Source organism: Amblyraja radiata, chromosome 11 (assembly GCF_010909765.2).
Source record: "Amblyraja radiata isolate CabotCenter1 chromosome 11, sAmbRad1.1.pri, whole genome shotgun sequence".
NCBI lineage: Eukaryota > Metazoa > Chordata > Chondrichthyes > Rajiformes > Rajidae > Amblyraja > Amblyraja radiata.
Genome location: NC_045966.1, coordinates 27041752 through 27618467, shown reverse-complemented (window position 1 = coordinate 27618467; position 576716 = coordinate 27041752). Strand labels below are relative to the sequence as shown.

Sequence of the window (576716 nt, the reverse complement as noted above, 5' to 3'; positions counted from 1 at the left end):
CACAACTCCGCTGACTATAAAAGTAGATAAGTATAATGAACTTATGGCTGGAGAGATGCAGGAGAAAGGGTTTCACATTCCTGGCTTATTGGGATTAGTAGACAAAAGTGCTGGACGCTCTGTACGCTCATCTTCCAGAGTCACATATTTTCCGAGTCACATTTTCCTTGCATGCTCCCTCTTTCTCTTCACTCCCAATCCATTCCATCTACATCCCTCCCTCTCGGTTTACATTTGATTATCCTTTTCTTTATTTATTTGACATCCTTTGTCTCCCTTTCATCTCAAGCCTTTGATACTTCCCCCAACTATCAGACAATCACCCCACCCCCATTTCCATCTGTATCTACCTATCATTTGCTAGGCTTTGTCCAACCTCACCACTCTTTTGGTAGACAAAAGTGGTGGAGAAACTCAGCGGGTGAGGCAGCATCTATGGAGCGAAGGAAATAGGCAAAGTTTCGGGCCGAGACCCTTCTTCAGACTGATGCAGGTTGAGGGGGGGGGGGGGGGGGGGGGTTGGGAAGATGAAAGGAAGAGGAGGAGCCAGAGGGCTGAGGGAGAGCTGGGAAGGGGAGGAGACAGTAAGGGCTACCAGAAATTGGAGGAGTCAATGTTCAAGCCGCTGGGGTGCAGACTGCCCAAGCGGAATATGAGGTGCTGCTCCTCCAATTTCCAGTGGTGCTCACTCTGGCCATGGAGGAGGCCCAGCACAGAAAGGTCGGTTTCGGAATGGGAAGGGGAGTTGAAGTGCTGAGCCACAGGGAGATCAGGTTGGTTAACGCGGACCGAGCGGGGGTGTTCAGCGAAACGATCGCCAAGCCTACGCTTGGTCTCACCGATGTAGATCAGCTGACATCTAGAGCAGTGAATGCAATAGATGAGGTTGGAGGAGGTGCAGGTGAACCTCTGTCGCACCTGGAACAACTGCTTAGGTCCTTGAATGGAGTCGAGGGGGGAGGTAACATCTCCTGCGGTTGCAAGGGAAAGTGCCCGGCGAGGGGGTGGTACGGCTGGGAAGGGAAGAATTGACCAGGGAGTTACGGAGGGAGCGGTCTTTGCGGAAAGCAGACGGGGGGAGATGGGAAGATGTGGCGACTGGTGGGGTCACGTTGGAGGTCGGAATGACGGAGGACTATTTGTTGTATGTGATGGCTAGTGGGGTGGAAGGTGAGGACTACGGGGACTCTGCCCTTGTTCCGAGTGGGGGGGATGGGCAGAGAGAGCAGTGTTGCAATCTACCTATATACCTTCCTCTGGCCTTATAATTCATTCCTCTCTTCTCCTTATCTGACACCTCTGTCTCCTTTTCACCTCTAGCACCTTGTCACTTCACCCATCTGCCAATAGAGCCCCCTTCGTCTGTATCCATCACTGCTTGCCTGGCTTTGTCCTGCTAGCACCTCTCTTTTCCCACATTCTTCTCCCCACTACAATCAGTCTAGAGAAGGGTCCTGACCTGAAACATCATCTGTCCATCCCTTCCACAGATGTTGCCTGACATACTGAGCACTTGCAGCACTTTGTGTTTTGCTCTCGAGTTGTTCCAGCTTGTTTGCTTAAGACTTGTGTAAATGTGTTCCCCTGTTCATAGTGCTGTGCCCTTTGGTTTTGACAGCAATTTTGCTCTCTTCCCATCTTTTATCATGCCACGTTCCATACAGAAGGGCCATTAAATGACCATTTCTGTGATCAATAATTAATTCAGAAATCTTGAAGTGAAGCCAATCTCTATTGCTTTCTGTTACACCACTCTCTGGAGACTCCAGCAACTCTGAAAAAGCACTAAATGCAGGTTGGCTCTCTAAGAACTAAGAACTAAAAAGGAGGTACATTCCTTTAACATCTCTCCCTTCACACTCTAGGTACTGACATCACAAATCTCACTCCCTGATTCTGGCCTTGGGTCCCCACCTCCTTGATCATCCTCCAACTGAAGCCCTGATTCTCTTGTATGACCCCACATTCGGGGATCACTGACCTGAATATTTCCTGACTCTCACTATAACTCCAATATCCTCCCAAATTCCCAAGTTATGCCCCAAATCCATGATCTGAATCTCATACCTCATACGACTGGCCCCATGAAACCTAGTGCCATCCTCACTCCCCACTAATCCCACCTCAACTGAAGACTATTTCCTAACTAGAAAAGTCCACCCAAGTAAATGCACCATTCACCACTGGCCATTCAGTAGTATTTAATGCCAAATGACATACCGTATATCCACCACATTTTGCTGCTACAGGCCTGACACTAAAGCAGTTGTCGGGATGGCTCAGAACTCCAAAGGCATACAGGTATGTAGGTTAATTGGCGTATATATTAAAAAATGTTCCTAGTGTGTGTAGGGTAGTGATAATGTGCGGGGTTTGCTGGTCGGTGCGGACGTGGTGGGCCAAAGGGCCTGATTCCACGCTTTATTTCTAAACTAAACTAAACTAAACACCTTATCTCTTCCTGCACCAAACAATTTTTGGATTATTTTATCACATTGAGAAATCTTCTGTCTGATTGTTTGAAGGGCCACCGAATTATTTCCCTGCTGATGGATGATGTCGATTTGTTAAGGAGGGCAATGTTTCGGAAAGGAACTTGAGGAACCTTGTATTTCTGCCCGAGTTCTAAACAATCTCTCTGGGCATTTGTGATGTGGGATTTCTGCTTCACCACTAACCATAACATCCAGAACATTGTTTAATTCCACACTAATTTCCACGTGAAGAGAGATAGAAGACTGTTTTATAAAAGAGACACATTTCTCTAATTTCAAGTAACCCTCTCTCTCCGTCCCTCCCCCACCCTAGTCATCCTGCTAGTTTCACTGTTCATATCGCTTCGTTATACTGCAGTTGTACAGGGTCTTGGTGAGACCACACCTGGAGTATTGCGTACAGTTTTGGTCTCCAAATCTGAGGAAGGACATTATTGCCATAGAGGGAGTGCAGAGAAGGTTCACCAGACTGATTCCTGGGATGTCAGGACTGTCTTATGAAGAAAGACTGGATAGACTTGGTTTATACTCTCTAGAATTTAGGAGATTGAGAGGGGATCTTATAGAAACTTACAAAATTCTTAAGGGTTTGGACAGGCTAGATGCAGGAAGATTGTTCCCGATGTTGGGGAAGTCCAGGACAAGGGGTCACAGCTTAAGGATAAGGGGGAAATCCTTTAAAACTGAGATGAGAAAAACTTTTTTCACACAGAGTGGTGAATCTCTGGAACTCTCTGCCACAGAGGGTAGTTGAGGCCAGTTCATTGGCTATATTTAAGAGGGAGTTAGATGTGGCCCTTGTGGCTAAGGGGATCAGAGGGTATGGAGAGAAGGCAGGTACGGGATACTGAGTTGGATGATCAGCCATGATCATATTGAATGGCGGTGCAGGCTCGAAGGGCCGAATGGCCTACTCCTGCACCTAATTTCTATGTTTCTATGTTTCTATGTTATCACCTCTTCCACAGTCGATAATGGACCAATGTGGGATCCACCTTTACTGGGTCATCGGTGCTACCCTGATTTGTTCTGTCCTTTTCATGCCTCTAGTTTACATCTCACCTGACTCTCAGTCTGAAGAAAGGTCCCGAACCGAAATGCCATTTATTCCTTTTCTCCAGAGGTGCTGCCTGACCCATTGAGTTACTAATTTTGTGTCTATATTTGGTGTAAATAAAGAAACTTGGGTCTTGAGCAAAAAAACAAATGATACACTTGTCGCCTTACCTCCCCCCTCGACTCCATTCAAGGACCCAAGCAGTCGTTCCAGGTGCGACAGAGGTTCACCTGCACCAACCTCATCTATTGCATCCGTTGCTCTAGATGTCAGCTGATCTAGATCGGTGAGACCAAGCATAGGCTTGGCGATCGTTTCGCCGAACACCTCCGCTCAGTCCGCAACAACCAACCTGATCTCCCGGTGGCTCAACACTTCAACTCCCCGTCCCATTCCAAATCCGACCTTTCTGACCTGGGCCTCCTCCATGGCCAAAGTGAGCACCACCGGAAATTGGAGGAGCAGCACCTCATATTTCGCTTGGGCAGTTTATACCCCAGCGGCTTGAACATTGACTTCTCCAATTTCCGGTAGCCCTTATTGTCTCCTCCCCTTCCCAGCTCTCCCTCAGCCCTCTGGCTCCTCCTCTTCCTTTCTTCTTCCCCCCCCCCCCCTCCCCCCACCCCACCCTACATCAGTCTGAAGAAGGGTTTTGGCCCGAAACGTTGCCTATTTCCTTCGCTCCACAGATGCTGCCGCACCCGCTGAGTTTCTCCAGCACTTTTGTCTACCAAAAGAGTGGTGAGGTTGGACAAAGCCGAGCAAATGATAGGTAGATACAGATGGGGGTGGGGTGATTGTCAGAGAATTGGGGGAAGTATCAAAGGCTTGAGATGAAAGGGAGACAAAGGATGTCAAATAAATAAAGAAAAGGATAATGAAATGTAAACCGAGAGGGAGGGATTAGATGGAATGGATTGGATTGGGAGTGAAGAGAAAGAGGGAGCATACAAGGAAAATGTGACTCAGGAAATATGTGACTCTGGAAGATGTGCGTACAGAGGAAGGGAAAGGGACAAGGTGACGAGAGATGGTGGGAGAATTGTGTGCGCACTGGGACAGGGGGGAAGCAGGGGAAAGGGAGGGGCGCGTTTAAGGTGGCACAACTAGAAATTGTAGAATTCAGTGTGCATACATAGGGTTCTAAAGTGCCTAAGTGGAATATGAGGCAGTGTTCTTCCAGCATGCATGACCACAGCTCCAGCAGGCCTTGGCAGCAAGAGTGCAAGCGTTAAGCGAAATGGGCGCCCAGTCTACCCTTTTGATGCCGATGTAAAGGTGGCCGCATCGGAAGACGAGGTTAGAAGAGGAGAACTTAAATCTCTGCCTCACCTGGAAGGGCTGCTGGTGTTCGAGGATGGAAATAAGAGTGGAAATGTAGGGACAGGTGTTACATCTGCTGCGGTAGCAGGAGAAATGCCTGGAGAGCGATGGGTTAGTTTGGAGGAAGTTAGCAGACCACAGAGTTGCAGAGAGAGTGATTTTTATGGAAAGCAGAAATGGATGGGGACGGGAAGATGTGACTGGTGGTGGTGGAATCATTTTGAAAGTAGTGCAAATGTCAGAGAATGATGTTGAATTCTAAAGATTGTGGAGTGAAAGGTGAGGCCCAGGGGGACAATCCTTGTTCCATCTGGAGGTGTGGGTAGTGAAAGCACCAATGCAGGACACCAGGAGGGGGCCTAGGGCACGAGCTCCATCCACAACAGCAAAGGAAAAGCGACTTACTGTAGGAAGAGGACATTTTGGATGTCCTAGAGTGAAAGTCTCGTCTTGGAAGCAGATGTTGCAGAGACGTTGAAGTTGAGAGATTGGCATTCTTTCAGGATGCCATTTGGGAAGAGGTGTAGATAAATAAGTAAGTAAGAAAGTTTATTGGCCAAGTATTCACATACAAGGAATTTGCCTTGGTGCTCCACCCACAAGTAACAACATGACATACAGTGACAGTTACGAATGACTCAGAAAACACTAAACATTAATAATAATAAAACATTAATGATAAAACACCATTGATCAAGCATGTGAACCAACAAAATACCAGATCAAAGGGAGGCTACAGATTTTTGGCTGTTGAGTAGAGCAACTACTCGTGGATAAAAAACTGTTTTTATGTCTGGCTGTGGTAGCTTTGACAGTCCGGAGTCGCCTTCCAGAGGGAAGTGATTCAAAGAGTTTGTGGCCAGGGTGAGAGGGGTCAGAGATGATCTTGCTCGCTCACTTCCTGGCCCTTTCAGTGTACAGTTCATCAATGGAGGGAAGGTTGCAGCCAATAATCTTCTCTGCTGATCGGACAATTCGCTGCAGCCTCCAGGTGTCATGCTTGGTGGCTGAGTCAAACCAGACCACCATGGAGAAGGTGAGAACACACTCTACGATGGCCGTGTAGAATTGGACCATCATTGCCTGTGGCAGATTGTGCGTCCTCAGCTGCCACAGGAAGTACATCCTCTGTTGTGCCTTTTTGACCGTGGAGTCGATGGTAGCCCCCCACTTAAGGTCCTTGGAGATGATGGTTCCCAGGAACTTAAAAGACTCCACAGACTCCACAGAAGGTAAAAGTGGGACCCAGAAATTAGACGTTACTGAGGTGGTGAAGAGCATGTGAGATGCCTGATGTAGGTGGGAAAGGACTGGATAAGGGGGAAGAATATAGAATAGAGGTATCGGAAGATTTTGGTGGTGCACAGCAGGCATAAATATTGAGTCTGCAAAGGGTATCCTGGCACACCCATTGTTTATATCTGCTCAACCCCTCCAAAATGCTTGTGGATTTGGGGAAGGAGATAGAAATGGCAATGCAGGGTTGGGGAACTATAAGTTTGGAGGCCTTTGTCCAAATGACTCAATGGGAAGCCATTGTCCCAATGGCACAATGGGGAGAACAATTCTTCTTTCTCTTTGTTGTTTTAATTCTCCAAGCTGTAAGTTTTGAAAGCTGTTGATGTTAACCATGTTTTGTTTCTTATCAGTTAAATATGCTAGGTAAAATTGAGTAGTGTAACATGAGAATAGCATCATGTTGTCTTTCAGTTGAAACCAACCAGTCGATCAGCTGCTATAGTCATAAATATTATATTGAATAATTCCTCATACCATGATCTAAATTATTGAAGTACAAATAGTTACAGCTTATTGTAAATTGAAACTTCAATGCTGAATATGTTTTCTATGATTTATTATTCAATCAGATTTGGCCTTACTTTGATTTTTTGGCTGTAGCCATCGATATTTTTTTTCGGAAACAGTAGGATTTCCCTGTTTGTCAAAGAATGTTTGTTTAATGTAGACACAAGGAACAGCAGATGCTGGAATCTTAAGTAAAATGGATCAGACCGTACCTGTGGAAGGAATGGATCAGTGATATTTTGGGTCAGCGTCCTTTTTCTAGGAGAAAGCTGGAAAAGAGAGATCTGGGTTGTCCAATGCCAGACAATTGACAGAGGAGAGGCTTGATTGGCTGGTGGACAAAAGCCAGAGATAAAAAGGATACAAAAGGATATCAAATAAGGATAGAAGAGGAGTGAAATGTGAAGCCAGAGGGAGGGATATAGGTGGAAGAGGACAGAGGGTGAAGGGGCGAAAGTGGGGCTGTATAGTGCGAGAAATGGGTAGGATAGTGGGATAAAAGTGTTCAATGTAGCCAATAAAAGGAAGGGAAGGTATAGCGTAGTGTCCTGTTGGGAACGGCCATGTTTGGAGAAATGGTGTTCAAAAAGGAACTGCAGATGCTGGAATATCGAAGGTACACAAAATTGCTGGGGAAACTCAGCGGGTGCAGCAGCATCTATGGAGCGAAGGAAATAGGCGACGTTTCGGGCCGAAACCCTTCTTCAGTCCGATGTTTGGAGAAATGCTGTGTTGACATGAAGTGCTGTCATCGAGAGTAAGTGCAGTACTGATACTTCAGCGAGAGGTCTGTGCAAAAGGAGACAGCAAATTAAGGTTCAGTCCGTTGAATGGATAATTCTTCCTTGGCGTAGTAGAGATGGCAGGGGGGATAGTGAAACATAGGGATGTTGGAAATCAAGTGATTTCAAATGCCCCTGAGGACTACGTAAGTGCAGTAAGTGCATTCAACTGCAGTTCCTTATGGACCACGTTGAGGACCTGGAGCTGCAGCTGGTCTACCTCATGATTATCCAGGGGTGTGAGTGTGTTTATAGATAGGAGTTACAGTGAGATGGTACAGGTAAAATGTAGATGGGTGACCACCAGGAACGGGTGTAGGCAGCGAGTGCAGAAATCCCCTAGGGTTGTTCCCCTCGACAACAGGTATGCTCCTTTGGACACTGTTGTGCTGGAGGACTGGTCAGGGGAGAGCAACTGTGGTGGTCCGGTCTGCAATTTCAGGTCTGGCTCTGAGGCACAGTCAGACAGAGTTATAGTGGATAAGTCAGACAGAGCCATAGTGATTGGAGACTCATTATGTAGGGGCACAGACAGGAAATACTGAGGCATCAAATGAGACTCCAGGATGGTGTGCTGCCTCCCTGGTGCCAGAGTCTAAGATGTCTCCAAACTGCTGCAAGGCATTCTCAAGGGAGAGGGCAAGCAGCTGGAAGTCGTTGTGCATGTTGCTCTCCCCTGACCCGAGACGATGTAGTCAGCCAGGTTTATAAAGTTAGTGCTGCCAGTCACAAAATAGGCATTGTCCTGCGTTCACAAGCATACATTATTCTATTCGTGGTTACTTAAATCAATGATAGACACAAAATTCAATGGGACAGGCAACATCTCTGGAGAGAAATGAATGGGTGATGTTTTGGGTCAACACCCATCTATCTCCTCCTGTAACATTAACTATCAGCTGGTAAAGTCTGTTAAAGAATAACTTTCTTGCTGAGGTCATGTGATTATTCTGGCAGGGGGACTGTGTCAAATTCCTGCCCCAGTCTATACAGCCATGCGTAACACAGTGTATTGACAAAATGTGCTCTCACGCAAATATTGAATTAAGACCAAGTTTTTCATGGGTACATCTCCTCTGGGATTAGTTTGCCTAGTGTATATTGGACCAGAGTTTTGCGGAGATACATTTGAAATAGAAAACCACATCAGTCTGAGGAAGGGTTTTGGCCCGAAACGTTGCCTATTTCCTTCACTCCTTAGATGCAGCTGCACCCGCTGAGTTTCTCCAGCATTTTTGTCTACCCATAATAAGGAGCCCAGATTACCTTATTTAAAAATGACAGGAAAGTATTTGGTAAATCGCCCATGATAGTCAATCAAACCGTTCTTTGCAAATATTCTGAAATAAAGTATATATTTCACTGTTTTTAATGGCTATCTCTCATTTGGGTTTGGTTCCCCCCCCACCACTTACATTCCTTCCTCTGCTTCACAATTCGCAACTCTTCAATCCTTTTGTCTCACATCAAAAGGTGCATTTGGCATCTGAGGGGTAGCTTTTTCACACAAAGGGCGGTGGGTGTATGGAATGAGGAGATAGTTGAGGCAGGGACTATCACAACATTTAAGAAACAGTTTGGCAGGTACATGGATAGGACAGGTTTGGAGGGATATGGGCCAAACGCAGGCAGCTGAGACTTGTGTAGCTGGGACATGTTGGTCGGTGTGGGGCAAGTTGGGCCAAAGTACATGTTTCCTCGCTGTTTGACTCTCTGACTCTATGACACATCATTTCTGATTAATTCGCCGCCTCCAAATGTTATGAATGAAGTAATTGTAATTTGTTAACATTAAATGACAGTAAATCACTTTACATATATACTCATTAACCAATACATTTACTTTCATTCTTATTGAGTCATGGAGTTACACAGCACTGAAAGTTTGACACAAAACACAAAGTGCTGGTGTGAATCGGCGGGTCAGGCAGCATCTGGAGAGGGAATGGATAAGCCATGGTTTGGTTTGGGATGTTTCTTCAGACTCTTATTCTTCAGTTTGCAACAACAGGAATGCCCCAGCTGTCAAGACAAGACAAAATAACAATTGTAAATAATAATGCACCTATATCTCCATCCTCAAGCATCTTGGACATACTTTAAGACTGGTTCTATCTTGTCAGTTGTTTATAGTTATTAAATTGTGCCTGGAATTGATTCATTGGGTTAATATTCCAGCAACAATCAACACAGCTGGGATCAGTCAACCCATAAAATATTAATAAAAGATTAACTTACATCCACAGAAATAGCTAGAGGCAGAATAAAACTATTGAACATATACAAATGTTTCAACAGTATTCAGTAAAGTAATAAATCTTTTCACTTCAATCCACAACCTAAAATATATTATAATAACGGGAACAGGAATATATTTGTCTGATAAACACTGAATTAGAAGTGCCGTTGATTGCCTCTGGCCACTTTAATGCATTCTTTCAAAGATTACAGAAACCACAGAGAGAGAGAGAGACGGGAGGTGCATCTTATCAAATTCCTTAATAAGTCACAAAATGAGGAACATGATGTAAGCTTGACTCATGTCCTTTCAAGACAACAAAGGCGTAGTGTTTAAATATGCAGATATTTCATACATCACAACAGCCTGTTAAAACCTGTTGCACAGGTTGTGGCTATAAAACCTCAATCTGGAATGATGAGCATCCAGCACCTCGTTATTATTTTGTAAACTTGATCTACTTAAATTCTTGTTCTAGTGTTCCTTCTAACCATTTCTCTCATGATATGCTAACATGATGGCACCCATCTTAAATTACGCATTCCAACCATTCACTTAGTTTCCTCAGGATCTCTCTAAACCGCAGCACTTTGTTCTTTAGGTGTCGCAATTCTCAAAATCCTTGCAATTTTTATTTTACTTTTTATTTCACCATCTTATAGGAATTACGGAAAGAGGTTTAAGCATGCAGAGGAGGTGTGTCGCAGCTGTTAATGACAAGACCAAATAACAATGGCCAACAACAATGCACCCTTATCTCCATCCTCAATAGCACCTTGGACATACTTCAAGGACAAGATATGTTAACTTACAGTATACATGAGTTGCATTGCAAGTGAGTTACTTTAGCTCAAATGAGTTAAGTGTGGAATACTAATGAAATTTGTCCTTAGTGTATTCCTTTAGGTACCTTTTATAAAAAGGTTAATTAACTGGGAAATGGGACAGAGACTACAGACACTAGAATCTTGAGTAATAACAGACTGTGTTGGCTTTAGAGATACAGCGCGGAAACAGGCCCTTCAGCCCACCGAGTCCACACCGACCAGCGACCAACACTATTCTACACATACTAGGGACAATTTACTCTTATACCAAGCTAATTGTAAGTCTTTGGAATGTGGGAGGAAACTGAAGATCTCTGAGAATGTCCACACGGTCACGGGGAAAATATACAAACCTTACAGACAGCGGTCGTAGTTGGGATCGAACCCGGGTCCCCAGCATTGCAAGCGCTGTAAGGCAGCAACTCTACCGCTGCGCCACAGTGCTGCCCACTGCTGGAGAAACTTAATGGGTCAGGTAGCATCTGTGAAAGGAAATGGACAAACGACATTTCGATTGGGTCTGAAGAGACCCAAAACATTGTCTTTCCATTCCTTCCCAGATGCTGCCTGATCTGCTGAGCTCCTCCAGACATTTGATTCTTAAAAATTAACTGTAAAATTGTACCTAACCTTAGAATTGCAATCAATTTACAATTTACAATCAATTGTGACTTGTCTATAATTAGATCGTTTGTAATAGATGCGAAATGAATTTGATATTTTTGCATGAGTCTTCCTTCCACTGATTCTAATGTGCACATCCAGGGCTGGTGTAGTCCACTCCACCATTCAATAATACCAAAGCTGACCTAATTGCAATCCCAATTTTGCATTGCTGATTACTTACTACAATCTTTCATCCCCATGTTATCCACTGTCTATTTTGCTCTGCCTAAAAAATGCTCTGCTTCCACCACCTGTTGAAGAAAGATTTAAAGATTCTGAACCCTCTGAAATAGAAAACAAAGATCACCTCATTTATTTCAAATTGATGACCCATTATTTTAAACAGTGACCCCCTGGTTCAACATTTCCTCACAAGCAGAAACATCTTCTTCACATCCATCCTGTCAGCCAGATCTTTTATGTTTCAATCAAGTCCCCTATCACTCTTTTAAACTCAATTGGATCTAAACCAAGCCTATCCAATCTTTCCTCATAGGACAATTATCCATTCTAGGTATTAGATGCAAATTACTTTCACCAGCCTCCTTCATCCAGTTCATCACTAACATCCTTCCTCAAGTAAGGAGACCAATATTGAATATAATACCTTAGATGTGATCTCACCAATGCCCTGCATAAATTAACTGTAATTTCTCTACATTGTGTGTTGTCCCCTCTCAATAAACAATAATATTTGTTCAAGAAGGAACTGCAGATGCTGGAAAATCGAAGGTACACAAAAATGCTGGAGAAACTCAGCGGGTGCAGCAGCATCTATGGAGCGAAGTAAATAGGTAACGTTTCGGGCCGAAACCCTTCTTCAGACTGATAGGGGGTGGCAGGGAGAAGGAAGGAAAAAAAGAGGAGGAGCCCGAGGGCTGGGGGATGGGAGGAGACCGCTCAAGGGCTAAGGAAGGGGAGGCGACAGCAAGGGCTAACAAAATTGGGAGAATTCAATGTTCATGCCGACCGGATGCAGGCTCCCCAAGCGGAATATGAGGTGCTGTTCCTCCAATTTCCGGTGTTGCTCACTCTGGCAATGGAGGAGACCCAGGACAGAGAGGTCGGATTGGGAATGGGAATGGGAGGGGGAGTTGGCTCAGCACTTCAACTCCCCCTCCCATTCTCAATCCGGCTACAAAAATCAAACCACACACACCCAGTCTAAAGTCAGCATGGTGCTCCTGCCTAATCTCTTCCATATCTTTGCTTCTCAATTCAATCAGTTTTCTTTGAAGTTTAAAACAGTACTTAACTTAAACAGCTAGCCTCAGATAAAATTGGATACAGATGAATTGTAGGTCATGACAGTGAAAAATATTAGTCACAAACTAAGATGGGGGATGGGGCTGGAGAACAGTCTGATTTCTCTATTTGGACAGTCTTCCTGCATGTGAAAACATTTCTGTATTCAATGAAAGGAAAACTGATTTGGGAAGGAAGTCCTGCAAGCCTCCATTCCCATGGGTGTTGCTGGACATCTTAAACAGTCTCTTAAGGCAGTCAGAAAAGAATTGGTGATTTCATCATTCCATGCAGAATGTCAGTAGTCATTCATCACCAGTTACCATAAATTTCAAGAAGACAAAAAACTGAGTGAGTGTGAAAAATAAAACAAGGGAAGGAAAAACAAAAAGGGAAGCGTTAGACCCGTTCATGTCCACAACATGTTTTAAAACCAACAACATGGGTTAGAAGAGCCGTCACTGTAGAAGAAGTACAGCAGGCAATGTGCTGACAGGAAAATATGAAGTCTGAAATAAACAAAACCTACGCACAAAAAGAAACAAGGTTATGATGAAATGCAGGGAAGCAAAGCAAAAGAAGGTTTACTCTGGACTTCTTTATGAAGCAGGACATTTATTGAAAAAGCATGAATCATAAATTAGGGGATTAATCATTTTACTGATTAACTTAATAGTGTAATATTAAAGAAATTTTTTTTTTGACATTTGTCACAATGATTAGACTTCGCATGGAAAATTCCATCTAATTGATTTCCACTATTCTTCCTCCAAGGTTTGCCAAGGTTCTTCAACTCACAATGGACTTGTGAATGCCTACACTTTTGATGGGAAATGGCCAGTTGTAAGGCAGCTGTGCAGTTAATCTGAATTTCTGCTTTTAACCAATGCCTACACTGAACAACAGTAACTGAGTATCCAGCTGCTATAAAAACCCAACTGCTTTAATTTCCTTTCTTGGGAAGGCTTGGTATAGCATTTTCAAGAGATTGATGAAATCTGCAATTTATTATACACAGCAGAGGTGCGGTATGGAGGTGTGGAGATATCAAAGCAAATGATATCAAATGATATCAAAGCAAATGAGGAGGTTTTAGTATAATTTAATTATTTCTTAGAATAATACTGGGAGCTGTTGTGTGGTATGCACTTTGATGGTTCCTTACAGGAGCAGTGCAATTAATCCCTTGTCTGATCTATTTACCCAATGAAGGTCATGGGAGGTCATGTTGCAATTGTATAAGACATTGGTGAGGCCACATTTAGAGAATTGTGCTCAGTTCTGGGCACCGTGTTATAGGAAAGATGTTGTCAAGCTCGAAAGGGTACAGAGAAGATTAATGAGGATGTAGCTAGGACTAGAGGGTCTAAGCTATAGGCAGTGGTTGGGTAGGCTGGGACTTGAAGCACAGGAGGATGAGAGGTGATCTTATAGAGGTGTACAAGATCATGGGAGGAATAGATTGGGTAGACACAAAATGCTGGAGTAAGCGGGTGAGGCAGCGTCTATGGAGAGAAGGAATGGGCGACGTTTCGGGTCGAGACCCTTCTTCAGACTGATGTCAGGGTTGGGGGCGGGACAAATATAGAAAGTAGGTTGGTTAGATGCACAGAGTCTCTTGCCAAGAATCAAGGACCAGAGGACATAGGTTTAAGGTGAAGGAGTAAAGATTTAATAGAAATATGAGGGGTAACCTTTTCACACAAAGGGTGGTGGATGTATGGAAGAGGAGGTAGTTGAGGCAGGGACTATCCCAACATTTCAGAAGCAGTTAGACAGGTACATGGATAGGACAGATTTGGACCAAATACTGGCAGGTGGGACTAGTGTAGTTGATGTGTGCAATTCAATAATATTTGTAAAAGCCTTGTATAAGAAAATGTTGGCTGGTGTGGGCAAGTTGGTGTGGGCAAGTTGAAACAGCCTATTTCCACACTGTATCGCTCTTTCACTCTATGACTATGAATGTTGCTGTTGAAACTGTGTTCAACATCTAAACTATTCGCTAAAGCATTAAATAACAACAATACTGAAGTTGCAAGTTTTGATATTGTGTAATGATGTTCCGAAAGACATGAGGGCTATGTGGCCTTACTGTGAGATAAAAAATTAGAGCCACCAGTTGTATGATTCAATGTTGCTTGAAAAGCACTTTGATATTCAAGGTAGGAGAGACAAAGGTGAAAGCATGGTTATTGTGTTACCTTCACAGCACACATCATGTCTTGTGCCACAACTCTGTAGCCATAAGGATATGGGAGCTGTAATCCCTTCAGTCAGCGCTTGTGACAAGCAATGCAGCTTGGATTAGAACCAAATTCTGCTGAAATAGTCATTATTAAAGTTCAGATTTCAATATCTGGATATTATTCTCTCTCCTGGATAAAAAGAACGTTAAGCAGTCATAATTCTGTCCAAGTACAAACAGAATCTTGTAAAGAAGTGCCATGAAATGTTTTGGGAAAGAAATGAAGGAATGAAACACCGTTACTGACTTAATTACTGAGTGCAATTGAATAATAGTTGTAAAAGTCTAAATAAAATGTACCCTTATGGTTCGTGTTTATCCAGATTTTACTGTACATGTAAGCTTGAACCAGTGAGCTTGTTCCAATAACTCGTGACTAGTTAGTTCACTTAGTGTTTACTATGTTTACCCTTGAAGTGTGCAAAGTCTAGTTATTATACCTAGTTCTTCAAGTGCATAACTAATAAACCGGGATACTGGAGGCAGCTCACAAATACTGAAAATGTATAACCTGGCTTTGGATTTCAAAATTATTTGCATGAACAGTTAGGCATTGAAAATTTTCATTCAAACACCACCAATCTTGAGGCGTGCCAGAGCTTTGCATTTAAAAAAAATCCCTTCTCACTTCCTACTTCTTAATTTTCTTTTTCTTCCGGTCATCTAGCACCCCACCCAGTGAAACGGCATGTTATAAATACATTAACATAAGTGCCTTAAAAATGGAAGGAAATCGTGCAGGATGTCCAAACATTTCATTTAGTTACTGACGTCTCAGGAGAATCCTGACTATAAGTAAAAACAACAGGGTTCCATTTGTGCAGCACCTTTAACCCAGCTAAACTATGTGAGGCAATTCACCCAAGCATCATTAAAAGTGGTTACAGGATCACTGGTTAGACCAGCATTTATTGCCCCTCCCTAAATGCCTGTGATAAAGGATTGATAAACCACCTTCTTGAACTGCTGCCATCCTCCTGGTCTTGGTATTCATACAATGCTGATAGAACACCCACATTACAATGGGGTAGGGAAGTTCTGTACTCAGTCCCCACAACAATACAACACTAGCAATACATTTTAAATCAGGGCATATGCAGATTTACATTTGCCATGTCTGAATTTGGTGCCACGCTCAATGCCAGATGGTTTGACTGGTTTTATTGTTTGTTTTTTTGTTTTACCAAAGTGGTTATGATACAGCCGAATGCCTTGCTTGACCATTTCAGTCATTGTAGGAGTCATGCAGATCAGACTTGAATGATGACAGGGGAGGGGGGGGGGGGGGGGAGGTTCCTCCCATTCTGGGGATTTCCTTCCATTAAGTGAACGGGTGGTAACAACAATCAGATAATTTTGTGGTTACTGTTACAAGGACTGGAGGTCAGATTATTTAACGGTTTCAGTTCAGCAGGTGTTGTGATTGACTGTACTCACATCTCAGGATTGTTCGAAAAGGACTTCTCCTCTCCTGCATTACTACTAGTTTTGTTTTACATTTTAGTTTTGTTATTGTTTTACATAGTGTTCCAATGACAGTGATTTAACCCTGTACTGCGGCTGCATTGAATCATATTAAAAAGTTATTATGGTGAGTGGAGAACTTGTACCAAGATAGCAGTCTGAAGTTCTTAATTGCTTACGTTCTTGGAGCAGAATTAGGCCATTTGGCCCATCAACTCTATTAAGCCATTCAATCTTGGCTGATCCGAACCCCATTCTCCTGCCTTCTCCCCATAACTCCTGATATCCTTACTCAACAAGAATGTGTCAATCTCCGCCTTATAAATATCCATTGACTTGGCCTCCACAGCTGTCTGTGGCAATGAATTCCACAGATTCACCACACTCTGACTAAAGAAATTCCTTTTATTCTGAGGCTAGGGCCTCTGATCCTAGACTCACCCAATAGTGGAAACATCCTCTGCCCATTTACTCCATCCAGGTTATCCTTCCTATGAAGAAGTGTCCCGACCCAAAATATCACCTATCAATGTTGTCCAGAGATACTGCCTGACCTGCAGTTACTCCACCACTTTGTGTCTTTTTGTGTAAACCAGCAACTGCAGTTGCTTGTTTGTATTCTATATGAAGATGCCCCCCTAGGATTGGAAGGTCAAAGGAATTACTTTTAAGGAGAATCTTACAGTTGGAAAGATACAGAGATGGATGTTGTTTAGGCGGGGATTTCCAAAGGTTAGAGACATAAATGGCAGGGCAATTAAAGTCAGAGATATTAAGTTGTCTAAAATGGGAAAAATACAGATATCAGAAGTTTTAGGATTGTGACAGATTACAGATTAAGAGTGGGAAAGGCCTTAGAAGCATTTGAAAACAAAATGAAAATGTAAGATTTTACACAATTAGGCATCAATAAATATCTGTGAAACAAGGGTGGTGGGTGAAGGTGGCATGGTGCATATTAGAACATAAACATCCCAGGTTTGGATAAACACAACTTTGTGAACTGTAGTTTGAAGGAGGCTTGTAAGGAGTTTTGTTGTCAGGTTATTCAGTAATTAAGGCTTGGGCAACATAAGCAGAGCCAGCCTCAGGAGAAGATTTACACGGATGGTGCCAGGATTTGAGAGGCTGAACTATAGGGAGAGGTTGGGCAGGCTAGGACGTTATTCCTTAGAGCCCAGGAGGCTAAGGGGTGATCTTAGATAGGTGCATAAAATCATGAGGGGAATAGATAGGGTGAATGCACAGTCTTTTACCAAAGGTAGGAAAATCAAAAATAAGGGGACATAAGTTTAAGATAGAGACAAGATTTAATACAAACCGAAGGGACAACTTTCTCACAGAGGGTGGGAGGTACATGGAATGAGCTGCCAAAAAGAAGTAGTTAAGGCAGGTACAATAGCAGCATTTAAAATACATTTGGACAGGTACATGGATAGGAAATGTTTAGACGAATATGGGCCAAATGTGGGCAAATGGGACTAGCATAGGTGAAGCATCCTGGTCAGCATGGAAAAGTTAGGCCCAGGGTTCTGTTTCTGTGCTGAATGAATCGTTGACTCCATAATGTACAGATAGTTCATATGTGCACTCAATCTGGGGTCAGATATAACAGGATGTGAACAGTATGGTTCCATTTCAGGGAGGATTGAGTTAGAAACTCGGAGCAGTAGATAATGGGGGCAAAGATGACAATTCTCGAGATCGTTTAGAGTCATACAGTGTGGAAACAGACCCTTGGGCCCAACTTGCCCACACGGGCCAACATGTCCCAGCCACACTTTGTCCCATCTACCTGCGTTTGGCCCATATTCCTCCAAACCTGTCCTATCCATGTACCTTGAAACATACATCTGCTCAGCCATTGCTGCCATTGGAGAACTTCGAGAGTGCAACTGGGATCAAGGAAGATGATGGAGGCAGCTAACTTCCAAAAACTCCTGTATTGGATGAATGATGACCTGGGTACACATGGAAAAGGCGAGGTCACATCTCCCGTTGCGGTCTGTCCTATGCTCCCAACTCCCCCTTCCTATAACATCTGTGGGTGCAGGCCCAATTACGTCCCTCTCGCTCAAGATATGGAGTCAACTCAGGGAAAACTTCGGTTTACAAGGCCCTTCCATCTTGACCCCACTGCTTAAAAACCACATCTTTAAACCTTCAAGTACAGACCACACATTCAAAACTTGGCATAGCAACGGTATCAGTAGTATCAAAAACCTATACAAGGATGGCATCTTTTCGTCTTTTGCGGAGCTCTCGTCCAACTATAGCCTCCCAAACTCCCAACTTTTTCGTTTTTTCCAGATTAGGGATTTTGTGAAGAAGACATTCCCCCATTTCCCAAATCGCCCCCCTGAAACCCTGACCGATACCATCTTAGCTCTAGATCCCAACCGGAAGAAATGCATCTCTGTTTTGTATAACTTGTTAGGGTCGGTTATATTGAAACCTCATACCTCATTAAAAGCTGCGTGGGAGGGGGAGCTGAATACGAAACTAACAGACCAGCAATGGGACTCTGCCTTAGATTTGATCCATTCTTCCTCCATATGTGCCAGTCATGGCCTAATCCAATGCAAAGTCCTTCACAAAGTCTACTACACAAATGCAAGATTATCTAGAATTTACCCCGCTGTTAGGGACACCTGCAACAGATGTAATCAATCTCCTGCCAACCATAGCCATATGTTTTGGTCTTGCCCTAAGCTAGCAGCCTTTTGGAGGAGTGCTTTCGACTTGATAAGCAGAGCCTACGGCCAGACTATTCCTCCAAACCCACTGTCAGCCATTTTCGGTACCCCTCCCAACACCAACCTCTCTGTTGCGGTGAAACGGGTTCTAGCTTTTACAACCCTGTTAGCCCGGAGACTGATCTTGCTTAACTGGAGGCTCACCTGTCCCCCGACACACACCCGCTGGATTAAGGAGGTGCTTTACAATTTAAAGCTTGAAAAACTTAGGTTCTCTCTCAAAGGCTCTACCAAGACATTCCTAGATACATGGAACCCTTTCTTGGAACTTGTTAACTCTCTCAACTTGTCCCCAGACTCGGAAGAGGACTGAGTGCTCTCCACCATTGTTCTGCTCTACTGCAGCTGCTCTCCCCTTAACCCCCCCCCCCCCCCTCCCACACTTATTTATTTAATTACTTACTTATTTACTGTTATTAGTGACCCCCCTTTTTTTTTTTTCTTTAGTACTTTTTGTTTCGTTTATCTTACCATATTTGTGTGGATGTGTATGTATGTGAGTGTTGTTTGTCCCCGTTTGGTTCCGACCTGATTCGGGTGGGTTGAAGGTGGGTAAGGGTAAGGGCTTTGAGGGTCGCCTACATACTGTTGCACAATTATGCCTTGACTGTCACTGTCTGTTATCATTGTATGTATGCAAATTGCTGTGAAATTCAAATAAAAAGATTTAAATCAAGGAAGATGATGGTGAAGTTGTGGAAATTACTTTTAGATGATTTGTCTTCTTCTTGCGTATGGCGTGCACAGCCTAAAGTTGTAGGACAACTTGTTCTATTTGATCTTATTTGATTGTGCACACCAGGTTGATTGCATTCGTCGAAACAGGTGAAGGTTGAAGTGTCCCACTCCGTTTTAGATGATGTTATCAAGGGATGCGAGTAAATAAGATACATCTAAAGATAGATCCTTGGAGAACACCTGATAAGAGAAGGTTTGTGCGTGATTTTCAGGCTACAATGGGATAGATAGCAGTGGAGTTTCATCAAAACCAGAGGGGCGACAGGGAAAAGTTGGACCAGGAGCAGTGGTCGAAGGTTGCAAACTGGACTGAGAATGGGCAGGGGGTCATTGGTCAGGTTGTCATTTGCAGATTTTACGAGAGCCGTTTCCGGACGATGATACTCGGACCAAAAAAATAAAATCTGCAGAACTCAAGCATGCATTCATGACAAACGCGGACCCGGTTTTGAACGGTACGTTCAAGTACTTTGTAAAGAAAGAGATGGAATGGGTGTTAAATCGAAGATAGGCACAAAATGCCGCAGTAACATAGCACTGAAGCAATCCAGCTGCCGCTGCCACTGCCCTCCCTCACCCCACACCTCCAGCCCAATGGTCTGTTCAGACGGCATTGCGGAGCATTGGAAAGCATCGTTCAAAACTTTCCCCTCCCCAGGGGTACAGTTTATCAGCTAACACTGGCCCCACCCACCTGTGGGAGGAGAAAGGCTATGACTGATGCCTGGATTGTTCAATTAGCAGCCAGAATGACCTTTTATTATTTTAACTGATGGGTTAAGAGACGTGCGACAACCAATTGAAATAGGGGCAAGGCTGGTGGAGATTATATCAAGGGTCGCAGTGCCGCAGAAACGGACAGGTGGATGTAGTGCGGGGTGGGTGTAGGAAGCGGATATGGAGTTGGTGGTTTAGTGCCCAGTAGATGACTTGTTTGGATGAAGTTGGCGATCCTTGTTTCAAGTGGAGCTGCGAAGGGAGTTGTCTTCCGTCGACCGAGGAGGGCATGAAAGTTGCAACGTGAGCGGGACAGCGGGCGGCGTGGAGAGGCTTGGCCCCGCTGGGAGCGCACCGAGCACAGAGCCGCGGCCACCCCGCACGGATTGCCGGCCGGCTTCCCCGTCCCCTCCTCAACCTGCTTTACCGCTTCCCTTCCCCCTTCTACGCCGCTCCGCTCCTCTCTTTCACGACCGGGCATGGCTTTCGCCAACTTCAAGAGGATTTTGAGACTCTCTACTTTCGAGAGGAAGAAATGCAAGCAGTACGAGCACGTCCGGAGGGACTTCAACCCCGAGGAGATTTGGGAGGTGATCGGGGAGCTGGGCGACGGCGCCTTCGGCAAAGTCTACAAGGTAATGGTGCAGGGAGCTTCTGTGCTTTGTTTGGGACAGATTGGGAGAGGGTGGTTTCCATGATTGAGTTTCCAACCCCCCCCTACCCGCCGCCCCAACACACACATACACTCTCTGGTCAACCCGCCTGCCCCTAGTGTTTCTTTAAAGTTGTTCACTGCACAAACTTTGAGAGACATTCTTAGCGGAACAGACATTGTTGCAGGCTGTCTGATTAGCTGCTCCGTTGCTCTGCTTCCTTCCTCTTCCTGAAAGACAAACCCACCCCCACCCCTGAGTGTACTTTGGGGAGGGGTGTGGGATTATGATTTGCGCGTTAGATTTTTTTAATGTTTAAACAATGGCCTTTATTGTCTTAAAAGTTAACGTTGTGTTTCTTACACATGAGAGTACAGGACGGTCTTCTCGTTCTGCGTTCCAGCGGAAGAACCCGTTCTGTGTTAAGCGGGCTTTCGGAATGAGAACTGGATTTTTTTTGTTGGGAGGGCGATGCTTCATTGTTTTCCTCGGCATTGCAGGTCAAGTTTTACAAACAATGTTTGGAGGGTTTCCGGATGACGCACCTACTGGTACGAAAAGGAGACGCGAAGTGATTTCCTGTTCAAAACACGAGTGTAGGAGTAGCTCAGTATGTCAGGCAGTTTTCTGGAGACGCTAAGTGACTTATTGTTCGTGCCGGCCCTGTGTATTTTAGGGAAGGTAATCCGGCCAATGTTCACACATCTTGCAATATGACCGTGTGAAATTTCAATGGTCCCAGGTATGTAAACAGCAGAGTAGAAGTTCGTTACAGTAAATTCCATTCTGCGACCCTGTAATGGGCACGCATAGTATTGGTGTCCTGCTAGTTTCACTGTTCGTATCAATTGGTTATCACCTCTTCCACAGCCATCAATGGATTATTACAGGCTCCACCTTTCCTGGGTCATCGGTGCCGGCTCTGATTTGCTCTGTGCCTTTTCATAATTCTAGTTTCCCTCCCCCCTGACTGTCAGTCTGAAGAAGGGTCTCAACCCGAAACGTCATCTATTCCTTTTCTCCAGAGATGCTGCTTGACTCGCTGAGTTTCTCCAACATCTTGTCTATCTTCCGGAGGAACTCAGTTGGCAAGGCAACACCTGTGGAGGGAAGTGGACAGAAGACATATTGGGTCAGCATCTGCTGTCTCTTGTTTCTCTGATGTTACTGGGGGTAAAACAGATTTACCAAATGGAGCGGCTTACCACTACACAATGTCAGTTCTATTTTTTTGCCTTCTCGGTTAGGTCAGCAAATGTTGAAGGTTTTCATGTTGGTATTGGCCTTCTTCAGTCCACCACACAACAACCAAGGACCAGTCGGGTTCCATCACTTGCACCAATGTTCATCTAATTCCACAAATAGTGCATGATATCAGATGTCTGCTGTGTTATAACCGAGTTGAGACTTCACTTCTGTCTTGACATAATCTAGGTTGAAAATTTAATGCAGAATTGTCTTCACTGATATGTTGACAAATTCCTTGCTTTCTGTCATAATTAGAGTAGATGTAAAGGATGTTAACATTTTTATAAGCGCTCCTATCCTGTGGTCTGTATCCATGTAACCTGTTCAACGGAGCCCATAATTTTAAAAGAAACAAAATGATGGATATCTTCAGCAGGTCAGGCCACATCTGTGGGAAGATAAAGTTAGCATTTTGGGTCAAGGATCCTTTGCCAGGACTGGAAAGAAGAAAAGAAGCTTGTTAATCTGCAGAGATAGTGAATGTCTCAGTTAAAGTAAAACGGGGGTGTCCATGGGGATAAGCTGTAAACAAAGTTATCCAGTCAATGAATGGGAGCAGTTCGAGAGTGAGAACATAGAATATAGGAATTGTTAAATTCAGAGCAGAGGTATGCAAGCAACAGGCCAAACAGAACATTCTCCACTCCCAGAGGTAGAGGGAGGGGGGACAACTGAACCAATTTCCCAAATGAACTGATAGAGATATAACAAAACAAATTACTGGTACCTGATTTTGTAGAATTCATTCTAGAGCCCAGAAGGCTGCAATGTGTCCAAATAGAAGATGTACTGTTTATCAAGCTGGTGTTGAGGCACAGATCCAAAAGTCAAAGTGATAGTGGAATGGAGAATTGAAGTGACAGGCAACAGGAAGCTCGGTGTCACACTGTGGACAGAAGACTGGTGCTCTGCAAAGCTGTTGCCCAACCAAAGCAGCATTTGGTTTTTCCATCATAGTGCAGTCCACATTGTGAGCACTGACTGCTATGCACCAGATTGGAAGTGCACATCACTTGCTTCTTCTGGAAAGACTGGTTGAATCTCTTGTTGGAAGGGAAAGAGTGAAAATACATGATTTGCATTGCCTGTAGTTGAAAGGGTAAGTGATTCATGAGAATGGAAAAATGGTCCAGGGAGTTAGAGAAGGAACAGGCCTGCAAAATGTGGAAGGCAACATGTGTCTGGTGGTAGTGGAATCTCTTTAGAAGGTAACAGAAATTGCAGAGATTATCCATTGAATTTGGAGACTGGTGGGGTAGACAAGGGACACATTCTCAAGGATAAGTTTTGTATTCTGGGAGAGGGGTCAGAGCAGCAGACTGGGATATACAGCAAGATGTCGTCAAGTGTTTTGTTAAGAATGATAAAGGGGAACAAAAGTTCAGCAAGAAGATATTTCAGAGAGTTGTGAGAATGCAATGGAGGTGGAGAAATAGAAAATAGTAGTGCTTGCCAGGAGGCAGCATCGGATGAAGAATAGTTGAGATAACTGCAGGAATTGCTATGCTTGGTTAAAATTAGTAGGTTAGAATTGGTAGGATGTTAAAAGCTCGCCTATCTCCTGAGATGGAGAGGTCCAGGGAGGGAAGGGAAAAGTGAGAGATTGACCATGTGAAGACGAGAGCAATAAATTGGCAGCAAAAGTAATGCACTTGCCAAGATTTACATGTACAGGAAACGGCATTGGTTTCACTTTAAACAGCTGCTGCTGCTGCTGATGACTCCTGTAATACTGCTTGTTAGGATTTGATCGAAGAACTAAAAAAAATTAAGGGTATGATCCTGGATAGGACTGAAACAAAAGATGTTCCACATATCCCATGAAAAGGCACACATATCTTCGGCCCATGTGAGTGCCCAGTGTTATACCTTGGATCTGGAGAATGAGGGTAGAGATGAAATAAATGTTTTTCAATGCAAGAGTAAGTTCAGCTGGGAGAATAAATATGTTGGTGCGAGAGAACTGGTCGTGCCTCTGCTCAAGGAGGAAGCAGAGGGGTTGTTGGGCCAACCTGATGGAGGTGTAAAGGGATGACTAATCCATGGTAAAGGTGAATCTGAGGGAACAAGGGAATTGGAAATGGTCAGTGGCAGAAGGCATCAGAGGTGAAACAGATATAAGTGGGGAAACTAAGGTCTGTTAGTTTACAAAATTTGATGTCTGAAAGGAAGGAGCAAATTCATCAATTGCAGTCATCAATGGAGTGAAAAATATAGTGGAATAAAGTGGAAACTTGTTTCTTGTTTGATTCCATCCTTTCTCCTTGGTCCAGTACCTTCCCACATGTATAAGCTCATTAGTTGATGCCCCATCCAATCTAAACTTTAATTCCCAGCTCGCCTAGGCTACACGAACAACACCTCCCAAGCCTGTGACTTTTAGGAATTGCAAAACATAAGAGACACAGGCACATGGGATCATCATTGCTTGCTGGTTTATCGCTAGTTTGTACACTATCCTGACTTGGATGTACCCAAATTATTTTTTAAAAGTTTTTGAATCTTCCTTCATCACCACAGCAACAGTGTGGGGGTGTATTTCCATCAACAGGACTGCAGCAACACAAGATGGTGGCCACTCGCCATCACTATCACCAAGAGGAGATGAAAATGGGCAATAAATACCTGAAAAACAAATTGATAAAACATACTCTCAGCAGTGTTTATCTTTCAAACCCACAAGTATATACTTGTTTTGCTGTGTTTAGCTTTGTAGCTCAGTCTAACTGCACTTAAGATAGTTAATTATTTCTAAAATGGTTTACGTCTTACTGAAAACCTCAATGATATTTAAAGCCTACAGCTGACATTGGGTAATGGTGGGCCTGTTGTCATCTGCATTCTTCTCGTGTAAAATTTCTTCTACTGGGATTTGGTCATCTAACATTAAAGATTATGAACAACATTGAGGCAATTCCAGGTTGCACATGCAACATCTGTTGGTGTTGACCTGTGTATTATTACTTGTCAGAATTTGTTCTTTAAGAGTGAAATCATTATGAATCTTGGATTGTTTGCCCTTCTCTGGGAGGGGCAACTTGGTGGTAGGATGTGGCTTTGTTTTACTCATTTCTCTGTACAGTAAATTCATGATCTGTTATGTCTCATGTAGAAGGGTTGAGTTCATGTGGTAATGAAGTGCAAAAGAAAAGTGACATTGGTTATGAAATTGTGTTGTGGAATGCAAGTGTATGAGCACACACATTTTATCATCTGTTTGCTATTTTTGGATCTATTTTAAATTAAGCTCCACTAAAAAGGCAGTGAAAAAATTCACGTTGATTAAAGCAGTCCCAATGATGTGGCCATGTACTCTTCATGTGAGCTTCATGTCTGCAAACATTCACCAAACCATCTATATCTATGTTCAGGTGTTTCATTTTTTTTTTTGTACGGCAGTCTATTTGACTGTAGACACTTTCATTTTTTTTCAGTTTCAAAATACTTTATTCAAGAAATAAAAATATATACAATATGTGATTCTTACAAAACTCCATCCGACATTCTCGGAGGCTATACATGCATTCATACATACAATACAGTTTCCCCAAATCACAATTTTACCCCACACCCTTGCCACTCGTGTGACCCACTGGCGTGGAATCCCTTCCCTTATTTTGAGGGACGTCTCCACCACATCCTGCCCCACCCCCCCCCCATGTCCAGCAGCGGAAGGTCCCTAGACTGTCGCCCTCCCCCACAGAGCCTTGGCTTTGTCTGCACTAAGTTTCAGTGCGTCCCTCAGCACATACTCCTGCTGTCTGCAGCGGGCCTGTCAGCAACATGATGTTCCTGTCTGTAGTTTCCAGCAAGGTATTTGGTTGTCTAAAGAAGAAAAGTGGTTTCTTTTAATCCCCTCACTCAATATAGAATAATACATCCAGCAGTATCTCTGGGCTGCATTGCGAGAGATCTGTCAACATGGCATAATAAACCTTCAATGTGTGGCAGAACTGGGCTGACTGGGTTAAGTCGGGATGTGGTGTGTGTTAATTAAGAATTATAGATAGCGATCCAAAGAGTGGAGGCAGAATTTGACTTGTTTACATTTTTTTCGGTGAGGGCAGGGAACTCGATGGAAAAGATAAATAAGTTTAGGTAACTTGGTAAAGTTGATAACCGTATCCAAACATACAGAGTATCAATCAACAAAGATAATTGTATTTTCGTCAGATTTGCAATCAATCAAGTAGTAAATGTGCAAATTCTGTAACCATCTAATCAGACTGAATATAAATCATACATGTAAATCTGGCTGGTAAGACAGTGATGCCAGTGTTACAGGGCAGAGAGAAACAAACCAGAAGCTTAATTCCCATTGTTGGGCCTTGATCGACAAGAGAAAACACAATTACCTGGAATTTTCACCTTGGAAACGAGCAACTGAAATGGTTATACACAGGATTATTTTGTATATTTTCATGTTTTTAAAAAGGAACCCAAGATATCATTTGAAACTGTAGCACTAGAATGTATAGTGTTAGATTTGGCAAAAAAAGTGTGCAGTGGAGGCAGAAAGGGGGAAATGCTGGAAGAATTGAAAATAAATATTTCCCTGCTATACAAGGGGATACTTCAGGACCAGCTGAAAATCTTTCATCTTCTGTACTTACCTGTTCCTCATAAGGGACGGTTACAAAGTAGTGATTCTCCTTCCACTCAAGTTTAAATTTGTGATTTTTATAACACGACATTGATATTTACCCAAAATTCCTCTCATGAAGATCACAGTTGTAGCAGTATATTCACTTTTGGAGTCCAAATCTTAATAAAAGGATACAAGTAGTAGCAAGGAACAGTGTACATTTAAGTTCTGCCTGCTCCAAGGGAATGCAATTAAGGTAAAAGTTTGAAAATTGGACGTGTTTTTAGTGTAACAAGATATTGAAGTATTTGATCTTGTAACTAAATATAATGTCATATTGAGGCTAACGATATAGGAGCAAATTGTTTCCAATGATTAAGGGTTTAGAGACCCAAGGTGGATAATTTGATAGTGCGCAGGTTTAAGGTTGCAGCTGTCGATTTAAGCACTATATTTGATGAAGTGATTACGTCAGCATGTCAGAAATGGTTAGTTATGTAGATCAACAACGTACCTCGGTGACTGCCAATCACCCCTCCACCCCCCAGACACTTATCACTTATTATTATTTATTCAAATCATTTGCTATGTCGCTCTTCCAGGGAGATGCTAAATGCATTTCGTTGTCTCTGTACTGTACACTGACAATGACAATTAAAATTGAATCTGAATCTGAAGAAATGGGGAATATTGCTATTAAAATGGATATAACAAAAAATGTTTTACTCCTCGTCACTTTTCCTTCTGGGAGGCCTAAGTGGTCTGCTTTGCCTGGTTATACCCGTTTCATATTGAACTATTACTCTTTCACTTCCCCCTATAGGAAATGAATTAGCAACGGGAACTCATCTAAACTATACTGGGTTTTTGAGGTCTATATGAAACTTTCTTTATTTCTAAGTTAATGAGGTCACTTCCTGCATCTGTCCCCCAGTATATCAATGGCTGAATCGGCAATGCTTCCTGTCCTTAACTTGAACTTGAATGTTTCATTGCCATTCTTGCCAATTATTACTTTTATCTTCAGATAGCCAGTCTTTTCCCTCCCTTAGATTCTCTCTCTGTTTCGGTGGTTAGGTTAGCAATCAGACTTTAAAATAAGTCCATGGACTATAACAGTTTCTCACATATATTTTGTTTAATCCACTGTCTCTACAATGGATAACAGGATCCTGATCACCCCACTCGCTTACCTGAATAAAGATAGGACTTCTGGGTTGTCTTGTGTACCAGCCTACAAGCCTTCACATTCAATTATATGCGATCATCAGAAACATCACCTACTCCCATTTCAGCATTCCAAAGGTTTTGTTCATAATCTCATCATTGTCAACACGTGTCTCTTATGATAGAGTCAAGACTGTTTTATTGTCATATGTCCCAGATAGAACAATGAAATTCTTACTTGCAGCAGCACAACACAATATATAAACATAGTACACTGTGAACGATATAATAAATGAGAGAGAAAAAAAGTAGAGTGTGTGTATGTATATATACACACACTTACAAATACATGCACGCACACAGCTTATTTGAGGTTGTAGTGTTTAATAATAATAATAATAATAAATTTTATTTTTATAGCGCTTTTCTAAGACTCAAAGTCGCTTTACAATAGTAACAGACAATAGCAAACGGAGAAGCGGCGAACAAACAGCGCCAGCGTCCTCTCCGTGCAGTACATAAAGAAAGAATACAGACATAACAATAATAGACATTTAATCGGAATAACATATAATCGGAATATAACAAATAATAAAGACATCACAGAGACACAAATTAAAAACAGAATTCAATCCAAAAACAGAAAATCAAAAACACAGTGTGAAGAGAGAGCAGCGGCAACCAATTCGTGCCAGCGTCCACTCTCCCTTCACGGCAGCCATCTTGGACACAGACCTACAGGACTACAATTAGACAAAAAAAATCATCCCCCCACAGTGGATAGCACTATGGGGGAAGGCACAATGTCCAGTCCCCACCCCATGTTCACCCCAAAGTCAGGCCTATTGAGGCCACCGCAATTGCCTCTACGGAGGCCCGATGTCCCTGGCCGTTCTCACCAGGTGGTCTTGCCCCGGCGTCGGGAGAGTCCTTTCGGCGGCTCGGCCACTTGGAACGGCCGCTTTCTGGTTGGAGCCCGCAGCTGCCGAAGCCGACAAGGCCGCGCCGGTTTGGAGCTCCCAGGCTCCAGATGACAAAGTCGGCGCCGTTTAATAGACAAATGACTGTAGGGAAGAAGCTGTACCTGATCATGGACATTAGTTTTCAGGCTGCTTATTCCTTCGTGTTGGACCACTGGAGACGCTACATCTTCCCCTTTGCCCCCATTTTCCCCAGTCTCCAGAGCCCAGACGTTCCAAATTAAATAGCAATTCATACAGCTTACTATTCAGTGTACTGTACTCATTGCTCACTGTAGTCGTCTTATCACGGGGGAAGCTACAGTCAGATTGCTTGATGGCTTTGCAGAACGCCTTAGTTCCAGTTATGTGCCACTTTAATTCTTCAACTCTTTCCCACTCTGGATTTGGTTTTCAGCTTTCTATGTGGTTTGAATGAAGCTCAACACAAGCACTACTGTCTAGGAACATTATAGCCCTCTGATGACATCCTGAGTTTAACAAATACAGATATTCAGCTGTTCCAAACCTCGTAGCTCAGATTTCCAGCATTCAGTTATTTTTAATTTTTGCATCTCTTTGTTGGTAACTTCAGATATGTTTGTCTTCTATTTACTCCACTGCTAGACTTGACTATTATTAGTCATGTACTTTTACCACCCTCTTTCACTGGACTCCCATTCTTTTGTCTAAATCTCTCCTGCCCTCACTTGGACCTTTCTCTGTGTTCTCTGCCCTCCCCCAGTCCCCCCATATCTTTGACTTAAAATTAGTTTAATCTCTTAACTTTTCCCCAGTTCTGATGAAAGGTGAAGCCTAAAATGTTAACTCTTACTTCATCTCCATCGATGCTGCCTATTTTGCTCAGTATTGCCTGGATCTTGGTTCTTTTTCAGAAACATTTCAATTCTAGTGGCGGCGCGGCTCTGGCTGCAGCGGCTCTCCGGCAGTCCTGTTTGTTTTGTGTTTTTTGGGTTGTTTATTTTCGTTTTGGTTAGTCTAGTTTTGGTTTTTAGTTTCTGTTTGGGGGGGGGGGTTGAAACGCGGCTTGCTGTCTCTCCCTGCGGGGGAATGCGACTTTTATGTCGTATTCCCCTTCTCTGCCTCCGTCTGCGCTGAGGCCTAATGGCGGAGCTGGCGACCTCGAGGCTCAGGAGGCAGAGCCCGCCAGGACTCGCACTGGGCTCGCTCCCGTGAGGACGGCCCGGCTCGGGGCTGGAACAGGGCTTCCGTGAGGGGCTGTGACGCTACCGTGAGGACGGCCGGCCCGAGGAAGGAACGGTGCTCCCGTCGGAGTGGCCGAGCTTGGGGAGGTACGGCGTTCCCAGCCCGAGGGAGGAGCGGCGCCCGGTCGGGGCGGCCCAGCCCGAGGGAGGAGCGGTGCCCGGTCGGGGCGGCCCAGCCCGAGGCTGAGACGGTAACGGCACTCACGTGAGGGCGATCCGGCTCGGGGCTGGAACGATGCTCCGGTGGCTTGCACGGTGTTCTGGCGGCGGTGGCCTGAGTCCGGGGTTCGGCCGCGGGCCAGCGGCTGCGTCAGCAGGACTGGTGAGCGGCAGCTTCGACCACCCCGGGCCGTGGTGTTTGAGCCGCGGGACTGTTTGCTACATCGCCCGGGGGGTATTGCCTCAGCGCAGAAGGAGAAGAGGAGGGAAGAGACTGGAGACCTAAGACTTTTGCCTCCATCACAGTGAGGAGATGTTGGGTGGACTCACTGTGGTGGATGTTAATATGTGTTTATTGTTGTTTTTTATTGTATTGTATGTATGACTGCTTCAATTTCGTTCAGACTTCGGTCTGAATGACAATAAAGGCTATCTAATCTAATCTAATCTAATTCCTTTTTATGGATTCAGTAATAACCAAATGCTTTTAAATGAGGCAAGTTGGCCAGTCATTCAATGAAACAGATTGCAAAGGCGTTCACTTATCTGTCTCAAACTGTTTAGTTTGAATATTTAGAATGCTGTTGTCTGTCACTTTTTTCATGCCATTGACTCAGCCACCTAAAAATACAAATTGAGATGACTTGAAGGTGTGGCACAGTGGTGCAGAGGTAGAGTTGCTGCCTTACTGGCAGAGCTACAACACTCCAAACTTTCCGAGTTGACTGTGCCTGAACCCCTCTGTAAGTGGATCACCATCTTCCTGACAGACAGGAAGCAGCATGTGAGGCTGGGAAAGCACATCTTGGACCAGCAAACGCTCAGCATAGGAGCACTGCAAGGCTGTGTACTCTCTCCTCTCCTCTACTCTCTCTACACCAATGGCTGCACCTCCACAGACACCTCTGTCAAGCTTTTCAAGTTTGCAGACGATACAACCCTGATTGGACTGATCCAGGATGGGGAGGAATCTGCCTACAGGCAGGAAGTGTCACAGCTGGCGTCCTGGTGCCGTCACAACAACCTAGAGCTCTTAAGATGGTGGAATTGATTGTAGACTTTAGGAGAGCTCCCCCTCACCCCACTCACCATCAACAACACCACAAACAACACCACAGTCACATCTGTGGAGTCTTTTAAGTTCCTGGGGACCATCATCTCTGAGGTCCTTAAGTGGGGGGCTACTCCACAGTCAAAAGGGCACAACAGAGGATGCACTTCCTGCGACAGCTGAGGAAGCACAAACTGCCACAGGCAATGATGGTCCAATTCTACACTGCCATCGTAGGGTCTGTTCTCACCTTCTCCATCATGATCCGATTTGACTCGGCCACCAAGCGCAACACCTGGAGGCTGCAGCGAATCGTCCAATCAGCAGAGAAGATTATTGGCTGCTACCTTCCCTCCATTGATGAACTGTACACTGCAAGGGCCAGGAAGCGAGCGGGCAAGGTCATCTCTGACCCCTCTCACCCTGGCCACAAACTCTTTGAATCACTTCCCTTTGGAAGATGACTCCGGACTGTCAAAGCTGCCACAGCCAGACATAAAAACAGTTTTTATTCACAAGTAGTTAGTTGCTCTACTCAACAGCCAAAAATCTGTAGCCTCCCTTTGATCTGGTAATTTGTAACATGCTTGATCAATGGTGTTTTATTATTATTAATGTTTAGTGTTTTCAGAGTCAGTCGTAACTGTCACTGTGTCATGTTGTTACTTGTGGGTGGAGCACCAAGGCAAATTCCTTGTATGAATACTTGGCCAATAAAATTACTTACTCACTTAGTGTCATAGACCCGGGTCAATCTTGACTACGAGTGCTGTCTGTACGGAGTTTGTACATCCTCCCTGTGACTGCTTGAATTTGTTCCGGTTTCTTCCCACACTCCAAAGATGTACATATTTGTGGGTTAATTGGCTTCAGTAAAATTATAAATTCTCCCTAGTGTGTGGGATAGTGCTAGTGTACAGGATGATTGCTGGTCGGCCGGGACTCGATGGGCCGAAAGGCCTGTTTGCACGATGTATCTTTAAAGACTAAAGTAAAGTATGCACCCAACAAAATTGAAATCTTAATAAATTTCAATGCTTGCTATTGATTCTTTGACTATTTTATATAATTTATTATTGTTGATAGTACCTTATCATATGTAGCAAGATGTTAATTCACTAAAAAATTACACCCCAAAAGGCAATTAGCTGAAATACAGAAGATTTCATAAAGTGTGCCTTTGCTTTAATCTAACAACTGCTACTGGGCAATTAAGAAATATTCTGTTTGCAATATACGTAATCCAGGTGTATAAACTATGCTGCAGACGCTATGAGCATTGAAACATATCATTTGACCCACTGAATTCACACTGACCATTGTGTACCCATTTGCACTCATCCCACGTTAATCACACAATTAACTCTTCCAGCATTTCTATCGGCTCTCTCCAATATTCTACCACTTGTCTAGATACTAGGTAGGGATTTGCAATGACTGCTTAACCTAACAATGTGTATGTCTTTTGAATGTGGGAGGAAACTAACATCTGGAAGAAACTCATACACACATTACCTGAGGTCAAGATTTAAGGGCCTGTCCCCCTTGCGTGTCCTTGGCACCCAAATTACGTGACCTCGTGGTCTCGTCGAGCCGCGAAGGTCGGGCGCAAATACATGCATATGCACAGCCGTCTGGAGTGTGTGATGTCATTTGAAGATGGATACAAAGCTGGAGTAACTCAGCAGGACCGGCAGCACCTCTGGAGAGAAGGAATGGGTGACGTTTCATGTCGAGACTCTTCTTCAGTCTGAAAAGAAGGGTCTTGACCTGAAACGTCACCCATTGCTTCTCTCCAGAGGTGCTGCCGGTCCCGCTGAGTTACTCCTGCATTTTGTCTATCTTCAATTTTCTTGGCCCCGCTCTGGGAATAGAAGTGGGGGCGGATCCGGACCGCAACGGGCGTGAGCCCCAGGCTGAGTTCGGCAATTGTTTGCCTGCTTCTGCGTCGCGCCAGGTTCTTGGGCCTGTCCCACTTTGGCCGTCAGTTCCGCGACAGGCCGTTGGCGCGCTAAGATGTCGTTCACTACCAAAATTTCGGACCCCGGGCGATGTCGCGCACAACTCCATACCCTTCTGTGTTTCTCAGTGGGACCGGCCCCGCGCGGCCACACTATGCCCGTGCGCCTCAATGCGACCACGAGGTCGCGTAATTTGCGTGCCAAGGACACGTAAGTGGGACAGGCCCTTAAAGCTGACTCACTGGAATTGTGAGGCAGCAACTCTAGTAGTGTGACAATTTTGGGTCGCTGCATCGTAGATGCATGGACATTACCCTGTTCACATCTGTAATAGCAATAGTTATAGGACAAATACTTTTTACTTCAATCAAAATAGATATCAATAAAGTTGCTCCTTGCCAAATGTTTGATTTGGATTATGCATAATCTAACCAAATTGTTATTTAACTCTGAATAATTTAGAAGTTGTGGTACACGATTCAATCATGGCTGATCTATCTTTCCCGCAGTCTCTACTAATCAAGAATCTGTCAATCTCTACCTTAAAAACCCAATGACTTGGCCTCCACAGACATGTGGCAATGAATTCCACAGATTCACCATTCTCAGACTAAAGAAATTTCTCTTTATCTCCTTTCTAAAATATGCCCTTTTATTCTGAGGCTATGCCCACTAGTTTGAGACCCTCCCACTGGTGGAAGCATCTTCTCTACATCCCCTCTGTCGTCTGTCACTATTCGGTAAGTTCCTTTGATGTCCCCCTTGTCCTTATAAACTCCAGCGTGTACAGGCCCAGTGCTGTCAGACACTCAAAAACATATTTGAATATCACACATGCTTTGAATTATCGGTAGGTCTGTGTAAGAGGATCATTCCCTCCAATTGCATTTGCTAATAGTTGGCTTTACTTTGTGTTGGGATGGGCATTAAAATGTATTATTTGAAGGCAATGTGATTTAATATTTCAAACTAACTTCAACCACAGTTTAGTCTTGTACTGTGTGCCTAGCTGCCCTGAAATTAATTTAAGCTCTATATTCAGTATTCTTCTTCTTCTTCAGAGAAGGAGAAGTATTGTCCATGTTTATTTTTGCAATAATCGGCTTGGAACCACCATTTGTGTGGGCCTGAAGCTTGAACTCAGAAAATGATAGTCCATTGGTCTTTGGTCTGGGGGTGTATCATCCTTGGTCTTAGATTCCCCAGGTCCATACCCATTGGGCTCCCCTTGCATTAGGTGGTCTCTCAGGACCTGCATCAGCAGCAGCAGGTTATCCAGTTCTATATTGGGTCATCGGCCATTACCTTCACTGTGCTGCACCATTTTCCCCATGTGTTACTTGAAGACACAGCAAGCCCTTTTGAGGAGGCTGCGCTATCTTGGAAGCCGCACCCTCCATGCAAGAACAGCCCATCACCTGCATAAGTGGGGGAGGACAGACAGCCCTGCTTGCGACTGCGGACGACCAGACCAGACTGTGCCGCACTTCGTGAATGACTGCTCACTGAGGCTTTTCCCTGGTGGCATCACAGCCATCTACCCAGCAACTGATGCTGGCCTGGCCTGGATGTCTACCCTTGACCTACAACTTTAGGCTGTGCATGCCATACGCAAGAAGAAGACTATCTTTGAAATCCTGTGGACTATTGGTACCCTGTGTACCAGAGCAGTCAGTGTGGCATGGTGGGCAGGACAGACCCATCCAGAGTGTAAGGTCTCATTTCCTGGTGCAGGTTGGGGCAAAAGCTAATACAAGTTGTTTCACAAAATTACAGTTCTCTGCATTTTTATTCCAGATCCATAAAATGTGTTGGGTCTTCGAGTTATGAGTCACTAATTGGGGTTTCTGTGCTTATAAGGTCATTTGAAGCGATTTTTAAACAGTGCAATGTTCCTTGGGGAATGTAATGTTTGTACTCTGTCTGAGATTCTTGGGAAATGTTGCAGCAGTGAGGATAGTGTTGGTCACATGCCTTTTAGGTGGATTTTGGGGAAGTAGTTTGAATATAAATCTTGCAAGATAATTTTTTGAGAGACTCCAATCCTTTATAAGCTTTGAGCTCGTACCACTTGTCACCCAAGGATCATCTTAGTCCCAACATCAGCTGATGTACTTGATTCACTCTGCCCTTTCAAAATAACCTTTGTTACTTTCCGCCTCTTCAAAGTAGAGCACAACACATTCTAAACCTCCCGCATTTGCAAAATGTCTACCTCTTCTATGTACTTTGTTTGCACTATTATTGCCTAGTTACCTTATGTAACAGTTTATAGACACAAAGCTGGAGTAACTCAGCGGAACAGTCAGCATCTCTGGAGAGAAGGAATAGGTGACGTTTTGGGTCGAAACCTTCATCAGAGTAAATGTCACGGGAAAGGGAAGCAAGAGATTCAACTGATCGAATTGATGGAATAGTGTCAGCCTCGATAACAATCAGCATGGGAGCACCTCAAGGCTGCGTGCTCAGCCCCCTGCTGTACTCACTCTATACTCATGACTGCGTAGCCGGTCATAGTGTGAACTCCATCAAGTTCGCTGACGACACCACTGTTGTGGGACGTATCACTGATGGGGACGAGTCAGAGTATAGAAGTGAGATCGACCAACTGACCAAATGGTGCCAGCACAATAACCCAACACCAGCAAAACCAAGGAACTGATTGTGGACTGTGGACTTTGGAAGGGGTAGGATGGGAACCCACAGTCCCGTTTATATCAATAGGTCGATGGTGGAAAGGGTCAAGAGCTTTGATTTCCTGGGCATGCACATCTCTGAAGATCTCTCCTGGTCCGAGAACACTGATGCCATTATTAAGAAAGCACATCAGCTCCTCTACTTCCTGAGAAGATTACGGAGAGTCAGTATGTTAAGGAGGACTCTCTCGAACATCTACAGGTGCACAGTAGAGAGCATGCTGACCGGTTGCATTGGTTCAGCAACTTGAGCGCCCAGGAGCGAAAAAGACTACAAAAAGTAGTAAACACTGCCCAGTCCATCATCGGCTCTGACCTCCCTACCATCGAGGGGATCTATCGCAGTCGCTGCCTCAAATGGCTGGCAGCATCATCAAGGACCCACATCATCCTGGCCACACACTCACCTTCCCGCTGCCTTCAGGTAGAAGGTACAGGAGCCTGAAGACTGCAACGTCCAGGTTCAGACACAGCTTCTTCCCCACAGCCATCAGGCTATTGAAATCAACTCAAACAAAATTCTGAACATTAATAGCCCATTATCTGTTTATTTGCACTTTATCTGTTTTATTTATTAATGTGTGTATATATTTATACAATGGTATAGGGACACATTGATCTGTTCTGTATTCATGCCTTCTATAGTCTGTTGTGCTAAAGCAAAGCAAGAATGTCATTGTCCTATCTGGGACACATGATAATAAACTCTCTTAAATCTTGAGATATAGAAGATGTAGAGAGATAAAGAACAATGAATGTAAGATATTCAAAAACGTAACAATATGGAAGTGAACAGGCCATTGTTAGCTGTTTGTTGGGTGAATGAGAAGCTGGTGTAACTTGGGAGGGGGAGGGATAGAGAAAGTGGTAATGCCGGGGTCACTTGAAGTTGGAGATATCAAAATTCATACCACTGGGCTGAAAGCTGCCCAAGCGAAATATGAGATGCTGTTCCTCCAATTTGTGTTTAACCTCACTCTGACAATGGAGGAGACTTAGGACAGGAAGGTCAGTGGGGGAATGGGCAGGAGAATTAAAGTCTTTGGGAAAGATAATTAAAGTGGGAGATCAGGTAGGACGTTGGGTTGCCGTCTTGCAGCAGCCTGGGGCTTACCTGGATCAGCAACACTCCAGTACTTCCAACATGTGGAATGCACTTTGGACTGTTTTCTTTTCTTTGTAAACAGCTCCAAATATGGCACCTGTGCATTTGTGGTTGTGCAAAAGAATGTCGCTGTGCATGCGTGACAATAAAGAAACAGTGAACCATTGAAATATGAACTGATTTCTGAAATTAATAATGCTGTTCAATTTACCAGACTTGTATTCCAAAACGTAACACAAGTGCATACAAGAGGTCATTGAGTTCAATGAAGAGAAATCCAAATGCTTCAGCCTTCAGCATTTCCCAAAATGCTTCAGCCAGGGAATATGACTAACTTAGGAGCGATCTCACATATACCAGTCAGGTACTAGCACGGCCCACCGTTCCCACATAAATATACCTTCTGGTCCAAATCCCAGACTTTTTGTTATGATATCAAAAGTTCATCCAGTTAGAAGAACTCCATGATTGCACCATTGCATATTGGAGGAAGGGAGTGGCCCTGCAAGTCCTCCTTGTTGGTTCTAGATCGCATGGTATTTTGTGGCATCAGATCAAATGTAAGCCAGGAAATCAGATGCATTTTCCATTGAATTGCTCAAAACATTAATATTCAATTATTCTTTAAAGGGTGCAAAGAAAACCACAACAAACAAATTATTTATTTTTCAGCTGCCTAGGAACCAATTGATTCATTAAAATCTTTCAGAAAACTATTTGTGGCTTGAGTAGCCTGGCTTGTACGGGCCTGCAGATCTGTGGCAATGAGATTGGTTTTTTGAAATGAATGGGCACATCTCTGATAGTTAATGCTTTCATTGTGGAAGTTTAGTTATTGCTTGATGTGCTGAATGTACAATTTGTGGAAGGTTACCAAATTTTATGAAACATAGAGACATAGAAAATAGGTGCAGGAGGAGGCCATTCGGCCCTTCAAGCCAGCACCGCCATTCATTGTGATCATGGCTGATCGCCCCCAATCAATAACCTGTGCCTGCCTTCTCCCCATAACCCTTGATGGAAGTGGCATTTTGGGTGGTTTAGAGTGTGAAGAAGATTACTATATGAAAGAAGATGAGCCAACTAGTAGGTCCTCCAATCTTTTCGCCCATTATTGTCTTGTGGTGGGGTGGTGGTAAGAGAGGCCTGTACATTGTATGTTATGCATTGGTGAGCTAGTGGAATACAGTAAGTTAGCATGCAAATAAACTAATGGGTTTTTTTTGCTCGAAATAGTCTAATTTTAAATATTAGGAACTGGGTCAGCACAATTGTAATGAGGTGCTCTTGAGCATTGGTTGTTAGATATGTGGCAATTGAGAAAAGGAAATTCCTATTTTGTAATGCACGCATTGTGAAAGACATTTAACTTACATTTATGTCTAGCATATGCTTTCCTGTATTGTTTGAGCCTAATGTTGGTATATTAATATAGTTCTAGTTCAAAAATATTAAGTTGAAGCCAGGCATTTTCAATAAATGTCTTCAAATTAGTTGCACGATTGAATCATTGGGAGCAAGTCGTATGCCCTGGCTCAACATGTCTTCATTCTGTTGATCCTGAGTTCCTCATTTTAGTCTGATTATCTGCCTTGAGATCTCTGTGCTGTTGTGCAATTACGTTTTGGATGGGTATACTTGGAAGTAGTTTGCAATAGGTTACATTGAGACCTAGGATGAAGGGATATTCTTAGGAAAGGTTGAACAGGTTGTTTGTATATTCACTAAAATTAAAAGAATGATATCTTATTGAAATGCAAACTTGATGGGGTTTTTTATTACTATTGGTCATTATCATCACTTGTATTGAGAAACAGCAAAATATTTTATTTAGCATGGAACCCAGGCAAATCGTCCCATACACAAGTGCAACAGGTAATGCAAAAAGAGAAATGAACCAAATTGCAGAATAGTGTTGTAGCTATGCAAGAGATGTAAATAGATGGATTGGGCAATCAGGAATTCATAATTTTGAGAAGTTGATTCAAGAGTCTGATAATAGCAAGGAAGTTCTTGAATTTGCTAGTGCTGGCTTTCAAGCTTTTGTACCTTCTCCTGATGGGAAAGGGGAGAAGAAGAAATAAGTGAGGTGTGAATGGTCTTTGATTATGTTTACTTTTTTTCAAAGAAGCCTGGTGTGAGAAGGTTGTTTTGTTCGATGGACAAGGCTGTCTACACAATCACGACAATTTCTTGAGCGAAAATCAGTGTTGGAGGAACCTGGGGAATGGACAGATGGTATTTTGGATTGGTATCCTCCTTCAGACTGATGTAATTTCTTGCCAAGCTGTGATGCATCCCAACAGGATGTTTTCCATGATGCAACTGTAGAAAGTGATCGGAGTAACTGGAGACATGCCCAGTTTCCTTTGATTTCTGAAGAAATAGTAGTGTCGGTATTTTTTTTGGCTGTATCGTTGATGTGGTTGGATCAGGACAAATTGTTGGTGATATTTATGTCTAGGACCCTGAAGCTTTTGACCATTTCCACTATAGCACCATTGATATAGACTGGGGTGTGTATTTCATCCCACTCCCAAAGTCAATGACTTGCTTCTACATTTTTATGACATTGAGGAGCAAAGTTGTTGCCTTGACGCCATGCTACATAGCTCTCTTCCTCTCTGCCTTGTCATTATTTTAGTCCCAGTTGCCTATTGTGGTATCCTTACAAAATTTATAAATGGGGTTAGAGCAAAGTTTAGATGCACAGTCGTGAAGGTGCAGCCATATCTGAGCACACATCCTTGTAGGGCATCAGTGTTGGGAAACATAGAGGGTGTGTGATCATCTATCTTTGACTGATTGTGGTCTGTGGGTTGGGAAGTCGAGGATTCGGTTGCAGTGTGGAGTGCTGAGCCCACATCCACAAATAGTCCTGCCAGGTCGTCTGAGCAGGTCTTGGTGACACAGTGAGAGACTGTATCTGGGCCATTGGCTTTCTGTGGGAAGGCTGATGTGCAGCGTGTGAAGCTGACCATGGGTACAGGTGGGGTGGGTAATATCACTCTAGTTTAGTTTATTATTGTCACGTGTACTGGGGTGCCGTGAAAAGAGTTTTGTTACGTGCTATCCAGTCAGCAAAAAAGACTACACATGACTATAATCAAGCCTTCCCAGTGTTTAGATACAAGATAAAAATAAATCATTGTCTCTTAGTGTCCCCGATGGCTTTGTGAAGGTCGCAACTAGATGTCCTGTCCAGGTTAGGATCACTTGACCTGAATGCCTCTCACACTTGGTGTTCACCAGTGATCCATGTTTTCCGGTTCGTGAAACCCGGATTATTGACTTTGGCACATTTATTGATGAAGTCTGTGATGGCGGTAGTATAATCATTTAGGATGGGCGCATTCCTTTGTATATGGACCTATGACCTAAGCAGTCACGTAGGAGTTCATCTATCTCCTTGTGCTAGGTGATGAAAGGGGTTTTTTTCCCTGCTAGGGTACTTGGGACAAGATGGTGTAGTTTAAGAATAAGACATTACCTACATAATCCAAATACCAGGAGGCATTTTTTTCAGCCAGGTAGGAGAATTGAAGTGGCAGTTTCACCAGTCTGCATTTTAACCTTGCAGCAGTGCTTCAACATTAAAGTTGCCTTTCCCAAAATGGCTGCTCCCATTAGTTTGCCTCCCTTTAAACTTGAGGCCTGCAGGCAGGAGCAGAACGTCATGCTGGAAATCTGGTACAAATTGTCTTTGTATTCCCAGGCTAAGCAGATGGATGATCTGGTACATGCCTAATTCCAAAGACTTTAGTTCTTGTTTCATAACAAATGTTTACGTAAAAAATGAGCAAATAATTAGAATTTTTATCTGTGAAAGTTACTCATTTGGAAAAGGCACTTAGTTCACTGCTGAACTGAACTAGAATTGATTTTGGCTAAATGTGTTCAATGTTCTTCAGTGTCAGTGAAACACTAACAGAATCGAAAGGATAACCAGATCTAAAGAATCCAATGAGCACAGAATTAAGCCATCTCATGAGTCTGTCCAAGACATTATTGGTAGATGCAATAACCAATATAATTCTATTGTGCCATGTGTACAACTGAGTTTGTGGTAACAATTTACCTAATAGGCACCTAATTACTTGATGTCAAGTAAAAGTTGCACAACCATAGAATTGTTTAAGAAGGAACTGCGGATGCTGGACAAAATCGAAAGTAGACAAAATGCTGGAGAAACTCAGTGAGTGAGGCAGCATCTATAAAGAAAAGGGATAGGCGACGTTTCGGGTCGAGACGAAGAAGTGTCTCAACCCGAAATGACGCCTACTCCTTTTCTCCATTGATGCTGCCTCACCAGCTGAGTCTCTCCAGCATTTTTTGTCTCCAACCATAGAATTAGTTTTTCTGCTATAAATTGTACTTGAGTAGAAAACCTCCCCCTTTCACTCAATTTGGTGGCCAATGATGTCTGGAAAAGCCAGTAACTGAATTGCCACAAGAGTTTTTGATATATGGTAAATTGAAAGATAACTTTTTAGATACAGGATAAGTGGTAGACTGTTTCCTTGTTTTGATGTTCTGGAGCATTGTTTAAGCTGCTTTAGTGAATCAATGACCTCCACATATGAGTGCATTTGATTTGTAACTACGCATTTAGTGGGTGGTTTTGTGGCTTCACTGCAAAAACTGGTTGTGAAGCTTCAGAAACAGCAACTTATAACATTTTATCTTGAAATTGCATCATGACATGGGACAGGAAATGGGTGGACCGGATAATTCTGTGCAGAATGAGTACGAAGGAACTATTTTAGCATTTAAGGAACTGGAATTTTGGGTGGTGTGTAACATAGCAAGTAAAATGTTACAGATTTCAATTGAACGGCCTATGGTTTCTAATTTAAATAAACGGACAATTTTGATATTTTAGTTTAGAGATACAGTGCAAAACAGGCCTTTGGCCCACTGAGTCTGCGTCGACAAGAGGTCCCCACACATTACACTATCCTACACATTAGGGACAATTTACAATTTTACCAAGTAAATCAATCTACAAACCTGTACGCCTTTGGAGTGTGGGAGGAAACTGGAGATCCCAGAGAAAACCTACGCATGTCACAGGGAGAACATGCAAACTCTATACAGACAAGCACCCATAGTCAGGATCAAACCTGGGTCTCTGGAGCTGTGAAGCAGCAACTCTACTGCAGTTCTCATTCTTCAAAACGGCAAGAAAAGTTTTTAAAAAATGATCTAAGTGAAGTTATCACTATTAAAAATCTGATTGTGTGTGCGTGTGATCACATTTTCGCAAAAAAACGACGCGGTAACGATAAAAATGTTCCATATTCCGGTAGACATTTTCCCCGTGGAGTCCAAATCCACTTATCTGAAAATGTCATGCTTTATTTTTCGACTTACTACTGAAAATGTTTAAAAATATGACAGAACTTGGAATTTAAAAACTACTGCCGTTCGCTGATGACATCACAATGAGTCTGCTCCGCGTGCCATTCTTCCACGTGCTGCGAGTCACGTCCTGTTCCCCCCCCCCCCCCCCCCCATTTATTCAATAGACGCAGATAGAACTAGCAAGTCAGGCCCTGTACTGGAGCGGTCTCTCTCTCGGGTCGATTTCCGCCTCTGCGGCCCTCTCTGTGCCTCTGCGGCCCTCTCGGTGCCTCTGCGGCCCTCCCTCTCTCTCTCTCTCTGTACCCCCCTCCAGCCGCTTCTGCGAGTTGGGGGCTATGTGCGAGTGAACAGAGCGGGGGATGGGGTAAAAGATGCAAATTATTAATAATATAATATCAAGGGGGGGTGGGGGAGGGGAGGCGTGATAACAGTGTATAAAATTATGAGGGGAATAGATAGCGTTGATGGTCAGAAAGTTTTTCCCCAGAGTGGAAATGTCAAAGACATGTAAAAACTAGAGAGCACAGCTTTAAAGTCAGAGGCTGAAAGGTACACGGAGATGTGTGGTGCAAGTATTTTTTCTAGAGTGGTAGTGCCTGGAATGCAATGCCAATGTTGCGGAGAAAGGGGATATGGGTATTAATTCTGGGCACCATGTTATAGGAAAGATGTGGTCAAGCTGGAAAGGGTATAGAGAAGAATTACGAGGATGTTGCCAGGAATAGAGGGCCTGAGCTATAAGGAGAGGTTTGGTAGGCTGGGACTCTATTCCTTGGAGCGCAGGTGGATGAGGGGTGATTTTATTGAGGTGTATAAAATCCTGAGAGAAATAGATTGGTTAGATGTACAGAGTCTAATCCAGAGTAGGTGAATCAAGGACTAGAGAACATATCTTCAAGGTGAAGGGGAAACGATTTAATAGAAATCTGATGGGTGTATGGAATGAACTACCAGAGGAGATAGTTGAGGCAGGGACTATCCCAACGTTTAAGAAAGTTAGACAGGTACATGGATAAGACGGGTTTGGAGTGATATGGGCCAAACACGGTCAGATTTATTAAAAGCAATTATGGAATGACATTTGATTAGAAAAAGCTTTAGCAGTGAAACGTCTGGATTACAATTGAGCAGATAGTTTCTATATACTGCCAATTATATTTGCAGCATCTCTATTTCGATCTGACAATGCAGTAATCAATAGCCTTTATGTTAGGTGGTAGACGTTGACATATTCACCTGAAATCAGGCATGGTGCTATTACAAGTGTGCACTAAAGAAAATATGTGTATGACTTAACTCTATTTTTAAAAACTGGATGAGAGCCATTAGATCAATTTAGCTAATGGTACTGTTTGAAAAAATCTTAGTGTTCTTGCAAAACATAAAGAATGAACCAAGACTGGTGGACCAGGGGGATTGCAGAATCTGCCAATCTGTTGTAGCTAACCTCATTTGGATGTGAGCCAAAGGGTATAAATAAGCAGTTTGATGCATGTCTTCTTGACCCCAATAGCAGTAGACATCTGTACAGTTATCCCAAGAAAGAATTAGCATGAAGCCCTCTTTAGGCATTTAGCGGAAAGCCTTCATCACATTTGCTATCAGTATCATTCCTTCCATCTGTCCCTCCCCTCTTATTTGGAATCAGCCTTTATTAACTGTTTTGAGAGTCAGTGGGTCAGTCAAACATTAGCTTTGTTTATATTACTTGGTTCCTTTTCAAGTGAAAAGAGTTGAGTACATGAGATGGACTTTTGTGGGACACTTCTCGTCTAGATGTTGGCCCTGGTTTGTCATCATTTTGATCATTTTGTGCAAAAATGTTTTGTGACATTCCTCGGACACTATCACAAGTTGACCAAAGGCTTCAGTGGGTTGTTATCTAGTTATAATGCCAACGTTTCTGAATGGTGAGTCAATATAGCTAATGGATCATGCTTTTGCTGGCAGTTGCTGTCTTAACTCGGTCCATGAACTTTCCTCATTGGAAGTTTTCTGTGGTGTTCTGCTGTCCTCCCATCTCACCCCTCAATTGTTGACCCCCACTAAGCTACCTATAGAGCTTAGCCAGCCAATCCCAAGGTACGTGGTTCACCTCATTGGGCACCAGAATACTTTACAGCATTGACCTCCCCAACTATATCCTTGGTTGCACTACAGTTCTTGCACTATTACTGTTACCTACTATTGTGTTTCTATGTTCTAAAAATAGCGGAGTCAGGGGGTATGAGGAAAAGGCAGGAACGGGGTACTGATTGGGGATGATCAGCCATGATCATATTGAATGGCGGTGCTGGCTCGAAGGGCCAAATGGCCTACTCCTGCACCTATTGTCTATTGTTATTAACTAATTGAATATTTTAAATATTTTGTATATTGCATTTATGAACCTGCTAAGCAGCTGTAAGTAAGAAATGCTTGTGCCATTGTTGCTGCATTAGACATTTAAACCCACATGACTCTCTTGACTCTTATCCATAATCTAGTCACACCCAGGGCCGGATTTACCTATAAGGTAGACAAGCTTAAGTTTAGGGCCTCGAGGTCTAGGGGGGCCTCCGGCCAAGGCAAGACACCTACCGTTCAACTCTGGGCGCTCCCTCTCCCTCTCCCTGCTGGGCTCCGCTCGCTCCTCATCCGCCGGCACGGCAGGCCGCCGTGCACATGCACATTGCTGCGGCCTGCACGTCCTCCTCCCCCCCCCCCCCCCCCGCACATGCGCCCAACCACGGCCAGCACATCATCGGCCGCACTGCGCATGCGCACTGCAATGGCAACTGGTCGGCGCTGGGCACTTTCTCCCTCGCTTTGAATTGTGGGAGATTTGGCCGCCATGGCTGTCCGGTCGCTGCCTCGCCGCCAGCGCTGAAAACCAACGCGGAGGGGGCCTCACAAGTGCAACAGCTTAGGGCCTCTCTTCATCTAAATCCGGCCCTGGTCACACCAATGTCAGCATATCTGGACTGCTGTCTGGCAGGAGGTACATGTGTGTCTTGAGAGTAGTGTAAGTACAGGTGCTGAGAGTTAACTGTTTAGAAGTATGTGCATTGTCTGTAGGCTCTGGGTTGTTAATGTGTTATTTTGTTAACTTCTGTATCGTCATTGAAAGATTAATAGCAGAAATGTATACATTCAATCTTTCAATTTTTACACTAACTTTTCATTAAAGCCCTCCAAAGAATATCACTTTATCAGGGCTCGAAATTAACGGTTGCCTGGGTGCCACTGACCACCCAAAGTGCCGCCGGGCAACCTAAACGCCGACTCATTTGCCCGGCTTGGCACTGCAGATACTGGTTTATACCGATAGACACAAAACTGGAGTAACTCCGCGGGTCAGGCAGCATCTCTGTAGAAAAGGAACGCGATGTTTCGTGTGGGCGACTGCTGTATTGTGGGGCAAAGATACTAGGTGCGGGGTGACGAAGGGTCGGAGCGAATGACGGGCCCCGAACAGCGGCAGAAGCGGCCACGACAGCTGCTCCATCTCCTCCTCTTCCCGCACCCCTGATAGCGGCCGCTGCTTGCAAATCCGCCGCTTTCAAAAGAAACCTTCTCGCACGCCGAGGCCTGGAGGAGGGAGGGAGGGGGAGGCCTCCTTCCGCCGTCTGAAGCAGCTGCTCCAAAGATCCTATAGCTATAGGATCTTTGAGCTGCACCGCTTGGCCCCGCATCTTGCAGTTGACTGGCGGCGGAGGGGGGGGCGGTGGCGATGCTATCCCAACAGCCTCCCCCTTTGGCGGTGGAATTTGGCCAAGGCAGCGGGGCGATGTTGTCCGAGGAGCGCTGACCTTCCTTCCTCCCCACCTCCTCTGCCTCGCTCTCGCTCTCGCTCTCGCCCCCCCCTCCACACCTCTTATCCTAGGACCCCTCTCCATCCCACACTGATTCCCATTCAGAATCAGAATGCTTTATTGTCATTGCATGTGTCACATACAACGAGATTACTGTGTCTCTCCATTTAAAAGAACTTCAAACATTCACATACTCATACTTTTTACACTCCCTCCCTCCCCAAACCCACCCATGGATTTACATTTACATAAATTAACACTGTCTCCCACCCCCCCTCCTTCCCCATAACCTGCTCCCGAGACAGAGTTCAGTTCCAAGATTGCTGATGGGTAAAAGCTGTTCTTGAGTCTGGCAGTGCGTGACTTTAGCGACCTGTACCTTTTTCCTGAGGGCAGCAGTGTGAAAAGGTGATGACAAGGATGTGTAATGTCTTTCACGATATTACAGGTCCTGCTGCGGCATCTGGAGTGGTAAATGTCCTCCAGAGGGGGCAGGGGGAGTCCAATGATACCCTGGGCAGTTTTTATCACCATCTGAGAGCTGCTCTGTCAGCTGCTGAACAGTTCCCAAACCAGGCAGTTATGCAGTAAGTCAGTATGCCTTCTACCGAACAGCGGTAGAAAGGCTCCAGCTGTTTAACAGACAGATGGGCCTTCCTCAGTGTTCTGAGGAAGTAAAGTCTCTGTTGCGCCTTTTTTTACAACTACAGCAGAGTTCACAGACCATTTAAGATCCTCACTGATGTTGATTCCCGCCTCTATTCAGTCCTCACTGACATCCCCTGTGCTCCTCTCCCCCCCTGCCCCACCCCCCCAATTTAATCATCACCCTACCCACCCATTCATTCTCCTGCCACCCCCCCCCCCCTCCATCCATCCATCCTACACTGGTCCCCCAATTCATCCTGTACTGATCCCATCCATCCTGCACTTCTCCGCCCCCCCCCCCCCCCATTCATCCCGTACTGATCCCCTCATTCATCCTGTACTGATCCCCCATTCATCCTATACTGATCCCCTCATTCATCCTGTAGTGATCCCCCATTCATCCTGCACAGACCCTCTGATCCACACAGTATTGACCCCCCCCCATTCATCCTGTGCTGATCTCCCCCATCCATCCTGCACTGACCCCCCCATTCAAGAAGAATGGGGGGAACAGTCTGAAGAAGGGTCTCGACTCAAAACGTTGCCATTTCCTTCGCTCCATAGATGCTGCATCGCCCGCTGAATTTCTCCAACATTGTCTACTCCCATTCATCCTGTACTGATCCCCCCCCCCCATCCATCCCGTAATGATCCCCCCCATTCAACACCACTGACATATCCCATGCTCTCCCCTTACAGCTTTACATACTCCAACCAACACGTACTAATTCACCTGCCTCAATCCATCCATTCCGCACCGATTGCCTTCTGAACCACCCCCCCCCCCCCCCCCCCCCCCTCCCGCCATCTATCCACCCCGCACTGATTCACACACCTCCTGACCCTATTGTGCTGGAAATGTCTTCAGAGCGAGCATTGACTATGTTTGATAACAAAATGCAATCAAATGTGTCTTAATTCCCATTGTTATTATTTGTTTTAGTCCATAAAGATGGATTAATTAAATTGTGAACACGTGAAACATTAAAACTGGTGTTCGATTGTCACTGCTACCGTTGACACGTTATTACAGAATTCATTTTAACGGCAAATTAAAACTCTTAACATGGAGTATCAGTACTGTAGTTATTTAATGAGCAACATTCGCAACTATACGTTGGATTTATCCAGGTATTACAGTCGGTCATATATATCACAAATTTGGTCAGGAGATATTTCAGTTGAAATTTTAACATTAATTCTGAAGTGGGAATGATGGAAACAGCGTCTATCAATTTTTTTTAAATCTGGTGCGTACAAACTGGGTATCTTCATTGCTGTTCACAAAACGTACATCTAATCTGAATGTCCGGTACTGTGGCGTTTTGACACCTTTAAACATATTACCAAAAGAACGTTTGTTGCAGTTATGTCCTTTGGCCATCTCTTGTCAGTAAGTGTAATGTTTAACCTGTCAGATGGGTATAGTCGCTTTTAACAGCCTTTAAAATGCCTTTAGAAATTTCCTTGCAACCTGTATATTTTGGTTATGGATAAATTATGTGCGAAGCCAGAGTGTTTCTGTGCCATAGCAATAACGACCCATGCCATGTCATGGTAATTTTCGGTCCTTCACAGAAAACATGCTTGCATCAATCTGTAGTGTGCATGGTTAAGTATATATGTTACCATGGTCCAGGATTTATTGACACAGGTTGATCATACGTTGAATAATCCAATTACATTTTTGTTTGGAAGTGGAAAGAACTAATAGAAATTGCATTCATTGCAACGTGTAAAAATAGTTGAGATATTGTATTATAATTTTGCTTCGTGTCATTGTGGTATATCTTGTCTTGATTGGTGAATATGTTTAGTTTGAGTTATTTGAAGCAGAAATAATATGTGAATGTAGGCAAAAGTGCTGGAGAAACTCAGCGGATGCGGCAGCATCTATGGAGCAAAGGAAATAGGCAAAGTTTCTGGCCGAAACCCTTCTTCAGACTGATGGGTTTCGGCCTGAAACATTGCATATTTCCTTCGCTTCATAGATGCTGCTGCACCCGCTGAGTTTTTCCAGCACTTTTGTCTGCCATCGATTTTCCAGCATCTGGAGTTCCTTCTTGAACATAATATGTGAATGCTTCATTGAGCATAATTCCGACTGGTAACTACGCACTTCGTCCAAGCACATTATTGCACGCGTCATGCAAACCATCTTAAATGACCACCTAAGCTCTCATTTGGCAACCTAAAAAGCTGTCAAGGTTGCCCGACTGGCAACAGGGAAAATAAGTTAAGTGAGAGCCCTGTTTATTCCTTAATAGTGAGCTCCACCTCTCCAGGCTATCATGCTGCTTGCGTCACCCTGGAGCCCACGGTTAATTTACAATCTATTGTGTACAAATAAATTTATTGATATATGGCCTTCCCTACATTCATGGCAACAGAAGTAGGTTAAATAGATTCTTGAGGTTCTTAAAATGTCTGCACACTGGGTCCTGAGCCAAAACATCACGAATCCATGTTCTCCAGAGAGGTTGAGTTACTCCGCTTGACCCATTGAGTTACTCCAACACTGTCATTTAAAATAAATCATATGCTGGGCCAGCCATCTAATACACTAGTAGCAAGAGCTGTTTAAGGCTAGGTGCCCTGTCGCAAGTGACTCTCTTCCTGACTAATGCCTTTCAGTTGGTAAAAATTAAGTGAGATGTGTGGTGCTGCTCTGTTCACTTGCCTGGATAAGTGCAGATGGAATGCTTGGTGCCACCCAGGCAAAGGATCCTTTCTGGTACACTTGTCTGTGCTGTGTATCACCTATGCAACAATTTACCTAGGCTCCTTAGGCCGTTATCCCAACCAGTGATCTCCCCCACCTAGAAATACAATGACAACGTACATATGAATATCAAACTGCCTTCAGATTCCCTTCAAAATTCCCCACCTCTTTCATCACTGGAGCTCCCTACCTATGAATGTTGTGGGGACACCATCAAGCATCCCATGAATTAATGACATTCTCACATTAATTCTCTGGCTAGGAGAAGTGAACCGAAGTGGAGATGTTAAACAGGATTGCCTTTGCATATGAGAAATTTTAACATGATGAAATATGCCACGTATGAAAATATTTTTGCTTGTCCATTGCAGGCCATAAACAGAGAAACTGGAGTTCTAGCTGCTGCAAAAGTTATCGAGGTCAAGAATGAAGAAGAACTTGAAGACTTCATGGTGGAAATTGAGATTCTGGCCTCGTGCGATCATATTAACATTATTAAACAGCTGGATGCATTATTTTATGAGAATAGGTTATGGGTAAGGATGACAATTTTTTTTATTCTACAATGTTAGCTCCATTTAATTGTGGTTGGGATTGAGAATGTAAGGAACCTGCTGCGACCTTGATCTTTTCCTTCTGAAGCCTTTGGGGATTTGTTTTGGAATTGCTTTGAAATAATTCCCTTCCATTGCTTTTCATTACAATTTGATCGCATTTTGAGAATGTAACAGTGGGCATCTCCTCATCATATTCTGTGTCCCAACTTGTTGATTTGTACGATAGTACATTAGTGAAACTACCAAATCTCTTGGACATGCAAGGGAAATTGCACAGTTTTTGTGGAGGCTCCAACTTAACAGTACTTTTGCAAACCTTATTCAATGTTGAAAATATCGCTACCGTTACTCGATTCCGATATGATAAAGAGCTGTATGAAATTGTGTGCAGTTTTCTTTTAATATTTCCCCATCCCTGTTCAAATCTGGATATCACTGTTTACATTGTTAACTCCACATGCCAAAGATTAATTTTTATCTTGAGGTGTTTTTTGTGAACACTGGCAGGCTTCTGTTTCCAACTCCTTAACTTGTACTGGTCCTCACTCCTTTCAAATCTTTGTTCTATGACTTCTCACTTTCGCATGTTTATTCATCCACCCATTCTCTCACTGCAATTTGAGAACCTTTGTTCTTGATGTTTCCATTCAATGCTGTTGTCTGACTTGTTTGCTTTGTTGTACCCCTCAGCCATGTAAACCTTTCTCTCTGTAATTATTCCCTGTCAATGAAATATACCACCTCTGGATTCCCATGAACTCCAAGAGTATTTTGTTCTCCATTCTGACAATATCACCTCTCAGCTGCTAGCCATGGTTTTCAATGCTAGAGATCTTTTAAATCTCATAAGTGATTGCTATTAAGGAAGGATAAATCTTATTACACTGTCTTATAAATCTCTGCATATCAGAGCTACCCAGCTCCTATCAGGCAACTGAACCATCCTATCACCAACTAGATAGCTGTCCTGACCTACACACTACTTCATTTGGAGACCCTCGTGCTGTTTTTAATCGGAATTTACTGGACTTTATCTTATTATTCCCTTTATCCGGTATCTGTGCACTGTGGCTTGTTTGCTCTCATGTATAGTCTTCCTGCTGACTCGATAGCACGCAGCAAAAAGCTTTTCACTGTACCTCGGTACATGTGATAATAAACTAACTAACTAAGCTAAACCAAACCTCTGTATAAAGCCACTTGTATGATAGAATTTAATCAGGGAGACCAGTTTTGTTTTTTTCACAAACACCAGACATCACTGTCTTGTTCAGGTGCAATTTCCCCACGTCCATGACCACTTGTACTGTAGATGTTGTTCCTTCGCAGTCCAGGTGGTAAATATCTGCCTGTATGTTATCCGTGTATTCCCCTTCCCCCCCCCCCCCCCCCCCCCCCCGCCTCCAATTCCCTGCATATCCATGTGCCTAACTTTTAAAAAAAACTCTTAAATGCCACTATCATATTTGCTTGCACCTGTCAGCATGTTCCAAGCATTCACCATTCTGTAAAAATAAAACTTGCCCCACACATCTTCTTGAAACATTCCCCCTCTGACCTGAAAGCTGTACCTACCTCTAATCTTTGACATCTTCATCCTAGGGATAAAGGTTCTTGACTCGTTACCTTATCTATTGCCTCATAAATGTTATACATTTCTATTAACCTGTGATGCTCCAGAGAGAATTATTTAAGTTTGTCCAACCTTCCTTCTACCTAATACTTTAATCCAGGCTGTGTTCTAGTAAACCACATGCACCCTCCCCAAAGCCTCTATGTCATCCTGTAAGGGGGATAAGAACTATGAACAATACTCCAAATATGGTCTAAGCAAAGGCCTATAAAGCAGCGCACCATGACGTTCTGACTTGGATTCAATGCTTCAACCATTGAAGGCAAGCTTACCATATGTGACATTTTGGTTCGTAATTCAGGCTCCAGTCTGAAGAAGGGTTCCGACCCGAAATGTCAACTATTCCTTTTCTCCAGAGGCTGCTTGACCCACTCAGTTACTCCAGCATTCTGTGTCTATCTTTGGTATAAACTAACATCTGCAGTTCCTTCCTACCCAGTTGGACATCCGCTCCATACACAACATGCATATCAGACAACCAAAAGGGAAAGCCAATTTCTAGGCATTTATCTGGTGATTGTCACTTTTTTGCTTGCTGAGCCCAAATTGTTTAATGCAATTCCTAAAGCACACTTTACATTTTAGAAATTATTTAATTGTGAAACAAATTGGAACATATGGAGGGGAAACTTTGGTACTATACAAGTTCTTTATTTCAGAGAGTCATACAGAGTGGAAACAGGCCCTTCGGCCCAACTTGCCCCTGCCGTTTCAACTGACTGTGATGAATTATCCCCCTTTTCTTCACCTGTCAAACAAAATAATGTCTTGGTCCTGTTACCGTAGCCCTGAGCCAGCACTCTTACCTAGTTTCACTCCTATTCTGTGTCCATTGCCATTCCTGTTACAGTAAGCTTGCATGCTAGCTGAAGTTGTAGTTAATTTCATTTCCCCTCTGAATTTTCCCACCCAAGCTTATGTTCCCCAAACCAATGTAAAATATTGCCCCTCTTTAATGTGAATTTATGGTCCGCAGCTAACAGGAGTCATTGACTCTACCTTCCAAGCATTGCCTTTCTTCCATTGTGTATCTCTATAGTACTGCTATCAGTTGCCTGGTTATCCCCCTCGTTATATTCAGAATGTCACCAGCAATCATTTATTTTTCTGCCTCCAATTTCTGCTGTTGGCTTCGGAAATGACTGGGTCATGACCCATGTTGTCAGATGTGAGTTATAGACCGATACGACAGGGGGATGGGATCTTGGACCAATTGAGCTTGTGCTGACCATCAATTACATATCCTACATTAATACCTTTTTTTTTTTAGTTTTCCCTGTATCCCCATCAACCGCTGGTGCAATTGGACCAATTTACAAAGGCCAGTTATTCTACCAATTTGCATATCATTAGGATGTGGAAGGAGATCTGAGCAGCCAAAGGAAACTCGTGCAGTAGTAGTATGCAAACTGCACACGTGCAGTACCCAAGATCTGCAATGATCCTGCGTCTCTGGCATAGAGAGACAATGGGTATACCAGCAGCACACTGTAAAACACCTTAATTGCTCAATATGCAGTTTTAAATGTGCCTGTTAAATGAAGATTAAAGCCATTACCTTTCCCCCTTCGCCATAAACTCATTATTCTTGCTCTGAATGTCTTCTTGTTGACTCATTTTGGATGAACTTCAGCTGGCACATGGTCCAAAGCTGTTATAAATTGTGCGTTTGCCAACAGGGACTGATTCACTATTTGACTCCAGTTTAAGAAGAAATGGCCTGCAAAGTAAATTAGCAAGCATGACTCAGCCAAGAAATGCCCAAATGTTGTGTAGCTCCATATTTCTTGTGATCTTATTTGAAAATAAATGGACGAAACTCATTGCCTTATTTAAATCAGATCTGATAATTATGATAGGAACAATAAATTCAAGCAACCTTTCCCTGGTATTTTCTATCAAGATGTTTAACCAACTGAGCACCATTCACATGTTCATATTCGCTGTGCTGCTTCAGGTTACATGTTTTTCCTAGTTTAAAGCTGACAATAAGGTACTTGACCACTATGACGTATCATTGTATTTGATTTTTTTTTTAAGAAAGAGCAAGTGTACAGTGACTTAAATTGTGTGATTTATTTATCCAACCAAGATTTAAAAGAATGCTGACCACACAGGAGACTGCAGATGCTGAATCCTTGAGCAAAAGACAAAGTGCTGGAGGATCTCAATGGTCCAAGCATCTTGTGAGGGCAAAGGCAGAGTTGACATTTCGGGTTCAGTTGAGACCCTGTATTGGGATGAATGTAGAGTGGAGATGGCCAGAATTAAACGGTGCGATGGAGGGTCATGACATGGGCTTGCAGGCACAAGGTAGAACCAGGTGGCGCAGCAGCTAATAGGCCAATGGAGCCTGGTGGGGGAGATGGGTTGGAGTTGTGAGGCGATGGATGAATGGTAGAGACAGATAAATGGATACCTCCAGCATTTATTTTAAAAAACCTTCAGTCGATCACCGTCAGACCCAAATGCTGTGATCCACCTGTACGAACAATACTTGCCAAGTTTTCCTTTGGCCATAGGATAGAAACAATGTAGCTGTAAATTCAATGTTTTTTTACACAGCTGTCTGTTGATTGGGACTCCCCTGCAGCCAAACACAAGCCCATAAATTCAGAACTATCTGAAAGATCCCTGCCATTAGTCATGCCAAAGGCATTCTGATATTAGATTTCCCATGGTGAACATTGAAACTCCGAATTTTTGCTTCCTTTATGGTGGGCAATCTACTTGCTGAACTGTTGCTCTATCAGGCTGCCTCTACTTCAGTGACTCTATCTCAATGAAAAGGAATAGCTGTGAGGGAAATGCTCAAATCCCGGTAATGGAAATATCAGAGAAGTTTGCGGTCTTTCTCATGTTTTTGACAATTGATACACCTTGAATTCACCATGTGTGTAGATTTCATAAGATTTGCTATTGGATCAGAGCCAGATTAATTGGGTTGAAACTTCAGAAATCTCTTTACAGTGGGCTCTTTCAAGAATAGGAGCTGGGTGAGTGTGGACGACTCGGATAGACACAAAATGCTGGAGTAAATCAGCCAGTCAGGAAGTATCTCAGGAGAAAAAGCATAGGTGATGTTTCAGGTCAGGACCCTTCATCAGACTGCATCTGCAAACGAGCGTTTGCAATTGCTTCCTATCACTTTGTGGATGGCCTGTTGCTCTCAGGAAAGTTGTTTGGGCATCTGTTTTTGATTACGCACTTTTAATCTCGGGTGTCACGGGTTATTGGGAGAAGGCAGAAAAATGGGGTTGATAGGGAAAGATAGATCAGCTGTGATTGAATGGCAGAACCCTTGATGGGCTGAAAGGCCTAATTTTGCTCCAAGGACATGAATCTAAAGTATTTGAATGCCATGAATACTAATCTGTGACCTTAATATACTACAAGAAGTACAGGATTTACTAACAATTAGATAAAATAGTGCGGTAGATGAGCTGTGAACTTTGTCCAGTAAAAGTTAATTCCTGCTCGGAGGCATGAAGTTGATGTGAATGGATGCTTTGCAGTGGTGCTTTGGTTAAAGTGATTAGGTTAAAGGCTTATTATACACATTTGAAGGCTGTTCCTCAGTGAACACTAGCAATTGGTGTAAACCAATTTGTGATAGACAAGTAAAACCATTATACAGTAGTATAGTGCAGATTTTCATTTTAACTATTTTTGGATATTTCAAAGACTGGAACGACATGAAAAAATGCTGAAGCAGCTGTTCGCTCTCTGCTAAGACAATCCAAAGGGAATTTTACAGTCATCTGTGGTCTAACTTTCAATTCTACCTTAATTTTCAAAGCATATGGAATCAGTTGAGTTAAGACGCAAATCGGTTCAAGACAAATAGGATTTGAATTATTACGTTTTTAGCAATAATAAATGGCCAAATTGGAAAAAAAATAAATGTTCTTGTTTCTGTTTGAAAAATTGCCAAGCATAAATAGAAGACATGGTGCATTTAAACTTGCATTTCTTTACTAATGTGTGGCTTTCAAAATGTACCCCCATATTATTGAACAGTCCCAATTGTTGCTTAACCTAATGTTACAGTATTGCTGTAAATCTTTCGACAAGATAACCTGATTTTTAATGTTAATCTATTGTCATTATGATTTCAATTTGGTCACAAGTATTGAAGTCGGTAGTTGATGCAAGCCGTCAGTAAAATTAATTTTTATAATCAAAAAGTACACAACTTTACTAAATACTTAAAATAAAAAACAGAATCAAAAGTAAAAGCATTTCAAGATCTGGCACATTACATGATCTGGGCTTGAGGTAATGTGGAAGAGTTTAAATTATTCAGCTTTCCATGAATGGTCTTTGTAATAACCATGCTTTTAACAAGTCCTCTGGTTTAATTGGAAGTTGCACTAATGTGGCCACCAGAATTGTACATTGTTCTCTGTTTGTAGCCCCAGATAGGTGTCAAGATATTTTATTCTCCAGTTATAGTCAAGGATTGAGAATGCAAAAGATTCCACACCCTCCAAGTAGAGATGTCCCTCCTCATTTCAGTCTTTATGACCAACCCCTTATTTTGAAACGGATCCCCCTGGTTCTTAGCCAAGGCAGATATCTGCCCTGTTTCTATCCTGTCAAAGCCATATCTTTGACAGGATAGAAACGGGGCAGATATCTGACCAAGAATCCAAGTGGTTGATGTTAAAGAGTAGCTGCAAAGTGCAAATTCATTAATGGCATTTTTAGATAAGGGGAAAAAATTCATAGGAACCAAAGGGGCAACTTGTTGACACAGAGGGTGGCAGGTGTATGGAACAAGCAGTGAGAGGAGATAGTTGAGGCAGGTGCTATAACATTTAAAAGACATTTGGACAGGTACATGCATAGGAAAGGTTTAGAGGGATATGGACCAAACACAGGTAGGTGGGACAGGTGTAAATGGTCGACATGAGCAAATTGGCCAAAGAGCCCATTTCCTTGCTGTTTGTCTCTATGGCTTTGACAGGATAGAAACAGGGCAGATATCTGCCTTGGCTAAGAACCAGGGGGATCACAGTTTCAAAATAAGGGGTTGGTCATAAAGACTGAAATGAGGAGGGACATCTCTACTTGGAGGGTGTGGAATCTTTGGCATTCTCTATCCTTGATGGCCATAAGTCTTAGACATCCGTCTCAGTCTTGAATGCATTCATTAGCTTTTGATATGAGAGCATACACAAGGGAAAATGTGATGACTATACGATTGGATCAACTCTTGTTGAAAAGTGAAAAGGGCTTTTGGGAATTGCCTAGCACTGGTCCTACTTATGCGCTTCTTTTAGAGAGTTGTATATCTTGGTGAACTCTGTGCCCCCCCAAAGTTTCATAATTAAAAGTTGGATTTTCTTATAAATAAACCATTTTCTTTCTGCAAACCTGTCCCCAGGAAAGAAAATGCCACTATTTGATGTGATGTTCCCTCAAAATTGCAGTCATTGCAAAAGCTGAGGAAATGATTTGTTTTTTATGTCCTGCACAGTCTGATATTTGAAACTTTATTGCAAATAAGATCTGATCAGCCAGCTTCTTGCTGAATGTTGAAGCAGACTTGAGGACCAAATTGCCTAACCTAGACCTACTTGTATTCTTCACTCTGATCTTGTTATCATGGCTGGCACAGACATCATGGGTTAGAGAGTTGCTGGAAAGTTCTATGTTCTGTGATTACTAACAAATAATGCAAATTGTCTCGCCCACAGAAATTAAATCTTCCAAGCATTTTTCAGGTATATCAAAATTGAAATTTAAATGTTTTAAGTAAGTTTATTTACAGAATACAAGCAGTACATTATCCTTAGATCGGGCTTGATTAAATGATTTTGCGAGGAATGTCCAATGCATTTGGCCATTTACATTTTGTGCAAACCCAAGCCTGAATTAGATATTTTCATTGATTTTTTTGCTGATTAATATCATGGAATAAAAATCAACACAATACTACCTGTTGTTCAATAAATTGTGCCAAAACGTTCAACATTAATTTGGTACCAAAAGGAGTACCCAAGGGGAACTACAAGCCTTGTTTTGACTGTTGTTGATAGACTATTATCATTAACTACTTATGTTGCTTATCTTTTGCAATTTTTAACACAACAATTTCAACTGTGAACATTAAGTGAGAGTTTGAGCCAGCAAATTAATTTTTAAACATGGAAGATTAGTTGAGCTATGCAGTTTATAAAAAGCATTTTTTAGAGCATGGCATCCTCTTCATTTCCGAAGTAATAAAATAAGTTTGGTTCAGTGGTGATGAAGTGTATTAATCCTGAAATATTAAATTAGTTTCACTTTCCACAGATAAATGTCTGAGCTGCTGAGCAATTCCAGCATTTCCTGTTTTAACTTCAGTTTTTTAAATTAAAAATTTTTATCAATCCTTGCTTGACCATCAATAGCTAGAATGATTCTAATTTATCGATATTAGAATTAATAACAAAACCTTGTAGTCATACTTGCATTGTATAAAGGCATAATCCCCAAGAATCTAATCTATTGGCAATAAAATGAGTTGCTGGGTTAGTTGTGGACCAATCCATTTTCATATTAAAAGTACATGCGCATGTACAAAAAAGTACATGTGACTGGTTCATAGTTCACCTTAATTTCCATTAAACATCTTGTACAGTGAAATTGTCTTTTTTGACAAATTAGGTTTGTTATTTTGAGAACAAAATCCGACCACTGTCATTTATTTTAATTTTTGGATAGAAAATGAGACCCGAGTATATTTTTCACCCTTCTCCCCCTCACCACCCCTACACAGTTTTAGGCCAGGAACAAATATTTAGGATTTTCCTCAACCCTGATTGTATGGCGGCTTCCCTAAATATGGGATGTTACATGTACTACTCTGGAAAGACAAGAGATATAAACATGAAAATGAGTGTGATTAATGAATATAAAATCATTATTGTAAGCCTCCCTTTCTGATGTTGGCTGAGGTATATAATTTACTAATTGTGCAGATTATCTGAAGAAACTGCAGTTAATTTCTGGATGTTCTCAAGACAAGACAAGCTTTATACTTTTTTTCCAGTGTTCTTGTAAAAAATAATACCATATAGAGCTTTGGCATGTAATTTTCCAAAGTCTAGCTGCTCAAAAATCTTGTACTGCTTTTGGCAATACTTCAATGTGCTTTCTATTTTAGAACATTTAATCCTTCTATTAAAGTAAAACTATGCAATGCCATGAGGTAGCAAAGAATGTCTTGTACTTGCACAAGGCCTCTGATTCACAGGGCAACAAAACTTAAAGACTGTATCGATATATGATTCTAGTACATATCTTCAAGTAATTAAATGCACTTGACTGATGCCTTTGTGACATGTTATCATGGTTCCTTTCCAGCAGCAATGGGAGGAACCTCACCCATCCAGAGGTTGGGTGAATTTAGTCGCATTGGAATGCTGGTAAAAAAGCACAAGCTAGCTAGTAGAAGTGTCCCGACCTGAAAAGTCAACTGTCCATGTTCTCCAGAGAAGCTGCCTGATCCGCTGAGTTAATCCATCATTTTGCCTTTCTTTCCTAGCTAGTACCAGCTGGCTTACATTTATAGTTTATTAGGACATCTGTGCTATTGACCCTGCAGGAGATTACAGTGCTCTTTTTGATACTGTCTGTATCCATGTCAAGGAATTCAACAGTTTTTGCTATTTGTGGCTTTTCTGGAAGCTTAATTAATGCCGGCGGGTATGAAACAGAGCCCTTTCAGTGTCTGCTCTAATCTCACTTAGTGCCCAAATAAAGATTTGGTAGGCAATTTTGCAACATGAATTATGTAGCATTTTTGATTTGCATGCCGATAAATCCACAAAAATAAATCTGTAGGAGATTTCTCTTGTATTCCATTTGGTTTCTCCAGACAAGGAATAGTCGACTATGTGAATATGAAACAACACAACTGACCTGCACTCAAAATGCTTACGTTTATAAAATTATTGCACATCTCAATGTCACACTTGTTGTTGAAGGTCCAAATATTGATCCAAATAAAGTTATGCCTTAAAGGGAAATAGTGTTATTTTTTTCATTGGTATGGTTTGGGCTTTGTCTGAACAACCCAAAATTAAGCAAACCGATGTTGTGACGATCTATGCTCTAGATTTGGCTGGAGTGTAGGAGGCTGAGGTGTGACTTTATTGAGATGTGCAAGGTCCGAAAGGGGCCTGGATAAAGTGAATGCAGAGCCTTTTCCCAGGTTAGAAGATTCCAAAACTAGATGGCGTAGGCTAACGGTGAGCGGGTGGAGATTTAAGAGGGATGTTGGGGAGCTTCTTCACTAGTAGGGTAGTTCTTATCTGGAATGAGCTGACAAATGAATCTACAGAAGAGGATATATTTGACTTTTAAAACACATGTGGGCAGATATTTGTATAGGAAGGGTTTAGAGGCCAACAAGCCAAATGCCAGCAAATGGGACCAGTTCAGTATGCCAAATTGGTTGGAATGAAAAAGGCGAGTCGAAGGACCTGTTTCTGTTCTGTACAACTGACTCTATTTCTCGGAAACGTTCACAGCAGCTGGGGTACTATACTCTTCAGTGTCTAAAAAAAATAAATTCCAAAGGGATTGTACATGTTGCTTGTTTTTAATGAATCAGTGAAGGCAGTGACTGCAGGATGGCTCACCACATTTATATTATTACTGTTCATTCCATGATATCTGTTATAACTGTAGGTACAGACTTGTAATTTGATCTTCTCCTGAAGAAGTTTGCAGCTAAAATGTGCATTTGGTCTCTTTTCTCTTTTTAAAGTTGTAGGCCTTCAATCAAAATCGATCTATTGCTAGCGCACCTTGAAATTGTCTAGCAACCAACAATTATAAGAGTAAAGACAGAAAATGTTGAAATACTCAGCCTGACAGACAGCATTCATGCAAAGAGCACCAGTTTGAAAGTTCCAGGCCAAATAATGTCCAACTTTAGCGTGAAACATGAATTTTGTTTTTATTTCCACAAATGCTACTGGTTAAGCTGAGTATTCCAGCATTTTAAACTTGCAGTGTGGAAACAGGCCCTTCGGCCAAGCGAGTTCACACCGACCAGCGATCACCCCAGATACTAACACTATCCTACTCACTAGGGACAATTTTTACAATTTTAGCAAAGCCAATTAACCTACAAACCTGTATGTCTTTGGACTGTGGGAGTAAACAGGGTCACCTGGAGAAAATCTGCACCGTCACAGAGAGAACGTACAAACTCGGTACTGACAGCACCAGTATTGAACCTGGATCTCAGGCATTGCAAGGCAGCAACTCTACTGCTGTGCCACCATGCCGCCCAGTTTTCTGATTTTTATAATGGTTGGTTGTTAGCCAATTTTAAGAGATCTATAGCAATAGATGGAGTTTGATTCAGAGGTGGCTGAATAGCTCCAACACTTTGATTTTATTTCAGATTTGCTACATCAGCAGCCTTTCTCATTATAAGCAGAAATGCTTGTTTCTTGCTTGGGGACACTTGGTAGCGTTGTCAACATCCTTGATTCAATCTAACCGAGGCTGTTAAAAATACAAAGGTTACCATGTTCATTGGAGTTTTTCCAGTGAAACACAGCTGGGATTGTACTTGAGTTTGCCCTGCACCTTATTCCCATGTTTGTCCTGCTCCAATCAATCACAAAGCCTTGCTGCCATGTTTGTCTCAAAGTGAATAATAACCATGCTTCTGGTGGCAGGCAGTGAGATGCTGTCCTTGATTTCCTTAAGAGTTTGTGTTTAAAAAAAATTTTTTTTTTTTAAATAATGAGAACACATCTGTGGCAAATTAATTGAAAATATTATTTAAAATAAAGGACAAGCAGATAAGCTGCTTGCCTATTTCATTGGATATGTATGGCTGCCCTAAACATGGCAGCAATATAAAAAGCAAAGACAGAAAATACTGAAATGCTCAGCTTGACAGGCAGCATTTTTGGTGGTAAGAGAAACAGAGTTAATGTTCCAGGTCAAAGAACCTCATCTTCAACCTGAAATGTTAATGTTGTTCCTCATTCCACAACTGTTGCTTGTCAGGTTGTGTATTCTAGCATTTTCTGGTTTTCTTTTTGATAATAGTTGGCTATTTGTATAATAGCTACCTTAAAATTGAGGGGCTCGATACGAAGTGCATCCGGCCTTCAGCTGAGGACGATCCCAAGCTATCTCTAGATTCTGTGGAGAATTTAAGAATAGGCAAAAAGTGAGTGTTTTATGGACATTGCGATAGGCATTTTTAAACTATGACTTTTCATAGTGTAAGATACCAGAAAGTGATGTATGCCGCCCTGTTTCCTCGAACTTACTGACAAATCCTTAACATAATTAATAAATACGCTTGAGTTATACACTTAAAGTCCTGTCCCACAGTACGAGTTCATTCCAAGAGCTCTCCCGAGTTTAAAAAAAATCAAACTCGTCGTAAGCACGGAGAATGAACTTAGCGGGTACGTCGGAGCTCGAGGTCGTCTCTTAGTGGCTCGTAACGCTAACGGCAGGTACTCTGGAAGACTCGCTAAAGGCAGGTAAGCACGGGAAGACTTGTGAAGATTTTTCAACATGTTGAAAAATGTCCACGAGAGCCCCGAGTACTGACGAGTGGCCATTACCGTAAATCTCCGAGTTCGAATCGGGGCAAACTCGGGAGAGCTCTTGGAATGAACTCGTACCGTGGGACAGGGCTATAACCGGACAAAGAAATTCCAGCTTAATTTCAACAGAGTTAAGCTTATAGGCTAAGAGATGTAAAGACCAGAATTGTGTGAGGACAGAGATTTGTTAGTTATTGCTTGGCCAGTATAGAATAGTTGCTTTAGCTGAACTGCATAGGTTTTAAATTGTAGCCACCAGCTGCAAAATAGTCAAGTTATTGTCTGTTCCATTAAATGGTGCCTGTCTAATTATAGTTTGTACTTTAATGAGGAATGTTTGATGCGCTAAGACTCGCCCTACTGTCATCTGAGACACGAGCCAGGCAAGAGCTTGCTTGCTGGAGCCTTTAATCACCCTATTGGTTGGATGCTCAGCAAACTGGGTTGGTGACTTGACAAGATACATGCCGTTTAAAGTTCAGTCGCAGTGAACTGAACAGTCGTGCTGTATTAAAAATTGATTTTCATGAAATGGATCATGATAAATGCGACCCTGAGTGTTACCATGTGGTGTTTGTGTATTTTGTTTTAATAATGATTCAGACCCGCAGTATGTTCCTTTCACTAGCAGTTCTGATGGCTATAGTGCATTGTCAAAACAGGATATTTGGCATGCCCTTTTAATATTAGCTGGAAAAATGTTTTTTCAATCAGCCTACAAGTGTGTTCTTGCCTTTTGCCGGTGAGCCAGAAGGCACATCCTCTGAAACCAGGAAGCTTCCTTGGTATGGGAAATGCTTGTTTCTGAACAAAGTTTTTTGTTTTATGCTGTCGTCACTCACTGATTTTTACAGAGCCTGTTGTGCGATTATTGTCATTTCAACAATAAAAAGGAAACAAAAACAAAGTCAACTGGAGAATGAACAAATGTATGGTGATTATAACGTAGGATAAATGTGTTGGAAAAGCAACACTTTGTATTCCCCAAATGTTGTTTAACCTGTGCATTTCTGGTTTTCCTTGGCTTGTTTTTGCTTGCAACCTGTATCAACTTTAATGTAAATTTGATGGACTTGCTAAAGTTGTTGTTCAGAGAGACTTGTTGGATTAAGATCAACTATTTTTTTTCGTGTATTAAAGATTAAACGTACGTACTAGCTTCAGTTTATTGGAAGCCCAATATCTGACATCAAACCACGTATAACGTTGCATGCTTGCATTGCATACACTCCTTCAAAGTGACGAGGCTCTGGTCAATTCTGCAGTCCAAGTTCTCAATCAACACTACTTTCTGTATTACTTGTGTTTGTCCTCTAAACTCCATTGGCATGCCTTGCCGCAATCTGTCACATTAATAAATCCACTTATGTTTCCCTGCACAAATCTGTTTCTTTTAGTTAAGGTTCTATGTCTCTCAAAATTGATGATTGCTCATTAATCGTTTATGTTTCTGTCTCCTTTTGCTTGGTCACTCAAGTAAAACTTTTCCAAATGTTTGAGGTTTGCATTAATTAAATATCAAATTTTCTACATCCCATTATCATTGACACCCATTGTTCTTGTTGAAAAGACTGTTTCCAAGTTGTAGAATGTGCAGCTGAACATTTCTTAATGTGAAAGTATTTTGTGAATGCACAATAAGTGTGTATCTCCTTTATGGCAAAATGGTCCTGCTTATTGCAAAGGAATTAGTTTTCAACACGGGGCTGATCTTGCATATGGTGATCAATTGGCAAAGCATTAACAGGAGACTAATGCTTTTACAGTGCATGTGTCCTCAATAATTGGGAGTTGTTTGCATTAATTAAAAGACACTGGACAATACAAATATGAATGTATTCCTGTAATAATGTCTTGCATGAACTTTGGTCTTGCCAACATTTTTAATTTGCCATTTTTATTTTTTTCTTTGTAAAGATCATGATTGAATTCTGCGCAGGAGGTGCAGTAGACGCAACAATGTTGGGTAGGCTTCCAATTATTTAAATGTGGTGCATATATTTGAAATGTTCATTATTTGTAAAATGTGGTATTTCAGTCATTCTAAATTGTGACATCTTCCCAGTCTTCCTTTCTCGCCCAATGTCTATTATGGCTGTCTAGATTTTCGGTACAGAATAATTTTATGCAATTTGTCATTTCCACATATCTTTTAGTTTAAAATGAATACCTGTATATATATTTAGTTCTGTCGTCTTCAACTATGATTCACCTTTGGCTTTCTTCATGACCAGACAATGATCAGGAATTTACATGCGTTCTATTATCAAATCAGCCGCCCTATTGTAGCTTCTGAGGCACGTGCTTGCAGATAAATCAGGAAAGAGGGTCAATGGTATCCAGGTCCTCCGCATGGTGTGCTGATGTGACCTTTGGGTTAATCGGAAACAAATGAATTGATGAGACAAGCTCTTCTGGCTCCAAGTAAAAACCCTGAGAATGTTACAACTTGGTGTGCGAGCTGAAACCAAGTATTTAATTATGTTCTAGGACAAAAGTACTGCTCATTGAGCTGTCCAACCCTAAGTTATTTCAAAAACAATCCCTGCAGTTCAGAATACTTTAAAAATTATATTCTGTAACTGCCTTTTTTAGTCCTATCTTTGTTTTGTACAAGTCTCAATCTCGATTACATTTTGAAAAATGTTTGATATCTTGTCTGAATTCTTCATAATTTATTAATTGAAAGTACAATAAAATACCTAACAATACCACTTTTGACAAGTGCTAATAATGCCCATGTGGTTGATGACTGATAGCAATTGGTGTTGGGAAGGGGTGGAATCCATGGTTGCTGTGTTTTAATAGGCAGTTTTCTTTCTGCAACAGGCAATTAGCAGTACTTTGCTGTGGATCAATAAGTGATGAATTCCTGGCATTGGTATTGTAAGAGCAGGTTTTTGAATGGTCTTGTTATAGAGCTGCAGCACAGCCACCCCTCTGCTCTTACTCATCTGGATTTCATTTAGGTTCTGATTGCAGGAGGCCACTACTTGTTGTCATTATCCCTTCCCCCTCGCCCCACAACTTCCATCCTCCTTGTTTGAGGGTGTTATATTCTTGTATGTTGATTGCCATTTTCTTCATCAGAATTGGATCGTGGGCTGACCGAACCACAGATCCGTGTTGTAGCTCGGCAGATGTTGGAAGCTGTAAACTACCTTCACAGCCAGAAAATTATTCATCGGGACTTAAAGGCGGGAAATGTTCTGCTCACTCAAGATGGCAACGTTAAACTAGGTAAGCATTTGCTAATTTAAAATAATAATTAATTGAGAGGGCTATGTGCTAATTTGTAAGGTCTAAAGGAAAAAAATAAGTTTGACTAAAAAATGAAGTAAAACATTTTGACTTTCAATAAGGTGCGAATCCAGCAATATTAATTCTGAATAGTTCATAATTCTTTAAGTAAAACTTCCTGTATGTACAATTTGTGTTCCTAATTTTGGTGACATTTAAAAAAGGAACTACTCATTTGTTGAAAAGTGGGTCTCCATGGAAGTTGCTGCAGTCTATAGGAGTCACTTTCACGTATGCTCCTTCATACAAGTGGTTTTAGAAGTCCGTATGATTACAACATAACTTGGTACCATTGTAGAACAATTTCTAACAAATTCTGAAGTCTTACTCTCTGAGTCTCAGGCAAAATATAATCCAGTAAAAGACGAAATTAGATGTTTCTTCTGGCAAAAGCACAGTAAATGATGACATTTTCAGGATCCCAGAATTATATATTTGAGAAGATATCATTTGTCCCATTGTAACACTTTTTAATAAGTACTACTTAAAAAATGTTGAGTTTGCTTAGAGGGCACTTTGAAAAATATGTTCTATGTCCAGTTGGAAGAACAGGGAACATATTAATTTACAAACTATCCCAACACTTTTGCAGTCACTTCTCATAGATCTGTTAAGGGCCTGTCCCACTTGGGCATCATTTACGCGACATCATTTGCACGACACGCGCATGGCGAGGCATGGTGGCGTAGGCAATGACGCACGGTAGCGCGCAGCACCCCAGGATTTTGAGATTCTTAAAATCCTCGCGCGCCACCTGCGTGACGCGCAAATGACGCCGAAGTGGGATAGGCCCTTTATAGATTGGCAGTCATACCCAGAGATTAACATACAAATCGATTACTGAGCAAATTGTACACTTAAGTGTTACTTTTCTATTCACAATTTTAAACAGAGGCCCCCGACTCTGACCTCTTGCATTGACTTAAAAGATCCCATGGCACAATTCTGTCGAGAAACAGGAGAGCTCAGTTGCAAATCAAAATTTATCCTTCAGCTCGCTTTAATAAAACTGGTCATGCTGCTATTTCGAGGATCTCGTTGTGTATAACTTAGATGTCATCGTTCCATTATTAAAACAGTGATAGCATTTCACAATTACTTCATCAGCTGACCACCATGAGATTATGAATGATTCTACATAAACTCTTGTTGTTTTATTGATATATTTATACCCTTGAGTTATTATGCTTTTGAGAATCACTACAAATTTTACATAGAAATTTGTAAATTAACAACACAATCTTGTTGCATGCTTGTCTTCAATTAAACATCTGACAAAATTAGTTCTAATGACCCAAACACTCATGACATTCTAATTTGGGACTTGAAAGAAAATGGCAAGAGCTCACTAACATTTTAGCATTCTGTTTTTGCATGAGATGCTTAATTTGTTCAGACATATGTGGAAACAGGCTATTTGGCCCACCAAGTCCACACTGACCATGTTCACCCATACACTAGTTCTATATTATCCTACACACTAAGGGGAATTCGCAGAAGGCAGTTAACGTATATACCTGCACGTCATTGGAATGTGGGACGAAACTGGGATTCCCAGTACAAATCTGCACACAGCACCCATAGTCAGGATCAAACCCAGGTTTCTGGCACTGAAGCAGCAACTCTACCTACCTCTGTGCCACTGTGCAGAACAGATTACTAGATCTAGAACAAATTTCCAGTTTAAGTTCAGGCAGGTTCTTAGCTGTAACAGCCGCAATTGACTACATGTTGACAAATGTAGCTTTCTGTATCATGTGTATTGCTAGAGGTGCAAAGAATGCTGGCGTCGTAGTTGAAATGCAAGTACTAACCAAAATCTTTAAACTGCTGTTACTTAATTGCTGTTATTTACACTAATCGTTATAGTTTGTACTCCAAGGTTAGTTTCAACATCTTTTCGCTACCACCTCGCCCTGCTTGCCTGTTCCTCTCTAGAAAGCCTGACAAAAAATGTTGTATCTCTCAACTCCTTCTCCCCTGCAGTCTGAGGAAGGGGACCTAAAACATCATCCGTTCCTTTTCTCCAGAATTCCTGTCCTGCTGAGTTACTCCAGTATTTTGTATCTATCTTTGGTGTAAACCAGCATCTGCAGTTTCTTCCTACACAAAAAATGCTTTACCTTTAACTAATTTGAGTACAAGGCCGACAGTGGAGCCTTTATCAACAAACATTTTATCAGACATCTGAGAATGGTAAACTGGAGCCCTTTTTCTGAAAATGGTCATAAAGGCTGGATAAGTTGCAACTCCCAATTGAGATACAGAGGAAAAAACAAACTGCGGGAGGAACTTAGCAGGTCAGGGCAGTGTCTGTGGAGGAAATGGGCTAATGATGTTTCAGGTCGGGCCCTATCACAGAAAAAAATTGGCTTTGTTGAAATGGACAAGTTTTTTGTACAATGAGTGTGATGACCTAGCAAAGTGTGTAAATTGTGTCACGTTGTTAATCAGCTGTTTTTAACTGGACTGTGATTCAGGCCCTTGATGGGCTGCTCCTGTTTCTACATTCCTGAACCAATGAATGTTTACAGGACAACATTGTTGAGAATGAAGAAATATTCCACCAAGCTACCCTGCATTGGCTGAGCCACTGATTACGTTCATTGACTACTTTAAAAGGGAGTTCATCGAACTAGAAGGAAACTATTAAAAATACCAGTTGCACAAGAAAATGGAGATGTTTTAGTCATAACGAAAAATGATGGGTTCTCAATTCCTATTCAGCAGCATGTGCAGGAAGTACATACGATGGGCATGGACATAATTGAGTTTTTGGATGTTGCAGTTTGTCAGCAGTCGCAATTTAATCGTGTTTGAAGTTAACTTGCCAACTGAAATGAATGCATTGGATAAATATTTCTACCTTTTAACATACTTTGAGGAAGTTTTTTTTATTTTAAATCAATGCTTTATTGGTGAGTTTTTTAAAAAAAAGGTTAATGTAAACTGTTTCACGTTTGGTTACATTTTTGCCAGCTTTACGCTCTCAAAGTTGAATTGATAACATGAGACTTTTGCAGTTACCAAAAGTGTAAAAACAGCACCACCCAACTTCCCTCTGTCCCTGCCGTGAACTCGGCAACTGAGCCTCAAGTGCACATGACCAGCTCTATTTTTATATTACAAGCCATCTGCTGGGGTTCAAATCTCCAAATTAATTGGCAAGACGTTTTATTTTAAAACACTAATTGTAAATGAAAGGGAATTTAAACCTCGTGGTAATGATAATTAATTTGCACATGAGCTAAATATTATTTGAACCGAAATCCATCCAGGTATAATTTAGGAGAAATCTGTATCCCCCACTTAAATGTTACTGATTGAGATCGGAATTTAAAGCAAGTAAAGAGGAAGGATCTTGCTACACTGATTTTCTATTCAAGGTGAGAACGCCAATGCCAAGTGTTCAAAATTATAATTTTGTTTCTTTAGGAAGCAACCTTTAAGACATGATTTTACCTTTTTCAAGTTTTACATTTAATGTTAAATGGGTATACGTGACGGCCAGTTGCAAAATCCTCCAGAGATACGACAACAAAAAAATTGGCCAAGATCATCTAGTGAAATGCGAAGATGTTCTTGAAGCTGAGAAGTTAGAAGCAGATTGTGGAGAGGTTTAGAGGATGGTTGTGGCAGTCGGGAGATGCAGGAACGAGATGTGGATCAGTCTGAGTGTATAGGTGTGAAATTAAAAGGAGGCCATGTAAGAGAAGATAGTTTCAGGGCGAAAGTACAGAACTCCGGTGGAAGATGAATGTGCAGCCTTGCAACACGCGCAGCATGAGAGACCAGAGTCAAGTCAGCACACATACAGAAGCACTGCATGCTATTTTGTTCTATGATTTTGACATTTTTAGTTTGGTGATACAGCATGGAAACGGGCCCTTTGGCCCACCGAGTCCGTGCCGGCCAGCGATCCCCATACAATAACACTATCCTACACACACTGGTGACATTTTACATTTGTAGAAAGCCAATTAATCTACAAACCTGTACGTCTTTGGATAAATTTCTTGCAATTTATCAGCAACTTATTTAACCTTTTTAACTGTTTTTCCTGCTGTATTTATTATGTTTGGAAAAAATATATAAATCTTATTTGTGCTCACTGGTAAAGAAATATGCAAATCATTGCCAAACACTTGGCTGATCATAGGTACACAAAAAAGCTGGAGAAACTCAGCGGGTGCAGCAGCATCTATGGAGCGAAGGAAATAGGCAACGTTTCAGGCCGAACCCCTTCTTCAGACTGATGGGGGGTGGGGTGGCGGGGAGAAGAAAGGAAAAAGGAGGAGGAGCCCGAAGGCTGGGGGATGGGAGGAGACAGCAGGAGGGCTGAGGAAGGGGAGGAGACAGCAAGGACTAACAAAATTGGGAGAATTCAATGTTCATGCCCCCAGGATGCAGACTCCCCAAGCGGAATATGAGGTGCTGTTCCTCCAATTTCCGGTGTTACTCGCTCTGGCCATGGACCCAGGACAGAGAGGTCGGATATGGAGTGGGAGGGGGAGTTGCTGAGCCACCGGGAGGCCAGGTTGGTTATTGCGGACCGAGCGGAGGTGTTTGGCGTAACGATCGCCCAACCTCCGCTTGGTCTCACCGCTATAGATCTGCTGACATCTAGAGCAGCGGTTGCAATAGATGAGGTTGGAGGAGATGCAGGTAAACCTCTGTCGCACCTGTGTCCTTGAATGGAGTCGAGGGGGGAGGTAAAGGGACAAGTGTTGCATCTCTTGCGGTTGCAAGGGAAAGTGCCCGGGAAGGGGGTGGAACGGGAGGGAAGGGAAGAATTGACAAGGGAGTTATGGAGGGAGCGGTCTTTGCGGAAGCAGACATGGGGGGAGATGGGAAGATGTGGCGAGTGGTGGGGTCACGTTGGAGGTGACAAAACTGATGGAGGATTACTTGTTGTATGTGACAGCTGGTGGGGTGAAAGGTGAGGACTAGGGCGACTCTGCCCTTGTTGCGAGTGGGGGGGATGGGGAGAGAGAGCAGTGTTGCGGGGTATGGAAGAGACCCTGGTGAGAGCCTCATCTATGGTGGAGGAGGGGAACCCCCGTTCCCTGAAGAATTAGGACATTTCAGATGCCCTGGTGTGGAACGCCTCATCCTGGGAGCAGATGCGGCGTAGACGGAGGAATTGGGAGTAGGGGATGGAGTCCTTACAGGAAGCAGGGTGGGAAGAAATGTAGTCCAGATAGTCACGGGAGTCAGTGAGTTTATAGTGGATGTCGGTCAGAAGTCTATCACCTGAAATGGAGATAGTGAGGTCAAGGAATGGTAGGGAAGTGTCGGAAATGGCCCAGGTGTATTTGAGTGCCGGATGGAAGTTAGTGGTGATGTGGATGAAGTCAGTCAGTTGTGTGCGGGTGCAGGAGGTGGCACCAAAGCAGTCGTCGATGTAGCAGAGGTCGGGGATGGGGCCCTGGTACGTATTGAACAAGGATTGCTCGACGTAACCGACAAAGAGGCAGGCATAGCAGGGACCCATGTGTGTGCCCATAGCTACGCCTTGTATTTGGAGGAAATAGGAGGAGTTGTATAACTTCACGTTTGACTCCTAAGTCACAATTGCTGGCCTGGTGACTTTGGCATCATGGGGTTGTGGTCTGCGGAGCTTCTAGTTGTGGGCGTGGCGTGGACTCGCTTTCGGAGATCCTGGGATCCCTCACCGGGGATCGTCGGAGAAGAGCTCCGACCTCCAGTCTGCAGCCTATAACATCCTGAATCCACGGTCACCAGTAGGAAAGTGCCGATTCGGGTACTCCAAGCTGTGAAGTGTGTTCGACCGTCCCGACGTCGGAGTTTTGATCATCCCGATGAGAGGGCCTGTACATCGGGCCGTCCGTAGTGGTGACTACAGAGGGTTTATGGCCCCAACCACGGGTGAACAAAGGAGGAGGACTGGCCAAACTTTGTTGCCTTCAACCACAGTGAAGAATGCTGTGGTGGATGATTGTGTTAAATTCTATTGTGTATTGTGTGTTCTTTTTAAGTGTATCGCTGCTGGCAAATTTATTTCACTGCACCTTTGGGTGCATGTGACGAATAAATTTGACTATGACTTTGACTTTCAATCTGTTGTAAAATGCTTCAGTAGCAAACAGTTGTGAAAAAGGCTAAAGTTTTAAGGGAAGATGAGACAAAGTGGGACCTGTTGGGTCCCTGTCACATGGGAGGCCTGCTCCCCCAACACAACCCATTCCCCCAAAGCAATATTCCATCACTCACCCATGGCTCCCAACTGCGCAGGCGTGGCTCATTTTCCCCTCATCCCCAGCACACTCTCCCCTTCCTCTTCACCCTCCCTCTTCTTCTCCTCACCTCCTCCCCTCCCCAATCCCTCCCTTATCTCTCCTTTTCCCTACCCTCAGTCACTCCCTCCCTCCATAACTCCTCATCCTCCCCCCCCTCTCCTACGCCACTATTTCACTCCCCACCTCCCCCTATCCCCAACACTATCCTCACCTCCCCTACTCCCCTCTCCCTCTATCCCCACTCCATACCTCCCCACTACCCGCCTCTCCCTCCATTCCCTCTCCCCCACTCTCCCTACTCACCTCCCCCACTTTCCCCTCCCTCAATCCCCCACGCTCACCTCCCTCACTTTCCCCCCTCTACCTCCGCTCCCTCAATTGCCCCCCCCCCCCCCCACTCTCCCTCCTCACCTCCCCAGGATCTCGAGGTTGCTGCTCGTCTCCCTTATTGCGTGGCCCGGAGGAGCAACAGCCATTAACAGGATTTAATCTATTGTAAAACTATTGAACCAGAACTAGGGATGAATTTCCTGGGCTTGGCATGTTCGGCAGCTGATCTATGGCTGCAATGGAGAGCGGGTTTGAAGTAGATCATCAAGCCAGGACTGAGACCTGACTGACTGACTGACTGATGAAGTTTTATGTGAGAGATAGGGAGGTGCAAGATCATGAAAAGATTTGAAAATACGTAATTATTTTGAGAATGTGCCCCTGTTTATCTGGGAGCTTATCTTGGTCAACAGGCACAAGGGCGATGGTCTGGTGCAATGCAAGACATTGGCAGCAGAGGTTTACATCTCAGATTTGCAAAACACATATAGAAGGAGGCTGATTCAAATGACCCAGTTTGATTGAGAAGAAACAGACTTGATTGAGTTGTCAGCTGAGGTAGAGGATGTTGATATTGAGATGGAAATGGAAGGCTTGGTGTTGCCATGGATATGTCATGAAGCTTATGCCAGAGTTAAGCATCTTATCATGGTTGTGAGCAATCAGATACAGCTTTAGACAGTTTCCAAGGAGTTGAATGGAGTTGGTGATTGTGGGTGAAACATTATGGTGAGGGATCAAAGATGGAATTTTGACCAGACCATATAATTTAGAGACATAGGAGGGCTAGAGAGAAATGGTGATTAAGCACTGGATATCATTAGTAAACATGGGGAAAATACTATTAGATTGAGTCATGCCATGTGATCTTGTTTCTATGAACATTTGGGATTTAAATTGTGGATGTAGCATTTGGTTCCTGGTCCTCTGTTTATTTAATGTATTAATGTAGAGAGTATCTTGGTCATAGTTGTGAAATATAATAGTGTGCATCATGTACCTGTATGCCATTTTAATAGTTCATCATAAATATAGCCTGTGATATCCACTGGCCATAGAATGTTGTAATTCTTGCAGCACCCCTGGAGACCTGCTTCAGCATGGCTTGACCAGAATGGACAATGGTTTGGCATCTGACTTCGCCGTCTTATTATCCAATATTATGTTAAAAGCTTACTACTGGAAATGTGAACCTTTGATATTTAGCACTGGTACTCCTGTGGTGCATAGCTTTGTGTCCAAAGACAAATGAACAAATTGACAGTTGTCTGAGCACAAGAGTAATTTTACAAGTTTGTTTCTGCTATTTGGATAATATATTAGTTTAGTTTAAACCCTCATGGAATTGAATTGAAACTCTGGAATTTTTGTCAAATCTCTTAAAGTATAGTTGTTATAACTTTAATTCTGCTCTTTTCACAGCGGATTTTGGTGTTTCAGCGAAAAATACAAGAACTTTGCAAAAGAGAGAAACATTCATTGGAACACCTTATTGGTAAACAAACAATTTCCTTGGTTATAAACATTGTTCCCACGTTATGGTCAGTTTATTATGATTTGGTAACTTTATATGGAATTTCATTTTCTTTTGATTATTATTTTCTTGCTGCTCTGTAAATACTCGCATACAATGGAAGGCTTTTTTTTTATAACAAATTGAAATCTGTTTCTACTTTGGAAAAAGTTTTGTTTTTGGTTCGATGCACTGTGATAAAATGGGGGGAAAGTCATTTTGTTCTCCATTTTCCTGGTTGATTTTCCAGAGCACAGTACATTTTTAGTTATTGTTTAGGAATTCTTCATGAAAGTTTTTGACTTGGTTTTTACCACTTTTTTTTAGATATCTAACATCTACTTTCTGGTCTCCCTGTGCCCAACTATGTTAAAGCCTGAAGATAGACACAAAATGCTGGAGTAACTTTGTGGGTCAGGCAGCATCTCTGGAGAAAACAAATTGGTGATGTTTTGGGTCGGAACCCTCTGACGAAGGGTACCAACCCTTAATGCCACCTATTCCTTTCCTCCAGAGATGCAGCAAGACCCGCTGAGCTATTCCAGTATTTTGTGTCTTTCATCGGTAAAAATCAGCATCTTTCCTTCCTTCCTACACATTTTAAAGGCTGCAATGATTGACAAATAAAATGCCCGAGGCTATTTTATCACATTGATGAAAAACAATCAATGAATCCATCAAAACCTACACATGAACTGTCTGAACAAATGTCATTCTATTCTACTTTCATCCATTGTTATGTAATATATCCTAGGAGAGGTTAGAACATATTCAAGTTTCCAAGGACAGGAGTTCAGATTTCAAATTATTCATTAGCAACATGAAAATGAACTCAAATTATACATTTTTTATTTTGCTTATTGACCATGATACCAGCCCACAGTCAGCTGTGGAAATATCCTATGAGAACTGATCTGCCGGCTCCGGCTGTGCTGTGGTCCCATAGCCCTGGCCATAGGCGGCAAATTCAACCTGCCAATTGGCTATGGGAATGGATCAGCCAGCACCAACTGGGCCGGAGAGACAAATTCGACCCGCTGAACGGCGCTGAAGTCCCGATGAGGTCTAGAACAGTTGCCTTACCGGCCTAGCGCCGCATTTTTTGGGGGATTTCAAATGCCCTCTTGTAATTTTGAGCAGATTAAGGAAAACTTTCTGGAAAATCAGCGGTGGATGTGTACTTAACTCAAGTTTCATTCTCGTTTGATTCTGCTTGTATTTTTTTTAATGACTTTATTCATCAATAAAGATTACGACAAATTCTCTAAATGATCAATTATATTTAACTATATATAGTGCCAATAATATTTATTTATCATCTGCACTGGAACAATGAAATACTAATGATAAATTTTCTTTGTTTTTTTAGGATGGCTCCGGAAGTGGTGATGTGTGAGACTATGAAGGATACTCCATATGATTATAAATCTGACATCTGGTCCTTGGGTATAACCTTGATTGAAATGGCTCAGATCGAGCCACCACATCATGAGTTAAATCCAATGAGGGTTTTGTTAAAAATCGCAAAGGGAGATCCCCCAACACTGGAAAGTCCATCCAAATGGTAATGACTTAATTATTGTAGAGTTCTGTAACTTGTTTTGGCAAATGAAAATTTGCATTTCTTTTCTGCCATTCACATGTACATCAGAATTGTTGATTGAAGGTTTCCCAAATTTTTTTTTTAATGCTAAGCTGAGGTAAACCCTGAAAAACTATTTTTTAAAAATTATTATGACTTGTTGATGTTCTCTTACCAGGTAATAGTTTTCTGGTGGGAATTTCAACCTCTTTTCACTTTATAGCTGCACATACCTTCAGGTTCTCATTCTGTAGAAGTATAAGAATCTCTATCACCAGTGTGCTGCCCAATATTAAGACATTATTAAGACAAGGGCCAAATCAGAGCAGGTTGGGCATTTTGCTTGGCATGGGCAAATTGGGCTGAAGGGCCTGTTTCCACGCTGTATCAACAAACAGCCTAATGCCTCATGAAATATTTGCTACTGAAAAGTGCTGCTGATTTTTCAAACTTCTCAACGATATTTCCAACACTGTATCTGTGGCAGATGTTTTGGTCCAGTTTAGTCCTTTAAGAATCGCTGAGCCCACAATGCTCAAACTAAAAGATGTTTAAGAGGAAAGACATATTAATCACATGTATGTTCAATGTTGCTGTGCTTGCCAAGTTGAATGACAAACCTAATGAATGGTTAGCATCGTACTAATGATTCTTGTTCTACTTTGGGATTTTCCAAACTATTTTCCAGACAAACTTAACCTGTGCAGCAGTGAAGTTTACATATCATCAGAAATCTTGATCTTAAATTCTTAAAACTCATTTGACTTGGCTCTTGATTAATAAAATTATAATCAGGATGTTGAAAACATTAACATTTAAGCTCTGAATAAAACATGCATCTAATGAGTCTCTCAGAAAATGAAACTGGTATGTCTTCTAAGCAACTGTTGTCTGAGGTCCTCTCTGTAACCCAGCTGTCATGTACAATTTTAATCCAGTTTAAATTTAATCAAGTGTGAAAGACGATATCACTGCTTTGTGAAAGGACATTTTTGAAATGGTGTCAAAGGCTCGGTTTACTCAAATAATTTGTGAAAGTAGTGTTATTGGACTTCCAATGTGTACTGAAGGACACAAATCTACTTTTTTTTTTTAGAGGAGGGAATGAGCTGTATTTATTTTCTATGAGCCCAGGATTCATAATTATATATTTGGGTGGCTCTCATCACTTTGATTTAATATGATACTGTTAAGAATTCAACCTCTATTGGGCAAATCTTCTCCCCTCTCAGTTTCTGCAAGAGTCTCTCTGTGCAGTCATCTCCCCAGGGAAGTGAAGAAATAATTTCAACATGTTACAGAAAATCTTTATCCACTTCACACTAGGGAAGGGGCAGTGGGTTAGTGGGAAGAGGTTGAAAACACAGGCAAGCTCTCTGACCCATCACCAAGTAGCAGGTGGTCTTGGATAGAATTTTTTATTTGCCAAAAACTATTTTGATAAGTATCTCATTCATGATGAGTAAATGGTGAATATTACTGATTTTTTTCAAAAATGACATTAGCTCGTCTGCAGATTCCTCTCCAAATTGCACATCATGCTCTGGAAATATTTTGCCAGTCCTCCATCACTGAGCCCAAGTCCAACGTTATGCACGTACCTTCACCAGATGGACTGTGACAGTTCATGAATGCGATCATCAGTACTTTCACAAGGTCAATTGGGGATGGGCGTTGAATATTGGATGCCCAGGTGTTGAAAATGAACATGGGAAAAAGAAAATAAATAAAAGTGATCAGGAGGATGTCTTTACTTGCTACTTGATTATCCAGAAAGTTTCTAAACTGTTGATCAGGTTGAATCTTCAGAAATTGAAGGCAAATTACAGACCAGGTTAATCACTGGTCGAGCGAAGGTTGCAGAAAGGGGTGAACGGTTAGGTACCAATGGTTAGGCAAGATGCAAATGCAGATAATCTGCAATGGTTTGGGTTGTGATGGCAGCTGTTTGGTCTATTTATGAATGACTTGAATCATAGAAAAGCAAGTTGAGAAAATAATCAAAACAGTAACAGAATGCTGGTCTATATTCCAAGGGGGCAAGCATTTAGGGTAAAGGATATGCTATGGCTATTAAAAATTCTTGCAAACACGTCCAAGTTTAAGTGTGTTTCTGTGCACCACACCAGACCCTTTGAGTGAGTGCAGCAAAGATTTGTGTAAGAGAAATCTGGAACTATGCGGATAAATAATGAGAAATAACAAAACTTGGATTATTATCAATGGTACTATATGGGTTATTGGGTAATTTGGTCTAAATTTTCCAGTTATTAACTGATGGCGTAACATGGAGAACAATTGTTGCTGTTTATTAACCAGACTAAGAATAGGATATGGTTTTTCAAAATTGAGAAATTAGGAGGTCTTTCTGCATTGAAAGACTGCCAGAAGTTCAGAAACTGTTTCATCAAATGGCAGTGAATCTTGGATCAGTTAATTCTAAATCAGACACCCAGCTTCTTGGTCACTGAGAGCTAAAGCTAGCGGCAAGAGTTGAATTATGCTTCATCGAAGGGCGGAACATGATTTTAGGAGCTGAATAGCTGACTCCTGTTACTAGGGAACCAGGCATAAAGCTGGTGATGGGTTTTTGTGCAGCCAAAATAGAAATGGAAATGGGGATGGCAGCTGTTCAACGGCAGCATTGTGTGTGTGAGCGAGAGATTTAGGGGGGAAAACGTGCACAAGCTTGTAGCATTCTGCACGTTATATCAAATAATAGAGCAGTCTGGTTCACTGCAGGTGTCTGGAAATATGATGAAATTCCCATAGCAAGCCGATTTGCATAATTCAGCAAGTAAATGCTTTTCCACGTAAAGTCATTTTTACTAAAAAAGAATTGTACGGTTTATGTGATCCAGCATTTTAAACTAATCACCAGCTGTGGCACTGTTTGTGATCAGAATCTCAGGATGTGGTGATATCTTAACTAACCAGTATCTAAGTTGAACTTGGTTAGCTGGTTATGTTCCCAAATTAATCACACACTAGCTCTGCTTTTTTATTTCCTAGTAAGTAGGTTTGGAGGCTCTGTCTGTCATGTGCCCTGCTGACCAAAGCAATGGTGGAGATCAGTCACAAGCACATGTTCAGCAATCATTTAAATTGCAATGTTATGCTTCATAAATGGCTTGCTAGAGTTGCTTTGCGTTGCCCTTGGAATGTGGATGATGCTAGCAGAATGAAGAGGTTTTGTTTGCTCATGAGACATTTTTATTGCTTTGGGGCTTTTGAACATCTGCAGGTTTGCTAGTTATGAATGTAATTATTTTGAGCAGTGATGAATGTACCAAGGCCAGAAAGATCTGTGATTTTTGAATGGAACTAGACCCAGCCATGTCATTAAGTCATAGAAGCAGAATTAGGCCATTCGGCCCATCGAGTCTACTCTGCCATTTAATCATGGCTGATCTATCTTTCCATCTCAACCCCATTTTCCTGCCTTTTCCAAATAATCCCTGACACTTACCTATCAAGAATTTGTCAATCTCCTTAAAAATACCCAAATGACGACCTCCACCCTGTGTCTAAATAAGTTCTTTAAGATCTTTCTAAAGGTATGTCCTTTTATTTTGAGGCTGTGCCCTCTTGTCCTGGAGACTCTCCCACCAATGGAAATATCTTCTTCACATCCACTCTGTCCAGGTCTTTTGCTGTTTGGTATTTTTCAGTGATGTCCCCCTGCTCCTTCTAAATTGCAGTGAGTACACCATCATTCCCAAGTCTCTTTGCACCTCCGACTTCTGAATCCTCTCCCTAGAAGGCATACATAGAAACTAGTCTATGCCTTTATTCCTACTACCAAAATGCATGACCCCACACTTTGCGACACTGTATTCCATCAGCACTTCTTTGCCACCTCCCCCAACCTATCTGTTCTTCTGCAGTCCCTGCTTTCTCTACACTACCTGTCCCTCCACCTATCTTCGTGTCATCTGCAAACTTGGCCACAAAGCCTTCAATTCCCTCATATGAATCATTAATATTCGACGTGAAGAGCATCGGGCCCAGCACAGACCCTTGCGGAACACTGCTAGTCATTGGCAACTAATTTTAAAAAAGCTCCTTTATTCCAACTCTTCTGCCATTCAGCCAACCTTCTATCCATGCTAGTATCCACTAATATCATTGATGCTGACATTTTTTGATTGTACATTTTGTAATGGGGAGATGCCGTTCAAGTAATTAAAAAGCAGCCTGGGTGAATTGTGAACAAAATTTGATGATATACTGCAGGGATCCTGTAAGTAAAATACATTGGTGATAATGAAGGTGGTGATTGAGTCCAGGTCCAGGATTTGATGTAAAATTCACAGCCCTGGATAGTGTTCAACTGTACCCAGTGTTTTATGCTCCTAATTTTGACATGAAGGTGGAAAAGGATGTTGGATGACAACTTGTTGCCTTTTTGATGTAAGCTCAGTTGTAAATTGGAACTGTTGAATACCATTTTCAGCACTTCATTTAGTTCCAGACAGATGTAAGCCATGCATTTTATCGCAAAATTGTAACTTTTAAGCATCTGGGTGTTCTAATCTCTGCAGGTCTACAGATTTTAAAGATTTTCTCAAGAAAGCATTGGATAAGAATCCAGATACCCGTCTAAGTGCTGCACTGTTATTACAGGTGAGAATTTGACATTTGGATGATTGATTTACCAAATGAATTGTTTTTAGCGCCATTTTCTATTTGATTTGTTGAATATGTGTAACTGTAGTTCCTCCGTACTTGCTATATATGAATGAATGAGGTTACCATGCTGACTTTAAAGGAAGAATGTTGAGATTGGATTAAAACTTTAGGTACCCCTCTCGCTATTCGATCTAATGGATATTGATCCGGTCTTTTGCTGTCCTGGGGTGTGTCAATGGATTTGGGAAAGATAATCAGTAGCAGAAGGAGACATCCTTAAAGGAAAAATTTGTCCAAATCCAAGAAAAATTTGATGTAAGAATAAAGATTGTGTCCGAGGTTTTAAGTTCCTGTCACGCTGCATATAATCAAGTAATGCAGAAGCAATCTTTAATTTAGTATTGCCTTATTTTTATTATTATTTTTGTTTCATATTCGATTTGTTAATTTCTAATTTTTTTTAATTCTGCGTGTTAATTTTTATTACTTTAATTGCCTTTGAGTGTTGATGAAGCGATACAGGTTCTAATTGACGCTGAGAACAAACTGCATTTAGTCAATAATCACTTAGTTGCTGATGTTAAATCTGGAGTTTGCAGAACCATTTAGCTCCAGGTCATGCCACAAACTCGATTCAAACATGGTCTAAATAACTGAATTTAATAGGCAAGGTAGCAGTGAAAGCCCTTGACATAGGGTGCCATGGTGGCGCAGCAGTAGTGTTGCTGCCTTACAGTGTTTTCAGTTCCAGAGACCCGGGTTCGATCCCGATTAGGGGGGCTGTCTTTACGGAGTTTGTACGTTCAACCCCATGACCACGTGGGTTTTCGGTACCCTCTGAGATCTTCGGTTTCCTCCCACACTCAAGACGTACAGGTACACAATTGTGTGTAGGATAGTGTTAATGAGCTGGGATCAGTGTGGACTCGGTGGGCCGAAGGGCCTATTTCTGCACTGTATCTCTAAACTAAACTAAAAAATCTAATCAAGGCACAATTTTAGTGAGTGTAAGTGCTTTGCTAAAACCGTACTTGTTCAGGATTAATGGGATAACGCTGCACTGGCTGGGTTTGGACCTTGCTCTAAAGGTTAATCACCAGGTCAAAAGTAAGAATATTTGCTAATGGAAATATCACTGTCCATCTTTACTGGGCATAAATCTTTGAACTTCCTACCCAACAGTACTGGTAATACGATCTCTAGAAATACTGCATCAAGAAATCATCACCACCACAGTGAGAACAGTTAAGAAGAATAATAAATGTTGGCCTTGCCATTGGTACTCTGATAAATGAAAGCAGGTGTTGAATTTGTACTTCGCCATTAAATTAATTAATTAAACACAAAATTAACATGCTACATATTGTTTCAAATATGTGCTAGCAAAAACCGGCCCCCAAGTATTTTATATCTTTGTGACATTTTACAATAACAATATGGCAAAATGTGTTATACTAATAATACAATAGGGCAAAATGTCTTCACACTGAAAATCCAAGGTAAGCTTTTTTTTTTTAAAAGAGCTTTTGAGCTATGTAGAAGGCAAAGTAAAATACAAGCTTAGAAAGGTTCAGTTTTAATTGTAACCTATCAACATGGAAGTGGCTGTATTTTTCTGAGGAAATTACGCTGCTGAGGTTTTTATTTTGAAGTGTCGAAAAATATTTAGTGCTGTTGCTTTTTATGTATGTTCAAATTATGTATGTTCAGGGGAGAGTAGGATGAAATTGTAGAAATATTTGTTTGTTCACCGATTCTAATTAAGTCCATCCACGGCCAACTTTATACCGTACAATAAATTCACAGCATTAGTGCTATGGGAGGACTTCATGGGCTCCTAGTTGTCCATTCTGCACCAACCTAGAACACTGAACCTGCTGTTTTAGCTCAGGGCAGCAATTTTCTGAAACTTATGGATTTCGAACCAACTGAAATCCACCAGGAATCAATATGAATAAGAATGCAAGGGAAAAAAAGGCATGAAACTTGTCCTACTTTTGATTCTGTGTTCTCATATTTTCTAGTTCCCTTGGTGTATGAGGGAGTATTGATCTCAGCTTGAGCATACTCTAGTCATTCACAAGCCTTAAAATGGAGAACTGCAAAAATGTTACATTCTCTATATAATGAAGATTCTCATTCCACCGCAAGAATAAAATGTACATTGTAGCTATAGACAAGCCCCAACCTTTCTGCAACAATAACTGCCTGCATAATTTTGTTTGTCTCCTTAAATCCAGTGAGTAGTGCCATTCCTAATCCTTCTCCATAGGTTATTTTTATGAGATTGAATGGTGTTGATAGTAATCACCTGCCTCATTTATTCTAAATGTGTGAATGGATTATTTTCCCTGCTGTGATCTTGCTGACACTAATTACCTGTAATGTTCTTTTGGGGCTCTTTAAGCCATCTTTCTCAAAAGGAAAAAAATCTGAATATATTTAATGCATATCAAAGTGAAAAATGCAATCCAGATTGGGTACTAGTTTATTGCAGTTTTTTTACATCTCTGTTTATGTTGGTAACTATCAATTCAACCTGTTGTTTTAACAGCACCCTTTTGTGAGTGGTGTCAATAGTAATAAGCCACTCAGGGAATTAGTGGCAGAAGCAAAGGCTGAAGTGATGGAGGAAATAGAAGACAATAGAGAGGAAGCAGAAGATGACGACTCATCAGAACTTTTATCGGTAAGTACAATACTGTAACAAAGTTTACTTTTTAAATGTGTTTTTCAAGACTGGGCCAGGACTAAGTTATAGTACTTTGGTCTGAAGCCCTTTATTGGAATGTAATGATGTGAATAAAACCGTACCTTGACTATGGTTGAAAATCACTGCCTTTACCTGAAAACAAAATATGCGTATACTTTCGTAACTTTATTTTAACCTCGTGTTTAAAAACGACTGACAAAAGTAGATTCTGTAAATCATGGAAGAGTGTTAATCCTGGCTGAAACCGACCAGCCATAGTACCCAAACTTTAAGGACTTGTGTATAGGGAGGTTTCACGGCAGTCGGGTCACGACCCATGACCCGTACTGTTGCTACGCTACTCCAAATGGATTACACGCGATGTACTGCAGGTAGGCACTTACCATTGTTTCCAGCGTAGCGGGCCCGTTAACACCCGCTGAAATTGTCAATTTTTGCGCTGTAAATAATTATGGAAATTGGGATAAGCGTGTGAGACATTTAGCCTACTTCAGAATTCCAAAAGTGAGGAGAAATGACAGCAGATAGAAGCGAGAGCTTAAGGGACAACAACATCCAGAGTGCTTGGCGAACATTGGCTGTTTGCTCACTGCATTTCATCAAGTAAGGCATTATTTGTGTTTTTTCTTGATTCCTTTGGCATCTAAAAAGTTTCAGAAGTGATAAATCTGGTTGTAATTTTTTTTTAATCGCCCATGGTTCTCGTGGGTTTTTATATACAAAATGAAAACACATCTGAAGAAAAATTTACAGCCAGATTTATCACTTCTGAGAATTTTTAGATGCCAAAGGAATCAAGAAAAAACACAATTAATGCTTTACTTGATGAAATGCAGTGAGCAAACGCGATAATTCCCCATATTTTCAATGTTTAGCTGCTGTAGTCCCTTCAGTTCTCGCTTCTCTATACCTTCGTTTCGCTTCACGTTTGGAATTCTAAAGTTGGGTACACGGCTCTCACACTTACCCCGACTCCCACAATTTTTTTCAGTGCAAAAATTCAACATTTTGGCGGTTTTTAACAGGTAGGGAAGTACGCGTTTCTAGCATTAATAACATATAACGGAAGTGACGGATGTCTTCCAGTTGGATTTAGTGGCTCCGTGCGTCGAGCCCTATGACCCAGTGACCTTTCGTGCAACCACCCTATTGCTAGGCTATTTTGGTCAAGTCTGGTGTGCTCTGTAGAAATGGGGCAAGCTTCTGAATGGTGCCAGCAAGTCTGTGGCCCAGATCAGTGTTGCATTGTCAGTTGACAGATGGATGAGATTTCTACATTCGGGGAAATGTAAAATGCATAAGGTTAATTGGATCTCTGCAAGAGCCTTGCATATATTGTAAATAATGTTGCGAGACAGTTACCCTGTTAAGTGGTGATTGGTTTAAATGTTCAGCACTGTCTGGTTTGTTTGAATCCCAGGGTAAATGTTGCATTTCTCAAGATTCTGTTAGCCTCTTCTGGAAGCTTCACCTGCAACAATATAAGAAGATTCTGTAATTGGCCTGTGTACCTGTCAGTAATGTATTATTGTAATTTGTTATACTTGATTGGATTGTAAATATACCACCCCTCTGTAGTTCGGCCCCTCAAGGTTCGGGGACCTATAAAAGTCAGCCCCCACGAGGTCCGTTGTCGATCTTCTGGAAGAGCGCTTGGGACTGCGAGTCCTTTTGCGGTGTTTCTGCTTGCACGAGGCTAAATAATAATAATAATAACTTTATTTATAGAGCACTTTAAAAACAACCACTGTTGCAACAAAGTGCTGTACATGACTAATCATGAACAAAAATTATTACAAGACAATAAAAACACTAAAAAAGAGAGTAAAAACAATAAAAGACATTAAAAACACTAAAACAGGAGCAAAGTCTCCTGGCTTGGCCAGGCAGATACAAGGATTGAGCCTGCAGTGGTTTAGGTATCGTATAGGGGGATTTGTTGTGCTTTCTAAAAATAAAGTTTAGTTGTTCCAGTGCTTGAATGAGTGGTTTATTGACTGAACTAGATTGGGGGAAGCTTAGAAAGAGCTTATTTACAAGAGGATTGTTATTCAGATTCAAAACCTATGATGTGGTGTGCCACCAGGAACGTATGTCGGTCCACTATATTAGTGTTTATTACTCGTTTGTCAGCTATATTAATAAATTGGATAATTGTTGGTAACATGGTTACATGATGTGGCGTAGACGGAGAAATTGGGAGTAGGGATGGAGTCCTTTTAGGAAGCAGGGTGGGAAGAAGTGTAGTCCAGATTGCCATGGGAGTCAGTGGGTTTATAGTGGATGTCGGTCAGTAGTCTATCACCCTGCGATGGAGAAAGTGAGTTCAAGAAATGCTAGGGAAATGTCGGAAATGGTCCATGTGTATTTGAGTGCCGGATGAAAGTTAGTGGTGAAATGGATGAAGTCAGTGAGTTGTGTGTGGGTGCAGGAGGTAGCACCAATGCAGTCGTCGATGTAGCAGAGGTAGAGTTTGGGGATGGGGCCCTGGTACGCCTCGAATAAAGATTGTCCAACGTACCCTACAAAGAGCAGGCATAGCTAGGACCCATGCGCATGCCCATTGCTGCGCCTTGTATTTGGAGGAAATGGGAGGAGTCAAACGAAACGTTGTTATGGGTAAGTACCAGCTCCGCTATGCGGAGGAGAGTATTAGAAGACAGGGATTGGTTGGTTTTGCGTTCGGGGAAGAAACGGATGGTTTAAGACCCCCCTGGTGGGGGATGGAAGTGTAGAGTGACTGGACATCCATGGTGAAGATGAGGGAACGGCGGGCCTTGAAAACGGAAGTCCATGAGTAGACGAAGAGCGTGTGAGGTGTCTTGAACATAGGTAGGGAGGGATTTAGCCAGGGGGGACTGGATGGTCGAGGTATGTGGAAATAAGTTTGGTAGGACACGAACAAGCAGAAACAATGGGTCTGCCAGAACAGTCAGTTTTGTGGATTTTGGGGAGAAGGCCGTGCTTTAAAAAAAATATTAGCCAAAGAACAAATAGAACAGTGCAGCACAAGACAGGCCCTTCAGCCCACAATTTATGCTAAACATGATACCAAAACCAACTCTTATCTGCCTCTCCCTGCATATCCATATGCCTATCCAAAGGTCCCTTAAGTGGCACAATTGTATCTACCACAACTACTACCCCTGGCAGCACATTCCAAGCACTCGCCAATCTCTATCAAAAATAAAACCTGTCCTGCACATCTCCTTTAAAATTTCCCCTCTCACCTTAAAGCTATGCCCACTGATATGTTTTATTTCCCATCCTGGGTAAAAAGGTTCGGTCTACCCTATCTATGCCTCATTATTTCATATACTTCTTCCAAGTCTCCCCGCAACCTCCAGTGTTCCAGAGAGAAGCAATCCCAGTCTGTCCAACTTTGCTCTGTTGCTAATACTCCCTAATCCAGGCATTATTCTGGTAAAAGGTAATGAAAGGAAATACAGATGCAAATTTATACCATTCTGGTAAACTTTAGGGCATGTCCCACTTTGTGATTTTATGGGTGACGACGGTCGTCAGTGACTGACGCCCGATGTCGCCTAAAAACCGTCAATTAGTATGACACAGCCATGTCAAGGTACGACACTCTGCGTCACCATAGGAGAGGCATGCGTCTCCATAGGACAGCATGCGACAGCATAGAACAGCACCTGTGACATCACAGCCGTCGAGCGCCGTCAATGTATGTCCACCCGCGACACGATACAGCAAGACACGACGGGTTGTGTCATCTGGGGCAACATCGCGACACATCGTTGTCGCATAGTGATGCATGTTGACGCACAATAAATTAGCATAGGCAATGACCATGCATCACCCGTACGTCAACATGCGAAAGGGCGCATGACAAAAGACATGCAGATGTCGCGCGAGGATTTCGAACATTCCAAAATCCTGGGGCAGCAGGGAGACACCATGCGTCACTACATGTGCCACGACGCGACACCCTCTTTTCAGGCTGTCGCCTAAAATGTCGCCCAAGTGGGACAGGCCCCTGACTCTGCACCCACTCAAGCTGTTACATCCTTCCTGTAATGGGCAACCAGAACTACACGCTATACTCCAAATCGGACCTTTGTCAAAGCTTTTTATGATTTTTATCCTGTTTGTGAGATATTTTAGTTGCCTGCATGTTAAGTTCTCTTATTGTATTGTGATGTGAATGTGACTTAAACTGCTGAACGTTCATCAGGAAATATAGGAATGCTTTGTTTTAATGTATACATTCATAGAGGAATAACTGTTTGTACAGACCATCTATTGCCAATAAATCATGAGATTTTATTGAAATTACGTTGTTCTTATAACCAAATACAGTGAAGTTAATTTCATAATCTAGCAATAAATAGCTAAAGCTTTGATGCATAACTGAATTAAGATGTTGTTCTTCAGCCCCTTCCAGGTCATGCACGTGGTCCTTCTGAATTGAGCCAAATTAGTCTGGAAGCTGAAAACCTTGCCAAGAACTCAGTGTCTTCAGACGTTAATGGTGCTGATTCTCAGAAAGTTGGAAAACCTGATAAATCCAATGAAGGACAATTGGACGAGGGCATATGCAGCGGTGATAGTGACAAAGCAGAAAGTGAGAACTCGGTGAAGACCATCAGCTCTGACTCTGGTACAGACGATGGAAAGAACGGTCCATCTACCAAAGACGCATCTAAAATGGACCAGCAAATTAATGAGGGGAAAATGGGAAGTATAAATACTGCTGAACAGGTTTCAGAAACAAAGGTATTAGGAAAGGAATCCACTGAACACAAGCAACTGAGTTTGGCAGTCAATTCTGAGCATGTCAAACCTACAGATAAGATGATCCCTGAGGATACCACTGTTTCAAAGAATGAACAGAATGAATCTGATAATCAAGCGACTCTGCCTCCAGATTCATCAACTCCCAATGGGGTGGGAGACACTCCTGATGGAAATTCAAAGAGAGATTCGTATTCTGGTAGTATGTCTGCTTCTGACAGCATAGACTTGAATATTTCTCTTTCAGGTGAACTGTCTTTAAACAAGGAGACTGGTTCTATATCCATACGGGTAAGAAATTTTGATATTTGTAATTTCTTGGGAATTAAGTTTTATTAGCATGAAGTGCGGATTAGGTGACATGAAGTTAGGCACTTTAAAAATAAAACCCTTACACTTACTGCTTGTTGGAAATAAGTTCTTACTTGGGTTACTTGGTCAAAGAGCACACAGGATACTGGAAAACCCCCACATCTACATTGATGTCAAACTGCTGACTCTTTGGATGCTGATTGACCAGCTCAGTTTCTTGCAATTTCTGATTTTATTCCTGAATTAATAGAACATAATTTAAAATTCCATGGCTATCTTCCAGTTCCACCTTCATCAGGAGTATTCAGTTAATGGTTTGCATTTCTACTTTCGGCATTTGCATCGGCCAGATGTTTCAGTGCCCTGAGATCACCGGCCAAATGTGTCCTGCAAATGCAGTTTTTTTTTTGTTTTTTTTCGAAAAAGTTCCTGGGTGTGATTTTCTGTTGTGAAGCTGGCTTCTAGTTCATTTGCATGGTCCTGGGCAAATATGGCCTGTTTGTGTGCAAGTGGCCAGTTATGCTATCCTTTGTTAAACCCAATCCCCAAATTTGCCAAGCCTCAGTTGTCATTCTGATTGAACATTTGTGCCCAATGGAACATGTTTCTAAATACACGCGGAAACAATTTAAAGCATTTTGACTACTTTAAATTAAATGAAAATTGGTATTTGCCTTTGTCTTGGCAGACATTTTATCTTTTTTTTGTTGGATTGCAAAGTTCCAGTCCAATTCAATTTTGAATAACTTTTTTCAGAAAACCTGTTATTATAATGTCACATGGCCTGAACAGATCAATGCCAGAATCTTGTTCAACTCTATTGCTTTGAAATTGAGGAATTGGTTTATTATCATTATCTATTCTGTAGTTGCAAATTATTTTTCTCCCATGTGAAATGCAATTATTGCCATTTGTGGGTAACTTAGATGCATGGAAAGATGTCAACCCCACTTCTATTCAGTATTCCAAGGAACACATTGCAACTATTGTACTCTGTGCTTTTTCTCTAACTAATATAATGCTGAAACACTGACATTATATTCTGCGTTCTGATATTTTTCTTTTTGCACTACCTGTTGTACTTGCTTGATGGCTTAGTTGTATTGTATGACTTGATTGGCAAGCATGCACGCACATTTTTTCACTGGATCTCAGTACATGTGACAATTATAAACCAATACCAACTATACTGGGAACAGTCAGTTTGATAGCCATGGGAAAATATTGAACTACCAGCACAGGGGTGTCTGGGATTATGGGGATAAGGCAGGAGAATGGGGTTAGGAGTGAGAGATAGATCAGCCATGATTGAATGGTGAAGTAGACTTGATAGGCCGAATGGCCCAATTCTGCTACAGGTGCACAACCTTTTATCCGAAGATCCAAATAACGAAAACCTCCGAATAGCGGACATTTTTTCGGTCCTTGAAGAAAGGTCCTTGAAAACGTTCACCGAGGGCGGCCCGCAGAGGTGACAGCGGAACCTCCGGTCGGTCCTCCAACAAAGGGGAACTAAATCCCCATTCATAAAAGAGAAGGTGAGAGTATATTGGGTGAGTGTATATTGCGCGGGAGGGTAGGAATCATTGTAAATCATTGCTTAAATGTTAGTCAGTTAGTTTGGTGGGCTTTTGGGGGGAACTTTAATTCTTCGTCCCCTACCTGGTCGGAGAAGCGGGGAGCGGGCAATGCCTTACCGGGTCGCCGTGCAGTAAGCTCCGGACCGCTGTGCCGCGGCTCCCAACATCGTGGAGCTGGGGCTGTGGCCGGCTGCGCTGGATTTGGATTTGTAGCGCCGCGCAGCCAGGGGTAGAGTTCGCCGTGGTCGGAGCTACAACCGGCGCCGCCCGTGGCCGGACCACCGCAGCTCCACGATGTTGGGAGTCAGCGGCCCACAGCAGTCCGGGCTGCGGTGGTCCAGCCACGGGCGGCGCCGGTTGTAGCTCCGACCACGGCGAACTCTACCCCTGGCTGCGCGGCGCTACAAATCCAAATCCAGCGCGGCCGGACACCCGCAGCCCCAGCTCTGTGACGTGGGAGCCGCGGCACAGTACTGCACGGCGACCCGGAAAGGCATTGCCCGCTCCCCGCCTCTCTGACCAGGCAGGGGACTAAGAATTAAAGTTCCCCCCTTCACCCCCACCACATAAAATCCCTCCAAACTAACTGACTAACATTTAAGCAATGATTTACAATGATTCCGCGGTCTCCGCGGGAGGAGGCAGCCGCTACAGACTTTCCAAGCGGCCAGCGCTACCTACCTAATCTACGCTAAAAATCTTCCATTCCGAAACCCGAAAATGTCCGATATCCGAAATGTGTCTGGTCCCAAGGCTTTCGGATAAAAGGTTGTGCACCTGTACTATCACTTATGACCTTGTGACATTACTAGACTAAATCCTATTAGCTAAGTCAATTACTTGTTTTGTGCCCTTTGGTTAAAGTAATAAGATCACTACTCATTTGATTACTGTTTCCATTGACATCCAGCAATATAAATAACATTTTTTTATATGCATTATTAGCATGACAGCATTTTTATGATTCGTGACATTAAAATATGCAACTCTAACAGTGCAAAAGGTATTAATCCATGGCTAAATGTACCTTCTGGCATTTGAACAGGATAGAAGACTCCATTAAGAAGAATCTTTGTGGTGCAAAATGAGCTTTAAATCCTGTTTGGCACAAGGCAAAAAAAAAAGATCATATACCAAGTATAGAATGCAATAGAATAATTAGGTATGAATCACTTAGTGCACTTTCAAAGTAATCATTGTGATTGTATGCTTGTTTGTATAGGATAATAAAGCAAACAACAAAACTCTGAAGCGAACTAGAAGGTTTGTTGTAGATGGAGTGGAAGTAAGTGTTACGACATCAAAGATAATTGGTGAAGATGAGAAGAAAACAGAAGAAATGCGATTCCTAAGGCACGTGGACATTTTATTTAAACCTAAAAGCATTGAATCTATTGACTTTAGAGATGCAGCGTGTATCTGTACCCGCTGTATCTCTAAAGTACTTCGGCCCATCGAGTCTGCACCGAACAGCAATCACTAGGATATGCTAGCGCTATCCTGCACACCAAGGACAATCTACAGAAGCCAATTAACCTACAAACCTGTACGCCTTTGGAGTGTGGGATGAAACTGGAGCACCCTGAGAAAACCCATACGGTCACAAGGGGAACATGCAAATTCTGTACAGACAGCACCTGCAGCAGTATCAAACCTAGGTCTCTGGTGCTGTAAGGCAGCAACTCTACCACTGAGCCACTGTGCTGCCCTCTATTTAAATGAATAGATTTTGATAGCTTCATAATCTACTTGGAACATTTAATTACTTTTTACTGGCTTTACAATGGAAGCTGCAGAAATGACTATGGGTCATTAACGTAGTTTGTCCAAGTTTAAGTCAGCTATTTACACATGTTATGCATTAAAAATGGTGTGATTGATTTTGTGGTGAGGAATTTTTGTTACATTTGGTATATTCAAAGGTTTCAAAGGTCTTTTATTGTCCCGTGTACCATTTAAGATACAGTGATATACAAATTACCATAAGTTTATGCTTAAGGTTGATAATCTGCAGTACATCATGAGCTTTGAATTCTTGTTTTAAATCCATAGGAGACAGGAACTGCGAGAATTGCGCTTACTGCAGAAGGAGGAACATCGAGCTCGAACGCAACTTAATTTGAAACTGCAGCAGCAGCGGGAACAAATGATTCGTCGATTTGACCAAGAGATGAATGTATGATTTGCCTTTTTCTCTTTAATCAATTTGTGATATGTGATGAAGCTCAAATTACATTGGTCTATTGATAAAAATGCCCCTCTCGCTGTGTGACTTATAGCAGTCATTTTCATGAGCGGTCTAAAGAGTTGGGTGCGAAAGTGTGGCTTTCAGTTTGCACCTCATCAGTAAATGCTTTTTGGTGCAAAGTGAATTTGGTTTTGGTTACAGATACAGCACAGTACAGGCCTTTCAGCCACTTAGTCAGTGCAGACCGGTGATCTCCTTGCATCCTATCCTACAAACTGGGGAGAATGTACAGTTTACACTGAGGCCAATTATCCTACAAACCTGAACGTCTTTGAAGTGTGGGAGGAAACCGGAGCACCCAGGGAAAGCCCACGTGATCACGGGGAGAACATACAAACTCCGTACAGACAGCACCGGTAGTCAGGATCAACCCGGGTCTCTGGCACTGTAAGGCCGCAACTCTACCGCTATACCACTGAGGATAAGTGAAGAGAAGGTAGCAGAAATTTGCTGTCGTGACATTTAAGCAAGTGTTTACAAAATTACCAAGAAAATTAGGGTACCATGTTTTATCACAGCTTGATATTTTTAGAAATCACTTTCTAACCAGTGTATTTTTAGAGCAATGTTAAAGTCCACTGTACATCTTTGTTCTTGTTTCCTCAGAAATAATTTGGAGATGTATTAAGGTTATTAGCTCTTTAATAGTGTTGGCTGGGATAAATAACTTTTAATAATGAATACATTCAAACAATTTCCTCTAGGCAAAGAAAAAGTTCTTTGACACAGAGTTGGAGAATCTTGAAAGGCAACAGAAACAACAAATTGAGAAAATGGAACAAGAGCACACAAACAGACTGCGTGATGAGGCCAAACGAATTAAAGCTGAGCAGGAGGTGGAATATGCCAAATTCGTAGAACAAATGAAAGCCAAGAAGAAAGAGGTAAAAAGTAAATAAAATACAATAGAGTATGTTATCAAGTGAAAATCTTCTCAGTAAGTTTGCATACAAATGTTCTTGAATCATGATCATAATGAGCCTAGTTTTCAGAGTGTCTGAATGATTATGAGTGCCGATTATTCAGAACCTTTTGCTATGTTTGGCATTTCAAATCACTTTTTGGTTTCTTGATCTCACGTGTTATTTCTGACTGGCTAAGGTCAAAACGTAGATAGCATGCATAACCCTTGAGTAACGTTGGTTTGGATTTCCTGTTGCAGTTTTTACATTTGAAGAACCATGCACTGAAACTAGATAATTTAGCTACTGATTTTTACTTTGTTTCCAAAGCTGTGGTGGTTTCATTTTCCTTCAATTTTCTTTGAGCTAAAACAAACAATCTTAATCGTGTGTGAAATGTGATATTTCCTGTTGAATGTCTGTAAAATCTACATGGTTGTTCACTTTTGATCTTTGTACCTGACGATCATTACCACTATTTCACTATCAAAATGTATAGTTTGTTAGCAGTGTTACTGCAGAAGTCGTTTTTTTAAATGTTTTTAATTTCAACCACTTCAAATTGTGGTTAAAACAGCAGTTGGTATTTTGTAATGTCTGCATATTTTGTATGTCTTTCTCTGCTAGGTGCACGCTATTAATGATTTTCAAGTACCTTTGATATTAGCTCATCACAAGGGACTATTTTAATGTGTGCAACAGCATAATGAAGGATGTGTAGGAAGAAATTGCAGATGGTAGTTTAAACTGAAGATAGGCACAAAAAGCTGAAGTAACTCAATGGGTCAGACAGCATCTCTGGAGATAAGAAATAGGTGATGTTTTGGATAGAGACCCTTTTTGCGTATTTTTTGCATATCTTTCATTTGTTCTCTCTCTCTCTCTACATCACTGTCTATATCTCTTGTTTCCCTTTCCCCAGACTCGGTCTGAAGATGGGTCTAAATCTGAAACATTACATACTCCTTTTCTCCAGAGATGCTGTCTGATCTGCTGAATTACACCAGCTCTTTGTTTCTATTTAATGAGGGATGAGATACTCTTTGACTCTCTGTCCTGTACGGAGTATTTGCCATCTCTCGTGTGATTGGTACGATGGGAGGTGGATATTGTTTGGCTAGGTAGTTAATGTCACACTTTCACGTGTGATCATTGTTTTGTTTTTGTGTAATTCTAAATTATTCAGGAGATAAGAAAACGAATTTTACTGTTTAATAATTGAATGCTATTATTTTGAGCACAGATTCAAGTGTATAGCTCCTTGTTTCTTTGATAGAAAAGACATCTCAGGATCTAAGATTCTTTGAGATTATTGCAAAGAAATCAACAGGTAATATGTTGTAGAACAATTCATTGGGATGAACAAAAAAAAAACAATTTTCCATTTGCCAGTTTTTCTGGTCCCTCTGTTATCTGGTATAGAAGTTAAATTCTGGAGACGTCAACCCAAGATAAAAATGAAGCGGGAAAAAACAGAAATTTAGTTGGATGCAAATGTACAAATTTCTTTGTTCAGATTACAGCTGCCTTTCTATTCACAAATCTCTAGCAATATCCACTTCAGAAGAAGTGGCTGTTTAAAACGACATAGAATAGGAATAAGCCTCTTGACCCAGTTGGTGTTTGCAGCTGCTCCCATCATACTTGCCCCTTGCTGTCTTGCCAGTATGACTCTACTTGCATTTTTCTTGTATGCATCAGGACAATCCTTAAATATGACATTGCTCTCTGTTTCAGCCTTTTCATCTTGCAGTGTGTTCCATATTCTCATTGCTCTTGAATGAAGAAATTCTTGTGGAAAAGGAGGATGGTGTGGCTCCTCTACTCTTTTGTACTTCTGTGTGCGGCAGTGGTAAAGATGTTTGTTATGTGATTCATTGCTGACTCTTTGCCTCTTGTCTGTTACTTAACATTAATACCTCTACTACTGTCTGCAACTTTTCCAGTAACTCCTTTCAAGCTACAAATAAACTGCTCTGAACATTTTCCTCCCCATTATTGTTACCATGTTAAACTGAAGACTCAATCTGTAATTTCCTGTTTCATTCTCTAAGGACTTCAAAGTATCTTTTGGGCTGTTCTTCTAATCCATAATAACACTCTCATTGCCATATATAATGCACATACATATTTGTCTTAACTCCGATTCTGAAATTTTTGTATTAGTATCCGGACGATTACTGTTCAATGAAATTCCCCTTTCTGCCTTTTCACTGATAGTGACTTCTTATTAATTTTCTTAAAATGTAATTAACCTCTTTTGGGAGATATTTATCTGAACACACATTGAAGAAAACAATTAAATATGAAGTATGTTTTGTAAGATGGAGAAGGGTGGTTAAAAATTTCCAATGGAAGAGGAAAGCTTCTCAGAACAAACTCACTACTTATCATGGCTCTTGTTTTACATCAAGTAAATTCAGATTTGATCTGGCTGTAGAGTACAGACCTGTGATTGCTCCTCCGGATGGGCGAGTTGCACTGTTCTAACATGCCACTGCATGGATTGTAGTTCCACAGAGCTCAGATCAGCCCTGTGATGCTTGGGACCCTTATTGAACTTAAATTGCGTTCTTGCATCCAGAGTTGTGTAATTCGGATATAGAAGCTGAAAATGCTAAGCAGGTCAGGCAGCATATGTGATGGGGAGCCATAGCTGATATTTCAAATTGGTGACTGAGAAAATTTTCAGGTGTACAAGTAGTAGAGCCTAGGAACTGCAGGTGCTGGCTTACACAAATGAATACAAAGTGCTGGAGTAACTCAGTGGGACCGGCAGCATCTCTGGAGAAAAATGGTTGGGTGACGTTTTGCGTTGGGACCAGAGTCCTGTCCCGAAACATCACCCATCGGTCTTCTCCAGAGATGATGCCTGACCCACTTGAGTTTCTCCAGCACCTGTGTCCTGAGATTTGACAAGGTTTGAAGAGAGAAAGATAAGGTTTGTGATGGGATGGAAGGTTGGAGAGGTTAACAGAAAGCACAGTGATGCGTGATAAGGGATGGACAAAGAAAAAAGTAGGTTGAAAGATGTAACTAGGATAGAGTTGCCAGCACCAGCTGCTGTGTGAAGGAAAGCAAGGGGTCATTGGTTATAATTTGAATCTGTTCTTATGCTGGGTCTAGGAGGTTGTAATCTGCTTCATTCAAAGATGTGCTGATCCTTAAACTTCTGTTGCGCAGGAGGCAGTTCAGAGGTAACAAAGTTAGCTGGAAGTTTGGGCTCACACGTATACTGAAAGGATGTGTCCTGCAAAGCCTAAACACAACTTCAGTCTGAAGAAGGGTTTCGGCCCGAAACGTCGCCTATTTCCTTCGCTCCATAGATGCTGCTGCACCCGCTGAGTTTCTCCAGCATTTTTGTGTACCTTCGATCTTCCAGCATCTGCAGTTCCTTCTTGAACACCTAAACACAACTTTGCTTGTTTGTGATCTGAATTTGGTGGAGACTGTTGCAAATAAAATAGAAATTAAATAGCAATGTCACTTAGAATTTGGAAACTGGAATGGTAGAAGATGGCAGAGAGGGTGATTGGGGGTCATGTGCAGTTGGTGGTGATATTGGAGTCAAAACAAATGTTAAAGCAGTTCCTACACCCAAATGGAAAGAGGTGTGAATGTTAGTCACTGTTAATCAAGGTGTCTCAGAGAGAGAGAATGGTTCTCTTGGAGATTAGATGTTACCTGACTTGCTGAGCATTTTCTATATGTTCTATTATTTTAGATATCCAACTTCTGGATTATTTATGTATCAATGTAAAGTAGACATGGCTGAGATTTAAATCTGCAGTATAACGGAACATAATTTATAAAGCAATTAAAAATCTAAATACTTTTACAATTTATTTCACTTAACCAGAGTGGACCAAGTTAAGTGGACTTCTTCATACATAGTTTGACCACTCTCGTTCTTAATCCTGAAATCTCTGCATTTGATGCAGATTATTAAGTTAACTGTTAAAACATGTACTTTTTTGTTGTACATTAGGTAAAGAGTGAGGTTGAAAACCTTCCCAGAAACCAACGCAGAGACAGCATGAAACAAAAAATGGGAGAATTTGCACAGAAGAAAAAAACACAGGTAGCAGCAGCGAATAGCAATAATGAATTAAAATGGGTCTAAAATTGAATAAGTAAGCTGCTTCCACCCGTTCTTGATTTGAATTGGCCTAAACTTGTTGAGATCCTTTTATCTCTCCACTCCTACACAGCTTAAAACTCTTCATTTGCTTTCCTCTATTATTTATGTATTATAAGCAAAAAAAAAAGGAGGAATTCAGTGGGTCAAGCAGCATCTGTGGAGACAAAGGGAAGGCTGATGTTTCTGGTCAAGACCCTCAGCAGAACTGAGAGTGAGGGGTTGATAGCCAGTACAAAAGTGAAGAGGTGGGACAGGGACGTAGGTGATGAGTGGAACCAGGTGAGGTTGGAGGCGGATGGAGCCATGTGGGGAGGAGTGAGTATAGAGATGAGGATGGGTGGATGATGGGTGGAGACGGATAAAGAAAAAAGACAGATGAAGTTGGGGTGAAGAGAGACAGAGGCATGAAGGTGATAATTGGAACCAGGTAAGGGAAGGTTAATTAGATGACGAGACAAGGGGGGGACTGGGTAGGAAAGGTAGGCAAATGGAGAATAAACGGGTGGATGATTGGCAAACGGAACGAAGTAGATGATGAATATAGGTTATGAAGAGATTGGGAATGAATGGGAAAAGATGAACCTTGATGTACTGGTTGGTGTAGGTAAAACACAAGGATGTGTTTTACCTGAAAATGGGGAAAATTCAATGTTCATACCATTGGGTTGTAGACTACCCAAGTGGAATGAGATTTTCCTCACTGTGCTACTGATGACTACTCTATCAATTAATTTAACAATTAACCCTCTCATAGATCTAACCACACACCGCATATGTGGATATCCTTTCCTAACTTGATTTGTTCTCTCTTCACTCATTTTTTTTCCTTTGCAAACCTACGAAAACTATTATTCCATTAAAGCACCTGAGGTGATCTACTGGGAATTTGGTTCTTATTTCCACAAAGTCATGTATATTGAAGGAATTTTCTCATATTTCCTGTTTTTAAAAAAAATAGAGGCCGCTCTTAATATTGGATACTTGATTTAAATAATCTCTATTCATTCTTTTCCTATAGTTTACATGTATGCATTGGGTGTGGATTAATTCTTAGTGTGTCGTTAACATTGTGAATGGTAACTCAATTGGTTTAAAATACCAAAGTGCAAGAAATAACAGCAGGTCTATCCCATAAAAGTCACTAAACATTGTGTTTCTACTATCCTTGAATATTTGCTCTGCAAGTACTGATGTGTTGAAGTTGTATTTCTACGAGAACCTGTCTTGTGTTTAGAAGAATGTTTAAAATTTGCAATATCTTGGTGCAATCTAACACGTTTTCACATACCTTATAATTTCACAAATAACTATGCTTAACTAGTTTTTTTTAAAGTGCAGAAGGATTTTAAACATTTGAGAATATTTCCCAATAAGGGCCTGTACATGATCAAATGACTTTAGTCACTCCCTTTGAATGGCAAAAATTGCATTTTGTAAGGCTGAGGGTTCAAGGTGTGGCTGTACAGCAGAGCTGTGAGACAAGTCCTCTTTCACTACTAGACCATGAAGGTATGCAAAACTTTATGTATCCATTGTATGCAATAATTGTGGTTGTCTGGTAAGTTGATTAAGGACCCAAAAAGCTATCCCTTAAATTTTAAAATTGATTCTATTCAGAAAATAGCATTAAATATTTATTTAGCCCCTGCCCTATCTATTGCTGAAACATTTTAACAAGTTCTTATTTAAGGAGCATTGTATTTGATTGTAATATGGTTTTAATAGTGGAAGAGCCAAGGGTGTTTTATTGTCACTCCAACTCCACCAAGTAGCAACTCCAAAACCTGAATTGAGATCTCATTGTCATAAGTTATGAAAGTAAATACAACAAAACTGATATGCCATGCACCTTTAAAATAAAATGACTTATAATAGCCCAAATACTAAAATCTCAAGTGATATAGTAATGCCATTGAAAGAAGCTGAGCAATAGACCCGATTCAATTCAATGACCCATTCAATTGCACAAAATGATTTCTCAAGAAATTGTCATATTTCAGCCTGTAGCACTAAACTACCCGTGTGATCTCATTTGTGCCATATAGTCTGCACTCTACTTCCAAAATCTATTTTATGGCCTTAAACGGAACCAGATTTCCAAGGCAGACTAACTCACTGATGCTACTGTACAGCATGTTTGGCTCAGTCTAGGGAAATTCAAAGAAGTACACCGAGTTGCCAAAACTACAGGCTAGATGCCTGTGGCATTAAAGCGACTTTATGGAAGAGCCTCATGTTTGTGAACTAGCAACAGGAAATTCCAAAACTAGCTTCACAGATCATCACTCTTTTTCTGTCCGAGACTGCACTAAAACCGATGTTGGTTTCAGCATGAGATATTATCTGTGTAGCACGTTCTTAGTTATTACAGTATTAACATGGTAGCTGTGTTCTCTGTAGGTAATTCTTAAAGGGTCATACCATTTTACAAACTACAGGAGACTGTTACTGATAAATGAATGAATGGCTGTTCCGCTGATGGGAGGGATGTGACAAGTGTGCCCCCTAGAGGTTAAAGGTCTCTGAGCAGGCTGGTGGATTTCTGCACGACCCTTGTTATAAGGTCATAAGTGACGCGAGTATAATTCGAACATTCGGCCCATCAAGTCTACTCCGCTATTCAATCATGGCTGATCTAACTCTCCCTCCTTACCCCATTCTTCTGCCTTCTCCCCATAACCTCTGACACATGTACTAATCAAGAATCTATCTCTCCCTTTAAAATATCCACAGACTTGGCCTCCACAGCCTTCTGTGGTAAAGAATTCCACAGATTCACCACCCTCTGACCAAATACATTTCTCCTCATCTCCTTCCTAAAAGAATGTCCTTTAATTCTAAGGCTATGACCTCTAGCCCTAGACTCTCCTGCTAGCAGAAACATCCACTTTATCCAAGTTCTGTAAGCATAAGAGCCACAGAGAACACTCGGGTCCACAGCCAGGCACTTCTGGCAGGATATTGCCAGGGATGTCTTAGTAAACACACAGTGCTATTTATGAATGTCTTCGCTTTAGGAAAGTCTGCAATGCGGACAAATGCATGTCCACTCTGTCTCTTGTCTTCGGTTGTGAGTGACCAAGGGGGCTAATTCCCTTTATGTGGCAAAGCGGAAGATGTGGCAGAGATCAACAACCTGGAACGAACTCTCGGCTGGGAAGCTGAAATGAAATGTGACCCTGACTCCTCACAAGAGAGTTGAAGTGCCCAGGAAGTCTCAGATCTTGGTAAAAACAAATAAATCAGCATACAAGCAGAGTCCTTTTTTTTTCTTCTTTTTTTTTACAGCATTGTTTTAGTGAAATGGGATCAGTAAAACTTGAACCAATAACAATCCCATTTTTTTTTAATACCATGGAGAGTGAAAAAAGAATTTGCTTCAGACAAATTATGCAAATCTCAATACAGTTGTCATTTGAAAATGGGTGAATGAAAATCCTGCTGAAAAATGAGGTGTTGAAATTCCAGATGGGGGCAAGGGCATTCTAAATTGTGCAAAATTGCCTAGTTTTTGATCATCCTGTTTTTTTTTCTTCCATTAATAGCACTGCATCATTTCTTTTTCCTGGAATTGTGTGAATGAATTTCACAGGTTGCAATGTGCTAATCCCAAGTGCAGGCAAAGTAACATTTTTTCAATACTAATAAAATATTCAAAATCTTGTATTATTAATTTGCCTTCCATCCATTAACATTTGAAAGCAATGGAACATGGAAAAATAAAGGTTTGTTATTGTCTTAACATTGTTGTTCAACAAAATATTGCTCCCAAGAGGTTCTGAAGCACTTATGAATTGGCATTTTACACTCTCTTTCCGATGTGTTGCATGCACAAAACGCAATATCACGTTAAGAAGGGTCTCGACCCGAAACGTCATCCTTTCCTTCTCTCCAGAGATGCTGCCTGACCTGCTGAGTTACTCCAACAGTTTGTGTTAGCCTTCCCATATCTCTGTAACTACATACCTGAACCTCTGATGGCCACAGCCCATTAAATCTTGTGTGTTCATTAAGACTCCATCGCAAGGATCACACCTGACACATTGCCTCATGAATGAAGTTTCTCACAAAACTTCTGTTGGGTCTTTAATCAGTTTTTTTTTCCAGAATTTATGTTGAGCCACCAAAGTTGTTTTTGTCATTTAATTCTTAAGTGATTCAATCAAGCTGGTCTCCTTTTTTGTGCAGTGATCTTCACATTTAGATTCTGGAAAATGCACTTTAAATAAATGTCTCAGATGATGAGCGTTTGATTTGAAGTGATAATTGTTGGTCTTCATAATACGAACAGATTTGTTTATAAGAATCAACCAACATTCAACACTGGAGAATTACGGTTGGTATTTTAAAAAAAAACACATTTTCTTTAACGGCTAGGTATTAGTTGAACAATTATCAATGTACAAGTGAAGACATTTTGATATTCTTCTTATTCGAGGAAATTTCCAAGGCTGATTTATGATTAACATCACAATTTTCCTAATCATGATTTTTCTTCAGAAGAATTAATCTTGGTTTACAGTTGCATCTGGTAACTCTCTTGTCCACTCAATTATATGGTCCAGCCGCATGTAAAGGCAAACCTCGCCTGAAATTCCTGCATTTACACCAGAGGTGCACTGTTGCAGATCAGTCCTGAAAAACTTGGTGTATCAGAATGCACCGTTTTTATTGGCATTATGAAGAAAGATGACCTGTTGTTGTCTGTACTTTGTATTTTCTAAAGAAAATACTACTTTTAATCATTGACATTTTCTTATTGGGGGAAAAAACAGTTCCTAAATAAATCAGAAAAATTAAAGTGCATTTCCTCATGCTAAAAGGATAATTCCATTCAGCAATTAAATTGCTAATTGGTTATTAGACACCATATAATCCATTTTAAAGATTTGGTTTCTAAAAAATCATAATTGGGTTTACAATTAGTTTAAAAAATGTTATTGGAGTGACTGAGAATTTGTATGAGGAAGAAAGCTCATTTTATTGTTACCACAATATCAAATTGTTGCTTGTAGCTATTTATAGCTTTGATCAATTGTTTAAAGAAATGACTGAACTAGCTTCAAAGTTAAAAGTTCCTTTCAGCCATGTAGATAACAAAATTTAAGTAGTCAGTGTTTATTAATGCTAAATCCTGTTTTTTAACGTTAGTTTTTAATAAATTAGTAATATTAGTAAATATGCTGCACAGAATGCTTGGCCATAAAACTGCATTAACGGCTTAATTCTGCTTAAGAGATTATCATTGATTATGTCATTGTGTTTTAGTACAACTATGATTATGATCTACATGAACCTGTTTTTGCACATGTGTATAAAAATGTTATTTGCTACTGTAGTACCTTTAAGTCACGTGCAGAACAAAATAAGGTATAAATGAACCAATCTTTTCTCCACTCACTGGCATACTGTAAGAGGTGTTACCACAGTAAAAATAAGATTTTTGGATGAAGATTGTATCCTTTTCTGAAATCCTAAATCTCAAAAGAATTTCTTCCGTTATGTCCCCATCATCCACATCTGGAAACAGCAGAATAAGCCAAGACACCCAAGAGATACCATGAGCATCTTCGAGATAGGAGACAAGTCTGACTACAAAAATGCCTCTGCTGTTTGTCTTGTAAAAGTCATTGCCAGGGTCCTACTTCTAGTGGCTATAGAAGCTAATTCACAGTGTACATTCTAGCCATCAGTAGACAGTGGATGTGATCGTCACTCAACAAGCTCAGACACGCTTCTGAGACGGGAGTACCTACAGCAGGCATCTCAAAGCACTAGAAAAGCCACCATATGCTGTCTTTACACCATTTCAATTTGTTGGTAATGTGCATGGATAAAGTGGTGGCCTTTTCCACCCCCAATGTTCCTGACACTGAGACTTTAGTTATTCAAGGGAGACAAAAATGCTGGAGAAACTCAGCGGGTGAGGCCCAGGACAGAAAGGTCTGATTCGGAATGGGAGGGGGAGTTGAAGTGCTGGGCCACCGGAAGATCAGGTTGGTTAATGCGAACCGAGCGGAGGTGTTCGGCGAAGCGATCGCCAAGCCTGCGCTTGGTCTCACTGATGTAGAGCAGTTGACACCTAGAGGAGCGGATGCAAGAGATGAGGTTGGAGGAGGTAAAGGGGAACCTCAACCTCACCTGGAAAGACTGTTTGGATCCTTGGATGGAGTCGAGGGGAAAGTAAAGTGACAAGTGTAGCATTTCCTGCGATTGCAAGGGAAAGTACCAGGGGAGGGGGTGGTTTTGGTGGGAAGGGACGAATTGACCAGGGAGTTATGGAGGGAGCGGTCTCTGGAAAGCTGAAAGGGGAGGAGATGCGAAGTTGTGGGCAGTGGTGGGATCCCGTTGGAGGTGGAAAAAATGTCGGAGGATTATCTGTTAGTTAGTCAAGGTGCATTAGGCAGGCCACATTGCTTGCAAACCCAACAGCAGTCCACCAAGATAAGACTGTTCTATGGGTGACAACTACTACACAGTCAGTGGAAATGATTTAATAATATGCTCATAGCCTCTTCAAACAAATATCAAAATCCCTGGAGGTCTTTGAGCCACTAACCCATCAAGTACCAACTTGTACTCATCCTGCACCAATTCCATTGTATAGCCACCATATTCCCATCAACTCACCTGAGGTTCTACCACTCAATCACATGCCAGGGACAATTTGCAGCGGCCAATCATTCTACCAAGCCACACATCTTTCCAATTCAGGGAAACCACTTAGAATGACTGGAATTGTCTTGTGTTCTTTAATGTTGTACTCTTAAGGCTGTTAGTCAAAGTGATAGTGTGGAAACAGGCCGTACACTCCAACTTGCTGACATATCCCAACTACACTAGTCACACCTGCCAGCATTTGGTCCATATCCCTCCAAACCTGTCCTGTCTATGAACCTGTCTAACTGCTTCTTAAATGTTGGGATAGTTCCTGCCTCAACTACCTCCTCTGGCAGCTTGTTCCATACATCCACCACCCTTTGTGTGAAAAAAAAAAACTTTCATTGTGTTATCACTGTAATAATCTATCATTGTAAAGAGATTTCATTGACGGGATTCAAATAATATCAGATTCCTTTCATGAAAAAGAAGGACTTAAAAATACTTGGGGTGTTTCAAATGGTGTAACGACCGATGGTGAGAGTAAGGTATCCCAATGAAGTTGTTGGTGGCGCATTAATGTAGTGACCTGAAAATTATTTCAATTCAAAAATCATTTGTGTAACCACTTAGGAACAGAATTTTCAATCAAAACAGCACCAAGAGCTGGATATGGCACTGAAAAAAATAATTGCACAGAATAAGAAGGAAATTTCTGACCAAGAAAGGGACTGTCTTGCAAAGAAACAGCAGCTTGTGAGAGGTAAGAATCTCCTTTGCAGTCATATTTTATTGTGTATATAGTATCACAGTAGTAAAAATGGAATGCATTTTCAACTTTGCAACAGATGAAAGTGTTTAATGTCATTGGGAATGAATATCTGATTTGTAAAATGTGGATACACCAAGAAATAATTTGAATTATTGCCAAGCGCGTATGCTGCATGAATGAAATTGCTGAAGGGAACTGTGTAAAATTTTCAAGAAAGAGGGAAAATAAAGTATATAATTAATTACCGTGTGTTTTGCACTACTTTCATTATTTTTGATCTAATGTACAATGGGCACCAATGCCATAGAATTTTGGACGATGCTGTTGTAATGCTTCAATCAATCTCCATGCAGACAGGGAAGCTGCCATCTGGGAGCTTGAAGAGCACCATCTGCAGGAGAAACATCAGTCTCTCAAACAGCAGTTAAAGGACCAATACACCCTGCAAAGGCATCAATTACTCAAGAAACACGAGAAGGTAAAATAAAGTCCGTATTGAAAAATAATGTCAAACGTGTTTGTCCACAAGATTGAAACAGTATTCATTTCAATGATTTAACTATGGTGAAGACAATTTGGGTAAAAATATTTATTTCTTATGTCAATTTTAATTTTGGACTTTAAATAAAGTTTCATAAGAATGGATGTTAAAGGAACTCTCCAATTAGTATTTCAAAGTTACAGCTTTTCCCATCAAACAAAGGAAACATAGCAATGCAACAGGTCCCAAATAAGCACCCTGAAGTCAATCGGGGAAAGTCCCAGGAGTGAAAAGAGAACACCAGTTTATCCGCAAAGCTTCCAGGAAAAAAATGGTATAATATGTCCATTTGAACTGGTGGAAAAACACAGGGATGCATTAGGACTCTCTGGTAAGAACAGGTGGAGGCCAAGAGAATGGAGTCATCTCCTAAATAATCCATCAAGCACCTCATCCAGTGTGGCAGTATGTTGTTTTCACCTCAGATGTTTTGGTCACAGAATTGTATTGAAAGTGGGTCCTCTTCCATGCTAAAAGAACATTTAGGAATAAGATGGCACAGTGCTGTGGCTTTTTGGGGGGGGGGGAGAAATTTTCCTTTAGAGAATAAAGGAAAATCATACGTATGATTTAATGCTGGGCTGCAAACTGCTCTGATCCTCTGGCTGTTTTGGGGGCCCAATGATACTGGGGTTTTTTTAAACAGCATGGCACTGATTCTTGAGTGGCATCAGAGCAGTCTTGCCTGGAGAATGATTCGCCCATTTGCCCATTTCACACAGAGTGGTAAATCTCTGGAACTCTCTGCCACAGAAGGTAGTTCATTGGCTATATTTAAGAGGGAGTTGGATGTGGCCCTTGTGGCTAAAGGGGTCAGGGGGTATGGAGAGAAGGCAGGGATGGGATACTGAGTTGGATGATCAGCCATGATCATATTGAATGGCGGTGCAGGCTCGAAGGGCTGAATGGCCTACTCCTGCACCTATTTTCTATGTTTCTATGGCACTTAGGCCTGCAAAGGTGATTACAGCTGGTGATGCTAAGTTGTCAGAATGGTCTGCTGTGACCTTGAAATGGTATCAACTTTGTTCCACTTCATCAATGTGATTTTCTTTTCTGAGACAGCGCTAAAGAATATCATGCAATGTATCTGAAATGTTATGCTAATAGCTTTTAATCTTCTTAACATTGCCATATTCAATTATTGTGATCTCCAGAGGGATATTTATAGCATAAGTTCTGTAAGAAACTTTGCACAAGGACAGGAATTTTGAGTATATAATTTTATTTGTAGATCTATAATCGTAAAATAGCAATTTTCTATATATCTCTATCTTTTTTTTCCATGATGTCAATATCAGTAAATGTTAAGTCTTTGGGCAGGTGGAAGAAGCTTTAAGGGGCTATCCCACTTGGGCGACCTAATTGACTAGTTTAGAAGAGTTTGCAAAATTTACATGTTGAAGACCTCCTTCGACTATGTAGAAGACCTCCTTTGACCGGGAAAATTGGACACCGGAGAGTGGAGAGTGAAGACTACCTCCTTCGACTATGATGAAGAATGTCTACGACTTCCTTCGACTACCCTCGATTACCTACGACTAACATGCCGACCTACTACGACTAAACCAACGAGTAAAAAAAGTATTGGTCTTGTTCCATGGCGACCTTTTTTTAACTCGCGGGCATTTTTTAACATATTTTTAAATGACGCCGCAACCTAGTTGAGGCCTCGAGTATGCGGAGACCACTCGAGCATGAGGGAGAGTTACAAAGACCTCCTACAACCTTGTGTCGACCATGCTGCGAGTATGAGTCGAGGGCAAACTCACCAGAACTCGTGGATTAGGTCGCCCAAGTGGGACAGGCCCTTTATGCTGAATTTGATGGGGAAAAGCCAATTAAAGTGCCTTTTACATGTGACTTGATCTAGTTAGGTGAATAGCTATTGGTATTGTCGATACATTTTTGAATAGTTTTACTTTATTTTAGCAAATGAGCTTGTTATATTGGATTATTTTGTCAAGATTATACATACGTGGTGCTCTGAACTTCGGTCCATAAACATCTTTTAAAACATTTTTTGGATCTGTGCCACTGGTTAAAAACAATGTTTATTACCCTTATGAACATTCCTTGGACTACGGTGGTCCATCTAGTGAATAAACTCCGACAGGGTTGGGTAGGAGGTTTCAGGATTTAGACACAGCGAAAAAGGAGGAACAGATACTTTCCAAGTCAAGAATGTGTGAAGCTTGCAGGTTTTCTTATTCCATATGTCTGAAGCCTATATTCTTGGTGGTAGAGATTGTGGGTGTGGGAAGTGCTGTTGGAGTAATTAAAGGATGCAAGGTACCAGGTTGTATGGGTAAATGCATTGCTGGTATCCTGCTACATTAATCTAGTTGTTGATCTCCAAATGGCTTTACTGTCCTGAAATCTGGAAGATATATCATTGCACACCTTGATCTGTAACATTTGCCATGATGAATTTTGGCTGCGATATCTTTTCTCAGTCAAGTACTTAGCAGGCCCTTTGTATTCTAACTCACCAGTGAAGAAGGGCTTATAGGATTAGTTTCATGAAAACTATTGAAACTGAGTAGTGCCATTGGGAGGCTGGAGCATCCAAAGGGGAATATATAATAAAGAATGTCACAATGAAAAATGATTTCAAACAGTATATTCAACTTTCTATAGTGGATTTTAACTGTATAAACATTGTTTGCATGTGTTATCTCATCTTGTTGGTTTGCTTGGTTAAATCCCAAAGGAGTTGGAACAGATGCAGCGTTATAATCAACGAATGATTGAGCAGCTAAAGACCAGGCAGCAACAGGAGAAGAACAGACTTCCTAAAATACAAAGAAGTGAAGGGAAGACCAGAATGGTGATGTACAAGAAGAGTTTGCGCATTAACTCTGCAGGGAGTCACACAGAACACAGAGATAAGATCAAGCAGGTAACTGTGTGGCCCATGCTCCATATGCTTGCCATTTGCTTGGTGGATTCAGCGGGTGATTTTTCTAAAGATGCAAAAATTGCATTAAATTTCTACGTAAACAATTTATTACATGTAATTACATTTATTCTAGTATTTTGATTATACTGAACACCGCTCATTGGAGAAAATGTTTAATTGTATATTCTTATTCTTCAGTTTATCCTTCAGTCATTAAATCTTGCCAATCTGAACTGCAGGGATTCAGCAAAGTGGCTGTTTCACATTGCCAGTGAAACCAATGGGTTCCTTTCAATGATTTAAAAATCTGCTGGTTCCATCTGCTGATTTGGCAATGTTGAAATTCGGAACATGTTGAATTGACACACGTGCCCATTTAGAGAGATCTGAGGAAAATGTATAAAATGAGTAGTATTATGTTGCCAATAAGATCTTTTGTGGCATTAGTTGCATCCATTAATTGTTTTAATAACAAATAAATACTGCTTTCAATATCTCCCGATGGAGAATGGTTGATTATTTTTTTTTAATTGCTGTCTAAACTGTAGTAGATAATTAATATGGATCAGTTTTGAAATAATTTGCCAGTTTCTCTCAGCGATTAAGGTTATAAGATCAATATTGACCATCACTTCAACCATCCTTCCCTTTTCATCTACAAATGCTTGCCATGGGGTCCCTTGTAGCCTTCTAAATGATCAGGTAATTCCTCAATTTAACAGCTACGGAAAGGACGGCATTAGTATCGTGTCAGTGATCTATTTTCAAAGAATGAGTCCACTCTGTGGTCGTCTTGGTAGTGAGCCAAGAGCCCATAAACATCTGATTCTGATGATCTAGACGTGACACCAAGCAATGTACTTTTATGAATGTGCAATCTTTAAAAGGAATAATTTAATCTAAATTATACTTAAAGCCACCAGTTCTTTCTCCCTGTGATCCCCCCTCCCCCCCCCCCCCCCCCCCCCCACCCATTCTGGTTAAAAGATGGGCTGCAGGATACTTCCTCAGTTTTCAATCTGATGGGTATACTTATCATAGATTGGGAAGGGGATCTTTAAACATTTACATTCTCCATATACCAATATGATTTTAATTTGAAATGAAAATTTCAAGAAAGATTCTCTACTGCTGCAGAAATACAACAGAGCAGCTTGTGTGTAATATGTTTCTGTTTGAAGAATAATGGTGGCTAGCAATACAAGCTAATCTCTCATCTGCGAGTCAAGAGTGTTTCATTGTCATATGTACTGAAACCAGAACAATGTAATTATTTCTTGTAGCAGTGCAACAGGTCTGTAAACACAGTACTCATAGATAACACAATAAGCAAAAGAAAGTTCAATAAATATAAAAAACAATATTAGTGGAAACAAAAGTCCAAAGGCCCTAGTGTAATCAGGACAACATTTTAGTTTAGTTCGTGTTTGTAGTTCAAGGGTCTGATGGTTGATAGGAAGTAACTGTTCCTGAACTCGAAGATCAATTTTCAGACTCCTTTACCACCTACCCGATGGCAGGAGTGAAATGAGATCATGGCCAGGGTGATGTGGGTCCTTGATGCTGGCTGCCTTTCTGAGGCAGGACCTCCTGTAGATCCTTTTTGATGGTGAGTAGGTCAGTAGCGCCGATGGACCTGGTAGTGTTCACCACTTTTTGTAATCTTTGTTCCTGGACTGAACCAGGTTGAGTTACCGAACCAGGCTGTGATGGAATTTGTCAATATGCTCTCTTTCAAACATCTGTGGAGGTTCAGGAAGGTGTTTGTTGATGTACCGAATCTCCTCAATCTTCTAATAAAGTAAAGGCGTAGATGGGCTTCCTTTATGATGGCATAATTGTGCTGGGTGGATAATGGTTAGCATAACTTCGGATAACCTAACCACTATTGGTAAATCCTTCTTATTCCTTAACTCACGGTATGATTTTTGCTTTCAAATAGTTTGGACAACAGGAAGATAAGAGGCAAAAGATGGAAAAGCAAAATCAGCAAATGAAACACGACAGCCAGATGAGAGACATGCAGCTGACTTGTGAGAATAACATCCATGAGCTCCAGCAACTGCAGGTAATGAATTTGAAATTTATAATTTGTTTGAGACTTGCTAGACTAAATATCTTCACTTATGATAGACATAAGACATGGGGTGATGGAGGTCGGGGCCAATTTGCAGATTTATCTTCACTTATGATAAACATAAGACATGGGGTGATGGAGGTCGGGGCCAATTTGCAGATTTGGCTGGAATAGGTGAATGAGAGGGTGTGAGATGAAGGAAGAAGGATAGGGTCTCAATCCAGTGCTGCACACCAAAGTGCACTGGGATAACATGGACTTTTTCACGACAAGTTTGTCTGAAGCAACATTTTTTGTGGTCGTATTTATGGAAGAAGTACAAACCTGGAGAGTGGGGAATAGGCCCAGAATGATTGAGCAACTGAACAAATTAGCACTTAGTTTAAAAAGGTGCTGTTAAATGAATGGATCCGAAGGTTAATAATGGTGAGGACCAGTGTAAAGACTACGTCAATTATGTAGGTGAGATTGGTAAGATATTATCTGGAATAAATGAGAAGGTTGGCGTCACTCGGCCCTTAAGCCTTGCCCTATGATTCAATATAATCATGGTCCATCTGTGCTGGCTATAACTTCTGTCATTTCCCCATAACCCTCAATCCATTGATCTTTCAAATACTTTTCTCTCACCACCTTAAATATAGCGAATTATTTGGCCTCCATGATGCCTTTGCAATAAGGATTAAAAATTGGGTGACGGATGCAATATAAGAAATCTTCCATTCAGGACAGAAGATGATGAATTTTCTGAATTCCTTACCCGAGAAGGGGATGGGGAGGTTTGTGAAATTAAGCAAATCAGTAGATTTATGGATTTGAGGGATAACGGGGAAGGACAGGGAAATGGTGCTGAGGCAAAAGATCAACGATGAACCTGTTGAATGGAGAGATGGCACAAGATGCTGAATAGTCGGCCCCTGTTTCTGTCCTTGTATTGTACATATGTGATACTAGGAGGTGCCATTTTAAATGCTGGAGTGGTACCCAGCCATGTGGAAATGATTGTTATCGAACTTCACCCTGCGGGAAATATATCTTCAATCATACTGTGCTAAAATAGACTGCACTTCATGATATAATTTCTCAGCCAATATGCTTTTTGTAGCAGAAACAATTTGATGCTTATCTTGCACATTTTAAAGTTGCCTGTGCATCCTTACCAGAAACTCAGTAGATCATTTTTGTCTGATTCCTAATAGTGGTGATGGGTATCATTACATGCAGCCAGCTTTGTCTGGATTGCTGCCATACTTTATTATCATTGCTCCCTCTGTGTGAAATTTGCACTTTTTCCCCATCTGTTCTTGTTTTATATGGCAAAATGCAACATTGTCCTATTCGCTGGCAAACACCATAGCTATCTGAGCTATTCAAAAATATGAACACAATGTATGATAAGGACTTGCAACAGACAAGAAATATGTACAATAGAATGATTCAGTCATTTCAGTTTATTATCGTCTGCACAATAACAGTGAGGTATGAGGTACAAGTACAATGACAATCTTGCCTGCAGCAGCATCACCGACACATGGACTCAGTCAGCACCTAAAAAATATAAATTATACAAGACAGATAAAAGAAAAAAAATAGATACAAAAATAAGACATTAGTGCAAAAGAATTAGAAAAAACAAGTCCACTTTAGTGCAAGAGTTGATCCATGGTGCTCCATTGTTGAGGTAGGATTAGGGTGTGCAAGTCAGTTTAAGAACCTGATGGTTGTAGGAAAGTAGCTGTTCCTGAACCTGGTGGTGTGAGACCTTGGGTTACTGTACCTCCTACCCGATGGTAAGAATGAGAATTGCCATGGCCTGGATGGTGCAGATCCTTGATGACAGATGCCACCTTCTGGATGCAGCATTTCATAGAGGGTGTAAACGGAGGTAGAGGTCGGGGATGGGGCCCTGGTACGTCTCGAACAAGGATTGTTCAACGTACCCGACAAAGAGGCAGGCGTAGCTGGGGCCCATGCGTGTGCCCATAGCTACGCCTTGTGTTTGGAGGAAATGGGAGGAGTCAAATGTAAAGTTGTTGAGGGTGAGGACCAACTCCGCTAAGCGGAGGAGAGTGTCAGTGGCTGGGTATAGGTTTCTCCTCTGGTCGAGGAAGAACCGGAGGGCTCCGAGGCCATCCTGGTGGGGGATGGAGGTGTAGAGTGACCGGACATCCATGGTGAAGATGAGGGGGTGAGGGCCCAGAGAGTGGAATGCATGGAGGCGGCGGAGAGTGTCTGAGGTGTCTAGAACATAGGTGGGGAGGGATTTGACCAAGGGGGATAGGATGGAGTCAAGGTATGTGGAGATGAGTTCGGTGGGGCACGAACATGCAGAGACAATGGGTGAAGAAGGGTTTCGGCCCTAAACGTCGCCTATTTCCTTCGCTCCATAGATGCTGCTGCACCCGCTGAGTTTCCCCAGCAATTTTGTGTACCTTGCAGCATCTCATAGATGCTTTTGGTAGTGGGAAAAGCTGTGCCAAAGATAGTCAAGGTTGGACAACACAGAAACGAGTCCAACATGTCACTGCTAACTAGGATGTTTATTTGAACTTGGCCCATATCCTTCTAAAACTTTTTCTATTTATGATCCTATCCAAATATCCTTTAAACATTGTACTCCCACAGGTTCATCTGGCAGCTTGATCCACATACCCACCGCATTCTATGTGGGAAAAAATTGCACCTTGGGTCCTTTCAAATCTTTCCCCTCTTGCCTTATCTGCACCCTCTTGATTTGGACTTCCCAACCCTGGGGAAAGCACTGACCATCCACCTTTTCTATACCCCTTAAGATTTTATATACCTTCACACGATCACCCCTCAGCCTCCTGTGCTCCATGGGGGAAAAAAAAAGACACCTTATAATTGAACCCCTCCAGTCCCTCTAGCATCCTTTTAAATCGTTTCTGCAGGCTTTCCAGTTTAACATCCGATAACTGAGCGACAAGGACTAACAAGTCTGGTCTTGTGTTATATGTACAGCTGCTACATAACATCCTAACTCCTGAATTCAATGCCTTCACCATTGAAGACATGTGCCGAATGGCTTTAACACCACCATTTCTACCAGAGTTGCCACTTTTTTAGTTTAGTTTATTGTCGGGTACAGTGAAAGCTTTTTGTGTGCTATCCTGTCAAAGGAAAGATTATACACAATTATAATCTGCGCCCCTGGGGGTCACTGTTTTACAACATTCTTCATGGTCTTGCCATTTACTGTGCAAATCCTGCTCTAGTTTAACTTGCCAAAGTGCAATAATTAGCATTTGTTTGAGCTAAATGTCATCTGCTATTCCTTGCCCCACTTCCTCAGTTCATCTAGATCCTGTTCTAATCTTATACAACCTTCTTCATTGTCCTCTACACCACTCATTTTGGTGTCATCTGCAAACTTATCCATGTTAACAACATTGTCATCCAAATTTTTAATATAGATGGCAAACGGCAGTGGACTGTGCACTGTTCTCCGTTGAGTACCACTGATCACGCCTCCAATCACAACCACACCCTCCACTACCACCCTCTGACTCCTTCCACCAACCTAATTTTATATCCAATTGGCTGGCTCAACTTGGATCGTATGTGATTTAACCTTGCATTAACCTACCGTGGAGGACCTTGTCAAAGGCCTTGCTAAAGTCCTGCCCTCATCAATCCTCTTCCTCATTTCGTCAAATAGAAACTCAATGGAATTAGTGATACCTAATTGTGCCCACACAAAGCCGTGCTGAGTATTTCTTACCAGTCCTTGCCTTACCATATGCTGCCAGTTCCTATCCCTCAGAATCCTCTCCAGTAACTTTCCCACCACTGATGTCAGGCTCACTGGCCTGGCTTGTTGCTGTAGCCATTCTCAAATAAAGGCCCAACAATAGCCATGTTCCAATTTTCTGTTACCTTCCCTGTGGCTAAAGATGCTGCAAATATCTCTGCCAGGGCCCAGATAATTCCTTCCCTAACTCCCATCAATGCCATTGGTTACAATGGAGTGGCCTTGGGGGATTATCCACCCTTATAGCCTTAAGACCGCCATCACTCCCTCTCTTGTAATGCCAATGTGTTCCAATGCATCAATCTTGATTGCTCTTCATTCCTTAGCTTCCACAATTTTCTCCATGATAAAAGGCAAGAAATATTAATTTAATACCTTGCCCGTCTCCTGTGGTTCCCACATACAGTACCCTCCATAATGTTTGGGACAAAGACCCATCATTTATTTATTTGCCTCTGTACTCCACAATTTGAGATTTGTAATAGAAAAAATCACATGTGGTTAAAGTGCACGTTGTCAGATTTTAATAAAAGGCATTTTTATACATTTTGGTTTCATGTAGAAATTACAGCAGTGTTTATACATGGTTCCCCCATTTCAGGGCACCAATATGTTTAGGACACAGTAATGTCATGTAAATGAAAGTAGTCATGTTTTGTATTTTGTTGCATATCCTTTGCTTGCAATGACTGCTTGAAGTCTGTGATTCATGGACATCACCAGTTGCTGGGTGTCTTCTCCGGTGATGTTCTGCCAGGCCTGTATTGCAGCATCTTTAGTTTTTGCTTGTTTTGGAGGCTAATCCCCTTCAGTTTTCTCTTAATATAAAAGACATGCTCAATTGGTTCAGATCGTGTGATTGACTTGGCCACTCAAGAATTGACCATTTTTTAGCTTTGAAAAACTCCTTTGTGCTTTAGTAGTAATGCTTGGGATCTTGCTGTAGAATGAACCGCCGGCCAATGAGTTTTGAGGCATTTGTTTGAACTTGAGCAGATAGGATGTACTATGCATATCAGAATTCATTATGCTACTACCATCAGCAGTTGTATCATCAATGAAGATAAGTGAGCCAGTACCTTCAGCAGCCATACATGCCCAGGCTATAACAACCCCACCACTGTGTTTCACAGATGAGGTGGTATGGTTTGGATCGTGGGCAGTTCCTTCTCTCTTCCATACTTTGCTCTTTGCCATCACTCTCATATCAGTTAATCTTAGTCTCATCTGTCCACAGTACCATTTTCCAGAACTGTGGTTGCTCTTTTAAGTACTTCTTGGCAAACTGTAACCCGGCCATTCTATTTTTGCAGCTAAATATATTTGAATTCCTCTTAAATTATCTTGCATAAAACAACTATTAAGCTTGATTCTAAGTAACTATACTATTGCATAAGGCACATTTGAAAAAAAATTAAATCAGTAGAATCGCTATCAACAATAATCTCTTTGAACGATGATTAATAGATTTTGCCAGCAAATCGCCAATCATTGTAACTGTACTAATATTACACACAAATGTAGCCAATGTTTGCATTAAATAGAATTTGTTGCATCTTTGTTGTACCTTTACCTTTTTGAAGGCATGGATGAAAAAAATATTTATTTTGGAACAATTTGCTTCCGTTTGCTTTTGCAAATTGCTTTTGCTCTGTAAATGCCAATGATTTGCTTTAATGACTAATTGTAGATTGACAGTAACTACAGGTTAAATCACTTGTACAATACCTTTCGGATACTCGATAGAGCATAATTAGCAAGTTCTGTGGAAATAAATAATTGGATGCACAACTTTAATTATCCCTCATTTATTCATTTAGAACGAAAAGTGCCATCTTTTGATTGAACATGAAAACCAGAAGTTAAAAGCACTTGATGAAAATCACAACCGACAACACAAGGAATGGCAAGAGAAGCTGAGGCCAAGAAAAGTAGTAAGTAGTAAAATATTAATATACCCTGTTGAACATCAGATTTTCTGTCAAAGGTACAAGTTCCTAAGAAGGTCTGATGAATTGGTTAGTTTTGGTGCTACATACCTGGTTGATTTCCTAATTCATTCTGTTCAATATCTATCCTTCAGTTAACACCAAATGAATGCATTTAACTAGCAAGTAAAGGAAGTCCATTCGGATATTCTGGACAGTCCATCTGCAATGGGTTATGTGTTTAATTTGAAAGCCTGCTGCAGAAAATTCCTTTGGGGTGCAAGCAAGGCAAACGGTACATGATAGCACTGCAATTTTTGGCCCACCTTACTCACCATTGTCCTAGGATGTAAAAGATACCGATTTCGTTCGGATTGATGTTATGCAAGTTATTGACATTTTAAACTTTACAAAAATCACTTTTCAAACCACTTTTCCACTTGCCCGGCCCGTCAGCAGCGTTCAACATGACAATGATGTCACAATGGCATCCCGAATCTCATTTACATTAAAAATCGCGATTTTCAAAAATAACTCGGTTTTAATCAAATTCTTCCGTTTTCATTCACACAGCTAACATTGTGTTTAGGTTATTTTACAGAAAAACCGTGGTTTTCATTGTAATGAAAATCACGGGGTTGGATAGGGGGAAGTTTCATTTTTTTTTAAACATTGCAATTTTCATTGTGGGGGGGGTGCGATAGGGGGAGGTGAGAAGTGGAGGAGCAGTGGGATAGAGGGAGTGGAGGGAGTAAGGAGGGAAGTGGGAGGGGAAAGTGGGGGCCGTGAGGTGGGGGAGTGGGCTAGCGGGGAAGTGAGGAGTGGGGAAGCAGGGGGATAGAGGGAGGAGGTGGGTAGGGAGGGGAGAGTGTTTATGGAGGGAGGAAGTGACTGAGGGTGGGGGAGGGGAGGAGCAGAGGGGAAAGAAGAGGGAGGGTGAAGAGGGGGGAGGGAGGAGGATAGGGGTAGGAAGAGGGATGGCGAGGTGCAGTTGGGGGAGAGTTGCCGTGACTCGCGTAACAACGGGAACCCCTCAGCCTGGAATATTTTGTTGGGGGACAGGCCACACTTGGTCTAGTTACGGTTAATTTTCCTGGTAAAATCCCTTCTCTAATGCTTTGCTGCAGTTTTTAGAATTAAGTAGCAATGTTACAACATTTTGAGATTTTAAAAATCAAGTCTGCAATTTATCCCGTCAGATAAAGCATAAAACGAAGTTTAATTTGACACCTAATTCACTTTCATATCTCAAGTATTTAAAAAGTTATGGCCATTTTCATACTCGGAAATCTTGTTCCCTATTGATTTTCTATGGACATAACAAAAAAGCTGTGATCGTGGACAGTCAAAAGCCCATAACTTTCTTAAAAATTAAGAGAACTGAATGAAATTTTCAGTTGTCATAGATTGAAGCATTCTGATACAAATATAAAATAATCTTACTTGAATGACCTGAAATTAAAGCATATAATTAGTTAGTTAACCAATTGTAGCTAATTCCAAACTTCAATTACTAGATCTAAACATCTATCCATTTCTTAAGAAATGATTAACATTTTTAAATAGCCTAAGTGTCCAAATAATATTCACAAAGAATTCACAATAAAACATGATTTTTAAATCTCATTTACATTAATTTATAGGCCAAATGGAAGGAATTTAGTGTTCAATTGCTGTAAATTAATGGCCATCAGCTTTCGAGTGGGATCCTGTGGAACGCGCTGGTTTAGAACGTTCACATTGCGGTAGATTTGTGCCCCAAATGCCCAGAAAAATACTGCGGGATTTAATGGGTCCCCAAATTAGCTACTCGCAACATAAAACTTTGTATAAAGGGATCTTAAGAAGCGCTTTTTAATGTAAAAATAAACAACCTACCTTCCGTTGTCCCCTGTATGAGATCCGACCCGTTGTCGGCGGTCGCGGATTTAGAGGTTAATTTTTAACTTACTATAATAATTAAATAAACCCGTAAAATGTAAAAATAGCTCCAGCGAGCGAAACTTCAAGTGATTTTTCGTCAGCAACTGAGGTAGGCTGAACAAGCTCGATTTGAACAGCCTAGGGAAAATCGCGTTTTAAACCCGCCCCCCTCTAAACGGCGCCATAATCTCACACACGGGCTGGGACAGATCTGCAGCGACGCTTAAGGTAGGTTTTGCAACATACCTAAATTAAGTGGCCTACGAGCAGGATTCCTAGTGCCAGAATTAAAGGACTGGAAGCTATTCAGACAAGATCCCTTATGCCAAATTGGGTTTCATGAGTATCTTGAAGCCTTTTCCTATACAGATGAAAAGCAGTATAATTTGCTGTCTGGACATTAGTGCTAATGTGAACGTCGGGGCATCTCTGTCTAGGACTGTCTAAAGAAACATTCACAGACTACTACACCACAGTGAATCCTGATCTTTCTATTACATTCTATCTATACATAACTAAAACTGATCTTGTTATCTTCTGGTTTGGCAGTCATTCTATTTGTGCAAATTTTTGTGCGATAGAGCTATGATATTTTGCCTGTTCACTCACCGTTCTCCTATGCTGCACCTTCATTCCGATCGGTTGAATGTCGCAAAAGTTAGCGAGGTTCAAAAATCTTCTAAAAACGCGCGTGCGCAGATCGATCTCTTCTCCTGCCTTCCAGCGCCGCGCGGATTAGTCTCTTCTGTCACTCCCCGGGAGGTGCCGCCCCTTTCTGCGCCATCGCGTCTTTAGTGGAGCTGAGGATGGCCGGCACAGGTTTCCAACCAGACTTTCAGAGGGACCCGCAGCAGCCCCGCCCCAAGCAGCAGCCCAGTGTCGGAAACCCAGCCCAGAGTCGGAGATTTCGCCAAACGGAATCCCGGCGGAGCAGAATGACCAGCAACTGCTGTGAGTCCCCATCACACCACCATTCCAGCCACTACCCCTCTGGTCCCCCTTGCTGGCTCCTCCCCCCTCCCCGGTGATGCCCCCCCCCCTCTCTTCCCCGTCTTTTCTCAGAGCTAACTCGCCCACACACCCCTCTCCCCCCACACAACCCCTGCCCCCACACACACACACATCCCCGCTCCCACACACACACACACACCCCCGCCCCCACACACACACACCCCTGCCCCCACACACACACACACCCCTGCCCCCACACACACACACACCCCTGCCCCCACACACACACACACCCCTGCCCCCACACACACACACACACACCCCTGCCCCCACACACACACACCCCTGCCCCCACACACACACACACACACACACCCCTGCCCCCACACACACACACCCCTGCCCCCACACACACACCCCTGCCCCCACACACACACACATCCCCGCTCCCACACACACACACATCCCCGCCCCCACACACACACACATCCCCGCCCCCACACACACACACACCCGCCCCCACACACGCACACAACACGCACCCCTCCCACAAACCCTCCCGCCCGCTCACACCCCTACCCCCCACACACCACTCCCGCGCACACACACCCTCCCACACACACACCCCTCCCACAAATCTCCCACACCCCTCCTGCCCACATACACACCTCCCCTCACCCCCTCTCCCCCCACACCACCCCTCCCCCGCCACACACCGCACTTCCCACCCCCCCCTCCCCTCCCACACATGAAGAGGAGGGGGATGGAGCGCTCGGGGGATGAGGGGAAATTAGCCCCACTTGCGCAGTTAGGGGCTATGGGTGAGTGGTGGAATATTGCGTTGGGGGAACGGGTGAGTGGTGGAATATTGCGTTGGGGAATAGGCCTCATTGGGGGACTAGGCCTCCCGTGTGACTGGGACCCAACGGGACCCACTTAGACTAGTTTTTCACTAAAATTGGATTGCAACACTATTTCTCTCACAAAATAGCTGCTGCACATCTATTGCAATAGTGACTGTAGTTCACATCTTGAAGGGAATGCAAGAGTTACCACCAACGCCATGCCTATCAATGCCCAGATAACATTCCCGCAAATACCATCCTTCATCCGGGAAGGAGAGAAACAGAGGACTAACCCCTTGCCTCTCAACTCATGCCCACTGAACACAGCCAGGGACTGGGAAATGCGTGTTGACCTAGGCCAGAGGCTTTCGTTCCCAGTTAAAATCGCAGTTACCAACCTGTGACCAGACCTCGTTCTCTGGTCCAACTCCTGTTGGCGTGTTTTCATCATTGAGCTGACGGTCCCATGGGAGGAGGCTGTGGACGATGCTTATGAAAGGAAAAAGCTTCGATATTCAAACCTTGCAGCAGAGGAGAGAGGTTGGAATGTAAGGGTGTGTCCAGTGGAGGTAGGGTGCAGGGGCTTTGTAGCCAGTTCCACCGCAAGGCTCCTGAGGGAAGTAGGAGTCAAAGAGCAGGCACAAAGGAGGGCAATAAACGAACTTGCCAATGCCGCCGAACGGAGCAGTCACTGGCTGTGGCTGAAGAGGAAAGATGCTGTCTGGGCTGCCACGTGACCATCTAGAGGCTAAAATAAGATACACACCCAGGGCTGATCACCCTGTGGTGTGCCTGCCTCGACTGAGGGTGTCTTGTGATGAAAGGCCGAAACACCCAGTGACGTTGAGGTACACAACTGAAGGTGTCTGATTGGTAGCAAATTCACCTAGTGGTCATACCCAAGAATGTCAATCGTAGTGAAATCTTAGGGATTGGAACACCCACTCCTACTAATCAATCTGTGTATATATAAAGTTAGACTGCTTCTCGATTGAAGCCAAAAGTCATTCAAATTTTAGGGGAGGCTTTTCATGTCTCAGTTAAATGTATCAAATGTGGAGAATTCCAATAAAGGCTTGTTATCTTGTTTAAATATGCTGAACATTATATTGAATGCAATGATCTTGCAAATTCACTATCTTGTCAGCACTCTAGAAATGAACTGAGCAAATACTTGGGTTAAGTTTTAAAGGAATATAAATATCACAGAATGTTAATGATTCACATTGAAGGGAAGGGGAATTATATTCTTGAACTGGATTTTGAAATGTTCCTGGAATAGAAATGTTCCAAAATGCATTTTGTCCCAATATGTTTCTTCAGACTGTCTGCTCTGCTGTGGTTGCATCTTGTATATTTATATCATAAGCATGTTAAATTCCCACTAAAGTGGGGACAGCAGAATAGATGAATCTCAAGGCTGAATCTCAATAGATGAATTCCAAGTGCATCAGAACATACTCTAAGATAACCAATTTGGAATTAAGAATTTGCATGATGTGTAAACATAGATGTGTTGACTGGTCAAAATAAATTGTCTCTAATCTCCAATTATAGTCATAATATTTATGTGGCTGATCCAGTTATGCCCCTGGTCAATGGTAACCATGATACAGGTAGTGGGAGGATCTGATAGCAATGCAATTACATTACAAGATTGATGATTAGTTTATCAATTGACAGTTGCCTGACATTTATGGCATGAATATTACTTGCCACATAATTACCCATACCTGAATGTTGTCTGAAATTAAATGTTGCAGAGTCATCAGTGAATATCAGTGCCTGTGTTCATTGAAATGAGGTGCTTTGTAAAACATTAAAAAGATGAATGGTTTTGATGAATTTAGCATTATTGTTAGTCTTTGGGGGGCTTTTGAATGTTTTGTCAGATATTTAATAGTGATCTTTTTCATGCAGGCTTTGGAGGAAGAATTGACCCAGAAGAAAAGAGATCAAGAGAACTTCTTTAAAATTGGTGAAGAAGCAGATTGTCAGAGTCCAAGTTCTCCAAACAAGGTTGTCAAATTTTTCCCTTTTTCTTCTGAGCCATCCTGAGGGAGATTGGAACCCATTATTTCTTCATGAACTCAGGAGTACAAATATACGAACAAGTCTTTAATTTATATTTTCTAAACTTGTATTGATGTTTTCTGACTTGGAGGGGGAAGTGCTATATTTACTACTGATATCTTAAAGAATATGAACTGCTGAATGTTACAGTATTTGTTTTCAAATATTGCTATGAATAAATATCTATTCTTTAGATGTATAGAAGTGTTCTTTAGTTGAGGGACGATATTTTTGTGCCTATATTCTTTGCTTTCAGGACTTTATTTTCCTGATATGACGTCATGCAAGATTAGAGAGAAAAAAAAATCAAGGTATTTAGTTTATATACCAAAATACAAATTTTACTAAATGATGCCTATGTAGCTCATGAAAATCTGTGTTCAGACAAAATATGTCTTATTTTAAGTGAACCAGAAGTGTAAAAGAACTGCCAATAAATGTTTAACTGCTTCATTGATTGCTGCTTGATTTATTCTTTGGTCAAAAACACTTCCTATTTACCGCATTCAAGGGTCTGTCCCACTTGGGCAATCTAAGCTGCGAGTTTGTCATGGACTCAAGCTCGCAGCATGGTCGACACGAGGTCCTAGGAGGTCGTATGAGGTGGCTGGAACTCATCTTCATGCTCGAGGGAGGTTCCCGCCTACTCGCGGCATCAGCTAGGTCGCGGAAAAACTTTCAGGATATTGAAAATTTTTCCGCAAGTAAAATTTGGTCGTCATGGGTCTTTTTCACTCGTAGTGCAGTGGAGTGGGGTTGCTATGTACTTCCAGGAACTTGAGGGCAACCGTAGGCAATCTCCTTCGCTGACCGGCCATTTTGATTGGCTCATTGGAGTTTCACGACCAAGGAAGACCAAGGAAAAATGCCCGCTAACTTTATTAAACTTCTTAAAAGTGTCTCCCCCCCCCCCCCTTCCCTCCCCCTTCTCTCTCTCCTCTTCCCTTCTCTCTCCTCTTCCCTTCTCTCTCCTCTCCCCTTCTCTCTCCTCTCCCCTTCTCTCTCCTCTCCCCTTCTCTCTCCTCTCCCCTTCTCTCTTCTCTCCTCCCCCATCTCCTCTTCCCCCCCCCCCCCCTTCTAGGCCATTCTATGTGGAAAAATGAAAGATGATGGGCCCTGCTCTCATTTGCCAAAGCTGTGCTCTGCAATAACAGTTGGTGATCAGTGACCAGACTGGCATCTTACTAATCACTAATTCACAGATGAATGAAATCCATGGCCTAACTGGCCGAACCATAACTGGGGCGGACAAAACACCCAGTCAGTATCAGTGTAGGAAGAGACTGAGATGCCTCCGACGACTGTGCATGATTTTGAAAGTCGCTTTTCTTACTCTTAAGAACAGCTGGATGAAATTTCTGTCTACATTAGAACAATCTTATAGATGCCTAAAATTCTGCACAACTCTAACAGTGTACCTATTGTTTTATAGTGTTGCAGCCCAACATCTTGTTATGGTCAGTACTCCCGAAATCTTCAGTGGGTTGGCCAGACTCGTTCATTCCACCCTCAATGAATCAACTTGCACATATCTGCACTGGATTTCATCAGCCAAATTACTGATCACCAATATATTTAATTAATTCTCAAGTGTGCCACAGGGAAGGGCAGCATTTAATGCCCACCCTAAATTGCCTTCCTACAGTAGGTATAATGAAAGCACCAGTTTGCACCATCTCTGCCGTGAATATGGTAAATGACTACCTGCGTGTCCCTTTGTGTAAAAGTATGCTAAAGACTTACGACCCTCTGAGAGAAGGAATTCTTCCTCATCACTACCTTATTCTGAAACCAAGGCCTCTCAGTCAAATGTAGAAGCAAGGAAACTGCAGATGCTGGAGTAACTCAGCAGATCATGCAGTCTAATTTCCCGGAAAACATGGAAAGGTGACGTTTTGAGTCAGGACCCTTCTTCAGTCTGATCTGGAGACCCAAATGGAGCTAGCGAGACCTAAAAGTGTGCACAGTATGCTATGTGCTCTCTGACCAGCATCCTGAGGTTCCATGAAAAAAAACTCCTTTGTTCCACATCCATGGAACAAACACCAACGTTCAATTAAATTTCCTAATTACCTGCATGGTAATTTTTTGGGAGAGGTCACGTACTTGGGCACCCAGATCCCTTGTACTGCAATACCTTGGAATCTCACTCTGATTAAAATAATTGGTTTCTTGTCTTTGCTTTCAAAGTGGATTTCCTGACATTGTACTTGATCTCTCGGCTCCTTGACCACCCACTCAACCTATTCATATCTTGTCTCCTACTCTCTGCATGCTAACTCACTTACCTTGTATCATAAGCAAATCTGATGACAATTCGCATGGTCCCTTCATCCAAATAATCAAAATAGATTATACACAGTTGAGACCTCAAAACTCATGCTTGCGTCACTCATTAGTTAGATTGCCAATTGGAGAATGATCCATTTATGCTGATTGTTTTCAGTGTCGGCTCAAACCATGTGCTCACTTCTTTTGCAGCACTTTTTTACCATCTCCATAAAGTACTTGGAAATCCAAGTACATTATGTCTCCCCATTCCCTTTACCCACCCTCATCCTCAAATTGGCTATTCAACCAATGAGCTTCCTTGACTGTAATTACTTTGAATTTGAGATTACAGCTATTTTAGCTATGACTTAAATACAAATAAAGACATACCGTGTTCAAATATTTTGACTTGTGTGTTAAAAAAAAAATTAACAGCCTTTCATTGTTATAAATATATTTGAAAATGCTTCTAAGAAGGATACATCCTGACACCTAGACAATCTTTAGGTTGCATAGGTTTATCAATGGGTAAATATACATCTGACCACTAGATGGTAGTCTTAGTATTCATTTATTTTTACTTACCTCAATAATATATAGGGGCAACTATTTTGCAGAGCACATGTGGTAGGTAACATGGTCACCTACAGAAGGTCTAGTGTGGTCAAATTATCAGTGGCGGACTGGGTGTAAAAATATTGGTTGCCAGGAGACAAAGGGGGCCCACTTCATCAGGGGCCCACTTGATATAGAGGGCCCACTTGCCATCGGGCAAGCTGACACCCTGGCCAGTCCGCCACTGCAAATTATTCTTGCAGTAGTCTCAATCACTACACAATTACAAAAAAAGAAGCAAATTAAGAAATACCTATGATCAAATTTGTTGTATAAAAGTAGCTTTTAGGTGTAAGTTCCGATATTTTCACGGAAAAAACACCCATATTTTGCATATTGCAACAAAAGAAAAATTGTCATGAATTCGAAGGAAACCTATTAATGATAATGGTGGAATCCATGTCTCTTTCCTGACAGTAGGTCTAGAACTCATGCCTATATGTACAGGCATACACTATTCATGCCTGTAGCTGATGAACCCATCTGGAAAGAAGCTTAATGTGATGAGCGTGCACATTGAGCATGCACAATGGATACAGGCATCTCCATCCATGGGAGCAGGTATGATGTTGCGTCAGCACCAATACACATCAGACCTGATGAAAGCCCATCTTTGCAGGTTGTGATGGCTGGCTGAGATGAAAACCTGGCAGGCGAGTGTGAGGGAGAGGTGGGACATCCAGTTGGTAGAGATGAACTGCATTATACTTCCAGAAAACTGAGGAAGTGTCTTGTGGCTTATTAGAATATTGTGTCAGCAGTGTTGAAGAAAGGTATCACCAGATGAGGATTCGTTTTAAGAAATGAATACAATTATCAAAGCATATACCTTCAGAGACATGAAGAACTCTTTCTTTGAGAGTTATTGATATACAGTGCTTCCTGTTGGAAAATTTGGATGCATGTGTATTTTGCAGCTGGTCAGCAGATATTACACCAAGTAAAAAAACAAGAGCAAAAGTTACAGACCTCTGTAGAGGTAACCATGAGACCACCGGAGAGATTTGTGCTGGGTTGGGGAAAAGCTCAGTGTCCACAAAGCTCTTGCATTTCTGGAAATGCTGAATGGGACGATTCAAATGCAAGTAGAGTAGGAAACTTTAAGACAGGACAGCAAAGCAAAATGGGGGCAAGTCTTCGACCTTCTAATGTTGTTACATGGACTTACTAATGTCTGCAATACAATGGAGCCAGTGAAAAAGGATAATGAGTGAGTGCTAGACAGTATGAAAATGGAGGGACAAAGATTATGGGTTTCAAGATGCAACCTAAGGGGATATTATTACAATTAAGTTAATGGTATCCAAAATAAAACATACCATTGTAATTTTTGCACTTATTTGATAAGAGATATAAGAACCTTTCAATTATTTCTGTGCTTAGTTACTCCAGCTTTTTGTGTATATCGAGGTTTGATTAGAGATAGTCTGAGGGTCTCCAATGAGGTAAATAGTATCTCAGGACCCTGCTCGAGTTGTTGATAGAATGATTCAGTTGCCTGATAGCTGGGAAGAAACTGTCCCTGAATCTGGAGGTGTGTGTTTTCACACTTCTGTATCCCTTGCCTGAGAGAGGAGAAGAGGGAATAATTCGCTGCAATTTCTTTTGAATTGAATATAGTCTTACATTTGTGTAATCAATTAAACTACTTAAATATATTTCCTTTTAAAGGAGAGGACAGTGTAACTTAGAATTTTTTATAATGAAGATAGACACAAAATGCTGAAGTAACTCAGCGGGACAGGCAGCATCTCTGGAGAGAAGGAATGGGTGACGTTTCGAGTCGAGACCTTTCTTCAGACTCCAGCTTTTTGTGTCTATCTTCGGTTTAAACCAGCATCCTTCCTTCCTACACTTATAATTTCTTAGGATTTTTTCAAGGACTTGTTAGTTTCATGTGAAATGACTCTGATACATTGTTGTAAAAGCAGTCGCAAGTTATTGCCTTCAGTAAACGATGTTCCGCTGAGACCCGAGGAACTGCAGAAACAGGGATCTTAAGCAAAACGCGAAGTGCTGGAGGAACTCGGCGGGTCAGGCAGCGCCAGTGGAAGGAATGGGCAGCGATGATTCGGATTGGGACACTTCTTCAGACTGATGTATTGATATTCTGTGTACAGTCCTGCTTTTATCTGTCAGCTAATGCTTGCAACACGAGCCACAGACTCCATTGTTATCAGTAGATTTCCTTCGAGTTCATGACGAACTTTCATTTGTTGCAATATGTAAACTGGGGGTATTTTATTGCATAGAACTATCAGAACTTGATTGTACGAGGGACTTGTTTTTGCCTTTGCACCATACCGTTTGTTTATGTGATTAACTTTTTGTTGTTTACCATGGTGTCCAAAGATCATAGTGTCCACTGAGTAAAATGATTGCTGATCTGATGTGCCGCTGCAAGTACGAATTTCATTTTTACCGGACATATGACAATAAAACACTCTTGGTGTTGATACATTCGTTGTGTGAAAACAGCTGCTTTTACACAACGAATTTGATCATGGATATTGCTTAATTTGCTCTTTTTTTGGTGGTGATTCAGATTGCTGAAAGAATCATTCGACCACCGATGTTGTACATTTCCTCAATGACACCGTGTGGCTTGGGACAAGGCTGATCACTCGGCATCCTGTACGTAAAGATAATTGTTTTCACGTGATATCAACCTCTGATTCAATTGACGTGCGACCAAATGGAACGCAATCATTTATCAGTTTCCAACACACCACTTCTCCAGGGAAAGAACGCCGAGTCATAAGCGCCCACGGGTATGTTTTAGTAAGCATTGCAAGCAACGTGAAACTGACGTTGTTGATCTACAAGCCTTGTTTCTGACTGGATTCTTGGGTGGACTACAAGGGCACAACTTCAGATTGCTGACTAAGCCTTGGTGAAATACTGCAAGGCATTACTCTGGGATCTGACCCAGCTTTTAAACCTCACTGTACACCCAACTCCTCCCTTTGCGGCGGCGTGCAGAAGGCCAACTGGCGTTTTTCTCTGGGTGTCTCGATCCGAAACATCTCCAATCCATGTTCTCCAGAGATGCTGCCTGACCCGCTGAGTTACTCCAGTACTTTGTGTCATTTTAGTTTATTGTTTAAATCCCTTCCCCGTTCGTCCATATTGTAATGTACGGTGTCTTTGGTGTTGAATGTAGCTGGCTGACAAAAGTGCTTCATATTTCCTTTCTATTGTTTGTTTTATCCTCTGAGTTTCGAGTCGTAACCATATCCAGGTTTGCAGTTTAATTGAATTCAGCCATTTATTTGATTTAGACATGACAATACAATCCCGTTAATTGAAGTAATTAATAGCATTTGAGATTTGCTCATGTATCTAATTATCCAGCATCCTTTCTCATGTGTGACCCCCGGGCGTCTTAGAACTCCAAGCCGTTATCGATCATTAATGATGAGCGATTAAAGTCTCATTTCGTGTGAGTCACAGTTTAATGTAGGCGTTGACCCTTCTAACAACAAACTAAGGACACGTTGCTAATATCAGTCTAAAATGATACCTCACAATATGCAGCAATACATAATTGAGTTTGTTTAAACACATGATATCAAGCCTGTAGATGGCGATCACTGATGCTTTGTTTACCTCTTCAACAAAGAACGGCTTGAATTTGATGACTGCATAGGTAGTACAGTATCCCTAAGAAACCACGGGCCGCAGGAAATCAGGTTATAAAAACAATTGGAGAAAAAGGGACGGGGGACGTTTTGTCTCGCAAAACACAATCCCGCAGGATTTTCAAAAATAAAGTTTGTTTTGAACAGCCATGTTTATTTTGGTTTCTGCAAGCTGATAATACCAAAGGGTATATGTTTCATTATTTAATAATCATTGCACAAGTGTCATTAGAAGCGTGCCAAATTTAATGACCACCTACAATGAAACTGATACATTGTGTTCTTGAGAGGGATTACTGCCGGGAAGCTACATGGAGACATTTTCCTCCCTGGACTTTTTCTCAAAGCAGCTTTTTTCTCTGCTTGTCAATTTCCAAAATAACTTTTAAGTGCTTCTCTAGTTCACGAATTTGTGTTGTATACCAAGTTGACCTAGGTAATGCAAAAGGGATTGAATCAGGGCGGTACAGTGGCGAGCCAGTAGAATTGTTGCCTCACAGCGCCAGAGACCCGGGTTTGATCCTGACGATGGGTGCAGTCTGTAAGGAGTTTGTATGTTCTCCTCATGACCTGCGTGTGTTTTCTCCTGGCACTCCAGTTTCTTCCCACACTCCAAAGATGTACAGGTTTGTAGGCTCATTGGCTTGGTAAAAATTGTAAATTGTTCCGAATGTTAGTGTTTGGGGATCATTGGTCGCCGTGGACTCGATGGGCCGAAGGGGCTTTTTCTGCTCTATATCTTTAAACTAAACGAAACTAAACTATGTGTTCCCTAATTCATCAATTGCGATGTGTGAAAAAGATACATCTTCTAGATGCGCTGTGACGCATCCTCAGTGATGTGACTTGGGGTCATCGGGTGTTTCGGGTCTCACAATATCAGACACCCTCGCCCAGGTGACCAAGCCAGGGTTGATCAGGCCCCGACTTGTGTCCCAGCAGCAACCGCCCACGGATCAGCCATCTTAATAACTACTCTGCAGGGGTTGGGAGATTCTTGTGCGTGGAGGGACTGTGCTCTGTGAGGTGAGTCCTGGCTGGGCTCCTCCTGCATTTCACAGGTTCAAGGCCTGTGCGCTGCACCTCTTTCCCCTTCTCCGAGCATTTCATTCTCGCCTGATGGATTTTTAGGCCATGGTGGTTCATTAGGCCTTTCCGTAGCTTTATTGGGTGTCTTTCTCACGAAAGACACAGACTGGGGTTACTGTATATTGAGTGTTTAAGACGGTGTTTAAGAAATGGGTGTTTAAGAAAAACTACTCATATTAACAGGTGTGCATAGTAGGATAATTTGTAACGTTTCATCTGAACCAGTGAATATGTTTTTGTTGCTTGCACCTTACCCTGAGAAACTAGGATGAGGAGATCGCTATTTGGCCTTTTGCCTGCTTCAACAGTCAATAAAACCATGGCTGATCATTTATCACAGTACTACTTTTTTACACTAATCCTTGATTCCTTAATATTTAAAAGCCTGTTGAGTTCTGTCTTGAATGCACTCGGTGACCCTGTCATCACAGTCCCTTGCTGAGAGAATTCCAAAGATTCTCTCCCCTTTGGTAAATAAACTCTTCTTATCTCTGTGAATGACTAATCTCTTATTTTAAACTATGAACATCTGGTTCTAAATTCCGTTCAGATAAAGGGTCTCTACCCAAAATGTTGACTGTCCATTTCCGTGCATAGATTCTGCTTGTCCAGTGTGTTTTTTTAGTTCTAAAGACTTCAGCCAGAGGAAATACCAACTCTGTATCTATCCCATACAAGCCTGAAACTATTATGTATTTCAATTAATACCTTTATCCTTTTAAATACTAGAGAGTATCAACTCATCATATCTAATCTGTCGGGTGGGGTTGGGGGAGAAGGGGGTGGGGGGGAGGGGGGGGGGGCATGGAGGGGGGTGAATTTTTTTGCCACAGAAGGCTGTGGAGACCAAGTCAATGGATATTTTTAAGGCAAAGATAGATAGATTCTTGATTAGTATTGGTGTCAGGGGTTATGAGGAGAAGGCAGGAGAATGGGGTTAGGAGGGAGAGATAGATCAGCCATGATTAAATAGCGGAGTAGACGATGGGCCAAATTGCCTAATTCTGCTCCTATCACTTATGATCACTTATGATCATATTTAACTGGGGAGACACAACTTGCACATGGTATTCCAGATGGGTTTTTTTCAAATATCAGTATAGTTTAAGGCAGAATACTCATGTTTTCAAATCCTCTTACAATAAATATTAACATGCCATTTTTGTTTTACTGGTTGCTTGCGATATCTGCATGTTAACTTTCAGTGATTCATGTATAAAGACAAACGGGTCCGTGTGAACACGAACGCCATTCAATCTCTCACCATTTTTTAAAAAGTTGGTTAAGACATCCTATAGAATAGTACTGAAGCACTTAAGTCTGGGAAAAAATAGGCTGCTAACATCACTTTCCAGATGAAAAAAATGTAGACATTTGTATAAAATATGTTGCTGTATTTTTTATTCTGAATTCTTGCCCAGTACAATGCTTAGGAAAATTAATGGATTCAGTAAATGTGGTTTTGCTTTGTCATACATCATGGAAACAGGCCCTTTGGCAACTATTGTCTATGCCAATTATCAAGCACCCATTTACAATAATTCTATGCTGATCCATTTTACTTCCCCCACGTTTTAGTCAAATCTACTCAGGCTGTACCATTTGGCTACACATTAGTACCAATATACATTGGCCAAACATCTTTCCAACCTGTATGTCTTTGGGAGATGGGAAGAAACTGGAGCTTCCAGAGGAAATTCACTTCAACATGGATTTATTACTTTAACTGTACCGTAATAATTTAAACTGCTTAAGATTTCAGAATTTATATGTAAAATGGATATGGTTTGCAGTAACCAGAGGGACTGGACAGCATATTGTATCTGGGCCACACTTTGCTAGAACAATCCAGTTGTACAACATTTCTAGTACTCTTAGAATTGAAATTCTAATCCTTAGTATTTCAATCCTTTTGCTTATTCTTTCAAATCCTCTATAAAAAAACATATTTTAAACAGTTTTGAGGACAATCCCAGCAATTATTGCGAACAGAAAAAATGGAAATACACTGCAGTTGAGTCAGCATCTGTGGGGAGAGAAATGGAATTAACATTTTGGGTCGATGATGCCCTGTCAGGACTGAATCTATTTTGTAGGGTTGCCATTTTTTTGATTATCCACCCTAAATCATTTTGAGATTGTTTTCCTACATTACAGCAGTTGTCTAAACGTTGCAGATGCTTTTACAGCACTTCTGTAGTGTTTTGTTGATACATTTATGATTCTTATTTTTAAGCCTGATTTTGGATACATAGTTCCACTATGCTTGCAAAGATCCCGTAGAGTGTAAATGTAGGCATAAGACTCCTTGAAACAATTGTAGACCCTTTAATGATTTCATAATCCCATTGATTGGCAGGTTATTGACATGAGTATATAAAGCACAGCCAGAGAGGGTGTCAGTTACCATCCTAAAGTATAAGATGTTCAGGCAGTACAATTAATTGGGGTTCCTATCTGTCACAATATTGTTGTGTGTCCTTGGCAAATAGTCTTTGTTTTCTGTGCCTCTTATTCTCAAAACCCCTGAAAGTCAAGAGCCAGATAATACATTTATCTGCATAAATTTGCAATTATATTTCTACTATAATACAATTGTTCTCTTACATTAATTGTTGATATCAGCATCAAAGGTTTTTTTTTTTTTGACATTCAATTATTTTCTTCAAATATGATCTGTGTCAGATTGCACTGTCAAATTATCCAACCATAGAAGAGATAATGCTATTATGGCCATAGAGATGGGCGTACAAATGCGTTGGAAGAAATAGTTTAGGACAGTGCCCTGAGGTATGCTGTAATTATGTAACTAGAAAGGTGCTCCAGGGGATCTTATTGAAACATATAAGATTGTTAAGGGTTTGGACACGCGAGAGGCAGGAAACATGTTCCCGATGTTGGGAGTCCAGAACCAGGGGCCACAGTTTAAGAATAAGGAGTAAGCCATTTAAAACGGAGACGAGGAAACACTTTTTCTCACTGAGAGTGGTCAGTCTGCGGAATTCTCTGCCTCAGAGGGTGGTGGAGGCAGGTTCTCTGGATGCTTTCAAGAGAGAGCTAGATAGGGCTCTTAAAAATAGTGGAGTCAGGGATATGGGGAGAAGGCAGGAACGGGGTACTGATTTGGGATGAATGGCGGGTCTGGCTCAAATGGCCTACTCCTGCACCTATTGTCTATTGTCTATTGTCTAAAGCCCTACAAGTGATAGATGGATGCAGTTATGGTGGAGGAAGGGAGTGAGGGGGTGGGGGGGGGTCAGACAGAACAATGAAATTCTTACTTGGAATGCTTGGAAGGGATCCGGGGAAGAGGAAATGGGATGGGATGGTGGGATAAATGGGTGTGCATCCAGGTGGGGTACAAGGAAGAGAGTGGGGAAAGGAAGGGGGAGTAATGTTGTTGGTTAGTTACCTAAAATTGGAGAATTCAATGTTCATACCATTAGCTAGTGATATCCTGAAGCTGGGATGATTGAACCCAACAAGTGGGAACAAAAGATCTCCAACATTCAACATGATCATGGCTGCTCATTCATTGATTCAATAATGTTGGCATCATGTTCCCACCTCCTCACTATAACCCCAAATCCCTTCAGGACTCAAAAAATCATTCTACAAAATGCCTGAATATGCCCCCACTCATCTGTGGTTGAGAATTCCACTGGTTCTCTATGCTCTGGGTGAAGACATTTCCCCTGATCTCAGTTCTAAATGGCAAATTCCTCATCCTGAAATTTTAGTGCCTGTATTTTAACATTGGGAATATTCTCCCTGCATCGAGTCTGTTGGTTAGAATTTTATGTTACTTTGTTGTTCTAACCTCCGTAGGCTAGTAAATATTTGTTTAATTAATGCCACATCTCCTTGTACATTAATTGAGCCATCCCAGAAATAGGTCTAGTAAATATTCATCATACAAGCTTCATGGCAGGAATATCTTCCTCAAAAAATGAGATCTAATCTGCATTCAAAACTCCAGAAGTGATATCACCTGGAACCTACTGCCACAGCAAGAGAGCCTCGCTTCTTTACTCAAATTCTCTTGCAATAAAGTCCAACATATCACTTTAAATATTAACTGCTTGCTACACTTGAATACCTGTTTCAGTGAATGATGTATAAGGACACTTTGATTTGCAATCCATTATGATTCAGATAACTGTCATTCTGATTCTTGATCTAAAGCAGATAACCTCACCATTAATTCACATCATGCAGCATCAGCCAATATTTTCCCACCCAACTTGTCTAAACCACACCGGAGCATCTACCCTCCATTTTGTGTTGTCTGGAGACATGGAATTGTTACATTTTAGACCCCTCATTCAAATCATTGATGTATATTGTGAATAGCTGGGATTGCAAGCATTAGACTCTGTGGCAAGCAAATCTATTTTCTGTTATGTAAAGTATGTATCCAATCATTTAATGTTTTCCTCAATTAATTCAATATTAGTAGGTTTCCTTGATGCCACACACAATTAAATGCTACATTAATGTCATGAAAAGTCAATCTCACCTGATTTCTAGAATTCAGCTTCATGGTCGAAGTTTGGGCCAGGATTCTAAAGTCAGATCTGGCAATCGATGAGCAGGTGCCTGGAGAGTAAGTGTTGTTTATAGCACTGTTGGCTTTCATCGCTGAGTTAAAGTAATGTCATAAGTGTAAGGAGCAGAATTAGGCCATTCGGCCCATCAAGTCTACTCTGCCATTCAATCATGGCTGATCTATCTCTCCCTCATAACCCCATTCTCCTTCCTTTCCCCATAATCCCTGACAGCCACACTAATCAAGAATGTATCTATCTCTGTCTTAATAAGATCATAAGATACATTGAGTCAAATGGCATGGAAACAAGCCCTTCAGCCCAACTTGTCCATGCCAACCAAGTGCCAACCTAGGCTAGTCCCATTTCCCTCATTTAGCCCACATCCTCTTCCTTTCCTATCCAGTTTGATCCAAATGTCCTTTACACGTTGCAATTGTACCCATTCTACCTCCTCCTCTGACAGTACATTCTACTCTTGAAGATCTTGTCCTTTCTCACCTTAAATCTGTGCCAACATGTTTTAGACTCCCATGTCCTGGAAAAAGATTGTGATTCAGCTGATGACTGAGAACATATTAATTGGGTGGAAATTGGCTGGAATAGATTTTTTCCTGCTTTTAGTGCACCGGATATCCCTGGACAGATTTCCATTATTTCTGGGAGATGCCAGAAGATTATGGAGTTAGAGCAAAGAGGGTGGTGTTGAAATAAAAGATCAGCTATGAATTTAGAAATGGAATTGAAAATTAGTACAGATGTATTTCTCCATTCATGGAGAATCATGTTGTGACCCCTTTATGAAATATTGTGTACATGTCTCATCTCTCTACCTAAGAAAGGGTATACATGTGATCGACAGTGCAGTGAAGTTCACCAGCTTGATTCCTGGGATGGAATTTTTGATATATGAAGAGATTAATTAGACTACATATTTATTTCAAGTATAGAAGAACTAGAGGCTGTCTCATGCTTTCCCGCAAAGGTCAGGGCCTTGAGTACATGAGATGGGAAGTCGTGTTATAACTGTACAAGATGTTGGTGACACCACACTTGGAGTATTGTGCACAGTCCCAATTTCTAAACTATACAAATGTAATTAAGCTGGAAAGGCTGTGGAAAAGATTTATAAAGATGTTACCATGACTGGAAAGATTGACATAAGGAGAGACTGAATAGGCTGGGACTCTCTTCGCCTGAAACATAGGATGCTGAGGAGTGACCTTGTAGAAGCATGTACAATGAGAGGGGGGGGGGGGGGGGGGGGGGGTGGTATAGATATTGTATATACTGGTCTTTTTTTTTAACCAGGATAGAGGAGTCTAAAAAATGAGGGCTTGCTTTAAGGTAAAAGGGGAAAAATTTAAAGGAGACTTGACGAGAAAGCTCTGAACACAGATAATTGTGGGTACATGGATTGAGCTGCCTGAAAAAGTGGTAGAGGTAAGTGCAATTGCAATGCCTTCAAGGTATTTGCACAATTACATGGGTAAGAAAGGTTTGGAGAGACGTGGGCCAAATGCAGGCTATCTCAGGAAGGTAAGCAAGAACAGATTGAGCCAAATGCCTTTTTTGTGTGCTGTTTCTGTGCTGTCTTGTGTGCTGTTTAATACAATGACATTAAAAAGTCCGAAACTCACGCAGGCTTTGGCAAGGCAGATGTGGAGTTAATAAATTAAGGTTGTGGTCACAATGTATGATGGGGCGTGTACCTAATGTTGAATAGCCTACTCCAGCTTCAATCTTTGATGTTCTTTTGTCAGTACTGTACATCTGCACTGAAACAACCTAACTGGAGGTTCGGCTGCTTTTGCAGCACAAGCCTTCAGAGCTGGTGTGCGTGGTCCCATAACCTTTACTAGAGAACATAGAACATCACATCACATGAACAGGCCATTCAGCCCACAATGTCAGTGCCGAACGTAACGGCAAGATTAAACTAATCTGCCTACACATGATCCGTTTCCCTCAAATATCTATATAAAGCCCCTTAAACGCTGTTGTATCGTAGCGTAGATTATTTGTTATTAAAGTATTGGAGAGGAAAGCAGGAAATTTGGCTGGAAATTGAACATTGAGGTGATTAAAATTCCAGAAATAGGTTCAACCTGTCTTGGTTATCCTAGAAACAATATACAAAAACAAAATGTTGGAATAATTAAATATAAATTATAATTAAATATAATTAAAATAATTATAAAACAGGCTGGAAATGTGTGGTTGTCAGGCAGCGTTCGAGGAGAAAGAAACAAGTTATTCTTTCAGATCTATGTAGAATATGTCACGTCCATGGACATACTCGTTCAATTGAGCATTTTGGAAAATATTGTGTTTTAAATTTGTGACTTTAAAAAATACGATTCAAAAAATGTTAGGTAGACTTCAAAAAGTGTTTCTTTTTTTGTTTCAAAGTAAACAGATGAAACAAGCCAGAGAGACTTGTTGAAGCAACGGTGATGGTCCCTTTAATATTTGTGTGGGCTGGGCTTGTGGGCTGGAGGCTGGGCGGATACTGCTCTGGTCTCCCTCTGGCTGGGAATCCCTGGGAAAGCTTATAGTCGGACTCGGTGCAAACAAAACATTGAGGCTGATGGCACCAGGGACGGGAGTGTGCAAGAGGATCGGGAGCTGCAAGTGAGCGCGGCGGATGAGGAATCGCCGAAGAGCGGCAGCGACTGCAGGCGGCCGGGCGACTTGGTATTTCACTGCAGGCGGTTGGATCGGCTCGGATCATGCCTCGGCCATCCGTTGTAGACGTGAGGGTGGAAGACGTGCAGAAACGACGGATCCCGAATAAACACTATGTACGTGGGGCTGCTGCGTTTGGAGTTATTTAGCATAAGGAACTGCCGCGGTGGCTTGTCTTTGGAATGGGCAGAGCGTTACTGTTGAGGGCGAGGGAATATGGGCATGAAACTTGTGTTAGCTGATTGTTTTAAGATTGAACGTGTTGGACTGAAATGTAAACACAATGCACTATCAGTATGTTTCTGTTAAATACAGTCGACTCAGTTTAACGTTGTTCCTTGCATTTTGTGTCGCCCCACCAAATTTACCCATTTCGCCAAATCTAAGCAAAATCAAACTTCATGATAATCGCCTTTTGCATGTGCATAGCCCAAGTAACCTACTGTAGTGTGTGGGGGTGGTGGTGGGGGGGGGGGGGGGGGGGGATTCTTCAAGACACATAATGTTTCAAGTAGTTTTCATAAACTCGAGGGAAAAAAAGTATCCATGAATGGATAATGGGGAGTTGGTTACAAAGAAAACATTCTTCAGGCATGAACAGTTATCTTTCAGCGCATGGTAATGTTGCAGAAACATCGTACAACACAGAGAGGAAATTTGCCACTTGGCAGTTTTTCAGAACAGCCACAATTCTCATTGAATGTATGGCGGTCAGATCGATGGCTCGCGTTAGCAGAGGTAGATGGATTTCCACTGGGTTTGATGCTAATGTCGGGTGGGCTCTGCTGTTTAATTTCACTCTGAATTACTGCTAGCAGCTTTTGCAATGATTCTCCCTCCGTCCCCAGTTAATGCCGGAACCACCAGCCAAATTACACTTCAGTTATTTAATTTGTGGCACTTTAAATCAATCGCAATTGTTTTTCATCGTTCAAAGCTGTCTTTTTCTTTCCCCTGAGAGATTTGAAAGAAGTACAAATTGCTCCTTAGCGTGAGTGCAGAATACGGACACCAATCGCCTTTTTGTATTAGATTACTATTTACTGTGATTGGTTCTCCCTGAGTTCATCCTCTGTCAGTCTGTGTTGATGGCAGCAGTATGTCCGGATAGTAGTTCCACAGTTGTAGTTTTTTTAAAGGTAATTCTTCAGTTTATTATTAGAAGCTTAACGATTGAATGCTAGTAAATTGCTCAATTAAAGGATCCAGCAAACCCCATTCTCACCTGCAGACTCTCTGTTTACACAGCAGGGATGGCCAAAGGCAGAGATTCAATTTTGTGCCTCGGGAGACATTGGTGAACTCAGGACAGACGTAAAATAAGATCTGGACTATGTTCCTTCTTGATAAAGAACAACGTCCGGTGCATTTATTCACTGGGCCAGCAGGGGAAAGTATATACTGTACATATATATGATCTTCTCTAATATCTTGTAAAAACAAACATTCTGATTTTTAAAAATTATTTTGGATATTCAGAAAATACCATATGTATGGCTATTCAGAAAATACCATATAGTTGTTTTAGGATTAACTTTCAATTAACTAATGATATGAAGCCATGTATATATCTAATGTAAAAAATAAGCTTTGTATAAAGGATAAATGAACTATATGCTCTTATTTAAACAATTGATATCCTAGGTTTGAGTTGAGAGAAACAAACACAATTTATACATGTCTGAAGAAGGGTTTCGGCCCGAAACGTCGCCTATTTCCTTCGCTCCATAGATGCTGCTGCACCCGCTGAGTTTCTCCAGCATTTTTGTGTACCTACAATTTATACATATATATTTTATTTTGCACAATAAATGGATTCCTTTCCATCATGTAAAAAAAACCATATTGGAGTATCCCTCTCATCTATGTTAATCTATTACCTGTCACACTTTGTCCTGCCTCCCCGTTCCAGCTTTCTTCTTCCCCCACACTCCCTAAATCAGTCTGAAGAAGGGTCGAAACCCAAAATGTCACCTATCCATGTTCCCTGAGGTGCTGCCTGATCTGCTGAGTTACTCCAACACGTTGTGTCCTTTGGAGGATCCACATACTGGTTATGTTACATTGCAGATTTATTGACATGACATGACATTTTCAGATTTTTTTGATCAGCCACCTCAGCAAAAATAAGGCAGACAGGACTCAGTAAAACAATTGGTGGAATGAAGCTCATTTCATTGCTTGGGGCGTAGTCAGGGTGAGGAATGGAATGTAGGGATTGAAGCTAATAGTTATGTGATGAGTTGCTGAATGGGAATGTGAGGCTGATTGTGTGGAGTGCAGCTCATGGTTGGTAAAGCATTGAAAGGTTTCTCAGTATCTGATGTTCTGGGGATATATTTTATTCAATATTAATTTTACTATTTTTCACTTTGAACAATCCTAGGTAAATTGGAACATTTAGGGTGATTTTTAATACTGTTGACTATTCCTTGAGACAAATAGTGCTGGTAAACGCACAGAGTCTCTTGTCCAGGGTAGTGGAATTGAGAACCAGAGGTGAGTTTTTTTTTAGGGGGGTGTGGGAGATTTAATAGGAAACTGAAGGATATGTTTTTCACTCAAATGCTGGTGGGTGTATGGAACAAGCTGCCGGAGGACGTAGTTGAGGCAGGTAATATCGCAAAGGTTAAGAAAGATTTAGACAGATAGAGGGATAGGACTGGTTTAGAGGGATATGGGCCAAGCACAGGCAGGTGGGACTTGCATATGTTGGTCGGTGTGGGCAGGTTGGGCCGCAGGGCCTGTTTCCATGCTGTATGACTATTACTAGGACACCATGCTGAAAGCATTGACTCATGGGATTTATGCAATTGGGAGGACACTTATAGAATGTTTATTAGAGGATACAATAAGGCTGGTAGAACCAAATGTGTGTGCGTGAACGAAAGATTTCTCTGCTGCTCTATTGGTTACTAGTTATTGGGGGACATGGTTCCAATCTTGATATATTCTTTGCTCTGCCATTTGAATATTGTCTTGAAGAGTATACTTGGCCATCAGAGTACTGATGTTGAAACCTTTTGGATATAACAAGTTAATCTTCTGCATTATGTGTGGAGTTAAAGTGAAGGAGTTTCTTTCATGTCTCTTCCTGATGATTACTTCATGGTATAATGGAAAATGATCTGAGGCTTGGCTTTGTGTCTGATTTCCTGCTCCTTGTGCCTCGTTGCCTGCTTGTGGTTGGCAGGAAAACATTGTCAGATTCTGGACCCTTTTATTCTCCCCGATCCCTGAATTAATCTTGGGGCTCCAAGAAGATGATGGTGCAGTAGATTTTTTGAAATGTGAAGTTTGTAGGTGGTTATGTTTTAGATTTGGTTTATGACTGGGCACCAACCATGTTTTATACATTGCTTAAGTTAATAAGAATATTCAGGATAATTACAGGAACATTTGATTTTCTTTTTTGACTTTCAGAATGGCCTTTTGATTGTCCCCAGTGCAGAGCATGTTTGCAAATGCTACAGTAGATATAGTGTATTGAGACAGAAATAATGCTGCATTTTGAAGGCTTTTCATCCCAAAGTATTGGCGAGTCATAAAGTCGTAAACACAGAAATGGGGCTTTCTGGTCCAATTTTTCCATGTCAACCAATATGCCTACCCGAACTCGTCTAATTTGCCTGCATTTGACCCATATCTTTCAAACTTTTCCTCTTGCTGTACTTGTCTAAATGCCTTTACTGTGTTGTAAGTGTAACTGTCTCTACACCACTTCCTCTGGCAGCTCATTCCATACACCCACAAGATTCTGTGCGAAACAAGTTGACCCTTGGGTCCCCTTTAAAACTTTCCCTCTCATCTTAAATTTATGCCCTCTGGTTTTAGACTTCTACACCCTAGGAAATAGACTATGACTATCTCCCTGTCTATGTGCTTCATGAATTTATAAGCTGATATAAGATCGCCTCTTGGCCTCCTTTGCTTCAACTAAAGTAGTTCAAGCTATCAAGCTGTACAAAATGTAAACTGCTTGAGGAGCTCACACATGTCAGGCAGCATCAATGGATATAAATGGATAGATTATGTTTTGGCTTGCAACCCTTCCTCAGACTAATCCTCCAACAGTTTGTTTTTATGATGCAACAAAAAAGATTCAAGATTGAATCTTGATTCCAGCATCTCCAGTGTCCCCATCTATCCAGTCTTTTCTTATAACTCAAATCCACAGGCCCTGGCAACATGCTTGTGAATCTTTTTTGCACTGTAAGGGTGTCAGAGGTTATGGGGTGAAGGCAGAAGAATGTAGTTGAGAGAGAAAGATAGATCAGCCATGATTGAATGGCAGAGTAGACATGATGGGCCGAATGGCATAAGTCTGCTCCTGGAACTTATGAACTTGTGAACTCCTTAGCTTTATCGCATCCTTCCCCTAGCATTGACCAGAATTGCACACAATAATCCAAGGTTGGTCTCACCAACATCTTGTACAGCTGTAACACGACTTCCCAACTCCTGCACTCGATGCCTTGACCAATTAAAGCAAGCATGCCATTTTCTTCTTTACCACCCTGTTTAATAAAGTTGCCACTTTGAGAAAGCCACATCCTAATCCCCCTGTCCCACTTAGGAAACCTGAACGGAAACCTCTGGAGACTTTGTGCCCCACCCAAGGTTTCTATGCGTTTCCCAGAGGTTTTTGTCAGTCTCCCTACCTGCTTCCACTACCTGCAATCTCCGGCAACCACCTGCAACCTCCGGGAACGGCACGGAAACCTTGGGTGGGGAGCAAAGTCTCCAGAGGTTTCCGTTCAGGTTTCCTAAGTGGGACAGGGGCATAAGTGTCTCAAGTGCACAATATCCTTGGGGCCCTTGCCATTCACTGTGCATGTCCTACCCTGAATTAACTTCCCAAAATGAATCACTTTGCATTTGTCTGCATTAAATTCCATCTGCCATTTTTTTGCCCATTTTCACAGTTGATCTAGGTCCTTGGATAAACTACTTTTCTGTCCACTAGATTAGACCACCAATTTTGGTGTCATCCGGAAACTTACTAATCATCCCACCTAACTTTATTATCCAAATTGTTAATATCTATGATGAATGGTAAGGGGCCCAACACTAATCCCAGTGGCAGACCACTCAATGTGATGAATGTTGTTGTTTTGTGACCATCATTGATTAATGTCTCCTAACTCCTACTGGTGACATTATCTGCAGCCTTTACAATTAAAAACAAAATGACTTGAACCATTTGAGAATTGCTTAAGAACATATAATAATAATATTAATAAATAATTGTAGTAGGAAGCTATCTGGGCCCTCTACATACCTACTCTAATATTCAATAAGATCAAGGCTGCTACGGAAAGGTTAGTCTATTTGTGTTTGGGCATTAAGTTTTTAAAACTGCATGCTGATGGAAGGAGTATAGATTCAGAGAGGGAAACAGGCCTTCAAAGACTGAACAGTCAAGATACTACTCTGTATCTCCAATGAATTAGTGCAGGATAACCAGGTAGGAAAGAGAAGGATTGATAAATTCATTGTCAAACATAGAACAAGGCGAGAGACGGAGAAGGAAAGAAAGGTCGAATAAACCAACAAAACGAAATAGTTTATGACAGAATTGGCATTAAAATCTCCATTAATTAATAACTGATAGACTGAGGTTCTGTATTTGTAAAAGTTAATCTTCAGTGGCAGCAACCTTGAATTGCAGAATGAACAATTATCATATCGAAATAGATCATTGGAAGAGTGGAGTGTTTGTATCGATGAACATTTGCCCTCAAGGTGAGTTTCATTCTTATTGACTGCACAAATATTGAAACTGCTTGACTTTCATTAAATTCCCCTAAATTGTTGAGCAATGCAAACTTGAACAGCATTCAGACATTGGCATTTAACTATGACTGCTTGGCTAAAGCTGCTCAAATTAATCCAGAAATAAGGTTGGCAATCTATATTTCCTTTTGGGTGCAGTCTGTAGAAGCCAAGATTAGATTCCCTGTTTTTTTTTTTTTAATGGGCCAAAGTCCAATCAGAGAAAAGTACATAGTTGAGTTATCAATGCTGCCTAAACAATGCCATGACATTTATGAAGAAATTAAATGTTCTTATCCTATCTGCAGAGTAGAATTTAAAAATTACACATTGATTTGTGTTTTTTTTAATGCAGAATTGAAATAACATCTAGAATGGAAGTAATTTTAGAATGGACAAGAGCAATTTGTGCATCCAGGACTCTAAGTAGTAGCTTAATAATAAGTATCATGTTTGGTAACATGTTTTTACAAATACCTGTTGCAAGACTTAATTTATATGGAAGATGCACTCAGTGGTCCAAGATGAGCACTATGCAATTAATAATATACAATTAACATGGACTTTACCTGGGACCAGACGAATAAAAATAACATTTCTATTATTCACAACACATTGGAAATTCCGTTGGATACTATTGTACTTGAGTCAGGCCTTACTTGTGCCTGACATGATGCTATTTCCCATGCAGTTCTGCCTTTGTAGTCTTGACTAGGAAATATTAGTGATTCAAATTGCAGCTACCATTGTGCACTAGATTTTATGAAGGTTTTGTTTTGATGTAAGAATTTGATGCAAAATGTCGACAACATTTTCCCTCCACAGATGCTGGTCAACTTGCTGAACTTTTCCAGCAGTTTGTTTTTTATTCCAGATTTCAGCATCTGCTGTGTCATGTATCTCACAAGGGTTTATTTCTCTACTCTAAGTTGGGACTCCACAAAGTCCTACTGCTTGGCTTCTCTCCCCCCCCCCCCCCCCCCCCCCCCCCCCCCCCCAAGTCCTGTTAGGGCGACACAGTGGCGTAGTGGCAGAGCTGCTGCCTCCCAACGCCAGTACTTGGATTTGATGAGTGCTGTCTGTATGGTATTTGTACATTCTCCTTATCACCATGTGGGTTTTGTCCGGTTTCCTCCCACATTCCGAAGATGTAAGGGTTTGTTGGTTAATTGGCTTTGGTAAAATTGTAAGTTGTCCCTAGTGTGTAGGATAGAACTAGTATACAGGATGATAGCTGGTCTGTGCGGACTTGGTGGGCCGAAGGGCCTGTTTCCTCACTGTATCTCTAAAGTAAAGCCTAAAGTCAATCGTATCCCAATCCACCCAATGAACTTGCTTGTTAACAATCCTTCCTCTCCCAATTCCTTTTATTGATCACACCCCCTCCCCTCACCCCCCACCTCACCTCGCCTCGAGGCAGGGAGCTCCTATGAAGATTGTTTTTTTGCCCTCTGTTTGGGCATCTACTATCCTCGTCATTTATCTAGCCTCTTTCACATGACCGGGATTCCATTCGGTCTCCATGACTGAGTTCGGCATTTTCAATGATCACGTAATATGATTTCAATTTTAAGGCCAGAATATTCAGCCTTCTAAATGAAAATGAAAATTGGGTGTTGCAGATTATCATTTTGAATTCCGGGTCTGTCTGAGTTTCTGATCCTTACAGATAAGTGAGAAATTCTCCATTGGTTAAAGGATTCTTAAATAAAATTAACGGCAGGACCATGCCAGAATATTACTAATTATAGCTATTCTAATCAAGCCATCCATACACATCAGAAATGCGAATGTGAAAAATCAGCATTGCATTATGAGCATATTTCTTGTTTTTTGGTTTTAAATCATACTTTCATGACAAGGGTAAAGGGAGCATCAATTTGTGAATTTTGTATTCTTTGGAGCACTGATTTTCTTTGACAATCTTGTGCACCATGCGTTACCTTGCCTGTGGCAATACCGGCAGCCACATTTTAACTGGGCTGCCGGTGTTAACTGGGGGAGTTGCAACCATAGATATCAGTCTGCATTGCAGACTGTAAAATGAAGCCACATCATCTGCATGTGCATCAAAAAATGCAATTTTGAAAAAATAAAATTGTATTGGTTTTCTTTTTTGCATGTAAATTTTATACGGTATCTCGATATTTTTACGTAACTCCAATGGTCATTAAGCAGGATCACCTGTGGTTTATTGTCCCATTACTGTAACCCTCTTTAAAAACTTCTCACATTTATATAGCTTTGTTTATAATCTTTAGATATCCGTCATGGTTGTAGTCCATGAAGGGCGCCTGTAGTGTTGTTGCCATTGTAAAGTAGGAAATAAAACAAAGTTTCTTACAGAGGAAAGTTCCAAAACTAGAAATGTACTCTGTATTTTGTCTAATGGTGATGGTTAGAAAGTGCATGCTTAGCAGTTACGAGGAAAGTTATTTGCCAATATATTTTTCTGAGACCTTTTACATTCAGCTAAGATGACAGAGTAGGCCTTGGTTTGTCATCGCCTTACACAGTGCAACACTCTCCGGTACAGCACTGAAGTCTCAGCTTCTCGTGTACTAATCTGGAGTAGAATTTGAACGTGCTGCCTTCAGACCCAGACAAGAGTGCAGCTAGCTGAGCTAATGTCTGTACCACCTGCTAAAGATCTAAAGAAGTATTTGGTGATACAAAATTGTCAGGGAGTCTGATTCCCATTTTCTTCTCTCGCCCAGAGACATGTACACGAGTGTTCTGGTCTTTGCACATTTTCAATGAGCTTTGCTTCAATGAGTGCTGCTGAGGGATGGAACATAGGAGGACCCAACGTGGGGTGACCGCCGTGAGGGAGGGGGAAGAACAACGGACAACGGAGGACCCGGTGTGGTGGGACATCCATGAGGGAGGGGGAACAAGGGGGAACTAGGGGGTGGGGGGGTTGGGGGAGGGATTTGTAACTTTGTCAGCGCCCTTTATGGGTGACTTTTTGCATACCTTAGCACGGTATGCAAGCAAAGAATTTTACTGTGCCTTGTCACATGTGACAATAAAGTATTCATTTCAATTCAATGTGGCAGGATGATGGTCTGCCTGACTCTGTATTCCTGCCTGTGTTCAGAGTGGAGGGTTGGCGACTGGCCAACAGATACACCATTACTCAGCGGGAGTGATGACAAAATCTGTCAGGGGTTCATTCATTTCCCCCCAGACCGCATAATTGCAACACAGATTTGCTCCCTCCTTAACTGGAAGCCGGGAGGATGTGGTGGTGATTTTAAAATGCCCTAGTTTTCTGATTTCAGTGATGTGATAGCTAAATCTGAAGGCACTCTCTTGGTCAGACTATTTCGGCAATTCCTTGGAGAATCACAAAATGACCACAGGCAGGATATCCATTAGACGGTATCGAGTTTAATTTGTAGTTAAAGCTAGGAATTGATTTTCATTTATAAATGTATTGATTATAGCACGATGATATGTTACTACATTTGAAGCTTTAACCTGTAGTTTTAATTCTTTTGTCCACTGATGCAGTCCCTCAGTAAATAAAATTTTAGACCGTTCTGTCACACAGCAGTGTGCTTTAATTAACAATGGTTCCTTCTAGAGTGCATTGATAAGTACCCCAAAGTCAGTAGCTCATAACATGTGTGTCACAGATGTTTTGGGGTACCTAATACAAGTAATGGAAAAAAAAAATCACCAAAATGTTGAACTTGTAAATCCACCAGGAACAAGTCGTAAGTGTACAACCACAGGATGTTTGTAGTCAGACTTAGAGGCTATGTGTCAGCAAACCGGCTTAGAGTATTTATTCACGAGTTTTAAGCATTTCCTCTGGTACTAATCATCCCAGCAAGTTGTCACTATTATTGTGTCCATTTTTGGCTAATGGAAACCTTTTTTTCTCCAAATTATTCAGCTTTGGGGGTCAGGGTCTGTTCAAGGATAACTGAATCGACAAGCAAGCACTGTTTCTTTTAACTTCTCATTTATCCAAGCCTAGATCTGCACTATTAGTTATTCCATATAAAGTATAATTTGGTGGTATTGACACTCAGCTGCAAAAATTATACACAGGAGGTAGTCACACACGGGTACTTTTTGTCCATGGGGAAATTTAGGTTCTGACGTAAGTTGAGTTTAAACTTACGATTGGTTACTCCTTGCTATTTTTCATATTTCCCCTATATTTCCAAGTGTTTTTGGTTGAATAGATTTGGAGCCTGGTCTCGCAGTGGCTAAAGACCATTGAGATGGCATGGCAATGAGGATGGGACGGTATACCTGATGTGGCGGCGCTGGTGAACGCTGCAGCTCGCCTGCAGTCCGTTTGTTTTGACTTTTTTGTGTTGTTTTTTTCGTTTTGTCTAGCTAAGTTTTTGGTATTTTAGGTTGTGTTTATGTGTGGGGGGGGGGGGGGTGGGGGTTGAAACGGGGCTTGATGTCTCTCCCTTCGGGGAATGCGATTTTTTGTCGTATCCCCCTTCTCTGCCTCCGTCTGCGCTGAGGTCTAATGGCAGAGCTGGCAACCTCGAGGCTCCGGAGGCAGCCTGTTAGGACTCGCCCTGGGCTCGCTCCCGTGATGGCGGCCCAGCTCGGGGCTGGAACGGCGCTCCCGTGAGGGGCTGTGACGCTCCCGTGAGGGCGGCCTGGCGAGGGGCTGAGACGCTCCCGTGTGGGCGGCCCAGCCCGAGGGTAATGGCGCTCCCGTCGGGGCGGCCCAGCCCGAGGGAAACGGCGCTCCCGTGAGGGCGGCCCAGCCCGAGGGAAACGGCGCTCCCATCGGGGCAGCCCAGCTCGAGGGTGGAACGGCGCTCCCATCGGAGCGGCCCAGCCCGAGGGAAACGGCGCTCCCGTGGGGGTGGCCCAGCTCGAGGGTGGAACGGCGCTCCCATCGGAGCGGCCCAGCCCGAGGGAAACGGCGCTCCCGTGGGGGCAGCCCAGCTCGAGGGTGGAACGGCGCTCCCATCGGAGCGGCCCAGCCCGAGGGAAACGGTGCTCCCGTGGGGGCGGCCCAGCTCGAGGGTGGAACGGCGCTCCCGTCGGGGCGGCCCAGCTCGAGGGTGGAACGGCGCTCCCGTCGGGGCGGCCCAGCTCGAGGGTGGAACGGCGCTCCCGTCGGGGCGGCCCAGTTCGAGGGTAACGGCGCTCCCGTGAGGGCGGCCTGGCGCGGGGCTGGAACGGTGCTCCGGTGGCTGAGACGGCGTTCTGGCGGCGGCGGCGACCTGAGTCCGGGGTTCGGCCGCGGGCCAGTGGACGACGTCGTCAACAGCTGCGTCCGCTGGACTGGAGGGCGGCAGCTTCGACCACCCCGGGCCGCGGTGTTTGAACCGGCCCGTTCGCGGAGCTCGGTGAGCCGCGGGACTGATTTACCATCGCCCGGTGGGATATCGCCTCAGCGCAGAGGGAGAAGAGGAGGGAAGAGGCTGCAGCCTTTTTTGCCTCCATCACAGTGAGGAGGTGCTTGGTGGACTCACTGTGGTGGATGTTAATTTGTGTTTACTGTCTGTTGTGTTGTCTATTATTGTATTATTGTATGTATGACTGCAGGCACGAAATTTCGTTCAGACTGAAATGTCTGAATGACAATAAAGGAAATTCAATTCAATTCTTTACCTCCATCAGATGTGTGTCAGCTGGCTACCTGCTCCAGTGTCCCAGACCTTTGGCCTTTTAGAAGCTGTGTAATGATCCCAACAAAGACTAGTGAATGTAATTTAGAACAGCAGCAACCATCCTCCCAACCCTTTGATGAGATCGGACTAATCTTCACTGATTGCTGGAGGTTCAGGGAGCCCAGAAGCAGCTGTACGCGCGTGAGACTTTAGTCCTGTTTTGTTTGCACCTTGTTTTTTAGCTGTTAGAAGTTTCTTGCTGCTCAAGTTGTTGTGCATTCATTTTCCAACAGCGCTAGAGCATATGTTGTCTCTGGTTTTTATGCCCCTTAAGGATATTTCACAAATGCTGGGTGGACGTTTCATTGTTTATATGGTGACAATACAACAAAACGGTTGGTATAAATAGGTTTCTGTTTTGTAAGGGTTGCCTTAGGTTCTTGGCGACATTGTCAATGACAGAATGCCATCTGAGGAATCTTGACCCCATTCCGAGTTCCATATGTACTATGGTATGATGCAAAGAGCATGTTTTAATTGCACGGAGGGATTGGAATATTTTGCCCTGCTGTCCACGCATCCAGCAAATGCCTTTATCAGTAGCTTTGAGGAGGTGATCCAGCTATTTTTAGTCTGTATTAACAATATTGCTCATTGTGTTAGAAATGTGATTGGGTAGGCAGCAGAAATAATAGTAAATAGTGATGAGTGTAATAACAAATTGCATGATCTGACTGACAATTCCTGATCAATTTAATTTCCTTTCAGGTTTATATCATTCAAGTTAATTGGTCCAATGGTTCCACCGAAGTTATCTACAGACGCTACAGCAGGTTCTTCAATCTGCAGGTAAGGTTTGCACAACACCCACAGAACAGCTGCAAAAATACATCATTTTTTTCTTTTTGCATTTCCATGGCTGACTTCAGTTCTTTGGCTCAGCATGCTAAAGAAGTTCGGGTGCATAAACAAGCAAAATCATTTTCCCTATTTTACTCCGCTTCCCCACAAATCAACCGTCTAACGTCATAAGAGAAGCCCTGGCTTTACTCATGATGCTGCCACAGTAAGCTTGTTTATCGCTGAGGGTATCCACACATGTGGCATCTGTTTATCCCTATTTGCTGCTGATCTCTTCAACTGTGGGAGAAGATGACACAACCAAATGCAGAATGTTGCTCAAAAGTTATGAATCTGGTTTCTTTAATAAAATAATAATATGGAAGTTAAAATGAATCAGAGGATAAGGTTACATAACTTAAGTATCAACAGTTTTATTAAAGAGAAGGATTTTTTGTCTTGAGCTGGAATAAGATCAATAGTTTAATTGAGTTTAGAGGTACGGCTCGGAAATGAGCCCTATTCCTACCAAATCACGCCAACCATCAATCCTCGTGCACTTGCACTATCCTACACACTAGGGACAATTTACAATTTATTTCAAAGCCAATTAACCTACAAACCTGTACATCTTTGGAGTGTGGGAGAAAGCCGGAGCACCCGGAGTAAACCCACGCGGTCCACGGGGAACGTACAAACTCTGTACATACAGTACCCTTTGTCATGAATAAATCTTGATCTCTGGCGCTGTAAGACAGCAACTCTACCGCTGGGCCACGGTGCCGCCCTTTAGGTCCTATATCATGAATTCCTTGGCTACATTTCAAGTCTTGCCTCTTTGTAATAAAGTAACAGAGGGACGGGTTGGTGAAGAAGGCTTTTGGCAAGTGGGGATATTATACTCCAGAGATTGGTGAGGCTTCACTTAGTGGGTTTGTAGGTTAATTGACCTCTGTAAATTGCCCCCAGTGTGTAAAGTGGGTTAACAATGAACTAGTGTGAATGGGTAAATGATGATTGGCATGGTGGACCGAAGGGCTTGTTTCCATACTGTATCTCTAAACTAAACTAACAGGCATTTTTTTCATCTTGGGGGAAATAAAGATCAAATGCTGAAAAGCAGGTTGGTGATTCACAATCATTCATTGAACATAACAGTCAGAACTTAATCCATTGCAATCTAAAATAATTGATTTGGTGAATACAATAATTGTAACATTTTTTGACTACTTGAGCATTCTTTACTCGACTACACGTAATAAGTGTTCCAAAACAAAAACATGGGTTTGGCAAATCTCCACCCACGTTACAAAGTTTAAAAGGTGCATATTTAGAGGCATTGGTGTATAATTTGGGGCAAATGCTGGAAGGGAGAAAACATGATGATTTTTGTTTTTGTTAGACAGTGGTTAGTACTCTGTTGATTCATGTTTGAGCTTTTTGTTAACACACAGTCTTCAATAATACAACGTAAGTTTGATGAATACACGCTCAGGCTGTGCCAATAAGTAAACAAAAGAGACTGCAGATGATGGAATTTAGAACAAATAACAGAATGCTGGAAGAACTTGGTCAAACAGTACCTGTCGAGGCAGAAGGTATAAGCCAGGCACGTGCCATCCGGGTAGGCAATGTGGGCACTGCCTACCCTGACTAAAATTATAACATGGTAATTAAATATAAATAGTAAAGGCACGGAGAATTATGCCTATCTAAGAGATCGATCTCTTAGGTAGGCATAATTCTCCATACCTTTCATCCGCAGCGCTTGTAACCCTTGAAGGTCTGTGCAGCCCACGTGCCGTCAGCGCTGCTGGGAGCCGTCAATTTCAAGCGGGGCTGAAGGCAGTGAAATTCTGCCTTTGCAGCACTGCGCAGGTGCAGCAGCCTACTGCGCATGCGCAGCGCAAGTTTCTTGGCGGGGTTTTCAAATATGGATTGTCATTATTTTAAGTGTATCTTAGGAAACAGAGAGAAAAGAATGGAGCTCATGTGCCAATGATGTGGTAAGTACATTTCTTGGTGATGTTTTTAAATACCGTATTTCCCGGGGTGTGGGGGTGGGGAGAGAGCTCCTTTTACAGTGTTTGGGGAGTCTGGCCCGGGATAAAGTTGCGGGGAGGGTAGGAGCGTTGTGAAGGAGGGGATCTGGATCATAACTTGCGATGCTCCGGGCACGGAGCCACCGCATTGTGGCTGGGGTGGGGGGGGGGTGGGGGGGGAGGGGGAGAAGTAGTTTGGGTGGCTGCGAGCGGCCGCCGGGCCGGACAACTGAACCGGCCACCACCTCAGTGCCTTCTGCTGGCCCCCGCTTACCTCTGGCAGCTCTCCGTCTAAAAACCTCTCTCCTGCCGCTCGCTGGCCTCACTCATGTCAGCCGCTTCCCGAAAATCCTTAAATTCCAACAGCGCAATTGAGGTTACTCGGCAGTGGGAATTTAAGGATTTGCAGGAAGCAGCTGACATGAACGAGCGGCAGGTGAGAGGTGTTCAGACAGAGAGCACTGCCAGAGGTGAGCAGGCCGGCAGAAGGCGCTGAAGTGGCGGCCAGTTCTGCTGTCGGGTCCCGGCGGCCGCTTGCAGCTCCCCGAGCTGCTTCTATCCCCGGCTACAATGCGGTGGCTTCGCGCCCGGAGAGCTGCGGCAGCGGTGAGTGAGTTACTGGCATGAACCCGACCCCCTCCTTCTCAACACTCCTGCTCTCCCCGCAACTTTACCCCTGGCACAGACTCTCCACACGCTGTGAAAGGAACTCTCCCCCCAATTGGTCCCTTGAGCAAGTGTTATCATTCAATTAGATGACAACTGATTCAACTTTTCCTTGTGCTCCCTTTTTTCCCACCATCTCTCCACCTGCCATCACCCTTCACCCCCCCCCCCCCCCCCCCCCCCCACCCATTCAGTAATTCAAAATAAGTGAGACTAGGAAGCCTTGGCAAATTGAATTGTTACTGTTTAAATTTTTTTTTTTTTTACAGAGAGAACAATCTGCGCATGCGCGGTTTAAATTTTTTTTTAATGCCGACTGACTGCCTACCCTGAGTAATTACTCGCGGCACGTGCCTGGTATAATTTGACGTTTCAGGGTGAGATGCAGCGTATAGATGGAATCATTGACGTACCCTTTTCCTCTATAAATGCTGCTTGACATATTGAGTTCTTGGTGTATGCCAGTGTTGTCCTGTCTGCATCTTCCTGAGAGTTCAAGCTCTTTTCTGTGACAATTTATCTATTTATGGCTTGGCATATTTATTTTGAGTATAGTTGAAATCCACAAGATAGTTTTTGTTTCCTTGCGGAAGCACCGACTTATTCTTTTTTTTTCCAGGTTTGTGATTTTGCTCTGAAATCTTTAGACCCATGTTCTGAATTCCTTTGCATTTAGAAAATCATGGGATAAAGTCACAGTTTTTCATGTATATTATACCAAATAAACATGAGAACTGCTCATGACAATCTGAGATGGACTTTTCACTTTCTTACAATAAAGTCAGCAGTATTTAAAAGCTTTACTCAGGTGGATTTATATACAATGTGATAAACTTTATATGGAGGGCATTATGCATATCTGTCATCCATCAGCCATCTTCCCTAAAATGAAGGATCTGCTGTTGCAACTAATCTGAAAACGGTCTTTGGGAATGAATACATTTTTGGTGGAAAAAATGTACTTAAACATCGCATATCACCATGTACCTTATTATAGCTCTGATTACTTCCTGTGTTAGAATTTGCCAATTGGAAATACAGATCATGTGAGGTTCTTTATGTGGGTACACAAAATTACTGGGGAAACTCAGCGGGTGCAGCAGCATCTATGGAGCGAAGGAAATAGGCGACGTTTCGGGCCGAAACCCTTCTTCAGACTGATGGGGGGTGGGAGAAAGAAGGAAAAGGGGAGGAGGGGGAGGAGCCTGAGGGCGGGAGGGTGGGAGGAGACAGCTAGAGGGTTAAGGAAGGGGAGGAGACAGCAAGGGGAGGAGCAAGGGGAGGAGACAACTTTATGTGTATGAGTTGCACTACTCTAATGAGCCGAGAGGAGTTTTAATTATGAAATTTAACTCATTTGAAAGAGAAGATCATATAGCCATAACAAAGCCAATACTATTTCAGGCATGTAGGAGCAAATGTAAATCTGTGTGATTTCCACATATATTTTCAATACAAAAATCATGCCCAATTACATGAAACTTTATTAACCACAGTTGGTAATTCTTCTAAAGGTTACCGATAAAAGAATGGGCTTTTGACGTTAAAACTATGACTCCCATTGCAGCCTTTGTGCATTGTGAGTGTAAAATGTTGTTCCAGTGAAATCATTAGAACTGGCTTGAGTAGGTTTTAACAATTGTAAGTTCCCACTTGTCCACAATCACTGGGGCCACTATATTTCCCAATTAGTTAATACATTTAAAATCTCACCAGATCGTCTGCATTTGAAAAACAATATTTTGCTGGCTAAAATGTAATTCCATTCCATGCTGCAAGTATCTGAAAATTGCAGTCTTTTTTTAAGGATGCAGCACAAAGTCATTTGAGGTTAATTTACTTGATTACTTAAGTGCCTTTTCATAAGTAGTGCTTTCATTTTGACAATGTTTCTGTGTCACGTACTTGCAACTTTATTAGTTTCAAAAAGATGTGCATAGTAGAAAGCCTTTACAAAACTTGACTATTTAAGATCCTGAACCAATTTCATTGCCAGAGTTGAATTAATTTTTCCAGTTCTCAAATCACCACTCCATTTAAGGTCAGAAGTTAACCGTATTCAAACTGACTGCATCCTGTCATTGTATGTTGAGTTCATTATTTCACTCTATACAGTGCTACATATGAAGAGGGAATGGTATGGATTTAATTTGTAATTACTTCAGATTTGCCGTCACATTTGTTCCATTTCCTTTATATTGCAATGGATATACTTGCAACAACATTCTTCCTGTTGTAAGTAACAAAGCAGTGCCGGGTGAAAGCTATTTTTAGGTGAAACATGGATGACTGGGGTAGTTTGAACATAGTAGCTAGAGGCATCCAGCCCAATAAATTGGTTCCAAGTTGTAAATGTCATTTGCTTCATATCCAGAACAAGTGACATTTTTGTTTAATTAACCTCTTGCATGGACTTTGATCATAGTGCAAAGTATATTGCCATCAATGAGTTTTGGATATCTAGTCTGGATATACCAATAAACATAATACATGGACTTAGTTATACATGGATTTTGTCTGTAATTAATATGATTCATATATGCTGCAAATCCTTTGAAACTTAAATTTGCTTCAAGGTTAACACTGCTCTCATTCATTTTCTATGGAACATTTGTAGAGGTGAGTCAATGCGTGGTGTTTTGTATTCTCTAGGTTAATGACTTTAATAAACTAATATAAATAAAATATTTAAGAATATTTGCAGTATTTTCTTTAAGTACAAATGGCAGTATGTATCAAAGATTCAATAATATTTGTTTCTTTGAGATCAACATATACGGCTCAAATATGAATGCAAGTCAGCAGCAAGGCTGTAATGACATAATGGCGCTGATTCTGCCTTTTTTTCCAATAGATGTCTGAATATGTCTGTGAATTTGGCCTGGAAGCCAAAATCTGCCATAATTCCTTGACATATTATCCCCTCTTGAAAGTTTAACAGTATGTGTCATGCCATATGGACTTAGTTAACAATGTAAACCATTTATTTCTCTGGTGAATCGGAGGATTTGCATTTGGGTGCGCTTAGATTTTTGGCTAGCTCAGTGTCACAGAGGGAAAAGGTAATTTTTGTTTAATGATCTTGGTGAGGTGAATATTTCCAAATGGCCTCCATTGGTTGGTAAGGGGGGGGGGATTAGCAAGGGTAATCATGATTGGAAGTCATCTTGTGCGGCTGACCAAGATAGGGCAGTACAGACACTGTTGTGATATTTCCTTCCATTTGTCTGTTAATACTCAGTATCCTGCTTTAGGCAAGAATAATGGTTTGTTTCTTAGAGGCACGAGAAGGAGCATTTGTGGTTGGACTTAAACATGGAGGCATTGAAGTGTGGAAGTGTATACACACACACACACACACACACACACACACACACACATACACACACGCACGCACACACACGCATGCACACACACACACACACACACACACACACACACAAAACAGTACAAATGCAAAATATTGATATGTTTAATGAGGAAACTAGCATAAAACGCAGAATAATAAATCAAAATCTATTGTTACTCAATTTTATTTGGGCATTGTTCACTGGATGGTGCACAAAGTCAGTGCTTGTCACTTTAACCTCCAGACTTTGCATTTTAAGATGCTCTTGACTGGTATTGCAATTCCTTATTTCTTGCACAGCTGTGCAACTGCTGAGTGAAATGGGGTTAATCATGAAGCTCTCATTCCATTAGGTGCAGATGCACAATACAAAACTGCCCATAAATCAGCATGACATTGGCGTACATTCATGATATTAATGGAAATTCTATGGCATTGCTCACAGTGAACTGAAAGACGTGACCAACATTTGTGAGAGACGTGGACACTAGTTAAAACTGTTATGATTAGTTCCCAATACATTTTTGTCAATTTGGAAAGCAAGGCGAGTTTGTTTTTCAGGCTGCCAACTGTATTAAACTATGGGCTTGGGCGTAATTTATACAAAGTGTGAATAATAGATTGGTATTTGAAATCGGTAGCACTGACATCCCTCCTGTTGATGAACCACCACTTAAAGAAAATACAATTGGGCTCATAGCTGAGCTAAAATAACAGGCATAGACGTACCCTTTGGTCATTAAGGCTTCATCTGCTTCCCCAAATTCCTGGACTGTTATTTTGTTTACTATTGTTTTGAAGTGTGTGATTATACTTTAGAAAGGTCAAGTTACCTATGTTGTCACAGCAGTAAAATGTTAAAAGGATGTGACCACTTTATGGAGGCTTTTAAAGCTTAATGGCCATGTGAAGGATTGCAATGCGTGGGGGAAGTTAGCTTGTTGGATTTAAACATCTTGCCTTTTTGAACATTAGTTTGTATGAAGATAATACACGACAATACAACTAAGCTAGGGTTGAGAATGACACCTTGATGGTTTCTACAATTCTAGACCAAGGAATACAAATTCAAAGAGCTGTGAAGATTGATGTAATCTGGCAACTGCAGTAATGTTAAAGAAAATTCTCTTTCAAGACTTGGCAAGATATTGAGGAAGAAAAGTAGAATAACAAATATTTCAAAGTGGGAGAATGGGGAAGACCACGCTCTTCAGAAATTCAGTGTAGGAATGGGTAAAATTGCTGCAATTTCATCATTCCTGCATTCACACAATTATAAGCAGAATCTGAACAAACACTGGCATGCGAACTGCAACTTTGCCCTGGCAGAGTTATTAAATAGCTCAGTTACATGCACCTTTCCTATGCTACATGGCTATTTTTTTTAAACATTAAGCACGAGGGTTTAGATGCTAGAACACAACTTTTGAAATTGTCTGTGTTTAGGAATGTCAACAGTATTGGGGGGATTTCTCATCTGTTTTTGGGCACTGAGGCAAGCTTCATTTTGAAGTTCTGCTAAACTAAAAAGGAAAACTTTTGAAGGGTGATAATACAGTTTAAAATACAGTTCACAAGGCCAATATTTTCTGCGCCCTGATATCAAATTTAGTAAAGGCAAGATTATCTAATCTTATGTAGTTTGAGTCTAAGGTGATAAATATTTAATGTCAGAATACATTAAAAGTTAACACGAATAGTGAGATGGCTTCATTAGAAAAAAGTTTTTAAAAGTTCATATTGTTGGAATGGTATTATGGGTAACAAGTAGGTTTCTTGGGGTTTAATCAATAAATACTGATTCTTAAGTTTATGCAGTTTATTTTGGGGGAAACTTTTTTCATTGACCATATAATTGGCAAGATTGCACTTAAATCTTTGCAGAACATAATTCAGAAAAATATACATATTATTGTGGATAATCACGTGTAATGGGAATCCTTCTGTTAAGCAGTACTTGCAGTGCTAAATTGCCCACTCACCAAAGTTCGGGATCTTCTTTGTTGAAATTATGTATCGTTTGTTTTTGTGTACTGATGGGAGCAATTAACGTATGATGTGTGGGAAAACTGATATTTTAATGGTACTTGTACATCAATATTTGACAGTAACCGAGAAATAGTTCTCTCTAGATTGTCCTTTGGGAACATACATAGATATTTGGAAATTACAAGATGGTTTTCTCAGAAACATTAGTTACCTGTTTTGATTTATGTTTCAAAGTGTGTGTGCGTCTCTCATGCAAAATTACAAAACATTAAGTTTTAAAATGGGTTGTGTAGATTATAATAAACTGAGATGACAAAGATCCCTAGATCGTCTGCTTTCAAAGAACAGATCTTTAAGTGATTATCTTGCAGGTCGAACTAGTGTGAAAATCATTTTTTTGAAATGTCTTAAGTTTGGTGAAAATTACAATGCTGGTTGAATCCAGTAACTTGTGAATCGAAGCCATATCGTGGGATGGTTTGCTATGATGACGTAGGATAACCTTTATAACAACTGACACAAAAATCAGCATGGAGGCAACATAATTAACCTACATTTTAATTTGCAAACACAATGTATTTATTTTCAAGGATAGACAGAATTGCTGGAGTAACTCAGCAGGTCAGGGTGTATCTTTGGAAAAAATGGAGAGGTGACGTTTCAGGTTGGGAACCTTTTCTCCAGAGATGCTGCCTGACCCGCTGAGTTACTCCAGCAATTCTATCTTTGAAAATAAATACATTGTGTTTGCAAATTAAAACAACCCAATGAGAATATGTATGTATGATATAGTTTCAGCTACAAAATGTTCTGCATCGTTGAGTACTAGAAGATTAAGTTTAGGAGTTCAATTTGTTGGACAGTTTGCATGTAACTAAACCATTTGATTTAGCTTGGGAATAGGATTAGGAGTCGAGATGGCATTTTGTCATTTTGTTTCTCATTTAAAGTTGAAAATTCAAAGCTATTAAGAAGAATTACAGTAGGGGAGGAGCGAGAACAAAGAAAATGTATGTGTAATAGAGTGGAGATGAAGTAAATAATAGTGCCACAAATGGTCCTAACGAAGAGGGGTAATAGCTTGTTATTTACAACTGATGTCCAGAAAAGGTGTAGGTATCAGGAGACGAATATATTTTTCAATCCCTGGATGATGAGAGGAGGAGCAATGTTAAAAATGCAGGTATTCTATCTCCTGTGGTTACATGGGATTATGCCTGGGGAAAATAAGTGGTTAGTGGGGATGGAGAGAATGATCCCTTTATAATGCTGGGAGTGGCAAAGGCAATGTGTCTGGGAGTGACATAGCACTAAAGGAGCCAGTAATGATACATTCAAGATAATTCATTGTATGTGGAGGATTGGAAGGTAAACACATGGGGAACCCTTTCCTTACACTAGTTGGGAGCAGATGGATTAGAGGGGGATTAAGGGAAAAAGCTTATGTGTGGTTGGAAATCTTGGTACAATTGTACAAGGGGAAGAAGAGTTAAGGAAAAAGGAAGACACTTGAGAAGCACTGGTTTTGAAAATTGGATCAGGTTTGATCGAACTAGAGAAACTGAGAAAATGGAATGGAGGTCTGGCAGGAAATGAGGTTGTAAGAGTTTGGACTAGATAACTGTGCTTGTCATGTTTATTGATTGCTGAGCTATCTCTGAGATGGAGATAGAAGAGCCAAGAAAGGGAAGTGTCAGATATTGAGCTTGTGATAATGACAATAGAGTGGAAATTGGTAGCCATTGTAGGAGTTTATTTTATTTCTCTATTTGTTGTCACACGTCATCTGGTATTAACGCTCATAATGCAAAAGAACTGGCTACCAACCAGTTCATTGTATACACTGCCAGGAGAGGTTTATGATGTGTACATTTTAACTGCTAATTAGTTTTCACATATTAATTGAAATAGCAAGAATGCACTAGATAGCCACAAAGTGCTGGAGTAACTCAGGAGAGAAGGAATGGGTGACGTTTCTGGTCGATGTCCTTCTTCAGAGTCAGGGAAACAAGACATATAGATGGTGATATAGAGAGATATAGAACAAATGAATGAAAGATATGAATGAAAAAAAGTAACGATGATAAAAGATTCCTTCCTACACATAGCCAGAATGCATACTGGATTGGATAAGGAAGAAGAGATGGTTTTGAAATGACTGATTATAAAGTAGGACAGAGGAGACTTTCATTGAAAAATAATCTGTTGCACATACCCATCTATTAACACTGAAAAAATTGAACCTCCTACCACATGAAAGATATTCATGTGAAACATATTTTGGCCATTATTTTAGGTTTTCTTCAATATTGAAGATTTGTATGGTTAAAAGCCAGTTGCTGCATCATAAAGGGTAAAACAAAGTTTGCAGTTAAATTATCAGTCATCAAAAGCCTGGATCTCATAAGTGTAAAATCCAATGCTGCATCTGAATTAGTATTTTTCCAGATAAGCCGCTGGGCTTTATCTCCCATCTCCCATCATTAAAAAAGAGAACATTTGTAAAGGACTCTTAAACCATAGAATATGTTAAAGTGCTTCACAGCTAATTAAGTAATTTTGAAATGTATTCGGAGTAATGTAGGAAGACAGTGTCAATGCTGTGATTGTCATTTAAGACTGATGCTTTGTTGACTGTGCCAATAATTTTTCTTTCCACAAATGAGCAATTATTGAGGTTTCTGGAGTAATCCGATTTTGTTTTTAAAATGCACTGACCTTTTAATCAAATGAAACATGAACAATTTAAATTAAAGAGGTAACTTTGCAAGTAGAAATCCATTCTCTAATGTCATATTAGGGTCAGCCAGCCAGTCCTTTGAGAGATTGTCCTTTGTGGGAATGCTGGTAGGTAGGATAGCATTCTGAATGTTTTTGTAATGTATTGTAAATGGTTTGGTTGAATTGCTTTTACATATGACACACAAAAGGTTTTTCCATACTAACATTATTTGTTCCCAAAAAAACAAAGTGCAGGAGAAACTCGAGGGAAATGGACAGGCGCTGTTTCGGGTCGGGACCCTTCAGACTCCTCTGTCCATTTCCATCCACAAATATAGTTGTAGTCATGCAGCATGGAAATAGGCTCTTTGGCCCAACTCGTTCGTACATGCCATCCAAGATGCCCCATCAAAGCCTCTTATCCCCTCTCTCATCCGGTCAGAGGTACAGAAGTTTGAAAACTCATATCTCCAGATTCAGGGGCAGTTTTTTTGCCAGCTGTTATCGGGCAACTGAACCATCCTCTCACCAACTAGAGTGCAGTCCCGACCCGCCATCTACCTCACCACCTAATTGGAGATCTTTGAACTATCTTTAATTGGACTTTATCTTGCACTAAATTTTAAACCCTTTAACCTTTATCAGTACACTAAGGATGGCTTGATTGTAATCATGTAGTCTTTGACTGGATAGCTCGCAACAAAAAGCTTTTCACTGTACCTCGGTACATATGACAATAAACTAAACTAATTCCATTTGCTGAATGACTGACTGATGCTAGAAAGAAGGAACTGCCAATGCTGGTTTATACAAGATAGACACAAAGTGCTGGAGTGACAGGTCAGACAGCATCTCTGGACAAAAAGGATAGGTAACATTTCTGGTTGGGACCCTTCTCAGACTGACAAGCTGACAGATGCTAACTGGCTCGCTCCTCCAGCTTTTTATTTTACTCAACATTCCAGCATCTGCTGTCTCTTGTGTCGCCATTATTTGTATCTATACAGCATCCTCGGATATACAAAGCATTAGTTGTGCTTTGGCAGCATTGATGCAGACTAAAAGGAATGCTGCTTTTGTCATAGTGCTGCAATCAATCCGAAAACAATTAACCCTCTTCAAGAAATATCCCATCCATCTATACTGGATGATCTAGATCTAATACTTTTATCTTTAATTATTGATTATTGGATTTTTTTCAATGAAACAAAAATGGAGAAATAAACCAACCTATTTGATTTTTTTTTCTCTCTGTCAAATGGATCTTGGGGAGAAGTTGGTAATTTACATGCATCTGCCAATGTGCAGGATAGCTTCTCGTCCACCTATGTAAGAAGAGGGGGAAAAAAGGTGAATATAAATCAGGCTTCCTATGATATAGGCCTATCCCCATGTGTGGCCCGTGAGTATTCCCTTTGTAATAGGATCTAATGCTGTGCCTGAATAACAAAAGTTAGGAAGGCAAGTGGCATATTGATATTTTATTGCAAGTGAGTTGTGGATCACAATCATGGTCATGTAAGACCAACCTAAAGGACTGTGCAGAGTTTTAGTTCCTTCTTTATGAAACAATATATGCATTGGAGGCAGTCCAGTGAGGTTTACGAAGCTAAATCAATTGATAAGATTTCCAAGGCTACATCATAAGATAACCACCTCAATTGAATTGAGGTGGTTGTCTTATGAGCAGCTAAAGAAATTGCATCTGTATCTTTTGGCAGTTAGAAGGATGAAAGGCAGTCTTACTGAAACATACAAGATCCTAAGAGGGCATGAAAGGGTAAAGGTATATTAATATTGCAATTTTGTAGGTTAAGATGCTTAATTCATTTGTATTACTACCAGGCTTTGTGTCAGCAAAGCCTTATTTTCTTAAGCCGTTACTTGGGATAGAGGACAACTTGCTTCCACTCTGTTTTTAGGATAGAGGAGAATTTGCTACTACATGACTATTGGGATTGGTGTGGGAACCCCAGATTCCTCTACAAATGGGATAAAGTTGTGACTGAGGGGCAGGTGGGGGAGTAATTTGAGAGGTGTTCTGCTTATAGCATTGCATGTGTCGGATCTTAAGCTCCTGATTCATGGCCTTGAGGTTCTCAAAATCATCTTGAAAGTTCCTACTTGGAGTTGCCATGGGTCAGAGGATTTGGTGAGGATGTTGCATTTCTCCATATTAGGATTCAAAGATGTGTCTTATGCACCACTTTGAATCTTTCTCCATCCAACTATTAATCTTTGTAATGGCGCTGCTCAAAATAGTGTGTCCTTTCTGGGAATCTGGTATTAAGCATGTGGTGACATGGCCTGCTCAACATAGATTGAATGTATCTAGAGTGGTAGTATAGGGATGTTGGGAGAGTACACAGAATTGGTAGCTTTCCAGTGTTGTAGGTAGTCCATGTCTCAGGGGCATATGGAAGGGCCACTTCAGCAAGATTCCTATACTATGACTCTTGACTCTTTGAAATACAAACTAACCTAGCATATACGCCGAAAGACCTATGCTGCACCTTCTAATTTATGTTCAAGCATTAATATTTCCTCCTCTTCCAATACTAATTCTTAGAATACCAACGTTTTCTAGTTTTTTAAACAAAATATTAAAAAACTTTGTGGGAGAGTGGATAATTTTGCACTTGTCTACATTCTGCCATCTTTTTACATACTTAACTGGACTTTATCCCTTTGCAGCAGCTTAGTTTTCCACACAGCTTACTTTCCAGCAAGAAATAAAGCTAAATTCCAGAGTTAGTTGTATTCCAAACCTCCCTCGGGGGATGGGGGAGAAAGTCCAAATTTCAGTTCCAAAATATAATGAACAGATGTGAATTTTGAAAGATTTTTGGAAGAGCTTCCTTAAACTATCACAAATCAGGAGTCCCTTCAGAACTTACTTTTGAGTGTTATAAATGTTTACATTTGTCAAATGTGAGATGGGTATTTTGTGACTCAATAAAGGTTGCTGTAAAAACAAAAGTATTAGGAGAAAATTATTTCTAACCATAATAGAAATCAGGTTTATTCATTTTAGGCCAATTTATGCAATTTCTGTGCACTTTTGCAGCTCCGTAATAAATGGTTACGTAAATCACAATTTAAAAAAAAAATCCAACTTTGTAATGGGAAATCATTGGAGTTTATCCTCAACATATTTCACTCTGCCTGAGACCACTGTCTTTATTTACTCTCTCCTATTCATTATAACTTTGGGATTTTTTTTTTTTTTACATCTGTGCCCTTGAGCTGTATTATGTTTTCAGTAGTTTAAAGTAGATCCAGTAAGTTCCTGCATTCTATGTAAGTTTTAACTATTCAGTAAAACCACATTATACAAGAAGACTAGTGAGTAGAGGAAGCAGGTCTAATGTGGTTGGCCCATTTGGGACCAGGCTCCTCTTAAAATGTTGCATGTGTTGGCTGGAATTTTGAGACTGGAAGCAACACTATAGGAGGCTGAGTAAATCAAAGTTAAAGCTTTTTTTTCTTAGCAGGGCATGGGCGAGAGTGGGTGCAGTCTCTTGCCAATGGCAAAACCACAAACAACACTTCTGTCTTTCTATGAACCTGACCCTGTATTCTTGCATGTATTTCTGAGCTTCAACAGCATCTTCGTCAAATTTAGGCCATCCCGAATTGCCCTGCTTAGCAGAAAACCGAATGCTCCGAATCATAGTTGCATTTACTGCGTAAAAAAGTGTGATGAGATCCATACCTAGCAAGATTGGTAAAGTTCAGATAAGCAGTCACTCGAAGAATAGTAGACACTAAAATGGGTTGCTATTCAGCTTGGAGCAGACTACAATACAGCACTCATGATCACTCAAAATTGGAAGTACAGCATCCAGAATGGCACTGGGAATCTCAAGTGTCTATGTTAGGAGCACAGTGAAAATGGCAGATTCAGGTACCTCCTGTACTGCTCACCATGTATTTCATTAAGTGTATCCTGCCTCACCTCTGCTAGACTATATATATCCCGCCTAAGCTTTGCCAGCCCACTTCAAAACCCATAGAACTGGGAGTGGAAAAAGTAATTGTTTTTTTCAACAGTCAATAAAAATATCTAATAATATGGCTCGAAACCTTGGTGCAGAATCAGCAGATTTTCCAGACAGATGTTATTTCTATTCCTACCCCAATCTTTTTGATTTACCTTTTTTTTTTAAATGTTGCACAGTCTGAAGAAAAGTCTCGAAGCATCACCTATCCATGTTCTCCAGAGATGCTGCTTGACCCACTGAGTTACTCCAGCACTTTGTGCCACTTTAAGTTTAAAAGGTGCATGGAAACTGGGGCCCTGGTGAGTTTCAGAGAAGTTTGAGAGAGGATTATGAGTTTTATTGTAGTGCCATTGTTTCTTTTTGTTTTGACTTCACAGAGGAGCTTGTTGTGAGTTCACGCCATATTGCAGGCACGAGGGAGTGCTGCACTAATCCTGGATTTTTGTGCCTGGGCAGGGTCTTGAATCTGCCAGGTTTGGCATGGATTTTGTGAAAAGAATGTTCATAATTAGAATCTACAAAGTATTCAGAAGTATGAAATATTTAATTTCAAGATCAGTGAGATAATACACAAAACAGTGTAGTAAAAACTGACCTCAGCCGGTCAGGCAGCATCTCTGGAGTAAAGGATTAGGTGACGTTTCGGGTCGAGACCTTTCTTCTGCCTGAGAGTTAGGGGAAAGGCAAACGAGAGATATGGACGGTGATGTAAAGAGATATAGAAAAAATGAAAAGTTGGGCAAAATATACATTTTGCCACTGAAAATATCAGCCAATGAACAATATGTGTGGACTAACATGTAAATAGCCAAGCTTTAGTTGAATCTGACTTTACAAAACTTGCTTACCAGCCTCTTTCCTGCCCACCCCTTTTGGAATGCAATTTAAAATATGTTTATTTTAATACTTACTTCTGTTCAGTTTGTATGATGACAAATTTATCAGTGGAGATCAAAATTGTTTTGGAGGTTTTTCTTCTGGTAGTGTCTAGACTACCAGGGGTAATTAGCAATTTCCCTGAACTGCATTAGTTCATTTGGATTGTGAAATTACTTTTCCTTTTGTGCTCATCTCCACAGTGCAGTTTCACGCTATTAACGCTGTCTAGACATCCGTGACTACTGCATAACGAGGTGTTAAACTAATTAGGCGAAGTATAAATAAATCACTGAAATTGTGCTGAAATAAGATACAAAACATTGTGTATTATCAGCAGTCCAATATTTGAAATTGTTGCAATCATCCCTGCTCAATTTGATACTACTAGTTATGTCTCTACTATACTGTTAAAACTGTATCATAAATTGATAAATACTTCAGCCATGCGAACCCCATTAATGTTTTCTACAGTCAAGCCAGATCAGTTCCACTACTCAAAGATGGATTAGATTTGGTCTTACCCTTGTCTTCCTCCATCACAAATATAAATCAGTAGGAAGCGTGGAGGAAATAGTTTCTTGTGAGGAAGAACAACATTGGCAGGCTAATTGTCCTTTGGTGCCATCACACTTTTTTGTATGCTAGATTGGTACCAGCATTATCTGAAGTCTGCAAACTGGTTAGCTCTTTTTTTTCCAACTAGGATATGCAGATCTCGTGCTTCTAAGAAAGATCTGTTTTATTTGTTTTAGACTTTTTTTCCCTCGGTCTCCTATTGTGTTGCTTCCAGTCTAAAAATCCAGCAATACTTAATTACTTAAAAACATTTAAATTAATTATGTCAGTGGATGAACTTACTTCTCTCCCCCCCCCCGCAAATACTCTCAACACTGCTGTCTCTGCCCAGTACTCCAGGATAGTTTGGTGAGCAACAAGAGGGACTCTGGCTCAGAGAAACAAAGGAACATATGCTGACCCACAGTTATTCATCTTGGGGTGGTGACTTGGATGCTTGTAGATTTGGGCCATGGGAGGTCTCCCTTCATACTAGGTAACTGATTAGCGTTAGATCTTGGTCATCATCAGGATGAAAGGTATACCACTGCAGTAACCAACCTGACCTCCCGGTGGCTCAGCACTTCAACTCCTCCTCCCATTCCCCATCCGACCTCTCTGTCCTGGGTCTCCTCCATGGCCAGAGCGAACAACACCGAAAATTGGAGGAACAGCACCTCGTATTCCGCTTGGGGAGTCTGCATCCTGCGGGCATGAACATTGAATTCTACCAATTTTGTTAGCCCTTGCTGTCTCCTCCCCTTCCTCAGCCCTCGGGCTCCTCCTCCCCCTTTTTCCTTTCTTCTCCCCACCACCCCCCATCAGTCTGAAGAAGGGTTTCGGCCCGAAACGTTGCCTATTTCCTTCGCTCCATAGATGCTGCTGCACCCGCTGAGTTTCTCCAGCATTTTTGTGTACCCTAAGAAAAATGGTCGTTGGCTGGAAATGTCCCAAAAAGCAAAGGACAATCTGAAAAAAAAAATAAACATTGGAAGTGCTGTTGCTGCTCAAAAGTACTGCTACAGCAGATTAATAGCATTGATATTGGTATTAAACCAGCTAACGTTTTGAGATTTAAAACAATTTGAGTAAAATTACATGTTAATGTATGAGAACTGCCTGACTGGGTAGGTCTGAACCCTGTAATTTCTCAAAATATATGTGGCAACGAAGCAAGGTTTCTCGGTTGCTTCACAGCACTCTGTTATTAAGTGACCTCACTGGAAATGTGACAGTGCTTTAATTTACGCTGTGAGTAAAATGGGAATAACCACCAGGATCCCTGCCATAATGGATTGCCTCATGCACCACAACTGCTGATGATCTCCCTGATCAACCTCTCCCACACAAGTACCATCAATGATGGGTTTCCTGCAGAGTCTGGCATCTCAAAAGCAGTACGTTAGCGTCACCGTCTCCATATGGCCCAACAAGTATCTAAATATGCTCATTCTATTTACCAGTGCTGGGCACATCTATCTATATAACTAAAAGTCTCATCTTGACCACTTCCTGTCTGCGCTCTATATTGATTTTAGAAAAAACACTACCGTATATCGCTATGATTTTTGGCCATCTTATTCACAGTACTCCGCTGAGGCAGCCCCGAAGATTTTTCCGATCGATGAAAAATAAAAAAATTATAAGTGTTTAAAAAAATATTGATCAGCTGATTGGTCCTCTAAATCACCACTATGAAGGTAACGCCACAACCAGGGGGGGCAGGACTATAAAACCCTGGATGCCTGGACGTGAGTCAGTCATTCTGGAAGATCGTGAGGGAGAGTCCTCAACTGTGATTCTAAGCTGTGAATCAACTGAACTGTGAATCTGCAATGTACTTGCAATAAATGATTTGTTAGCCCTTAATGACAATGCAATGAGTTACTTGGCAATTTGGTGGCATGCACTCTGCTTGAAATGCTATGACATTAAATTTGGTGGCCTGCACTCTGCATGAAATGCTATGAAATTGAATTTGGTGGCCTGCACTCTGCTTAAAATGCTATCAAATTGAATTTGGTAGCCTGCACTCTGCTTGAAATGCTATCAAATTTGAATTTGATGGCCTGCACTCTGCTTGAAATGCTATCAAATTGAATTTGGTAACCTGCACTCTGCTTGAAATGCTATCAGATTTGAATTTGGTGGCCTGCATTCTGCTTGAAATGCTATCAAATTGAATTTGGTGGCCTGCACTCTGCTTGAAATGCATTTTCAAGGAATAGCCATGAGTGAACTGCCAGCCCACCAGCTGTGAGTGACTGATCTGCCAGTCCTGAGTGACTGAGCTGCCTGCCCACCAGGCCTGAGTGACTGAGCTGTCGGCCCACCAGGCCTGAGTGACTGAGCTGCCAGCCCAAGAATCCATTCAGCCCACAATGTCCATACTAGCCCTCTGGACACCAGTCCCTTCGGCCCACAACACACATACTGGCGCTCCAGAAAGCGCCTCCCTCCCCCACTGGCCACCAATATTGGAATTGGTGGAGAGGTGGAATATTGCGTTGGGGGAACCAGCCCTCCCATGTGAACATGGGACCCAATGGGTTCCACTTAGTCTAGTAGCCTTCTATGTGAGCGAGGAAGTCCCAAACTTGGTGCCTCCTTGTCAGCAGGCTTTGCTTCGGTGCGCTCTGACATTGTACTTGGAGCACAAAGTTGTGCATTAAACATCACTGAGGAAAGTATGTGGGGGAAGGGGGGGGCACAGAAATGGTACACTAACAGCATTGCCATTTCAACTGAATTTGGTTAAATTGAATTGTTTCAATAGTTAAGTATCTAACTATGTTTCTTTAGCTTTAATCATTTTGAATGCTCTTGACATTGAGACATTTTCAAAGCTTTGACCATCTTTGACAGCTGGCTATGCTTGGAATTGGCATTTCTTCTCTGCTTTTCATGGGTGAGGCTTATTTTGGCCTCGTTACATGACAACATCTAAGCATGCAAGACTTTGCCGTAAGTATTCCAGGGCAATGTCAAAGAAACATGAGAAAGATACAACCAATTTACAGAGCAGTATCAATTTGTTTGGCTAGAAGAAGGAGTCTTGAGACAGGAGGGAATGAGGGAGAGGGGCACATACTAAATGTAAGAATAAATTAACATTAAGTGCAGTACACTTGATGCTTGTAGAAAATTCTGAGTCCTGTAATCAATAGTTGTCCCTTGATCTGTGGCACACTTAAATTGAATCCCTTCCACTTCTCCTGTAAGACCCTTTTAAAACTTGCCTCCTTGTTGACCCATTTGATCACTGCACTTTTTTCTGTTTTTATTTCAACATCCATTTTTTTTTGGTAATGGCTCTCTGAATTTTGTATGCCTTCCTGCATTAAAGGCCCTATATTAAATGAAATTGCACTGGGAGCCCAAAGTTTATTCACTTATCCTGTAGCTTATCCTGAAATGAATGAGCAACTTGGGCAGTTTGTAATCCTAAAGCATTTTTAAGCATTATTATGTGCCAAGGACATCTCACTGGAAATGTGATTCTTCTCTCTGCATCAGCAAGTAATAAAGATATATAATTACATGGCCAGACTGTTCTCAAGCTTTTTTTTCATCAGTGGAAGTGGGAAATGTGTTCATGTGGTTAGCAATTAATTGTAACACGATGAGCGAGGAAGAAAGAGTACAATGGATATTGGACTGAGCTGGCCTAGGCTGAAGCTTCTGGTGAGATTAGTCCTACCTTACTCAAACCTATTCATTCAATGGGTGGATGACAATACATATTGCTGCTGCCACAATCACTTCACTTTTGCGCACAATGAGCTACAGTTTGTTTTGTCATTCCTGATCATTATAAGTTCTTGTTCTGATACCATCCTTATTAATCAATTCTGCATCTTCTGTAGTGATGATTGTACTTGCTTCTGCATACACAGATTGGAACTACGCAGAGCAATTGTGCAACTGCCATTCGTTTGTCTGCCCATTCTCCACATTTCTTCTGGAAACCATGGATCTAACAATATAACAATATAACAATTACAGCACGGAAACAGGCCATCTCGGCCCTACAAGTCCGTGCCGAACAACGTTTTTCCCTTAGTCCCACCTGCCTGCACTCATACCATAACCCTCCATTCCCTTCTCATCCATATGCCTATCCAATTTATTTTTAAATGATACCAACGAACCTTCCACCACCACTTCCACTGGAAGCTCATTCCACACCGCTACCACTCTCTGAGTAAAGAAGTTCCCCCTCATGTTACCCCTAAACTTCTGTCCCTTAATTCTGAAGTCATATCCTCTTGTTTGAATCTTCCCTATTCTCAAAGGGAAAAGCTTGATCACATCAACTCTGTCTATCCCTCTCATCATTTTAAAGACCTCTATCAAGTCCCCCCTTAACCTTCTGCGCTCCAGAGAATAAAGACCTAACTTATTCAACCTATCTCTGTAACTTAGTTGTTGAAACCCAGGCAACATTCTAGTAAATCTCCTCTGTACTCTCTCTATTTTGTTGACATCCTTCCTATAATTGGGCGACCAAAATTGTACACCATACTCCAGATTTGGTCTCACCAATGCCTTGTACAATTTTAACATTACATTCCAGCTTCTATACTCAATGCTCTGATTTATAAAGGCTAGCATACCAAAAGCTTTCTTTACCACCCTATCTATATGAGATTCCACCTTCAAGGAACTATGCACGGTTATTCCCAGATCCCTCTGTTCAACTGTATTCTTCAATTCCCTACCATTTATCATGTACGTCCTATTTTGATTTGTCCTGCCAAGGTGTAACACCTCACATTTATCAGCATTAAACTCCATCTGCCATCTTTCAGCCCATTTTTCAAAATGGCCTAAATCACTCTGTAGACTTTGGAAATCCTCTTCATTATCCACAACACCCCCTATCTTGGTATCATCTGTATACTTACTAATCCAATTTACCACCCCTTCATCCAGATCATTGATGTACATGACAAACAACAAAGGACCCAACACAGATCCCTGAGGCACCCCACTAGTCACGTGCCTCCAACCCGACAAACAGCCATCCACCATTACCCTCTGGCTTATCCCATTCAGCCACTGCTGCATCCATCTTGCTATTCCTGCATTTATACCCAACAGTTTAACCTTCTTAACCAACCTTCCATGAGGAACCTTGTCAAAGGCCTTACTAAAGTCCATATAGACAACATCCACTGCTTTACCCTCGTCAATTTCCCTAGTAACCTCTTCAAAAAATTCAAGAAGATTAGTCAAACATGACCTTCCAGGCACAAATCCATGTTGACTGTTCCTAATCAGACCCTGTTTATCCAGATGCTTATATATTATCTCTAAGTATCTTTTCCATTAATTTGCCCACCACTGAAGTCAAACTAACAGGTCTATAATTGCTAGGTTTACTCTTAGAACCCTTTTTAAACAATGGAACAACATGCGCAGTATGCCAATCCTCGGGGACTATTCCCGTTTCTAATGACATTTGAAATATTTCTGTCATAGCCCCGGCTATTTCTACACTAACTTCCCTCAATGTCCTAGGGAATATCCTGTCAGGAGCTGGAGACTTATCCACTTTTATATTTTTCAAAAGTGTCAGTACTTCTTTTACTTTGAAACTCATAGTATCCATAACTACTTTACTCGTTTCCCTTACCTCACATAATTCAATATCCTTCTCCTTGGTGAATACCGAAGAAAAGAAATCTACACATGAGAACGATTGCAATTATAATATGTTATGCAATTATAATACTGACAGAGAACTCCACTCAAGTTGAAAGTGAAATGTTGCAGCTTTAATCTGTTTCATAACAAATGCTAATATTCACTGGCGATATGGAGATTTATTACAATGCCATTACATTGCGGTTGTGGATGAACCATCAAAATGACAGAGTAGTCCCTGAAGGGCAGACGATTTCTGTTGCATTGAAATGACCTCATGAAGACATTTATAATCAAGAGATTTAAGAACCACTTGACGTGTAGTTGATCACAGAACACATTATTGCAAAATATGGTGGCACTCAAACTGTAACATATTTTGTATATGTATTTGAAGGAGATGTACCTTTTCAAAAGGTGATGTTGATGAATGCAATGATCTGTGAAGGTGATCTTACAAGTGCAGCTTGTCTTTCATCATGACTTTTCTTGGATGGTGAATGAATAATTTTCGACATTTCAAGGGTGGTCAAACTACATACGCTCTATTATGTCATTTTCTGGAAAAAGCATTTGAGTGTCCTGATCTCCTGAAATGTGGGTCCTTTTTCTCTAGCTGTTACATTGGAGATTCAATGGTTTTGTTCAGCTTCCCTTTTTCATTCTATCCACATGAGTGCACATCCACAATATTGTGCAATGGGAATAAGGTTAGAGTCATACAGCATGGAAACAGATCCTTCAGCCCAACTTATCCATGCCGAGCAAGGTGCCCACATATGCTGGTTCCATTTGACCCGTATCCCATTACATGCAGGTGACAAAAGTCATTAGGCCAAAGCACTCCACACCAGAGTATCTGGTCCACCTAACCCTAATCTCATTTTACCTCATCTAAATCTATCATCATAGTGATTGATTTCCTTCTCCCTTTTTCCTTCTCATGTGCATGTGTAGCCTCCCCTTGAAAGTATCTATACTATTCACTATAACCACTCCCCCTGGTAGAGAGTTCCACATTCCCAAATGGATTTCTTAGTGACTATCCTTGATCAATGACCTCCAGTTATAATGTTCCTCATGTGGAGATATTCTCTCTACGTCTAACCTATTGAAACTCTTAATTTAAAAAAATATATTTCTGTTCTCAAGAGAAATTAGATCCATTAATGCCCTCTCATTCATGGTTTCATTCTTTCTCCAGTGCTTCAATACATCTTCAATATGATTAGCAGAACTGTACACAAGACTACTCAGTGTAGTCCAATCAAGGTCTAATATAACTTTCTCTCTTTTCATTTCTGTCCTGCTCAATATAATCTCTAGAGTTTGGTGATGCTGACTATTGTGTCATTATTTTAAGGTTGAAATTGCAGAGGCATCACATGTCAAAACATGGGTTAAAACATAATTGTTTCCAGCAGAAACACTTATAACCCACGTGTCAAAGGTATAAATACGGGAGTATAAAGGTTATGGTTGGTTTTGCAATTCACTCTGGAAATACACTAAAATTTATATTAATAGCATTTTGTAGCTTCTGTTCTTAATAGCTTGACTCGCTTTATTAACTTCTATTTTGATTTTTAGGAGATAATAAATCTCTAAACTACATAGATTTGAATTATTACATTTATAGCATAACCTCTCAAAATTGTGTCTCCTCCACTTGGAAGGACCCAATCTGCAGGCACGTGGGGACCACTACAGCCCAGTCACATACCTTGCTGATACTGGTATATAACTTTCCATCATTTATCCTGGTTCCAGGTCCTGACAATTCCTACCTCACAGCAAAGTACGTGTATCTTTGTCACACTGATAACAATATTTCAGGCAGGCAGATCATCACTTCCTTGCAGGCATTAGGGATGGACAGTATATGTGCTAGCCTTACTACTGACACTTCTATTAAAGTCATAGGGCCATACAGTGCAGAAACAGGCCCTTCGGCCCAACTCATCCATGCCAACTAAGATGCTGCATCTAAGCTAGTGCCATTTGCCTGTATGGCCCATTTTCCTCTCAACTATTTGTTTCCTTGTACATGTCCTAGTTTCTATTAAAAGCTGTTATAGTACCTGCCTCAACTACCTCCTCTGGTAGTTAGTTCCATATACCCCCCACTGTCTGGCTGAAAATGGTACCCCTCTGATTCCTATAAAATCGTTTCCCTCTTGCCTTAAACCGATGTCCTCTGGTTCTCCTACTCTGTGGGTGAAAAAAGCTCTGCATTCACTCTATTTATTTCCTCGTGATTTTATACACCCCTATAAGATCACCCCTCAGACTCCCGTGCTCCCAGGAATAAAATGCTAGCCTGCCCAACATTTCCCTATTGCTCGGGCCCTTTCTGCCCTCTTTCTGTGAAATAGTTAAGAAACCAATATGGAGCAGGTATTGTTTTTCTAATCATCTGGAATTGGATCACAAAAATGAACTGCAGGAAAAATAAATCTGTTTGCAATTCTCTATTTGTGGTTGAAGACATTTGCCTGATGAATGATGTTGGCTTTGGATTATTATGACTATTACTGATAGTGTGCTCATCTATATCTAGATAGATCAACCTCTATAAACATGCACTGTAATTAGCCTTATTGGTTTTTGCAGCTGTACTTTTGGGAATTGATATTTATTGATTAAACCAACTATCTATAATGTCTAGTTTTAATAAACCTTCGATGGAAGTGTTATGCACATAACCTGACCTTGATTTATTTTTCAAGGATTCAACATGGCTTCATTTTTGGAGACAAAAACAGTTATCAATTCCGACAGAGTTACTGCTCCAGTAAAAGATCATTGTCCTGAAGCAATAATTCCCTCCCCTCTCTCGGATGCTGCCTGATCTGCTGTTTATTTCCACCATTTTCTATTTTTATTTTGGATATCCAGCATCTGCAACAGTTTGCCTTTGATTTCATTGTTACATGCAGTAAACCCATGCAATAACAGACATCTATATAGCGGATTTTGGTTATAACGGACCGAGGCTCCTGTTGCAGCGCCCCCCCACTTCCGCCAGTTATTCACGTGATGTACGTCTAGTTGTGGGAGCGGGGAGAGGGAGCAGCATGAAGGCATCATGAGTACCGGACCCATCCCAGGTGCACTGTGTGTGGGACCGGAGGCTCGGTGGCTCCCAGGCCTGCAAATTCCCACTTGTTTAAACCCAGCCCAATGCGGCCATGGGTTAAACTTTATCCCCATCAGTCGGTTATAGTGGACAATCGGGAATAGTGGACACCATCCTCTTTCTTCCCCTCCCTCAATCCGTTATTGCGAGGGTTTGTATTCCATTATAATGAATGTTGTTCCTTCACTGTCGTTGTTCCTTCACTGCATCATTGCCATTTAGCTGCTAGTAATTCATCTACTGTTAGACATAGTGGCTTTTGCAGGTTTGATGTATTTAATCCTGTAAAGGCAGGGTAGTATGCTGTCAGTAGCTGGTGGATTCCAAATCTTAGTTAACTCTGGGGAGAGTTCACTAATTGTGGTTGACATTTTGCAAATGACTATTAAAGGTTTTCTTTCAAAAGATCTCAATGGCCATAAATGGGCAAGACACTTGGTATTGTAGGAAGTTTTACTTTACAATCATCAATTAGTAAATAAACATGATAAATATTTTTAGTGCTTCAGATCATTGTCTTGGAAATGAATCAATCTATAAAGTTTTGAACTTAAGTTCACCAACACGAGCAGTCGGCGATTCAGTCCCCACATGAAACAAAGATGAATAGACCAGTACAATTTTTGATCTAACCTTCTTTGTTTTTCCAGAGCTGACTTAATCCAGTGTCTGTAAGGTACTAACATTAATTTGCCATCCTTTACCACAGAAGTTTTAAAAAAATCAATTATGATTTACGGATTTCCTTCGGAAACTACTTGTATATGTATTTTGGGTGAAGATAAGATCATGCATCACTGAAATTTCCTCAAAGGAGTTTGCTGTCTAAGCCTTGTATAAAATGCCAATTTATGTAAACTTGCACAAGAGAGCCAATGTTCAGTCCATCTGAGACATCCTGTCAATGCTACTTCTGATTTTCTTCACCTTCCAACTTTTTCTCAATGTCTATTTCTGTCCTCCTGAACAGTTTGACTCTTCACAGGTTCTCTTATATAAGATAAGATAAGATAAGATAAGATAAGATAACCTTTATTGTCATTCAGACCGAAGTCTGAACGAAATTGCAGCAGTCATACATACAATACAATACAATAAAAAACAACAATAAACACATATTAACATCCACCACAGTGAATCCACCCAACATCTCCTCACTGTGATGGAGGCAAAAGTCTTAGGTCTCCAGTCTCTTCCCTCCTCTTCTCCCTCTGCGCTGAGGCGATACCCCCCGGGCGATGTTAAAAACTGTCCCGCAGCTCAAACACCGCGGCCCGGGGTGGTCGAAGCTGCCGCCCACCAGTCCTGCTGACACAGCCGCTGGCCCGCGGCCGAACCCCGGACATGTCACAGGCAGTGAGTGGAATTTGACTGATCAAATTACAGGAAACCCCACACATTCATTGACTACGCGAGGTGCATCCATCTTTTACAAATGGGTTCCATTGTAAAACCTGTGGAGGTTATGTCCACAGTCAAGGTCAGAACACGAGATGGCTTCTTGTCTAATCCAAACTTGAAGCCTGTTGCCATTTATAGCAGCATCTCTCAAACACCAAAAGTCTTCAGATGCAAGTGATCTGTACCTAAATTATAAAATGTCGGACAGCAAAGAGGAACAGAGTCAATGCTCTGATGCAATTCCAGCTTCTTGAGATCATAAATGACATAAAGTCATACAGCATGGAAACAGGCCCTTTGGTCCAACCTACCCACACCAACCAACATCCCCCCCCCCACCCCCTCCCTCTCTATGTCCTCTGGTTCTCAATTCTCCCACTCTGGGCAAAATAGTCTGTATGTTTACCTGACCTATTCCTCATGATTTTATACACATGCATCCATTTTTGTTTCATCTGTTATAGGATGTTTGACGAGGTCAATGTGGAGACCACAAACTCTTATACACATTGCAAGAAGTGGACTGCCCCTCATGCTTTTTATGCTTTTTAAGTTCATGGACATTGGATGACCAATATTAAGAATCCAATGTGCACGGATTCATTGGTGGTCCAAGTCACAAAAGTATTTAGTAAATTGGAACATTTGCCAAAATCGAGATCTCAATTTTCAAAAATATGTCCTCAATTAACCAAGGGTTGTGTTGGCACAATGAAAGCGAGGGAGAATTTCATCATCAATGTCTGTCTTTTTCCAAAAGGTAAATGACTAGTGAACTTGACCTTGTATCTCGCTCTTCGGATGTTGCCTGACTGTTAAGTAGTTTCAGCCCTTTGTTTTTAAAACATCACCTGTAATTGTCTAGACTGAGGTCAATTAACTGAGGTGCAGTTAAATTAGACTGAGGTGCAGATTACATTTCAAACCTTGCCCCATCATGATCTGTTTAATTACATTACTCTCTGGATAAAATTTAAATCCACTTGCCACAGAACACACATTCCTCACATTCAATGTGGTATAAAGGCAGCATAGTTGTGCAACAGTAGAGTGCCAGAGACCCGGGTTTGATCCTGACTACGGGAGTTTGCACGGGAGTTTGCACACTCTTACTGTGACCACATGGGTTTTCTCCGGGTTTCCTCCCACATTCCAAAGACTTGCAGTTTTGTAGGTTTTTTAGTCTCTGTAAATGCCAGTGTGTAGTGTGCGAAACTGGGATAACAAGTGAACGGATGATTGGGATGGACTCGGTGACCGGAAGGGCCTATTTCCACGCTGCATCTCTAAACTAAACTCAACTAAACTGAATCACACATTCAGCACGAATATGTCGAATTATATACTTATGTAATGTGCATCTTTATGATTAAGACCCCCATCACTTTTGGACTTTGCAAGACATGTGAGGAAGAGAGTATAATAGTTTCTAATGAATTCTCCAATCTTGGCTGCATGACTTAATACAAGGAACGTCTTATGGTGATTTACTTATGTTACCGTCATTTTATGACATTTGGTGCTAGAGATCCTACTCAGTACTCGCTCAATACTAGATGACATCTGCACATTTCAGCACCAGGAAACGTAAATGTATGCATGCACATATGTTCCTAATCCATTGGTCATGGTTGACTGCTAGATCCACTTGCCAAAGAGCAAGATTTTTCAGTCTGGGAAGCTGTCAGTACATCTGCAAACAGTCGGCTCTGAAAGTAAAATGTTGCATTCCTGCATGTACATGGACCAGCGGCTTTGTCAGGAACCTCTAGGAATACAAGCTAAAATTCCCGACTATATGCACAGTAAATGTGATTTAACACACTGAAATAATGGATTTGGAATGCAATACTTTTGAAATAAAATATTTTCCAAACTTGCAGGTTAATATTGTGTTGCTCAGAATTTATTCCAGGAAGAAAGAAATGGCTTTCAGTGGTCTAGTACCTTTGTGACCTTCCAATGCACCAAGGCTCTTAAGTGCAAATTAATCACTTTTGAAATGCATTAGCAGTGTTATATTGGAAAAGCAGCAGGCAACATGCACATGGCAATGCTTGAAAAATAGTTCTATGATGATGACTGGGTAATCAGTTTTTAATGATGATTGTTGATGGATGGATGAATGTTGGCTAGGATTTGAGAAATAAAGCTCCACCGTTCTTTAAAATATATATCTGGCAGTCTTCATTTTCCATTTAGGTCATTAGGGATTCCTAGGCCGCATATCGTATGGCCACAGAAATAATTTACATTTAAGTAATTATTGCATCCCAAGTCCCTCACAACAAAGGAGTGAGAGGATTAGCAAAGGATTCATTTGATATTTGGGCACAATAAAAACCTACAAAAATTAAATAATGGTTAATGCTAATTGATGTTGGCCCCTGCTGCTATTTGCAAGATGCCTTGGGATCCTTTGTGTCAAGAACAATTAGCTTAGGCCCCACAAAATTCAATGCACCACGTGGGCACCTGCAACAATGGAGTTTCTCTTCAGGTTTTGTTTTCTTGCTCTGCATAGGGATTGTAAACAATAACTTCAGATGAAAATTCTATCATAGAGTCATGGAGCTATACTGCATGGAAACAGACCCTTTGGCCCAACTCATCAATGCTGACCAAGTTGCTTATTGGAACTAGTTCTATTTGTCTCGGCTAGGCTCATATTTCTCCAAACCTTTCTTCTCCATCTATTCGTCCAAGTGCCTTTGAATATTGTAATTGTACCTGGCTTAACCGCTTCCTCTGGCAGCTCATTCCATGTACACACCACCATCTGTATGGAAAAAGTTGACTCTCTGGTCTCTTTTAAATATTTCCCTCTCACCATAAACCTATGCCTCCTAACTTTGGACCACCTAACACTGGAAAAAAGACTGGTTATTCACCTATGCCTCTCATAATTTTATATAAGGTTAATCCACCACTTCCCATGTTCCAAAGGGAAAAAAGACCCAGTCTATTCAGCATCTCCTTAAAACTTCCAGATCTGGTAGCTTCCTCGTATATCTTCTTTGTACCCTTTCCTCGGCTTTCTCATTCCTCTCACTCCTACTCTGGTCCCACTCCTTTGCCAAACTACTTTAACTCCTTAGAGTAGCTCCAGTGAATCTCCCTGCCATAATATTGATTTCCCCCACAGCCAAGTTCAGATACAACCTGTCCCTCTTGTACTTCTGCATTTCCTGGTGGTCACCCAACGACCTTAACTATCACTCAGCCAAGCTTGTTTACTAGTAATTCTGATTGAATGTTTAAAGTTCCAATATTGGTCGTCATCTTGTCACGTTCTGAATTTGTGTCCTCTACTGTAGGTGCAGAATGCATTAACCCCACCACTTTAGGTAAGTTTCAAACCTGAGTTATAGAAGTAAATTACTCTGATATCCTGTGCACAACCCAAGTGTGTTTGGTCAAGGACAACGCTTCCTTTGCTGGTTGTGCTCTAATGGGCTGTAAATCATCCTGATTTAAAAAAAACAAATAGAGCTCTAATTTACTGGTTTGAAACCTCCTACAAGTTGCCAAGACTGCATTTCCTCCTGCGTTTTGCTTACACATTGCATATAATTCTAAAAAGGTGGATGATCAAAAATAGCCTGCTTGTGATTAGTTTAATAAATGGAATGGATTACTTTATTGTCACATGTGACTAGGCACAGTGAAATTCTTTGCTGCATACCCAATGTATACAAATAGCAGCCACCCAGGGCGCTGACAAAGTCACAAAGCACGTCGGCTCCTCCATTTGTTCTCCCCCCCCTGCTCCCCCCCACTCACAGCAGTTCCTCCATGCTGGGTCCCCATTGTCCTTTGTTCTTCCACCCTTCCCAATTGTGCGTTGTTCTCCCCCCACCTCCATCACGGCGGTCCCCCCACGCCGGCTCCTCCATTGCTCTTCCCCTCCCCCCCCCCCCCATCTGCCACCCCACCCAGCTCTTGTTGACCCATGAGGCATCGCCGCTGCCGCGAGGCTTCACCACTGCCGAGGCCCCATCTTCGCGAGGATTCACCGCTTCACCGACGCCGAGGCCTCACCGCTGACCATTGGTACAGTTGAGAGGAAGTGGGCACATTCTCTGTAGAAACTGTTTTGGCTGGTACAAGTGTGAATAACCAGCCTTTGATGCTGCTTCAGTGACTGAAGGAAATCTGCAATAATTGGAATATTTATAAGGCAGGCTACAGGGTGTGTGTATAAAATATACTGATTGTCATCACAGGCTAGAAAATTGAGGTGATATGAGATATTTTCAATGAAACAAGCCGTTGTCTTCTGAAATGCACGGCCTAAAAGGTAGGTAGAGCCGTGGCAGGTGATGTTTGCAGTTGAATAAATAATAAGATTCAAAGGTAATTTTGTGAATTACAGGGCTGGTAATGGGCGGGTAAAACGTGAGCACACATTGTTTTGAAAGCTTGTTCCTTGAATATTTGATTTGTTGAGGTTTGCAATCCATGCCACTTACAATTCTTGACACGTGTGCTCACCTCTATCAAAGATTGAGAATCTATCTTGATACATTATTGATGTCCTCATCCTTGGGCCCCCTCCCATTGGTACGGAACATTTGCATTTTTCAGCTTGAAATTGTGCAATATGGTGCATACTGTAGCGAGTCTTATAAATTACTTGAATGCAATATATATGCTTTAAATTGGATTGGAGCGTTTTTGAAAGGAGGGAGGCTGTGCGATCATTGATCACTGGCCTTGGGGGGTACCCGGTGAGGGAGTGGAGCAATTGAGTGGGGAGAGGGTGTGGAAGAAGGGTAGGAACTTTTTGAAATTTGATATATTAAAATCATGTTTTAGTGCACTGTAGAAGTATGATTTCAATGTTTTTTGTATGAAGTATTTTTAAGAGGTAACTTTTTAAGGGTAACTTTATCCACACAAAGGGTGATGGGTGTATGGAACAAGCTGCCAGAGGAGGTAGTTGAGGCAGGGACCATCCCAACATTTAAGAAAAAGTTAGACTGATACATGGATAGGACAGGTTTGGAGGTATGGACCAAAAGCAGGTAACGTAGCTGGGACATGTTGGCGGGTGTGGGCAAGTTGCGCCGAAGGGCCTGTTTTCACACTGTATCACTCTGTGACTACATTATACCTCCACCATGCATGAATGCTTCAAAATCAAGTGGTCGAGTTTTATTGCCATATACTCAAGCAAAGAAACATAGAAAATAGGTGCAGGGATAGGCCATTCTGCCCTTCGAGCCAGCACTGCCATTCAATATGATCATGGCTATTCATTTAAAATCAGTACCTCTTTCGTTTTCCCCCCGTATCCCTTGATGTCGTTAGCCCCAAGAACTAAATGTAACTCTCTCTTGAAAACATCCAGTGAATTGGCCTGCACTGCCTTCTGTGGCAGAGAATTCCACAGATTCACAACTCTCTACGTGAAGAAAGCTTGTCCTCATCTCAGTCCTAACTGCCCCCCCCCCCCTTTATTCTTAAACTGTGACCCATGGTTCTGAACACCCCCAACATCGGGAACATTTTTCCTGCAGTTACAGTAAGTGAAAATCTAGCAGGCAAGCAGAATGCTTTCTCCAACCACCCCCATTTGAAGTCCACTACCTTCCACCGTTTCTACCCAGTGCTTGGTAATTACTTCCAGCAGCCACTGGTTGTCCTCCAGGATGCACCAAGCCGCAGCCTGATCCATGCCGGTCACCTGGGCAAATTCGACACAGAGACTCTCTCTCTCTCCCCCCTCTCTTCTGCTCTCTCTCCTCTCAACCCCCCTCTCTCTCTCTCTCTCCCCCTCTATCTCTCCCCTCCCCCTCTCTTTCCCCTCTCTCTCTCCTCTCTCTCTGTCTCTCCTCTCACCCCCTCTCTCTCCCCCTCTCACTCTCTCCCCTCCCCCTCTCTCTCTCTCCCCCCCTCGCTCTCTCCCCCCTCGCTCTCTCCCCCCTCTCTCTCTCTCCCCCCCCTCCCTCTCCCCTCTCTCTCTCTCCCCCCTCTCCCTCTCCCCTCTCTCCTCTCTCTCCCCCCTCTCTCTCTCCCCCCTCTCTCTCTCCCCCTCTCTCATTTGCTCTCTCTCCCCCCCTCTCTCTCTCCCCCTCTCTCTCTCTCTTCCTCTCCTCTCTCCCCTCCTCTCTCTCTCTCCCCCCTCTCCCTCTCTCTCTCTCTCTTTCCCCCTCTCTCTCTCTCTCCCCCTCTCTCTCTCCTCTCTCTCCCCCTCTCTCTCTCTCCCCCCTCTCTCTCTCCTCCTCTCTCTCCTCTCTCTATCCCCACTCTCTCTCTCTCCCCCCTCTCTCTCTCTCCCCCCTCTCTCTCTCCTCCTCTCTTCCCCCCTTCTCTCCCTCCCCCCTTCCTCTCTCTCTCCCCCCTCTCTCTTCCCCCCTCTCTCCTCCTCTCTCTCTCTCTCCCCCCTCTTCCCCCCTCTCTCTCTCCCCCTTTCTTTCTTCTCTCTCTCCCCCTCTCTCTCTCCCCCTTTCTTTCTTCTCTCTCTCCCTCTCTTCTCTCTCTCCCCCTCGCTTCCCCACCTCTTTCTCCCCCCCTCTCTCTCTCCCCCTCTCTTTCTTCTCTCTCTCTCCTCCTCTTCTCTCTCCCCCCTCTCTTCTCTCTCTCTCCCCTCTGCTTCCCCCCAACTCTTTTTCCCTCCCTCCCTCCTCTATCTCCCCCTCTCTCTCCTCTCCACACACTCTCCCCCTCTCCTCTTCCCCTCTCCTCTGTCTCACCTCTCTCTCTTCCCCCCCCCCTCTCTCCTCCTCTCTTCCCCATTTCTCCCTCCTAACTCACTCTTCCCCTTGCCCGCTCTCCCCTCTCTTTCTCCTCTGTCTATATCTCTTTTTCCTTTGCCCCCTATCTCTCTCTTTCCCCCGTTTCCTCTTCTCTTTCCCCCTCTCCCCCCTCTTCCCCCTCTCTCATTAACACCACCTCTCTTCCCCTTCTCCTCCTCTCCATTCTCCTCTCCTAAACCCTCTCCTCCCCTCCATCCCTCTCTCTCTTCCCTCTTTCTTCCCTCTCACCCCTCTCTCACTTCCCCCCCTCTCCCACCTCACTCTCCCCCCTCTCTCTCCCCTACCTCTCTCTCCCCTCTCCCCCCCTCCCTCTTCTCTCTCTCCATTCACTCCCACCCCTGTCTCTCGCCTCTCTCTCCTCTCACCCCCTCTCTCTCTCCCCACTGTCTCCCTGTCTCCTTCCCCTCTCTCTCTCTCCACCTCCCTTTGAGAGTCTGTCCCTTCGGCACAGAGACTCTCGCGGCAGAGGCGCGGCGCCTCCGACGCCCGGGACACTCGCACTGTCCGGAGTGCTCCATGGCCAGAGCTGCAGCGAGCGACACGCCGGCCCCGGCAAACACTCGTCCGTCCCGGCTCCCCGCATCTGTTCCGGCCGCTGGTTCTGCTCCCATCCCTCCCGCAGCCCCTGCTCTCCAACACCCGCGGACCATGCAGTTCATCCGAGTTTTGAAATTTTCGTGATCACAAAATTTCTCACCACTGAACGTGAGAAATTTCTGATGAGCGTGAGGGTGTGAGAGTTTGCTTGAGGGCGTGAGTCTCACGCTCATAGCGTGAGAGTTGGCAGCCCTGCTTTCAACCAAGGTGCAGGAAAATCCAAAATGATAAGAAGTGAGTGTCTAATAGAGACCCTGTTGATCTATACTTGAATCATGGCTCTTCCACTGTTGGTAATAAAGACAACTAACATTTGATGGCCAATGGGCTAGTTTTCGGTTTGTTGAAGGATTTCTTAGTCCAAGGCTAGAGCATGTTCGAATTGTCAGGGTTAGAAGCATTTTTGAAGGTACCTTCCAGCTTCGATGGGTTTTTGTACAAGAGTTCTATCTTTTTTTGCTATTATTGACTGGTTAATTGGGAAAATAAGTTTTTCTTGTAATTCCTTTCCTGCTGAATGTCCCATAATAGCATGGAGGATTTCTGCAATAATGAAGAGAAAGATGTAGCAAAACATATTTGTACTTGGGAAGTTCGGGAAACTGTTCTGGGATGACCTTTCAACTTTGCACTAATGGTAAGATAAAATTTGCAGGATTTGAAAAATGCAACTTGTGTGGACGGAGAAAGTGGCATTCTTGTTGGAAGCTTTGGGGATAGTTAACTCCTCGAACAAACTACTCTTTAAGAAGTAGATCACTTCAACTGATGCAGGTGTAGCTGGATAAACTACATATCTATGCAGAAAATGTCAGACTTGTGTATACTGAAACCTTGCCACTTCCTGCTGGTTATGTAGAGCTATGGCCATTTAATGAATAGAGAAAAGCCCATTCAAATGTGCCTCTTTTATCTTTAGTATTCAGACTTACAGCAATACCATTGGGCTGGTTAGAATGATAGAACTTAATCATATAATCATAAAATGGAATGATTATTGTCATGCTGAGCACCAGAGGCACACAGTTATTAACGATTAAGTACTACCTACAGCTACACACTCTGCAAGTGGTCCTCGGCCCACGCCAAATTGCCCATATTTTTCAATGAGCCCATCAATGGATTAGCCAGATATTTCTGAAGCCAAAGGTGTGAAGTAAAACATAAAAATCCACAAGATACACACCGAGTATGTTGTTCCCCTGCCGGCTGCAACACACCAGTTCCTCATCTAATGGATTGCTGAAGTTTTGGAACCTCGCCCTGGCTACTGTTATATTTCTGCCATTGCCTTTTTGTTCCTCCTTGTTCAAAAGAGGCTCTGTCCTCTCCAACATGTCAATTCAACAAAATGCTGGAGTAACTCAGCGGGCGGGACAGGCAGCATCTCTGGAGAGAAGGAATGGGTGACGTTTCGGGTCGAGACCCTTGAGACTGATGTCAGGGGAGAGGGAGATACATAGATAAGACAGTGTAAGGTGTGAAAACAGGTCAAAGGGGATGAAGTTCAAGGGAAATGTAGAATTGATCATTGTTAGCTGGGGGAAGGTAACAACAAAGCAAACAGATAATAAATGATGGCTATGAACACCAAGTCACGCACTGATTAATATTCCCTACCAGTAATTACTTGTGCAATTAGATCGCATGTAGATTATGTTTACATATGCATACTGGAGTAAACAAATAGCATATCATTATCTGTTACTGCTGGGTGACACACAAATTATTATTTAGTAATGTGAATTATTCCATTGGTTCATGATGTGACGAAATAAATGTAATATCCGTGTACACAGATTTTAATACTTTAAAAGAAAGATTAACATGCAAATGCAATTTATCATGTCATGTCAAAAATTTGCGGTATTTAAAAAAATGTATCTTTGTTAAAATGATCAAAAGTGGAACATTAACTAGCAAAAAGAATAGGAGAATAAGGAGCAAGGCCTGCTACAGGTGAAAACATAATTGAAATTAGTCATAGGATCTGGATGTTACTGGCAAAGAGTTTTTTTTCTTTTTATTGCCCATGTTTAATTGTATCTGAGCTTGATGGCTTTCTGAGGCCATTCAAGACCAACATTGCTGAGAGTCTGGAGTCAGAGGCAATTCTTCAAGCCCACTGCTTTATAGAGGAGTTGTGCATCTCGGTAGAATGTGCTACCATGCATGCGACCGTTTCCGTAATCCAGTTAGCTGTTCTCGCGGATGTTCCCACTTGGGCTCCGCATTGGAGCTCCCATATAGTAATCTTGTTGAATAATAAATTTACACGTGTGCAGAAGCACTTCTGACTTCTAACTTCTAACATCCGACTTATGCAAGGGTCTGCGATACGTAACCTTTACATAAGCCGGGGAGTGTCTGTATATTGTTTCCCCAGCTCATTACTTTTTGCATATCTTTCATTCATTTCTAAATCTCTATATCACTGTCTCTCTCTCGTTTCCATTCCCCCTGACTGTCTGAAGGAGGGTCTCGACCCGAAATGTCACCTATTCCTTTTGTGCAGAGACACTGCCTGACCCACTGAGTTACTCCAGCTTTGGTTTAAACCAGCATCTGCTGTTCCTTCCTACACATACTTTGCCATTCATTTGTACTTTCGCATATTATCCCTCTATCACCCAATTTCTTTAATGGATTCAATACTAATATTGGCCTTGAATAATTTGAACATCCTTTGTCCTTGGCATAGAGGATTCCAAAGATTTGCAACCCTCGTATTTCTCCTTCTCTTGTACTTCATTCCCTGACTCTAATCTCAACACTATGACTTCTAGTTCTAGGCTCACTATGCAGAGGATAAAGTTAGTTACAGTTCACCTTGTCAAGGCTCAAAAAACCTTATCGTCAGAAAGATTACTGCCTCACTTAAATACCAAAGAATATAAATCAACAGGACAATCCACTCTTCCCAGAAGTATTAAATAGTAGATTGAAACTATGCAGCAAGGGACTGCAGATGCTGGAATTCTGTGGAGAACATGATGTGCTGGAGTAAGTCAACAGGTCAGGCAGCAACATTGTGAATCCGGACTCTTGTTCAGACTGAACAATGTGGGCTACCTCTACTGCCAGAGTGAGGCCACACACAAACTGGAGGAACAACACCTCATATTCTGCTTTGGTAGCTTACAATTCAGTGATATATGACCATTGAATTCTCCAATTTAGGTAACCCCACCACTCCCTCCTCTCTTACCTGTGACCCCCCTCCACCTCCCCCCCCCCACCTCCCCGAACGCAGTGCACAACCATTTATTCCACTATCTGTTCAAGAGGCTTTAAAATTGACATCTGAATGAGGAGAGTGATTATCACACACAGTCAGAGGAGATGTGTTTAACATGGCATCATTGTGGGCATAGATATTGTGAGCTGAAGAGCCTGTTCCTGTGGTGTACTGTTCTATGTATTTGGTGTTCCCAGATATTCCTTTTGCTGAGTCAGTCATAGAACAGTGCGTAAACTCTGAACATTCAAATATGTTCAATGTGATTAAGATCACATATTGAACATGTACAGAAATTTTCTGCTTTCGAATGAAGAGTAAAAATGGTTTACCATTTAAATGTAGTTACTGTTACATGATTTGTCTAGAGAACCCCAACCCATTAATTTAATAAGCAACATGCAGGTTATTAAATATATGGAATGAGCTGGCTGAGAGACAATTATATACAATGGTTGAGAGACATTTGGACAGGTACATGTATAGGAAAGGTTTAGAGTGAAATGGGCCAAATGTAGGCAAATGGGAATATCATAGATAATTTACATAGATTGGCATCTTGATCTTCATGAACAATTTGGGCCAAAGGGTCTGTTTCCATTGTATAATGTCTGTGTAGACATTGTATAAGTATGTCCATTATCACAGACATTGATTTCATATAGTGTGCATGCACTGCCATTACCTGTCCAATTAATTGTATGATTAATAAAATATCCTATCCAACATTAATCTGCAGTCGATATTGATGTAGATTTTGGTTTGATTCAGTAAATTGACATTTCTTGAAACCTCAAGGAATCCTAGCGCACAGAAACAGACCTTTCAGCCCATCGAAACAGGGCCAACCAAGGTGCCCCATCACACTAATCCCATTGGCCTCTGTTTGATCCATATCCCTCTAAACCTTTCTTATTCATTATCTATCAAAATGTCTTTTAAATGTTGTTGTAATATCTGCCTAAACCATTGCGTCTAGCAGCTTATCCCATATATGTGCCATCCTTTGAATGGAAAAGCTGCCCCTCAGGTTCCTGCTAAATCTTTCCCTTCTTACTCCAATCCTTAAGTCGCTTTTTTAAATTAAAGTGAAGGAAGTACAAACTTATAAGTAATCCTAGACTAAGTGTCACATGGGAGGGCTGGTCCCCTAATGCAATATTCCAACACACACACACACACACACACACACACACACACACACACACACACACACACACACACACACACACACACACACACACACACACACACACACACACCCCCCCCCCACACCTAAAATGCCAAGTAACTTGAGAGCATGGTAAGCATACTGAATCCTGTAACTAACCATATACTCAATGTAAGAAGTTTGAAAATAAGAACACAGATGTGTCTAAACCGAATGATTCAAACGTTTAAAGCCATTTGTAATCTCAAACACTCCTCTAGAGCTGCTGCTACAGCAAAAACGTGCTTTAAATAACTTTCAACAAACTCACTCACCATTTACATGGCAGTAAGCTCTCTTGAATTACTCAAACGGCTCAGGGTGGCGTCTCCACTCTGCGCCTTCTGCACTCAGCGCCACCGCTCCACTAAGCGGAAATGACGCACTCAGCGCCACCTCTCCACTAAGCGGAAGTCACGGAATGAGCGCCAATTTGTCATTAAACACAGTCCTGATCTAATAAAACATTTATTCACGGGTTTTCCTTCCAAAAACTGTTGCACACTTTTCAATAAGGCACAGTTAAAAGGCGCATTTTCAAAACAATCCTGTTGCATTTGGCAAGGCAACTTTAATTAAACAAGTCAACTTTAATTAAGCAAGGCAACTTTACAATACAATACAATACAATACAATACCATTTATTGTAATTTGAGCCTCAGTGAGGCTCAAACGAAATTCCGTTTCCACAGCCATACAAACAAAGACAATTTCCTACAGACATACACACAATTTAATTCACACAAACATCCATCACAGTGAACCCACTGTGATGGAAGGCAATCCCCTGTTCTCCATTTCTCTCCCGATATCCAAGCCCCAGGCGGGCGACGATAAGTCCCACGGCCATTTTAGGCCGTGCCGGGCGATTTACGACCCCGCTCCCGGTCTAAAGTCACAATGTTGGAGCCCCCGGCGGGCGCTGGAATGTCCCACGGCCATGAAGCCGTGCCGGGCGATGTACGTCCCCGCTCCGGGTCGTTCCAACCCAGCGACACGGGCTGGAGAAGTCCGGTTGCGGGAGCTCCAGGAAGCAGTCTCTCCCCCCGGACCCGCGAGCTCCCGATGTCCCAGTCCACCGGACCTGCGGCTGCGTTGCTGGAGCCTCCGAGCCCCAGGAGTCGAGTCGCAGCAGCGAGTCACCACCGCTCCCCACGCTCCGAGGCTGGCCAGCCCCACGATGGTGAGTAGTCCGCAGCTCTGCAGTCTCCCGAGCCCCCGGGTCGTTCAGGTTGGAGGCCGCTCCACGGTGCTAGGCCCCAACGACAATGGAGACCCGACAGGGAAAAGGTCGGGTCTCCCGGACAGGGAAGAGATTTTAAACAGTTTCCCCCTCCCCCCCCCCCCCCCCCCCGGCCCCCCACATATACACATTTAAAACCAGTATTAAAAAAACACCAACACTACATTTAACTAGACAAAAAATAAAAAAAAGACAGACAGGCTGTAGGGGCCGCTGCAACGGGTGAGTCGCGCCGCCAATGAGGTAGAACTTTAATTAGGCAAGGCAACTTTAATTAGGCAAGGCAACTTTTGCATTCTGAAACCAACTTTTCAATTAGGTAAGGCAACTTTAGCATTCTCAAACCAAAACACACTTTTAGCAAGCATTTTCAAACCACATTAAGGGCACTCACAGTTTAGTAGACATGTGCTCAGTGTTATTCACAGCTCGGACGGAGAAACATGACCCTCTCCCTCCCCCATCATGCAGAGACTGGCTGATGCACTCAACACTTCCGGGTTTTATAGTCCCTCCGGAAGGGGCGTGTCCTTCAGGATAGAGAATCTCAACATTTTTGAAACCACAATAACTCTTTTATTTTTCATCGATGGGAAAAACCTGCGCAGCGGAGGGGGACTCTGAGTAAGATGGCCAAAATCACAGCCGTAAGTGGCAGTGTTTTTTCTAAAATCAATATACAGAACAACAGGAAGTGGTCAAGATCAGACTTTTAGTAATATAGATTGTTTACTTTTTTTCACTGCAATTTGAGCAGTAAAATTTATCTGAAATGTATCATCCCATTTAGAATAATATCTGAAAGAGTTGCGTGTCAGAAAAATGAGGCTGAATTGAAAAGTGCATTAAAAATATCGCTTAAATTTCAAAATTTTACGTTTGTGATGTAAATGTATGTAAGGATGCAACCATGACAACTGTTTTATTACATTTCTCAGAATTAAAATACTTTGGCCAGTCAATTTGTTGTTGCAAATTCGTCGATATTGCTCCAAAGTGACACCATGCAAAGAATATGAACTTGTGTTTGTTGAGGTTTCAGAGATGAGAATGCAATGTATTGGAAAGTTTTGAAATGGGAATTTTGGATGTATTGCATATAATGATCAAAAATAATGTTAAGGCCGTAGTCCAAGTATTACCGACTTAGCATCACCTTGCCTTCATGACCTCACCTGATGGGAGCTCTTTAAGTGATGGTTTCCATTGGGGAAAATTGTCCTGTATTCTGCTATCATATAGGGACTATATGTCTTTGGGAATAAGAATGGGCTCCACAAGTTTGGAACCATGAGTGAGACCATACTGACACAGATGGACAACTGCGGCAGAGAAGTCCATTTAGAGTTTTCCTGGTGGAAATAAAGGAATACTGATTCAGTGTCAGGGACAACCTCCAGATTATCATACAGAAGAACAAGCTACGCATATGGAAAATATCATTTGCTTCCATTGGTTTTAAGTTCTAAAGACATTTTGGTACTTGATAGAATTTCTTAGCGTTTATATTCTTTCACTGAATATATATTCAATGTCAAAATTCTTCTACCAGAACATATGACGATGCACTTGCTCAGCAGATTGCCTAAGAACAATGAATGCGTATCAGAATTAACATGCAGTGAAATCCGGTGCATAATTTTCATTTAGGGCCATAGAGCCGATACAGCACAGAAACAGACCCTTCGACCGAACTTGTCCATACTAACTAAGATGTCCAATGTAAGAATTAGATAGAATTTATTACCACACAACCAGGGTCGGTGGAATTTGGGTTGTCAGCAGCGATACAATAATAAAGAACACACAACCACAATAAAAATGTAACACAAACGTCCACCACAGCATTCATCACTGTGGTGGAAGGCACACAATTTGGCCAGTCCTCCTCCATTTCCCCCCCCCCCCCCCCCGTGGACAGGACCAGAGTCCAGAGTCAGTCCAGGATCGGCTCTTCCTCACCGGAGACCTTTAAGTTGTTGCAGGCCGGCGGTCGAGATTTAAAGTCTCCGCCGCAGCCAGAAGCACCGTAGACTGCAGGGCCGGCGGTCGAAGCTCCCCTCCAGGGATGATGGTAAGTCCATGCCGGCCCCGCGTTAGAAGTTGGCCGCGGGCCGGCAGTGATGGCTTCTTCTTCTCCCGGGTCCCCCACGAGGGATCCCGGGCTGTAGACGCCGCACCAGCTGGAGCTCTGCAGACCGTGACTTCCGGCTGCGACTTCAGGCTGCCGGCTGCCCCGGGCCAGCGAAACGGAGCGCTCCCCTCCAGCGAGCCCCAGCGAGGGCTCACCCGCTCCACAACGAGAGTCCACACTGCGCCCGCCGCTGAAGTCCCGGGCGCGTCTCCGGGAAAGGCCGCGCCGATCCTTGATGTTAGGCCACGGGGGAGGCGACCTGGAAAATGTCGCCTCTCCATGGAGGAGGCGACCGAAGCGGTTTCCCCCTCACCCCCCCACACCACCCCCCACACGAAACACACAAAGGAACATTAAGCACATACTTTAAAACATACTAAAAAAAAAAAAAAATTGAAAAAACTGACGCGCTGCTGACATGGCTGCTGCCAGAGCAGCGCCCCCTACCAGATCAAGCTGTACCCATTTGCCTGCATTAGACTCATAGCCCTCTAAACCATTCCTATCCAAATGTCTTTTAAATATTGTTATTGTACCTGTCTCAATTACTTCCTCTGGCAGCCCATTCCCTATACCCACCACCTTTTCTGTGAAAAAGTTATCCCTTTGGTTCCTCTTAAATTTTTCTCTTATGCCCTCTTAAGACTATGCCCTCTAGTTCTTGATTCAAATACCCTGGGAAAAAGACTGAGCATTCATCTTATCTAATCTACTCATGATTCTATACACCTCTGTAAGATCACTCCTCTGTGTGCGCTCCAAGGAATAAAGTCAAAGTCTGCCTAACCTCTCCCTAGGTCTTAGGCACTTGAGTCCTGGCAACATCCTTGTTAATCTTCTGTGTACTCTTTCCAAGTACGCATTTAATTATTTTATACCCTATATTGTTGCCCTTCTGCGAATATATATTTAATATTAATGATTTGGAAGAGGGAATTAGGAGCAACACTCGCAAGTTTGCGGATGACACAAAGCTGGGTGGCAGTGTGAGCTGTGAAGAGGATGTTAGGAGGTTGCAGGGTGACCTGGACAGGTTGAGTGAGTGGGCAGATGCGTGGCAGATGCAATATAATATAGGTAAATGTGAGGTTATCCACTGGCAGCAAAATCAAGGGGGCAGATTATTATCTCAATGGGGTTAGGTAAGGGGGAGGTGCAGCGAGACCTGGGCGTCCTTGTACACCGGTCACTGGAAGTTGGTGTGCAGGTACAGCAGGAAGTGAAGAAAGCTAATGGAATGTTGGCCTTCATAACAAGAGGATTTCAGTATAGGAGTAAAGAGGTTCTTCCGCAGTTGTATAGGGCTCTGGTGAGACCACATCTGGAGTATTGTGTACAGTTTTGGTCTCCTAATTTGAGGAAGAACATCCTTGTGATTGAGGCAGTGCAGCGTAGGTTCACGAGATTGATCCCTGGGATGGCGGGACTGTCTTGTGAGGAAAGATTGAATAGACTAAGCTTGTATTCACTGGAGTTTAGAAGGATGAGGGGATCTTATAGAAACATATAAAATTATAAAAGGACTGGACAAACTAGATGCAGGAAAAATGTTCCCAATGTTGGGCGAGTCCAGAACCAGGTGCCACAGTCTTAGAATAAAGGGGAGGTCATTTAAGACTGAGGTGATAAAAAACTTTTTCACCCAGAGAGTTGTGAATTTATGGAATTCCCTGCCACAGAGGGCAGTGGAGGCCAGGTCACTGGCTGGATTTAAGAGAGAGTTAGATTGAGCTCTAGGGGCTAGTGGAGTCAAGGGATATGGGGAGAAGGCAGGCACGGGTTATTGATAGGGGACGATCAGCCATGATCACAATGAATGGCGGTGCTGACTCGAAGGGCCGAATGGCCTCCTCTTGCACCTATTTTCTTTGTTTCTATGTTTCTAATATGGGATCAAAAGAGCACGGAGTGCAGTCGCATTCATGGTCTCTTCAGTCACTCGAGAGAAGCAAAAAAAATAAAAATAAATCAAGACTGACCTCATAAATCAGGTCTGGCTCTCCATTTTGAAAAAAGTCGACCACTCCTAAACCAGAACATCTTGCCCAACATTATTCCTTGCCGCTGTAAGTGGAGCTTTGATCTCAGTGTAGGTCTGGAAACTGCCACTGAGAACTTTTGAAACTGATCCTATTTGCACAGGTTTGAAGGAGGTTCATTTTTCCACACTAAGTGTAGTGAGTGAATCACAGATGTCTGACAACTTGGCAGTTATTGTGTTGGAAGACTGGTCCAAACTGAAACCTCAGAAGCATGAAGAAATATCTGTAATCCCTGGTCAACACTCTGCCTGTATACAAGGCTTCATAAAGGATTAAGCATTTCTGGAGAACCAAATATTGACTTTTATTCTGTAACCTTTAGTCAACACCTAGATTATCTCGGAAGGAACTGCAGGTGCTGATTTACACTGAAGATAGACACAAAATGCTGGAGTAACTCAGTGGGTCAGGCAGGATCTCTGGAGAAAAATAATATGTGACATTTCAGGTTCGAGACTTCTTCAGACCTAGATTGTGTATATCTGCCTCTGCTTTCACAGGTTCTGATGTATCTTAGTCCATTCAGGTCACATTCGGGACTCACCTTTGTCCTTGTTAACCTGTCAATAGATCTGCCCAGCAACTGGACTTGGATGTAGATTTAGATGCTGGCAGTTTGGACTTGAGCAAGTCTGGTTTTCACTCACTAGCCTCGATTCAGAAAAGGATGCCAGAATATTAGGATCCTGGAGCAAGGCAGGCAGCAGCAAAGATCCTACAGCGAGCAAGGTAGTCCACTCCTGCTAAATCCAATGGGCTGACGTGTAGTACGTAACGGAGCGGAACGTCGGCCTTTTCTGTAATCCATCCCGACTTTGTATATCCCTCTCGCAGTGTAATCAGCGTTGTGGGGGAACAGTTTGTGTCTGTGATATAGGGTTAGATTCATAATTATGTTAATTCATAATTATGTTAAATTTTGTTAAAGATGAATATGTTAACAAATTATGATTCTGTTGTCTTTTTTTAATGTTTTTTTAAAAACATTTCTTTTTAAATGGCTCATGTGCTGTGTTTGAGTTGATTTTTGTATTACACTTGCACTCTGTAATTCATCTAATCACACTATTCACAACTGCGGTATTTGGAAAAATAATAGCAATATGAAGATTCCAGTTGCTCTAGTCTTGGAATGTTCCTTAATGTTCCTTAATGATCTTTTGTGTCTATGGAATTGCTTTTCAACAATAAAATGGGTCTGGTCTTCCCAATAGCCAGAGAGTGGAATGAGATCTGTCTGTAATGGTTGGGTTGTCTAAATAATGTATTTGACCAAATAAAATTTGTTTTGAGCAAGATTAACAAATGATGCATAACTTAAGGACGATTTTATTCAGCGACCATACAACTGATTAGGTAGACAAAAGTGCTGGAGAAACTCAGCGGGTGCAGCAGCATCTACGGAGCGAAGGAAATAGGCAACGTTTTGGGCCGAAACCCAAGGGTTTCTGCAGTTCCATCTTAATACAACTGATTAGATTGTATAGGAAAGAACACATATACACACACATATATGAATGTGATATAGATGTATATAATCATATAACACACACATATATATTTCTCTAGATTTTTATATATAATGATATAATTTATTTCGGACACAAGGCCCAGACATTACATAAAAATACATTGCAAACCTCCCCGCAACTTTACCCTGGCGTCCCAGCCGTGCTGATCCGGGCCAGACTTCCCACACGCTGTAGAAGGAACATAGGCATCTTTTTGCTTTTTATTGTGAGGCAGAGAGGCAGAAAGAAAATGAGGAGATTTTGACCAAAGATCTTTGATCTTTCCGTAACCAGATTCCGTCTCCGAACTAGTATCTTTGCTCCGCTATGGGATCTTTGTTGCGGAGACGGAAGCCGGTTACGGAAATGGGGCGAAAGATTGCCCATGACCCTACTACGTTTTTTTCGTCGAGTGGACTATCTTGCTCGCTATAGGATCTTTGGGCAGCAGTGAGAGTTTTACCTTCAGGCAAGACCTACACAATCTGAATGAAAATCAATAAGGAATAGTCATTAGATTTGGCAGTTATGTTAATCTCAAAAGAAATAGACATTATTATGGAAGCAACAATGATTATTTTATCTGACAATTTCAAATTTAAATTTATTGCTCTGCACTTTGTGGGTAGATGCACCTTAATTTGATTTTTTTTTAAATGAACCCAGTGTTGTCAACTTTGTTTAAATTGATGGATTCATTGAGCTTAATGGTGCTCCACTGTATCCACTGGACAGACTCACAGGCTGCTCTCCCCACATACTTGCACCTGGTGCACTCTAGATGGTGAGATAATCTTTCACAGCCCTTTCTCTTCCCCTCCTTGAGCCCAGTAGCAAGGATTGAATGCCAGCTGGAGCCGGCACGGTGCAGTGCAGAGGTCCCGCCTCCAAACATCTCTGTCAACCTTTTGGAGGGAATGAAGAAGGAAAACTCCGGCTTCTGTCAAAGCTCTCGATGCATTCAAAAATGTTTAAATATATATTTCTTCAGTCTAAAGATTTTCAAGATTTTTTTAAAAGATTTTATTTTATATCACAAGATAATTTAAAAGCCATTTGAAGTAATGAAAAACATTAAATCAAAATAATAATTAGGTGTGAAGTAGGGTCTTGTCCCAAAACGTCACTCATTCTTTCTCTCCAGAGATGCTGCTTGTCCTGTTGCCTGAGTTGCTCCAGCATTTTGTGTCTATCTTTGGTATAAACCAGTGTCTGCAGTTCCTTCCTATTAGTGTGCACTTCCTATAAGATCGTATTATTCCTCAAATTGCAGTCTGAGAATTCACCCCTGCAATCGATAGGTTGTCAGATCTGTGTAGTGTCCAAGTACTGATTTTTCTCTTAAAATGCTGAACAATTCAGGCAAGACCGGGCCCTGCTTTTGAACCTCATTAAAAATCTGTTCATAACCAGTGGATTACTAGTACATGAACACACGACTGGGTCAGAGTTTATTTCGAGTAGTTGTGGGCAGTAGTTGCATTTGGACAAAGTTGTAAACAGAAGATAACTTTAGCAGTTTTTATTTTACCAATGAAGCATTGCATGCTATTTTAAAGCTTATGTATGTGATTTCTCTGTCAAGCATGCTGGAGCTGTGTTGATGATAATGTTTAAATCTTTACAAATTTTCTAAACCTGTGCTTGGAGAATAAATTTGTGAACGTCTTCACTTTGAGCCATGGCTCAGCTGTCGAGCACAGCTCTGAATTGTCAGTCGACAATAGATACATGTCCGTGCATCTGCTAATTAGAAACACCACCAGTATTTCGAGCAGATCCTCTTATTTGGAACAGGTTTTTTAGTGCTGGCCTCTTGTTATTTTGTTGCTGCAGGCATTTTGAAAGTGGATGCATTAACTGTGTGCCCTTGCAACGGAATACTGGATCCATACAAATATCCTCTTGTTTCAGTGGAGACTAAGAGTTATAACGTTAGGAGAAGCATTCAGTTCTAATGATTCATTTAACCTCAGAATGATACAGTGGCATATTTTGGAGCTATTGCGAACAATGATTAAATTGTTCCTTTTCAAAATGAAGCCAGCTTTTGTTACTCCTTTTGTGGACAGTTATGAGATTGTTCTTTCACCAGATGAAGATGACTTTTTGTTACTCCTATCCTGTGTGGCATGCAATCAGATCTTAAGATGGTTGAACAAGCTTGGTGTCTGGATTCTGTCATTTCAGCAACGATCATCATAGATTCCAAACCACCCTGTTACATTTTGTTCCAAGTGCTGGGTGGCATGGGATCTCTTGCATAATTTCTGTCAGATTTTAGGCTGCTCTTTAGATTAGATTAGATTAGATATAATTTATTGCCACACAGCCAGGCTGGTGGAAATTTGGGTTTAAAGGTTTAAAGCTTCTTGTTGAAAATAGTATGTTATATTTGATACTAAACTAATATTGCTTAATTTACATATCCCTCACCATTACTAACATGCACTAATCCTGTTAGAATATTCCATTCAAATGATAATCTATAAATACATTGGAATTACACATACCCTGGTGATGGAAAGGCACTACATTGGGAAATTAAGATATTTTTTTTTAAACGGGAGGTCACGACCAAGTATGGTGAAGTTAATATTCCTTTGAATGGCACCGATAAATGAAGTGGGAGAAAATATAAGATAATCAACTAAAAAGAAATTGTAAAGCAAAACCAAATGATATTAAACAGTCCAGCACTAAAAGATTTTCATAATTTTGCTGTGTCGGAAGGAACAGTCGATACTGATTCAGACTGTCTGAAGAAGGAAGGTACACAAAAATGCTGGAGAAACTCAGCGGGTGCAGGAGCATCTATGGAGCAAAGGAAATAGGTAACGTTTCGGGCCGAAACCCTTCTTCAGACTGTCTGAAGAAGGATTCTGATCTGAAAGTCACCTATTCCTTTTCTCCAGTGATGCTGCCTGACCATTGAGTTACTCCAGCATTTTGTGTCTATCTTCATAATTTCACTTCTGCTTATCAATTTCTATGAATATTTTTCCTTTCATTTAGTTTCTTCCTGTATCCCCCTCCCCCCCCCCCATTTCCTTCTTTCTTATTTTTGTATTCTCCTTGAAAGTGAAATTTTAATAGATGGGCAGGAAGCCAGTGGAATTGGGATCAACTGTCCACAAGTCTTTCCGCCAGGTATAATTGGCGTTATTGCTGGGCATTGGGCAAACATCTAGCCAGCTTCCTTGAGATGACCCATTAGTACTTGGGTAAATCAACGGGTAACAATTTGACTGCGTCAGAGGTTGCAGAAGGCCAGATTAACCCCAGAGCAGCATATTTGCATGTCAAGGTGCAAGAACGGCGTTTAGAACTTGTCTTTTCATGTCAGCACTTTTGCTTTCATCCATGTTCTGGTGAAATCTGGAGGAATATAATGCTTTACCCTTGCTGCCCATGCTGTTACATTTTTATCCAGACTCAGTATATGAAGAATCAGTTTATATTGAAATCAATGCAACAGTGAGTCTGCATTCAAATGTATAGGATAGAATGTGCACCTTTTAATGCTGATTTCTGAATAAACTATGAACTGGTCTCAGGACAATTTGTGGGGAATAACTGAGTGAATCTCTCGTGGTGAGGCCATGATGGGGATGAGCAGGAGGTGCTGGAACAGCAACTGAACAGGAAACAAAGTTGAGCTAAATTAAACAGCTGGTTCAGCCGAGTGCAGTGCAAACTTGGAGACCTGTTACTCCTTCTGACCAGGCTCATTGCAACCCTTAGGACGGGACATAGAATTCAACAGCCATGCATAACCAGCCTTTCCACTTTTATGAGAATTGGCCAGTTCTGATAAAGTCATTAACCTATATTGCCATTAACCAGTAATTGTTCTCAACAAACCCTGGCTCTGTTTTATTTTGCCTCACGTAATTCTGGTGCTTTCTTTTCTTTCTCTCTTTCTTATTCCCTTTGCACACTTCCTTCAGACAGTTCAGTTGCAATTTATGATCCTCTTGAGCATTCAGTCTCTTAGTCTCAAGCTCATCACAGACATTCTCTTTGTTCGTTTCATTTCTCTTCCTTCCTATAATTTAAAGTGTGTTTTGCTTGCTAAGTTTTCTTGTTCTGAGTGGTAATTATTTCTTCCAATATATCTGCTGCCTGATGTGTTGAGTATGTATAGCGCTTTTTTGTCCAGATATTTCAGCATCTGCAGTGTTTTGCTTTATATGTGTTAGTTTTCTTTTCCTTTTGCTTTCAGTTCTCTGTTTTCATTCATCTCAAATATAATCAATAAACCTTTGTCAATGTAGCCACCACCTCTGTCACTTATGTAATCTGTTCTCTCAAATCCCCTGTGTAGGAAGGAACTGCAGATGCTGGTTTAAACCGAAGATAGACACAAAAGGTTGGAGTAACTCAGCGGGTCAGACAGCATGTCTGGAGAAAAGGGATAGGTGACGTTTTGGGTCGAGACCCTTCTACAGACTTAGACTCTGAGGAAGGGTCTTGATCCGAAACGTCACCTATTCCTTTTCTCCAGAGATGCCGTCTGGTCCGCTGAGTTACTCAAGCGTTTTGTGTCTCTCTCTCTTATCTCCTCCCGAGTACAAGCTTTCTTTTTGTTTTTTACACTTCCCACCTACCTCTTGCAAGAAAGATTTTAAGAAGCAAATACTTGTGCATGGTTTTAATACCTACTTTTTTTTTTTTTTACCCGTTTCCACCACGTTTGGAATAAATATTCTGTCAGTGTTCTCCTTTGTGATCTTTGAGATTATTATAATTTTGAGTGAAATATTGCTTCAATAACTTTGCCTAAAGTTGAGCTGAACAAACACTAAGGTTAAAACAAAAATCCTAAAATGTCTCTCTTATGTGTTGTCAAATATAGGATGTCTTGATTATAAAAGAAGATCAATAAATAATCAGTTTACATTGAAACAATTCTGTACCTGGTTCATGGTTGAATGATGAATTGATGTGGTATTAGTGTGAAAAATATTTCTGCTGTAGGCAGTAAGGGAAATATATTAATAATGAGATCTATTGAAAGGTCTTGTTTGAACAGCAAATGAGTTGAACAGCATATCTGGTCAAAATGCATTTCACACTAAGTAATGCTTTATTCACATAAAGCTTCCTGTCTAAATTTATTTTTAAGTAAATAGATTTACCATTTTCTTTTTGCATGTACTTTTTCTCATTCTGCATATTGTGTTGTGCAGATGCAGCTGTTGGATACATTCCCAGTGGAGGGAGGCCAGAAGGATCCCAAGCAGCGTTATATTCCTTTCCTGCCAGGTAAAGTAACACTGCTGTCTATTTTCTCCCCCCTATCATCTTTCTCCCATAAGTTCTGTTCTTTAGGCCCTAAAGGTAGTACTGCCAGATGTCTATCTGCAATAGTCAGAATATAATACACAGGTGCACAATGGATTTTGGTTGTAAAATGTTACAATTATCTTTAAGGCATCAGTACTATGATTGCATGTCTGAAAACAAGACTTTGCTCTTTCAGATAATGCTTCTGGGGTTAAATGTACTGGGTGTGTGATCCACATAAAACAGCAATATTGCAGATTGGAAAAGCACAATTTTAGCTCTGCTTGATGTATTGCATTGGGAGTGGAAGAGATGTTTTTAGACATTGTTCCCATTCAAAATCCAGTGATTACAGTTGCGTATGACTGGATGTGCTCATAAATAGTTTAATTAATGTGCTCATAAATACCTTGTATATCCTGGATACATAGAGTACTTGCAATGTTTGTGCATACACAGATGAGTCGTCACTAATACAAGCCAGGGGGCGAAAGATGATACATGTGTTTCAGAAGCAAATTGTGATAAATACTAAATTATGCATTCATATAAAAAAGTGTTAGACTTTAAGCAGCATAAAGAGGCACCTCAGGCAAATCTGATCAGCATTTCCCATTGCTGGAATAGGTTAGCTTGAAGCTGGAAAAAAAGCTTTTGTTTTCATTTGGTTAACAGTATATAGGGCGGCATGGTGGTGCAGCGGTAGAGTTGCTGCCTTAGAGCATCAGAGACTCTGGTTCAATCCTGAATACGGGTGCTGTCTGTAAAGAGTTTGTACATTCCTTCAGTGATCACGTGGGTTTTCTCCGAGTGCTCCAGTTTACTCCCACGGTCCAAAGACGTACAGGTTTGTAGGTCTGAAGAAGGGTTTCGGCCCGAAACGTCGCCTATTTCCTTCGCTCCATAGATGCTGCTGCACCCGCTGAGTTTCCCCAGCAATTTTGTGTACCTTCGATATTCCAGCATCTGCAGTTCCCTTTTGAACAGGTTTGTAGTTTAATTGGCTTTTGTAAAATTGTAAATTGTTCCTAGTGTGTAGGGTAGTGCTAGTCTATGGGGATCGCTGGTTGGCATGGACTAGGTGGGCCGAAGGGCCAGTTTCAGCGCTGTATCTCTAAACTAAACAGTATAGCCTGTGGGTGGGAACATGGTGACAAAGTCAATTCAGCAAAGTTTGGTGACCAGGTGGGGGTTTTATTATATAATAAGGATTGATTTATAATCCAGCACACAATAACTTACCTAAATCGGTTGATTGTTGAGTTCAGTAAAAATATCATCATTATTAGTGATATAAACACCATCTTGGTAAGCAGTTTCTTTCAGATTCAACTGATTAAAAAAAAAAATAATCTAAGATGCCATAAAATATAATTGTGGTTGGTAAGTGGACAAAGCAACAGTCCTGTAGTTGAAGGACCAGTGAGCACCGAAGTCTGCTATAATATTGGACAAAATGTATAAAGAGGAACTCTAGCTATTTGATTATATGACCGTTGATATCTGAGCAGCGGTTGACATCATGTGTGATGTGATGGGACTGGAACTGATTAGAACCAGGGAAAAGACACGGTAATATTTTTTATTTAAAAGTTCAGCTTTCAAACTCCTATTTCCAGCAACTTAATACTTTATTCTTTTCCAATTTCAGCTCTCTGCCAACTTGATTTATTATTTTAGAATTGTAATCTCAGTTTTCTCAGTCTGCAGTTCGTCTTGCTTTCTTTGCCCATCAGAATGAGGGGATGGTTGATATTTTGCAGTTCCATTAGCACCATTGCTCAGCAGACTGAATGCATGAGCTTTGTTAGACCTTCAGTTCCAGCCAAATATCCGACCCTAAGATTTGTTCTGACCTTAGTTTGAAAGGGCACCTCGCTGAAAGAAGCAGCATAGTCACAGATTCTTGCTGCTGAGAGCTGCACTTTTTCATTTGAATATTGTAAATTTTCCAGTTAAAGTAACAATGCTTTATATAGAGAATAGCTTACAGTACCAGCAAGTATAAAGCTTAATACTGTTTTTCATTGTCCTTTTAGTTATCTGATTGGTTGTCATGTACAAAATTCCAACTGTGTACAAATGTTTGACAATTGATTTTGCAGTGTCTGGAGTTGTTATTCCCTTGTGCTTATTGTGTCTGGATCTCAGCATCATATTTCCCATTTTCTGACAAAAGTGAAGTATAATTGAAAGTAGCATTTAAATTGGCAAATATAGCCTCCGATAGTTGTGTATTCTTTGTATCAGTTATCGCATCATGTTTTGCGAGCATTGGTATTAATATTTACTGAGTTTATCCATATTATTAAAGAAGCTGCAAAATGTATACAGGGAAGATCAAGAGTGTTTTATTGTCATATGTACCGGAATGGAACAATGAAATTCTTACTTGCAGCAGTAGTACAACAGGTTTGTAAACACAGTTCTTAACAGATAATATAACGAACGAACAGAAGGAAATACAGTTCAATAAATTAAAAAAAAAACCAATATAGCGCTAAAACAAGACAACGCCTAAAGTCCCTAGTGAAACTGAGTCAGTTTGCAGTTCGATGCTGTTGGTATTTATAGTGTTCCATAGCGTGATGATTGGTTGTATGAATATGCACATTAAGATGGTGCTATAAATTGTAACTACACTGCTTCTTTGCAAACATGCCATTCCAGAAACTTCAATGCAGCTACAAGAAACACAAACAGCAGCTGAGTTTGATCTCATGACAATGTAGTTTCCATTGAGAATTGGGTAGACAGTGTGTGGGGTTGTTCTTGAGTAACACAGGAACACAGTGGCTAATTCCATTGATAATGGGTGTGGGCCTGAATTGGAATGATGGGTTGGAGATGGGAGAAGATGCTGCAGCCAGGCCTCTCCAAGTGATGACCATGTAACATGGAAGCAATGCTGACCACTAGGGACGGCATCCATGTAATTGACTCATACTCCCACTAATGAAAAGGTCCTTTATCTTTGCATGCCTCATTGTCATCTTCCCCTAGCTAACAATAATCTATTCTACATTTTCCTTGAGCTTCGTCCCCTTTGATCTCTCGTTTCACACCTTACCCTTCCATAATCTCTGTCTCCCGCTCCCTTGACTCTGTCTAGGCTCTCTCCCCGAAACACCACCCATTCCTTCTATCCAGGGATACTACCTGTCCTGCTGAGTTGCTCCAGCATTTTGTGACATCACAAATTTTCTGCCTTTTTCCTAACTTTCACCACTCCTTTCACTTATTATTCCTGAGCATGCTGTCCTACACAGTTAAAAGGTGCCGAGCTCGTAAGAAGTTCCATTAGTGTTTCCAATTCATTCATGGCCTATGCTCTATTCTATTATCCTATTCAACATTAGCTGTAATACTCGCTCATTTATTTGCTTTTCATTTCACAAACATTCCCAAAATTGCTCTGCCATTGATGACCCTATGCTGTGGAATTCCCTTTACTATCTCTGTGCCTCCATATTGTGGAAGTTCCATAAAACCTAATATTTTTACGTAGGTTTTAGTTAAATGTCCAAATATGTGTGATAAGTCTTGCTTGTTAATTGTGCCATGGGGCACTCTGTGCTAGATAGGTCTCAATCTATTGTTGATTACCATTGGTTACAGGTAGTACATTGGGTTAATAAAGCTGTGTTACTAGATTTAATCGAGACAGAAGAAACTGCAGATGCTGGAGGAACTCAGTGGGGCAGGCAGTATCTGTGGGAGGGATGGATTCATATGTTGTGGTCCCTTTTTTTAGTCTGATAGAGGTGATGGTGAGAGGTGGGGTCAAGTAAAGCTTTTTTTTTTAAAACAACATTGTTTTAAAGCTAAAGACTGAACCTTTCTCAATAAAAGGCTCTTAATAGTTTGAGGAAGATAACAGGAAGGATGATTTTCTGCTATTCCTTTGTTACTGTCTTACATTGTTATCTCAGTGTTTAAAAACAAAGCATTATGTTATCCTTTGGATGAACTATCAGATAATGAGTTATCTACAAGAGGGTCCTGGTATGTTTTCCCCTGCTGTTTGCACAATTTATCCCATATAGTTTAAGGAAGGATTGTAAATTCCTTCCATCTCACCACGTACTCTGGTTCTTGTCTGTAACTGAGCCACACACACGCACACACATACAAAAAACAAAATTTAAGCATTTTATCCTGTCTGTGGAGTCTGCTGGTCGAATAAGATATGTCCTGTCAGATCAATGCAAGACTAGCTTGAGTCTGTACGTTACATTTCTCAATTCTTGCAGCATCATTTGTGGTCAAAAACCAAGCAGGAACTGACATGTCTTTTTCAATCATGTCACTGTTCCCCATTGAAATGTGATAAATTGGTAAATGAGGAATATTGCACAAGCCATGGCAAAAACACGATTTTTTTTCCAGAAATGCTGATCTCTTCCTAGTGATGTTATACAGTTTAGAAGCAAGGAACTGGTTCACAAAAAAGAACACAAAGTGCTGGAGTATCACTCAAAGTGCTGGCTCTTTATAACCAGGTTACATTTCCAGGCGTATCCTCCAATTGTGGCGACCCAAGCTGACATTCCTTGTGCCACGTGATTATTGGTGGCATTAGAGCTCAATCTGCTCCTTGTCAGATAAAGATGTGAGTGTACTTTCCATCAGATGCCATTGGAACTTGATTAGGATCAGCAATACTACTCACAATTTCTTTCTCTGCCTACCTCCCCCCTTAACCCAAGTGTTCTGAAGTTTAACTGCATCTCACCAGTTTTTGTGACCTGGCACTTCAGTGTTATGTTAAAGAAGAATGCTTTTAGAAGACTCAATGTAGCGCAACTTTTGCTTATTTGATCTTCCTCTTTTTCAGATTTATTTGATTTTAGGAAGGGGCTGATTGGTTAGACTCTTGAGTGCCTTCTACCATTCAATGAGACATCAGCTAATCAATCCCTTCAGTCCAGCTTGTTCCCTCTATTTACTTTGTTTGGTATTTGCTTTTGCCAGACTTGGAGTTAAAAAGTTAACAAGTAATTTAGTATCCGTTGACATTTGTGGGCAAGAGTTCTAAATTTCTAACGTCCTCCCCATATTGAAATATTTCCTAGCTTCACTGATTCCTAAGAGGAATAGTCTTTTTACCCCTATAATTAGTTCGCTGCAGTACCATTTTAAGAACCTGAATTCCAGGGAATGCAATCATAGTCTATGGATGTGATGAGCTACAATGCTGAGAACTATATTCTGCACTCTATATCTTCCCCTTTGCTCTACCTATTGTATTTGAGTTTGGCTTGTTTATATTTATGGATAGTGTTACCTGATCTAATTGTCATTTCCCTGCACCGTGGTACACAGTGACAATAATAAACCTAAACCTAGTTTGTATAATTTCTTCTTTTACACATGGAGTTCAGTAGTCATTCTAGTAAATTCTCCATGCCCAAGATATCTTTCCTGAGGTGAAGTAGGGTCTATGCAAAGTTTTGTGTTGTTAAAGCAGTACTTGTATTCCCCAGAATTCCCTTGAAGATAAAGACCAATATTTTATTTGCCTATGTGATTACCTTTTGTATTTATCTATGGAGTTTTATTGATCTATATTGTAAGATCCCTCTTTTCTTTAACTTTAATTGTTTTTAAGTTTTCACTATGTATTAAGTCCTCTTTCTTGAGATCTAATGAAGGATATCCTTATTCTTGTTGATAATGAAATCAACAGTTACTTAATTTACTTAATTTGTTGAAGGTAGACAAAAATGCTGGAGAAACTCAGCGGGTGAGGCAGCACCTAATTTGTTGATGCCAGTTTGCAAATTAATGCCTCTATTTGAACTGGTTACTGTGTCTTCTCCTTTATCATTGACAAAGTTGGCGATCTGACTTCACCTAAATCATTTATAAACGTAATGAGTAATTGCATTTGTTACACAGATTCTTGTGGGATAAGGGATGTTAGATCTTCCCTGTTTGCGTATATATCTGTTATCTATACCCTTTCAATCCTGTTGCTTGACTTATTTCCTAGTGGGTTCAATCATTTTGTTTCTTCACCAGATTCCATTTAAACTATTAGGCTATTCTGAGGAATGTTATCAAATGCCTTCTCAGGTCCATATTGACGATGCTCTACACAATAAAATCAGCAATTTATCCTGGACCAGCCACATTAAAGCTGTGGCCAAGTAACAGGGCTCTCACATAGAAACATAGAAAATAGCTGCAGGAGTAGGCCATTCGGCCCTTCGAGCCTGCGCCGCCATTCAATATGATCATGGCTGATCATCCAACTCAGTATCCCGTACCTGCCTTCTCTCCATACTCCCTGATCCCTTTAGCCACAAGGGCCACATCTAACTCCCTCTTAAATATAGCCAATGAACTGGCCTCAACTACCTTCTGTGGCAGAAAGTTCCAGAGATTCACCACTCTCTGTGTGAAAAATGTTTTTCTCATCTCGGTCCTAAAGGATTTCCCCTCTATCCTTAAGCTGTGACCCCTTGTCCTGGACTTCCCCAACATCGGGAACAATCTTCCTGCATCTAGCCTGTCCAACCCCTTAAGAATTTTGTAAGTTTCTATAAGATCCCCCCTCAATCTCCTAAATTCTAGCGAGTACAAGCCGAGTCTATCCAGTCTTTCTTCATATGAAAGTCCTGACATCCCAGGAATCAGTCTGGTGAACCTTCTCTGCACTCCCTCTATGGCAATAATGTCCTTCCTCAGATTTGGAGACCAAAACTGTACGCAATACTCCAGGTGTGGTCTCACCAAGACCCTGTACAACTGCAGTTGAACCTCCCTGCTCCTATACTCAAATCCTTTTGCTATGAATGCTAACATACCATTCGCTTTCTTCACTGCCTGCTGCACCTGCATGCCTACTTTCAATGACTGGTGTACCATGACACCCAGGTCTCGTTGCATCTCCCCTTTTCCTAATCGGCCACCATTTAGATAAAAGTCTGCTTTCCTGTTTTTGCCACCAAAGTGGATAACCTCACATTTATCCAAATTATACTGCATCTGCCATGCATTTGCCCACTCACCCAGCCTATCCAAGTCACCCTGCAGCCTCCTAGCATCCTCCTCACAGCTAACACTGCCCCCCAGCTTAGTGTCATCCGCAAACTTGGAGATGTTGCATTCAATTCCCTAGTCCAAATCATTAATATATATTGTAAATAGCTGGGGTCCCAGCACTGAGCCTTGCGGTACCCCACTAGTCACTGCCTGCCATTCTGAAAAGGACCCGTTTACTCCTACTCTTTGCTTCCTGTTTGCCAGGCAGTTCTCTATCCACATCAATACTGAACCCCCAATACCGTGTGCTTTAAGTTTGTATACTAATCTCTTATGTGGGACCTTGTCGAAAGCCTTCTGAAAGTCCAGATGTAACACATCCACTGGTTCTCCCCTATCCACTCTACTAGTTACATCCTCGAAAAATTCTATAAGATTCGTCAGACATGATTTACCTTTCGTAAATCCATGCTGACTTTGTCCAATGATTTCACCACTTTTCAAATGTGCTGCTATCCCATCCTTAATAACTGACTCTAGCAGTTTCCCCACTACCGATGTTAGACTAACCGGTCTGTAATTCCCCATTTTCTCTCTCCCTCCCTTTTTAAAAAGTGGGGTTACATTAGCTACCCTCCAATCCTCAGGAACTACTCCAGAATCTAAAGAGTTTTGAAAAATTATCACTAATGCATCCACTATTTCTGGAGCTACTTCCTTAAGTACTCTGGAATGCAGCCTATCTGGCCCTGGGGATTTATCGGCCTTTATTCCATTCAATTTACCTAACACCACCTCCCGGCTAACCTGGATTTCACTCAGTTCCTCCATCTGTTTTGCCCCCCGGTCCCCTGCTATTTCCGGCAGATTATTTATGTCTTCCTTAGTGAAGACAGAACCAAAGTAGTTATTCAATTGGTCAGCCATGTCGTTGTTCCCCATGATCAATTCACCTGTTTCAGACTGCAAGGGACCTACATTTGCTTTAACTAATCTCTTTCTCTTCACATATCTATAAAAAACCTTTGCAGTCAGTTTTAATGTTCCCTGCCAGTTTTCTTTCATAATCTATTTTCCCTTTCCTAATTAAGCCCTTTGTCCTCCTCTGCTGGTCTCTGAATTTCTCCCAGTCCTCTGGTCGGCTGCTTTTTCTGGCTAATTTGTAAGCTTCATCTTTTGCTTTGATACTATCCCTGATTTCCCTTGTTATCCACGGATGCACTACCTTCCCTGATTTATTCTTTTGCCAAACTGGGATGAACAATTTTTGTAGTTCATCCATGCAGTCTTTAAATGCCTTCCATTGCATATCCACCGTCAACCCTTTAAGAATTAATCGCCAGTCAATCTTGGCCAATTCATGTCTCATTCCCTCAAAGTTACCTTTCTGTATGTTCAGAACCATTGTTTCTGAATTAATCATGTCACTCTCCATCCTAATGAAGAACTCAACCATATTATGGTCACTCTTGCCCAAGGGGCCACGCACAACAAGACTGCTAACTAACCCTTCCTCATTACTCAATACCCAGTCTAGAATAGCCTGCTCTCTCGTTGGTTCCTCTACATGTTGGTTTAGAAAACTATCCTGCATACATTCCAAGAAATCCTCTTCCTCATCACCCCTGCCAATTTGATTCACCCAATCTATATGTAGATTGAAGTCACCCATTATAACTGTTTTACCTTTGTTGCACGCATTTCTAATTTCTTGTTTGATGCCATCCCCAACTTCACTACTACTGTTATGTGGCCTGTACACAACACCCACTAGTGCTGTTCCTTGTTCAATCCTTGTTCAATACGTACCAGGGCCCCATCCCCGACCTCTACCTCCGTTACATCGACGACTGCTTTGGGGCCACCTCCTGCACCCACACACAACTGACTGACTTCATCCACTTCACCACCAACTTCCATCTGGCACTCAAATACACCTGGACTATTTCCGACACTTCCCTACCATTCCTTGACCTCACTATCTCCATCGCAGGTGATAGACTCCAGACCGACATCCACTACAAACCCACTGACTCCCATGGCTAAACTGGACTACACTTCTTCCCACCCTGCCTCCTGTAAGAACTCCATCCCCTACTCCCAATTCCTCCGCCTACGCCGCATCTGCTCCCAGGATGAGGCGTTCCACACCAGGACATCTGAAATGTCCTCATTCTTCAGGGAACGGGGATTCCCTCCTCCACCATAGCTGAGGCTCGCACCAGGGTCTCTTCCATACCCCGCAACACTGCTCTCTCTCCCCATCCCCGCACTCGCAACAAGGGCAGAGTCCCCCTAGTCCTCACCTTTCACCCCACCAGCCGTCACATACAGCAAATAATCCTACGTCATTTTCGCCACCACCAGCGTGACCCCACCACTCGCCACATCTTCTCATCTCCCCCAATGTCTGCCTTCCACAAAGACCGCTCCCTCCATAACTCCCTTGTCAATTCTTCCCTTCCCCCCCTCCCCGGGCACTTTCCGTTGCAACTGCAAGAAATGCAACACCTGTCCCTTTACCTCCCCCCTCGACTCCATTCAAGGACCCAAGCATTCGTTCCAGGTGCGACAGAGGTTCACCTGTATCTCCTCCAACCTCATATACTGCATCTGATGCTCTAGATGTCAGCTGATCTACATCGGTGAGACTAAGCGGAGGTTGGGAGATCGTTTCGCCGAACACCTCCGCTCGGTCCGCAAGAACCTACCTGACCTCCCGGTGGCTCAGCACTTCAACTCCCCCTCCCATTCCCAATCCGACCTCTCTGTCCTGGGTCTCCTCCATTGCCAGAGTGAGCAACACCGGAAATTGGAGGAACAGCACCTCATATTCCGCTTGGGGAGCCTGCATCCGGCGGGCATCAACATTGAATTCTCCCAATTTTGTTAGCCCTTGCTGTCTCCTCCCCTTCCTTAGCCCTCGAGCTGTCTCCTCCCATCCCCCCCCCCCCCCCCACCCCTCGTGCTCCTCCTCCTCCCTTTTCCTTCCTTCTCCCCGCCAGCCCCTATCAGTCAGAAGAAGGGTTTTGGCCCGAAACTTTACCTATTTCCTTCGCTCCATAGATGCTGCTGCACCCGCTGAGTTTCTCCAGCATTTTTTTGTGTACCTTCGATTTTCCAGCATCTGCAGTTCCTTCTTGAACACCCACTAGTGTTTTCTGCCCCTTAGTGTTTCGCAGCTCTACCCATATCGATTCCACATCCTCCAAGCTAATGTCCTTCCTTTCCATTGCGTTAATCTCCTCTCTAACCAGCAACGCTACCCCATCTCCTTTTCCTTTCTGTCTATCCCTTCTGAATATTGAATACCCTGGATGTTCAACTCCCAGCCTTGGTCACCCTGGAGCCATGTCTCCGTGATCCCAACTATATCATAATCATTAATAGCTATCTGCACATTCAACTCATCTACCCTATTACGAATGCTCCTTGCTTTTTTTCTCAGCAGCTTTTTAGGTTGCCAAATGACAGTTTAGGTGGTCATTTAAGACGCCTTGCCTGACGCGTGCAATAATCTGCTTGGACGAAGTGCGTAGTTACCAGTCGGAATTATGCTCAATGAAGCATTCACATATTATTTCTGCTTCAAATAAAGTCACAAACTAAACGTATTCACCAATCAAGACATGCCTTATACAACAATGACATGCAGCAAAATTATAATACACTATGTACAAAATCTCAACTCTTATTACACGTTGCAATGAATGCAATTTCTATTCTTTCTTTCCACTTCCAAACAAATGTGGTTGGATTAATCAGCGTATAATCAACCTCGGTGAGACCAAGCGCAGGCTTGGCGATCGCTTTGCACAACGCCTCCACTCAGTCCGCAATAACCAACCTCATCTCCTGGTTGCTCAGCACTTCAACTCACTTGTCGCTTTACCTCCCCCCTTGACTCCATTCAAGACCTTAAGCAGTCTTTCCAGATGCGGCAGAGGTTCACCTGCACCTCCTCCAACCTCATCTATTGCATCTGCTGCTCTACATCGGTGAGACCAAGCATAGGCTTGGCGAACGCTTCGCCCAACACCTCCGTCTGTATGTTGCTTTCATTGACCTCACCATTGACCTGACCTCGTCAGCAGAGATGGCCTATTTAAGGCTCCGCCAAAGATCGGCTGCCCACCAAAACTGCAGATCATGATAGAATCCTTCCACATCAACACGAAGGGGACAATGCATTTCAATGGCAGCTTCTCTGAGCCCTTCGACATCTGCAGTGGCATCAAACAAGGCTGCGTCCTCGCTCCCACACTCTTTAGGATTTTCTTCACTCTGCTCCTAAAACATGCCTTCGGCACTGCAACAGAGGGGATCTACCTGCGTACTAGATCAGATGGCAGGCTCTTCAACCTCACCTGCCTCGGAGCAAGGACAAAAGTATGTGAAGCTCTCATCAGAGACATGTTGTTTGCCGACGCTGCTGCAGTACCACACCCAGCAGGAACTACAGTCACCGATGGACCGCTTCTATCGAGCATGCAAGGACTTCGGGCTGACCATCAGCCTGAAGAAGATGAACATCTTGGTGCAGGATACAGAGGCGCCGCCTGTCATCACCATCGACAACTACGAACTTGACGTCGTCCATCAGTTCATGTACCTCGGCTCCACCATCACCGACAATCTCTCCTTGGACACAGATTGATAAGAGGATCGGAAAGGCAGCTACAACTTTTGCTCACCTCACAACTCGAGTGTGGACCAACCCAAAGCTGACAGTGAAGACAAAGATAGCAGTCTACAATGCCTGTGTCATTAGCACGCGGCTATACAGCAGTGAGACATGGACTACATATGCCAGGCAGGAGAAAAGACTCAACACCTTCCACCTGAGAAGCATCCGCCGTATATCGTGGGCATATCCTGGCAAGACCGTGTCGAGAGCCGAGATCCTGTCTCGCGCTGGCCTTCCCAGTATGTACACTCTACTCAGGCAGCACAGACTGTGGTGGCTGGGCCATGTCCACCGCATGGAGGATGGTCGTATTCCAAAAGACATCCTCTATGGAGAGCTGACATCAGGGAGGAGAACCATCGGCCGCCCCCAGCTACATTACAAGGATGTCTGCAAGAGAAACATGAAGGCGCTCGACATCGATGTGGAGTCCTGGGAGAACCTTGCAGCTGACCACACAAGGTGGAGAGGTACCCTGAACCAACATCTCAAAACGGGGGAAGAGAAACTGTTGAACGCAGCGGCAGACAAGCGGGACACGCAGAAAGGATCGCAGCAACTTCAACAGATCAGAGACCACACACAAATGTGACCTTTGCCACAGAGACTGTCCCGCGTTGGTCTCTTCAGCCACAAGCGATGCTGCTCCAGCCGAGTTTGAAGCAAGCAGCCAACAACTAGGGTGCATCACCCATGGTCAGTCATGACCGAGGAGGGCCTACGGTTATTCAAATCCAAGTAGATTGCTCTGTTCTATTGGGCACTATTTTGTTGCAAGTATTTCTCTACTTTGTAAAGCATTTTGAATAACCATGGAGTGAAAATCTGGAAATAATTGAGATATATAGGACAAAGGGTGTGTTATTTTTAAGATGTCAGCTGCATTTATTTTAAAATTGTCAACGCTCAGTGAGAACATTTTTTCCAGATGATTTTTGGTGCAATGTGTTGCATTATCTTCAGTGATTTAAGTTGCTTTAATAAATAGTAAGATTAAACGAGAACTTACCAGTTTGAAGTTTGATCTGTATTTTATGAGGAGTTACGATGAGGGATTACGTGAAGAAGCCCGCCAGGACGCATGCGTGTCATTCTTCAAAGCAGCGGTGTGAAATCACAGATAACTGTAATGACTAAACATAGTAAGATTAGAGAAGAGATACCAGTTAAGTATATGATCAAGGGTGGGAGCGGAGGGCACGTAATCCCTCATCGTAACTCCTCATAAAGTACAGATCAAACTTCAAACTGGTAAATTGTCGTTTAATCTTACTATTTTACTTCGGAGTCACGTGAGTGACTACTTGAAGATTTTAAAGCTCTGTGATTTCATGCCGTGGAAACGAGTCCATGCATCACGTCTGCCTTGATGACTGTAGGAGGAATTGTGTTAACATAATTTGGACATGAATTCGACATTGAAATCATAAAATTTGTTAACACAAAATTATAACCCCTTTTTATGGGTTTAAATTAATTTACAGAACTTAAAATTGTTTCTGCAAACGTTCCAGGTTTCATTACTGGTTTGTTGTAAAATAATTGGAATGTTTTTCCCCCAGACCACCCTGCTGCCTTGAGGATTTGGTTCATTGGTACATCCAACTGTATCGCTGCCGATGTAGCTGCAGCCCTGGTGGAATGAGATTTAAAAATATTAGTATCCACCCCAGCCTGTGTTAGCACCTGTTTCAGCCATCTTGAGATGGTCTGGACCGTCACTCTTTTGTGTGGTTGCTTGTGGCTGACCAAAAGTGCCTTCTCATTGTCTCTTAGGATTTTCGTTGTCTCCATGTATAACGACAGATGTCTTACTATACAGAGACGGTCATCTGCTGGGTATGACCTAAATTGTATATTGAGGCCTGCTGATCCCTGTCTGTTCTGCTTTACTAACTCATAGATATGAAACGTAATATTTTCTGTTGAGGAAGTCATGTTGTCCAGTCTTAGCTTATGCAGTGACTGTACACTCTGTGCCGTGACCAATGCCATTAGCATGACTGTTTTTAATGTCAGTCTGTGTAGGGACAGAGCAGTTGCTGGAGACCAATTGCTGAGCATCTTCAGGACAATACTTACATCCCATTTTTGGGAGTACCTGGTTTTTGGGGGATTAGTATTAAAAATTCCCCTCATAAGTTTTGTTACCAGTGGGTGAGTCCCATCAGAGTAACGCTCTGTCCCATGTCATAGGTAAGTTGATATGGCACTTCTGGCGCAGTTGATGGCACTGTAACTGAGCCCCTCATCATAGTGGAGGCCTGCCAGATATTCCAGAACAGACGGGATGTTCATGTCTCTGTAGGTGATGTTGTTTTTATGGCAGTACATCTCCCACTTCCTGATATAGACCAGATACTGTTTTTTGGTTGACTGTCTTTGGGCTGCCGAGATCATGTTCACTGTTCGGTCCGTCAGTCCCAGTTGTAGTAGAGGTGTTTTTAAACTCTACAAATTAATAAGTTCAAGATGTTTATGGCATGGGTGGCTATCCCTTGTTACGGGATGTAGCAATAAATCTGGTCTATGTGGGACGGTGATACATGGTTCTAATACCATGTTTAATACCACTGGGAACCATGGTTGAGTAGGCCAATCGGGTACTACCAAAATACCAGACGCAGAGTCTTGTTGTATTTTCCTTAATACCCGACTGATGAGGCAGAAAGGAGGGAATGTGTAAATAAACAATTTCCCCCCAATGCAGCGAAAATGCATCTGTCGCTGCTGCCCCAGGGTCTGGTTCCCATGAAACATAAGTTGATAACTGGTGGTTAAGTCTGGATGCGAGTAGATCGATATCTGGTGTTCCATATTTTGCTGTAATATCAGCAAATACTTTTTTATTCAACATCCATTCGGTGTTTTCATTAAATTTGCATGACCTGGTGTCTGCCACTAAATTTAGTCTTCCTGGTAGGCAAGTGGCTGATATCCAAATATCTCTCTGGATACACCATTGCCAAATTGTATTAGCCAGATTGTCACATGATGTCGATTTGTTTCCACCCATGTGGTTAATGTATGCTACCACGGTGGTATTGTCTATCTGCAGTCTAACATGCTGGTGATATGACCCAGTACAATATGACTTTAGGCAATGGAATGCACCCAACATTTCCAGGTAGTTTATGCCCAGTGTGAGTAATAATGATGCCTCCTGAGCAGTCCATCTACCTCCACAGCTGGTGATGGTATTGGTGGCTCCCCACCCAAGTGCACTGGCATCAGTTTGTAGTACCATGGAAGGGTTACTGACAATGATTGGATTGGAACAAAGCCAGATCTATCCACCATTTTAGTTCCATTTTAGCTTTGATTGGTAGTTTCATAGGTCTGTCAAAGTGACCTGCATTAATTTTGAGTGCTTGTATTTTTGCTCTCTGTAAGTTTTGGTAATGTAAAGGTCCACATTGTGTAGCTGGAAAGGCAGCCACCATTTTGCCAATTACTTTTGCTACCAATCTGATGGATGGACTGCTGATGTCAGTGAGGTTATTGCAAGCCTCTATTAAATCTCTAGCCTTTCCCTTAGGCAGAGTCACCGACATGTGAACTGAGTCAATGGTGAACCCCAAATAGTCCATAGTAGTGGAAGGCGTTAGTTTAGATTTAACTGGATGGATAATAAATCCCAGTTTTTCAAATAACTGTTTTGTGGCTGTTACAGTTTGTTTGGCCAATTCCAAAGTTTTGCCCACAATGAATATGTCATCTAAATATGCCATGACCATGTGTTTACGTTTCCGTAGAAACGCTAGGGCTGGTTTCAAAATTTTTGTGAACAGCCTGGGGGCTGATGATAACCCATTTGGCAGTGCTTTATACTGCCAGTATTGTCCCATCCAGTTAAATTTTAAGTAACATCTGTGGTCACCTCGTATAGGCACTGAATAGTAAGCATCTTTTAAATCGATGCTGGCCATGAAGTAACCTTTGGAAATTAATTGTTTAGCAGTAACAAAGGTTTCCATTTTGAAGTGAATATATTGTACAAATGTATTCAATTTTGTCAGATCTATGATGATGCGACAACCACCATCTTTTTTGTTTTTGGTAAATATATTGGACACGAATTCTAATGGTTCGTGTTGAGTTTTCTCAATTACACCTTTTACGTAAAGCCGCTCCAGTTCAGCTTGCGCTTTTGATTTTTCTTTATCAGAAAGCACGAACATTCGGTTCGGTATATGTTGAACTGGAGGGCTGTACTTGTGTATAAACTCTATTGTATATCCCTGGATACTGCTTAAGATGTAAGTATCGGTTGTTAACATGCTCCATTCATTCAGAAAAGAGTGTAATCTCCCTCCCAACCTCCATGCTCCCTGTATTTTGTAGGGAACCAGACCCACCTACCTCCATAGTTACCAGTGGCAGGTTTACTTCTTTTTTGTAGGGTCTTCGCTGCTCTTGTTGCGCTGGTGTCTGGATTTTTGGTTTGGTTGGCGTTGGAGGTCCCCGCATCTTCCAAGAAGGCCAGCCTGGGCCATGGCCTAAAAAGACTCATGTTTTGAGCACCGGGCCTTCGAGCTTTCACCAGTTCTGCCGGTAGGTGCGTAGGGGTGCTGTCTTTGGCTGTAGTGGGTTTTTGTTGGAGTCCCTTTTATTAGTCCCAGGGTTTTTGCTTCCTCATCGAGCTCCTTGACTTGCTTCGATAGGTTGCCTCCAAACAATAGTATTGGTGGTTTTGTGGTCCCAGGTTTGCACAGTCCCTGCACCCCTTGCACACTTGTCTTTCCTTCTGCGGACACCTCTTCCAGGTCAGCCCAGAACTGACCTGCAGTTCTCCCCTCTGATGAGGTAGAAGCACTGTGCAGCCCTTCAAGAGGTACTGCTGTGGGTTTATCATAGGGCGCACAGTGACCCGACTCCATCTCCCGGAGTCTGTCACGTTGGAGCAAATGCTCCACACACCGCTCCATCCGGCTCCAGCGCTCTCGGTCGCTGGCCGCCCGCGGTTGTTCAAAGTCGGACTCCTCTGAGTCCACGACCTTGTTTGTTTTGTGTCTAGCCTTACCGCCCGGCCGCGTGGATCTGGCCGGTGCGGAGGCGACATCGGGCACAGCTGATCCCACTATCGGTGATCCCAGTGCCGCTGGCTGCTGCTGGCTGCCCGCTGCTCCGCGGTCCTCCCTCACCAGCTTTGTCGCAGCCCGTTGGTTTCTCCACCTGTAATCAGCATGGGAAAACACAAAAAGACCGCAGCTCTTACCTGTAGGTCCTGGTTTAAATTGTCGCTACGGGGGAACGCCGTTCCACCCCGCCTCCTCCGTTTTCGACTTGTCAAAAGTCGACGGCCCCATTCTGAATAATCTCCCGCCCGGCCGTGGTGTTCTGGCCGGCGCGGGACAAAAAGTCGGCACAGCTGATCCCTTACGGGGCTTGTGCCTTCAGCTGCTGCTGGCTCCCGCAACTTCGCGGTCCTCCCCAGCCAGCTTTACTCGCAGCACTTGTGGACACTATTTTGTCCAACTTCCCCCCCTGTGTAAAACAGCGCGGGGACAAAAACTACCGCAGAGTAAATTACTTACCTGCAGGTCGCGGTTTCAAACTTACCGCTGCAGGGGAACGTTCTACCCCGCCTGTCGTTTCGCAAGCGTGAAAGCGATATGACACGCATGCGTCCTGGCGGGCTTCTTCACGTAGTCACTCACGCGACTCCGAAGTAAAATCAGCCACAACCAATGCTTCAGAATATTTTATATTTGCAGATTAAGTTAGGTTCATATAAGCAGATTTTAAAAATTGTGGCTCCAGCCAACCTTGGCAAAGTGCTAGCATTGTTTCTCCAGAGACAGAAAAAAATCATAGTTCAAGACCCAGTCCTTGTCTGACATTTCAGTGCTTTACTTGGGGTACACTGCACTGTTGGAGGTTTAAGAAATAAAGTGCTGGAGGAACTTGGTAGGTCAGACAGCATCTGCGCCGTGAGGGGAAAATAACCTTTCCAGTTGGGACCCTTCTCAGTCTGAAAGATCCATTCCCTCTGCAGATACTGCCAAACCCACTGAGCTTCTCCTGCACTTTATTTTATTTTCACTCTGGATTCCAGCACTTGCAGTTTATTATGTCTCCACTGTTTGAAGTGAAGGATTGCAGAACAATCTAGAACCTATAACTTTCTGCTCCTTTGGGTAGGAATAAAAATAAATCCCATGATCAAATGTGAAGATGGGCAAAGAAATTCCTATGCTATTTTTTTTGGCAATATCTTTCCTTTAACCAAACACCTTTTTGTAACAAGAAGGGTGCTGACCCGAAACATCACCCGTCCCTGTTCCTCCCCAGATGGTGCCTGACCCACTGACTTTCTCCAGCACTGTGTCTATCTTAAATGGATTTGTTTATTTGTCTTATAGCAGTTTGGTGATGTTTCTGACTACAGCATCTCCCTTCATAATGAGCGTGAGCAGTATGGTGAGCAGTTTTGGGCCCCATATCCAAGGAAGGATGTGCTAGTGTTGGAGAGGGGTCCAGAGGAGGTTTACCAGAATGATACTAGGAATGATTGGGCTAACATATGATGAGCATTTGAAGACACTGGGTCTGCACACGTGTTTTAGAAGAATGAGAGGGGACCTCATTGAAACTTACCGAATAGTGAAAGACCTGGATTGAGTGAATGTGGTGAGGATTTTTCCACTAGTGGGAGAGTCTAGGTCCGGAGGCCTTAGCCTCAGAAGAAAAGCACATACCTTTAGAAAGGAGATGAGGAGGAATTTCGTAAGTCAGAGGTTGGTGAATATTTGGAATTCATTGCCACAGACAGCTGTGGAGACCAAGTCATTAGATATTTTTAAGGCGGAGATTGATAGATTCTTGATTAGTAAGGGTGTATCCTGGACAGTATCCAGAGAGAGCAAGCTTTTCTGATTTTTGTCATTAGACCACCTGAAATAATCTGGGAAGCATGCACATCTGATCTCAATTTTTTTCATATTTGTTTAAAGAAGGTCGCATTGCCAAAACTTTGCATGCCTGTGAATCATGTTGAGGATGAGCCCTACACAATGATTCACTGACCTCTCTGACAGTTTGCATTAGAGACTTTGAAACAGTCATTGCTCAAAGCTGTGCTGGACAGCTGAACAGGATAGGATTTGGTGGTCCTTGAAATGAGGTAATGCATTCACTTAGTGTGCAAAGCCAGTGGAGATCCTGTTATTTCAACAGCACTGAGGAAAATAGATTATAACCAACATTTTCTGAGCTCCAATTATTTTCTTTAAATCAACATCATTACTTCTCAGTGCCCAATGTTTCCTGCTTTTCAGGTTGCACAGTAACCCAATTATATAGCAGTGTGGGAATTAACCAAGTTTACATTGAGATGCTTCATGTCCAGCTTTGGTTTCATTTTTTTCCAGCATTTGTGATTCTTTTCTTAATATGCTGAAACAAATGTAATTGTTTATGCACTGTTCTTTAATGAAATGTATAAAGGACTGGAAATTTGAAGTTCAAAACATGTTTAAATGGCTCTGCAGGGAGGAACCCGCAGGAGTTTATTCTGGTGTCATAAACATGCAATTTCCCTCTGTCCACTTTGTGCTAGGACTTGGATGATCAGGGTGGCGTTTTTACTTGTGTACCTGCAATAGATGCAAACAATTTCAAGAGTCACATGGAGGGGAGGGGGGAGCTACATCCACAACTCTCTGTACTTACTTGCGATCTTGAGCAGAGCTGTTGTCAAACAAAGCTGTAGGACTCTTTCACGACTCTTTCTGGTACATCTGTAGAATTTGTTAAGTGCCATTGGAGTAATTCCTTGTACTTTGTCTCTTTATTGTTCAAGATCCAGCCCTCCAGCGAGGTGTCATCTGTAAACTTGTAAATAGAATTGGAACATTATCCCCCACAACCAAAATGTGGGCAACAGAGATGATGGAGACGTTACATCTGGAAAGAATTAGATTTGTCCTATTGGACAAGTATAATTCTTTTGAACAGATATGGTCTCCATATATACAGTATTTAGAGAAGTAGCTGTTCTTGGCAACACAGCTCGACGTGCACCCTGCGGGATTTGGTGAGAATAATTCATTTTTATATTGGAATTACATATATGTCTTTATTGATACTATCACTTGTAGTAGTGTTATTAATAATACATATTGTGGTTACTAAAAATTTTTTTTTTTTTTTTTTTTTTTTTTTTTTTCGTTTCTCTTTTCTTTCTTATATATAATCAAATTATTATTTAATCACTCTCTTAATGATTTATAACTGTTCTATTCTTTCTCTATCATTATTTCTAAAAAAATAGTAGATAAGTATTACTAGTGTTTTACTTAATGCAAATTGAATTAATTTGATATAAAGTTGTTTGAAGCATTGTAATTGATTACCTTTAATAAAAAAATATATTAAAAAAAGAATTGGTGCAGAATTTTCCTGCATTGTTATGAGTGCAACCAATTGTGGTTTATGGGTCAGGAAGTTGAGGATCCATTGCAGAGGGGTATGCTGACTCCTAGGTCTAGGAGCTTGGAGATGTTGGAGGTAAAGATGTGATCTATAAATGGGGTTCTGATGTACCTGTCCTTATTACCCAGATATTCCAATGTTAGGGCCAGGGAGATGGCATCTGCCATGATCCTGTGGCAGTGATGCGTAAACTACAGTGGATCAAGGCTGTCTGGGTTCCTGAAGTTAAAGTGCGCCAAGACTGGCATGATTGTGGATATCAGAGCCACTGGACAGTAATCCAATTGAATAATTGGACACCAGGGGGGGCTGTCTAGGATGCTTGGGGATGATCAGTGAAGGTGATTTGGGAAAATCCCAGGATGGCACCAGAAATGTAATGGAAGAACATTGAGTGGAAGTTACTGGAGAAATAAAAAAATGTGAAATTATGCCTCAAGGACGTGATTTCAACGCAAGATAAAGTTTGGGGACCTCAGCACACCTGAGCAAAACTTGTAGAAACTGTAGAAAGTCCTACCTGCGAGAAAGTGTATATTCACAATCAATCTTTTAACACCAATTATTTGCCCAGACATATATCTTGCACTTTATGCAGGTGATCAGTCATTAGACCATGATAAAAAAAAAGAAGCACAAAAGCGATTCAGACCCTCGTATGTTCTGTCATCAATGGGGCCATGGCTGAACTTTTACTTCAGCCACAGTTTACTGCATTGTCTCCACATCTCTTGATTATCTTACCATTCAAAAGCCAATCAATTCCCTGCTCAACATCTGTGATTCCACAGGTTTTTCTTTTGTACTTTCCCAAAGAAACTGTACCCTGCAATTGAAGATACTACTTCTCCTCTCGATCCTTGAATACCCTTATCTGGAATCTGTACCCCCTCCTCTTTCTTCACATTGCAATTAAGCAACAGCTCAACTTGTATCCACCCTGCCAAGCCCTGTAAGAATGTTGTATTTTTTCAGCTTTTTGCTATTCTGATCTCAGGAGAGTCAAGATCCAGCCTGGTTAATCTCTCCTCTTGCAATAAACCTGTTAATTCCCAGATTCAACCTGGTGAATCATCATTGTGCTCAGTTAGAAATACTTCCTTTACCTAACTAAGGGCACTGAGGCACAATATTCCAGGTGGGATCTCATTAGGGCCATATATATTTGGGACAAGACATATGTGGTCTTGTACTGAAATGTTTTTCCAATGAAGGTCATTAAACTGTTGACTTTCCCTTTTGTTTCCTGCATCTACATTAACTTTCAGTGATTTGTGTACAAGAACAGCAAGGTCTTTCCAAATGCAATAGTATTCAGTCATTAATTGTTTAAAAACTGAACTGTATATCTTTATTCTCTACAGCAATGTATGATCTTACAGCTCTCCATCTGCAATGTTCTTGTACATTCACTTAATCTCCCTTTATTCTCTTGTAGCTTTTCTGTATTCATCTTTACACAACACACTGCTGCCTTGCAGCATCAACAAGTTTAGTTATATTGGTCTTTATCCCTCATTCACATATAAATCATGAGTAGATGTGGGTCCTGCAGTAGCTCACTATTTGCATCCTCATCTCAAGAAATAACTCATTTATGCCAGTTTTTTGTATTTCTAGAACTTTAATGAATCCTCAGTCCATACCAGTATATTATCATCATAACCAAGTGGTGCCTCACAGAAATCTAAGTGCAATTAAACTGGTTTACCCTTCTTTATTCTGCTAATTACAACCTTAAACTCAACAGATTTGCTCCACATAATTTTCTTTTCATAAATCCATGTTGATTCTGCCCAGCCCTATTATTATTTTCTAAGTACCCTATTACTGTTGCCTTAATAATAGGCTTCAGCATTTTTACTGCAACTTATGTCAAGCTAACTGGAGATTGATAATGGCAGATATATTACATATACTCCTTGCAGTTCACTTCGTAATACTTGTCCCTCTCTTGCTAGAGAATGTGAATTCAATTCAATTCAATTTTAATGTCATTGCACAGATACAAGTATGGGTACAACGAAATGCAGTTTAGCGTCAGTCCGTAGTAATAGTGCAATATAGAAATAAAAATACAGAATAAGCAAACAATGTGGACGGAGAGACTGGAGAAATCTATCGGCGGGACTCCGAGTTCAGCAATGTGATAGTGTTGTTGTAGAAGCTGTTCCTCATCCTACTAGTACGAGACCTGAGGCTCCTGTACCGCCTCCCTGATGGGAGGAGGGCAAACAGTCCATGGTTGGGGTGGGAGGGGTCTTTGATGATCTTCCCGGCCCGTCTCAGACATCGTTTTCGGTGGAGCGCATCCATGGCAGGGAGCGGGGCACCGTTGATGTACTGAGCGGTTTTCACCACCCGTTGAAGTGCCTTCCTGTCCGCTGCGGTGCAACTGCTGTACCATACCGTGAAGCAGGAGGTCAGGATGCTTTCGATGGTACAGCGGTAAAAGTTGGTCATGATCTGGGGGGACAGGTGAGCTTTCTTGAGCCTCCTCTGGAAGTAAAGGTGCTTCTGCTGCGTTTTTGATCAGCTTGGAGGTGTTGAGGGACCAGGACAGATCCTCCGAGATGTGTACCCCGAGGAATTTGTAGTTGGAGACGCGCTCCACCTCAGTCCCGTTTATATGGATGGGGGTATGTCTGCCCCCTCTGTTCTTCCTGAAGTCAACAATAATTTCCTTCGTCTTCTTGGAGTTGAGGACGAGGTTATTGTTGGCACACCAGGTTGTCAGGTGCTGGACCTCCTCCCTGTAGGCTGACTCGTCGTTGTCACTGATCAGTCCTACCACCGTGGTGTCGTCGGCAAATTTAATGATGGCGTTGGAGCCATTCTTAGGGATGCAGTCATGGGTGAAGAGGGAATAGAGAAGAGGGCTGAGCACACAGCCCTGTGGCACGCCGGTGTTCAGTGTTATAGTGGAGGACGTGAGGTTGTTGACCCTAACAGACTGTGGTCTGTTGGTGAGGAAATCCAGTGTCCAATTGCAGAGGGAGGTGGAGATGCCAAGTCCGCTGAGTTTGGTGATCAAGCTGGCGGGGATGACAGTGTTAAAGGCAGAGCTGAAATCGATGAACAGCATCCTGATGTAGGTGTTATTGCTGTCCAGGTGGGTCAGGGCAGAGTGTAGGGCCGCCGATATGTCGTCCTCTGTAGACCTGTTGGCCCGGTAGGCAAACTGATGGGGGTCCAGTGTGGGGGGGAGGCTGGCTTTCAGGTGAGCCATGATCAGCCGCTCAAAGCACTTTGCAATGACAGGGGTGAGTGCCACTGGGCGGAAGTCGTTGAGACTCCCTGTAGCTGATTGTTTGGGCACTGGCACAATGGTTGATGTCTTGAGGCAAGTGGGGACAACACCATGGGCCAGTGACAGATTGAAAATGTCAGTGAGGACCGGGGATAGTTGTCCAGCACATGCCCTGAGCACACGCCCGGGGATGCCATCGGGGCCGGCAGCTTTGTGCTCATTCACTTTGCTCAGTGCATCTTGTACAGCAGAGGTGGAGAGACTGAGGGGTTGTTCATTCGGGGGTGGAGCAACTTTGATGGCTGGAGTTTTGTTGTCCCGGTCAAAGCGAGCATAGAAATGGTTTAGCTCGTCAGGAAGGGAGGCTTTGTCTGGGGGGGGGGTGTTAACTTTATGGTAATCGGCATTGGATTTGATTCCTTGCCATATGCGCCTGGGGTCGGAGTTGTTTTGGAAATGCTCCTCAATCCGCCGTTTGTGATTGAGTTTAGCATTCCTAATTCCCTTTTTCAGATTGGCCCTGGATGAGCTGTATCCCTCAGCATTGCCAGATCTGAAAGCGGCATCGCGAGCCTTCAGCAGGAGTCTGACCTCCCTGCTCATCCACGGCTTCTGGTTAGGGAAGGTCTTAATCTCTTTGTGGGTAGTGACGTTGTCAGTGCAGAATTTTATATAGTCCAAAACGGTTGAGGTGTATGAGTTGATGTCCACTTGGGAGTTAAAGGTGGCCTGGGTGGCAAACAGACTCCAGTCTGTTTGCTGAAACTGTTCCTGTAAAACAGAGATAGCCCCCTCAGGCCAAACCTTCACTGTCCTCACGGTAGGTTTCACACGTCTGATCAGAGGTGTGTATTTGGGGAGCAGGAACAGAGAGAGGTGGTCAGACTGTCCAAGGTGGGGGAGGGGGAGGGCTTTGTAGGCTTCAGTAATATTAGTATATACTAAGTCCAGAATATTGTTTCCTCTGGTTGGGCAGGAAACATGCTGATGGAACCTGGGGAGTACAGTTTTAAGGTTGGAGTGGTTGAAATCACCCGCAACAATAAATGCCCCCTCTGGGTGTGCAATTAGTTGTTTGCTGATAGCAGCTTGCAGCTCTTCCATTGCTAGCCTGGCATTAGCGTCCGGGGGTACATAGACTGCAGTGATAACAGTCGATGTGAATTCTCTGGGCAGATAGAAGGGCCTGCACTTTATCATCAGGTATTCCAGGTCAGCAGAGCAGTGGCTACCAATCCTAACAACGTCCGTGCACCATGTGTTGTTCACATAAATGCACAGTCCGCCACCCTTGCACAGTCCGCCGCCGCTGTTCTGTCGGCCCTGAAGACAGTGCGCCCCTCCAGCTCGATGGCGTTGTCTGGGATGTTGTCGTTGAGCCATGTTTCGGTGAAGACCATGGCGTTGCAGTCGGCGATCCGTCTGTGTGTGGTGATCCGCAGCCGTAGTTCGTCGATTTTACTCACTAGGGACCGGACATTCGCGAGGAAAATGCTGGGCAGAGCTGGCTGGTGCGGGTTTGATTTCAGCCTAGCTCGATAGCCTCCCCGCTTCCCACGTCTTTGTTTGCGGTCCCTGCGCCGCCTCCGGGCACTTCCTGTCGGGGGAGCTGGCCCGCTAGACCACGGTGTCCTGGCGATCTCCGGCGGCAGTTGGAAGTCGCTTCTGGGGCTCGTTGTGCAGAGATGGCCGAGCTCCAGTAGCTCCTGACGGCCGTATAGAGTCTTCGCTCCAGTGCTCCGGGCGAAAACTAAGGTAATTATTAACAGAAAAAAAACTAAATTACAAAAACTACGGAGACGCAGAGCCTCGCATTGTGCACGCGACGCCATCTTGGCCATCTTGGGATGGGAAATGGCCAAGTGAAAAATTGGAACTGTAGAAGTAACAAAGCAGCTAAGATGTGTTGTTGTAATACTGCGTTGTTGTCAGTGTAATGTCTTTTTGCATCACGACGTGCCTGGCAGGCCAGTCTATACAAATAGGAAAAGGAAACGAGCCAAAGAAGCTTCCAGCTTCTTGGAGTCTCCTCTGTGAGGGAGGCATTGCTTTTGGCTTGCAGGAAGGCCAGTACAACCTCAACTAAACTTTTCATTGTTTTCAGACAAAATGTGGCCTCACCCTAAATGCTTTTATACCTACAGAGATGTTGCAAATCTAACCTTCAACGAGCCCAAAGAGCAGGTTACAAGTGATCATTTATGAAGCTTCAAATAATTGATGGTCCTTTTAAACGACACAGATGAGGGGCATTTCCTTGCCGTTCTGACCCGATTTTATATACGCTCTGTTAATTACATATTGGAGAAGAGATGCCAGTTGTGTATTGGAAAACAATTGAAATCACTCCTGTATGCTCTGTATACAAGGCATATATGTGTGATTAATATTCTCATTGGGTATTATGTGCAATACAAGTTATCGCATTAATGCCACATTTCAATCTTAAAATGGATAAAAAACAGTATCAATATGATTGAACAAATGGGTCATCATTGATTAATTTCTCAGTTTGTATAATTGTATTATATTTGTGCAATATTATTATTATTATCATAACCCTTCCTATCCAATATAGTCCAAGAATCAATTTATCAAGAATGTAGAGTCCATTGTCGATTTTATTTTAACATAAAGTTTAATTACAGAAGTCCTGGTCTTGAATAGAATGTTTTGTGTTGTCAAAAAGATGAATAATTGGAAGAATACACAACCTGAGCCATTATGAGTACATCGGTTTAATTCATGTGCACAGTGCTGATTGAGGTAAATTCATTATGAAGATTTTGCATATCCAGAGAGCTGCTGCACAATTTGTAAATTAACATTTATGGATGGTTTGCCGACCAATTTGTTTACATAATTTGCTCAACAATTTTTTTTATTTGTTCTTGTTTTTAAGTGTCTCACATATTTCCATAGTCAGGCCACTTCAGGAAATTTGGAAGAATTAAATTGGACACTACCTTTTGTTTAGCAAAAATGCAATGCACCAAATGAAAGTTAAAAATATATATATATTTACCCATATACCTTTGAGTGCCTGAACACTGTATAGTGAAACAGAACTAGTTCGCTTGAGGAAATTCCCTACTGTACTTCTATGTAGAAGGCAAAATTGACTTATTTGCAGACAATAAAATAAAATAATGGGAAGCGAGCAATACTGACCATCTCAGGACATCTCAAGGGGACGGGTCGTGTGTTATTAAATGCCATTTGAAGGAAGAAAATTATTTCATAAAGCACACAACATTAATATGATAAAATAGAAGTAACTGGGAAAAGCCAGGAGAAAACCAGTGCACTGAAGCTTAAGCCATATAGCATGACATCTAATTATATGTTCTGATGAAAGGTCATTGACCTAAAGCACTAATTCCTTTCTATGCCTGACCTGCTGAGCATTTCTTGCAGTTTGTTTTCATTTCCAATTAACTACTTAGATCTGTATAATGGTCAGAATCACAGAATGGTTTGCGAATCATTATGTTAAAATGAAACTCCAATTATGCTGTTTATATCCTGCAGTATATTGGGGAGCGATCTATTAAACAACACTGTAGAACTGGAGAGTGCTGCATTAAATAATGATGACTAGGCACAATGCACTAATCTGCACAATGTGCTAATTGAAGGCTAACAAATAACTACCATGTATGCTTGCAAAGTGTGCAATTACATCATTAACACTGTCAATTACAATAAAATAGCTAAATGGAGGAGCAATTTTATAGTTTCTTAAAACATGGAAAGGAAACATTGCATTTGATATTGTTAAAATTGCGTGGCAGTAACAAAGGGATTTTGACAAAGCAATATGGATTTGACATATAACTTGAATGTATTCAAAACTAATCAAATTGCATGCCATAAAATGACTGGAAGATTACACAGTTACCCCAAACTTATAAAATTTGATTGTATTAAATCGTTTTAGGCACATGTTATGGATCACAAAATATGGCAGTAATTCAAACCAAAACATTGTGTTGCCATGCAACAGTATTGCAGAGTTGATTGCTGTCTCCTGTTCTGCCATATTTGGTTCACTGCTCATTTGCTTCCTTTTGTTCCTTTTTTTTTTAATACTGTTGTATTTCATTTTTTTGGAGGACTTTAAATTACATTACCAGCTTTCACCATTCTGCAATTTTCCACTCATTGTATTTCATGCATATTTATTATCATTAATACATTCTGTTTACCCTGTGAACTTCATTTTGGACAAGACATTTCATTGTACCCTGGTATACATGACAATTAATTAATCTGAGTCTGATTTTATGCTTTGATTTTATGTTCTTATCATTAAGTTTTGTTTCAATGCTTCATAGGTATTGATCGTTAAATTATTTTGACATTTTGCTATAAAATGGAATTGGGTGTTGCTATAATGCAAAGATGTTATTGTTTGTGGTGTCCACATCTGGTTATTTATGTGTCATTCAGTTGCAGGCCAATTTCAATGAAAGTGTATGCCATCAGGTGTCTTAAAATAGCACCTAGTGCTTTTTCTTGAATTTTTGCATACTTACTTTTATCTTTTCCTGTCATTTTATTTTATTTCCAATTGGTGTTGTAAAATTTGAACAATCTAAACCCACTTATGGTCATGAAGAAATACTTCTAGGTGGTCTAAATCTTTAAACCTGTACAGGTTGGGAGCTGTCTTTTGTTTTAAAGTGGTCACGTTTCTTGCCTCTTGTGATATCTTCAAATGAAGAACATATGTAGTGCCTACAAGGAAACCAAAGTACAGTCATTGAGATCAATTGTAGCCACTACACAACAGAGAACTTTTATGTCATGGCTTTTGCATAGAAAAGTGCCTCAAGATGCTTCAGAAAATAAAACGAATGTGTGCCAAGTCTTTGCGGGAATGTGAGGAGAGCTGGCCAATAGTTTGATTGCAGTGAAATATTTAGAAAAGGCTTTGATGGATGTGGAGGAAGTTCCCAAAAGCAGCGTAAAAATGGCTGAAGGCGGCTCTGGTGTGCGTGGGGAGCAAAATATTTGCAGAGTTTGAGAAACTCGAGGGCACTGAGATGGGTGTAAAGTAAGCGGAAGTTTGACACCTAGGGCGTGGTGAGGCTTTGGAGTCCATTCTGGCAAGCATAGCTGAGGGAACCTTTGCGTGGAGGACATTGAAGACAATGGAGTTTAGGCATTTTGAAATTTGTGAAGTTGAAGTTAATTAAGAAGGAATGGGGAAAATATAATTTCAATTGATGATCACACGTCGTAGTGGCAATAACTGCAATGCAATATTGTTTCAAACGGAGGACTGCGAATACTCAAGCAAACAAAACTAAGAATGACGTGAGCATTAGGCTCAAAGTTGGAGAAAATAATGAGGCAAGGGGAGAGATGTTGCCAGGTAAATGCCAGATTTAGGATGAATAAGAGGCTGTGTACTTGTAAGTGGTAGAAGGGAGGAGATGTACATCACACATTTTGTCAATTGTGTTTGGAATTGAGAGTAGGATCTCTCTGTGCTTTTCTCACTTAGTATGTGAGGCGGCTGGGGGATAGGGATTTAAGGAGATGTTGTGGGAGAACTTGATGTTGTCCTTGAATGATGAATTCAAAATTAGGTGCCTGATGAACTCCATCCTGGGATCTACATCATCCACCTTCCTAACTATATCAGCTGAAGTATGGCATGCTTTTAGTTGCTGTCAGCAAAACTTATGATCAGAGTAAAACCATAAAAAAGGCTGGTGCTCGAGGCAAATTTCCCAACTTATCCCAGTAACACAAGAGCTGCCACAGCTGCGCTCCAGCATGCTGTATTAATCTAAAACGCCCACACTGAGTAGCCAATTCTGCCCATGGAAACTTTCCCAGACTATGTCATCACTTGGAAGCCTGTTACATGCACAGAGTGGTTTAAAGATTGGAGCAGTAGATTGCTGAACCAGGTTTCTCAGTGAACGTATTAAACCTCAAAATCTGTATTCATTGTGCTTCTACTCATCGCCGTGAGTTTCTATTACTGTCCTTATAGATAATGTGTTGCAGCCCTACTGTCGCACACCACAAGCAGGAGCCAGGACTGCACCAAGTGTTTAATCATTGCAATGTACTGCCATTGGGGTGAACTTTCGAACCCTCAGCTGTGTCAGCAACCACCACCCAATTTTTTCCTCAGATGGAAGCGGTAACTTGAATCCAGATGAAAGTTAGAGAAGAAATTAATGTACTGAGCTATTGATTTTGAATAACATTTATGTAATATGGTTTAATCCATATGAAAATTGTTAACGCAGGCAGCAATGACATCTTGCATCCACGTGGCATAGTTTTGAGATGCGACTGCAGATGAGATCTTGCTTGGATAATACCATGCAGATTCTTTTCCACGCCTCATTGTATAAAGATATCTGTGACATTCATGGATCACTTGCTTGGGAAGCCGTCAGCTAAGAAATGAAAGTATTTCTCTCGAATTGTATTGACTATGCGTTGTTAAGAAGTGAAATGGCTTCAATGCTTTGGTGTTGAAATTCAATGAGCATAATTGGCTACAATGCCCTGGAGGTTCTCTGTAATATGGGCCTGCAAAGAGTTGACCATGATGTGTACTGAATATTTTTCTTGTTAATTTTAATTAATTTCTCATCTCCCTCAGACATTCCCTTCCTATTTTAGGTACCATGTACATTATTAACTATCAGTTCTGGGTTTTGGTGAAAATACTGTATAAATTGGACCTATTGGGCAGAAGTTTAGGGGTAACATGAGGGGGAACTTCTTTACTCAGAGAGTGGTAGCTGTGTGGAATGAGCTTCCAGTGGAAGTGGTGGAGGCAGGTTCGATTTTATCATTTAAAAATAAATTGGATAGGTATATGGACGGGAAAGGAATGGAGGGTTATGGTCTGAGTGCAGGTAGATGGGACTAGGGGAGAATAAGTGTTCGGCACGGACTAGAAGGGTCGAGATGGCCTGTTTCCGTGCTGTAATTGTTATATGGTTATATTAGGATGGGCACATTGTCTTTGTTCCCCTGATGCTCTTTTGGTGAGAGCTCAGTTGCAAGCATGCCAAATGTCTGGCCTTGTGAATGATAGAAGAGTTATCTGATACCATGGCTGTTCAAAACAAAAAGTAACTTTACTTGTAAAGTTAAATGCATGTGAGTATCTTTCCTATGCCCTAGTCAATAACCATACATCATTAAAAACAGATTAAAAACCTCATTCAGTTTCTATTTGTAAAGGCTTTGTATGCACAAATTGACTGCCACAGTCCTAACACAGCAAATGATCATGTCTCAAAAAGTACTTAGTTGAGTACAAACAATTTAGTTATCCTGACATATTGAAAAAAGCAAAATAATCGTTTTTTTTCTTTTTCCTCTTCTTGATGATCTCTGAAATAAATATATTGCATATGTTTCCAATTGGTGGTTTTGCTTTGGAGCAAACTCATCATTATAGTCAGTGATCCTGCAGCTATAGCTGGCTGAGGCTTATATTGGTCCCAGTGCTGTTTGAGGTAAGTGTTTCCTTGAGAGCCATGAAAGTGATTTAGAGAGAGTAAAGCTTGTAAATATTTTACCAGTGAAATATTATATTATGGTAATTAAGCTCTTGTTCTAGAAAATTAATTTTAATTGTAATCAAAAGTAATGCAAAAATCTAGCTTGAGTATATCTGCAGAAATGATAGCTTTCCAATTGTGGTGTAATCAAAGCAGTTACGTATTTGTATTAATGACCACCCTTAATATTGATTCAGCTGGAGATTAGGGAGTTGGGGGGTACAATTTGTTTCCATCAACTGAGTCAATCTTCGTTTGTTGGCAGAAAAGTTATTGCAGTAAAATATTCCAACCTTCTTTCCAGAGAGAGGAACATCAAGTGAGTCCTTGATAAATCAGATTTTATAAAAATAGTGTTGTTGGGTTTTTTTCCCCCTTTTATTTTTATGCCTGTTCTTCTTCTGAACAAATTCCAGATTTATCGGAAAGAACTGCAGATGCTGGTTTACATCGAAGATAAGCACAAAATGCTGGAGTAACTCAGCGGGACATTTTCATGGAATATTCAATATTCAGGAGGGATAGACAGAAAGGAAAAGGAGGTGGGGTAGCGTTGCTGGTTAGAGAGGAGATTAACGCAATAGAAAGGAAGGACATTAGTTTGGAGGATATGAAATCGATATGGGTAGAGCTGCGAAACACTAAGGGGCAGAAAATGCTAGTGGGAGTTGTGTACAAGCCACCTAACAGAAGTAGTGGAGTTGGGGATGGCATCAAACAGGAAATTAGAAATGTGTGCAACAAAGGTAAAACAGTTATAATGGGCGACTTCAATCTACATATAGATTGGGTGAATCAAATTGGCAGGGGTGCTGAGGAAGAGGATTTTTTGGAATGTGATAGTTTTCTAAACCAGCATGTAGAGGAACCAACGAGAGAGCAGGTTATTCTAGACTGGGTATTGAGTAATTAGGAAGAGTTAGTTAACAGTCTTGTTGTGCATGGCCCCTTGGGCAAGAGTAACCATAATATGGTTGAGTTCTTCATTAGGATGGAGAGTGACATAATTAATTCAGAAACAAGGGTTCTGAACTTAAAGAAAGGTAACTTTGAGGGTATGAGACGTGAATTGGCCAAGATAGACTGGCTATTAATTCTTAAAGGGTTGACGGTGGATAGGCAATGGAAGGCATTTAAAGACTGCATGGATGAACTACAAAAATTGTTCATCCCAGTTTGGCAAAAGAATAAATCAGGGAAGGTAGTGCATCCGTGGATAACAAGGGAAATCAGGGATAGTATCAAAACAAAAGATGAAGCATACAAATTAGCCAGAAAAAGCAGCCTACCAGAGGACTGGGGGAATTTCAGAATCCAACAGAGGAGGACAAAGGGCTTAATTAGGAAAGAGAAAATAGATTATGAAAGAAAATTGGCAGGGAATATAAAAACTGACTGCAAACGTTTTCATAGATATGTGAAGAGAAAGAGATTAGTTAAAACAAATGTAGGTCCCTTGCTGTCAGAAACAGGTGAATTGATCATGGGGAACAAGGACATGGCAGACCAATTGAATAACTACTTTGGTTCTGTCTTCACTAAGGAAGACATAAATAATCTGGCGGAAATAGCAGGGGACCGGGGGTCAAATGAGATGGAGGAACTGAGTGAAATCCAGGTTAGCCGGGAAGTGGTGTTAGGTAAATTGAATGGATTAAAGGCCGATAAATCCCCAGGGCCAGATAGGCTGCATCCCAGAATACTTAAGGAAGTAGCCCCAGAAATAGTGGATGCATTTGTGATCATTTTTCAAAACTCTTTAGATTCTGGAGTAGTTCCTGAGGATTGGAGGGTAGTTAATGTAACCCCACTTTTTGAAAAGGGAGAGAGAAAACGGGGAATTACAGACCAGTTAGTCTAACATCGGTAGTGGGGAAACTGCTAGAGTCAGTTATTAAAGAATAGGATAGCAGCACAGTTGGAAAGTGGTGAAATCATTGGGCAAAGTCAGCATGGATTTATGAAAGGTAAATCATGTCTGACGAATCTTATAGAATTTTTCGAGGATGTAACTAGTAGAGTGGATAAGGGAGAACCAGTGGATGTGTTATACCTGGACTTTCAGAAGGCTTTCGACAAGGTCCCACATAAGAGATTAGTATACAAACTTAAAGCACATGGTATTGGGGGTTCAGTATTGATGTGGATAGAGAACTGGCTGGCAGACAGACAGGAAGCAAAGAGTAGGAGTAAACGGGTCCTTTTCAGAATGGCAGGCAGTGACTAGTGGGATACCGCAAGGCTCAGTGCTGGGACCCCAGCTATTTACAATATATATGAATGATTTGGACGAGGGAATTGAATGCAACATCTCCAAGTTTGCGGATGACACAAAGCTCGGGGGCAGTGTTAGCTGTGAGGAGGATGCTAGGAGGCTGCAAGGTGACTTGGATAGGCTGGATGAGTGGGCAAATGCATGGCAGATGCAGTATAATGTGGATAAATGTGAGTTTATCCACTTTGGAGGCAAAAACAGGAAAGTATCTGAATGGTGGCCGATTAGGAAAAGGGGAGATGCAACGAGACCTGGGTGTCATGGTACACCAGTCATTGAAAGTAGGCATGCAGGTGCAGCAGGCAGTGAAGGAAGCGAATGGTATGTTAGCATTCATAGCAAAAGGATTTGAGTATAGGAGCAGGGAGGTTCAACTGCAGTTGTACAGGGTCTTGGTGAGACCACACCTGGAGTATTGCGTACAGTTTTGGTCTCCTAATCTGAGGAAAGACATTCTTGCCATAGAGGGAGTACAGAGAAGGTTCACCAGACTGATTTCTGGGATGTCAGGACTTTCATATGAAGAAAGACTGGATAGACTCGGCTTGTACACGCTAGAATTTAGAAGATTGAGGGGGGATCTTATAGAAACTTACAAAATTCTTAAGGGGTTGGACAGGCTAGATGCAGGAAGATTGTTCCCGATGTTGGGGAAGTCCAGAACAAGGGGTCACAGTTTAAGGATAAGGGGGAAATCTTTTAGGACCGAGATGAGAAAAACATTTTTCACACAGAGATTGGCGAATCTCTGGAATTCTCTGCCACAGAAGGTAGTTGAGGCCAGTTCATTGGCTATATTTAAGAGGGAGTTAGATGTGGCCCTTGTGGCTAAAGGGATCAGGGGGTATGGAGAGAAGGCAGGTACAGGATACTGAGTTGGATGATCAGCCATGATCATATTGAATGGCGGTGCAGGCTCGTAGGGCCGAATGGCCTACTCCTGCACCTATTTTCTATGTTTCTATGTTTTGTATGTTTCTATTTGTCGTCATGTTTCTTTCAGTGCCTTTTTTCCAACTGTAAGTAAATATATGAACTTGTGTTCAACTCTGTGTTAATTTGCTGATGCAAGATAGCAAGAGTACTAGAGTTGGGCATCCCAGCATCTTGAGCTGGCAGACATTTGGAAAAAGCACAAGATTCTCACGCTTCCACCCAAGAATCTTCACCCAGATTTCCATTTATGGAGATATATTGCTTATCAAATGTGAATTTATATTAATTATGGCAATTTAATAGAGATTCCCGGTATTAATGTTGCAAAGTTTTGGCAAAGGCCATAGAGTCAGACACTGTTGGCTCGTGGAACATGCTGTGTGCCTGGGATTTACAGAAAATGACTGAGTCCAAAAGAAGCATAGAACCAGAGCCAAACAGGTCATAACAGGACTGGAAATAAAACTGTTCAAAAGTAGGACGTGGCTGGGAAAGGAACAACTTGGTGGTGTCGGAAATATATCACTGATGTTTTATGAGTTGTGAATCGGTGTTTGATGGATCCCTTGAGCCCACTGTGGTAAATCTGCAAAAGTAGCAACTGGTGCAAATGCTTGTTGTTTTATTTGTTTTTAGAAAAGGTGTTGTCCCAAATTTTCCTGGAAAGCAATTACTTAGAAATGACACACTTTGCATTGGTTTCAGTGCTAACTTTCAGAGACGTTTGCTTGTTTATATTTAAAGTAAAAGCTGGTGTGAAATCCTAATACTGGTGTAAAAATTGGTGTAATGCAAATCCTAATATTGTAAGTAAAGGAATTTGAGCTTTTTAAAAAAAAAAAGTAATCTTTTCATGAACAATAGAATTTCTTCCACATTGGGACAGTTTACTATATCTATTAGTTGTTTAGTTAGAACAATCAAAACCTTCATTATATGTCTTTAGCTAAAAGGAGTTTAGGGCGGCACAGTGGCACAACAGTAGAGTCACTGCCTTACATCGTCAGAGACCCAGGTTCGATCCTGACTACGGGTGCTGTACGTACAGAGTTTTTACTTCTCGCTGTGAACGTCTTTTCTCCGAGTGCTCCAGTTTACTCTCACACTCCAAAGATGTACAGGTTTATAGGTTAATTGGCATCGGTAAGTTGTAAAATTGTTCTAGTGTGTGTAGTTTAGAATATGGGGTGATTGCTGGTCCGCGCAGACCCGGTGGGCCAAAAGGCCTGTTTCTGCGCAGTATTTCTAAAGTCTAAAGTAAGGTCTATAGAGTTAAGATACAGTTACTGTCAAATTCTGATAATCAGGCAAACTGAACTTTGAAGATACCAAATTGGCAGACTTTCCAGCCTATTGGATGTTGTTTCTCTTACTGACCCAATCCAATTTTTAATTTGCTTTTTGTTAAGATGTTGTGCAGTATTATAACAATTTTTAAATGAATCAGTTAAGTTAAAAGACAGAACAATGGGTGCAAGATGAGCTCAGGAACTGGTGCTCCTATAAGTGGGAAGGGAGGGAGCCCAGGAACTGGGTAAGTGGGCAGGATGCCTGGGAATGAGGGCCCCTGTAAAGAAGGGAGCCTGAGAATTGGAGACGTGGTGATGAGAAGGATAGCTGGGAACCTGGGTCGAGGTGAGCGGGAAGGGAGTCCGGGAACCAGGGCTCTGGTGAGTGCAAAGGCAAACATTACCTGGTGAGCCAGATGCAGAATGCTGGATTTCTGAATAACTGGAGAGTGGATCATCAGAGTATTTTGTAAACAGTGGAGTACTCCAATATCTTAGCAAAGGTAAAGGAGAATAACCTATTTCTCATTTACAATTACATGAGCAATTGAAAGGGTGCGTTCCTGTTAACATTCAGAAAGATTAATTTGCATGTTCTCCCTAGCTGCCAGATTTAGGCAAATTTGAATACTATTGTCAAAAATCCGTCTGTTACCAACATTAAAGCCTGGCGCTCTATTCAGAGTGACCAAAAACTACAACTTCAATCTCTAAAACTGTCATGGGGGGGGGGGGGTCAGGGAAATAATTGGTAGAGAGTATTCAAAGCAGGATGAACAAAATGCTCATTCTGTGGGGAGTTGTCTTAAGAAGCTTTAATAAGTTGGTCACTACAGTGTGCAGTCTTTACAGAAATAGCCCAGCTACAGCATTGGGTCTGTTTGCATGAATATTAGTGTCTTTATCATGGAATCAATCTATTCTGTTCTCTCGGGTAGCAACCTAGTGCTGTGATGATTTTAAAATTCCTTCAGCTCTGCTGTGACAATTTTATTTTCAGAAATATGTAGGAAGGAACTGCAAATGCTGGTTTACACCGAAGATAGACACAAAATGCTGGAGTAATTCAGTGGGACAGGCAGCATCTCTGGAGAGAACAAATGGGTGATGTTTCAGGATGAGACCCTTCTTCCAACTCAATTTATCAGTCTATCTTCAGAAATATGACCAGATATTTTGGGGCTATCGTGAAGTCTTCTTATTGAGTCCACACACAAGATTAGTTCAGCCAGAGCTGAACACAGTTCTTGGCATCTGCATACAATGGTGTCCGTCTCACGCTTCTTGTGCGTGGTGGTGGAAAGATTGGTGAAAACAGGGCCGAGACGCAAATGTTCTTTCCTTGACCCCTGTCGTGAAGTAAAACCTCTATTAAATTTTTAAGTTCAATAAGTAATGCAGATTTCAAATTTTAAAGACAATTTCAGGTGAATTACAGGAATTTAAATGTTTTCTTGCATGAAAGCAGTTAAGTGATCAGCTCGTCATTGGATGACCTGCCTGCCTTCTCTAGGAGAAGGTGACTGAGCACAGTAATGCTGAGTAGTACAGGACAAGCTGAGGAAATCAAAAAATGTGTTCTGTGGCTCCGGAAGAGGAAATCCTTCAAGATTTTCTTTGAATGGAAAATTACCTTGTGTGGTCTTGGACCCATGACATAACACATTTGCAACTTGAGCTTGGATTGTTCACATTTTATCATGGCGACAGGATGCATGGTTTCTCTGAAGTGCCTGACGGAACCTCCAGTGTGAAACTCTTGAACTTCATAATCATTTGCAAGGTTTGGGCCACACGAAAGGATGTAGGATGCGAATCAGATTTTACAGATAATTGCGTAACTCATCTGAGCGCCTAAATATTCGCAGCTGCAATTGTTTATATTTTTGGACATCTGACAAGGCTTTGCCTAGAATTCATAGGCTCCTCAGTATGAAGCGATGTTGACCTAAGCGCATATATATTTAGGTGATTATTATGTTTGAGTTTGTTCAATGTCGTAACCACACTTGACATTAACTTTGGAACTGTCTCTGGAGCCACAAGAACTCTTGTGGTCTTCCGTTTGTTTGGTCTGTTGGATAAGGAGCAGTGAGCTTTGGAAACGGCACCAAGATTTTTGTTGGAGAGCTGTACATTTTAGCAGAATACCGTTATTACTGTAGTTGCAGTTAATATGGCTCTTTAAACTTTTTTGAATTTGGATTTGTATTGCAAGATTTCAATGTTCCCAAGAGAAGTTATTTTTTCAAAACAAAATTGCATTGAAGATGTAAATGAACACTTTCCAGCATTTAGTGAACACTCATAGGTCATGTATTCTTGGTGAAAGTTCATAGCTCAAGTATTCTTAGTGAAAGGAATAAACAGTAACAAATAACTGTATCAGCTCCTATCCCACAGAACTCTATCTCCAAGTACCTTCATTCCATCCTATGCCCACCCCCCGACCAGTCTCTTCCCACCAATCTGAGACGCTTCACACGCCCTTCAAATATTCAATAACTATCAATTGCTTCATTTTTATCACGGATGCTCAATCCTGTTACACCCCCATCTCCCACCTGGAAGGTGTCAAGACCATGTGGTTCTTTCTTGAACAGAGACTTGTTTGCTTTCTTTCTACTAACACTCATCTTTGCCTGGCAGAACATGTCTCCGCCCTCAACAACTTTTTTGATACTTCGCACTTTCTCCAAATTAAAAATGTAGCCATAGGCACTTGCATGGGCCCCAGCTATGTCTGGTTTTTTTTTTGTTGGTTACATTGAACGGTCCTTGTTCCAAATGTAGACTGGCACCATCCCCCGACTCCTCTACTATATTGATGACTGCATCAGAGCTGCCTCTGATACCCTGACAGAACTTGGTGATTTCATTAACTTTACCACTAATATCCAGCCTGCCCCCAAATTCACTTGCACTATATCTGACAACTCTTTCTCTTTTCGTGATCTATCTGTTTTCATCACAGGTTACAGACTGTCTACTGACATCTACTGCAAACCCACCGACTCACACAGTTATCTGGACTACACCTCTGCCCTCTCAACATCTACCAGTGGCTCCCGGGATGAGGCTTTCCATTCTGACATCTGAGATGTCATTTTTCTTTAATCAACAAGGATTCCTCCCTGCTATCGTAGATGGATCCCACAACCATGTCTCCTCTGTGTCCTCTTGTTCTGCTCTTGCTCCCTTTCCCCTGCCCTGCCCCCAGACGGAACAAGTATAGAGTTCCTCTGGTCCTTGCCCTTCACTCCACCAGTCTCCACATCCAACACATCATTCTCTGACATTTACGCCACCTTCAATGTGATACCACCATCAATCACATCTTCCCACCCCAAACCTTCTGCAGAGACCCCTCCCTCCATGACACTTTGGTTTGCTCATCCCTTCCCACCCAAACCACAGATACTTTCCCCAGTCAACATAGGAGATATAGCACCTATCCCTATACCTCCTCCCTTGCATCTATCCGGAGGCCTCATCAGTCCTTCCAGGTGAGACAGAGGTATACATACGTACACCTCCTCTCACCTCTGCTACTGCATCTGATATTCCACAATCGGTACTTCTATCCTTATCTCACGCCTTTTTATCTTTTCATCTCTGGCGTTTATCCAAACATCTGCCTATCAAAATCAGCATCACCTGTATCGTCTATCATTTGTCAGTGTTTGGCCTGCTCCTCCTCGCTTCCAGCTTTCTCTTCCCACCCCACTCCAACATATTCAATCTGAAGAAGGAAGCTGACCTGAAGCATCCTCTATCCATGTCCTCTAGAGATGCTGCCTGACCCACTAGAGTTACTCCAGTACTTTGTGTCTTTTTTTTCAAATAAACCTTGATGTCAGACTACTTTCTAACTTTGCAAAACCAGTGGCAAAAAAAAATCTTCCGATTGTAAGCTCAAAAGGCCAGGATACCGCAGTTATGTTGCCTAGGTTTTGTTAAATGGGTACATTGAAACGTCCTATTCTTGTTCCATCATTTCGCAATCATTAAATATTGCAAGATTGATCTAACCATTATCCTCTCCACTGCAGTACACTACTGTATCAAAGTCAAGATTTGTAATGGAACTATAGAATAATCATCAATTTGTTTGGTGAGTACATTTCCCTGCACTTTTTCCTGAGGATAAACATTTATACTCAAGTTCTTGTTCTTTAAAATCTGTCGTTGTCTTTTATTTCCAGCATCTTTACAGACACTGAGTTTCAGATCACAGCTGCATTCCCTGCTCCTCTCACTAGCCCTTGCTGATTCCCCTTGCATTGTTTCCAGAGCTGCTTATACTTTGCCTCCACCACCGCTGCTCATTTAAGACTATCAGCTTTCCCTGTGATTAATGAAACAACAAGGTTATTGACCTGAAGCAGAAAATACATTTGTCTCTCCACATATGTTGTCTGCATTTACAACTTCAGTTTCTTATTTCAGATTTCCCCTATGCAGATTTTTGCTTTTGGATTAAATATTTACTGTATTTGCTCTTGCATAAATGATAAGGTTTCACACTTTTAACTGCTCTCTTATTGGAGTAGCAATAAAATAACCTCTTACAGTAATATTGTGTGTCAATGGTACCTTTTTAAAATTCTAACGATAGACACAAAATGCTGGAATAATTCAGCAGATCAGGCAGCATCTCTACTGATGTTTGGGGTCGAGACCATTCTATTTCTTGGCCCGACTAGCCTTGGAACAAGTTTTGTGTTCCCTGTAGTCAACCAGAACTTGTCTCTCATGAAGATTTGTTAATGTCTTTTTTGCCTTTTTACCTTTTTCTTTATCTGGGGGAATGTGTCCTCCTCCTGTCAGTCTAGACCATTCAATTGTTGCAGGAGAAATTATAAATGTCACAGTTATATATTTATATATGAAACAGTTTGTGAAATTTTCCTTCTGTGCCAGTGGGTCTCGAACCAAAATGTCTTCGTAATACTTAAAACAAGGATGAGCTTGTTTTAAATAGGTCAGCTCACCAGCTCTGACTTGCACATGATGACAAATGTATTTATTGGCATCAAATGCAGCTTACTCTGACTTTATTCTCTGTTAAGTAAAAGTGCGCTTCTGCCTGCCAGCGTTTCTTGGGTTCTTGAAATATACTAAGACCACTGCACTAAACAAGAGCTTACTAGTAGATTGGTTACTGGAATTCTGGATTTGTTTTGCTGCATGCTATGCACAACCCTGAGAGACTTGTTGATACGTGTTTTTTTGAAAAGCATTTGAAGGTTATATTTGAGATTTGCAATTTGTGCATTTTGAACAGCTGTACACATACAACTCTTTATTTGATTTAATCACTCCTATAAATGTGTTGCCTTTTGTGTATGTTCATAAATATCTTGGCAGCATGTAAACTTACTTTGGGCAATGTGAAAGCCATTTTGATTAGTGTGCATTAAATAGACACTGGTACCTGACAGTTTTTGTACAAAATGATAGTTGATGCACACACTAAGCTAAAACATGAGTGCACTTCTACAAATTTGTCTTGCCGTTTAACTCGATAACCAAAAGTCTTTTGAAGTAGATGAGGCATGTTATATGATGTGCAACGTTTGTACTTTTTGGTTCAAATGAGCAGTTATACATGAGGAGCATGTAGTTCTCTTGGCTTGGCTAAAACATGTCAAAATGGCACCAGTTGGCTAATTCCAAATAGCTGCCAGTGCAACTGAGTTGTATTAGCTGTGTGACACAGAGGTCTGTTCATCCCTGCTGGTTATTTTATTAAAACTATAAATATGCACTATTCAAAAAACAAAATAAACATTTGAAATGAAACGTTTCTAGGGTTGTATGTGACTCTGCCAATTGGAGTGATTGCTGTAATATAATCATTTATTATAGGTTTCCATTGCATTTGTCTTTGCCAGTTTTTTTCCTGTTATTTTTCTCTCCAGAGAGTGCTGGCTCCTGATTGAATATAGTTCCATGAGCACTGGTTTGTCTCAAGTACATCGCCAAGTAACTGCCTGCGATCTGTTAGAGACACTGAGTGGTGATGACTATTTAGTGGTGGAGAAAAACTGATCTAATCCCAGTTCTGTCCATTCCCCTACATCTCCAAAGTGAACTTTCTAATATGAGTCACTGGAAATCAAACATGAGAAGGGATCATCGCTTTTTCCCTCTGCTTGCTCCAGAGACCCAGGGATCGCTTACACTGTCTAGAATGTTGCTTTTGCTTATTGCTAATTGTGAAGCTAGAAATTGTTCACTGAGGTTTTACTGCAGAGAACTTGTAAAAAAATTGTAATTGGTTTGTTGGAGAGACAAGGAACTACAGATGCTGGAACCTTGCTGCAGGATTTGCATCTGACTAATGACATGAGCGATCTAAAAGAACGCTCTGGAAAGGACATAAGATCTGCTCAGGAATGTACATTCTGTCACAAGGTCATAAGTGACAGCAGCAGAATTAGGCCATTTGGCCCATCAGGTCTACTCTGCCATTCAATCATGGCTGATCCATCTCCTCCTAACCCCATTCTCCTGCCTTCTCCCCATAACCCCTGACACCCATACTAATCAAGAATCTATCTGTCTCTGCCTTAAAGATATCCATTGACGGCCTCCATAGCCTTCTGTGGCAAATAATTCCACAGATTCACCATCCTTTGACAAGAAATTCCTTCCCATCTTCCGAAAGGAACATCCTTTTATTCTGAGGCTATAACCGCTCGTCCTCGACTCTCCCACTAGTGTAAACATCCTCTCCACATCTGCTCTATCCAAACCTTTCACTATTCTGTATGTTTCAATGAGGTCCCCCCCTCATTCTTCTAAACTCCAGCGAGTACAGGCCCGGTGCCATCAAATGCTCATCCTATGTTAACCCACTCATTCCTGGAATCATTCTAGTAAACCTCCTCTGCACCCTCACCAGGGCCAGCATATCCTTCATCAGATATGGTGCCCAACATTGCTCACAATACTTCAAATGCGGCCTCACCTGCGCCTTATAGAGCCTCAGCATTACATCCCTGTCCTACCAGTGGGACACGCCCACCATAGAAGGAGTGGCAAGTGGTTCATAGGATGCCAGCTTGAAAATAACACCTGATCCCTATTCACTGCCTGGTGACATCCTCTATACATTAGGTATGTTGCAAAGCCTACCTGAAGCATCGTTGAAGATCTGCTGCTGAGGGTGTGCGCGATTTTGGCGCCGTTTAGAGGGGGCGGGTTTAAAACGCGATTTTCTCTAAGCTGTTCCAATCGAAAATGTTCAGCCTAGTTAATTATTAACGAAAAATCGCTGGAAGACCCCGTCGCAAAAGCTATTATTAGGTTTAAAGGCCTTGAATAATAGTTATAGTAGTTTAAAAATCAATCTCTAAACCCGCGACCGTCAGCAACCGCAGGGTCTCATAAAGCAAATAGCAGAAGTTAGGTTGTATATTTTTACATTAAAAAGGGCTTCTAAAGATCCCTTTATACAAAGTTTAATATTGCGAGTAGCTCAATTTGGGCCCATTATATCGCGCAGTATTTTTCTCGGCATTTGAGGCACAAATCTACCGCAATGTGAACGTTCTAAACCAGCGCGTTCCACAGGGACCCACTGGAAAGCTGATTTAAATGGGCATTTATTTACAGCAATTAAACACTAAATTCCTTCCATTTGGTCTATAAATTAATGTAAATGAGATTTAAAAATCATGTTTTATTGTGAATTATTTGTGAATATTATTTGGACATTTAGGCTATTTAAAAATGTTAATCATTTATTAAGAAATGGATAGATGTTTAGATCTAGTAATTGAAGTCTGAAATTAGCTATAATTAGGTAACTAACTAATTATATGCTTTAATTTCAGGTCATCCAAGTAAGATTAATTTATATTTGTTTCAGAATGCTTCAATCTATGATAACTGAAAATTTCATTCAGTTCTCTTAATTTTTAAGAAAGTTATGGGCTTTTGACTGTTCACGATCACAGCTTTTTTGTTATGTCCATAGAAAATCAATAGGGAACAAGATGCTCATTTCCCAGTATGAAAATGGCCATAACTTTTTAAATACTTGAGATATGAAAGTGAATTAGGTGTCAAATTAAACTTATTTTTATGCTTTATCTGATGGGATAAATTACAGACTTGATTTTTAAAATCTCAAAATTTTGTAACATTGCTATATACATCTCTGTGTTACCTCCAGCAGCACTGGCTCTTAATTCAAGCTTTTGTGAAGTCCCTTGTTTATTGACTTCTAGAAGTTCAAGTACAATACATCCATTGGTTCCCCTCTCTCCATCCTAGATGAAAATTCCTCAAAAATCTCCAAGATATTTGTCAGACACATTTTCCCTTCCTGAAGCCATGCTGACTCCATTTGATTAGATTAATTTAGAAGGACTTAAAAGCGGGTGTGTTTGGAGTATTTGAAAGCAGCAGATGGATGAGTGAGCAGAGCTTGTGCTGGTCAGATTACAATTCTGGAATACTGTGATAATTTAAAAAAAATCATAACCTATTGCCACAACTAGCAGATTACTTAATTCAGATACTGCAGTAATATTAAAACTGTAGAGTTAGAAAGTGATACAGCATGGAAACAGGTTCTTTGGTCCACCAACTCGCTAGAATTTAGAAGAGTGAGGGGGGATCTTATAGAAACTCACAAAATTCTTAAGGGGTTAGACAGGCTAGATGCAGGAAGATTGTTCCCGATGTTGGGGAAGTCCAGGACAAGGGGTCACAAGGATAAAGGGGAAATCCTTTAGGACCGAGATGAGAAAAACATTTTTCACACAGAGAGTGGTGAATCTCTGGAACTCTTTGCCACAGAAGGTAGTTGAGGCCAGTTCATTGGCTATACTTAAGAGGGAGTTAAATGTGGCCCTTGTGGCTAAAGGGATCAGGGGGTATGGAGAGAAGGCAGGTACAGGATACTGAGTTGGATGATCAGCCATGATCATATTGAATGGCGGTGCAGGCTCGAAGGGCCGAATGGCCTACTCCTGCACCTATTTTCTATGTTTCTATGTTTCTAAGTCCCACTGACCATCAATCACCGTTTACACTAATCCTGTGTTAATCCTATATATTTTAATTTCCCCACATTTTCTCCATCCACAAATTCTACCATTAACCTGCACAATTTGGGAAGTTTATTCTGGCCAATTAATCTATGGATCTGCCGTCTTTGGGATATGGGAGGAAACTGTGTAGGTCACAGGGAGAATATGCAGACTCCACATTGATGGTAGACAAGGTCAGTCAGGATAGAAGCCAGGTCTCTGACACTGTGAGGCAGCAGATGTGCCAATGTTCCAGCCTACTTGTTGCATGTCAATGTGATAGAATTTAGTTTATTATTGTCATGTGTATTGAGGTACAGTGAAAAGTTTTTTGTTGCGTTCTATCCAGATAGTCAAAAACTATACATGATCAGATTACAGTCAAGCTGTCCACGGTGCACAGATACAGGATAAAGGGATTAACATTTAGTGCAAGATAAAGTCTGATTAAAGACAGTGGGAGGGTAGATGTTAAGTGAGGTCTGCTCTCTAGTTGGTGACAGGATAGTTTAGTTGCCTGATAACAGCTGGGAAGAAACTATCACTAATTCTGGAGGAATACATTTTCACCCTCTACCTCTTACCTGATGGGAGAGGGATGAAGAGGAAGTGAGTATCAAAAGCTCACTTCAAGGAACACGCCCCTACTGCTTGAGATGCGCACAGTTTCAAATACCTTGTTTCTCCTTTTGGTACAATATCAAGCTCGGAGTTCCCAGCAGTTTATAACTAACCCTTGCACAGATTTCCAGAATTACTTTTGCTTTCTGTCATCAAGATTCTGATATGAACAGAGCCAAATGTTGCCTTGGTATTAAGGGCATTGAAACAACTCATCTCAGCTCTATGTGCTAACGTGAACTACAGCTGCAAGAGGTTTGGACTATTAAGTCTCACATAAGAGCACTGACACCTTCCATTGTTTATTGACGACTGCTGGAATGGCAATCACCATTTTCCTGCCTATTAGAGGGATTTCTGAATGCATTTCTTGTCAAAATAAATGGGAGTCTTGCAATACCAAGGAGCTATGTACAAACCTGTTCACATCTTATTATGGGGTTTGTTTTATTATTGTTGTTTTTCCAGCATTGTGCAAGAAATATCTATTTACTGTGTTTCTGCTATAGCAAGGAGCAGGTGGGTCAGTGGCTCTGTTTATTCCTCCGGGATACAATGTTGTAATATAAATAAAACTTAACTTCACCATTACTCATAACCTGTGCTATGGGGGGTAATGTTTCTATTAACCTGTGTAGAGGCACACTACTTTTGATCAGAATCTGAAACGTAATTTAAACATGTGTTTGACAATATTTCTGCATTGATTTAGATTTGGATGAGTTAATTGTCAAATACACCAGGGTGCAATGAAATTCCTATCTCACACGAAACCTACTAAGTCCATACAGTAAAGATACAACAAGCCAGCATCTGCAGTTCCTTCCTGCACAATTAGTATAACAACCAGTGCAGAACAGCAGAATAGTGCAAGATATTAAAGTATAATAACGGAATAACTGAATGAGGTGGTGTTAAGACATGGCAGCACCTCTTGAAGGGGTACGTGAAAGGGGTGAATGGTTCAGGAGTCTGATAGCAGCAGAGAAAAACTGCTCTTAAGCTTCATGTCTGAGCTTTTAAGCGCCTGTATCTTCTCCCAGAAGGTAGAAGAGAGAAAAGAAAATGGCCAGAAGCAAACACCCTTGGCCATATCTCCAGCCTTCCTGATGGAATGCACCATGAAGATGGACTGGATGGAAGAAAGTGACGAGCCTGTGATGGACTGGGCAGTGTTGATCCCTCTCTGCAGGTTCAGGTGGTGAAGAGCAGAGCAGTTGCCGTAGCAATTGGTGTGCCATCAGAATATGTACCAGAGCGTATCTGTAGAAGTTCAAGAATCTTTACAGATGTCTGAAAAAAAAATAATATGTTTTCTTAGTCGTGTGAAGCAATGAGATTGCAATGTTGGTGATATGGATGTCTTGAAGCTGTTGACTATCTTTACACTAGTTTCCTTGATGAGCACAAGGTTGTTCACTTACACACCCCCCCCTCCACCCTCCCTCATCTCCTTGGGTCAACGGCCAACTCATTTTCTATCTGCTGATGTTAAGTGCGAGGTTGTTATCCCAACACTATGACGCAGAGTCCTCCATCTTTCGCTTGTTTTTCACGTTATTGTTGCAGCCAGCAACTATCATTGGCAACCTTATAGATCGGGTTGTAGTTATACATGGCCACACAGTCACGGGTGTACAGGAGGTAGAGCAATGGACTGAGCACACACACCTGAGGCACACCAGTGCTGAAGGTCAGGGTGAAGGAAATGTTATGACCAATTCTAACTGACTGAGGTTTGGCAGTCAGAAAGTCCAGCAGCCAGTTGCAGAAAGAGGCTCCAAAACCAAGATTGAGATGTTTAGCGATGAGCTTATTCGGTATTATGGTGTTGAAGGCTGATCTGTAGTTAATGAGTAGCATTCTGACATTAGGTTTTCTTATTATCAAGGTGATCCTGAACTGAATGTAGTGCAAGGCAGATAGTATTCTCTGTAAATCTATTTTTTTGTATCGCAGGAGGTGTAGATTATCGGGAAGACTGGCTCAGATGTGGGTAGTATAAATATTTCAAAGCACTCTGTTATAGTTGATGTTACAGCAACTGGGATATAGTCATTGAGACTGAAACACAGACAAGTATCTATTTGATTGATTAACCCATTTAACTCTGCGTCAATGCTTACACTGGTCACTTTACTTATGGACTGGAATAATGGAGGCTTTCTTGATGAAGATGGGGACGGAAAACTGTCAAAGTGAGAGGTTAAAGATGTGGGCAAAGAATTTGTGGTCAGTTGATTGGCATACAATTTCACAATCTAAAAAGGAGTACATCCAGGCCAACTGCTTTAAAAAAAAAGAAGTTTATCCTTATGAAAGAGTAAATTATTTTCTAAACACATTAAGGTGGTATAGCACCATTTTACTCTCATTGGTCATATGTAGGCACTGATGCAGAGTGTTAAATGAATGAATCAATCAAATAGATTCTGGAGGTAGACACAAAATGCTGGAGTAACTCGGCGGGACCGGCAGCATCTCCTGATAGATACTGGTCTGAGTTTCTGTTGTGACAAACAATGCAGAACTCCAGTAGAAATATCAGGATTTTTTTCCAAGTTACACTTTAGTCTGTTGGATAATATGTATCTTCATTGCTAATATGAAATGTGTGAACTTGGAAATATTTTGGGGGAACTAGCTGATTAAGGTTGTGGTTGGCATTAGTATATTAACTTGAGTGATATCATTACATAAATTTGAATTGTGATAAATAAACATACCAAACCTATACCAGCTCTTCTGTGAAGCAGAATTATTCTATTGGGATTGATTTTGGCTAGAAATGAAGAATATGTAATTATTCATGATCCAAAATATACATAGCCTAAATATACAGTAACTACATTTTACAGTATCAAGATTTTGAAATTTTAGTATCTCAAAATAAATTACTCTTTCAATGTTGCATAGTTCACAAAGTACTCTGAGGACAACATAATCCACAAATGCTCTCTGCTCATTATAATTATTCACGTATTTAGGATTAGTTTTTATGTGTACTTTTCAATGGGATCGTTGTATTTTTTTAATTCATTTTTCTGGTAGCTGGGGATTGCTGAAGGGCCTGTCCCACTAACGCGACTAATGCCTCATTTATCTCCTACTCTATCTCAAGTAACTTGCAAGAAAGTAAATAGCTTTATATAGAGTATTTGCAATATTTTTAATTGTATTGAGCAGTTGGTCATTTGAGAACACGGAGTCATTGAGTCACACCACATGGAAGAGCCCCATTTGGCCTACCATGTCCATGCCGACCAGTTGGGACCCATTATTTACTAGATTTCTAATAAACAATTGCCTTATTTTGTTCAGGACTCGAAGGTATTTCTAAGAAATATTTTTCAAGTAGGGATGGACGAGGTTTTAGTTACATTATGCATTTCTGGAACTAGTAGCAGTGTGTAGCTATTCCCAATGTAAATGTGTAAGAATGTAAACATATGACTTAAAGTAAGAATATTGATGCGGTGAATAGGTGCTGTTTGCTCCTGACCTTCAGGCTGAGAATAAAAGCTGTTTTATAGATGCCATTTGCTGAGCAGGTGTGATCTTTTTTTATTGCAGGTAAAATCCTCTTCAAACGAAGTCACATCAGGGATGTTGCAGTAAAGCGACTGAAGCCAATAGATGAATACTGCAGGGTAAGTCTCTGCCGAAAGTTGGAGAAAAAAACCCTGAAAATGTTGTGTTCATTTCTTTTTTTTTCCCCCCCAATTTTGCGACGTGTTTGTTTTTGTAGTCAGACCACAGTTGAGACATAGTAGGTGGCAAACAGGAAAGTGCAATAGTGGAGTTCTGTTTGAAATCATAGATTTGCCAGGTCTGTCCCAAAATACACTAATAAATGCAGCCATGTAATCAGTTACTCCCATTTAAAAACTTAGATATGAAAGGGGTCTTATTTTCTGTTCCAAGAAGTTAAAACGGAAAAGAGAAAATAAAGTTATTCTGTGACTGACCTACTCTTGCTCTACTTTAGGGTAAAAACGGCTATTTCTGAGTTCAAATTTCGGTAAAACTCTTGATTATCAATTCATGCCTTCTGAATTATTAGAGTATAAGCCAAGAGAATTCATGGAGTATATCCAACTGAATCAGCTACCTCAGTACAAATTCTTATCGAAGTAAGTGTATCTGATTAAAAATGTTGATTTCACTATCAAGATATAACGACGGCAATGAAACTAATTGACCCGAGTGCTGAAGTGACACGGATGACCACACTATCTCCGCTATTCTCCTTTGACATCCAGCTTGATGGGACTGACCTCTGGTTCCTTTCTTTCTCTGTCCAGTTGAAGCCAAGGAATTCCAAGCAATGGGTTTCCTTCTCATCCTGTGCCATCACAAGGATCTATCCTTGATTCTCATCTGTATGTTTCTGCCAATGTCAAGTTACACATAAAGACAGCACACATCCCACACTACTAATTTTGTGATCCTGTGTAATCATACTATTTGTTTTACAAAAGTACCATATGAGTTGAAACTTCCTCCAACTAAATATTGGGAGGAGTTTGTTATTTTCTTTCTTAAACTCTTCCATCCCTAGCCATGGACTCCATCCCTCTTCTTGAAGATTGGTCGTAATTGACTGTCCAGGATCAGGTGGTTATTTTGATCTAGAGACGAGCATCTCAACACATTTCCCATCAGCTGCTGAGGCCGTTGATATTATCTTGCTGGTCCCTTCTCCAATCATGGCTCGTCTGTTATTGAAACATTTAACCCTGTCCAGAGGAGGTTTATAATCATGATCCAAGGAATGAGTAGGTTAACCTATGATGAGCGTTTGTCGGCACTGGGCCTGTGTTCACTGGAGTTTAGAAGAATGAGGGGGGGACCTTGTTGAAACATACAGAATAGTGAAAGGCTTGGTCAGAGTGGATGTGGAGAGGATGTTTCCACTAGTGGGAGAGTCTAGGACTAGAGGTCATAGCCACAGAATTAAAGGCCGTTCTTTTAGGAAGGAGATGATGAGAATTTTCTTTAGTCAGAGGGTGGTGAATCTGTGGAATTCTTTTCCACGGAAGGCTGTGGAGGCCAAGTCAGTGGATATTTTTAAGGCAGAGTTAGATTCTTGATTAGTACAGGTGTCAGAGGTTATTGAGAGAAGGCAGGAGAATGGGGTTAGGAGGGAGAGATAGATCAGCCATGATTGAATGGTGAAGTAGACTTCATTAGGCCAAATGGCCTAATTCCACTCCTATTGCTTATGACCTTATGACCTTGCTTTAGTTAACTCTAAATTCAACATAGGTCAGAGGTCCTTCCACTGAATATCTGTCCACTTTCCATCCTCTGCAAACTTGGAGCTGATTCAACTCTCTACAGCCCAAATAATAATTTGCATGATGTTCATTTCACCCGTTATCTGTGTGTTCATTGATGCTGTTGTCAATAACTCTACAGAAGTTAATTGGCTTCAGTAAATTGTCCCTACTGTCTAGGATAGAACTAGTGTACAGGAATTGCCAGTTGGTGTGGGTTGAAGGGCCCGTTTCTACACTACATCTCTAAACTATTCTAAACTAATTTTTAAAAATTTCAAAGACAGGCACATGGATAGGGTAAGGTTTAAAGGGATGTGCGCCAAACATGGGTAGGTGGGATTACCGCAGATGGGGCATCTTAATCAGCATGGGCAAGTTATGCCAAAGAGCCGAATTCCATGCTGAATTACTTTAAACATGTAGGTTGTTGGTTCCTAACTCACTAAGTTGGCTGATGACAAAAGAAGCAGTGGAGTTGAGTTGGCAGTGAAAGCAGGTAGCATAGTGGTGTTCAAGGGACTCCAAGGTAAATACATGAATATGCAGGAATGGAGGGATATAAAGAGCACATAGGCAGACATGATCTGTTTAATTTGGCATTGTGTTCAGCACAGATAACGTGGGCCAAAGGGACTGTTTCTATGCTCACAAATAGAAACTGTAGGTAATCCAATAGAACAGATTACATTTATCAATCAGTTGTTAAAGTTCATTATCAAGAATGCTTCACATTGTTAACATGGCAACTGCCTTTATATGAAATGATTTAATATCAGTGTTTGTAAAAGACATTACATTTAAGTATTTTTGGTGCATAGATATAGCCTGCACTTTAAAGTAAATTTGTGTGCCAAATAATGAAGGACTGACTGCTCAAGCCTGTAGAAATCTGAATATAATTGATGCTTTATGAGCGATCGTGAATGAACGTCAACAAACCCTTGAAAATATGAGATTTGACATCCAACTTTCAGTGACAGGACATGTCTCAATGTTTTCAGATTATATAATTTTAGGCACGAAATCTATAGATCTAACAATTCTGTGATTTGAAAGTGGTGACTTGTACTGAATATTATCATGAACAATGCACCTCTAAACATTGTCAAAAATGTGCTATGGTTCTTCTCTGTTTATTAAGCACTGATGCATGGGGACTCCTTTATTTTAGTTTAGTTTAGAGATACAGCACGGAAAAAGGCCCTTCAGCCCACTGGGTCCGCACCGACCAGCGATCCCCACACATTAACACTATCCGACAACCACTAGGGACAATTTTTACATTTACCAAGCCAATTAACCTAAAAACCTATACGTCTTTGGAATGTGGGAGGAAACCGAAGATCTCGGAGAAAACCCACGCAGGTCATGGGGAGGTTGGTGGGGGCGCTGTGCGACGGCTGCCCTGCCTGCAGCGTGTTAGTCATTTCTACTTTTTTAGTATGTCTAAATGTGTGTTTTAATGTCTCTCGATGTGTCTTGTGTGTGGGGTGGTGTGGGGGTTAAGGGGGAAACTGCTTTTGGTCGCCTCCTCCACGGAGAGCCGACTTTTTCCATGTCGCCTCCCTCGCGGCCTAACACCAAGGATTGGTGCGGCCTTTCCCGGAGTCGGGCCCAGAGCTTCAGCAGCGGGCGCAGCGTGGACGTTTTCTGACTGTTCAGTCTGAAGCCGCGAACTGCGGTGTTTCTAGCCGCGGGCGCAGCGTCTGGAGCCTGGGATCCCTCGTTGGGAACCCCTGGAGAAGAAGAGCTCCGGCCCGCGGCCTACAACACCTTGAAGCTGCGGACTGCGGTGCTTCTAGCTGCGGGTGCGGCGGGGACTGACTTACCATCGGGAGTGGGATCCCTCGCCGGGAGTCCCTGGGGAAGAGCTCTGATCGCCGGCCCGCAGCCTATGTCATCCTGAAGCCGCAGTCTCTGGTAGGGAAGCATCGATTCAGGACTTACCTTCCAGACGAGAGGACCTGTCATCTTTCCGCCCCCAGCGGCGACTGCGGAGATTATAGCCCCGACCACAGGGGGAAATGGAGGAGGACTGACATTGTGCCTTCCACCACAGTGAAGAATGCTGTGGTGGATGTTTGTGTTAAATTTTTATTGTGTATTGTGTGTTCTTTTTTATTGTACCGCTGCTGGCAAATTCATTTCACTGCACTTTATTGTGTATGTGATGAATAAATCTGATTGATTGATTGTACAAACTCCATACAGACAACAACCGTAATCAGGATCGAACCTGGATCTAGTCCGCTGCGCCACCGTGACTGCCTCTTATTATATGAACATGTATATTTTGAATTATTATGTACAAAATTTGTGTGTGCACGCAAAAACCTTTGTGTCAGAAGTCTGAAGAAGGGGTTAACCAGAGGGCTGATGACAGTTGAAGTGGGAACATTTTATCTGGTCTATTATGGTAGAGTTAAGGTTGCTGCATCTTCCATGTAGATTTGATTTCCTTTGAAAGACTGGGTCTTGGTTTTCATGCCCATCTTCTCACAACTCTTTTTCCTGATAGCCATGGTCACCTGTTGTGATTCAATGACTCCCAATGCTACCACACCAATTCTCTCCATTACAATTCCTTCCCCCAACTCCAACCTTTAATCATCTCCCTGATAAATAAGAACTGGAATATGCCATTTTGAATAAGCCTTTCAAACCCTTGTCTGTTTCAATCATTGCATTATGTTGTGGCTGGGACTGTATTTAAACTTTGACCAATTTTTTGCTCTATTTCACTTTATCCATTTGCACAACAAAAGTCTGCTGATGGTTTTGAAATTTATACGCTCAAAATATTTTAACTGAACTAGGATTATTTGCCATTTTGTAGACAATAACACAGTTATTGCTAGCACTTTTCTTGGAGGGAAATTGAATTAGGGAATATTCCGAGGAAATTAAAGAGGGAGGCACAGTGGCTCAGCAGTAGAGTTACTGCCTTACAGCGCCAGACACCTGGGTTCGAACCTGACTATAGGTGCTGTCTGTACGAGTTTATACATTCTCCCCGTGACCGTGTGGGCTTTCCCCAGGTGCTCTAGTTTTTTCCCACTCGAAAGACATGCAGGTTACTAGGTTACTTTGGCTTCAATTTTAAAAAATTGTAAATTGTCCCAAGTGTGTGGGATAGTGTTAGTGTACAAGGTGATCGTTGTGGACTCTGTAGCCGACGGGCCTGTATTTTTAAACTAATCTAAAATAATTTAGAATTGATATCTTTGGGTGCTTTCTTGAAGGCGTACTGCGATGCATGATATAAATTATAAAGTCAATCTTACTTGACAGCAGTTTTCAAAAGCTACATTATTTACCCTACCAATAGATTTATTTTAAAAAGTTGCATGGCAAGATAACATTGATGGAATTTCTGGGAGTAACGTGCATATTTAACACGTGATGTGAATTTGGTCAGAGTATTTTCCATGCTGCCGTACTTTGAACTGCCTGCTGGCTCTTTGATCCGAGGGATCAAAGTAACTTGTGATCCACTGTTTACAAGCCAGTAGAAAAGCTTACCGATTTGATTTCACCTCTGATTAGTCTTTTCATGCAGTAAACATCAATATCCATGGTATATTTAGCAGGGGATTCCTTGGCCTTTTTACGACATTGGTCTTTAAATAGCTTTGGTCTGTTACATTAGAACCATGGACTAGGTTACATGAAACTGGAATGTTGCAACAAATTAACGATTGGCTGATGTTTTGCCATCTGAGGGAACCATGGGATATTAATGTCACAAAATACCTCCTGTGTTTCATTCCAGGGGTATAGATATTCACTTCTGTAGAACCAAGCAAATATCTTCTGAAATTCTCAACTGTTGGACACATTTTCCAATAAATGGCAAAGATATAAACAGGCACTTTATTGACATATGCATCTGGGCAGAATTGTGACAATGGAAGTGTAGCAAGGCGCAAAGGGTGAGAGCCATCTGCTTTTTGTCACCCGTTTTTCTGAATGAAGAGATTGCTTAAAGATTATAGTGGGATGTGGGACATATAGAAACATAGAAACATAGAAATTAGGTGCAGGAGTAGGCCATTCGGCCCTTCGAGCCTGCACCGCCATTCAATATGATCATGGCTGATCATCCAACTCAGTATCCCGTACCTGCCTTCTCTCCATACCCTCTGATCCCCTTAGCCACAAGGGCCACATCTAACTCCCTCTTAAATATAGCCAATGAACTGGCCTTGACTACCCTCTGTGGCAGAGAGTTCCAGAGATTCACCACTCTCTGTGTGAAAAGGTTTTTCTCATCTCGGTTTTAAAGGATTTCCCCCTTATCCTTAAGCTGTGACCCCTTGTCCTGGAATTCCCCAACATCGGGAGCAATCTTCCTGCATCTAGCCTGTCCAACCCCTTAAGAATTTTGTAAGTTTCTATAAGATCCCCTCTCAATCTCCTAAATTCTAGAGAGTATAAACCAAGTCTATCCAGTCTTTCTTCATAAGACAGCCCTGACATCCCAGGAATCAGTCTGGTGAACCTTCTCTGCACTCCCTCTATGGCAATAATGTCCTTCCTCAGATTTAGAGACCAAAACTGTACGCAATACTCCAGGTGTGGTCTCACCAAGACCCTGTACAACTGCAGTAGAACCTCCCTGCTCCTATACTCAAATCCTTTTGCTATGAAAGCTAACATGCCATTCGCTTTCTTCACTGCCTGCTGCACCTGCATGCCCACTTTCAATGACTGGTGTACCATGACACCCAGGTCTCGCTGCATCTCCCCTTTTCCTAGTCAGCCACCATTTAGATAATAGTCTGCTTTCCTGTTTTTGCCACCAAAATGGATAACCTCACATTTATCCACATTATACTGCATCTGCCAAACATTTGCCCACTCACCCAGCCTATCCAAGTCACCTTGCAGTCTCCTAGCATCCTCCTCACAGCTAACACTGCCCCCCAGCTTAGTGTCATCCGCAAACTTGGAGATATTGCCTTCAATTCCCTCATCCAGATCATTAATATTGTCTTGTACCCTTGGTTACCATGACATTTTTCTTTTGAGAAAGCTCTTACATTCTAAAGTGGCCTTTGTCTAAAGACGTTTTGTCTTGTAATCACTGTTAATGTTGGAAATAAATTCCATATTGTTTAGATCACCGTTCTCACAAATAGCAACTAAGTAAGTGACCAGACCATGTTGTTCTAATATTGGTTTCGAGAGAAATCTAAACCCTGAAATAGAGTAGGGAGAAGATGGGCATGTAAACCAAGAAAACTACTCAATGAAGAGTCTACCTGAAAGATGGTAGCAGCCTGGAACTCCACCATAATGGACCAGGTAAAGTTTGCCCACTTCAATTGCTATCAACCCACTAGTTAAGCCCCGTTTCAGAAGTCCATCACAAGAGTTTTGCATGCACAAGCAAGTTTTGTACAAATGGATTAAATACACCCTTAATTGAGAAATACTATTATTTGGTTAAAATCAATATATGAATTGGTGTAACCAGCAATAATTTCTAGCAGTTCCCCTCAATATTTCATGAAATTACAAAAATATTTGTATTACACATGACTCGGGTGATAAGATCACCGAACATGTCACAATGAGCAGATATGGTCAACAGATAAACAGTGAGTAGACCACGAAAACCCTTGGAGTCGTACATAAACATGAAAGTAGTCACCAAATTGCCTGTTTTTTTTAGCTCTCTGTTTTCAGATAAATGCAGGTCAGGACAGTAGAAGAACATCATCGACCACCTTTCCAAAGCGTTTTGGAGTATTAGCATGCACTAGAGAGGGCAGACTGATTAAGGGTCAAGAGAGCGTCTAGTGTTTTATTGTCATATGTCCCAGATAGAACAAAACATTCTCACTTACTGCAGCACAATAGAATATGTAATTAATTCCTCATCCAAACAGTGCAGTAGACAATATAGCAATTGTTTGCTGCCCTGAAGTGTCAGTCTTGATTACTGTTTGGAAATTCAATTGTAGGACTTTAATTTCAGCTTTATGCAATTGAGCATTGATATCCAGAGTGAAGCAGGAAAACAATCTATTCCATTCCATCTAACTTCAAGTAACTCATGCTTTCCCTCTCTCTCTATCTCTCTCCCATCCTAGTTATCCGACTAGTTTGACTGTCCCCCTGATTAAATTTTATCTTTCTATGCCTTGTTGTCGGCTTTCCCTAGCTAACAATGATCTATTCTACATTTTCCTTGATGTGCGTCCCCTTTGATCTCATGAACTTTTAGGGGCATAGATAAGGTGAGTGTATTTTTCCCAGGATTGGGGAATTGAGAACTAGAGGGCATAGATTTAAGATAAGGGGAAAGATTTAATAGGAACCTGAGGGGCAGCCTTTTATCCACAAAGGGTGGTACATATAGGGAACAAGCTGCCAAAGGAAGTGGTTAAGGCATATACTATAACAGCATTTTAAACACATTTGGACAGGGATGTGGATAGGAAAGGTTTAGAGGAATGTGGGTTAAACATGGGACCAGCATAGATGGGCACTGTGGTCAGCAAGGTTGAGTTGGACCAAAGGGCATTTTTCTGTGTATGACTGTTTCCTACCCATTGTTAATCTTTGGGACAAGAGCATTGATAAAATAGAATAACGTTATTTTAGTGTTGTGGCAGGGGATACAAATTACAATCTTTCTTGGATAAAACTTGGTACAGTCATTTAAAATCATGAAATAAAGCACTTTGGGATATGCTGAGGCTGATTTTCTTCAAATCCTATAAGCACTAAATACGCTTTGAAGTTGATGGGATGGGGCCCTGGGTACAGTCATCTAGAGGATCATTTAATTGGCATTTGCCAGCTAACTGCTGCAATTGTACAGCAAGGAGACTGCCTGAAATGTTGGTGTTTAACACTTGGTGTCCTCTCCTATGAGTGACTAGCTGACTGGGAATAACGATTTCACTATTGATAAAAAAAATCTATCACCTCTTATTTGTTGCTGCAAATTTAGTCAAGCTTTGAGACACATTGGGAGACGTTGAGTGGCATTTTGTTTCAATTTCACCAGTATCCTCGGCAATAACTCCTGAAGCCTGTAAACTGTAAATGCTATGTGTTCTAATTGTCATCTTTTAAGAGTCACCAGGGAAAAGGGAATGCTTTGCCAGCAACATATTATTAGAAGTTGCTCTAGTCCAGAAGAAGGGAAGATTGAGGAATGGGCTTGCAGATTCATGGTGACATGCTGCTTGTTCCACAATTTGGCAGAGACTAGGTCTCACCATCAACATCAATACGAGAGTATCAAACGCGAGAGTAAGATAAAGAGAGAGGGAAAGGAATTGTTGGAGAGACCACTATCTCCACCACATTCTGACCCACTACCTACTCACTGTGGTTGTGGGAATCCTTCCTCCATTGTGCCATTGAGAATCTGCCCCTCTCGTCTGAGATCCTGCTTCAAGCTGCTGTATGTCACCCTACCCACTTCATATGTCCAGTGGAAGTGGTTGCAAGGAGCCCATTCTGAACTTTTTGGTGTCTTGGAGTAAGGAAGACAAGTTCAAGTTTTGGTAACTTGCTATCCAAAATTGGCTGACTTAAGCCAGACTTTCAAATGAGTTTGTTTTACCAGGACAGGATCCATTTAGAGCCTGTTGTCACTTGTACTAAAATACTTCCTTTCATACCAAGGAAGCACCTTTCAAATCATGTTTTACTTTCTTTCGTGCAGAATTTGATGAAACATTAATTTGCCAAATCTTTTCTGGAGTAGAAAACAGTATTGTTCAAAGAGAGTTACCCACAGGAACTAACTATTTCAATCAGCAGAATTCTTTATAATATTTAGGAGGCAGAGATTCTTATTGGAATTTATTCCAGCTCTTTCTTTAATCTTGTTTCCCCTGTCAGTTCTCCAATTTGGCTACAAATATTCCTGTTTGTATGGCTGTCACCCTTTGAAGATAACTGTCCAATCAAACTTTAAACATGGTGCTTTATTTGCTCACCTTGATTTACCAGATGAGCTACAATGTTGTGAACCTCCAGAGAGCAATGCAGCAATGAACTTTAACGATGGGTCCTAAGCCTAATTTCACACTACAGAGTCTATCTTCATTTCAAAGCTGTAATTCCCAAATGTTGTGGTGAACTTTTGTATTGTAATGCTTCAGGATTGCATCCTATCAAATCAACTGCAGTGCAATGTTTTAAAATATAAATACAAACAATATAATATTTTATGGGAAGGAACTGAATATGCTGGATTAAACTGAAGATTTATAGTAGATGTCAGTCAATAGTCTGTCTCCTGTGATGAAGACAGTGAGATCCAGAAATGGTAGGGCGATGTCAGAAATGGTCCAAGTGAATTTGAGTGCAGGATGCAAATTGGTCGTGAAGTTGATGAAGTCAGTGAGTTCTGCATGTGTGCAGGAGGCTGCACCGATGCAGTCGTCAATGTAGCGGAGGTAGAGTTTGGGGATAGGGCCAGTGAACGCCTGGAACAGTGACTGTTTGATGTACCCTACAAAGAGGCAGGTATAGCTGGGGCCCCTGCAAGTGTCCATAGCTGCGCCTTGGATTTGGAGGAAGCGGGAGAATCGAAGGAGAAGTTGTTGAGGGTAAGGACCAACTCTGCTAGGCGGAGGAGTGTATTAGTGGACGGAAATTGGCTGGTTCTGCAGTCGAGGGAGAAACGGAGGGTTTTAAGACCTTCCTGGTGGGGGATGGAGGTGTAGAGTGACTGGACATCCATGGTAAAGAGAGGGAGTGAGGGCCTGGTAAACGGAAGTCGTTGAAGTGACGGAGCGTGTGAGGTGTCTTGGACATAGGTAGGGAGGGATTGAACCAGTGGGGGACGAGGATGGAGTCGAGGTATGTGGAAATTAATTCGGTGGGACGTGAACAAGTAGAAACAATGGATCTGCCAGGCCAATTCTGTTTGTGGATTTTGGGGAGAAGATAAAATCAGCCATGCGGAGCTATGTCTATGGCCATGCCTATGGCGAGTATGGCGTGTCTGTGGTTCTATATTGGCCTAATTAGCCGCCATATATCACGTAAAACTGTAATGGAAGTAAGTCATTCTTAATTCTGAATGATTGCTGATAAAGAAAATAAGTAATGATGTTGAGACACAAAAGACTGCAGATGCTGAAATCCTGAGCCATTTTTATTGCTCACGAAAATAGTGAAATTGAATTTATTGAATGAAGAATGTTTACATTATCAGTTCCACAGGCATCAAGATGGCGGCGCTGCCTTAGCAGCTGCGGCTCGCCTGCAGTCCGTCTGTTTTTTTTCTTTTTTTTGTTCTTTTGTCCTGTTTTAGTTAATTTTATTTTTATTAGGTTGTGTATGTGTATGGGTGGGGGAGAGAAACATGTGTTGGTCTCTTCCTTCGGGGGGATGCGACTTCTCTTGTCGTATCCCCGTCTCCGTCTCCGCCTGCGCCGAGGCCTAATAGAGGAGCTGGCGGCCACGGAGCTGGGGCAGAGGCAGCGGCGACCCGGCCACGGAGCTGGGGCAGCGGCAAACCGGCCACGGAGCTGGGGCAGAGGCAGCGGCGACCCGGCCACGGAGCTGGGGCAGAGGCAGCGGCCACCCGGCCTCGGAGCTGGGGCTGCGGCAGAGGCAGCGGCCACCCGGCCTCGGAGCTGGGGCAGAGGCAGCGGTGACCCGGCCACGGAGCTGGGGCAGAGGCAGCGGCGACCCGGCCACGGAGCTGGGGCAGAGGCAGCGGTGACCCGGCCACGGAGCTGGGGCAGAGGCAGCGGCGACCCGGCCACGGAGCTGGGGCAGAGGCAGCGGCGAACCGGCCACGGAGCTGGGGCAGAGGCAGCGGCGACCCGGCCTCGGAGCTGGGGCAGCGGCAGCGGCCACCCGGCATCGGAGCTGGGGCAGCGGCCACCCGGCCTCGGAGCTGGGGCAGCCGCAGTGGCCACCCGACCCGACCGCGGGCCCAGTGGACGACATCGTCGGGAGCTCGCAGGTCATAGGTTGGTGACCTGTTCTCCGGAGCTCCCGCAACAACAGCTGCGACCGCTGGACTGGAGGGCGGCAGCTTCGGCAGCTTCGACCACCCCGGGCCGCGGAGTTGAACCGGCCCGTTCGCGGAGCTCGGATTCAGCCGCGGGACTGACATTACTTACCATCGCCCGGCGGGGTCACAACATCTGAAGCCTGGATCGCCTCGACGCAGAAGGAGAATAAGAAGGGAAGAGACAAAGACTTAAGACTTTTGCCTTCCATCACAGTGAGGAGGTGCCTGGTGAACTCACTGTGGTGGATGTTAATTTGTGTTTATTGTGTGTTTTTGTCATTTTTACTATATGTAGGACTGCAAGGCAACAACATTTCGTTCAGACCGCAAGGTCTGAATGACAATAAAGGCTACTTTGACTTTTACTTTGATTAACAAATTAGTGCTTGGTTGACCTAATGGAACTGGGTGAAGATGAAAACGTAACGAGTGCTTGATGAAACAAACCCGCAACTAACCTGACAAACCACATCTACACTAACTGGCCATTCACAACACTCTGCAATCTAATTGGATTTTTGAGCTTCACTTTGATTGTGAATGAGGGCTCACCATAAGATGACTAACATTTCTAGCTGGGAGATGAGTCAATGGAGAAGTGGCTTGTTCTCTGCATGTTTAACTTGCCTCTATTGTCACAGAACCACAGTGGACAGAGGGGAGTTGTAGGTCAGAGACCAGTATTTTGAACCCCCTGCTCCATCACTGGATCCGTCACTGAGTCCAGTGGCAGCGGACTGGAAAGATTGCAGAGATTAACAAAGGAAGAGGATGTTAACAGCATTCAAGCTACAGAGAGAAGTTGAACGTTTGTTCCTGGGAGCATAGGAGACTGAGCTGTAATCTTAAAGAGGTATATAAAATCATGAGGGGCAGAGATAGAGTGAATGCACATGGTCTATTTCACAGAGGAATCAAGATCTCGTGCATAGGTTGAAGGTGAGAGGGGAAAGATTTAATGGGAACCTGAGGAGGAACTTTTTCACACATAAGGTGGCCAGTGCCATCTTTTTCACTATTGTGTGCTGGAGTAGCAGGGCGAAGGCCGCTGACACCAACAGAATTAACAAGCTCATCAGGAAGGCTGGCTCTGTCCAGGGGGTGGAGTTGGATTCACTGGAGATGGTCCTGGAGTGGATGCTCCTCACAATGCGGAGCTTCTTGGACAATACAGCTCACCCCTCCATGGTCAACCTGATGAGCACTTTCAGTAACAGACTGGTTCCACCAAGATGCAGCACAGAGTGCCACAGGAGATCCTTTTACCTTGTGGGTATCAAACTATACAACTCCTCCGTATTCTGTCGTGGGGTAGACTGACTCCCCCACTCCCAGCACCCCCCCCCCCCCCCCCCCCCCCCCCCACCCCCCCCCCCCCCCCCCCCACACCCACCCTAATCATTGCACATCCACAATCCTGGACTTTCCACTAATCACTTTAATTTCATGTTTCATTTATCTTGACTTATATGACTGTAGGCAGACCAATTCCCATCCTGGGATAAATAAAGTTCTATCGTATCGTATATGGTTTGTGTCACCAGACAAATTTAATTGATGTAGACACAATAATAATATTTAAAAGACATTTGGACTGGTACATTGATAGGAAATCTTTGGAGAGATTTGGGCCAAATGTTAGCAAATGTGAGCTGAGATAGGGTACCTTGGTACCTGTTGGAAGGCCTGTTTCTGTGCTGTCTGGCTCTATGATTCTATGACTGATGTGCCGTGGCTAGATGAATGTATCTGGCTCTTCAGCTTTACAATGGCAAATGAGGCACAACTCTTATATATTTGATTAAAATAAAATCTAAGTACAGATAAAGCACTTCTTTATTGTACTTTTGCTTTTAAATTCTTTCCAAACAAATTTGGGACATTTATATTGTGTCTTTTTAAGAAATATTTTAATCTCGTTCAATGCAAGTGGCCCACGGGTGATCTGCAACATTCAACAACACCAACACTGGATTGGCAAGAGGTTCTGTGCGATGCACATAACTGACAAATTTCTACCTCTACCACTCCAATCCTTAGAGAGGGTGAACAAAAACTCCAACTCTTAAAGAGGTTGAACACAACAGAAGCACGTGTAATGCAAGGCATCAATCTAATAAGGCACAAGAAGAGAAAAAGAGTATTGAAAATAAATCAAAGGTGTGTGTGAGTGTCTCTGACACCTCATTAAAGTCTTAAAAAATAATCATTCTCATCCATCATAAATTGCACATCGAGAGCTTTGCAATAAACCATTCTTTTTTTAAAGTAATCTAAAGATCACAATTTGTACATGATGTAGTACCCAGATATGACAAAAACATTTTGCTACCACTTTTGATTCTTTATACTATACTTATTTATTTTGCCATCAGTGGGGTAGCAAGACAGGCCTTGTAGCTTTGTAGGCACTCAGCACCTTACTTCAGAAATTTGATTTTATCAGCTTTAATGGAACCAAATTTTGGAAGCCAAATACCCTCTACGGATAGTTCCATAATGTTTTTACTATGAGAGAGGCTGAATTTTTCTCTTAAATTGTCTGTGAAATCAGATGGGGAATGGAACTGGTGTTACTTGCAAACTAACAGTGGTTTCAATGTTATGCAACAAATCTTTGAGAAACTGAGGATTCTGTTAATGTTAAACAGGGCAGAACATCATTTTCTAAATGGATGTCACCTAAACATGCAGCATGTCTTAATTCATCTTTGACAGAACTTTAATTGAGCTCTGTGATTAATTGCTTTTGAACAGTTGTGTACTATAACTTTAAATTATATTTCACTGCTCATCCTGTATGTGTATGTGATGAATAAACTTGACTTGACTTGACTTGACTTGGGATAGAGTATTGGTAACTTAATATTTGTTTTCAATTACTCAGCAAAACAGCTGAGTTGTTATTGCTATATCTTGGTATTCAGACGTTAATCTTGCATCATTACACTTTGTTAGAGCCATAGAGCGATACAGCTTGGAAACAGGCCCTTTGGCCCATTTTTGTCCATGCTCACTGTCTTCTAACCAAGCTGGTTTCCCAAACCATCCCTAACCAGTCTGGAGAAGGGTCTCGACCTGAAACCATTCCTTCTCCCCAGAGATTCTGCCTGTCCCGCTTTTTGTGTCTAAGCTGGTCTCACTTGCCTGCACTGAAAAGTTAATAAAGCAAAATGTATCTAAAAAGATGGTTATGTTGTGTCTGATGTTTCAACACTGTTGATGCTCATACACAATCCAGTGTGGCATCCACACGCTCATGTATACAGCACATCTGCAGTCACATTAGGATAACCCTGTGCAGAATGCTGCCAAATTGCACCATAACGCTGTTGATGATCATATAGATAAGGGTCATGACCTAAAGAGTCACCTATTCCTCTTCTCCAAAGATGCTGCCTGACCTGCTGAGTTACTCCAGCATTTTGTGTCTTTCTTCAGTTTAAACCAGCATATGCAGTTCCTCCCTACACATTATTTATTAGCAGATTGGCTGTTGATTTATTTAAGGAATATTGGGTGAGCTGAAGTACCGTGTTGTATTTGAAAGCCTTGGGACAATTTGTGACGTCTGCAGAGAGTAATGTGACAGGAGAATGAGCTTTAATCGCTTCAGCATAGTCTGTTGTGCCCAGATATTTGGAGGAGAAGGGGGATGGAGTTGCAGTTTGGTTACCATTCCTCCAGAGGTGCAGCATGAAAGGGGAAATGGGGAGAGAAAAGCAATTTACATGAAGTGAAGAAGAAGGAAGTTTTCAGTTTAGTTTATTGTCACGTGTACCAAAGTACAGTGAAAAGTTTTTTTGTTGCGTGCTATCCAGTCAGCTGTCGTCGCTGATCAACTTGCATTAATTCATACTTGCGCATAAAATTCCCACTCTTATCCACAATGGTTCTCCTTCCTATGTTGTTCATGGGACCTGGCCCTGGGTACCTAGTCACGGGTCGAACCTCCGACTGCCACAGTTCTCCACAATTCTGTTTGTGGGACCCAGTCCACAGGTACCCAGTCGAAGACTCGAACCTCTGACTGCCGCGGCTCTGGCAGAGCCATGTTCCTAAGCGGGGGTTCCAAACCTCCCGCTGCAGTTGCTATTTCAGCTCTCTTCGGCGCTGCGATTGCTACTCTCTCCCTCACTCTTCGGCAACCAAAGTGATGGCGTACTTCAATTATTCTACACAGGAAGAAATTTGCACTCCAGCGAATTGCTACAAGTTCACTCCTATTGCTCAAATATGAACGGCCGCGGACTCGCGACTGACCTGTCGTTGGGGCTCGATTTCGATTTCCCGTACGACAAATCCAAAGGTTAGCCAGCTCAGTGGGACCAACACGGAAACTGTCTTTGTCGATCAACAGAACTCTGGCAACTTGCATTCATTTTCCATTTTATTTATGCACAATGAGAGCAGCACAGCCCACCGAAAGGCTATACATGATTACAATCGAGCCGTCCACTGTATAGGCACAGGATAAAGGGAATGACGGAAATAAATGAACAGTCAACTTCGAAGGTGTTCAGCAAGGGGCCATATCTGACAAGGTTGCTTAGAGAGAAGTTCTCTGGGCACTTCACTATGCAGCAACGCATCAAGGGACTTTCCTTTGGAAAAGTATTTAAAAAGAAATATGCCACATCAGTGACAGGGCCACAAATGAAACCTGTAGGTCTAGTAAAGTAAAACAAAATAGCCAGCAATGTTTATGCTGCAGATTTTTTTTTTTAGGTAGAGTGGAAAACTGCCGCAATTCATTGTTTTTGCAATGTACTGCCACTGCATCAAGGATGTCACAGAGAATTTTTGTCCAAATGACCAGAATTTACCCCACTGTACCTCAGCAATGTGATGTGCACGGGATCAAAGGGTTTGGAAACTCTCCAGCGGTGTTGTTTCCATTGTAAACGTCCGTTTCATTTTCAGATATCTACATTTGAACTCGGGTGCATGTAATCTCAAGGGCTTTTTACCCCCCTCCCCCCCCCGACCGTACAGATAATGGGCATTTATTCTGAATGAATGCGAACGTCTGCTCGAAGCACCAGATCAAATTAAAGACAACGTTCAAGTCACTAAGTACCTGGCTCGTAGCTTTAATGAGCAGTCTGTTGAGATGAGGATAATGTGTACAGTGAGTCCTATGCTGCCAGTAATAAATAACTGCAGAGTGTTCTGCAGGAACATTGGCTTAGACAATGAAGCAAGGCCTGTATTTCCTGGTAATCATTATATGTGGATCAATGGGGAAGACAATGGGGACCTGGCGTGGGGGGGCCGCCATGAAGAACAATGGGGGACTGCTGTGAGGGACGGTGGGGGAACAAAGGGGGGCCTGGTGTACAAGGGGGGGGGGGGGGCACTCTAGTTTAAAATCTTCTGCCCAGGGGATAAGTCTGTGTCATTTGTTTGTTTGTTTGTTCATTTGTTCCAGTTCCACTGCACATGGCAGCCAGCCAACAGTCGCTTGTCATTTTCTTTTTGTTGTCACTTTTAATTTCAAGTTTTTGTGTAACTTGTGTGTTGTGACTGTCAGCAGACCAATTTCCCTTCGGGGATGATTAAAGTTTTATCGAATCGTATTGTACTGCAGCACCTTACAACCATGCAAGTTCAACCCTTGCCAGAGGAAAAGGATCCTGTGGCGAGATGCAATTGAGAAGAGTCCCAACCCGAAATACTGCCTATCCATGTCTTGCAGAGATATTGCCTGACCCACTGACTTACTCCAGTACTTTACTTTTGGACATTTAGAGATAGAGCACAGAAACCGGCCCTTCAGCCCAACAAGTCTGCGTTGATCAGTGATCACTCCGTACACTAACACCATCCTACACACTGGGGACAATTTACAATTTTTGCCAAGGTCAATTAACCTATAAACGTGTACGTTTTTGGAGTGTGGGTGGAAAACGGAGCAACTGGATAAAACTCACGTGGTAACAGGGAGAACGTACAGACAGCACCAGCAGTCAGGATTGAACCCAGGTCTCTGACGCTGCAAGGCAGCAGCTTTACTGCAATGTCACTGTGCTGCCCTTTTTGAACTGCCAGTACTTTGTCTTCTACGCAATTGGGAGTGTGATTGCTCGTAACCTGACTGTCTCTCACTCCACAGATACTACCTAATCTGGTAAATATTTTGTGTAGGAAAGAAGGGCCTCAACCTGAAACGTCACCCATTCCTTCTCTCCAGAGATGCTGCCTGTCCCGCTGAGTTACTCCAGCATTTTGTGTCTACTTGGTAAATATTTTGTTGTTTTCTCCACCTATATTTCAGATCTCTGGCATCTGAGGGATTTTATTTTGCATTTCAAAGAGCATATTTAATTCTGGCTTGATCCATGATAATGTGCAGGCAGCACCAGTTTTCTCCTAGTCCACAGCTGACAATGGCCCGTTTCCTTTTATCATCGTTACTTTTTTGCATATCATTCATTCATTTGTTCTATATCTCTTGTTTCCCATTCCCCTTCGGCCCAAAATGTCACCTCTTCCTTTTCTCCAGAGATACTGAGTTACTCCAGCTTGTTGTGTCTATCTTCGGTTTAAACCAACCTCTGCAGTTCATTCCTACAGTAACCGTTTTGTGATTGGTCTGCACCAAAGTAAACAGGCATGGGTTAATTCTGCATCGAGATGCATTGCATGACTTCTACCAATTTGTCCCCCCCAAGGAATCTTTAAAATTAGGTTTACTCTGTCTGTGCTCTTGCAAGTATGTATGCTGTGCTGGCAGTTTCTCTGGATAATCACTTTAAGATTGATTGCTTCGTTACTCTTCTGGCTGCTTTGAGGAACACTAATAGCATGTTGCAGCTTAGCTTCAATACAGAATTTTGATTCCCGTAAGTGTATGAAGTCTTCAACATTTGAGAAAGGGAACGGCAAAGGACAAATCCTGAGAAGTGGATAAACTTAGAATTGCAGTTGTGCATAAAGAGTCTGCCAGGACGCACCTAAGATGACTTTGAGTGAATGTCATTTGAAATGGACTGGATTTGTATTCAATGCACTGCTTCACTCTCAGACCAGACAATTAGTGTAATGCAATGTCATGTTTTTGGTTCAAATGCATCAGTAAAAGCCTTATGCCATTATGTGCTTCCTCTGTCTGGTGTATCTCAGCAGTTTCCTAATAGCTGAGGTCATAAAGGTGGCAGGATGCAGATTTATACTTGAAGAGCTTGTCTAGAAGGAAGCATAAATTAACACTGGCTTGTAGTATACAATGCCCTCCATAATGTTTGGAACAAAGGGCCATCATGTATTTATTTGCGTCTGTGCTCCACAATTTGTGATTTGTAATAGAAAAAAATCACGTGGTTAAAGTACACATTGTCAGATTACATTAAAGGCCATTTTTTAACATTTTGGTTTCACCATGTAGAAATTACAGCTGTGTTTTTACATAGTTCCCCCCATTTCAGGGCACCATAATGTTTCGGACTCATGGCTTCACAGGTCTTTGTAATTGCTCAGGTGTGTTTAATTGCCTCCTTAATGCAGGAAAAAGAGAGCTCTCAGCACCACGTCTTTCCTCCAGTCTTTCCATCACCATTGGAAACTTGTATTGCTGTTTATCAACATGAGGACCAAAGTTGTGCCAATGAGAGTCAAAGAAGCCATTATGTGACTGAGAAACAGGAATACAACTGTTAGAGACATCAGCCAAACCTTAGTCTTACCAATAACAACTGTTTGGAACATTATTAAGAAGAAAGAGAGCACTAGTGAGCTTATTAATTACAAAAGGAATGGTAGGCCAAGGAAGACCTCCACAGCTGATGTCAGAAGAATTCTTTCTATAATAAAGAAAAATCCCCAAACACCTGTTCGACGGATCAGAAACACTCTTCAGGAGTCAGGTGTTGATTTGTCAATGACCACTGTCTGCAGAAGACTTCATGAACAGAAATACAGAGGCTGCACTGCAAGATGCAAACCACTGGTTAGCTGCAAAAATAAGATGGCCAGGTTACAGTTTGCCAAGAAGTATTTAAAAGAGCAACCACAGTTCTTGTGGATGGATGATACGAAGATTAACATATCAGAGTGATGGCAAGAGCAAAGTATGGAGGAGAGAAGGAACTGCCCAAGATCCAAAGCATACCACCTGATCTGTGACACACGGTGGTGGGGGTGTTATGGCCTGGGCATGTATGGCTGCTGAAGGTACTGGCTCACTTAGCTTCATTGATGATACAACTGCTGATGGTAGTAGTACAATGAATTCTGAAGTGTATAGACACATCCTATCTGCTCAAGTTCAAACAAATGCCTCAAAACTCATTGGATCGTCAGTTCATTCTACTGCAAGACAATGATCTCAAACATACTGCTAAAGCAACAAAGGAGTTTTTCAAAGCTTAAAAAAATGGTTAATTCTTGAGTGGCCAAGTCAATCACCCGATCTGAACCAAATTGAACATGACTTTTATATGCTGAAGAGAAAACTGATGGGGGCTAGCCCCCAAACCAAGCATTAGCTATAAATGGCTGCAATACAGGCCTGGCAGAGCATCACCAAAGAAGACACCCAGCAACTGGTGATGTCCATGAATCACAGACTTCGAGCAGTCATTGCATGCAAAGGATATGCAACAAAATACAAAACATGACTATTTTCATTTACATGACATTGCTGTGTCCCAAACATTATGGTGCCCTGAAATGGGAGGACTATGTATAAACACTGCTGTCATTTCTACGTGGTGAAGCCAAAACATATAACAATGGCCTTGATTACAATCTGAAAATGTGCACTTTAACCACATGTGATTTTTTTCTATTACAAATCTCAAATTGTGGAGTACAGAGGCAAATAAATAAATGATGGGTCTTTGTCCCAAACATTATGGAGGGCACTGGACGTATAATCCTACTAATGATCCCTGTTAGTCCGTGGGCCAGAGGGGCCTACTGTGCACCCCTACTTGATCCTACTTCTTGGGTGTCATTTTGTTCATTGGTATCTTTTCTGTCTGAAAAATGATGTTCCCAAGAATAATTTAGACTATGTTTTTTTTTTACCCTTATTTCAATATATGCCAAAATTGTGTTTTTTTCACACTTTGTCCTCTTTCTTGGGGTCTGTAAATTTGGTACTTGCAATTGAGTATGTTTCTTAGTAAAGATACATTAAAAATCCACTAAATTAGGACCATATCATCTTCAACTCTATGAAAATCACCAAGCTCTTCCAGAGGTTTCACAAATTTGTTACACTGTTGCATCAGTTTGATTGGCTTGACTTTGCGGAGTCCTTTGAAGGCACATGTTAAGTCACAGCCTGAGAACGCATGCAGTCCAAGTAATGCTGAGCAGTATTCTGAGGAGGACTGCTTTGCAAAATGGGTGACATCTATTAGCCTTTGCCTGTTGCCTCTCCCTGTGTCAAAAACATTGTGGTGTCTTGAATGCTGTTTGCATAGTGAAGCAATATGAAAAAGATATCGCTGTCTGGGCTTTTGACTTGTACGTGGTCATATCCTTGCTCTTTGCCATAGTTGCAGTATAGGATGACTCGAGAGTGTTTCTTCTTGGTTTGACCAGGGATTGAATCTCAGACTGCAGTGTCTCTTTCCCATTCTGAGAAGTAAGATGTGTGGCCTCTCCTTCCTTAATGAAGATCGCCTTCCTTCCATGTAGCCCCTTTGCCATGTCATGCTCACCCCACACATCAAAAATAAGTTCAATGAGCTGTTTCTTGTTCTCATCATTGGTCAAGAACTGCTTCCGATCTCTTGGTTTTTTGGTCTTTCCTCCTTTGATTATTCTCTTCTCCGCACAGCCACACCATGTCTGTTCACTTGACTTCACTGAATCTGGTTTGTACATATCGGTACTGAAGACTACATCATAAGATGACAATGCATTGAAGATTTTGATGACAATCTCTTTGAGATAGTAGAATGCAGCATTGCCATCTTCCACTATCAATGTCTTGTTACTGGCAGGGGGTTGTGAGTTGTCTACATCTTTCAATAGGTAGTGTAGGCCCTTGGACATCAGTCTTTTCAAATAACTTGTCTGATGCACCAATGGAATAGGATACAGGGGTCAGAGAGTACTTCATAATCTCCTGTAGATCGAGTTGACTGCCAGAACTTTGTGCTTTGACCATCAGTTGAAAAGCAATATCTCCTTGTTGCTTGTACTCTATAACCTTTCATTCAGATATTTTCAGCTTCACTCTTTTCTTTGTTTCTGTCACGGTTTTGAACTTCAGATTCTTGATGGGTTTGGAGAATGCTGTCTTTTTTCATCGCTCTCCGATGTACTTCTCTTTCTGTTCTTTCCCTGTGGTAAGTACCTTTATGACATCGTTCTCAACTTCAGCCGGAAAACGTGCACCAGAAGAGAGTACATTCAACCCAGTCTTGTCATCTACGTCAAAAGGATTCGGGAAGCTCTTTATAGCATCAATGGCTTTCTTTACACATGCCTCACTTTTCCTTATCTCAGTTGGTTGTTGATCTCTGTGTTTGCTTCCGCGATTGGTACCAGAAGTCATGTCTGCGAGGCTGAGAGTCGCAGAGAGAAAGTGTGCCCTTTCTGTTGAAGTTCGAGCCCATCTGTGATAAGCACTGTGATTCTCCAAGATGCCAGAGAGCCCAACACCAGTACCACCACCTTGAGATTTGCCATGCTTCATGATCGTCTCCTCAATCGTTTTGTCAACAGCACATCTGTTTCCTGGTATGAACGACCTAGTGACACTTTTGGCATCTCTTTCAAGATGTGATTCTTCGATGTTTGCCAAGAACACTGCAAGGCAGGTCAGATAGCGAGAGTAATTGTGACCACCAAAGGTGAAGAGATTGGACATAAGAAACAGACAGTGCAAGTACAACGGAAAGTTGTTCTCCTTCACAGACCTAATCAATGAGAGAGCAATCCACACAGAATCCATGTACGACAGCCAAAATTGTGCAACCTTCCTGAGAGATCCTTTTCGAACATCTGCTTTCAAGCTCTCATACGATTCCATCAATGTGTTAAGATCTGCATTGGCCATGACTTCAGCAAGAGCCTTCTTTGTTGGCGATCGGATTAGCTCTTGAAAGATGCCCTTTGATTCCTCTGGTATGCCGGACAGCACTGCATCTTTTCCAGCCATAGACAGGAATTCATCAAGAAGGAGCCTCTCCAAGCACTCCACCATCGTCTTGTGGCAGTGCAGACTTCTGTCGTAGTTCTTTCCTGTCGTAACACCTTTCATAGAAGCAGTAGACATGTCCCGATTCCATGAGGACATCCTGAAGTCCGGATCCTTCCATTTTCTTTCTAAGCATTTTGAAGTATGCACAAATGACATGAAATGTGCCAATCAACACAATGTGTTTCTTGTACTTTGCAGCATGACTCCGACACAAGAGGATATGCCTTCATGCAGATACCCAAGTCGAATGTTGTAATGACATGTACTTGGCCAACCTCATGACTTGTTTCTTCAGAAGCTCATAAACACTCTTGAACTGTATTAATTCCGTCATGGGATGATTGATCTGGATTTGCTTTCCGGTTGACGTAGGATGATGGAAGAGGGCCACAAGAAAGATGGCAACGTGTGAAAAAACACAATTTTGACATAGATTGAAATAAGGTGTTAAAAAACATAGTCCAAATGAGTTTTTTTCCTTGGGAACATAATTTTTCTGACAGAAGCGATAACAATGAACAAAATGACAAGAAGTAGGATCACAGGTGGGGTGCAAGGTAGGCCCCTCTGGCCCACGGACTATGTGTGCTCTGTATGTGTTTTTTCTATGCCTGCCCAACTAATCCTCCTTAAGAAATAAATGTTATAAATGGCAGATGAAGGATATAGCATAGGCAGTGTTTAGTGATAGACCTGTGTTCATTGCAAGGAACTGAACCAAGAGTTGCATATCTTGGAATCTGCCAAGTTGAAGTATTTCTAAATCATCTGGGGGAAAATCCTTCAATGTTAAATAATGTTATCCAAATTATAGGGATTTGAGTTTAAGGATATCATGGCTGCAGACCCTAATCTTTTTGATTTAGTTTATTTCACCCTGAACATACCAAAGGATATTTCTTAGACCTAAATCTTCCCTTTCGGTCAAATGCAGTATATGCACCAAGCTTCAGTTCATTCCTTAGCATGCAATTTGGAGTGTGCCAGTCAGCAGGATCTTCAAGACAGAGTCTGCCTGCATGTCCCTCAGTTAACTTTGAGTGAACGTCCTTTAAAATGGACTGTATTTGTATTCAATTCACAACCTTGAGGAAGGGTTACAATCTGAAACATCTTCGGTCCTTATCCTTCAACTGTTATTGCCTGAGTTCTACCAGCAGTTTTTTTCCCCCCTAAAACATTTTGTATGTCCTTCTTCTTTTAGAACTTCTTTATGAATAAAATGTAAAGTTTTCAACCATCCATTCTCTATATTAGGCACAGCCCTGATGCATTTTAGACACATGATGTGCAAGGAATTGAATTGTTATTTTTTAGTTTAGAGATACAGCGCGGAAACAGGCCCTTTGGCCCACCAAGTCCGTACCAACCAGCAATCCCCACACACTAACACTATCTTACACACACTCGGGACAATTTATATTCAAACCAAGCCAATTAACCTACAAACCTGTACATCTTTTAAGTGTGGGATGATGATATCAGAGAAAATCCACACAGGTCACAGGGAAAATGTACAAACTCCGTACAGGCACCACCTGTAGTCAAATCGAACCCGGATTTCTGACGCTGTAAGGCAGCTACTCTACCGCTGTGCCACTTGAAAGATAATCTTGAAAGATTATCATTCTCATAACATCATTTCATTCTGATGCTGTAACAACATGTTTGAAACTTTAAAAGATATAGCATTGCAGGAAAGTATATAATAACTGCTTATAAAATTCAATACAAACAGTAAGACGTATTGGTAATTTTCTGGGTGTAAATTTACTGCAGGTCTGAGTAAGTGCTAAAAATATTGCAGTTTCTAGACTTTGCAGGAAAATGGAGATATGTTGAAAACCTATCAAGGTTTTTATTTGAATTGGTCTTGTGCCCGGTATGTCAAATTTTTTTGAGTTAATATAATGCATGTCACCTCGCTATTGAAATGTTTTGAAATATTTTATACAGTTTTGGGTTCATACAATTTTTGTGGATCAAACTATTTTTTATAGTTTCCATGTGCTGCCAGATGTCTCTCTGTAGGCAATTCGTCATCTTGGGTACTTCAGACTGGCCAGAAAGTGATTAAGATCAATGCGTTGCAGTTAACACCAATTTTAAATTTGCCACTGATGGCATTTAATGTTCCTTGTTTTCTCTGTGTAAAATCACTTGTGCGCGTTCATAACATCCCACCTCCTTAATATGCACTGAATACAAGAACCAAAATATTGTTCAAAGCACTGGTCCAGAAATTGTTTTGTGCATTCCTGAGTATGTAGCTTGGATTGTACCAGTCGATACATTAGATATGATATCAATATTTCAGCAGCATTTTGGCAGGCAGTGAATAGAGGGATGCAGACCATGTAAAGAAAGATGGAATTAATTTAATTTGGCATCATGGTTCTTGTGGGTTGAAGGGCCTGTTCCTGTGCTGTGCTATTTTATGCCCATAGAAACATAGCTCTGCATATTTGAGCTGCACCAGTTTCATTCAAGGCCAGATGCCAATGATATTGTTCTGCACACAATGTCAATGTATGGAATTAATAAATACATGTGCTTTGTGCACACAATCAAGTGGAAACCGTTTGTTTCCCTAAAGTTTAAGGCACAATCTCCTGGCAAGAGGCATCACTTTGGGACAGGGTTACCCTCGGGTTATAAATGCGGACCGAGTGAGGGCAAACATGTCTCAAATAGCTGATGGTATATTGTGCCCTGTTGATAGTTACTTGCAACAGGAATGGAAATAATCAGGCGCCCTAGGTTTCTCTTAAGTGTACAGCCAAAGGGCCTATTCCCATGCTGTATATCTCAACTGAAATAAACTTAGGAGCAAGTTATTTCTTTAAGGCAGAGATTGACAGATCCTTGGTTAGTAAGGGTGTCGGGCGTTATGGGAAGAAGGCAGGGGAATGGGGTTGAGAGGGAAAAGCTAGATCAGCCATGATTGATTGGTGGAGTAGACTTGATTGGCCGACCGGCCTACTTCTGCTCCTATGACTTGTACAAACATAGAAACATAGAAAATAGGTGCAGGAGTAGGCCATTCGGCCCTTCGAGCCTGCACCGCCATTCAATATGATCATGGCTGATCATCCAACTCAGTATCCTGTACCTGCCTTCTCTCTTATAAGTTCAGGTGCAAGCTGCATTCAGCAAGTTACAGACTTTCCTCATAGCAACAAATTGCAGGTATTATTTCTTTTTTTTTTAAAGTACAAGAATGTAAATGGATGAAATCTGATGGATTTATTTGTAGATCTCAATCTGGTAAATCCCTTTGGTTGATATTGAGGAAACTCTGTGACTTGAGTAATATTAAACGAAAGTGAGCACACTGAAGGAGAATTAATTATTGGCCTTTGTAGCCAACACTTTTTCTGATGTTTTTAACAGATGAATGAACTCTGTCTGACACAACAGAAATTGAATGAAGTGTGACTAATGAATTAGCTACAGTTCATTTAGCAAATCCCGGTTTATTTGGGATCTCTTTCTTCCTGTTACATTTTTAAAGATGCAATCTACTTTTTATGTGGGGTGACATGAAATTCAACTGTGGTAAAAACATCATGCGTACTTTTTCAAATTTATTTCGGCGAGCGATTTGTGGTCCATTTAGCGAGTTTAGATGGACATTTAAATCTGGTTGTCTTTGATCTCTGCTGCTTTGAGGGTTTTCTATTTCCACTGGTGCTTGCTCCTATGTCTGTAAGGCGTATGCATATCAATCTTGTTACAGTGTCACAAAACCAATTCCATGTGTTCACTCCATGGGCCAAAATCTCTCCATACACTATGGAGGAGGAAGAAGAGAAACTTTCAAGTGTAGGAAAGAACTGCAGATGCTGGTTTAAATCGATGGTAGACACAAAATGCTGGAGTAACTCAGCGGGACAAGCAGCATCTCTGGAGAGAAGGAATGGGTGACATTTTGGGTCGAGACCCTTCTTCAGACTCTAGATAGCATTAAGAAGTTATCATGATTAATTGTTCATTTCAGTAGTGAGCATTAATAAGTGACATTCGAAAGAAATTGCTATTGGGGACATTTTGACGAGGTTGAATAGTACTTGGAATTTGTATCGATTACGGTTGCGGTAGATATTGATGAGGCTTTGTACCTTGTGAAAGGCAGTACTAATAATTGAGACTATCTGCCGTTGATTTCCAATGAATTACATAGGATTGTATAAGGATAATAAATAATAAATACCACAGAAATACTCTAAAAAGGTCCACAAATCCATCATAGTATTTTTTGATATTTTTATTTATTTATTTATTTGTATTAGAAGCAATTGTACAAAGATAAAATATTCGGCATCTAAGATTATACAATTATTGTACAGCTTCATTTTTAACCTTATAACCTGAAAATGAAAAAAGAAAAGAAAAAGAGAATAAAAAAGGGGAAAAGTGAAAAGTGAAAAGATAGCTCGAAAAAGAACAAAGGAAAGACCCCTAAACTATCAAAGTAGTGTGGCTGAAAAATATAAAGATAAGGAAAGAGAAAAAGAAAGGTGGAGATATACCTGCCCCTCGTGTCCCCCCCGCCTACCTTACCCAGCCCGGGATCGGATTTAAATTTAAATTTGTGTTGCGCCATGCTATTCTTGTAAGAATTCGGTGAAGGGTGTCCATGTCTTGAGAAATTGATCTGGTTTTTCCGCCAAGACAAGCCTAATGGTTTCCAAATGTAGTGTCTCGGACATGTTTGTGATCCACATCTTCATTGTAGGGACTGTTGTCTGTTTCCAAAATGTAAGTATTAGTTTTTTCGCCGTTATCAGGCCATAGTTAAGGAAACGTCTTTGAAATAGTGTAAGCTCAGAACAGGCTTCTGACATACCTAGTGTGATCAATTTTATGTCGGGGTCCAATTTTATTTTAAGTATTTTAGAAAAGATATCAAAAATTCCCCTCCAGAAGTTTTGTAATTTTGTACAGGAAGCAAAGGAATGGGTTATGGTTGCTTCTTGGAGGATACATTTATCACAAATAGCAGAGACATTGTATTTTGTTGCACTTAAGTCTTTTCCCTCCAACTCTGTCAGTAAAACACAAGGGATTAATCTGCAATATTTCTTAATATTTTATGCATTGTTTTAACTGTATCATAACAGTCAAGCCACATGAATGCATTTCATCCTTCTGTCCCAAATCCCGGTTGCTTGCACTCCTTCCTTCATCCAGCAGAATTTTGAATGTACAGAGCAAAAGTCAAGATATTTTATTTCTGAAGTTGCATTTAGAGTCAAGCAGCATGGAAGCAGGCCCTTCGGCTCAACTTGCATTTGCCAACCAACATGTCCCATCTGTACTATTCCCACCTGCTCCCATTTGGCCCCATGACCCTCTGAACCTGTGCTATCCATCAACTACCTCCTTCGGAAGCTCCATCTCTATACACACCACCCTTTGTGTAAATAAAAAATTACTGTGTGCTTGTGACCTTCCCATCTGATGTTGCAGTTTGTTTAATGCCTTTAGAAAATATTCACTATATAGAGTTGACTCCCATCAGTAATTCAGCGAGCAAAGCTGCTGCCTCACAATTCCCATGATCCAGGTTCAAACCTGACTATTATGAATGGGTGATTTGATGGTCGGCGTGGACTTGGTGGACGAAGGGCCTGTTTCCATGCTGTATCTCTAAACTAAACTAAACTAAACTAAACTAAAGAACACGAGATTTGTTAGGTTAATTGCTCACTATAAATTGCCACAATGTTTATATGATTAGTATAATCTTGGGTGCGTTGTGGAGAATGTGGGGAGAATAAAATGGGATTAGTATAGCTGGATGCTTGATAGTTGGCATGGATTCAGTGGGCTGAAGGGTCCCTCTCCATACTGTATAACTCTATGATGCTGTTTTTGATATCACAGCGCAGAGTTTCATCTTGCACTCATTTTGCAGACGATTCTCACATGTTACACTCCAGTGACTGGAACACAAAAATCTCATGCTCATACTGAAAGAGTGCTCCACCATCAAAGATGACATGTTTTTAATGAAAAGCTAAATCAAGACTCCATTTGCCTTCTCAGAGGGTTTCAAAGATCCCAAGACCAGGCTATTATTTATTCCTAGTTCAACATTTCTAAAAATAGGTTATTACCTGGTATGTGTTTTAGAATAAATTTATTGAGTCAAATTGATCCTGCATTTTCTACATAACAGTGGCGACTGCAAATTTAAGCTTCTGAAAATTGCTACACATGAGTGGTCTTCTTCTTTGTTTCTTGGTGGACTAAGCTTCTGATATTTTCTCTGTTCCATAACTGGGTATAAAATATTTGTTCAAAGACACAAATACACCTCTTGTGGTGCTTAACTGTCATAGTAACATGTCTTGTGTTTATAAATTGTGTACCCTAATCTTGGTTTCAAAATACACAAACTATTTTGCGTCTTGTAGAGTGGAAAAAAAATCATGGTTAAGATGACTGAAGTACTTGGCCTATTTCCAATTTATAGTTCAGTTAAGGTGTGCTAACCTTCCATCCCATCACATACTTAATTTTCGTTCCGCAATTACTTTTCTGATTACCCCCAGAGCAACAACTAGTAACTGTATGGTGCCGATAACAGAAAATAATCTGAATTGCTTAGAAGTCCACTCAAACAAAACTTGAAGTTGAGCTAATGCAGTTGGCAGCAGAGGTGACTCAAAGTTTCATTAGTGATTTAAAAGTTGTCAAAGTTGGAGATGAAAGTGAGCATACACGGAGGTTATTCCCATACCTGTTTAGCCAACACTGTGTCTGCTAACTTTTATTGATAGGCTCCCATCTTTTATATAGATTAGGATTTCAATAGCCTTTGCGTGTTACAATGAAAATTCAACATGATTACGATGCATGGAATAGCCAGATGTGGATCTGGTCTGGTGTTCTGTATTAAATGTGTGACAAGGGAATAGGAAGATCTTACATTTTTATAATAAAAGACCAATTTTCTGTATGATTTTTCTTCTTCTGGAGCATTGATTTCTCTGCTGGAGTAGAGATCAGAGGATGTCTCTCCACCTCTTATTTAACTCAACGGAACTATGTGTAATTCAGCTGAAGCAAGCATACTTCCACATGCTCCAACAAGAAAAATGATATGTCAGTGACACCCAGCAGATTTTCCTCTCAACAAAACCCAGGGAAATAACTACCCTTGGTGGAGTAGGTGAAGTCAATACCCCTGACAAATGTAACTAGAAACTGTTCGTTACTAACTGCTCCATTGAGAAAACTGCAAATGAGTTGGGTGGGGACGAGAGGGCAGTTGGAAAATTCTTGGAGGAATGGGATTGCTCCAAAAGCCAAAATTGATCAAATGGGCCAAAATAACATCATTTTATATCATAACAAGACATAGCAACTTAATATCATAGACAATTGTAATATTCTATTAGCACTTGAGCAATTTTATTGTTTGATTCAAAACATTTATTCTTATAAAGAACCTGATTGCTTAAAGTCAGTAAATGTTATCATTGTTTTGGAAAGAGATAGATTGAAAATGTCCGAAGTAGGAGATTTAAATTCAAACAATCCCAGTTGGATTTAACACCAGATCTGCAGGGGATAATTTTTGTATTTACTTTTTTCACACTGACACAAAGAGAATAACAAACTGACGGACAACTCAAAAATCATTGTGTACAAAGCCTCTGTTATCATTGCTTTTATAGTAGTGAGCCCTGAACTTTGTATTCTGATTAAGAGAGGAGACAAACCATTTTCCATATCCTCTGGTAGACAAACTTGCTGGAGAAACTCAGCGGGTGCGGAAGGTGGACGCTTGTCTACCTTCGATTCTCCAGCATCTGCAGTTCCTTCTTGAACATTACATATCCTCTGCCCATGACAGAATCTGAATATTTCTCGTAAATGTAGTCAGAAGTTCGAATATCCAAGATGATAATCGTGGATACACTGCATGGGCAATGTCACATTCAAAGACATGAGTATTGTCACCGGATGAATGGTCGGGGAATTCCAAAGATGTTTGCTGCGATAATTAGCTTATTGGAAATTGCTAATTGAGATCCACCGACAGATCTTCGTAGGTAATCTGTAAGAAGGTGCCAGACATCAATGTGAAGACTGGGACACAGCTGCTTAGTATCACAGGAACCACTGACTATACAAAGACCAGAAATGTAAAGAAAAGCACTATACATAGGGGAGAAATAAAATGACAGGAAGAACAAAACACTCAGTCACAGATAAGACCACCTTCAAGTTGAACAGAAACTGCCCACACGCCTGTGTGGTATTTTCCAGCAGATAGTTTCCTTTATCTCAGATGTAAATCTGTGGTCTCTTGAGCCTGAAGGAGCCCGTGAGGCATATAGAAGAATTAAACACAGCTGTTGTTTTCAATTTGGAGAAGCTTAAGTTTTCATCATTTATTCTTTTATTCCTTAAAGATTTTTCACAAGTGTAGCATTCCCAATCTTTATTTTGCTACAGTGCTGCTTTGGAGCGTGTTGCGATGAGCTGCTCACAGCTGGACGAGAGATGGGGCTGTTTTGGCTGTTCTCCACGCAGTGAATCACTGATCTGATATTTGGTTCAGTGAGGAATCACCAAGGGAATGTTCAACCAGCTGGGGCTCAATTTGCTGCCATCTCTGATTTTTTGTTGTTGTAAACCAGCATGTATCATTACCTGTGTCTACATCTCTGAACTGCATCCCAATGCTTGCGTTTTGGTAGAGTTAGGAATGAAACGGTGAATTCCTCATTATTGTAAAGGATTCCAAAGGTTTACCACCTTGTGAGTGAATGAATTTCTCTTTATTCCTTATTCTGGGACTGCGATTCTTGATTCTAGACACCTCAGCCACGGGAAACATCCTCCCTGTATCCACCCTATCAAACCCTATGAAAATTCATCACTTTCAATAAGACCTTTTATTCTTTTGAACTGTATATATAACTATATATGAATATAGACCCAGCCTGCTCAGTGTCTCCCCATAGCGTTATCCATCACCCCAGGAACCAGTCTAATAAATCTTTGTTACACGACCTTGATGACATTTATGCTTTTTTAGGTGGTGAGTCTTAAACTATGCACAATAGTTCAGATGTGTATGATCTCACCAAGAACCTACATAATTAATTTTTGGCATCTTTACTGCCAGACTCCAAGTCCATTTTTTCAACAACACTTTCCAATCCATTACTAATTTTTTTTTAAATGCTTTGGTTTAGGAGAGACACAAGAGACTGCAGATTATGGAATCTTGAGAAAATATAAAATGCTAAAGTAATTCAGTAGGTCAGGCATTATCTGAGGAGGGAATGGACAACTGACATTTCGGGTCATTTCTGAAGAAGGGCCCTAACCTGAAACGTCTCCTGTCTATTCCCTCCATAGATGCTCTCTGACCAACTGAGCACATTGTGTCTTGCTTTGCTTTTTTGTTAGTGTGGATGATCTCACATTTTTCCACATTTTGCGACAACAGCCATGTTCTCATTCACTCATTTTGCTTGTCCATACCTGCTTGAAGCCTTTTTACCTGTTAATAATCCCAAATAGTTTTGTCTCATTTGCAAACTTTGAAATATGAGTTTTGGTTTCCTTATTCCAACTATTGATAAGGTTAAGAATAGAGGTTATGTACAGATCTTGACAAATCACAGATAGTCAACCTGAGAAAGGCTTTGCATTCCCACTCTTTAATTTCTTTCTGTTAACCAATTCTCAGTATATGACTCACAACAGATGACTTGGGCAACTTTTTCACTCAGAAGGTGGTGGGTATATGGGAGGAGCTGCCAGAGAAGTAGTTGAGGCGAGTACTCTAACAGCACTTAAAATACATTTGGACAGGTACGTGGAGAGGAAAGGTTTAGATTGTAAGTGATAGGAATAGAGTTAGGTCATTTGGCGCATCACATCTACTCTGCTATTCACTCATGGCTGATCTATTTCTCCCACCTAGCCCCATTTTCCTGCCTTCCCCCCATAACCTCTGACACCTCAGACATTTAAAACCTATGGGCCAAATGCAAGCAAATAGGACTAACTTAGATGGGACATCTTGAGTGGCACAGGCGAGTTGGTCTGAATGGCCTGTTTTTGTGCTGTGTCTGAAACCAGGAGCCAATGTGGGTCTGAATGGATTGAGCAATTTGTCTCTATTCATGAAGGAATTAAAATTAATAGAGTACACATAACAGTAGAATAAATAGATGAGTTTCAGAATCATTGACTTTGTAAACTTTAATAAATGCACATTTTAGCAATAGATGAGCTGATGATTAGGTAATAGAAAATAATGATATTTGTAATGTCGTGCAGATCAGAAGATCAACTTGTGGTTCAGCAAGATTTTTTTTGGAGTTGCTTTCCGGGAAATGTCTTGGGTTGTTCCAATATGTTAGATGTTGTAAATGAGATCAAGTTACAATTGAAGTTGAATAATGGCAGCTATGCCAGAATAATGCCTTCTGAAGGAGGGTCTCGACCCGAAACGTCACCCATTCCTTCTCTCCAGAGATGCCGCCTGTGCAGCTGAGTTAATTCAACATTTTCTGTCTATCTTCGGTGTAAATCAGCAACTGTAGTTCCGTCCTACACACTTGTCCTCAATATTCCTTGGTAAACATGTTTCTCCAGTAATTATTTTAAACACGTGTGTTTATGCAACATTTGTGTCTTTTCAATACATAAATGATTTGAAATTTATGGAATAATAATGTTTGTGTTATGGTGGGATGGAATACATTTTTGTTTCTTACAAGAAGGAAATTTACTTAAAGCAGAAGCAGAGATATGAATTTTGACAAGTTAGTTTCAAACAGTTAAAGTTAGTGTCGTTCCCTTTCACTGTGTGCATCTGAAAATAAAACACTTCTATTTGCTTTCTGATCAATTGCAGGCCCTGATCCGATTACCGGCCCACATCTCTCAGTGTGATGAAGTCCTCCAGTTTTTTGAAACAAGACCCGAGGACTTAAACCCACCAAAAGAGTGAGTATATTGTGGTTAAGTTATACATTGCATTCCAATTATTGAGATATCAGCACAACACTGTGAAAAACTGTGCAAGGTTTGAAAATGTGGAAAAAGTGACTGTAATTTGTCTTGAGGAAATAATGAATTAACAGTTAACTCTTTTAATAACGTTATTAAAAATATTCAATTTTGGTCAAAATGATGCATAGTTACGTATTTCAGAATACTGCTATTATTTTGGAAAATTGCTAATAAAGCCCCTGTCCCACTTAGACCTAAACAGCAACCTCTGGTGACCTTGCCCGCCACCCAAAAAAAATCAAGGTCGAGGTGACCTGCAACCTCCTACCACCTCCCAAGCATATGTTGAAACCTTCCTCGACTATGAAGAAGACCAGCTTAGACTAGACCTGCGACTAAAAAATTACCGATTTTTATAACAGCAACCTATTTTTAGTCGAGGCCGGCTTTAAACATGATGAAAAAATAGCAGCAACTTAGATGAAGCCTCGACCACGCGGAAACCACTTTCGACCATTAGGGAGAGTGACCAAAACCTCCGGTGACCTCATGGAAACCTTGGGTGGCAGGCAAGGTCACCAGAGGTTGCTGTTTAGGTCTCCTAAGTGGGACAGGGGCTTGTGGGCAAAACAAATCGAGGCATTGGAATACTACATTTAATTTATACTATTCCTTGGCTGAGATGCAGTAAATCAGCCTCTTTTCCAGTTCCTGATTACCATCTGGTGCCTGGCTAAAAAGTGGCATTTATGAACATTGGATAGCTTGTCTCTGCTAGTATCTGACAACCCATAAACAAACACTGATATTTTTATATGTGAAAAATGCTAATGTAAAGGATGTACATCACATTGTTTAATACTCACAAAGCCAGCAGGAATCAGCACCTATATGAGAGGACAATAGGCCTAACTTGGTTTCAAAATTATGAAATTATCTTTGAGTGCCATTATTTTGGAAGCTAAGGAGATTTGTCGATTTGCCAGACTCATCAGCAATATTATTGAAGTTAAATTTGAAGTTCTGCTCTGGAATATACATTTAAACTCACCAGTATTTTCCATTTTTACATGAGGATGCATAAAGGTCACCTTACATAAAACTATTTCAACCCGCACATTTCTTTCTTAACCACATTTAGGTCCTATGCATCTTGTTTGAACTATCCTGGGATTGCATCAAATTCTGTATTTCCAGACATAAATTAATTTGAACTCTTTTTCTCATAAGCAACTGAGAATGACAACTTCATTCCTGCCTTAAAACTGTAACTTATTTTACTTTGGGGCAAGCTTGAAATGTTTCTGCTGTTCATCACATCCTACAGCACATGATGAAAAGATATGTATTTAAAATCTCCCTGTCAGAATAATTGTTGGACTGCAGAAAATATTCCCACTAGTGTTTAGAGAGAATTCCAGGTTTCTTCTCTGACGACAGTGAAGACTATGGTGGGCTGACTTGGACGTGCACACTGAATCTGGTGTCATGATCTGTTCTGGGTGGTCTATTTGGTTTTATTTCCCTTGTTGTATACAGAATTTGTTGTTCTTGGGGCTTTCAGATTCAAGCAAATGGTAGTGGTCAGGAGTAACAATTAGACCAACACAGACTGGGAAAGGCAACACATTTCTTCCTTGAATGTGTGAACATGTGAATTAGTAGCATGAGTAGCTATTTGGAACCTTGAATCTGCTCTGCCAATCTGACTGTAACACCAACTCTACATTCCCAACTATCCATAGCAATCTTTCACCCACTTGCTTATGAAAAAAAAACTGACTCTGCTTTAAAAATGTTCAAAGACTCTGTTTGTGGATGATTGTTCCAAAGATAAGATATCACCGCTTGTGCCTTAACTGGTGATTCCATATTTTTTAAACAATAACGCTTAGTTCTTGAATATCCCACAAGAGGCAACATTTTTCCGAACCTATTCCAAGACATCTTTATGGCCTTGTATGTGTCAATAAAATCTCTTCTCAGCTAAGAAAATAAATACAAACTTAGTCTGTCCATCTGTCCAACCTCTCTGCTTCAGGCCATGCACCAATTACTGTTACAAGTGTGGTAATACTTCCTAAAATAAAGAGAAAATAAAAATACATTACTGAGACATAACTTCCAGGAACCTCTGTTCCTCTAGGAATATGCTAACTTTGCTATTTACTTCTTGAAACTACCTATTTGTCTTTTATGAATCATGAACTTAGACATCCCGATCCAGCTGCATTTCAAGCTGCAGTGTTATTCTCGTGCTAGCTTTTAGTTTCAGTTTTAAAGATACCACATGGAAACGGGCTCTTCAGCCCACCGAGTCCATGCTGATCATCGATTACCCATTCACACTAGCTCTATGGTATCCCACTTTTGCAACCACTTTTTACGCACTAGGTGGCAAAATACAGAAGACAATTAACCTACAAACCCCCATGGCAGAGAGTGGTAAATCTGTGGAATTCTCTGCCACAGAAGGTAGTTGAGGCCAGTTCATTGGCTATATTTAAGAGGGAGTTAGATGTGACCCTTGTGGCTAAAGGGATCAGGGGGTATGGAGAGAAGGCAGGTGCAGGATACTGAGTTGGATGATCAGCCATGATCATATTGAATGGCAGTGCAGGCTCGAAGGGCCGAATGGCCTACTCCTGCACCTATTTTCTATGTTTCTATGAAATTGGAGCACTTGGAGGAAAACCACGCAGTCTCAGAGAGAACTTGCAAACTCCACACAGACAGCACCTGAAGTCAGGATCAAACCCGGTTCTCTGGCACTGTAAGCAGCAGCTCTACCAGTGGGCCCTGCTGTGCTGCTGCTGTACCACTACTATGTAGATCATACTTCAAAAAAAGTTTTTCTCAAACATTTAACGTTGCAGGTGGGTATTTTAGTGACAGACCTGAAATGGTTGTCATTTCTATTCTAGGTTTACATGACTGAACTGAATTACATTTTTGGTGGTGCCATGCAAGATTCATGCTTGTGGTTCCATTTATACAGCTTGATAAAAAGTCAATTTTATACCATTCACTATCATAGCTGCCTGATTAAAGGAATGAACTAAAAATGCTCTGAGTGTCAGCAGCCAAAAAGATAGCATAGACGATGAGGACTGCAAGTCTTCAAAAATAATGAAGGTGGGGGAATGTGTGATCACTCGGGAGAATTTGAATTAAGGGTAAAAATTAATGTAATCTACCTTAACTAATGCAATTGACCAAATTTAATTTATTAAAGAGCTTAAAAGAACTATAAGCTGAATTGATTAACTCGAGAATCTATAATTAAATGAATAACATTAGGTTGGAGACAAGTCAGAATTTGAAGAATCCAGAGAACTCAGATGTCCAGAAAAGTGAGCATCAGAAAAAGAGATTTACCAAGATCTGAAATGATTCCTGTGCAGAGAAAGGAGCAGGTTGGAGATAAATTTGAGGGTGTTTGTTGAGATCAGGTAAATGCTCAAAGTTTGGTAACTGGCAATACCATACATTGCCCTTTTCCCATTGGCTGGACATCTTTTGTCATGCTGCTAGCCTCAGATAACCTTTGTTTCTTGTCCTACTTCTGCAGGAGCTTCTGGCAGCTGATTGGTTTCATAGTTTGTGCAAAAAGGCCAACAGCTTTAGAGATGTTGAAACAAAGAAATGCAGATGCTGGCTTATACCAAAGATAGACACATACTGTAGTGCTGGAGTAACTCAGCAGCTCAGGCAGCATCCCTAGAGAAAAAGGATAGGTGACTTTTCGAATTGGGGCCCTGCTTCAGTCTGCTTCAGTCTCCTATCCTTTTTCTCTAGAGATGCTACCTGACATGCTGAGTTAGTCTAGCACTTTGTGTCAAGCTTTGCAGAAGCGTTTACCATACCTTTCCAAAGTAACATTGACAGAGTGAATGGTGTACAGGCAAAAAGATCAGGGAAGGGAAGAGTATGCAATAGTATGCATGCCAGAATATCTATTTGACTCTCTCATACATCCCATCAATACCCAAATAATAAACTGATTGAGGGATCCGATGCCTTCAACTGTTGTACTTTCTTTTCAAGTACATATGTCCTTGCTGGAACACAAGATGGTAACATTTATCAGCTGGATGTTCGAAACACACAAACTCCCATACAGATTATCCATCGATTGGGGGCTCCTGTGCTTTCATTGTTGCCCTCTAGAGAGGGCTTTATGGCTAGTCACAGTGATGGAAGTTGTTATACTAGTCACTTAGAGGCTTTGAATTGGTCTTTTACTTCAGTTGGTTTTGGACTAATATCTGAGAAGCATTACAGTAAGATTGCAAGTTGCAGTGGCTGCATCTTTTTTGTCTTTTATGAACATTTTAACCCCGGTAATCATGTTTTTGTTTGGTTTAGGACTGGGTCTATTAATGTGATTGAAGAAATATTTGCTTCATGTTCATCAGCAGTTTTACTTTTACATCCTGTCAAATATTGGAAATAAATGATTTTAAAAAAAACTGGGAATAGGTACAAACATGAGTTTAGTTTTAAATTTGTTTAAAACCATGTGGGGGCCTGAGTTTTTTATTATAGAAAATAAATCATTATCTTTATTCTATGTTCTAGAGAGTTTTAATCTTACACGTAGGAAAAATGACATTGATGGGGGGCAGTTTTGAGGAAGTGGATAAAATAGATTTGAATACGGATCGCTAGGGTTTTTGGAGCCCCTCTGGAAATCCTGAAGGAGGCCCGGAGGAGAAGCCGAGTCCTGGCCCCTTTAGGAATAGGGAGGTTGCACGAAAGGTCACTGGGTCATAGGGCTCGACACACGGAGTCGCTAAATCCAACTGGAAGACATCCGTCACTTCCGGTATATGTTATTAATGCTAGAAACGCATACTTTCCTACCTGTTAAAAACCGCCAAAATGTTGAATTTTTGCGCTGAAAAAAATTGTGTGAGTCGGGGTAAGTGTGAGAGACATGTACCCAACTTTAGAATTCCTAACGTGAAGTGAAATGAAGGTATACTGAAGCGAGAGCTGAAGGGACTACAGCAGCTAAAGTGCTTGGTAAACATTGAAAATATTGGGAATTATCACGTTTGCTCACTGCATTTCATCAAGTAAGGCATTATTTGTGTTTTTTTCTTGATTCCTTTGGTATCTAAAAATTCTCAGAAGTGATAAATCTGGCTGTAAATTTTTCTTCAGATGCGTTTTCATTTTGTATGTAAAAACCCACGAGAACCATGGGCGATTTAAAAAGAATTACAGCCAGATTTATCACTTCTGAAACTTTTTAGACGCCAAAGGAATCAAGAAAAAGCACAAATAATGCCTTACTTGATGAAATGCAGTGAGCAAACGGCCAATGTTCGCCAAGCACTCTGGCTGTTGTAGTCCCTTCAGCTCTCACTTCTATCTACCGCCATTTCTCCTCACTTTTGGAATTCTGAAGTATGCTAAATGTCTCACACGCTTATCCCGATTAACATAATTATTTACAGCGCAAAAATTGACAATTTCAGCGGGTTTTAACGGGCCCGCTACGCTGGAAACAACGGTAAGTGCCTACCTGCAGTTCATCGCGTGTAATCCATTTGGAGTAGCGTAGCAACAGTACGGGTCATGGGTCGTGACCCGACTGCCGTGAAACCTCCCTATAGTGCCACGTCACCCTCCTGTCTCTCTGCTGGAAGTTACTGTTGCTGTGCTTGGACTCAGCTCGACCTCTGTTTGTGGTCCAGTTCAGGCCAATGAAATTGTAGTTTGGAAACAGAATACCAAAAGCATTCACGATTATGTCATGCATTTGGTGCAGAAAATCAAGGATGAATTTTCAGCCCCTCAGGATTTGCTGAAACCATGAAGTATATTTCTTCCCCACAGAAAAATAGATGGCAGGGGTGAGAGGGGTGTAATTGTGGAATTTAGATGCGCATAAACTATCAAGTTTCACCATGAACAGTTTGCAGAGTTGCACAAAAGTTATAATTAAATTTCAACCTCGTACTTAAATTTCATCTTTCCATAAATGTGCACCTTGTGATAATGAGCTAATTTCCTGTGTGGCAGAATAGGTGGCAGACTTGTCAAACACTCAGCAAGATGTTTATCTAAATAATTGGATAAGGGACCTGGATTATGTCTGTGATGATCGTTTAAAATTCACAGCCTAGCAATCATTTGGTTACTTCACGGGAAAAATTTGGTGAATATCTCATGATTGATGTTTCCACATTGAGATTACAAGTGTTAATCCTTGGGCTAATATTCCTTGGGCTAATTTTGCGATTTCAAAATAAAGTTTTAATGTTCCAGGTAGATAATTGTGGTTACCTGAAAACATTGAATCTAATTACAGAAATATAATATGTTATATTTAATTTTAAATTAAAATATTGAATAAAATAATAATTTACTCTAATAGGTGTCTTGCAGTAGGATTGCCACTGTATTGATTATGCACTAAACAAATGTTTGTGCAAATTTCAATGGTTTTGAAAAACATGACAAATTAAGATCATTAGTCAGAAGAAGGATCCTGACCCAAAATGTCACTATTCATGTTCTCTAGGGATGTTGCCTGATCCAATACTTTTGTGTCATCTTTTTCATGGACAAATTTATCCTAATGGCCTGTTCTCATGATGTTCGCTGTTATGACACATAACCCTGTAACAATTACATCTAATATGATCAATATTGAATAAACAACCAAATATTGTTCAGGTAGAGTATAATTCAGATAAATGTGAGGTTTTGCATTTGGGTAGGATAAACCAGGCCAGGACTTGCATAGTAAATTGTTGGGCGCTGGTGAGTGTTGTAGAACCGAGAGACCTAGAGGTGCAGGTACATAGTTCCATGAAGGTGGCAACGTAGGTAAACATGGCGGTGAAGAAAGTATTTGCTTTCATCAGTTAAGTATTGAGTGCAGGAGTTGGGATGTCATAATACACCTGTGCAAGACATTAATAAGGACCCATTTGGAACACTGTATACATTTCTGGTTTCCCTGCTACAGATAAGATGCCATTAAACTGGAATGGGCATATAAAGGATTTAAGAAGATTTTACTAGGTTTTAAGGTGAGGCTGGATAGCCTGGGTAATTTTTTCTTGGAGCACAGGAGCCTGAGGGGGACCTTTACAGATATATGTGAAATCATAAGGCGCATGGAAAAGGTAAACAGGCAAAGTCTTTTCTCTATGGTACAGGAGTCAAAAGCTAGAGTTCGTAGGTTTAAGGTGAGAAGGGCGCATTTTCAAAAAGACCTGAAGCAACTGAATCACCCTACCACAACCAGAGAGCAGTGCTGCACTACTATCCACCTCTTTGATGTCCCTCGGACTATCCTTGACCGGACTTTGCTGGCTTACATTGCATTAAACGTTATTCCTTTATCATGTATCTATGCACTGTAAATGGATTGATTGTAATCATGTTTTTTTTTCTGCTGACTATTTAGCACACCACTAAAAGCTTTTCACTGTACCTTGGAACACGTGACAATAAAGTAAACTGAAATTGAACTTTTTCATACCGAGGGTTGTGTTTACATGGAATGAGATGCCAAAGGAAATGGTAGAAGCAAATACAATTATGACATTTAAAAAAGCCTTAGATAGGTACATAGATAGGAATGGTTTGGTGCAAGCAAGTGGGAATTGCTCAGTCAAGCAACTTGGTCAGCATGGATGAGTTGGGCTGAACAGCCTGTTTTGGTGCAGAATGGCTCTTTGACTCTACCTGTTTTCATTTTTTGAAAAGCTACAAATTATATTTTATGACTTTCTCTGCCAAGATTCATTCAAGCTGTTCACTTGACATTTTGCTTGTTGCATTTCTAACCGAATTTTATATCAAATACCAATTGTCACATGAAATATAAAATGGGACACTTATTATCTCATTTGGGCAGCTGAGACCCTCATCATATGCAGTCTGCACATTGGGGTCCTGTCACTTAGATAGGATCGCAAAACTAACGCATATCGCTCTATTCCCCGGGCGGGTCTGGGTCTCTCTGATCATTGCATAGTTCACCTTATTCCGACCCACAGGCAGAAACTAAAAGCTGCTAGGCCTGTGGTCAGAACAACGAAAACGTGGACAAGCGAGGGCATTGAGAACTTACAATCCTGCTTTGACTGCACGGATTGGAATGTGTTCAGGGAAGCCACCACAAGCCTCGATGAGTATACGGACAATGTATCATCATATGTCAGCTTTTGCGAAGCCAGTTGCATTCCAACTAAGACCCGGACATGGTTCAACAGCAACAAGCCCTGGTTCACTGCAGAACTCAGACAGCTCCGACGGTCTAAAGAGGAGGCCTACAGGAGCGGGGATGTAGACCTCTACAGGCAGGCCAAGTACAAGCTGAGAAGAGGAATCAGAGCTGCCAAGGAAAGGTACTCTGAGAAGTTGAGGAGCAAGTTCTCAGCTAGTGACCCTTCTTCAGTTTGGAAGGGCTTGCAAGAAATTACTAGCTACAAGAGGAAAGCCTCCCGCTCTTTGGACAATCGTCAGCTGACCAACGACCTGAATGAGTTTTACTGCAGGTTTGAATATCAGAAACGTAACCCTGGTACCCCCTCCCCCCCTCCACAACCAACAGAGTCAGACCCCAGTCTACAAAGAATGGACTCTGCACCCTCTCCTTCCCATTCACCACTTCACAGCTACTTAAGGCAAGACTCCAGTATGAAAAGACTGGACCATTTCCCACCCCAACCAACACTTCACACCCACTCACAGCCTGACCTGGGATGTCAGGACTTTCATATGAAGAAAGACTGGATAGACTCGGTTTGTACTCGCTAGAATTTAGAAGATTGAGGGGGGATCTTATAGAAACTTACAAAATTCTTAAGGGGTTGGACAGGCTAGATGCAGGAAGATTGTTGCCGATGTTGGGGAAGTCCAGAACAAGGGGTCACAGTTTAAGGATAAGGGGGAAATCTTTTAGGACCGAGATGAGGGAAACATTTTTCACAAAGAGAGTGGTGAATCTCTGGAATTCTCTGCCACAGAAGGTATGGCTATATTTAAGAGGGAGTTAGATGTGGCCCTTGTGGCTAAAGGGATCAGGGGGTATGGAGAGAAGGCGGGTACAGGATACTGAGTTGGATGATCAGCCATGATCATATTGAATGGCGGTGCAGGCTCAAAGGGCCGAATGGCCTACTCCTGCACCTATTTTCTATGTTTCTATGACCTCAGTCTGCAAAGACTAGGCCCTTCTACACCCACCCCCCTCCAATCACCACTTCACACCCAATCACCCACACCCTCTGTGCTGCACAACATAACTTAACCAATATCAACAATAAAAATATAGAGGAGGAGGAGAGGCTTTTCAGAGGACAAAAAAGCCGGAAATCTCCAGGACCTGACAATGTTTCCCGCTCTACTCTTAAGCTCTGTGCCAAACAGCTGGCACCAGTCTATACAGACATTTTTAACCAGTCACTGCAAACATGTACAGTCCCTGCCTGCTTCAAAGTCTCCACTATTGTCCGTGTGCCCAAAAAGGCAAGGATTGCTTGTCTTAATGACTACAGACCTGTCGCACTGACCTCTGTAGTCATGAAGACACTCTTGAGCTGGCCAAGCTGAAAAATATCACAAACCCCCTGCTGGACCCTCTGCAGTTTGCATATCAGCCAATAGATGATGCTGTCAACCTGGCCTGCACTTAATCCTACAGCACCTAGACCGCCAGGTGACCTATGCGAGGATCCTGTTTGTTGATTTTAGCTCTGCATTCAACACCATTGTGCCAGAGCTACTACACTCCAAACTTTCCGAGTTGACCGTGCCTGAACCCCTCTGTCGTTGGATCACCAGCTTCCTGACAGACAGGAAGCAGCATGTGAGGCTGGGAAAGCACATCTCGAACCCGCAAATGCTCAGCATAGGAGCACCACAAGGCTGCGTACTCTCTCCTCTCCTCTATTCTCTCTACGCCAACGACTGCACCTCCACAGACACCTCCGTCAAGCTTCTCAAGTTTGCGAATGACACAACCCTGATTGGACTGATCCAGGATGGGGAGGAATCTGCCTACAGACAGGAAGTGTTACAGCTGGCGTCCTGGTGCCGTTGCAACAACCTACAGCTCAATGCTCTTAAGGCAGTGGAATTGATTGTAGACTTTAGGAGAGCTCCCTCTCCCCTCACCCCACTCACCATCAACAACACCACTGTCACATCTGTGGAGTCTTTTAAGTTCCTGGGAACCATCATCTCCAAGGACCTTAAGTGGGGGACTACCATCGACTCCACAGTCAAAAAGGCACAACAGAGGATGTACTTCCTGCAGCTGCTGAGGAAGCACAATCTGCCACAGGTAATGCTGGTCCAATACTACATGGCCATCGTAGAGTCTGTTCTCACCTTCTCCATCATGGTCTGGTTTGGCTCAGCCACCAAGCACGACACCTGGAAGCTGCAGCGAATTGTCCGATCAGCAGAGAAGATTATTGGCTGCAACCTTCCCTCCATTGATGAACTGTACACTGCAAGGGCCAGGAAGCGAGCGGGTAAGATCATCTCTGACCCCTCTCACCCTGGCCACAAACTCTTTGAATCACTTCCCTCTGGAAGGCGACTCCGGACTGTATAATAAAGTAATAATACGCCAGACATAAAAACAGTTTTTATCCACGAGTAGTTGCTCTACTCAACAGCCAAAAATCTGTAGCCTCCCTTTGATCTGGTATTTTGTTGGTTCACATGCTTGATCAATGGTGTTTTCTCATTAATGTTTTATTATTATTAATGTTTAGTGTTTTCTGAATCATTCGTAACTGTCACTGTATGTCATGTTGTTACTTGTGAGCGGAGCACCAAGGCAAATTCCTTGTATGTGAATACTTGGCCAATAAACTTACTTACTCACTGAACCATTGCTGGCTTAGGTAGTATAACATCAGTTATAAAATCAGTCTGAAAAAGGATCTCGACCCGAAACGTCACCCATTCCTTCTCTCCAGAGATGCTGCCTGTCCCGCTGAGTTACTCCAGCATTTTGTGTCTATCTTTGGTTTAAACAAGCATCTGTAGTTCCTTCCTACACAGTGTATTGAATCATACTTCCTATACAAAGTATTCTTTTGTGGACTCTGGTGAAAATGGTGACCACTGCCCCTGTCCTGCATTCGCAAAACAATCTACAACCTCACCATTACCAGATAACCCACGATCTAACCTGCTGAAATCCAATTGAGACCCAATTATTAAAATGAACAATTCTAACACGTCCGAGGCAATTTTAGGCCTAGGAATTGAGTCTTTCATGAAAATGAAACTCAGCAAGTAAATTTGCAATGTTTATTATTATTTATTATTATTAATAAATTCTCATGAAACATTTCTGAAGCAACCTCTTTTTTAACGTACAGTGGTTGGTAGATATGCCCGTTTACTGCATACAATCAATTTCTATATGATCCGGTAGTTATTCATTATATATTAGGCAATCATGAAGGCAAAATATTAATATCATTTTAATAAAACATTTACATTTTCACAGATTCCTTGAAAAATTATATGATTTGATAATTTGGGTTCTCTGGGAAATGCAGCAAAATATTAATTATGCAACAAAATATTAACATTGTACTTTAAAGAAATTATTTTTTGAATAACAATTTAAAATGTTTAATCAAATAAAAAATACATAAATGTAAATTGTGTAATTGTACATCATGTACAGAAGAAAAGCATATTAATAATGACACAAACCTAGTTGCAAAGTCCAAGATCTCAGTAATTAGATTTAGTCAGTTAGATTTTTGTAGTTTGTTGGCGACTCTGAATTATAGGTAGGTGATAGGAATACTTGAGCAATGTAATAAAAATGCATCTGTTTTTCTATGAAACAGCCGGACATGCTGAAACTCATGCATTGAAAGAAAATATTTAACTTTTTGCGCCTAATTTTTAAGCGTACAGTTTATCCCATCCTGTACTATCCATAGTTTAGCTGTTAAATCTCCCACAAGGCAAAAATAATCTAAGTTCATAAGTCATAGAAGCAGAAGTAGACAATTTGGCCCATCACGTCTACTCCGCCATTCAATCATGGCTGATCTATCTCTCCCTCTCAACCCCATTCTCCTGCCTTCTCCCCATAACCCTTGACACCCGTACTAATATGTGAAAACCCTTCCTCGTGTTTGTGGCTGCCTCAGCAAAAATGCCAGGAAAGTTAATCTAGCATTGCAATATTTTTTTCTGGTTAAATCTCTTAATTTAGGTCATCTCCATTATCCCATTGAATGGAACAGGGCCACGTAATGCATTCATCTTTATCTATGTCTCTACTCCTCCCCTCTTCCCCTTCCCTGAGCCTAGACATCCAGCCAAGTCCATTGTTTGCATCCTTGTATCCCTCTTGTTATCAACTCTTCCCCAGCCAACAATGGGCCCTTATGGGCTCCATCCTTCCTGTGGTCATCTGTTGCCGGCCCTGATTTGTTCTGGCCTTTTCTCACCACCAGTTTATCCACCCCCCTCTCCCCCCAACTCTACTTTCTGCCTGAAGAAGGGTTCCGACCCGAAACGTCACCTATTCATTTCTTCCCAGATGCTGCCCGACCGGCTGAGTTACTCCAGCATTTTGTGTCTATCTTCGTTATGAACCAGCATCTGCAGTTCCTTCCTACACATTTTCTCTGCTTTGCCATTTGTGCTTCAGCTCAATCCTCAGACAATTAATCAGTGGTAGAGATACATAAGACGACTCGACCTGGAAGCTAAAAAGGAATGTGCATTAAATAAGGCAGTTGAGGCTGAAAGTATAAAAGAGGGAAGTGATATTTCTGCTCCTGCTGCTGACTCTTATATTTTGTCAATCAGCACTTTGGTGTGGCTGGTTGCATGAAATTGGTACTGAAGTTATGTGCACAAGACAGGCAGAATCCATGCTGTCAGCTTATTTTAAAATCTGTTCTTGATAATCTAGTTTTACATAATTTTATACAGCTCTGATGTAAGCCTCGTGAATCTTCAACTCCACCAGGGGTAAACAAATATTAACATGTCCACCATCCACATATGGGGTTGATTTGATGTGGAGTTCCAAAAGTTTTAGAAGACTTTGCTTAAATCTAATTCAGCCATAAGGGTGTTTTGTTTGTAAATCTGATGGATGGAAGAAAAAAAAATAGGAGTTGAATTTTTTCGGCACAGTGGCATAGCGGTAGAGCTACTGCCTTGCAGCACCAGAGACCCGGGTTCGATCCTGATTGCGGGTGCTGTCTCTACGGAGTTTGTAGGCTTTCTCCGTAACCTGCGTTGGGTTTCTCCGAGATCTTAGTTTTCCTCCCACACTCCAAAGACGTACAGGTTGGTAGGTCAATTGGCTTGGTATAAATGTCATATTGTTCCTTGGATAGTGTTAGTGTGCGGGGCTTGTTGGCCGGTGCGGACTCGGTGGGCTGAAGGGCCCGTTTCCATGCTGTATCTCTAATCTAAACTAAACTCATGACTAATTCCTAGAATTCTACTTTATTTGCGGTGACAGTGATTTGCTACTGTTGGCAGCAAGATAATGTTTGATGAGTCTGACTTGACTAAGCTTTGGGGAAAAAAGAGAAAAAACAATAATATAAAGAACGTCAGAGATTTAAAATAGACATGTTTTATAAGGAGTTTAAATTCTAGGAACTGGAATCACTGCCAATGAGTTTGAAAAACAAAACAAGTTTTTTATTATGTTCTCTTTGTGCTCAGCTTTTTTTAAGTGCACGATCAACATATTCTTCACCAAGCGAGCACAAATGTTCTGAGGATTTATCACTCTATTTAACACTCATCAGTCAATTCATATAAAAGAGACCAGCTGCCAATGATACCAGCTGTTATAATAGTTATAGAGCACAGAAACAGGCTCTTCATTCTAACATCCTTGCAGACCAATATGTCTTCCTGAGTTAGCCCTATTTGGTGCATTTGGTCCACATATCTCTAAAACTTCCCTATCCTTGTACCAGTCCAAACGTTTTTTATATGTTTAATTGTACCTGTTTCTACCATTTCCTCTGGCAGGTTTGTTGCATATACCCACCCATCTTTGTGAGAAACTTGCCTCTCGGGTTCCATTAAACCTTTCTCCCTTACCCTGGAAAATAAAACTGTGATAATCCACCTTATCTATGCTCATCATTATTTTACAAAACTTCTTTGAGACTTCTTTCAGTCTCCTTCATTCCAGTGAAATCTGTTTCAGCCTACCCAGTCAAGCCTTGTAGTCCAAGCAATATCCTTGTGAATTCTTTCCACAACTTCTCTAGCTTAATCACAACCTTCCTCTAGTATGGTAACCTGAACGGCACACAATATTACTTTACGGACTCACCAACATCTTGCACAGCTGTAACATAATGCCTCAACACCTGTACTAAATGCTTCAACTGATGAAGGAAAATGTGCCAAACTCTTCCTTCACCACCTTGTCTGTCGGAGGCGATACTTTCAGGAACTATGCAATTTTGCTTCTATGTATTTTTGTTCTACAATACTCCCTGGTGCCCTGCCATTCACTGTATCAGTCCTGCCCTAATTGACTTCTAAAAATGCATCATTTTGCACGTACAGTAATTTGCAAACTTACTATATTTTCATCCAAATCATTAATACAATATGACACACAATAATGGACCCAGCACTGACCCCCTACTTTTAGTTTAGTTTAGGGACACAGTGTGGGGACAGGCCATTTGCTACACCAAATATGCGGCGACCAGCAATCACCCATACACTCGTTCTATCCTACACATGAGGGACAATTTACATAAGCCAACTAACCTACAAACCTGCATGTCTTTTTAACGTGGGAGGAAACGGGAGCACGCAAAGAATACCCACGCGGTCACAGAGAGAACGTACAGACTCCTTACAGACAGCACCTGTGGTTAGGATCAAACCCAGGCCTCTGGTGCTGTAAGGCAGTAACTCTACCACTTCAGAAGGTATTTAAAGGTCAACCACAAACAGAAGGCCCAGAGTCACATATCAGCCAGACTGGGTAAGGATGGTAGATTTCCTCCCCTGAAATATAATAATGAACCAGATGGCATTTTTCACGGTCATCATTACTAAGATCTTTTGGTGTTTTTGTCACCAGCTTGGACTCATCATCAGCTGTTTATGTGTGCATTTAATGCTGGTACTTCAGGTGTAGAGATCTTGGAGCCATAGAGATAATGGCTGCAGTTTAGCTGCAGCTTTCTGTAACAAATTTTAGGTATTGATTCAAGGATATTATATTTCCTTGAAGCCTTGCTTTAAAAAAAAAAACAGACCCTATTTTCTTTATTATTGTGCAGTCATAATTTACAATAGTCCTTGTTTACCCTTCAGTGCAATTGGATTGGATTTCAGTGTGATTGGGACATTTCTGAAGAATTGCCAAATTTAAAAGACAATCTTAAGGATTGAAAAGCTACCTGTGGTAAATCTGTCATTTCCAGCATTGTATCTCATCAATTAGATTAGACGGTTGCATCTGAACTGAACTGTCAGAAAGCCAAGCTGCCTCAGAGAGAATAAGAATTATTTTGCAAGGATAAACTGACATGAGGACATCTTCTGCATCAAAAAGGCCTGTCACGGTAAATGGAATCCATATTTGAGGTCAATTGTATATAGTCAATTTTTTTCACTTCATTGCCCTTGTACTGACCAAGACTTTAGAGATACAGCACCGAAACAAATACATAAACCCACCGAGTCCGCTCCAACCAGCTATCACCCTGCAAACTATTACTACCCTACACACTAGGAACAATTTTACTGAAGCCAAATAACCTCCAAGCCTTCGGTGTGTGGGGGGGAAACCGGAGTACCCAAAGGAATTCCGCACAGTCACAGGGAGAACTTATAAACTTCATCCAGACAGCACCCGTAGTCAGGATCGAACTCGGGCCTCTGGTGCTGTAAGGCAGCAGCTCTACCGCTGCGCCACTGTGCCGCCCCAAAGAGCTGATTGAATATGCAGCTTCCTACCTGTCCTATCATGCAGTGTATCTGTCTATGGGCTACTAGTTTCTTGATCCTTTTGTACATGGTTTTTATTGATCTGGCATGATTTTGTCTTCCAATGGATAGTTGCATTAATGGTTGGCCTAGCTGTGGAAATGTGAAGGCACCACACCCGCTTTTCAGTTGCTAAAAATGTGCATCTTAATTCCCAGTTTGGCAGGTGGCAAATGTATGCTTGTTGTAGCTCTGGAGTATTGGTGCCACATTTTGCACACATAGAACTAAAAAAAAACCTCATCACTTTTGTTGCCGATTTCCACCCAGCTCTCAATAGTCCATTTTTGACACTTTCTTTTCTAGATCTTTGCCTCCATCTCAAAAGATAGGCCAACCACCAACATATTTTACAGGCTCTTAGTCTCCCACAGCTACCTTGAATATATACGCTCTCACCCCACCTTCTGAAGGAAGCCCTTCTTCCAGTTTTTCATCATCTCCATTGGAGGCCTTCAACTCCAACATTTTTTAAATGTCCTTCTTCCTGAAACATGGCTTCTCCTTTGTCATACATGATGGTTCACATTTCCTCTATTTCCCTCACATCTATTCCTACCCCGTCTCCCTGAGACAGAACAAAGAGTTCATGTGGTACTCGCCCTCTACCTCAGATTATCTAGAGTGTTGGAGTAACTCAATAGGACAGGCAGCATCTCTGGTTTGAAGGAATGGGTTTCATTTCAGATCTAGACCCTTCTTCAGACCTCACCTACACACTGATTCAGCGCAGTGCAACATGATCCCACCAGCTATCGCATCTTTCACTCTTTTCTCCTTCGGCATTTCACAGCTTGTGGTCTGCAGTTATAACCACAACTACCACTCCCTCTCCCAGAGCACCTTCCCATGTAACTAGAGATACAACACCTGTCGATTTACAGCTTTCCTGCCCACATTTAGTTATGAAAACAGTGATTCCAGGTGAAGCAGTAATTCGCGAGGTAATTGAAATTTAAAAAAAAACAATAGATGGTGTAAAACATAAGCAGAAAATGCTGGAAATACTGAGCAGGTCAGAAGATCCAGTCTGCCGTATTGCCAACATTTGAAGCAGAGATTTCCTTGCACCACTTCCAATCTAGTCTGCTGCATTCAGTGTTCACAATGTGACCATATCTTCACTGGAGAAATGAAATGGCGATTGGGCAATCACTTTCAAAGCACTTATGCATAATCACTGAGGGTTAGTGAGCATGTCATCTTGATTCTTAATCCCACTCCCGCAGCAATGTGCATGCCTGCGCCCATTTCCCCAACCTCCCTCCCCCACACCGTCCCCCACCCACCATAGTGAGGCTTAATGTAAGCTAGAAGAATAACATTGTTATGTCTCTCCAGGCGCTTTGCAACCTTCTGGATTAAACATTGAATTTTTCAACTGAAGATAAATAATTTTCCCATAATTTTCCATGATCTTGTGCCAATATCCCCTTTTTTATCATTGCTTTAATGCCTAACAGTCAGTAATCATACTTTTTTATCATTTCAATTATCTTACCCTTCTCCATAGAGTAATAAATAAATTAGGTTTATTAGGTTGTGTATGTGTGGGTGGGGTGGGAGAAACATGGTTTTAGTCTCTTCCTTCGGGGGGGTGCGACTTTTTTGTGTTGTGTCCCCCGTCTCCGTATGCGCTGAGGCCTAATGGCGGAGCTGGCAGCCTCGGGGCTGTGGCGGCGTTCCGGCAGCGGCCCGACTTGGAGCTGTGGCGGCGTTCTGGCGGTTGCAACCCGACTTCGGAAGCTCATCCGCAGGCCCAGTGGACGACATCGCGGGAGCTCGCAGGTCACAGATCGGTGATCTGTTTTCCGGAGCTCCCGCAACAGCAACTTCGTCCGCTGGACTGGAGGGCGGCAGCTTCGGCAGCTTTGACCAACCCGGGCCGCGGAGATTGAACCGGCCCATTCGCGGAGCTCGGATTCAGCCGCGGGACTGACTTACTTACCATCACCTGGCGGGGTCACAACATCGGAGGCCTGGATCGCCTCACCGCAGAGGGAGAACAAGGAGGGAAGAGACAAAGAATTTTAAGACTTTTGCCTTCCATCACAGTGAGGAAGTGCCTGGTGAACTCACTGTGGTGGATGTTAAATTTGTGTTTATTGTATGTTTTTGTTATTTTTATTATATGTATGACTGCAAGGCAACGAAATTTCATTCAGACCGAAAGGTCTGAATGACAATAAAGGACACTTTGACTTTGACTTTAACCTAGGATTAGCAATGTTACAAAATTTTGAGATTTTAAAAATCAAGTCTGCAATTTATCCCATCAGATAAAGCATAAAAAGTTTAATTTGACACCTAATTCACTTTCATATCTTCAGTATTAAAAAAGTTATGGTCATTTTCATACTCGGAAATTAGCAGCTTCTTCCCTATTACTTTTCCATTGACTTAACACAAAAGCTGTGATCGAAGACAGTCAAAAGCCCATAACTCTCTTAAAAATTAAAAGAATTGAAATAATTTTTCAGTTATTATAGATTGATGCATTCTGAAACAAATATGCAACAATCTTACTTGGATGACCTGAAATTAAAGCATATCATTAGTTAGTTACTAATTAATTGTAGCTAATTACAAAATTCAATTACTAGTTCTAAACATCTATCCATTTCTTAAGAAAAGATTAACATTTTTAAAAAGCCTAAGTGTCCAAATAACATTCACACAAGAATTCACAATATAACATGATTTTTAAATCTCATTGTCATGAATTTATAGGCCAAATGGAAGGAATTTAATGTTTAATTCCCGTAAATTAGTGGGCTTTTAAATCATCTTGCGAGTGGGTTTTTGTGGAACGCGATCGATTGGAACGTTGCATTTGCGGTGATTTTGAACCCCATATCGGCAGGAAAAACACTGCCGGTTCGTATGGGGCCAAAGTCACATTTTCGCCAATGAAATTTGGATTAAAGTCATCCTAAGAAGCAAGTTTATATGTAAAATAAACGACTTACCTTATGTTTTGTCACCTACGTGAGATCCGTCCCGTTGTCGGCGTTGACGGCGTTAGAAGTAGCTTTTTTATTTTACTCCAGCGATTAAATTATCCCGCGATTTAAAAAAAAACTTCAGAGAACGGAAGTCGGATCGAAGTTTAGCAGGTAGCAGCCCGAGAAAATATATCTCGGACAGGCAGGAGAAAACGGCATTTTAATCCCGCCCCCCGCCCCCTCAAAGGCGCCAAAGTCGCGCACAAGGCCAGTGGCAGAACTGCAGCGCTGCTGAAGGTAAGTATTGTAACATACCTACCAGGATTGTAATTATTTATCTGAAGCAGGCTGACTTGACTTGATCATTTGGTTCATCTCTGCTCATCTCCAATTTATAGGCTTTCATAGACTGCACCCATGACCTCACATAGACCTCCCTGCCACCGGACAGGAGACTTGTTGTCGCCGCAACAGGATCTCCTGTTTTTCAACAGTCCACCCGAGTTGCCCTCTGATCCTTTGAGGGCAACTTTCCTACACCTCAAGTCATTTTAACATCCATCAATCAATCAATCAATCAATCATTAATGTCTGTGGCTTGAATTATCCTTTTTTAGTGTTCTTGCATTTTACTCCTTTGTTATACTTGATCGAGCATACCTTATTAACCTAGGATTAGCAATGTTACAAAATTTTGAGAAACCTCCAGTTTAAATTCCATTTGGAATATTCAGGAGGACCAAGAAACCATCCATTCAGTAGCAACTTTACCATGTGGCTGGGAAAGTGAGAATGTTACTTGTATTGTTGTTTGTCCCTTTGAAAGTCAGGTGCAGACAATGGCACATTCGATGCAAAGTGCCTGCAATGCATCAAGTGGGAACACTGAAAACTAAATGTCAATGTTACAGAAAGAAACTTGACAACACTTGTGCACATCATGAAATTGTTGCTATCTTTGTGACTATCACAAATAGCGTCAGGGTGACCTTGCTTTTTTCATCCATTAGGCAAAAGTACAAGAACTTGCATCCTGTTGAGTTGAAAGGTATTTACATTTGATGCAACTAAAAAATAAAATGTGTCTTTGTGGAGAGGCTTTATCTTTTTTTGCAAGTGGGCTCCTTTGAGGGCAAACAGGCAGTAAAGCCTAATGTTGAAAGAGAAGGCAATAATATTAAATGTCCAGTATATTCTCATTAGCACTCAAAAATAAGTTGTATTGATGAAAAATGTAGATCTAATCACATTTACTATTCTCTATGTTTACCTAAGAGAAAATAAAGTAGCTTAATCAATCTTATGAAGAGTTAGTATTTGCGTGATCTATCACTGGAGAGCTTAAATAAAATAGATACTCATAAATGCTCATAAATCATTGTGTGTTATGTCCCGATCAAAAGGAAACACTTTTGGAACAGCCCTGGAATATGCAATTGCATTAGTAGATATTGGGTAGAATGTATCAATCCTCATAAAAATAAGATGTGATTCCAGCATACTGACAATTCTGTGTACGAATAGTATTTTTCCAAAGACACGCTGATATTAGGCATTTGTTCAGTTGGACCCCCGCCAGCCAACAGTTGAGCAACCAATAAAGAATTCACAAAGATGAAAATTCACGTAAAGCGTTTTAAATTTCCCTTTTCACCCTACGTTGAATTTGGAACCTGACTAGAGGAAAAAATGAACTGCATTGATGACTATTTAGAATCTAAAAGCTGTAAAACCTCATTATAACTTATAACCATATAAACCATATAACCATATAACAATTACAGCACGGAAACAGGCCATCTCGACCCTTCTAGTCCGTGCCGAACACGTATTCTCCCCTAGTCCCATATACCTGCGCTCAGACCATAACCCTCCATTCCTTTCCCGTCCATATAACTATCCAATTTATTTTTAAATGATAAAATCGAACCTGCCTCCACCACCTTCCCTGGAAGCTCATTCCACACAGCCACCACTCTCTGAGTAAAGAAGTTCCCCCTCATGTTACCCCTAAACTTCTGTCCCTTAATTCTCAAGTCATGTCCCCTTGTTTGAATCTTCCCTACTCTCAGTGGGAAAAGCTTATCCACGTCAACTCTGTCTATCCCTCTCATCATTTTAAAGACCTCTATCAAGTCCCCCCTTAACCTTCTGCGCTCCAAAGAATAAAGCCCTAACTTGTTCAACCTTTCTCTGTAACTTAGTTGCTGAAACCCAGGCAACATTCTAGTAAATCTCCTCTGTACTCTCTCTATTTTGTTGACATCCTTCCTATAATTAGGCGACCAAAATTGTACCCCATACTCCAGAATTGGCCTCACCAATGCCTTGTACAATTTTAACATTACATCCCAACTTCTATACTCAATGCTCTGATTTATAAAGGCCAGCACACCAAAAGCTTTCTTTACCACCCTATCTACATGAGATTCCACTTTCAGGGAACTGTGCACAGTTATTCCCAGATCCCTCTGTTCACCTGCATTCTTCAATTCCCTACCATTTACCTTATCAGGCTTCTTCGTGCTAATCGTTAGAGGCAATCTGTTGGCATTTTTTTCAGGGGGTAACAAGCAGGGTAGACAAAGCAGAGTTGGTAGATGTTGTTTACTTGGATTTCTGAAGGCCTTTGGTAAGGTGCCACATAAGATAGAAGCCCATGGTATTGGAGGAAAGGTAATAGCATGCATAGGAGATTGGCTGATTGGCAAAAGGCAATGATTGGGAATAAAGGGGGCCTTTTCTTGTTGGCTGCCAGTGACTAGTGGTGTTCCACCAGGGTCGGTGTTTGGTTCACTACTTTTCACATTGTATGTCAATGATCTGAATGATGGAATTGACGGGTTTGTGGCCAAGTTTGCGGATGATACGAAGATAGGTGAAGTGACAGGTAGTGTTGAGAGAAACAGGGAGGCTATGTAAGGATTTGGACAGATAGGGAGGGTGGGCAAAGAGGTGGCAAATGGAATAGAGCATAGCAAAGTGTATGGTCATGCACTTTGGCAGAAGGAATAAAGGTGCAGACTATTTTCTAAATGGGGAGAGGATTCAGAAATCGGAGATGCAAAGGGACTTGGGAGTGCATTCATTTCATGGGGACAAGAATATAAAACAAGGCTGATTACTCTTAACAGCACCCTACCACTCCATGATCTCTACCATCAAGAATGATAAGGGTAGTAAATACGCAGGAACACCACCATTTTTAGGTTCCCTCAGAAAGTGGGATACCATCCTGTTTGAACTCCCTACACAGCAACATTGCATCTTCACACAAACGATTGCAGCAGTTCAAGGCAGCTCAATATCACATACACAAGGACACACAGGGACAGGCAATAAATACTGGCCTTACTAGCTATGCCAAAATCCTGCAAAGTGAATGATAAATGTGGTGCTTGGATTTTGCAAGAAGTAATCTGTTGGAAAACATTACTGTTCATGTACTATCGTTATTATAAAACTTGATAAATTTAGAATACATTATGAATATTGTAAATTGAAATTGATTTAAAATTTGTTGTGTACCTAACACAGCTGCTTTTTTGGTCTTGTTCACTGATAAATTGTTCCCTATCTTCAAATTCCTGGTTTGAGTTCTGTCCTCTAGATAATGTGGTCACACATTGTAACTCTACTTCCTGTGTCTCAACACTATGTCTCCACTGCTGCCCTAAATCTGTATTCATGTTGATCCTAATTGTCTAGTACTTTCAAATTCCACTGCTTTATCTTGTCTATGACATTTTGCCTGCACTTCTCGTGAATTCAATTGGTATTTAAATAAATGGTTTTCATTTCCTTAATAAATAAGAGTCTCCAGTGCTGCTTTGAAAACTAAAATGCCTTGTTTAAAAAAAAATGTTAAGCAACTTGCTTCTACCACCTTTGATTACAGGTGGTCTTCATTTTAGTACTGAACTTTAAGCTAATAGAACTCAAAGGAACGCAAACAGACTAAAAAAAGGGTCCCTGTCCGAAATGTCATCTAACCATGTTCTCCGGGGATGCTGCCTGACCTGCTGAGTTACTCCAGCACTTTGTGTCCTTTCGTGCAAACCAACATCTGTAGTTGAGCCAGCAGGAACGTAACATCGTGTCAGCTTCTGCGCCACATCTCTGGGGACCCAGGGATCAATCCTGATCTCCAGTGCATTTGGTTCCACAGGGTCTCTGGTTTCCTCTCACATACATGGTGGGCAATTAATTGGATACTGATAAATGTCTCTAAGTGTAGTCAAGTGGCAAAATACACAGAGGAGTTGGTAGGCATGTCAAGAGTGTTTTATTATCATATGTCCCAGATAGAACAATGAAATTCTTACTTGCTGCAGCACAACAAAATATGTAAACATAGTACACTGTAAACAATATAATAAATGAGAGAAAAAAAATTGTTCAGTGTGTATATATACACATACTCACAAATACACCATCATCATCATCATCATTGCAAACATCAACGGGCACGGTGCCTTACAATGCTATGTACGACAGAGATCGCAACTTCTACTGAAGTCTAGATGGCTGTTGGCTCGCTAGGAGCTCATCCGCCCTTTGACAGGTCTTGTTTTTGGTCCTGCTGGGGGTCCACAGCCCCCTCCTCGCCAGCCAGATGGGTCATTTGGCCTCCTTCTGTGTTGTAACAAGTAAGCCAACAAAGTACCCTCACAGAACACAACTCCACACAAATAGCAAAACTGTAACCAATAGAATCCGAGGACTTCACTATTTCTATGCTCGTTTGCGAGGACAACACAAAATCAGTTGTTCATCCATTTCCAGTTAATGATGAGGGGTTTCTGTTTGAATATCTTGCTGATATTTGCCAAAAGGCAATTTTAAATATCCAGAAATTGGTATGAAATGTTCCCCAGTAAATAGCTGTTGTGTGCCTGCTGGGATTAGAGTGCCAATTAGAAATGCACTATTCACTAACAAGCTCTTTATGATTGTTTTCTCTATATTATAAAAATCTATTTTTTATCAGGCATAATATAGTTTCCTGGAACAGACAACATAGCATTGATGAAGCCAGACCGGGTGTGGTAGATTTAATATAAAAATGAAAAGATCCAAATAAAATGAATCTACAGTTCTGATTTCCAGAAATGTGATAAATTTTGAATTAACATTTTAAAAATCCAATTCATTTAAAAATTCTTGTGTTATGAAGGGTGTGCACAACTTCTCTAGATTAGCTCCTCTGACTTTAGTAGAACTGGTTTGAATTTGTCTAACTGGTTCTAATGGATTGCAGTGTTCCCAGCCATAAGGCAGAGGATGTGTTGGACAATGTGCTAAATTTTGGGCAGAGATTTTGTTACGATTTGGATTTACAGTAGATGAGCAGCGCTTTCAAGTGGAAGGAAAATCCACGAATCCTGGCTACAACCTTTATAATAATAGAAAATACTGTGACAGCAAAATAAACTGCTGATTATCTTTTTTCTAATGTTCAGATGCTGGTTCTTGGGGCCAAGGAATTTATTAGCTTTCAGTCCCATTGCTTTCTTCAGAATTTTTCTTGAAAGTGAAGCCGGAGGTAGATATGGTGGTCAAAAAGGCTTTTTGGCACATTGGCCTTCATCAGTCAGAGTATTGAACATGGACATTGGGAGGTCATGTTGCAGTTATATAAGGCGTTGGTGAGGCTGCATTTAGAGTATTGTGTTCAGTTCTGTGCACCATGTCATAGGAAAGATGTTGTCAAGCTAGAAAGGGTGCAGAAAGAATTTACCAGGATGTTGCCAGGACTTGAGGGCCTGCCCGATAGTGAGAAGTTGAGCAGGCTAGAGTGCAGGAGCAATAGGGGTGATCTTATGAAGGTGTACAAAATCGTGATAGGAATAGAATGCGTAAAAGCAGCGTCTCTTGCCCAGAATTGGGGAATTGAGAACCAGGGGACATAGGTTTAAAGGGGGGGGAATATTTATTAGGAACCTGAGGGGTAATTTTTTCACATAAAAGGTGGTGGGTATATAGTACGAGCTGCCGGGGGGGGGGGGGTGGCAGATACCATTGTGACGTTTAAGAAATATTTGGACAGGTACATGGATAAGATAGTTGTACAAGGATATGGGCCAAATGCAGGCAGGCGGGACGTGTAGATGGGACATGTTGGTCGATGTGGGCAAGTTGGGCAGAAGTGCCTGTTTCCATGCTGTATGACTCTATGACTGATTCTAATTATTTTTTAACTAAGGTACTTTCTTTCATGACCTCATTCACTATGTTCAGGGGTTTTTCTATGTCTTCCATGAAGACAGAAACAAAATATTTGTTTAGTTTTATTGCATTTCCTTATTTCTCAATGTCATTTGACATCTAGTTTCAGTCTATAAGGAACCCGTATTAACAGTCTTGGTCTTTACCTATATGCACATCTATCTTCACACTGAATGGAGAGGAGGTGAATAAGTATGTCGGAGGGTGAAAGTGCACACCATCTTTATGGTCTTTTTTCCCCATATTTCATAATAGATTACTCTTGTTTTCTACTCTTTCGCTCATGAACCTTCTCTGTTGAAAACTGCTTTTTGCTTTTGGCAATGTTCTATGAGTCTCTTCCTTTGACCGAATACTGGTTTTGACCTCTAGATAGCTATGGTTGGATAATTTCTCCAGTTGGTCGATTTTCTTTTTCACTTTAAAGGGATATGTAAGAGCAGGCAACGGTTACTTGGCTTCTCAACTCTGCCCTGCTATTCAATTAAATCATGGCTGACCTGATTGCAAACTTATCTCAGCATTCCCTTCCAACTGCGGTAGAATTTAGAGGTTAGTTTAGAGATACAACATGGAAACAGGCCCTTTGGCCCACTGAGTCCACACTGACCATGAATCACCCATATACAAGTTCTTTGTCCTACACACTAGGGGGAATTTACAGAAGCCAATTAACCTACATACCTGCACATCTTTGGAATTTGGGAGGAAACTCTCTCTCTGAATGTTCCATGCTTTCAGATAAAGATCCTTCAATTGTCTTATCATTTGTTTCTGCTTTGACTCAAATTGTCAATATGTGTGTGTATGCTGTTCTCTTCCTGACAGATTCTAGTTATCAGTACCCATTTTGTAATGTTGCATTGTGACCACATAATTTCTCATCATCTTCCTAAAATATGCCTCAGCAGAATCGGCCCACAACCACATCGCTGAAAGCTTGTCCATAGCTCTGATTACGTGATTCACTAAGAGATCGAGCTGTGTCCAGTTCAAGTGGCGTACATCCTAACATAATAACTTCTTCCCCTGGCACTGATAATTATGCTGCATGAGTTGAAATCCCTTTTTCTCAAGCCAATGTTTGAACCACCAACTCTCAGATCTGATGGAACTTGTGTCATTTGCTTGTGGGTAAACCAGTAATCTGGAGATTAGTGTATATGCTAGTTACACTCCTTAAACTGAACCTCCTCCTTAGTCCTTTCAATCTTTGGTTCCCACCATATCTTTTATCTCCCACTCCGTTCCTCTCCACCCTTGAAGAGTAAACCCTGCTACAGGGTCTTTTGGACGTCCGAGTGAGAGCAGAGAAAAGTATTTATTTTTCTGTCTACAAAGACACAAAATGCTGCCTGTTCTGCTGGGTTACTCCAGCATTTTGTGTCTATCTTCGGTTTAAACCAGCATCTGCAGTTCTTTCCAACATATTTCTCTGTCTCTGCTGTTTCCCACCATTATTGCATTCCACTCCCCCAACTCAAATGGACCATTGTCACGCAATGTTCTGGTTAATTAACTAATTCTTCCTGCAGTCCTTGTTCTTGTTGACTTGTACTGCCAGAATGTCTTACCTGACTGAACAGCTCTGCAGTACCGAACACAACAATCACTGCAGACGGATCACTTCAGAGGGATTGTTGTTGGTCCCATTGATCTCCATCAGCTACACCATTGCATCAACTGCACAGAGACTTCTATTTGGCAGTCAATACTTAATAGATTTTGAGCTTGCACATTGTAGTCAAACATTGTGAGAAGTATTTCTTCACCTTATCGCCTTCACTCAATTTCTGTCAGCCCAATAATTTTTTGAGTGTTGTACTCCCAGCTCAATTTCACAGCTCTGATCAGTAATTATCAAAATAACGATGTTTAATCTATCCACGTGTCAATTGCTGCATGTTAAATAGAGATTGAATGCAGGTTGGCAGACAACCAGTTTCTTTAGTCCTGGCAAGGGAACAGGAATTCTTTCCACTGCATTTATGGTACTTTACAAAGATTGAAAATTGCTGTCAATGTAATATTGGTGATTGGACCATTCCCATATATTGTTTATTGAATTTTAAAACTAAATCTTGATTATAAATGCTAAGGTTCGATGTCTTGTAACTTTTACTGACATAATAGCCAACTATTTCATTCACTCATTACAACTTATTTCTTATTATTTCAGGGAACCAGTTGCAAAGAAGAAATCTGGTAAGAAGCATTTGATTAAATTCACCATGTGCAAAGTATTTGTTACCAAGATGCTTTATTTGTTGATGCATTTTAAATTTATTCCAAAAATTATAGTTTACCGAGTTATTGCGAATAGGTAAAGTTGGTTTTAATCTGTTTGATTAATTTACCTGCACATGAAGATTGTTCTATATTGACTATATCCCACGTGTAGCTTAAATATAATATGCTGATGAGAAATTTTGATGACCAGTCTAAAGAACCACTCATGGGCTTCTTACCACACTGTAAGTGGCAACAAGATCCCTTTCCAACCGTGTTAAACTTTAGAGTTGAAAGAAAACCTTTTCGAAACTGTAACATTTATCAAGTAGAACTATTTTTTTTTTAATGTCTGCGACTATGGACCATAATGGGACAAAGCACCAAATTACCAATAGGCCGGAGAAGAATCGTTAACTCAAATGACTTTTGGAAATGAATCAAAGCTTTGGCTATTAATCAGGAAACACTATTTCAAAGGTTATATGATACTGCTCCAGACATTCTGAACAGACTTTACTGGGACTTCCTAAGCAAAACTAAAGTTCCAATGACACATTTTAAATTAAAAACTGAGCATGAGCCAACAAGAAGGAATCTTAGCCATGATACAGAACCTTCAGAAGAGTGGGAAAGGTGTTTTTTGATTTACGGTACAAATCAAAATACACCACTTGTTCACAAGCAAATTTATTTTCAGATTCATTGCTGATGCAAATTTCACTTCAGACATTGCTATGGGGATGATAATTTAATACGTACAAATTTAATTTTAGGAATCATGATCTTATCATCTGTGGATGAGTCATTTCTGCAAATTGATGGCTGCATATGACAAAGTACAATTATAATAATTTTGGAATAACCTAACAGATTACCACAACATTTATATTCAAGATGGGCATCCCTAATTGATTACTTAAACCACACATAGGATTCGGTGAAAATGACCTCATCAGTTCAGCGTGTGCAATCGAATGCTCGAATGATTCACGTAAAACAGCTAGAAAATACAAGGATGTGCTTTATGTTCACATCATGTCTCATCTGGGGTTTCAATGATTCATTATTGGATCACAGGTAGAATACTACATACAGTCTTGGTCACTACATTACAGGAAGGATGTGATGGCAATAAAGAGAAAACAGAAAAGATTTAAGAGGATGGTATTGAAGGTGTAGAATATAAAACATTAAAGATTAAGGTGGGATTATATTCTTGGGACCAAGGAAGTTGAAAGATTTAATTGTTATATACAAAGTTGTTTAGTTTAATGTTGTGTGTAGCAAGATACAGCAAAAAGCTTTTTTGTTCCAGTCAGAGGAAAGACTACACATGATTATAATCAAGCCATCCGCAGTGTACAGATAAAGGATAAAGGGAATAATGCTTAGTGCAAGTATAATCCAGGGTTTCCAATGAGGTAGATGGTAGGCCAGGACTTCTCTCTTGTTGGTGAGAAGTTGATGGTCCTGACGTGTTTCTCTTAGCAGAGAGGTTAATAACTAGGGGAGATGAATTTATTGGAAGGAGTTGGGAAATTTTATTTTCACTGAAAACATTGATGGACTGGAACTTGCAGTTTGAAGGATGATGGTGAAAGAATGCCTTAAAAGGAAAGCCCTGGATGAACATCGAGCACCATAGCCTATGGCACCATAGTCTTAGAATTCGGAGTAGCCTAAACAGCTATTTTTGACAGCATGAATATGGTGGACCATATGGCCTCCTCTGGTGAGGTAGATTTTTCAATTCTATGACAAATTTTAGGCTCTTGATGTAGTCTCTACATACTACATTTAATAGACTACAAACATTTAACTTTTAATACACTACAAACATTTAACATTTAACCTACCACATGTAGGTTGTCAATAGGTGTTAATATTAACATTGAACAGTGTTGTTTCTTGCTATTGGTAAGATCATAAATATTTAACTGTTGATGCCTGCTTTACCAAAAAAATACACTTTATTGTAACATATTAGATATGTAAGAGGATTACTTGGGTATGGTATCTTGGACAGATTCTGATTTTGAAAAATACATTTTTTCGAATGTTTTGGATGTTTAAGTTACCACCTACATAGAACAGACAAAGCCGAGGAAAATACTGACATTTTGAGACCAAACAACAACAAATTCTTGGATGTGCTGATTTAAGAAAAAAACAATGCTGCAGTTGCATTGTCATAAATTATTCAAAGATTGTTAAATGTTCAGTTTAGTTTAAAGATCAATATGGAAACAGGCACTTCGGCCCACCAAGTCCACACTGGCCATTGATCTCACAGTTCTATGTTATTCTACGTTTTGCCCAATCGCAACACATTAGGGGAATTGTACAGAGACTAATTAACCTACAAACCAGCACGTCTTTGGGATAGGGGAGGAAACCGGAGCATCCAGAGGAAACCCTCGTTGTCGCGGAGAATGTGCAACAGGCTGCAACCGAAGTCAAGGTCAAACCCGAGGCAGCGGCCCCATCAGTTGATCACAAAGCATTAAAAAAAAATCATAAAAGATCCCAAGGTAGACAAAAATGTTGGAGAAATTCAGCGGGCGAGGCAGCATCTATGGAGCGAAGGACTAGGTGATGTTTCGGGTCGAGACCCTTCTTCAGGTCCCAAAATGTTTTTTTATCTCAAATCAAAAGAAAGTACAACTGTAACTGCTGCAAGTGCAAATCATAACTCCAATTATATGTTCCCACATTTGGTTCTCTAGACTGGTCATTTGAAACTCTCTCCTGATCTGTTTGGACCACAAGTAGGTTGTCAATAGGAGTTAATAGTCACATTGAACAGTGTTGTTTCTTGCTATTGGTAAGATCATAAATATCTAAGCAGCGGACTGGTTTCAGACCTTTTATGTGTTGTTATTACAGGGTGTCAAAGCAAGCAATGAGTTTTGAATGCCTAAATTGAATAAATAAATAATACTACATTGCATGTAGTTCACTTTCTCAACATCTCAGTTCAAAACCTTCTTCAAATTATTTCATTTTCCTCACATGTACTTTCATTCATTTTCCTTCATTAGGGCTTGCAATAATCCAGAGAACGGCATCGTTTCTAAAGAGAGGTATTAGAGAAAATCGCTTGGCCATAATTTAACTGATCCTTAACACTGCTGGATGGTCTTAAACCACTATGATTTTGGACCATACAGCTTGCTGATGGGCAATGGTTGGGGCCAGCCTAATGCTAAATGCGGTGTGGTTCTGCATGTTCAGTACTTGTGTAACATTGATTAAAATGGGATTAATTTGGGACTGATATTTGGTCTTTCACTTCCTTCTACTTTTTCTTGGTGTGATTCAATCAAAAATGATTCACGTAAAGGTTTTCTTTATTTTCCACTTATTAACATAGGTGCATTGTCATTCAAGTAATCGTCTATTAACCCTTTCATCGGCACACAACAATTTGGCCATTACATTTCCCCCCAATTATGATTTCCCCCCCCAATTATGATTTTCATGGATTATATCAAATTTTGAATTACTTGCCAATCCTATTGAGTAATTGATTCAATAACTGTAAATATTAAAATTGAGCAAAATATAATTTTGAGCACCTCAGTTTCACTTGAGGAAACAAGTAGCCAGTAAGAGGGTTATTCAACAGCAATTTATTTAAAACTACACTTAGTCCAAGCAGCTTCTCAGGACTATGATGTAATCTCTTGGTAATTTCACAGTTTTATTTCACACCAGTTTTCACTGCTGTTGTTGATGTATGTGAAAATGCAAATTAGTGGTTTATTCCAGCACAGAATAGATGTCATTTTTCGCTTGCTTTGGTATTGATTGGCATCATATGTGCTTTGATTCATGGTAACAATTTTGAATACGTACACTTGAAGTTGAAAGTAGAAGTACTTTACTGCAGAAAATACAGAACAAAGCTAGAATATGTACAAAGTGAATGCTATGAAAACAGAAAATGCTGGAAACACTCAGCAAATCTAGCAACATTTATGGAAACAAAAAGAAAATTAATGTTACAGCCCTTGGCTGTAACCTGAAACATTGACATCTCTTTGTGCAGATGCCTCCTTTACCTGTCTTGCATTTCAGTATTTTCTGTTTTTCAGATTTCCAAAATTCACACGTTTGATTTTAAGGGTGGTTTTAAGTATGGTGTTTGATGCAAGGTCATGGACAGGATTGGAATATCCTGCCTAGTTCATTGGCTCCACTTTTAAACCCCTTTAATATTCATTTATAAAAAGTATAGGTCTATGGAAAAGTATCTGAATGGCTGCTCACAATTATTCTTGACTATTGCTTAAGAAATGTTGATGTTAAAACTTTTAAAGTTTTGTAAAAAAAAAGTACAACTATATCCTGTTTGGAATTGTCAGGAAAATAGTAGATTCATCACCAGAAAGTGTATGTAGTAATTTACCTTTGGTCAGTATCACTGGTTGCATTGTTGTAATTCTCAACATTATAAATAAGGGATGTTTGCTTACGCTTCAGATTTATGATGAGGAAAAACTTTCTCATTTTTTCCTAAGTTTAGAATTACAGCTGATGTAGTTATTTTTTGTTAACATTATACAGTATTCAGTTACTAGAAGTAGCAATGTGATGCTTCTCATCATAACCAGAAGTTATTGCTCAAAATAATGTGCAACTTTTCTTTCCTAAAAGTTAATAGTTTTCAATTGTTATCTTCTATTCCTTTATTCTCTTGGAATGCCTGGTTTATGTAACAGTATAATTCTACGTCCCGTATTTTAGCAAAGTAACTTATTTTTGGCTGTAAGTAAAGTCAGGATCACCATTTCTATCTAATTAATGTGCACTGTATTCTGATACAAAATACAGGTCCAAAAAGAGATCAGCAAAATCAATATTAACCAAACAGGGCACCTTCCTGATCTTGATGCTCTGATTAGCTTTGGCTAATAGATTTTCTTCTTGACCCACTGAAGAGTAGATAACTAGATTACTATTAACAACAACATTCTTAAATTGTGACTAGCTTAGCAATCATTTAGAGAGGCCATTAAGGTAAGATTTAAGAAATGAACTAAGTATTGCCCCTTAAATTACCCCAGTCTGAAGAAGGGGCTCGACCTGAAATGTCACCCATTCCTTCTCTCCAAAGATGTTGACTATCCCACTGAGTTACTCCAACATTTTGTGTCTATCTTTGGTTTAAACCAGCATTTACAGTTCCTTCCTACATATTACTCCTTAAAGGATTGATTACTGTATTCTCAGGGCAGAAGGTCCTTATGTTTGTGCATACTCAGGTTGAGCTCTAGACTATTTCATGTTCCTTCACTTCAGCATACAAGAGGGTGTGCTACCTGTAAGACTATAGTCCGTTACTAACCAGCCCCTATTGCACAACGCCATTATCTGATAATCAAGAGAATTAAGAGTTAGGGGTGTTCAGTTTAGATTTTTAGTTTAGAGATACAACGCGGAAACAGACCCTTTGGCCCAATGGGTCCGCGCCAACCAGTGATCCCCACACATTAACACTATCCTACACACACTAGAGCCAATTTTTACATTTACCAAGCCAATTAACCTACAAACCTGTACATCTTTGGAGTGTGGGAGGAAACCGAAGATCTCTGAGAAAAGCCACGCAGGTCACGGGGAGAACGTACAAACTCCATACTGACAGCACCCATAGTCGGGATCGAACCCGGTCTACGGCGCTACATTCGCTGTAAGATGGCAACTCTACCGCTGCGCCACCGTAACCACCCTAATGTTTAATTGTCATATGTATTGACAATGGAACAATGAAATTCATACATGTAGCTGCTTAACAGGCCTGTAAACACAACATGCATGGATATTATTTTAAACATTCAGTAAATAAATAACCGTAATACCAGTCCTTGGAGCAACCAAACACAGTCCTTAGAATGTAGACAAAAATGCTGGAGAAACTCAGCGGGTGAGGCAGCATCTATGGAGCGAAGGAAATAGGCAATGTTTTGGGTCGAGACCCTTCCATCGAATAGTTCATAGTTTTAAAGGTTAGTGTTGTGTAATGTCTGTTGTTTGTTGGTATGGAGCTATTCTTTAACCTGGTGATCACACTTTTCAGGCTCCTGTGCCACATTGCTGATAGGAGGAATGAAATGCAAATGTGTGCATGGTGTGGGTCTTTGTGGATATTGACAGCTTTTTTGAGGCAGTGTCTCCTATAAATCAGTACATGTGATGTCATCAATAATACCAATCCCAAGAAGAGTAGGGAGACATGCCTCAATGACTACCAAATCGTGGCACTAACATCCACTGTGATAAAATACTGTGAAGGATTTGTTTGGACATATATCAACTCCTAGCTTAAGATTTGCCTACTGCCACAATAGATAAAGGGGGATGCAATTTTGCTGGCTTTCCACTCTGCACTGGACCAGGTGGACAATAAGAACATGCACGTCCAGCGATTGTTCATCAACGTCAGTTCATTATTCAACACCATCATCCCCTCCAAACATATTACCAAAATCAGAGAACGGGGTGTCTGCTCATCCCTACATAATTGGATCCTTGATTCCCTCACTGACAGATCACGATCAGTGGGAATGGGCAACAGTATTTCCTCCTCCACAATTATAAGAATTGTGATTCTGAATTGGATTTAAGAGAGAGTTAGAGCGAGCTCTAGGGGCTAGTGGAGTCAAGGGATATGGGGAGAAGGCAGGCGCGGGTTATTGATAGGGGTCGATCAGCCATGATCACAATGAATGGCCTCCTCCTGCACCTATTTTCTATGTTTCAATGTTTCTATGAATGGAGCACCTCAGGCCTGTGTGCTCAGTCCCCTGTCCGATTCTCCCTATACCTGTGAATGTAAAGCCTGAGACAGTTCCAAATTCGCCAACAATACCACTGCTATGAATGAATAACTGGTAAAAATGAGCCAGAGTGGAGGAGGGAGATTAAAAATCTGATTGAATGGTGCCAGAACAATAATCTTGCTCTCAACATCAGCTAGGCCAAGGACTTGATTGTTGACTTCAGGAGGGGAATGCCAAGGATGCATGGACCTGTCTTGATCAATGGGATAGCAGTGGGGAGAGACAACAGTTTCAAGTTCTTGGGTGTCCACATCTCTCAAGATATAGATAGACACAAAATGGGTCTGGACCCAAAACGTGGCCCATTCCTTCTCTCCAGAGTTGCTGCCTGTTCTGCTGAATTACTCCAGCATTTTGTGTCTATCTTTCGTTTAAACCACATCTGCAGTTCAGTGTCCTCACCCCCCTCCTCGCGGCCTACCAACTGGATTAGCGCGGCCTTTCCTGCCGGGACCGGACCAGAGCTTCAAACTGCCATGATTCCCTATCTCCTGGATGCTTTGAAGGCAATTTCAATCAACAGTAGACACCTCAAGTAGTGGAGAAGTATTATCAGCACAAAATTCTCCAAATGCACCAACATCCCCAGTATCGATGATGTGATCATATTTAACCAAGCCCAATCAGTGGAGATACCATCCATATTTGATGCCAGATTCGTGAAAGAAATGTGCGTGCTGTGTCTGGCACAGCCAGCGATTCCCAAGAGAACAGAAGAAAAACCCTCTTGACAATTGCACCATCCTCACTAACTTATGAGAAGCTCCATCCCGGTACTGCTTAAATAATCAGAAAAGACTCTTGAACAGGAGCATTGTGGCCAAGCACAAACTTAAGAAGAGGCAGATAACAGTCCAGCCACTCACCTGCTCCATCATGACCAACTGCTCACCTGCACATCTTGCACAGAACTCCTTTGTCACCTTAAAGTTTGTAGAACTGAGATAAAAGGAAGTTGTACTTGACTCTGACCGGCTGTCTAAGTAGCATCAATTCTGAAAATGTTATTGAATCATGGAAAAAACATAATTTTGCATTAATCCATGCTCCACCATGCCTAGAGCATTTGACTGAAACCAAGGTCAACTATTTTGGCTTTTGAAAAAAATGTTAAATGTTTGAGACATTTATTTTGCATTGAGTACAACATAGCATCCAATGTCAGCAAAACACTGTATTTATAAGAGTGGCAACGTGCTAAATCTGCCAGGTCGAATGCTGTTGTGTTAAAGGAAATTATATCAGTTTGGGATTGAATTTTCGAGTCAGTACACTGCACAACAATAAATAGTACAGGTGCACAACCTTTTATCCGAAGATCCAAATAACGAAAACCTCCGAATAACGGACATTTTATCGGTCCTTGAAGAAAGGTCCTAGAAAACGTTCACCGAGGGCGGCCCGCAGAGGTGGCAGCGGAACCTCCGGTCGGTCCTCGAAGAAAGTGGAACTAAATCCCCATTCATAAAAGAGAAGGTGAGGGTACATTGCGCGGGAGGGTTAATAATTGACAATATGCTGCTGCCTGCCCGCTGAGTTAAAAAGTTCCCACGGTAGACTCACGATACACAGTGTATCGTGAGTCTTGCGTGGGAACTTTTTAACTCAGCGGGCAGACAGCAGCAGATTGTCGCTCCCTTCAGCTTCACCCCACCTACACCCCTCTGCTTCCCGGCCATGTGTGTGACCCCTTCCCTCCCCTCTCCAGCTCCCCGCCCATTGCACCGGCGCGGGAGCTTTGCACTGTCTTCACGTCGGCAATGCCAGCAGGTCAGTGCCAGTCACCGGAGACGTCAGGACCAACGGGACACCGACCCCCAGGCCCACTGCAAGCACGGAGATCCCAGAGACCCACAGCCAGCAGCAGCCCAGCCCCGTTCCAACTCCAGAGGAAAACTGCAAACTGGCCGGAGACGTCAGGACCACCAGAAGCCGTTCCCCGATGGGCCGCTACGGCGACAATTGGCAGTTCGCCCAAAGCCCGAGCTGTGCCCCCTCATCGGGACACCGACCCCCAGGCCCACTGCAAGCACGCAGATCCCAGATCAGCAACTCCAGCCCAGCCCCGCTCCAGGTACGTCTTGTTCTTGGGGGGGGCGCAGCTCGGGCTGTGGGCGAACTGCCACTTGTCGCCATAGCGGCCCATCGGGGAGCGGATTCCTCTGGAGTTGGAGGGGGAGGGGGGTATTATGCTGTTTGATCGCCCCCTACTATCCCAGGGACAGGGAGACAGGACGTTCACCGAGGGCGGCCCGCAGAGGTGACAGCGGAACCTCCGGTCGGTCCTCGAAGAAAGGGGAACTAAATCCCCATTCATAAAAGAGAAGGTGAGGGTATATTGCGCGGGAGAGTAGGAATCCCAAGACAAAGTTGAGTGAGCGTTCACCGAGGGTGGCCCGCAGTGGTGACAGCGGAACCTCCGGTCGGTCCTGGAAGAAAGGGGAACTAAATCCCCTTCATAAAAGAGAAGTGGAGGGTATATTGCCCGGGAGGGTATATCGCCTACCTGGAAGAAACCGGACATTTTTTCCAGGATGTCGTCTGCACACCAAAGCTCACCAAAGCTCATGTTTGGCGCTAAACATGGCACGCCAAAGCTCACGTTTGGCGCCAAACGCACGTCGCCTCTGCTGCACACGGATATAAGAGTGTGAAAATGTCGCCTTAGGCCGCCTAAGGGTATGTAGCCCCGCTAGGGTGACATGAGTGCGAGAGGTGATTCAATGCATTTACAAATTCAGGAATTCATTCAACACACTGCATTTCATACAGACATTTATTCTGCAAGAAAAAACTACATTGAAGACTCAAACTTGCGACCAAGGAACTGACGGGATCAAGGCGCAAACTCGCGACCTTGCGGATATGTGCCGAGCACTCTACCACTGAGCCAGCCATTAAAATCTACGCAAAAATATTTCCATTCCGAAGGCCGACAAATTCCGAATTACGAAAAGTGTCTGGTCCCAAGGCTTTCGGATAAAAGGTTGTGCACCTGTAATGTCAAAGTTAAAGACTTCTAAGTATAGTTAAAAAGCCAAGCAATCAGTCATTGCCTAGTTTGTATTGAATGGTGAATATTTTGCTGTATAGTTTCAGAGTTGTTAACACACATTGGCTTTTCATAAAATGAGTAATTTGTTTTTGAAATTCAAAGGACAGAGATGAGTACATGCTGCAATGCATATGTTGCAATGATTGCTTTTAGCTGGTCAAGTTCAAGCATGATATTCAACTTGGTGTCCTGGCCTTTCACATTCCGTTGTCTTATGCAAGTTCTCGTGAGAAATTGAAATGTCACTGATTGCAAAACTGTTTACTGGTTATTAACTGATGTAGTATTTCTATGGCACAGTTTGTCATATTTGTACATTAAATTTGTACCTGCGGTCGGGGCAGTCGAACTATCCTTCGGGGCAATCGAAGCTCCCGCAGCCAGTGGTCGAAGCCCCCGTATCGGGGCGATCGAAACCCCCGTATCGGGGCGATCGAAACCCCCGTATCGGGGCAATCGAAACTCCCGTATCGGGGCAATCAAAACTCCCGCATCAGGGCGGTCAAAGCTTCTGCAGCTTGGAGTTCCCGAAGTTGGTCTCTAACCAGAGACCGCGGGCTCCATGATGTTAAGTCCGCAGGCACCCACGGTTGGAGCTCTGAGGTCGATCCCTGGCAAAGGGATTGCGGGCTCCGCGATGTTAAAGTCCAGTGTGCTCCCCAGCCGTGGAGCTCTCAAAAGTCGATCTCCAGTAAAGGCCGTCAACTCCGCGATGTTAGGCCGCAGTGCAGACGGAGATACGATATGGAAAATAAGCGCATCTCCGTCGATGTAAGAGATTAGAAAATCCCCCCCACCCCACGTAAAACAAGCTAAAGAACACTAAAAACATACATTTAACACATACTATTTAAACACAAAGAAAGAAGGGACAGACAGACTGTTGGCGAGGCAGCCATTGCTGGCACCACCGGATTCCTAACTGCTTTGTGATTTTCTAATTTTGCAGAATGGCAAGTACTTACACATAATTGCGATGGAAGAATAATCCATGTGTGTGTGGTGACAAGTTTGGGAGCAATGCAACATCTTGCTATTAGTCTTTTTTTAAGTTTAGTTAATGAGTGTGGGGAAACCGGCCCGTTGGCCCAGTGAGTACACGTCGATCAACGATCCCTGCACACTAACATTATCCTACACACACACACACTAGGGACAATTTACAACTTTACCAAGCTGATTTGCCTACAAACTTGTATGTCTTTGGAATGTGGAGAGAAACTGGAGCTCCCGGAGAAATCCCACGCAGGTCACAGGAAGAACGTACAAATGCCATAGAAATAGCACCGATAGTCAGGATCGAACCCAGGTCCCTGGCGCTGTAAGGCAGCAACTCAACAGCTGTGCCACTATGAACCCTTGTGTTGTTTCTATAGAGGATTTAATCCAGGCATTCAAAGATTAAAGCAAAAGGGGAAATTGTTTCTTGGCAAAGTGATCAGTCAGGAAAGGACAGAGATTTTGACCACATCATGTACTAAGTCTGTTGCAAAAAGCACCCGTGTAAACGTTGATCCCCGAATAGTCCAGTACAATGGCAAAGATGAGCCGAGAGGATATAACTTCCCTGCTTTGCCATTAGATATTTTCTCACATGGTTTCACTTAAAAATTACTCAGTTTGGACACATGATCATACCTCATGATTCTTGATTGAGATCAGATGTACATTTTTCCACAAAAAGCACGCTGTCCGTCTCATGACTACTTGTCTTGGTAATTACCGGGTGACAATTTTTATCATTGCTGGTTCAGTTTCCCGTTTCCTTCGAATGATGCTGTTTGGGGATATAATGAATTGTACAGTCCATTAAAATAAAAAGTCATTAACTTCTGCCAAGCATCTGGGTTTAAGACTTTTTTGTGCAACTATGCGTTTAGAACAGGCTTGTTGGAATCCCATGTTTTTTGTGCAGATGACAAAGGAATCCCTGTTCCTAAACAGCATGGAATGAATATGAAAACTATTCTGTTATGCTGTTCTGATTTGTTCTATTTTCTGCCTCTCTTGTTGAGGAATGAATTGTAGGTTCTGGCACCTTCAAATAACTGATAAATGTAGTGAGCAGAAACTGCAAGTGATTATTTGGCAATCTACATTAACCTACAACATTCAAACAAATCAGCCCAGATGCAGAGCTCGTCAAGATAAATATATGTTTTATTACTGTTTGATTAAGGAGATCCACAGTAAGATTGTATCATCCCAATTCAATACACATTCAGTTTGGTGCTTTTCAAATATTCTAAAGTTTAATTCTGTAAAATGTTATGGGGTTTTATGTCTGTGATAACAAAGCAGCTGCATTTTTATTTGGATAATGTGGTGGCAATATGTACTTATCGTTACAAAACAGGCAGGGAACATCTGTTTTTAAGCAGTAGGTTTAGGAATTATTGTTGTTATGTGTACCGAATTACAATTAAAAACTTTGCTTCGTGTGCTATCCAAAGAGATCAAGTATTTCACACATAAATATAATCAAGTGAAAATCAAGTTGAATCAAAGGGAAAAGTACAGTGCAGAATATAGATCTCAGTATGGTAGCACATCAGTTTCATTTACAAAGACCAATGTTTATAATGGGGTAAAGATGAATCCTACCTAATTTATGGGTAATTATTGATGAAGTAATAATTACAAACTAGACTTTCTTTGCACCTGTCCCACACTCTTTCTGAATATGCTCTGACCTATTGTGTGAATGTTCATGTATCTTTGTTTAAGAAGGAACTGCAGATATGTGAAAATCGAAGGTAGACAAAAATGCTGGAAGAACTCAGCGGGTGAGGCAGCATCTATGGAGCGAAGGACATAGGCAATGTCAAGACCCTTCTGCTTCCTGCAAAGATTCTACTACACTTCTTCCCACCCTGCTTCCCGCAATGACTCTATTACACTTCTTTCCATCCTGCTTCCTGCAAAGCCACGATCTTCACTTCCCCCCCCCCCCCCAGCTTCCTGCAAAGACTGTCCCCCTACTCCCAATTCCTCCGTCTATGCCAAATCTGCATCCAAAATGAGGTGTTCCATACTAGGACAACCGCGATGTCCTCAGTCTTTAGGGAACGGGGTTTCCCCTCTTCCATCATAAATAAGGCTCTCACATGTATCTCCTCGGTACCCCACAGTTCTACCCTTGCGCCCCCTAGTCACAACAGGGACAGAGTCCCCTAGTCCTTGCCTTTTACCCCATCAGCCATCGCAAACAACATATAATCCTCCTACATTTTCACCATTTCCAACGGGATCCTACCACGTCACATCTTCCTTTCTCCACCACTTTCCACCTTCCACAGAGACCGTTCCCTCCGCAACTCCCTGGTTAACCCTTCCCTTCCCACCCAAACTACCCCCTCCCCAGGTACTTCCCCAGTAACCGCAGGAGCTACAACATCTGTCCCTATATCTCCTCCCTCGATTCTGTCCCGGGACCCCGACAGTCCTTTCAGGTTAGGCAGAGACTCATTTGCATTTCCTCCAACCTTATCTGCTATGTCCGTTGTTCAAGGTGTGAATTCCTGTACATCGACGAGACCAAACATGGACTGGGCGATCGTTTTGCTGAACACCTTCGCTCAGTCCGCCTGGACCCACTTTATCACCCAGTTGCCAAACATTTTAATTCCTGTTCCCATTCCCACCGTGACCTTTATGTCGTAGGCCTCCTCCATTGTCAGAGTGAGGCCAAATGCAAATTGGAGGAACAGCATCTCATATTTCGCTTGGGCAGTTTACAACCCAGTGGTATGAATATAGAATTCCCTAACTTCAAGTAACCCCTGCACTCCCTACCTATCCATCCGTCCCCAACCCAAGTCACACCAGGTTCCGGTTCTCACCTAGCAACCAGCTAACAACGGCTTGTTTCCTTTATCATCATTACTTTTTTGCATATTTTTCATTCATTTGTTCTACATCTCGCTACACCACTGTCTATATCTCTCGTTTCCCTTTGCCCTGACTAGTCTGAAGAAGGGTCTCTACCCGAAATGTCACCATTCTCTCAGAGATGCTGTCTGTCCCGCTGAGTTACTCCAGCATTTTGTGTCTAGCTTTGGTTTAAACCAGCATCTGCGGTTCCTTCCTACACATAATTGATTAGTTCTTCATTTTGTTTTTCACTTTCTTTTGTTTTATTTGTTTTAATGGTATTACATATGGTAGCTCTGTTTATTAGCACTATTAAATTTATGATGAGTAATGCAAGTCATGTATATATTATCACAATTATATTTTTGTTGTGTCAAGTTCTAGAACTCAGCAAATTTAAATCTGGAGGAGAACTGCGTGAGCTAAGCTCTTTGGCAAATTGTAGTGACTTTTCTTTCTTACGGTCCTTTGTGGTCATAAACTAATAATGAGTTGATTCTATGTTTTTCCATAAATGATGCATGTAATCAGATTTACACCATGTTTGTGTTGGAAGAGCGATTTCACAGATACCAGGGGAATACATCATATTGTCAACAGAAAGAAAAGGCTTTTGTGTGCAAGTCAGGCCTTTGTAGTTTATGCCGGGGATAATTCTGGCCAATGCAAGCTGAATCCCAACAGAGGTCTCAGGATCCAATTTCGTCACCTCTATAAACAGAATCTTACAAAATACCAGCTTTGCGTGAAATATCCATGATCTAATAATGAGCCTTTGTTCAATTATTTCAGATTTACATATAAATAATCTCCAAGTGTATAACATGTATGTATGGCAGCATTCTAGCCTTTTTGAGAACGTTTTGAAAAGTTGGACTACTTTTCAATGTTTTAATCTATAAATGGGAAATAGGTGCAGCCCTAAGTATTTTCTCTTTTTGAAGTTCTCAGAAAAAGGATGAGCAAATGGATGTTGGTGAGGATCTGCTGCACCAGAGATCTTAAAGGAGTAGCTGTTCTGTTTATGTATCAATGATTATCAGGGATTTGCTGGGGCAACAAGAGGCAGTGGACTGGATTTTGCTGCCAAATGCTGCCAAATGCCAAAGGTTTCAAATGGAACTGCTGACACTTAAACAGTTGTACATCTTGGACCTCCACTTAGACAATAACAAATGCAAACTTAGATGTCCAGATTTACTGAAAGATTTGGGACACTGAGTCTTCAGTTTGTTCTATTACTGGGCTCCTGATTGGGTCCCGTAGTGGCACTTGGATTTGCAAATTGGTCCGTCATGTTCTGTTGCTGGGTAAACCAGTAGAAGCTGTAACTGAACCTGGTGGCATGGGACTTCAAGATTCTATACCTCCTGCCGGACTGTAGCAGCAAGAAGAGGGCATGGTTTTGACGACGGGGACCCTTAACGATAGATGTCGCCTTCTTGAGGCAGCGCCTCATGTAGATGCATTTGATTGTGGGGAAGGCAATGTATATGACGGAACGGACTGAGCTCACCACTCCACTGAGCCCACAGCCTCTTGTGTTCCTGCGCATTTGAATTACTATACACAGGCCATGATGCAATCAGTCAGCATGGTTTCTAAAGTACATTAACTGTATAGAAATTTGTGCATTTGGTGACATGCTGTATCTCCTTAAACTTCAAAGAAAGTAGAGGCACTGGATTGCATCTATGTGATGAATCCAGGGCAGGTCATTCAAGATTTCAATGCTTAGGAATTTGAAGATGCTATCGTTCCACTGTCACACCAATTATAACTGTTGTGTGGTCTTTCAACTTTCGCTTACTGAAGTAAATGATTAGTTCTTTAGTTTTGCTGATGTTGAGCGAGAGGTTGTTATAGTACTACTCAACAAGATGTTCTATCTCACTTTACACACTGTCTCATCAGCACCTGTTATTTGACCAACTTATGTTTAGTTTAGTTTAAAGATACAGCATGAAAACAGGACCTTCAGCCTACCGTGTCCACTCTGACCATCGATCACCCATACACTAGTTCCGTGTTATGCCACTTGTGCATTGTACAATCAAGAGCACTTTACAGAAACCAATTTACCTACAAACCCGCATATCTGTGGATAGTGGGAGGAAACTGGAGTACCCGGACAAAACCCACATGGTCACAGGAAGACTGTGCAAACCACACAGACAGCCCCTGTAGTCAGGATCGAACCCAGGTCTCTGGTGTTCTGCCATTGTGCAGCCCTCAGTGGTTTTGTTAGCGAATTCACAGGTGACATTGGAGCTGTGATTAGCCATACCATGTTTAAAAAAGTTTAAAAACCCATCAAACATTTAAGAACTAGAAACTAAAACAATGGAAATTGTTGTAAAGATCTTGTTCCACCTCTATGAGAAACACCTTTGCAAGGCATAGTTTGAATTTGCTACCAACAATCAGCCAGCACATTTGAGATTTTACAGCACAACAACATTAGGGGGGTATTTACATGTAGATATGCCGAATGGATGCAATTGTTAGTGTTAGATCTTCAATGATGTTAACCTCCTAGGATCTCAATGTCAAATGTAAGAGTAAATAGAAAATGTTAAAACAGCACATAATATCACTTCAGTATTTGAATTGAATTGAATTGAATTGAATTGAATTGAATTGAATTGAATGCCTTTATTGTCATTCAGACCTTAAGGTCTGCAGTCATACATACAATAATAACAACAATAAACACAAATTAACACCCACCACAGTGAGTCCTCCAAACACCTCCCCACTGTGGTGGAGGCAAAAATCTTAGGGCTGCAGTCTCTTCCCTCCTCTTCTCCCTCTGCGCTGAGGCGATTCCCCACCGGGCGATGGTACAAACAGTCCCGTGGTCTAGTGATTCATACTCCTAATTTGTGCCTGCGTGGAATAGTTTTGGCGAGGGTCACTTGTCCCGGAATAGTCGGGCTCTGACCTTCTCGTGTGACCGCAATGATCATGCTGTTTGGTCAGTGGTGACCCACTAAAATGTTATGGAGTCAGAATGCTGCTGAATGTCAAGGAATCCTGCCGAACAATCAGCCAATGACCGGAAGGTCCGACATTCCCCACAAGCCTCGACGGTGGGGGCACTCTATTTTTAGAATCCTTTTCCCAGGGGATAAGCCTGCATTTGTTTCTTCGTTCTTCGTTCGTTCCGGTTAAGACGCTGTGCACAAGGCAGCCAGCCAACAATCTCTTGTCTTTTTTTTTCTCACTTTTAATTTAATTTAATTTCAAGTTTTTGTGTACCTTGCGTGTTGTGACTGTTGGCAGACCAATTTCCCTCCGAGGATGAACAAGGTTTTATCGTATCGTAGTGGCCAAATATACTTTCTTTGTTACAAGCCAATAATCAAACTCTTCAATGTTGTGCAGGGTTTGATAAATGAGAGTGCAAGGTGTTTAATTTTCCATGAAATTGGTAAATAGAAAATCAGTGGACATTGCCATTAGCATATTTGATGATGGCTGAAGCTGTTTGGTGATTGCCACCTGGAAATGAGAATATTGGCCTCCATTAACCACTATCATCTTCCTTTGTGTGATGCATGATACTACTCTATGCAGTTGATTTCAATTTTACCAAATATCATCTCCTGTCATGATTGTAACAATGGAGTGAGAGAAAAACTGCTAATTGTCTGCAACACCTCCCATGTACTTAATTTTGGCAGTTCTGATCCTATCCCGTTTACCATGATAGATCTGCTACCTAATAGATAGATGGTGTCCTTAATATGAAGGCAAGCTTTTGTCCCTGTCAGGATTTAATGTGGATTATCCCTTCCAAAATTGTCTGAGATTAACCCATTAGTCAATTTGTGGACACGGGGAAGGAAGTTGTATTCTTGTATTTTTTCTCTCATTAATTGCCCCTGTTCCATTTTGGTAACCATGCCCTGCAGGTCAGCCAGTGTATTGAGTAGCGGTGGTACTGAGTTGATGATAGTTGTTGAAATTCTCAACCCAGAAAGCTTTCTTTGCTTTTGCAAACCTTTGTCCAAATGGTATTCAAACATGGAGGAGTTTTTAAAAAAACAAAACTCCTCCTTAGTGGAGGAAATATGACAGATAGTTATCATCATGAATTTACCTTGTCAGTGTTTGCAGATACCATTAAGACATCTTAGTGTGTGGGATGAATGTTACAACCTCCCATGGTCACTCCCTGTTGACTGTTCGTATGTCTGATGGATCTGCCTGCCAATAGGACTGAATATAAATGGAGAATTATCACTGAGTGTGGGATATTGGGAGAAATGACAAATTCTGTGGATATACTATCAGAATCTTCCTTGACTAGTTTGTAGATCAGCACAAAATGATCATGTGATCAATACTAATGATGCTTCTTTGCTGTGTCTCAGCACAATGCCAAGTTGATGCTGTATGGTCCATTTAGTCCTAATTTCATTACACTTTGTTGTGGTTGCTTGTTATGACTTAATGGTTTGCATTTCAGAAGCCAATGTACTTTGGGTTTGAAGTCACATTTAAGCCAGACAGAGCAAGGAAATTAGATGTCCTTCACTTCAGGACATAAGTGAAGCAGATGACAAATTTTGAGGAGTGTTTGTTGTACATTAATCATCTGTGGTACTGGCTCTTTTTGGCAGAATGCACTCGTGCTAAATCTGTCTCAATAGCCATGTATAAGTAGATGGTTAATTATCCAACTCCAACATGGTCAAAACATTGAACCATTTGATTACTTTTGGAGTGCAGCCACAATTTCTTTATGGGCAAGTACAACCTCCAATAACTTGAAGAGCTATGATTGCAGGGTTCTGAATCGAGTTGGAATTATGGGACTGGGTACCTCTTTCTTTTGGCTGCTACAGCCAAAACTGAATTAATTATCTTGTAGAGATTAGAGGAAATAGTGGCGGTACTAGTTAAATATTTTGGCAAAAATCACCAAGAATGTGGTGAATATGAACCAGTACTGGAAAAAAGGGTATGATTTGGATGGGAGAAGTTCAGGAAGTAACCCAGCCAAGCATCATGAAATGCATTGATGATGTGGATTAAGAATGCTGAGGGAAATAGGGTCGGTCTTATCTGAAGGTTTAATCATAATATTTTAAACATCAATGGAAATTGAATTATATTACGAAAACTTGTGCTTTTGCAACATGTCATCAGAGAATAGGAATAGGAATAGGAATACATTATTGTCACATGTGACTAAGCACAGTGAGATTCTTTGCTTGCACACGCAATGTATACAAATAGCAGCCACCTACAGCGCTGACAAAGTTACAAAGCACGCCGGCTCCCCCTTTTGTCCCCCTCCCCCTACCAGACAGTTCCCTCACGCCGGGTCCCCAGTGTCCTTTGTGTGTCATCCCCCCCCCCCCTCCCATTGTCCATTGTTCTTCCACTCTCCCCTCACGGCGGCCCCCCCAAGCCGGGTCCTCCATTGTTCTTCCCTTCCCCCATCACGGTGGTTCTCCACGCTCACATCGATCATCGACCGCGTGTCGACCCGCAAGGCATCGCTGCCGTCGCGAGGCTTCACCACCTCCGAGGCCCCATCGTCGCGAGGCTTCACCATTGCCGCCGCCGAGGCCTCGCCCCTGTCGACGCCCCACTTCACTCCTCCTTGGTGCCGACCTGACCCAGGCTTCTACCCACGTGGCCAACCAGAGATTCATTAGTGTAATACTGAACAGCAGTAGGTAGTGCAGTTGATCAATGTCTACTATAAACCCACTGACTACCACAGGTATCTGGATTATACCTCCTCCCACCCTGCCTCGTGCAAAGACACCATCCCATCCTCTTAATATCTCCTTCTTTGCCACAACTGCTCCCAACAGCTCTGTGTCCTGTGGTTCAGCTCTTGCTCCTTCTCACCCCAGATGGAACAAGGATAGAGATCCCCGGGCCCTTATCTTTCACCCCACCAGCCTCGGCATCCAACACATCATTCTCTGACATTTCTGCTACCTTCAACCACCCACCCTCTTCCCATCTTCCTAATCCCACCCCAGATGTTTCTTCTTTCCATGGAGAAGGCTACTTCTGCAACTCCTTGCTTCATTCATACCTTCCCCCCCCCCCCCCCCCCAAACTGTCCCCCTCCTGGGTACTTTCCTCTGCAACCTTAGGAGGTGTAACACCAATCCCTCTACCTCCCCCTTCGCATCTAACCAGAGACGCCAGCAGCCCTGCCAGGTATTCACAGGTTCATATGCACCCCCAACCTCATCTACTGCATTTGGTGCTCCCAATGTGGTCTCCTTTACATTGGGTGACTGAGCGTAGACTAGGCAACTGTTTTGCTGAACACGTGTGGATGGTCTGGATCTCCTGTTTGCTAACCATTTAAACTGCCCTTCCCATTCCCATACTGACCTTTCAGTCCTGGGTCTCCTCCATTGCCAAAATGGGACCACACACAAACTGGAGGAACAGTACCTCATTTTCCGCTTCGATAGCTTACAACCCAACAGTATGAACATTGAATTCTCCAATGTTAGAGAACAACCCACCCCCACCCCCACCCCCCCCTCCACCAGATGCACACACCTATTTCTCCTATTATCCCACCCCACCTTTTCCCACCCCCCCCCCCCCCCCCCCCCCACCCCTTCCCTCCCCTCCGTCCCCTTCCATCTATTATCCTTCCTCTGGCTTCACATATCAATCTTCTCCTTTTCTTATGCCCTTTTGTATTATTTTCTAGCTTTTTCCACCCATCTTTATCTGCCTATCATTAGCTAGATATTGTCCCACCCCAGCTATTTTCAAGCTTTCTTCCCTCCACTACAATTACTCTGATAAAGAGCCTTAGACCTGTGCTAATGGGTTTGGTTGACATTAAATGATTAGGAGATGAAAAAGGGATTCCCGTTTCAAATGTCATTAGAAACGGGAATTCATATGTCATTAGAAACGGGAATTCAAATGTCATTAGAAACGGGAATAGTGCCGGAGGATTGGCGTACTGCGCATGTTGTTCCATTGTTTAAAAAGGGGTCTAAGAGTAAACCTAGCAATTATAGACCTGTTAGTTTGACGTCAGTGGTGGGCAAATTAATGGAAAGAATACTTAGAGATAATATATATAAGCATCTGGATAAACAGGGTCTGATTAGGAACAGTCAACATGGATTTGTGCCTGGAAGGTCATGTTTAACTAATCTTCTTGAATTTTCTGAAGATGTTACTCGGGAAATTGATGAGGGTAAAGCAGTGGATGTTGTGTATATGGACTTCAGTAAGGCCTTTGACAAGGTTCCTCATGGAAGGTTGGTTAAGAAGGTTCAATGGTTGGGTATTAATGGTGGAGTAGCAAGATGGATTCAACAGTGGCTGAATGGGAGATGCCAGAGAGTAATGGTGGATGGTTGTTTGTCAGGTTGGAGGCCAGTGACGAGTGGGGTGCCACAGGGATCTGTGTTGGGTCCACTGTTGTTTGTCATGTACATCAATGATCTGGACGATGGTGTGGTAAATTGGATTAGTAAGTATGCAGATGATACTAAGATAGGTGGGGTTGCGGGTAATGAAGTAGAGTTTCAAAGTCTACAGAGAGATTTATGCCAGTTGGAAGAGTGGGCTGAAAGATGGCAGATGGAGTTTAATGCTGATAAGTGTGAGGTGCTACATCTTGGCAGGACAAATCAAAATAGGACGTACATGGTAAATGGTAGGGAATTGAAGAATGTAGGTGAACAGAGGGATCTGGGAATAACTGTGCACAGTTCCCTGAAAGTGGAATCTCATGTAGATAGGGTGGTAAAGAAAGCTTTTGGTGTGCTGGCCTTTATAAATCAGAGCATTGAGTATAGAAGTTGGGATGTAATGTTAAAATTGTACAAGGCATTGGTGAGGCCAATTCTGGAGTATGGTGTACAATTTTGGTCGCCTAATTATTGGAAGGATATCAACAAAATAGAGAGAGTACAGAGGAGATTTACTAGAATGTTGCCTGGGTTTCAGCAACTAAGTTACAGAGAAAGGTTGAACAAGTTAGGGCTTTATTCTTTGGAGCGCAGAAGGTTAAGGGGGGACTTGATAGAGGTTTTTAAAACGATGAGAGGGATAGACAGAGTTGACGTGGAAAAGCTTTTCCCACTGAGAGTAGGGAAGATTCAAACAAGGGGACATGACTTGAGAATTAAGGGACTGAAGTTTAGGGGTAACATGAGGGGGAACTTCTTTACTCAGAGAGTGGTAGCTGTGTGGAATGAGCTTCCAGTGAAGGTGTTGGAGGCAGGTTCGTTTTTATCATTTAAAAATAAATTGGATAGTTATATGGATGGGAAAGGAATGGAGGGTTATGGTCTGAGCGCAGGTATATGGGACTAGGGGAGATTATGTGTTCGGCACGGACTAGAAGGGTCGAGATGGCCTGTTTCCGTGCTGTAATTGTTATATGGTTATATGGTTATATGAGACCCTATAGCTCTTTGGGTCAGTTACATCGTTGGCTTCTAGGATGCACAGTGCACAGGAGTGGTCGCTATTCAGGGGAGAGGGAATCTGATCAGTGAGGTATGCCCCATAATTTCTTGCTCTCTCAAAATGGTTAAGATAGATTTCTTTAAAAATGAGAGGATAAATCTTATTTAAAAACATGCGTATGGCATGCAGGATTTTGTAGTTAGGAGCATGGAACGTAGAATCATTTGATACCCATGTGATAGTTTCCAAGGAGAATCTTAAAGACCTGAATATGATGCAGAACAATTCATTGAAATGTAACATGAATGCAAGACCGGGACGACTAGAGAAGAGGCTTTTAATATAAAGGTTATCAAAGATCCATGTTGAAAAGATAATTGGAAATTGGATAGTCCTTCTAAAGCGCGAACTGTAAACCTAATTTATCCATCATAATTCCAATAAAGAACATGCACTGGCTAAAAGATTGAATGGTAATTGGATGGGGGTTTTTTAAGACATGAAGTGCCCGCTTAGGTATCACTATTAACAGCCAGAAGGTACATTTTCAGTGCATAATTTGCCATTTTTTAGTTTTAGTTAGAGATACAGCACGGAAACAGACACCGACTAGTGATAGCCGCACATTAACACTACCCTACATACATTAGGGACAATTTTACATTCATACCAAGCCAATTAACCTAAAAACCTATACGTCTTTGGAGTGTGGGAGGAAACCGGAGATCTCGGAGAAAACCCATGCAGGTCACGGGGAGAACGTACAAACTCCGTACAGATGGCACGCATGGTCAGGTTCGAACCCAGGTCTCTGGCGCTGTAAGGCTCTACCGCTATGCCACCGTGCCGCCACAAAATGGGCAACTGGAGTGGATGATTGGAAAAATCTCTGCATTTCTTTGTGTTTGCAAATAAGAAGCAACAAGTAAAATTGGATTGCCCTGAATATACCAAGTGCTGAGCGGGCTATGGTCAGAAGAGCCAAGTCACAGGTAGTGACAGAGCTCCCTGGAATTCCAAGCTTTTCCCTTCATCTGTCGGTGTTCAAAGTTCTCCAGTTTCATTCAAGATGGAGATACCATTGCCTGTACCTATCCAATCAAGGAGGATTTCCAGCACCCAGGCTGATTTAGACACGTGTGAAAAGTGGTTTCTTAGTAATAAGAATGTAACAAAATAATAAGAATGTAATTAGATGAAACTAGTGGGAATGTCCTTTGTTGTCACAATTAATTTGTAAATGGTAAGAATTTTAATTATGGGAAAAGAATTATAATCTTTTTTAAAGTACAGAGCTTCTATATGCAGGATACAAATGTTTTTGAAATATCAACAGTTAATTCTGGACAACAGCTTTGAAGTCTTGTTGCTCATTTTGAGGTCAAACGGCCCTGTTAATGACTGATCAACTTGTACACCCCCTTGGAGAAAATGCTATGACCCGATTTGTGTGCTAAGGAAAACATTCGTATAAGATCCATATTATGGTTGCTTGGAGCAAAATAAAACTCTGGCATTTTATTGCTGACTGCCCAAAATATTGTTGATCCTTTCCCTGTTTGATGCTATTCTCCTAAGGTTGATTCTTTGCTTGCAGGTGGAGATGGAACATGCGCAGACCAGTTTTTCCTTGATCAATATGTAGCAGTGACTAACTACGAGAAACAGGAAAGCACTGAGATTAGTCTGTATCAAGGCCAAGTCGTAGAAGTAATAGAGAAAAATGAATCAGGTAAGTTACTTCTGGAAAGATTAATAATTTTGCTATCCAATGTTGAGATCTGAATGTGTAGGGAAGCACTGCAGATGCTGGTTTAAATCAAAGTTAGACACAAAATGCTGGAGTGACTCAGCGCGACATGCAGCATCTCTGGAGAGAAGGAATGGGTGACGTTTCTGAAGAAGGGTCTCTACCTAAAACATCATCCATTCCTTCTATCCAGAGATGTTGCCTGTCCTGCTGAGTTACTCCAGCATTTTGTGTGGACCTTGTTGAGATCTGAATATTCATTAAACTATTTTCACCTTAATCTCTCGCACCATTGTCTGAAGTGTCACAATAAGACTGAAGTGGTGGATCGTTACTATTCTAATTTTCCAATAAACATTATGACTGAATCCAATTTTACCTTTTATGATCCTCGCTGACTGTAAATTCAGTTGTTTTCATCAACACAAAGAGATAAACGTCCTGTCCTCGTAAAAAATAAATAATTTCACAGCATTATCTTTCTGAATCCAGCAGAAATAATACACCAGTTTTCTATGTTTGGCACTCAATTATTTTTTGTAATAACCTTGGAATTAATAATTAACAGTGATGCTTTGGGTTATTGCACTGTAATAACCTTAAAACCATTAATCTACACTGATATTAACAGTTACTCATTAAATTTTCCAACTGCTAGCACACGAGAACAAGGCCTCACCTTATCTACAATGACAGTGTCAACACACTAACAAGTCACAGCATGACAAAATGCGCATTGTGGTCTATTATCAGACTTGCTGACTTTCGGATGTGATTTAAAACAGTGTCCCTTTGCCCTCAGGGAGGGGGGAGGGTAGGAGATGGGAGAGGGCATGGAAGATCTCGTGATGTGAGAACTTTCATGTCCCACGGTGAAAAAGTTATCACTGGATGCTGGTCAATATTTATCCCTCAGTCAACATCATCAAGAATAGGCTGTTTCATTATGATTTGATCACTATTTGAAGCAGAAACTGCATAAATTGACGGCTGCATTTTATGTGCACACGTGAAAAATGCTTGCTGTAAAGAGGTCTGGAATGTCCAGAAGTCTGGAAAGACATTTAAAAAATATAAATTGATCATTTCTCCATGTCTGGTTTCCATGTCCATATCTATACACTGAAGCACGTTAGGTCATAGGTTGTAAGGAGAGTCATAAAGCACAGAATTGTCAATGCCAATCATTGTACGTATCTTTACTAATCCCATTTCCCCGCTGATCTATAGCTTTATAAGAACAATATTCAAACTGGTACCATTGTTTTGATTACTTTAAAATTAAGTATTTATTCTAATATCAACATTAGAATTGGTATTTTTATAGTTTTCCTCTAGTATAGAAAATTCCCTTTGAATGAAATACTACATAATCCATTTGTTTCTAAAATTTAAACTCTTACAGAGTAATACAGCAAGGCAACAGGTCCTTTGGCTCAACTCATCCATGGTGACCAAGATGCCCCTTCTTGAAAAAAAACTTGTCCCGCACATCTCCTATAAACTTTGACCCTCTCACTTTGAAGCTATGCCTTCTAGTATTTGATATTTCCATCCTGGGTAAAAAAGGTACTGACTGTCTACCCTATCTATGCCTCTCACAATTGTATATGCTTCTATCAGGTGGCCCCACAACCTCCGGCATTCCAGTGAAAATAATCTAAGTCTGTCCACCTTGTCTTTGTAGCTAATAACCTCTAATCCAGGCATAATTCTAATAAACCGCATCTGCACCTTTTCCAAATCTTCCACATCCTTCCTGTATTGCACCCAATATTCCAAATGCGGCCAAACCAATGTCCTACAAAGCTGCATCATGACTTCATGGCTCATACTCAGTGCCCTGACAAATGAAGACAAGCATACCACATGCCTTATCTTCCCATGTTGCCACCTTCCAAGAATTATGGACATGGACCCCAAGATCCCTCTGTACATCAGTGCTGTTTAGGGTCTTGCCATTAATTGTATATTTTCACTGGTACTTGAACTCCCAAAGTGCCAACATTTCACACTTGCACAGAGATCCATCTGCCATTTCTCTGCCAATTTCTGTAGTTGATCTGGGGTCCACGACATCTCGGTGCCCTTTGCAAACTTATTAATCACCTCATCTCCGTTTATATCTTCTTCTCTTCTTAAGCCCTTTGCTCCTCTAGGGAGCACAGGCCATTGACACATGTTCTCCACTTCACTCGGTTGTTAGCAGTTCTTTCGAGATCTCCCCAGTTGAGCCCACTCTCAGACATTTCTGTCTGGACATCTCTTCTCCAGCTGTTCCTGTGGCGACTTTTTTTCCTTTTTCCTTGGGGGTTCCATTTCAGGGCTTACCGGGTGATGTTTGTGGCAGGTTTCCTGAGGGTGTGCCCAATCCAACTCCATTTTCTCCATTTATGTCCACGTCATTTATATAAATCAAAAACAACAGAAGTCCCAGTGGAATTCCTTTGGAAATGACCTCCAGCCTGAATATTGTCCATCCACCACAACCCCCTGTCTTCTATCAGTAAGTCAGTTATACTTTACATTTCCTGGTGGTCACCCATTTATTTTCTGCCTGCATCTTTGGCAAGATCACCTTACTAAAACTGATAGTTATAAAGCCTCAGATGATTCTGAGGTCATCCAGCTGCAGTTCAGTTCCACTTTCCCCGTGCGGTCAGTGAGGAGCTGCAGCTGTGCGCATTTCCCACACGTCTTGACCTCTGGGACCCTGGAAGTTTCCCTAATCTCCCACATCCTACAGAAAGAGCGCATCACTGCCCCAACCACCATTGTCACTGCACTGACTAAAGAGGAACTGGTGAAAAAAAGACTTGACCTGATCTCAGCTTTTGCCTCCTCTCAGCTGTATATCCATTTCAAAAATCTAGTGACAAATCTGTAAATTTAACCATGACTTCAAAAGTAAGATAATTTCAAGTTAATGGTTATCCGAATAAAGTTCGAAAGTTAACTCGGGAGAGTTAACTCTGAGGAAGGATGTGCTGGTTCTGGAGAGGGTCCAGAGGAGGTTTACGGAATGATCCCAGGAATGAACGGGTTAACATATGATGAGCGTTTGATGGCGTTGGGGCTCTGCTTGCTGGAGTTTAGAAAAATGAAGAGGGACCTCGTTGAAACTTATAGAATAGTGAAAGGCTTGGATAGAGTGTGTGTGGAGAGGTTGTTCCCACTAGTAGGAGAGTCTAGGCGCAGAGGCCATAGCCTCAGAATAAAAGGATGTTCCTTTAGGAAGGAGATGAGGAGGAATTTCTTTAGTCAGAGGGTGGTGAATCTGGAATTCATTGCCACAGAAGGCTGTGAAATCCAAGTCAATGAATACTTTGACGGCAGAGATGGATAGATTCTTGATTAGTACAGGTGTTTAGTTTAGTTTAGAGATACAGTGCAGGAACAGGCCCTTCGGCCCACCGGGTCCACACCGACCAGCGATCCCCACATATTAACACTATCCTACACACACGAGGGACATTTTTTACATTTAACAAGCCAATTAACCTACATACCTGTACGTCTATGGAATGTGGGAGGAAACTGAAGATCTCGGAGAAAACCTACGCAGGTCACGGGGAGAACGTACAAACTCCGTACAGACAGTACCCGTAGTCGGGATCGAACCCAGGTCTCCGGCGCTTCGGGTGTCAGGGGTTATGGGAAGAAGGCAGGAGAATGGGGTTAGGAGGGATAGATGGATCAGCCATGATCGAATGGCCGAGTCGACTTGATGGGCCGAATGGCCTAATTCTGATCCTATCACTTATGAACATGAAGCATAATTTCTGCTGCAGTCCTGTAGAAAATCCACTGGGAGAACCTGCGGTAAGCTACTCCTTTTGACAAGTCTACTGCCTGATTTATGGCCGATTTTACCAGTGCCAATAATTCTCTGGGTGGTTTTGAGGCAATTGAGCAACTTATGTTGTCTGACAAAAGCAGAAATATAAATTTACAGCTCAACCTTTCTTTGAGGTGCTTGTTATTGCAGCTACCATTGTCCATCCTTTGCTAGGACATTAAAATTGCTAAGTCAGCGTGTGGATAATTTCTGGATTTTTATTTTTATTTTTTCACACACACATTAAAAATCAGCAGCTAGCATATGAAAGCTTCTCAGTTTCTCTTTGACCATATATGTTCATACATCCAAGACGATAGACTATAATTCAGTTTGTGTAAATAATGTATCTCTGCGGTCAAATATTTTGGCTTCTAATTTCGCTTAAAATAGCTTGGCAGCGTAATGCTGGTTAAGATTCTTAGCTCCTGAAAACTACCAAATTGCCAAATATTTAAACAAAAGTTCAACTAAAGATGGTTTCCTGTAAAGCAGCATTTGTAACCCAAACATAAACTGATTGAAAAAATACCCCTGAAATCTCCAGACCTGACTATTCCAATGATATCTTACTAGTGTTCCTTTTATCAATGGCTTCATGTTCATTCAAAAATTTGCTGCCAACTTTCTTTTCCAGAACTATTTGAATTCTTCAGAGCCTTGCTCTTCCCTACATCTGTACAGTTTCTCACAGCAAGCAAAATTCTGTGTCTCTCTAGCTCAGGATGTTCTTACCTCATGCGCTCTATGGTCCACTCTCCGATCTTGACCCGTCTTAACATATTTATTTGCTAAAACTTTGAAAATACATTCTAATTCTAATCTTTCACTTCTAAAGCTCCACAGAAATACTGTTGGTCGTTTTTCTACACGAAAGATTAACATATAATAACATAAATTATTATCATTGAATAATAAAGGGTGGCACAGTGGTGCAGCAGTAGAGTTGCTGCCTTACAGCACCAGATCTGGGCTTGGTCCTTACTATGGGAGCTGGCTGTATGGAATTTGTACTTTCTCCCCGTGACCTGCGTGGGCTTTCTCCGAGATCTCTGGTTTCCTCCCACATTCCAAAGACGTACAGGTTTGTAGGCTAATTGGCTTGGTAAAATTGTATATTGTTCCTAGTGTATGTAGGATTGTGTAAGTGTACGGGGATCGCTGGTCGGCGTGAACTCGTTAGGCCAAAGGGCCTGTTGCTGCGCTGTATCTCTATCCTGAACTAAGCCTAACTAAACAAAAACTAAAATGCAGAGTGCCCAAGTAACTGCATCACGCAATCTGATGTTACTGATTTCTGTCCATCTCGGTGAAGCAAACTTATTTTAATGGATTGAGAATAGTTTTCAATATACTATAGAAAAAGAAAATGTATAGACGTAATAATTGTTTTAGCCTATTTTGCTTCTTTCTGTTCATCATTTGATCTGGAATTAGAGTGTATACTGACTGCTCTTGTGTTAACATTAGCATCCCATAGTTTTCTCTTGCACTGAGATTGTGAACTGATGATTGCCAGACATACAGAAGTGAGCTGGTAGATCTTCATGTCTCTAGTCTCCCTTAATATTCTTATCTGTGAAAGTGAAAATACATTCTGTATTTGGCTAAGTAAAGTATAATCAGGTTTTCAAAGAATATATTTAAAAATAAGTTCAATAAACAACGTTATGATATTTCCTGCAGCTATAAAACAATTAAGTGAAATGATGAATGAATGATAATTTGATCAAGTATGGGCTCCCCTCGCAGCTCAACCCATAATTCATATATTTTGGTTACAAAACAAAAAGAACGAAAAATGTAGCGCTACAATTTATATTGTCTGCTCTGTACTTTTTTACGTTGAGAGGCAATGGATTGATGGTGTAATTTAAAGATGCATGGAAAAGTAATACTGTTAAAGCAAAAATGCTGTACAAATAGGAGAATAACATAGGTCATCTCACAGTAAAAAACATTGACATACACATGGAACGGATTCAAGTCAATCTGGATTGCAAGGAAATAAGTCTAGACTATTGGCAACAGTCCATCGTCATTTGTTCATGTTACGGTTTAGTTCTGAAAATCCTTTACAAGGAAGAGCTATTGAATTGTGGTTTGTAATAAACATTAAATATATGTAGTTTGGTAGCCCAAATTTTAGCCCCGGTGACAAATGTGATTGCTTTTATCAGTAAAGTATACCATAAGATTAGAATGACGTGCTACTTAAATATACTTTGTCCTTTCTTCGACAATGTTAAGTAGAGGTGCAGATGATTCCATTCAACTGAAAGTCTATGAGAGAGATTGGAATATAGAACATTGTCACCTATCACTGTACTTACCATATCTAGCTGTATGAACATTAGCGAAGGAGGGAGAAGATGGAGATGGAGACGTTGGATGGAGAATTTCAATATCTATCACCAAAGGTGTCTATGGGCACCACCATCACCAAACTAATTGAGTACTAAAGGAGAAAGTGGTGAAAGAACCAACATGGAGGGGAAAACACTACACCACCTCACTAGCCTTCACCAGCCTTCCTGGTACAGATGCATTCATACATAATAACATTGGTAAGAGCACTCTTTAATCAGTCCTTGGAGAATTTAAGTCCTGCCTTCAATTTGCAACACGCTCCATTTTGAAGCAGACAGATGGACAGACAGTCATACATATTGGAAACTGGCCCTTTGGCCCACTTAATCCATGCCAGCCACAAGTCTCCCATTCACACTAGTTCTGTGCTATCTCATTATTGCATCCTCTCACAACAAGCACGGGAAAATTTACAGAGACCTATTAACCTACGAAATGGCAATGTGGGACGAAACTGGGGCACCCGGAGGAAACCCACCCTGTCATAGAGGGGACATAGAAACATAGAAAATAGGTGCAGGAGTAGGCCATTCGGCCCTTCGAGCCTGCACCGCCATTCAATATGATCTTGGCTGATCATCCAACTCAGTATCCTGTACCTGCCTTCTCTCCATATCCCCTGATCGCTTTAGCCACAAGGGCCACATCTAACTCCCTCTTAAATATAGCCAATGCACATACAAGTTCCGCACAGAGCACATCCAAAAATCAGGATTGAACACGGGTTTTCGGCGATGTGAGGGAGCTGCAACACTGTGCCGCCCCGTTAGGCTATTTGCTTGGCAGTACTGTCAGGCTAACTGAGTTAAAACATGCACAAGGCACTGAATGCTTTGTCGGATCTTAACTGTAGGACAGTTTTTTGTGGTATTTTGGAGCATGTGCTCAGTATACCTCCTGCAAAAGAAGAGGAGCTCGGGTATTTTAACTCCATGTTTACAATTTACTCCCGATGGCTGACTTCCCAACCTTAGCAAGCAAATGGTGATAAACAACGGATGTTGGTCACCTGTGATATCATTTGGTTGGTGGTTCTATGCTGGCTTTTGTGATCCTGAGTCGGAATGGATTCTTTCAATGGATGTCTACATTTCCCCTGGGAGAGGAGGCTCAGTGATGTGTTTCTTCTCTTGCATATGTAACAAGGTACTTACTAATGTTTCACTAACCCTCCATCTTTGCTGAATTTCCTGCATGAATAGCAACTGAGGCAGACACGGTTTACTGCACTTTCATGTCACAAGTTCTCATGCATAATGTACTTTCAAACAAGAGAATTCAATGGGTAAATAACCTACACCCCACCAGAACCTATATTTCAGTCAAAGTTATTCACTATACAAATTTTAGTCAGCATTTGTGCCATGGAAATGCTGCTTTCTATGAGGACAATGCAAACCGTTTCTAAAATTCCTTTGGCAAATTTCACATTAAGTGTGGAGGCAGCATTGGGATCAGAGACATTCTAATCTGCTGCAATGGTGAAGAAACCATGATTGAAACAAAGAAAAATGGTGACCATACTGGAAAGAAGACTGAAGCAATATTTAAAGCCCTGAGGAAGTCATTAGTCAGAGAGATTTTACAACTGCAACAGGTCATTGCAAATACATTAAACAATCATTAAAGAGATTTATACATTTGATGAAATGTGACATTTGTATTTGCAGGGTGGTGGTTTGTCAGCACAGCTGATGAGCAGGGATGGGTTCCTGCCACGTGTCTGGAGCCCCAGGATGAAGCTCAGGATGACCTTTCAATTGTTAGCGCCAAGCCAGGGGAAGGTAAGCAGCCAAAACAAACAAGGCGTTTTATTCAGATAAAGCTTGTTCTGTTCCAACTTGAAAAAGTTTATTTATAACGCTTTCAGAACTGACTATACATATTAGTTCATTATATGGTAAATATTATATGCATTTATTAATTATGAGTATGATATGATTATAAATATGCTAAATTGAGTTATTGCGTTCTGGAAACAAACAAAATATATTTTAAAGCCAAATTAAAGCAGTTAAAAAATTCAGACATCTTCCACAAATGCAAACAATTTAAACCCATACAGTAGATTTTTAAAACATTTTTGATTAGAACACAATTTTCATTGAATACTTGTACATTTTTCCTCAAGAGAGGGGAATAACTTTGTTTCATTTGGTTGGAACTTTGTCAAAAGACATCAACCTTGGCTCAATGAAGGCTTCTTAGTACTACATTAAAAAGGTCTTGGAATCAAGCCCGTAACAGGGCTTGAGGGCATAACCTGACATTTCAGTGAAGTACCAAACCAATGTTGTTTGTTAAAGGTGTCATCTTTATCATCCATACAGAACCCATCTGCCCCCTCTAATAAAAATAAACAAACTCATGGACGTATTTGCAGAAAGTAAAATCTGTTCTTCCCTTGTTCCCAATCGCCATTTATATCACAACCACCATTGTTTTTGTTAAAAGAGTAACAGAACATCTGGTTATTAATCTCAATGTTGTCTGTGGGACTGTATTTTGATATGGGCTGTTGTGTTTCCTGTTTTAGAGCTGTGACCATACTGAAAAGTATCACTTGACGATGACTTATGAAAGACACGATTCTCTTGTCACTAAATTCTCTTGGCACTAAACGTTTTGTTATGAAAGATATAAAATTCTCTTTTTTGCCATTATTTCTCCTTTCTCCCAAGTAATCACATTTCCTTGTACTTCAGCAGCTAAACTCACAAAAAGGGCTTTGAACCACACCAAAAGCTCTCACTTTATCATTAAAATCGATGTGTTTCTAAGTATTTTTTAACTATCGAGTAGCAAATTAGTTCACCGGTATTCTATACAGAGAAACAAAAAATTTGGAGTGGAGTCAGAGTTTTAAAGAGGATGAATATTGGAAATGTAAAAAAACTGCAGATGTTGGAAATCTAACAATAAAACTAGAAAATGCTGGAAATACACAACAGGCAGGTCACATCTGTGGGAAGAGAAACAGATAACACTTCAGTTTGAAGACTCTTTGTCAGAAGGGTTTTGGTTCCAATGGTTTTGACGAAGGGCCTTCAACTTGAAATGTTAGCTATTTTTCTTCCCGTAAAACGCATCCTGATCTGTGGATTATTCCCAGCATATTCTGTTTCTATTTTAGATATATATTTGACAGTGGTTTAAGATCAAGGGTAATGAGTTCCCACCAAGAACGGCCTCAATGCGCTATTTGCACAATATCAATAAATCAACGTGTCTCGGGCTTTTGGTATTAATTAATATAACTCCTAATGTACTCAGTATGGAAAGAGAGATTTATGGATCACCTTCATTATGGATATTGGACAGGGAATGAACTGACCAACATGCACGGATATAATTTATTTATTCATGTATCTGTATCTCTATGGAATGCCCAAATGCATCGTGTAATGCTCCAATTATATTCTCTCCTACCCTTGGCAGTGCTTTCAATTAGATAGTAGCTATAGATTAAACCACAAAATGCTGGAGTAACTCAATGGGCCAGGCAGCAACTGTGGAGGCGATAGATAGGCAATATTTCTATTTGGGACTCTTTTTCAGCTAAAGATTATTCAACAAAATGAAAGCTGAAATTTATAATGAGATTAAATATAAATCATCTGATAACAATGGTGTTTTAATTTTTGCTTAATATTTTATTTTAGAGTTACTTGAATTTCTCCAGAGAGTTGAGAATTATTTTTGTTTTGTTAGAAATATTTCAATTATTCAAGGGAATAATGATTTTTTTCCATATCGTATTGCTTAACAGTTGTAACAGTTGTAACAACAGTTATTATATTATTTAGCTTGGCCTCTATATATTCAGATGTCTTTCTGTCTCCATTTATAGTTTAACATCTTACTATTTATTCATATTTTAAAGAATACATCTTCAACAGATGTTGATGTATAAACATTATGTAATATTTTCTATGTTCTGTTGTGATAATTTTGCAAGTGTGTTTGAATTACTCTATGGTAAATCGTTTTCATTGCCCATGGTAACATTTTAAGAATGAAGCAAGTTTTATCAGAGTGCATTTAGAATCATTAATGAACTTTTTATACTCTGTGATCACTTCCCACTTCCCAACATGCTGACAGTCATTAAGCCATTCTGGTCTTTGCCACGACATGTCGGTCGCCGTCGGACTTTAGGAGACTTGTACATCAGTATCTGGGGTCAAGGTGGATGGACACAAGTGCTTGCTGTTATGGAGTCTTGTGTATCTGCTTGCTATATCTATTCATGTGTCTCATCCATGTGTTTTGCATGAACTTGCTCAGCAGAATTTGCTTTGCTACATTTAGCTTTGATTTATATTAACCGTACAATCCCAAAAAATGTTTGCTAAATTCTCAACTCATTGCCTGTAAATATAATCTGTAGTCTTGCGCCAACTGTCGAGTGCTATTGTAGCAAGGTGATCCTTGGTTGTTATAGAAGCCTGACAATGCCATGATACATTACCTGTCCACTACACTTATTTGAGTTCTTACATAGGAAATTCATTTTGCACTTTCTAATTTGTACAGAGCACATCCTAATGTACTCCCATCAGATTGCAAATTTTGAGTGAAAAATATCCTTCAAACATTTTAAATTCCAGATGAATCTTACGCAATGTCCTCTGCCATCATTCCATTCTAATATCTATCATTGCATAAATTAGTGGATTGACATCAAGTATCCTTAATTGGCATCCTAATTCAACTTCCAACTACCTATCTAAATTTGCACTTCACAATTCCTAATCAGTGTCTATTTGTTCTGTTGTGTTAACATGCTGTGAAGCACTGTTTCTGGCTGTCTTTGTCTTTCCATTCAGAACCTCATGCGTTCAAACGTGGAGTATGTCTTTTGCGACCATGTTTACAAAGTTAGAGTGTTAAACAGCATCAGAACTTGCCTTTTGGCTGTTATTCATATGCACTAATCTTTTTTTAAATTCCCCCAACATTCCATCAACACCCCTCAGTTTCTTTAACCGCTCACCTGCGCACCAGTAGCAAGTTACTGTGGTCAATTAATCTACCAACCAGCGTTTTTTTGGGAGGTGGGGCGAACTAGCACACGGAAGAAATTCACACTGTCTCTGAGAGAATGGGTACACTCTACACAGCCAACATCAGAGGTCAGGATTAAACCCAGATTGCTGGAGGTGTGAGGCAGCAGCTCTACTAATGATTAGTTTCCTGTCTCACATTGGGTATATCTTTCCTATTTTAATCATAATCCATTAAAAACCTTAATTAAAAACATTAATATATTTTGCCTGGAAATTGAATCACACGGCATCATTTGTTCTCTATATGATTTCATTTTTAGTCAACAAATACCTAATGAAGTAGAAAATTTGGGGCAAAATGCATGAAGTTCAGGATTTAGTTTCCTGCTTCTTGAGGAAACTAATGCACAGAAGTTCAGATGAGCCCTGATGTGTGCAGGGTCCAATGTTCCACTTACACAGAATAGAATCCTTATAAATCTTATTACATCTACGACACATACTTACAGGAAGTCTCGCCTGAACAGGAACCACCAATAGGAATGCAACTTAGCTGGGGGGTAATGAATATATTTTTGGTAACCCTTGATGTCACCCCTTTTGTCAATTTTGAATTTGAGAAGATCGACACAAAATACTGGAGTAATTCAGCGGGACAGGCAGCATCACTGTAGAGAAGGAATGGGTGATGTTTCGTATCGAGACCCTTCTTCAAACTTGAATTTGAGAAGGTTGTTTTTAATTCCAGGCACTCTTTCTTCGTTTTCAATGATAAACTCGTCAATATGTGACACAGGATTATCTAGTTCAGGTATAATACCAGGACAACTGCACTTGTACTCGTATCCAGAGAAAAGCACTTTTGTGAGAAATTATTAATTATGTTTAACCCAAATTTAATTAGCACTTAATGTACATCATAAAGTCAATATTATGATTCACAATATGATCTCTGAATCTTAGAGGGCCTGCCCCGCTAGGGCGCCCTAATCTGCGAGCTCTGGCGAGTTTGCCCTTGACTCATACTCGCAGCATGGTCGACATGAGGCCGTAGGAGGTCTTCGTAACTCTCCTTCATGCTCGAGAGTGGTCTCCACGTACTCGAGGCCTCAGCTAGGTCGCGGCATTTCAATATGTTAAAAAATGCCCGCGAGTAAAAAAAGGTCGCCATGGAAAAAATCGATACTTTTTTTACTCGTAGGTTTAGTCGTAGTAGGTCGTAGTAGGTCGGCATGTTAGTCGTAGGTAATCGAGGATAATCGAAGATAGTCGAAGGTAGTTGTAGATAGTCTTCATCATAGTCGAAAGGAGGTCGAAGGGAGATCGAAGGAGGTCGTCTTCACTCTCCACTATTCGGTGTCCAATTTTCCTGAAGTTAGTCGTAGCTAGTCTTCAATATAGTTGAAGGAGGTCGAAGGAAGTCTTCTACATCGTCGAAGGAGGTCTTCAACATGTCATTTTTTCGAACTCTCGTAAACTCTTCTAAACTCGCCAATTACATTGCCCAAGTGGGACAGCTCCTTAATCAGTGTATTTGTAAGAACTCATTTCAAGAGTCAAGTCAGAAAGCAAGTGTTCATTTGTCATAGATACTGACAACATAACAATGAAATACTTATTGCAACCTAATAAGGACCATAAACACAAAAACATGGAGATTATATGTAATAATCAAAAATACATTCAATTAATCACCGTAACCATAATAGTTCAAATAGTACAAGGCAAAGTCTGTTTTGCAACCAAGGGCACAGTCCATAGAGAATCATTGTCGCAGTGGTTAATTCAATTCAGTTTAGTTTATTGTATCGAAAAGCTTTTGTTGCGTGCTAACTAGTCAGCGGAAAGACAATACATGATTACAAGCCAACAGTATATAGATACATGATAAGGGAATAACATTTAGTACAAGGTAAAGCCAGTCAAAGATAGTCCGAGGATCACCAATGAGGTAGATAGTTCAGGACTGCTCTCTGGTTATGATAGGATGCTTCAGTTGCCTGATAACAGCTGGGAAGAAACTGTCCCCAAATCTGGAGATGTGCGTTTTCACGCTTCTATACCTTTGCCCAAAGGGAGAGCGGAGAAGAGGGAGTGGCCAGTCTGCGCCTTTTCCTTGATTATGCTGCTGGCCTTGCTGAGGCAGCGTGAGGTATAAATGGAGTCAATGGAAGGGAGGTCGGTTTGTGCGATGGTCTGGGCTGCATCCACAATTCCTGCAATTTCTTGTGGCATGTTGTGTAAAGTTTAAAGAGAACAAGCATTAACTGAGTTCAAGAGCCGCAACAGTTAAACACAATTTCAGTTTAGGTTTTATTATATAATAATGAAAACAGTCTGTTTCCCCTGTTGCCAAAAAACCTCATTCAGTGTTCTGGTGAGAGTAAAATTACTTCCCATATAGAGCAGTTCAAAATTGCTTTCCTTAACAAATTCTGTAGCTTATTTCATGTTTGTGGAGCACAGTGATAATATTATTTTCTGATGAAACTCACCACAACAGCTGAGCAGTGGAAATTTAGTTGAAAAATCTGCATGATGGTCATGTTTCCTAGAGTCATAATATACCTGTCACCGTGCCCATTTGGTTTCTCCTACATAACCATTCCTTCCCTCCACACTGCTCTTGCTGCAGCATGAAGTGTTACAATTTTAAAATTAATTTGCTGTCGATCGATAAAAGCGCATTCCATTAATTTGGACACTGCAAAATTCAGTGTTATGTTTTCAGTTATTCATAAACTTAAGTGTCATTTAGTTTGTTTTCCAGACCTTCAAACATCATTGCTATTCATGCTTTAGTTTTGCTAACTTTTGCGACGTGCTGTTTTGAGTGCAATGTAAACTTGTTTTTTTTCAGAGGAGAACTTTGTGGTCATTTATCCATATACGGCAAGAGATAATGATGAGATTGATTTGGAAAGAGATGCAGTGGTGGAAGTCATACAGAAGAACCTGGAAGGCTGGTGGAAAATCAGGTAATTCAGATAACTCTTTGAGGGGCATCATCATTGCTGTATGGATATAAGTTTATACTTATTTTATTTGAGTCATGAGTGTTTTATTGTTATGTGTTCCAAAATGGACCAATGAAATTGTTACTCACAGCTGCACAACATATATATATATATTTTTAAACAAGCAATAATAGAGCAAAGGTAACAATAATGCCCCCGTCCATGTAGTTCAGACCTTATTTGGAGGTTGCAATGTTTAATCGCCTGATTGTTGTAGGGGAAAAAGCTGCTGCAGAACCTGCAAGTTACAGTTTTCAGGCTCCTATACCGTCTGCTTGATGGCAGGAGTGAAATGAGAGTGGGGCCAGGGTGGTGCGGGTCTCTGATGATGCTAGCTACCTTTTTGAGGCAGCGACTCTTTGTAGATCCCTTCGATGGTGGGGAGGTCAGTACCCATGAAGGACTGGCCGTGTTCACCACTTTTTGCAATCTTCTTTGCTCCTGGACGTTCAAGTTGCCGAACCAGGCTGTGATGCAACCAGCCAATATTCTTTCTACTGTACATCTGTAGAAGTTCATACCAAATCACCCCTAATTTTCTATGGAGGTAAAGGCATTGATGGCCTTTCATTTATGGTGATCTGTTCTGGGTGCAGAACAGATCACAGATATGCAGGCCCAGGAATTTGAAGTTTTTTATTCTCTCCTCCACCGTCCATCGATGAAGACAGCTTTTTGTGGATCCTTGACCTTCAGTCAATCAGTTCCTTGGTTTTACTGACATTGAGAGCAAGGTTGTTGTTCTGGCACCATTTGGTCAGTAAATCCATCTGACTCTCATACTCTGACTCAGTGTCTCCTGTAATTTGGCAAACAATGATGGTGTCGTCGACAAATTGGTAGATGGGGATGGAGCTTTGTTTGGCTACATATCATGAGTACAGAGCAAGAGGGTGGGCACGCAGCCTTGAGGTTCTCCTGTGCTGATGATTATCGAGGAGGAAGTGTTGCTGCCAATTCACACAGATTACGTTCTGTTGATGAGGAAGTTGAGTATCCAATTACAGAGGGATGCGCAGAGACCCAGTTCCATCAGCTCAGTAACTAATTTGGAGGGGATTATTTTGTGGAACACCAAGCTGTTGTCTATGAGCAATAGCCTAACATATGTGTGTTTTATTGTGCAAGTGATCCAGTGCAGAGTGGAGACTCAGTGAATTTGCATCCTCCTTTGACCTGTTGTGTATTTACTTTACTAAATTTAATTATCACATGAACATTTATTCACTTATTCTATGAGGTGCAAAATTTGTTTGATGTGGCAACACGAACAGCCTTAAACTCCTCCCAATTTGAACTGTCTGCTGCTTATATGAAGTCGCCCCAAAAGAAAAGCTTGTTAATAGTTTGACTGAAGCCTACAACATAAAATCTAGTGAAAGGCCAACTTTTAAATGGCAACCCCTCTGTTTTAATGCTAAGCACTGATGTTGGCAAAAGAGGATGTAACTTCCTTATAGTTACAGTGCAAATGTGGAAGACAAACTTGGCATTGATGTGAGATTGAAAACTACTGTTACAGACTTATGCCCGCCATAATTATCTTACTCACTTGAGTTACATCAATGGTTCCAAGCTGCGGTCTGTGCCATGCGAGGCATTCCCATTGCACATATCTACCTGTTTGGTAAAATAACCTTGAGATCTAACAATAGTACTTTTGGGTTTTTAACTATTTCACCCTTTCTAAAATCAAATTGATTAACTCGTTACTAAGATGAAGTATGCTGTGCATTGATATTTTATTTTACAATAGATGAATGTCGTGGTAATCAGTGAATTCACTTAATTTGCACCATACATCCTCTCAATGGTTAGCAATTAAACACATAAAAAAGATACCGAATTCCCCAATAATAATGTAGCGCCTAATGCAAATAAGATGACTTTAACTGCTCTTGCAGCATTTCTATCCTTTTTGGTTTTGGTGAAAGCCTTATGAGCTTTTTCCCCCTTCAAAACAGCATCCGGCTTCAAAAAATGTGCTGGCAGGCATTGTCCCAACCTCTAGTTTATGTCTTGCTGTTCACAGTCAGAAAGCGAGCTCACTGTGCTGGAAAGTTAATTCATTGATTAACAACAGTCTAAACAATTGTGAGTGAAAACAACATTACTGCCAACCTATTAACAGTTTTGTATTTTCCACTTACTGCAGTGTATTTATTCACATATAATTTAAATGCTAGTTTATTTTTAATATTTTAGCCAGGAAGTTGGATTTCAAATTTTTTCTCAAATGTTAGCCAAAACACCAAATCAGAAATTGGAAAATCTCTGCTTTAAGAAATTGTTATCACGTTTTACTTCCTGTAAGCAGTAACAAAACCTAAACTTCATTGTTTCCCAGTTACTGTTGTTTGTATGTTGACTCTAAGAAAGTGTCTCAGTGCTGTTGAAGGATAACTCTCTTCACACCAAGCATCAGGTCAAAGATTGAGGAGGGAGGGTGGGGGGGGGGGGGGGGGGGGGGGGGGTAGATGAGAAGTTGGTAGATCGAGTAAGGAAACCGGTAAGGGGACAGTAGATTGCAGCCTATTGAAAGCAGTCCAGTAGCTTGCTACGGTAACAGAACTACTACACACAGTTGTACACAATATTTCCATGGCAAAGAAAATGATGAAAGGTTGATTGTAAATTTGCTGGTTACTGCGAGAAGGCACTCAAGTGTGTTATCTGCATTTCCTTTTTCTCAAGAAAGCCTACCACCTGGCAAAGCTTTGAAGATTGTCCACATATTGCTGACTTTAATAGCAGAAGCAACCAACAGTCAATGCATTTAGTGGGAAGCTCCATAAGCACTTAAGGGTGAAAGTAATGGAATGATATGCAGGTAGGATTAGGCACAATCGGGAAGGAGAAAGGTTGTTTGCTGCATAGAAGAATTGGGGTCTGTGTCATACTCTCATGACCAGAACCAATTTTCATTAAAACAAAATTGTGGATTACATTGCATGAAGAAAGCGCTAAATGAAGCAGGCACTTGGCTCTAATTTTACGCACCAGAATTTATGCACCAGAATTTTACGCACCAACTTACCCACCAGAATTTCACTCTGCTTTGTATGGGCGGGACCAATTTAACCATTCATTCCATTTCAGATGGGCCAGTAATTGAGCTAAATTTTTGCCCTCACTCTGAACTGTAATGTTATAGGGCTTGTCTATCCCTACTGAACTCTCTTGTCACTGGTAAGGCTTGAATTAATGTGCCCTCTTTATAAACAGTACATCTTGTGAGTAAATAGTTAACTTATTTATCCAGTTTGAAAATATGATGTAACTTTCTTTCTTTCTTTAAAAACTGCTGTCCTCAGCAAACTTCTTTTACTTGAAGTGGTTTAGTTTAATGTTGCCACTTCCTTTTTCCGGCTTCTTTTCCAGAATAGGGCTTATTATAGTTCTCTGAGCAAATAACCAGCATGTGAATAATGAGTCATTGGAGTGAGGATGAACAGATGTTAAGAGCTGAGCAGCTTGAAATCCCTTAATTACCCAATGTTTTTTTCTGTTCTTGCTCATCATACCATTTTATGCATTACAACTTCATACTTAAATACATGGTGGGTATATGGTCAGCATTGAGAATGCTGCATTATGGTAGTCTTCCCTTTGACACTCTGCTGCCCAGCCCCCCACCCCTTTTCATCAATTGCTCGGGGCTCAGATTAGACAGTGGGAATGGGAAATAATTGCCATTTTGCGATGGGAATTTCAGTGAATCTTGTTATTGCCGCATTTTCTGGTTAAGCAGACCAATAGGACTGCTGAGCTATTAAACCAGGAACATGGTATTGGTTCCATGGAAGATGCATGCACTAGCCAAGATGCTGTAACTATTACAAAATAACAAACTTCTCCACCATGGCCTTTCAGAGTGTTCCTGAGAAATGAATAATATCCTTGTGCTTTCTTGATGGCTGCATCCGTAATGATGGGACCCAATTAGGTTGCTGATGATATGAATTCCTATGAACTTAAAGGCTGTTGACCATCTCTACATCATCCCTGTTGTTGAGGACAGGGTTGTATTCATCACCCGGCTTCCTTGGGTTAACAACCAACTCTTTTGTCTCGCTGATATTAAGGGTTGTTATTATCCTGACACCATGGCACACGTTTTCTGTCTTTTTCCGATATTGCACCCCATCATGATTGTTGATCCAGTCGCCAACAGTTGTATCATCGGTGAACTTAAAGATTGTGATAAGGTTCACTACTTAAAAAACAGACAACTCACAATAACGTTAAGTAAACCAACTCAAGCTTTACTGATCATCAGCCTGCGGAAGTGACGGGGATACACCAGTCAAGTAAGCAACAGCCACTTGACTTCCCCATGCTACCACTTCAATGAACAAAGATTTGCACAATGTTTTATACTGTGTGTGTCACTTAGGCATATTACAAAGATATTAGTCATGGTCAAGATGCAGCCAATATACATCACCACAGAACGAGTCTGAGCTTGTCTCTTATCAATTAGTAGACACATTTCAAAGACAACTTATCAGTTGGTACTTCCAAGACAAGACATTTCAAAGGCATCGGTCATTGTCTCAATATACATCAACCTGAGACAAGCCTAGGCTTGTCTCTCTCTCTCTCTCTCTTGGAATCAAAGATACTAGAGCAGAGCAAGATAGTCCACTCGATGAAAAAGCCATAGCAGGTTATGGGTAATGTTTAGCGCCATTTCCATAACTGGCTTCCGTCTCCACTCTAGTATCTTTGCATTGGTCATAGGGTCTTCATATTGCTATTATTTTACCAAATACCACACAAATCATTTTTTTTCTCAGCAGCAGGTGATCATTTTGATATTCTTGCGTAGTCTTCCTTATTAACTTTGAACATACAAAATATTGCCATTAGGAAGGAGCTCCAGAAAACCCTGCACCCATTCAAGCCATCGTACCCCCCCTCCGACACCGAGCGATCACCACCCCCCATCTATTTTCCTTTGGTTGTTTTTTTTTTTAAATTTCCCCCTTACCCTTTCCGTACTTTTTCGATAGCTGCCATGACCTGCTGATGTCATCCTTCGCCCTGCTCCTGGTCTCGGCCCGCACCAATCCGCCGGACATGCTGTGTGTGTGTGTGTGTGTGTTAGTTTGGCGAAGTCTGAGGGGAGAAGCGCGACACCAAGGGCGAGCGAACGCACAGACAGACGGACGAAAGCAACGATCATAGAGCGGAATAGGTGACATTTTGAGTGGAGACCCTTCTTCACACTGAGTCAGGAGAAATAGGAACAAGAGATATAGACAGTACTAAGGACAAATGAATGGAAGATATGCCTATATCTCCCGTTTACTTTTCTCTTGGCTGTCAGTCTGAAGAAGGGTCACACACACAGCATGTCCTGCAGATCGGTGCGGGCCAAGACCAGGAGCACGGCAAAGAATGACATCAAATGGGTCATGGCAGCTATCAAAAAAGTCGACCCGAAATGTCACCTATTCCTTCTCTCCAGAGATGCTGCCTGATCCGCTGAATTACTCCAGCCTTTTGTGTCCGTCTTCGGTTTAAACCAGCATCTGCAGTTCCTCCCGATACAAGGCATGTGCCGTTTTAACTGAACGCATAACAGAAGTTGGGTTGGGTCAAAGATAGGGTCGGGTTTACTGAAATGGCGGAAGTTACGCTCCGTTTCGTACTACATGTCAGTCCATTGGATTTTGCAGGAGTGGTCTATCTTACTCCGCACTAGGATCTTTGCTTGGAATACAAGCTGCAATCTGGTCAAGTATTCCACCATGTATATTTTATATATTTAAAAGTATTTAAGATAACATTGTACTTGATTATACAGTTATGTGGAATCCTGAAGAGTGTAGAAGTGTTGTAGTACCTTTGGATGCAGGTACATGCCCTATGACTCTAAAATAGATACTAGGACAAGAGCTACAGGATAACTATTTCATGGTGCACTAGGTGAGTGAAAACACATGCACAGATGAATATCAGGGTTTGGCACACAGATGAAAGAAGGACTGACTTCTAGCCAGTTAAGAATTAAGTACTGTTAATCCAATGTTTGTTTTCTGAATTTGGTGCTGCTGTTGATGAAATGATTACCTCATGAGCTATGACTGTATGAGGGTATGGGAACTTTTGCTGTAATACTTGAGGCTTTTGACATGCTGGGGAAAGGAAAGTGAGAATTTAGGTCATAACTTCTCATGCTTCTTGTACACCAATAGGTCTGGTTAGGCAACCCGATGATCCTTTTGACTACACTTGGAAACTATAAACACACTTGAGTTAATCTCAGTTGCACATGCCCACTGTAACAGCAAATGTTCCTGACTCACACATTGTGTTGCTACGAGAGTTGTGTTTGAAGATATATGAACAGGTTTAACCCATAAGGAAACACAAGTCAAATGCATACCATTTATTTAACAATGCACATACACTCCATCAATGGGCATTGTCTAGATTTGGCATTTTAGTTTCACATTATTTAGGCATATGAAGACAAAAGAGAAATAGATGTACAACAGCACCATCTATAGCCATCGCAGGAGCAGTCAATCCCAACAGTGCTGGATTGTGAAGTTATTCTTCAACCACCTTTAAACAAAAATCACAATTACATGCTATTGAGTTGATCAATATTTTCCATAGAAAAATGCCACGATTTCAATTTGTTGTAAACTGCTGTAATTAACTTTTTGGCCTAGAAAAGAGTAGTAAAGAAAACAAAAGTCACGGCATTGAGTTGAAATGTAATAATAAAGGCAATCTGTGATGCAGTTACACCAGCAATTCAAACTGCACCCAACTTGATGGTCAAATCACATTAGTTGTAATTTTTTTTTCAATTGTGTGGCTGCCTGGAGCTGAATTGGTAGCCCCCTCCCCCAAGTTATAGAAATTGCTTAATTTAATTGCCCAATACAAATTCATCTTCCACAGCCATTTAAGCTTGAATAATTTATATCATGTTAACATAATTTATAGCCTTTAGTTGCTACTGAACCAGTAAAGGAACAATGAAATTGTGCAGTCTTGCTCCTGTAGGATGATCCTAGAAGAATTTTAAATACTTTATTACCTTTTTACTATCCCCTTATTTACCTATCTAATTTGACTTTAATTCCTCAATTGTTTCTATCTTTTCTAGTTTTCTCCTTCATTTTTAAATTCAATGGAGAATTGGAGGCTAAGTGGAAACCTGATAGAAGTATATAAACTTATGAGAGGCTTAGATAGGGGAGACAGTCCGAACCTTTCTCCAAATATAGAGATGTCAAATACATTGTTAAGGTGGAGGGGCAAAGTTTCAAGGAGATGTGCATAAATGATATTGTCATTTAAGCTGTTTTAAGATGGGCATAGGGTATTGCAAGGGATGGAGATATGACTTTCACATGCAGGCAAAGGAGATTAGTTTAATATGACATCATATTAGTTTAATATGACATTGTGGGCCTGTCCCAGTGCTGCACAATTCTATATTCAATTGGTTAAAGATGATTTCACTTGAACCTTACATTCATTCACAACCAGAATTCATTGATAAAACACAAGGGGTTGAGAAATCAGAAATTTACAACACAAAAAAATGGTTGTACTAAGAATTGTTAAAACCCACAGAAAAACATGACACAAATCTGCTTCTATTCTGGCCATGGACCTTGAGGTGAAATTATTGAGGTGGATGCATTTGCAAAAAAAAAAAAGAAAAAAAAAGCGGCTCTGACATTTGACACTTGTAGGATATAAAGTTGGAACGTTGGGCATATTTCTACTAACTATGAATCCCACTCTAGCAACTTTGAAATGTAATTTCCGAGCAAACTGTGCCAATTAGAAGATCAGTCACTGGGGGAAGGAGTGTCAGGGGGTGGGGTGGTGACTGGCAATCACCAAGGTGCAGAGTTAAGTAAGGTAACAGCCACAGGGAAGAAGCTGTTCCTGAACCTGCTGGTCCGGCAACGGAGAGATCTGTAGCGCCTCCCAGATGGGAGGATGGTAAACAGTCTGTGGTTGGGGTGAGAGCAGTCCTTGACGATGCTGCGTGCCCTTCGCAGACATCGCTTGCTCTGGACAGACTCAATGGAGGGGAGTGAGGAACCGGTGATGCGTTGGGCAATTTTCACCACCCTCTGCAGTGTTTTCCGGTCGGAGACAGAGCAGTTGCCATACCATACTGTGATACAGTTAGTAAGGATGCTCTCGATGACGCAGCGGTAGAAGTTCCCACTTTCAATTAAGATTAGTATGAAGTTAGAACCTAATATGGAGATTACTAATCCATCAAATAAAACCTTGACATACGTCATTATTTCATGATTACATTTGGCTAATGCATTGTTGTATATTTGTAGATGTCTCAACTAAAAATGTTGAAGTGTAATATGCAGGAATTTATTACTTTAGAAGAAATATATGCCGGATACTGATAATTTCCGTTTTTGTCAACGTCTTTCATTATTTCTACAGGATATGAATAATTAATTCAAGGATTAGTCACATTCCTATTGATGTAACCAAGAGAGGATGGATGAATTAACATCCTTTTGGTATCCTGGTCCTATGATTCAAACAAAATCATATTCCAATTCCTGTGAATGGACTTGTCATGGAAATTGTCTTTGGTGACTTAACCCCCCAAATAGCTATGACATTTGCCCAGTTTGAAAATGACGTGGAGCTCTCAATAGATGCGTATATGATTGTTTTAAAGGAATACAATCCAAAATCAGCTTCTGGGAGTGTTTACAGCTTAAAGGGATTAATAACAAGACCCAAACCTCAAAGCTAATGGCAAGCTACTGGCATCCCTGCCTTTCTCTATGCTTCAGAGATGTAAACAAGCTGTAGAAGGCACCAGGATGATAGTGGACTTTTTGAAGCAGGTGGGAACCTCAGAATGGAGTGGTGAGAGATTAAAGAATGTCAGTGAATACCTCTGCCAACTAACCATCACAGGTCCCAAAGAAATGGCCAGGGACTCCATCCGGAGGTCAATTAGGGATAGTCAGCATGGCTTTGTACACGACTGACTCCCCCCCCCCCCCCCCCAATCTTTGCACATCCCCAATCCATTCCACTAGTCACTTTCATGCTTCATGTATTTTGTGTTTTTATGACTGTTGGCAGATCAATTCCCCTCACCCCTGGGTTAAATAAAGTTCTATCGTATCGTATCATAACAGAGTTATGATCTCAGCCATAAATTTAGAGAAGTAATTTAGAAAACACACAAAATGTTTCAGTTTGGGGTGTTCTAAATGCTTTCCCCTCCATCGAGCTGCTGATTCAGTAATAGATAGAACAGGAAAGTGACATGTTCTCATATCAGTCGCAGATGGTGCATAACAGGAAGTGAATTCATCTCATAATGTAACCAGGAAGGTTTTGTGCCCTGATTGTTTATGCTGTATGATTGGGTTTCCCTGTAATTGGGGAAGTAAATAATACCATTTCATTCTTACTTTGAGAAAAAAAATCTCAAAATATAATAGCTAATGTTAACTTTGAGGTGAAAGATGTTAAATACAATTTAGCCCAGATTAGCAGAACCTAATTTGGGAGCTCTTTGGCACAGCGGTAGAGTTTAGAGCATGTCCCACTTGGGCGTCATTCACTCAACATCAATTACGTGTGCGTCATGACGCGCGCGTGGTGGCGTAGGCAGTGACGCGCGGTAGCTCAAATGGGGCTCAAAATGACAAATAAATTTGTATTATTGGCACCCCAGGAGTTTGGAATTCTCAAAATCCTCGCGCGCCACCTGCGTGACGCGCAAATGACACCCAAGTGGGACAGTCCCTTTACTGCCTTACAGTGCCCGAGACTCTGGTTCGATACTGACTACAGGTGATGTCCATTCAGAGTTTGTACGAACTCCCTGTGACCACATGAGTTTTCTTCGGATGCTCCGGTTTCCTCCCACGTTTCAAATATGTGCAGGTTTGTAGGTTAATTGGCTTCTCTAAATTGCCCCTTATGTGTAGGATAGAATTAGTGTACAGGTGATCGCTGGTCAATGCAGACTCGGTGGGATGAAGGGGTTTGTTTCCACACTGTCTCTCTAAACTAAACACAATGATCAACAACATTTATTCTACAAGCCATACATTTTCCTTCACCAGGTATCAGGATCGGGAAGGCTGGGCTCCTGCTTCATACTTGAAAAAGGCTTCAAATGATCCCTTGGGGCAGCAGATATCTTCAGGGCAATCTATCCATTCGAGTTCATTGGACCTTGATGGAATTGGCAACCAACCAAACTCCGCTAAAGAGATCAGAGAGATAGCATCAATATTTGACCAAAAAGAAGAAAAAAATGAATACCGAGGAGCAGCATGCATTGAATCAAAAGGCAGTAAGTATTCATTTAGATCTTGTAGATCATTTAGATCAAAAATAAACATAAGAGAATGTTGGGAAACATGTGTAAGAAGGAACTGTAGATGCTGATTTAAACTGAAGATGGACACAAAAAGCTAGAGTAACTCAGCGGGTCAGACAGAATCTCTGGAGAAAAGGAATAGGTGACATTTTGGGTCGACACCACTCTTCAGTCTGAGAATTGGGAAAGGGAAATGAGAGATATAAACGGTGATGTAGAGAGCTTTCGAAACAATGAATGAAAGATATGCAAAGAAGTTTCCGTGCTGTATATCTAAACTAAAGTAATGATGATAAAGGAAACAGGCCATTGTTGGCTGCTTGTTAGGTGAGAACGAGTATAGACACTATTCAACAAGGCGACTTTGAAGTTGGTACAACTTGGGTGGGAGTGGGATGGAGAGAGAAGGCAGAGGTTACTTGAAGTTAGAAAAATCAATATACATACCACTGACAAAATATGAGAAGCTGTTCCTCCAATTTACATTTGGCCTCACTCTGATAACGGAGGAGGCCTAGGACAGAAAGGTCAGTGTGGGAAAGGGAATTAAAATGAATGGCAATTGAGAGATCAGGTAGATCCAGGCTGACTGAGTGAGGGTGTTCAGCAAAATGATTGCCCAGTCCATGTTTGGTCTCGCCGATGTACAAGAGTCCTCACCTTGAACAATGGTTACAGTAGATGGGGTGAAAGGTAAGGACCAAGGGGACTCTGTCCCTGTTGCAACTGAGGGGAGGGAGAGTAAGGGCAGAGCTGCGGGTTACGGAGGAGACACGCGTGAGGGCCTCATGTATGATGGAAGAGGGGAACCCACGTTCCCTAAAGAATAATGACATTTCAGATGTCCTGATATAGAAACATCGTCTTGGGCACAGATGCAGCGTAGACGGATGAATTGGGAGTAGGGATTGGGTCTTTGCAGGAAGCAGGATGGGAAGCAGAGTAGTCCAGATAGAAAGAGATGGCAGTATCTTGGTGGAGGCATATGACTTCTAGATTCAGAAGATATTCTTTCTGAAAGTAGCTAGTGTCGGGACAAACCTAAAGGATGTGTAATAGTTGGGACTTCACAAATTCAACAGTTGGTGTGTTCACTGTAATTGATAAACAAAAGTTGAGTTTCATATACTGGGAACCTTTACAATTAGTTGATTGAGGTGAAAGACCTTTCCAACAGTGGTGGAACCATGAGGCAGAGTTTACCTTCAGCCCAACTCGTCCATACAGATCAAGACACCATCTACACTAGTCCCATTTGCCCGTGTTTGGCCCATAACCCTCTAAACCATTCCTATCCATGTAGCTATCCAAGTCTCTATTAAATGCTGACATAGTATCTGCCTCAACTACCTCCTCTTGCGGTTTGTTCTACATACCCACCACCGCATGTGAAAAAGTTGCCCCTCTGGTTCCTATTAAATCTTGCCCCTTTCACCTTAACTTATATCCTCTGGTTCTTGATTCCTCCACCCTAGGTAATTGGACTCTAGGACTCTGCATTCACCCAGTCTATTCCTTTCATGATGTTATGCACCTCTATGAGATCACCTCCTTAGCTTCCGGCGGTCCAAGGAATAAAGCCCTGGCCTGCCCAACCTCTCCCTTTAGCTCAGATCCTTGAGTCCTGGCAACATCTCTCATTGATTAATGCTATGCAACACCCAAAACTGGTTATATAATTGCTGACTTTGGTCAGTGCCCTGGAGTTCCACTGCGACTCTTGGAAACCAGGTCACCTTAAAAAAAATACTTGCAATTTATTTGTGTGCCAAGTTGAAGATGCGTAGGTGCCTACTCTTATGACTAGGGAACTCCCAGAGCCTTCTTCTTTATCATACTTTCAAATTGAGCCTGCCATCTGTTTAATTCTTCTTTAGAGCGCAATATAAATATTACCTTTGCTTTAAATTGCCTGGAGATGGTGAATGTATTTGCAGACTGATCGCTTGTGTCAGAAATAGAATGTCTCCAAACAAAGAAAGTTAATTGTATTTATTTCAAACAATACAGAGTTACCAAATAAGAGACAGAGGCCACCGCCACGCAGAGATCTCACTGTGGTGAGTAACAAACGGTTTGCAAGAGCAACTGGTATTTTGTAGACTTTGAAAAAAAATCCTTAAATTACATCAAAAGAACAAAATTAATGAGTTGAAATGGGAAAAGTGAAATTAGGGGTGCACACATGGACAAGCGTGCTGAATTTTAGGTGAGTGATTGCACATGTGGCACGGTGGCGCAGCAGCAGAGTTGCTGCCTTACAGCGCCGGAGACCCGGGTTCGATCCCGACTAGGGGTGCTGTCTGTACAAAGTTTGTACGTTCTCCCCATGATCTGCGTGGGTACTCTCCAAAATCTTCGGTTTCCTCCCACACTCCACAGGTTTGTAAGTTAATTGACTTGGTAAATGTAAACATTGACCCTATTATGTGTAGGATAGTGTTAATGTGCGGTGATCGATGGTGGGCGCGGACCCGGTTGGCCGAATGGCCTGTTTCTGCGCTGTATCTCTAAATCATGGCAACATTTCACCAGTTGTGCTAGAGTCATAGTAAAGTGGCATCATAGTCACAGTAAAGCTGGTCAGGAGAGGAATCGAAAGTCAGCAGGAAAAAATTATTTAAATGAAAATTCTCCGGCTTTTTAATGTTTGTCTAATCCTGAGCTGAGCATCACTCCCTCTTGCCCCACTTTTGAGTTGTTTTCACCTCGGCATCTGTCCATCTGAACAAAGATGTACGCGTGTATCTGGTTGTCTCCTCATAACTGAGATGTCAATGATAGAATTTCAAGTTATTTTGAATTCTAATCCTTCATTAAATTTGCCCCCATTCCATAACTACATCTCTCAGATTTTTGGATTCGTCCAACTCTAGTCTCCTGCAGTCCCTTGACATGTGTGACCAAATAGCATATTGCAAAAATATAGTGTAGGAGGTATTCAACAGGCCAAGCAGCATTTGTGGAGGGAAAAGGACAGATGGTGTTACAGGCTGGGAACCTTCCTGGGCAAAACCCGAAATAATGTTCATACATCTCCCTTCACATTTGCTGCCTGGCCTGCTGTGTTTCTCAAACACCTTGTGTTTTGATTAAGATCCCAGCATCTGCCGTCTCTTGTCTCTCGCTCTCTTTATAATAAGATTGCTTTGTTAAATAAATGCAAATATTTGGGAGGAGGTATTGCAAGGCAACAAGAGCAGGGAACTTTTGCAGGGAGTTCTGGCAGAAACTAACCAAAAGCTAAACTGGAGCAAGCCAATTGCTGGATGTTCTCTAGTGAGAGACTCCCCTCCTGTTCTCCCTCTATATAATAGATGTCAGGACTGCAAAGACATTTTCCGCTTGGTTAGCTGCTCCAACACACAACAAAATAGAACATTCCATTCCCAATTCTAGGAATAAATGCTGGCACACGATATGTATTTCAAGCTTCTTTGACGAAACCTCCTGACTTCGTCGCACCGGTTACCAATAAAGATAAGCCATAGGAATAACACAACCTCCAGTTTACACATCTGTCAGCTTGGAAATGCACTATTGCAATTTATTCCACTCTTTAAGAACTCTACCTACCAGATACCAAACCAAATGATTCAGGAATAGTGGCTCATCATCTTCAAGAGCAATTTGGATAGCCAGTGTAAATAAATGCTGGCATTATTAGTTTGACCCTCATCCTATAAGTAAAATAATTGTGCAAAATATTTGGTTAAACATGAATCCAAATATAGAATTCCAAAGACATACAGGTTTATAGGTTAATTGGTTTGGTGTAAATGTAAAATTGTCCCTAGTGTGCGTAGGGTAGTGTTAATGTGCAGGGATCGCTGGATGGTGCGGACTTGGTGGGCCGAAGGGCCTATTTCCGCGCTGTATCTCCAAACTAAATTAAAACAAGGAGGACATGCCTCTCCATCCTTTTTGTTTTGCATTAGTATTACCGTTATTTATATATAATGATCAATATACTAAAATTATCTGTATGGTTGTATTTACGGGCTGCTAAGGTGCTGCAAGTAAGTATTTTACTGTTCCATTGTCTGTACATATGGCAATTAAACACTCTTGATGATATATGTGTGATTGAGATGATGTTGGAGCAGCTTTGATAAGTAACTGCAGTACACATTGTAGGCAATGTGTACTGCACCCTACTATAGTTACCCAACCAGATGCAACTAGATTTAAAGTAGCTCTTTCTTCCCAATAACCGTTTCTGGCTTAAGTCCTCCCTCCACCACCTCCAGTTTAAATTCCATTTGGAATATTTTGGAGGACCAAGAAACCAAGAACCAAGAACCAAGAACGCATGATGTAGCCACTGTGTACTGTGCGGAGGGTGCAAGTGTTTAGAGTAGCTGATGACTTGGGTGCTGTTGAACTGTTTGCATGTTGTTGGAACTGCACTCACCCAAAGAGGTATTCCATCACAGTCCCAATGTGTTTTTTAGGGTGGCAAAGTGGGAAGAGAGTTTACTCATCAAAGGTTACCCAGTCTTTGACCTACTCTTGTAGACATGCTATACTTGTGGTTGGTTGATCAGTGTGTTAAATCTGTGGATTACTGAAAACCCAAATTTTCTACATATGGGATTTTGCTCCCATTAGCTTTTAATTATTATTTTGCTTTTCCTGATTGTTTTTCTAATAGAGGCAGAATGTGAGAAGGATGGGAGTCTGTGGAAGCCAAGTCAGTGGATATTTTTAAGGCAGAGATAGACAGATTCTTGATTTGAACGGGTGTCAAGGGATATGGGAAGAAGATAGGAAAATGGGATTAGGAGGCAGAGATCAGCTATGATTGAATGGTGGAGTGGACTTGATGGGCCAAGTGGCCTAATGCTACTCCTTTAACTTGTGAGGTAGTCTTCCCCGTGTTGTGGTGATGCATTGGAAATGTTCTCCCCTCCTCCCTCCTTATATACTTAGTCTTCCCCAGTTCAATATACCAATGATTGTTCTCAATTTTAAGAACTTATTACATTAATTGCAGTAAAGGTTGAAGGATTTAATGTCACTGGACAAGTGACGTTTTATAATGCCCCCTGAGGCACTTTAACAAATGTCTTGTCCAATTATACTTTCACTGTTTAACTGTGTACCCTTTTTGCAGTAAGACACAAGTAAGATTTTTAAAAATCTCTGCGTGGAAACAGGCCCTTTGGCCCACTGAGTCCGTACCGTCCAGCGATCCCGGCACGCCAACACAGACCAGGGACAATTTTACATTTATACTAGCAATGTTACAAAATTTTGAGACTTTAAAAATCAAGTCTTTAATTTATCCCATCAGATAAAGCATAAAAAGAAGTTTAATTTGACACCTAATTCACTTTCATATCTTCAGTATTAAAAAAGTTATGGCCATTTTCATACTCGGAAATTGGCATCTTGTTCCCTGTTGCTTTCTCATTGACTTAACACAAAAGATCGAGAACATTTTAAAGCCCATAACTTTCTTAAAATTTAAGAGAACTGAAAGAAATTTTCAGTTATTGTAGATTGAAGCATTCTGAAACAAATATGAAACAATCTTACTTAGATGACGCGAAATTAAAGCATAAAGTTAGTTAGTTAGTTAGTTAGTTAGTTAATTACAAAATTCAATTACTAGATCTAAACATCTATCCATTTCTTAAGAATAGATTAACATTTTTAAATAGCCTAAGTGTCCAAATAACATTCACACAAGAATTCACAATATAACATAATTTTTAAATCTCATTGTCATGGGTTTATAGGCCAAATGGAAGGAATTTAATGTTTAATACCTGTAAATTAATGGCCATTTAAATCAGCTTGCGAGTGGGATTTTCTGGAACGGGACCATTTGGAACACTGAGGTTGCGGTGAATTTATTCCCCCATATCGGCAGCAAATACACTGCCGGTTCTTCGGGGTAAAAAATCACCGTTTCGCAACTTAAAATGTGAATTAAATACATCTTAAGAAACACTTTTATACATAAAAATAAACTACTTTCTTTTACCTGTCCCCTACATAAAATCCGTCCCCGCTGTCGGCATTGACGGCTTCAGAAGCTGATTATAAAATCATTCCAGCGATTAACTTGTTGGGCGAATTTTTTAAAAATCACACAGAACGGCCGTCGGAACGATTTTTTAGCAACATCTTGCACTCCAACATAATATAATTCAGGACCAGGTCGGAAAAAACCCTGTTTTAACCCCGCCCCCCCCCCCCCCCCTCAAACACGCCAAAATCGCGCACACGGCCAGTGGCAGAATTGCAGCGCCGCTGAAGGTAAGTATTGTAACATACCTATTTATACCCAGCCAAATAATCTACAAACCTGTACGTCTGGAGGAAATCGTAGATCTCGGAGAAAACCCACGCAGGTCATGAGGAGAACGTACAAACTCCGTACAGACAAGCATCCGTGGTCAGAATTGAACCTGGGTCTCTGGCGCTGTAAGGCAGTAGTTCTACTGCTACGCCACCGTGTCGGGTATTAGGAACAGTATAGCACTCACATCTGATGAGATGTATTACATTTACAATTGTGGTATACCAGAAGTGGGACAGCATGCGCCTAACCAAACAGTATGTTTAGACGAGGTAAAACAAATACAATGTGTATCATTTTTTTCCCCTTTTGTTGAAGCAATTGCAGACAAAAAGTCTGGTTCAAGCCTTGCAATTAATGAATATCTGTGGCTTTGTTTTTTGTTTAAAATTACTGATTTAAAATATAGTGGGCATTATAACTAGTTTTAAATTGTTCAAGTATACTAGCCTCATGACAATAAAACCAATGATTCACATAGAGAATGTGAATCATTAATGTCCGTGCATCTGGACTCAGTAAATGACTCGACATCTTTCCAACTTCATAAACAGCCACGTGGATTGAATCTTCCCAAACCACCAACGCCTCCAGAAGTGGAAGAAGAGTTTTACACAATAGCTGCTTTCCAGACAACAATTCCAGATGGTATCAGCTTTCAAGCAGGACAAAAGGTTGAGGTAAGCAGTTAAATGCTGCAGACATATTAGGAATCTAACTGTCAACATGATTTCATTCTATTATGGCCTTCAAAAAAAAAAAGCTGGCCAGAAATCACTGGAGCATTTTGTTTTTTACTGGTTGGCAGTAAGACAAATGAAGGTTCACTGCCTGGCCTTTTTGAAGGCGGAGGGGGAGATGAGCTGATGGAGTTTTAATAAGACTATTTATCTCAATCTCGACTAATGACAATGAAACATTTTTTTGCTACATTGAGAGAAACCGATGGGAGATAGCATGGTGTACCACTGAAATTGGATGGTAAGAAAGTAGTAGCTAAATGCAGTGTTAGATAACCAATGGGGAAATGAACGCCACTTTATTTTGACGGCAGCAGAGAACTGAATGAGCTTTTCTCTGCTTCGTACCAATTCTTGCTGTCTGAAATACAGGGTGTCTCTATTTCAATATTTGCTTTATTAAGTTGCAATTTTGATTTTTGTTGTATTCAAGGGATGCAGTAAATGCAAAGATAAAACATTTCCTTTCAAGATCATCTTCACATTGGTTATTATTTTTTTTCTTAAATAAGATGACAAAGTCCTTATAACTTGGGAAAATGTCCCAAGATTGTCATTGGGTATACTATTACATTATACAGATAGGATACTCAAACTGTGTTTTGTTTGCTTGCAGGTAATTGAAAAGAATTTAAGTGGCTGGTGGTATATACAGATAGATGATGAAGAAGGGTGGGCTCCAGCTTCTTTCATTGATAAATACAAGAAATCAAGTAATGCTTCAAGGGCAAATTTCCTGCTGCCTATAGCACAAGAATTGGCAAAGCTTAAACTTCCAGATGCAGCCACAGGAAGCAGCACTAACAGAGACAGCGCCTTTATAAACAAACCTTTGCCTAAAGAACCACCATCAAACGATTTTGACGTACTGAAGGATCGGCGAGCAAGGGATACAAGTAAGAGTCCATCTTCTGACAAGTTCAACTCTTCATCAAATATAGAATGCCAGCCCAAGTCATGTTCACCTTTAAATATAATGAACAACGATGCTTCCAAGTTTAACAAAGAGAAACCTGTCCTCCCACTCAAAAAAGAATTAATTAATAGCAAATTTGAGTTGGAGGTAGCAGAAAAACAACCAAGAGGGCTTTCACCCAGGATCCCTGTACCAGGGGGTATTTTACCAATGTTGCCGCCAAAAATGACATCTAAAGGAGACAGGAAGCCAACTGCTGAAGCAAGTAAAATAATACAGCCGAAAGGACCTGAGGCAGGGCCGAAGGTATTAGCAAGTGAAATTGCCAGGCCAAATCTTAGGCCTGTAGGAAGGCAAACAAAGATAAAGTCTGATGTAGAAGACAAATTAGTGGAACCGTCTCCAAATCTACCACTAAAGCCAAAACCTCTGCTGCGACCCAAGCCACTGCCCATCATAAAAGCGGAAAACCATTCGGAATCTGAAGTTGATATCTCTAACCTCAGAAGCAAGTTGAGAAGAGCAAAATTGCCAGAAAAAATGGGGGAGCTGGACTCTTCCCAGAATGTTATAAGCAATCACAACTACTCAAATAATCAAGACTCAGGGGACACACGTAACAACTCTCATAGAAACACAGAAAATGGACCTCAAGTGAAACAGAATTTAGGAATGAGCTCTAAAATAAATAATTTGAAAGTGCATTGTGGAGACCAAAATGGTGTAAATGAACAAAATGAACTAAATCATAGGGATAATGCTGATGAGAAAGCCTGTTTTTCCAAGGGCTTGAAGTCCATTGAGAAGAAAATAGATGATGTACAACTGAAAGGCCCACCTGTGGCAAGCAAAGAAGGTCCACCTCGCCCAATTGTGCCACCTAGAAGGCCCCCACTGCCAAAGAAAACCTCTTTAGAACCTGCAGAAGTGAAAGCCCAGAAAGATACTGCCTGGGGCCAAAATAAACCTGCTTTACCTCCACCAAGATTTAAATCGGGCCCATCTCAGGATTACAACAAAGATGATGTTAAACCTAAAGGAGGTTCAAAAGACTCCCCCCTGGCAAAAGGAACTGTTGCTTCCAAAATTCACGAACCGAGAAAGGGGCCACTTAGTTCCCCAAAAGTGACAGAGAGACAGATTGAGAAAATGATGTCCAAAGATGACGAATCCTCAAGTCCATCCCTATTTGCAGCTCTTGCAGATTTTGGAGGAGATGAGGAGACAGCTGGATTTAAGGAGGGAACTGTTTTTGAAGTATTTGAAAAGAATATCAATGGATGGTGGTACTGTAAAATGCTGGATAGTGAGCCGACATGGGAGGGCTGGGCCCCTTCCAATTATTTAGTCAAAAAATAAGTATCTTGGTATAGTTTTGTTTCTAAACACTGCAAGATGCTTTTTCATATGTAATATTTAATTAGATCAATAATTTATAGTTTTAAGCTTTCCAAAAGCAACTTAATACATTCCTTATATATTATTTTCAACACAAGTTGGAACAACATAGTGTTTATGGTTACAAAGATTTGTGATTATTACATTTACTCATTTTTATATAACATTGAATTATTTAGTCATGATTGCTTTACCAGTCATCAGAAAACCAAATTGTTTCCTGCTGGTAACCTGGTGCCGGCTAGTATTTGGGAAACACACTTTAGTAATATGCCAAAGTGTTTTAAATCTTAACCAGAACACTGACTATAAGGATACTAATCATCCCAAATACAAGTCCAGTTAAAAATATCTCACAACATGTAATGGTTGCAGAAATAACCTAGCAAGCTATTGCGCTGTGCAAATGGTTGTTGAGAGAGAAAAATATCGTCATTACCAAGAACTAAGGAAATAAACTTGCTCAGTCTACAAAACTTGCACATGATGTAATATTAGGGGCTTTCTGACAAACAAGGAATTGAAAATGTGTTCATTTATTCCAAACAGGGTTGGATAAATAACAAGTTGAATTTTGAATGCCTCTATTTTATCTAAAAAAGGTACTAATTGCAGGTTTTTTATAATACACATCTTGTATGAATACACTCAGCCACAACACTGTTGTTCCTTCTTAAAAATGATAACTAATCTGCATCACTTTTTGTATTCTAATTATTTTATATTGTAGTAATGTTCCAAAGTAGATTACGTATTTTAAAACACCTTCATTCATTCATATATCTTGCTTCAGAAGGCCATAAAAGTTACAACTATGTTTAAAAGGGATGCAATAGCTTAGCCACTGATATAATGCACGTAAACGGTTTAACATTCACATACACACTGACAACATGTGTGTGCAAGTTGTAAAGCTTCCCTACATAAAGACAGTACATATATATTTATGTAACCTATACATAGTGAAAACTATACATACAGAGATACTGGTGGTATATTTCAAATAGTTTAGAGAACAATGAGCTGTTATGTGGATGGCTGATATTTTCATCCAATCAGCTATTTTGCAAGGTTCTGTAATAATCAGGGAGATTGGATTTTAAATAAAAGCAGCTGGATTTATTAACAGCTTCAAACATTGAAATTCATTGTTATAATCAGTGTACTGAGAATAACTCAAATTAAATAAAAATACTTCTCTTTTCAGTTTTGTTACACAGAATATGCTTTTGACTAATTCCTCAAATGTAAACAACATTGGGTCTTTCTTTATAAGAGTATACCTTAAACCCATTAGTTGTAATGTAGCATCAAATATATATTGGGTTTATTTACTTTATGAGGACTTGACTGGTATCAAGTTTAAGTCTCTTGCTTCAAGAGTCTAGAATGTGAAATTTGTTGTTAGAACTGTGTATTAACGTAACTTGATAAAATTAAATAACATTTCAAAGTAGCAGATGTAGAATACCTCACATTTGAGCCTGGGTTGATCAAACACTCATGTCAAGCAACACCAAGAAAGAATATTGAAATAAACTCAATGCAAAATAGAGCTTACTTACAGTATTCTTTCAACGTAATCAATGTTTATGCAGCACTGGAAATTACATTAGTCAGATGCCCATTCCTATTCTTTAACTTTGTCTTGCCTTACAGTCAATATTTCTAAAGTACCTAGCCTACTGTCATCAGGTATTGTAGAATAAAACATTAATTCAGGGTGTTTATAGACATGGATGTGACTAGTATACTTCATAAATGCACTTCATAATTACACTGGTTAGTAAAAGTTACCTTTGACACTGAAGGTAATGTGTGTATTTCCGAATGTGACTGGAATGGAAACTTGACCAAGGGAATTTCCATGAATTTTTGAGTTTGCCCATCAGGTGATGATGTATCTGAAATAATAGATGTTGATATTGACAAACCTGTATTCAGTGCTAAATTGTGTGTTTATACATAAAACATTGAGTTGCTAAAATCTAAAATCTCAGTTCCTAAAAAAAACATTGTGTCATGTCTACTCCTGAACCATTATAACCCTTAATTGTGCAAGTGCTGGCAAAGATTTGACTGTTAATAGGTTTGACACCACAATACCTCAAATTTCTCACAAGCTAACACTTCCATTGCTTGAGATATTTCTTCAGCTGCATTGGTATGCAGTGATAGAAACAAAATGCTGGAGCAACTCAGCGGGTCAGCCAGCATCTCTGGAGAAAAAGGATAGGTGATGTTTTGGGTCAAGACTCTTCTTCAGACTAGGCTTTGCAGAAATTATGGATGTGTGGTTTAATATTGCACATCTTAGTAAAAAAAAGATGAGGTCACCTATCATTATTTTACCCATACCAGTTTTGAACACAGATTAAACAACATTAGGTCTTTTGTTACAAGATAAAATGTTCAGAAATTGATTGTTATTGATGACAGCGCCTACCATTACTGTCATTAAATGCAGGCAATATGTACCTTTCATGAATAATGCAGACATTATAGACTTTGCCTGATCACTGCTGAGCTCTGGAAGCAGCAAGAGTCATCCACATTGCTAGATCTGAGCTTGTATGTAGGACAGCCAAAGTCCCTCTCATTATGGTAATTTAACCGCCTACTTGGTTCCATCAAGTAATTTCATGATTATCTTTAAAGACCAGCCTTCAGAAAAGTCAAATACATTTAAAATAATTAAAATTCCCCCTCTTGCCTGATATTTATATTTTAATCTAGTATTATCAGCTATACAAAAAGAATCATTACTCATTATACCAGAAGTTAACAAATACCAAAATTTGAATGGTATTGTTTTCATTCAAATTCTTGTTACACAAAGAATAATCAAAAATGGGAGCATACTCTTGGATAGTGGGTTAAATGACAGGTGTTTAGTGCCAGAACATAATCCTAGTTAGACATATTTCCAATCACTATATTTGAGAATTTCCTGAACTGGAAGTAAAACTCCCATCACCCATATACGCACAAGCAGAACAGATACATCCCAGCAGCTAGTCACTGAGACACTGCTCACACACTTGACAGCAGTCTATTCGCCACTAGCATGCTAATCCAAAATAAAAAGAGAATAGGAAGGAATAGCATTTTATAGGTACTAACCACTGCTCAGAATTATCCACCAGAGCTCTAATTTAACATCTTGGTGTAATTGTGAGTGAGGCACCCAGGAAAGTTTTTAAAATGCCAAAAAAAAAGGCATGTTGCTGGTGGAAAGTAGGAATGAAAGCATTGGTATCGGTGGAGAGCAATTAAGTTGTGCAAAGATGATTGGATCAGTTTGATCTAAGGGTACTTCTAAATGCCACAGGACACATGATTGAAACATTATTTTGTAATCAAAATGAAGAATTTCATTGTTTACACAAATATGTTTAAGTGCTCTGTATGTAAGTGCAGCCTGTCTTTGTGAAAGTTAATTTAATAGCAGTGAAATCCTGATTATTAATTGAAAAATCAATGAGTTATGGTGATCACTATGTGACAGGTGATGGATAGAACAAGAGCTTATTTGTTATTGACTAGTTATAAAAGGGATGTTGACCTTATTGTAATGTGTGCCATTATTGTGCTTGTACTGTAATTCAGATACAATCACTAAAGAAACCATTTTACATTGACAGTTTTTCATTTGTATTTTAGAGAAGGGCTCTCAAATTGCAACTGTTTTTGTTATGAAGGTTTATTTTGTAGAACATTAAACGAAAACAGCTTTTGTTGTAAAGATTTCTTGTACACTATATTTTTAGAAGACATAGTCTAAATGTTGTCACTTCATTTTAAAGAGTTTCGCTGTTAATAGAATATTGTTTAAATAGGACCCTTACATGTTCACATCACCATACTGTCCTGACTCCCACGCATGCACATTTACAATGAGAATATCATTGGAAATCTGGATTCAGTGCAGTGACGTCTCTCCACCAGCAGTGCATCACGACTACAGTATGGCATATGTATAAAATGCCCAACGGGTAGATACCAAGGCTATTCTGACAACACTTGCCAAACCTGCACCCTCTTCCAACCAAGACACAGTGGTTTCATGGGAACAACCACCAGCAGCACATTATCCCGACTTGGAAACACACAACTGTTCCCTTACTTGTCACTGGGTCCAAATCCTGGAACTTCCTCCACAATGGCATTAATGGGAACAAAAAGAATGCAGCAATGCAAGATTGTCATCACCTCATCAAGGGCATTTGCAAAAGACTAATGAATATGGGCCCTGCTACTGACACTCAGACTCCAAATAAATGAACAATAACAAACAAATGATGTCAGGGTGCCTTTGCTATCCCTGCCGTGTTTCATCAGCAGTGGTCTCCATTGGCTTTATTATGTGCAAATTGAATCCAGATCTATCATCGGTCAAAATATCACCATGAAACCATCCTTTAATACAGTTAGCCTCGGGCCTGATGGCGGGTGATAAAAGTTTATGGCTATCCCAGCTGGTCTGGTACATGGATTCACAAAAGAACTGTGACAGGAGGTGGCTATTTGGCTCATCATGTTGTATGCTAATTGAACTGGCGCAATCCAAACTAATCCTATATTCCATCATCAGTTCCATAAACCTTGCTGGTTATGGCTCTTCACTGAGTGATTCAATCACACTTTTATTGCAGAAATCAAAGGGAGAAAATTGCTTATAAAGACAAGAGATTTTAAGAGGGAAATGTTAAGAAGAGCATTGAAGGATCATAAAATCCTCCACATTTTGGAAGATCTGCACATAAAGCAAGATAAGGAATGATAAAATTCAACAATCAGAATGCTAGAGGCCAAAATATAACATTGTTAGTATGAAGGTTTGGGTTCTCGAAATCAGGACTCAAAGGAGAAAAGTATTGGCATGATTCAACAAGTGGTATTAACTACAATTAATGTAATCCTATAAAAGTAACAACATGACCATGACATTTCAATATGGACCAATCAGCATCCCCTGGGTTTGGAAATTTCGCATTGCACAACATTAAATAATTCTGTAAGTTCAGTTTTTTTTTCTGTAAATAAAAATAAATCAGATTGGGCCCTCTGCATGCTGGAAACCTGCTTCTCATTTCTGATGTCAAACACTGCACATTAGTCATTTTGAAATGATCTGCACAGATAAAATTCCTGAATGTCACGCATAGAGTTTAAAACGTAACCAAAAGGCGGAGGTTTAAGGGCCTGTCCCACTGTACGAGGTAATTCAAGAGCTCTCCCGAGTTAAAAAAAAATCAAACCCGTGGTAAGCACGTAGAATGTACGTAGCGGGTACATCGGAGCTCGGGACGTCTCAGCGGCTCGTAACGCTAACGGCAGGTACTCGGGAACCACGGTAAGCTCGTGAATACTTGTGAAAATTTGTCAACGTTGAAAAATGTCCACGAGCGCCCCGAGTACCTACGAGCGGCTATTACCATAATTCTCCGAGTTCGAATCGGGAAACTCGGGAGAATCCTTGAATTAGCTCGTACAGTGGTACAGGCCCTTTAGTTCAGTGCAATTTAAGGGGCCTTATCTCAAATGGACTGCTCTTGGGATTCCATAGAGTCCATCTTCTAAGCTGATCAATGCATGAAGTTTTTGATCGATGCTCCCTGTTCTCCTCTCTCCCCCACCACCACTTTGCCATAAGAATAGAGTAAGCTATACAACCCTTGGAGATGATTCCACCATTTCACAATAGACAATAGGTGCAGGAGTAGGCCATTCGGCCCTTCGAGCCAGCACCGCCATTCAATGTGATCATGGCTGATCATCCCCAATCAGTACCCCGTTCCTGCCTTCTCCCCATATCCCCTGACTCCGCTATCCTTAAGAGTCCCATCTAGCTCTCTCTTGAAAGCATCCAGAGTACTTGCCTCCACCACCCTCTGAGGCAGAGAATGCCACAGACTCACCACTCTCTGTGAGAAAAAGCGTTTCCTCATCTCCGCTCTAAATGGCTTACTCATTCTTAAACTGTGGCCCCTGGTTCTGGACTCCCCCAACATCGGGAACATGTTTCCTGCCTCTAGCGTGTCCAAGCCCTTAATAATCTTATATGTTTCAATGAGATATCCTCTCATCCTTCTAAACTCCCAAGTGTACAAGCCCAGCTGCTCCATTCTCTCAGCATATGACAGTCCCGCCATCCCGGGAATTAACCTTGTAAACCTACGTTGCACTCCCTCAATAGCACAAGATCATAGGTTACCTGACTCGTGCCCTCAGCTTCACATTTCTATTAAATACACACAATCTTTGATTCCCCCGAAGTCCAGAAATCTGTTTATTTCCAATATGAATATGACTCAGTCTTCACAACTTTCAGGGGTAAAGATTTTAAAAGATTCACAATCCTCAATGCAGAAATTCCCCTCATCTCTGTGTTAATGGACAATAGTTAAAACCCCACCTGCTCGGAATCCAGTTTTACTCAGATCATACCTTATTCAAGACACCAAGAACAAAACACTTAAATCCATCATGAGGGTCAGCAGCATCTCTAGAAAAAAGGACAGGTGAGGTTTCAGGATGAAACCCTTCTTAAGACTGAAGAAGGGTCTGACCCAAAACATCACCTATTCCTTTTCTCCAGAATTGCTGCCTGACCCGCCGAGTTACTATAGCATTTTGTGTCTATGATATAAACCAGCACCTGCCGTTCCCTCTACACATTAGCAAGATGTGGCCTGCTATGACCTATGAAGTGGCATACATTTTGTAGGGCCAGAGCTATCAACTGCAGGGAGCTCAGTTACCGTTAAAACCAAAGCAGTTTCCCTGAAGACAGACAGGTGGGCAGAGGGGGTGGGGTAGATCTGTTGGTGAGGAATGAAATTCAGTCCCTTGCAAGGGGTGACATCGAAACAGGAGAAGTGGAGTCAGTATGGATATAACTAAGGAATTGTAAGGGTAAAAAGACCTTAATGGGATTTATCTACAAGCCCCCAAATAGTAGCCTGGATATAGGGTGCAAGTTGAATCAGTAGTTAAAATTGGCATGTAGTAAAGGTAATGCTACGGTTGTTATGGGAGATTTCAACATGCAGGTAGACTGTGAAAATCAGGTTGGTACTGGACCCCAAGAAAGGGAGTTTGTGGAGTGCCTCTGTGATGGATTCTTAGAGCAGCTTGTACTGGAGCCTACCAGGGAGAAAGCAATTCTGGATTTAGTGTTACGTAATGAACCGGATAAAGGATTTGATAAAGGAACTTGAGGTTAATGAGCCATTAGGAGGCAGTGGCCATAACATGGTCAGGTTTAATCTACAATTGGAGAGGGAGAAGGGTAAATCTGAAGTGTGAGTGTTACAGTTGAATAAAGGGGACTATGGGGTCATGAGGGAGGAGCTGGCCAAAGTTGACTGGAAAGATATCCTAGCAAGGATGACAGTGGAACAACAATGGCAGGTTATCTAAATCAACATGTAGAGGAACCAACGAGAGAGCAGGCTATTTTAGACTGGGTATTGAGTAATGAGGAAGAGTTAGTTAGCAGTCTTGTTGTACGTGCCCCCTTGGGCAAGAGTGACCATAATATGGTTGAGTTCTTCATTAGGATGGAGAGTGACATTGTTAATTCAGAAACAATGATTCTGAACTTAAAGAAAGGTAACTTTGAGGGTATGAGACGTGAATTGGCCAAGATTGACTGGCAATTAATTCTAAAAGGGTTGACGGTGGATATGCAATGGAAGACATTTAAAGACTGCATGGATGAACTACAAAAATTGTTCATCCCAGTTTGGCAAAAGAACAAATCAGGGAAGGTAGTGCATCCGTGGATAACAAGGGAAATCAGGGATAGTATCAAAGCGAAGGATGATGCGTACAAATTAACCAGAAAAAGCAGCATACCAGAGGGCTGGGAGAAATTCAGATTAAAGGCCGATAAATCGCCAGGGCCAGATAGGCTGCATCCCAGAGTACTTAAGGAAGTAGCTCCAGAAATAGTGGATGCATTAGTAATAATCTTTCAAAACTCTTTAGATTCTGGAGTAGTTCCTGAGGATTGGCGGGTAACAAACGTAACCCCACTTTTTAAGAAGGGAGGGAGAGAGAAAACGGGGAATTACAGACCAGTTAGTCTAACATCGGTAGTGGGGAAATTGCTAGAGTCAGTTATTAAAGATGGGATAGCAGCACATTTGGAAAGTGGTGAAATCATTGGAGAAAGTCAGCATGGATTTACGAAAGGTAAATCATGTCTGACGAATCTTATAGAATTTTTCGACGATGTAACTAGTAGCGTGGATAGGGGAGAACCAGTGGATGTGGTGTATCTGGACTTCCAGAAGGCTTTCGACAAGGTCCCACATAAGAGATTAGTATACAAACTTAAAGCACACGGCATTGGGGGTTCAGTATTGATGTGGATAGAGAACTGACTGGCAAACAGGAAGCAAAGAGTAGGAGTAAACGGGTCCTTTTCACAATGGCGGGCAGTGACTAGTGGGGTACCGCAAGGCTCAGTGCTGGGACCCCAGCTATTTGCAATATCTATTAATGATCTGGATGAGGGAATTGAAGGCAATATCTCCAAGTTTGCGGATGACACTAAGCTGGGGGGCAGTGTTAGCTGTGAGGAGGATGCTAGGAGACTGCAAGGTGACTTGGATAGGCTGGGTGAGTGGGCAAATGCTTGGCAGATGAAGTATAATGTGGATAAATGTGAGGTTATCCATTTTGGTGGCAAAAACAGGAAAGCAGACTATTATCTAAATGGTGGCCGATTAGGAAAAGGGGAGATGCAGCGAGACCTGGGTGTCATGGTACACCAGTCATTGAAAGTAGGCATGCAGGTGCAGCAGGCAGTGAAGAAAGCGAATGGTATGTTAGCTTTCATAGCAAAAGGATTTGAGTATAGGAGCAGGGAGGTTCTACTGCAGTTGTACAGGGTCTTGGTGAGACCACACCTGGAGTATTGCGTACAGTTTTGGTCTCCAAATCTGAGGAAGGACATTATTGCCATAGAGGGAGTGCAGAGAAGGTTCACTTATGATGAAAGACTGGATAGACTTGGTTTATACTCTCTAGAATTTAGGAGATTGAGAGGGGATCTTATAGAAACTTACAAAATTCTTAAGGGGTTGGACAGGCTAGATGCAGGAAGATTGTTCCCGATGTTGGGGAAGTCCAGGACAAGGGGTCACAGCTTAAGTATAAGGGGGAAATCCTTTAAAACCGAGATGAGAAAAACTTTTTTCACACAGAGAGTGGTGAATCTCTGGAACTCTCTGCCACAGAGGGTAGTTGAGGCCAGTTCATTGGCTATATTTAAGAGGGCGTTAGATGTGGCCCTTGTGGCTAAAGGGATCAGAGGGTATGGAGAGAAGGCAGGTATGGGATACTGAGTTGGATGATCAGCCATGATCATATTGAATGGCGGTGCAGGCTCGAAGGGCCGAATGGCCTACTCCTGCACCTAATTTCTATGTTTCTATGTTTCTATTTATTTCTGGGAATATTACAGAAGGTGCAGGATCAGTTCATTCCAAAGAGGAAGAAAGATTCCAAGGGGAGTAAGGGGCGACCATGGCTGACAAGGGACATCAGGGCCAGTATAAAAATAAAAGAGAAGAAGTACAATGTAGCAGAGATGAGTGGGAAGCAAGAGGATTGGGTAATGCAGGGCTGCCAACTCTCACGCTTTGAGCGTGCTCACGCCCTCAGGCAACATCTCACGCACTCTTGCTGATCAGAAATTTCTCACGCTCTGTGGTGAGAAATTCTGTGATCAACGAAAATTTCAAAACTCAGATAAACTGCATGGTCCGCGGGTGTTGGAGAGCCGGGGCTGAGGGAGGGATGGAAGCAGCGGGCAGATACAAATGCGGGGAGTCGGGGCGGGCGTGTGTTTGCGGGGCTGACGAGTGTGTCGCTGCAGTTCCGGCCATGGAGCAGTGCAAGGAGTCCCGGGCTGTCGGAGGCGTCGGAAGCGTTGCGCCGCTGCCACGTGAGTCTCTGTGCCGAAGGGGCAGACTCTCAAAGGGAGGTGGAGGGAGAGAGAGAGAGAGAGAGGGGAAGGAGACAGGGAGACAGGGGGAGAGAGAGGGGGTGAGAGGAGAGAGTGGGGAGAGACAGAGGGGGGGAGAATGGAGAGAGAGAAGAGGGAGAGGGGGGAGAGCGGGGGAGAGCGGTGAGAGGGAAGAAAGAGAGGTAGTGTAGAGGGAGGAGAGGGTAGGAGAGAATGGGAGAGAGATGGGGAAGGGAGAGAGGGGAAAAGAGAGAAATGGGGGAAAGAGAGAGATGGGGGGGCAAAGAGAAAGAGATAGAGACAGAGAGGGGAGAGCAAGGGGGAGAGTGAGGTGGGAGGGAGGGGGAGAAAGGAGGAGAGGGAGAGAGGAGAGAGAGAGGGGGGGAAGAGAGAGGTGAGAGGGAGAGAGAGGGGAGAGAGGGGGAGAGGGGAGGAGAGAGAGGAGAGAGGGGACAAGAGAGAGGGGGAGAGTGAGGTTGGAGGGAGAGAGGGGGAAGACAGAGAGAGAGGGAGAGAGAGGGGAGGGAAGGGAAGGGAGAGGGGGGAGAGAGAAGGGAAGAGAGAGAGAGAGAGAGAGGGGGGACAGAGAAGAGAGAGGGAAGGGGAGAGAGTGAGAGGGAGACGGGAGAGCGCGGGGGTTAGAGGTAAAACAGAGGGAGAGGAGAGAGAGGGGGGGAGGGGACAGATAGAGGGGAGAGAGAGAGAGGGGGGTTGAGAGGAGAGAGAGCAGAAGAGAGGGGAGAGAGAGAGGGATGAGAGTGAGGTGGGGGGGGAGAGAAAGAGAGGTGGAGAGAGAGGGGAGGGAGAGGGTGGGAGAGAGAGAGGAAAGAGAGGGGACAGTGAGAGGAGATAGAGGGGGAGAGAGAGGGGGGGAGAGAGAGGGGGGAAGAGTGAGGGAGAGAGGGGGATAGAGAGGCAGGGCTGCCAACTCCCATGCATTGAACGTGAGAATCACGCATTTCGCCAAATTCTCACGCTGATCACAAATTTATCTCACTCTGTTGTGAGAAATTCTGTGATCAACGAAAATTTCAAAGCTCATATCAACTGCATGGGCCACGGGTGATGGAAACAGAAGCAGCGATGGGGACAGATGCGGACGGGGAGTGGGGCTGGCGAGTGTTTGCCGGGCTGGCGAGTCGCTCACTGCAGCTCCGGCCATGGAGCACCCTCAGTGCAAGGCGTCGGAAGCGTTGTGCCGCTGCCGTGAGAGTCTCTGTGCCAAATTCGCCCGGGTGACCGGCATGGAGCAGGCTGTGGCTCGGTGCATCTTGGAGGACAACCAGTGGCTGCTGGAAGTAAGTACCAAGCACTGGGTAGAAACGGTGGAAGATAGTGGACTTCAAATGGGGGTGGTTGGAGAAAGCATTCTGCTTGCCTGCTAGATTTTCACTTACTGTAACTGCAGGAAAAATGTTCCCGATGTTGGGGGAGTTCAGAACCAGGGGTCACAGTTTAAGAATAAAGGGTGGTGGGCAGTTAGGACTGAGATGAGGACAAACTTTCTTCACACAGTTGTGAATCTGTGGAATTCTCTGCCACAGAAGGCAGTGCAGGCCAATTCACTGGATGTTTTCAAGAGAGAGTTACATTTAGTTCTTGGGGCTAACAAAATCAAGGGATATGGGGAAAAAACAGGAAAGAGGTACAGATTTTAGATGAATAGCCATGATCATATTGAATGGCAGTGCTGGCTCGAAGGGCCGATGGTCTATTCCTGCACCTATTTTCTATGTTTCTATGCTTGAGTATATGGCAATAAAACTCGATCACTTGATTTTGAAGCATTCATGCATGGTGGAGGTATAATGTAGTCATAGAGTGATACAGTGTGAAAACAGGCCCTTCGGCACAACTTGCCCACAACCGCCAACATGTCCCAGCTACGCTACCTGCTTTTGGTCCTTACCTCCAAACCTGTCCTATCCATGTATCAGTCTAAGTTTTTCTTAAATGTCGGGATCCCTGCCTCAACTACCTCCTCTGGCAGCTTGTTCCATACCCCAACCACCCTTTGTGTGGGTAAAGTTACCCCTTAAAAAGTTACCTCTTAAAAATACTTCATACAAAAAACATTGAAATCATACCTAAAACATGATTTTAATACATCGAATTTCAAAAAAGTTCCTACCCTGGGAGGGGGGTGACACCCTTCTTCCACACCCTTCTTCCACACCCTCTCCCCACTCAGTTGCTCCACTCCCTCACCGGGTTCACCCAAGGCCAGTGATCAGTGATTGCTCAGCCTCCCCCCTTTCAAAAATGCTCCACGGAGAACACTGCCAGATGTGAGCGGGAAACTGAGGCCAGTTATCTGTGATGTCTGGATCCCAATGCTCAGCGCTTCATGTTTCGGAGTTGGCTAATGATATTGATTGTAATTAGCCTGATTTGTATTTAGTTGACAAAACCTTAATTTATTAATCCAGAATATCCAGGGGGATGGGATAAGTGTAATATTAAATGACATGCAAGTTGTCAGGCTGCCTGTCACAACATACAGCCTTGATAACCCGTTATTTCCTTCAGTTAAATATTGGGAAGGTAGCACTTTTGCCATTTGCCACTCAATTATTATGTTTGTTTACCTCACTGACTATTTCTAACCCCCCCCCCCCAATTCCTTTGACAGGTTGAATAGAAATATCCCCAATCTCATTGTTTTATTAATTGAACACGCAGATGAACATCCTCAAGGAGTGTAATCAGGTGGAAACTGATTCAGATGTGATGTTTAAGAGCTTGTTCAAAGAAGGGGCATATTTTAAAGGAGTGACAGAGATACTTGCAGGGGAATGTATGAGGAGATTATTATTTGTCTTTAGTTTTAGCTTGAACCAGGACATCTGAAGATTCAAAGTTTAATATAGTAATTGTGCTGATACTGACCCCAACCAACCACGTAATGAATATAATCCATTCCGGAGGTTTTACTTTTATGATGCCATTTAAACTTCACTTGGATTTCAATCACTTCAATGTAGAAGTAATTGGGAATGGGGAGCATTGGAGCATAACTTTGCCCTCGGTACATATTAACTGTAATGTAATAATGTATGCATGTTGGTAGGTACAATCAAAACAAAGATCTTTTTATCATTGTTGTGTTATGAATACCACAGAAAATATTATGTACTCTCCAGATCACATTTAATAGAATAATATTGCTTAAAGTTTGCATCCAGAGTCAAGGTCTGGAATAGTACTAGATGTGCAGTCAAAGCTGGGAACAGGGGCGTGTTCAGTACTGGGAACCTAAGCAGGTAAGCAGCTATGATCAGGGTAGAATAGGGGGCCAGGTGTAAGGCTGGACACAGGGTCAGGAATGAGAGAAGGTATGCAACTGGAGTCAGGGCCAGGAGTAATACCAGGTGTGCAGTGAGACCCAGGTTGGTCAACATGGGCAAAGTGCTTGATTATAATCTGATTTCCATAATGAATATACTAAGATCATTCGTGTGCTGCACCTGTTGATCAGAGCCTGGGCTCTACTGTGGAATGTAATTAGGAATGTAATTTACTCTAACCTTATTCATAGCTAATCCAATTTAAAGCATATATATTGCATTCAAGTGTAGGTTAAAAGACTCGCTACAGTATGCACCATATTGCACAATTTCAAGCTGAAAAACGCAAAAGTTCCGTACTAATGGGAGGGGGGACACCCTCCTCCCACCCCCCCTCCGGTCGCTATGCTCCCTCGGGCTTGGTCTCTCACAATTTCTCACTCCCAACTCTCACCCAATGTTGGCAGCCCTGGTAATGTTTAAAGAGCAACAGATTATAACTAAAAAGGCAATACAGGGAGAGAAGATGAGGTACGAAGGTAAGCTAGCCAAGAATTTAAAGGATAATAAAAGCTTCTTTAGGTACGTGAAAAGGAAAAAATTAGTTAAGAACAAAGTTGGACCCTTGAAGACTGAAAAAGGTGAATTTATTATGGGGAACACAGAAATGGCAGATGAGTTGAACAGTTACTTTGCATCCGTCTTCGCTATGGAGGACACAAACAATCTTCCTGATGTACTAGTGGCCAGAGGATCTGGGGTGACGGAGGAACTGAAGGAAACCCACATTATGCAGGAAATGGAGTTGGATAGACTGATGGGACTGAAGGCTGATAAATCCCCAGGGCCTGATAGTCTGCATCCCTGAGTACTTAAGGAAGTGGATCTTGAAATTGTGGACACATTGGTGATAATTTTCCAATGTTCTATAGATTCAGGGTCAGTTCCTGTGGATTGGAGGGTAGCTAATGTTATCCCACTTTTAAAAAAAATCCGGGAGAGAGAAAACAGGGAATTATAGACCAGTTAAGAGCCTGTTCCACTATACGAGTTTACCCCAGTGCTCTCCCGAGTTTAAAAAAAATCAAACTAGTGGTAAGTACGTAGAATGCACGTAGAGGGTACGTCGGAGCTCGGGGCGTCTCTTAACGGCTCGTAACGCTAACGGCAGGTACTCGGGAAATGCGGTAAACTCGTGAAGATTTTTCAGCACTGTGAAAAATGTCCACGAGAGCCCCGAGTACCTACGAACGGCTATTACCGTAATACTCCGAGTTCGAATCAGTGGAAACTCGGGAGAACTCTTGAATTACCTCGTATAGTGGGACAGGCCCTTTAGCCTGACATCGATAGTGGGGTGATGCTGGAATCAATCATAAAAGATGAAATAGCGGCACATTTGGATAGCAGTAACAGGATCGGTCCGAGTCAGCATGGATTTACGAAGGGGAAATCATGCTTGACTAATCTTCTGGAATTTTTTTAGGGTGTAACCAGGAAAAGGATAAGGGAGAGCCAGTGGATGTAGTGTACCTGGCCTTTCAGAAAGCATTTGATATGGTCCCACATAGGAGATTAGTGGGCAAAATTAGGGCACATGGTATTGGGGGTCGAGGGCTGACATGGATAGAAAATTGGTTGCCAGACAGGAAACAAAGAGTAGGGATTAAAGGGTTCCTTTCAGAATGGCTGGCAGTGACTAGTGCGGTACCGCAAGGTTCGGTGTTGGGACTGCAGCTATTTACAATATACATCAATGATTTCGAAGAAGGGATTCAAAGTAAATTTAGCAATTTGCAGATGACACAAAGATGGGTGGCAGTGTGAACTGTGAGGAGGTTGCTATGAGAATGTAGGGTGACTTGGACAGGTTGGGTGTGTGGGAAGATGCATGGCAAATGTAGTTTAATGTGGATAAATGTGGGGTTATCCACTTTGGTAGCAAAAACAGGAAAGCAGATTACTAATTAAATGATGTCAAGTTGGGAAAAGGGGAAATACAATGGGATCTGGGAGTCCTTATTCAACAGTCAATGAAAGTAAGCATGCAGGCACAGCAGGCAGTGAAGAAAGCAAATGGCATGTTGGCCTTCAGAACAAGAGGAGTTGAGTATAGGAGCAAAGAGGTCCTTCTGCAGTTGTACAGGGCCCTAGTGAGACCACACCTGGGGTATTGTGTGTAGTTTTGGTCCCCAAATTTGAGGAAGGACATTCTTACTATTGAGGAAGTGCAGCGTAGATTTACAAGGTTAATTCCCGGGAAGGCGGGATTGTCATATGCTGAGAGAATGGTGCGGCTGGGCTTGTATACTCTGGAGTTTAGGATGAGAGGCAATCGCATTGAAACATATAAGATTATTAAGGGTTTGGACACGCTAGAGGCAGGAAACATGTTCCCGATGTTGGGGGAATCCAGAACCAGGGGCCACAGTTTAAGAATAAGGAGTAAGCCATTTAGAAAGGAGATGAGGAAACACTTTTTCACACAGAGTTGTGAGTCTGTGGAATTCTCTGCTTCAGAGGGCAATGGAGGCTGGTTCTCTGCATACTTTCAAGAGAGAGCTAGATGGGACTCTTAAGGATAGCGGAGTCAGGGGATATGGGGAGAAGGCAGGAACGGGGTTCTGATTGGTGATGATCAGCCATGATCACATTGAATGGCGGTGCTGGCGCGAAGGGCCGAATGGCCTATTCCTGCACCTATTTTGTCTATTGTCTGTTTCAATGGGGATTCAACGACAGGTTTGACATGAAAAATATCATTGCTATATTGCTCTGAGGAATGACAGGGATCAACAAATTTAATTGTCTGAAATTTGTCCTTGTTCCCTGTCATGTCAGCAATTCAAAATTGTTAAAACAGATTAAGCTGCTCATGTGCATTCAACGGGGCAAAACTAAGAAAGTGCACAGACATAATAAGCCAGAACAATGACCTAATTCAAAGGTACACAAAAATGCTGGAGAAACTCAGCGGGTGCAGCAGCATCTATGGAGCGAAGGAAATAGGCAACGTTTCGGGCCGAAATCCTTCTTCAGACTGATAGGGGGTGGCGGGGAGCCTCCAACTCAATTACCTAATTCATAATCTTTCTTCAACTGAGTTAGGAAGTTTGGTGCGCCATTGTGTGAAGAATCACAGTTCTGATTTAACCTAACCTGTTAGACAAGAACGGGTCAAGTCGAGTTTGAATGCTTAGTAACAGATATGTACTGATTTGAACATATGCGAGCTGGCAAATCTAAGAATAATAGAGCTATACTAGTTGAGGATTTTAAGTTTGCCAAATATTGATGGGATTGCAAAGTGCAAAGGAATTAGGTGGGATGGAATTTGTTTAGTTTCTTGAGACAATGTGTGGAGCATCCTACTCGAGATGGGGCAGTACTAAATCTAATTGTAGGAAATGAAACTGGACAGGTAGTGCAAGAACATAAGACAATGCAACACAGGAACAGGCCCTTCAGCCCACAAAATCTGTGCAGAACATGATGCCAAGACCAACTCTCATCTGTCTGCACGTAATCCATATACGTACCACCATTCCCTGCATATCCATGTACCCAATATAAAGGCTCTTAAATGCCACTATCATATCTACCTCTACTGACACTTCCTCCATGTGTTGCAGGCACTTATTCTAAAGAAACCCTGCCCCACAAATCTCTTTTAAACTTTGCCCCTTAAAACTATGCACTTGAGTATTTAATGTTTCCATATTGGGAAAAAGGTTCTGACGATCTATACTTCTATTAGGGCTCCTCTCAACTAGCATTTCAGTGCAAGCAATCCAAATCTATCCAACCTCTCACTATATCCAATACCCCCTAGTCTAGATATCATTCTGGTAAACGTCCTTTGCACCCTCTCCAAAGCCTCCATAACCTACCTGTAATGCACCTATAATTGCAAAACTCCAAAGGCTATCTCCTTGTAACTGTCTTAACTGTTTCTTAAACATTGATATATCAACTAGCTCTTCTGGCAGCTTGTTCCATACACCCACCACACTTTGTGTGAAAAGGTTACCCTTCAGATTCCTATTAAATTTTTTCCCCTTCACCTTACTGCACTAGTGAGGTGATAACTGCATCTTCATTTGCGACAGGCGAAGTGATTGAAGACTGAGGGACAGCCGATATTATTCCTTTATTTAAGGACAGCAAAAATGATTGGAAGTTAGTGCCAATGTATGGGGATCACTGGTTAGCACGGACTCAGTGGGCCAAAAGGCCTATACCTCGAACATAAACTAAACTAATGTGCTCCCCAAGAAAGAAGGAATTGCATTGTTATTGTTGGGGGATGGTGGGGGTGGTGGAAGGGGGAGTTTTCAGGGTTGGTGTGCAAGAGCGGAATACCATTACAGGTGTGTGAATAAATGACAAGACGATGGGGATGTGAAGAAAGTGGAACTGTAGGTGCAGAGTGCTCCTGTCCCAAAAAAAGGTGGGTAAAGTGTTTTCTCCCAATAACAGTTAATTTAGAACCATTAATAGTGTTAGGGAACGAATGATGCAAAGAGCTACAGGAATGGAACAATTTCAAATAATTCAACATTTTCCCTGTATCAACACTGTTCTGAGCTTGATTTCTCTGACGTTGGTCACCTTTGTTACACATTGTGGGAAACTAAAGGGCCTGTCCCACTTACGTGTCCTTGGCACACAAATTACTCAACCTCGTGGTCGTGTTGAGCCGAGACGGTCGAGCGAAAGTCAGGTGTGATTACATGCGTACGCACAGCTGTCTGCAGCGTGTGACGTCATTTGAAGATGGACACAAATCTGGAGTATCTCAGCGGGACCGGCAGCATCTCTGGAGAGAAGCAATGTGTGACGTTTCGGTTCGAGACTCTTCTTCAGTCGGAAAAGAAGGGTCTTCACCAGAAAAGTCACCCATTGCTTCTCTCCAGAGATGCTGCCGGTCCCGCTGAGTTACTCCTGCATTTTGTGTCTATCTTCAATTTTCTTGTCCCCGCTCTGGGAGTAGAAGTGGGGGCAGATCCGGAGCGCAACGGCCGTGAGCCCCAGGCCGAGTTCGACGATCGTTTGCCTGCTTCTGCTGCTGTTAAAGGTGAGATGTTGTGTCACGCCAGGGTCTTGGGCCTGTCCCACTTTGGCCGTCAGTTCCGCGACAGGCCATTGTCGCGCATAGATTTCGTTCACTGCAAGAATTTTGGAGCCCCGCGCGATGTCGGGACCAGCCCCGCACAACTCCATACCGCTCTTCTAAGCGCGCTTCTAAGTGGGACCGGCCCCACGCGGCCATATGGTGCCCGTACGCCTCAAGCGACCATGAGGTCGCGTAATTTGCAAGCCAAGGACGTGTAAGTGGGACAGGCCCTTTATGTTTTCCTGCCAATTTCCTATGGAGCCCCTCCACTGATTTGTCTCTTGTCGTGTCAAGAAAAATTGGAAGGAGAAGCATTTGGTTACAATTTATAACGGGCAAAGTATCTCACAATGGGAAGTCAGCCTTAAATTCAGTCTGTAATTTGCAATATTAATGCCTCATTAGGCAATTTGCCAATGAACACAAATAGCATGAGCAGTCCGTCAGATCACTTCAAGGAATTTGCTCCAAAAATGTGGGATTTTGATTGCATCCATGTGATTATGTGCTCCCAAGTTCAATAATCCAAATAGTGATATGTAGTGCACCCTCTCAATAATCCATCACTGTCAACCTTTATCATGCAAAGGCAAAGAAAACAAACCCCAGGAACCTTCATGCTTTCAGAATAATTGCATCATGTCTGCTAAGCAGATGCTGATTATTTTTTATCTCTGCCAAATGTAAATTTGTGTCTTTACCTGTGCATATTAAAGCACCTTGGAAATGACATAATCTTGACTGCCTCTCAATCTTCTACAAAATAGCCATAAAAAATGTTGATCAATTCACATCAAGTAATTTCATCGCCCCCTTATTCATTTGAACTTGCATGCAAACATTAAAAAAAAACTTCTGGCAGGCTCTTTATTCATGCCAACCTGTTTTATTAAGCTAGAACTTGGACCACACGACTTCACAGGACAATGACATTCATAAATTTTACTCAGAGTTCTAACAAAATATACTGCTTCTCAGGGCACACAAAGGGTGGTGGGGTATGGAACAAGCTGCTAGAGGAGGTAGTTGTAGCAGGAACTATCCCAACATTTATGAAACAGTTAGACAGGTACGTGGATAGGACAGGTTTAGAGGAATATGGCCCAAAAGCGGGTGGATGGGACTAGTGTAGCTAGGACATGTTGGCTGGTGTTGGCAGGTTGGGCTGAAGGGCTTGTTTCCACGCTGTATCACTCTATGACAAGATGCATTAAAAGGGCAAAGAAGAAGTTCTTCCTTTGACTTTTTAAGGACAAGGGTCAGGTAAGATGGCAAAGGTCCTGCAGACTGGCGAGATCAGCGGCAGAAAAGCATCAAAGTGCAATAGCGCCAGGATCACTATAACTTGCATTGATTTGCAGTGCAGTTAGCATAGTCAAATATCACAATATGCTTTGCAGGAGCAATGTGGAATTAAAACAAAGCAGAACTAACAAGATATATGGTCCAATAGTTCTTAAGTGGAAGACAATCTTGCATTTGTTTAAAAAGGCAGAATTAACAATGTAATCATATAGAAAATCTGAACCACTCGTTAGGCGCCATGAGAATAGGATCGATGTTCAGGGCAAATAAAATGTTCTCTGCCATTGACTTTGCTGGACTGCCTGAAATTTGTCGTCTTACCTGACTAGTCCACAAAACTATTCAGTCATGAAACAGTCATGACACTGGGTGGCTCCAACAGCAGTGGCTGCCTTGCCAACAGTCTGTCTGCCCTTTCTTCTTTTTGTTATTTTTAGTATGTGTTAAAAAGTATATTTTAGTGTTCCTTTTGGCTTGTTTTATGTGGGAGGTGGGGGGGGGTTGGGGGAAACTTTTTATCAATCTCTTACCTCAACGGAGATGTGATTTTTTTTCTGTATCGTATCTCCATCCCCACTGCGGCCTAACATTGTGGAGTTGGTGGCCTTTCCTGGAGACCGGCGGGCGCTCCAAGCCACGGAGGTCGGCGGGACTTTAACATCATGGAACTAGCGATCTCTTTGCCGGGGATCTATGTTCTAACCGCGGGGCCTGTAGACTATAACATCGTGAAGCCCGCGGTGTCTGGTAAGAAGAGGCTGACTCGGGAGCTCCGCAGAGAGAGTTTCAACCGCCCCGACGCGGGAGTTTCGATCACCCCGATGGGAGCTTAGATCGTTGGAAGAACAAGAGGAAGAAGATTGCACTTTGTTGCCTTCCATCGCAGTGAGGAATGTGGAATCCACTGTGATGGCTGTTTATGTTAACTTTTATGTGGTTGTGTGTCTTGTTGCTTTTCACTTAGTATAGCTGTATGGTAACTCAAATTTCACTGTACCTTAATTGGTACAGGTGACAATAAACTGACCTTGAAACCTTGAAACCTTGAACTCCAATTGCAAATGACACCAAAACATAGCATGTTTTCAAAAGGTGAAAGTATGCCTGCTTGTCTTGCAGTTGCATGGCTGGGGTTTGTTGCAGAAACTAGCAGGATTCATTGGGCATTACGAATGTTGGGCTATGCAGTGTGATGTGAGGGCCTCAATGATATAAATGAATATTTACACAGGTTGGTGCTGGTTGGGGAACATTTTGTCCCAGGAGTGATCAATGACAGACATGCCCACAAATTGGTTCTCTTCAGCTGTTGCACGCATAACTAAGCACGGGTTAAACTTTCCTTTATGACCAACTTGGGTATTAGTCCCCTATCAGCTCAGGTGCAACCCATTCTTGTTGCACCAGACACATCTGCCCCAGAAGAGATGCCAATGGTCCATAAATAAGAATCCCTACCCCTGCACCAATTCCTCAGCCACGCTTTTCACTGTATCTTGATATATGTGACAATAATAAACCTAAACCTAAGCATTCATCTGTCCTATTTTCCAATTCCTACTATCACTAGTGTATGTTCCTGGATGTAATCTGGTGATTACTATTTCTGAGGTCCTGCTTTTTAAACTTTTGCCTAACTACTTATATTCTCTCTGCACAACCTCATCATTTTTCCTACCTTGGTCATATGTGTACAATGAGTTCTGGCTGCTCACCCTTCCACTAGTAAATGTTCTGCCGACTCTCCAAGACATCCTGGAACTTGGTACCAGGGAGAGAACACACCATCCAGGAGTCCAATTTGCTGCCACAGAATCTCCTGACTGCCCCCTAACTAATGAATCTCCAATCAATATAGCTTTGTCTGACTTCAGCCTATCTCCTTGTGGCTTAAGCCGGGTCTGGGGCCACAGACTGCTGCTCCTGTTCTCATGTCTCCCACAATTTTATTCTCCTAATTTTGTGGTCATCCCGCACATCAGTATCCAAAATTGTTTACCTGTTTTCGAGATGAATATCCAAAGGGGATTCCTGCACTCTCTGCCTACTCCCTATCCTGGTGGTCACCCATCTATTTTCTGCCTGTACCTTAGGTGTGACCAGCTCACTGTAACTCCCATCTATGAAGCCCTTAGACTCCTGGACAATCCTGAGGTCGTCAAGTCAAGTCACTTTCATTTCTATAGCACATTTAAAAAACAACTGTCATTGACCAAAGTGCTTTACATTGGTGGAGGTACTAACATTATACAACAGTGGTTCATAGATTAAGTACATACATAAATACATACATATAGCCCTCCCTCAGAGGACGTCAAGAAAGGCTTGAGAATAAAGATGAGTTTTAAGTCTCGGCTTAAAATAGTCGATGGAGAGGGCAGTTCTGATGGGAAGAGGGATGATGTTCCACAGTCTAGGAGCTGCAACCGCAAAGGCGCGGTCGCCCCTGAGCTTCTGCCTAGACCGCGGGATGGTCAGTAACTCCAAGTCGGCCAATCTGAGGGACCTGGAGGTGGTGTGGTGGGTAAGCAGATTTTTGATGTAGGTGGGGGCAAGCCCGTTAAGGCCTCTGTAAACATAAAGAAGGATCTTGAAATTTATTCGGAACTGCACAGGGAGCCAGTGGAGCCCCTGGTGGCAACTAGTTGGAGCAACAGTGGAGCCACTGGTGGCAACTAGTTGGAGCAACAGTGGAGCCCCTGGTGGCAACTCTCCACGATTTGTTGAGGGTTGCCGATCACCGATGCAGTCCCTGTGCAGCAGCTTCGCTGCTCTGTCTCTGTGGCTGAGACCATAAACGTGGAGCAGCAGGGCCTTCAGCCCTTTGTATTTAGCGATGGAGGGCGGGTCCCTGATGTAGGGCAACAACCTCAAGGCACAGTCCTGCGGCAATGCCTCCACCACGTGGAAATACATTGTGTCATCTGTAACGATACGATGGAGGTGGAACTGTGCCTCAACATGGGCGAACCACACCTGAGGTTGATCAGGCCAAAAGGCTGGCAATTTGAAGGCCGGTGAGCCCATCCTCATGCTGGCCAATTCTGCGGGAACACTCTCTTCCTGCATAATTCTTCTTGTCTAACGACGGCTAGACAGGTCGGGGTCACCAATTTGACGGTCTGAACAACGACAACTGGGGTTTCCAACAGATCTTTATTCAGAAGTTCGGTTTCCAGTATACAGGTTCTCTATACACGTCTGGTCACAACGGTGGCCAGCACTGAACTAACGATCGCAAGCAAAACCGCGTGAATCAAGCAGCCCCTCCCGAGTCACGTGACCGCGGCTCTGAACGCCGGGTTCGATCTCTGCATGCGCTAGCAGGCGCCGCTACACTAGAATCAATTATTCACTGATGATTATACCTGTTTTTTAAATACCGTGCACCACTCCTCCTCCCAGCTGCTCAGTCATACCTGAAAATAACCTTGCCTCACAGTATCACAGATCGTGTCATTTAAACCCATTCTCGCCCAGGAGGCTCGATGGCAGTTCTGACATCTTCTTGGACCTCCTCGTGGACCTGGTCCTCACTACTTTTTACGCCACTCTTTTGCACACAAGTTCTCCTCTGAGATTTTTCCGCCAGAGCCTTTGCCAAACTGAGTTCATTTCCTATATCACCATATAAAATGTCCCTGATAGATTCATTATAGCAGCCTGTTTTTTAAATCATAATTCTTTCCATCTCTGCTTCACTGTTTTCTCCTTGTCTCGTCTCTCTCCACTTGCATTCATGAGTATCACATTACCTTCTGTATTTCCTGGTCCGGAATCTCACATTTTCCACCCTGGTCATACAATTCCCAACCAGGATTACACACGGGGCCTCCATTCTTTCATCAAGTTGAACATGTTTATACATTGAACATCTTATTCTTTGACTCCATTCACTTCAAATAAAACAAATTGCTCTGAGAAGTTGTCCATCTTTTCACAGGATATGTGAAGCATTCTTTGTTCCAAGTTTAGTTATGACCTATGAGATGTTAGTTATGGAACTCTACTTATCTCTTTTTGAAAATTGTTTCTTATTTTAATATTGTTTCCCACTCTCAACTCAAAATGTAAAGTTTCATTAACATTGTTTTCAGTTGAGTTTAGTTTATTGTCACATGGTACAGTGAAAAGCTTCAATACTCTTTTCATTCTCCTATGACCTCGTTCTGACACCTCACCTCCTGTAGACTATTTTCCAATTTGAGCGAATGTGCAGGCTATGAATTCCCAGTTCAAACCAATGTTGCCACATTTACCTTAAATATATTTATTTCCAAAGAGTTTTCTTTAAGGACTCCTGGTTTCTCAGTTTCGGATATAGCTAGGAGGGCTGTGATTGGAAACTAAATATTCCAGGATTTCGTTGCTTCAGGTGTGATAGAATTGGAGGGGCAAGAGGTGGAGGTGTTGCATTGCTTATCAGGGAAGATATTACAGCAGTGCTTTGGCAGGATAGATTAGAGGGCTCGTCTAGGGAGGCTATTTGGGTGGAACTGAGAAATGGGAAAGGGGTAGCAACACTTATAGGGGTGTATTATAGACCGCCAAATGGGGAGCGAGAATTGGAAGAGCAAATATGTAAGGAGATTGCAGATATTAGTAGTAAGCACAAGGTAGTGATTGTGGGAGATTTCAATTTTCCACACATAGACTGGGAAACACATTCTGTAAATGGGCTGGATGGGTTGGAGTTTGTAAAATGTGTGCAGGATAGTTTTTTGCAACAATACATAGAAGTACCTACTAGAGAAGGGGCGGTGCTGGACATCCTGTTAGGAAATGAGATGGGTCAGGTGGCAGAGGTATGCGTTGGGGAACAGTTCGGGTCCAGTGATCACAATACCATTAGTTTCAATATAATTATGGAGAGGGACAAAACTGGACCTAGGGTTGAGATTTTTGATTGGAGAAAGGCTAACTTTGAGGAGATGCGAAAGGATTTAAAAGGAGTAAATTGGGACAGTTTGTTTTATGGGAAAGATGTGGAAGAGAAATGGAGTACATTTAAAGGTGACATTTTAAGAGTACAGAATCTTTATGTCCCTGTTCGGTTGAAAGGAAATCGTAAAAATTGTAAAGAGCCATGGTTTTCAAGGGAAATTGGACACTTGGTTCGGAAAAAGAGGGATATCTACAATAGTTATAGGCAGCATGGAGTAAATGAGGTGCTTGAGGAGTATAAAGAATGTAAAAAGAATCTTAAGAAAGAAATTAGAAAAGCTAAAAGAAGATATGAGGTTGCTTTGGCAAGTAAGGTAAAAGTAAATCCGAAGGGTTTCTACCGCTATATTAATAGCAAAAGGATAACGAGGGATAAAATTGGTCCATTAGAGAGTCAGAGTGGCCAACTATCTGCAGAGCCAAAAGAGATGGGGGAGATATTGAACAGTTTCTTTTCTTCGGTATTCACCAAGGAGAAGGATATTGAATTATGTGAGGTAAGGGAAACAAGTAGAGTAGCTATGGAAACGATGAGGATCAAAGAAGAGGAAGTACTGACACTTTTGAGAAATATAAAAGTGGATAAGTCTCCAGGTCCGGACAGGATATTCCCTAGGACATTGAGGGAAGTTAGTGTAGAAATAGCAGGGGCTATGGCAGAAATATTTCAAATGTCATTAGAAACGGGAATAGTGCCGGAGGATTGGCGTACTGCGCATGTTGTTCCATTGTTTAAAAAGGGGTCTAAGAGTAAACCTAGCAATTATAGACCTATTAGTTTGACGTCAGTGGTGGGCAAATTAATGGAAAGAATACTTAGAGATAATATATAAGCATCTGGATAAACAGGGTCTGATTAGGAACAGTCAACATGGATTTGTGCCTGGAAGGTCATGTTTAACTAATCTTCTTGAATTTTTTGAAGATGTTACTCGGGAAATTGATGAGGGTAAAGCAGTGGATGTTGTGTATATGGACTTCAGTAAGGCCTTTGACAAGGTTCCTCATGGAAGGTTGGTTAAGAAGGTTCAATGGTTGGGTATTAATGGTGGAGTAGCAAGATGGATTCAACAGTGGCTGAATGGGAGATGCCAGAGAGTAATGGTGGATGGTTGTTTGTCAGGTTGGAGGCCAGTGACGAGTGGGGTGCCACAGGGATCTGTGTTGGGTCCACTGTTGTTTGTCATGTACATCAATGATCTGGACGATGGTGTGGTAAATTGGATTAGTAAGTATGCAGATGATACTAAGATAGGTGGGGTTGCGGGTAATGAAGAAGAGTTTCAAAGTCTACAGAGAGATTTATGCCAGTTGGAAGAGTGGGCTGAAAGATGGCAGATGGAGTTTAATGCTGATAAGTGTGAGGTGCTACATCTTGGCAGGACAAATCAAAATAGGACGTACATGGTAAATGGTAGGGAATTGAAGAATGTAGGTGAACAGAGGGATCTGGGAATAACTGTGCACAGTTCCATGAAAGTGGAATCTCATGTAGATAGGGTGGTAAAGAAAGCTTTTGGTGTGCTGGCCTTTATAAATCAGAGCATTGAGTATAGAAGTTGGGATGTAATGTTAAAATTGTACAAGGCATTGGTGAGGCCAATTCTGGAGTATGGTGTACAATTTTGGTCGCCTAATTATAGGAAGGATGTCAACAAAATAGAGAGAGTACAGAGGAGATTTACTAGAATGTTGCCGGGGTTTCAGCAACTAAGTTACAGAGAAAGGTTGAACAAGTTAGGGCTTTATTCTTTGGAGCGCAGAAGGTTAAGGGGGGACTTGATAGAGGTTTTTAAAATGATGAGAGGGATAGACAGAGTTGACGTGGAAAAGCTTTTCCCACTGAGAGTAGGGAAGATTCAAACAAGGGGACATGACTTGAGAATTAAGGGACTGAAGTTTAGGGGTAACATGAGGGGGAACTTCTTTACTCAGAGAGTGGTAGCTGTGTGGAATGAGCTTCCAGTGAAGGTGGTGGAGGCAGGTTCGTTTTTATCATTTAAAAATAAATTGGATAGTTATATGGATGGGAAAGGAATGGAGGGTTATGGTCTGAGTGCAGGTATATGGGACTAGGGGAGATTATGTGTTCGGCACGGACTAGAGGGGTCGAGATGGCCTGTTTCCGTGCTGTAATTGTTATATGGTTATATGGTTATTCAAATCACCATCTTCCATATTAGCACTTCTGATACATTTCCCTTCCCTGCATTCAATGAACCATCTTGCCATATCACCCCATCACCATTATTTTGCATGCTATCCAATCAAATCAATAATATGAAATATAATGCTATCGAGCCAAACTTAAGTACATTAGGTAGAACAAATCGAAAGATGCAGAATGAAGAATATAGTTCTCAGCTTTGTAGCACCAGTCCCAAAGGCAAAATCTGATGTCTGCAATGGCATAGAGGTGAATCAGACAGTAGCCTAGCTTATAGAAGGACCGTTCAGAAACCTGATAACAGAGGGGAAGAAACTGGTCCTGAGTCTGGTAGTGCTGGTTTCAAGCTTCTGTATCTTTTGGAAATAAGGCAATATGAAAAGTCTTAATCATTTGTAAGTTGATCTTTTGATTTCTGCAAAAAATCTGCGAGGCATCTGCTTGGTATCAGTAGACAGGGCGATGTTCAAGGACTTTGCAATGAACCTGAAAATATACACCTCAGTTATTACCCAGGGATTCTAATCTGGTTGCACATAGTCTAACCAGTCCACAGAAGACCTTGATAAGAACATCAAGAAAGCAATGAGATTCTTTCAGTCTAAACTGGAGGATTAGCCAGACATTCGACAGGCATTGCTGGGCTTGCAAGGCCATTACTTCCTATCAGGCAAAAACAACGGTAGGTCAAGTGACAACAATGCATCTCTCTCTTAAGGGCCTGTCCTTGGCACGCAAATTACCACGAGGTCGCGTAATTTGCGTGCCAATGACACGTAAGTGGGACAGGCCCTTTATGAGCTCAATATCTTCTAAGTTCGCTTCAGAAGGGATAACATCCATGTACCTTCTTGGGCTCTTCAGCACCCAGTGACTGTGTAATTTCAGTCACCAAGGCTGACGCCAGAAGATCCTTCATGAGGATGAATCCTCGGAAGGTGTCCGGTCCTGATGTGGGAATCTGGCTGCATTATAGAAAAACTGTGCAGACAAGCTGTCTGGAGTTTTTGTGGACATCTTCAACCACTCATTACTATGATGAAAGTTTCCCATCTGTTTTAAAAGGACATCTATAATACCTGTGCACGAGAGCAAGATGATATGCTCCAATGACTACCGACTGGTGACACTAATATTCATGGCGATGAAGTTACCTTTGAAAAGGTGATAATGATGCATATCAATTCCTATGTTAGTAAGAACCAGGACTCACTACAATTCACTGACTGCCACGCCAGATTAACAGAGGAAGTGATTTTGTTGGCTCTCTACTTGGATCACTTAAACAATAACAACACGTACTGTATGTCAGGCTGTTATTCATCTAAACCTATCATCAAACTGAGAGAACTGGCATCTCTGCTCATCCAGTTGTTATTGGGTCATTGTCAGATCTCAATTAATATGAATTGTCAATAATACGTCTTCCTTATTAACGATGGACACTGGAGTACCTCAAGGCCATGAGCTCAATCACCTGCTTCACTCTCTCTATGACTTTATAGTTGGACACAGTTCCAATACCATCTTTAATTCCACAGGCGATACCACTGTTCTTGGCTGAATAACGGGCGATGATGACGATCATAATTTGATTGAATGGTCCCAGAACAACAGTCTTGCTCGGAACGTTATGGTCTGATAACTGAGTATTACTGTTTATTAATTTAATGTATTATTGATTATTGCTTATTTAGAGACCTGTAGAGCTGCAGCTGGTCAAAATTTAATTGTTCTGTTGTCGGTACATATTTAATTTTAGTTTATTATTGTCACCCATACCGAAGTACAGGCCCTCACACATGTCCCCTCGGTACCCCGCAGCTCTGCCCTTGCTCCCCCTAGTTACAACAGAGACAGAGTCCTTACCCCATCAGCCGTCGTATGCAACACATAATCCGCGGACAATTTTTTTCCTCCAAGAGTAATCTACTAATTTCTAACCTCTGGCTGATTCTCAAAAAAAATGTTATTGGTTACTCACTGAACCCTGGTTTGCATTTTCGTATTCACTTACAAGACCTCGTTCTGGCAAGGCTAGAATGTATTGCCTAAAGCCATGTACAGCAGAAAGCTTTCTGATGTAAAACTATTTCCAAATCTGAACAGGGTGAAACACAATCGCTGTGAATTTGACCAACTTTCCCAAGTTTCCATTTCCTGAAACTAAACTCACACCCAATAAAATGCAGGTGTGGGTGACAGACAGGGATTTGATTAAGTAGTGACATGTGATACAGAATCCTTCTTTGAGAAAATGGAAAAGAAAGTGGATCCACTGCTGGATAGAGACATACTCCTGCTGCTGCTACTCCCAATTGACCAGTGCTGGAGTTTTAGTGCCTTTTAAAAAATAAAAAATTAAAATTAAAAAAAGTCCCTATTCTATGATGTTAAAATTACGAGACAGTGAAATCTGTAATATATATACAAGACACTGCCACCTAGTGGATGTACTTTTATTCCTTTACTACACTGGTACCCAACTTAGCATTACCCCACAGAGAACCAATTCATTATGTTAGGATCATAGAAAAACAGAAAATAGATGCAGGAGTAGGCCAATCGGCTACTCAAGCCAGCACCGCCATTCAATATGATCATGGCTAATCATCCAAAATCAGTACCGCGTTTCCGCTTTTAACCATATAATATAACCATATAACAATTACAGCACGGAAACAAGCCATCTCGACCCTTCTAGTCCGTGCCGAACACATAATCTCCCCTAGTCCCATATACCTGCGCTCAGACCATAACCCTCCATTCCTTTCCCATCCATATAACTATCCAATTTATTTCCCATATTCCTTGATTCCATTATTCCACTGTTGTTCTTGGCCACTCACTTTGAACACTCAAAAACACTTCCTCTTCCCTTCTCTGTACTATAAAAATGGCAATCATTCAAGGTGTAGGTTGCTGGCATCAGAAACTTGGTGTGAACCTCTGCCATCTGATAGTAGTGCCACAGCAGGGAACAGTCCATGGCTTGGTGTGGAGAGACTCTCAGTGAAGAGTGGGTAGAGCTGTGCGAGTGCTCAGATGCAGGGCTCGGGAATGCACCCTGGCTGGCAGTGTGGGTGCAGCCAATGGTGTGGGTGAGCAGCACTTGTCCCACTTGTCAACAGACCTCTCAGATCTGAGACACACATCAACTGCTGCTGGATGACGTGCTATAGACTGCCCAAAAATTGGTCTTCCAACGCAAAAGGATGTCTGTACCTGAATGTTCCCAAGTGACTTATTCCAGGCTGCAGTGGTACATGCAAAAGGGCACACTAAGGCTCAATACAGCCAACACAAAGGCTTTGTGCGAAGGACTGCGATCCTACATCCTACTGCTACTGTGTACCTAGAGATACAGTGTGGAAACAGGCCCTTCGGCCCACCAAGCCCACACCGACAAGAGAACACCCATGCACGATTCTATAAAACACACTAGGGACAACTTACAGAAGCCAATTAACCTACAACCTGCATGTCTTTGGGATGTGGGAGGAAACCAGAGTACCTGGAAGAAACCCATGGAGTCACAGGAAGAGGTGCAGCCACTGTGTAACAGCCTCTCAAGCACTTGATGAGTATATTGTACAAAGAGGCCCCACAAGTGGCATTGCTGCTTTGTAAATAGAATTTGGTTTGAGGGCACAATTAATTTATTGATTTGTGACACCATAAATGTAAAAATATGTTCTGTCTGAATTGTGCTTCTGTATATATTTATGTTTAGTTTTGAAGTAATAATAAAAGATCACAGGTCTACCTCATCATCATCATCATCAGGTGATGGAAGCTACCCCTCTCTTTGTTTGATTGCTGAGCTCCAGAGACCAGCGATTCCTTTATTATAGCCAGTACCCACATAACAGCAAGGGCCGGAGTTCATGCTAGCTTCATGGCACTTCAGCGCCATTAGTAAATGCAATATAACGTAGTCCTGAGGATGTGTTACAAGCACTAGGGCAGCTAAGTGGAGCAGCGGTAGAGTTGCTGCCTTACAGCGCCAGAGACCCGTGTTAGTTCCTGACTACGGATGCTGTCTGTGCGGAGTGTGTACGCTCTCCATGTGGCCGCGTGGGCTTTCTCCGGATGCACCGGTTCCTGCCCACATTGCAAAGTCATGTAAGTTTGTAGGATAATTGGCTTCTGTAAATTATCCCGAGTGTGTAGGATAGAACCTAGTGTAAGGGGGATTGTTGGTCGGCGCTGACTTGATGGACTGAAGGGCTTGCTTCCATGCTGTATCTCTAAACAAAACCAAACTAAACAAGCAACCTGTATAATACGATTTATTGTGTTTAACTGGAAGGTGATAATTATTTATACTATATCAAGTGATGAACCCACAGCTGTTATATATTCGCTGCATTACTATATTCCCCAGTCCTTCTGCATCATCACCAGTGCTGCAATAAAAAAACAATCTGTTCCCAAGCCTGTGCCAATTATATGTTACATTTGATCATTATGCGAAGTGCGAGGAGGCCAATTTTCAGATTATTCTCCTCTTGGTCAATAAAAATATGAATGATATTGCTTGCAAACAATCCATCATGGAGCCACCCCACAAACTCCCATTCTAGGTGAACAGCTGGCAGTAATTGTGCACGTGGGCACAAACAACATCAGGAAGAAGAGGAAGGAGGTTCTGCAACATGAGTTCAGAGAGTTAGGAAGAAGACTGAAAAGCAGGACTACTAGGGTGGTTATTGCTTCCAGTACCTCGTGCTAATGAGGACAGGAACAGGGAGATGGAGGATTTGAACATGTGGCTGATGGGCTGGTGCAGTGAGCAACGATTTACATTTATAGACCACTGGGATCTCTTCTGGGGTAGGGGTGACCTGTACAAAAGGGATGGGTTACACCTTAACTGGAGGGGGACCAACGATCTGGCAGGCAGGTTTGCTAGGGCTACACATGTGGGTTTAAACTAAATAGCGTGAGGGAGGGATTGACAAATTGGGAGTATAAAGATGGAGTTGAAGGGGAAGTGAGTACAGGAAAAGTTACAAAAGACTCCCGAATTAATGGGAAAGAAAGTTTGAGCAGGGAATAAGGTCAGGGCCAATTGCAAGCGGTGCGAGAGGGGAGGTGAATACCGAAGTCAAAGTGTTGCATATGAATGCGCGAAGTATAATAAATAAAGTGGACGAGGTTGAGGCTCAGTTAGAAATTGACAATGATGTTGTGGGAATTACAGAGACATGGTTGCAAGAGGACCAGGGCTGGGAACTGAATATTCAAGATATTGGGAGATTTCAACATGCAGGTAGACTGGGTAAATCAGGTTGGTACTGGACCCCAAGAAAGGGAGTTTGTGGAGTGCCTCCGTGATGGATTCTTCGAGCAGCTTGTATTGGAACCTACCAGGGATAGGGCAATTCTTCGATTTAGTGTTATGTAATGAACCGGATTTGATAAAGGAACTTGAGGTTAAGGAACCATAAGGAGGTCATGACCATAATATGGTCAGTTTTAATCTACAATTGGAGAGGGAGAAGGGTAAATCGGAGGTGTCAGTGTTAGAGTTGAATAAAGGGGACTATAGAGCCATGAGGGAAGAGTTGGACAAAGTTGACTGGAAAGATACCCTAGCAGGGATGACAGCGGAACAACAATGGCAGGTATTTCTGGGAATAATACAGAAGATGCAGGATCAGTTCATTCCAAAGAGTAAGACATTTTCCAAGGGAAGTAAGGGGCGACCGTGGCTGACAAGGGACGTCAGGGACAGTATAAAAATAAAAGAGAAGAGGTATAATGTAGCAAAGATGAGCGGGAAGCAAGAGGATTGGGTAACGTTTAAAGAGCAACAGAAGATAACTAAAAAGGCAATACGGTGAGAAAAGATGAGGTACGAAGGTAAGATAGCCAAGAATATAAAGGATGATAGTAAAAGCTTATTAGGTATGTGAAGAGGAAAAAATTAGTTAAAGGTTGGACCCTTGAAGACTGAAAAAGGTGAATTTATTATGGGGAACAAGGAAATGGCAGATGAGTTGAACAGGTACTTTGGATCTGTGTTTAAGAAGGAAATGCAGATGCTGGAAAATCGAAGGTACACAATAAAATGCTGGAGAAACTCAGCGAAGGAAATAGGCAATGTTTCGGGCCGAAACCCTTCTTCAGATTAATGGGGGTTGGGGGCGGGGGGTAGAAAGGAAAAAGGAGGAGGAGGAGCCCGAGGCTTGAGGAAGGGGAGGAGACAGCAAGGGCTAACAAAATTGGGAGAATTCAATGTTCATGCCCCCAGGATGCAGTCTCCCCAAGCGGAATATGAGGTGCTGTTTCTCCAATTTCCGGTGTTGCTCGCTCTGGCCATGGAGGAGACCCAGGACAGAGAGGTCAGATACGGAATGGGAGGGGGAGTTGAAGTGCTGAGCCACTGGGAGATCAGGTTGGTTAATGTGGACCGAGCAGAGGTGTTCGGCGAAACGATCGCCAAGCCTCCGCATGGTCTCACCGATGTAGATCAGCTGACATCTAGGGGAGGTGGAGAGAGAGAGAGAGAGAGAGAGAGGGGCACAGGGAGACAAGGGGGGGGGAGAGGGGGGGGGAGAGGAGAGAGTGGGGATAGAGACAGAGGGGGAGAGAGAGGAGAGGGGGGAGGGGGGAGAGAGAAGAAAGAGGGAAGAGAGAGAGGGGGTGGAGAGGGAGGAGAGGGTGGGAGAGAGATGGAGAAGAGAGAGGGGTGGTAAAAGAAAGAGGGGGAAGAGGGAGAGAGGGGGAAAAAGAATGGGGGGCAAAGAGAAAGAGATAGAGAGAGGAGAAAGAGAGGGCAGAGAGCAAGGGGGAGAGTGAGGTGGGAGGGAGAAATGGGGGAGAGAGAGGGAGAGAGAGAGGGGGGGGAGAGAGAGAGAGGTGAGAGAGAGAGAAAGAGAGGGGAGAGAGTGTGTGAAGAGGGAGAAAGAGGGAGATAGAGAGGGAGGGAGAAAGAGAGAGAGAGGGGTAGAGAGAGGAGAGAGGGAGAGAGAGAAGAGGGGGAGAGAGAAGAAAGAGAGGGAGAGAGAGAGGGGGGGAGGGAGAGAGGGGGAGAGAGTTATTGGAAAGAGAGGGGAGAGAGAGGGGAAAGAGGGGAGAGAGAGAGGGGGAGAGAGTGGCGAGGGGGGAGAGAGAGGAGAGAGGGGACGAGAGAGAGGGGGGAGAGTGAGGTGTGAGGGTGAGGTGGGAGGGAGAGAGGGGGAAGACAGAGGGGGAGAGAGAGGGGAGGGAGAGGGGGAGAGAGGGGAGAGAGAAGGGAAGAGAGGAGAGAGAGAGAGAGAGAGGGGGGGGGAGAGAGGAGAGGGAAGGGGAGAGAGTGAGAGGGAGATGGGAGAGAGTGGGGGTTAGAGGTAAGACAGAGGGAGAGGAGAGAGAGAGGGGAAAGAGAGGGGGAGGGGACAGATAGAGGGGAGAGAGAGGGGAAGTTGGAGAAGATGCAGGTGAACCTCTGTCGCACCTGGAACGACTGCTTGGGTCCTTGAATGAGTCGAGGGGGGAGGTAAAGAGACAAGTGTAGCATCTCTTGCGGTTGCAAGGGAAAGTGGCCGGGGAGGGGGTGGTGCGGGAGGGAAGGGAAGAATTGACAAGGGAGTTACGGAGGGAGCGGTCTTTGGGGAAGGCAGACATGGGGGGAGATGGGAAGAAGTGGCGAGTGGTGGCGTCACGTTGGAGGTGGCAAAACTGACGGAGGATTACTTGTTGTATGTGACGGCTGGTGGGTTGAAAGGTGAGGACTAGGGGACTCTGCCCTTGTTGCGAGTGGGGGGATGAGGTGAGAGAGCAGTGTTGTGGGGTATGGAAGAGACCCTGGTGCGAGCCTCATCTATGGTGGAGATGGGGAACCTCCGTTCACTGAAGAATGAGGACATTTCAGATGCCCTGGTGTGGAACGCCTCATCCTGGGAGCAGATGCGGCGTAGACGGAGGAATTGGGAGTAGGGGATGGAGTCCTTACAGGAAGCATAGTCCAGATAGCCATGGGAGTCAGTAGATTTATAGTGGATGTCGGTCAGAAGTCTATCACCTGCGATGGAGATAGTGAGGTCAAGGAATGGTAGGGAAGTGTCGGAAATGGTCCAGGTGTATTTGAGTGCCGGATGGAAGTTAGTGGTGAAGTGGATGAAGTCAGTCAGTTGTGTGTGGATGCAGGAGGTGGCACCAAAGCAGTCATCGATGTAGCGGAGGTAGAGGTCGGGGATGGGGCCCTGGTATGTATTGAACAAGGATTGCTCGACATAACCGACAAAGAGGCAGACATAGCTGGGGCCCATGCGTGTGCCCATAGCTACGCCTTGTATTTGGAGGAAATGGGAGGAGTCAAACGAGAAGTTATTGAGGGTAAGGACCAGCTCCGCTAGGCAGAGGAGAGTATCAGTGACTGGGTATAGGTTGCTTCTCTGGTCGAGGAAGAACCGGAGGGCTTTGAGGCCATCCTGGTGGGGGATGGAGGTGTAGAGTGACTGGACGTCCATGGTGAAGATGAGGGGGTGAGGGCCTAGAGAATGGAAAGCGCGGAGACGACGGAGAGTGTCTGAGGTGTCTTGAACATAGGTAGGGAGGGATTTAACCAAGGGGGATAGGATGGAGTCAAGGTATGTGGAAATGAGTTCGGTGGGGCACGAACAGGCAGAGACAATGGGTCTACCGGGACAGTCAGGTTTGTGGATTTTGGGGAGAAGGTAAAGTCGGGCCGTGCGGGGCTGGGGAACGATGAGGAACTTTTGGATCTGTCTTCACTTAGGAGGACACAAGCTATGTTCCTGATATACTAGTGGCCAGAGGATATGGAGGTATTGAAGGAAATCCACATTAGGCAGGAAATGGTGTTGGGTCGACTGATGGGACTGAAAGCTGATAAATCCCCAGGGCCTGATGGTCTGCATCCCAGGGTACTTAAGGAACTGGCTCTAGAAATCGTGGACGCATTGGTGATAATTTTCCAATGTTCTATAGATTCAGGATCAGTTCCTGTGGATTGGAAGGTAGCTAATGTTATCCCACTTTTTAAGAAAGGCGGGGAGAGAGAAAACAGGGAATTATAGACCAGTTTGCCTGACATTGGTGGTGGGGAAGATGCTGGAGTCAATTATAAAAGATGAAATAGCGGCACATTTGGATAGCAGTAACAGGATTGGTCCGAGTCAGCATGGATTTACAAAGGGGAAATCATGCTTGATTAATCTTCTGAAATATTTTGAGGATGTAACTAGGAAAATGGACAAGGGAAAGCCAGTGGATGTAGTGTACCTGGACTTTCAGAAAGCATTTGATAAGGTCCCACATAGGAGATTAGTGGGCAAAATCAGGGCACATGGTATTGGAGGTAGAGTGTTGACATGGATAGAAAATTGTTTGGCAGAAAGGAAACAAAGAGTAGGGATTCACGGGTCCCTTTCAGAATGGCAGGCAGTGACTAGTGAGGTACTGCAAGGCTCGGTGCTGGGACCTCAGCTATGATACATCAATGATTTAGATGAAGGGATTCAAAATAAATTTAGCAAATTTGCAGATGACACAAAGCTGGGTGGCAGTGTGAACTGTGAGGAGGATGCTATGAGAATGCAGGGTGATTTGGACAGGTTGGGTCAGTGGGCAGATGCATGGCAGATGCAGTTTATTGTGGATAAATGTGACGTTATCCACTTTGGTAGCAAAAACAGGCAGGCAGATTATTATCTAAATGGTGTCAAGTTGGGAAAAGGGGAAGTACAACGGGATCTGGGCATGGCCTTCCGAAGGGGGGTTGCGTTGGGTGCGACCGCATCCCCCTTTTAAAATAAAATTCAGAGGGAAAAAAGAGTTGAGATACTGTTTTATAACTTTGCTGCATGTCATTGTGGTATATATCATGTCTTGATTGGTGAATATGTTTAGTTTGTGACTATTTGAGGCAGAAATAATATGTGAATGCTTCATTGAGCATAATTCCGACTACGCACTTCGTCCGAGCACATTAATACACGCGTCATGCAAGCCGTTTTAAATGACCACCTAAACTGCCATTTGACAACCTAAAAAGCTGCCTAAGTTGCCCGGCTAGCAACAGGGAAAAAAAGTTAAGTGAGAGCCCAGATATTATATTTAATTTTTAGTTAAGCAGAGCAGACGTAAAGTCTCAAACACGTTTCATGGCATACCTCATGAACCTTCGGTTGTGTATGGTCACACATATACAACAATACGTCAAGGTCACGAAGAGCCTTAGAGGCTCTGAAATAGCAATGTTTGTTAATTACAAAAAACTTTATAAAAAGGTATTGGTTTGGACCATCTCCAGGTGGTTGAAACGGGGTTTGGCTCATACAGGAGTAGATACTGATATTTTTTGAGTTTCACTCCACCAGGGCTGCTACAACATCAGCAGCAAAGGTTATGTACGTTCCGCTGGACCACATCCTGGCGACTGCAGGATGGGCGAACGAACTTCTGAACATTTCATAATAACATATTGCCAGACCAGGGGTATTTGCCAACTCTATTTTAGGTTCAGTGGTTAGTTTACTCCCGAATGAGAGGAGTTACTATTATTTATTCATTATGAATGTTTCCCTCATCTGTCAATGAAGCAGTTGTGGTTGTGTAGACTCGTTTCTCATGGCATGAAATTACAGAGCTTTGAAATCTTCATGGAATCACTCACGTGACTCCGAAGTAAAATAGTAAGATTAAACGAGAACTTACCAGTTTGAAGTTTGATCTTTATTTTATGAGGAGTTACGGTGAGCGATTACGTGCCCACCGCTCCCTGCCCTCTCTCATAAAGATCACTCGGTAGTTCTAGTCTTCTCTAAGTCTTACTATGTTACTTCGACTGCTGTTATCTGTGATTTCACACCGCTGCTTTGAAGATTGACACGCATGCGGACTGGCGGGGCTTCTTCACGTAATCGCTCACCGTAACTCCTCATAAAATAAAGATCAAACTTCAAACTGGTAAGTTCTCATTTAATCTTACTATCAAATCAACACACAAAACATTTTCTAAAGAAAGGTTTTCTTTACTGCAAAAACATAATGTATTTTATTTGTAGTTTTTGCATGCTCCTTTATAACATTTTACATAACATTTTACAATAGTACAACTTGATTATTAATACAACAATCCTTGATTTAAAAAAAAATATTCAACAATGATCCCAATCATCCCATTCCACCCACTCATTACTCTTGACTCAACCAAAATTATTTCTGAAATATTGGTCATAAAGTTGGTGCAAAAATGTTCCAAATTAAGGCTCAGAATACACCAGAGAGCATCTAAAACCCCAGAGCTTTCAGGGCCCTTAAGCGGGCCCTGGAACGCGGACGCGAGGGGCTTCCCACTAGTGATGTGCGCTGCGTGCACATTATTTCACATAACAATTTTGTAATCCTGTCATATCACCCTCCTTTTTGAAAAGCTTCGTACGGGCCTGCTGGGGGTCCATGTTCATCAGTCACTGAAAGTAAGCATGCAGGTACAGCAGGCAGTGAAGATAGAAAATGGCATGTTGGCCTTCATAACAAGAGGAGTGGAGTATAGGAGCAAAGAGGTCCTTCTGCAGTTGTCTAGGGCCAAAGTGAGACCACACCTGGAGTATTGTGTGTAGTTTTGGTCCCCTAATTTGAGGAAGGACATTCTTGCTATTGAGGGAGTGCAGCGTTGGTTTACAAGGTTAATTCCCAGGAATATTCCTGTCATATGCTGAGAGAATGGAATGGCTGGGCTTGTATACTCTGGAGTTTTGGAAGGATGAGAGGAGATCTTATTGAAACATATAGGATTATTAAGTGTTTGGACGCACTAGAGGCAGGAAACATGTTCCCAATGTTGGGGGAGTCCAGAACCAGGGGCCACAGTTTTAGAATAAGGGGTAAGCCATTTAGAACGGAGACGAGGAAACACTTTTTCACACGGAGAGTTATGAGTCTGCGGAATTCTCTGCCTCAGAGGGCGGTGGAGGCCGGTTCTCTGGATAGTTTCAAGAGAGAGCTACATAGGGCTCTTAAAGATGGCGGAGTCAGGGGACATGGGGAGAAGGCAGGAACAGATGTACTGATTGGGGATGATCAGCCATGATCACATTGAATGGCGGTGCTGGCTCGAAGGGCCAAATGGCCTACTCCTGCACCTATTGTCTATTGCTCCCTTTATCCAATTATGATCAAACCACCAATCCATATAAATTTGCTACCATCCTCCTGCTATTGCATTTCTGTGCCTCTCAACATGAATCCACTTGTTTGTTCATCCTTCATAAAAATCACCCCAAGAAAAAAACAATTCAATTCTGACACTTCTGGATATTTAGAGTAGCTATAAATGTACCAAAGGCATAAGGATTTTTCTTTCTTGCTATTGCTAAATTAATCCACACAGTGGCAGTAACGAACAAAGTTTTTGTTATAAGACACCACAATTTCTCTTACATTTGCAATGAAATGCATTGCGAAGAAATCTTGCAGCCTGACTTTAAATGACAATTTGAAGTTCTATGTTGTATTCTATTTTGCTTGGACTACTAATGATTAGAAACTTAGGGGGATGGTATGGAGCAAATAGGAAGACTAAGGAGCTCTGGTATTGTCCCTGCTTCATAGTGTTGCCCAGAAATAGGATAGTGCAATGTCTGTATTTTAAACGTTGCTATTCACATAAACATTCTATTTTATAAGCTGAATAAATCACTTGCTGATTACAAAATATTATACTAATCACCTTTAGATAAAGTTAGATAAAGTACTTCCATCCACTAACATGGATCTTTTCCCAGGAACATGGTTGCGACTAATGATGACATTTCATGTAATGCTCATTACCATCTATACTGTCATCAAACGTAGCTGAAAGCTTCACAACATCAGTATCTTGGAACAGTGTCAGAAGCACACATGGCACTGGTTTGTTGTTATGTTTTCCTGGTGTCTATCAGGAAACCCGTCTTGGCAATCTCAGAGGTTTGGCAGGCTTTTGAGTAGCGTGTGCTGTCCACCACATGTCCTTAAAGTGTTTTTTCGAAGGGATATTTATTCCTTGGGTGCTTCAGCAGAAGGACTGCTGGCAGCAAGCACTCCATCACTGGGTGTATCAACTTAACCATGACTGGCCAAGGAAGAGGGTCAGGAAGCACAGATGTGCTCATCTGCAAAGAGCTCGCATTGAGATTCTACCCTGCATCTTACCAGGGCATCTTTGATAAACCATGTATTTATGGGTCAGGCTTTCCATTGATCTTGTCCCCGACACATCCCTGGACTGCCCCCTCCATGTAGCTCAGCCCATCATGACACAAGACCCTTCCACCCATCCTCCAGATCTGAGGAAGGGTCCCTGACCTTAAAAGTTTAACCAATTTCTCTTTTCACAGATGCTGCTTGACTGGTTGAGTTCTTCCAGCATTAATGCTTTTCTTTCAGATTCCAACCTTTGTATTTTAATTTGCACACTCCAGTATATATCATCAAGACAGCATGCCAATAAATCAGAATCCAAGACATGAATGCATAAATCCATTCCAATTACCTAAATGGCTTGCGATCATTCCTGTTTCCTGATAGATTACATCTTAGTTAAAAGATTTAATGTAAAGTTCATTTATTGACACTGACAAGTTATAGAATCATAATTGAAACAAATAGATATAAAATAAGGCAATTATAGAAAATGACATCAATTTTATATCGCAGTCAATTGAGTGACTACGTGAAGAACCCGCCAGCCCGCATGCGCGTCAATACGTCGACGCATGGCGTGAGAATCGGAGCAGTTCGAAACTGCTCCGACAGGTAAGAGGAAAAAAATTATTTCAGGAACGGGCCGCTGCTCGTAAAATAGGGGCAGCGGGCCCGGATAAGCTGGCACAGCTTGTGCAGCTGCCGCCGTGGAGGCGGGATAAAAATAGCAACGGTCGGCGCGGCCAGGATAACTGAACACTATGGAGGCTTCGCGGGAGCACGTTCTAAAAATAGCAGCGACCGGCGCGGCCGGGGTAGCTGAACGCCGTGGAGGCTCCGTGGGAGCTAGCGTTTAATTCTAGCAGCTGTCGTCTAAGGACCGGACAGCGACCGCTGTACAGGCTCTGTACAGATAAAAATGCTCCGTGTACCGGAGACATTAACAGGCGGATTCATCCAAATGCCTGTGGCAACACCTGGCTCAGGGATGCAGTATTCCTCCCACTCTGATGATGGGTGTTTCTGAGAGAGGTGACTCTGATTATGGGATGCCGGCTCGACCGGGTCATATGGGGACCAGAGGCCTGTGGAGGCAACACCTGGTTCAGGGCTGCGCCCCATTCCTCCCCTAAAATACTTCGTTGAGGCTCCAGAAGGGAGCAAGGACTTGGAGTCACTAGCAAGCACCACCTGTCTAGTAAGTACAATAAATAAATGAATAAACAAACAAACAAATATATAAAGAAAAAATAAATGTATGAATAAATAAAAGGGGAAGGGAATGTGCTCCTAGCTCAGGAGACATTTACAGGCTGTGCCAGTCAGATGCCTGTGGCAGCAACACCTGATTCAGGGTTGCGCTATAATATCTCCCACTCAGTAGAAGGGAAGCAATACCTGGCGCAGGGTTGCGTTATGATATTTCCCGCTCAGAAGAGGGGAGTGTTGGAAATTCTTACATATGTGACTCCAACTATGTGGATATCGATAAGGAAATCAAATCCCTGAACTAATGGGGGATATGCTTCATTTTTAACCATATGAAGGAGCTACCGGCTCTTGTCACATATTTGCCATCACTTTGGGTATAGGGGATTCACTGGAGAAAGATCTGGCTAAAAGTATCCGGGAAATATCTCAGTCCAGATAACTGCCAGACTTTGGATGTTTCCATACGTCAATTTCATCAGTTGGGATATCCCAGTGATGATATGTAGGCAACAAAATTATGTCAGCACGTCCAAAAACCGCTCTGGAGTCATTTTGGCTTTTGCAAGTCAGTAGATGGGCTCACCTCTCGGAAGTGCAGGAAATTGCATTATCACTTCTCTGTAATACCCAGTTGGGGCTAATGCCTTCGCAAAATGCTATAAGGCATGAGATAATTCCTAAAATGGCTCATTTTTTCAGGGCCAGTAACGTGCAGCCTGCATAGTATCTCTTCAGAGAGAACTTATGTAGCAAGTTGAAGACTTGCAGGGGGAATTTAAGTCGGCTGCGGGGGTGGAGTACCATTCTGTGGTTAAAGCTCCAGTATTCCGGTGGGTTTTCACCCTATATTCAAGGAGCAGGAAGCGCCGTTGAAGCTCTGGAAAGGAGCAGTCGGGAGTCACTAGCTGGCCTCGCAAGAACAGCTTGTTGAACCAGGCTTACAGTAATGGCAGGCATGACCTGTCCAGTGAGTCCCGCTGAGGTTCCGTAGGAGCAGCTGGCCAAAGGAGCAGCCTGTCTAACCAGGCTGGGAATAAACTGGTAGCATGGCCTGCACAATAAAGCCACAGCAAGGCCTGTAGGTCGAAGAAATAGTCTGTCCCACTCAGCTCAGAAATGCTGGCAGGCGTGCCTTGCACAGCAATATCGCTTTTGAGCTCCGGAAATGAGCTGTTGGCAAGCGTGGTGCTGAAGATGTGGTCAGACAGGGTCTGCAAATGGAACTTCGCTGAAGCTCCAACAAGCAGGCCGACCTGGGCTCAGAGATGCTGGCAGGTAAGATCTCTTTATTAACCTCCGTAAAACTCCTAAATGGAGCAGTCTGTCAGCCCAGGTTTGGATTTACTGGCAGCATAGGCTGTCTAGCATCTTTTCATTGTTTCTGGGATAGATCAGGTTGATGCAGAGACATTGGCAGGGTGCCTTGCATAGTAACCTCTGTAAGTTCCAAGTAGGAACAGCTTGGTTACCCTGGTTCAGGGTACACCATCTTGGAACTGGCTGGCCATATGGGTCATATTCACCAGGGAAGCACTGCCTCAACATCTGTGATTGAGGTTATCAGGCTGCTCAGTAGAGTGAAGTAATTGAGGTTTCTCTCAACACATGTTTAAATTTCTGCTCAGTTAGTGGAGTTGCCAGCTTGTTAGAAACATCATTGCCATCCTCTCTGGGATATGTAGCTACCAGCAGGAAGCCGGTCTGGCATATAGTATTTTTTATCTGACCTGCAGGTTCATGTTGTGAATCAAAAATGTATATATAATAATCTGTAGGCTCTCAATACCAGTATTCCTGGTCGAAGAGATTGTGTTGCGCACACTGGCAACTCAGACAGGTGGTTTCAGTCAGAGGACTGCAAAGCAATTCCTGGTTCAGGCTTGCATTATGCTAATTTCCACTCTGAGGAAGAACGCTGAGGATTCGTGGTGACTCTAATAGTCAAGAGTTGACAGGGAACTCGTATTCCCACATCAAGTGGATACTGTGTTTCAGCTCTAGTCATAAGGTTCTGATTATATGTTATTGGCAAAATGAATGAATAACTAGATAATGCATCCTCTGCGACAAGAGAAGCCAAAAATTTCCGTCCGTATGGTCAATAGAGGAACGGTGGTTCCAAGTGGAATCAGTGATATCTCACAGAGGATGAGTAAGTCTGCCCAAGAACAAGAGGGGTATATTTCTGATATTTCTCAAGATTGCAGAAATGTGGAGTATGCCAGATCAGGTTATGATTTGGCTAATCTGATCATGTGTTTGGTTACCCAGTTTGAGATGGATGATTGGCTTTCAGCAATTTAGCTAATTCAGAGAATCGATCTTGAAGATGCATACTTTGCCGTATCTATACACAAATAGATATATCTGGTGTTTTGATAGTGAAGCCAGTGGTGGAAGCTTATGCTGCCCTACTCAGATCAAAGGGCATTGTGTCATCGAGTGTTTAGATGACATGCAAAATTTGCAGCTGATAAGACTTAGAGGTTTATCAGTAGATGCCTCTTACGATATTAAGGATGAGGCAACATGAAATTTAATAGTGCCAACTTTGCCTATTCATTCAGGTCCATGGTAAGGCGGCTGAAGAACCTCCTATTTACTTGAAGTCACAAGTGATGGCTGGTGCAGCCTTTTTCTCGGGCAGCTAACTGCACGATTGTATGAGAAGTATGTGAACAAGATATGTGAGTTACTTTTAAATGGAAGTAAAAGAGGTTTGTGTTGCTTTCAGTTTGGGCTGAGAGAAGCGATTGTGTGATAGCACAATTGACTGCTTGTGCTGCTTTGTCATTCTCTATAGTCCTATGTGGGACAATAAATGATTGGTTATTCACCCGCTGTTCACTGTCATTATGCAAGGTGTCTTTATATGACCACTCTAAAAGCCTACACTCATCGTAATGTGCAATGTATATCAGTTAATTATTATGCAGATATTCATCTACTGTATTCCTAATGGGAGCAGTATCTTTTAAGTTGATTATGCTTTTGGCAACTGATTTCAGCACAAAGAACACAGTCTGTACTCAATCTCTGGCTCGGTCTCTGGGTCATAACTGACATGAGGGTAGCTGGTTATGGGAATGATCTCATAAAACAAAACGGGCATGGTTGCGTACATTTGGAGTTGACAGCATACCCACCAGATCGGAGATTGGGGGTGTTATTATGTATACAGGTACACTGAGCTTGCTAGTACCTATGAGATGAAGGATAGTTTCTTCGTTGTTATTTAATAGTCTCTCAAGAGAGTGCTGATGGCTCATTAGCAGCCAATAGAATGGATATTTCCTTTTCTTCATACAGCAGGAGGCTTACATAGTGCGTTTTCAGAAGTTATAAAATTTGGTTGAATATGCCTGGATGTTTTCAGATAGAATTCTGAACAGTGTTGCATGAGTTATTGTCTAACTCAAAGCCAATTGGGACTGTGGTCTGATTCTACCATTTATGGTTTATCTGTTTAAGTGTTTCACACACAGATTGGGTTACTGCATGAAAGCACAGAGCTTTGAAATCTTCACATAGTCACTCATGTAACTTCGATATAAAATAGAAAGATTAAACAAAAACTTACCGTTTGAAGTTTGATCTTTATTTTATGAGAAGTTGAAGTGAGGGATTACGTGCCCTCCACTTCCAACCCTGATTATCATAAAGATCATCCGGTAGGTCTAGGATCGTTAATCTTTCTATAGTTTAAATCCGTACAACTGGTCTGTGGCTTCATACAGTTGCTCTGAAGATTGACGCGCATGCGGGCTGGCGGGCTCTTCACGTAATCCCTCACCAACTTCTCATAAAATAAAGATCAAACTTCAAACGGTAAGTTTTCGTTAATCTTTCTATTTCTAATTATTCCTCTTGTAGTCAGACCAACATGTTCTAAAATGTTTTAAAATAATGTGTTTTTAAATAAAGCTGTTTAAAAAATATATAAAACAACACCCTGTAGCCAGTCTGAAGAAGGGTTTCGGCCCAAAACGTCACCTATTTCCTTCGCTCCATAGATGCTGCTACACCCGCTGAGTTTCTCCAGCATGTGTACCCTGTAATCTAAGATTGGCAAATGATATCACTTTGGATTGCAGCCAGTCATGTTATTTCTTTTAAGATGCATCACATCTCCTTAATCACATCTTCACCTATTTCATCAATGTATCTTTAGCATCTGGATGTCTACTAGTGAAGTATTGACCATGAAAGTAAGTTGTCATGTTTTCTAGCATTATAAATTCAGATGAATTGTACACACACCTGGGTCGGCATTATTTATGTAAATTAAACACATCCAAAATTTGTTACATTGGAAACGATATTGGAAACTTCCTTCAACACATTGATCTGCATCTACTCCTCACTGCCTCTCATTCCTGATAACTTTTTGCACCAATGGGGGAGCACTTTGGAACAGCTGGGAAAGCTGCTGCCTCACAGCACCATAGATCTGGATACAATCCTGACCTCGGGTGCTCTCTGTGTGGAGGTTGCACGTTCTTCCCATAACCGTGTAGGTTTCTATCGGTTGCTCCGGTTTCCTCCCACATCCCAAAAGATGGATGGGTCGGTAGGTTTATTGGCTGCTATAAATTGCCCCTAATGTGCCTGGCATGGGTGAGAAGGTGGGATAACATTAAACTAGTGTGAACGATGATCGATGATCGTTGTGCAGTCAGTTGGCCGAAGGAATTTTTTCCATGTTGTATCTCTAAACTAAATCAAACATCTCTTTAACACCCTGGATTAAAGATTAACTCCGTGGATTGTCATCTTGTCGTGGTGGAGAAACTTGTGTGGTCCTGAGATCCTGAGAGCGATCCCGTCGGGAGCTATGCTCCTGGTAGGGCCACCCATGACGGCAAGGTTGAGGGGGAGACCAATCCAACCAAGATCACAATGGTGGAACAGGTGGAGGGTGATGGCTGACCTTAGTGGAGCGTCACAACGGGTGGGAAGGCGGATGAAGGCTGCAGCAGAAAAGGGTTTCCGGTCGTCTTGGACTCCATGCCACTGGATCCTGACCCAGATCTGTCAAGGACCGTGTGGCGGTTGTCTGTGCACCAGTCTCTCCAAACAAAGTCACGCACAGACGTCCTCCACCCCTGGAGACACCCATGGTCAGCCATGACCGAAGGGGGCCTAAGAAGATTAACACCCTGTAATTCAATTTCCAAACAAGTCAGAATGTGTGCTACCTGAGTGGCCATTCACGGGGAATTTTACACATTGTCAGTATTGTAACTACTGGAGCAGCTGATCGGGTACCAGCCTTCATTACTACTGACAAATGTTGGCTGAACCCACCTGTTATATTAAACATATCCAGTCCACACAACTAAATAACACAGGGAACAGATTGAATTGATTTAAGACAGGTTTCCTAGGTGAAGACCTCTGGAGAAGGCTAAAATGGATCACTCAGGTGACACTGTAGAATGAAGCTGGTCGTAATTTTGTTTTGCCATTTACATACGAGCTTCTTCTAATATTGAGAGTGAACATGGTTGTAGGAAGATGGCCAGGGTTCTCTCCCTCTCAATCAATGCTGTTTTCGAAGATCTACCAGGGGGCCATTAGTTGCTCTGGATGATTCAAACAGTGGCAGAAAACCATCAATTTAAATCAAGCAGAACATAATTACCAGTTCATGCTACACCATGGAAAACCCAAAACGATATTGTGTCTGCCTCTCCTGGTGCTATCAAACTTTTGCATATTACATACTAATGCAAAATTAATGTATCCACATACACATTGTATGTATCCAAACTATCATAAGAATGATAAGTAGCATATAAGGAAGTGTCTCGTCCCGAAAAAGCACCTATTCCTTTTCTCCAGAGATACTGGCTAATACGCTGAGTTACTCCAGCTTTTTGTGTCTATCTTCGGTTTAAAGCAGCATCTGCAGTTCCTTCCTACATTTTAGGAAGTGAACATAGATACAAGTGCAAAAGTTGGTTTAAAGCTCTCAGGTGAGAGTTTTTCAGTGATTAGTCACTCACTGTGTTCCCCACACATATCTCTCCCTCTCCATGTAGAAAAAAAGCTCAGATAACATTTACATAATGTGTGAATAAAAATGTGGAAGATTTAAGTTTTAAAATGATGACATTTACATTGGTATAACTATAGCTTAATTATTTAAGTAAAACTGAGACTTAATGAATATGCATAAATTACTAACCACATTTTGGTGCCTATCAAAATAGCTGAAAGCAGGAGCAAAATAAATCTCCAGTGTGTTGAGGGTCCTCAGGGAATTGTGTCCATTTTATTGTCTGCTTAACAAGCAAATGGCTTAGCAGCCACTAGAGGGTGTCAGTGTGCCTATCACCAGGATACAGTGGGAGATCTTCAAGTGATTAAATTGTCAATTGTCCCGAAACAGAACAGCAGCACAACTGATATGTAAACATGGTACTCTGTAAACTCTGCAGCAAAATCATTAGAAAGTTAAGTAGCAGATAGGGAAGTGAACATTGGTTTTCTCTGGGTGTTCCGGATTCCTCCTACACTCCAAAGACCCACAGGTTTGTTGACCAGACTGATTCCTGGGATGTCAGGACTTTCTTATGAAGAAAGACTGGATAGACTCGGCTTGTACTCGCTAGAATTTAGGAGATTGAGAGGGGATCTTATAGAAACGTACAAAATTCTTAAGGGATTGGACAGGCTAGATGCAGGAAGATTGTTCCCGATGTTGGGGAAGTCCAGGACAAGGGGTCACAGCTTAAGGATAAGGGGGAAATCCTTTAGAACCGAGATGAGAAAAATATTTTTCATGCAGAGAGTGGTGAATCTCTGGAACTCTCTGCCACAGAAGGTAGTTGAGGCCAGTTCATTGGCTATATTTAAGAGGGAGTTAGATGTGGCCCTTGTGGCTAGAGGGATCAGGGGGTATGGAAAGAAGGCAGGTACGGGATACTGAGTTGGATGATCAGCCATGATCATATTGAATGGCCGAATAGCCTACTCCTGCACCTATTTTCTATGTTTCTATGTTGGTTAATTGGCTTGGTGTAATTGCAAATTGTCCCTCGTGTTTGTAGGATAGTGTTAGTGTGCGGCGATCACCGGTCGGCGTGGACGCGGTGGGCCGAAGGGTCGGTTTCTGCGCTGTATCTCTAAACTAAACTAAAAGGTACAAACAGGTGATGGTGTAAACAGGAATCTCTTACCTTGCACCATTCTTTACCAGAATGCTACCCTTATGCCTTTCTCCTTCCAGAAAACTAAGAACAGCCAGTTGACCATGTTAAAGTAAAGAAAAGAGAACCACACTGTCAATTGATCCGATGTTCCCAGACACCAGCTCAGATACTTAACTTTACCAACCTTAGTGGCCTTAGTGGTTTGAGTTGCCATTTACGCATTGTGAGCTAATGTGTTCATAGTTTGTGACCAGAGAACAGCCCAGGGAGTTTGGCAGTGATGATGGAGATGCAATGGCAAAGATTTAAAGACCACATGGATGAAGTCCAAAAATTGTTCATCTCTGTTTAAGAAGGAACTGCAGACGCTGGAAAATCGAAGGTACACAAAAAAGCTGGAGAAACTCAGCGGGTGCAGCAGCATCTATGGAGCGAAGGAAATAGGCAACGTTTCGGGCTGAAACCCTTCTTCAGACTGGTTCATCTCTGTCTGGCGAAAAAATTAAATGGGGACTGCGGCTAAGGATAGTGTTAAATTCAAGGAAAAGGCAAATAAATTGGCCAGAGCAAGCAGTAAACTGGAGGACTGGGAGAAATTTAGGACAAATGGGTTAATTTGTCTGACTGTGGACTTTGGAAGAGGTAGGATGGGGACCCACAGTCCCGTTTATATCAACGGATCGATGGTGGAAAGGGTCAAGAGCTTCAAATTCCTGGGCGTGCACATCTCTGAAGATCTCTCCTGGTCCGAGAACACTGATTCAATTATAAAGAAAGCACATCAGCGCCTCTACTTCTTGAGAAGATTATGGAGAGTCGGTGTGTCATCTGCAAACTTGATAATGGCTTTGGAACCATGTACAGGTGTGCAGTTGTAGGTGAAGAGGGAGTAGAGGAGAGGGCTCAGCACACAGCCCTGTGGAACTGGGTTCAGGGTGAGGGTTGAGGAGGTGTGGTTGTCTAACCTAACAGACTGGGGTCTGTTGGTTAGAAAGTCCAGTATCCAGTTGCAGAGGGAGGGGTTGATGCCCAGGTCGTTGAGTTTGGTGATCAGTTTGGAGGGGATGATGGTGTTGAATGTTGAGCCGAAGTCGATGAACAGCATTTTCACGCAGGTGTCTCTGTTGTCGAGGTGGGAGAGGGCGGAGTGAAGTGCCATGGAGATGGCATCCTCCGTACTCCTGTTCTGGCGGTAGGCGAACTGGTGGGGTCCAGTGTGGGAGGTAAGCAGCTTTTGAGGTGTGCCAGGACCAGCCTCTCAAAGCACTTAGTGATGATGGGAGTAAATGCAACTGGGCAGAAGTCATTGGGGCTCGCTGCAGTGGAGTGTTTTGGCACCGGCACGATGGAGGTGGTTTTGAGGCACATGGGGACAGCTGCCTTGGCAAGTGACAGGTTGAAGATGTCAGTCCAGACATCTGTCAACTGCGCAGAACACAGGCCCTGAGGACGCGCCCAGGGATGCTGTCAGGGCCAGCAGCCTTACGTGCATTAGTCCTGCTCAGTGCCGCACACACGTCGATGGGGGAGAGTGTGAGGGGCTGGTGATCTGCAGGGAGCACAGCCTTGATGGCCATCCCTTGATTGTCAAAGCGGCTATAAAAGTGGTTGTTCCTCAAGGAAGGAGGCGTCGCTGGATGTGGGGGTGGTGTTGGTGGGTTTATAGTCCGTGATGGCCTGGATGCCTTGCCACATGTGTCGGGGGTCGGAGTTGTTCTTGATGTACTCCTCGATCCTTAGCTTGTAGCTGTGTTTGGCCTTCTTGATGCCCCTCTTCAGGTTAGCCCTGGATGAACTGTAGGCCCGAGCATCGCCTGACCTGAAGGCGGTGTCATGTGCCTTCAGACCTCTCTGTTCATTCATGGCTTCTGATTCGGGAATGTGGTAATCCGTTTGAGGGTGGTGACACTGTCAATGTTGGAGTTGATAAAGTCCAAAATAGAGGAGGTGTAAGAGTCAATGTCCGCGTGGGAGTCAAGGGTGGCCTGAGCTGCAAACACACTCCAGTCTATGTTTTCAAAACGCTGCTGAAGTGAGAAACTCTAGGTTAGCTGAGCAGTGACTCTTGATGATGGTAGTGTCCGTGCACCATGCTTTATTTACATAAATGCACAGACCCCCACCTCTGGTCTTACCAGAGTCTTAGCTCGTTGGTGTTATCAGGAACATCATTGTTGAGCCATGTTTCCATGAAAATCATGATGTTGCAGTCCTTAATCCAATTGGTGATAATCCGCAGCCGGTGTTCGTCCATTTTGTTCGCCAGTGATCGTACGTTGGCGAGGAAAAGGCTAGGAATTGATAGCCTGTGTGGAGTTAGCTTTAGCCTAGCCCTTAAGCCACCTCGGCATCCGCGGTGGTGTTTACATTCACGGTGCCATCTATGGGCGCTTCCGGTCGGCTGAGCTGGGTAGGTACGCTCCGCTGTTCTGGCTAGTTCAGGAGCGAGATGTAGTTCGCCTAAAAAGTTGTCAGAGTTGCAGGAACCGATGTTCAAAAGTTCCTGTTGGCTGTACGATATGTACGCAAGACTGTACTGAGTGAACAGACTTGAGACAAATGAGCAAGTTACTGTTAATTCACAGATTGAAAGGCTGTGTGGAACGCCATCTTGAAACGCCATCTGTGGCCCCTGGTTCTGGACAACATTGGGAACATTTTTCCTGCATCTAGCTTGTCCATTTTATAATTTTATATTTTTCTACAAGAAACCCCCTCATCCTTCGATACTCCAGTGAATAGAAGCCTAGTCTTTTCAATCTTTCCTCATATGACAGTCCCACCATCCAAGGGATCAATCTCATGAACCTATGCTGCACTGCCTCAATCACAAGGATGTCCTTCCTCAAATTAGGAGACCAAAACTGTACACAATACTCCAGATGTGGTCTTACCAGAGCCCTATACAACTGCAGAAGGACCTCTTTACTTCTATACTGAAATCCTCTTGTTATGAAGGCCAACATTCCATTAGCTTTCTTCACTGCCTGCTGTACCTGCACGCCAACTTTCAGTGACCGGTGTACAAGGACACCCAGGTCTCGCTGCACCTCCACCTTACCTAACCTAACCCCATTGAGATAATAATCTGCCCCCTTGTTTTTGCCGCCAAAGTGGATAACCTCACATTTATCTATATTATCCTGCATCTGCTATGCATCTGCCCACTCACTCAACCTGTCCAGGTCACCTTCTAACATCCTCTTCACAGTTCACACTGCCACCCAGCTTTATGTCATCCGCAAACTTGCTAGTGTTGCTCCTAATTCCCTCTTCCAAATCATTAATATATATGGTAAACAGTTGCGGCCCCAACACCGAACCTTGCGCACTCCACTCGTCACTGCCTGCCATTCTGAAAAGGACGCATTCACTCCTACTCTTTGCTTCCTGTCTGCCAACCAATTTTCTATCCATGTCAACACCCTATCCCCAATACCATGTGCTCTAATTTTAGTCACCAGTCTCCAGTGCGAGACCTTATCAAAGGCTTTCTGAAAGTCTAGATACACTACATCCACTGGCTCCCCTTCATCCATTCTACTTGTCACATCCTCAAAAAATTCCAGAAGATTAGTCAAGCATGATTTCCCTTTCATAAATCCATGTTGACTTGGACTAATCCTTTTACTGCTATCCAAATGCCCCATTATTACCTCTTTAATAATTGACTCCAGCATCTTTTCCAGCACCGAAGTCAGGCTAACTGGTCTGTAATTCCCTGTTTTCTCTCTCGCTCCTTTCTTGAAAAGTGGGATAACATTAGCTATCCTCCAATCCACAGGAACTGATCCTGAATCTATTGAACATTGGAAAATGATCACCAATGCGTCCACTATTTCTAGAGCCACCTCCCTGAGGACCCTGGGATGCAGACCATCCGGCCCAGGGGATTTATCATCCTTCAGTCCCATTAGCCTACCCATTACTATTTCTCACCTCATGAAAATGTATTTGAGTTCCTCTACCCCCTTATCCTTTTGATGGTATTACATAAAGTCTCTCTCACTGAAGAAGGGTCTCGACCCAAAACATCACCTATTAGTTTTCTCAAGAGATGCTGTCTGACCCGTTGAGTTACTCCAGCTTTTTATGTCTATCTTATGGAAACAGGCCCTTTGGCCTTCCAAGTCCTTGCTGATCATTGATCATCCATGCACATTAGTTCTGCATTGTCCAATTCCTCCATTATTTTTTCCTCTAAACCACATTCCCATGAACACACTCAGCATTCACCACACATCTACATCAGGGACAATGTGCAGTGGCCAATTAACCTCCTATCCCAACTGGAAATGATGAGTAGTTATGACATACTGTGCACAGTCACACACACTCTCCCTCGCTCTCTAGGGGCTTAACTTCCGTGTGAAAAAAAGAAGCTTAGAGTAAAAGCTTGTTACCAAGGATGTATTATCAGCAGCATGGAGACACAAGAGATTGGAGATGCTGGAATCCAGCACTTCAACTCCCCCTCCCATTCCCAATCTGACCTCATATTTCGTTTGGGTAGTTTACATCCCAGCATTATGAACATTGACTTCTCTAACTTCAGATAGCCCTTGCTTTCTCTCTCCGTCCCCTCCCCTTTGCCAGTTCTCCCACTAGTCTCACTGTCTCCGACTACATTCTATCTTTATCCCGCTCCCCCTCCCCTGACATCAGTCTGAAGAGGGTCTCGACCCTAAACATCACCCATTACTTCTCTCCAGAGATGCTACTTGTCCCGCTGAGTTACTCCAGCATTTTGTGTCTACCTTCTATTTAAACCAGCATCTGCTGTTCTTTCCTACACATAACAAATAATCTGTTAGAGGAACTTGCGGGTGGAGTTGAACTTGTGGAGGGTTGCCCAGATGAAGAGTCCCAACCTGAAATTTACTGAATAGTGAAAGGCTTGGATAGAGTGGATGTGGAGAGGATGTTTCCACTAGTGGGAGAGTCTAGGATTAGAGGTCATAGCCTCAGAATTAAAGGAAGTTCCTTTGGGAAGGAGATGAGGAGGATTTTTTTTAGTCAGAGGATATTGAATCTGTGTAATTCTTTGGGGGCCAAGTCAATGGATATTTTAAAGTCAGAGATAGATAGATAGATTCTTGATTTGTAAGGGTGTCAAGGGTTATGGGGAGAAGGCAGGAGAATGGGGTTAGGAGGGAGAGATAGATCAGTCATGATTGAATGGCGGAGTAGACTTGATGGGCCGAATGGCCTAATTCTGCTCCTGTCACATGACATGATCTTGTATCAACTGCCCATTTCCCTCCACGGATGCTGCTTCACCCACTGAATTCCTCCAGTAGATTGTTTGTCATTCAGATAGCCATAGCCATTCTGGTCACCACACATTTCTCAGTATGGAATTGGGGCCATTGCCTACTACAATTTTTCACAACTTCCCCTCCTCCCCTCTCAGATCTGCTTGCCCTCCTCTGAATGGCTTTTGCTGATTCTCTGCCAAGATGTACTCTCACAAACTGGCTACTGAATTACATATACCTGGGATTGACAGGTATTTACAGATGCCTTGATCTCAAGGCTAAATGCGCTTGCTCATGCAATCCTGTTCCCTGTAGACATTAAAGAAGCACCAAATACTAGGTGAATCAAAGCAATGCAGTCAAAATCAGTCATCAGCTAACCTGGAAGTAATTGATAATTCCTTCAAATACTGCTCTAGGGGTGGGTAGTGAGAAATGAGTATTGAATTGAATTGAAAGTTAGAGCATGGAAACAAACTCTTTGGCCCACAGAGTCCGCACTTTGTATCAATCACCCGTTCACATTAGTTTTATGTTTTCCCACTTTTGCACCCATTCCCTCAAAAACAGAGGCAAGTTACAGAGGCCAATTAACCGACAACCCAGCATGTCTTTGGGATATGGGAGGAAACCCACATGGTCACAGGGAAAACATGTAAACTCCACACAGGCAGCACCTGAGGTCAGGATTGAACCCGGGTCTCTAGCGCTGAGAGACAGCAGCTCGACTAGCAGCACCAAAGTGCCACCCTTAGTTTGTCTCGTCTGCATCTTTCTGTTTGATTCTCTGTGTTCATTGAATGTTATCTGTTTTTGTTTAGCTCCAGGTAACATTACTGTTGGCAAATCCCTGTACCAGTGAGATCTTCGCTCCATAGACGCTGCAGCACCCGCTGAGTTTCTCCAGCATTTTTGTGTACCTTCGATTTTCCAGCATCTGCAGTTCCTTCTTAAACACTTTGTCTACTCCACTGCGAAATCTCCTCAAGGTATGCCTACTTTGAAGAAGTTCTCCTCCTCTCTCCGGAGACAGTTTCGCAACCTCCTCTCTAACTGCCCCCCCCTGTGATCCCCCCTTCCCTCTAGAAGAAGGCTTTCGGCCCGAAACGTTGCCTATTTCCTTCGCTCCATAGATGCTGCTGCACCTGCTGAATTTCTCCAGCATTTTTGTGTACCTGTACCAGTGAGCATTTGCATGGTGTGCCCCAACACTTTCCCATTATGGTGGCAGGTTTACTTTTCATGATGTAAAATTCTGATAAACCGCCATCTGATTGTTCAGAATTATTGATAGTCTGGCATCCGTCTCCCTCGTTAGTTTGCGATGTGAAACAAGAGGATGAGGGTGTAAGTAGGATGAGCGACCTGAGCTGTGTTTCAGGTCGAAAACACCAGGGGTCAGGAACATGTGTAGCTTTGTGGCCAGAGCCAGGGTCAAGAGATCTTACATACTTCCTGTTCCCTATATACTCAATGGGTTCAATTGAATTGTATCATACTGCTGTGTATCACGTAGAAAAACATGAAATAAAAGTGTGTTTGTAAATGTAAATTGTCCCTAGTGTGTGTAGAATAGTGTTAATATGCGGGGATCGCTAGTCGGCATGAACCCGGTGGGTCGAAGGGCCTGTTTCCGCATTGTATCTCTAATCTAAACTTAAAAAATAATTCAAAGTATCAAGGATGCTGGGTTATACTACATCTTTGGATACTTTATTTGAAACAAGGGAAGTTGATGCCTAATGGCAAATTTTGCCCTATTATTAATATTTTAAAAAGCAATTAACAAATGATACTTTTCACGTGCAAATAAAGCTTAATTAGGAGATATTATTTTTGTTATAAATCGGCCTGACAACAGTGGAGCCAAAATGAGTGAAAAATGAATTTGTACAGAAAGCAGTATTTTATGTCAAACAAAAAACTATTTGTATTTGGTAATTTGATTAGACTGTGAAACTTAGTGAACCTAGAATAGATGAAAGAGCAATAAATTGTTCTCAGCTGGTTAAGATATAACAAACACACTAAATGGCACAGGATAGGTCTCAAAAAGACTTTATATACCTGATCATGTGAGCAACATGGGAAGCATTTGGTCACAGAACTGAGGAATGTTACAATTATGCAACTGTTTACAACAGCAACAAAACTGCGTTATTTTTCTTAAAAACCCAGTATACATAGTGAAGCAGTCTACTGTGAAACTGTACAATATGTATTTATTAAGAACCAGAATCAACATAATGTTTATCTTTACAAAAGGTTTCAGGAACATATTTTTTGAAATGCTTTCATAAAATTAACCCACAACAAAAGGGATGAGAAAAAAAACTTTTATCTGATACTCCCTTTGAGAAACTTGTATGAATTCACTTGTTTTCATTGTTAAATTCCAGATGGGAATCAATTTTTAATTTATCAAAATATTTTGAGCAATTTTCACTCTGACATTACCTTGGTTATTTTTAATCACCATTCTGTATAAAAATAACATGGGTCATGTATTGTCAGGTTCAGCTAGGCAAATGAACATCAGAAATATTGACAAGTTATGCTTTTAGTAAAGGGAATATCCATAAAATTTGCTCTTTCCTAATTACCAAATATAAAAACACAAATTGATTGAAACAAAGCATCTTTCTAGCTCCTATAAAAAAAAGCTCAGAAAATATCTTCAAATAATGGGCAGGATTTTAACCTAATTTGTGGCAATGACAAGCAATCAATATATATATATTGGTCAATTGAGATATTAAGGTGCTAAAAAGCTGCGTGTAATTTATAGCTCGGTGTGATCAAATCAAGGGATAATAAATAACTTACCATACCAACTTACATCAACATTTTTTTCCCAACATAAACTTTATTGCAGGTTTTTCCCAGTAAATGCAAGAAAAGTTTTGAGCTCTGATTATTATTGTTAGTCAAATCTTGCCACAGATAATTAAATCATTGGCTGATGCCCAATCAAGATCTTCATTACCACCATCAGAAGGTTAAAATTGGGACCATTATATTTTGAGTGCAAGAGAGATGCCAAAACTGCTTACAAATCAATTAATGCTGGTGCCTTGATTTAAAAAAAACGAAGTTACAATGTTTCTGAAAACAGACGGAAACCAAGAAAGCGATGCAGACAGTGGAAATCCAGATAGATAATAACTTGAAACTTGGAGGATTGGGAACAAAACATAGCTGAGAATTGTTCAATCAAATCGATGCCCAGTTTCTTTATATCTTACCTCAGCTTACACACACTGTGAAGCATATCTTGTGAAGAGTTGACAGCAGTATACCATAGTTAAACACTGTCATCTTTGGCCTGGACAAGGTTACATTCCAACAGTTGTACTGGTTTTACATTGGAACGCTGGTCTTATTCATGTGGTAACACATTAATCAGAGAAAAGATGAACAAGCATGAACAATACAGTTGTTTTAATGAAAAATCTAAATGTAAATCAGTGGGAAACAACGTTGTTTTTAGGAGGCAGCCAGGTTTTACAATCCAAGCCATTTCTGACGGCCACTCACAGGAACCCAGTTTTATTTAAATATACCCAACAAGATCCTGATAACTTAAACTATGTTTAAACAAATGCTACAGTTCTCACTGTTCAAAGGGGAACTGCAGATGCTGGAATATCGAAGGTACACAAAATTGCTGGAGGAACTCAGCGGGTGCAGCAGCATCTATGGAGCGAAGGAAATAGGCGACGTTTCGGGCCGAAACCCTTCTTCAGACTGAAGAAGGGTTTCGGCCCGAAACGTCGCCTATTTCCTTCGCTCCATAGATGCTGCTGCACCCGCTGAGTTCCTCCAGCAATTTTGTGTACCTACAGTTCTCACTGTTCCCCTCACTAACCCCTTGCTGTTCCACTTGTCACATTCTAGAGTTTCTTTCCATCTTACCAATTACATCAACATCATCAAAATTCATTTTAAAAGTAAAGACTCTCTCTTATTGTTGAGTAGTAACAGTTGAAACAAGTATCAACCACTATTTAGATCCTAGAGAGACCCTGAGACAGGTATTACGTACCATGGTTTCACAGTACTGTAGCCTACATCTGATTAAGTCCCATTTCTCAACCCATCGAGATTAGAAAGTTAACACCATTAGCATTAGGACCTTATGGACAGCAGAAAACCTCACAGGGCAGAAGCCAATTCCATGGCTTAGGTCTGTAAATGTGGCTGGGACAGCTGGCATACTGAGTACACGGGTTGCCTAATGAGACTGCAGCTCACCCCGTGGGAATGTTCGGGCTGCTAGTGTGCAGAAAGGCCAGGTGGAAGTGTTGTGTAGGCTGGATGTGACCAAAGCCCGCATGTGGTACACCATGGATTCAAGCCTTAACTTTAAATAGTCAGTAATTTATAAAATGAGCAACAGCGTTAACAGATTCTGAACAGGCAAGGATAACTGTGCAGAAAAGAACTGCAGATGCAGGTTTAAACCGAAGATAAACACAAAATGCTGGAGTAACTCAGCGGGACAGGCAGCATCTCTGGGGAGTAGGGCATTCCTTCCCTCCAGAGATGTTGCCTGCCATGCTGAGTTACTCCAGCATTTTGTGTCTATCTTAGGCAAGGACAGCTTCTTGATCAATCCTTAAAAAGCTTGTAATGTATGGAGCATAACACTAGGGGGCAGCAGTAGTGAGTAATAATGGCAGAATTAATCCTTGTGTGGTAAATGAGGAACTGAAAACTAGTCTAGGTACCTACTCATCTAAAAAAAACAGTATAGGTTTGGGGAGGAGGCTGAATTCCACAGCTGTAATAAAGAAGAAAATGCTGGAAATATAAAAGATCGGCGACCTGACACGTTAACTATTTCTCTGTCACAGAGGCTGCTTGATCTGCTGGATATTTACAGCATTTTCTGCACCATTTCAGATTTCTGTGGTATTTTGCTCTCATGCTTAGCTCTAATGTTTTCACTGTCAGTAAATCTGGCACTTGCTCCGTCAACTCCTGCAGTGTGAAAGATGATCAGAGAGAGAGAGAGCGAGAGCGAGAGCGATAGAGAGATAGAGAGATAGAGCGATAGAGAGATAGAGAGATAGAGCGATAGAGAGATAGAGCGATAGAGAGATAGAGAGATAGAGAGATAGATAGATAGATAGATAGATAGATAGATAGATAGATAGATAGATAGATAGATAGATAGATAGATAGATAGATAGAGAGATAGCGCAAGAGAGAGAGAGAGCATCGGTAATGGGACTAAACATGATGAGACAGTCCCTTTGGAAGTGAGAGGAATGAAGAATAGGAAATGGATAACCATAGTCAGATCCGGGCAAATTCTGCTGGAAATCTACTGAAGGTGAATACCAGAGAGTTGATGACATAATCTCAACAGCACATAGATGCAGAACTTTTGACATGTTAAACCAAGCTTACATCTCCCCCCGCAGGCATAAAATATCCCATATGAAGAATAGGAGATTCCTTCCATGTTGTGGCCAATATTAATTCTTCAACAAACAGCAACAAAAAACAGAAGATCTCACAGAAATTTGCTCTGTGTAATTTAAAAGGTTACTCCACATTATAATAAAGTCGATATTTCAAACTAGTACACACAGTGCACATAGTAAAGCACTTTGGTAAAACCTGAGGTCATGAAAGGTTATTTAAATTCATTTTCTGCCTTTATTAAAATTAATACCTGCAAGCTCTTTCTAGTTCTGGTAGCATTGCAATCCTATTTTTTTCTTGACTTTCTGCCAGTGTTTACAATAAATCTATATTTCTGGGGCAGAACATTCCTGAATTTACCAAAGAATGCTAACCTTTCATTAAGAAACGGTGTCTTTTTTCTGAATCTGATTTGCTGATGCATACTTGCAGGCAGGTACTTTGATCATTCAGATCGCAGATTTCTGTTAGATGTGACCCTTGTGGCTAAAGGGATCAGGCGGTATGGGTATGGAGAGAAGGCAGGTACAGGATACTGAGTTGGATGATCAGCCATGATCATATTGAATGGCGGTGCAGGCTCGAAGGGCCGATTGGCCTACTCCTGCACCTATTTTTCTATGTTTCTATGTTTCCTGCACGAAGGTAATATAATTAACGTTGAACGCAAATTGCTCACGACTCCTTTGTTTATTGATAAACAAGGGCACATTAAAACCGGGAAAAGTAGAAAGCATAGTTTTTCAACTCAATAACTCATGCAAGGAAATAAACAAGCACTAAAATTAAAGTAAATATTGAGTTGAATTTACTGATCATGCAAGATAGTCATGCAATAAGAGATGGAAGTAATAATGTGCAGGTAAATAATGCTGGGGTGGACAAGAAGAATATAAAGTGAGGGAAAAGAAAACAACATGAAATTAGCTGTGAATTTTAAATGAACATATTTACATATTTAAATCCAAATTTCAACATCAAAAAATAATCACAGATTTAATGTATACCTGTTCATATTTTCTTCAAAGAATGTGTTACCAAATGATGTAACCACTATTCGGTTCTCAGTGGCAATCTGGTCATTCCCAGGTTAATGATACTCACATTTTTCATTCTGTCATTTATAATTGATCTATTAATCTTACCATTCACAGTGCTAGCACACACACAAAAACACAGATTCTATATTTCTCCACTTTCTATCAGTGTCACACAAGAAACACAATCTTGGACAACAAAAAACATTTAAATTAAGTGCAAAACCCCCCCAAATTATAATGCTTTACGCTATATATTGCAGGCAAAATTCGTACAAAGTTTCTGTTGAAGTTTAGGATATATACCATCATCTTCAATACTGAAACAATAAGCTACTGAAACTAGATACTATTTTTTGTACAAAGTCAGTAAATTAGGCAAGATATTAAATATATTTGTGTTACATAACATTTTCATTCTATTATCAAAAGGAAAATATTTTTGTGGTTGTCATGTGAGTTCTATAAAACTACTTTGCCTTTAATCAGTGAATTTATAATAGTGGCAGTCAGAATTCATGGGGAGATTGGAAAACAAAGTGCATCACCTTCCTATGTAAGGCACCTGTAGCTTTAAATCATCACAGAAAAAAATCCAGCATAACACTTCATATCTTTTCAAGTCATGCTAAAGTTGCAATATCTCTTTGCTGGCAGGTTAGCCTGGACTCTGCAACATACAGGTCAATTTAAACTTTACCTCATGGATCCAAGCCTTCTAGAGTGTGTTCCCTTTTAGTTTCTCTTCCATTTTTTGGAATTAATTCTTCTCTGTACTAACCCATGGATTATAGGGAGGCAAAGCTCCATGCAAAAACAATTTGCAGGGCTTGACTCCTTCTTACAGGGACGCACAACATAATGACCAGCTGAAGTAGAACTGAAACACATGAACAGTCCCTGTCAGCATATGCAAGTAAAATGCCAACTTCTAAACGAATAATCAAATGGCATTGCTTTTAAAAATCAAGGGGCAAGTTATTGCAATTTTCATTAGATTGCAAAATATTATTTAACTTGCATTTATGCCAAAAAAAAAGATATTGCAGTTTTAGTCATTACACTAAACCTATCAAACTCCTTAATCTTTGAATAAAAGTCACTACTTGTTGTTTTGAACACTCAAACAAAATAGATTTGGGCCCCATCACTATTGCGATCTATCAATCCAGGCATGTATGTAACATAAACAATAGAATAGCAAATTTATATTAATTAATCTGTTAGAAGCGTGTCTCTTTTCTTCAGATTAGTTTTGAAAACGTACACTGAAGACATGTTTCCATTGAGTGTGAACAATTGAGCTTTCTCTGAAAACAAATTGCAGGCTGTTGTATATGAATCAGACATAGCAAATACCAGTCTTTGCAGGGAACACGCAGAGAAAGAACCATTTCTAACCTCTGCAAACCAACTGGTAACTGTTTGTGGTAAATATCCTGCTTGTGATGAATCGTCATGGATATTGTGCTTGGTATGATCAAAACACAGGGTGATAATTATGGGAAAATACATTACTTTCTCAAATGTATTGGTCAATGTTAATGATTAATATCTTTATTTTTGTAACCACAGACAAAAAAGCAAATTACACGAAATGTTGCTCTTCATCTGGTTTGCTGTGTTTTATTTAAGTCAGTTTGAGCTCTGCTCAGTTTAACTGCTACACAATGTCCAAATTTCTCCATTTAAGTTGCCCAACATGTTGGTCAAACATGGAGTGACATTGTTGCTACTGATGGAGATGTGAGCATCCAGCTTGGTTTTCTACATGCAGGTGATTGACAACAGGGATAGAGGGAGGAGAGAGGAAGAAGAGTACGAAGAGAGAGAGAGAGTGTGAGAAAATCAGTCAAATAAACACAGCCACACTTTGTGAACGCATATAGATGAGATAACAGTTAGCAATAGAAGCTTTCCTTATCTATAAAAACTCTATATTTAAAAAAAAATTATAGTGTGGATTATGAAAAAGGCCAAGTTTCATGGACGGTATATTTTAATGACATCCTTTATGACTCTCCTGCAGATAGGGCAGCAGGCATTGATTTGCTTCTTCAGCTTAAGACCACATTCGTAGCAGAGACACATATGTCCACAGGTGTAAATAACCGTATCGACCTCACTGTCAAAGCAAACAGCACACTCGCCATTTTTGCTGTCCGGTGGATCGGGCGGGGAGAAGGACGGTGACAACTGAGGGCTCAGTGGGGAGCTGGGCGCAGTCACTGTGGAAAACAAGAAAAAAGCATCGTCAACCATACTCAAAGCTACATTGCGGTGAAAAAAGCAATAATGTCTACTCCTGAATAAGAAGTCAATGAAGCAGAACAAAAAGAGCATTGAAATTATTGAAGTATTGAAATTCTTATCTGCTCTTTGGTATTACAAAAACACAGATGAAAAGATTAATGTCCACAGTCTTACGCAGAAGTAACACACGGTTATATGGTTCTAAAAATGTCAAGGAATTACTCATTCAAAAATGCAAAATGTTGCTATTTTTTTATACCTAACATTTCAAACTTTATATTTTGTTAACAAAAAAATTCCTCGACCTGGAACCAGTAAATTTGTAAAGCTGTCTTTCTTCGCCTAATGAATATTTTGAATGTTTGGGACTGGCATTTGCCTGGTTACACTGACCATGCTCACTGAATAAAGTAACTTTATCAACTGTCTACAACTCCTGCATCCAAGACATGCTGAATTGCTGACTATTTTACTTTTCATATTGGACATAATAATAACCCATTGGTGGCTAAATGAAGCAGGATGGCTGGATCAAGTCTTCTGTGATTGAGGGAGATGTATTACTTTATAGATGCCAAGATTAAGATGGCATGATCTTGTATTGCACATTGAAACATTTGTAATGAACTACTTTTCTACTACCCAAAAATAACATTTAACAAAAGTTGAGGTATCCATTGGTTATTCCACTTTCTGGAAAGGCAGACCAATTTGCATTATTGCAATTCCATTGTTGCCAACTTGCCGGGCAATCTATCCATGAATGAGCACGGAATGAGTACAAAATAAGCAGAAACTTTGTCCCCTCTGACTAAGGGGCAGTTTAAAAGTATTCTCTTCTGTTCCTGCCATTAGCTCTGAACTCAAGCCACAATTCCACCTCTACTGATGCGGGGTCTTGACCTGAAATGTTGACTGTCTTCCTGCCTCCCCAGATGCTGCCTGACCTGCTGAGTTCCTCCAGCAGATGGACTCAAAATGCTGGAGTAACTCAGTGGGACAGACAGCATCACTGGAGATGCTGCGTGTCCCGCTAAGTTACCCCAGCATTTTGTGTCTATCTTCGGTTTAAACCAGCATCTGCAGTTCCTTCCCACGAGTTTCTCCAGCAGTATGGGTTTCATTTTTCACTCTGCCTCTCTCCCCGTCCGAAACTGAGCCAGTCTGCTCACAAGCTCATCTCTGGATTGGGCCATATCTCTGTGCTATCATTAGTTCTGTTTTGTTGTTCCTTTGACCCTCACACAACCTTTTGTCCTCAACCCATGTGCTGCTGATATCTTTATGCATGTCTTTGTTTATGCCAGATTTGCTCATTTCTGTGCACTCCCAGCTGCTCTTTCACATTCTCCCCTCACCTGAATCTCCACAGGCTGTGGTCTTAAGGGCCTGTCTGTCCCATGGCGATTTTTTCGGTGACTGTCGGCACCATTGCCTGACTTATCAGGTTACCAAAATATTTGCGGTGTGATGCGGTGTGATGACGTATTGATGCGCGGTGTTTTTTCAAGTATTGCAACATTTTTTTGTCACCGCTGGATTTTGAAATGTTCAAAATCTTTTGGCGACACTGAAATGATGCCGGCAGTCGCCGAAAAAATCGGCAAGTGGGACAGGCCCTTTACTTGCACCGTTGAGTTTACCATTCATTCCCCTGTGCAGTTTCCTACACTGGCCATCATCTCCTCCAGTGCTGAAACCCTCCGGACTGTTTTTTTCATTCCTGAATTTATCTGTTTCACTATACCCTTCATTTGTAAAGTTCATAAGCCCTGAAATTCCCTTCCTAACTCTCTTCAATTCTCTACCTTGCTTCCTGCCTTTAATTCACCAATGAATTGATAAGCAGTTTAGTCATCTGCTCCAAATCTACTTTAGTGGCTCCTCACGTTAAATTTTATTTGATTATTCTGGTAAATAGCCTTGGGATGCAATGCAAATTGTGATTGCTCAGCTGACTAATCTGTGTCCTGAATTTAAACATGTTTAATAAAAAAATAGGTAGAAGTTTTTCCAGGCATTGCAGAGGTCTCTGCTTTGCAAGGGACTGTGCTGTCCTGTTTGTGCGGGCATTGACACGCCATATTCCTGCGTTTGATAGTATTTTATTTATTTTGATAATGTCATGCAGAAGGTGAATTATGATGAAATTTGGGCAGGTCATTGTGGTCAGAGAAATTACTGGAGTCCAGAGCCTGGAATAATGCAGCTCAAAAATGATATGGATATATCAGTTTAAAAAGTCATCACGTGTCAGGGCTGAGGACAACACAGAATCAGAACAATGAAAGTACTTTGCAAATATTCCTTTAGATGGCACTCATGGTTTTCCTTTCCATGCAGTGAACTCGTCTTAAACTGTTTTTCCCCAGGAAATTCACTTTGGCATTATCATAATCTGTTGTAAAATTCCCATGACATTGACTCAGACCTTTGACCTCCATGTCTATTTCTGTTTAAGTAAAGAGTAGTCCATGAACCTTATTCATCACATAGGAACATACAGCAGGACTCTCCAGTTATACAAATATAGGCTTTCTTTCTTTGTTGATAAGAACTGACCTTGCACACAATTCAAATTTTGCTAATGGTAAAATATGTGAAAATAAACAGTTGTTTCTTAAGTGGTTTTCATTACAAATGTCAGGTTCACCCGACTCCCATTATGATCCATCTGTCTATGGCTCCCTGTATTCTTTTTAATGATACCCAATGCAAGCTGGCGGAACAGCATCTCATTTTCCATCCAGGCACATTGCAGCTGTTGAACACAATATTGAATTTCAACAATTACAGTTAACCCAGTTTCTCAGTATCAGAACTAATATAGGCCATCCACCTACAAAATTCACATAGCTTTCCTCTTTCCACTACTTGTGTCTGGCATGCTGGCTATGTCCTACAACTCTGGCTTGCATTTCATAGCTTTTAACATGTTTCTTTGTTGTCTCCCACTCTATCAACCAGGTGGCTCCATCCACTTATTTTATCACTATGGTAACCCTGTCCTCATCTTATCAGAAAAACCTCTTCCACTTCCCCATCCTCTCCAACTTAAAACTAACTTTTGCTTTCTCTCAGCCCGTTTGAGACGTCAACAATCCACCAATGCTGCTCAGCCTGCTGAGTTCTTCCAGATTCCAGCCTCTGCAATTTGTTTATTTGTATACTCGCTTTTCTGCTCTCCCGGGTAGATCGGGTAAGCATGTGGATAAATGTGAGGTTATCCACTTTGGTGGCAAAAACAGGAAAGTAGACTATTATCTGAATGGTGGCTGATTAGGAAAAGGGGAGATGCAACGTGACCTGGGTGTCATTGAAGTAGGCATGCAGGTGCAACAGGCAGTGAAGAAAGCGAATGGTATGTTAGCATTCATATCAAAAGGATTTGAGTTAAGAGCAGGGAGGTTCTACTGCAGTTGTACAGGGTCTTGGTGAGACCACACCTGGAGTATTGCGTACAGTTTTGGTCTCCTAATCTGAGGAAAGACATTCTTGCCATAGAGGGAGTACAGAGAAGGTTCACCAGACTGATTCCTGGGATGTCAGGACTTTCATATCAAGAAAGACTGGATAGACTTGGCTTGTACTCGCTAGAATTTAGAAGATTGAGGGGGGATCTAATAGAAACTTACAAAATTCTTAAGGGGTTGGACAGGCTAGATGCAGGAAGATTGTTTCCGATGTTGGGGAAGTCCAGAACAAGGGGTCACAGTTTAAGGATAAGGAGGAAGTCTTTTAGGACCGAGATGAGAAAAACATTTTTCACACAGAGAGTGGTGAATCTCTGGAATTCTCTGCCGCATAAGGTAGTTGAGGCCAGTTCACTGGTTATATTTAAGATGGAGTTAAATGTGGCCCTTGAGGCTAAGGGGATCAGGGGGTATGGAGAGAAAGAAGGCAGGTACGGGATACTGAGTTGGATGATCAGCCATGATCATATTGAATGGCGGTGCAGGCTCGAAGGGCCGAATGGCCTACTCCTGCACCTATTTTCTATGTTTCTATACCTTTAGTATGTTGGAGAGGTACTGTAGGCAGAGCCACTGCCACACTGCTCCATGGACCAGGGTTCATTCCTTATCCTGGAAGCTGTCTATGTAGAGTCTGAGCTTTCTCCCAATCATCACGTGAATACCCTCTAGGTGTTGTGGCTTTCTCCCATTGAGCAAAGAAGTGAGGATCGGTAGACCAATTGGCTGCAATGAATTGGCCCTGGTGTGTTACTGAGTGGTAATATTTGTGAATAGTTTTTGAGAATGTGGGGAGTTTAATGAGGAGGAAGGAACTGCAAATGCATTTTTTTCCCTGAAGATAGACACAAAAATACTCATTACTGGAATAAGTAACTCATACTGGAATAACTTGGCAGGTCAGGCAGCATCTCTGGAGAAAAGGAATAGATGGCGCTTCAGGTCGAGACCCATCTCCAGACTGAGAGAGGTGAGAGGGAAACCAGAGTTTATTAAAAGGTTCAGAACAAATCAGAGGCAGCACCAATGACCAATGAAAGGTGGGGCGTACAATGGTCCATTGTTGGCTGTGGAAGAGGTGATAACGAAGGGATGCAAACAATGGAACTAGCAGGATGACCAAGGTGGAGGTGAAAGAGAGGGAATGCAAGGGTTATTTGAATTAGAGAAATCAATACATACTGCTGGGTTGTCAGCTGCCCAAGCGAATGTAGGGTTAGCATAAAAGGGTGGTTGATGGTTAGCTTGGACAAGATATTTTTAAGGCAGAGATAGATAGATTCGTGATTAGTATGGATGTCAGAGGTTATGAAGAGAAGGCAGTAGAGTGGAGTTAGGAGGGAGAGATAGACCAGCCATGATTGAATGGAGGAGCCGAATGACCTGTTTCTGTGCACAGAAACACGGCTCCTCCATTCAATCATTGCTGATACCCAGGCTCAACAGTTGTTAAAGCTGTCCCACAAATTGACAATTCAGTTGTTGGTTTTGACATCCATAGACATTAAAAAGAAGCCTGGAAGTATTACAACTTTACAATAACATTTAAATTTAATGATAGCATGTCACTGTGGTTTTGATTTAGCCAGTATGCTCCCATTAAGTTTCAGTGCAAACAGCCCATGGTCAATTGACTTTTGTTTTTTTCTCAGTTGCCATAGGAACCCATGGCACCAACTGAGGCACTTAGTTAAAATTAGAGATTTGCTTGAAATTGTGGGAGAACAATTATCCGCCCCACTATGATATTACAACGCAGAACTTAAAAGAACCTGCCAAACAAAAATTAAATTAAAAAAATAACACTGGCATGTTTTTTAAGTTGATTGAGTTCAGTGATAGGCCATAGAGAACATACCCAATTTGACATCCTCAATCTACTTCTTTCAACTACTCATTTCCACCATTTAACACAAAGCAGCCACTTTTAATTCATTAATAAACTTACAAAATTCTTAAGGGGTTGGACAGGCTAGATGCAGGAAGATTGTTCCCGATGTTGGGGAAGTCCAGGACAAGGGGTCACAGCTTAAGGATAGAGGGGAAATCCTTTAGAACCGCGATGAGAAAAACATTTTTCACGCAGAGAGTGGTGAATCTCTGGAACTCTCTGCCACAGAAGGTAGTTGAGGCCAGTTCATTGGCTATATTTAAGAAGGAGTTAGATGTGGCCCTTGTGGCTAGAGGGATCAGGGGGTATGGAGAGAAGGCAGGTACGGGATACTGAGTTGGATGATCAGCCATGATCATATTGAATGGCGGTGCAGGCTCGAAGGGCCGAATAGCCTACTCCTGCACCTATTTTCTATGTTTCTATGTTTCTATGATCATTCCCTACACCAGTCACTGTTGTAGAAAAGGCATGCAAGAAAACAAAGTGTTGTTGAACTGTGCTCAAAGAAAACTGAGAGCACACAAAATATTTCTGTGCAGGGCCCTTGCAAATGGAGCAATGATAGTTTTATCCAGCTGTCAATTCAGCTAAAGGTGAGTTAGTACACAGACTACCTCAGTCACAAATATTATATAATTAATTCCAATACTACTTTGGGAAGCACGTTTTCAATCATATGGAAAATAGGGTGTAATATTTTTATCCGAACGAGTGTACATTTTTACTTACCCAGAGATGATTCAGATGCAGATGAAGACCGATTAACACTGAATGCCATGTCAGAGTCACTGTCATAGTGGGATCCACCCGGAGAACCTGAAGGAGATACATCCACAGGGGTCGACTGGGATGTACCTGTAAAGGGGATAATACTTCCCATGAGTATGTTTCATTTGATGCACATTTTTCTTATAATTCACAGCATGAGCCTGGACAGTTTCATGATATGAATTATGTTGCAAATGCACATCATGCATGGTTTAAAAAAAATATTGCAATGTACCTTTAGGTAAAAAGAAGAAATATCTATATTTAAGTTCTACTGATACAAACTCACTTTAATTATTATTAACACTCGGTTGAGGCCGCGGCAAAAAGACAAATACATTGTTCTCAGCCTATTTAAATGGCCTACATTGGCAATAAGCTTTGTGGCTGATGGTGGCACTAAACTTTTTTGTTTTGTGAGTATATCAAGACAATTGTGCCTAGCTCTGGGAAATAGAATGCATTCTAGTTTGGACAATCAGGGACCATCTTGGCAGCACACCAAGGACAAATGCCCAACATTGAGAAGAAAAGTGAAACCTTCTCTGCTCTGCTCTAATAATGTCTTGATATTAACCTCATGGGAGTACCCCCAGAGCATGTTAACATCTATTCCATATCAGCTTGATCTCTATTTAGTATTTGTTATTAAACAGAACTGAGGTTTGTGGCAGCACCAAACAATATAATGTATGTTATTGTATTCATCATGTTTGTACCAAATATATTGGCACCAAGCCTTTATCAACAATTCCAGCCACTACATTTAATACAAACCACTTTAGACTTATTTTTCCAACTAAATGCTATTTCAGTTACAGCAAGAGAGCACCCCAACCAAAGCCCTAAAGCGCCTAACTATAGGAGAAAGTCTGGCATTTATTCCCATCTGGCTGTGTCTTGCTGGTCTAGGTCATTATTTTATTCAGGTTAGCATCATTTGCTTAGTATTAGCTTAGTATTTCCTTAGTATTAGCAAATACTACTACTAATAATAATAAACCCTACCTCCATATATTCTCTAATGCTGATCAGTGCTTGGTGTCCATAAAATGGATCAACAGCATATTTAAGATCGTTGTACACACTCAATATTCAGCAGGATTAGGGGAACAGAAAATGGAGCTACCACTTAGGCTGCTGGTAATTACCTCTTCACAGATATATCTTGTATGTAAAGAGGTTTCATCTTATGTTTTTCTGCTTTTCAATGCATCCATACCCTACTTCCCATCGTACCTGGCCAACACACTCTCTAGACTAACCTCCTACGTTCCTAACACATTCCTGCCCCATGCACCTCCAAAATTAATTTGAAATGTAATCTTGAATGGATCTCGGCAATGTGTGGATCTGCAAACAGTAAGTCAGCAGATAATGAGGCCATTGTACATTTATCTCGAGCTTTGTGTCAAAAGGATTCAGATCATTTATGTAAAACACTATAAATTCTCAGACTATGTTTGGATTGCGGTTTTAATTGTATACACAGGTATACAATTATATATCAAAATGCCAAGTAATATTTGATGCACCAGCATTAAATTTAGATTGAACTGGAGATATTGTCTTTAAATCTGCCCAAGTGAGGACATATTTTAGCTCTTAGGGCTAATAGAATCAAGGCACATGGGTAAAAGCAGGATCTAGTATGTCTACTCAATGAAATTACTACAATGAGACCCTGTTTTTTCCGAGCCAAATGGGTGCGGAAAGTTTCAAAGATCTGTTTTCATAAATCTGCTCTTCCCTCTGCACAGGCAAGTATTCATTCCTCAACTAACAACATGCACAGCATACACAATGTCGATCTTGAACGGAGTTTGAATTAAAATAGGTAATTGCTCATTAAGACTCAATTCAAAGTCAAGATTTATATTCCATGTACTAATCTTTTATGTCATTTAGAAATGAGACTCATATTTGAAATGTTACTGAATATTATAAAAGTGGCATGTGCGATCATGTATAAATGAGGTAACAGATGGGGCATTCAGGACCAAAAGATATTGATTGACTTGCAATGGCTCCTGAGAAAATCAACTCTGCTCAGAATCAAAATAATTTATAATAATGAACTCAAACAGGGTGGCATAATTCTCTAATGAATATAATTTATAATTCTGTTTGATTTATTTCAGATGACCTGTCTCAAGCCATTTAATGTTTAAATAAAATGTGAAAAAGATTACTTGTTTTTCATGGAATTGTTCAAAATACTAACCTGCTTTTGTTTCAAAACTGCAATTGTTATCTAGCAAACCCAGACAGATAAATAAAGCAGCCCGCAAGCAATGAACTGAGGGCCAGTAAAGAGATGGCTTCAAGATGAACTAATTAGTGCTTTCAAGAACATGACGACTTCTGTTAAAGTTCATATAGTTTAACTGTTCACCATGGTCAATGTTACATCAAAAATATACAATCATAAGTTCAGAGGTTCATAAGTTCTAGGAGCAGAATATGGCCATTTGGCCCATCAAGTCTACTCTGCCATTCGATCATGGCTGATCTAGCTTTCACTCTCAACCCCATTCTCCTGCCTTCACCCCATAGCCCCTGACACACTTACCAATCAAAATTCTCCGACTTAAGGAGAAGGAAGAACTTTTATATAAAACATTTTTATTTAAATATGTTATTAAGGTTGGCCACTGAAAAAAAGATGCATAAATTATTTCTAAAGCACCTCAAGAGGCAACTGAATATTTTTCTGTGGATGGAATATAAAACAGGGACATTCAGTGGTTTTGAAACTACCTGTGATCTTTTTTGACTCACTACCTGTGATCTTTTCTTGCTCTTAGAATCTTTGGGTGAAACAGAAAAGTTGAACAGGAGAGTGAAAAAAAAAACATGCAAGAAACACAAAAATAATAAGAAAGTTTCAGAAAAATACAAATATTAGCAACAAGGGGATGAGGACTAGGTCTGGGCAGCTCGGTGACCCAACCAGTTACAGCTGCTGCCTCACAGCCATCGGTTTGGATTCATTCGGGGTCTCTATTGCTGTCTGTGTGTAGTCTGTTCTCTCTATGAATGTATGGGTTTTCCAATGGGTGCTTTAGTTTCTTACACATGGAAAAAAACCATGCAAGCTGGCAGGTTAATAACCCATCCCCCACAGCTGAAAGCAAAACATAAAGTGGTGAATTGACTCAGCGATTCAGTAAGCATGTGCAGAGGGATACGCGATGCTTCAGGCTGGGACTCTTCTTCACAATGATTGTAGTAGGGGGAGGCGGGGGGGGGGGGGTGGTGGGGGAAAGCAGGAAAAGAGAAGTGGGGAGGGAGAAAGCCTGGCAAGTGATAGGTGGACACAGGTGAGGGGGGGGGGGGGGGTGGCTCACATTGGCACATGGGTGGAGTAAGTGACAAGGGCTCAAGATGAAAAAGAAAAACAGTCAGATAAGGAAAGGGAAGAATATAGGTGGAAGGGGACGGGAGGAGGGAAGAGGGGCAGGATAACGTGACAATTAGGTGAAGACCTGGATGGAGAGGTAATGGGGAAGAGAGAGCAGGAAGGGGAGTATTACTTAAAATTCAATGCTCGTACCGGCTGTGCGATGTGCAGAAAATGTTGGAGTAACTCAGCGGATCTGGCAGCATCAACTGGCTCGCAGAGTTACTCCAGCATTTTGTTTCTATGTTTGGTATAAACCAGAATCTGCTATTTATTAAATAATAATAGGTAGTTCCACTGTTTGGCAACATTGCAACAAAGGACATGAGTCTAAAATAATTACGAAGAGATCAGATAGGAAATTGGAAATAAAAAGATCTGTACAGAACATGGTTAAAATACCCATCGTAAAATGTGTTGAAGTTAAGACCTTTTCATTTTTTCAAGTAGAATCAAGTTATAGCTTTAAAAGAAAGCCAACTAAAAACTATTGGAAATGGGACCGTTAGGTGACTCATACACTTAACTGGACAAAAAGCCTGTCATAATAGTCAATGATAAAACATCTGTGATTCAAAGAGCCTAGCAATTCAATAAAGCATTGAGTCCATTACTTCAGGCTTTGTGAATTTTGCTGCTAAATTTCTCCAAAGCTATGATAGTGAAAGTCAAAGGCATAACCACTGAAGAACACACTTAAGTATATATATAAAATACACATATTTAAATATCTTTGATGTATGATATGTATGTTCCCATATAGAAATGATTTATTTGTAGATAGAAATCCCTGCACAGATTCCAATAAATGATTGTGAAAATAATTTAATCCTTAAATCATTTTACATGATTTCCTCCAATATCTCTCGGAGAGAAGTATTTCAATGTACCGTACACTTGAACATCTCCTTGGTCAGGAGGCACAACAATGAACTTTTACAATGGGTAATTTGACATCTATCAGCTAATGGCAGGAATCTTGGACAACTTTCCTGCACAATCCCTAAGGCTCCTCCAGCCCACGTAGTTGGGAATAACATGCGGTAAACTTTATCGATGAGCATTCCACAGAGGAACACATTTTAAAAGCATTTAAACAAAGGAAATACTTCAATATGTTTTGTTGGTTATCTTCTAACCAAAAGCAGGACAAATGGACAAGTAGGTGCACACTTACCCAGTATCCTCAGCTGGTTGACCACTCCATGTAAGCTGAAGAATACCCAGAGTGACTGTGTGGTGTCCACATAAACCAGCATCCCTATGTTTATTCCATTAACACGATGATGCAGCTCTCCATTTGGCAGAATAGTGAAACTGAAAATATCACTGCTGTTGGGCACTGAGAAACCTCTGCACACTACCCAATATTCCTTACGGTCAAGTAGGAAATCTGGATCCGCTGGGAGCTCGTTTGTTCGCAGCGTGCTGGGGTCGCAAGACGTTACGCCAAAGAGAAGGGCGCCATAATATGGTAACCCTAACTGCCCCACCTCCACATACAGGGTTTCCCCAGTATGCAAAGGGCGATCCGAGAACACCAGGGTCCTAGTGCTCTCCTGCCAGTTCGTACACACTCCCATCCTATCCTGAGAAAGGGTAACATCAGGCCCTCGTATGTAATGAAAGTGAAGGTCAGTGTCGAGAAAAGATGGCAGGCCTCGCGATCTAAGCCGTCTGTTGGTACAACAAGGTAAATTGTGATTGTCTGGCGCAAGGCTGGGAACTTCGCTTAGATTTAGGTTTGTTATTTTTGCCACCACAACACTGTTCTCCAGTTCGTTATTATTGAAGTTGGCGTTGTCATGACTAGTCTGAGGAAGGCAACTGTTGAGCCGTGCTGTGCTGAGTCGTGCTGAAGTTATGGTTTCTGCAAACATGCTCTCTGCAACAAGAAAAAAAGAAATCCTTGACTTTACATCTTTAAACAACAAAAACATATGATTCCGTGGACAGGTACAGTACAATACTCAGCATTGTACATTTTGATTTTGCCCAAATGCCATTCACTTTAATCAAAACACCCACACCTTTTAACTCTGACAATATTTACTCTAATTTGTCCTGTCTGATAGTTTCTGTCTAATTAGTTTCTTGCTTACCCTTTTCACAGAACATTCAAAGAGTCACAGAGCCATCAAGTGATACAGTGTGGAAACAGGCCCTTCGGCCCTACTTGCCCACACCAGTCAACATGTCCCAGCTACACGTCAAACATGCTGCATTTGGTCCATATCCCTCCAAACTTGTCCTATCCATATACCTGTCTAGCTGCTTCTTAAGCGTTGGGATAGTCCCTGACTCAACTACCTCTTCTGGCAGCTTGTTCCATACACTCATCACCCTTTGTGTGAAAATGTTACCCCTTAAATTCCTATTAAACCTTTCCCCCTTCACATTAAACCTGTCCTCAAATGTTCGTTAGTCAATAATTAATACTATACTGTTTTCACCTCAGTCGCTACAGGTATTGGGCTGTATATGAGTATTTTTTATGGCATATTCTCAAATTATCATTTACGTTTGTTTTAAAAATCAGTGGACTGATCAAGAAAAAATTGGGGTTTACACAAATTTGCAGAACCCTCGAACACTGAATGTTGCCCTGTAGGCATTTAGTAAGCTCATATTGTTTGCTGAGAGAAGAGTGTTGGGAAAACAGGCACTTTAAATCATTGCAAACAGAAAAAAAAAAGTGCTCTCTAGCCAGAAAGCCAAATATTATATAAAGAACCTTTAAGTCACCCTGACAAGTACTCAAAATTGTAAAACACATTCCTGCACTACTGCAGAATGCAATTTCCAAAGCCTTCACATGGCTACTCACAATAATGGTTAGTGTAGCAGTTAAAGGCAATTTTATATTGTGCAGGTTTGCATTGTCCTTTGCCATTGAGGTTTGGATTTTCAACAGAGAAGTCCATTCATTACAAGATCCTTAATAACGTTTACAGGGGAGAATCGATCAACTAAGCATGAAGCAGAGAACTAAAAGGATATAAATGGGTGTTCCACACAGAAAACTAGAATGTGTAACAGATGTGTACAGATTGGACTGCAATGAGTCATAATATTGGAAGATCTTTGGTGTTGTGAGGATTGGGTTGGAAGGGTTTAATTTGTTTCTCCTGGGTCCTTATGGAGTGTGGGGAAGCCCTTGAATAAATCCTTAAAAATCAACTAGGCAAAATGCAAATAAGTGAACATCGAAAAATCGCAAATGCTGGAAATCTAAAATAAAAACGGAAAATGCAAGAAATACTCAGCAGCTCAAGTCACATCAGAAGGAAGAAAAACAGAGCTAACATGTCACCTTTTCCCTCCCACAGAGCAGCTTGACCTGCTAAGTTTTTGCAGCCTTTTCTGTTTTTATTTAAAAATAGAGCTGCACTCCAGAAGTTCACCAAGTTCACCAAGAAGTAGCATTTAAACTATTTACTTTTAACAGAGGCTCAGCTAGCCAATCATCCAGCATTCTGTATACACCTGTAAACAAAACATCCCTGCTGCAATCTCAATTATTAGGATATTTTTGTTTTAATTAGTGCTGCAACCCTAACTATTGAGATCCTTTTAAAGACTGTTACTAGTAGTTATGGAAAATGCAATAAGACCAAATAATGAATCACAAGGACTGGGGAGGAAATCGTTATCAGTTCGACAGTGAGCATGATTTCAACACCTGTCTGCTATAAAATCATTATTTTCAGAGCTCCTTTCACAGCTGCACGTGGTACAAATGGCAAGCTCAGTACCAGCAAACGTACATAATATGTTACATCTTGCACGTTGATGAAATTGAATGTTGTGGTTTCAAATGACTACCTTTCATGAAAGCATCCGCCTTATTGAGCCAAAATGGGGTAGCTGTCTGAGTACATCAATAAAGTGCCATGGGCAAGCTCTTAATCACTTTCCTTCACTCGCTCACCCACTGAATGTCTTGGAATGAAACTCTATTTATGTTTAAGGCTCTTCACGCAGGAACTAAATCCATGGCAACAAACACTGTCTCGCATCTTTGAAGTTAACAAGAAGTATTACACTTTATAGTTTATGGATATTAGCACTGGTTTTCTGAAATTGATTTGTTTGTCACCGTTTAACATAATACTTGGTTAGCTTTCAAATGCTATTGGTTGTTTTTCATAAACGAGGGATGGTCACCATGCACGTATCCAGTTACTGATGGAAATTTGCTTCCTTTAAAACAACAGTCACAAAAGATACAGCTAATTATCATTTTAATTTGTCCCCAAGGAGACTTCATGCTGATGTCCGGACATGGTAACGTATTGGGAATGATGTGCTATTTTGGTTCCAGATGTTTCCTCTGCATCATGAGGTTGGAAAAGGGAGTATTTTTGCAACTGCAAATCATTTTTTTCCCTTGTTTTGAACAACCCAAGATATTTACCAGCCATCTGGAATCAAATGGATTATTTTTTTGCATTAAAAAAACAATCACATCTACCTCTGATAACATTTTATTTAAGGATTAAATAGCAGTAAGTTAAAGCACAGAGCCATATATCACTATGATGGTGGATTATTTCAAATAAAAAATACCAATTTGCAATCAACCTCGCCTTTTGTTTTTGTAATATGCTGGAAAGAATTATTACGTTTTTTTAAACCACATGTCTCCTGTATCTGAGCTTGCATATTTCAGCTTATGGTCTGCTTTCTCACATGACAATGGATAGTGAATGGAACTAATGTACTACAATGCTGAGAACTCTATTCTGCACCTTATGCTCTATCTATTGAACTTGAGTTTGCCTTGATTGCATTTATACATAGTGTTATCTGGTCTAACTTGCCCACACCGGCCAACATGTCCCAGCTCACTAGTCCCACCTGTCCATGGTTGGTCCACAACCCAACAAACCTGTCCGATCCATGTATGGCATACAAAACGCTTTATACTGTACCTTCGTAATGACAATGATAAACCTAAAACCTGGGAATGCAAAGAGCACCAAGTGGTTCTAAAGGAAAATAAGACCCAGACTAGAGCTTCGGAATCCAATAATTATTGGATCTAAATCTACTGCTGCTGAGGCTGTATATCACGTCAAGAAAACAATCATTAAAGCACAAAGCTAATGGCATATGTATTTTTAAACTCATATATTTTGTTCTATTTTTTCCCATTTAGTTTTCTATAAATAACCACTCAGTCATATCCTCCAATCATTCAAGGAATCCCATGCATAAAATATGAATTTACCTATATTTCAATTGATTTGCTCTTGCATAGATGCATTATCTGCACTAATTTTGAAGGAATGCTCAGATGCACTTTGAACTGCTATCTTTTATGTAGCAGGAGGATTTAATGACTGTGCCAAGCATCCCTGTGGCAAATAATGTTGCCTGACAATTGAAAATTGGCTCTGTGTGTAATGTACATAATCTGCACTTTTAAAAATAGAATATTTTTAAGGAAACAAACAGCCTTTCTCAATAAATCCCAAACTTTACTCAGTATTTACAGCGTAAAAGGGTTTAAATAATAGGCAATTTAAACTTGTTGGAGAATAGTCACTTTACTATTTGCGTTTAGTTTAGTTTAGTTTAGAGATACAATGCGGAAACAGGCCTTTCGGTCTGCCGAGTCCATGCAGACCAGCGATCCCCGCATACTAGCACTATCCTACACATACTAGGGATCATTTACAATTTTTTTACCAACAAATCTGTACATCTGAAATCTGAACCGGGAACACCTGGAGAAAACCCACACAGGTCATGGAGAGAACGTACAAACTCCATACAGACAGCACTCATAGTCAGGATCGAACCGCGGTCACTGATGCTGGCACTGTATGGCAGTAACTCTGTCACTGCACCACCATGCCGCCATATTCTACTAGGTATCATCTCCTGGTTCTAATTTGGTATTAGTTTTAATGTTGGATACTCACCAAGCATTTGGACTTCTTGTGTAATTCCATAGATGTCGATCAGCGCCCAGAGTGGTCCTGAAACATTAATGCCACACTGGAAAAGAACAGGCTCTTCATCATTCACAGTATAAAACACTCGTCCGTGTCTGTCCACCCAGAAGGCAAGGACATTGTCTTTCAGAGCAAACCTTTCCGGTAATGCCTTGGCCCAATAACCAGGCCTGGTTACCAAGTCAGGACATGCATACTTTGGGATGTCTGCGGAGCTCATCAGAGAGGGATCATGACATGTAAAACCAAACCGCAAAGCACCGCTCCATCCATGAAGGACCACTGATAATCGTAACCTCACTTTCTCATAAAGGTGGACTGGTCGGTGGCTGAAGGTTACACCATTGCAGAAACTGTTCTTCCGGGACGCTTTTCTGAAATGCGAGTCCAGACGAACATTTTTTCCTTTGGCCTGTGAGTGAAACCTTGGAGGCTCGGTAATGTTTGTATGTGCTCTCCGTTCATGACTGCTAGGTGGAAGTGTGTAATACTGCCGAGCAGATCCCGAGCGGGCATGGTGCGATGCATCTGTGAATTAAAATAATAATTGGCATTATAAAGGGCGGCTGACCTTACATCAATATAATTAACTACATTATTTCAAGCAGGAATACTGATATCAATTGAAATAACAAACTAACTAATAACAGACTATTATTATGATTGCACTATATTTGTTTATTTATTGAGTATGTGTGAATGTGTATATATACACACTGACATTTTTTTTCCTCCCATTATATATTATGTTTACATATTCTGTTGTGCTGCAGCGAGTAAGAATTTCATTTTCCTATCTGGGACATATGCCAATAAAACACTCTTGACTCTTCCAGAAAAGTTATTATTATAACTGATTTAACATAAGTGAAGGTATTTGATTATTATCAATGGAAATCGGGTTGGTTTGTAGGGTTGGTTCCTTATTCTTCGTTAATTTTTCATGTGCAATCTCAGTCTCATTATACTTGCATAGATCTTCCTCCAGAAATGCTATGAAATAATCCATGTCAATGAAGCCTCAGCAGTGTGCCACAGCCTCCTTGTAAGAAATGTGACCAAGCCTAAAGACCATGGCACTGTATTTCTTTATTAAAAACATGAACTCTTTGTTGGTAATCCTACTTGATGAATTTTGCTAACACAGTGAGCTTCTATGAAATCCGCTAAACTAGGTATTCACACTCATCGACCTTAATTTAACAATCAAAGTCATTGGATAGAACTAGGAATAACCATGTTTTCAATCAAATTTCTCACAGTTTGCTTTTGTTTCAGATTTAACAGACTTCTCTAACTGTTATAGACATGTTAACAAGATAAACAAATCAAACTTACACTTAGGGCACAAAGTGCTGGAGTAACTCAGCAGGTCAAGCAATATCTCTGAAAAACATGGATAGGTGATGTTTCGAGTCAGGACCCTTCTTCAAACTGCTTCATATTCATAAGATCATAAGTTCTAGGAGCAGAATTATGTCATTCGGCCCATCAAATCTTCTCCGCCATTTAATCATGTCTCATCTATCTTTCCCTCTCAACCCCATTCTCCTGCCTTCACCCCATAATGTATTCATTTTTACCCAAAACGTCATCTATCCATGATATCGAGAGATGCTGCTTGACCTGCAGTTACTTCAGCACTTTGTGTCCTTTTGTGTATCAACCAGCATCTGCAGCTCCTTGTTTCTGCAAGCTTACACTTAGAATTGCCAAGCCTCATGGGTTGCTTGAAGAGTTAACTGCAGTCATTGGACCTGCCTGATCTGGACTTGGCCTGCAAGTGTTTATCCCTTGCTTAATCTCAGGGCTGCCAACAGTGAGTGAGAAATTGCTAGGGAATGCAGCGACCAAGCCCAAGGGAGCGTAGTGACTGAGGGGGGAGGGGTGTGCAAGGGGGATGGTGTTCCCCCTCCCACGGTAGGGAGCTTTTGCATTTTTCAGTTTTAAATTGTGCAATCTGGTGCATACTGTAGCGAGTCTTTTAACTTACACTTGAATGCAACATTTATGCTTTAAATTGGATTAGGTATGAATAAGGTTGGGCTAAATTACATTCCACAGTGAAGCCAGGCTCTGATCAATAGGTGCAGCACATGAATGACCTTAGTATATTCATGTCTGGAAATCAGATTATAATTCATGCTGTTATGCATATATATATAAATATATAGAGAAAAAAAAATAGAAACAAAGCATGAGGAGTCGGACTTCCATCACTGTTCTGCACAAATAAATTAATCAATCTTACCCTTTGACTATAGAAACAAGACTAAAATAATGCCACATATTCAACCAAGTAAATGGCTCAATTAAATTAAGATATATATGTAAAACCTATATATAGAAACAGGCCCTTCGGCCCACCAAGTCCACACTGACCAGCAATCTATCATCCACCAGTTCTATCCTACACGCCAGGGACAATTTACAGATGCAAATTAACCTGCAAACCTACACTTCTTTCGGATGTGGGAGAAACCGGAATATCCGGAGAAAACCCATGTGGTCATAGGGAGAATGTACAAATTCTGTACAGACAGCACCAGTAGTCAGGATCAAATCTGGGTCTGTGGTGCTATAAGGCAGCAACTCTATCGCTGTACAACCATGCCATCCCATTAAATTATTTTTTCTGTAATATATTTATTATGGTGTCACGTCAAATGTCAAATGGAATCATTAATACTGCAGTTACATTGCCATTTTAAATTGTGTGCGACGGGCTTAAGACAATCAAATTGCTCGTTCTTTACGGGAAACCTGCCGGCAGAAAACTATTCACGGGCATCATCTTCTGCTGCCTGAGGCAGACATGGCCTGCCCTGCCTCATGGAAAGCCATGTGGAGGAGATCTGGAAGCCTTGGGCGAATTGAATTGTTCGTGACTTTCTTTCTTTCTTTCTTTCTTTTTTTAAATTCTTTTTTTGAGCGTGAGAAATTCTGTGATCAGCGTGAGCGTGAGAATTTCGTGAAATGCGTGAGTCTCACGCTCAATGCATGAGAGTTGGCAGCCCTGTTAATCTTCACAGCAGAAACAACTTTTTGAGGCCCCACGAGATCAGTTGTGCTGGAGGCCTCCTCCACATGGCTTTCCATGAGGCAGGGCAGGCCATGTCTGCCTCAGGCAGCAGAAGATGATGCCCGTGACACTTTGTTGCTATAAAAAGCAATTTTTCTGCTTTTAAAGCTGACTTTGATATTCCAAGGCATTTAAAAACAGCTGAAATGGATTTAAACAATAAATAAATTAAATAAAAATAAAATGTTAATATATGAAAACAGTGACAAATGAATTAAAAGGATAGTATAATAGTGAAAAAATGAGCACAAAGAAAAATTATTCTTTTTTTAAGTAGGTGTCATTTTCACATAGATCTGAGGATTTGTAACTAGTTCATTAGTCAAGCACCCAAGAGATGGCAGATGTACCACAGCCTCAGAAAAAAAGGATGTAGCTTTAGAATGGAGATGAGGAGGAATTTCTTCAGAGGGTGGTGAATCTGTGTAATTCATTGCCACATATGATGGTGGAGGCCGTCATTCAGCATTTTAAAAGTGGAGATTGATACGTTCTTGATTAGTAAGGGCGTCAAAGGTTCGGGTGAAAAGGCAGGAGAATGAGATTGAGAGGGAAAAATAGGTCAGCCATGATTGAATGGCGGAACAGATTCGAAGACTCGAATGGCACAATTATATTCCTATGTCTTCTGATCTTATTGATGGGAACAGCTGCCGCTTACCTCTTAGCTTAACCTGGCTCATCAAAAAAAAATAGGTATCACATCTCCTACACAAGATGGTAATATATATATATAATATTCAGGTAAAAGTGGATCAATTTATTGTTTAAGTGAGAATCAATTTATTGTTTAATATCCATACAATTTAATTACTGTACATCAAGCCGACTTTGGAAAACTGTGTGTAGCAGATAGATTTGAAAACATTGCCGAATTAAGGAGTTCATTGATGACGTTGGGAATGTTTCTTGGCTACATTGTTCAAACCTGGTGTAATCTCAGATTCAGATTCATCTATTGTCATCAACACCAAGGTGTAATGACATTCTTTATTCAAATAAAGCAGTAAACACAAAAGGAAAGCAGTACATTAATGAAATAAACAATAAATATATGTGCAAAAATGCAAAATAGTACAAGATCGCAGTGCAACTCCAAGTAGAACAGGACAATGCTGAAGTGCGATAAAGCAGAATAACTGAATGGGGTAGAGTTAACAGCAAGAGTATGTGGTCGTATGACAGAGAAAGGGGTATAAATGGGGTGATTGGTTAAGGATTGGTTAAGGAATCTGATAGCGGATAGTCTGGACATACGGCGTTTCAAGCACCTCTATCCTCTCAACGAAGGCATAAGGAAGAAAGGGAATGGCCAGTGTGACAGGCAGTCTTCACGATACTTCCAGTCTTCCTAATTCAATGTGCTGGGAAGGTGAATTGGATGGAAGGACGTGACGAGTCTTTGATAGACTATGTTCATCACTTTGTGTCTATGAGTCTCTTCAGCTTCAGATGGCCAGGAGTAGACCAGCTGCCATATCAGACGGTAAGCATCCCAACAGAGCTATTTCTATAGCACATGCTAAATCCTATCACACACCTAAGAAAGTAAATATGATGATGTGCTTTCTGGATCACTGCATCAGTGTGAAGGGACCAGATTAGGCTGGTTGTGATACAGATGCCTAAGAACCTGAAGCTGTTGATCAGATTGAGAAACACACACCATTTTGTCATACCATATCGACACACTTTTCTGACTTGTTATGTGCTTAATAAGTCTGTATTCTGCAGTAGCTCCAAAGTAGTAAAAACACAGTATGTAAGAATCTTTCCAAAATTATCACCAGTCATTACTTTATCATTGGTGACTGGCCATCATTCTTCTAACTGTATTGAATACTTTGATGGTGTGCTTTTAGCCCTTTCATTGGCTACTTTTGTCAATAAGAATGATTTACACTTAACATTTCCATGTTAATAACTCTTAAACAAAAAAAACCAGATAATCGGAGGGATAAATTCCAATGCCATTGAGTTGTTAAGGAATAGCTGGCTGGGTGAATTTGAATCGATTACATTAGCAAATAGATTACTGGAATAGCAAAGTCAAGCTTTAAAAATGGAAATTAATGCTGTGGAGGTGGAAGGCTGAGAATGTAAACTAGAAAGTTGACCCTGAATAAAGCAGATTAAATGTGTTTTTAAAATCATACTTGCCAAGAAACTGGACCACATAATCCCCAGCTACGGCAGGATTGTCAGAAATGGAAACTGACGTTTCAGGGAAGGATCCAGACTCGAAACATCACATCCATGCTTTCCAGAGATGCTGCCTGACCTTTTTTTTTGTTGTAAACCAGCATTTGCGGTTCCTTCAGTCTATGTTTATAGCAGCAACCTGCTGAGTCAGGACAATAGGCAATAGACAATAGGTGCAGGAGTAGTCTATTCGGCCCTTCGAGCCAGCACAGCCATTCACTGTGATCATGTGATCATGGCTGATCATCCACAATCGGTACCCCGTTCCTGCCCTCCCCATATCTCCTGACTCCGCTATCTTTAAAAGCTCTATCTAACTCTGTCTTGAATGCATCCATAAAATTGGCCTCCACTGCCTTCTGAGGCAGAGAATTCTACAAATTCACAACCCTCTGTGTGAAATGTTTTTCCTCATCTCCGTTCTAAATGGCTTACCATTTAAACTGTGCCCCTGGTTCTGGACACCCCCAACATCAAGAACATGTTTCCTGCCTCTAGCCTGTCCAAACCCTTAATAATCTTATATGTTTCAATAAGATACCCTCTCATCCTTCTAAATTCCAGAGTATACAAGCCCAGCTGCTCCATTCTATCAACATATGACAGTCCTGCCATCCCGGGAATTAACCTCGTGAACCTACGCTGCGCTCCCTCAATATCAAGAATGTCCTTCCTCAAATTTGGAGACCAAAACTGCACACAATACTAGAGGTGTGGTCTCACTCGGGCCCTGCACAACTGCATAAGGACCTCTTTGCTCCTATACTCAACTCCTCTTGTTATGAAGGCCAACATGCCATTTGCTTTCTTCACTGCCTGCTGTACCAACATGCTTACTTTCAGTGACTGATGAACAAGGGCCACCAGATCCCGTTGTACTTCCTTTTATCCTAACTTCAGATAATAATCTGCCTTCCTGTTTTTGCCACCAAAGTGAATAAATTCAGATTTATCCACATTAATCTGCATCTGCCATGCATCTGCCCACTCACCCAACCTGTCCAAGTCACCATGCATCCTCATGGCATCCTCCTCACAGTTCACATTGCCACCCAGCTTTGTGTCATCTGCAAATCTGCTAACGTTACTTTTAATCCCTTCATCTAAATCATTAATGTATAGACTTGCGGTACCCCACTAGTCACTGCCTGCCACTCTGAAAGGGACCAGTTAATCCCTACTCTTTGTTTCCAATTTTCTATCATGTCAGTATCCCACTACCATGTGCTCTAATTTTTCCCACTAACTCCTATGTGGGACCTTATCAAATGCTTTCTGAAAGTCCTGGAAACATCCACTGGCTCTCTCTCTTGTCCATTTTACCAGTTACATCCTCAAAAAATTCCAGAAGATTAGTCAAGCATGATTTCCCCTTCTTAAATCCATGCTGACTCAGACCGATCGTTACCGCTATCCAAATGTGCCGCTATTTCATCTTTTATAATTGACTCCAGCATCTTCCCCAACACAGATGTCAGGCTAACTGGTCTATAATTCCCTGTTTTCTCTCTCCTACCTTTCTTAAAGAGTGGGATAACATTAGCTACCCTCCAATCCACAGGAACTGATCCTGAATCTATAAAACATTGGAAAATGTTTACCAATGCATCCACAATTTCTAGAGCCACTTTCTTAAGTACCCTGGGATGTAGATCATCAAGCCCTGGGGATTTATCAACCTTCAGTCCCATCAGTCTACCCAACACCATTTCCTCCCTAATGTGAATTTCCTTCAGTTCCTCTGTCACCCTAGATCCTCTGGCCACTAGTACATCAGGGAGATTGTTTGTGCCTTCCTTAGTGAAGATGGATCCAAAGTACCTCTTCAACTCATATGGGGAACTCATTGTTCCCTATAATAAATTCACCTGTTTCAGTCTTCAAGGGTCCAACTTAACTAATTATTTGATCTTCACATACGTAAAGAAGCTTTTACTATCCTCTTTATATTATTGAGTAGCTTACCTTCGTACCTCATCTTTTTTCCCCGTATTGCCTTTTTTAGTTAGCTTCTATTGCTCTTTAAAAGTTTCCCAATCCTCTGGCTTCTCACTCATCTTTGTTATGTTAGGGTTCTTCTCTTTTATTTTTATACTGTCCCTGACGTCCCTTGTCAGCCACGGTCGCCCCATACTCCCCTCATTCATGTTCATGCATGGTCACAAGGTCCAGCAAATGGTGGTTTACAAAAATAGACACTAAGTGCTAGAGTAACACAGCGGGTCAGGCAGCATCGCTGGAGACATGAATAGGCGACATTTCGAGTTGAACACGGAAGGAGTCACCTGTCCATGTTCTATGGAGATGCTGCCTGGTCCGTTGAGTTACTCCAATACTTTGTGTCTTACTTAAGTTATGCTGACACTGACTTCACTGACTCCTCAGTGTGTGGTTAACATGCATGAAGCAAAACTATGTGTGAATAAATTAAAGTGACAGAAGAAATCCCCTTGTGCATACAGAAAGTGAATGGATCCTACTGCACTAAATCTTTGGTGAATCCGCTTTTCATTAGTAAAATTCATCTAGTGTACACATTCTTCTGGCCTGAAGAATTGGAACTCATGTCTTAGTCATCCCACCCCCACCCCACCAACAACTTTAAACACCTTGTCTCAGACATAGAGAAGGTTGTAGAACTTCTGGAGTGCTCTTTTGCAAGTATGGTCAGCGATGTTCAGGTTAGGAGCAAATTTGATGGCAAAGGTTAGCGACAGAACACCTGAATATCTAGTCTGGCATCTTTCCAAAGCTCCACATGGATACAGCTTCCACTGCCTTTTCTGATCTTTAATCTCACTGTTGCATCCTGCAACTCCTCTCCACACATACATTATTATCTGCTATTTAAATAAGACTATCTTAGGACCTGGATATAAATTGTGTTAAAGAAATAAAAGTATGTCTTTATGGAAAAAAGTGATTATGAATTCTGTTAGTTTTTTCTACTATATAACACAGGAAGAACAGGAGAAGAGTAGCAGAAGTAGACCGTCAGGCCTCTCATCTGCCCGCTATTCAACATGATCATGACTGTTCTATGCTGGCCTCAGATCTTATTTAATGTTATAGGGACGAATTATGCTTTCATATACTTCAAATAGAGAGGATGTTCATCTTTTCTATACTCATTTCGACATGACGTTAGTTTACATTTAAACCTTAGATGGCATTGTACCCTGTTAGTAACATAATTTTAATGTTAAGAATTCAAAGATTTATCTCATAGTGTTGCCCATGGTACAGTAGAGAAGCTAAGTGTTTTCCAAAACATTTTACAGTTTTATCATAGGAAACAACTGTCAGATTAATGTTCACCCTTGGGTCAAAGGCCAATGTTGTGTTGTGTTGTATTGTCAGGACAACAGCCTGATATAAAAGGCTAGGCTTTTGTTATGGCACCATGGCACAAGTTTCTCAGTCACTTTTCTCTATTGTCTAATTTTTGTTGATCGGTCGACAACAATGGTATCATTGGAGAACTAAAAGATGAGTTGGTATTGTACTTGGCGATGCAGTCATGGGCATACAAGGAACACAGCAAATAACTGAGCACACAACCCTAAGGGGCACCAGTGTTGAGGATCAGGGTGGAGTAAATGTTATGTCCAATTTTAACCGACTGAGGTTGGTCGGTCAAGAAATCCAGAAGCAAGTTGCAGATGGAAGTAGAAGGTGAAGAAGTTTAAGGAAGAACTTACTGGTATTATAGTGTTGAAGGCTGGAATATATTCAATGAAAAGCATCCTGACAGGTATTCTTATTTTGTGAAGGTGATTCAGAGATGAATGCAGTGCAAGGGAAATACCATCAACCGTATTTTTCCTGTATGCAAATTGCAGGGAGCTAGGTTATCCAGAAGACTGGTGCTGATGAGGGTCAGTACTAATCTTTCAATGCATTTCATTAGAGCTACTGGGCAGTAGTCATTGAGAATGGGGTTCTTGGAGACTGGATGGAGGTTTCCTTGAAGCAGATAGGGAGAGTAGACAGTAGAAGTGAAAGGTTTGCGATGTTGGTGAAGACTGTGGGATTGATGCACAATTTCAGAACTCATCCAGCAATTCCATCCTGGCTGTCCGCTCTCCAAGAGTTTACCTTCCGAAAACAGATCTGACTTCTGTTACAAGATGTATGGAACAAAGCCAGCGGGCAATGGGAATTGCATGTTATAAAAAGACATACATTTATCAATCATTAAATTGAAATGTATGTACGTAAATGAAAATAGCAATATTGAATACGAAACAGGAACAATAGCAGTGGAGAACTTATCTGGAGGAATTTAATGTAATACCAGGAGCCCCACCCCATAACAAGTAAGGCTTCCACAGGCATGGATTAGCATCACAACCCTCCTCCTTACTGACTATCAACACAGGGTGCACATCAGGACTGCCTGCTCGGTCCCCTGCTCTACTCTCTCTAGACGCATGACTGTATAGCTAGTCAGAGATCCAACCTCACCTCTACATTTGCCGAGGCTACCACTACTATTGAACAAATGATGGTAACAGATGAGTTAACGTACAGGAGGGACATTGACTCACTGATTGTGTGGTACCAGAACAACAATCTTCCTCTCATTTTTAGCAAGACCAAGAAGCTGATTGTTGACTTCAGCATGAGAATGCCAAGAGACCACGCACCTGGCTACATGGGTGGGATGATGGTGGAGAGAGTCAACACTTCAAGTTCTTCCGCATGCACATCTCTGATGATTTGTCCTGGGCCAGAATGTTAATGCAAGCACAGAGAAAGCTCATCAACACCTCTACTTCCTCCGATGTTTGAGGCGATTCAGCATGTTGTACACTGAAAAGCATACTGACTGGTTGCATCGTGGCCTGATTTGGAAATTTGAATACACATGAATGAAGGAGGCTGCAGAATCTGGTGGGCATCGTCCGCTCATCACGGGTATTGACTTCCATTCTGTCAAAGGGATCTACTGGAAGAGCTGCCTCAAGAAGACGGCTGATATCATCAACATCTCACAGCACCCTGGTCACACTCCCTTCTTGCTGCTACCATTAGGAAGGCACAGGAGCCTGAGAACTCTAGGTTTAAGAACGTATCCACCATATCAACCATCAGGTTCCTGAACTACCCTGCACAACCCTACCTCAACCACCTCAACGCGACTGAACCATTACAGAGTCTGCACTACCATGGTTGCTCCACATACTCCCGTTTTTGCAATTCATGGTCTAGTTTGCTTGAAATAACTGATAATTTATTGTGTATTATTGTTGCTGCTGTTGTCTTTGCATGTACAGTATAAAATTGTCTCTAAAACTGAATCATGTAAGAGTTTCATTGTTCCGGTTCATATCTGACTCCTGAATCTTGATTCCTGATTCTAAACATTAGTTTATTGCAGCTGACAACTCACATCTGTTTGGATTAGGGAGATACTGACAACAGTGCTTCTTTCACAATTAGTGAAGGCCATCACTTAAATTTTTTTTGAGTCTCTACATCAAAGAAATTTAAACCAGAACATAATTCTTCTCATAAATCTGCCCTGTTCATGTTATTTCACTGAAATATGTTCCTTGAAATTTAAAGATGGACAAAATCAGTGGAAAAATCTAAAAAATTCTAACACGTTAGTTTATTTTTGTTCCTGGAACAATTTGGCTTGCAAATCTGCCATCATTACTTTGTTTTTCTATTTGTGACTCCAGACCCACAACACTGTGATTGGTTCCTAACTGCCCCCTGAAATAGCCGAGCAATTCAGTTCTATTCAAACTTAGCTGTTAAAACAGAATAAGAATACAACGTGATAAAACATTCAGGATCAGCCTCAGCACTAAATTCAGATATTAAAAAGTCACACTACATCCAGCCAACCTTGTAAAATCCTTCTCCTGAATGTCCGAGGGGTGGGATCTAACATTGGAAAGTGCTAATTTACAAATAAGTCAAGCAAATGCAGAATAACTTTGTCCGCACAAAATTGGACCTTACAGACAAAGTGCCAGCATCTACAAGTGCAATCCCTGGGCACGTATATCCCACTGAAAGGGCAGATGCACTAGAAGTGACAAAATGGTGGCATGAAGAAGGATCCTTGGTGTCCTCAACATTGACCAGCCAAACATGAACAAAAAAACCTCCTCCTGCTTGCAATCTACCATCCTGCTCAGCTGATGAATGAGCGATTCTCTCTGTTGATAAAGAAGGAGCCCTGAAAGTAGCAAGGGCACAAAGTATACTCTTTAGAAGTTCTTCAATATTGCTGCACAGTGGCACAATGGTAGAGTTGCTGCCCTATGGCATCAGAGAACTGGGTTTGATCCTAACTACGAGTGCTGTCTTTATGGAGTATTTTACCTTCTCCCTGTGTCTGCATGGGTTTTCTCCGGGTACTCCAATTTCCTCCCACATTCCAAAGATACGCAGGTTTGTAGGTTAATTGACTTCTGTAAATGTGTGCAGGATAGCATTAGTGCATGGATGATCGCTAGTCGGCATGGACTCGTTGGTCTGAAGGGTCTGTTTCCACGGTGTATATCTAAACTAAAACTAAACCCAACCCCTCACTGAGTGGCTGGGCAGTAAGCTGACCGACTGAACTGGCTGAACTCCTAAGGACATAGAGGCCACACTGGGTGTGTGGGAGGTGATGAGTGGAACAACATGAGTAATCATAGTATTGGAGAAAGTGACATCCACACAATTATATGCAGAAAAGGTCCCTTCTTCACACCATTCGCCATTGTATTATGTGGCAACAATACTGCTAAATGGGAGAGAACAGATTTGGTAGTTCAAATCACGAGGTGATGTGGACTGCCGTCAGCAGCAGAAATGTACACTTCGATTATCCATGATCTCATAGCACCCCTCTCCAACAGACACATTGTTTTTCATGGGATAGCAGTGAACCGAGGTTGGGAAGGCATAGATGGCTCTGTTGCACAGGAGGGAAAAAAGAACAGTTGTAGGCTGCAGTGACGGGCTGATTAATTGTAGGTGGAACTGTGTTTCGGTAGCTGTAGGATGTGACTGCAGGATAGTATGTTAGCTCCCTGGAGATGGAACGGATGCACAGTATCTTGGAAGGGAAGGGTTGAACGCGTCAGTCTGTGGCAATGGTTTGGATTGGTACCAGCGGCATAGACTGAAAGGGAAAAGACCCTGCAAGATGAACTCAAAAAGTAAGGAGATAATTGAGAAAGCCAATCCTCAAAGGCAGTAACAACAAATTATTTCCAGTGCTACCTGTTAGTGAGGATCGGAACAGGATTAAACCCAGATGGGTGAGAGGGAGAAACAACTGTGATAATGTGAATATGGGCAATAACAATGGAATGGGGGTAGACCTGGCTAAAGTGGCTGGTTGATAGATTAGCAGGAAAATCAGGAAGAGTGAAGTGGCACACATTTATGGAGGCAATTCATGGCACTCCATAAAAATAAAGAGGAGAAATTCTTAAGGAGTAATGAAACTGCCATGGCCTACCAAGTAAGGAATTAAGATAAAAGGAAGGTATTAAGTTAAAAGAGAAAGTACATTGGGGTACAAAAGATAGAAGTAGATCATGAGACTGGGATATAGACAATAGACAATAGGTGCAGGAGTAGGCCATTCGGACATTCAATGTGATCATGGCTGATCATCCCCAATCAGTGGCCCGTTCCTGCCTTTTCCCCATATCCCCTGACTCTGCTATTTTTGAGAGCCCTATCTAGCTCTCTCTTGAAAGCATCCAGAGAACTTGCCTCCACTTGCCTGAGGCAGAGAATTCCACAGACTCGCCACTCTCTGTGAGAAAAAGTGTTTCATCGACTCCGTTCTAAATGGCTTACTCCTTATTCTTAAACTGTGGCCCCTGGTTCTGGACTCCCCCAACATCGGGAACATGTTTCCTGCCTCTAGCGTGTCCAAGCCCTTAACAATATTATATGTTTCAATGAGATCCCCGCTCATCCTTCTAAACTCCAGAGTGTACAAGCCCAGCTGCTCCATTCTCTCAGCATATGACAGTCCCGCCATCCTGGGAATTTGGAATATATTCGGAATCCAACAAAGATTGACAAAAATATAGTAAAGAAAGAGAAAATAGTCCATGGGGGTAAACTAGTGAGAAGTAAAAGAGCAGACAATTCACTTTTTTAAAGTACATAGAAAGGAAGCAAATTATCTGTGATCATTGTCCATTAGAATGAGACCGGGGAAATGGTCAGGGAAACCAGGAAATGACTGTGGGAGGTGATGAGTGGCTGATGAGTCGAATAGATATTTAGCATCAGTTCCAATGGTAGAAGGTGCTATGAACATCACATTGAGGGAGGAATTTGAGGAATCACCATTTGAGAATTGGTATTAGGCAAACCAATAAGGCTAATGACTGCGACAGTTCCCATGGGTTTCTCCAAAGATGATCCTGGTTATGGATGGGTTATTTTATGAAGAAAGGTTTGTTAGGTTGGGACTCTGGTCGCTGGAGTATAGATGAATGAGAGGAGATCTTATTGAAAAGCATTTGATGCTTAGTAGGCTGAACAGGGTAAATGTTCAGAGTATGTTTGTTCTTATGGGAGCATCCAGTAAGGGAGGTTTTGATCAGAATAAGGTAGTGCCCTTTTAAGAACAAGATGAAGAATTTATTTGAGAGGTTTGTGAGTCCTTGGAACATCTTTCCATAGCTGTGGGCCAAAGTTCTTGAGTATATTTAAGGCTGACATGGATTTCTAATTAGTAAACATATCAAGGCTTTGGGAATGGGCAGGAAATTGGATTGAGGGATGGAAGATTACCCGTGTCCTAACTGGATGTAGTAACAGGCATGAATGACCTACTTCTATCCTTAATTCTTAGGATTTTATGATCTAACTGTTGAATAGACTCGCTAAAGATTTGTCATCTGTGGCTAGAGTTACACTCTTATTGAAATAACTACATGTACAGTAAAGAGAGATCAGGCAAAAATAGAGAAAGTGTTGCTGCAAGTCCACTGAAAGATGTTAACATGGCATTCTATGCTCCTGATATAACTACACATTAAAGAAAACAAGTCCTAAACAGGTAGATTCAGGACTAAGCATCAGCATTATTATCATCACATCAAGTTCCTCCTTTTTACCAGTAAGGGTATGTGGCAACATTAAATTACATTTATTTTTTTTAATAAATACTTATGCAGGATAAATCATGGAAGTCATCATGCAAGCCTGCAACCTAAACTGATATTTCCCAGAGGTGACTGGTTACCTTTTACGTTACTTGCACATTTTTTTCATGAGTGCGATTGCCGTGTGAACAGAGGCTCAAGTGTACTCTGCAATGTATGAGGTAGAAGCAAGGAATGTATGAATAAACGCATAACCCTACTTAAAAAACTGTGTGGGCGTACTTTCACTAAAAAGATTGCAATTCACGGAGGAGCATTATGGGCCTTCTTATGGGCATTTAGGATTTTCATGAATGTAAATTAATTTTATGCATCACGTAAATAAAATTAAGTTGATGGACCACATATATCAAAGAACATATGAAAATGCAAGTTTTCCCATTTTTCAACCACTTTCAAACAATTAGTATCATACAATAAAATTCAAGGATATGGTCATGCCCGCTAACTATAAAAAAAGAATAATTTGATGAAACTAGAAACTAGATTCACACAAGCATTAAATCTTATTCACAGGATTGGATATAAAACCTAGAGCAGGTTTTTGCCATTTGGCCCCTTGATTATGGTTTAGTTCAGTAGAGTTCAAAGATACAGCACAGAAACAGGCCCTTCAGCCCACTGAGTCCGCACCAACCAGCAATCCACGTACAGTAACACTATCATACACTACACACTACACACACTAGAGACAATTTACATTTATGTCAAGCCTATTAACATACAAACCTGTCTGTCTCTGGGGTGTGGGAGGAAACTGAAGATCTCGGAGAAAACTCACGCGGTCACAGGGAGAACATACAAACTCCGTACAGACAGCACCCGTAGTTGTGATCGAACCTTGGTCTCAGGCGCAGTAAGTGCTGTAATGCAGCAACTCTACCACTGCACCATCCCATAGCATTTAACTTTGCATATTTTCCTGCACTTGCCCCATATCCTTTCATGTCAGGGGAGGGGGCGGGACAAAGAATTATTCAGATAGCCCTTGCTTTCTCTCTCCATCCCCTCCTCCTTCCCAGTTCTCCCACCAGTCCTACTGTCTCCACCTACATTCTATCTTTGTCCTGCCCCCTCCCCTGACATCAGTCTGACGAAGGGTCTCGACCCTAAACGTCACGCATTCCTTCTCTCCAGGGATGCTGCCTCACCCGCTGAGTTATTCCAGAATTTAGTGTCTACCTTTGATTTTAACCAGCATCTGCAGTTCTTTCTTACACAAAGGGAAACAACTCCCTGTTTCACCCTGTCAAACCCATAAAAAATTTGTTTCAATGAGGTAACTTCTGTTTATCCCAAATTCCATTCCAGCATAGTCTGCTCCACCATCCCTCATATGACACCACCATCTCAGGAACCAACCTTTGTGCAGTACCTTCACAAGTATGTACTTATTAGGTAGTTGTATTAAATTGGGAGAACAGGCCTGTACACATAATAATCTCGATATAAACAAACAGGATCCCTACATAATTGGAGCTAATTGTCTCCACTCCTGCGTACACCTTCTCTTGCAATAAAAGGTAAAATAATTGTGTCTTCCTAATTGCATACGACTTGCTAATGATTTATGTTCAAGGACTCGCAAGATCCCTTTGAACATCAATGTTTAATTTTAATGTGGATGACTTCACATTTTTCCCAGATTCTGTTTCATTGGGCATGTACTCATCTGTTCATTTAACCTTCCTATATATCTCTGAAGACTTTGCAAATCCTTATCCCTGCCCATTCAGCCACCCAGCTTTGTACCATCAACAAACTTGGATATATTGTGCATTATCCTCTCATTCAAATCACTGTTGTCGATTGTGATCAATTGGCACCTCAGACTCAATCCCTGTAGCGCCCCATTTGTTTGTCTACTTCCTCCATTCTTAGGTAAGACTTTTCCCTTCCAATGTGTGGGAACTGTGTATTCACTATCTCCATTCACAGTCCTCCTTCAAAATCCTTAGTCACTCGGCTCTGGGATTTTAAACCTAAAATGTCATTATTTTTTCCAAGGCCTTTATCTTACTTTTGCTAATATCTTTTTGCTCCTTATTTGCTCTAGAACAACAGAGAAATTGGTTAATTTCAAATAATTCTGTCTCTATCTATAAGGAACCACATTAACTTTAGATAATCTTTTCTTTCAGTCATAACAATACATGACTTTACAATTTGCTTTTGTTTCTCACAAGCCTATTCTTGCTTTCTCGTTTTCTTTCCTTGTCAATTTTCTGTCTCTTTTGACAAATTCTGAACTTTTCCCCAGTCGTCAGCTTTACTGCTTTTTTTTTGCCGTTTAATGCTTTTTCCTTTGATCTGTTACTATCTTTAACTTTTCTTGAAAGCCATAAGTGGATGATTTTCTCGTTGGGTTTCTTTGAAAACTATATATAAATTCATTCAATGTTAACGTAGCTTGTTTTCAGTCATGTATTTTACAGCAATTTCTCAGTTTACCATAAACTCGCGCATCACGGTTTTGTAATGTGTCTTATCCAATTCTAACACCCTGAATAAATTCTGATTAAATTCAACCACTATCAATTTTATTATGTGGCCATTGTCCCGCAAGGGACCATTGTCCCTTTCCTGTAACAAAAAATAGGACAAAAATAACCTTGTTAATTCTTAAATTTTGTTTTAAATGAAGAAAACCATCTCTTATGCAGTCCATGAATTCACGCTTTATGTGATTACTGCCATTTTGGGTTCCTAGTCTATATGTATATCAAAGTCCTTGATCATCACGGTATAACTGTTGGACCTGTAATTTTCTGATATATACTCTGTCGGCATATCCACTAGTGTTTGTGGTCTACGTTAAACTTCCCACAATGTTTTCCACCTCTTGCAGTCGCGTGTAGTCTCCAAACAAAAATCCTTTATTTTTATTCCGTTTATGCCACTTAATAATACTGAAGTTGTACAGACTCCTGTTTTGTTCTGCCTATCTCCTTTTAAAGTGCAGTATCATGGAACATTTAATTTGCTACACTGGTTATCATGGAACATTTAATTTGCTACTGCCATTTAATGGCATTGGATCACACCCACTTAGTTCTATTTCATTAATTCACTTACCTTCTTATGAATGTTACACATATTCTGATAAGAAGCCTTCAGTTTGTCTTTTTACCATTCTTCCTTCCAATAACTCTAAATACATTAACGTTTGTATTATCCCTTCCAGTATTCTCCGTTTATAATGAGACTTTTTGATTCCCTGCACTATTTGTGTTAAATTTCCCCTCATCAGAACCTGTTTCACCCAATTTAGTTCACAACTCAACATTGAATTCTCCAATTTCATGTAGCCTCTCTGAGGTAAACCCCTTTCACCCAACCCCGTCCCTCCATGCTACATCCCCCACCCCCCTCACACCATCTCTCTCCCCTCCCTTCCCTATGCCCTGGACTCCCACCTATTTCTCTACTCCCCTGTACTTTTTTCATTCTGGCTTCACAATTCTCAACTCTTCAAACCTGTCTCACACCTTCCTTTCTTATCTCTGGCCTTTGTTCCAACAGTCTGCCTTCAAAACTAACCCTTTTGCCTATGTCAACCTATTACCTGCCATGCCTTGTCCTGCCTCTTCACCTTTCCCTCTTTTTTCTCCCCCACCCTACAATCAGTCTGACGAAGTTGACCCTAAACATCACTATCCATGTTCTCTTGAGATATTGCCTAGCCCGCTGAGTTACTCCTGCACGTTGTGTCATTGTGTTTTAATGACTTTATGTCATTAACAAGCATCTGCAGTTCTTTGTTTCCACATTTATCAACAATCCATGTTCTCCAGACCCGCTGAGCTATTCAGGCATTTTGTGTCCTTCCTTAATAATTAATTATATTGTGTTTTCCCCACTGCTGATGCCAAGGCTAAATAGTGTATAGCTCCCACTCCTCACTCACTGTACTTTCTTAAACAGTGAGGATACATTTGCTACCTCCAATTTTGTGGGAACAGTTCTAGAATCTAAAATAAAATAATTCAGTGGATTAAATATCTCCATAGCCACCTCTTTCAAAACTGTGTGATGTAACTTATTAGGTCCTGGAAAATATTGGCTTTCGATTGGAAAATTTCTCCAATTCTGTTTTTGCACTGATATTAGTTTTTTTTCAGGTCCTCGTTGACATTAGACCAGTTGTTGTCTACAGTTTATGGGAGATTTGTAAAGACAGGTACAACTTTGTAAAAAGAAAACTGACTCCCTTCAGCAGAATAATAAGACAGGGGTTAAACATGACATGATGAAAGAAAATGTCTTTAAACTAATCCAGTTTCAAGCATACATAATGAGATGATAACCTGCATATTTCAGGCATGTCTAGTGGTAGCCATAAGGACAAGACCCTGGTTTTAGCTACTGCAATGCTAGAAGTTATTGACAAAGATATATGGACAACTGGTTTCTAAATCTGACCTGCAATAAACCTGTTGCTCCCACTGAGTTTGGAATGAGAATGATGTCCTAATCTGAGGAAGGATATTCTTGCCATAGAGGGAGTACAGAGATGGTTCACCAGACTGATTCCAGGGATGTCAGGACTTTCATATGAAGAAAGACTGGAAAGACTCGGCTTGTACTCGCTAGAATTTCGAAGAATGAGGGGGGATCTTATAGAAACTTACAAAATTCTTAATGGACCGGTTAGATGCAGGAAGATTGTTCCCGATGTTGGGGAAGTCCAGAACAAGGGGTCACAGTTTAAGGATAAAGGGGAAATCTTTTAGGACTGAGATGAGAAAAAAAATTACACAGAGAGTGGTGAATCTCTGGAATTCTCTGCCACAGAATGTAGTTGAGGCCAGTTCATTGGCTATATTTAAGAGGGAGTTAGATGAGGCCCTTGTGGCTAAAGGGATCAGGGGGTATGAAGAGAAAGCAGGTACAGGATACTGAGTTGGATGATCAGCCATGATCATATTGAATGGCGGTGCAGGCTCGAAGGGCCGAATGGCCTACTCCTGCACCTATTTTCTATGTTTCTATGTCTATGATTAGCATTATTATCTGGATTATTAATGGGTCTATTAATTTTAATCCAGAGATATGCATGAAATGTAGGTCCCTTGCAGTCAGAAACAGGTGAATTGATCATGGGGAACAAGGACATGGCAGACCAATTGAATAACTACTTTGGTTCTATCTTCACTAAGGAAGACTTAAATAATCTGCCGGAAATAGCAGGGGACCGGGGGTCAAATGAGATGGAACTGAGTGAAATCCAGGTTAGCTGGGAAGTGGTGTTAGGTAAATTGAATGGATTAAAGGCCGATACATCCCCAGGGCTAGATAGGCTGCATCCCAGAGTACTTAAGGAAGTAGCCCCAGATATAGTGGATGCATTAGTGATAATTTTTCAAAACTCTTTAGATTCTGGAGCAGTTCCTGAGGATTGGAGGGTAGCTAATGTAACCCCACTTTTTAAAAAGGGAGGGAGAGAGAAAACGGGGAATTACAGACCAGTTAGTCTAACATCATTGGACAAAGTCAGCATGGATTTATGAAAGGTAAATCATGTCTGACGAATCTTATAGAATTTTTCGAGGATGTAACTAGTAGAGTGGATAAGGGAGAACCAGTGGATGTGTTATATCTGGACTTTCAGAAGACTTTCGACAAGGTTCCACATAAGAGATTAGTATACAAACTTAAAGCACATGGTATTGGGGGTTCAGTATTGATGTGGATAGAGAACTGGCTGGCAGACAGGAAGCAAAGAGTAGGAGTAAACGGGTCCTTATCACAATGGCAGGCAGTGACTAGCGGGGTACCGCAAGGCTCAGTGCTGGGACCCCAGCTATTTACAATATATATTAATGATTTGGACGAGGGAATTGAATGCAACATCTCCAGGTTTGCGGATGACACGAAGCTGGGGGGCAGTGTTAGCTGTGAGGAGGATGCGAGGAGGCTGCAAGGTGACTTGGATAGGCTGGGTGAGTGGGCAAATACATGGCAGATGCAGTATAATGTGGATAAATGTGAGGTTATCCACTTTGGTGGCAAGAACAGGAGAGTAGACTATTATCTGAATGGTGGCCGATTAGGAAAAGGGGAGATGCAACGAGACCTGGGTGCCATGGTACACCAGTCATTGAAAGTAGGCATGCAGGTGCAGCAGGCCGAGAAGAAAGCGAATGGTATGTTAGCATTCATAGCAAAAGGATTTGAGTATAGGAGCAGGGAGGTTCTACTGCAGTTGTACAGGGCCTTGGTGAGACTATACCTGGAGTATTGCGTACAGTTTTGGTCCCCTAATCTGAGGAAATATATTCTTGCCATAGAGGGAGTACAGAGAAGGTTCACCAGACTGATTCCTGGGATGTCAGGACTTTCATATGAAGAGAGACTGGATAGACTCGGCTTGTACTCGCTAGAATTTAGAAGATTGAGGGGGGATCTTATAGAAACTTACAAAATTCTTAAGAGGTTGTACAGGCTAGATGCAGGAAGTATGTTCCCGATGTTGGGGAAGTCCAGAACAAGTGGTCACAGTTTAAGGATAAGGGGGAAGTCTTGTAGGACCGAGATGAGAAAAACATTTTTTCACACAGAGAGTGGTGAATCTCTGGAATTCTCTGCCACAGAAGGTAGTTGAGGCCAGTTCATTGGCTATATTTAAGAGGGAGTTAGATGTGGCCCTTGTGGCAAAGGGGAGCAGGGAGTATGTAGAGAAGGCAGGTACGGGATACTGAGTTGGATGATCAGCCATGATCATATTGAATGGCGGTGCAGGCTCGAACGGCCGAATGGCCTACTCCTGCACCTATTTTCTATGTTTCTATGTAAATGGAAGTGGAAAATACACAAAACTACAATTATTGCATTTATTCATAACAAGTGTATTAAAGAAGAAATTATGTAAATATTTGTACATAATTAGCTCTTAATGATTATGAAAACTTGAATATTTATTGGGTACTAACTGAACAATGACTTTAAGTTACTAGTCTTTAAATGTAAATCATGAGAATTTGTTAAATAAAACACAGAAAAGTTAAATGACGATTCAGTGACATTTCCTTAGTTTGGTATATAATTACAGCGAGAGCCAATGATAACATTAAGTATCAAAGATACAGGCATAGAGTCACACAGCACAGAAGCAAGGCCTTCGGCATAACTTGCTCGTGGTGACTACGATGCTCCATCAACACTATATGGACCTTATCCCTTTAAACCTTTCCTACCCATGTACATATCCAAAAGGTTTTAAATGTTGTTAAATTACCTGCCTCAACTATCTCCTCTGGCAGCCTGTTCCATATACTCAACACCCTCGGTTGGTAACCTCTCTTAACATCCTATACATTCTGCCACAAATCGGCTTCCTTTTCCCAAAATAGATTGGTATTAATTTGCTTTTATTTGCAAATGACAAATATGATATCCATCCATTTCATTGCAGGCAAACTAGCTAGTTTATTTTTCCATTTCCATTTTCTGCATGTTCAGAAGTCTCCTTGGATTAGATGTTGCCGAGAATCAGTAAGACAGCAAGGCTGTAGTTGTTTAAACAATATAACATTGTTGTACTCAGCAAACCTACTAGAATGCAAATAAAGAATGCTTTTCCCTCACAAGAGTCCAGCTGAGAACGGACAATATTTCAGCAGTATTAACTCAGATCACATTAAAGAACTGACCTCCATTCAAGTGGCAAATCAGTGTACAAAAAACGTGCTTTGTAAGTGAGTTGGGAAGTTAACAGTGTCATTGTCAAACAGCATTTTTGTAATAGATTTGCCTCTATTGAAAATTCCATCCCGGAAAAACAGATGGTGAACTATGTAAACTTCATAAAAAGGTTCAATTTCATGAACATAACCTGATTGTTAGTTTTCACCTTTACACATTTAGTGTACATTTAAACCAAACAGTATTCTTATAGGATGACATGGGTCGGGAGATAATTGCTAATTACAATAATGCATTCACAATACAAGGAGGTTACAGGAGTTTGCATGGGTTGGCAATTCCTAATAATAATATTTAGCCAGGGATGTTATGAAGCAGAAACCACTTTGTGAAAAGATTTTTAATAAGATGACAGCTTTTGTTTAATTACAAAAGAGATTCAGCCCTGCAGAAAAATGCCTTTGTTAATGCATAACTTTACTGCTCTTTCTTTGCCATTTACAAATTTGAAGGCAAAACATATTTTCGTGAATATTTTCCTACAAGCATTTTAAAAATTAGGTGATTTTTTAGTGATTACAAAGAAAACTTAACCACAAGAATAAAGAGGCTTTTTTTTTTCCAAAGCACTGCTCTGGTCACCTTTTATATGTTTGTTGCAGCTAATTTTAATGGTAAATTATACAAATAATAATAATTTTTAGATTTAAAAAAAATATATTTTTTTAGAAAATTATAAGCTTATATTTCAAACTAATGTTCCTGTTCTGAAGCCAAGCTTAACGAAAAAGAATATCACAGCTGACCCTTCCCATTAATGGTCTTATCTTGCTAGTATGGTACTAAGACAAAAGTACTACATTACAGTTACCTTCATGAAATTGACAAGTTTAAAAAACTGATAAAAGAACTATTGCGTTGCAAACTTTAAAACATTTCAAAAAGTAATGCCAACAAGTCTGGTCAATTCTTGGAAAATCCTACATGGTACTTCAGGTCACGTTTACTCAAATATTAAAACATTGAATAGCTTGGGTTGTGTATGCACGGTTTCCTCATATGTGGTGTCTTGCATAGGAGTATGGAGGCAGGAATATCTAATTGTCTCCAATATCTAATTTGGGAGCGCTGCTACACAATAATAAACAGGAACACTACTGCTCCTGCCTGGGGTCTACCAATCCTGAGCTGCACTTTTACAGAACTAATTTGCAAATCATATAAAATGGCAGGGTCTTTCGCCTGATCTCAAGAAAAATTGCTGTTAATTCATATTGTTTTGATGGAAAATCTGACAACTAGAGAATGCTTTTTTGTTTACCACAGAAGCATGCAAAAGGAAACATCTGGGATCTAAACAGTGCACGTATTGTATGGAGTAATGTTCTTTTGCATTGCAAATGATGTAGTAAATTTAAAAAATGCAACATGGCAGAAATGGACTTGAGTGAATCATGGCACGTGCACAAAATATAAGGGTGAAAATCTATTAGTATCTACAGGAGATTCTGCTGTGATAGCACACGTCTTTTATTCATTGAAGGCTGATCTATTCTTACCAAGTTTCAAAATGAGTCAGGAGACAGTCAGTCTGCTCATAATACGCATGTATTTAGAATTCATTTAAACAATTACACTGACATTTGGGATAGCAGGATAAAAATATTAATAAATGTAACATTATGGCCAGGGTGGTAATGCTTAGCTTACAAAAATGAATTCAGCATTGCTGTTTTGTCTCGTAATGTTATAAATAATGTTTATTAAAATCTCAAATGGCGCAATACACAGCAGATCAGATGCATCTTCAGGTAGCAAGACAGTTCAGATCAGCGAATTACATTGGAATGGTTCTGATAAATACATGATAATTGGATTTTCAAAGATATATATTCGCTTTTCTGGAAATGGGACCAGTAACATGGCCGGTATTTATTGCCAATTGCTTAAATTGTTCTGAAAAGAGTTTGCTCGGCCATTTTAGAGGGCACTTGGGAGTCAACCACAATGTTGCGGATCTGAGTCACATATAGACCAAACAGGATAAGAGTGAGAGATTTCCTCCCCTGAAGAACATTGGGAGCCAGATGGGTTTTCTTCTGACAAACTATTGGGTTTGTGATCAACAATGTTTCTTAACCACATAATTAAGTTTCATAACTTGACGTGAACTTGGGTCTCAGGTTGGTTGGCTAGATTACTTGTCTGATCATTTAACCATTGCACTGTCTCTGTACCCCACCAAACTAGCAATGCGGATGACTTGGGAATGAAAAGTAATTGATCCGTACTTTCAGTTGTTTCTCAATCCACAGATGGTACCTGATCTGCTGAATGCGTATTGCCTTTTCTGTTTTTATTCCAGATTCATGGTCTCCTTAGTAACTTGGTAAATAATGTTCACATCTTCATTATTAGTCTACTTCAAACAGTAACGTCATGAAATCATGTGCAAAACTGTAGTTGTCTTGCCAGTCTACGATCCATTAATCAGAGCAAATAGGTAACATCTCATGATAAAGGATCATGAGAAAGAACAGAAATTAGGTTTTAGTCTGTTCCAGTTACATGACTACGCGTGCATTTTAAGACAATGGAAAATCTTGACGGGCATCTAACATATTCTCCTGCAGGAGGCTGACTGTTGAGATGAAATGATAGAGCAGCAATTTGTCAATGTATCTGTGGCAAATATTAAAGGCAGAGTTTTCAGATCATGAGAAATGAAGCAGAGGAAAAACCCCTAAAGCAAAGTAAGATATTGGTTGGAGATCAGACTAAGCCTCTTTTTACTTAAGAATAATGTATTACTTTTAATACAAGTTAGCTTTTGTGTCATATTAAAACCCCAAGCAATGTACATGCTTTATCTCTTTTTCAGGTCACTTTTACTCGATGAGGACAATGCCAAATTATCTGGTTCCAAGAATTGGCAAACATTCATTATTTTCTAAATTCTAGAAAATTTGTGTTACTGCTCTCTTTGGATAAGGATATCAATCTCCACCAACTAACTGTCTTCAGTCACTATTGAAATAGAATAAACTAATTAGAAACAGAAAATGTAACTCTATAAGTCCCCTATTCTACACCATAATAGGCTTTTCAAAATGGGCACCGTCTAACTTTATCATAAACTTTTGTACTGCTGTAAAATCTATCTAGAAGCTTAGAATGTCAGTCTTTTACAAGACTACCCAATAGTCTCCCACCCTCTGCACCATTGCCAACCTCACCCCAAAGTGCCAGCCCTTCATTAGTAAGCCAAGTATCACTGGAATTCAAATGTGTGCTATGGTGACAAGCACACAAAACTACATGCCACATTGCCAGTCCGCTTCGGCTGTTCTCCTGAGAGTTGAAAATAATTCTGAATTGTTTTTGTGGTGTCAAACACAAAAACAAAGAGGTGAAGAAACAATTGGGGAGAAATAGGAGAAGATCAAACAGAACAAAACCAAAAGTCCTCGAGGGCAGAAAGTGTTTACATTGGACGTTTAGCACTGAAGGGCTCAGCTTGTGTTCACAAATAGAGGCTTCTATGCTGAAGGATATCAAATGTCGCAGGAATTTTACTTCTTATTCTCACACGATGCTCCACAAAGATAGTCTCTTTCCACTCACCTTTTATAGGTATTAGAAAGTGCACATGCATTTGGGGATTTTGCATTTGGGGCTCAAAATATCACTTATTATTAGATCTATTTAACAACCTCTTACCCTTTTTCCCCATTTTCTCTTAATTTCCATTTATTTTCCAACCAATTACCTAATTATCAATTCTGTAAAGCAAGCAAACAATATTTCTTGAAGTAAAACAAAAAATGGAAACATGCCAGTGCTGCAACACATTCAAAGCCTTGACCGCCATGCAAATTAAGCTTATTATACCAAAGTTGAATAATAAACATTTGTGTTAGCAATTTTACCTAATTATTATGAGAAGTAACTGTAACGTATATTTACAATAGTTTAACCCCAATGGTTGGAATTATTCTCGGTGGACATTTATATAGTCAGCATTTTTTGAAGAAAATTATAGAGTAAACAAATTAAGAAAGCATTTTAGGAAACTGTCAGCTCTAACTGTGAGGACTTTCAGCTAAAAACATGCTGAGGAGAGATTTCATATTCCAAAGAAAACAAAATGTCATTAAACCTACAATCCACAATGATAAAAAACAGATTTATATTTAAAAACACCATTGTTTTCTATTTTTTCCCAATGAAATTGTATATTATCATTGGATTACTAGCCTGTTATAAATGGCACTATAATAAATCTTGATAAAACCAATATTTGTTGAAAATCTAATTTTTTTCATGGTTGCTCAAACTTTTTGTTCATAATCATTACATAACTATCAAGCAGATCAGAAATCCATCATCTTGTATTTGTATTAATACAGCCTAATCTACCCAGAGTGCCTTCTCACGTGATGGGATACATGTTCAGGGGGATAGAGCAAAGAATTTCTGAAAACATCTTTGTACGGTGTGGTGTTTTAAAACATCAAGCAGGGCTTTTATGACTAACAGGAAACATTTATTCTAAGATTCACCACTGTGTTAGGTCGGGAAATTCTGTCACTGAATATCATCACTAAAAGCAGCATCACATGCAGTAATCTGTCCTAGACATTTGCATAAATCAGTTTTCAAGTTCCAGTTTATCACATCCATCGTAGACTATCTTTTTATTTTCAACTATGTCAGCTAAGTGGTGAAAATGTATTTGCAGTGTTGGGCTAATGGTGCTTTCACTTTGGAATAAAGTTAATTTGTAGATTAACCACAATCACCCACATTCAGAATTATGCAGTTTCAAACAGCGATACAAGAATGTGACAATATTTGAGAAGACCGTAGAAAAAAACAATTTATTGATTCAATTGCAAATTGTCAATGTTTTCAAAGAATAGAGAGAGAATGCACAATGTGAAGCTGAAACATCTGTAACTTTATAGAATCTTGAAGTCACTAGTAAGATTTAAATAGGCAGCAGTATTGTATCAATTATTATGGCCTTTTTCACCATATCATGAATGATTACTTTAAGGACTTTATGTTGATTATGAATATCCAAAGTATTAAATTAATATGAATGATTGCATCATATTTAGTCTACCAAAGACCTTCCCTTGATCAAGCAACACTGGTCACTCTCAAATGAAGGTACTGTCTTAATTACACACTCAATTTTACCTCTAGTGTCTAATATCTACTCAGTATGTGCAACATGATGTTCTAGTTGTTATCTGAACTAACATTGTGTCAAAACAATAATTTCTCCAATTTCAATGTCGGGGAATGAAGTGCAAGATTTGAAAAAGAAAAGTTGTGACAACTTTACAAGAGTTTGGTAACCTGACATGGAATACAGGGTACAGTTTTAGTCTAATTTAAGGACATACTTTCTTTAGAGGCAGTGCTGAAAAAGGTCTGTATTGATTTCTGATATGAAGAGTTTATCTTTGGTGAAGAGATAAAACAGAATGGCCCTACACTCTCTGAGGTTCAAAAAAGGGAAGATAGTCTTGCTCGTACATTCAAGACATGGGGAAATCTGAAAATCTTTGAAGAATCAACTGTTATGGGAACCAGATAGGAAATGTAAGATGGAACAAAAATAAGATCATCTATGATCTTAATGAATGGAAGAGCAGTCTTGCTCCTTTCACTTTTGTGATCTTTTGAGAGACACACTGATGAAGAAGTTAGTGAGGCATAACCAGATGCAAAGCTGTCTTAGTTTAAAGTCTGCAAAAATACTTACCGATGATGTTATAACAATTCTCTCTTACTATAAACTATCATCAAATATTCCTCCTATGTGATGTCAAAAAATAATTAGCCTGAGATTAAAATATTTGTGTTTGGCCAGTCATTTGGTTATTTACCAAATTGCTGATGGACTCAGCGAGTCAGTCAGTATCTAAAGAGAGAAATGGACAGATGATGTTTTGGGTCAAGACCCTTCTTCAGCCAGTTAAGAAGGGACCTGATCCAAAACGTCATATTCAGACAAAGGTTGCATGTGTAAAAGAATTTCACTGTGCAGTTGCATATGTGACAATTGAACCACTAACGACTCACAGTTGGGTAATGTATACCTGTCTGCAGTTTCTCGTGCCTCATACTTGACTTGATCAGTTCGCGTTTTTAAATAAATGCTCAGGCCACATCTCTTTCTCCCTCTGATTAACTCTGAATGATGCTTGTTCTTTTATTCCTTGTGTTTATAGGAATTTGGTGCAGTGTACCCTTTACCTAATTTGATGGTGATAATGGGCTAGGAGTTGTTGGTTGCAAGGAGAACAATGGTGATGGGGTAGTGATAGCTGATGGAGCATGCAAGATTGACTGCTAGAGTTGCCAACTTAACTTGCCTCAAGTCACCCAAAAGCAAACTCTTACTAGTTCCATTTTATCCGCACAAGAAAAGCACTGTCCCCAGTGAATGGTTAACAGGAAACTGAAGCTAGATAAGAAATTACACATTGTCCCAAATAGCTATGGATATTACTTTCAATGGCTATTCCATTAACATTCCAATCTTTCCTTTGTCTCAGCAGCTCCAGCGTTGCTCTTTGTTAAAAACAACAAAGAGGCGGCTGTATCTTAAATGCCAGAACATGTTTTCATTTCATAAACATTTTATAGCTTTAAACAAAAAATCCCCTCCAGCTGAAATGGTTTATGATGTCTAATCTCGATATGGTTGGTTAGAACATTGCACTTTTTCTCATTTTCAAGAAAGGACCATCATTTTAATAAATAGGAATTAATTTAACAAATATGAAAGCTAGAGCTTATGGTACACAGCACTGTTTCAAATGCTCTAGTGAAATCCAATCAAAGAACTGTGTTTTCAACTTTGTGTTTTTCGACATACTCCAACTTTGCTGCCAAGTCATTTTATGTCTTTATAGTAAATTACACTTTGGTGCATGTAAAGGCATGTCAGTGACTTTTAGTTGATGAATAGAAGGCATTGTTGGGCTGCCCACACAGTAACAAGTGAATGGTCTCTACAAGCAGTTACTAAGTGACTTGTGGTCAACAGAATTAATGTTAGAGCAGCAGGTCAAATGGAACAGATAGTCAACTCAAGTTGAGTTTATTGTCATTTGCACAAGTACGGTACAATGAAAATCTTGCTTGCAGCAGCCTCACAAGCACACAGATCCAAACAAACACACAAAACATAACATGCATAAATCATACCTAAAAGTCTATGTGACAGCAAAAAGAAAAACTGACTGCGCAAAAATTAGGACAATAGTACAAAACACAATTAGAATACAACTGCATGTTATCAGCAAGTTGTAAATGTAATTTTTATTCTACAGTTAAAATTGTAAAAAAATCAAAGGTTACTGGCATGGTCATCCACCAGAATTTCCAGTAGAAGCTTCAACTACACGTCTCTGTGAAATAATTCCGTAGTGCAGATCAAATGTCTGAGAACAGCAGCTGATACTGTAGCGAACGCTTTGCCATTTCCCTCACCAATATCCTTGAGCACTCCAGCTTTATTCTAACACAGAGTATTGGAAAAAACTATTTACAGATTCTAACAATCTAAAAGTTTGTTAACATTTAACTTCAAACAGCTATAGTGATCTGGAAACAAAGCTGACAATGTTTATGCTTCTTGCGTTTGAGGCAGCAGAGGTTATGTAACGCCCTCCAGGCGCTGCAGCCAATTAAATATGCTGTTGTTGAGGGCAGTGAGGTCTACCCCTCCACCGGGGGGCGGAGGACAGCGCAGTCGAAAATGACTGTTTGGTGGACTGGTCCACACATGCAGGCTGTTGATGAACGCAGCCCCCAGCGATAGATGTTGGCGTTGAACCGGACGACCCCTGTGCGGAGCCAGTTCAGGGCGACCCACTCTTTGCGGGGCAGTTCCGAACCGGGTGGGGCGTGCTGATCGGTACAACAGTGAATTGCGGAGGTCATGAAGTCTGTTCACAGCTGGTTCTCCATGCTCCTAGTTTGTTGAAACCAGAGCCACAGAGAGTCACTGCATGACGGGAGAAGGGGCGACGAGATGACAGGCATTGAGGTCCCAGTTGCTGTGAATCCTGGGCGAGTTGGTGCAAATATCGCTATTGCGGAAGTTTGGTGTCCGATGGGGCCTTGCACTCCAGCCTGTGAGTGAAGTACTCTCTGCGAAGCTTGGCGGGTGAGCACTGGCAGAAGATGCGTCAGAGTAGGGCGTAGGAAGCAGTTGATGATCTGCATGGTGTTGTTGAGGATGGCGTCTAGCTTGCTAGTATGAGCGCTGCGGCACCATGCTGGAGCGGCATACTCAGCGGCGCATTACACAAGTGCAAGAGCACTGGTTCAGAGAGTAGATGTCCTGGCGCCCCATGACGATCCAGCCAAGCAACGCAGGAGGTTGTTCTGCACCGAGACTTTAGCACGGAGAGCTTCAGGTCAGCTGCCGATCTAGGTTCACCCCGAGGTATGTAGGAAATGGGTTATAGGCTAGGGGTGACCCATTGAGGGTGATGAGCTTCCTTGTTGTTCAGGTGAAAGGCTGTTGTGGTGGCTTTTGCCACACTCAGTTTTAGTCTCTAGGTCTTAAGGTAACCCGTGACAAGTTCCATATCTGTTGAGAGCACATCGTCCACGTTTGACCAACTCCTGTCCGAATGCAGTAGGGCCAGGTCATCTGCGTATCCATACTGGTGCGAGGTCGTGCATGGCAGATCGCTGATATAGAGATTGAAGAGCATGAGGGCCAGTACCGATCCTTGGGGGACTCCGTGTCTTAGGCTTCGCAGTCGGCTAGATTGTCCGTCGCTGATCTTGAGTATAAAACTGCGGTTTGCAAGGACATGCTGAGAATGAGTTAGTGACTATCAAGTTTTATGATAATAGTTATCTGTTCCCCACAGACTATATCGCTATTGCGGAAATGCAAAGAGAGGAACTCAGCGGGTCAAACAGAATCAGTGGAGAGAAATGGACAAACACTGTCCACATCTCATCACCTCTGGCAATCTCCCCTCCACAGCCTTCAACCTTATAGTTCCCCAGCCCTGCACTGCACGCTTCTATCTCCTTCCAAAATTCCACAAACAGGACTGCCATGGCAGACCCATTGTTTCTCCTTGCTCCTGCTCCACAGAACTCATCTCCACATACCTTGATTCCATCCTATCCCCCTTGACCATTCCCTTCTGATCTATATGCGAGACACCTTACAAGCCCTTCAACTCTTCAATAACTTTCATCTAGCCCCTTTATACCTCCACCCTCCACCAGTAAGATCTCAAGGGCCTATGATGCCTGTGCTTCCTCTATTTAGTAGCCTGTGTTGAACAAACTGTTTTTTTTGGACTGCCTATAAGAGAGCTTCAGATAGCCTCATTATCCAGTTGTCAAATTGACTAAGGGATGAGTTGTTAACTATCTATTCAGACGCCTATCTTAAATATTTGCTTTCAGCCAGACTAGATTTCTTAACTCTTAGAATTTCTTAGAACTTCTTTACTCAGAGAGTGGTAGCTGTGTGGAATGAGGTTCCAGTGGAAGTGGTGGAGGCAGGTTCGATTTTATCATTTAAAAATAAATTGGATAGGTATATGGATGGGAAAGGAATGGAGGGTTATGGTCTGAGTGCAGGTAGATGGGACTAGGGGAAAATAAGTATCCGGCACGGACTTGTAGGGCCGAGATGGCCTGTTTCCGTGCTGTAATTGTTATATGGTTATATATGGTTAAGACAGACACAAAAGGCTGCAGTAACTCAGCAGGTCAGGCTGCATCTCTGGAGAAAAGGAATAGGTGATGTTTTGGGTCAAGACCCTTCTTCAGATTTCTTATCTCTTCAGTCATAAGAACTTGATCAAGTCCCATCCCAGAATCCAGAGCACTAATGTATAAGGTAATGTTCCAGTAATAGACACAAAATGCTGGAGTACCTCAGCGGGACAGGCAGCATCTCTGGATAGAATGAATGGGTGATGTTTCGGGTTGAGACTGTTCCTCAGACCCTAAATGTCACCCATACCTTCTATCCAGAGATGTTGCCTGTCCCACTGAGTTATTCCAGCATTTTGTGTCTATCTTTGGTTCAAACCAGCATCTGCAGTTCCTTCCTACAACGTAATGTTCTAGTATATGGCGCAGGAAATCCAACGCAGTTGGAAGTGCCATTGTTTGAACAAGACATTCAACTAAGACCCTACGTGCCGTCCCAGATAATGCAAATGATGACTATTTTGAAGGTGAGCAGACTAATTATTCTGGTGTCTATCTAATATGCAAAAACAACTTACATGTCAGTTTCATATTTCGGTGAGTTGCTGTCTGCACATTTTGCGCTGCATTTCCTATGGCACAAAATGACTAAACTTCAAAAGGTCGAAAATTTAGCTTTGAAGCACTTTGGGAAGACCAGTGTCCATCAAAGTTGCTGTATTGATCTTGCACTATTTTAAAACACCATAATAATGCTAAACCTCATCTGCCTTAGTTCATCTAATGCCGAAACAATCATGTGTTATGCCTAATTTCTCTAATTTCAGATAGTCCTTGCTTTCTCCCTCCTACCCTACCCCTTCCCAGCTCTCCCACAAGCCTACTGTCTCCACCTCTTCCTTTCTTTTTCCTGCCCCCCCGACATCAGTCTGAAGCAGGTTCTCGACCCAAAACGTAGCCAATTCCTTATCTCCCTAGATGCTGCCTCACCCGCAGAATTCCTCCAGCATTTTTGTCTGCCATGTATTCTGCCTTTGTTACCTCTAGACTTGCCAAGTTCAACTCAAATGTAACTCGATCCAAAATACCCAGTACTCACTCACTGACTATATTGGTTCTTGCTTGACCAATACATTGATGGACCAGTGTTTTTTTCCAGGCTACCATACCTACAATTGAGACCCGAGTTATAATCAGGACGAGCAAGACAAACAGCGTCAATTCCAAACATTGTAATTCAAAGAGATTATCAGGTGAGCACCCTTAGTAAATCCTGGCTCATGGCCGCACAGAGTGGAAAAGGAGCATTTGACATGGTATTGACAAACTCAGGTCCATAGATCAGATGCATAGGAAAGAGTGTATTTCCTCACAAACTCTATGAGATCTTGCTTGAGCAATACCTGGATGGGCCAATGTCAGTCAGTGTCCTTTTCCAGGCTACCATCCTGTCCACCCCATTAGCCACTTCCTGTGAAAGAGTCTGTGGATCCCACATTGGTTACATTACATCCCACATTGGTTACATTAGCCACCGCAGGACCAACAAAATAACCTCAATCCTAACGGCCTACCCAAGAAGAAGATCCTAGATTTAAAACATTTTCCAAATCCCTTGCTCCAACCTATGCTTGCAATCCTGCCTGCAGCTCCCTAATTCATCTTGTTCCCCTCCGATTCTGGCATCAAGCACATTCCAGATTTTAATCACCCATGGCTGACAGCTATACCTTCTGGAAGCAAGGGCCAAAGTTCTGGAATTCTCTCTGAAGTCCTCTTAGTTTTATTATCTCCTTCGATCAAAGCAGTAATCTGTCATAATATTGTCTTAGGTGGCTCAGTATGCTAACATTCCTCTGAGAATAAACCCAGTCTTTCTGCCACATTAAACAATCCATCTAGTAGACATTAGATTATGAAGACTCAAAAGGATACAGCAGAACATAGTTCAGTGGTGTGTAGTAGTGAAAGATGTAATTTAATCCAGAGCCAGCTAATGCACTTTGAGAGGTCAAATTGTGGGTGGACATATAGAGTAAATGGCACAAACCATAGGAGTGTAGGATGTACTTAGAGATTTTGGGGTAATAGTCCACAGCAGCATGAAAGTGGTGACACAAGTAAGAAGATAGTGCAAAGCCATTTGCCATGCTTGGCTTCAGTGGCTGAGCCAATCAGCATAAGAGTTGGACAAAATATTGGTTAGAGATCCATTAGAGTATTTTGTACCATTCTGGTCACCACACTGCAGTAATGATGTGGTACCAATAGAAAGTCAGCAGAAGAGGTTCTCCCCAGGATGTGGCCTGGAATGGAGGGCTGTAGTTGTTAGGAGAGATTGGAAAGGTTGGGTTTATTCTCACTGGAAGTTAGGAGACCGAGGGGGTGCCGTTACAGAAATTTAAATAGGACAGAGGAGTCTAGAACCAGGAGGCACAGGTTTTAAGGTGAGAGAGAAACAAATTAAAGTAGATGTAAGGGGTAAGATTTTCACACAGAGGGTGATGAATGTCTGGAATGAGCTGCCAGATAATGTAGTGGAAGCAGATGCAAATACAACATTTAAAAGCTGTTTGGTTTACTTCCATAGGAAAGGCATAGAAGGATGCAGCCAAATGTAGGCAGATGAGACTAGCACAGATAGGCATCACAGTTGGCATGGAGGATGTTGGCCAAAGGGGCCCACGTCTGTGCTGTAAGTTTCTATGATTCAAAGAAAAGAACCTGGTATTCAGGTGGAAATGCACTTTGCTGCTTGATAACAGAATTTAAATGACTCCTTGCTCAAACAGATCCAGATCGTCATCTTCAATGCTCATCGATGATGTTGAATGATTTCACTAATGTGCTGCAGGCTGAGAATTCTAAAAGGATTTAACACTTGCAGGAGAGAAAGGTACGGAAAAAGAATCACCACACATGCATCACTAGTTACCACAACTACAGAGAAGTGTGAGATGTTGCATTTTGGGATGTCTAACAAGGGCAGGACCTACACAGTTAATGGTAGGCCTCTGGGGAGTGTTGTAGAGCAGAGGGATCTAGGGGTGCAGGTGCATGGTTCCTTGAAGGTTGAGTCGCAGTTAGATAAGGTGGTCAAAAAGGCTTTTGGCACATTGGCCTTCATCAGTCAGAGTATAGAGTATAGAAGTTGGGAGGTCATGTTGCAGTTGTATAAGATGTTGGTGACACCGTATTTAGAATATTGTGTTCAGTTCTGGGCACCATGTTATAGGAAAGATATTGTCAAGCTTGAAAGGGTTCAGAGAGGATTTATGAGGATGTTGCCAGGACTAGAGGGTGTGAGCTATAGGGAGAAGTTGAGTAGGCTGGGTCTCTATTCCTTAGAGCGCAGGAGGATGAGGGGTGATCTTATAGAGGTGTATAAAATCATGAGATGAATAGATTGGGTAGATGCACAGTCTCTTGCCCAGAAAAGGGGAATCGAAGACCAGATGACATAGGTTCAAGGTGATGGGGAAAAGATTTAATAGGAATCTGAGGGGTAACTTTTTCACGCAAAGGGTGATGAGTGTATGGAACAAGCTGCCAGATGAGGTAGTTGATGCTGGGACTATCCCAATGCTTAAGAAGCAGTTACACAGGTACATGGATAGGACAGGTTTGGAGGGATTGGGATCAAGCGTAGGAAGGTGGGTCTAGTGTAGCTGGGAAATGTTGGTCGGTGTGGGCAAGTTGGGCCAAAGGGTCTGTTTCCACACTGTATCACTCTGTGACTCTAACTAACTTTAGAGGGTTTTCATCTATTAAATTATTCTCTTGTTGCTTCAATTATATTTCAATTTAAGACAGGGATTGTGTTCATTCAAAGCAAATAGTAATAGTTTAACAATATCAGGGAGTATGGGGATACTGTGGGAAAATGGCACTGATGTCAAAGATGGCTGTGGAGGCCATCAGTGGATATTTTTAAGGAAGAGAAATTCTTCATTTGAACAGGTGGGGAGTTATGGGGAGAAGGCAGGAAAATGGGATTAGGAGGCAGAGATCAGCCATGATTGAATGGCGGAGTAGGTTCGATGGGCCAAATTGCCTAATAACTCCTATAACGAGAGCTTGTGAAATGGTGAAAGTGAGAGTACATGCTGCTTCTGACCCACCTCATATCCAATTTTTTCTAACAATATAGCCATCTTTTCCTTTCTCCCTTAAAAACTTACCTTGACTACGATTGTTTTTCTTTAAATACAGCTACAGACACTGATCGTGCTAGTGCACATCAATGAAGTGTTAATATTGATGTGCCAACAGTGATTGGTACAATAATTCCAAGTAAATTTCTCTGTAATATTTTGTGTAATACATTGTGACTATCTTAGAATTCTGACCCTTGGTTTGAAATGTCCTCACAAGTAGAAACTTCAGGTGGAACATCAGATAGAAACTTGTCTTCTTCACCCAGCACTAAACAATTAATGGAACCCTCTCTGGCATGCATGGTGGTGGTGAAGGAGATATGGGCAGTTGATATTTTAGCATCAGTAATCAAAGGCAAATTTCCAAGCCATCTTCTCTTTATCTTCTGTATTTTACTTCGGAGTCACGTGAGTGACTACGTGAAGAACCCCGCCACGGCGCATGCGTGTCATATCGCTACACGCATTGCAACAAGTCACAGCAAGGGGGAACGACGTTCCCATAGCGGCAAAATTTGAAAGCCAGGAACAGCAGGTAAGGAGACTCTGCGTTCCAGAATTTGAAAGTCGGGAACAGCAGGTAAGAAGACTCTGCATTCCTTCCACTCACCTTTTAGGTGGAGACATGGACCGGATCCATGAAGGCTGCGGGAAAGCTGGCGGGGGAGAAGCGCGGAGTCGCGGGCAGCTGGCAGCAGCAGCCAAAGGCACGCTAATCTCCCGTAATGGGAACAGCTGTGCCCGACTTTCGCTCCCGCACCGGGCCCGGCCGGGCGGGAGAGGGAAGCAAAATTAATGTTCCCCGCGCTGGTTTTTTCACAAGGGGGGAAGCTGGACAAAATAGTGTCCACAAGTGCTGCTAGGAAGCTGGCTGGGGAGGACCGCGAAGTTGCGGGAGCCAGCAGCAGCTGAAGGCACAAGCCCCGTAAGGGATCAGCTGTGCCGACTTTTGGTCCCGCGCCGGCCAGAACATCACGGCCGGGCGGGAGACTATTTAAAGAGGGCCGTTGACTTTTGGACAAGTCAATAACGGCAGCAGACGGGGTGGAACGACGTTCACCCGTAGCGACAATTTCAACCTGGACCTGCAGGTAAGAGCTGCGGTCTTTTTGTGTTTTACCATGCTGATTTCAGGTGGAGAAACCAACGGGCTGCGACAAAGCTGGTGGGCTAGACGGGATCAGCTGTGCCAGATGTCGCCTCCGCACCGGCCAGATCCACTGCACGGAAGGGCAGTAAGAACAAAGCTGGAGAGGGAGGACCACGGAGCAGCAGGCAGCCAGCAGCAGCCAGCGGCACTCGGATCACCGATAGTGGGATCAGCTGTGCCCGATGTCGCCTCCGCACCGGCCACATCCACGCAGCCGGGCGGAAAGGCTAGACACAAAACAAACAAGGTCGTGGACTCAGAGGAGTCCGACTTTGAACAACCGCGGGCAGCCAGCGCCCGAGAGAGCTGGAGCCGGATGGAGCGGTGTATGGAGCTTTGCTCCAACGTGACAGACTTCGGGAGATGGAGTCGGGTCACTGTGGGCCCTATCATAAACCCACAGCAGTACCTCTTGAAGGGCTGCACAGTGCTTCTACCTCATCAGAGGGGAGCACTGCGGGTCAGTTCTGGGCTGACCTGGAAGAGGGGTCCGCAGAAGGAAAGACCAGTGTGCAGGGGGTGCAAGAACAAGAGAACCTACTGGAACCCACTATGGCCAAAGACAGCACCCCTACGCACCCACCAGCAGAACTGGTGAAAGCTCGAAGGTCCGGTACCCAAAACATGAGTCTTTTCAGGCCATGGCCCAGGCCGGCCTTCTTGGAAGATGCGGGGACCTCCAACGCCAACCAAACCGAAAATCCAGACCCCAGCGCGACAACAGCAGCAAAGAACCTACAAAAAGTAAACCTGCCACTGGTAACTATGGAGGTAGGTGGATCTGGTTCCCTACAATATACAGGGATCACGGAGGTTGGGTGGAGATTACACTCTTTCTGAATGCATGGAGCATGATAACAACCGATACTTACATCTTAAGCAGTATCTAGGGATATACAATAGAGTTTATACACAAGTACAGCCCTCCAGTTCAACATATACTGAACCGAATGTTCGTGCCTTCTGATAAAGGAATATCAAAAGCGCAAGCTGAACTGAAGCGGCTTTACATAAAAGGTGTAATTGAGAAAACTCAACACGAACCATTAGAATTCATGTCCAATATATTTATCAAAAACAAAAAAGATGGTGGTTATCGCATCATCATAGATCTGACAAAATAGATACCTTTGTTACTCCTTAACAATTAATTTCCTAAGGTTACTTCAATGGCCAGCATCGATTTAAAAGATGCTTACTATTCAGTGCCTATACGACCACAGATGTTACTTAAAATTCAACTGGATGGGACAACTCTGACAGTATAAAGCACTGCCAAATGGTTTATCATCAGCCCCAGGCTGTTCACAAAAATTTTGAAAACAGCCTTAGCGTTTCTACGGAAACGTACTTACATGGTCATGGCATATTTAGATGACATACTCATTGTGGGCAAAACTTTGGAAATGGCCAAACAAACTGTAACAGCCACAAAACAGTTATTTGGAAAACTGGGATTCATTTTCCATCCAGTTAAATCTAAACTAACGCCTTCCACTACTATGGACTATCTGGGGTTTCACCATTGACTCAGTTCACATGTCGGTGACTCTGCCTAAGGGAAAGGCTAGAGATTTAATAGAGGCTTGCAATAACCTCACTGACATCAGCAAACCATCCATCAGATTGGTAGCAAAGTAATTGGCATTATGATGGCTGCCTTTCCAGCCACACAATTTGGACCTCTACATTACCAAAACTTACAGAGAGCAAAATACAAGCACTCTAAATTATGCGGGTCACTTTGACAGATCTATGAAACTACCAATCAAGCAAAAATGGAACTAAAATGGTGGATAGATAACATCTGGCTTTGTTCCAATCCAAACATTGTCAGTAACCTTTCCATGGTACTACAAACTGATGCCAGTGCACTTGGGTGGGGAGCCACCAATACCATCACCAGCTGTGGAGGTAGATGGACTGCCCAGGAGGCATCATTATTACTCACACTGGGCATAAACTACCTGGAAATGTTGGGGCATTACATGGCCTAAAGTCATATTGTACTGGGTCATATCACCAGCATGTTAGACACAGATAGACAATACCACCGTGGTAGCATACATTAACCACAGGGTGGAAACAAATCGACATCATGTGACAATCTAGCTATACAATTTGGCAATGATGTATCCAGAGAGATATTTGGATATCAGCCACTTACCTACCAGGAAGACTAAATTCAGTGGCAGACACCAGGTCACGCAAACTTAATGAAAACACCAAATGGATGTTGAATAAAATAGTATTTGCTGATATCACAGCAAAATATGGAACACCAGATATCGATTTATTCGCATCTAGACATAACCACCAGTTATCAAATTATGTTTCATGGGAACCAGACCCTGGGGCAGCGGCGACAGATGCATTTTTGCTGCATTGGGGGGGTGGGGGGGGGGGGGATTGTTTATTTACGCATTCCCTCCTTTTCCTGCCTCATCAGTCGGGTATTAAGGAAATACAACAAGACTCTGCATCTGGTATTGGTAGTACCCCGATTGGCCTACACAACCATGGTTCCCAGTGGTATCAAACATGGTATTAGAACCATGTATCACCATCCCTCATAGACCAGATTTATTGCTACAGTCTATATCAGGGAGTGGGCGATGCTCTGCCATAAAAACAACATCACCTACAGAGACATGAACATCCCGTCTGCTCTGGAATATCTGGCAGACCTCCACTATGATGAGGGGCTCAGTTAAAGTGCCATCAACTGCGCCAGAAGTGCCCTATCGACTTACCTATGGCAGGGGACAGAGCATTACACTGTTGGGACTCACCCACTGGTACAAAACTTATGAGGGGAATTTTTAATACTATCCCCCAAGAACCAGATACTCCCAATTATGGGATGTAAGAATTATCCTGAAGATGCTCAGGATTTGATCTCCAGCAACAGTTCTGTCCCCACACAGACTGACATTAAAACAGTCATGCTAATGGTATTGGTCACGGCACAGAGGATACAGTCACTGCAAAAACTAGACTGGACAACATGACTTCCTCAACAGAAAATATTACGTTTCATATTTATGAGTTAGTAAGCAGAACAGAAAGGGATCAGCAGGCCTCAATATGCAATTAGGTCATACCCAACAGATGACCGTCTGTGTATAGTAAGACATCTGTCGTTATTCATGGAGAAAACGAATATCCTAAGAGGCAATGAAAAGGCACATTTTGGTCAGCCATTAGCAACCACACCAAGAGTGACGGTCCAGACCATCTCAAGATGGCTGAAACAGGTGCTAACACAGGCTGGGGTGGATACTAATATTTTAAAAATCTCTTTCCACCAGGGCTGCAGCCACATCGGCAGTGATACAGTTGGATGTACCAATGGACCAAATCCTCAAGGCAGCAGGATGGTCTAGGGAAAACATTCCAATTATTTTATAATAAACCAGTAATGAAACCTGGAACGTTTGCAGAAACAATTTTAAGTTCTGTAAATTAATTTAAACCCATAAAAAGGGGTTATAAATTTGTGTTAACAAATTTTATGATTTCAATGTCGAATTCATGTCCAAATTATGTTAACACAATTCCTCCTACAGTCAAGGCAGACGTGATGCATGGACTCGTTTCCACGGCATGAAATCACAGAGCTTTAAAATCTTCACGTAGTCACTCACGTGACTCCGAAGTAAAATAGTAAGATTAAACGAGAACTTACCAGTTTGAAGTTTGATCTGTATTTTATGAGGAGTTACGATGAGGGATTACGTGCCCTCCGCTCCCACCCTTGATCATATACTTAACTGGTATCTCTTCTCTAATCTTACTATGTTTAGTCATTACAGTTATCTGTGATTTCACACCGCTGCTTTGAAGAATGACACGCATGCGCCGTGGCGGGGTTCTTCACGTAATCCCTCATCGTAACTCCTCATAAAATACAGATCAAACTTCAAACTGGTAAGTTCTCGTTTAATCTTACTATTAAAGATATTCATAATTTTAGAGAAAGTATATGTAACCCCAATAATAATTGTAAGTATTATTTATTTTGGACAGTGTTTGTTTGGTGGGTGTTCTTGGTATTAGTGCTGTTCCTATAGATTTAGGGTTGTTTTGCTGTTACGTTTTCTATGCTGTGACTAAATATTTGAATAGTTTTTCCATGGCAATGCATTTACTTTTATTCTAATTTGAAATTGAAGCATCCAATGATTTAATCTGATGTTGTGTGGATGTGACTCTACTGAAATACATTACTAAACCTGAACAAAAAAATGAGAAAAAAATATTATAACCTTTCCAAAAAACATTTTTGTTGATAAAAATATCTTATTGCTTATAATATTTTATGCCTATTTTATAAACTTCAGTTGGAGAGTTATGGCTATTTTTCACCATAATGAAGTTATGGAAAGTATGCAGATGAGCTTTGCTAAAACAAGTTGGAAGGTCTTTGCTGTCAGTAACTTGAAAAACTGGGTTTCAGTTAAGGTAAACAGCAACAAAATATCCACAGGTCAGTGTGGACACATCACTAGAGGGCAGGAATAAAATATTGATGTGAGCATGTGGAACCTTTTGGTCGCTCCTTGAGTAATTTTTAGAATGAAGCAGTACAGCTAATTTCAAAAATAAAGTTCTGTCTTTTTGCTGTAAGAGTTCCCTCTGTTGCTATTTTCTCATTGAAATAGATTGCTGGCACTCACAGTAAGTGAATGTAAATGCCTCATTATAAGCCCTACAAAATAGATTGGGCAAAAATGTAATTTCAATATCAGAAACAAGGAACTCCAGAGTGTTCAAGAAGGAACTGCAGATGCTGGAAGATCGAAGGTACACAAAATGCTGGAGAAACTCAGTGGGTGCAGCAGCATCTATGGAGCGAAGGAGATAGGCAACGTTTCGGCCCGAAACCCTTCTTCAGACTGATGGGGGGTGGGGGGAGAAGGAAGGAAAAGGGGAGGAGGAGGAGGAGCCCGAGGGCGGGGGGATGGGAGGAGACAGCTCGAGGGTTAAGGAAGGGGAGGAGACAGCAAGGGCTAGCAAAACTGGGAGAATTCAATGTTCATGCCCCCAGGATGCAGACTCCCCAGGTGGAACATGAGGTGCTGTTCCTCCTCCAGATGCTGGTTTACCAAGGAAAGACACAAAATGCTGGAGCAACTCAGGCATTATCCCTGAAGAACACCGATAGGTGACGTTTTGGGTCGTGATTCTTCTTCAGACAGATCATTTTGTGCCAATCATTTTAATATTGTTACTCAGAGATATAAAGCTAAATAAATGTCCCTGAAACCAATCAGCAGGGCCACAGTGGAAATTTAAAATCCATGGTTGAGGGACAATCCTTTCTTTGCAGCAAACTAAGTATCCTTCTTTGACTGACCTAGCCCTTCTCCACTTTTGTAATCCAGCTCCACTCTGCAAGTGGACCACTGAACTGCTCACTACTCCCATCATATCCCTACTGTTGGGTCCAACCACGACATATGTCCAGGTTTCATTTGTGCTGAGCTCTGCCGACAGTTCTCCCAATGGTTCATGCCCCTCATCCCAACTACCATCCCCAAGGAAGAGCTATTTAAATTACTCTATACAGGATTGTGGACTGCTGGAGTATCTGAAATAATGCTGGAAGCTCAACCCGTTATATTTTTCAAACAAGGATGTGCACTTATGTTAAGGAAAGGAAAATGTAAGAGAATGGTGTGGTGGTGGTGATATGTGGTGAATCGGTCTTTCTATGAGCTGTAAACAGACACAAAATGCTGGAGTAACTCAACGGGTCAGACAGCATCTCTGGAAAAAAGGAATAGATAATATTTCCGGTCGAGACCCTTCTTCAGACCTATGAGCTGGCTGCTGGTGTAAAAATAACCTATATTTCTGCACCTAAATATTCCCAAAAATATTTGGTAAAAAATGTGTTCTTTCGCTTTTCTAAATGAAAAGTTAAAATATAACCAACACGTGTGGAAGATCAGAAAATACAGCTGATCATTGCCTAACAAGGGTTAATTTCAAAATGTAAGGCGCCCTCACGCGCAAACATCTTCGTGGTACGTTTGGTTAAAACGTTGCTTTAATCATTCCAAACATCTCTAAAGATACAAAAAAACTTCGGCAATGCAACGAAAATAACAACCATCTTCCAACCCAGTCTCGCTTCTCCTAATCCGCCAGACGCTCCCGCCGTGCACATGTTGACTGTATCATCCCCTCAAATAGAAACAGCATTAAACATCCTCCAGGGCACACCCTCGCCATATCACGGCTAACTCCAACGAACAGCCTTAATGACAGCTTGGACAGTTTGATGTTTTCAGAGACTGCAATTCTTGAATTAGAAAGGCCCGCAGTGCTAATTTCGCCAAATGCTTGGAAAGAAAATATTTCATGGAATGGTTGGCATACCATGTTTCATATTGTACAGGATGAAATGTGAAAGTGTTATTTCTAACAATATTGTTTCCTGCAAATAAGTGGCGCTGCTATACTGAATGAGCCTTCTTCAGATGGCGAGCATCCCCCACCCTCGTGGCTTTATTACGCGGGGAAGGTTGTTAATCGCAGCGCTGGTAGTCAGTAGCAACTGACACATCATCCCTTCTTCACCTGTTCGGAACTTTTCTCCGACGTTCAAGGCAATGAAACACCCTCTGACTGAAACCCCCACTGCCCTCCGACAGCTGAAAAATGGAAATCCCCACGTAGCAGTTGGTTGCTGCAACTATAGATAGCAGAACTGTCACACGGAGCTTAGTACAAAGGCACCAATAAATCTATTTTTTTACACAGCAACTGACAGCTCTGGGAACTGGTTTCAAGTATCCTATCTCTTTCGATGCAAACCCACCCCAACTCCCTCGCCCCCGCTTTTCACATGAAAAAACGCCCTCATAGGCCCCCCCAAACCTTTATATCTATAACCAACGCCCCATACCTTTACATTAATAACCGGTTGTCAGGAAAAGTCTTCTACTAGATTCTCTATTTAGATTTCGTTGCAATGACTAAAGATCAGAGGTGACTGCCCGAAAAAGATTTGAGTGTCTAATCTGCGAGAGGTTGATACATCTAAATTCATTGTTTATCAGTGTGTGCATTGACACAATGAGGACTTAAAAATCGTGATCAAACCACATATGACAGCCCCGGGTCTTAGAGTCTATCCAGTTTCCAAGGCTTCCTCGGGGTTGGCGGTGATAAATCCAGATTCATTTTGGTTATAATTGACCATTCTCGACCGAATACGATCATATTTCGTACCCGGCGCTCAAACGGGGCAACTGGTTCACCGTTGGGAGGTGAACTGCCCGTCGAGACTGCGTTTTACGCCCACGTTAACCGGCTCACAAGCCGCCGAGGCTGGGTGTGGGAGTGAGACCCCGAGGCAGCGCAGCTTCTACCGATACTGGGCGCAGCGCAGCGCAGACAACGCCTGGAAATCAGGAATGGTTTTGGAAAATCCTCTCCTTTACCCACCCATCACAATCCCCGGCAGAGGAACCCCCCGCCCGCAGCCTCGGCTGTGTGAAATGTGCCTCACTCACTGGGGTGGCACACGTTAGCAAGCGAGACTTAACCCACAGACATATCAAACCGCAGAATAATGCCAAATTCACTTAATTCCCCAATTTGAATGGGAAACATTTAGCTGTTCGCAGCTTGTTGTTAAAGCCCCGTAGCGCACAGAATGAGAGCGAAGAGGGGAGCAAAGGAGAGAGGGAAAGAGAGAGAGAGAGAGAAAGCTTCCTACCTGCATGTGTTTTCTGAACATTGTTTCCCATCACTTCCTTTCATTTACCGCAAGGCAGAGCTAGGGTATTTCTGTGTGGATATGACCAGGGCTGTGATCTCTCCCCTTGGCTTCAGAAGGTCCATCCACTCGGGTGAAAGCGAGTTGGTTTTGTTTTTAAGAGGAACAAAACGAGCGGGGAGGTTTTGCGGCTCAGATGGGAATCTCCGGGGCATCGCCTGCTTTCCACACAAAAGAAATCTGGGCAACGAGAGGCTGGTCGCGGACGTTGATCCACATCGGGGAAACTCCAAGCCCGGTTTATCTCTCTAACCTCACCGTGTGGAAATGGCCACGCCGTGAGACACACACACACACACAAGGCGACGCTTCGCCAACCCACTGCTCCCCGACTTGTTAAAAGTCAACTACTTCCGACTGCAATCTATAATGATCCTAGCAACGGCGCTGCCCATCTCTCGTCACCGTCTCCCACCGCACTGAAATCATTAAACCCATGCCGCCAATCCCGCGATGATTTTCAGCACTTCAAGCCCTTCGCTTGGAGAAAACAGCCAATGTTAAAACCCACTGATAAGCCCCAGACGCAGAACCAACATCCTCATTGTTTTCTGTCAAAGGGTCTCCCCGCCCGACAAACACACACTTACAGTCACTTTGTGATCAGAAATCTGATTCTTAATCTGTGTCTGGCTGTGAGTGCACAACGGTCCCCTGATAGAGTGGGTGGTATATCAAATGAGCAGGTACAATAACAGTATTTAAAAGACATTTGAACAGGTACATGGATAGGAACATTGAGGGGGATAGGGGCTAGGCACTGGAAATGGGACTAGCTTGGATGGGACATGGACAACATGGACAAATTGGCCTAAAGTTCTAAAGTAGTGCGTGATTCTTGGGAATGGGGGAAATTCCTATATTTAGGATCTTGATAGCCAAAGGCCCCATCAAAATGATCAAGAACAAGCAAGTATCCTGAATAGGAACATAGTGGATCTTTTGGAGGTTTACAGATTTTAAGATTACAAAAAGGGAGGTGTAATGGATTGAAGAATTTGAAAGAAGGATCGAGAATAACAATAAGATGTTAGTTAATAAGTATCCATTGAAGGTTGGTGATGATGGGTGATCAGGTCTGTTCAAGTTAGGACAAGAAAAGATTTTCAGAGGAGCTGAAGATATTGAAGGGTAAAATGGGAAGCCCGGCTAAGGGTGTTTTGGAATAATATAGCGAAGAGATATAGATCTGGGAAATTCCAGCTTGATTGAAAATCAGCAAAAATGTAACTGACTACATAAAATTCTAGTTTTACATAATCACATGACCGTACTGAATATAAATGGAATGAGATATGAGATTTTATTTGAATAATATCACCATTAGGCACTATAACTTGGTCAAGAAGTTAATGAATATCAAAACTCCAGGAGGTCACTGGCTCACTGCCAGCAATTAATTAGATTACATATGTTGTTAAGTGCTTTATTCACATATTGTCATTGTGCCGTTGGTTCTCAGCATGGTAAACAAATACTTTAATCGTAAAAGTAACCTGCTTTATGTACATTGTACAGTATTGCATGCAATCAGACTTTGAATATTTTGAAAGCAGTCAAATAGATTCCTGCTCACTAACTGGTGAAAGGTTACCATGGGTAGCTGGGAATCCAGTCAGGGTAACAATCAAAGTGGTCCCATGTTAAATCGCAGGGCAGGCTGGAGGAGCAAGTAGCCTACTCCTGCTTATAATTTATTTGTAGAAAATGAACCTGTGCATTGTGTAAACACTACCATGCTCCACTGAGTGAACAAATTAAACCATGCACATCAATCAAATATCCCTGCTGAATAGCAGTAACATTCTAGTCTTTACACAATATTAAAACCAGGGAAGGGGAAATAACAAGGTAATTGCTGACCCAGCAAAATTTGTGGAAAATCCTGGTAAATGTTAGAATGAAGAGTGTAAGCTTTATCAGGTTTTTAGTTACTGGGTATTAATATTCATTAAGAACAAAAAACAGAAATGTTATAATTTCTTAATTAAGTAGAAGGAAGATTAAAAAAAAAATTAGGATAGCAGTCTGATTTTATTTCTTTGGTGTCATAGTCATACCACAAATCCTTTAAAGCTGGAAGGCTTTATAACCGTTATAATATAAAATTATATAAGCTTCATTTCAAGGAACTGCTTTTGATTTTGAGAAATAGGAGGTAGTGAGGAATTAGTTGACAATGGCATTCAAAACGAGGAGATTATAAAATGGATTGTAAATGCATTCTTTCCTCTTTTACACTATAGTAAAATAAAGGTGTTCTCAAAATTAATACTTTGGCCAGTACTGAAGGATCATTAACTTGTCCGAGATGGCTCCCTTTAGATGAAATGTTGAACCAAGTTCTCCCTTTCTATATTACAATGGATGATGCTATTTGAAAAAAACAGGGCAGTGTCTTATGAGTATGGTTCCTTGAATCAATATCATGGAAAACTAATTTCATTAGTATTCACTTCATTGCTCTTCATATGAATATGCTCTTAGAATTGTACAGCATAGAAACAGACCTTTTGGCCTACTGCATCTATGCCGACCATCATTCTTATCTAAACCAATCCCACGCATATCATTCCATGCCCACTCATCAAGTACCTGTTCATATGCCTCTTAAATGTTGTTACTTTTCCTATTTCTACCATTTCCTCTGGTAACTTATACCCAAATTCAACTACTTTGTGTCAAAAAAAAAACCTCTCCGATCCCCTTTATATCTCGTCCCTCACCTTAAATCTATGCCCTCTGGTTTTAGATACTCTTACTATGGGAATTAGACATTACCTATCTATCCTATCTTTGATTCTCATAATTGTATATACTTCTATCATGTCATCTCTCAGTCTGCATGGTTGTTCATTGTACGTAAAACACTCCGATATATACACAAGGCAATTTAGTTGAAACAACAAACTGCAGATGCTGGTTTAGAAAGAAAAAAAGACACAAAGTGCTGGAGTAACCTAGTGAGTTAGGCATCATCCCTGGAGAACATGGATGGATGACATTTCAGATCGAGACCCTTCTTCAGACTGTAGACGGGTCAGGTTCAGTTTGAAGTAGGGTCCGAAACTGAAACGTCATCTGTCCATATCCTCCAGAAATGCTGCCTGACCTGCTGAGTTCCTCCAGTACTATGTAGCAATTTAGTTGATATTCCTTCTAAGTAATAAAAACATCTGTATTTATTGATTTTTTAAAAAAGAATCGTGCCAGCTTCTTTTATGTGTTCAGCTTCTGCAATATGTCACAAAAGAAACAGTAATGGCATAGTTACTTTCACATGAGCCATCAGTTGATCCCTATAATATTGGCAGATTATTTCTATAATATCTGAGAATGAATAGCATTTATGAACATCAAATCCACCCTCGCTATTCGTTCTATGATACCACCCTCTCTTCGTATCTCATTAACTTTCTCCTTTTTCTTCTTTCTAGCCTTTCTGCCTTTTTAAAAAAATCGTTGGCATATTTTCCATGTTTTTAAATTCTCCCAAAGGATGTATTTTGGATAGGAAATCAATCATCAATAAAATAGTTGGTATTGATAATCTGAAAGCCAATTTTAGTGATCAATCTTTGAACAAATGAAAACATTAAAAAATCACTAGGGGGATGTGAGCAGGTACCAAGGAGTTTGAATGGCAGATAAACACGGAGGCTGTCATTTACTGTTTGTGGAAATGGGGGCAAGACGGGGAATTATCTTTCACCTCATCATTAATGGCTTGCCCTATATTCCTCAGAGCCCAGAGCTGAGTGACTTCTGCCTGACTCAGATGTCCAACTGCAAGGGCAACCAGAAGCTCATGTCTTCATTCATTGGGTGCGCCAGAAGGGGCAATAGGTTTTCTTCAGACACTACAGAATACTTTCTCTGACATGGTAGTCTCCCTTTCTTCCCTATATTTTCTCAAGTATCTTGCTTACCCTGAAACATCTGAATTTAACAACCGTTCTCAATGAAGTGGTGTTTTTTGCCATAGTGGAAGAGAAGGAAAACTATAAGTATGGAACCATTACTAGATTAAAAACATTTGAACTTAATTTTGCACTCATTGCAGGAGAGGATTAGGATAATTTACCTACTTGCTCTTCCTAATCTTGAATTACTCTGAGCAACTTTCCCTAGTTGGGGCTCGTTATCTGGATTTGGCAATTCTCTTCTTGAGATTGTGCATCGAAATCCATCTTGAATGTGCCAAGTATGAAACTTAACATGCGGCTACAAGAGGACATCCACTGGAGCAGCAAATGGTTAAAGTCCCTGAAGGTCAACACAATGCCTAAACACCAGTGTGGATGTTAAGTAAACTTCCAGAGTGGATATTCAGGAGCATCAGTAAACTTATATCTGCTTGCATACAAAAACATCCCCGGCAGCATCAATACATGCCTCTCCCCTGTCACTAAGATGCAAATGGCAAAGAATGACTGGCAGGAAAGTCCAGATTGGAGCAAAGATTCAATAACTGGGGCAGCACAGTGGCGCAGCGGTAGAAACATAGACATAGAAACATAGAAAGTAGGTGCGAGAGTAGACCACCAGGTCCGTCGAGCCAGCACCGCCATTCGCTCATGGCTGAACACTAAACAGACACACTTACCCACAAACAGTAGACACAAGACACAGAACACAAGACACTACCCTCCCCTTTATACCGCTATCACCCCTCTCCACCCCAAGAACCTCGTGATCTCCTGGGGGAGGCAAAAAACCGGATAAAAACCCAGGTCCAATTCGGGAAAAAAATCCGGGAAATTCCTCTCCGACCCCAATCCAGGCGATCGACACTTGTCCAGGAGATCACTCAGGTCTTACTATACTAACCATACCTAGGTCCATATCCCTGCCCTCTCCCCGTAGCCCCTTATCCCCTTGGCAGCTAAAAAAACATCTATTTTAGTCTTAAATATATTTAAAGTTTCTGCTTCCACTGCTCCCTGGGGCAGTGAATTCCATAAATTAACCACCCTCTGGGTGAAGAAGTTCTTCCTCATCTCAGTTTTAAAAGAGCCCCCCCTTATTCTGCAACTATGTCCCCTAGTTCTAGTTTCCCCGATCATTGGGAACATCCTCGATGCATCCACCCGATCAAGGCCCCTCACGATCTTATATGTTTCAATGAGATCGCCTCTCATTCTTCTAAACTCCAAAGAGTAGAGTTCCAGCCTACTTAACCTTTCCTCATATGTCAATCCCCTCATTGCAGGAATTAATCTTGTAAACCTTCGCTGCACTGCCTCCAGGGCTAGTACATCCTTTCTTAAGTATGGACCCCAGAACTGTACACAGTATTCCAAATGTGGTCTCACTAATACTGTGTACAGCTGCAGCAAGACCTCCGTGTTTTTATACTCAATCCCCCTAGCAATAAAGGCCAAAACTCCATTGGCCTTCCTGATTGCTTGCTGCACCTGCATACTAACTTTTAGTGATTCATGTACTAATACCCCTAGATCCCTTTGCGTTGCATTACAACGCAGCTCCTCCTCATTTAGAAAATAACTTGCCCTATCATTTTTTTTCCCAAAGTGAATGACTTCACATTTATTAGTATTAAATTTCATCTGCCAAGTTGTTGCCCACTCACCTAGCTTATCTATATCCTTTTGCAGACTCTTCCTATCCTCCTCATCCCCTACTTTTCCTCCCATTTTTGTATCGTCCGCAAATTTTGATATATTACACTTGGTTCCCTCCTCCAAATCATTTATATAAATTGTGAACAACTGGGGTCCCAGCACCGACCCTTGCGGAACCCCGCTAGTTACCGGTTGCCATCCCGAGTATGAACCATTTATCCCCACTCTCTGCTTCCTATTTGTTAGCCAATCCTCTACCCATGCTAATATATTACCCCCAATCCCATAATTTTTTATTTTTAGCAATAGTCTCTTATGTGGCACCTTGTCAAAAGCCTTTTGGAAGTCCAAGTATACCACATCCACCGGTTCCCCTTTATCCACCCGGGTTGTTACTTCCTCAAAGAATTCGAGCAGATTCGTTAAACAGGACTTCCCCTTCACAAAACCATGCTGGTTCTGTCCGATGAAGTCATGTTTATCCAAGTGCCCCGTTAGTGTTTCTTTAATAATTGTCTCTAACATTTTACCCACCACCGATGTTAGACTAACCGGCCTATAGTTACCCGCCTTCTGTTTACTTCCTTTTTTAAATATAGGTGTTACATTGGCCATTTTCCAATCCACTGGGACCGTTCCTGCCTCCAGGGAGTTTTGGAAAATTATCACCAATGCATCCACAATCCCCACCGCTATCTCCCTCAAGACCCTTGGATGTAATCCATCAGGCCCAGGGGATTTATCCTCCTTCAGTCTCATTAATTTCCCTAATACCACCTCCTTGGTGATCTTAATAGTATTTAGCTCCTCCATTCCTACCGCCCCCTGTTTATCCAGCGTTGGAATATTTTTTGTGTCTTCTATGGTGAAGACTGATACAAAATACTCGTTTAATGCCTTTGCCATTTCCATGTTCCCCACTAACAACTCTCCAGTCTCACCCTCCAATGGACCAACGTTCACCTTAGCCACCCTTTTTCTTTTTATATAGCTATAAAAACTCTTACTATTAGTTTTTATGTTGTTCGCTAAATTCCTTTCATAGTCTATTTTCCCCGTCTTAATTAATCTCTTAGTTATTTTTTGCTGACCTTTAAATGCTTCCCAATCCTCTACCCTCCCACTATCTCTGGCTACCTTATATGCCCTTGCCTTCAGCCGAATACTATCCTTTATAGTTTTACTGAGCCATGGCTGACTGTTCTTACCCTTACCCCTTTTTTTCTTCATAGGAATAAATTTTTCTTGAAGGTTATACAATATACCCTTAAACGTACACCACTGCTCATGTACCGTCTTATTCTTGAGTCTGCTATCCCAGTCAACTTTGATCAGCTCAGTCCTCATACCTTCATAATCCCCCTTATTTAGACTAAGCACCCTAGCCTGAGTTTCAACCTGCTCCCCTTCTATTTGAATATGGAATTCGACCATATTGTGGTCACTTGTTCCCAACGAGTCCCTAACTATGACATTTTTAATTAATCCTGCTTCATTACACAGGACCAGATCCAAGATTGCCTCCCCCCTTGTCGGTTCTGTGACATACTGTTCTAGGAACCCGTCTCTAATACATTCTATAAACTCTTCCTCTAGTCTACCCTGCCCAGTTTGGTTTGCCCAATTAATATGAAAATTGAAGTCCCCCATGATTACAGCAGTTCCCTTTTTACATGCGTCAACTATTTGCAGATTTATGTTCTGACTAACAGCGTCACAGCTATTTGGAGGTCTATAAATTACACCCACCAGTGTTTTTTTCCCCTTATTATTCTCTATCTGTACCCAAGCTGTTTCACTATCCTGATCCTTCAACGCAATATCCTTCCTCTCTATTGCCGTTATTCCCTCCCTTATTAAAAGGGCCACCCCTCCTCCCTTTCTTTCCTGTCTATCTTTCCTAATTGTCGAGTACCCCTCTATATTTAACTCCCAGTCATGATCCCCTTGCAGCCATGTCTCCGTAATGGCCACGATATCATAACTATATATACTTAATTGCACCGTTAATTCATTTATCTTATTACGAATACTCCGTGCATTTAGATAAAGCACTTTCAGATGATTTTTACTACCCTTCCTTTCCGTTTTTGCCCCTTTTACATCTAGAGCTTTATCTTCACACATTCTGTCTCCTGTCACATTTTGACTTTCCGCTTCCCCACTGATACCCTGCTCTATTTCCTCTACCCCTGCCGTTATTACCCCCCTTGATACCTCCCCCCCGCTACTTAGTTTAAAGACCTCTCTACTGCCCTAGTTATATGATTTGCCAGGACCCCAGTCCCAGCACCGTTCAGGTGAAGTCCGTCCTTACAGAACAGATCACCCCTGTCCCAGTACTGGTGCCTGTGGCCCAAGAAACCAAACCCATTATTCCCACACCAGTCTTTGAGCCACGCATTTAGCTTTTTAATTTTACGTACCCTCGCCGATTTGGCCCGTGGCTCAGGTAGCAATCCGGAGATCAGTACCCTCGAGGTTCTGCTTTTTAATTTATTCCCTAACTGCTCAAACTCCTTCAGCAGATCCTCCTTCCTCGTCCTTCCTATGTCATTGGTCCCCACATGGACCACGACCACTGGATCCTCCCCCTCCCACTGCAAATTTCTCTCCAGCATCGCAGAGATATCCTTAACCCTAGCACCGGGTAGGCAACACAGCCTTCGGGACATGTTCTGCTGGCCGCAGAGAACCTTATCTACCCCCCGAATAATACTATCCCCTATCACTACGGCATTTCTTCTAACTCCCCCCTCTTGAATGGCCTCCTGATCCACGGTGCTGCAGCCAGGTTGCTCATCCCTCCCACAGCCCCTGATCCCGTCCTTACATTGAGTAAGAGCCTCGGTCATGCTCGTCAGGGACAAGGGCTGTGGCTCCTGCCGCATCTCCTCCTGGTTCCCCCTACCTGCCTCGCTTATGGCCACACCTTCCTTTCCTTGCTCACTGCCTACTGAATTAGTTAAACTGGTCGGTGTGACCATCCCCTGGCACAAAACATCCAGGTAATACTCCCCCTCCCTGATGTACCGCAGCGTATGAAGTTGGGTCTCCAGCTCATCAATGCGGAGCTGGAGTTCCTCTAGCCTCAAACACTTACTGCAGCTGTAGGGATCTTCTACATCAATGGTGTCGACAAATTCCCACATCTCGCAGTATTGGCACATCTCCTGGCCGCCCATCTTATATAAGTAATTAACTGGTCCTATTTAAGAATCCCCTACTGTATTGATACACCCCTTATTTATATAATCCTACCTCTATAAATGGGAAAGTACTCACCCCAGCCGTAAATTACCTACTGGTTTGGCTGTCTAGTGGTAATTCCTTCCGCTCTTCCTGTCTGGTCCACAATCAAGTTGCAGTCTCACAGCGCCAGCGACCTGGGTTAGATCATGACCTCGGGTGTTGTCTGCACAGTTTGTACGTTATCCTTGTGATTGCATGGGTGTTCTCCGGGTGCTCCGGTTTCTTCCCACACTCCAAAGATGTACAGGTTTGTAGGCTAATTGACTTCCGTAAATTGCCCTTAGTGTGCAGGATAGTATTAGTGTACGGGGTGCTCGCTGGTCGGTACGGACCCGATGGGCTGTTTACACGCTGTATCCCTAAAGTCTAAAGTAATTGCCCTCCTGGCTTGTTTTCTCACTTCTTGTTACATGCCATTTATATGAAAATGTTTTCAAAATGAGAACTTGGAAGTATGACTAAAAATAGTCTGGTGAGCTGTAATATCTCACTTCCCGTTTGGAGTTTAATCCTGAGTAGTATTTCTAAGGTTGCTGTTGGTTTTATGATCTCCTTAGTTCTGCTTTATTGGAATTACGCAAATGTTTTTTTTAAAAATGCGTACGTTTGAATCTTTGCATCATTTATGAAAATTTTAAATCTTCCCCATTATCATTCTAAACCAAGGCATTTCTGCTGTTGAATAAATGATCAAATTACAAATTTGCTGGATTTCCTGTTTTTGCTCTAGGAAGCAAAAGGTCATAAATTTGAGGAAGGACATCCTTGTGATTGAGGCAGTGCAGCGTAGGTTCATGAGATTGATCCCTGGGATGGCGGGACTGTCATATGAGGAAAGATTGAAAAGACTAGGCTTGTATTCACTGGAGTTTAGAAGGATGAGGGAGGTCTTATAGAAAGATATAAAATTATAAAAGGACTGGACAAGCGAGATGCAGGAAAAATGTTCCCAATGTTGGGTGAGTCCAGAACCAGGAGCCACAGAAAACTTTTTCACCCAGAGAGTTGTGATTTTTTGGAATTCCCTGCCACAGAGGGCAGTGGAGGCCAAATCACTGGATGGATTTAAGAAAGGGTTAGATAGAGCTCTAGGGGCTAGTGGAAACAAAGGATATGGGGAGAAGGCAGGCATGGGTTATTGATTTGGGACGATCAGCCATGATCACAATGAATGGCGGTGCTGGCTCGAAGGGCCGAATGGCCTCCTCCTGCACCTATTTTCTATGTTTCTAAATGGTTAACATTTGGGGTTTTCACCAGCAAAATAAAGATGCGTTCTAAACATTGAAAGAAAATACATAAAATCTTTCTTATTGTTTACTATGAAATCAACAAATGTTCTGATATATTATTGTTTCAAGTCTTGTGCCAATACAATTTTTTGATATGCAGTTTTTCTTTCAATTCCTTTCAACTAGATGGCCTGGTGTAGATTTATTGATGGAGCACCTTATATATAGCTCAACCCTTGCTATTTATTTGAAAAACAATCTTGTAATAATATATAACTCGATGTTTTCATCAGCACATTCAGTCTTTTAATTAGAATCATTTTCTTGTGAGTTTTGCAATTTTTACAATTTTTGCAAGAAATTAGTTTGATGTTTTTACATGGAACAATTGATGGAACACTGTGGTTGGTGCAGAGGTAGAACTGCTGCCTCAAAGCGTCAGGGATGTTGGTTCGATCTTATCTACTGGTGCTATGAGTGCGGAGTTGGTCTGTTTTTCTTATGACCACGTGAGGTTTCCCCAAGTACGTCGGCTTCCTCCCATATTGCAAAGATGTGGAGGTTTGTAGGATAATTGACTTCTGTAAATTGCCCCTAGTGTGTAGGATGAGAAAGTGGGTTAACATAGCACAGGTAGTACATAGTACACGTGATCAATGGCCGGCATGAGCTTGGCGGGCCGAAGGGCCTGTTTCCTCACTATCTCTTGACAAAACTTGATTCGGGAGGCTGAACACTACACAAAACTTTATTTAACATTTATTCATCACAAGAATTGAATGATACTTATTGGCAGTTGGAGATATGCGATTAGCCATCTGTTATATAATACTTATTCAGAGTAGGTGTGGTCTGTAATGTGTATTCGGATATGATAAAATATAAAAGAAGCGTTGAGAAAATCACACTGTAACACAAATTTAAATACTAGTTTTTCAAATTATTATGAGAATAATGCAGTGGTATTAGGAACAGCACTGTTCTGATATTTTAATCCTTTTTTTGCTTAAAGGATCCAGTAGACTTAATGGATTACTAAAACCTATAAAAATTACATTAATTGTCTCTTTTCATTTTTCATATAATATATTTGCTGTTGACCACTACAATAATCACAATTTAACATCTACACAATAAGGAAAATCTAGAGACGCAGTTGCATTTAAATACAATATTGTTAGTGTCATTAACAATGACAAAAACTAGTCCTCTAATTTATTAAGTAAAGGCTTAGATTGTATGACTGTGTTGTTTACGCCATCCTATATTAATCGTGGCAGCTGACCTACATCTTCCTTATTGGGAAGAATCTGATCTCAAAGAACAGGATAGTGACAGCTCATCTATTATCCAGCTTTGCCACCTCTGATATGCATCACCATTCTTTTTATCTTTGTTCCTTTGCAGTATATATTGGACTCTAGGTTGCTTATTCCTTCAACAGTATATTCAGCAAACAACCCACATGGGTTTTAAAGTCAGTTAAAAGTAGGCTGTCACTATTATTAGGATCAGGCACGTAAATCGCTATCAAAACATAGAGGGGGGGACACAATTTCTTGGCGGCCGTGCGCGCATGTGCACACTCACACACACACGCGAGGCTTCGGAGGCTCAATCCAGCGCTAAATGCAGCTCAACTCTGCCTGTCTCGCCGGGTTAACCTACAGCCCTGCCTGGACTGATGGAACACCAGCGCTGCTTCTCCACGTTGGCTGTAAACCTGGGCCATATTTCCCGTAAGTCCAGGCAGGGCTGTCGATGAACCTGGCAGGACAGGCAGAGTTGAGCTGGATTTAGCGCTGCTTCTCTGCGCTGGCTGTGGGCCCATCTGACTCCCGACGTCACTGGCCACCCCCGGGCGGGGGTGGGGGGTTGGGGGGGGGGAGCACTCGGGTGGGGATGGGACAGCGCCGGAGAGCCGGGATCGATCCTGGCAGTGTTTCTACAGCTATATTAATAGCAAAAGGATAACGAGGGATAAAATTGGTCCATTGGAGAGACAGAGTGGACAGCTATCTGCAGAGCCAAAAGAGATGCGGGAGATATTGAACAATTTCTTTTCTTCGGTATTCACCAAGGAGAAGGAAATTGAATTATGTGAGGTAAGGGAAACTAGTAGAGTAGCTATGGATACTATGAGTTTCAAAGTAAAAGAAGTACTGACACTTTTGAAAAATATAAAAGTGGATAAGTCTCCAGGTCCTGACAGGATATTCCCTAGGACATTGAGGGAAGTTAGTGTAGAAATAGCCGGGGCTATGACAGAAATATTTCAAATGTCATTAGAAATGGGAATAGTCCCCGCGGATTGGCGTACTGCGCATGTTGTTCCATTGTTTAAAAAGGGTTCTAAGAGTAAACCTAGCAATTATAGGCCTGTTAGTTTGACTTCAGTGGTGGGCAAATTAATGGAAAAGATACTTAGAGATAATATATATAAGCATCTGGATAAACAGGGTCTGATTAGGAACAGTCAGCATGGATTTGTGCCTGGAAGGTCATGTTGGACTAATCTTCTTGAATTTCTTGAAGAGGTTACTAGGGAAATTGACGAGGGTAAAGCAGTGGATGTTGTCTATATGGACTTTAGTAAGGCCTTTGACAAGGTTCCTCATGGAAGGTTGGTTAAGAAGGTTCAACTGTTGGGTATAAATGCAGGAGTAGCAAGATGGATTCAACAGTGGCTGAATGGGAGAAGCCAGAGGGTAATGGTGGATGGTTGTTTGTCGGGTTGGAGGCAGGTGACTAGTGGGGTGCCTCAGGGATCAGTGTTGGGTCCTTTGTTGTTTGTCATGTACATCAATGATCTGGATGAAGGGGTGGTAAATTGGATTAGTAAGTATGCAGATGATACCAAGATAGGGGGTGTTGTGGATAATGAAGAGGATTTCCAAAGTCTACAGAGTGATTTAGGCCATTTGGAAGAATGGGCTGAAAGATGGCAGATGGAGTTTAATGCTGATAAATGTGAGGTGCTACACCTTGGCAGGACAAATCAAAATAGGACGTACATGGTAAATGGTAGGGAATTGAAGAATACAGTTGAACAGAGGGATCTGGGAATAACCGTGCATAGTTCCTTGAAGGTGGAATCTCATATAGATAGGGTGGTAAAGAAAGCTTTTGGTATGCTAGCCTTTATAAATCAGAGCATTGAGTATAGAAGCTGGGATGTAATGTTAAAATTGTACAAGGCATTGGTGAGACCAAATCTGGAGTATGGTGTACAATTTTGGTCGCCCAATTATAGGAAGGATGTCAACAAAATAGAGAGAGTACAGAGGAGATTTACTAGAATGTTGCCTGGGTTTCAACAACTAAGTTACAGAGAAAGGTTGAATAAGTTAGGTCTTTATTCTCTGGAGCGCAGAAGGTTAAGGGGGGACTTGATAGAGGTCTTTAAAATGATGAGAGGGATAGACAGAGTTGATGTGGATCAGCTTTTCCCTTTGAGAATAGGGAAGATTCAAACAAGAGGACATGACTTCAGAATTAAGGGACAGAAGTTTAGGGGTAATATGAGGGGAAACTTCTTTACTCAGAGAGTGGTAGCAGTGTGGAATGAGCTTACAGTGGAAGTGGTGGAGGCAGGTTCGTTGGTATCATTTAAAAATAAATTGGATAGGCATATGGATGAGAAGGGAATGGAGGGTTATGGTATGAATGCAGGCAGGTGGGACTAAGGGAAAAAAGTTGTTCGGCACGGACTTGTAGGGCCGAGATGGCCTGTTTCCGTGCTGTAATTGTTATATGGTTATATGGTTATAGTGGATGAGATGCAGGTCTGTGCCGCCCCCATTGCCTGCTGACCGACGCCCCTATTGTCCAATCGGCGCCCTCGATCAGCAGTCCTACCCCCACTGTCACGCGGAAAGCGGAGATTTCACTGTGTTTTAAAATCTGGATTACAAACAATGGGGGGGGGGGGGGGGACTGTCCGCCCACCTCTCAAAACAGGGGGGACGTGTCCCATCTGTCCCCCCCCCCCGGGATTTCCGCCCCTGACCAGCATTAATAAAAAAGCTTCAAAGTAAAACACAGACTATCTTTAACTAAACCAGCAAATGTAAATAAAATAAACTGCAGATGCTGGAGATCTGAAACTAAAACTGAAAGTGTACTAAACTGAAATAGCATCAGGCAGCATCTGTGGAAAGAACAAACAGAGTAAAGGGCCTGTCCCACTTGGGCGTCATTTGCACGTCACGCAGGTGGCGCACAAGGATTTTGAGAATCCCAAAATCCGGGGAGCCGCATGCTACCGCGCGTCACTGCCTACGCCACCGCGTCTCACCACGCACCATGCGCGCGTAAATGCACGCCATGCGCGCGTAATGCACGCCATGCAGCGTTATGCGCGCATCGTGACGCGTAAATAATGTCTCGTCAATGACGCGCAAATAACATCCAAGTGGGACAGGCCCTTTAATGTTTCTGATTGAAGAACCCGTAACAGAAAAGGGAATGTCTAGAAATGTCTTTGACCTGTAATATTAACACTGTTTTTCGATCACAGATGTTGCCTGACATGCTGAGCATTTCCAGCATTATCTATTTTTGTTATTTTGAAATATCTCCCTCAGGATCATAAATGTTGAATGTTGAGGTGATAGACCGGTGAATTTAATATCATAAATTGTGGAGTTAAATGTTTTAAAATGGATAAAAATATAAAAATAGTCACAATTCAAAATGAATGATGGGGAAGAGGGTGTAATGAGATTGTCAGTCCTCAGTAAAATATTTCATTCACTTTATAGCATAATAGTTGCAACATTTCAGCAGGCAGGTTCAATTTGAATGAACTACAATATCAAATAAAGAAAATTGCTAAAGAATATTACTTTCTTCCTTTTTTTAATCTTTTTGTTCCAAAGGATGTCAAAAAAATCTTGGTAAAGTTTTGCATTAATTGAATTAACCATAATTTTAAAATTATTTATTCATGAATTAGACATTAATTATTAAAAATTATAATGAAAAATACCCGTACAATCAGCCATAAAGGGCAGGCGGTAATTAAAAGACGTATGCTCTGCTAAAAAATTAAGAAATGTCTACACTTTATTAAAAGAATGCTGAATTAAGCAAATTTAGCTATGTTTGAAGTGAGACAAGTAGAGAAATCTAAATTGATTTTAATACTCATATAGTAATGCAAATAATAGAACAACCAAGATCTAAAAAGATATCTCAATCCTACAGGTAACATTGGATCAGGTGAAATGCATTGCTGCTAGCAAGGATAATTGCACAGAAGAAAAAACTGACTGGTTGACCTGATTCTGCAAACAGAAACATGCTTTGTCTATTGAGCATTGGGTGTGCAATGCTGATGATAAATTCACACTGAGATGATATTTTTAGCTTGTAGTTTTGATTTTTTTTTACATGGAGGCTGCATGTTCATCTGTCAGTTTTAACTGACAGTGAGAACTTTCCACATGTGCCAGTCTTGAAGGGTCTCGACCTGAAACGTCACCCTTTCCTTCTCTCTAGAGATGCTGCCTGTCTCGTGCTGAGTTACTCCAGCTTTTAGTGTCTATGAACAGTTCTTAAGTCAACCACAAGATGGGGTGCTTAGCAGAGCCGCTAATATGATTAGACCCACTGGGTACAATCATACCCTTGGGCAGCCATTCCTAAACAACAGTAGGTATCAGCATCAGTAAAGAAAGACAAAATGTATCACTGCACAAAGAAGAAATTTACAATCTATTTTTTAGTTCATTTCCCAACATTATCTATGAGAAATTAACTACACTTCCCAAAGAAATATACATAACGGATAATAGTAAGCCAATGAGGGGATTGACATATGAGGAAAGGTTAAGTAGGCTGGAACTCTACTCTTTGGAGTTTAGAAGAATGAGAGGCGATCTCATTGAAACATATAAGATCGTGAGGGGCCTTGATCGGGTGGATGCACCGAGGATGTTCCCAATGATCGGGGAAACTAGAACTAGGGGACATAGTTGCAGAATAAGGGGGGGCTCTTTTAAAACTGAGATGAGGAAGAACTTCTTCACCCAGAGGGTGGTTAATTTATGGAATTCACTGCCCCAGGGAGCAGTGGAAGCAGAAACTTTAAATATATTTAAGACTAAAATAGATGTTTTTTTAGCTGCCAAGGGGATAAGGGGCTACGGGGAGAGGGCAGGGATATGGACCTAGGTATGGTTAGTATAGTAAGACCTGAGTGATCTCCTGGACAAGTGTCGATCGCCTGGATTGGGGTCGGAGAGGAATTTCCCGGATTTTTTTCCCGAATTGGACCTGGGTTTTTATCCGGTTTTTTGCCTCCCCCAGGAGATCACGAGGTTCTTGGGGTGGAGAGGGGTGATAGCGGTATAAAGGGGAGGGTAGTGTCTTGTGTTCTGTGTCTTGTGTCTACTGTTTGTGGGTAAGTGTGTCTGTTTAGTGTTCAGCCATGAGCGAATGGCGGTGCGGGCTCGACGGACCTGGTGGTCTACTCTCGCACCTACTTTCTATGTTTCTATGTTTCTATGTAAGTCAAGTCAAGAGAGTTTATTGTCATGTGTCCCAGATAGAACAATGAAATTCTTGCTTGCTGCAGCACAACAGAATATTGTAAGCGTTGTAAGCAGTTCAGTTCAATATACATATAAATATGCAGACAAAGTGCAATAGGCTGTTATAGTTCAGAGTCTGTTTGTTGGCGAGTTTAATAACCTGATAGCTGTGGGGAAGTAGCTGTTCCTGAACCTGGATGTAACAGATTTCAAGCTACTGTACCTTCTGCCCGATGATAGCGGAGAGATGAGTACGTGGCCAGGATGGTGTGGGTCCTTGATGATGTTGGCTGCCTTTTTGAGGCAGCGACTGTGATAGATCCCTTCGATGGTGGGGAGGTCAGAGCCGATGATGGACTGGGCAGTGGTCACAACTGCTGCATGCTTTTCCACTCCTGGATGCTCAAGTTGCCGAATCAAGCCACGATGCAACCAGTCAGCATGCTCTCTACTGTGTACCTGTAGAAGTTCGAGAGAGTCCTCTGTGACATACCGACTCTCCGTAGTCTTCTCAGGAAGAAGAGGCACTGATGTGCTTTCTTTATAATTGCAGCAGTGTGCTGGGACCAGGAAAGATCCTCAGAAATGTGCACGCCCAGGAATTTTAAGTTCTTGACCCTTTCCACCATTTATATAAACGGGATTGTGGGTCCCTATCCTACCCCTTCCAAAGTCCACAATCAGTTCCTTGGTTTTGCTGGTGTTGAGAGCCAGGTTATTGTGTTGGCACCATTTGGTTAATCGGTCGATCTCACTTCTATACTCTGACTCGTCCCCATCAGTGATTTGTCCCACAACAGTGGTGTCGTTGGCGAACTTGATGATGGAGTTCTCACTATGTCCGGCTACGCAGTTATGAGTATAGAATGAGTAAAGCAGAGGGTTGAGCATGCAGCCTTGAGATGCTCACCTGCAGATTGTTATTGAGAATTTCCACCAATACGGACAAACTGTGGTCTGTGGATGAGGAAGTCGAGGATCCAGTTGCAGAGGGATGCGCAGAGACACAGATCTGAGAGCTTGGTAACCAGCTTGGAGGGGATGATTGTATTAAATGCCGAGCTGTAATCAATGAATAACAGCCTGACATATGAGTTTTTGTTGTCCAAGTGGTCCAGAGCGGAGTGGAGAGCCAGTGAGATCGCATCCACCGTTGATCTGTTATGGCGGTAAGCGAACTGCAGTGGGTCGAGGTTCTTTTCGAGGTAGGAGTTGATATGCGCCATAATCAACCACTCAAAGCACTTTATCACCATAGACGTCAGTGCCACTGGTCGATAGTCATTGAGGCACGTCACCTTGCTCTTTATGGGCACCGGTATTATTGATGCCCTTTTAAAGCAGGTGGGAACCTATGACCTCAGAAGTGAGAGGTTGAAAATGTCTGTAAAAACTCCAGCCAGTTGGTCCGCACAGGTTTTTAGAACACGGCCGGGTATACCATCAGGTCCAGGCGCTTTCCGAGGGTTCACCCCCTGAAGGATCTTCTAACGTCGGACTCTGTGACTGTGACCGGAAATACCGTCACGGCGAATGGGGGCTCGGGAAGGCACATCCGTGTTCTCCCTATCAAAGCGTGCGTAAAACACATTGAGCTCGTCAGGGAGTGATGCTTCGCTGACATTTGAGCTGTTTCCTGATTTCGCCTTGTAGGAGGTGATGGCATTCAAGCCCTGCCACAGTTGCCGAACATCCGTCTCATCCTCCAGCTTGGAGCAGGTCCCTTTTGGCCTTTTTGATGGCCTTACCAAGGTCATATCTGGATTTCTTGTAGACCTCTGTATCTCCAGACCTGAATGCCCAGGATCTGGACCTCAGAAGAATGTGGATCTCATGGTTCATCCAAGGCTTCTGGTTAGGAAACACTCGGACGTTTTTTGTTGAGATGCAGACCTCCACACATTTCTTTATGAAGTCTGTAACGACTGTGGCATATTTGTTCAGGTCCGTTGCCGAGTCCCTGAACATTGCCCAGTCTACAGACTCCAAACAGTCCTCGAGTTGTTCCTCTGCACCCCCCCCCCCCCCCCCCCCCGACAAGCTCTGTATAATCCTCACCTCTGGGGGTGCGCTCAGTAATTGCTGCCTATAGGCAGGAAGAATCAGTATGGTCGGATTTACCAAAGTGAGGGCGAGGGATAGAGCGAAAGGCGTCTTTGGTGGTCGTGTAGCAGTGGTTGAGTGTATCTGATCCACTGGTGCTGCAGGAGACATGTTGGTTGAAGTTAGGAAGCAATTTCTTAAGGTTGGCTTTGTTGAAGTCCCCGGCTATGGTGATAAATGCCTCAGGGTAAGCCTCGGGGCAATCAATTTGTGACAAGCCAACCTATCCAGGAAATTCTATCACTCACATTCAAGTTTCAGCCTGCAAGTCAGGCAAGTTTATAATTCAATCACATACATCAACAGTTCTTCACATCTAGTTAAATTGTTATTATAAGTTAGTACAACCCTTTTTTGCTCCAGTACAACCCTTTTTTGTTGGCTGAACTTGCCACTGGTTGAAGATAGCAAGTAGCACACAAATGAAGGACAATGTTTTTCATTTGCTAATAAACAAAAACAGTGCCATTGATAGCAGAAATTTATTTCTTCTTCTGCAAAGACTATGTGTTCATGATTTTTTGATTTTGCATCTCATACTAAATAGCAGCACTTCTGGCCTATTACTGGTCCTTGGGAAACATGAGTAGTTGGTTGGTATTTAGACTGCAGCATTTTCCCTTTTTATACCAAATCCCTTGGTTGTAAGTTCCTTCTCCTTGAGATTTTTCTCCAATCAGAAATATGCAGTGTTTTGCTAGAGGATGGGTTTCCTTTGTCTGTAATTTACTTGTGAACGTAACAGGGTTTACAACAATACCGGAAATTATTTTGTTCTTGTGAATTGTTCTTGTTATCGTTAATACATTATACTAAGCATACAAAAACTATCATTCACATGAAATAAACATTAAATATTATGTTTCATTGTTATCTGAACTCCCTTTCTTGTCTCTTTGTCTCTGACTGACCTGCCAATTAAATGCTTAGACTGAAGAAGGAGTTGGTAATATCACTTAATTCACTAACTGTGGATAAGAATTATTGATAAAATCCTCTCTGTGGTGCAACTCCTCAGCCAAGGAATTGGAATAGTGGTAGTGGGAATAGTGGTCTGGAGGTGAAAGTACTGGCCAGGTTTGTTGATAACGAGACATTAATCAGATCCCAGCATGACTATGGGGGATTTAAAGGTAGCTAATTAAACATTGCTTATGAGAATGTCCGATTTGCCAACTGCCTACACTTATGCTAGTTTTACCTTGGTTGTGAGTAGATTATAAAACTGAGATTGGTAGTCATTAATCTAGTTATCCTCGAGCACCAGGCCAGGAGTGAGGAGGCTGCTGATTTTGTGTTCTCGGCCAACCACTACTTGTTGTGCTCTAGCCATTGCCAAGACCTTTAGGTTCACCTGTATCACCACAGAGGCACGAGGATTGTCTAAGTGAGACCTCTGGAAATAATGAGATCTCTGCCTCTGTATAGGATGGGAGAGCAATGCTACAAAGCCTGATGTATTACATTACCTGACAATCAATGTCAACCATACCTTGAAAAATATACGTTAAAAAGGAAAGGAAATCTGTGATCTGGCTACCTTTCTGACATTCAAAACCAATAACTTTCCAAAGGGAAGGAGAGCATCACATTAATGCTGGCTCTGAAAAGGAGATTAAATATCCCTCAATAAAAGCTATCAGTCTCCAAAAGCCATTGGTGTATATCCAAATATAGCATCTCTCCACGTGGAGAAGGTGGTCAGGGTGAAATCAGATTTCAGCTCTGCTCTACTTAAAACATCTTTGCAAACAGAGGAAAATATTAAGATAGTTAATGTGAACTGTTGTATGTTTTAATGGAGACACAATTGGATGAAATTATTAAATATGTCCACTTAGGAGATCAAATCTGACAATTTCAGGGGTAATGAAATGAAGTGCAGGGGCTTCACATAACCTGAGCATTATCATTGAACTGCATTCGTTAGACACTGCAGAGAAAACTGTGGAGCAGAGAAAAAGAATGTAGATAATGGCAGATGGACAGAGATTTAGAGAGAGTATGAGGAGACTGGCTGGGTAGAGAATGGTATGTGGCAGCTCGATCATTCGGCAGGCAATGGAAACAATGTTCCTTATGCCCCTGTCCCACTTAGGAAACCTGAACGGACACCTCTGGAGACATTGCGCCCCACCCAAGGTTGCCGTGCGGTTCCCGGAGGTTCCCGGAGGTATTTGTCAGTCTCCCTACCTGCTTCCACTACCTGCAACTTCCGACAACCACCTGCAACCTCCTGGAACCGCACGGAAACCTTGGGTGGGGCGTAAAGTCTCCAGAGGTTTCCGTTCAGGTTTCCTAAGTGGGACAGGGGCATAACTTACTCAACAGGAAGAGGCCACGAAAAAACTGTTTTAAATCTGGTTATTAATCTGGAATATATGCAACTGACAGGCTAATGACATTCAATGAAATGATGGTAGAGTGCATGTTAATCCATGCTTTAGCAACATCAAGACATGGCACATTGAAGTCTACATTACCGAGTTTATTTAATGTTTTATAGGATGAATTGTACAATAAAATTATGGAGGCATAGAGATATGCAGCATATAAATGGGTCACCACGCTCATTACACCCATCTAAACTAATCACATTTGCTTACATTACATATGTATCTTCTATGGTTTGCCTATTTAAGTCCCGTCTAAATGTCTCTGAAGCCAAGTGATTGTACCTGGCTCCACTACCTCCTCTGGCAATGAGTTGTAGTTGAGTTTATAGGACTTGATATTACAATTCCTACTATAATTGGCACCTTCTTACTATCTTGAGTGGGGGCAAAAACTTCATTGGGGCCATCAGATGGGCACCCTCCTGACGTAGTGTTTCGTTGATAGGCCCACGACACCTCCAGAGGGCTCAACAGCAATACCCGGCATCCCAGATGCGCTCCCCTCCGTTTTACCCCTCTTGCTGGTCATTTTGCGGCCTAGTTGGAGCCCTTCCTCTTCAGCCACAGTTGCTGCTTCACTCGACAACCTCTGACAGCGACCTGATGCCTTTTTCCCCTTTAATTTCTCTTGAAACACCTCCTCTCACATTAAACCTATGCCTACTGCCAACTCCCCCCCCCCCCCCCCCCCCCCCCCCACCACCAAAGAAAAAGATTCTGACCATCTACCCTATCTCCATATATCTTTTCTCATTTTATATATCTATATCAGACCACCCCTCAGCTTCTTTTCACAAACAAATCCAGACTATCCAATCTCTCCCCATATCTAAGGTCTACAATTCAGGCAACAAACTGGTGAATTTCTCCTCACTCTCCAGTGCAAACTTATCGCTTATACAGCATGGTGACCAGAACTTCATACAATACTCAAAGTGCGGTCTAACTAGTGTTTTGTGAAGTTACAATGCTACATCCCAACTTCTATATCCTTTGATGGAAAGCATGCCATATGTCTTTTTCACCACCCTTTCTACATATGTTGTCACATTCAGGGATCTATGAACTTGAACCCCAACACTGTTCCGCAATATTTCAGAGTGCCTTACCATTTAGTGTATATTTCCTACCCTTTAAATAAATTTCCAAAAAGCATTCATTTATTCCTGTCAGGATTAAATCCCATCTGCCAATTTCTGTCCAACCTTTCATCAATCTATGTATGTCTTCAGGTAGTCATAGAAAACATTCTTTACTTTCCAAAACACCACCAATGTTATGCCATCTGCAAATTTACTAATCATCCCTCCTCCATACCTCCTGTTTGGATTTTAATCTGCATTTTCAAATGAGTTACAGTACATGGAAAAAGATATTTCAATCATTGCATATTTTTAGGGAGGCAATAGATTTCAGTTAGGAGCAGAGACTGGAGAAGTGAGATCAATTTTCCCTGAAGCAGAGGACGTTAAGAGAGGACATGACTGAGATATTAAAATTATGAGAGGTAGAGATATGGTAGACGGCATGAAAAATGTCTCCTTATCACAGCTGAGTAAAACGGAATGATATAGATTTATTGTAAGGGGATGTAAGGGAGTCCCTTCTCACCAAGTGTGAATGTATTATCGGAGAGGGAATGACCTGCTGCAGAGAGTCGAGAAAGCAGCGATTGGTCATAGATAGCATTTAAGAAAGTGCATCTAGGGAAGCACTTGCCTTGGCTAGGTATAGAAGGCTACGGGCCAGATGCTGGAAGATGGGATTCGTACAGATGGATGTCCGCTGATCGGCATGGATGTGGTGGGTCGAATGGCCTCTTTCCCTTCGGTATGTCTTTGCTGGTTTTCAATGATAGGACCAAAGCTTTAATTCATGAATATATTTTGCATGTGATTTGAGGTTGACCTGATTCCAAGTTTCCAGGAATTAAAATGAATTCTTGTCCACTTTAACTTTGATATATTTTTATACCCACATTCATTAACAATAAAGAGAATTCAGGTGTCAGGCTTTGCCTGCCATTTTAGGTGGTGTGGTGACATAGGTGTACGTGAGGTCTGATCACATGATCTCCTGCGAGAACATGGAGACCAAAGATCTTATAGCAGAGCTATAGGATCTTTGATGGAGACCAGCCAGCACAGGATCACAGGAAGGAGAGATAGCCGCACCCACAGCAGGAATGACAAGTATTCACCAGCAGCCTGTACTGTGGCTGTCACACACAGGCAGGGAGTTGGCAAATGGCAGATTAGTCGTACTGGCCAAATACGTCATTTTATAAAAAAGCTAGTCTCAGTGATAGTGAAGGTGAAAGTATCAGAATGTCATAACGGTACATTTTCTTCTCCTTTACTTTTCGGGCCCCTTATCTAGTCTGGAGTATATATGACTGCAAATCCATAGCATTATGGTTGATTTTTAGTTGCCCCCGAATGACCAAGCAAACCTTTTAGCTGCATCAAAATTGCTATATTCAAATAGAATAAGAAGAACACTTCTTGGATTCCCCAGCTTTGACCAAAGCATCAAATTCAGACAAAAATAAATCACTCCCACCAATACAGATGTTGCAAAGTTGTCTTGAAAAGCATCTGTAGTCTTCTGTTCCACACAGTGGTCCACCAATAGCTCGAAGAAGTTGAATCATACCTTTCAATCAAGATTCCAGGTTCTCCATTATTATCCCGGCTGCGACAAGCCCACTGATTGCGTGAAATGATATCTAATTGAGGAAATGTGATCCTGGGGGTCAACAACAACAGCTCCGGACCCCACTGGGTCGGATACAAGTAAAGAAACCTCCAGATGATTCCCATTTCCTGCTCTCCTTCCACCAAATTAATCAGAAAATTACCTAGGAAGGAACAGCAGATGCTGGTTTAAACCAAAGATAGACACAAAATGCTGGAGTAATTCAGCGGGACAGGCAGCATCTCTGGAGAGAAGGAATGGGTGATGTTTCGGGTCGAGATCCTTCTTCAGACTGTCAGTCTGAAGAAGGATCTTGACCTGAAACGTCACCCGTTACTTCTCTCCAGAGATGCTGCCTGTTCTGCTGAGTTACTCCCGCATTTTGTGTCGATCTTCAGAAAAATACCTAGCAGGGGTACAAAATGCAACATGGAATGCGCCCGGAGTCATGGAGCAAAATCTATTATTTTGAGCAGGTTGATGGCAATGTCACTGATCAAATTACGAATGACATAGCTGGCAGTTTGAATGAATATATAGATCTACTTGACGTCAATGATATATTTAGGGATATATCTACTTGACATCAACCTCATAGCTTTCTTACTATAGTTCTACTTGTCTATAATTGTATTGACAGGAGTGACCTCCACACAGTCCTGATGGAGCCAACATCCCGTCTTCATTCTGCTTACTACACTTGATACCAAGAAATGACAGACATGATTAGATGCAATGAAACCTATGGAGCAAGATAACATCCCCGCTGTAGTATCGGAGACATACATTTCATAACGGGCATGCTTCTAGTCAAACGTTCCAATAGAATTACAAACATTGGCAGCTACCTGAAAATGTGGAATTTTGCACAGGTATGCCTTGACCATTCACGCTGGACAAATCCAGTATAGTTAATTGCAGTGTTATCGGTCTCCCCGCAAAGATTCACACAATACTCTTAGGAAGTACATTGGTGCTCTTTCTTCTTCAGAGGATTGAAATTCTCGAATAAATGATCTAAAACGACTGGGAAAAAACTACCATGCTTCGGGTAAACCTTTACCTTTACTTTGGTTTACCACCATCTTCTCAAGGGTTATTACTGATGCTCAATTAATGCTGGCCTTACCCATCTCTTGAGTACTGAGAGCTGTGAAATCACTCATCTCAACAGATGAAATCAGTAGACTTGATTTTTTAAAATTATAGAATTAAACATAGAAAAAATAGAAAGATGAAAGGCAACTGTAAAAACATAATGGATACTTGCATAAACCATCATTCCATACTTTGTCAAATCCATTGGAATATGCTGTTGATTATAATTATTGATAGCAGCTTGAAAAAAAGTGCAAGATGATTAACGAATCAACTCTATCCCTGTTGTGCAACCTGTTTTATAGTCACTGCCTAAGGTCACCATGTAGAATGTTCTCCTGAGGAATTCATTTTGAAACATATACATCGTTTGTTAACTAAAACAGTGAATAGAACAAGAGAAGGTACATAGAACAAGAGATCTGTTTTTAAAGAGGTCATTGCATCATCAATGTTAACCTGTGTGCCCAATTATGAAGAAAAACATTCATCAATGATATTGGGTCAAAATAATGAATATTGCGAGCAGATATTGAAAGATACCTAGAACTGAAATTTATAAATTGCTTTGTGAAAATCAAGCCTTTAGCAAAACTATGTTGATTAAACATTATAGCATTATCTGTCATAATCCTCAGCAGAAGCAGCAGTGTACAGTTTTATTAAACATGACCCAGAAAACTAGTGTTAACCTGCACTCTGAATGATGTACGTGATTGCAATTTATTGTTTCAATATACAAACTTTCGCTTGGAAAGCTGAAGTTGGAAATGCCCTTCAGATGGATTTTGTTCATTTGCTCTTACTCCTCAATTATTCCAGCACTCCAAGACAATTGGATTCGAAATAATGCTAACGTCAGTCCAGGAAATTCATACTAACTGGAATTTGAGAGTCTACTGAAATACAAGTGGTATCAGGTTATGTACATGGTTTTGTTTTCTGTATAAACTATTATGTAAGCACAATAGGAAGATTGGATAAAGTAACGGGGCTCACATGGTGACGCAGCAGTGGCTAATCGAGCTGCTGTCTCACAGGCCCAGTGATTTGAGTTGGATTCTGACCTTGGGTGCTATCTGTGTGATGTTTGCATATTCCTTCTGCGAGTGCATGGGTGTCTTCTAGCTTTTTCTGTTTCCTCCAACATCTCAATGATGTGCAGGTTGATAGGTTAACCGGCCACTGTATGTACAAGTCAGTGGTAGAATATAGGGGGACTCGATGGAAATCTGGGGAGAATAAAATGGGATTTGTGTGTGATTAGTGTGCGTAAATGGATGCGTAATGGTTGTCTGAAGGCCATATGGCCATGTTACATCTCTCAACCAAACCAGCTGTTAGAGATGTTTCATAATAAGATGAATAACTTATGCTTCAAACAAGAAGATGTTTGTCATTAGCCAACCAAATGTTCAGTGAATAAGGCCTTTCACAAAGACATGATTTTAAATAGATAATGTTTCCCAAGAACTATAATTTCAAAGGTGTTGTTATTTCAAAAACAGCAATTATTGTATCATGGGTATTGAGCGTAGGATAAAGCAACTGGCAATAATTACGCATCAGATAGTCACTAACAAAGAGAAAACGGGAATAAAGACAGAACATGCTGGAAATACACAGAAGGACTGGGATCATCCGCAGCAAGAGAAATAGAGTTAACATTTTAGGTCAAAGAACTTCCATATTTATGAAAGGTCATTAATCGAAAACCCTTGATATGTCTCTGTCCATCAATGTCTCTGTCTCTCTCTCCCCCTCTCCCCCTGTATCTCCATATCTCTCTCCTCCAAAGCTGGTGTCCAACCCACTCTGCATTTTTAGCATTTTCAGATTATTATCTGCAGTTTTGCTTTTGCACAAAAAACAGAACAAACAACTGACAGGACAAAACTAGAACATTTGAAATGGTCTATAGAAATTTAGAATCATATTGATCACACAATGGGAGAGACCACAGGGGTTTGGGAGGTACATTTTTTGGTGTATCGTGTAAGATGTTTGTCCTGCACACTGGAGTCACTGTGAGTTAATGACTGAAAATTAAATGAAAAGTTGAAATCCGATCTGACTCAATGTTAAGGAAACTACTGAATCAGTTTTTCTGATACTAAGTAAAGCCCTAAATATTTTAATGTTAGCATTAGTTGAGACAGTGTTGGTTGTGTGAGTACAGATTGGGGAAAGGGGATTAACTCAAGATTAACCAATAGAGACAATATTTCTGCTATAAACTAAGCTTGGAGGTGGAGGAGGGGAAGGTGTAGTTAATTTTAATTTACATGATTTGGCATACATTAGTAATTTGAGACATGATATGTGGTGTAGATAGAATGTTTAAAAGGAGAAGAGTATCTTTGGATGAATGGTTCCCAGTACTTTCTTGGACTATACCACCTGGAGTATTCTCGGTATTCTGGATAGACTGAAGGCTGATTATCGAAGACTGCTATAATGAGCAAATAACTATTATATTGAAGCATTGAGTCATCAGAATAGTAAGAGTTGAATGAAATGGAAATTGTGTTCTTCTTTTATTTTTGAATATAAGTGAACATTAACAAGGAAAAATAATCGAGAATTCACAACTCTTTCTGAAATGTGGCTAATTCAGGGCACTTTAGTGTATTGGCTACTTTTTGATTCCAAATAAAACTCTGCTAGTAACACAAATATCAAAAATTGTATTTTGGTTACATTATTCTGCCTAAATGCATTTAAAATTATCTAATATCCTAATTTTTACCACCATTTACATTGCTACTGATATGATCACTAATTCTCACATCTGAAATAATCTCCATATTTTAAAGATAGAACAAAGAACAGTGTGTGGGTTTTCTCCGAGATCTTCGGTTTCCTCCCACATTACAAAGACGTACAGGTTTGTAGGTTAATTGGCTTGGTAAATGTGAAAATTGTCCCTAGTGGGTGTAGGATGTTGTTAATGTGTGGGGATCGCTGGTCGGCGCGGACCAGGTGGGGCGAAGGGCCTGTTTCCACGCTGTATCTCTAAACTAAACTAAACTAAGTACAGCACAGGTACAGGCCCTTCCACCCATAATTTTTGTGCTGAGCATGATACCAAGTTAAACTAATCTCCTCCACCTGTGTGTGATCCATATTAATCTATTCCCTACATATTCATTGGCCTATCTCAAAGCCTCTGAAATGCCACAATCTTCCCTGCTCCCACTACACCCCTGGCATTGGGTTCTAGGCATCCACCAATTTCTGTGTAAAAAAACTTGTCCCGAATATCTGCTTTAGACCTTTCTCATCTGACCATAAACCTATGCCCTCTAGTTTTTGAAATTTCCACCCTAACAAAAGGGCATGTCCCATTTGGCTATTTTTTCGGCGACTCCCAGCATCATTGACTGACGTATCAGGTCACCGAAACGTCGCAACATGATGTGGCGTGATGCGGCGGTGACGCGCCGTGACGCGGCGTGATGACATATGAGGCGCAGTGTTTTTTCGAGTATTGCAACGGGTTATTTTGTCGCTGCTGGATTTTGAAATGTTCAAAATCTTTTGGCGACACTGCGAGGACTCTGAAAAAAATCGGCAAGTGGGACGGGCCCTAAAAAGATTTTGACTGTATATCCTATCTATGCATTTTATAATCTGATATACTTTCTTTAGGTCTCCCGTCAATCGCCAACATGTCAGAAAAAATAATCTACGTTTATCCAATCTCTCCTTCTAGCTAAAACCCTCCCATTCAGGCAACAATCTGGTAAACCTCTTCTATATCCTCTCCAAAGCCACCACATTCCTCCTGTAAATAGGCGATCAGAATTGCACACAGTATGCCAAAAAATAGCCTCAGCAAAGTTTAAAGAAAATCTGCAGAAGTATCTAAAAGGTGCTGAATGAATAAAACATGGAATGATCCCATGTTATCACCAGCAGACCAACTTGCTCCAGCATAAGCTTTCTCTTGCTGCATCTGAGTTTTATGAGCATCATATAACACAAACCAACAAAGACTTATGCTTTGCTTTCCTGTCAGGACACCTCACCCTTCTTTTATGCTGCTGATCAGAATATATCGTCAGGCATAGTTCAGTTACTTCAGGAAGGTATTTTAATGTGCTATCCCCTCCTCTATCCATGTAGCTGGAAAACACACTGACAAAAATGCAGAAGAGTCTCTTTGTTCAATTTGTTTACGATACAAGGGCTTTTTTTAAACTTCAAATGATGCTGCATTTTGCATTTCCCGACTGCGGCCTCCTGTGATATTTTAAGAAATACCATTTGAGCGTTCTGAGGTCAGGAATTGAGCTGTACGTATCTGATGCAGTAAGCTAGTCAGGCCCAGAATACCACATGCCGATAGCCACGTTTTACACCACTCCTCACTTACCTAGCAATTAATTACATTTTATAGCATTGTGCACTATTTTCAAGTAAGATTAGGAACTTAGATGGGAAGGTTGAGATGAGTTGGAAGCTGGAAGGGATTGGTGGGTGAAATGAAAATGGGTATTCAACTATTCATTCAGCAACACACTATTTGTGTCTCAATATGCTATAGCACAGTAAACTTTTCAAACTATGTTCTATGTTTGACATAGCTATATTCCAGAAATATGAACTCATTTATTAATTATAACGAAACCATGCTAAGTTACAACATGATAAATAAAATAAAGGATTTGATTGTCATGCTTTGTACTAAAAATGGAAATTTCTATTAGAAAGTCATGAAGAATTCTGGAGACCATTATAACTGTTTGTGAGGTGAAAACTATGCACAAGTTTGCCATAACCATATTTTCTTATTCATTGCTGACATGTTGTTATACTCTTTCATTCAATAATGATTAATCCGTCATCTAACAAGCAAAGACAGTTTAACTGAGTTTAACTGTTACCTAGGAAATATAAAAAATCAATGGCAGTAATTCTGAAATGCAAACACGAGCAAAATTGCTGGTTAAATTAGGAGAATTAAATAATCATGCATTTAATCATTCTAAAGACTGAGGATTGGAAAGGGAGTTTAAAAAAATAAATCGAAAAGGCTGTAGTTTTTTTTACCATCTAAAATCATCTCAGCTACTGTATTTCCATGTAATCAATTCTAAAACAGCATAAGTAGATCTTAATGGTGACATAAAGAGTTATTGTGTCAGGTCTATGAAGCTTCCTTTCTTTTACAGTAAAATCAATACCATTCCAATAATGTTAAATCTGTATTTGCTATCATTGAATGTATCAGAATGGAATTCATCAAATAGCCAACTGTTAATTTGATGTTAATTTGAAATGCAAACAAGACATTTTCTCTTGCCAAGGAATCAATGGAAAGGAATATCCAGCAGAATGTAAACCATTGCTGTTCCGACCTAAAATAATTTAAAATTCTGTAGTGTAATGCTATTTTAAAAATTGTTACATCAATATCAGTGAAGACAAATAGCGTTAAAGAGATTTGCTGTGTCTCTAAGATAGAAACGTACAATTAAAACTGATGCATTGCAGGAAGGCATATGATTGGTACTATTGTGCAGATGTATTAAAATCAATGAGAATGCCAAAAGCTATTTTTTTTAAATACATTAAATATTCTTTCATTTGTATACAATCGGAATGAATTAAAGACACTTTAGTATTCTCTTTACATTGTTGCAGATTGCTATACAATCTTTGCATCACTCTGCTGTTACGCATTTGGCATTATATTTATTGTTGAGCTCACTGTATTTATTGGCATCACTAGAGACTGCTGATTCTGGTGTTTTTCCATAACGATAATAATTCAATTTCTATCAATTTGAAAAATTGTGTATTTGATCATAGGCAACTTATTGTGTTGTGTATTGACTTATTGTGTGTATATCGAGTACTTCCTCACAGGGAGCATGTAAGTAGTAGGATTTAAAAGAATTGCAAGGGCCTAAAGCCCCTGTCCCACTTACGTGTCCTTGGCACGTTAATTACGCTACCTCATGGTCGCGTTGAGGCGCGACGGTCCCGCGAAGGTCGCGCGCGATTTCATGCGTCCGCACAGTCGTCTGGAGCGCGTGACGTCATTTGAAGATGGACACAAAATGCAGGAGTAACTCAGCGGGGCCGACAGCATCTCTGGAGAGAAACAATGGGTGATGTTTCGTGTAGAGACTCTTCTTCAGTCTGAAAGAAGGGTCTTGACCCGAAACTTCACCCATTCCTTCTCTCCAGAGATGCTGCCGGTCCCGCTGAGTTACTCCTGCATTTTGTGTCTAACTTCAATTTTCTTGGCCCCGCTCTGGAAGTAGAAGTGGGAGCGGATCCCCCCACAGTTCTATTTCAGCAGCTAAGCAGAATCCTGCTTCAAAATGGAGTCTATGAATGAGGAATGGAACAGAAATTTAGATAAAGTCTTAAACAAAGCTAGCTCTGGGGACCATTGAGGTTCCCCCAATATCCATATTTATAACAGAATACCAGAATGTGGTTTAAGCTTTTAAAACATAGGCATATACTTATTTTTATTTGTAGTTGCAGAAAAATGCTGCAATTCTAACAATGAACTGTAACCAAGGGGAATTATGAGGTCCCCTATTAGATAATTAGTGGGCATTGCTTAGTCTATTATGTTTGACATAACTGGCACTCTTTAACTACCAGGAGTAATTGCAAATGACCATGAAATATGAAAAACATTAATTAAGAGGCAATTGGTTAACATTTTTACCTCTGTTTGGGTATGGAATGTTGCTTCAGAACAAGTTAAAAAAAAGTTAACTTAACAGTTGATATAATCAGTGGTATCCAGAAAATCTTAATCACGCGGCAATGTTTTTCTATGGCTCCTGCGTTGCTGTGAACCCTAAGTCCATTTGTTGGATAGGTTAATGGATAACCTGAATGTTCCAGTAAATCAGAAACTAAATACTCACATTTCACTTCCTTGTAAAGATAAATTACGAAGTGAAAGCCTTCACTAGCAACCTTTTGATTTATTTCTGTCATTCTGTTGAGTTTATTTGTTTAACTCACATATGCTGTGGCGTATGTTAGGTACATGGTTCAGTTGATCACACTGTTATGCTAGGGCGCAAAAGATTAGGCATTAAACAATTCATCCAAAGCACAGAAACATCTCGGCTGAATGATCAGTGCAGCATTGTGGGGACGCTACCATGTTGGGGATGTGGTTTTTGGATGAGATTTCATAATGGGTGAGATATCTGCTTCATTAAAGATCTCAAAGCAGAGCAGGGAAATTTCCAGGATCTGAACAATATTATCATCCAATCCACATCTCAAAAAAAGCATGGTTATTATCACATTGCTGTTTGTGGGGGTTTGCTGTGCACAATTTGATTGCCATCTTTTCTACTCCACGAAATGTTCTTTTTTGGACACTCAGAAGGTTCTGAATAGTGAAAGTTTTTTGTTCAATGTGGAGTTTCCAGCTGAGAGATAAAAGCCACAACTTTAGTGTGATAGAAGCCATATGACCACAAGCAATTGTAGCTTGGCAGAAGAAAACTGACCAAAATATGTTACTTCTGTTTTCTATTGACCTACGCAAGCGCCAGGAACAACTGCTTGAAATATGTCTGTTGGCATTCTTAGACCTTGACTTTATTTTTGGTTAGTGAACTTAATATTTCATTAATGACTTGGGTGGGGAAGATATCATGGTTTCCTGTCTGGTGTCGATAATGGGAAGAAGCGCTAAGGTTAAAAGCTCAAAAGAAGCTAAAAAATCCCAAACTTTTTAAAATAAGATTTTCGCAATGGTGTCAGAAGATGGAATGTTCCAGCACATCATACATGGAAAATTAAGACCTTTCACTTCCTTCCTGTTTGCAAAATTTTCCACAAGTTGATATACATACTAGTCCTTTATTCTTTGTGAATCCTTGGTGGAGAGGTGGAATATTGCGTTAGGGGACCAGCCCTCCTGTGTGATGCTGGAACCCAACGGGTCCCACTTAGTCTAGTGGACTTTAAAATCTTACCAGCCACTGAAGTCAGACTAACTGGCCTATAGTGCCCACTATTCAGCTTTGCTCCCATCTTGTGCAGCGGGGTAATATTGGCAATTTTCCAATCAACTGGGACCTCTCCTGTCTCCAGTGATTCTTGAAATATCGCTGTCAGTGCCTCCACAATCTCTAAAGCCACCACTTTCAGAACCTAGGGTGCAGACCATCTGGTCCAGGTGACTTATCCACTTTCAGATCTTTGTATCTTCTTGGTCGCAGATGGAGAGTAGCCCATGTTGATCCATTGTTTAAGTAAGAAGGTAGAGATAAGGGCGTCACTGAGCCTTGTGTCTGTGGTAGGGAAGATATTGGAGAGGATTCTTTAGGATAGGATTTACTTCCATTTAGAAACTAATGGGTTAATTAGGGACTCAGCTTGCCTTTGTCCACAGCATCATAACCATTACATTTTTTGAGGAGGTGACAAAAGGTAATCAATCAGGGTAGGGCAGTGGATGTTATCTAGATATTTGATAAAGTCCCTGTGGTAGGCTGATCCACAAGAGATTCATGGGATTCACGATGGCCTGGTAATTTGGATTCAGAACTGACATCAAGAGAAGACAGAGGGTAGTGGTGAATGGGTGTTATGCGGATGTAGTTCTGTGTCTAAGGTACACAAAATTGCTGGAGGAACTCAGCGGGTGCAGCAGCATCTATGGAGCGAAGGAAATAGGCGACGTTTCGGGCCGAAACCCTTCTTCAGACTGATGGGGGGTGGGGAAAGAAAGAAGGAAAAAGGGGAAGAGGAGGAGCCCGAGGGCGGGCGGATGGGAGGGTGGGAGGAGACAGCTAGAGGGTGAAGGAAGGGGAGGGGACAGCACAGGCTAGCCAAATTGGGGGAATTCAATGTTGATGCCATAGGGGCGCAAGGACCCCAGACGGAATATGAGGTGCTGTTCCTCCAATTTCCGCTGTTGCTCACTCTGGCAATGGAGGAGACCCAGGACAGAGAGGTCGGATTGGGAATGGGAGGGGGAGTTGAAGTGCTGAGCCACCGGGAGGTCATGTAGGTTAAGGCGGACCGAGCGGAGGTGTTCGGCGAAACGGTCGCCCAACCTACGCTTGGTCTCACCGATGTAAATTAGCTGACATCTAGAGCAGCGGATGCAGTAGATGAGGTTGGAGGAGATACAGGTGAACCTTTGTCGCACCTGGAACGACTGCTTGGGACCTTGAATGGAGTCGAGGGGGGAGGTGAAGGGACAGGTGTTGCATTTCTTGCGGTTGCAACGGAAAGTGCCCGGGGAGGGGGTGGTGCGGGAGGGAAGGGAAGAATTGACGAGGGAGTTGCGGAGGGAGCGGTCTTTGCGGAAGGCAGACATGGGGGGAGATGGGAAGATGTGGCGAGTGGTGGGGTCACGTTGGAGGTGGCGGAAATGGCGGAGGATTATGTGTTGTATTTGCCGGCTGGTGGGGTGAAAGGTGAGGACCAGAGGGACTCTGCCCTTGTTGCGTGTGCGGGGATGGGGAGAGAGAGCAGTGTTGCGGGGTATGGATGAGACCCTGGTGTGAGCCTCATCTATGGTGGCGGAGGGGAATCCCCGTTCCCTGAAGAACGAGGACATTTCAGATGCCCTGGTATGAAATGTCTCATCCTGGGAACAGATGCGGCGTAGGCGGAGGAATTGGGAGTAAGGGATGGAGTCTTTACAGGGGGCAGGGTGGGAAGACGTGTAGTCCAGATAGCCATGTGAGTCAGTGGGTTTATAATGTATGTCGGTCAGGAGTCTGTCCCCTGCGATGGAGATGGTGAGGTCAAGGAATGGTAGGGAAGTGTCGGAAATCGTCCAGGTGTATTGGAGTGCCGGATGGAAGTTGGTGGTGAAGTGGATGAAGTCAGTCAGTTGTGTGTGGGTGCAGGAGGTGGCACCAAAGCAGTCGTCAATGTAGCGGAGGTAGAGGTCGGGGATGGGGCCCTGGTACGCATTGAACAAGGATTGTTCAACGTACCCGACAAAGAGGCAGGCGTAGCTGGGGCCCATGCGTGTGCCCATAGCTACGCCTTGTGTTTGGAGGAAATGGGAGGAGTCAAATGTAAAGTTATTGAGGGTGAGGACCAACTCCGCTAAGCGGAGGAGAGTGTCAGTGGCTGGGTAAAGGTTGCTCCTCTGGTCGAGGAAGAACCGGAGGGCTTTGAGGCCATCCTGGTGGGGGATGGAGGTGTAGAGTGACCGGACATCCATGGTGAAGATGAGGGGGTGAGGGCCCAGAGAGTGGAATGCGTGGAGGCGGCGGAGAGTGTCTGAGGTGTCTAGAACATAGGTGGGGAGGGATTTGACCAAGGGGGATAGGATGGTGTCAAGGTATGTGGAGATGAGTTCGGTGGGGCACGAACACGCAGAGACAATGGGTCTGCCGGGAGAGCCGGGTTTGTGGATTTTAGGGAGAAGGTAAAAACGGGCCGTGCGGGGCTGGGGAACGATGAGTTTGGAGGCTTGGTCAGGTAGGGCGTGGGAATTGATGAAGTCGGTGATGGTGCTAGAAATGGTGGCCTGGTGCTCGTCAGTGGGGTCATGGTCCAAGGGTAAGTAGGAGGAGGTGTCCGAGAGTTGGCGCGTGGCCTCAGCTTTGTAGAGATCGACGCGCCAGACTACCACGGCACCTCCCTTGTCGGCTGGTTTGATGACCCAGTCTGGGTTTTTGCGGAGAGATTCGATGGCAGTGCGTTCAGAGGGGGAAAGATTGGAGTGAGACAGGGGAGTGGAGAAGTTGAGGCGGTTGACGTCGCGGCGGCAGTTCTGAATGAAGAGTTCCAGAGCCGGGACTTTCTGAGGGGGGTTCCACGAGGAGGGGGTGCGTTGGAGACGGGAAAAGGGGTCATCATTAGGGGGCGAGGACTCCTTCCCATGGAAGTGCGCTGTGAGGCGGAGACGACGGTAGAAGCTCTCCAAGTCATGGTGGGCGCGGAACTCATTGAGATGGGGACGGAGGGGGACAAAGGTGAGACCTCTGCTGAGGACAGACCGTTGGGTGGGGGAGAGGGGGAGGTCGGGGGGGATGGTGAACACCCGGCAGGGGTGGGAGTTGGGGCCAGAGGAAGGCAGGTGGGTAGACTGGGTACGGGGTTGTGGGTGTTGGAGGGGTGGTGGGTGGTCAGGGGGTGGGGGGGAGAGAGGGCTGTGAGGTGGGTGGGGAAGAGCGGGTGTGACATGGTTGGGGGGGGATGGGGGAGGGTCAGTGGAGCAGCCACTGAGGTTAGCACGGCTGGGCAGACGGGCGCTAGGGCGTTCTGTGTCTAGTGGTGTTCTGCAGAAATCTGTGCTTGGGCCTCAGTTGTTTGTGATACATATAAATGACCTGGACATTAATGGGGGAAGGTTTGGTTAGTAAACAGGTGTAGTTTCGGATAGTAGGGAAGGCTGTCGAAGGATAGAGCAAGATTTAAATCAGTTTGCAGATATGGGTAGAGAAATTTAAGAAGGAGTTTATTCTCAATTGTGAGTTTTTGCATTTTTAGGAGGTCGAATGTGCGAGGAAATAATACAGCAAGACCCTTAACATCATTGATGTAGAAAGCAATCCTGGGGTCCAAGTGCATAGCTCTCTCAAAGTGAAACATGGGCGGAAATCTCGGAGGGGGACGGGGGACGCACGTCCCTCCCATGTTTTGAGAGGTGGGGGGCAATCCCTCCATGTTTTGTAAACCGGATTTTGAAATTTGGTGAAAAGAAATCTATTAAAATCTCTGCTTTCCACGAGACAGTGGGGGTGTCACTGTTAAGCGCTTGTTAATTGTCTCTTTTAACATCGTATTAACACAATGTGTCACCAATTGTGTTTTGACCTTCAATTATTACTGAAGGTATTTACAGAGAATTTCTTAAAGCTGTCTGATGCGGGTACAATTACCATTTGAACTAATTGGATGTATTGGTGGATGGGAAAGATTTAAATGGGTATTGGATTTAAACAGGTCAGGTCATTAAGTGCTCCGGTCGAACATGTTTCCTGGCTGGCTTGCAGGTAAGTCCCTCATACAGTCACTCATGTTATTTAGTATTTCCCCATCTCTCTCTCTCTCTCTCTGCCCCCCCCCCCCCCCCTCCAAGGTTGGTTCTTCGGTTTGCCTTTATTTGCTTCAGTTTTATTTGTTTGTGTTATTTATCACATTGTAGCTTTTGAAAGATTCAAGCAGGTATCAGACGCTTTCTAAGGGCTGAATTGGCCCCTTCACGGGGCCTTTCATCGCCTGGCGTGGCTTAAAAATCAATTGGCTGCATTGAGGCGAACGAGGCTCCCGATGTTGAAGCCCCCGTCGGCCGATTTTGAGCCGTTTTTGGCGATGAAAGGCCCCGCAAACGGGCCGATTCACCCCCACGATTCGGGGCGGATGAAGCCGTCGTTGCTGGAGTTCGGAGTCAGTCACCAACCAGGTCAACACCCGATGTTACCGCCCACAGGGCCCACAGCTGAAGCCTCCAAAGACTCTCGTGTGTGTGTGTGCGCGCAGGTGCGTGCGCACGGCCACCAGAAAACTGTGTCCCCGCCCCATTTTGATAGCGATTTCCACTGTTGAAGTAAAAGGTGTATGGTATGCTTGTCTTCATCAGTCAGGCCATTGAATATAAGAGGCAGGAAGTCATGTTGCAGCTTTATAACGCTTTATCTAAGCCCCAATTGGCGTACTGTGTGCAGTTCTAATCACCCCATTACAAGAAGGATGTGGAGGCTTTGGAGGGAGTGCAAGGGAGATTTACCAGAATGCTGCCTGCTTACTAGCTGTAAGGAGATATTGGACAAACTTGGATCGTTTTCTCTGGCGTGTCGGAATCCAGAAAAAAAGTACTTAAAATGATGAGACAATGATAGGAGAGAGTCTGACTTTTTCCCAACTTTAAATATCAAAAACTAGATGGCATAGTTTTAAGGTCAGAAGGAGAAGGTTTAAAGGACATGTGCGGTGCAAGGTGTTTTACACAGAGAGTGGTGGTGCCTGGAACACACTTCCAGTGGAGGCAGATACAATTGTGGTGTTTAAGAGGCTTTTAGATGGGCACATGCATGTGCAGGGAATAGAAGGATATGTTTCATATGCAGGTGGAGGAGATCATGTTTTGGCACAAACATTGCGGGCCTCAAGGCCTGTTCCTGTGTTGTACTGCTTTCTGTATTATTTCTATGTATCAACACAACCCACAACTATTATCATTTTCATTCCTAAATTGCAGACATGATAACGTTTAAGACTTCAACATAATTGATGGAAATACCAAGTTACTTTGCAAAGAATCACGGTACATCCAGTAATGTTTAAATTTAATCTAAGTGTTGGTGTGTAATAGGTTTATGATCTACCATTATTATATTTATGTTTTCATGAAACTATATCCCAGAATATGATATCCATTTAATTTCACTGGGTACATTCACTCAACAATGAAACCAATAAGAAAACTTGGAGCTTCGTCAAGATCTAATGTTATTCAGATGCATCTGTTGATAAATTGCTTATATGTTTTGGCACTTAATATGTAATGCCATATATACCTCAAAGAAAACTGAAAATTCACTGTTTCTTGGGAATTTATATCAGAACCTTTTCAAATGAAAAGAATGTGAAACTGGTATATGTGTCCAGAAATGAATGGCTTAATTTTAGATTTGAATGAGACTCAATTAACACAGAACATGAATAATCATTCTGCAGGAGGTGGATGATACCCACTGAATAACGATTCCTGTTCAGCATGCTGTATCAAAACTCCTACCTACTGTGTCGTCATGCCAACACACTCTGCAGCTCACAAAACTCTACTTTTCAGTGCACTTTTTTATAAAATACTACGATTAATGCTATTTATCTTCATTGCTCTGAAAATTGCAAAAAAAAACATTGGTGTCCTTTTTAAATTAATCCACATCTTGCTGAAATAAATGTCAAGTGGTACTTTTGTGAGCCTCATTTGATCTTGAGGCCATAACAACCGTGTACAGTTTGGGTCAGCATGACCTGAATTGAATGCCATCCATGGCGAATGGTTGACTCAAATCAATTACAGAGCCATTGAGTTATAGAGCACAGAAACATGCGTCTTTACACGTACATGTTAACCACCAAGTATTTATCTATACTAACCTATTTTACAAGTTCTTCATCCATAGTTTACACTGCCTTGGCAGTTCAAGTGCTTGTCCAGAATACCAAACACACTGCTGCTTTGATTTATATTGAGAATTTATGGGTTATTTACATTTTTGCTCTGCATTACATTACAACAACCGTTTTTCCACCAAGCTTTTCTCCAATTCTCCTGAAAGAAATAGTTTATCCTGGGGTATGTTCATTACTCTGTCCATTGCCAGAATGTCCTTTCACAAAGTATTAGCTTACATTTTCAAATACAATGATAGAAGTCATATGATGGTGAGTAAGCCACTATGTGCTGGTATAGGAACGGACTTCTTAGATTACACCACTCCTAACTAAAGACACAAAAAATGGGATATATTGAAACACACGGATGGCCAGTGTGTTTCAATCAACTCATAAAAGGGAGACATTTCAAATCATGCCTTTACAAGTGTTAGATACGTCTGGAAATTCAGAGTTCTCAATGGAAGTCTGAGGTGGATTGTGTGCAGGTTTTTGCTGAATGAACATGCTTTTCAAGCCGCAGATGCAGCACATGAGCATGGACCTGTTTAGCAATTGCCGCAGAGTAGGTGAGGATGCCACCCAAAATGACAGCAGGGGTGGGAACAGTAGTAAGCACTGCTCCCTGCAAGCTCCAAGGACCTGTGTTCAATTATTACCTTGTGTCTGTGTGAAGTTTACACATTTGCCCAGGTTTCTTGAACTCCATATCATCATAATGTGATGATCAATAAAGTGCATCAGTTTATTTATTCAGTGTCTGAGAAGAATTGGTATAACAGATTTCTCTCAAAGTTCAAAAGATGTGTTCTAGAAGGTTGTCACAGGCAGCATTTCTGGAGAAAAAGAATGGGTGACATTTCGGGTCGAGACCCTTTTGATGGGATGCATCTCAGCATGGCATGTCAACTGCTCTGCTCATGACCATCTGAACCTGCAGAGTCCATCACAGGCTCATCACTTCTTTCCATCCAATCCATTTTTCAGGTGCATTGCATCAGGAAGGCTGGAGGTATCATCAAGGATGTCTGGTGCCGTGGTTGTTCCCTTTTCTCCCTTCTACCTTTCAGGTACAGATACAGGAACTTGATAGCCCAGACATTCACACTTAAGAACAGCTTCTTCCTTACAGTTATCAGACTCCTGAACCAGTTATTTCTTTCCCACACCCTTAGATAACCGCAAGGAAGAATCTATTCTTACTCTTACTCTTAATGCTACCTCACTTAGTTATTACATTATTGCACTTTAGCATCTTTGGTACTGCTTGAGAGTAGATTACAAGCTTTGCACCATTATGCTGTTTTGCATTTGTTGTTATATTTATTGTTGCACATTGTGTTTATTGGAGTCACAAAAGACTGCAGATGCTAGAATCGAGTAAAAGCCAAACTGCTGGAGGAACTCAGCGAGTCAGGCAGCATCTGTGGAAGGAAATGGGCACTCGACGTTTCGGGTCAAGACCCTTCCTTTCAGCTGTTTAATTCCTTCCACGGATTTTTCCTGGCTGTATTTATGGTTTACTCTATGAGCTTCATAAAAACTAAGAATTTCATTGCATTCTGACATAAATGGTAACAAACTAATCTAAATCTGACCATGTGGGGTTTGGCCAGTGTTAGCTGCTGTAAATTTCCCTTCAATATAAACAAAAAGCAAAAAAAAGAGGTTGGTAGCAGGTGATAGAATAAGCTGGTGGGCTACAGAAATCTGAGATGAGAGAGAATTGGATGAATGGAATTACCTCAAAGAGATGGACATTGTAGTTGGACAATTCAGGGAAGGGGTCAGTGAAATGCTATAACACATTATCATAAAAAAGGAGAAGGTATTAGATTTCCTAACCTGTTTATGGTGGATAAATCCCCAGGATCTGATGAAATGTATCCCAGACCACAATGGAAGTAAAGGGGGGGAAATGTTGTGGCCCTGGCAATGGTTTTTAAATGAGGTGCCAAATGACTGGAGGACAATAAATGTGGTACCTTTATTCAAGAAATGCAATATGGCAATTATAGGCGTGTGAGTAACATCAGAATTATTTGGGTAAAAAACTGAGGAACAAGATTAATCTATATTTCAAAAGGGAGAGATTAAACTAAGAGAGTTGGCAGGTCTTTGTTGAGGGAAGTACTGGCTGGCTAACCTAATTTAATTTTTAAAATATGTAACAACATGTACTGATGAGTGTGTACAAGAACACACAGAGCACAGGAGGTGGAGTAGGCTACCAGGTCCCTCATTCCTGTTCCACTGTTTAATATGACATTGGCTGATCTATACTGGCCCCAACTCCTCTTCTGTACTAGCTTCCCAAATAGCCCCAGGGTTTCTTGATTTAAAAAAAAACTTATTTATCTGCACCTTAAAAATATCTAATGATCTGGCATCCACCACCCTCAAGGGCAGAGAATCACGACTCTGAGGGAAGACGTTTCAATGCAATCTAAATGGAATTCAGCACGGTCTTTAGCAAGTTACCTCATGGGAAGAGGTAAGAACCCATGGAATCTAAGACAAGTTGGTAAACTGGATCCTAAATTGGAGGCAGAGACTGATGGTGGAAGATTGGTTTTGTAACTGGAAGCTTCAGACCCATGGTGTACCATTGGAATTGATGCTTGGACCTTTATTATTTGTTATACACATGAATGATTTGGATGTGAATCTCAGTAGCATGATTTTTAAGCTGTTTAAGAAAGAACTGCAGATGCTGGAAAAATCGAAGGTAGACAAAAATGCTGGAGAAACTCAGTGGGTGAGGCAGCATCTATGGAGCGAAGGAATAGGTGATGTTTCGGGTCGAGACCCTTCTTCAGACTGAAGAATTTTTAAGTTGATCAGTTACCCTCATTAACCAGGGCACAGAATGCAAGCGTTTTCCACACTATGGGAAAAGGTTGATTGCACTGGAATGGGTGCAGAGATGATTAAGCCTGGGATTAAATGTATCAGCGATGAGGAGAGACTGGATTTATTTTCCTTGAAGTGGCAGAGGCTGATAGAGACCTGACTGAATTATGAGGTCATCCTCATAGCAGAGGTATATACAACTAGATGGCACAGGTTTAGCTTTAAACATAGGACATTTAGGGGGGATCTCAGGAATAATATTCTTCATCTATAGAGAGGCTGAAATCTGGAGCCCCAATGACTGGGTGAATGGTGAAGGCAGGTACTGTCTGAACATTTAATAGTTATCAAGGCAAGCACATGAGTCACAAAGGAATTGAAAGCTATGGACCAAACTTTGATAAATTACATTAATGTAGATAAGTACTTGATGGCCAGCATGGATATGGTGGGCCAAAGGGCCTGTTTCTGTGCTGTGTAACTCTTTGTTGCTCCAGTGGGCAAAATGGCCTAATTCTGTGTCATAATCACCAAATGTAAGATCTAGGCATAAACCTAGGCATAAACAAACCTTGGTTCTTGTTGTATCCAAGCTTGAGATCTCAGCATAAGTTGGGGGAAAATAAGCGATCATATTTACGTCTCTCCCTTCCATGAAAAAAGAGGGTTGACCTACAAATACCATTCTCACCGTCTGTTGTGAGAAAAAGGGTTATTGTGGGGAAGACAATTATTTTCATAACTCCCCTGAGAGGAGCAATTGGGATATGTTTGGTTCCTCAAAGTCAAGCTGTTTAACAGCAGAAAAGTGACCGAATGCCAGATGGAAGGATCCAATTGGAAAGAAATTGAGATAAACATAGAAAAGATTGGAAAAACTCAACAGATCAGGCAAATCACCAATAACTTCTCCTAGACCACCCATATTGAAGCAACTACCAAGAAAGCACACCAACGCCTCAACTTCCTCAGAAGGCTTAGAAAGTTCGACATGTCATCAACAACTCCCACCAACTTCTACAGATGGACCATAGAAAGCATTTTATCAAGCTGCATCACAGCTTGGTTTGGGAACAGCTCCATCCAAGATGGCAAGAAATTGCAGCGAATTGTGGGCGCAGCCCAGACCATCACACGAACCAACCTCCTTTCTATTGGGGGGCGAGGAAGGAGTCCTCGCCCCCCAATGATGACCCTTTTTCCCGTCTCCAACGCACCCCCTCCTCGTGGAACCCCTCTCGTAACGTCCCGGCTCTGGAACTCTTTATCCAGAACTGCCGCCGCGACGTCAACCGCCTCAACTTCTCCACTCCCCTGTCTCACTCCAATCTCTCCCCCCCTGAATGCACTGCCATTGAATCACTCTGCAAAAACCCAGATTGGGTTATCAAACCAGCCGACAAGGGAGGTGCCGTGGTAGTCTGGCGCGTCGATCTCTACAAAGCTGAGGCCACGCGCCAACTCTCGGACACCTCCTCCTACTTACCCTTGGACCATGACCCCACTGATGAGCACCAGGCCACCATATCTAGCACCATCACCGACTTCATCAATTCCCACGCCCTGCCCGACCAAGCTTCCAACCTCATCGTTCCCCAGCCCCGCACGGCCCGTTTTTACCTTCTCCCCAAAATCCACAAACCCGGCTCTCTCAGTAGACCCATTGTCTCTGCTTGTTCGTGCCCCACCGAACTCATCTCCACATACCTTGACTCCATACTACCCCCCTTGGTCAAACCCCTTCCCACCTATGTTCTAGACACCTCAGACACACTCCGCCGCCTCCGCGCATTCCACTCTCTAGGCCCTCACCCCCTCATCTTCACCATGGATGTCCAGTCACTATACACCTCCATCCCCCACCAGGATGGCCTCAAAGCCCTCCGGTTCTTCCTCGACCAGAGGAGCAACCTATACCCAGCCACTGACACTCTCCTCCGCCTAGCGGAGTTGGTCCTCACCCTCAACAACTTTACGTTTGACTCCTCCCATTTCCTCCAAACACAAGGCGTAGCTATGGGCACACGCATGGGCCCCAGCTACGCCTGCCTCTTTGTCGGGTACGTTGAACAATCCTTGTTCAATACGTACCAGGGCCCCATCCCCGACCTCTACCTCCGTTACATTGACGACTGCTTTGGGGCCACCTCCTGCAGCCACACACAACTGACTGACTTCATCCACTTCACCACCAACTTCCATCCGGCACTCCAATACACCTGGACCATTTCCGACACTTCCCTACCATTCCCTGACCTCACCATCTCCATCGCAGGGGACAGACTTCTGACCGACATACACTACAAACCAACTGACTCACATGGCTATCTGGACTACACGTCTTCCCACCCTGCCCCCTGTAAAGACTCCATCCCCTACTCCCAATTCCTCCGCCCAAGCCGCATCTGCTCCCAGGATGAGACGTTCCACACCAGGGCATCGGAAATGTCCTCGTTCTTCAGGGAACGGGGATTCCCCTCCGCCACCATAGATGAGGCTCGCACCAGGGTCTCATCCATACCCCGCAACACTGCTCTCTCTCCCCATCCCCCCACTCGCAACAAGGGCAGAGTCCCCCTAGTCCTCACCTTTCACCCCACCAGCCGGCAAATACAACAAATAATCCTCCACCATTTCCGCCACCTCCAACGTGACCCCACCACTCGCCACATCTTCCCATCTCCCACTATGTCTGCCTTCCGCAAAGACCGCTCCCTCCGCAACTCCCTTGTCAATTCTTCCCTTCCCTCCCGTACCACCCCCTCCCCGGGCAAGAAATGCAACACCTGTCCCTTCACCTCCCCCCTCGACTCCATTCAAGGACCCAAGCAGTCGTTCCAGGTGCGACAAAGGTTCACCTGTATCTCCTCCAACCTCATCTACTGCATCTGCTGCTCTAGATGTCAGCTGATTTACATCGGGGAGACTAAGCGGAGGTTGGGCGATCGTTTCGCCGAACACGTCCGCTCAGTCCACAATAACCTCCCTGAACTCCCGGTGGCTCAGCACTTCAACTCCCCCTCCCATTCCCAATCCGACCTCACTGTCCTGGGTCTCCTCCATTGCTAGAGTGAGCAACACCGGAAATTGGAGGAACAGCACCTCATATTCCGCCTGGGTTGCTTGCGTCCGGATGGCATGAATATTGAATTCTCCCAATTTTGCTAGCCCTTCCTGTCTCCTTCCCTTCCTTAAGCCTCGAGCTGTCTCCTCCCATCCCCCCGCCCTCGGGCTCCTCCTCCTCCCTTTTTCCTTCCTTCTCCCCCCCACCCCCCATCAGTCTGAAGAAGGGTTTCGACCCGAAACGTCGCCTATTTCCTTCGCTCCATAGATGCTGCTGCACCCGCTGAGTTTCTCCAGCATTTTTGTGTACCTCCTTTCTATTGACTCCATTTTTACCTCAAGTTACCTCGGCAAGGGCAGCAGCATAAACAAAGATGAGTTCAATCCTGGCCACTCCCTCTTCTCCCCTCTCCAATGAGGCAAAAGGTATAGAAGTGTGAAAAACACACCACCAGATTCAGGAACATTTTCTTCCCAGCTGTTATCAGGCAACTGAATCATCCTACCACAACTAGAAAGCAGTGCTGAACTACTATCTACCTCATTGGTTGCCCTCAGATTATCCTTTTTTGACTTTACCTTGCACTAAACGTTATTCCCTTCTCGTGTATCTTTACACTGTAAATAGATTGATTGTAATCGTGTATTGTCTTTCTGCTGACTGATTAGCATGAAACAAAAGTTTTTCACCGTACCTCGATACTAAACTAAACTGAACGGAGTATCTGTGGAAAGTGTCAATGTTTCAGACATTGTCAAAGGGAAATTAAAGTGAAGGTAGTTTTTCCTGTAGAATGCAAGTTCCAGCTGTTCAGCTAGAAGTTGATAGTTCTTCAATGCTGGGGAAAATATAGCATTCTGAGATGCCGACTATAGGTATGGCATTCTTTGTCTCCGACCCCAGTGAATGGGGGTGAATAAATAGGGTGCAACTCATCATCTGTGATGCCTGTCTAATTGCCTGTAAAGGGAAACGGGACCAAGGCTTAATCTTTCACCTCTCAACAACTATTTCAATTCTGAAAGAGAACCGCACCTCCTCAGTAGAGGGTGCAGATTTTGATTTGAAATGGTGGCTCCTAAAAGTCCATTTAGAGGCTACTGTTAGATTAATTTGGTTAACAATCCAGCATCCAGGCAAAGTCTCAAATCCTTCAAAGAAATTGTCAAAAACAGGAGAAAATGTGTTTTTCTCATTTGGTTTTGCTTGATATACACGTTAATCAGTAACAAGATTATAGATTCAGTTGGTTGACAAACCAAGTGTTCTGAGCAGATTAGAAAAACACCTCTTACTGGCCTCTAGCCTGCAAAGGGTGGGTGTGCTTTCCTAAACAAAAGCGTTCTCTGAGATTGGTTGACCTTTTAGGTACAAGATCATTAGTTTAGTTAATTTTAGAAGCTGTCAAGATGAAAAACAGTTATTTCTATCACCACCACTTCAAAAATATCACACAGCCAAGTATTAAAACAATACATTCTCAAAATGGCGTGAAAACAAGACCGTTCTTTAGTTGCCACAAGTCACTCAGGCCTATTCTTAGTAAGGGTGTATTTCTGCCTGTGTGATTTTGTAAATGAGCTGCTAACATTATTGATCCATTTCTGGTCACCAGCATGACAAGAGAATAGATTCCTGAAAAATACAAAACTATGCAATTCAGATTGGTGAGATTAAAATCTGTTATCATCACTTATATTTAAAATTGGTTTAATTTTCTAATCTAACCGTGGAAAAATTTACACAGCAGTGACACAAGAGACTGCAGATGCTGAAATCTGTTTGTTGCTCATTTTACTCAGCACTTAACAGTGTAGATTGTTAATCAATAGCACCACTGAAAATGTAAAGTGCCATGCCTGTGTTACCATTAACGTATGTGTTATGTGATTTCATAAATGAGAGCATTCACAGCATTTGTCCATTCAATGCACAGTAGTAACAGAGTAAAGGGCCTGTCCCACTTTCACAACATAATTCACGACCTTTTTTACTCGTGGATATTTTTCATCATGTTGAACGCCCCGACCTACTTGATACCACGAGTACCTACGACTAACATCATGACCTGCCTACGACCTACTTACGACCTCCTACGACCTCGTGACGACCATGCTGCGCGTATGAGTCAAGGGCAAACTCGGCAGAGGTTGTGAATTAGGTCGTGAAAGTGGGACAGGCCCTTAACAACCCCAGAGTCTAGGCTGGAAAACATTTCCAGGGGTAAATTAGAATGGAAATAGACAAGACACAAAACAGCTTTACTGTTTTAACGATTCTGGAAAGAAACTGAAGATTCATTCTTTGATTATGTTTCCATATGCACCACCCAATGCTGGCAAAAGCTAGGGAGAGAGATTCTGTGAGGTTTCTCCATTAAAAGCAGCACAAACATGGAAAATGGTTGGTTTTCCTGAGGTTCCAGCAAAGAAACAGGAGAACGCCCATGGGGAGATAATGGAATTGGCTCTTTCCATAGCATGGGACAGGAAGTTATGAAGTCAAACACCAACACTGGCCCGCTGGGTCAAATGGTCGATTCCTGTGCTGTCCATTTTATGCGATGAGGAAGATGTCGCATGCAGAGACCAGAAGCAAGAGTCAGAAGCAGCTAAAGCTAAAATTCTGAAATGGAATTGTAAATGGCAGAAACAAGACTGGGTGAAAAAGCATCTGTGGAGAGAATTTACCTTTAATCATAAAGAGTGTCTGCTCAGTATTGGGGAAGGAGGGGAGGGGAGGGGGAGGGAAGGGGAGGAATTTCCAGGTGGGGAAGCCTGAGGTTTCTAGAACTCCTGCAGAATTTAACTCAATACGCTTTTCAAATCTTTTCGGCAGGCTTCTCATCTAATAGCTTCGGAATATAACAGTCAGATGAGGAGGTATTTCCGCAGCCGATATTATGTAAGAAGGAGATTGTGATGGAAGTCTGATTTGTAGATTAGAAGGATGAGTGTGGAATTGGAAATTGTGGTGGGTGACTGAAGTTCAGGTGTCCAGGGAGTGCCAGAGGTCATGTAATGCATGTGGATTTGGAAATCAGGCAGATGTGCACATCAGAGATCCATAGGAATGGGATGCCCTGCAGATCCCAGGAAGCATGGGATGCTCGAAATAGCAGTGCTCATGGTGGAGAGTGAAACCTTTGGAGATCAAAGGGGACATACAGACACCGCAGGTCATGGGAACAGAGTTCGGTGGATTGTACAGTCAGGGATATTGACATGGGTTGGTTCGGAAATTGTTTAAAATGATGGTCATTTAGGAGGGACACCTCCAGCTTTTTTTGGCCTATGAGCAACAATGCAAACATGCTTCCTGATGTTCATAGACCTGCTTACCTCTTTTTAACTGTTGGAATTTTTGAGCTTTGAGAAACCATGGGTTAAACATTAATATTTGTTAAAATAAATAACTTCAGCCTCCTTAAAAGATTTTGCTAATCAACTCACATCCTCAGGGAAGATTGCTTGGCAACCACCATTCCCAATTCCAATAAGCGGAAGTGGAACTTTGGAGGATTGTATGGTTTGGAACGGGGATTGAAATTCATTATTTTTTTGGCTAACACCTGCCTGCATTACTTTCCTGTTTCTTGGGGTTAAATTTTTTCTCAACATTCGAGGTCAAGGAGCTTTTATTAGATGCAAAATGTGTTCGAGAAGAACATCTTTTAAGCAAATGCTAAGCCAGAAGGGAAAGAAGCGAGGTGTTTGACAGAGTGATGATGGAGTGTGGCAAAATGAAATGACGAGGCAAAGACAAAAACATGGGTTAGGTCCAGAGGATGTGAAAACGATTGCAAGAGTTTAGCACAGAAAAAAACAGCAGGGAAAAATCACGAAAAGGCTTAGTTTATCTCTCCATGCCACGTGTCCATTTACACAAAGACTTCTCCATATTTGTAGATTCATAGGAATCCACTTTGAACAACATAGTCTACAGCACATGGACAAACTAGGCTCACTTCAGCTGTTGTGCATACCACGAATGTTCAGGTCAGGAGTACTCCCAAATATCGAGTTTCCTATAGAAAGCTGGGTGGATTACAATTACGGCTGGAGTGTAATATCTTTCTTTTACATATTCATTCCCCTTGTCATCATTTACATTTACTCAGATTGTGGAAAACAACCTTTAAAAAAAAAGCAATCATGTAAGTGTGAAATGCAATCCTCCAAATGCTTTGAATGTCACAAGATATTCAAAGCATTTGATTGCACGCATATCAAAATCAAATGTGTTAAGCTTACTAGTTGCATATGTTGGGACATATAAACTGCTACTATTAGTTTAGTTCAGAGATACGTTGCAGAAACAGACCCTTCAGTCCACCGAGTCCGTGCCGACTAGTGATTCCTGCACTCTAACACTATCCTACACACACTAGGGACAATTTACATTTATACCAAGCCAATTAATCTACAAACCCTGTGTGTCTTTGGAGTGTGGGAGGAAACCGGAGATCCTGGATAAATCCCACGTAGGTCATGGGGAGAACGTACAAAATCCGTACAGACAAGTACCCGTAATGAGGATCAACCTCTGGCTCTGTAAGGCTGAAAAATAGTCACACGATTATTAATGAATGTTTCATGCTGCTCCTTCAGCTGAGAAAGAAAATAACAAGAGCTGGCCATTAACCCCATCGTTCATATATTGTTCAAAGGTCTATATGTTTTTATTTAAATAATATAATCCATAACACCATGTGCTAATCGAGTGGGGTTGTGGAACCATTATGTATTATTTAAAACATTTCCTTCTGTTATAGACAAGTGGATGCCTATTAATTCATTGTGAAATCTTGGAAGAGAACCCAAAGGAAGTGAATTCCGATGGGGATTTTTCCCATCATTTGCTGCAGAATAGCCATGGAAACCAAAGAAAAATGTAATTTTTCAGGATTTGTGCAGCTGCAAATTATCAGATGATCAGACTTTGTACAAACATTCCCCTCACTTGCTTTAAGAATTCCTGTCCAGATATTTGGTGAGCAGTGTGGACAAATACAAGCTATCTCTTTGTTTTTAAATATTTTTTTCTAAACCAATCAGGGAACATATACAGTAGTAAATAGAGTGTGAAACTCAAGACCATTGTACACATAAAAGAAGGATTATACTTGGGCAGATCCCAAATCTTGAGTGCCTCTGGTGATTAGAGTGCAATCAGTTAACAAATGATCCATCAATGTTGGAGAAACTCAGCGGGTGAGGCAGCATCTATGGAGCGAAGGAATAAGTGATGTTTCTGGTCGAAACCCTTCTTCAGACTGATGTGGGAGTGGGGGTGGGAAGAAGGTATCACTGATGTAGCCATATTATTTATGTCATTGCTATAGATTCCAGTGGTGCTGTCGTATGTTCACAAATAGATTGCAAATTGTTAATTATCCATCTTATAAACCTTTGAGATCAGTTCTCGGGTTGTTTAGCTCATGAGAGTTCAATTTTCTCCAGACTGCCTCCTACTTTGTGCTGTGAGATAAGGAATCATTCTTGTGACTTTGTTCTGCATTGAATTCAATGCTTGAATGAGCACCTCAGGCTATAGAAGCAGAAATGAACGGTGCTCAACGTTTGGCCTGACCCTGTGTACTATTCAGATTAATCACAAGTTCCTCTGACTTGTATTTCACAGTGTTAGTAATGTATTATAACATTCCATGACTGTTGTTTGCAGTGTTTCAAATGTACTTGAATCTTGTTTAGTTACTGTATCACCTCTGCTCCATCAGCATTTAGCATCTGCAACTATATTTTGGTTGGCTTCTCTTAGTGAATGTTTCACCCTTGAAACATGTTTATGGACATTCCTACAATCATTACAGCATTTGCAAAGAAAAGGATGGGGATTTTGTTCTTTCCCGTACAAAATAACCACATTTTTCACTTTACTTTCCATTTTTGATTTTTCTTCTGAAAATGCTATTTCGGACCTTTAGTGTTTACTCCTAGTTAGATCATATCTAGATTAGAGCAACTATACGAAGGCACCATGTCTAAAATTTGAAGCTAGGTTATAAGTTAGGGTGTTGGCCGGTGAATGTTTTAAAACCTGCCAGCAGTGGTTACAATATGGTCCATTGTCTGGTGTTTGTGCCTGCAACTAAAAGTGGGTTTGATTTTCTTGTGGTAGTAAAGGCGACTGGAACTCCCATGGGAAGCTTGACAGATGAAATTCACGTGGCCATATAGCAAGGAAAGAGGCCCTTCAGCTCAGAGTCAAAAGTGATCATCAAATATGTACTTAATCTTATCCTAATTTATCCGACTTTATTCTCCCCGCATATTCTGAAACACAGCCTAGATCCTATCACTCAACTACACATTCTGAGCATTTTACAGTGGCCAATCAACTTACTGAATCCTATATGTTTGGGATGTGGCAGGACCACTTGAAGGAAACCAATTCAGTCATATGGAGCATGCATACTCCACACAGGCAGCAGTCTTGCTAGTTCAGTTTGGTTTGGAGATACAGCGCGGAAACAGGCCCTTCAGCTCACCAAGTCCACACCGACCTGGGATCCCTGCACACGAACATTACCCTACACACACTAGGGACAATTTATAATTTTACCAAGTCAATTAGCCTACAAACCTGTACGTCTTTGGTGTGTGGGAGCACCCGGAGAAAACCCACATAGGTCATGGGCAGAAAGCAAAAACTCCGTACAGACAGGATTGAACCCAGGTCTCTGGCAATGTAAAGCAGCTACTCTACTGCTGCGCCATTGTGCCGCCCACTGCCACACATTTGAGAATTGTCCATGGGTCTTCGCAATGATACCAGGGAACAGTGAGAATCTGACAAAAACTTACTCTGAGTTTAGTTTAAAGGATACAGCATGAAAACTGGCCCCTCAGCCCACTGAGTCCATGCTGACCATCAATGACTCGTTCACACTAGATCTATGTTATCGCACAAGAAGAGCTCCGACCGCCGGCCCGCAGCTGATAGCATTCTGAAGCCGCGGTCTGTGGAGCTTTTAGCCGCGGGCGGGGCGTGAACTTACCATCTGGAGCCTGGGATCCCTCGCCTGGGATCACCGGAGAAGAGCTCCAACCGCTGGCCTGCGGCCTATAACATCCTGAAGCCGCGGACTCCAGTAGGAAAGTGCCGATTCGGGACTTCCAAGCCGCGGAGTGTGTCGGAGATCATCTCGATGAGAGGGCCGTCTGTAGCGGTGACTACGGAGGGTCTATGGCCCTGACCACAAGTGAACAAGAGAGGCTGAACTTTGTTGCCTTCCACCACAGTGAAGAATGCTGTGGGAATGTTTGTGTTAAATTTTATTGTGTATTGTGTGTTTTTTTAAGTGTATTGCTGCTGGCAAATTAATTTCACTGCATGTAATGTGCATGTGACGAATAAAATTGACTTTGACGTTCTCATCCACTCCCTATGCACTAGGGGCAATTTACAGAGGCTAATCAACCTACAAATCCACATATCTTTGAGAAACTGGATCACCTGGAGGAAACCCACGTGGTCACAGGGAGAACATGCAAACTCCGTTAGATAGTACCCAAGGTCAGTTGCAAACACGGGCCTCGGTCCTGTAAGGCAGCAATTTCACCAGCTGCACCATTCTGCCATCAATTCTCCTCTATCACAAAATAGTAAGATTAAACGAGAACTTACCAGTTTGAAGTTTGATCCTTATTTTATGAGGAGGAACGTTGAGGGACTACGTGAAGAACCCGCCTACGACGCATGCGTGTCATTCTTCAAAGCAGCGGTGTGGAATCACAGATAACTATAATGACTAAACATAGTAAGATTAGACAACAGATACCAGTTCAGACTATGATCAAGGGTGGGAGCGGAGGGCACGTAGTCCCTCAACGTTCCTCCTCATAAAATAAGGATCAAACTTCAAACTGGTAAGTTCTCATTTAATCTTACTATTTTACTTCGGAGTCACGTGAGTGACTACGTGAAGATTTTAAAGCTCTGTGATTTCATGCCGTGGAACGAGTCCATGCATCACATCTGCCTTGATTTTTGGGGAGAGTAGAGTTAACAACATTAGACATCAATACGATATTGAAATCCAACAGTAAAATTATGAACACCAATTATTGCCCCTATTTATGGGTCTATTATATTACAGAACTTAAATTTGTTTCTGTAAATGTTTCAGGTTCAATGACTGGTTTGTTATAAAGTTGTTGGAAAATTCCTCCGTTGGCCATCCTGCTGTCTTGAGGATTTGGTCCATTGGTACGTCCAACTTCATAGCTGCTAATGTAGCTGCAGCCCTGGTGGAGTGAGATTTGAAATGCTAGTTCCCACTCTAGCCTATTTAGGACTTGTTTTAGCCATCCAGAGATGGTCTGGACTGTCACTGTTTTAAATGGCTGTTAGTAGCTGATTAAAGTGACATTCCTCCCCTCTGATGATCTTAGTATACTTCAAGTATGATAGTAAGTGTGTTATAATACAGAGGCGACCATCTGTAGGGTAGGCCCTGAATTCTGTTTTTTAGGCCTGCTGACCCCTGTCTGTTCTGTATGACTATTACACTGATGTAAACCTTAAATTCCAGATGAATTAATCATGTTGTCCAACCTTGTTTTCTGTGGTGACTGGACCCTTATGGCGTGACCAGGACCATCAGCATGACTGTTTTCATAGTCAGTTTCCGTAGGAACAGAGCTGTAGCTGGAGACCAGTTTCTTAACATGGTCAGTACAATGCTCACATCCCATATTTGGGAGTACCTGGTTCTTGGGGACTAATTTTAAAAATGCCCCTCATGAGTTTGTTTACCAGGGTTTGTCCCAACAGAATGCCGCTCTGTACCTTCGACAGGTATATTGACAGAGCACCTCTGGCGCAGTTGATGGCACTATGACTGAGCCTCTCATCGTAATGGAGGCTTGCCAGGAATTCCAGAACAGACGGGATGTTCATAGATCTGTGGGTGATGATCATTGTTGTGACAGTACTTCCCATTACTAGATGATACCAAGTACTGATGACAGTCTGTGACCCGCTGAAATAATTCCGCATTCGGTCCGTCAGTCCCAAGTGTAGAAGAGGTGCTTTCAACTCTAAATAAATAGGTTAATATATAATAGTGACGGGTAACTCCCCTTGTTGCGGGAAGACCCAGTAAGTTAGGTCTATGATGGATGGTGATGTATGGTTCTGACCCATGTTGATATCACCAGTACCCCGGTTGCGTAGGGCAATCAGGTATATCAAGATTCGAGACGTGAAGTCTATAGTTTCTTCCTAAATAACCGACTGATGAGGCAAAGGGAGGGATGCATAAATGATCCCCCAATCAGCGAAGATACATCTGAACCACTGCCCCAGGTTCTGGCTCCCAAGAACATAATTTGATAACTGGTGAGAGCATGGATGTGAATAGGTCGTTATCTGGTGTTCCATACCAGCTGTTCCAGCAATACATATTTTATCCAACATCCATACAGAGTTTTTAGACTTAGCGTGACCTGTTGTCTGACACTAAATTCAGTTTCCCTGGTAGTTGGAAGCTGATATCCAATCTCTATCTGGATACGCTATTAATCCAGATTAATAGAGACAGTGACTCTAAGACTATTGCCTGCATCACAGTGTGGAGGTACCCGGTGAACTCACCGCGGCGGATGCCAGCCCGTGTCCATTGTGTGCTGCTAGTATTACATGTATGGCTGCAGGCAACAACATCTCGTTCAGACCGAAAGGTCTGATTGACAAGAAGGATTCAATTCAATTCAATTCACAAATAGTGTTGGCCAGATAGTCACATGGTGTCGATATGTTTCTACCCATATGGTTGACATATGCTACTCCGGTGGTGTTGTCAATTTGTAGATTAACATACTGGTGTTATAACCCAAAACAATTTGACTTAAAGCCATGACTAGCTCTCACTTCCCCAGGTATATATGCCCAACGTTAGTAGTGATGCCTCCTGAGCATTCCATCTCCCCCACAGCTGGAGATGGAATTAGTAGCATCCCAATCCAAGGACCATCAGTATGTGGTTCCATAGACGGGTAACTGTGTTTGGTTGTTTCATAAGTCTGTCAGAATGACCCCCACATAATTTCTTGAGTGACGCGTGTAGCGCTCTGTACTATGATTATGTAAAGGTCCGATATCATGAGGCTGTCACACAGCCCCTAATGCCAATTATTCTACTTCCAGTCTGATGGCTGGTTTAGTTCCCTGGAAGCCTCCATAAAGGCTGTACCCTTTCTTACGGCAAAGTACTGCCATGTGAAGAGTGTTAACGGTGGACCGCAGACGATCTGTTGTGTTAAATACATCTGTGGGCACCTTCAATGAGTCCTATATAGCAAGCGTATTTTAATACCATGCTTGCCATGTAGTACCCTAGGATCAATCCCTTAGTTGCACCAAAGGTTCCCATTTGTAATGAATATAAAGTACGAAGTATTCAAATTAGTCAATCTAAGATGAAGTGGCAACCACCTCTAAATTATGAGAAGGATATTTAGGACACGAATCCCTGTGATTCGTGTGGATGTCCTCCATAAGTCCTATAATATATGGGCACTGTAGTTCAGTATGCGCTTTAGTTGTTTCTTTCCCTGTAAGCATGAACATTCAGTTCGGTACATGCTGAACTGGAGGATAATGGAATGAAGAATTCTAAGGTATACCCCTGTACTTCTGAATTTTAAGTGTCGGTAGAATAATTCTATGCATACAGATAGATCTGTTATCCACTACCAACCTCCCTGGTTCCTATTAGTAGGTTAGTTACTATTTCGGCATCCTCCGTGGTTGTTGAGGTGCCGGTGTCTGATGAGGGTAGCACATTTCTCAGGAAGTAGTTTTTAAGGCGTTCCTTAATGTGTCCCAGAGTTCCCTCGATGTGAAGATCTTTCCCTGTTAAGATAAGATGCCTCCAAATTTTAATATTGGAGGTTGGGAGGTTCCAGGTTTTCATCTGTTAGGACTTAGAACATTCTTTCGTTTCAATTCCCTGCACTACCATGTTTAGGTTGATACTGGGAACATTCAGGTTTTGCAGTTCCCTGATGGTAAGTGTTTTCCCATAGGTTTTCCGCACCCTAAGTGTACTCCCCTGTTCAAGTGGAGCCCAAACTTGACCCCCTATACTCCCCTCTGAGAAGGGAGAACACTGTGCAGCCCTACAAGAGGTACCGTTGTAGGACTTACTAGCTGCCGCTCTGTGACTAGTCTCCATCTCATGGAGCTGCCACTTACATGCTCCAACAGCCGCTCCAGCTGGTCCCGATGCTCTCAGGCACCCAACCGGCTCCAATGCACATGATCACTGGCCATCGCGGCTGCTCCTGAAGCCGTTACTCCTGAGGCTGCTCCTGCTGCAGTTCCTGCAGCCACTCCATCCGGCTCCAATGCTCACGGGCAATGTCCGTACCGGCTGCTCCTGAAGCTGCTCCTGTTCCAGCTCCTGCAGCCAGCCCAGGATTGAGTCTCGGTGTTCCCCTCTGATGAGTGAGAACCTCTGTGCCGCCCCACAAGGAGTAATGCTGTGGGGCTTATTAGTTGCCCACTGTGGCTTTGCCACTTTGGAGTATTTCCACTCTGCAGCCCCACAAGGGTTACTGCTCCTGCAGCCGGTCCAACCGGCTCCAATGCTCTCGGGCACTGGCCGCTCCCGGCTGCTCTTTATCCTGCATGCTGCAGCCGCTACAACCGACCTCGGTGCTCACGGACACCGGCCGCTCACGGCTGCTCGTCATGCTGCAGCCGCTCCAACCGACCCCGGTGCTCACGGGCACTGGTCGCTCGCGGCTGCTTAATTTCTCCTGCAGCCGGTCCAACCGGCTCCAATGCTCTCGGGCACTGGCCGCTCCCGGCTGCTTTATCCTGCATGCTGCAGCCGCTACCACTGACCTCGGTGCTCACGGGCACCGGCCGCTCATGGCTGCTTGTCATGCTGCATCCGCTCCAACCGACCCCGGTGCTCACGGGCACTGGTCGCTCGCGGCTGCTTGCCATCTCCTCCAGCCGCTCAAACCGACCCTCATGCACACGGGCACTGGTCGCTCGCGGCTGCTCCTCTCCCGACCGGCCGGGGCCAGCGCGGGAGCGAAATCGGGCACAGCTGTTCCCATTACGGGAGATCAGCGTGCCGTTTGCTGCTGCTGCTGCCGGCTGCCCGCAATTTTGCAGGTTCTCCCCCGCCAGCTTTCTCGCTCCTTCCAGCGCCTCGGACCCATGTATAGGTCCGTGGGGCTGTAGTCCGAGTCGTCGGAAATGACTGCTCCAGACATGCTCCACCGCTGTCGGCGTGCTCCTGGAGCTGAAGTCGGCTCCGGCTCCCGTTTTAAGGGAGATAGCAGTGCCCCGGCCGTTGCTGGCTTCCTGCAGTTCTGCAGACTCTCCCCAGCCAGTTCTCTTCAGCCTTCTGTAGAAAGAAAAAAGGTAAGTAAAAGAAACGACGTTCCCTCACCTTACTGTTGCAGGTTCAACCCCTGCCGTTTGGGAGGAACGTCCTTCCTCCTGCAATGACGAGTTCGAATGCGTGTAGCGTAAATGACACGCATGCGTCGTAGGCGGGTTCTTCACGTAGTCACTCACGTGACTCCGAAGTAAAATGAACACACGACCAACATTACCAGTTGCCCACAAGGATTCATGATGACTGTGCCCCGATCCACAACTGATATTTAGTCTGAGTGAGTTAATTCTAGATATGTACCTCACATAACGATATCAATTCATATAAATATCTTCTCAATCATTGTCATTAACATGGATGTACCTCAATGAAGATCCCGCTGGTCTCCATGAGAAAAACGATCTAGCCTAGAGACAACAGGATCTGTAGCCTTGATTCAGAGTGGAAACAGGCAAAGCAAAAGGGAAGTAAGTTTTGGAGGTAGTGTAACATAGTGGTGCAGCTAATAGAACATTGCCTTAATCCTCTCAACATGGATTGGTGAAGGGAAGATCATGCCTACTTAGTATGACTGTTTTGTTTGTGTGATGGTTAGAAACAAAGTTTTTTTGAGTGCAGCACATTTAATTTGAGCTATAAGACTTTTGCAGGGCTTTTAACAAGGTTTTGTTTGATAAAATAATCAGTAAAGAGAAAACCAGTGGGAACTACCAGGAAGTAGAAGGTGGAACCAAAAGCGTTTCAGTGGCAATAAGCAAAGAGAACTGATCACTTTGTATTGAAGTGAATGGTAGGTTGTTCCCAGTTGCGAGTACTGGGTGACTATTTTGCATGTATCAAACATTGAGATGTGCAGTTGAAAGTGAAGAACGGTGGAGTTTGCTTGTTCTCCCTGTAACATTGTGGGTTTCTTTCAGATGATGTGGATTCCTCCCACATCCTATGATATATACTAACTGATGGGTGAATTGGGTAATGTGAATTATCTCTGGTATATATGTGCTGCAGAAGAGTCAGGGTGGCGTTGATTGGGAAGTGAGAGAGACTAAGATATTAAGAAATCAGTGAATGACACGGTTGATGGGGACCCAGGTAGAGTCAAACCTGTAGGAAAGAACTGCAGATGCTGGTTTAAATCAAAGGTAGACACAAAATGTTGGAGTAACTCAGCGGGACAGGCCGTATCTCTGGAGAGAAGGAATGGGTGACGTTTCGGGTCGAGACCCTTCTCTCTAGAGATGCTGCCTGTCCCGCTGAGTTACTCCAGCATTTTGTGTCTACCTTACTGAGTTCCCAAATATTTCATCTTTCACTATCTTTTTCCCATTCAATATTTCACACTTCTCTATTTGAGTTAAAATATCTAACCTGGAAACCTCCTCATCTGTGGGATGTGGGAAGAAATTGTAGCACTAGAAGAAGCTCACGTATTGCAGGGAGAACATGAAATTTCTATGTTGATAGCCCCAGAGGTCAGGATTGAACCAGGCCCATGGAGGTCCACTCTATTAACTGCATCTGTATGCCATTCTGCCTCCAGAATAAGACCCATGATAGTCTCGGTGAGCCAAATACCCTCCCTCTCTGCTGTAAGAAAATATTAACAATCTGTGAACCACTGGAAGATACCATCAGATGGTCAGGTTAGCGGAAAATTAGCACATGGAATTCGATCCAAAGAAATTTGAAGTAATCCATTTGGGGAGTGAAAACAAGACTTGGGAATACAGAATAAATGTTATTATATTGAGAAGTTAATATTGATGATCTTGCAGTGCATGCTCATGGATCCCCGAGGCAGCGCGAAAGGTGGTTAAGGTGTTTAAAGAGGCATTGATGATGCTTTCATTATTTGCCAAAGGCAATAAAGTAGATTTACTCAATATATAAAAGCAATATATAAATGTGTATGAAACATTACCTTAGTCGTTGCTAGTACACTGAATATAATTTTGGTCACCATGTTGCAGTAATAATGTGATTCTAGTAGGAAAGTGAACAAAGCCTACAACTTAATGGTATTAACGTTGAATTTTTCAATTTTAGGTAACCACAAACTACCCCACCCCCCCCCCCCATTACCAACTCCCCTTTCTCCCCCACAACCCTCGCTCCCTTTGACACACTCCCACCCCTGTGCCCAGGTGGACACCTCCCACCTATTTCTCCCCTTCAATCCGCTACTTTCCTCCCCCGAGCTTCATAATCAATAACTCCTCAAACCTGTCTCACACTCACTGTTCTTATCTCCAGCCTTTGTTCCAACTTTCTGCTTGTCAAAAAGCCCCCTCGTCTGTACCTGCCACACTTTGTCCTGTCTCTCCCCTTTTCCAGCTTTCATCACCTCAATCCCCCACAATCAAGGACCTGTCCCACTTACGCAACTTTTCAGCAAGTCTTCGACCTTCAAGCCCGAGGGCACACGCCTGAAAAACCTCGAGATGGATCGACCGTCAGCGATGAAACCGCGAGCTGGATTGACCGTCAGCACACACACACACACACACACACACACACACACACACACACACACACACACACACACACACACACACACACACACACACACACACATCGCAGAGGCGGGGACCAGGGAAAGAGGGGCAGCGCTGTCTGAAATTCACACCCACGATGAACAGGATGGTAAAAGACGGCTGGCACAGTGTAAGTCCTTTAGAGAGCAGGGAGGAGGGGGGGGGGGGAGAGAGAAGGGTAGAGAAGGGGAGAGAAGGGGAGATAAGTGGAGAGAAGTGGGGGAGAAGGAGTGGAGACACTTTTAACAAGCCAGCCAACTTTTAATAAAATTTAGCGGGCATTTAACATTACCAGTCGGTTTTCCTTGGTTCTGAAAACTCCAATGAGCCAATGCTCGGTCAGCAAAGGAGATTGCCTAGGGCTACCTCGACTGCCTATATCTACATGGCGACCCCACTACCACTGCACTACAAGTTCAAAAGAACCATGCCGACCAATTTTTACTCGCGCAAATTTTTTCAGCATGCTGAAAATTTTGCTTGAACCAAACTGAGGCCACGAGTATGCGGGAAATTCTCTCAAGCATGAAGGAGAGTTACAGTGACCTCCTAGGACCACGTGTCAACCATGCTGCGAGTTTGTGGCGAGCGCAAACTCTTCTAAACTCGCAAATTATGTCGCCATAATGGGACAGGCCCTTTGGTCTGAAGATGCATCTCGAACCGAAACGTCACCTATTGATGTTCTCCAGAGATGCTGCCTGATCTACTGAGTTACTCCAGCACTTTGTGTCCTTTAGGATACAAAGGAGATTTATGAGAATGATGAGCGATTGGATAATTTTGCTGTGGGGATAGGTAAGAGAGGTTGTGGATGTTTTCTTTGGAACAGAGGGGACTGAGGATGAATTTTATTATATTGCGAGGGGCCTGGATAAAATGTGTATAGAAAGGCACTATTTCATTTTGATATAGATTCAACTTCCACCCTACAAATATAATATTACTGACTAATAGTGAAGCTAAAACAGGAATATAATAGAAAATGGAGACACAAGAAACTAGATCCTGGAATCCTACGCTACACACAAAGTACTGTTGGGTCCTTCATCTCTGGATAAAAGGAGTGGGTAATATTTTGGGTAACCCCCTTCTTGTGACTGAGAGTCAGGGGAGAGGGACACACAGAGATATGGAAGGGTAAGGTGTGAAAATGAGAGATCAAAGGGGACAAAGCTCAAGGAAAATGATAATTGTTAGCTAGGGCAAGATGAACAACGAGGAATACAAAGATAACATTTAATCAGAAGGACAGTCAGACTGGTCGGAGAACTAGGATGGGGAGGGATGGAGTGAGAGAGAGGGAAAGCAAGGGAAACTTGAAATTAGAGGTCAATATTCATACTGCTGGGGTGTAAGCTGCCCAAGCAAAATATGAGGTGCTGTTCCTCCACTTTGCTTTGGGCCTCACTCTGACAGTGGAAGAGGCCCAGGACAGGAAGGTCAGTATGGGAATAGGATGTGGAGTTTTTAGTAACCGGGAGATTATGTACATCTGGAAGTGTTCAGCGAAATGATCGCCGAGCCTGCGCTTGGTATCACCGATATGTAGGAGTCCATAGATGCTGCCTGACCCGCTAATTTCCTCAACCTTCACTTAGTAGAGTATTATTCTCTGCAGTTGTATTTATGCAACAAATTAAACACCAATGGCATTGCGTCTAGCTCCTTCAATTCATGCAAACAAAATCTTGCGTTTTTACCATTTGAATTCGTTTATTACTTCTCAAACATCAGAGGACAGCAAATGGCCTAAGTGTTTAATCACAACTTGATCAGTACAGGGCCCGTCCCACTTACGTGTCCTTGGCACGTAAATTTCGCGACCTCGTCATTGTGTTGAGGCGCACAGGCATCGGATGGCTGCGCGGGGCCGGTCCCACTGAGAAGCGCGGAGGGGTATGGAGTTGTGCGCGACATCGCGCGGGGCTCCGAAATTTTTGTAGCGAACGAAATCTTCGCGCGCCATCGGCCTGTCGCGTAACTGACGGCCAAAGTGGGACAGGTCCAAGACCTTTGCGCGATGCAACGTCTCATCTCCAACAGCAGCAGAAGCAGGCAAACGATTGCTGAACTCGGCCTGGGGCTCACGGCCGTTGCTTCTACTTCTACTCCCAGAGCGGGTCCAAGAAAATTGAAGATAGACACAAAATGCTGGAGTAACTCAGCAGGACCCTCAGCATCTCTGGAGAGAAGCAATGGGTGAAGTTTCGGGTCAAGACCCTTCTTTCAGACTGAAGAAGAGTCTTGACACGAAACATCACCCATTCCTTCTCTCCAGAGATGCTGCTGGTCCCGCTGAGTTACTCCTGCATTTTGTGTCCATCTTCAAATGACGTCACGCGCTCCAGATGGTTGTGCGGGCGCATGAAATCGCGCGCAACCTTCGCGGAACCGTTGCGGCTCAACGCGACCATGAAGTCGTGTAATTAGCGTGCCAAGGACACGTAAGTGGGACAGGGGCTTAAAGAGTTAAATGCGAACTTGGATTCTGCACCCTGAAAACTGAAATATTTACCATAACTGTACTTATGAGTGCAGACCTGAAAACCTCATGGGTGGTTTACATTCCAAAGAACACTGTGATTTTAGTTTAATTTATGGCCCATAGTTAACAAGAGCTTTATCCAAGAAAAGCTTTTGTTTAAGCAACAATTTACACATCAGTCTCTAAATGGAATCATTAAATATAGAGCAATATAAGGCCTGATGATTCCTTCTAGGAATGTTTAGAGAAGCCCTGTAAATAAAATGGGAGAGCCATCTTTTCTAGTAGCAAATTTAGACATTCTGAAAGACATAAGGGAGACTCTCGTTCCAGGAGAATGTTTATATGCTTTGGCATGTAATCAGTGGAAACTTAACTCCCTTCCTACTCTCTATACAAATTAGTAGTAATACTAAAGCAAGGATAGTGTTTGCATAGAAACACCAAGCGGTTGGTTGAAGATTTGTGTACAGCAAACTGCATAAGGAAAGGATGAAGTTGCCACAGATTTATAAGTATGTTGGTCAATTACATTTTTTTATCTTTAAAAGTTGTCAAAATGTTTTGCATTCCTTGTTCTTGTTAAAATATAATTCATACTGCTGATGATGTTGGGTGACATTGTGGGACAACTGTTAGGGTGTGGCTGCAGATCATTAGTTCTAGTAGTTACCCAAGTGCAGAAGCAGCAGAAACAGAATCACACTGGGAGGCAGCATGCCATGATGTATGCAAGGGACTGGTCGCTGTCTGCCAAGCTTTGGCTGAAAGAGAAGCTGTTGGTGTTGGCCAGCTGGAGCACACAAGGAATTGGATGAAAGAGGAACTAAATAATTGAAAGAGCTGCAGAGAAATCGGGGAGTTTAAAAAAAATGGAGAATCAATTCTTCCTGCAGGCGCTTTTTGAAATGACATTAACACGTCAATCGGTAATGGAAGCTAGATTTAAAACGTCAGAGCCTGACCCTTAGATTGGCCTCCCTTTAAAGATGGTTGGGGTATTTCTGGAGCAAGGTTCAGACCTCACTGTCCAACTTCAGGGGAGAAGGATCAGAGTGATTGGCGGCCCTTGTCTGGCCCATACAAGTCAGGATGTGCTGGCGTTGTGGAGGTGATACTGTTCCAGCAAGTTCTGGCCCAGTGTATTTTACATCATTATAGCCAATAAAATGGATACAAAATTGCTGCTAAAAGAAGAGGAACCTTTGAGAATTGCATTGCACATCAAAAACATGTGTTTTAGGTGGTGGAGGGAATAAATTAAATGCACATTCTATTACTTCCCAATGCAGATGTTTTTACAGAATTTTAAATTTGAAAACATTTAAGGAACCTCCATATAATCAGGGATTTTTTTTACTGTGCATGTAGGAGAGATATCAATCAGATCCCACATAGTTAAAACGCATTGCCTGCCCTGTTCAGGTTTCAGTGAGAATCAATAGCCTACGAGTGGCATTGGTAACATAGCAACAGCACATACTAACAAAAGCAAATCAAAATGTAATCAAAATGTTAATAAATTAAATCCATTGTATTGAGTGCAAAATATTTAATTGCATGACAAGCAAAAATAGACTCGTATCATACGCAGATATATATTGTGTGTGAATTATGGATTTTACTCGTCTATCGTGTTAATTTAGCTTGCTAGTCAGAAATAGTGCAGAGTAAAATAGGTAATTAAATGTAAATGATGTGCTCGGAATTATCATATTAAATATGCTTATCATCAGTCCTCAATCCTAAAACTGCCCCATACCCAAAGCTGCATTACACTGATTAATATCATCAATAATTTTAATTTCTATTGTACCTTTGGAAATTGTCTCAGTGTTTAGTTTAGTTTAGAGATACAGCGCGGAAACTGGCTCTTCGGCCCACTGAGTCTGCGTCGACCAGCGATCCCCGCACATGAACACTATCCTACGCACACTAGGGACATTTTTCACATTTATACCAAGCCAATTAACCTACAAACTTGTACGTCTTCGGAGTGTGAGTGGAAACCGAAGATCTCGGAGAAAACCCATGCAGTCATGGGGAGAACGTACAAACTCCGTACAGTCATCTCCCAAGTGCTTAATAGAATAATTGGCAAACAAATTCAAACTATGAAAGAAACAAGGCGGTATTAGCTCAACGAGAAATAGGTTTTGAGGAACATTTCAGGCAGGAAAAAAAAGAGAGATAAAGGTTTCAACAGAAATTTCTTGAACTTTGAGTTTAAATCAACGGAAATTTTATTTTAAAATGGCATTGCTACAGGCACAGAGATTAGGGATCATTGTAGAGCTGAGGAGATCATGGGGACACCTCAAGTGCACACCTTCGAGAGAATGGTAGAGAATGGATAAGGGCTTTCAAAGAGCCACCTGCATCCTACTATTTTTTATAGAACAGATTATGTGACTTGTCCCAGCCCTTTCTCAAGGCGTGGCAGTGGCATTATTTAAGTAACATTAATAGGTTGTATTCTCTCAACATAAGAGCATCTCCACTGCCTGTTCAGTTGTGTTGCCTGGGTATTGGTTGGTCTAAAGTGACTCAGTAGAAGCTTTCGTCAGCAAAACGTAACCAGTCTATTGCCTCTTCCGGCACACAAAGACTGTTGACTACACACACATGAGGGGCTTGAGGATAAATTATTTTTTTTAAAGAAATTGACCATAGAATTTGAGTGACATTTTAACCCAGGGCAATATGTTGGATTCAGCATTAATCATTTAACTTCAATTGTGACGTGCAGTGGTATTATACCAGCTCCTGAGTAAGCAGGCACACAAAAGGACCAAACATGCTGGAGTAACTCAGTGGGTCAGGCATCACCTCTAGAGAACATTGATCGGTAATGATTCAGATTCAAACTCTTTTCAGACATACAGGCATACTAGAGGTGGTTCCGTCAGTATGTTGGCTGGGTTGATGAGGTCTACTTTGGTATCAGCACTGGACAAGATCAGATCAACCAGCTGACAACTTTTGTGTGCTTGCTGTCCACACGCAAACCACCTGCTATTACACTTTCTCAGCTGCTAATTAGCACAATTGATTCTGAAATGTGCACCAGCAATGTAATTCTTACCAAAATACAGCAGCCATTGTGCAAAAATAAATGAAGCTCTCCATACAAACTTCAGTGGCTAACGTTTATTGTTCTAACTTCCTTCCTGTTCTAAAGTGTTGCCTCGTGCCTGAGTATTGTTCCACTGGAGCTACCTGCCATCTGGCACCTCTTACATTAAGCTCATTGTGAAGTTTGGCAGTGACTATCAGGAGTTTATTGAAATAATACATACTTCAATTAAACCCAATCCTGCTATCACCTGATATCTTCAGTACTGTCCAATTTTTAAATATTTCATTCAGGATAACAACCAAAAAAGGAAGCCGAGCTTACACTTCTCATCTCTCAATTGGAACTTAGTCAATTGTGCCCCGCCCTGAGATCAGTTAATTCATATATACCTCATTGTTCCAGGTGGTTGTATTTAACAACTTGCAGTGTGTTAGGTCAGAATTTTGATTGAAAAATGATATTATATACATGTTTAAGTATTTTGGAAATATTTCAGTCAGAATTAGTGTGAAAGATTGTTAAACAGTTAAGCAACAAAGATATCCATGCCGATAAATATTTTAATCGAGAGCCACGCATTGCTTATTGTCAAACATTAGGGCATTGATATCAAAAATTCAGAAAAAACAAATACAAACCAATGATCAGAAATTTTGTGCAAAATTAGTTTATTTTTTCTGGTGACATTTGTTTAAGTAGGCATTATAGCTTCCTGCATATGTGCTTGCTTTGGCCCTGTTTTTATTGAATCATGCCAGCAGTATTTCATTGAATCTGCTTCAACACTTCAAGCAACTTATGTGTAAACCGGGAACCATTCCTACCTACCTTGTACACTGCCTCTCATTTTCACCTTCCATCCCGTCCTCTACAATTGAGTCATCTTTCAGATCACGCAAAAAACTTGGTTAGTCAGGAAACTGTCGGTTGTCTTTGCAGAAACAAACAGAAAGATTTCTAAAGCTATCTAAATCGAATCTACCTCAACAATGTGGAGCAAAACTGGAACTGTGCATGTTCTGTGGCGTACTGATTACGTCATGACACAACTTCACGAGCCGTCATAGCCCCTGACAACCCTGTGATCTCAGTCTCTGAGGTTGGCGTCAGAGCATCATTAGCGGGTGGCACAGTGGCCTAGCGGTAGAGCTGCTGCCTTATAGTGCCAGAGACCCAGGTTCGATCCTGACTATGGGTGCCGTCTGTACGGCATTTGTATGTTCTCCCTGTGATCGCGTGAGTTTTGCCCTGAAGAAGGGTCTCCACCCAAAACGTCACCTATTCCTTTTCTCCACAGATGACTGGGAGAAATTCAGAGACGAGCAGAGGACAAAGGGCTTAATTAGGAAAGGGAAAATAGATTATGAAAGAAAACTGGCAGGGAACATAAAAACTGACTGCAAAAGTTTTTATAGATATGTGAAGAGGAAAATATTAGTTAAAACAAATGTAGGTCCCTTGCAGTCAGAAACAGGTGAATTGATCATGGGGAACAAGGACATGGCAGACCAATTGAATAACTACTTTGGTTCTGTCTTCACTAAGGAAGACATAAATAATCTGCCGGAAATAGCAGGGGACCGGGGGTCAAATGAGATGGAGGAACTGAGTGAAATCCAGGTTAGCCGGGAAGTGGTGTTAGGTAAATTGAATGGATTAAAGGCCGATAAATCCCCAGGGCCAGATAGGCTGCATCCCAGAGTACCTAAGGAAGTAGCCCCAGAAATAGTGGATGCATTAATGATAATTTTTCTAAACTTTTTAGATTCTGGAGTAGTTCCTGAGGATTGGAGAGTAGCTAATGTAACCCCACTTTTTAAAAAGGGAGGGAGAGAGAAAACGGGGAATTACAGACCAGTTAGTCTAATGTCGGTAGTGGGGAAACTGCTAGAATCAGTTATTAAAGATGGGATAGCAGCACATTTGGAAAGTGGTGAAATCATTGGACAAAGTCAGCATGGATTTATGAAAGGTAAATCATGTCTGACGAATCTTATAGAATTTTTCGAGGATGTAACCAGTAGAGTGGATAAGGGAGAACCAGTGGATGTGTTATATCTGGACTTTCAGAAGGCTTTCGACAAGGTCCCACATAAGAGATTAGTATACAAACTTAAAGCACACGGTATTGGGGGTTCAGTATTGATGTGGATAGAGAACTGGCTGGCAGACAGGAAGCAAAGAGTAGGAGTAAACGGGTCCTTTTCACAATGGCAGGCAGTGACTAGTGGGGTACCTCAAGGCTCAGTGCTGGGACCCCAGCTATTTACGATATATATTAATGATTTGGACGAGGGAATTGAATGCAACATCTCCAAGTTTGCGGATGACACGAAGCTGGGGGGCAGTGTTAGCTGTGAGGAGGATGCTAGGAGGCTGCAAGGTGACTTGGATAGGCTGGGTGAGTGGGCAAATGCATGGCAGGTGCAGTATAATGTGGATAAATGTGAGGTTATCCACTTTGGTGGCAAAAACAGGAAAGTAGACTATTATCTGAAAGGTGGCCTATTAGGAAAAGGGGAGATGCAAGGAGACCTGGGTGTCATGGTACACCAGTCATTAAAAGTAGGCAGGTACACAAAAATGCTGGAGAAACTCAGTGGGTGCAGCAGCATCTATGGAGCGAAAGAAATAGGTGACGTTTCGGGCCGAAACCCTTCTTCAGACTGAGGTCTGAAGGGTTTCGGCCCGAAAAGTCACCTATTTCTTTCGCTCCATAGGTGCTGCTGCACCCGCTGAGTTTCTCCAGCATTTTTGTGTACCTTCGATCTTCCGGCATCTGCAGTTTCTTCTTTAACAATTGAACATTCCCGATCCCCCATTCGCTGTGATGGCATTTCAGTCTCAGTCACAGAGGCCGACGTCAGGAAATCCTTCAGAGGGGTGAACCCCCGAAAAGCACCTGGTCCTGATGGTATACCCGGCCGTGTTCTAAAAACCTGTGCGGACCAACTGGCGGGAGTTTTTACGGACATTTTCAACCTCTCACTTCTGAGGTCTGAGGTCCCCACCTGCTTTAAAAGGGCATCAATTATACCGGTGCCCAAGAAGAGTAAGGTGACGTGCCTCAATGACTATCGACCAGTAGCACTAACGCCGGTGGTGATGAAGTGCTTTGAGAGGTTGATCATGGAGCAAATCAACTCCTACATCGACAAAAACCTGGACCCACTGCAGTTCGCGTACCGCCACAACAGATCAACGGTGGATGCGATCTCGCTGGCCCTCCACTCCGCACTGGACCACTTGGACAACAAAAACTCATATGTCAGGCTGTTATTCATTGATTACAGCTCGGCATTTAACACAATCATCCCCTCCAAACTGGTTACCAAACTCGCAGAACTGGGTCTCTGCACATCCCTCTGCAACTGGATCCTTGACTTCCTCGTCCACAGACCACAGTCTGTTCGTATTGGTGGAAATGTGTCAGCCTCAATAACAATCAGCACGGGAGCACCTCAAGGCTGCGTGCTCAGCCCCCTGCTGTACTCACTCTATACCCATGACTGCGTAGCGAACCACAGTGCGAATTCCATCATCAAGTTCGCTGATGACACCACTGTTGTGGGGCGTATCACTGATGGGGATGAGTACAGAAGAGAGATCGAGCAACTGTCCATATGGTGCCAGCGCAATAACCTGGCCCTCAACACCAGCAAAACCAAGGAACTGATTGTGGACTTTGGAAGGAGTAGGAGGGGGACCCACAGCCCCATTTATATCAACGGGTTGATGGTTGAAAGGGTCAAGAACTTCAAATTCCTGGGGGTGCACATCTCTGAAGATCTTTCCTGGTCCGAGAACACTAACGCAATTATTAAAAAAGCTCATCAGCGCCTCTACTTCCTGAGAAGATTACGGAGAGTCAGATTGTCAAGGAAGACTCTCTCTAACTTCTACAGGTGCACAGTCGAGAGCATGCTGACCGGTTGCATCGTGGCTTGGTTCGGAAATTTGAGCGCCCTGGAGAGGAAAAGACTGCAAAAAGTAGTAAACACTGCCCAGTCCATCATCGGCTCTGACCTTCCTTCCATCGAGGGGATTTATCGCAGTCGCTGCCTCAAAAAGGCTGGCAGTATCATCAAAGACCCACACCATCCTGGCCACACACTCATTTCCCTGCTACCTTCAGGTAGAAGGTACAGGAGCCTGAAGACTGCAACAACCAGGTTCAGGAATAGCTACTTCCCCTCAGCCATCAGGCTATTAAACCTGGCTCGGACAAAACTCTGATTATTAGCAACCACTTTCTGTTATTTGCACTACCAGTTTATTTATTCATGTGTGTATATATTTATATCATGGTATATGGACACATTTATCTGTTTTGTAGTAAATGCCTACTATTTTCTGTGTGCTTAAGCAAAGCAAGAATTTCATTGTCCTATACAGGGACACATGACAATAAACTCACTTGAACTTGAACTTGAAAGTAGGCATGCAGTTGCAGCAGGCAGTGAAGAAGGCGATTGGTATGTTAGCATTCATAGCAAAAGGATTTGAGTATAGGAGCAGGGAGGTTCTACTGCAGTTCTACAGGGTCTTGGTGAGACCACACCTGTAGTATTGCATACAGTTTTGGTCTCCTAATCTGAGGAAAGACATTCTTGCCATAGAGGGAGTACAGAGAAGATTCACCAGACTGATTCCTGGGATGTCAGGACTTTCATATAAAGAAAGACTGGATAGACTTGGTTTGTACTCGCTAGAATTTAGAAGATTGAGGGGGGATCTTATCGAAACTTACACAATTCTTAAGGGGTTGGACAGGCTAGATGCAGGTAGATTGTTCCCGATGTTGGGAAAGTCCAGAACAAGGGGTCACAGTTTAAGGATAAGGGGGAAATCCTTTAGGACCGAGATGAGGAAAACATTTGTTCACACAGAGAGTGGTGAATCTGTGGAATTCTCTGCCACAGAAGGTAGTTGAGGCCAGTTCATTGGCTATATTTAAGACGGAGTTAGATGTGGCCCTTGTGGCTAAAGGGGTATGGAGAGAAGGCAGGTACAGGATACTGAGTTGGATGATCAGCCATGATCATATTGAATGGCGGTGCAGGCTCAAAGGGCCGAATGGCCTACTCCTGCACCTATTTTCTATGTTTCTATGTTTCTATGCTTCCTGACCTGTATGGACCTGCACTCCAGCTTTTTTGTATCTGTCTTGGGTTTTCTCCCTGTTCTACTGATTTCACTAGACCCATAACTGTGTGGATAAACATAGCTCCGATGTCACATACAAATTCAGTGACACCGTGATCATTGGCTGCAGCAGAAGTGAGGATGAGTCAGCTTGCAGGGGAGAACTGGTTGCATGGTACCACAACAACAACCTCTCACTCAACATCAACAAAACAAAGGAAATAATCATTGATTTTGTAAAGAAGTCTGCACATCAGTTTTCATTTGTAGGTCGGCAGTGGGGAGAGTTGGCAGCTTCAATTTCCTGGCCTTTACTATCTTGCAAGGCCTATCCAGGACCCAGCACATTGATGTAATCATGGAGAAGGTATGCCAGTTCCTCTATTTCCTTAAGGGCCTGTCCCACTTGGCCGTCATTTGTACGTAATTTACGCGACATAATTTACTTGTCAGAACGCACGACGCACGCGTCGTGACACGCACGTGATGCGCGCATGGTGCGCATTATGCATGCGTGGTGACATAGGCAGTGACGCGCGGTCGCACGCGGCAACCCAGGATTTTGGGATGTACAAAATCTTTGCGTGCCATCTGCGTGACACGCAAATGACGGCCAAGTGGGACAGGCCCTTAAGTCTGAAGAGATTTGGCATGTCACCAAATACTCTAACAAATCTCTACAGGTGCACTGCAGAAAGTTTTTGTTTTTTTTAAATTTATTTTATTAGAAGCAATTGTACAAGAGTAAAGCAATCGGCATGAGAGTTATACAATTTTCGTACAGCTTCAATTTTAAAATTTTATAAATTGATACATAAATCAAAAACAAGAGAAAAAAGGAAAGAATGAAGAAAAAGAAGAAAGATGCAAAAGAGAGAGAAGAAAAGACCCCTGAACTACCAAAGAAGTGCGAGAAGAAAAAAGAGAAAGGAGAGAAAAAAAAAAACTGAGATATGCCCCACTGTCCTTCACCCGCTCACCCATCCCAAGCATCGGTTTCAAATTTGTGTTCACCCATTCTGTTGTTGAAGAAATTCAGTGAAAGGAGACCATGTTTTGGAGAATTGGTCTACTTTATCAGCCAAAACAAGCCTAATATTTTCTAAATATAATGTTTCGGACATGTCAGTAATCCACATCTTCACTGTGGGAACTGTTATCTTTGAGTATGAGTTTTACCGCAATTATTAGGCCGTAGTCAATGAAGCGTCTTTGAAATATTGTTAACTTAGAGCAGGCCTCTGACATTCCAAAAGTTATTAGTTTTGTATCTGATTCCAGTTTAATTTTAAGTGTTTTAGAGAAGGTATCGAATATTCCCATCCAGAAGTTTTGTATCTTTATACAGGATGCAAAGGAATGGGTTAAGGTAGCTTCTTGGAGGTGACATTTATCACAGATAGGGGAGACAGTTGGGAAGATTTATTCAATTTAGTCTTTGAATAGTATGGCCAGAAAGTTTAATTTATTTTAGTTTATTGTCACGTGTACTGAGGTACAGTGAAAAGCATTTATTGCATGCTAACCAGTCAGCAGAAAGACAATATATGATTAAAATCGAGCCATTCACAGTGTACAGATACATGATAAAGGTAATAACGTAAATAAAATTTAGTGAAAGATAAAGCCAGTGACGTTTTGTGCAGTGTGCATTCTGCATGGTTCATAATCCTCCTTTTCTTCTCTCCAGAGATGCTGCCTGTCCCGCTGAGTTACTCCAGCATTTTGTGCCTATCTTTAATTTAAACCAGCATCTGCAGTTCCTTCCTACACATCCATGGTTCTAACATGGGCCAGAAAACCTATTTGCCAAAATAATGTTAGCGCACCAGAGAAATATGTACAATTATAACAGTTTCTAGGTTCCATTAGCTCTGGAATGAAACTCACATCACTGCTGATCACACCGTCTATATCAAATATACTTTCCTAATATCTCTAATTTAGTTTAGTTTAGAGATACGGCACGGAAACAGGCCCTTTGGCCCACCGAGTTCGCGCCGAACAGCGATCCCCGCACATTAACACTATCCTTCACGCACTGGGTCCAATTTACACTTATACCATGCCAATTAACCTACTAACATGTACGTCTTTGGAATGTGGGAGGTAACCGAAGATCTCAGAGAAAACTCATGCTGGTCACGGGGAGAACATACAAACTCCGTACAGACAACACCCACAGTCAGGATTGAACCCGGGTCTCCAGCGCTGCAAGCGCAGTAAGGCAACAACTCTACCGCTGCGCCACCGTGGCTGTTCATGTGCCGTGGCATTCAGTCTGAAAAGTTCAAGGTCAGGGAAAAGTTGATGGAAGTGAGAAAATCTAATATGCTGCAAAGCAAAAATAAAAAAAATAGAAAATGCTGGAAAGACTTAGCAGGTCGGGCAACATTTGTGGAAAGAGAAGCAGAGTTAATGTTTCAGGTTGGAGACCCTTTGTCAGTGGGAAAGTTGTGAAGTTTAAGAACATCTTTAAAGTTTTTCCTCCATCTGCCTGTTAATCTCTTCCTCTGATGAGCTCAGAATAAGGTGAACACAGAGTTTGCTGTTGGGTACATGTATGACGTGGCAGGTCCAACAGAAGTAATGGAATCTAACAGGTACCACAATGCTGGGGATGTTGTACTGTTTTGTGTATTGTATTATTGTCACGTGTAACGAGATACAGTGGAAAGCTTTCCGTAGCGTGTTATCCAGCCACAGAAAAGACTGTACATGATTACAATCAAGCTGGCCACAGTGTACAGAGAAAGGATAAAGTGTACCACATTTAGTTCTAGATAAAGTTTGATTAAAGGTAGTTTAAAGCTCTCAATGTAGTCCAGCTCTTCTACCGCCTCCTTCAGTCGCTTAATCTGCTGCGATCCAATGAGACCTGGGAGAGAACACTGATGTTCATCTGACACTGAAGGTTCATTTAACCTTCCAATTGATCTGGAGAGGTTTGTAGAGACAACATTGGTTGTATATCTTCAGTGCTCTGAAGCACTGACTCTGTGTAATTTAGGGAGCTGGTTGAAAATTCTCTGGTACACTCAAGGCCTTGATTTACATATTCAGGCAATTATATGTATACCTGAATTTTAGTTGGGAAACAACTTAAAAATTATAAGATAGTTGTTGGTTGGAATGTTGAAAACAAATCAAATGTCAAAGGATGAATGTTTCAATAAAGTTTACAAAATGAGGACCTGGATCGCTATCAACTCCTTTATCCATTTGTATGCACTACATCATGGTCATTGCTCAGTGATAGCCACACCCAACAAGTGGTTTAGAATGAAAAAGTGCCACTCACAGTGCTACTTAAAGGAGCACTAACCTAGAGTGCACAGTGCATTCACCTACATTAACAAATGGCATATTTGCTCTGCCTTCACACATCTCCAGTCGTCATTGTTCAGTCCTGACGTCTGGTGCTGCCTGTGTGGAGTCTGCATGCTCTTGTGAGATTCAACCATAAGCTCCAATTTCATCCCATATCCCAAAGGTATGTTGATAGGTTTACTGGGTGCTCCGGATGGTCTCTAGTTTAGGTAGGTGGCAAAAAAAATCGGAGTTGATGGACACACTGTTGGAAATGTTCTGAGAATGAGCATAAATTCAATGTGACAAAATAGCTTTCGCTCATGAGAAATATAAAAAAATAAGATAATTGGTATCCAACTAGATTTTGTTGTTGACTGTTGTTGTGCTATTGGATTTGCTTTTCTTGGCACATCAACCACGTTCTTTCCAAGTGAAAAGACTTGAGGTGAGGTGAGATGAATATTGATTGAGTGAATTGATTGAAAGATACGGTATGGAAACATGTCCCTTCGGTTGCCCATTTTGGATAGATACCCTTCTTCATACTCAGTAATCTAAAGAAGATTCCCACCCCGAAACATCACCTACCCATGTTTTCCAGAGATGCTGCCTGGCCTGCTGAGTTATTCCAACATTTTGTGTCCTTTTGTGTATTAACCAGCATTTGCAGTTTCTTGTTTCTACTAACGAAAGATAGAGTGATGCTTTACAGCAGTTCAGCCCTGTCCATAACATTGATAGATCCTCACAAAGAACAGCACAGGAAGAAATTACCACTGTGAAAAGTTTAGGAATTCCATTGCCGGAGCAGGAACCCACTCCCTTAGACTGCATCTACCTCTGTAGTTAAAGTGGCCATTAATAGTAAGATTAAACGAGAACGTACCAGTTTGAAGTTTGATCTGTATTTTATGAAGAGTTACGATGAGGGATTACGTGAAGAACCCCGCCAGGACGCATGCGTGTCATTCTTCAAAGCAGCGGTGTGAAATCACAGATAACTGTAATGACTAAACATAGTAAGATTAGAGAAGAGATACCAGTTGAGTATATGATCAAGGGTGGGAGCGGAGGGCACGTAATCCCTCATCGTAACTCCTCATAAAATACAGATCAAACTTCAAACTGGTACGTTCTCGTTTAATCTTACTATTTTACTTCGGAGTCACGTGAGTGACTACGTGAAGATTTTAAAGCTCTGTGATTTCGTGCCGTGGAAACGAGTCCATGCATCACGTCCGCCTTGATGACTGTAGGAGGAATTGTGTTAACATAATTTGGACATGAATTCGACATTGAAATCATAAAATTTATTAACACAAAATTATAACCCCTTTTTATGGGTTTAAATTAATTTACAGAACTTAAAATTGTTCCTGCAAACGTTCCAGGTTTCATTATAGGTTTGTTGTAAATTAGTTGGAATATTTTTTCCCCTGACCATCCTGCTGCCTTGAGGATTTGGTCCATTGGTACATCCAACTGTATCACTGCCGATGTGGCTGCAGCCCTGGTGGAAAGAGATTTAAAAATATTAGTATCCACCCCAGCCTGTGTTAGCACCTGTTTCAGCCATCTTGAGATGGTCTGGACCGTCACTCTTTTGTGTGGTTGCTTGTGGCTGACCAGGTGCCTTCTCATTGCCTCTTATGATTTTCGTTTTCTCCATGTATAACGACAAATGTCTTACTATACAGAGACGGTCATCTGTTGGGTATGACCTAAATTGTATATTGAGGCCTGCTGATCCCTGTCTGTTCTGCTTTACTAATTCATAGATATGAAATGTAATATTTTCAGTTGAGGAAGTCATGATGTCCAGTCTTAATTTATGCAGTTACTGTACCCTCTGTGCCGTGACCAATGCCATTAACATGACTGTTTTTAATGTCAGTCTGTGTAGGGACAGAGCTGTTGCTGGAGACCAATTCCTGAGCATCTTCAGGACAATACTTACATCCCATATTTGGGAGTACCTGGTTCTTGGGGGATTAGTATTAAAAATTCCCCTCATAAGTTTTGTTACCAGTGGGTGAGTCCCAACAGAGTAACGCTCTGTCCCCTGCCATGGGTAAGTCGATAGGGCACTTCTGGCGCAGTTGATGGCACTGTAACTGAGCCCCTCATCATAGTGGAGGCCTGCCAGATATTCCAGAACAGACGGGATGTTCATGTCTCTGTGGGTGATGTTGTTTTTGTGACAATGCATCTCCCACTTCCTGATATAGACCAGATACTGTTTTTTGGTTGACTGTCTTTGGGCCGCCGAGATCATGTTCACTGTTCGGTCCATCAGTCCCAGTTGTAGTAGAGGTGTTTTTAAACTCTACAAATTAATAAGTTCAAATGGTTATGGCATGGGTGGCTATCCCTTGTTACGGGATGTAGCAATACATCTGGTCTATGTGGGATGGTGATACATGGTTCTAATACCATGTTTAGAACCACTGGGAACCATGGTTGAGTACGCCAATCGGGTACTACCAAAATACCAAACGCAGAGTCTTGTTGTATTTTCCTTAATACCCGACTGATGAGGCAGAAAGGAGGGAATGCGTAAATAAACAATTTCCCCCAATGCAGCGAAAATGCATCTGTCGTCGCTGCCCCAGGGTCTGGTTCGCATGAAACATAATTTGATAACTGGTGGTTAAGTCTGGATGCGAATAGATCGATATCTGGTGTTCCATATCTTGCTGTAATATCAGCAAATACTTTTTTATTCAACATCTATTCGTTGTTTTCATTAAATTTGCGTTACCTGGTGTCTGCCACTAAATTTAGTCTTCCTGGTAGGTAAGTGGCTGATATCCAATATCTCTCTGGATACACCATTGCCAAATTGTATTAGCCAGATTGTCACATGATGTCGATTTGTTTCCACCCATGTGGTTAATGTATGCTACCACGGTGGTATTGTCTATCTGTAGTCTAACATGCTGGTGATATGACCCAGTACAATATGACTTTAGGCCATGGAATGCACCCAACATTTCCAGGTAGTTTATGCCCAGTGTGAGTAATAATGATGCCTCCTGAGCAGTCCATCTACCTCCACAGCTGGTGATGGTATTGGTGGCTCCCCACCCAAGTGCACTGGCATCAGTTTGTAGTACCATGGAAGGGTTACTGACAATGATTGGATTGGAACAAAGCCAGATGTTATCTATCCACCATTTTAGTTCCATTTTAGCTTTGATTGGTAGTTTCATAGGTCTGTCAAAGTGACCTGCATTGATTTTGAGTGCTTGTATTTTTGCTCTCTGTAAGTTTTGGTAATGTAGAGGTCCAAATTGTGTGGCTGGAAAGGCAGCCACCATTTTGCCAATTACATTTGCTACCAATCTGATGGATGGTTTGCTGATGTCAATGAGGTTATTGCAAGCCTCTATTAAATCTCTAGCCTTTCCTTTAGGCAGAGTCACCGACATGTGAACTGAGTCAATGGTGAACCCCAAATAGTCCATAGTAGTGGAAGGCGTTAGTTTAGATTTAACTGGATGGATAATAAATCCCAGTTTTTCAAATAACTGTTTTGTGGCTGTTACGGTTTGTTTGGCCAATTCCAAAGTTTTGCCCACAATGAGTATGTCATCTAAATATGCCATGACCATGTGTTTTCGTTTCCGTAGAAATGCTAGGGCTGGTTTCAAAATTTTTGTGAACAGCCTGGGGGCTGATGATAACCCATTTGGCAGTGCTTTATACTGTCAGTATTGTCCCATCCAGTTGAATTTTAAGTAACATCTGTGTTCACCTTGTATAGGCACTGAATAGTAAGCATCTTTTAAATCGATGCTGGCCATGAAGTAACCTTTGGAAATTAATTGTTTAGCAGTAACAAAGGTTTCCATTTTGAAGTGAATATATTATACAAATGTATTCAATTTTGTCAGATCTATGATGATGCGACAACCGCCATCTTTTTTGTTTTTGGTAAATATATTGGACACGATTTCTAATGGTTCGTGTTGAGTTTGCTCAATTACACCTTTTACGTAAAGCCGCTCCAGTTCAGCTTGCGCTTCTGATTTTTCTTTATCAGAAAGCACGAACATTCGGTTCGGTATATGTTGAACTGGAGGGCTGTACTTGTGTATAAACTCTATTGTATATCCATGGATACTGCTTAAGATGTAAGTATTGGTTGTTAACATGCTCCATGCATTCAGAAAAGAGTGTAATCTCCCACCAACCTCCATGCTCCCTGTATTTTGTAGGGAACCAGACCCACTTACCTCCATAGTTACCAGTGGCAGGTTTACTTCTTTTTGTAGGTTCTTGGCTGCTGTTGTTGCGCTGGTGTCTGGATTTGTGGTTTGGTTGGCGTTGGAGGTCCGCGCATCTTCCAAGAAGGCCGGCCTGGGCCATGGCCTAAAAAAGACTCATGTTTTGAGTACCGGGCCTTCGAGCTTTCACCAGTCATTCTTGTTCTGCTGGTGGGTGCGTAGGGGTGCTGTCTTTGGCTGTAGTGGGTTTTTGATGGAGTCCCTTTTATTAGTCCCAGGGTTTTTGCTTCCTCATCGAGCTCCTTGACTTGCTTCAATAGGTTGCCTCCAAATAATAGTATTGGTGGTTTTGTGGTCCCAGGTTTGCACAGTCCCGCGAATTTTGGGTTTAGTGTGGGTTGAATGGCACTCTTCCTGATGTTGTTTATCTCATGTTGAGTGTTGCAGAGTAGTGCCAGTGCATCTTGTTGGTCCTGGGACATGTCCTTGTCATCCACTGTGCGGGCAAATGCTGTTATCCCTGCTGTTAGGAGTTTCAATACTTTTTGTAATTTGACGTCCATACTTCTGACTCCTATTCCAATGTTTTTCCATATACAGGTGTTTACTATTGGAACATTCAGGGATATGCAGTTGCCCGGTGTCTTGATGTGGTGTCCAGTACAGCCTGTTCTTGTAACTGGTTTAGAGACATATAGTCTATACTGGCAGCTAGCTTTGGCTCCAGATTTTGACCAGTCTGGTCTGGCTGTATGAAATTGGACACCATGTCCAGTAGGTTCTTTCATTCCTGCACCCCTTGCACACTTGTCTTTCCTTCTGCGGACCCCTCTTCCAGGTCAGCCCAGAACTGACCCGCAGTGCTCCCCTCTGATGAGGTAGAAGCACTGTGCAGCCCTTCAGGAGGTACTGCTGTGGGTTTATCATAGGGCCCACTGCGACCCGACTCCATCTCCCGGAGTCTGTCACGTTGGAGCAAATGCTCCACACACCGCTCCATCCGGCTCCAGCGCTCACGGTCGCTGGCCGCCCGCGGTTGTTCAAAGTCGGACTCCTCTGAGTCCACGACCTTGTTTGTTTTTTGTCTAGCCTTACCGCCCGGCCGCGCGGATGTGGCCGGTGCGGAGGCGACATCGGGCACAGCTGATCCCACTATCGGTGATCCAAGTGCCGCTGGCTGCTGCTGGCTGCCCGCTACTCCGCGGTCCTCCCTCACCAGCTTTGTCGCAGACCTTGTCTTCTTTGTTTTGTCCATGTTCCCACCTGTAGTTGGAAATGGAAACAAAAAAGACCGCAGAGTAAACTCTTACCTGCAAGTTGCGGCTTTTAAACTGCCGCTGCGGGGTAACGTCGTTCCACCGCGTCTGACGTTTTGCAATGCGTATAGCGATATGACACGCATGCGTCCTGGCGGGCTTCTTCACGTAGTCACTAACGTGACTCCGAAGTAAAATCCAATGCAAACCTTATCACTGAATTTTGCTCCTTCAAAGGGCACCTTTAAAAAGTATAGGCCTCCTTCCTTCAACAGGTGCAAGCTTATTTGATCACCCTCCCCAGAGCAATAGGTTGCCTGGCAGCTCACTATCAAACTTTAGTGAGGCCTAACCATGCCGAAGGATCACTTCTCAAGCTGTACCCTTTACCCCAGTATCCCAACTGTCCACAAGTTGCACCCCATGTATGAACCTATGTTTTATTGTTTACACCAGATGTGTTTAGCTGTTTTCAATCATCAAAGCTAATCTCAACAATTTATGTGATTTGATCAAATTTGAAAGCTGCATTTTCCGTAAATATAAAAAGTGTGAATAAAACACACATCTCCTTTCCGATTATTCATGAAATCGGAAACTGCACAGAACAGCAAACCTTAATGAAGGGAATAGAACATAATAAAATTGTTAAGCCAAAAAGTTTATATAAAAGGCATCTGTAAAAGATTCATTCGGGACATATGGTCAGGAAATCTCAAATGCAGCTAAGCACACATTCTACTTAAATTATAGACTAAGCCAGCAAGCAGAGCTAGTAAATTATCAGCCAATACCACATTTGCCATATCAGAAAATTGGCAGTAATGTGCAAGAGGTATGGCTAATTTATGATCATTGATTACTGCTAACTTTACCCAGAGTTATGCACAATAAGCTATTGTAACAATTAATATGATGACAGATGGTAAGAAAGCAATTTTTCTCAGATGCAGACGACCTAATGGAGTCGTTAATAACAGTTGGCAACATTTGCAAAAAATTATTCAGACAATTTAACAAGGATCACTCTTTCATGCACCCAATTTAAAACTGAATTATCCACAATCAAATGGGGTCCCAGTGAGATCACGGAATATGTTGAAGTGTTTAGCATATTACAGATGAAGTGTACCTGACCAACTGGTTCATTGTAGTGAACACAGAACAAATGAATATCTCATCGAAGAAGGTACATATTATGCATGTACTTTTCAAAAAACATTGGTGAACCATTGCTTGGTGATTGATTATATGCAAAATATCACCAAATAACTGATGAAACACTAGTTAAAGTTCTGCTTCTTAGAAGGGAAATGGCACAATGAAAAATGCCATTTTAATAATCAGCATTCCATTTAAAATCATTAGATTGTGTATGGTGCACAAATAAAACCCACTATCTTATAAAAGATGTAATATACACAGCACATTGATCAAGAAAACATATTAAGGAATCTCTATGGCCCCAATTAAATCAATATGCCACCAACTAAGCAGTGGTCAAACAGAGTCTGCAGGCAATGAGTGAACCGACATAAGGGACACAATAATTTAATCTTGTTCTCGCCAACATACCTGTGGCAAATGCATCTGTCCATGTTAGAATTGGCCGAAGTATACACAACATAGTCTATGTGGAGACAATGTCCTGTATACACATCAAAGCCATCCTATACTACAATTGGGCTGAATGGGATGGTCTCAGAACCGGTCAGGAATCTCAAAGCTGTACATCTGTGAGGCACTCTGGACCATTTGCAGCAGCAGCAGAAATTGACACTAACATACAGTAAGTTGTAACTGCATTTTTCAGCACATCATTCTCTCTGCCATTACAATTAAACCAATGAATCAATGAGGAATGCAGAAGGACAAGCCTACCTAAAAGTGACGAGGTACCAACCCAGTGAATGCAGGACTATCTGCTTACTAAACCACAAAACAAGCAAGCAGTAGACAAAACTAAGTGAATTCAAAATCAATACATCTGATTGAAGCTTTGTCACCCTCCTTCCACGTCTCATTGTGAATGGCAGTGGACAGTTAAACAGCTGATGGTAGAAGAATATTCAAAGTACAACCCCATTCTCAACAATGTCTGGACTCAGCATTGGTGTCCACTAAAGAAAAGGTTGAAACATTTGCAACCTGTTTCTCCAGAAGATCTAAGTGGATGTTTCATCTTGGCTATCCCTGACATTCCACCATTACAGAAATTATACTTTGGCCAGTTTGATTCACTCCATGTAATATTAAGAAAGTATTGCATATTGCAAAAGCAGTAGGATCAGGCAATATCTAAATGGTAGAACTAAGGATCTATGCTCCAGAACCAGCTATACCTTAGCTAAACTGTTCTAGTCGAGTACCACATTCGCATCTATCCAACAATAGTAAAAATGGGACAGTTCTGTCCCATTGACAAAAAGAGATAAGTACAACCAGAAAATTGCTGCCCAGTCAGTTTACTCTCAATCATTAGAAAAGTGATGGAAGTCACCATCAACAGTGCTATCAGTGGCAATTGCCACTAATAATTTTATCACTGCTATCCAGTTTGGGTTTAGCAAGGATCACTTGATTCTAGACCTCGCCACAACTTTGACCCAAATAAAAAACCATAGAGCTGAATTCTAGAGGTGAGTGAGAGGAGCTGCCCTTGCCATCAAGGAAGCATTTGACCAAGTTTAATGTCAAGATGCCCTGGTAAAACCAGCCCAATGGGTATCAACATAAACGTTATATTAGTGAAACATAAAGTGCTGGATTAACTCAGCAGGTCAGGCTGCACCTGTGAAGGGAATGGATAGGTGACAATTAGGAATGAAACGTGTATATCTTTGTAGTGTGGGAGGAAATTAGAGCACCTGGAGAAAACTCACACGGTCACGGGGAGAACGTACAAACTCCGTGTAGACAGCATCCGTAGTCCGGATTGAATCTGGCACTGTAGGTAGCAACTCTACCTCTGCATCACCGTGCAGCCCCTAAATGTGTACCATCCACAAAAGCCACCGCAGTTGCACATGTAGGCTACCTCCAAAGCCACAAAGGAAAGGGGGAGATGCAACGAGACCTGGGTGTCATGGTACACCAGTCATTAAAAGTAGGCATGCAGGTGCAGCAGGCAGTGAAGAAGGCGAATGGTATGTTAGCATTCATAGCAAAAGGATTTGAGTAAAGGAGCAGGGAGGTTCTACTGCAGTTGTACAGGGTCTTGGTGAGACCACACCTGGAGTATTGCGTACAGTTTTGGTCTCCTAATCTGAGGAAGGACATTCTTGCCATAGAGGGAGTATAGAGAAGGTTCACCAGACTGATTCCTGGGATGTCAGGACTTTCATATGAAGAAAGACTGGATAGACTCGGTTTGTACTCGCTAGAATTTAGAAGATTGAGGGGGGATCTTATAGAAACTTACAAAATTCTTAAGGGGTTGGACAGGCTAGATGCAGGAAGATTGTTCCCGATGTTGGGGAAGTCCAGAACAAGGGGTCACAGTTTAAGAATAAGGGGGAAATCTTTTAGGACCGAGATGAGGAAAACATTTTTCACACAGAGAGTGGTGAATCTCTGGAATTCTCTGCCACAGAAGGTAGTTGAGGCCAGTTCATTGGCTATATTTAAGAGGGAGTTAGATGTGGCCCTTGTGGCTAAAGGGATCAGGGGGTATGGAGAGAAGGCAGGTACAGGATACTGAGTTGGATGATCAGCCATGATCATATTGAATGGCGGTGCAGGCTCGAAGGGCCGAATGGCCTACTCCTGCACCTATTTTCTATGTTTCTATCCATACCACCAAGAAGGATGAAGGCAGCAGGTGAATAGGAACACCACCACCTGCAAGTCCCTCTCCAAGTTGCACATCATTTTGCTTTGGAAATAGGTCCCAATTCCCTCTCTCTCTATCCCTCCCCCACCCATGTCGCACTAGCTTTTCATTTTCACCTCACAAACAGCAAACAATGTCCTGTTTCTTTTATCATCATTACTTTTTTTGCATATCCTTCATTCATTGTTCTTTAGCTCTCTACTTCATCGCCTATATCTCTTGTTTCCCTTATCCCTAAAGAGTCTGAAGAAGGGTCTCGAACCAAAAAGTCATCCATTCCTTCTCTCCAGAGATGCTGCCTGTCCCACTGAGTTACTCCAGCTTTTTGTGTCTATCTTCAGTCCTTCATCATTGCTGGGTTGACATTCTCAAACTCATGATTCAACTCCACTGTGGGAGTAACTTCACTGGAATGGCTTAAGTGTTTTAAGAAAGTGACTCAGTAGGATAACTATGAGAAAATATTACTTTCTCAAAGCATTCCTTAAAGAAAGCAGCAAACTACAAATTGTGCATATTCATTGATTACTGTTAAATTAAACAAAACCATATTAAAGAATAATATCTTGTCAAGTAGATTACATACAACATCATTTTTTTCCAATGTAAGGCAAACCTCTCATGAAGTTACCATAAATGTGTCAAGTACTCAAGATTAACAGATCCCATGCTTCAGGGTGCAGTGATTCTTAATTCCCTGCTCACCGAGCATTTTAAAAACCGACAGAGAACAATTGATTTTAACTATGCGATAAAAAGAACAATTTGAAATGGGAGAGCAATTTAATCCCGTGTACTGGTAAAGGAACATTACTTGTAAATCAATAGGAAATAGATAAAATGTAAAATGCAGGAAATACTGTGTAGGTTATATGGTATCTATGAGCCGGACAGGGAGAGGCAGAGACAGAGAGAGGCACTTCTTCCATACTGAAACAAAATCTTAGAAATAGTATTAGGATGCAGAGAAATTACCTGATAATCAGGGTGACAGTGTATGGCCAAAGAGAGAAAGTAAAGAAAAACAAATATTGGAAATTTAAGTTCAGATTTCTGGCATCTGTGGTAATTTGCTTTTGTGCAATGGCAAGAAATACATTTTCAGTGTGTTATAAACACATAGGTATCAAAATATAGTCCAGAATGCAGGAGAAACTCAGCAGATGAGCGGGAATATTCCTTCGCTCCATAGATGCTGCCTCACCCGCTGATTTACTCCAGCATTTTTGTCTACTGTGGCGGCACTGTGGTTGGGCCACTAGCTACACAAACCCTCAGCAGTCGGGGGGAGGTTCACGTGACTGGGCAATGGCAGGGAGGAGTTGTCACGGGTTTAGGGGTGTGTCCTGGTATATATAACGAACCCCGGGACAACCCTCTCTCTCTCTGACTTCGAGCTGACCAGCTCTCTTCTCTCTTTGGGTGAGTGTCCTTCCACCTCAGCAGGGGCTCAGCTCTAGCCCAGGAGGCAACAGCCTTGCAGCAGCAACAACAACATTGTGTTAGAGAACCAACGTGCTTGTATAACAAACCTATTGTGCCTGAATAAAGTAACCCATTTGTTCACCACGTTTGGTGCCTCTGCACTACCTTCGATTTTTCCAGCATCTGCAGTTCTTTCTTAAAAATATAGTCCAGAATCAGCGAGTTTGATTCAGCTCTTAACACATCTATCTTCACAGCCTCAAGTTTTTATATTACTGATTTGTAAAACTATATATATCCATATATTACTCGAAACCTTATATTGACATGAACAAACAAGATAACATAAATTACAATTCCGAGCAAAATAAATGGCTGTAGTCAGCTTCTATATCTGCGACTATATATTACAAAGACACATTGGATTTTTTGGTCTTGACTGCTGAGTCACAAATCTCTCCCTTCAAGATTATCTGCATGAGCATTGATTTCTTGAACCAGGTAAATACTCCGATCAAAATTTAACAAACTAACTGTTCAATTAATTATTTCTTGATGTGTTGAGATTTTAAATAATTTTGGTGCAATACTTGTCTCCTCATCACTTCGCAAAATGATATTTTGAATCATACCTAACATCAGTACCCCGTTCCTGCTTTTCCCCGATATCTCTTGATTCCTTTAGCCCTAAGAGCTAAATCTAACTCCCTCTTGAAAACATCCAGTGAACTGGCCTCCACTGCCTTCTGTGGCAGAGAATTACACAGGTTCACAACACTCTGGGTGAAAAAGTTTTTCCTCATCTCAGTCCTAAATGGCCTACCACTTATTCTTAAACTGGACTCCCCAACATCAGGAACGTTTTTCCTGCATCTACCCTGTCCAATCCTTTATGAATTTTGTATGTTTCTATAAGATCCCCTCTCATCCTAAATTCCAGTGAATACAGTCGACCCAGTCTTTCATCATATCAGTCCCGCCAACCTGGGAATTAACCTGGCGAATCTACGCTGCACTCACTCAATAGTAATAATGTCCTTCCTCAAATTAGGAGACCAAAATTTCACACAATACTCCAGGTGCAGTCTCACCTACAACTGCAGTAGGACCTCCTTGATCTTAAACTCAAATCCTCTCGCCATGAAGGCCAACATGCCATTAGCTTTTGTCATTGCCTACTGTACCTGCATGCTTGCTTTCAGTAGTGAAAATGCAACAACCAATCTGCACTTACCAAGCACCAAACACAAACAGTCATGTGAAATTGATCAAATGGCTGATTTATTAGATAATTAGGGGGGAAATACCTTCTGGATATCAAGGAGATTTGTACAATTCTTTAAAATGGTGTTATAGGAACTCTCATGTCGAGTAGAGCAGCAAAATCATTGCCTTAACATGTCATTCAAAACATAGTATCATTTGATTTCCTGCATTAAATGAATAATGCTCTAAAGAATTATCCAAGCTTTTCATGTCAAGTCTCTGGAACCCAAACCTACAATCCTCTCATTCAGAAACAAAGGTACTATAGACTGAAGGGACTGTCCCACTTAGACCGTCACTTACACGACAGGCCGGTAGTGACTGACGCGCGACGGTCCCGCGAGAATCGCGCGCATCATCATGCATCCGCACAGCCGTCTGGAGCGCGTGACGTCATTTGAAGATAGACATAAAATGCTGGAGTAACTCAGCGGACCGGCAGCATCTCTGGAGACAAGGAATGGATGATGTTTCGGGTTGAGACCTTTCTTCAGTCTCCAGAGATGCTGCCGGTTCCGCTGAGTTACTCCAGCATTTTGTGTCTATCTTCAATCTTCTTGGCACCGCTCTGGGAGTAGGAGTGGGGACGGATCCGGATCCGCAACGGCCGTGAGCCCCAAGTGGAGCTCGACGATCGCTTGCCTACTTCTGCTGCTGTTGGAGGTGAGACGTTGCGCCGCGCCAGGGTCTTGGGCCTGTCCCACTTTGGCTGTCAGTTACGCAACAGGCCGGTGGCGTGCGAAGCTTTCGTTCAGGACGAAGTCCACACCCCTCCACGCCACTCCACGCTCCTCCACACCACTCCATGCGCCCATCCCGCGCTACCCACACGCTAGCAGGTCGCGTAAATGACGCGTGAAGGACAGCCGTGGGACAGGCCCTTGAGCCATACCAGACCCTGACAAGGGTATATAAATAAATATTATGACTGGAATTAACAGTGGTAATGGAGTGCTAACACCTAGTTCAAAAAGGCCATTGTAAGAGGTAAGAGAAATTGATGAGGGTCAGTAGGCTTCAGGGATGTGTTCCATGAAGTAGGATTGAGGCAGCGGATTGCTTAGACCACAACAGCTGGGAAATGAGAGGATACACAAAAAAAAGAGTTCAGGGTGAAATACAAAACTGAAGGAATTTTCAGCAATAACTTAATAACAAGTCACAGAATTTTGGCTAACTGTAGTTAGTTAAGGTTAGTTAGAGAACGGCAGACCAGTGGAGAATCTTTGAAATAGCCAAGCTCTAAACATAAGTGTACAGGTTTCATTGAGGGAAGGGCTGCATGCCAAATAAATAAGAGAAATATTGCTGAGGCAGCAGTTAATACTTGCTGATGGAAAGTATGTGGGGTATAAAGCTCAGATCAAGTTCATAGAGCATCCCCAGCACAATGAATAATGTGGCTTAGACTGAGATCGGCACATCCAAAGGGATGAAGTTAATGACAAGGAAGCAGCATCTGTAGCTGGCACAGATGGCAGTCAATTTGTAATTGCGAATGCTAAAAATATGACGCCTTCAGAATGTGATATCTGACAAGCATTCTCACAGCATGAAGAAAATCAGGGTGCCATCAGAAATGTTGAATGAGTGAAGGTGTACATATGGAAGTTGATTTCCCTGTCGGTGGCATTAACCCAGAAACTATCATAATTCATGTCTACGGACCTTGTTGCCAAGGAACTTTAAATTATAGAACCTTAAACATTCTTTCTGTAAGGAGCA

General features: G+C 41.9%; 3 protein-coding genes and 2 long non-coding RNA genes across 7 annotated transcripts; 2 read left to right on the top strand and 3 right to left on the bottom strand.

Annotated features, from left to right (window-relative positions):
• Positions 1 to 9285: 9285 nt before the first annotated feature.
• Positions 9286 to 13251, bottom strand: LOC116978759. The gene is made up of 2 exons (XR_004413539.1): positions 13146 to 13251; positions 9286 to 9485 (listed from the first exon to the last, which is right to left on the bottom strand). It is a non-coding gene; the product is annotated as an uncharacterized LOC116978759 (long non-coding RNA).
• Positions 13252 to 20448: 7197 nt separating this feature from the next.
• Positions 20449 to 121576, top strand: stk10 (serine/threonine kinase 10). 2 transcript variants are annotated; one of them, XM_033029590.1, is made up of 19 exons: positions 20449 to 20998; positions 50073 to 50237; positions 64386 to 64434; positions 65559 to 65708; positions 73781 to 73853; positions 75241 to 75435; positions 79998 to 80079; positions 82640 to 82774; positions 87197 to 87847; positions 90671 to 90801; positions 91501 to 91624; positions 92401 to 92580; positions 96587 to 96679; positions 103973 to 104102; positions 104465 to 104589; positions 107366 to 107554; positions 109497 to 109622; positions 115224 to 115337; positions 120971 to 121576. In XM_033029590.1, exons 1-19 carry the CDS (start codon positions 20843 to 20845, stop codon positions 121106 to 121108), a joined length of 3006 nt encoding a protein of 1001 aa, XP_032885481.1. In that variant the 5' UTR covers positions 20449 to 20842; the 3' UTR covers positions 121109 to 121576. The 2 variants fall into 2 exon arrangements, with proteins under 2 accessions (XP_032885481.1, XP_032885482.1); XM_033029591.1 differs by lacking the exon at positions 96587 to 96679.
• Positions 121577 to 135806: 14230 nt separating this feature from the next.
• On the top strand, positions 135807 to 371517 carry sh3pxd2b (SH3 and PX domains 2B). Of its 2 annotated transcripts, XM_033029588.1 has the most exons (14): positions 135807 to 136090; positions 148118 to 148198; positions 198512 to 198587; positions 247260 to 247336; positions 281024 to 281115; positions 308482 to 308507; positions 311576 to 311617; positions 332332 to 332466; positions 340363 to 340476; positions 346562 to 346679; positions 356825 to 357057; positions 359095 to 359144; positions 363949 to 364074; positions 364751 to 371517. In XM_033029588.1, exons 1-14 carry the CDS (start codon positions 136019 to 136021, stop codon positions 366407 to 366409), a joined length of 2901 nt encoding a protein of 966 aa, XP_032885479.1. In that variant the 5' UTR covers positions 135807 to 136018; the 3' UTR covers positions 366410 to 371517. The 2 variants fall into 2 exon arrangements, with proteins under 2 accessions (XP_032885479.1, XP_032885480.1); XM_033029589.1 differs by lacking the exon at positions 311576 to 311617.
• Positions 371518 to 422058: 50541 nt separating this feature from the next.
• LOC116978452 lies at positions 422059 to 426047 on the bottom strand. Its single transcript, XR_004413456.1, has 2 exons — positions 423856 to 426047; positions 422059 to 423620 (listed from the first exon to the last, which is right to left on the bottom strand). It is a non-coding gene; the product is annotated as an uncharacterized LOC116978452 (long non-coding RNA).
• Positions 426048 to 428046: 1999 nt separating this feature from the next.
• Positions 428047 to 489695, bottom strand: neurl1b (neuralized E3 ubiquitin protein ligase 1B). Its single transcript, XM_033029587.1, has 5 exons — positions 489071 to 489695; positions 444208 to 444768; positions 439455 to 440162; positions 434836 to 434961; positions 428047 to 428714 (listed from the first exon to the last, which is right to left on the bottom strand). Exons 1-5 carry the CDS (start codon positions 489099 to 489101, stop codon positions 428470 to 428472), a joined length of 1671 nt encoding a protein of 556 aa, XP_032885478.1. The 5' UTR covers positions 489102 to 489695; the 3' UTR covers positions 428047 to 428469.
• Positions 489696 to 576716: the final 87021 nt, after the last annotated feature.

Bases quoted from the DNA above. Each gene is read 5' to 3' on its own strand.
- sh3pxd2b (XM_033029588.1), top strand. From the start codon at position 136,019: ATGCCTCGGCCATCCGTTGTAGACGTGAGGGTGGAAGACGTGCAGAAA. The intron at 136,091-148,117 runs GTACGTGGGGCT...ATTTCCTTTCAG, and splicing joins GGATCCCGAATAAACACTAT to GTTTATATCATTCAAGTTAA. The intron at 346,680-356,824 runs GTAATTCAGATA...TTCCTTCACCAG, and splicing joins GAAGGCTGGTGGAAAATCAG to GTATCAGGATCGGGAAGGCT.
- neurl1b (XM_033029587.1), bottom strand. From the start codon at position 489,101: ATGGGAAACAATGTTCAGAAAACACATGCAG. The intron at 434,962-439,454 runs GTAAGTGTGCAC...TCCCCTTTACAG, and splicing joins CAACCAGCTGAGGATACTGG to GTACATCCCAGTCGACCCCT. The intron at 428,715-434,835 runs GTAAGTAAAAAT...TGTTTTCCACAG, and splicing joins TGCATCTGAATCATCTCTGG to TGACTGCGCCCAGCTCCCCA.
- stk10 (XM_033029590.1), top strand. From the start codon at position 20,843: ATGGCTTTCGCCAACTTCAAGAGGATTTTGAGACTCTCTACTTTCGAG. The intron at 20,999-50,072 runs GTAATGGTGCAG...TGTCCATTGCAG, and splicing joins CCTTCGGCAAAGTCTACAAG to GCCATAAACAGAGAAACTGG. The intron at 82,775-87,196 runs GTAAGTACAATA...GTTGTTCTTCAG, and splicing joins ACTCATCAGAACTTTTATCG to CCCCTTCCAGGTCATGCACG.